Source organism: Chionomys nivalis, chromosome 12 (genome assembly GCF_950005125.1).
Source record: "Chionomys nivalis chromosome 12, mChiNiv1.1, whole genome shotgun sequence".
In the NCBI taxonomy this organism is placed as follows: domain Eukaryota; kingdom Metazoa; phylum Chordata; class Mammalia; order Rodentia; family Cricetidae; genus Chionomys; species Chionomys nivalis.
Window position 1 is genome coordinate 74468839 of NC_080097.1, and position 576716 is coordinate 75045554.

The 576716-nt window shown below is 42.6% G+C and overlaps 16 protein-coding genes, 1 non-coding gene and 1 pseudogene across 34 annotated transcripts; 7 read left to right on the plus strand and 11 right to left on the minus strand.

Moving 5' to 3' along the window:
- Window positions 1-5610: 5610 nt before the first annotated feature.
- Hnrnpc (heterogeneous nuclear ribonucleoprotein C) lies at window positions 5611-32566 on the minus strand. Of its 10 annotated transcripts, XM_057786257.1 has the most exons (11): window positions 32429-32566; window positions 31841-31886; window positions 26163-26324; window positions 25802-25827; window positions 16278-16553; window positions 14339-14453; window positions 13745-13792; window positions 8592-8752; window positions 7065-7178; window positions 6759-6940; window positions 5611-6667 (listed from the first exon to the last, which is right to left on the minus strand). In XM_057786257.1, the coding sequence occupies exons 5-11, from the start codon at window positions 16516-16518 to the stop codon at window positions 6584-6586; spliced, it is 945 nt and encodes a 314-aa protein (XP_057642240.1). In that variant the 5' UTR covers window positions 16519-16553; window positions 25802-25827; window positions 26163-26324; window positions 31841-31886; window positions 32429-32566; the 3' UTR covers window positions 5611-6583. The 10 variants fall into 10 exon arrangements, with proteins under 10 accessions (XP_057642240.1, XP_057642247.1, XP_057642246.1 ...); XM_057786264.1 differs by lacking the exon at window positions 26163-26324 and having other exon boundaries at window positions 6759-6916; window positions 14378-14453; XM_057786263.1 differs by lacking the exon at window positions 26163-26324 and having other exon boundaries at window positions 6759-6919; window positions 14378-14453.
- A 15839-nt stretch (window positions 32567-48405) lies between these two features.
- Rpgrip1 (RPGR interacting protein 1) lies at window positions 48406-106377 on the plus strand. 2 transcript variants are annotated; one of them, XM_057786162.1, is made up of 24 exons: window positions 48406-48478; window positions 50459-50600; window positions 55612-55826; window positions 58562-58661; window positions 60138-60254; window positions 65399-65504; window positions 67714-67737; window positions 70901-71047; window positions 72234-72307; window positions 75302-75444; window positions 77190-77353; window positions 78842-78985; window positions 79307-79457; window positions 83237-83689; window positions 83947-84098; window positions 85107-85449; window positions 89962-90143; window positions 90379-90582; window positions 91226-91364; window positions 96735-96835; window positions 102097-102289; window positions 103742-103826; window positions 105512-105642; window positions 106265-106377. In XM_057786162.1, exons 1-24 carry the CDS (start codon window positions 48406-48408, stop codon window positions 106375-106377), a joined length of 3696 nt encoding a protein of 1231 aa, XP_057642145.1. The 2 variants fall into 2 exon arrangements, with proteins under 2 accessions (XP_057642145.1, XP_057642146.1); XM_057786163.1 differs by lacking the exons at window positions 48406-48478; window positions 50459-50600; window positions 55612-55826; ... (9 more) ...; window positions 83947-84098; window positions 85107-85449 and having other exon boundaries at window positions 78947-78985; window positions 96732-96835.
- On the plus strand, window positions 54068-54775 carry LOC130884878 (enhancer of rudimentary homolog). The gene has a single exon (XM_057786164.1). The coding sequence runs from the start codon at window positions 54108-54110 to the stop codon at window positions 54420-54422; it is 315 nt and encodes a 104-aa protein (XP_057642147.1). The 5' UTR covers window positions 54068-54107; the 3' UTR covers window positions 54423-54775.
- A 244-nt stretch (window positions 106378-106621) lies between the features above and the next one.
- Supt16h (SPT16 homolog, facilitates chromatin remodeling subunit) lies at window positions 106622-141172 on the minus strand. The gene is made up of 26 exons (XM_057786435.1): window positions 140988-141172; window positions 129071-129163; window positions 127787-127957; window positions 127017-127169; window positions 126406-126552; window positions 125910-126061; window positions 124741-124913; window positions 124285-124375; window positions 123022-123095; window positions 122814-122926; window positions 121077-121142; window positions 120869-120964; window positions 120533-120648; window positions 120284-120437; window positions 119321-119448; window positions 118064-118199; window positions 117849-117975; window positions 117561-117679; window positions 116425-116550; window positions 116014-116126; window positions 115643-115718; window positions 114521-114690; window positions 110269-110398; window positions 109192-109321; window positions 108711-108788; window positions 106622-107940 (listed from the first exon to the last, which is right to left on the minus strand). The coding sequence occupies exons 1-26, from the start codon at window positions 141051-141053 to the stop codon at window positions 107795-107797; spliced, it is 3144 nt and encodes a 1047-aa protein (XP_057642418.1). The 5' UTR covers window positions 141054-141172; the 3' UTR covers window positions 106622-107794.
- Window positions 141173-141874: 702 nt separating this feature from the next.
- On the minus strand, window positions 141875-217771 carry Chd8 (chromodomain helicase DNA binding protein 8). Of its 5 annotated transcripts, none has more exons than XM_057785798.1 (38): window positions 217683-217771; window positions 192974-194030; window positions 191157-191528; window positions 188425-188810; window positions 186969-187083; window positions 171982-172164; window positions 171627-171695; window positions 171183-171238; window positions 170548-170665; window positions 169120-169203; window positions 166838-166975; window positions 165937-166058; window positions 165554-165797; window positions 164304-164480; window positions 163331-163474; window positions 162857-163112; window positions 161462-161672; window positions 161112-161307; window positions 159779-159946; window positions 159338-159517; window positions 159089-159199; window positions 158071-158267; window positions 157643-157842; window positions 157382-157562; window positions 157217-157306; window positions 156370-156473; window positions 155007-155136; window positions 152944-153019; window positions 152255-152309; window positions 151859-152066; window positions 149613-149821; window positions 148807-149523; window positions 148457-148608; window positions 147932-148234; window positions 146158-146271; window positions 145816-145995; window positions 145340-145456; window positions 141875-142838 (listed from the first exon to the last, which is right to left on the minus strand). In XM_057785798.1, exons 2-38 carry the CDS (start codon window positions 193814-193816, stop codon window positions 142281-142283), a joined length of 7764 nt encoding a protein of 2587 aa, XP_057641781.1. In that variant the 5' UTR covers window positions 193817-194030; window positions 217683-217771; the 3' UTR covers window positions 141875-142280. The 5 variants fall into 5 exon arrangements, with proteins under 5 accessions (XP_057641781.1, XP_057641780.1, XP_057641782.1 ...); XM_057785797.1 differs by lacking the exon at window positions 217683-217771 and adding an exon at window positions 200618-200683; XM_057785799.1 differs by lacking the exon at window positions 217683-217771 and adding an exon at window positions 200304-200403.
- Window positions 154346-154455, minus strand: LOC130885402 (small nucleolar RNA U6-53/MBII-28). The gene has a single exon (XR_009058164.1). It is a non-coding gene; the product is annotated as a small nucleolar RNA U6-53/MBII-28 (small nucleolar RNA).
- A 3559-nt stretch (window positions 217772-221330) lies between the features above and the next one.
- On the minus strand, window positions 221331-246930 carry Rab2b (RAB2B, member RAS oncogene family). The gene is made up of 8 exons (XM_057785974.1): window positions 246638-246930; window positions 246353-246424; window positions 242801-242868; window positions 237105-237187; window positions 236860-236952; window positions 234285-234396; window positions 232663-232731; window positions 221331-223463 (listed from the first exon to the last, which is right to left on the minus strand). Exons 1-8 carry the CDS (start codon window positions 246681-246683, stop codon window positions 223356-223358), a joined length of 651 nt encoding a protein of 216 aa, XP_057641957.1. The 5' UTR covers window positions 246684-246930; the 3' UTR covers window positions 221331-223355.
- On the plus strand, window positions 246572-261558 carry Tox4 (TOX high mobility group box family member 4). Its single transcript, XM_057785971.1, has 10 exons — window positions 246572-246674; window positions 246829-247086; window positions 247176-247244; window positions 253711-253953; window positions 254774-255034; window positions 255694-255924; window positions 257889-257969; window positions 258572-259315; window positions 259832-259995; window positions 260458-261558. The coding sequence occupies exons 2-10, from the start codon at window positions 247081-247083 to the stop codon at window positions 260516-260518; spliced, it is 1860 nt and encodes a 619-aa protein (XP_057641954.1). The 5' UTR covers window positions 246572-246674; window positions 246829-247080; the 3' UTR covers window positions 260519-261558.
- Window positions 261559-261929: 371 nt separating this feature from the next.
- Mettl3 (methyltransferase 3, N6-adenosine-methyltransferase complex catalytic subunit) lies at window positions 261930-274130 on the minus strand. Its single transcript, XM_057785973.1, has 11 exons — window positions 273999-274130; window positions 267244-267461; window positions 266757-267161; window positions 265454-265629; window positions 264743-264959; window positions 264350-264537; window positions 263941-263979; window positions 263697-263805; window positions 263536-263601; window positions 262927-263039; window positions 261930-262154 (listed from the first exon to the last, which is right to left on the minus strand). Exons 1-11 carry the CDS (start codon window positions 274096-274098, stop codon window positions 262043-262045), a joined length of 1743 nt encoding a protein of 580 aa, XP_057641956.1. The 5' UTR covers window positions 274099-274130; the 3' UTR covers window positions 261930-262042.
- Window positions 274131-274407: 277 nt separating this feature from the next.
- Window positions 274408-295662, minus strand: Sall2 (spalt like transcription factor 2). Of its 4 annotated transcripts, XR_009058113.1 has the most exons (4): window positions 295537-295662; window positions 282013-284789; window positions 278383-278481; window positions 274408-274430 (listed from the first exon to the last, which is right to left on the minus strand). XR_009058113.1 is itself a non-coding variant. In XM_057785970.1 (3 exons), the coding sequence occupies exons 1-3, from the start codon at window positions 295610-295612 to the stop codon at window positions 278461-278463; spliced, it is 2874 nt and encodes a 957-aa protein (XP_057641953.1). In that variant the 5' UTR covers window positions 295613-295662; the 3' UTR covers window positions 278181-278460. The 4 variants fall into 4 exon arrangements, 3 of the variants coding, with proteins under 3 accessions (XP_057641953.1, XP_057641951.1, XP_057641952.1); XM_057785970.1 differs by lacking the exon at window positions 274408-274430 and having other exon boundaries at window positions 278181-278481; XM_057785968.1 differs by lacking the exons at window positions 274408-274430; window positions 278383-278481 and adding an exon at window positions 280335-281530.
- A 30506-nt stretch (window positions 295663-326168) lies between these two features.
- LOC130885180 (olfactory receptor 10G3) lies at window positions 326169-327110 on the minus strand. Its single transcript, XM_057786623.1, has one exon. The coding sequence runs from the start codon at window positions 327108-327110 to the stop codon at window positions 326169-326171; it is 942 nt and encodes a 313-aa protein (XP_057642606.1).
- A 19691-nt stretch (window positions 327111-346801) lies between these two features.
- Window positions 346802-347758, minus strand: LOC130885145 (olfactory receptor 10G2). Its single transcript, XM_057786568.1, has one exon. The coding sequence runs from the start codon at window positions 347756-347758 to the stop codon at window positions 346802-346804; it is 957 nt and encodes a 318-aa protein (XP_057642551.1).
- Window positions 347759-428875: 81117 nt separating this feature from the next.
- Window positions 428876-429802, plus strand: LOC130885281 (olfactory receptor 1509). The gene has a single exon (XM_057786746.1). The coding sequence runs from the start codon at window positions 428876-428878 to the stop codon at window positions 429800-429802; it is 927 nt and encodes a 308-aa protein (XP_057642729.1).
- Window positions 429803-433727: 3925 nt separating this feature from the next.
- LOC130885285 (olfactory receptor 4E1) lies at window positions 433728-434663 on the minus strand. The gene has a single exon (XM_057786749.1). The coding sequence runs from the start codon at window positions 434661-434663 to the stop codon at window positions 433728-433730; it is 936 nt and encodes a 311-aa protein (XP_057642732.1).
- Window positions 434664-443201: 8538 nt separating this feature from the next.
- LOC130885049 (40S ribosomal protein S5-like) lies at window positions 443202-443914 on the plus strand. Its single transcript, XM_057786428.1, has one exon. It carries the CDS (start codon window positions 443260-443262, stop codon window positions 443530-443532), a length of 273 nt encoding a protein of 90 aa, XP_057642411.1. The 5' UTR covers window positions 443202-443259; the 3' UTR covers window positions 443533-443914.
- Window positions 443915-450771: 6857 nt separating this feature from the next.
- Window positions 450772-475068, plus strand: LOC130884741 (olfactory receptor 18-like). Its single transcript, XM_057785865.1, has 3 exons — window positions 450772-450909; window positions 451952-452226; window positions 474411-475068. Exons 1-3 carry the CDS (start codon window positions 450772-450774, stop codon window positions 475066-475068), a joined length of 1071 nt encoding a protein of 356 aa, XP_057641848.1.
- A 13525-nt stretch (window positions 475069-488593) lies between these two features.
- LOC130884742 (alpha-enolase-like) lies at window positions 488594-490619 on the minus strand (annotated as a pseudogene).
- Window positions 490620-494384: 3765 nt separating this feature from the next.
- On the plus strand, window positions 494385-495377 carry LOC130884743 (olfactory receptor 7E24-like). Its single transcript, XM_057785866.1, has one exon. The coding sequence runs from the start codon at window positions 494385-494387 to the stop codon at window positions 495375-495377; it is 993 nt and encodes a 330-aa protein (XP_057641849.1).
- Window positions 495378-576716: the final 81339 nt, after the last annotated feature.

A 576716-nucleotide genomic window follows, 5' to 3' on the forward strand; every position in this document is an offset into this window, starting at 1 on the left:
ACTAAATGTTCTCTATAGTTCAAATATCTAAACATCAGGGCCAAGATGGATCCATGGAGGAAAAAGTGCTTACCATGAAAACTGGTAAAACTGAGCTTACTCCCTAGAACCGATGGAAGAACTCACTTCAGTAACTGTCCTGCTTGCCAGATGCTCAAACAGTGCACACCAGTAAACAACTCAAAACACGATGCTAGTACTTCAAGCATAGCCTCTTATCAAGTGTTTTATACTATGTAAGACTCAACTAACAATTCCTAATTCCCTTTCCACTACATCCTTCTCAGTGGACAATTTTGTTTTGTTTTTCTCTGGAGCCCTGGAGGTACTGGAACTGAGCAGCCGGGAACTAACGAGCAGCTTCCTCCAACTGGCACACCAACATGGTGGACTAAATCCATGTAAAACCAAAAAAAGGTTGAAAAGGAACTCTAGACACAGAAAAAGTTAAGCCTCATTTTTTTTTTTCCGGCTGGTGGTGTGCTGCAGCTCCCTTAAGGGAGGTTTCTGATTCACTGGGATCGGTAGGATTCACTGTGCGGGTGGCGGATCAGGACTACTAGGCATGCACAAGCAGGAGAGCATGGTGGATTCCTGCTGCCATACAGAGATATTTCCAGGCCACGCATGCGCTGCAGGGCTATTACTCAGATAAAGGGGGTTTGTGTGTGCACACTCATTCTCAGAGTTAAAGCGCTGAGCATGGCTCCTACCTGGCAGCCCTGGAGCTGGCAGTAATGGTACCTCCACCGTTTTAAAAGTGGAGAGGCGGAGCCAGCATCTAGGGCAACTGCAAACAAGCTGCTTACCATTTTAAAAGCTCTTCAAGATAGATAGTAAAGAATTAGAGATAACTCAATAAGGACAGATTCAGACATAAAAGAACTCTAAATGGGTCAGTGTTGGATAAATGAACGTAGGCTTGGGCGAGAGAAGAAAAAAAGTACGAGAGCTTTAAAAAATGTTTTTTTTTTTTTTGTTTTTTTTTTTTTTTTTGTTTTTCGAGACAGGGTTTCTCTGTGGTTTTGGAGCCTGTCCTGGAACTAGCTCTTGTAGACCAGGCTGGTCTCGAACTCACAGAGATCCGCCTGCCTCTGCCTCCCGAGTGCTGGGATTAAAGGCGTGCGCCACCACCGCCCGGCAGGCGGATCTCTGTGAGTTCGAGACCAGCCTGGTCTACAAGAGCTAGTTCCAGGACAGGCTCCAAAACCACAGAGAAACCCTGTCTCGAAAAACCAAAAATAAATAAATAAATAAATAAAACTACAGTCTTTAGAGGGACAGAGTACAGACACAGATTAAAAGAAGTAAAAATGAGCCACATAAAAAGGGAAAGTTCAGAGAATCTGGATTATGTACGTGTTCTTTGAATGTTTTTGACTGTGAATGAGCTAAGTAGAGAGAGACATTTCTTTGCATAGGCTGCTAAGCTAAACCAGAATGCATATTATAAAGGTATCATGATTAACAAGTTTGGGTCTAAGGGTATGTTGCTTTGGAAAAGTGATTCTTCTCATTTCCACAGAGGATGAGAACCTGTGGATTGCTTCAGGACTGGAGTGGTTTGATGGAGCACAACCACATGAAAGGCCACCTTGAACACCCTCAAAAAACAATTCACCCAACTGCTGACTGAGATGAACTTAGCACACAGGATGTACCATGAAAGGCCTGATTAACAGCGGCCCCATACAGCAGCAGTATGGAGAAAACAATGCTTCTATTTCCAAATATTGTCTGTTTACATTTTAAAGGGGGATATGATACAGATTTGAATAATTTGCATTGGTATCGATCTTGGTTTATTGATACAAATTTAAGGTCAATTTTATGTGTATATGTATTTCTGATCTTAAGGTACATTTGTGTAGTTCACTTAAAAACGTAACAATTAAGAAATATAATACTCTACTATAATAGTCAAGCTTATAGTCATACTTAATTTTCTAGATGTATAGAGTATATTTCAGGTATTCTTTAAATATTCCAGAGACCTTCAAAATATGGCATTTAAGATGTTTTGAGAGCTTAAGACTTTTCATGACAATGAGACACATCTTGGTAGCACCAATCTACTTCAAAAGAAAGATGGGGGCTGGGCGGTGGTGGCGCACGCCTTTAATCCCAGCACTCAGGAGGCAGAGGCAGGCGGATCTCTGTGAGTTCGAGATCAGCCTGGTCTACAACCTGTCTCGGGAGAAAAAAAAAAAAAAAGATGGGAATCAAAGAGGCTCTTCATGGAGTTTACAAGCCATTTGGGCAAGAGATTACTCTTGCCTGGACTGTTTGATGAGCTAAACATGCAGGACCCGCAGAGTGATGACTGCTAAACTTGCCCAAAGGTGAGATATCCTTCGGGGTTCCTGCTTTATGAAAAAGTCTGCTAAACATTCTGCAGCTCACAGAAAAATATGACAAACTGCCAATATAGACAGAAATGTCTTCATTTCCTGCTTTGTGGAAGTTTGCTGAATACTATGGGCCTGTGGGCTGAAGATGGGTGCCCCAATGGAACAGAACTTTGGGTGACTGTCCAGGAGCAAGATGTCTCTGTCTACTTTTGGAAGTTGCTAACAATGTGTTTCCTGATTACTTAGGTAATATAACTAAGGATAACTATAAATAAAACTCCATCAAGGACCCCAGTAGAATATATTACCTACGATAAAAGATAAAGCAGACATTGTAACTGTTGATAATTTTACTGTTAAAAGCTTCCTTTTTGTTTAAACAGAAAAGGGGAAATGGTGTGGGAGGTCCATCTGTGTTGCTTTTATTAGTTAATGAAAAAAGAACTGCTTTGAGCCTATAGCATGGGAGGAGGAAAGTGGTGTTAGAGTGACACCATGGAGCCAGGTGTGGTGAAACTTTGCCGGTAAGCCACTGCCACTTAGCAATAGGAATTAATGAGTTAGCCAGTAAGCTAGAGCTAATGAGTGATTTAATTAATACAGTTTCTGTGTAATTATTTCTGGTCTAAGCTAGACGGGCTGCCAGGACCAAAAAACTGCTACCACCTCCAACACCCTCTGTAGACCAGGCTGCCCTCAAACTCAGAAATACACCTGCCTCTGCCTCCTGAGTTCTGATATTAAAGGTGTGTACCACCACCGCCCAGCTATCCTTTTCTAATTTACCCTGTCCACTATAAAAACAAAAAAATGAGACAGAAATTGTTATTCTAAAGTCTTAGAACATTGAGCTTAAGATGTTCTTCAAATGGATATGTGGGAGTATTTGAGTAACCTTACAACTGTCAGTCTCCTGATTCCACTGATACCAAGATCCCAAAGTATAGTCTTCAAAATGTAAAACTATTAGCATCTGCAACTTGACAGACTGGGATAGCAGCCTAGTGTCAACGTCCATGTGGCATGCTCTTTGTTATAAACCCTTAACAAAAGAAATTATACAAGAAATTTTCATTCTCTATTTTTCACCTATTAGCATGGTAGTACATTTGTAAGTTCAATACTTGGTACGTGAAAGAGAATTGTAAGTTTGAAATCATCCTCAAATTGGTGATGCAAAGCCTGGCTTCGAATACATGAGACCACCTTTATTTTGATATCGAAAGTATTCCAAACTCCCTTTAAATAATTACTTCTTGATTAAACTCCAACCCCCCCCCATGAGTTTGAAAAATATACCTAGAGGATCTAGAGATGGCTCAGCGGTTGCTCCTCCAGAATATCCAGGCTCAATTTCCAGCACCCACACGTGGGCTCAGAACTATTACTCCCATTGCAGGGATCTAACATGTTCACAACAATGCACATAAATGGACCTAAAACACCTACCATCTGATCCAAATGTTAAATGCCACTAACCTTCTTCAAAACATATGAGTTAGCCCACAACTACAGACAGTCAACTTCTGTAACCAGATAAAACACCATGCTTTGTTGGCCTAGGACCCTAAATGTCAAAGCAAGTACATGTATCTAGGCAGGGTTTCTCTGGAGCCTGTCCTGGAACTAGCTCTTGTAGACCAGATGACCTCAAACTCCTGCCTCTGCCTCCCAAAACCTGGAATTAAAGGCATGCGCCAACACTACCCTGCAACTGTTTTCTTTTCTAGGCAAAGAAAATAACACTCACAGGACGCTGAGGTATAAAGCATACAATGTTCTTATTAGGATTAAGGATATTGATAGTTTTGGTGATAAATGAAAAGTGTAATTCCGCCGGGCGATGGTGGCTCATGTCTTTAATCCCAGCACTTGGGAGGCAGAGGCAGGCAGATCTCTGTGAGTTCGAGACCAGCCTGGTCTACAGAGCTAGTTCCAGGACAGGCTCCAAAGCCACAGAGAAACCCTGTCTCGAAAAACAACAACAACAACAAAAAAAAAAAAAAAAAAAAAAAAAAAGAGAGAGAGAGAGAGAGAAAGAAAAGTGTTAATTCCACTCTTCTCAGATTTTCTATCTGCATTCTTGGAAAAATTATAAATTCACCTGAAAAGACAGTAAGGACCAGGAATATGAGCTAAAGAAGATGCTCTATTCTGAACTGAATCTGCCCCCAATATCTTGAAAATACCGACGCATCAAATAGGTTTTATTTATTCCTATCTTGGGCATCTGATAAACACTAGATTACATCCCCGCTACTCTAAAAATCTAACATGCCTATGACAGAATAAAATACTCATCCAAGATCTAGATCCCTTCCCTTGACTACCTGCTTCTAGATGGCCCAAGGGTGGTTCAGCAGGTTGTTAACATGGAACACAGAATCTAAACAACTAGCTAAAAACTCAGTACAGTTAAATTTGAGTGTTCACGTGAAAACCCAGGACTATACAGCAAGATCATACAGGTGGGGGCATGGGACCCAAGGGTAGCTCCCAAATAGTCATTCTACTTTTAACTCAGTACAATTAAATGTGTAAGTGTTCACAGGAAAATCCAGGATCATATGGGTGGGGGGTGGGACCCAAGGGTAGTTCTCAGACAGTCATTCAACTTTTAACTCAGTTTTTACCATTTGTTACATAAAAGGAAATGTTTGTCTACTGTGCACAGGATGAAAACACAAGCTAGCAAGCACTGTCTGCTAAACAGAATGATATATTTTGAAAAATAGGAAGTCTATGTTCATAAATTATAGCCCACTATGCAGAAAAATAAGGGCAAATCAAAAATAAACTGGCTGTCAGGACCAAGCCAAATAACAAGCAAGCTTCAAAGTCTTTTCACATTTTTAGCCTTAGAATGTTGGTTCTTAAGCTGGGCGGCCATGGTAGTGGCACACACCTCTAATGCCAGCACTTTGGAGGCAGAGACAGGTGGATCTCTGTGAGTTCAAGGCCAGCTGGGTTTACAGAGCAGTTTCTAAGACAGGCTCAAAAGCTATACAGGAGGGCTGGAGCGATGGCTCAGAGGTTAAGAGCACTGGCTGCTCTTCCAAAGGTCCTGAGTTCAATTCCCAACAACCACATGGTGGCTCACAACCATCTGTACTGAGATCTGGCGCCCTCCTCTGGCGTGTGGGCATACATCGAGGCAGAATGATATATATATATAATAAATAAATCTTTAAAAAAAAAAAGCTATACAGGAACTCTGTCTTGAAAAAAAAAAGTTGGGTCTTATGTGGCACATCGTTCGCAATGACTAAAACTAATCTAGCAAGGGTAAGCTCATACTGATTGATGAGCCCTCCCTCATTGTACTCTCAGTTTTCTGAAAGACAAATACTTTCCTATATTCAGTAACTGTGAGGCAAGGATGGGAATCCAATAAAAATTAACTAGGCTTCTAAACAGTAACTGAAACAATAAACCACTCCATGTCAATATTATTAAGTTAACATTCATCTTGAAATTATCTTAATTTATATTGATACACATGATTATGACTCAAAAAAACTGTTTAATATAATCTGGTAAGATTTGCGGAAGTCAATTAAAAAAAGCAATTATAATAAAAATCAGTTTTTTCCTTTAAATTCCTGGTTTAATAAGGAATTGTTTATTTTGAGAAAAAGATCCCAAACATCAGGCTGTTCACAAAAATAACCCATGGTATTAACTTTAGAAAACAAATATTAAGACTATTACACTATTTTCCTGTAAGATGCATTCAACATGCCAACTCTCATTCACAAAAATACATGGTTACATTCGTGTTGAACAGCCCCACTCAAGTGAGGGAAACACACACCTCTAATGCAAAGCTGCTCTCAGGGATCACAAGTAAATGAGATGCCTCTGCAGTTAGGGAAGCAACTACTGAAATTATATGAATGGGAAGAACTGTACTCCCTGCATAACAAGAGATTATTTTGCAGACAGTTGATAAAAACCATACATCTTTTTATTGTTAAGTCAAAGAGGTATCAAAATTAAAAGCAAAACTTACAGGGTAAGACTTAACAAAACTACTAAGGAGCATCAAAGGAAGTGAGAATGGAACTAGGCGCAAGGCAATTATGAATCAATGAACACAGGAAAGGGAGAGGGTGAACAGTGAGACTGTGCTGAAGACACTAGGGGAGAGGATCTGGTGTTACTTCCATCTCTCACAAGCGCCTAGGTAAATGAATAATAACAGGATAAGATCTCTAAACTCCACTATGTGCTTAGGAGTCATCCTCCCCATTGGCGCTGTCTCTGTCATCCTCTCCTTCCTCAGCTTCTTTTTCATCGTCCTTGATCAGTTCCAGCTGTGAGAAATGGAAACCAATAAAGTGGTGTTAGAGGTATCTCCCTGGACCACAGTTTCCAACACTTCCCCTCCTGTCCCCAGGTGATCACCTGATCATCCCCTCGATCCTCATTGTCATCGTCATCCAGCAGGTCGCCCTCCTCAGCAGAGTCATCTGCGCCAGCCTCAGACTCCATCTTAACGTTCGTCTCGTCTTTCTTCACAGAGGCACTGCTCTGCTCCTCCTCCGACTTCTCATTCTTCATCTCTACTGGGGAGGAGAAGGACAAGTCTGTCCAGGGGCAAGGGTTGCCCACAGGATATAGAGAACTCTCATTAATCAAAGAACAAGGATAGTCTTACAAACAAATAAATGCCCTTCCCAAACATCCCAATTTGCAAATACATTAAACTACCTGCTTGTTTGCTTTGTTCTTTTTCAATTTTTTCCAGGCTTTCCAGCAGAGAATCCACTTTTTGTTTTATCTGAGTCAGCTCCTTCTTAATGGCCTGAAGGTCATCACCTTTCACTGTAACAAATACATTATTAGATTAAAATAAAGCATAATTTACCAGTTGTTGAAAATGGTCTCTTGGGGCGGTGGTGATGTACGCCTTTAATCCCAGCACTTGGGAGACGGAGGCAGGCAGATCTCTGTGAGTTGGAGGCCAGCCTGGTCTACAAAGGGAGTTCCAGGACAGGCTTCAAAGCTACAGAGAAACCCTGTCTCGAAAAACCAAAACAAAACAAAAACAAACAAAAAAAAGTCTCTTCCTAAGTGCTGGGTTTTTTGAGCACCATAGGGGGAAATTGTTTTAATAGCTATATATATCAAAAAAAAAAAAAGTTAACAATTTGGACGAGGTAACAACCACAACAATAAGTAATGGAGATTTTTTTTTTGGGGGGGGGGGGGACGGCGGGGACGGCACAGGATTTCTGAGTACCCCTGGCTGTCCTGCAACCTGTGCCGGGATTAAAGTTGCATGTCATCACCACCAACTAAGTAGCAGAAACCTTTATCTTCAGTTGGTAAATGACTTATGTTGATGTTGTATTACAGACCTTGTATGTTACAGACCTCAGATCCCTCCGTGCTTCTGCTAGGGTAAAGTTGTGCACTGCCACATCAGCCTTCTTAACCTGAAATTCTTAATCACTAATTTTTCCTTGGTTTGTGTTCATGAATAAGTCATAAGCAATGTCAAGTGTCATACACTATTGTTCTTTATTACGGAGGAGGGAAAATTTTTTCTTTTGTGGGTTTTTCAAGAGGGTTTCTCTTTGTAACTTTGGAGCCATTACTGTTCTGTAACTTGTTTGTTTGTTGACCAGGCTGACCTTGAACTCAAGAGATCCTCCAGCCCCATCTCCCAAGAGCTAGTACTTAAAAGTTGTGTACCACCATCACACGTTAAGAGAAAACAGGCTTTCGCTATGTGCCTGCTCCTGCCTCCCTAATGTGGGGGCTAAAGCCATGACTACTAAAGGATCTCTCAATGAAACAGGAATTCACTGACTTTGCAAGTCCAGGTTGCAAGTCACTCTCAACCACCCCCACCCTGCCAAGGTAGTTAAAGTAAGGTACTTCTGTTTTCTATGTATGCTCAAAACCCAAACTCAGATCCGCATCCCTTGCAGTGCAGCAACTTTACCAACTGAGGATCTCCCAGACTCACCCCTCATCTTACTGTTTCAAGTTCACACACACATACCAGTTATATCAACTGTAGCAATGCCCTTCATTTAAAAAGTTTGTTATTCTTGCAGAAGCTCTCAGCACCTATGTCGGCTATCTCACATCTGTAACTCCAGGAATCAACACCCACTCTGAGCTCAATAACCCCGCCCTACACATACATGTATGTAAATAAAAATAAAATTTGGAGGTAGAAGGCATTGAACAAACACCACACCATGATAAAAGCAAATTAACACTTACATTTTCCGGATTTGGAAGAAGAGCCCCGTTGTCCACTCTTCGAATTGAATCCACTTTTGCCCCTCCGAGAGGTGTTTCCAGAAACACGTTGGCGTTTAGAAGGCACCACCGCTCGAGCAATAGGAGGAGGAGGAGGAACACGTGCTGGGTAACTGTACATCCTATGGGGGAAAAAAAACCTCTTACAATAGAATTCTGTTTGATGCAATTCAAAACTAGACTCTGGGGCTGGAGAGATGGCTCAGAGGTTAAGAGCATTGCCTGCTCTTCCAAAGGTCCTGAGTTCAATTCCCAGCAACCACATGATGGCTCACAACCATCTGTAATGGGGTCTGGCGCCCTCTTCTGGCCTGCAGACATACACACAGACAGAATATTGTATACATAATAAAATATTTAAAAAAAGAAAAAACTCCACTCTGTTGAAATACCACCGCAGAAACTCCCAAGAGGAAAAATCATTGAATGATAGGCTTGGCTGATTAAGAGCAATGTTTATTTCCTCTCTGACACTTTCAACAGAATGTTACTTATAATGAATTGCTTTTTAAGCAATCAAAATAACGTCAAGTTGTGATGCTCATAAAATGACTAAAATTTACCAAGGTATTCATTTTTAATGAAGTCTGATCACATAATCAAAAAATGCTGCTACTATAATTACAAAGTTCAGCCACCTAAATTTTTCACCTTAAATAGAAAAAAAACCCACAGCTAATCAGAGGACAGGTAAGATAGCACATTAAAGCATTTGCTGCCAAACCTAATGAGCTGGACTTGATCTCTGGAATTTGGATGAAGGGAAGAAGAAGCCAGAAGTTTTCCTCTGGCCACATGACTGCCCACCATCAATGTGGATACATCTTACTACAATTACTTATTTTAGTGTGCACAGGTATGGCTGGCACACCATACTTAAAGCCAGTCAGGACCACTTGGAGGACTTCCATTCCATGGAAGAACATGACCTATCACAAGTAAAAGGTAACTTTACTTAAACAAAGACCAATTATATTTATCAATTTGAAAATGCATGTTACACTGGTTTGTCCAGCTCTACCATTTTACCAACAGATCTCCCATTTACCTTCATTTCTGTGAGACAAAGTTTACTACAGCTATTTCTTATTGTTCAAGGTTGCCTAAGAATCCCTGAATCTTAGGCCTTAACACTTTCTGAATTAACAATAAGTTAATAAACATTTAATAAAGCACATGCCAGCCGGGCGGTGGTGGCGCACGCCTTTAATCCCAGCACTCGGGAGGCAGAGGCAGGCGGATCTCTGTGAGTTCGAGGCCAGCCTGGTCTACAAGAGCTAGTTCCAGGACAGGCACCAAAGCTACAGAGAAACCCTGTCTCGAAAAACCAAAAAAAAAATAAAAAAATAAAAAAAAAAAAATAAAGCACATGCCACTAGTACTGCAGAGGCAGGTGGATCTCTTGATTGTTCAAGACCAGCGTGGTCTATATAGTGAGTCCCAGGAAGAGCACTACAAAGTGAGGTCCTACTTCAAAAAACAAAAGCCAAACAAAAGCACGTACAGCAGACAGAAAGAATGTACCTGCCACTCTTATCTGGGTTTTTCTGAAACAGAGACTGCTTAATTATCTAAAAATTGTGTTTTCATCCTCTAAATTTGCAACAACAAATATACTTTTTTAAAAAAATATTTATTTATTTGTTTATTATGTATACAATATTTTTTCTGCATGTATGTCTGAAGGCCAAAAGAGGGCACCAGATCTCATTCTAGATGGTTGTGAGCCACCATGTTGAACTCAGGACCTTTGGAAGAGAAGGGAATGCTCTTAACTGCTGAGCCATCTCTCCAGCCCAACAACAAATATACTTTTAATAAAGATCAGTGCAAAAACTACAGAACATCTTATTAATCTCTTGTCACATAAACTCTTTAGTGGACACAGAACAGGATTAAAAAATATTTAGGTCATTTTAAGCAGAGTGATGTTATAGAGTTAGCATGCTCTGTAGATTTGCTAGGCAAGTGATGGTGGCTCACAACTTAATTCCAGCACTACAAAGAAATCCTTGTCTTGGGGGCGGGGGACTAAAGGAATCCTTTTTTTCCCATTATATTGTGTGATTTGCATTTGTTTCTTTCATTCTTGTATTTGACAGGCTAGCCTCAATTTGACAACCTTCTGAGTGCTGGAATTACATGCCAATCACCAATTATGTTATTACATCCAATTCCAGTCATTTCAACAATTTGAAAGATTTACACAAGTTTGAGTCATTTGCTAAGCAATACAGTTTAATCACTATACACGGTATTCCTCACAGGTATCACAGCAATCTAGAGAAAAGCATGCAAAATACAGCTGGGCTCCTGAGTAGGATGTAGAGAGGGGTACACGTATATAAACTATCTACCTCTTACATAAGGGAGCCACATCTCTTATACAAGAGGAAGCCACAGGGAGTTTTGAAACAATCATACCAAGTTACTACACCTCTAAATGAAAACATTTTAACACTAAGAATGCTTTGGACAACTAAACATACTAGGGCACACAGCTTGTAAGAAAACAAGTCAGGTGAGGTGGTACACTGTAATCAGAGCACTCAGGAGTGCTGAGGCAAAAAGGATCTTTAGCAGACCTGGGCTATATGAGGCTGCAAAAACCAACATCAAACAAAGTCAAAACTAAATACACACAACCAGCTCATCACCTTGTGGATTCTAGAATACTTGCAAAGAACAGTGATTCAAAAATCTGCACCACAAAGAGTCAACATGACACGCGAATATATGCAAGGTAATAGTGCCAACTGACTCTGAAATCCTTCATTTGAATCTACTTTTCTTAATTTTCGAAGACAATATGAAAAGCTGATCAATTAATATACTATTTTAGTAGTAATCTCTTTGAAAGCCTTCACAACAAAGTAATCTAGGTTATGACACACGTGTTGAACATTAACTTCATGGGAATTTAGCATTACCATGTCACACTGCTCTCGCCTGTCAGGTCCAATTTAGGGGTGGGAAGAGGCCAGAATCTTCCTAGTAATCCAAATTCAGATGCTCTTCCTCACCTGCTAAACAATGGCTTGCAAAGCAGCTGATTTACTGGGCAAGGGCAAGGCAATTCCTGTCACTAATCCCTGAGGCAAACAGCTCTGAGTTTATGGTCAACAAGTCTCTTAAAAACAAAGGAACCGAATCCCAGCACTCGGGAGGCAGAGGCAGGCAGATCTCTGTGAGTTCGAGACCAGCCTGGTCTATAAGAGCTAGTTCCAGGACAGGCTCCAAAGTCACAGAGAAACCCTGTCTCGAAGCACCCCCCCTCCCAAAAAGAAATGCATTTAAAGTCCCACCTTCCTACTATGCCTAACTGAAAACGTGGTTTTTACTTCTGGCCTCCATATTCCTGTGTGTGAACACAGTTCAATAGGTGCTGAGATGGCTCATCAGTTAGGAGCACTGACTCTTCTTCCAGAGGACCCAGGTTTAATTCCCAACTTACTTACATATGACTAAACTATCTGTAACTCCAAAAGTCTAACACCCTCACACAGACATACATGCAGTAACAGTGCAAATTTAAAAAGAAAAAGTCCTCCTTTCCTGGGGAGTGTGTACAAGTTTATCACTCATTGTAAGGACCCAATGACAAACGAAGGTACATATTACAGCACAAAAGTCCATAAAGAAGCTACACTGGAAGGAATTTTACCAACACAGAAGACACCCTCAAGGTTTTACGGAATGTGCCCTTCCATTAACCCTGCCCTAAGATCCCAAGCCACATGATATAGAACTGGTTGGGGATAGGTGGACGCAGAGGGTCTTATGACCCTCCCCCACCCTTTCCCTCTAAAAGGGATGATCTAAGCCCGGTTATTTACATGTTTTGGTAACCCTCAACTCCTGAAGACAGTGGACCTGAGAATACAGCTACACTGCATTGTGTAGGTCTATGTGCTTCTACTACGGGCCATGATCAAAGGTGTGCACATACCACCACATCTAGTACCATGATAATTTCTGTCTGCTCTCATCTAACTCTACCCAGTCAAAACCCTCATGGTTGTCCTACAAACACTAAAGCCATTTAAGGTCCAAGTAAGAAATGTTTGCATCTCCCTGTTTTTTAGAACTACACTATAGGCAGGGGTGGGGTGGGGGTGGGGGTAGGGGGGTGCACGCCTTTAATCCCAGCACTCAGGAGGCAGCAGATCTCTCTGTTCAAGGCCAGAGGTAGTTCCAGGACAGGCATCAAAGAAACCTTGTCTCGAAAAAAAAAAAAACTAAACTATACTCCACACTTAGAAATCTTAGCAATGTTGCTTTTAATGCAATTTGCTATTATACATGACTTAATGTTTCCTAGTTCATTAAAAGGTATATTCAAAGGAAACTATGTGAGTTTAAACATTAGGGATCCTTTCTATTCTAATACAGATCCTTTCAAATCAACGAAAACACCATGCTGTGATATGGGTACAAGCTGGCTCAGGAATGAGACCACTACCTGATGACCCACATTCCAACCACAGTACCAATGCTTGTCACCTCACACGTGCCTGGAAAAAAGCTGATCTGACAAGCCTCTTCAGCGACTAGACCTCCAACACATGAAGCAGACATTCACACAAACCAATACACAGAATGATTTTGAGTAGAGTTTGTTAATATCTTATTAGGTATTATTTTTTTTAAATTTATTTATTATGTATACAATATTCTGTCTGCATGTATGCCTGCAGGCCAGAAGAGGGCACTAGAGCTCATTACAGATGGTTGTGAGCCACCATGTGGTTGCTGGGAACTGAACTCAGGACCTTTGGAAGAGCAGGCAATACTCTTAACCACTGAGCCATCTCTCCAGCCCCCTCTTATTAGGTTTTAATTTTGAATAGAAAGCAGCATTTGAGCAAGGCAGTAGTGGCACATGCGTTTAATCCCAGCACTCGGGAGGCAGAGGCAAGTGGATCTCTGTGAATTCGAGGGCCAGCCTGGTCTACAAGAGCTAGCTCCAGGACAGGCTCCAAAGCCACAGAGAAACCCTGTCTCTCAAAAAAAAAAAAAAACAGCATTTGAAACCTGTCATTCATTACTTAAAGAGAATGTGAGCGTGATGGGCTTTTAAGGAACATCCAAAAAGAAAAAACCCTTATACATACCTGTCATAATAATCCCGTTGAAAGTCATAGTCCAAATCAAATGAGGAACTGAAAAATAAATACAAAAAGATTATTTTGGAGTTGCTGTTGTTAATTCATAAAGGCAGACGGGGTGAAAACAGGCCAAACAAATCACCACAACAATTCATCAGTAAGATTAGCAACTAATAATCCCCATTCATTCAAATAACATTTGCCCTCCATATTGTCTTAAGACCACTGGAGAAGCAGTGATCAAATTAGTTACTCAGGTGAGAATTAACAAAATAACTTATGAGGAAAACCATGAACACTGAAAACCATGAAAGAATAATAGTTGTTAAACCATAATCCCCTTTCTTCCTTATTCCCCAGTTTCCTAGAGCCTAACAATTTTCTCTTGAATTCATGATAAACTCATAAAATTATTCGTAAATAGCACAAATCTGAGAGCTAGGAAACAGGGGCAAAAGGGGAAGTAGTGTTAACACAAGTTAATAAGCATTATACTTTTGCACATAGAAAACACATTGCACTAACCCTCCCCACATCCAGAAAACAGAGAAGATGCCCACTGATGGACACAATGCAGTTATAAATAATAAAGTTCCGGACCTGAGTAGAGGGGACGGAGAAGGGTGTTCTGGTACTGACCCGTACATCTCCGCTGCAGATCGTTTCACACCTGCTTTCCCTCGGTTCACTTTTGGCTCTGCAGCCAGATTAATATCTGGAAAAAAAAGGAAACAAAGGGGAAAGGGGGGAAAATTAAACACAAAAACTTCAAAGACTGGATTATATCCTCTAGCAAAGCAAATAAAACCCGTATTTCAGACTGTATTATAACGTTACCTCTCCTTTTCACTTAAAAGGTTTTTACAGAGCTAGTGTTCCATTTCTGCACTGTTTGATACAAAAACTGTCCTGATATAACATTATAATTTTTTCTTTGCTATCTATCCCCACGCTCAGTTCCCATTTGCAAACTTCATCTTTCATAGATGTTTACTCATGCACTTACAGTTCAGGAATGTCACATCAGGGGTTACTACTAACAGGTCCCTCTCCCAGTAATGTTTCTACTTAAATTTCACACACACACACCATAAAAGAACATGTGCAAAGATAAGCGTGGGAATTTTAATGAAGATATGCTTTCTCTGTAGCTTTGGAGCCTGCCCTGGAACTAGCTCTCGTAAACCAGAGATTCACCTGCCTCTGCCTCTCCAAGTGCTGGGAGTGAAGGCCACCACCAGCAAGAACAATTCTTATCACTATTACAATCAGTTAAACTCCACACAAAAAAATTACCTAACAAATTATTATTATTCACACAATGAATTAACTTATACACATACAAACCAATGAGAACAAACACAAATTTCAAAGTATATACAATACAGAGTTTGCAAGAAAGCAAGGCAACACAGGTAAAGCTCCTGTCTCCGATTCTGACAACCTGAGCTCCATGTCCTCTACCGACGTGGTAGAAGGGGAAAACCTAAGGTAGTAAGTTGGATCCTGACCAGGACGTGCAAAGTGTACACAACTTTTCTCTAAGTTTACGGGCACAAAATTATTGAAACAGTAATATGCATTAAAAAAATGTGACCAAGCCAAATGACTAAAACTGGTTCTCAGGACCCATGACAGAAATAGGACTCTAGCAAATTGTCCTGCAGTAGAGCCAGGGATACACAACACAGTAAAACCATGTGTCAAAAAAAGTCAACATTGAATTAAGGACTAAGTGATAATTTGTCAAATACTTGAATCTGTATGAGATTAATATAAAGTCAGACTGAGGACTATATAAAGTCAGACTGACAAGCTACTAAGGCATCTCCAAGAGGGGCTAGAGAGATGGCTCAGAGGTTAAAAGCACTGCCTACTGTTCCAGAGGTTCAGAATTCAATCCCCAGCAACCATATGGTGGCTCACAACCATCTGTAATGAGATCTGGTGCTCTCTTGTGGCTTGAAGGCAAACAGACAGACAGAACATTGCATATAAATAAATAAATTATAATAATTTTTATGAAGCTGAGATAATAGCTTAGAGGTTAAGAGCACTCACTGGCTGTAATTAAAGCTCTTGCAGAGATCCTGAGTTCAATTCCCATAAACTACGTGTGACTCAACCATCTATAAGATCTGTTGCCATCTTCTGTTATGCGGGCATACATACAAGAACACTAAATATAATAAATAAATCTTTTAGACAAAATCCAAAGGACAAAGCCTAAACTATATATTCACACTGTGACAGCTCCACATTATACAATATTATTACCATCTGTTTTATATTAAGATTATCACAAGTTCTCCAGTTTCTGCTTTGCATTATCACATAATATAACACTGTATTCTTACATTTTAGCACAACATCAAATATCTAAAGACTACCTTACTTAGGGAAACAAATAAGGTGATCAAGAAGACGCTGCTAGATTATATATAAAAGAATAGCAAAGTGTAATACTTAAGTACAAAAATGTCATAATGAAATCCAAAACTTTGCAAGCTTACATTAAGTTTGAATTTTATCAACTCACCTAAAACCTGGCCAGCTATCATTCTGCCATCCTCTCCAGCTACAGCGGCCCGGGCATTCCTTTCGTTAACATATTGGACAAAGGCAAAGCCCTTATGCACAGAGCAACCCACAATTTTGCCATACTTTGAAAAGATTGCCTCCACATCAGACTTCTTGACCACAAGAGTATTGAGATTCCCAATGAATACACGGGAATTCATGGATCGGGGATCTGTCTTGTTGGTAACGTTGCTGGCCATCTTCTTTGTTGATAAAGTTTCTCACAAAGCTGAAACTGGAACAAAAAAGAAGCATTCAGGTTAAGAGATATTGTTAATGGTGTTTTATCTGAACCACTGTGACTACCTACTGTATCTCTCACAATGTCAAATGTATTCATTATAATACTCCTTTTAGCCCTCTCACTTACTTGCAACACAATTCTGTTTTATCTTAATTCCAAGTTGAAGTCCTTAAGCACATTATAATTTCCTAAATCAGTTTTCAAACTTTTTTGCCTTCCTGATTATAAGAATCATACAATTAGTTCTAACAGTCTCGCCTTTCTCACAACAGACCTACTTCAAATCTGTATCTTCAAGTACAAGATATTTAATTTTTAACTTTAATGTATACTTATAGAAAGACAAATATTTCCAACTAGTCAAATACTCACTTGGATCTGATTTAGCATATAATACAAAGTCTTTTTTTCAAAGGGTATAATCACTATAAAACCATTTTACATATGGAATATTAATATTGGATGGTGATGATGATAAACTAGCCATTAACAAAACAAATAAGAAAAGGCAACTTCCTTCAGTTTTCTTCCCCAGACATCCACTCTGGCAAAGCTGGCCTGAATACTGTAATTCTAAATACTTCAGAATCCTGGAATTTTGTGTTGAGTTACCACGCAGCTGACTATTTTCAATCAAATACCTAAAATGGTAATAGTCGATCTTACAAAATACCCACTGACATCTTTTTAAAAATTGTATTTTACAATCCTTAGTTTGTCTATTATCAATATAAATCCTAATATCAGAATTCAAATTCATATTTATACTCTCCTGATTTTAAAAATAACTGAGAAATATTTAAGCTGAGTCTATTGGAATCATGAAAAACTAATTCTCAGTATGTTTTTCTTTTGTTTTAAGTAATATAAAACATAACAGATCGTCTGTTAAATGATTTTTTACTTAAGAGTCCAACAGAGTTTTAGAAGCAGTCAAAAGCTTTCAGGCCACATTACAACTTGTGCACATGTGTACTGCAAAGTTGCTGACATGTACAAATCAATGAATGGACAGCTATCAAAATCAGATGAGCAATCAAACTGAAGTTGCCAGTCTTGGAAGGGAGCACCTTATTCACTAAGTCATCTGGCTTTCCCCACACCTAACTTTATTAGTAAATGACAAGTCACATTTGTTAGATAAAGAATATAAGATACCCTATGATGCACAAAATACAAATGTCTCAAGAGTCAGTCATAACCAACATCAAAAACCAGGATGGTATGCAGGGCCAATTGGACTATAAAATATAAAAGGACAATTAAATATTCTTAAAAAGTTAACTGTCCCTAGGCAATACATGTCTAGTAAAATACTTGGTATGTACTGTATAAGGTTTTCTTATACATCCCTCAATCCCTTCTTTTACAAGATCTGCATGCATCATATTCATGATTCTGTCTAAGTAATAAGCTAAGCCTACAGGATTGCCACCGCCTTTCCCAACTCCTCTCCTAGATACCCGCTCAAGGACCTAGGTCATTTTACCTGTTCATCATTGGTTATTTAAAAAAAAAAAAAAACAAAAACAAAAAAAAAACCAGCCAGGCGGTGGTGGCGCACGCCTTTAATCCCAGCACTCGGGAGGCAGAGGCAGGCGGATCTCTGTGAGTTCGAGGCCAACCTGGTCTACAAAGGGAGTTCCAGGACTGGCACCAAAGCTACAGAGAAACCCTGTCTCGAAAATCAAAACAAAACAAACAAACCCCACATAATCAAACTTATGGGCACAGTGCTGGCACACGCCTTTAATTCCAGCACTTGGGAGGCAGAGGAAAGCAGATCTCTGAGTTTGGGGTTGCCCTGGTTTACAGATCAAGTTCCAGAGCAGCAAGGGCTACACAGAGAAATCCTGTCAAGAGATTGGGGTAGGGGAGAACTATGATGGCAAGCAACTGAAGAGGATTCCCAGAAACCTCATTCCATGTCTTCAAATCATAACAAAAAAACCCAAATACTCAGACTGAGGGTATGTCAACTGAGGGTATGTCTCCTGTCTATTATTTAAGGGTGTTAGAAGACCTGAAAGAGTTGCAGACAGGTGAGCTGCCATGTAGGTGCTGGGAATGACCCCAATACTCTAGGAGAGCAAGCAGAAGCCCCCAGCTGGTACTACCTCCATGCCAAAAAACGTTTCCCTAGGTATAAAGTGTGGTTGTTGGTGCAAGCCTTTAATACCAACACTCAGGAGGCAAAAGGGTGGGAGTTCCAGTCAGTATAGTACACATTAAAATCAAATTGTTTCCATTTATGTATGTAGTAATATAAACAATAAACTGAAAAATATAAAAAGCATTTTTTATTGGGCATTTCATACAGTTCTCTGCTTAGATCACATGATAATCACACACATGAGTAGATCAAAAATAGTATAACAATATTGTTAAGTAAAAGAAACTACATGACTCAGATTAAAGCAATTCAGGTTTTTTTTTACTTACTATGTAATATTGGTTGCCATGTAATGTTAGTAGGGCAGTTCTGACCTCAAAAATAAGAAAATCACGGGTATACATATACAGGTTAATTCTCCCCTTTTTCTTTGGACAGTATTTTTATTATGTGTTTTTATTGGCATGTATGCTTGCCTCTATATGTTCACATTTGTGCCCGGTGCCTGAAGGCAGTCTACATGTAATCTGACTAGAATTGGGATTACATAGATGGGCACTAAGAACCAAACACTTCTACAAGCACCTCCCATTTTCCCCACCCGCCATTTCTCCAGCACATACTGAATGACACTAGATGGCAACAATGAACCAAATTTTATAAAGGATTTTTTAATGCAAGCTTTTAATATTTTACATCTTTGTTTAACACTTTTGAATAAAAACACATCTGTATACCAGCAGCATCATTTGTATAATATTTCACCTGTTTTGCTCCTATATCGTTTATTTCCTTTGATGAACCTTCCCATTTAACTTACATTTTTCTCCCTGGCTACTTTCTTTGTATTTTGGCTTCTCTCATCCATCTTTTTTCTATTATTACTAAGTTTACCTCTTGTTTTTTCAGAGGTTAACAATGACCTGCCTGGACGCTGACCAAAATAGTCAAATTTTGTTTTGTTTTGAGAGGAACTGGCTGTGTAGGCCTGGTTGTCCTGGAACTCTATACCAACCAATCTGGTCTTGAACTCAGAGATCCACTTGCCTATCTCCCTGGTGGGATAAAAGGCATGTGTCGCCACCACCTGGCCAGATGACACAGTTCTTATTATGGAATTTTTAGAAGTATCTGGCAGGTGCCAGGCACTGTCCTTCCTGGTTCCTATCTTCAAGATTCATTGTCAGTATAAAAGAGGTCATGACTGACAAGAACAAGGTAGATGTTGGGAGGCAATAATTCACAATATGGTTACTGGGCTTTTGACTGACTGGCCAAGGCCAAGAATGCCAGAACCACCTCTCTGCTCTGCCTCCTCAGTGCTGAGATTAAAAGGTGTGTGTGAGTAACCACAACCCATCTTAAAACGATCCAGTTTAATTTAATTACAAGTCTTGTTTTTATTGCCTATGTCTTAACATACACCTTTAATGTCAGAAGTGAAGTCAATTCTCAGGCCCACATTTTAAAGAGGGAGAAAGAGAAAAATATAGTCATCTTTAAAAAAAAAAAAAAAGATGGGGGGTGGTAGTGCACACCTTTCATGTTAACACTCAGGAGGGACAACGGTAGAGTTCCCAGAACTGAGTTCAAGACCAGCATTTCTATTGAGAACATCCAGGGCTACTCAAAGACTCTAAAACAGATCCACACTCCCGCCATAGTTGCAGCAGTATAGCAAAACCAGTATTTAGAACACAAGTTGCTCAGGGAATGTGGCTAGTTAGATAGTCTAGCTACAAGATCTTTAGCCTGATTCAAGAAGTAAAACTTTAAAGCAACTAAGGCAAACTATGTCTACCTTCCTCTATACATATGGGCATGCACTCACATGATAAACACACAGCGCATTTTCTTGGGCTGGATACATGGACGTAACTGCTCAGAGAGTGCTTGCCTAGCATGCTCATAAACTGAGCATGTTAGCACAGCCCTATCATTTCAGCATTCCAAAGACAAAAGGCTGAACCATCAGATTCAAGGTTCTCCTTAGCTGTGTAACTGACAAAACTACAACAGTCCACAGAAAATACCAGTTTAGAAGCACATTGCTTTCCCAGATGACCTCAGTTCTTAGCCTGTAAGTGCAGCTCCAGGAGTCAACAATTTTTAGGCCTAAGCAGGAACTTACATTCACATGTACATACACTCACATCACATAATTATCAAAAATCTTAAAAATACTGGTTTTCAAAATACAAAACATGGGGTGGAGAGATGGCCAGTAGTTAAGAGTAATCTTAACCTTAACCACATCTCTTCCAGAAGTCCTGAGTTCAATTCCAAGCAACAAGGCTGCTCAAAACCATCTATAAGATCTGGTGCCCTCTTCTGGTCTTCACAGGAAACTGCATACAAATTAAATCTTTTTTTTTTAAAAAAAAGGACACACAAAAAAAATATTTTGTATCTGTTAAGTCAGATGCCAGGCAGTGGTGGCCCAGCATATCAATGCTGACCTGGGCAACAGGTTCTCCCAATATCTCTCAGTTCTTGTTACAGGTTTTGGCTAGCATCATACCTACTACCCTAAACTTCTCTAGCTCAGTGGGCAGGCTGCTCTTCTCCCACTTGTCCTTTCCTATATAATCCAGCTTTTGGTAACCAGGTCCTTTGTCCATCCTTTACTATGTTTGCTCTCTCTTCCTCTCCTCACATGGCCAGGCTCAGGGTCATTTTCTCAGGACTCTCTCAGAAGTCCCTGCTTCTGGATATCCCTTTTATCTACAATACTACCACCATACTTAGGAGTCATGTCCTTTTTTATGTTTATTTTTTCAACCACCCGGGAAAGTTAAGTGTGAACTTTAACTGGTGACTTAAAATTTCTGTAACTACTCAATTTTGAATATGAAATATAAGCTTTAGTCACCACACTAAAGGAAGGCAACCAGATTTGAATCTGAATCCAGCCAGGTCCACAGAGTCTCTGTGGAAAAACTCAGTAAAACGGGTGGCGGAGGAGAAAAATAAGACAGTATTATGGGAGTGGAATTAATGCCAACTTTTCATTGTCTGGCCAGTCCTTTAATAGTTCTAGTATTAGTATTCAATTTATTCTCAGCAGACAGAATGGAGCAAGCAAACAACAACCTAGCACTGTAAACCAACAGAGAGGCTACAACAGGGGAAGTATTATATAGTTTAACAGTCAACTAACTTCAAAACAAAAGCCTGGGTGGGGCGTAGTGGCACAAGGCTTGGTAACAAAATCTGAGAGTCTCAGGCCTGCCTGGTCTACAGTGAGGTACAGTGTGGCTAGGTTATATAAAAAGGGCTATGGCCAGGGATATATAGAGTTTATTCTAAATGAATGAAACAAATTCAATGCCTTACATCTGTAACTATGCTAGAGTAGCCGAGGCAGAAAGACTGAATGAGGCAAGGTAACAAAATAAACTGAGGAAAATCCACTACTAGGCTCACCAACAACACCAATTCCTATAGACTGATTTAAAAATATTAAGAATTAGCCAGGCAGTTTTTTTTAAATCTTATGTGGGTTTTTCTGCAAGAATATATACCATTTGAGTGCCTACTACTACTAAGAGGCCAAAAGAGCATCAAATCCTCTGGAACTGGAGTTTTGGATGCTTGGAACCATCATGTCCGTGCTGGTAGCTATATACAGATATTCTGCAAGAGTAACAAGTATTCTGCTGAGCCATCTCTTCCAGTCTCAAGCCAGTTACTTAAAACACAGTAAGATGACCAGTGAGCCAGGAGTGGGGACACAGACTTATAAATCCTATCACTCATAGTTAACAGTAAGGAAGAGTGGAAAGATCACTTAAACTCTAACTTTAGTTCTGAAATAATTTAAAATTTTTCCTTGAGGCAGGTCTCACTCAGCTTCAGATCCTGGTACGTTGCACTCCTTCCTGATCCTGACTGCACCTCCCAAATGCTGGATTATAGGTACAATGACACCAAGCCCCGCTTTCAAACATTACATTTTAGCAGAATCAACATAGCTGACACTTTTTAAGAGACTAGTGCAGAAGGCAAAGTAAAAGTGAATGTCTTTTGCAATACACTAGAGACAACGATGAACTGACATGGACCTAGAAAATAGGAGTAAATGGTTTTAAATAAAAAGCTGATGGCATGACAGGAAAGAAAAAGTAACCAGACTCTGGCCTACATGACCTGTAGTTTGATAAATCAAGGAGATCAAAAACAAACCAATTTGAAGAAACAAAGCAGTCTAGATACAGTTTGTCTTTGAAATTGTTTTCTTTTTCACATTGTAGGTCACTGGACTTGACCTTGAAAACAAAGTAGCAAGTGAATCAACATACCCTGAAGTTGGTATATCAAACTAACCTATCAGACAGGTAACTAAGTTGATGCAAATCTACTCAAGAGAAAAAGTCACACTATTAAAATTTGGTGACAATCACTTCAGACAATATAGAAGAATAAATAGTTCATAAAATGAGTACAAAATAAAAAAGGACTGAGTCACACACAATTCCAATAGTTAAAGAACAGCAAAGTAACAAGGTTTCAAGTGGTTAAATAATAGCCAAGTGAGATGAAGATTGAAAAAGAAACCACTGTATTTGGTAAGACTTCAATTCGTTATTTCCCTTTTCTCCAAGTAAAATTAATTTTTAGAGTGCTTGTTTGTTGGGCCGGAGAGCTGGCTCAGCAATTTAGAGGACCTGCGCCCACATGGCAGCTTAAATTGTCTGTAACTGCAGTTCTAGGCTGTGGCACTGCCTTGTCCCTGAGGGCAGGCACCAGGCATGCACATGGTGACACATACACACACACAGGCAGAAACTAGACATTTAATTTTTTTTTAATTTCGAAAAACGAGAATTTTGTCAGGCACATGCCTTTAATCCCAGCACTCAGGAGTCAGAGGCAGGCGGATCATGGTTTATAACACAGCAAGTTTCAGGACAGCCAGAGCTACACAGAAAGACGGGGGGGGGGGGGGGGGGGTGGAAGTGGAGGGACACCATACAGAATACAAAAGCACAAATTTCTATCACCTGGCCTTATCCTAAGATTGTTTTCTTCCTCCTGATGCAGTTAAACACCCACTTTTGCGTTCTACAGATCTGTGCATAAATCTCATCATGTTATAATTTCTCACTTTATCTATCACCATGAGTGAGGCTGAGGATCCTGACAAGATCCTTGGTTGGAAACAAGAAAAGCATAACCTTAAATACACAACAAAGAAATAAACTGACCCTATGATGAACAGCTGTAACACAATACAGAATAAAAGGTAGAGAGAATCCACTCCTTTCCCAGACCTCAGGGGCTTCTGATTTAATGTTTCACTATTTTCTTTGATGCTACTTTTGTGTTCATTTGACCTGTATTTTTCTTTCTGTCCAAGTCAGGAGGGCATATGATTACCCATGACATGGAACTCATTTCTCCATGTTAAAACCTACTACATTAACTCTAAAATGGTTAGCAGTGGCTGGATGTGGTGGTGCTTTCCCTTAATCCCACCAGCACTGGGAACAGAGAAGGCAGATCTGAGACTAGCCTGCTCCAGTTTCAGGACAACCAGGGCTATGCAGAGACCTTGTCTTTAAATATATATATATATATAAATGCTTCCAATATTCCTAACTGAAGCTACCTATGCTCGAGAAGTTAGCAATGGCTAACTGGGCTTCATACATCACCGGACAATATCCACTGATGTCTAGAACTTCAATCTATCCTTTTTTTTGTTGTTGTTTTTTTTTTTGGTTTTTTGAGACAGGGCTTCTCTGTAGCTTTGGAGCCTGCCCTGGAACTGGAACTAGGTCTTGTAGACCAGGCTGGCCTTGAACTCACAGAGATCCACCTGCCTCTGGGATTAAAGGTGTGCGCCACCACCGTCTGGCGTAATCTATCCCTTTTTTATAGTTTATAATACCTATCCTTTCCTTTAATGTCAAAAACCCTTCTTTGCCATATTATTTTAATATGGTATTATTTCTTGTGATTGGATCCATGGACATAAATGGCTGTGAGATAGCATGTGGTTGCTCTGATTTGAACTCAGGACCTCTGGAAGAGCTGCCAAAGAACTTAGTAAATAAGCCACCTCTCCAAATGTAATGTAAATTGTATTTATTTGTTTTGAGGCACTGTTTCATATATTATCAGGCAGTCCTCAAACTGTACAACCCAAGGGAAGGCCTTTAACCACATGGATCACAGGTGCACCTATCACCAGGCCCAGTTTATGGAGTACCAAGAACCAAACTCAGGGTCTCATGCACATCAGGTACTGTCAACCAAGCATAATATGCCCAGATCACAAAGATTACTCGAAACAGCTCAACAACTTGAGAAAGACTGACTAGTTGTAGGCATTTCCAGGGGCTGACCTATGCATCACCTAAACTTAAAATGAGTCTATTTCCTAGTTTTTGCAATGAAACCAAGTGGACCTCACACCTCTTACCATCACCCAGGGAAGGGTGTAATCTGTTCCGAAGGCCCCCCCGGCTCAGGTCATCCTGGCTGATGCTGCTCCAGGCTGGGGCATCCATGTTGCTGCGGCTTGTGGTTTGTGAGGGGTAGTGTACAGGAAAAGCAGGATGGGGATTTCAAGGGAAACAGTAGGAAGATGGCTTTTTGGGAAAATGCCATCACCATTAATAGGTGTTAAATAGTTACACACACATTTTATTGCAGCACAGTTTAAAAATTTAACAAATGAAAGATTAAAAAGAAAAAAAATAAAAAGAAAAAAAAATTAAAAATACAGACGTCCAGAGATGCTCTAAAACAGTTAAGTTAAAGATCAGGAAAAATAAGGTCAAAGACTTAACAGCCAGTAAAATTATTTCCAGTGTGGGGAAGGGGGTTGAGGGCAAGGGTGGGGTTGGGAGAGAAAAGGTTTATGTGATCAAACTACTTAAAAATGCTAACACCTTCACTTTCTCTCCCAAGATGGAAAACTCCAAAGTCAATCAGGAGGCTGAAGAAATCTTAACATTCAGAAAAACTCCACTTTAATCCGGTTAAAAATCATCATTATCATCATCATCATCACCATTATAATAAGTATAGTAATAATAAATAACTAGTAAGTAACAACAATAAAAAGGAAACCAGCGAAAGTCAGGAAAAATGTAAAAAAAAAATTGTAATAACTTACTGTAGCTGAAGATCAAAAAAATCTCACTGTAAAAAAACAAAAATAAAAATAGCCCAGATTAGAAAAACGGGAGGTGTAAAAATATCAAGTCAATAAAGTTCATTTCTTTTCTTTTCCAAAAGCAGTTTCCACAAAAACCGCAAGGGTAATGTTCTCAATAGCAGACAAGCAAAGCCCTTTCCACATCATCTGTTAATCTTAAAAATACACGAGGAAGTAGAGAGGTCAGTTTATGAGGCTAAAAGGCTCCTCCTCTAACCCAACTGCTGCAGAAAAAATAGAAATAGAAATTTTAAAAATTACATCTTAAATCCAGGTCCCGTTTTTGTGTCTTTTTTGGAAATAATTTTAAAAAAAACACCTGTATATTTGCTGTAGTGCACACCAAGTTGCATCATTATGTTTAAAATGTCTTTATAAAATCAATTTTGGAATGAATGTGTGTGTTCTGGAAGGGTGGGGAAGGGAAGTTAAAAATCAAAGCTGAGCTCCAGTGAGTAAGGATGGGGTTCGCCTTGCTGCCCTGTGAAAGGAGAAGGGACAGATTGAGTCATAGTTCTCAGAAATGTGCCCTAAACCCAAGACAGAAAACTGTCTGTTGCATCTAACACATTTTGGTAAAGCATTAACATTTCACTGGGATGGAGTCTTTTAGAGATTCATCACTTCTATTAGTGACTGTTTATACAATTCTTCATATCAGTATGTGGCTGAAGTGAACTCAATTCCAATCTGTATTCCCTTCAAGGGGACGGATAAAAGTATACATTTGAATGTTAGCTTTGTAATCAGCAGTTTGGGCAATAAAGAAAATACGGAAAAACCATGTCAACAAATGGTGATGAAGTGAATAAAAGTCAAACAGATTCATGGGTTTCAAACCTAAGATCATGTAGCTTTTTTCCTGTGATTAAAACAGACTGAAGGTGAAGGTCTACCATGAAAAGACAAACACTAAAAGGGACTCATCTATTCTCAAAGCAAAGAGTGAAAGACCACAAGACTGGTAAGGTTCTACAGCCAGGGTGAAAGATGTTCTTAAAAAGGAGCCAGCCCTTTTTATTTATCATCACTTACAGTGAAAACCATACAGATAGAGGAAAGGTCCATGAACACTTTGTTATGAAACGGGTGATAAAAATTGTGTCCTTACTGATTTGTGTTTCATTTTTTATCACCTAGTGTTCCTAATCCCAGGGATGAAAAATCTGACACATAATGTAAAACTAAAATAATGTAATGACAAACTTTCATCAGCGAAAAGAAATAAAGTTAATAGCTACTCACTGTGAAAAAGATTTGTTACATTCCCATTTGATTTAGACATCAGGACTTATTCTCCCATAAACAATCCTACTTCTGCTAAAATTTTAAACTGATCCTTTAAAAAACTATTCATCAAAATAAATCCATATTTTAAATAAACCAAAGACTACAAAGAGATTAAGTACTATCTCTTTAAGACTAAGTGTAAATTTCAAATAGACATGGGTTACACAAATATAAAAACTGTATTGTTTCCCAGTAGAACATTAACAATTGAAAGTTATTTGTATTTTGAAGGCAATTATAATGAAAATTTTTCATTAGGTACTATCCTGAACCCAGTACCAAATTCTTCAGGATGTCAAGCCAATAGTCAATAAATAAAATCCTTAGTACAGCCGGGCGGTGGTGGCGCACGCCTTTAATCCCAGCACTCGGGAGGCAGAGGCAGGCGGACCTCTGTGAGTTCGAGACCAGCCTGGTCTACAAGAGCTAGTTCCAGGACAGGCTCCAAAACCACAGAGAAACCCTGTCTCGAAAAACCAAAATAAATAAATAAATAAATAAATAAATAGAATCCTTAGTACATATACAAGGCATACTTAAAAAGCAGCAATGTGCCGGACGGTGGTGGCGCCTGCCTTTAATCCCAGCACTCGGGAGACTGAGGCAGGCGGATCTCTGTGAGTTCGAGACCAGCCTGGTCTACAAGAGCTAGTTCCAGGACAGGCTCCAAAGCCACAGAGAAACCCTGTCTCGAAAAACCAAAAAATAAATAAATAAATTAATTAAAAAAAAAAAAGCAGCAATGTAATCTTGGCGGAATGGGACACACCTTTACTCCCAGCACTAGGGAGGCAGAGGTAGGTAACGTCTCTAAGCCTGGTCTACACAGGGAGTCCCAGAAGAGTCAGCGTGCCAGGGTTACAAAGTGAGTCTACTTTAAAAGGAACAAAAACAAAACTACCAGACCAGAAGCATTACATATTCCATGTCATCAAGTTTTCTCACCCAAGCTAATATACTGCCACTTATTTTAAAAAAAAAAAAAAAAAAAAAAAAGGTTTTTCTGCCAAGTGGTGGTGGAGCACGCCTTTAATCCTAGTACTCGGGAAGCAGAGGCAGACAGAACTCTGTGAGTTCAAGGCCAGCCTGATCTACAAGAGCTAGTTCCAGGACAGGTTCCAAAGCTACAGAGAAACCGTGTCTCGAAAAAAACCAAAAATAGAAAATATATTGCTGGGTGGTGGTGGCACACACCTTTAATCCCAGCACTCGAAGGCAGATAGATCTTAGAGTTCGAGGCCAGTGTGGTCTACAGAATAAGTGCCAGGCCGGGCGGTGGTGGAGCACGCCTTTAATCCCAGCACTCGGGAGGCAGAGGCAGGTGAATCTCTGTGAGTTCGAGACCAGCCTGGTCTACAAGAGCTAGTTCCAGGACAGGCTCCAAAACCACAGAGAAACCCTGTCTCGAAAAACCAAAAAAAAAAAAAAAAAAAAAAACAGAATAAGTGCCAGGACCAGCTCCAAAGCTAGAGAAACCCTGTATCCAAAAAGAAACAAAAACAAAACAAGCCAGGCAGTGGTGGCGGCACAAGCCTTTAATCCCAGCACTTGGGAGGCAGAGGCAGGCGGATCTCTGTGAGTTCAAGGCCAGCCTGGTCTACAAGAGCTAGTTCTGGAACAGACACCAAAGCTACAGAGAAACCCTGTCTCGAAAAACCAAAAAACAAAAACAAAAAAAAAAACAAAACAAAATCTTAAAAAAAAAAAAAAAAAAGCTGGGTCTTAGTGATGTATGCCTTTAATTCCAGCACTCAGGAAGCAGAGGCAGATGGAGCTCTGTAAATTTTAGGCCAGCCTGGTCTACAAAGCTAGTTCAAAGACAGTCAGGGCTACACAAGGAAACCCTGTCTCAAAAATCTAAAAATAAAAAAAATCTAGAAAACCATAACTCATTTAGAAACTGGTAGTAAAGAGCACAGCAATCTGTCAGCTGGAATAGTTTAAACAGAAACTCAGTCCTTTACTGATTCTATCAACTTCTTTTAGGATCTGTGAAGACTTAACCAGGAAACTCTACCCATTGTAGTTTTTCTAAATCTTTACTAAAACACCTGCAGTTTTGCTACATCTGAAAGTTCTGTTTATCATCAGCCAATAAATCTACTTCATACAAAACCACAAACCTTCCAATGAAAGTTGAATGTATGACTCATAAGCATATAATGCTGGACCATGGACAGGCATACTATTTTTAAGGAAGCTAATAGCATTGACTAGTTGGCCTGGAATTTGGGTCTTTAGGCCAGCCTGCCTCTACCTACCAAGTGCAGGAAGGTGTACATCACCACCTCGAGGCACTAATAATTTAGGAAACCAGGGAGAAGTGTGGTAACCTCTCAGCATATATCATCTTTTTGCAGCAAAAGTGTTCTATAGAAATGAAAATAGGTAGTCTTAAGTTCCCCTATTCAGGAGTTTGAAAACTAATTAAGCTTAAAACTAATTCACTGGGCCAGGTGGTGGTGGCACACTCCTTTAATCACAGCACTCAGGAGGCAGAGGCAGGTGGGTCCTAGAGTTCGAGGCCAGCATAGTCTACAAGAACTAGTGAGAAACCTTGGGGGGGGGGGGCTAATTTACTGGATACTGTCAAGTTTAGCATAATTTTTACTCAGGCCAAGATTAATTCAACTGTTTCATTCTCGTTAATAATCCACTCACCATTTAATCTTTAAGATTACAACAATTTGGAAATATATCCTTACTAGTTACTAACAGTCAATAACTAGACCACAAACTTCTGGAGTTCAAATTACAAATATAAGTTATGTTTTATTACTCTACAGAATAACTACTACCAAATATTTCTGAAAATGGCAAATGAAGATTTTAAGCATCTGTATAGTCCTCCTATGCGACCAAATCTGAAATGCTATCAGTGCTCACCTAGGTGAAGAATCGTCTACAACTATTTCAAATATTCTATAGCTCAATTCCTAAGAGATACTACTAATTTGGGAATTTAAACCTTGCACATTTAGGAATCTTCATTTCTAACACTTTTGAAGGGCTATAGAGGCCTGGGGACTCTAGAGTCCAGGCTGGTCTCAAAACCATAAATCAGCCTGTTTTGCTGGGACTGAGTCTGCACCACCACGCCTGGCCTGCATGTCTAACATTTAATGGCAGCTATTTTTCAACTAATCTCAACTACTACCAATAGTCTTCTCACATAGTAACTTGACCTTAATTTTTGTTTGTTGAAGCAGTGTTTCTCTAACAGCCTTAGCTGTCCTGAAACTCACTCTGTAGACCAGGCTGGCCTTTGCAACACTATTTTTGATGGATTACTTCCTATTTCTCTAGAGCAAAACTCTACTCTTAGGCACGTGTATGCTTGCAATTTAAACCATACTCCTTTAATCCCAGTGCTTGGGAAGGAGAAGCAGGAGTTCAAGGTTAAGCTGGTATAAAAATCAAGTTCTGAGCCAGGGTTGTTTACAGGGAAACCCTGTCTTGAAACCTCTCCCCTCCCCCCCCCAAAACACCACACGGAGGTTAACTTTTTTCCCCGACCTCTGCTTTTGTTTTCCTTGAGACAAGGTCTCACTGGGCAGTGGTGGCACACGGCCTTTAATCCCAGCACTTGGGAGGCAGACGCAGGCGGATCTCTGTGAGTTCGAGGCCAGCCTGGTCTAGAATCTAGAAGAGCTAGTTCCAGGACAGGAACCAAAAGCTATAGAGAAACCCTGTCTCGAAAATCAAAGAGACAAGGTCTCAAGTTGGACTTCAACTTTAGTGTACCAAGACCAAGGCTGGCCTTGAGATGGTCCCATCTCTTATCAAATGCTTAAATTACAGGAGTAGACCATCACACACATTCTCTCAAGTATGCTTAAAGGTTAAATTTGCGTAGCAGTAGCTTAAACTAAGCTTAGTTGATGGAGGAAGGTCATTGGATAATTTTTATGAATTATACAAAACAACTTAAAATTAACTTACTCAGCCTGGCGATGGTGGCGTATACCTTTAATCCCAGCACTCGGGAGGCAGAGACGGGCGGATCTCTGTGAGTTCGAGGCCAGCCTGGTCTACAAGAGCTAGTTCCAGGACAGGCTCCAAAAAAAACCTTAATTAAAAAAAAAACTCCGAGGCTGGGTAGGTGGCAAAGGCCTTCAAAGCAGATACCCTGTGGGGGTTAAATTAACTCCTGGATAAGTTAATGTGACACCATAAACTATTAGTGTTTTGACTGAATCCAGACCACCGATCATCCATCCTAAGCACCACTGGACTACATTAACAAGAACTCAACACCTACAACCGAGCGATTAATGCTTCCTGTTCTTTTCCTTTATTTTTTTTTAAAAAACACGGTTTTACTTCATAGTTCATATAGGCTGTTTCATGGCCTCTGGAGTGCAAGGATTACAGGCCTGCACTACCACACCTAGCTGGAATCTGCTTACTGCCCAAGCTGAGACGGATAGAATAATGGACAAGATCATATGGATAGAAAAGATGGATAGAATCCGGAAGAGATTATTTTGTCTTTAATTATTGTTCCCAAGCCAACCTTGGAAATTTCCTGGTACCTTAAATTTCTGGATCCGCTTCCTTAAAATTTCAAATGTCTTTTTTGTACACAGCATTCCAGTACTCAGTAAACAATACATGACCTCCCTAAAAATATCTTCCTCTCCTAATTTAGCATGATACTGTCAACCACTTTTGTCTACCTCTTCTGAGAAAGGCAGTAGTACCTACCTCAAGCAAAGTTCCACTAACATATATATTTCGAGTGATTTGTAACCTGTAGATAAAAAGTGAGCTGTAATTATTGCAATTATAGTTAATCTGCGGCACTTCCATTTACAAACAGAAACCACTCCGACTTCGACCATTTATTTCTATGGAAGCAAAAGTAAATGAATACTCCGCCTATTGTTAAAACGCCGTCCTGAGGCCATGTGGCCCGCCCGGAATTCAGAAGCTTCCAGTGCATCGCGGTATCGCTCCCCACCCCCGCCCGACGTCCAACTTAGGAGGCAATAACGGAACAGTGCAGACATCTCACCGCAGTTACATTAACATGCACTCCCACCTTCGAGTCCTCAAGGCCCACGGAAACCAAAGCGGCCGTTAGACGCGAGCGCGCAGCGGGGCATCCTCCGCGCCGCCGGCGCCTGGAGGTCACCGGGCTGAGCCTGCGCCAGGGCCGAGGCCTGGACTCTCGCCTTGGGCCCGAGCCCCACACCGCGGCCAAACGTGGGCTCCGTTGCCGCCGCGAGGCCGCTGTCTCCACCACCCCTCGCGGCCCGGACCGCGCCGGCCCTGAGCTCGCCCTGCGCTTACCGGGAGGAAGGAGGAGGAAGAGACGGCCGCTACTGCTGCGGGTCCGTGCCGAGACCGAAGCTCCAGCGGGCGGGCAGCGCACGACCGTTCGCTCTCCGTCTCTTCACAAAATGGCCCCCGAGCTCCTCCGCCGCCGAGGCGAAGGTCCGGCCCCCGCCCCGCTCCCGGGGGCGTTCCTATTGGCTGGGACTTTTCTCGCTCCCGCTCCTAATTAGACGGCTCTACTGCTCCTCACAGCGCCGGCCAATCACAACCCGGAGTGGGTCGGTCTGGTTGGGAGAATTTCCACATGCGTAGCAGAAGCTGGTTAGTAATTGGTGGGGCCGCCTGTCAATCAGACTCTGAAGAGTGGTCATTGGCCACTGTCCCCGACGGAAAGCGGGGTGGAATGTTCGCCTTTGTATCGCGCACAGCTTCTCATCCGGGTACCCGAGGGTCTGACGGACAGCCGCGTCGTCCAATCGGTGCGTCGAAGCGCGCCAGGGTCCGGCCAGACCTCCGCATTTCCGCGGCGCGGGGGTGGGAGCGCCTGGGTGGAGTCCGGAGCGGTGCGGAGGGCCCGCTCTTGCCGCGGGCTCGGCCGAGGGAACGCGCCCGAGTCAGCCTGAGCTCGGGGAGGAGGCCGCCCTGGGGCGCCCGAGGGTGAACTGCCGGAGGACGTGGCCTCAGCCCGCCTAGCTAGACGGCTGTCCTATAGACCGGTTCCCTGGACCCAGTCGTCACACGGTCTGCAAACCGACGGCGGCCACCTCAATTTCCCACTTCCTGCAGTAGCCTGACTGCCGCTTCATCCCCTCGAGTCAGGCCTGCCAGTACATTTCTGGTTTTTCTGTAGAAACCTGACCACACCAAAATGTACACAGCCCACTTAGAAGGGAAATGTTACCCTAAAGAGATACATCGGATCCAGGAAATTTTTTTTGGCTGGTCGGTTGTGGCGCACGCCTTTAATCCCAGCACTCGGGAGGCAGAGGCAGTGAGGTCCAGGACAGGATCCAAAGCTACAGAGAAATCCTGTCTCGAAAAACCAAAGAAAAGAAATTAAGAAGATAAGTTTAGTTCTGGGCACAGTGATGAAAGGCTTGCCTAACATGCACAAGGTGCTGGGTCCAAACCCGAGTATCACAAAATAAGAGACAGAAAAAGTAGAGATTTCTTGTACTGCGGTTAGGAAAAGATCCTGTTTTACCCACCACCCCCACCCCACCCAAACCCGAAGGTTTCCCAGTGTAGCACTGGCTGGCCTTGAACTCAAAGCCTCTGCCTCCCAAATGCTGGGATAAATGGCATGGATCCCCATTCCTGGCTCCTGCTTTACTTTATTTATTTTGGACCTGCACTCGTGAGTCCTGAGAGATAAACTCAGGTTATCAGGTTTAGCGACAAAGCCCCTCTACCCAGTGAACCATTGCAACACCTCTAAATCTATTATTATTAGTATTAGTATTAAAGCAAGGCACAAAGCTCGGTGGAACTGGCACAGGCCTTTAATCCCAGCATTGGAGAAAGAGGAAGGCAGATCTCTGAGTTCTAGACCAGCCTTGTCTACAGCTCCAAGACAACCAAGGCTACACAGAGAAATTCAGTCTAAAAAACAAACAAAAAACAAGTCACAGGGCACTATTTGTGTAATATCGTTGCATTTGTAGACATTATTGTTGACCTAGATGTGAAGGCGTCTCAGGCGTTCTGAATTCTAGAGTGTGGCAAGGAAGCCACACTTTGGGAGAGAGAAACAAGCACATTTTTGTTATTATCCCTTTTTGAAATAGCTCCATTTTTTTCTATGTGCATGTATTGCTACAAACTAATCTGAAACCAAAAGCAGTAAGTGTGGAAAAGATATGCTGAGCTGGTTTCTTTGAGACAGAATCTTATTGTGCTGTCGTGGCTGGCTTGGAGCTCACCGTGTGACCAGCCTGGGCTTGAATGTATGTCAGGCCTGTGCTTCTGCCTCCCAAATGCTGGAGTTTTCAGTCTGTACTACCATGCTTAGCTCTTCTCCTGTGCTTTTGCTTGGTTGGTTGGTTTTAGTTTTTACATTTTAGAGAGTGTATGTACACAGGTGAATTTGATTCTTTGCTTTTTGAGACAGGATCTCACTTTCTGACCCAAGCTGTCCTTCAGAGTTGTTCTGTGTAGCCCTGGTTGTCCTGGAACTCACTCTACTCTGTAGACCAGGCTGACCTCGAACTCACAGAGATCCACCTGCCTCGGCCTCCTGAGTGCTGGGATTATAGGCATGCACCACCAGTTGTGGCTTAGAAGATTTAGCAGAATGACATGTCCTTCCAATGTCCTCCCAATTTCATTTATGACTAGGATGGAAAAGCAGCAACTTATTTATGGGAGCAACGATCTCAGAATCACCTGGGAATGTAACTCAATTTGGCAGAGTTCTTTGCTCAGAATGAACAAATCCCTGGGTTCAGTTGCAAAGGCCAGAAGAGGGCATCAGATCCCCTTAAACGGGAGTCTCAGGTTGCCATACAGGTTCTGGAACTGAAACTCGGTTCTCTGGAAAAGTAGCAAGTGCTCATATTGTGTCTGTGTCTCTGTGTGTCTGTGTGTGGGGGGAGCACACAGAGAGACAGAGAAAGGGAGAGAGAGAAGTGAGTCAGAGCCAGGGGACACCTTTGTGGAGCTGGTTCTCTCCTTTCACTGTTACTCGGGTTCCACAAAATCAAAGTCAGGCCATAAGGCTTTTTTTAAAAAAAAATATTTATTGGGGGCTGGAGAGATGGCTCAGTGGTTAAGAGCATTGCCTGCTCTTCCAAAGGTCCTCAGTTCAATTCCCGGCAACCACATGGTGGCTCACAACCATCTGTAATGAGGTCTGGTGCCCTCTTCTGGCCTTCAGGCATACACGCAGACAGAATATTATATACATAAAATAAATAAATAAATAAATAAATAAATAAATAAATAAATAAATAAAATTTTAAAAAAAAGAACAATATATGTATATTTTAAAAAAAATATTTATTTATTTATTATGTATACAATATTCTGTCTGCGTGTATGTCTGCAGGTCAGAAGAGGGCACCAGACCTCATTACAGATGGTTGTGAGCCACCATGTGGTTGCCGGGAATTGAACTTAGGACCTTTGGAAGAGCAGGCAATGCTCTTAACCACTGAGCCATCTCTCCAGCCCAGGCCATAAGGCTTTACCCACTACTGCACCGTCCTTCCCCCAACCCCTGAGAGGTGGCATTACAAGAACAAGCCACCAGGATTCTAATCTTTACTAACTGCAACATTGTACTAAAATCTACTGCAATATAATTTTTTTTTTTTTTTGGTTTTTCGAGACAGGGTTTCTCTGTGGTTTTGGAGCCTGGTAAACTAAGACTAGCTACATTTTTAAAAAAATTTTTTTAGCCAGGTGGTGGTGGTGCACACCTTTAATCCGAGCATTCTGAAGGCAGAGGTAAGTGGATCTCTGTGAGTTCAAAGCTAGCCTGGTATAAAGAGCGAGTTCCAAGACAGAGGAACCATATCATAGATTTAAAAAAAAAAAAAATGCAATTTTTTTATACCACTGCTGTAATTATAGGTCCTACCAGGCTTTGATGTGAATTTTGTTCAACCACAGTCCTTACAGGGTTTCTCTGTGGTTTTGGAGCCTGTCCTGGAACTAGCTCTTGTAGACCAGGCTGGTCTCGAACTCACAGAGATCCGCCTGCCTCTGCCTCCCGAGTGCTGGGATTAAAGGCGTGCGCCACCACCGCCCGGCTGCAGTCTTTTTTTTTTTTAATTTTATTTTATTTTTAGATACGAACACTCTATCTGCATGTCAGAAGAGGGCATTAGATCCTGTTACAGATAGCTGTGAGCCACCATGTGGCTGCTGGGAATTGAACTCAGGACCTCCGAAGAACAGCCAGTGCTCTTAACCTCTGAATCATCTCTCCAGCCCTAATTTTTTTTCTTTTACGCTAAAAGTTTTTCTTCAATATTTATTTATTTATTTTTATATTTATTTATTATGTATACAATATTCTGTCTGTATGTCTGCAGGCCAGAAGAGGGCACCAGATCTCATTACAGATGGTTGTGAGCCACCATGTGGTTGCTGGGAATTGAACTCAGGACCTTTGGAAGAGCAGGCAGTGCTCTTAACCACTGAGCCATCTCTCCAGCCCAATATTTATTATTTTTTATTGATATTTATTGAGCTCTACATTTTCTCTGCTCCTCTCCCTGCCTCTTCCCTCCCCCCTTCAAATCCTCCCCTGAAAGACCTCAGGAGCAGGGAGATTCTCACTCAAGTCTTGGGATATCACGACCCCCCAGAAACTCATGAGAGACAGAGAGACCATCCTTGCTGCAATCACACGAAGTTTATTGACAGGACAGGAGCCCGTGCACTGGGGCCGAAACTCATTTCCCATGCATGGGTAGAGAGTTCCACCCCGAGTAGCTGGGAGAATGGGTATTTAAGGGAAGAAACCACAACCCAGTAATCCAAAGGGGGCAGGGAGGGGGTTATTGGAAAATTCCAAAAATACCAGTGATCATTGAAAAATTCTGAAACTACCAGTGATAATCACAAGGGGGTAACTCCCTGTTTCTCAAGATTACAATCTAACTTTATCTTCAGCTAGTTACTGAAACAGAGTCACTGAATCTGCTAACCTAGATTTTTGGATCTTCTCTCCCTGCTTAGATTTTTGGCTCTTTTTTTCTGCTAGAGGGGTCTGGATTTTCCAGGTCTTTCACCACCAAGGTTCCCATGCTCCCAATTTACTCAGGAGATCTCGTCTTTTTCTACTTTCTACTTCCCTATTTCCCACAACTTCTCCAGCCTAAGTTGTCATCAGTGCTTTTGATCTTGGCCATTCTTACAGGTGTAAGGTGGAATCTCAGAGTTGTTTTGATTTGCATTTCTCTGATGACTAAGGATGTTGAACATTTCCTTAAGTGTCTTTTCAGCCATTTTAGATTCCTCTGTTGAGAGTTCTCTGTTTAGGTCTGTACTCCATTTTATTTATTTATTTATTTATTTATTTATTTATTTATTTATTTATTTATTTATTTTTGATTATGTGATCTTTTGGTGTCCAATTTCTTGAGTTTTTTGTATATTTTGAAGATCAGACCTCTGTCTGATATGGGATTAGTGAAGATCTTTTCCCATTCTGTAGGCTGTCGTTTTGTCTTGTTGGCCATGTCCTTTGCTTTATAGAAGCTTTTCAATTTCAGGAGGTCCCATTTATTAATTGTTTCTCTCAGTGTCTGTGCTACTGGGGTTATAGTTAGGAAGTGGTCTCCTGTGCCAATGTGTTCAAGTGTACTTCCCACTTTCTCTTCTATAAGGTTCAGTGTGGCTGGCTTTATGTTGAGGTCTTTGATCCATTTGTACTTGAGTTTTGTGCATGGTGATAGATATGGGTCTATTTTCATTTTTCTACATGTTGATATCCAGCTATGCCAGCACCACCTGTTGAATATGCTTTCTTTTTTCCATTTGATATTTTTTGCTTCTTTGTCAAAGATCAGGTGTTGAAAGACGTGTGGATTGATGTCCAGGTCTTCTGTTTGGTTCCATGGGTCCTCCTGTCTGTTCTTATGCCAGTACTGTTAAGTTGGGAGCGTAGATCCCAGCCCCTTGCATTTATCCCAGCCTCCAGACCTGGACTCCAAATCCTAGCAGGCCAGGGAGGGGTCAGGACCACTCCCAAGAGTATTTAAATGAACTCCCAAAAGAGGAACACGTGGTCTCTTTCCTTTCCCCTGGTGGTCGCGTTAGCGTGACTTCCCAGTTCCCGCTCGGGGCCACCCAAGAGCATAGAATTTCCATTAAAGCTGGATATTTTTTAATTTGGCTTGTTTTGATTTGGCTTTATTGGGATTTTGCATTGGCAGAGAGCTCATGTTAGGAAATATTCCTAACAAATACCTCTTCAATATTTCTTTTGTCTCCTCTGCTCTTGTCTTTCACCCCAGCAATGACCCAAATCTGGCTTCTTATAGATTAAGCCTTCTTTAGCACACTGGTCACACTGGCCATCTGTTCTCCTGGCTCTGAAACATAAGATTTCATCTTCTGACCATTTTTTTTGCAACTAGTCTTTGTACAGACTACAAATCCTTTTCAGTTGATAAAATGTTCATATTCTTAGGAGCACTGTACTATAATAGCACAGGCTGACTGTGGAGCAATATCTAAATGTTATAGAAATACTATGTGCATTTCGGGGGGAAGCTCATATCTTTGAAATGTAAAGCTATAGCTTGATTATAAAATTTACACACAGAGGATTTGGGTGAGTGTCAGGTTTAAATTTCTTTTAGGAAGGTGGAGACAAACAATTCCAATTCCACCCAAGTCCAACTTGGTGACCCTGTGAGCTTCCTGGGCTGGGCTTCGGATTCTCTTCCCCTCAGCTTCTGGTCTCTATATAACTCAGCCATTTTGGCTACTTGCTCTTTGGTTCTTGGTTTGTCTCTTGGTTTCTGTGGGACCCAGGGCAGCCTGGCACACATGTGGGGTCCCCAGGGCAGGCTGCCCACACATGGGACATAGCAGGCAGCACTGGGTTCCAGGAAAAGCCATAAGCTGTCACCACCAGGAACAGACCATTCAAAGGAAATTCCTAACGTCCCGACCATTGTGGGTAGGGTCACCTGCCAGCACACACCCATCGCTTTTCACCAGGACACCCCGAGACAAATGTCAGCCAGTTGGGTCCTTACCCTTAGAAGTCCCTCACCCCCACCTTTGCTACTATAAAAACCCAACCCTACCTAGGGGCTCTCCAATCGCTCCAGTACGCTGGACACAGGGAGAGTCCGAGTTTGCAAAGTTGCGTAAGAATAAAGGCTCTTTGCTTTTACATACAGGACTCAGTGTCCTAGCTGGTTTTGGGGGGACTCCGTGACCTGGGCATGGCAGTTTCCAGTCGCTCTCTTGGTCCTCTTCTCTCTCTCCCCTCTCTCTGTTCTCACGGCACTGTTCAGTCTGGATCCTTCCAGGTACCCCTGACCAAGCCCTCTCCCATATCTATGCTAAACCTTCTCCTCAATCATTTCTTTGAGTGGGTCTCACTTTTCATTCCCCTTCTATCATCAATTATTATCATAGACCCTGCTCCAGTGAAATGAATTTGCTGCAAGCTCCCCAGCAGCTTTCTGTGGTAAGCAGCCAGTCCCAAGCAGGGACGGCACAGGAGGCCACGGCAGGTCTCCATCCAGGTCTCCATGTGATGGCTGCAGGCGGGTGAGAGACAGATACATGGACAGGCACGCCATGCAGAGTGAGGCTGGATGTTTATTCAGGGGGCTATGGAGGGGGAAGGGAGAAGGGGAGAAAAACAGAGAGAGAGAAAAATGGGGAGAGAGGAAGACAGAAGAGCGCTCAGGCCAGAAGCTGAAGATCAGCCTGCCACAGCAGATGGGGGAGGGAGTGGGCATGGGCATAGCTTGTCTCTTAAAGAGACAGAACAATCATTACACCAGCTAATATTCATCTTAATTTTTTTTTGATTTTTTTTTTTTTTTGGTTTTTCGAGACAGGGTTTCTCCGTAGCTTTTGGTTCCTGTCCTGGAACTAGCTCTTGCAGACCAGGCTGGCCTCGAACTCACAGAGATCCGCCTGCCTCTGCCTCCCGAGTGCTGGGATTAAAGGCCATCTTAATTTTTTGTAAGGCTTTCTGACCAGGGTAATCTAGACTCAAAGATGGTGGTCACTTTATGCCTGAGTGCAGAAGTTAGGCCTCAAATTCGTAAGCCTCTTGCCTCAGCCTCAAGTACTTTTGAGTACAGAACTGCACCAGATACTCTGGCTTTTCTTTCTTTTTTATTGTTTGTTGTTGGGTGTTTTGTTTTGTTGTTGTTGTTGTTGTTGTTTTTTCTGAGGCAGGGTTTCTCTGTGTAGTCCTGGTTGTCTTGGGAACTCAGAGACCTGCCTGCGTCTGTCTTTCCGTCTGCCTCCCAAGGGCTGGGGTCAAAGGCTGCTGCCACCACTGCATCTTTCTACTTTTAACACACATTGTAAGTTGGTGTATACGCATCACACAAGCACGTCAAAAGCGAATTGGTTTTCTCCAGCACACACCCATCGCTTTTCACCAGGACACCCCGAGAATGTGGGTTCCAGATATTGAACTGAGGTGGCTGGCCTTGGCAACAAGAATCTTGACCCTCTCAGGGATCTCACCATCCCCAGAGCAGCAATTAAAGACTTTGTCTTGGAAACAATGTCCGAGTGCAACAGGAGAAAAGAGGCAGGAGAAACCTACATTAAAGTTAACATAGGAAGCCTGTTGGCAGAGACTGAAAGCGGTTCCTGGGTGACATGCTATGAACAAAGCATGCTCAAGCAGAGCCCCAAACACGGGAGTCATATGTAAGTGACGTATGAAGAGTCACTGTGGTGCACGGCTGGGCTGATTTCTAACCACGTGTCCTTGGTCGAGCTCTCGTCGTCCTTGATCACAAGAGTCTGGATACTCCAGTGGGCGTCCGCTCCCTCACCCCCCACTTCCGCTTCTCTAACCTCATTCCACCCCAGCCCCTGGCACCCATCTTTAGAGCGGGAATGGAACAGGAGGCTCCATTTCAAGCCTCTCCCCTGGGAGTAGCTTTGGTCTGGACTCCACCTCTGAGAAAGCTCACCAAGCGCTGACCCCTCCCCAGAGAGGGCCAAAAAAGCCCGCCAAACAGTGGGCCGTGCCCACAGGCTATTTAGGCTGCTGCCCAGAAAGGGAACACATGGTCTCCCCCTCTCTTTCTTCCCCTCGCCATGCTCCTGGGCCACCCCGGAGCGTTGCATTAAAGATGGGCGGTGGTGGCGCACGCCTTTAATCCCAGCACTTGGGAGGCAGAGGTAGGCGGATCTCTGTGAGTTCGAGACCAGCCTGGTCTACAAGAGCTAGTTCCAGGACAGGCTCCATAGCCACAGAGAAACCCTGTCTCGAAAAACCAAAAAAAAAAAAAAAAAAGATGGGCATCTTTTATTCGATCTAATTTTGTCTGATTGGAATTATTTGCGTCAGCAGAGAGGCTCGTTTTATTTTTTTATTTTTTATTTTTTATTTTTTTTTTTTGGTTTTTCGAGACAGGGTTTCTCTGTAGTTTTGGAGCCTGTCCTGGAACTAGCTCTGTAGACCAGGCTGGTCTCGAACTCACAGAAATCCTCCTGCCTCTGCCTCCCGAGTGCTGGGATTAAAGGCATGCGCCGTCACCGCCCGGCGAGAGGCTCGTTTTAATAAATATACCTAACAGTAAAATTGGGCTTATTCCCAATCCAAAGACTTGTTTTTTGTTTTTTTTTTAAGACAGGGTTTCACTGTAGTTTTAGAGCCTGTCCTGGAACTAGCTCTTGTAGACCAGGCTGGTCTCGAATTCACAGCAATCCGCCTGCCTCTGCCTCCCGAGTGCTGGGAATAAAGGCGTGCGCCACCACTGCCCGGCCCCAATCCAAAGACTTGTATCTTTCATTACTGCCAGCCCACCTGAAGATCATTGCCTTCTTAATCATTCCAGTTTGTACTTTAGGCTAGTTTTGTTTTGTTTTTATTTGGTTTTGGGTTTTTGTTTGTTTTTCAACTTGACACAAACTGGGTCATCTGGGAAAAGAGAACCTCATTTAAGAAAATGCTTCAATCACATTGGACTGTCAGCAAGTCTGTGGGCCAGCATGAAACTCTATAGCGAATTTCAGGACAGTCAGAGCTATGCAGAGAACCCTGTCTCAAAAAACAAAACAAAACAAAACAAACAAAAAACAACCAAGGCTACAAGTTAAGGCCACACGGAGAAACCATTTCAAAAAAACCAAAACAAAACAAAGCGAACAGTATAGGTGTTATTGCAAGCCTTTATTAATCCAGCACTTGGAATGTTTGTGAGCTCACTCAGACTGGCTTACCCAGTGGGTTCTGGGCAGCCAGGGTGGCATAGTGAAACCCTGTCTCAAAAATAAACAAACAAGCAAAGGCCAAGAGATGGAGGAAGTAGACTACCTTAAAACCTAGTGGGAAATAGTAAATTATCTGAATTCATCCTTTACCTGAAAAGGCTCTGTTCCGTGGATCAAGCCAGAAACACTGCTCCCGGAGTCATTTTTCCTCAAGGAGATCTCAGGGCCACTCCTTTCCTATTGCTGTGGCCCTCAAGTGACTGATTATTTTTGTTTTTTTGTTTTGTTTTTGCTTTCGTTTTTCTTCGAGACAGGTTTCTCTGTTACAGCTCTGGAAGTCCTAGGACTCACTTTGTAGACCAGGCTGGCCTCGAACTCACAGAGATCCACCTGCCTCTGCCTCCCAAGTGCTGGGATTAAAGGTATGTGCCACCACCAACCGACTTCTGATGCCGGTTTAAAAAAAGACAATATTTTAGCCGGGCGGTGGTGGCGCATGCCTTTAATCCCAGCACTGGGGAGGCAGAGGCAGGCGGATCTCTGGGAGTTCGAGGCCAGCCTGGTCTACACGAGCTAGTTCTGGGATAGGAACCAAAGCTACAGAGAAACCCTGTCTCGAAAAACCAAAAAAAAAAAAAAAAAAAAAAAAAAGACAATATCTTGCTGTTTAGCCCAGGCTAGCCACACAGACTCACTATGTAACCCTGCTGACATGATTTTGCAATCTCCATTTTAAAAAAGGGGCTCCATTAAGCAACATGACGAGCAGGGGGTGGGGGTGGTAGATCTCAGCTCCAGAAATGTGCAGCAGTAGCAGAAACTTGAACAGATACCCTAAAAATAGCCAATTAAGGAGCTAGGGAGCAGGGCCATAAAATTTAATGAGGTTCAGATGCTCCTAGGAGGCCTCCTGTCCTTGAAGACACCTTGTCAGTAATTTAGGGCTCTTTGTCTGGTTTTCACACCCAAAACTGACCAATGGGTTCGGAAACTACCTTACCCTATGCCCTCCTTACCCAATCCAAAAACGACAGGACCTGAGCTCCCCAGATTATGGCATTTCCCATTTAAAAGTTCTACCCTCCCAGGGCTCCCAGCCACACTTTCTGGACCCACCATGCTTGGGTGCTGTAAAGGTGTTGGTTCAAACTTGAGTTTGAATATTAAAAAACCCTCATGTAATTTGCATCAGACATGCAGCTCCATGAATTCATCTGGGGACCAGAAACTTGGGCATAATACTTTCAACTCAGACCATTCCTGCCTCAGCCTTGCAGAGTCCTGGGATTTCAGGAATGGGGTCCTATACCTGGCCCTTTAAGAACATATGTAAAAATCATTTTCCCAATGCCAGCTCATTTTTATTAGCCATAGTCAAACATGTATTTTCCAGCAGTAGTTTTAGTGAAGTTCATGTGTTAAGTGATGCTTTCAATGCGATCTCTCCGAGTTCAATATGCATCAAGAGAAGGCAGTCTGCTGGATGGTGGTGGCGCACACCTTTAATCCCAGCACTCGGAGGCAAAGGCGGGTGGGTCTCTGTGAGTTCGAGACCAGCCTGGTCTACAAAAGCTAGTTCCCGAACAGGCTCCAATGCTACAGAGAAACCCTGTTTCAAAAATAAAAATAAAATAAAAAAGTAGTCTTCACTAGAAAGCTAAACAGATCTACAAAGAGTTAATAGCTCAAAGTGTTAGTGGATTAGCATCTCCTGGGCCTGTAGGAGGACAAGAGGATTGGAAGAGGAGTATTAAAGGCAGCAGGAAACCCAGAGAGAAGGACTACACGAAACTCGCTGGAAGAAGCCAAGATTGTAAGATCATATCTAATACATAGATATAATTTCTCATCGTTTACCCCGGATAACTTTGAGAAGAACAAATAAGTGTATTCATTTTGTGTCATTTCACCAGCCTCGGAGGTGCCCGCCAAGGTGTGTCTAATCCTGTCGCTTTCTTAGGTCCGTTCAAATCCAAGTGCTTTGGTGAGTGATGACCCAGGCCTCTCTTCTGTCCCTTGGCCTCCCAGGGTTCTCCTGAACAAGGGCGAGGCCTTCCTCGTCCGCCTCCTCAGTGCTCGCTGTTGTTTGTTTTCCTCTCTGAGATGGGTCTTGCCCCGGCTGCTCTGGACTCCACTGTGTAGACCAAGCTGCTCCTCCTACCTCTGTCTTCCCAGGGCTGGTTTTACAGGCGTGAACCGTCACACCCAGACTAAGAGCAGGGCGGGTCTTCTCCAAATGCCACATTTTTACCTCTATTGATCTGTCATTTGGAGGAGAGGGACTCCTGACTTTTGTCGTCAGGTTTACTGCTTGTTTTTTAGACAAAGTCTCTCTGGAACTCACTATGTAGACCACACTGGCCTCAAACTCATAGAAAACCTGTTTGATTCTGTCTCCCTGTACTGAGATTAAAGGCATGTGCCTTTTTTGAAACAGTATCTCACTATGTAGCCCAGACTGACCTCAAACTCATTATCCTCCTGCCTCTAGTAAGGATGAGGAGATGCCTCTTTCTAAATTCCCTCCAACCCCAAGCACAGCAACCATCTCCATTTTTGCATTCCATGGCGTAGACAGATCGTATTTCACAAATACGACAGCCGGGCATGTTGATACAAGCCTTTAATCCCAGCACTCCAGAGGCCGAGAGAGATGAGTTTCAGACCTGGCTGGTCTACATAGAAAGTTCTAGGTCAGTCAGGGATACATAATGAGACTCTGTCTTAAGGAAACAGATACAGTTAACAAAGAAGAGGAAGAGGGAAAAATCAAGGGTCTTGACTTGGCTCCTTCGTGGCATCCTCTCTCTTATTTACTTGGTATATTTGGGGGGGGGGTGTTACTATTGTTTTCTAGAAAACATTTCAGGAGCTATACAAGATATGCAAATGTAATTAGCTATATTGATTTTCTTCCTTCAAAGTCATATTTTAGATGGGGGGGCAGACAATAAAGAAGTATAAATAAGAGATAATGATACCTGAGTATTAACAATGTGATAGGAGGGGGCCTGGAGAGATGGCTCAGAGGTTAAGAGCACTGACTGCTCTTCCAGAGGTCCTGAGTTCAATTCCCAGCAACCACATGGTGGCTCATAGCCATCTGTAATGAGGTCTGGTGCCCTCTTCTGATCTGCAAGCATACCTACACACAGAACACTGTATACATAATAAGAATAAGTAAATAAATCTTAACAAAAAAACAACAAGGTGATAGGAGCCTGGCAGTGGTAGCCTGTGCCTTTGATCTCAGCACTCAGGAGGCAGAGACAGGCATATCTTTGTAAATTTGAGGCACACCTGATCTACAAAGTGAGTTTCAGGACAGCCAGGGATACACAATGAAACCCTAAAAAAAAAGGATATGACAGAGATTGAGCTGGGTTTGGTGGTGGTGCACACCTTTAATCCCAGTACTGGAGAAGCAGAGGCAGACAGATCCCTTGAGTTTGAGGCCACTTTTATCTACAAAGTTTCAGGAGAGTCAGTGCTACACAGAGAAACCCTGTCTCTAACACACACACACACACACACAAATGTGATGGGTAATAAGCAGATCAGAGCAAGTTCTTTTATTTATTTATTTATTTTTTTGGTTTTTCGAGACAGGGTTTCTCTGGGTTCTGTCCTGGAACTAGCTCTTGTAGACCAGGCTGACCTCAAACTCACTGAGATCCACCTGTCTCTGCCTCCCAAATGCTGGGATTAAAGATGTGCACCACCAACACCTGGCCAGAGTAAGTTCTTTTGGCATACAGAAAGATGCTGAGGACTGGAGATGTGGCTGAGGCCCTGGGTTTGATCCCTAGACCGATCACCCTTACCCCAGGGGAAAAATGCCGAGAGACTGAACAATGAAGAGGCAATCAATTTAAAGACAAAAGAAAAAGAGGCCTTGGTGTCACACGCCTTTAATTCCAGCATTCAGGAGGCAGAGGCAGGAAGATCTCTGTGAGTTTGAGGCCAATCTGATCTACAGAGTGAGTTTCATGACAGCCAGGGCTGTGTAGAGAGACCCTGTCTCAAAATCCAATCAGTCGATCCATCAATAATGGTAAAAGAGCAAGGAGAAACAACTCCAGGAATGTTCAAGAGCCATGGAGATTGGTGGGAGAGGGAGGATGTGAGGACCAGGAATGAGCAGTGTGGTGAGCTGAACTCAGGAGGCTGAACCTGGCCTGCGGAGTCTGAGAAAGGCACCACATTGTTCAGATGTCATTCTAAGGTACTGAAACCTCCCTTTTAAGCCTTATACATGTGGGTTACTTTATAGTCATCATGAATGTTTTCGGGAGAACTGATCGAGGTTAGACAGGGAAAACATGGCAGTTCAGGAAAGACACACAGATGCCCGAATTTACAGTGGTGGACAGTGTGAACTTGAGGAAGAAGCCAGAGGACAAGCTAGATGAGGGAAAGAGAGGGATCAAGGCTTTGGGACTGCTAGGGTGCCAGCAGCACACACAGAGACAGGAATAGGGATTGGAGAAATGGCAGTTCTGCTCTGCAGGTTGAGTTTGATATATCTAGGTGCCACGCAAGTTATGATGCTTAAAAGACATCAAGTATCATGTGAGGGTTAATGCCGGAGACATAAATTTGGATGCAGCGGCATATTGGTACTCAGAATCTAAAACCAGGGGAGAGTGTTGGCCTAGATATGAGACACATGACAGATAGGATTTCTCTGTCATTCAGGACAGAGAAGAAAGAATGGGACTGTCCTGGAGTTCCCATTCACAGAGATTAGTTTAAACTCTTCCCTCCCTCTTGCTCCCACTCCTCTCCTCCATCTTTTTTTTTTTAAAAAAAATATTTATTTATTTATTATGTATACAATATTCTGTCTGTGTGTGTTTATGCCTGAAGGCCAGAAGAGGGCACCAGATCTCATTACAGATGGTTGTGAGCCAACATGTGGTTGCTGGGAATTGAACTCAGGACCTTTGGAAGAGCAGGCAATGCTCTTAACCACTGAGCCATCTCTCCAGCCCCCCCTCCATCTTTTTTTTAGGGGGTGAGATTTGAGAAAGGGTTTCTGTGTATATTCCTGGCTGTCCTGGAACTCACTCTGTTGACCAGGCTGGCCTCAAACTCAGAGATCCACCTGCCTCTGCTTCCCGAGTGCTGGGATTAAAGGCATGCGCCACCACCACTGCCTGGCTGGCCCCTATTTTTATATTGATTTTATTTAATTTTTGTGTATATGTATGTGTGCCTGAATGTATATCTATGCATCCAGGATCCTGTGGACATTGAAGAGGCATCAGATTCCCTGGAACTGTGGGTGCTGGGAATTGAACTCAGGACCTCTGGGAGAGCACCTGCTGCTCTTAACCTCTGAGCCATCTCTCTAGACCTCTTTCTTATTTTAACAGCATCTAGCTAAGTAGCCCAGACAGGATTCAAACTTTGAATCCTCCTGCCTTGGTCTCTTCAGTGATGGGATTACCGGTATTTCCCACCATACCTAACTTAATTTAACTTTATTTGCCCTTTTCCAGCTCTCCAGGAGATAGTACATGACTTATTGAGCTCTCGTCAGATACATTAGCTATGGGGACTAAGTCGTAGGATATACACGGGTAAGAGTCAGTCTCTGTAATCTGAGAGGAAGGAGGGTTTAGAAGCCCATTTTCCAGAGAGAAGGGTTGGTCATTTGCTACCAGGATGAACAAATACATAAAATTAATCAAAAATGGTAAATATCAACTCATCCTAAGTCTATTTATTTATCTGCTATGTATACAGTGTTCTGCCTGCATGTATGCACTGCAGGCCAGAAGAGGGCACCAGATGTCATTACAGATGGTTGCTGGGAACTGAACTCAGGACCTCTGGAAGAGCAGCCGGTGCTCTTAACCTCTGAGCCATCTTTCCAGCCCTAATTTTAATTTTGAACAAATAATATCATGATTACTGAGTGCATGGCCTGTTGTTGTCCACACTATCACTACCACAAACAGAACTGTGGTGTGTCACATACCACCACAAAAGTACTAGAAACTCCTCCTGCAGCTTAGGGGCATCCTGCAGCCAGTTACTCTTCATAAAGACTTGCCCTTTGTTTAGGGTCTTCTAGGAGCTCCTGAAGCCTGATAACCGAGGTGATGATACAGCTCCTGGACCATACACCAGAGGACCTGCCAGTTAGAGACACGGATGACTCCGTTCTTCTGGTGGAAGGTAGGCGACTCCACCCGCGCCTCGATGTGGATGTCTTCACTGACGGAAAGGATCACCAGTCTGTCACCGGGGGACAGTGTGACAGTCTTCACAATAGAAACCGTTTTCTTCTAGCCCTTTCCCTACAATTTCTTCTTATGTCAATATTCAGGTATTTAATTGTATGAGTATGCACGTGCACCTGAGTGTATGTGTGCGTCACAGGTGTGTAGTACTGTGTTCATCAGGTCCCCTCAAACAGGTAGGTGGTTGTGAGGCACCGTGTGGGAGCTGAACCCAGGTCCTTTGCCAGAGCAGTGCATACCCTTGACCACCGAGCCACTTCTGAGCCTCCTAAGATTTCCTTAGTATTTTATTCTGATTCTGTGTATGTATGTCTGTGTGCACGTGGAACATACACACTAGAGGTCAAAGGACAACCTTGGGTGTTGGCACCTGCTGCCTTTTGTTTTAAGACAGGCTCACATATTGGCTTGGGATCTGACTGTGTAAGCTAGGTAGCTTGCTGTGAGCTTGCAAGTGTTCTCCCGTCCTGAGCGCCCAGTCTGCCACTGCTGGGGTCACAGGCACATGCCACCATGACTGACCTTTTATGTAGGTTATGGAGATCTAAACTCAGATCCTCAGGCTGGTGAGCTGTGCACTTTACTGACTCGGGCATCGCCTTAGTCATTCAAGTTCTTGTGTTTTTTTTTAAATTAATTTAAAAGTTAAATAATTTTATTAGTAAATGAAACCAATGAAGGCCTACCATCCTTGTTGTCCTGGATACTCAACTTTCAGTTCACGGGGAGCCTGGAGAAGGGCTGGACATACTCTGAGACAGAATGCCCTGGGATTCTTTTCCTTGTTTTTGTTTCTGGAGACAGGGCTTCTCTGTGCACCAGCCCTAGCTGTTCTGGATTCTGGAATTCACCCTGTAGACCAGGCTGCCCTCACACTCACAGAAACCCACTTGCCTCTGCCTCCTGAGATTAAAGGCGTGCAGCACCACAGCCCAGCAAGATTCATTTTTTTAAATTTGTTTATTTTTATGTGCATTGATGTTTTGCCTGTGTGTATGTCTAGGTGAGGATCTCAGGTCACCTGGAACTGGAGTTACAGACAATTGTGAGCTGCCATGTGGGTACTGGGAATTGAACCCGGGTCCTCTGTAAGAACAGCCAGTGCTCTTAACCCCTGAGCCATCTCTCCAGCTCCCACCTGGCAAGACTCTTTTCTTTCTCTCTCTCTCTCTCTCTCTCTCTCTCTCTCTCTCTCTCTCTCTCTTTCTGTCTGTCTTTAAAAAAAAAAAAACAAACTATCTTTTTTCATTATACATACTAATCCAAGTTCCCACTCCCTCCCCTCCTCCCATTCCCTCCACATACCCTCCCACCCCATCCCCATTCAATCCTTAGAGAGGCTAAGGCACATTGCTTTGTGGAAGGTAAGGCCCTCCTCACTATATCTAGGCTGAGCAAGGTATTCATCCAAAGAGAATAGATTCCCAAAAACCCAGTACATGTATGCAGTAGGGATAAATCCTGATTCCACTGCCTACGGCCCCTTAGTCTCTGGCAAGACTCTTTTAAAAATTAACTAATAAAGAAAGGTCCAAGACAGGCACCTTTAATCCCAGCACTTGAGAGGCAAAGGCAGGTGGATCTCTGTGAATTCGAGGCCAGCCTAGACTACAGAGAGAGTTCTAGAACAGGTTCCAAAGTTACACAGAGAAACCTTGTGTCAGAAAAGAAAGAGAAAAAAAGAAAAGAAAAGAAAGATCCAGGCAGTGGTGGTCCATGCCTTTAATCCCCGCCCTCTGGCAACATAGGCAGGCAGATCTCTTAAAGGTCGCCTGGTCTACAGATTAAGTTCCAGGACAGTCAGGGTTACACAGAAAAACCTTGTCTTGAAAAAAATCATACAAACAAACAAAAAAATAGAATAAATAAACAAGACAAAAATGCAAAAATATTCTCCAACTTCTCTCTTCATGGGATTCAGGTAAGAGTGTGAAGGCTCAGCCACACGTGGGCAGGATGAGCCAGGAGGAACTGAACTGCAGACTCTGTCATCTTCACGAAGAGCCCATACTGATGAAGGAAGGTTCTCGGAAGCAACGAGATAAAAGCAAAAGGTACCCAGAGAACATGAATTTGGCCTTCTAGCCTTCCTTCCTTTCTTTCCTCCTCCTCCTCCTCCTCCTCCTCCTCCTCCTCCTCCTCCTCCTCCTCCTCCTCCTCCTCCTTCTCCTCCTCCTCCTCCTCTCTTGAAACAGGGTTTCTCTGTAGCTTTGGAGCCTGTCCTAGAACTCCTTCCATAAACCAGGCTGGCCTTGAACTCACAGAGACCGGCCTGGCCTGCCTCTGCCTTCTGAGTGCTGGGATTAAAGGTGTGTGCCACCGCCCGGCTGAACCCAGAGTCCTTACACTTTCAATAGCTGTGTCTGCAGCAGATCGGCTGCACACTGAGCTGAAAGGATTATATTTCTCTCAAATGTCTGTACCAAAAATGACTCAAAGGATGTCAGGCTCAAAAATAATTGTTTTTGTTTTATTTTATTTTCAAGACAGGGTTTCTCTGTTTAGCTTTGAAGTCTGTCCCAGAGCTCACTCTGTAGATCAGGCAGGCCTTGAACTCACAGAGATCCGCCTGTCTCTGCCTCCCAAGTGCTGGGATTAAAGGCGTGCGCCACCACTGCCTGGCCACGCCTCATAATTTAAATAGCACAAAGCAGTCCAAGTAACCTGGTGATGGCATATCAATGCACAGAGCCAGAGACTCGGCATATCAATGCACAGAGCCAGAGACTCGGCATATCAATGCACAGAGCCAGAGACTCGGCAGGTTTCTGTTTGCCTGTTAAGGGAGGAGGCAGAGACAGGGCGAATGGTAAAATCTTGGCAGTACAGGGAGGTAGGTACAAGTATGAAAAGGAAGTTTCCTTTTGAAAAGTAAAGATCAATTGATTATTTACTGAATGCAGGCATATCGTGTGTTCTGTACAAATAAATCTGTTGACTCATTTACTCGTGTCTTAGGTAAGGTTTCTTTTTTTTTTTTTTTTTTTTGATTTTTCGAGACAGGGTTTCTCTGTGGCTTTGGAGCCTGTCCTGGAACTAGCTCTTGTAGACCAGGCTGGTCTTGAACTCACAGAGATCCGCCTGCCTCTGCCTCCCGAGTGCTGGGATTAAAGGCGTGCGCCACCATCGCCCGGCTTAGGTAAGGTTTCTTTCTCTGTGAAGAGACACTACACATGTATAGATACCAGAAGAGGGCACCAGATCTCATTACAGATGGTTGTGTGTCACCATGTGGCTGCTGTGAATTGAACCTATGGAAGAGCAGCCGGTACTCTTAACCTCTGGGCCATTTCTCCAGCCCTGGAAACTCTTACAAAGGACAACATTTAATTTTCAGTCTCTCATCATGGTGGGATATACAGCATGCAAGCAGACATGGTGCTGGACAGGCAACAGGAAGTGGTCTATCTCACTGAGTGTGACTTGAGCACATACCAGACCGGAAGCCTACCTCCACACTGACACCCTTCTTCCAACAAGGCCACACCTCCCAGTCACGCTGCTCCCTTTGGAGGCCATTTTCTTTCAAACCACTACCAGTGTGAAGGCAGGGTATTATCAGGAGGGAAAGGGAACCTGATGAGCCAAACAACTTGCCCATGATCACACCTTGGAAGTGGAGAGCTACAGCCCTTAACTCCAAGCTTTCAGTGGTGGCTGTCTGGCTACACCTGGGCAGGAATGCGAGACAGGGTGCAGAGATGTACAGAAGAATGGACATCCTGAAGTCCACCATTGAGACACTTTAAAACTGGTGTCAGGATCCTTAGTCATCAGAGAAATGCAAATGAAAACAACTCTGAGATTCCATCTTACACCTATAAGAATGGCCAAGATCAAAAGCACTGATGACAACTTATGCTGGAGAGGTTGTGGAGAAAAGGGAACACTCCTGCATTGCTGGTGGGAGTGCAAGCTGGTACAACCCCTTTGGATGTCAGTGTGGCGATTTCTCAGAAAATTAGGAAACAACCTTCCTCAAGACCCAGCAATACTACTTTTGGGTATATACCCAAAGGATGCTCAATCGTGCCACAAGGATGTGTGCTCAACTATGTTCATAGCAGCTTTGTTTGTAATAGCCAGAACCTGGAAACAACCTAAATGCCCTTCGATCAAAGAATGGATAAGGAAAATGTGGTACATTTACACAATGGAGTACTACACAGCAGAAAAAAATAATGACAGCTTGAATTTTGCAGGAAAATGGATGGAGCTAGAAAACATTATTTTGAGTGAGGTAACCCAGACACAGAAAGATAATTATCACATGTACTCACTCATAGGTGGTTTTTAAACATAAAGCAAAGAAAGCCAGCCTACAAACCACAATCCCAGAGAACTTAGACAACAATGAGGACACTAAGAGAGACTTACATAGGTCTAATCTACATGGGAAGTAGAAAAAGACAAGATCTCCTGAGTAAACTGGGAGCTTGGGGACCTTGGGGGAGGATTGAAGAAGGAGCGGAGAGGCAGGGAGGGGAGCAGAGAAAAATGTAGAGCTCAATAAATATCAATAAAATAAAATAAAATAATAAAAAAATAAATTTAAAAAACTGGTGTCAGGACCTTGCCAAGACCAACATTAGGAACATAGTGTAGTAGATTGGGGTTTTTTGTTTGTTTGTTTATTTGTTTTCAAATACGGTCTTTTTTTAAAAAAATATTTATTTATTTATTTATTATTTATACAGTATTCTGTCTGATTGTATGCCTGAAGGCCAGAAGAGGGCACCAGACCTCATTACAGATGGTTGTGAGCCACCATGTGGTTGCTGGGAATTGAACTCAGGACCTTTGGAAGAGCAGGCAGTGCTGTTAACCGCTGAGCCATCTCTCCAGCCCCTCAAATAGGGTCTTGCTATGTGTCGCTGACTGGCCTGAAACTCACTATGTGGACCAGGCTGGTCTCAAAGTCATACAGATCAGCTTGACTCTGTCTCGAGTGCTGGAATTACAGGTGTGTCCCCCCCGCTGCTGCTCGTGCGTGTCGCTGAGCGAGCTGCAGTTGGTGTTGCTTGTTTCGGCTTAGCCGGACAGAGCCCAGAGGAAATGCTCACCACAAGGGCGCCCAAGGCAGCTCGGTCAATGTGCAAGTGTGAGCTCCTGCTTTGGTCTTTTGAGGGAGAACCCAAGAAAACAGTTTGCTCTGACTTGGTGCTGCCAGAACGCAGGGACAATCTACACTTGGTATCTCGGCAACTCTCTCCTAAGAGGGAACTGGCACAGGCGTGGCCATGGGCTGGAGAACAAGCTGCCATCGCTGCTGTTAGCACAGAGTTATTTTATTTGTATTTATGTGTCTGTGTTGTCTGTCTCCATGCATGGAAGTACCCTCAGAGGCCAGAGGGATTGTGGGAGTCTTTGGAGCTCAGGTCTCAGGTGGTGAGCTGTCCAGTGTGGGTGCTGCAAACTGAATCCCGGTTCTCTGGAAGAGCAGCAAGCATTCTTAACTGCTGAGCCATCTCCGCCTTTTATAACAACGATAAGAGCTCGTGTGCGAAGGCAGCGGTGGCGGCGGTGGTGTTAGCGGCAGCTGCAGCAGAGCATCTGAGGAGATGTCTCACACCATTTTGCTGGTACAGCCTACCAAGAGGCCAGAAGGCAGGACTTATGCAGACTATGAGTCTGTGAATGAGTGCATGGAAGGTGTTTGTAAGATGTATGAAGAACATCTGAAAAGAATGAATCCCAACAGCCCCTCCATCACATACGATATCAGTCAGTTGTTTGATTTTATTGATGATCTGGCAGATCTCAGCTGTCTTGTTTACCGAGCTGATACACAGACGTACCAGCCTTATAACAAAGACTGGATCAAAGAGAAGATCTACGTGCTCCTTCGTCGACAGGCCCAACAAGCTGGGAAGTAGTTGAGTCGGAAGCATTAGGGGCTGGGGGTGGGCTTGGAACAGGTGCTTACAGCGTGCTGTAGTGAACATTTTGTATGATAGTAATCCTGTTTCCATTTTGTTATGCTAGAGCCAAGATTGAATGTATGACATGGAACATGAATGATATTTTCATTCTGAAAACCACCATTATTGCCCCTTTACTCTTTTTCTTTTTTTTTTACTTAAACATTTTTATGATAATTCAGAGAGAGTGTTCTTTGCCATTTAAGGTTGGTTCCAGTCCTTGAAACTGTTGGTGTCTGCTTTACAGCAGTGAGTGCACTAACCCCTTGTGAGGGGTGGGGTAGTGACAAGCTTAGTTATGTCCTCTGGGAAAGTCTTAGTGAAAATAAAGAAATGTTCTGTAGTTCTAAAAAAAAAAAATGATAAAATTTACGTAGCCTTGGCTGTACTAGAACTATGGTTGTAGACCAGGCTGGCCTCGAACTCAGAGCTTTACCTGCCTCTGGCTCCCAAGTGCTAATATCAAAGGAGTATGCCAGTGTACCCGGCCCCTTTTTATGATTGTTTTTCAGAGACAGTGTCAAGTTATGTAGGTCTGGCTGGCCTAGAACTTAGAGCGGTCCCCCTGCCTCTATGCCCAAGGCTGGGATTACGAGTAGACACCGCACTTAGTGGTCTTGCCTTTTCTCATGTGACAATACTTCCCAAATAACTGTGGGGCTGAGCAGCAGTTAAATCCAGTGCTGGGATTATAGGCCTGCATCACCAAGCTTGCATCAGAGATTAATCTTTTTTGGGAGGCAGGGGAGGGTTTGAGACAGGATTTCTCCATATAACGGCCCTAGCTGTCCTGGAACTTGCTTTGTAGAAGAGGCTGGTCTCTGACTCATAGAGATTTCTTATAAAACCCAGGCTCCCTCAGTCTCTACATCTGTTCCTGCCTCCAGGTTCAGGCCCTTTTGAGAGTTCTTATCCTGTCTTCGTTCAGCGATGAACTACAATGTGGAACCATAAGCCAAGTAAACCCTTTTTTTCTCCCAAATTGTTTTCTGGTCAGGGTATTTCATCCAAGCAATTGTTAACCCGAAGACGCCAAAGCTGGAGCTACCTCTAAGGGTTGCTTGCCCAGCTAGACTCCAGCCTTGAGTCCAAACCCAGGGTGGGCTGGTGGATGGGGAAACCCATGTGGTCTGTTTTGCCATAGGCGGAGGAATACCGTGAAGCAATACATCACTACCCAACCAGACCTGAGGGAACTTGTTGCGCCCAGGGAGCCTGCGAGGCGGCCGCGCTCCTCGGCGCCCCAGCGCCCCTTGGTTTCCAGGAGAAAAGCGCATCTACAGCGCTCCTGTCCCTCCAGCGCGGCAGGCAGTGCACAGCCTCGACCCCACGCGGGAGGAAGACTGTCCCAGACGCCAGGTGTGTAACTGGTCCCCACGAGGGAACCAAAACAGCCATGTTTCTTCCCTGCTTTATTCTCTTTTTGTTTGATTTTTGCTTTTGGAGACAGGGTTTCTCTGTGCAACCCTGGCTGCCTCAAACTCAGAGATCCTGCCTCTATGGAGTGCTGGGATTAAAGGCGAGCGCCCATCATCACCCAGCATTCCCTGCTTTAGTGGCCCCACTAGCCCGTCCTTGTTGTCTCACCTTTCTACCTTCCTAAAAGCCTGCCCGCCGCCTCCCGTGGAGGTCCAGTATAAATTTCTGAATTTACTCCAGCATGTGGCTCAGTGGCAGGGGACTTGCTTAACATGATTGAGGTTGTAGATTCATCTCCAGGACCACCAAAGACAAACAAAACAACAACAACAAAAACAAACCAAGGGTAGAGCGGTTAAGCACAGGGTGACAGGAAGTGGGAATCAGGAGGGAAGATTATGTGCGGGGAGGGAAGAGAACCCTCCAGGGAAGGCGTAGGGGAGACAAAGCGGGAGACACAAAGCAGCGGTACTTATGTACAACTGCAGAGAGACCCATCACTGTGTATGCTACAAAAAATTAAACCTTAAAAAAAGTCGAGACTGCCGGGCGGTGGCGGCGCACGCCTTTAATCCCAGCACTTGGGAGGCAGAGGCAGGCGGATCTCTGTGAGCTCGAGACCAGCCTGGTCTACAAGAGCTAGTTCCGGAACAGGCTCCAAAACCACAGAGAAACCCTGTCTCGAAAAACCAAAATAAATAAATAAATAAATAAATAAATAAATAAATAAATAAATAAATAAATAAAGTCGAGACTGCCTGGCATGGTGGAGTATTCTTTTTTTTTTTTTTTTTTTGTTTTTGTTTTTTTTGAGACAGGGTTTCTCTGTGGCTTTGGAGCCTTTCCTGGAACTAGCTCTGTAGACCAGGCTGGTCTCGAACTCACAGAGATCCGCCTGCCTCTGCCTCCCAAGTGCTGGGATTAAAGGCGTGCGCCACCACCGCCCGGCTGGAGTATTCTTTAATACACTGGATGGCAGAGGCAGGAGGATCTCCGTGAGTCCACGCCAGTCTGATCTACAGACCGAGTCCCAGAACAGCCAGGAAGAAATAGAGAGACCCTGTCTCAAAACAAAACAAAACAAAACAAAGGAGAGAAACGAAGGGGGAAAAATCAGGGCTGGAGCAATGACTCAGCAGTTGAGAGCAATTGATGCTTTTGCAGAGGACTAGGGTTCAATATGGAGGCTCTTCTGGCCACGGTGGGAACCAACACACATGACCTATATTCTTTCTAAATAACAGTAATAAAAATCTTAAAAAACAACAGCTGGGCCCTGCGGTAGTGACACACGCCTTTAATCTCAGCACTCGGGAGGCAGAGGATCTCTGTGAACAGCGCATGTTCCAGGACGGGCAAAGCTACACAGAGAAACCCTTACTGGAAAAACAAAACAAAACCAACAGCTGGTTGTGATAATCCCCACTCCTCCAGAGTTAAGCAGCTACAAAATCTGATAATCCCTGCCCTACATAGCAAGTTTAAAGCCAGCCAGCAGCCCATAGTGAACCCCCTTCTCACAAAAGAAAACAAAGAACCCAGTTTGCCAAAGATAAGCAGACAGTAGAAACAGAAGTTTTGCTGGTGAAATCCACAGCAGTCTAGAAAGGCGTCACCTTGAGTACTGGGACTATGCTCAGGCACGAGCCTAGAAAGCCAGGATTTGCAGGGCAACTGGGCCTCTGTGCTTTGATTTTGGAGAAGAGGGTTACTTTGAAACCATGACCATATTTAAGGTCCTTCTCCCAGGAAAACTTGACACACACACAAACTACACATGATTCTGTAGGTTCAGTGTTTCCCTGAGAGCAGCCGTGGCTGAGGTCTAGAAGCCAAAGAGCCAATGATCAGCAGGGGTTGTACTTTCTCTTTGATGCACTCCAACTGGCTCACTCCAACTGGCTCACAACAGCAGCCTCCAAGACAGTCTATTCTCAAGAACCCACGTTAGTGACGAGAGGAAATCTACAAACAACAGTTTATCTATTATTATTATTATTGCTAAACACTCATTTGGGTTTTTTGTTTGCTGTCCTGAAACTCACTCTGTAGACCAGGCTGGACTCGAACTCAGAGATCTGCCTGTTTCTACCTCTTGAGTGCAGGAACTAAAGTTGTATGCCACCCCTGCTCTGAAAGACTCACTTGTTTGTGTAGTATGGTTCTAGACTTTCCAGTCCTATATTCCAGATAAGCAAACGTTTGCAAAAAACAGCTGAAAAAGTAGGAGTCTAAATTTTAGTGCTGAGGCAGGCATTTCTTTTGTAATTCCAGCACTCAGGAGGCTGAGGAAAGATTGCTACTCTGAACTTCAGAGTGAGACTCTGTCTCAAAACAACATCAACAACAACAACAACAACAAATCTGGGAGTGGTGGAGCAGATGCTTTTAACCCCAGTACTTTCTAGGCAGCTGAATCTCTGTTCCAGGACTCTGCATATAAGAATGAGCACCCGTTGTGTCCTGGGTTAGGGCTGGACACAGGCCTGGCTTGGACCAGCTTGAGTTCTTCCCTCCTCCCACTTGGACCCACTCCCTGAGTCAGTATTCTTGGCTGAAGACATTTGCAGATGTGATTTTTATGATGGCCAGCTCTTGCTGTTCAGGGTTTGGTATGTGGAGTTCTGGAAGGTACTGTGGCTACATCTCACATCTTTCTCCACCTAAACTTTCAGGGCCGAAAGACAGGCGCAGCTACACAGCCCCCTCCACATTCAAGGGATGTGTGACAGATGGAGACAGCAGAACAGAAATAACCAGTGAGCCCAGCCAACTGTGAGTCTTCTTTCCGGGCCCAGGTTGTTACCAAAAAAGCTCTAGTGGAAATGTATCATTTAAGGGTCAGTGAGTGTTGCAGCTGAAAGTGAAATCTCACCTTCTTTGTTTAAAAATACCAAACAGTAGCCAAGAGGATTAGCTTCCTTTGACTCCCTCCCTCTCCCCAGCCCTCCCTTCCCCCTAACCCCCCCTTCCCCTACTCTCCCCCACCTGCACAGGCCAACCTGGGCTACACAGTGAGGCCCTGTCAAAATTCACATTTACATTCATATTAATATTTATAAAACAAGCATTTCTCTGTCTTCTGAGAAAAAAGAATTTTTTTTTTTTTTTTTTTTTTGCTTTTTCGAGACAGGGTTTCTCTGTGGTTTTGGAGCCTGTCCTGGAACTAGCTCTTGTAGACCAGACTGGTCTCGAACTCGCAGAGATCCACCTGCCTCTGCCTCCCAAGTGCTGGGATTAAAGGCGTGCGCCACCACCGCCCGGCAAGAAATTTTTTTTTCATAATGTTAATCCTGAAATTCACCAGAATAGCCAGTTCCATCATTTTGGTTGAATTTAAGCAAGCTTTTATTAAAATTTACATATCGACCAAGATGGAATTTGCTCAGAACCAACATCTGGAAACATCCAGGTAACTGACTCCTAGACAGGTGTTGGTGGGGTTTATATGGACACAACCCATGGGCCACCGTACTTTCCCATGAAGCTTTATTTATTTTTTTTAAGAACCACAGTTCCCAGAATTCCAGGAAGTTACCTGGTCCTTCCGTAGGTAGGGTTTACAGGTTAACTTCGGGTCTAACAACCGAAAGTGTTTCCCCTTCCTTCTAGTTTTTTACCTCCTATGTTGACATTTGCAGGCTACATTTTGTAAGATTACCCTCTAGATCACTAACTTTATTTTTTAAGATTTATTTATTTATTATGTATAGAGTGTTCTGTCTATCTGTATGCTTGCCGGCCAGAAGAGGGCACCAGATCTCATTACAGGTGGCCGTGAGCCATCATGTGGTTGCTGGAAATTGAACTCAGGACCTCTGGAAGAGCCATCAGTGCTCTTAACCTCGAGCCATCTCTCCAGCTCTAGATCACTAACTTTTTTTTTTTTTTTTTTTTTTTTTGTTTTTTTTTTTGTTTTGTTTTTTTTTTGTTTTTCGAGGCAGGGTTTCTCTGTAGCTTTTTGGTTCCTGTCCTGGAACTAGCTCTTGTAGACCAGGCTGGCCTTGAACTCATAGAGATCCGCCTGCCTCTGCCTCCCAAGTGCTGGGATTAAAGGCGTGCGCCACCACCGCCCGGCTAGATCACTAACTTTTATCTAACTTTTTGGTAAGTGAACAGCTCAATTCAAAGTCTTATAAACGTTTCTGCTTCTCCCTTTTGAGGCTAATCTTTCTCTAAATGTAACAGTCTACTTTTTATCAGCCAAGTCCTGATCTGGGCTAAATTCGTTGGTCTATGTATGCCCGACAGTGCTCCCATTAGGACTACAGAGGTGGTGGAAGCACCCAGGTCTGAGGAAACGCCCAGAGAGGAAAAGCTCGTTCAGAGGAGCTCACTGGAGTGTGCGCGGAAGGCTGCCGAGCTTCGGTGAGAGCTAACATTCTGTGCCTCAAACTATACTGAGCAGAAAAGGGAAGGCCTTTTTGTTTGTTGGAGCTTTTCTTCACCACAGAGGAAAAGTGATTATTTAGGGATATATTAAATCTAGACATAGACCTGGAGTGAGAAACCCTGAATATAAAGAGGTAGGTGGGTTAGGTTTTGTAGCACATGCCTGATCTACATAGAGACAGGATGACAGCATAAAACCAAAGAGAGGAGAGAGGGGAGGGGAAGGAATGAATTTCTCCCTGTAGTTCTGGCTGCCCTGGAACTCACTATGTAGACCAAGCTGGCCTCAAACTCACAGAGACCTGCCTGTCTCTGCCTTTCAAGTGCTGGGATTAAAGATGTGTGCCACCATACCCGGCTGGAGCTGATTCTTTTATTCCATCGAACGTTTCAAGAACTGAACTTGTCTGACTTCTGTGGCAAGTACTTTCACGTGCTGGTCGAAGGATTGGGGACTTAGCTCAGGGCAGAGATGGCTTGCCTCTCCCTCTGGGGTGCTAGAATTGAAGATAAGACTCGCAATACCCGACAAAGAGAAAAAGAAACGAGGGCGATGGCTCAGTCAGTACGCTGCTTGTCACACAAGCCTGCGGACCAGGGTTTGAAACCTCAGAACCCACAGGAAAGCAGGTTATCCCTGCACTAGGGTGTCGGAGACAAGGGGCTCCCTGGAGCTCATTGCTAGCCAGGTTCTGTGTGAGAGACCTTGTCTTGATACGTAAAGTGGAGCGCAGGAGAGGAAGATACCCAGCATCAACCTCTGGCCTCCACGTGTGTGTGAGCATGAGTGTGAACACACACACCACGTGGATGTGTGAGCATGAGTGTGAACACACACCACATGGATGTGTGAGCATGAGTGGACACACACACACCACATGGATGTGTGACCATGAGTGTGGACACACACACACCACATGGATGTGTGACCATGAGTGTGGACACACACATACCACATGGATGTATGAGCATGAGTGTGAACACACACACCACATGGATGTGTGAGCATGAGTGTGAACACACACCACATGGATGGTGTGAGTGTGAACACACACCATATGAATGTGTGTGAGCATGAGTGTGAACACACATACCACATGGATGTGTGTGAGCATGAGTGTGAAGACACACCACATAGGTGTGTGAGCGTGAGTGTGAACACACACCATATGAATGTGTGAGCATGAGTGTGAACACACACCACATGGGTGTGTGAGCGTGAGTGTGAACATACACCATATGAATGTGTGTGAGCATGAGTGTGAACACACACCACATGGGTGTGTGAATGTGAACACACCATATGAATGTGTGTGAGCATGAGTGTGAACACACACCACATGGGTGTGTGAGCGTGAGTGTGAACACACACACCACATGGATAAGTGACTGCATTGTTTAAATCAGCTTTTTAGTTTCATAACAGAATTGAATAAGGAGTACCACACACCCTTGTCTCCACAGCCTTTTCAGGTTATTTTTTATTTAGATTTTAAATTTTCATTTTAAGTATATGACTGTTTTGCTTGCGTATATGGCTGTGGACCATGCGAGTTGCTGATACCCGTGGAGGGCAGAAGTTGGATCCAGTCATCATGTGATGCTGGGAATTGAACCCCAGTCCTCTGTAAGAGCAACAAGTGCCCTTAACTTAACCACAAGGCCAACTTTTCAGCTCCTCCTTATTTTTCAGATTTATGTATTTTTTTTAAATGTAGGATGTTAGTGCAATGTGTGCGCCTGGTGCTCAAAGAGCCAGAAGAGGGCGCCAGATCCCTTGGAACCTGGATTGGCTGCTGTTTAACCTGGGACTAGAATCTGTGCTTTCCAAGAACAGCAAGTGTTCTTTACCACTAAACCCGAAGTAGAGCCTTTATTACAAAAATTAACTAATAGCCAGAACACACCTTTAATCCCAGCACTTGGGAGGCAGAGACGGGCAGATCTCAGTGAATTTGAGGCCAGCCTGGTCTACAAGGTGAGTTCCAGGACGGCTAGGACTGTTACACAGAGAAACCCTATCTCAAGACAAAAACGAATGAATGAATGAATGAATGAATGAATGAATATTAACTGACGGCCAGAACTGGTGGCACATGTTTTAATTCAGCACTTGGGAGGCAGAAACAGGTCAATCCTTAGGAATTCAAGACCAGCTGGATTAGAGAATTCCAGGCGAACTAAAGCTATGTAGTAGAACCCTTTCTCAATGAAAATAGAAATAAAAAGGACATCAAAACGAGCTAATATTGACACAGAGCCAACAGTTGATATCAAAGTTCATTCTTAGCCGGGCAGTGGTGGCACACACCTTTAGTCCTCGCACTCTGGAGACAGAGTCAGGCGGATCTCTGTGAATTCCAGGCCAGCCTGGTCTACAAAGTGAGTTTCAGGACAGCCAGGGTTTTGTAGAGAAACCCTGTCTCAAAAGAAAAAAAAAGTTCATTCTTGCTGTTGTGCATGCTGGGAGTTTGGGCAAATATGTAATTATACGGATCTGGATCCATCGTAAATCACAGGGTATTCGCCGCCCTGAAAACCTCCGATGACCGTTGATCCTTTCAATCTCGCTGTTGCTTTTCCTTCACCTAAAGCACCGTTTAGCTGGGACTGTGCGAATACAGCTTTGTGGGTTCGCGCTTTTCACTTCATCATACACATTAGAAGTCCACCCGGTTTCCATCCCTTGACGGCAGCCCACCTCCGCCCCCCACCCGCCACCTCGGGCTGAATAACAAACAGTCCATTGAGGTTTTTTTTTTTTTTTTTTTTTTTTTGGTTTTTCGAGACAGGGTTTCTCTGTGGTTTTGGAGCCTGTCCTGGAACTAGCTCTTGCAGACCAGGCTGGTCTCGAACTCACAGAGATCCGCCTGCCTCTGCCTCCCAAGTGCTGGGATTAAAGGCGTGCGCCACCACCGCCTGGCTAGTCCATTGAGTTTTGTTTTTTTTTTTTAGACAGCGTTTCCTGTAACCCAGACTGGCCCAAGCTCACTGTGGAGCAGAGGATACTCTCGAAGCTCTGATCCTCCTGCTTCTACTTTCCAAGTCTGGGGTTACAGGCATTCACCACCACGTCTGTTTTATACAGGGCGGGGGACCAAGTTCAGAACCTATCAACTGAGCTAGAACCGCAAGCCTGTGGAGACCTGCTCAGTGCTGAACGGCTAAGTCCCACATGTAATTACTCGGAGGTAGAGTCTAAGCAACAATGTAATTTAAAGACCTCGTTCATAACTAGTCAGGACTGAGAGTGAGAGTCACTGGGGCAGAGTGAGCCTAAATCCTTACTAATATCTTTTAAACCTTTTTTCATTTTCTTTTCTATTTTTTCTCTTTTCTTTTCTTTTGAGACAGGATTTACTAAATAGCTTTGGCTGTCCTGGAACTCACTCTGTGACTGAGATCTACCTGCCTCTGCCTCCCAAGTGTTGGGATTAAAAGTGTATGTCATCAATTTTTTTTTTTTTTTTTTTTTTTTTGTATTTTGAGACAGGGTTTCTTTGTGTAGCCCTGGCTGTCTTAGAACTCTCCTTGAACTCAGAGATCTGCTTGACTCTGCCTCCCAAGTTCCAGGATTAAAGGTATGCCCCACCGTGCCCAGCTAAGTTATTTTTTTTTTTTAATATTTATTTATTTATTATTTATACAATATTCTGTCTGTATGCCTGCCGGTCAGAAGAGGGCACCAGACCCCATTATAGATGGTTGTCAGCCACCATGTGGTTGCTGGGAATTGAACTCAGTACCTTTGAAAGAGCAGGCAATGCTCTTAACCTCTGAGCCATCTCTCCAGCCCCCTAAGTTATTTTTTTAAAAAGGAAAAAAGAAAAAGGGCCCGCTTGGGCTACGTAGTGAGAAGTTGTCTCAGAAATGTAAATTAAATCAAATACCCAGCCATGATTCCCTAGGTTTGGAAATAATATTAGCCTTCCTTTGTCTCTATACTCATGTTTCTGAGGATGCAAAGCACTTATTTAGTTGGACTCAAAAATTTCTGAGAAATTGTGAGAACCCTAATTAAAAAAATACTTACTATGTTTTCTTAAAACTCAAGGTTTAAGGTTAGTGGTTGTCATATCTCCACTGTCATAATTAAAAACAGAAGAAAGGGAGCCTGGAGAGATGACTTGGAGGTTAAGAGCACTGACTGCTCTTCCAGAGGTTCTGAGTTCAATTCCCAGTGGTGGCTCACAACCATCTACAGTGAGATCTGGTGCCTTCTTCTGATCTGCAGGCAGAGCATTATATCCATAACAAATAAATCTTAAAAACCAACAACAGCCGGTGGTGGTGTGTAGTGATATCTCTTTTGCATTTTAATAATAAAGCTTGCTGGGGCTGGAGAGATGGCTCAGCGGTTAAGAGCATTGCCTGCTCTTCCAAAGGTCCTGAGTTCAATTCCCAGCAACCACATGGTGGCTCACAACCATCTGTAAAGAGGTCTGGTGCCCTCTTCTGGCCTTCAGGCATACATGGAGGCAGAATATTGTATACATAATAAATAAATAAATATTAAAAAAAAATAAATAATAATAAAGCTTGCTTGAAGATCAGAGAGTAAAACAGCCCCACTGGCCAGCCTTACAGACCAGGCAGTGGTGACATACACCTTTAATCCCAGTAGCCACACGAGTTTGCCATGAAACTGGGTGGTAGTGGTGCATGCCTTTAATCCCAGCCCTAGAGAGGAATATAAGACAGGAGGAGACAGCTCTTAGACACAGTCTTTTCCTGAGATTCCTGGAGGCAGGATCGCCATTTTAGACTGAGGTAAGAGCCAGTGGCTGACTGGCTGATTTGCTTTTTTGACCTTTAGGTTGAACCCCAATATTTGTTTCTGGGTTTTTATTAATCATGCTGCAGTGGGGTTTGCCTTTAATCCCAGCACTCGGAAGGCAGAGGCGGGTGCTGGTCTGCAGAGTGAGTTCCGGGACAGGCTCCAAAGCTACAGAGAAACCTGTTTCAGGGAAGAAAAAAAAAAAAATCAGCAACAACAAAATAGGAGGAAGGATATTTTGCAGACTGTGTTTCAACTTCCGATGTGTTCTGGGGCAACAGAAGAGGCAATGGCAGGAGGTACTGGGTTCCCGACGGAACAGTTCAGTGTCTTCTGTTTACAGAGCTTCCATTAAGGAGAACGTGGAGCTGATTCGGCTTAAGAAACTCTTATATGAAAAGAATGCCTCATTAGCAGCCACAGAAGCCCAATTAACACAAGTTCAAGAGGTGAGTTGCTATAATCATCTGTGCTTTTTAGAGAGGGGAAAGTCAACTAGTTCTTGCATGAAGTCCTAGGTTCATTCCCTAGTACTGCAAAAAGGGGAGGGGGTGTTACTTAAAAAAAAAAAACTAGCCAGGCTGTGGTTATGTGCACCTATAATCTCAGCACTGGGAAGGCAGAGGCAGGTGGATCTCTATGAGTTGGGGAGGTGAATGCAGACACACTGAAGGTCAGAGGCCAGGTCCTAGAACCTGTCTGTTAGGGAGGTGAATGCACACACTGAAGGTCAGGTCCTGGAACCTGTCTGTTAGGGAGGTGAATGCACACACTGGAGGTCAGGTCCTGGAACCTGTCTGTTAGGTGAATGTGGACACTGGAGGTCAGGTCCTGGAACCTGTCTGTTAGGTGAATGTGGACACTGGAGGTCAGGACCTATAATCTTTCTGTTAGGGAGGTGAATGCAAACATTGGAGGTCAGGTTTCAGAACCTTTCTGTTAGGGACGTGAATGCAGACACTGGAGGTCGGGACCTAGAACCTGTCAGGTGAATGTGGACACTGGAGGTCGGGACCTAGAACCTGTCTGTTAGATGAATGTGGACACTGGAGGTCAGGTCCTAGAACCTGTCAGGTGAATGCGGACATTGGAGGTCAGGTCCGAGGACCTGTCTGTTAGGCTTCAGCACATAGACAGTGCACAGTTGGAGATGGGTTTTGAACAAGCTGGTCATAAGCTCAAGTTCTTCTCTCCCAAAGATCTCAAAGCCTTTGAAAAGCATGTTATTTGAAATTCATTTTAGTACATAGAGAATATCTTTAGGAAAATGATCACAAAGTACCGGTAATTACTGGTTACAGGTGAACGAATGCAGGAGCGGTAGGAGACTTTATATTGTCCTGACGTCTTCAGATGTCTCAGGAATTGCAGGCGCTCAAGGCGCTCATCAACAACATAGCAAGGCTGCGGCCAGGCTGCACTACGTGAGAATCTGTCTCAAAACACAAACCAAAACTAAACAGACCAATCAAAACCAGGGAAAGGGGCTAGAGAGATGATTCAGGGGTTAAAAGAACTTCTGGTTCTTCAGAGGATCCAGGTTTGATTCCTGGCACCCACATGGAGGCTTATTGTCTCTAATTCTAGGTCCAAGGGATTTGATGCCCTCTTCTGACCTCTGCAGGAACCAGGCACATTCGTGATGCACATAAATACATGCAGGTGAAACACACATGCTCATACAATAACTAAACCTGAAAAGAAACCGTTGGGGCTGGAGACATGGCTCAGCAGTTAAGAGCTCTTCCAAATGACTTGGGTTCATTCCCAGCATCCACATGGCAGGCAGCTCAGAACTATCTGTAATTCCAGTGCCAGGGGATCCAACACCCTCACAAAGACATACGTGCAATCAAAACTCCAATGTAATGAAATAAATAAATATATAAATGCAAAACTACAGGAGAACGGAATAAGACCAGAATGGCTGAAACAGACTGCAGACACAGAAATCCTGTAGAAGTCCAGGACAGGCTGAGTGGTGGTGGCGCACGCCTTTAATCCCAGCACTCGGGAGGCAGAGGCAGGTGGATCTTTGTGAGTTCGAGGCCAGCCTGTTCTACAAGAGCTAGTTCCAGGACAGGCACCAAAACTACAAAGAAACCCTGTCTCCAAAAACAAAAACAAAAAACAAAACAAAACAAAACAAAAGAAAAGAAGTCTAGGACAGGAGAACTACACAGACTAGTTGAGGAGAGAGAGAATATTGCAGAGAAAGGGATCTTACTTTGATAAATCCAGGACACAGAAGAATAAGTTCTGTCCCCAAAAGGAGAGAGAGTGGAGGTAATGGAGAAATGGAAGGTGGCTTCTGGACTCCCGCTTTAGGTGAGTAGACCTGGTGGCATCAGTCTCCGCGGTTGGACCTTCCCGCAATCAGCACTGTCCAAGACCTGGGTGCTCCGCTGAGGCATGGAGTATCTTCTCTTTTCCCCTCTCTCTTTCTGAAATAAGGTCTCACTGTGTAGCCCTGGTGGGCTTTGAACTTGCTCTGTAGACCAAGCTGGACTCAAACTCATAGAGACCCACTTGCCTCTGCCTCCCAGGTCCTGGGATTCAAGGTGTGGGATACCACAGCCAACTATATCTTATAGAGATGTCAAATTTCTCATGAAATTGGTGATTATTGGTGAAATAATACTTACTTATTCCTTCCAGGCATATGAAGACTTGCTCCAGAAGGTAATTGTTGTTGTTGTTTTTTAAGACAGAATCTGTATCAGAACTTTCTCATCAGGACCCCCAGCCCACAAATCATTACCCAGAAACTTATTATGAAAGGCTACCTGATTTATCTTTTTTTTTTTTTTTTTTTTGGTTTTTCGAGACAGGGTTTCTCTGTTGTTTTGGAGCCTGTCCTGGAACTAGCTCTTTTTTTTTTTTTTTTTTTTGGTTTTTCGAGACAGGGTTTCTCTGTGGCTTTGGAGCCTGTCCTGGAACTAGCTCTTGTAGACCAGGCTGGTCTCGAACTCACAGAGATCCACCTGCCTCTGCCTCCCAAGTGCTGGGATTAAAGGCGTGCGCCACCACCGCCCGGCTGGAACTAGCTCTTGTAGACCAGGCTGGTCTCGAACTCACAGAGATCCGCCTGCCTCTGCCTTCCAAGTGCTGGGATTAAAGGTGTGCGCCACCACCGCCCGGCCTGATTTATCATTTTTAAACTATTTATTTTTCTATGACTATCTGTACCCATTTTCTTTGCTTCAGCATCTAAGTACATTTTAAAGCATCCTATATCTGTTTAGAGCTTTTCTCGGTCTGGACCTGACTTCACTGCATTCCTGCAGCATTCTCTGACCATATCAGAGAGATCTTAAACTGTTTGGCCTGGTCCTCTGCCACGGCTCAGCCCACTCTGGGTCCTCCTAACTGTCCCAGCTCTAGGAAGCTGCTGTGTCCTCCCTGCAGCCTTTGTATCTGGTTTCCTGCTGCAGCGTAGTGAATCAGCTGCTTTTAGCAGTGCCTCTGAAGTGAGCCTCAGGGCCTCTTAACCCAGCCTGATCTCTCTCTCTCTCTCTCTCTCTCTCTGGACAGGGTTTCTCTGTGTAACAGTCCTAGATGTCCTGGAAGTAGCTCTCACAGAGATCCACCTGCCTCTGCCCCCTGACTACAAGCCTGGCCTTTGAAATGAGCTGTGTTTCTGTACCTGGCAGCAGTTATACACTGTGTACATGACCCATGTTGGGTGCCAAATGTAGTCAGATTTTTCTTTGGGCCATCAACTCACAAATAATGACCTAGAGACTTATTATAAATTGTGAAAGCTCAGCCTTGTGAAAGCTTAGGCTTGTTCCTAACTACGTTGTATAACTTAAATTAACCCCCCTCTTTTTGGGGGGTTTTTCAAAACAGAATTTCTCTATGTAGCTTTGCAGCCTATCCTGGAACTCATTCTGTAGACCAGGTTGACCTTGAACTCCTTAATGATGGGGTTAAAGGTATGGGTCACCACCACCTAACTAACCCATATTATAAAATCAATGTTCTTCCACGAGGCTTGTTACCTCATCTCCATGCTGTCCACCCTGCTTCCTCCATGTCTGTCTCTTGATTTTGCCCTTCTCCTTTCAGACTCCTCTCTGTCCTCAGAAGTTCTGCCTAACCTTTCCTGCCTTGCTATTGGCCATTCAGCTCTTTATTAAACCAATCGGAAGACACCTTGTCAAAGACACATCTTAACTGCATAAACCAATATTCCACGATAAGGATCTCGCTCCATAGTTTTGTTTTTCAAGACAGAGTTTCTCTGTATAACAGCTCTGACTCTCCTGGTGCTCCCTTTGTAGACCAGGCTGGCTTCAAACTCACAGAGATTCACCTGCCTCTGACTCCCAAGTGCTGGGATAAAAGGTGTGTGCTACCACTGCCCAGTCAAAAGGTAATTAATAAAGTTTCTTTAAATTTATTTCTTAGAGCATCAGGCTGGAGATATGGCTCAGTGGTTAAGAGCACTGACTGCTCTTCCAGAGGACCCGGGTTCAATTCCCAGGACCCACATAGCAGCTTCAACTGTCTGAAAATCCAGTTCCAGGGGATCTGACACCTTCATACCAATGCACATAAAATAAAAGTTAAATAAACCATAAAAAATTAAAAAAATCATTTCTTAGTAATTAGAGCAATCAAACCCAAAGAAATCTATGTTCTTCTCCAGGTTACATGAGAGCAGAATTAAGGCATCTAAATTAGTTATTGTTTCTTTTTTCTTTTCTCTTCTCTCTTTCTCTCTCTCTTTTTTTGTCATATTGTTTCTATTTGTTATATTTGTTGTATATTTGTTTTGAGCAAAATTGAAACACAATTTCTGAGTTGAGAAATATTTGGAGTGGTATTTTTTTAGCTTATTATCACAGCAAATTATAACACTCAAAAACTTCCAGGAGTATTCTTTTGATAAGCAATGAGTTATCCTGTGTCAGTCGCAGATACTCTGGTGTCTCCAGTCTTTGGGCGAACTCACTACTGTGAATGGGGTCCAGACAAAACTGTGGCTGAGGGTCACCAAGAAGCTCACTTGGTCTCAACAGAAGCAATCACAGAAAATGGCTCACAGCTTCAAGAGCTGACATAGTGTTTTCCAAGGAGCAAGGGGAGAATTATCATTTTAGAAATCATTCAAATATCTTAGAAAATCAAGGCAGCTTTTGAAAATGGCACCTAACTTCGAGCCAGGGATTAATTCGGGTCTTGGAGAAATTCCAGCTCCAGTGGTGGCTCACAGCGTCTCAGTCCTGCCTAAGAGGAAAACTACCCACAGAGACGCACTAAGGAGAAAAGCACAGTCTCTTTAAGGTGACCAGGCATTGTGTTGCTTGTTGTCCTCAAAGTCTGTCTTAGTCAGTGTGCTGGGAAGAGACACCATGGCCACGGCAACTTTTCTAAGAGAAAGCATTGTTTGGGGTTTGCTCACTGTCTCAGAGGTTGAGTCCGTTGTCACCGTGGTGGTGGCTTTCACTGTGGTGGGAACAGTAGTCGCACACAGCCACATACAGTGTTGGAGAGGCTCTGCATCCAGATCCCTAGGCAACAGGAAGAGAGAGAGAACCACTGGGTTCGGCTGGGCTTCTGAAACCCCATAGCCCACCTCCCGGTGACACACTTCCTCTCACAAGGTCACACCCACTCCAATAAGGCTGGACCTCCTAATTCCAATCAAGTACTCACTTCTAGATGACCAAGCATACAAATATATAAAACTATGGGAACCTTTCTTATTCAAACCACCACATGGTCATTCTTGGCCTCTGCCTAAGAATGCTGGAGTTGCTGCTGTCTGGAGACCATTTCTGCTGAGTCACGGTGTCAGCAGATAATAGGTCCTAGAGGAATTTGCCGTTGTCTGCAGAATCAGGGAATACTGAATGCAACCCATGACGCCTTCCTCAGCCAAGTGAATGAGCTCAAGGCAGAGCTAACGGAGGAGAGCAAGAAGGTCGTGAGCTTGAAGACACAACTGGAAGATGTGTCTGTCTTGCAGATAACGCTGAAAGAGGTAAATAACAGCGGGACCATATTCTAGGGGTGCAAGCAGCTCTTTTATAGAGTACTTGCCTAGCACAGATAAAGCCCTGGATTTGATCCCCAGCATGGCATGAAGGCAGGTGTGGTGCTGGGCATGGTGTCACATGCCTTTAGTTCCAGCACTGCAGAGGCAGGGGGATCCCTGAATTCATTCTGTCCCGCTGAAACCCCAACTCAAAGCAAAGCACATGGTGCTGATGCACAGCTGTGGTCTCAGCAATCTAAAAAAGGAAACAAGAAGGTGTGATATTTAAGATCTTTTGTGAGCTTGAGGCCAGCTTGGGCTACATGATAAAGAAACAAACAAACAAAAAACAAAAAAGAGCTTCATAGCAACAATATGCCTTTCCATGAAGAACATTTCTTTTCCGTCCATTCTCGCTTTGCTTGCCTGGGTGTCTGTGCACCACATGAGTGTCTGCTGAAGTCAGAAGAAGACATTAGATCTCCTGAAAACTGGAGTTACAGATGTTTGTGAGCCATCCTGTGGGTGCTGGGAATCAAACAGGTCCTCTAGAACAGCAAGTGTTCTTAGTTCTAACTGTCTCTCCAGCCTTGCTACTTAATTTTTTTATATGAGAACAGTGAGCCTCAAAAGTGGTTAAACCACATAGTTTAGATGATTGCAGTATTTGAGAATCTATACTTCTCTATTTTCTAGACTCATTTGTCTTTTCTCTTTCTTTTTCTTTTATTTTTTTGAGACAGGGTCTCACTGGGTAGCTCTGGCTAGTCTGGAATTCACTATGTAGGCCAACTGCCTCTGCCTCCTGAGTGCTGGGATCAAAGGCGTGTGCCACCACCGCCAGGCACTCAGCCTTCTTTCAATTAGCTCCAATCTTTTGTTTGTTTGTTTTTGTTTTTTGAGAGAGGGTTTTACCGTGTGGCCCTGGAGGTCCTGGCACTTGCTTACTCTGTAGACTAGACTGGTAGCAAACTCAGAGACTTGACTGCCTCTGCCCTGGGTTTTAAGGTGTGCACCACTGACAACTCGTAGAGCCTGTGCAGAGAAGCCCATGCCGTGACACGCAGGACGAGCATGCTCGCTAGGGTGCTGGCCCATGCCGTGGCACGCAGGACGAGCATGCTCGCTAGGGTTCTGGCCCATGCCGTGGCACGCAGGACGAGCATGCTCGCTAGGGTTCTGTCATTCTTAGTTTCAGGTCAGAGTTGAAGATTTGGAAAATGAACGGAAATTGCTGAGTGACAGTTATGACAGACTCGTGGAAAAGTAAGTACAAAGTCTGCTCCCAGAGCACTGTTTCTATGAGAGAATTATGGAACCTTACAAATTTTAAACAGATAACAGGCATGGTGGCACATGCCTTTAATCCCAGCATTCCAGAGGCAAAGGCAGACAGAGATGAGGCCACAAGGCCAGCCTAATCTACAGAGTGATTTCCAGGACAGCCAGGGCTACATAGAGAGAAAGCCTGTCTCACAGAGCAAAACAAAACAGAACAAAACAAAAAACAAAGAGATAATAATGTTCAAAGGAAAGGCAAGCTGTAAACAGGTGTGCTCACCCGTCCTGCTTGTGCGTTTAGTATGCTGAGACTGTGGGAGGGAAGTACCTTCACTTCCATTCTAGGTCTTTTATCACTTTTATTTAGTTAATTTTTACTGCTGGGCGGTGGTGACACACAACTTTAATCCTAGCACTCAGGAGGCAAAGGCAGGTCTATCTCAGAGTGTTAGAGGCTAGCATGGTCTATAGAGCAAGTTCCAGGACAGGTCCATACACACAGAAACCCTGTCTTGAAGAAACAAACAAACAAAACCTTTTTTAAAAACTTCTTTTTATTTTATGCATCTGGGTGTGTTGCCGGCATGTATGACTATACACCACATGTGTGCCTGGGTATCTGCCTCTGGAGACTAGAAGAGGGTGCTAGATCTCAGGGAACTGGAGTTACTGATGGCTGTGAACCACCACGTATGTGCTGGGAACTGAACCTAGGTGCCCTGGAAGAACAAACTAGTGTTCTTAACCGCTGAGCCATCTCTCCAGTCCCCTCATTTTTCTTTTTTTTTTTTTTTCTGCTTTTTTTGAGACAGCATTTCCTTTGAGTACCTGCTGCCTGCTGTCCTGGAACTCTCTGTAGACCAGACTGGCCTCAAATTCAGAGATCCTCCTGCCTCCACTTCCCAAATGCTAAGATTAAAGGTAGACACCACTACCACAGGCCTGCGGTAAAAAACAAAATAAACACAAACAAATAAACAAAAAAAACCATTTTTTTTTCTTCAAAATTTGTTTTGGACTTACTTGTTTTTTTTTTTTTTTTTTTTTTTTTTGGTTTTTCAAGACAGGGTTTCTCTGTAGCTTTGGAGCCTGGCCTGGAACTAGCTCTTGTAGACCAGGCTGACCTCGAACTTCCAAAGATCCGCCTGACTCGCCTCCCGAGTGCTGGGATTAAAGGCGTGCGCCACCACCGCCCGGCTTTGGACTTACTTTTTTTATCTTATGTGTATGAGTGTTTGGCCTGCATGTGTGTTTGCACCATGTGTGTGCCTAGTGCGCAGAGGTCAGAAGAGGGCGCTGGATTCCCTCAAACTGGAGTGATGGATGTTTGTGCATCAGGGTATGAGTGCTGGGAATAGAGCCTGGGTCCCCTGGCCGAGTCCCAGAAGTCGCAGAAAAACTGGTCCTCACCAGATTGGACTGGCTGAGTCCCAAAAGCCAGAGGAGGACTGGTCCTCGCCGGATCAGACTTGCTGAGTCCCAGAAGCCGTAGAAGGACTGGTCCTCGCCCGCCTCTCTTCATTTGTTCACAATTACGTATTAGGAGAAACACACGCCACAGCACGCACGTGGAGGGCAGAGGGCAGATTTTGGAAGTTGGTTCTTTCCTTTACCCTGTGGTACCTGGGAACTGAACTCGGGTTGTCAGGCTTGACAGAGGGACCCATACACATTGCACCATCTCACTGCCCACCAGACCCAGCAGGCTAGTTTTTCTTTCTTTTTCCTTTTTTAGATAGGGCCTTCCTCCCTATGTAGACCAGGTTAGCCTCACAGAAATCTACCTGCCTTTGCTTCCTGAGGATTGTCACTAAAGGTCAGGAAGTTTTTTTTTTTTTTAATTATTTTTTTTGTTTGTTTGTTTTTCGAGACAGGGCTTCTCTGTGTAGTTTTGGAGCCTGTCCTGGAACTTTCTCTGTAGAACAGGCTGGCCTTGAAGTCACAGAGATATCTGCCTGTCTCTGACTCCTGAGTGCTGGGATTAAAGGCATGTACCACCACCACCCGGTTTAATTCTTTTTTTTTTTTAATTTTGGATTTTTAAAACTGCATTTCTCTGTGTAGCCCTGGCTATCCTGGAATTCACTCTGTAGACCAGGCTGTCCTTGAACTCCACCTGCCTCTGGTAGTTGTGTGGTGTGTCTTGTGTCCGTGTGTCCTCATCCCCCCCCCACCCCCACCTTCCAGTGCGCAACAATTGCCCAAACACGGTGTCTCGGTGTCTCTTGTTTTTGGGGGGTGGGGCAGGGAGTTTTTAACGTCAGTGTCATTCCATCACTAGGGCCTGGCCTTGTTTGTTTTATACTCAAGACAAATCTAACAGCTGAATACCACGGAATGGAGGTACAGGTGTTGAACAGCTTGTTTTTTTTTTTTTTGGTTTTTTGAGACAGGGTTTCTCTGTGGTTTTGGAGCCTGTCCTGGAACTAGCTCTTGTAGACCAGGCTGGTCTCGAACTCACAGAGATCCGCCTGCCTCTGCCTCCCGAGTGCTGGGATTAAAGGCGTGCGCCACCACCGCCCGGCGAACAGCTTGTTTTTGTCCTTGAGTATAGTAAATAGTTTAAAGATACGAGTTCTCTAACGTAGCCATTGGCAAAGGCAGATGGGGTGGGGGATAAGGTGAGAAAGGGAAGATCTTGTTTTCTCAGTTCTGACTCAGGAGGTCTCAGCACGTCTAACACACTGGCTGCCTAAAGAAAGCCATCCTGTTGGAGAAGTTCCTAGAGAAATGAATGGTTGGGGTGCTCACACAGTGGAACCCTGGAGACTTAAGTAGAAGGAACACTGAGCCACCCTCAATGCCGCCCAAAAGTTCCAAAGCAGTTGGCAAATGACAGTTACAAATAAAGCCAGGGCAGAGAAAACATGTGGAGAAAGGAACGATCAGCTCGGTCCCAGAGATGCTGAAACTGTGTAACAAAGACACCGCAGCCTTCCCCTTGGAGGGGCCCCCTGACACCGCGCCTCCGCTTCTCAGCCTGCTGGAGAGCAGCCTTCCGCCTCCCTGGAGCGGGGAGCTCTTCAGAGAGCAGCAGCCGCAGGAAGCCTGTCCGCCGCAAGACCAGCTGGGTCCTGGGCTGGAGGAAACAAAAGTCCTGCTCCAGGCAGCCAACGAGAAAGGTGGGTCAGGCCTGTAGGAGCTTTCTCAAGTGCAGTCTCTGTGTGTGACTTGGGAGGTGGGAACTTGGGCCTGTATGTCTCTAGTCTCCCCACATGATCCCGTATTTTGTGGGTCATCGATACTAAAATTAAAACGTGGGCAGTTAGGTCTTATTTAGCCAGGAAGGCACGACACCTGCACCCATGACATACATGCCTTGCCCCAAGTATTTTTGATTTATTGCTTTTAAACATTTACTTTATTGGTCTTGCTAAAAACAGATTTCTCACCCTGTGTGGTACATGCCTTTAATCCCAACACTTGAGAAGCAGAGGCAGGCGGATCTCTGTGAGTTCCAGGCCAGCCAGGGCTACGTAGTGAGACACTGTTTCAAAATATCAAAAGGAAAGAGAGAAAGAGAGAAGAATTTGTTTGTTTTTAATTTGGTCATTTCTGAGATAAGTGAAAAAAATCACTCATGTTTTAATTTTGTTTTGTTTTTTCCACCTGATGTTTAAAATTGAGTAAAACTCTTGATTGGTTCCTGGCTTCTACTAACATTTTAGTTTCTGTCTCTTTTTCCCGTTGATTTGGTGCTGGGGATTTTGTTTCTTTATTTTGTTTTTTTTTGAGACAGGGTTTCTCTGTGTAGCTTTGAAGCCTGTCCAGGAACTCTCTCTATAGACCAGGCTGGCCTCCAACTCACAGAGACCCTCCTGCCTCTGCCTCCTGGGTGCTAGGATTAAAGGTGTGTGCCACTACCATCTGGTTGTTTAAAGGCTTTTAAACACTGTCAAGAAGATGACTGTCCTCTTCATCCCGTCTCAGATGCTGCTGTATAGTCTTTTTTATTTTGTCTTTAGATCCTAGTTTATTCAAATAAGAAAGTATAGGAAAAGAAAGATAACACAAGGCCCCTACCTTTGCCTCCCAGGACATGCAGGAAGATGGAGAGTTTGAAGCTAGCCTGGGCTAGTGAGATTCTGTCTGTCTCACACAAAACAAGCAACAAGAAAGAGCCTTCATGTTGGGCAGTAGTGCATGCCTTTGGATCTCTGAGTTTGAGACCAGCCTGGTTTACAGAATGAGTTCTAGGACAGTTAGAGCTACACAGGGAAACCCTGTATCAAACAAACAAACAAACAAGCTTTCAGGCAGAAGCCATAAAATAAGAAAGCTTAGGAACGTATCCCAAGCACCTTGTGGTATACATAAAATACAAACTAAGTCCTACAAGATCCGAGGAATTCTCGTGTAACTTCCCCAAAATGTGCACACAACCCCCAGCCTCCCTTCAGTCAGGGTGGGTATGAGATGGGGGCTACAGAGCACGAATGGCCAGAAGTCACAATGAAGCGAAGGTGGTGAGAGACTGGCTTGGACTGCCATCAGAAAGGTAATATTTGGTGGGCATGTAGTTGAGTTGGTGGAGTGCTTTTGAATGATAAGACCCTGGTGTTCACCATCTGCACTATCCCCTCCTCCTCCCGACCCCGCCCAGGCAGCCATGTGACTGTCCTGTTTTCCTTTCCCTCTCCATCCCACAGTAGTTCTTGGATGTTCTTCTATCATCTTGATTTCAGCTTAGTAGTACAAGTGTGGCCTGGGTTGACAGGTTCAGCTGGCTAGAGGTCCTTTTGTGTCAGCAGAGGGAATTGCTTTTCTGTAAAGCTTGAAGCCATACAGAGAAACATTGTTTCAGATCACTGATTCAGTTCTGTGCTAGCCATAACTGGTTTCTGTTCTCGGCATCCCTTCTTCTCAGCAGATCAAGGTGAAGATCTGAAGCTTGAAGTTCCCAACATCTGTCACGAACATAAATGGGAAGAAGAGAGTCTCCAGACAACAGATACGGCGCCCCCGTCTCCAGGAGAGCCGTCTGAACCGCATGGTCGGCCTGCTCTGCTCCAACAGATACCTCAGGGAGAGGTAAAGGAGCGACTTTACTGAGAGGTCTCTAGTAGGGAGAAGTTAAGGGGCCAGACAGTGCCGAGGAGGCTCACAGTAGGAAGAGTTTTGTGAGCCCCACCCAATACCCCCATGCCTTACCGCTCAAAAATAGACTCCTTATTTTTCATTGAAATTTCAAAAAAAGAGTTATTTATTTTATTTAATATGTGAGTGTTGTGTTTGCATGTATGTCTGTGCACCATGTGTGTACTGGTGCCCATGGTAGTTGGCAGAAGGCATTAGATTTCCTGGAACTGAAGTTATGGATGGTTGTGAATTACCATGTAGGTACTGGGAAACAAACCTTAGCCCGCAGCAGGGGCAGTAAGTGCTCTTACTCATTGAGCCTACTTTCTAGTCCGTTTGTTTCATTTTTTAAAATTATTTATTTAATTTTATTTTTGGTGCATTGGTGTATTGGTGTGAAGGTATCGGATCCACTGGAACTAGAGTTCCATGTGGTTCCTGGGAATTGAATCTGGGTTCTCTGGAAGAGCAGCCAGTGCTCTTAACCACTGAGCCCTCTCTCCAGCCCCCGAAATTTTTTTTTCTTTTTGAATTTTTTTTTTTTTTTGGTTTTTCGAGACAGGGTTTCTCTGTGGTTTTGGAGCCTGTCCTGGAACTAGCTCTTGTAGACCAGGCTGGACTTGAACTCACAGAGATTCGCCTGCCTCTGCCTCCCAAGTGCTGGGATTAAAGGCGTGTGCCACCAACGCCCGGCGTTCTTTTTGAATTTTTGAGCTAGGGTTTCTCTGGAGTTTTTGGTGCTTGTCCTGGAACTAGCTCTTGTAGACCAGGCTGGCCTCGAACTCATGGAGATCCGCCTGCCTCTGCCTCTCCCTTTTGTTTCATTTTTAAAGATTTCTTTATTTATTTTTACTTTATGCATATGAGTGCTTTGTTTTCATGTATGTATGTGCGCTACATGCGTGCAGTGCCTATGGAGGTCAGAAGAGGACACTGAATCCCCTGTAACTAGAGTTACAGACGGTGAGCTGCCGTGTAGGTTCTGGGAGTTGAACCTGGGTCCTTTGCAAAAGAAGGTAGTGTTCTTACCCATTGAGACCTGTCTCCTGTCCCTAGACTCGGACTTGAAATGATTGGCTGAAGAGCCAGCTGCCATTTGATTTTATTCATTATCGTTTTGTGTATGTATATGACAAGTTTGTGTGGGCACATGTGCCGTGGTGCACGTGTGGAGCTCGGGGCGGGGGGAGGGGCAACTCTGGACTGGTACAGCGAGCACTTTGTCCCTGCAGTCATCTCTCCAGTCTCCAAAGCCATCTATCTGAGCACCGTGTCACCCACACACTGACACACTGGCCCTTGTGAAATGCAACAAACCTCGTCCTTTCTGAAGGAAACTGGCTGCTGGCCTGTTACAGCTCTCCATAGCTGCTTTAGAGAGAAGGTGACGACCGCACCCGTCCTATTTATTCTCGCTTTCCCTCTGTTTTCACTCTTTAGTCCAGTGAACCGAAAGCTCAAGAAGAAAACAACCTGTCCCAGATGCTAAGCGAGTTGCAAGTGTCGCACGCAGAGACCACACTGGAACTAGAAAAGACCAGGGACATGCTCTTCCTACAGCGCAAAATCAACGTGTGTTATCAGGTGCGAGGAAAGACAGCCCAGGAAAGGGACAGGGAGCTGGCATATGGGAAGGCCCAGGTTTCTAGGGCTGGTGGTTAGCGATGCCTGGCCCGTGGAAGAACTTGGGGACCCATATGCCCACGCACCCTGGCCCAGAAAGTCAGCTAAGGAGCAGCTCATGAAAGGCAAGTGCTGGACTTCTAGGCTCCTTGCTCCCCAAAGACCTTAGGGAGCTGCCAGTGCAGCCGGGCGTGAAGATTCATGGGGAGCTTAGCTTTCTTCCTGGTCATACCCTCCTGCCGAGGAGGCCCAGGGGAAAGTTTACCGTCCCTTTTCTTCCAGGAGGAGCTAGAGGCGATGATGACAAAGGCTGATAATGAAAATCGGGACCACAAGGAGAAGCTAGAGAGGCTGAACCACCTCCTAGACCTCAAGAACTGCCGCATAAAGCAACTGGAAGGTATCTTAAGAAGCCACGGCCTTCCAGCATCTGGCAAGTCTTGAGTCCTTTGTTTTCATCTTGGGTGATGTCACATGACTGACACTGATCCTCCTGACTCTCTCTCTCTCCTGCTCTCTTCCTCTCTTCTCTGTGGGGTTTGTTTGTTTGTTTTATTTTTTATTTTTTATTTTTTTTTGGTTTTTCGAGACAGGGTTTCTCTGTAGCTTTGGAGCCTGTCCTGGAACTAGCTCTTGTAGACCAGGCTGGCCTCGAACTCCCAGAGATCCACCTGCCTCTGCCTCCCGAGTGCTGGGATTAAAGGCGTGCGCCACCACCGCCCGGCTGTTTTATTTTTTGAGACAGTATTTCTCTGTGTTTAACCTTGGCTGTCCTGGAACTCACATAGATTCCCCTGCCTGCCTCTGTTTCCCAAGTGCTGGGATTAAAGGCGTGCATCACCACTGCCCAGCCTACCTCTGTGGTTTTGATGCACAGCTTGTAATTTCCTTTCTCTGATTTTTTATTTTTTAAGTTTTAAATATTTATTATATTCAGTGTTCTGTCTGCATGCATGCCTATATACCAGCAGAGGGCACCAGATCGCATTACAGATGGTTGTGAGCCACCCTGTGGTTGCTGGGAATTGAACTCCGGACTTCTGGAAGAGCAGCCAGTGCTCTTAATTTCTGAGTCATCACTCCAGTCCTGAGTATCTGATTTTTTTGGAGAATTTCAACAAGACCAGTGGTGCTTCCACGGCAATTATTGTCAGGTAATAGATCTTTGTCATTCATTTTCTGTCATTCTTTCCTGTGATTTTTTTTTTTTTTTTTTTTTTTTTTTTGGTTTTTCGAGACAGGGTTTCTCTGTGGCTTTGGAGCCTGTCCTGGAACTAGCTCTGTAGACCAGGCTGGTCTCGAACTCATAGAGATCCGCCTGCCTCTGCCTCCCGAGTGCTGGGATTAAAGGCGTGTGCCACCATCGCCCGGCTTTTCCTGTGATTTTTCTCTAAAATCTCTGTTGCAATACAAGGATGTTAGCAGAGGCAGGGGAGCTGTCTTCTTATGTCAATTCGGGAACAGGGTCTGGTTTCTACCTTGAGTGTCCAGAAGCAGGCTTTGTTATTATGCTGTGTCGGGAGAGATGACTTAACCCTCACCAAACGCACCACAGTCTGACATTTAAAGCAGAACACAGGTCGCTATCCTCAATATAGGAGGAGCCACTGTGGAGTGGATTTTCTTTTCTGGCAAGAAAGTCAGTCATAAGCTGGTTTCTCGTGAGCACAGCACTAGCGGTGAGTCTGGTAAGGCTGCTGCCAAATGAAAGGGCAGTCGTCCTCTGCCAGGTGGTAGTTGTGTGCTCCTTTAATCCCAGCATTTGGGAGCGAGAGGCAGGCGGATCTCTGTGAGTTCAAGACCAGCCTAGTCTACAGAGCGAGTTCCAGGACAGTCAGGGCTACATAGAGAAAAAAAAGGCGATCCTCACTTGAATTGAGTCCTGGGCAAACACCCTTACCTGTGACTGAAGGTCATCTGCTTTCATTTACTGCGCTTTTTTTTTATTTTTTTATTTTTTTTTTTATTTTTCGAGACAGGGTTTCTCTGTAGCTTTTTGGTTCCTGTCCTGGAACTAGCTCTGTAGACCAGGCTGGTCTCGAACTCACAGAGATCCGCCTGCCTCTGCCTCCCGAGTGCTGGGATTAAAGGTGTGCGCTACCACTGCCCAGCTCATTTACTGTGCTTTGACCTCTGGTGAGGCAAAATAGTTTTTCCATGTATACCACTTAGTTGTGTTATTTCTTTTTTCTTTTGGTTTCTCAAGATAGGGTTTTCTGACTGTCCTGGAACTCAGTCTGTAAACCAGAATGGCCTCCAACTCATAGAGATCCACCTACCTCTGCCTGCCAAATTCTTGGATTAAAGGCGTGCACCTCTGAGCCTGACACTTTTGCTGTGTAATCCAGGCTGGTGTCAAACATGCAATCCTCCTTTCTGTTTCCTCGTCCTGAGAGAACGGGCGTTCAGTACCATATTTCCTTTTCTTTTTTAAAAGCATTTATATACTGCGTGCATGTGTGTGTGTGCATGCACGTGTGTGTGTGTTTTTGTGTAACATGACACACTTATGGGGTTAGAGGACAACCTGTAGGAACTGGCTCTCTCCTTCCATCTTGTAGGCTCTACAGATTCAAACTCAGGTCCCCAGGCTTAGCAGCCAGCACACTTAGCTACTGTCCCATCTTGACAGCCTCTCTGCTGCCCACCTTCTCACATGAAGACACGGGGGTGCTGGAGAGATGGCTCAGAAGTTAAGAACAGCTGTTGTTTTTGCAGAGGACCTGGTTTCAGTTCCCAAAACTCACAGGGAGGCCAACAACTATCTGTAAGTCCAGTCCCAGGGGATCCACCAGACTCCTCTGTCCTTGAGGAAACATGGGGTATACATACATATATGCTGGCAGAGCACATAAAATAACAATTTTTATTTATATTGGTGTTTTGCTGTCATGGATGTCTGTGCACCATGTTTGTGCTGGCAAAGATGAGAAGAGGGTGTCAATCCAATAGAACGGGTGTTTCAGACAGTCACGAGCTAGCTGCCTTGTAGGTATGGGAATTAAATTCAGCTCCTCCGGGAGGGCAGCTGCCTTGTAGGTACAGGAATCAAACTGCGCTCCTCCGGGAGGGCAGCCAGTGTTCTTATCTACTGGCCCATCTCTCAGCTACCAGCACATCCCATTCTTTAACAAACGATTTAGGTTTAGTTCCACTTACATGCACGCATTTGTCTGTTTGGAAATATATGCATATGTGTGCAGGTGCCTACAGAGGCCAGAAGAGAATGCTGGAGGCCCTGGAGCCGGAGTTACAGGCAGCTGTGAGCCACCTTATGTGGGTGCTGGGAATGAAACTCAGGTGCTTTGGAAGAGCAATGCATGCTCTTAGCCATGGAGCCATCTCTCCAGGCCAACAAACAACGAACAATAGATAAACATTCTGATATACTCAGAAATTTTTATTCTTCTGATTTAACTCTTTCTTCTTTGTCTTCTCCCCCACCCTGGGACAGGGTTCTCTGTAGCCCTGGCTGTCCTGGAACTCACTCTATAGATCAGGCTGACCTTGAACTCAGAGATCTGCCTGCCTCTGCCTCTAAAGTGTGTGTGTCTCCATCGCCCAGCTAGATTTAACTTTTAAAGTAAGGCGTCCATCAACACACTGTAAGGATTCAGGTGTTCCCATCGTTGGCCTTGAGAACGATGTGCAGATTCTGCCAGTCTCCAGGTCTCATATCCCTTTGGCAGTATTTTCAGCCTCTTTCCTGTAAGTTTTCTTTCTTACATTTTAACTCATTACCTTTTGTTTCAAGGTGGATTTCTTGATCTCTTGTAATGAAATCAATGTCTGGACAGAGAACAAGCTCATAACGGAGCTGGCTCCAGGCAGCCTTTCCAGGTGACCAGGGATGAACACTCCCATGTCTTATCCTTTCCAAGGCTAGCGGCATAGTCTTTTGGAAACACAGTTTGTTTCCAGAGTAACCTATGAATCCACAGGCCCTTGATGGGAGTCGATGTCATTAGTGTGATGCCTTGTATCTCCTGATTGTAGTGGTCCCTTCCCTGCCCCTCACTTGTACTCTCCCATGAGGCCTTGAGAATTCAAAACTTCTGGTTGTCATTGTGTTGCTTTTCTTTTTGAATCTTGTGGTTTCTTGAAATAATCTCAGCTTGGCCTTCCACGGTTTATTTTCCTTCCACTTATCTTCCATCCCAAGGATGAGCTCTCTAACTTTTAATGCATAGGCAGTGTTCTTTCCCCCTGTAGAGCAGCTCAGAGACATTGCTTATGGCACTCGGCAACCGTCATTGTGTCCGGAGTCATTGCCAGCCCACAGAGGTGAGGATGAAGTGGACATTGCTCTGCTGCATCGAAACGAGAACCTTTTTGAACTGCACATCCACCAGGCCTTCCTGACACCCAGTGCCCTCATGCAGGCTGCAGACACCCAGCCTACCACGTTCTGCACTTATTCCTTCTACGATTTTGAAGCCCATTGCACCCCATTCTCTGTTGGGCCACAGCCCCTCTATGATTTTACCTCCCAGTTTGTAGTGCAGACCGACTCCCTTTTCTTGCACTACCTTCAAGAGACTTCAGTCCGGCTTGATCTCCATCAGGCCGTGGCTAGTGAGCATCATATCCTTGCAACTGGATGGATTTCATTTGACAAGGTGCTAGAGACTGTGGAGAAAGTCCATGGTTTGGCCACACTTACTGGTAAGTGCTTTTGGCTTCTTGTAGTTCTTAGGACTAGAAGCTTTGAGAGAGCAAAGAAATCGCCAAAGCCTGAAGCTGCTTTCTGGTATTTTCCCTTTCCCATCCTCTGCCCCCAGGCTGGCCCTGGACTCATGACAATCCTCCTGCTTCAGCCTCTCAAGTGCTGTGATGTCACGCCCTCACCAGCCTGGCTTCTGCTCTACCCTTGACTTTCACTACACTCTGTCTTCCATGCCTTTCACGCTTTCACCATTCAGGAGCTGGTGGAGAAGACTTGGGGGTGTTAGAGTACTGGATGAGGCTGCGCTTGCCGCTAAAATCCAGCCTCCAGGCCTGCAATAAGCGAAAGAAAGCCCAGGCCTACCTGTCAGTCAATGCGCTTGGAGCTTGGAAGGCCCAGAAGGATGAGGTGAGAAAAAAGATGTACTTATGCATCTTAGGTCATCAGCCAGGCAGCCCTTGAGAGGCCTTGCTTTCCTGTTCCCTGTGAGTGCTTGTGAATGGAAGCTGCTGTATCAAAGTCAGTCTTCTCATCGTGAGACGTGAGCAGAAATGAATTCCTGCCCATGCTTAGATACTTTTTTTTGTGGTGAACAAGTCAGCTTTTCCCTATCATTCTCTTTATGGAGTTGTAATTTTTATTACATTCAGTGACTGGCACCGAAATGAAGGGCTATGCCTTCAGAGACTGGAGTTGAGCAGGTTTTCACAATTCCCCAGTAGCAAAACTCAGATTCAGTCTTAACACACAGAGCTCCTACTCCACACTGACTTCAAGGTCAGTCCCACTTGTCAGCCTGTTTCTAGGTGTCTGGCCTGGTGGTTCCTCCTCCTTCATTTTAGCGAGTTGGTGACCTTCCTGTCCTGTAAGTCAGTCTTCACTAGAGCTGGGAATTTGGGGACCATTAACTTTCAAATATTCTTTTCACTCTAACCATAGCCTCACCCTGGTGTAGCTTGCAACACTGTTCCACAGGGAACACCTGCTGAGTTCCTCCCACATTGGTCATCATTTTTGTCCTCTCTAAGCTTTAGTTCAGATATTCCTGCTGCTATAGCTTCACTAACTTTCTATGGAATAAAATCTAATATTCAGTTCAAATGAATGAACAACATAAACTATTTATTATGTTTGTACATGCCATGGTGTGCATGTAGCCGTCACAGGGCTACATGTGGGAGTCATTTCTCTTCTCCTACTGTGTGGGAACTGGGATCGAAGCTTGCTCCAATCTCTTATCGTGCAGTAGGGTTAAACTTAGGATGAGCTACCCCTCAGCTACCAGAGCCAGCCAGGGCCAGGCAGACCATGGTCATCAGGCTTCCTCACCACCTGGCAGAGTAGGTTTCTAGGTCACTGTTCTTGCCTATGGCGGTGGCTCAGGCTGCCCTGAGTCCAAGATCAACATCTTTCCAGTTCAGATCCGAGACTTGGACACTTCGGAACGAACTGCGGATTGAAATCACCAGGTGCTGCGGTCTCCGGAGCCGATGGCTGGGAACTCAGCCCAGCCCATATGTCATGTATCGCTTCTTCACCTTTCCTGACCATGACACCGCCGTCGTCCCAGCCAGCGACAGTCCACACTTTATAGACCAGGCTCTGTTCCCAGTGCGTGTGACCTCTGACCTGGACCAGTATCTGAGGCGGGAGGCCCTGTCTATATACGTTTTCGATGACGAAGACTCAGAGCCCGGCTCCTATCTTGGCAGGGCTCACGTGCCCTTGCTGCCTCTTGCACAAAACAAACCCATCAGAGGTGGGCGTCGCCTCTCAGCGCTCTCTCCCCCCAGCCTCACTCAACTTTCTTTGCTTGCTGGCTTAGAATAGTCGTGATCGCTCTTCCATTTAAAAAAATAATTATCTTGATTACGTGTGTGTGTGTGTGTGTGTACATGATGTGAGTCTATGCGTGAGCCATTGTACTTGGAGGCCAGGGGACAACTTTGTAGGGTCAGTTCTTTCCTTCCTTCCTTCCTTCCTTCCTTCCTTCCTTCCTTCCTTCCTTCCTTCCTTCCTTCCTTCCTTCCTTCCTTCCTTCCATCTTTATGTGACTGCTGGAGACTGAACTCAAGTTCTTAGACTTGAGTGGTAAGCGCCTTTTCCTGCCGAGATGTGTTGGCCCAGAACAGTCTCTCTTAACATCTGAAAGGATTCTGGGACATTATCAAGAGCAACAGAACAAAAGATTTACAACTGCCTTGCTCTTTAGCTCCCTCCAGCTGCTCAGTCAGCCCGCAGCTTCTGAAAACTTTATTTAAAGTGTCTCGTGCCGTTAAGCCCAGCACTTGGCTACATAGTGTGTTCCAGGCCATCCGGGGCTCTCTTGTGTAAACAGAGACTGCTCATTAGTTCCCCGCTGCCCAGACCCAAATAACCACACAGAAACTATATTACAACACTGCTTGCTTGGCCTATTACCTTAGACTTCTTTTTAAATAACTCTCACATCTTAAATTAACCCACTTCTATTAATCTCTGTATTACCATGAGGCTGTGGCCTATCGGGAAGGTTCTGGTGACTGTCTCCTTCAGCAGCTACATGGCGTCTCCCTGACTTCTCCTACTTTCTCTCTGTATCTCTGTTCAAATTTCCTGCCTGACTTTATTCTGCCCTGCCATAGGCCAAAGCACCTTCTTTATTAACCAATGGTAGTAAAACATATTCACAGCATACAGAAGGAAGGAAATCCTACATCATCTCCCCTTTTCTGTAATAAAAAGGAAGGTTTTAGCTTTAACATGTAAAATTGCATATAACAAAATAGTTATCAAGAAAGAATTATAGTTGTAGTATTTCTTTGTGAGTCTAAAGTTTTATATCTAATTTATCTTTTATCATAACTAAGGAAAATTATAACTGTCTTCAATTCTTCAAAGACCCCAGAAAGATATAATATTACCTAAGTAAACAGGAAATGCATTGTAAGCAACTTCCAAAATTCTAGAATTGACAGAGACATCTCGCTGCCTGGACAATCACCCAAAGTTCTTCTGCAACGTCGTGGCATCCATCTTCAGCCAACAGGCCTGTAGTATCTGATAGACTTTTCCATGAAGCAGAACATTTGAAAGGTTGTTTCACCTTTAGGCAAGTCCAACAGTCATTTCTGTGGGTCCTGCATGTCTGTTTCAGACAGCATACCATCAAACAGTCCAGGCAAGAGCAGCTTCTTGCCCAAATGGCTAATCTTGCCTCAATAACAATAAACTCCATAAGTAGTTTTTCCAATGCCCATCATCTCAAAAGTAAATTGGTGCTGCCAGGAGCAGATATAGCTCATTGTAAAGAAAAGTCTAATTCCTTAAAACATTTTAAATGCCATATTCTGTAGGTTTTTGAAGTGCTGAAGATTATGTATCTGAAATATCTCTCTGTATATCTAGAAAACCTAACTAACATGACTACAGGTTTGACTATTATAAATGACACCTATTAACCTGCAATTTTTAATTATACATTTTATTTTAAAATGAGCTGTATAAACATACTTTAAACAAGAGTAGAAATATATATATATGACAAAATTGATCTTAAACTTGTATCAATAAACCAAAATCCATACCAATGCAAAATATTCATTTCTATATCATATCCCCCTTTAAATGAAAACAAACATTTATAAACAATCATTTTGGGAATTTGGGTGTAGTTTTCTCCAAACTGTTTCCTGCTGTTTGTTGAGTGAAGTTGTTTTTAGGGTTCATGGAGACCGTTTTTTGGGGGGGTCTTGTTCCATCAAACCACATTAGCCTGGAAGAAATCCACAGGTTCTCATCCTCTGTGGAAACAAAAGCAGAGCCTCTTTTCCAAAGCAACATATTCTTAGACTCAAATTTTGAAGTCAAAATTATGTTGGTTTAACTTAGCAGCCCCAGAATCAAATGTCTCTCTGCAGTCAAAAAATTCAAAGAAAACACAATAATAAAGATCATCCAAACACAATAATATACATCATCCAGACAAACACAATAATATACATCATCCAGACTCTGTGTGTATTCCATCTTTTTTTGGTTTATTTGGTTTTTTTTTTTGTTTTGTTTTTTTTTTTTTTTTTTTGGTTTTTCGAGACAGGGTTTCTCTGTGGTTTTGGAGCCTGTCCTGGAACTAGCTCTTGTAGACCAGGCTGGTCTCGAACTCACAGAGATCCGCCTGCCTCTGCCTCCCGAGTGCTGGGATTAAAGGCGTGCGCCAGCACCGCCCGGCTGGTTTTTGTTTTTTTGAGGCATGGTTTCTCTGTAGCCTTGGAGCCTGTCCTGGAACTAGCTCTTGTAGACCAGGCTGGTCTCGAACTCACAGAGATCCGCCTGCCTCTGCCTCCCGAGTGCTGGGATTAAAGGCGTGCGCCACCACTGCCTGGCTGCTGTCTCTTTATATTTTAAAACTATTTCTTTCTATAGCTGCTTATACCAATTTTCTTTTTTTCTTAAGCCAAGTACATTTTTAGACACACTATGACCCTTCAGAGGTGCATTTCTGTCTGAATCTATCTTTCTTGCACATCTGTAATCCATTTTCTTTCTTTCTTTCTTTTTTTTTTTGTTTTGTTTTGTTTTTCGAGACAGGGTTTCTCTGTGGTTTTGGAGCCTGTCCTGGAACTAGCTCTTGTAGACCAGGCTGGCCTCGAAGTCACAGAGATCCGCCTGCCTCTGCCTCCCGAGTGCTGGGATTAAAGGCGAGCGCCACCACCGCCCGGCTGTAATCCTTTTTCAATCACCTTTGTAAACTGTTGCAGGCAGAGCGGCTGCTTTGCCTATTGGTTCCACCCTGCTTGGCTTTCCAACATGGCGGAGGTCCATTTCCTGCTTGCTCTGGAAGCCATGTTTACCACCCCAACTCTCGGAAGCTACCAATTAACTTGCAGCACTCTGCTCATTCAAGTGTTCAACCTCCCGAAAGAGCCAAAGCTGTTAGTGCTGCTGGCATAAACCAGGAAGCTGTCTCTCAAAGAAGCCACACCCCTTTTGCTGCCAATGCTGAGTCAGAAAGCCTCTCTTAAAGGAGCCGTGCCTCTGCTCGCTGCCAGCAAACAGAGCCCACCAGAGACAATGCTGTTACCAAGAAGCTGTGCTTGACTCCCATTTTTGTTGGTCTAGAAGCCCTCTTTTTCTTTTCTTTTCTTAAGCTTTCTTTAAGGTCTGATATGAATTCATGTCCCAGAAAGGCTAGGCAGTTCTTTGCCCAAAGACCAGTTTTACCAAGAAGAAAACAAGCTCCAAGTGGAGTGTCTTTGGTGCCCAACAATATAGCAAGACCTTGTCTCACAAAAACCAAACCAAACACAACAACAACAAACTCTCCCGTGCTGCCCAGTGCTCGCCTTTGTTTAAAGACTCGTTTCTTTTTTTTTTAATATTTATTTATTTATTTATTTATTTATTTATTTATTATGTATACAATATTCTGTCTGTGTGTGTTTGCAGACCAGAAGAGGGCAGCAGACCTCGTTACAGATGGTTGTGAGCCACCATGTGGTTGCCGGGAATTGAACTCATGACCTTTGGAAGAGCAGGCAATGCTCTTAACCACTGAGCCATCTCTCCAGCCCTAAAGACTCGTTTCTTAGTTCGCGACTGGAGATCTGAGCAACACTTAACACTCCCCCATAATCACACCGCTTTCAGAGCATCAGAGATGGCCGCTTCAGCGGTCTGGAGCTGAGCTCTCTTCTGCCATCCTTCCTTGCTTACTCGGGGTTGTGGGTCTGGTTTCTGTCTGGAGAGGGTTGAAGCAGTGATTTCCAGATTTTCACTAACTAGTCCTTATGGTCTGAGTGCCCTTGGGAGTACGCGAGACCTCTCTCTGGCTGGCATCATAGTTCTTTAAAAGACACTTCTGCCTAAGAGGAGAGGCGAGCCACCTACTAAGCAGGGCTTCGGAACAGGCAGAAACCTGCCACTCAGGAAAAAGCCACTTTGCTTGTATTCTTGGTACCACTTGCACAGGTGGTAGTTTTCGGGGGTTGGCCACAGTACGTACTAGTGACAGTGAAGGTGATTCTGAACGACAGGTGACAGGCAAGCTGCATTCCTGCCCAAGCACCTTTTGATCATTTCTTCTGAAACTGGGAAATGCCTGTCTTCCCCTATGATACTCTCACTACATGTCATAGTATGTTAACTTTGTTTATGTTACAAATTTGGATGTATGTTCATACATTACTAACAATTGCAATGAATTTTTAAATGGGAAGAAGTCGGTATGATACTCATAAATGTTAGCCTTTCTCATAAGACCAGGTGTGACCAGTTTTTCTGTGTCTCTAAGGTGAGTTCACTCTCACGGATCCTTCAGCGAAGTCCAGCGGATCCATCCAAGTGCAGCTAGACTGGACGTCTCAGTACCTGCCCCCAGAGGTCCAGAAACCAGAAGCTGAGATGGAGGATAAGGACAACAAAGATGACTTGAAGGTCTCCATCACAGAAGACCCAGCCCCTTCTCTTCCACAGGTAACTAACTCTCTTGAACTCCCTGGACAGTGGATCTCTCTACGCATGCGATATAGCCAATTGGAGAGAAGAGGCTTAGGGCTGGAGTAAAGGAAATTCCTTTCATGAGCTCTGTGTGTAATCGGATGTAATCTAGAAGCTCCTGATGGACAGGACCTAAGGAGCAAGAGCAGGAGAGAAAGACAGACTTGGAGCTGCCATCGTTTAAGGCTCTGTCTCTGATTTGTCTGTTCAGAACCAGATGGCATCTATAGAGACTCCTATCGAGGCTGGCCAATATCAAGCAAAGAGAAAATCTCCTCCCACAGCAGAAAGGAATGCTAAAGAACATCAGATTGCATGCTACTCAAGAAGAAAGCACAGCAAAAGAACGGGCGTCCAAGGCAAGAACCGAATGGAATATCTGAGCCGTAACATCCTGGACGGGAATACACTGCAGGTAAAACCTCAGAGATGCCAGAGAGCAGAACCCGTGTGGCCATCAGAGGGGAGGAGGGGCGAAGGCAGATCATCGCATTTAACCCAGCACGACAATGTAACTGAGGCTTAGAATCCTAATCCAATGTATGTGAGCCATTTCTTTAAAATGGACGGAATTTTTGTCTTTTTTTTTAAATATTTATTTATTATGTATACAATATTCTGTCTGTGTGTATGCCTGCAAGCCAGAAGAGGGCACCAGACCTCATTACAGATGGTTGTGAGCCACCATGTGGTTGCTGGGAATTGAACTCGGGACCTTTGGAAGAGCAGGCAATGCTCTTAACCTCTGAGCCATCTGTCCAGCCACACGGACGGAATTTTTAAAGTCGAAAAAGGCTAGTATTAAGAAAGAAGTGTAATCTGGGTGGTGATGCACACCTTTAATCCCTGCACTTAAGAGGCAGAGGCAGGCGGACCTTTATGAGCTCGAGGCCAGCCTGGTCTACAATGTTCCAGGACAGCCAGGTGTGTTACACAGAGAAACCCTGTCTCAAAAAAACCAAACATCAAACCAAACCAAAGCGGCAGCAACAAAACAAAAACGAAGGAAATGTCAAGTCTTATGCCACTCATGTAGTATTGCTGTCCTTGCCCTCAAGCAGATACACTTCACTGAACAGAAGTTCTCAGGGCTCAAGAAGTCTGAGGATGATGGCTTTAAAATTCAGGACAAGGAAGAGAAAATGCTGCCGTCTCATTCAGCTCCAAGGCAGGAGACCCTCTCACCTCCTGTAAATGGTATTGTCTTTCTAAGATGATTTTCTATTTCATCACTGAATTATTTTCTTTTTATAGTATTTATTTTTATTACTTTCTATTATGTGTCATATGTGCCTGCTGGTGGCTACTGAGTCCAGGTGCCTGTGGAGCCAGAAATGTGGGGTCTGGGTGCTGGGACCCGAGCTCAGGTCCTCCAGAAGACTGAGTGTTCTTAACCACGGGGCCAACCCTCCAGCTCCTGAATTATTTTCAAAAGTCAATTATCTTAGTTACTTTCCTGTTGCTGTGATAAGACACCATGACCTGGGCAACTTTTAAATATTTTTTTGTTTGTTTGTTTGTTTGTTTGTTTGAGGCACGGTTTCTCTGTGTAGCCCTGGCTGTCCTGGAACTCACTTTGTAGACCAGACTGGTCTTGAACTCACAGAACTCTTCCTGACTCTGTCTCTGGAATACAGGGAGGCTCCATGCCTGACTGACCTAGGCAACTTTATAAAACAGTTTCTTTGGGGCTTACAGTTTCAGTGGGTAAATCCATGAGCATTATAGCAGGGTGCATCTCATCAGGCAGGCTGGCATGGTACCGAGAAAGCTGAGAGCTCATAGCTTGAGATACAATCATGAGGCAGAGAGAAACACTGGGAATGGCCTGAGTCTTTTGAAACTTCAAAGTTGTCCCCAGTGACACACCAATCCACACCTGTGTCACCCACACTACCTGGAACCGCCGTTGGGCAAGGGTCTGGGGAGTAAAGAACGCAGGTCACTCTTGAAGCAAGAATGCCAATTTTATTGTGTTCCATGGCAGCTTATTTAGTGCTCTCCTGGACTGGTGGCCACGCCCTAGCTCTCAGGATTTTCTCCTGCAAGCCCACCAGAAACCACTCCCTTGCTATCAGGAACTCTTGAGGGTTTCATGCTCAGAGCAGCTACAAGCATAGAAAAACAAGTTATTTACTTCCAGCCAGCAAAAGGTCATAGAAAATTCAGGGTCTGAGGGACTGTAGCATCCAACACACACCTCCTAATCTTTCCCAAACAGCATCACCGGTAACTGGGGACCAAGCATCCAAACCTATGAGCCTTTGGGGACCATTCTTATTCAAACCACCACACAGTGATAAACAGTTAATGGAAAACTGTTTAAGTTCCTAAGTCTTTCTTACATTAAAAGTGTGAGAAATTAGTCCAACGCAGGCTTGAATTCCCAAAGGAAGTTACTTTTCTATACGCGTATAGCTAGCAAACAAGCTAGCGTAGTTTCCTAGTGTTTGTAATATGTTAAGTTTCCCTAGTGCTTGGTAACTAATGTCTACAAAGAAATAAGAGGGGTTTAGAGGTTCATTTGTGGGCTTGAGATTCCTCTAACATAGAGTGCAGCTGGGCTGGAGAGACGTCTCATGGTTGAAAACTCTGACTGCTCCTCCGGAGGACCTTGGTTTGATTCTCACCGCTCACATCCATCTGGAATCTCAGTTCCAGAGACTTTAACACTGCTTTCTGGCCTCTGCGCATACCAGGCATTCACATGGTATGCAGACACATAGATAGGGTTTGGGAATTAAACCTGGGTCCTCTGCAAGAGCAACATAAGTGCTGAGCCCTCTCTCTGGCTCCTTAATATTTTAAAAAGCAGATTATGCACCATGACCAAGTAAGAATAGTTCCATAAGCACCAGATTAGTTTCAAAATAGGAAATTATCCAGGTTTGGTGGCCTAAGCCTTTAATCCCAGCACTCCAGAGGCAGAGGTTGGTGGACCATTATGAGTAGGAAACCAACTTGAGCTACATAGAGTATACCAGGCCAGCCAGGAATACACAGCGAGACCCTGTCTCAGAAAAATTCAACATAGGCAATTAACTTAATATGCCATAGCATTAAAGTCTAATTTGAGCTTTGAGACCATTTCATTATTTTGAGGAAAAGCAATTTTACAAAATACACCTTCAGTTCTTGATAAAAATTCTCAGAAACCTAGGAATAGAAGGAAATTGCTTTGAATGACTAAAGTATAATAAATAAAACCCATAGCAAGCACCCTCCTCAGAGGTAACCCTGAAGATGAAAACAGGTGTCCATTTCTATGGCTCTGTCTGTCCTGGAACATACTGCGTACATCTACAGACAAGGCTGGCGTCCATCTAAGAGATCTGTTTGTCTCTGCCCCCGTATACAGATATTAAACACATGTACAACCATGCCTGGCATAATGCAGATTCTAGGGGCTGGAGAGATGGCTCAGAGGTTAAGAGCACTGCCTGCTCTTCCAAAGGTCCCGAGTTCAATTCCCAGCAACCACATGGTGGCTCACAACCATCTGTAATGAGATCTGGTGTCCTCTTCTGGCCAGCAGGAATACACGCAGACAGAATATTGTATCCATAATAAATAAATAAATATAAAAAACAACGCAGATTCTAACCAGTGAAACAAGGGGAGGAAAAACCATAAAAATTACACAGCCTGGAAAGCAAATGGGCTTCTCTTTATTTGCAGTTGGAAAATTATGTTTGTAAGAAATTATTAAAAAAAAATCTACAGCCGGGCGGTGGTGGCACACGCCTTTAATCCCAGCACTCGGGAGGCAGAGGCAGGCGGATCTCTGTGAGTTCGAGGCCAGCCTGGTCTACACGAGCTAGTACAAGGACAGGAACCAAAAAGCTACCGTGAAACCCTGTCTCGAAAATCCTAAAAAAAAAAAAAAAAAAAAAAATCTACAAAAGGGGTTGCTGGAGAGATAGCCTAGTTCAGCAAATGACTGATTGACCAAAAATCAACCATATCTCACACATTCACAATGAACTGTCCGAAGGGGAAATCCAGGAGACAGTTTTTTTACACTATCATAAGAAGGAATTAAATATTTAGTGATAGACTTGACAGGTGCAGCGAAAACTACAGATTCTCAGGAAGGCCATCGGGTGACCTAGGTAAAGTCATTAACCTGAAGCCCTTAGTTTGACCCTAAGTCCAGATAAAGTCCAGAGTTTCATCTCTGTAATTCTAGCACCCCTAAACAGCAAGATGGGAGACAAAGACAGAATTACTTGGAGTCTCTTGTGTGAGACCCTGCCTCAAAAACAAGATGGAAGTAGAGAACCCACTCTCAATAAATAAATAAATCTTTTCTAAAAAGTAATTGTGGTAATTAAAAGGGGATTTCCAGCTCAGGGAATGGTACCATCCACACTTAACATAAGATTTCCCCTAGCCTGGGCATGATGGTGCACACCGTTGATACCTATCTAAGGAGGCAAAGACCAATGGCTTTCTGTAAGTTCTAGTTCACCTTGGTCTCCATGATGGGTTTCAGGTCGGCCAGGGTTACAGAGGGAGAGACCCTTGCTCAAAAAACCAAAAGGAGGCCGGGCGGTGGTGGCGCACGCCTTTAATCCCAGCACTTGGGAGGCAGAGGCAGGCGGATCTCTGTGAGTTCGAGACCAGCCTGGTCTACAGAGCTAGTTCCAGGACAGGCTCCAAAACCACAGAGAAACCCTGTCTCGAAAAACCAAAAAAAAAAAAAAAAAAAAAAAAAAACCAAAAGGAAAACACTAGGGGAGTTACGTCAGTCAGGAAAATCCCCCATAGACAAGACCAAATGTCTGTCTCTCAGGTGATTCGAGGTCCTGTCTGTTGACATTTAACATTAAACATCATGTGTAATTTTTGTAAAAGCAAGCCCACGTAGCCCACACTGGCCTTGAACTTACTGCGTAGCTGAGGCTAACCCCAAAGTCCTGATCTTCCTGCTTTCCCATCCCAGGGGCTGGGATTACAGTCGTGAGCCACAGTTCAGTGTGGCAGTCACGTGTGGGAGGTGCCGAGGGTGATGTCCCTGGGATGTGCCGCACTCCACACGAACACACACGTCACAGTGCTTACTTTTCCTTAGTGTGGTCATTTTCTTCAAGCCTCCAGAGAGGCTACTAGCCTGCTTGCATACTTTCTTATTTTTCTATAAATTTTTAATTTTTAAAATTTTATTTTATGTTTTGTTTGTATGTTTGTCTATGTACCACATGATACATGGTACCCACAGTAATCAGAAGAAGGAGTCATATTCCCCTAGAGTTGGAGTTACAGATGATTGTCAGCTGCCCTGCCAGTGCTGGGAATTGAACTCAGGTTTTCTGGAAGAAGAGCCAGTGCCTGTAACTAAACCATCTCTCCACTCCATACTTTTTTTTTTCTTATAAGGAAAAACATTTAATTGGGGGGCTGGCTTACAGTTTCAGAGGTTAGATCATCTAGTATCATCATGGTGGGTGCGTGCAAGCAGACATGGTGCTGTGAAAGGAACTGAGACTTCTGCATCTTGAGCTCCAGGCAACAGGAAGTGAACAGTGTTCTACACTGACTGTGGCTTGAGCAAGAGAGACCTCAAAGCCTGACCCCACAGTGACACACTTCCTTTAACAAAGAAGACTACATCTACTCCAACAGAGCTACACTTCCACTCTCTGGTTCCCCCCCCAAAAGTTGATAGCCATAGCATAATGCAAAAATGCATTCAGTTCATCTTCAAAAGTCCCCATAGTTTATCACAGTCTCAAACTTATTTAAAAGTCTAAAGTTCAAAGTCTCTTCTGAGAATCATGCAATCTCTTAACTGCAAATCAGAAAGCAGATCACATACTTCCAACGAATATGACACAGGACATACATCACCATTTCAAAAGGCAGGGAAGGGAGCATAGTGAGGAAATACTGGACCAAAGCAAGACCAAAAACCAGCTGGGCAAACTCCCACCTCTGCATCTCCATCCATGTCTGATATCGAAGCAATCTTCAGATCTCCAAATCCTTTCAACTTTGCTGACTGAAACACACTTCTCTCTCTTGGGCTGTTTGCACTCCCTGGTAGCAGCTCCCCTCAGCAGGCATCCCATTGCTCTGGCATCTCCAACATCTTGGGGTCTCAAAGACAGTCCAGGCTTAAGCTTCACAACTTCACACAATAGCCCCTCTGAGCCTCGATACCAGGAAACTCTTGTCACATCCCTGGCCTCGGTGGTTTTCCTTAGTCACAGAGGGAGATTCCATAACCCCTTCTATTCTGAGTCTAAAACCAGAACCATGTGGTCTAATCTGCTTGCTGGTGCTGGAACCTGGTTCCCTCTCCACCCCATCCTTTCCCTTTTCCTCCCTCCTCCCTCTCCCACTCTCCTCCATTCTCCTCTTCTCTCCTTTTCTCTGTTCATCCTTTTCTCTGTCCTCCCCGCTGCAATGCACCCTGTGACAACAGACTTCTGAATCTTTGAAGTGTGGAGTTTGATGTTGACGTTAACGTGATGAGACAGGGGAGCTGGTGTGGGCACTGACTCTTTGCGTGGAGTGGAGGAAGTGTTTTGAATGTGTTCGGCAATTCAGCCTCTCCTCTAGCAGATCAAGAATCCTCGGGACAAGCCTCTGAAGCGAGTGAAGCCCCGACTCTCGACAGCGATGACATCATAGTGACCCCCCAGTCTCAGTTGTGTCCCAAAGCCGTAAGTACCTGGGGTGACCATTACCTGTTAGCGGACAGTAATGAGTAATGGAGTGCTGAGTGGCTGCATGCGGTGACGTCACTGCAGTGATGCAGGCTTCTCTGATTTCGGTGCAAATGACAGCCGAGTGCAATGCTTCTCTTTCCTGTCTGGAACTTGTTCACACCCAGCTCAGGCTGAGGCCATTTTTCAGGTGACCAGACTTCATGGAGGAGACGGAGACTGTAAGAAAGGAAGGGATTCTTCGTGGGGAGTTCAGAAAAATGTTTCGGTTTCTGCAGTTTTTGACTCCCCCCCAATCAGGATGTATTTACTCAGCTGCTTCTCCAGCACCACACCTATGTGCTTCATGCTCTCTGCCGTAATTATAATGGACTAAGCCTTGGAAACTGTAAACAAGCCTCTTCTTGTAAGAGTTGCCTTGGTGGGCTGGAGAGATGGCTCAGTGGTTAAGAGCACCACCTACTTGTCTAAATGGTCCTGAGTTCAATTCCCAGCAACCACATGGTGGCTTACAACCATCTGTAATGAGATCTAGTGCCCTCTTCTGACCTGCAGACATGCATGTAGGCAGAATACGGTATACACAATAAAATATTTAAAAAAAAAAAAAAGAGTTGCCTTGGTGGGGTTGGTGAGATGGCTCAGTGGTTAACAGCACTGGCCACTCTTCTAGAGGAACTGGGTTCAATTCCCAATACCCACATGGTAGCTCACAACTGTCTGCAACTCCTGTTCCAGGGGATTTGACACTCTTACACAGATATACATGTGGGCAAAACACCAAAGCACATAAGATACAAATAAATAAATTATATATATGTATATATATACATATATATATATATATATATATATATATATAAAATATATATGAGTTGACTTGGACACGGTGTCTCTTCACAATGGTCTCACTATCTAGCCAAGGCTGGCCTGGGAACTCACAGAGATCCTCCTGCTCTGCCTCCCGAGTGCTGGGACTATGTTATGTACCACCATGTGCAGTTCATTCCTTCCTTTAAACTGATCATCAGTATTCGATTGGAGGGACACATGACCTTTAATTTAGACAGAATTCTGCTGGGAATTGCTGACTGAGCTTCCGTGCCGTGTGCCACACACATATTGGATGTTCATCCTCTCACATCCCCCTCAGCTGCTCATTCTTCTTACAAGTGATGGTGGGATGCTCATCTTAGCTCATCTTAGCATCGGGCTCTGGGCACGCAGAATGATTCATGTGTCAGGTCCTCTTGTTTTGTTTTGTTTGAGACAGGAGCTCACGCTGAAGCCCAGGCTCGCTTCAGACTTTTTTGTAGCAGCCTGGCCTAACCCTCCTGAGTTCTGGGATTTCAGGTATGAGCTACCCATACTTGCTTTGGTCCCTGTACTGGTTAAGTTTTGTCAACTTGATACGAAATAGAATCACCTGCAACAAGGGAGCCTCAACGGAATAATTTCCTCCATCAGAGTGGCCTGTGTGGGGGCTGTTTTCTTGATCTCTCTCCTTAATTTAGGGTTGGCCAGTTTGAGCAAAGACAGGGAGACTGGGGGGTTCATAGTGCTGAACTAAGCATGTCATGATCCAGCCTTGAACTCGCCTTGTGATCTATGGGCACAGAGGTCCTACTGGTGGGAGAAGCCCATGAACATTGTGGTGAGGAGCATGGCCAACAGGCTGGCACGCAGTGTTGGAGAAGCAACTGAGGGCACACACCTGATCCACAGTGAGAGAGAGAGAGAGAGAGAGAGAGAGAGAGAGAGAGAGAGAGAGAGAGAGAGAGAGAGAGAGAGAACAAGATTGGTTCTGGTGTGGATTTTTGAAACCTCGAAACCCACCTCCAGTGCCACACCTCTTCCAATCAGGCCATACTTCCTAAACATTCCCCAAACGAGGACCAAACAGTCAAGCATATGATTTCATGGAGCCATTTTCATTCAAACCACCACACTCCCTCCCTGGCCTCCAAAGGCTTGTAGCCATATCCTAATGCAAAGATGCATTTAGTACAGCTTTAAAAATCCTGATACATGCTGGGCGGTGGTGGTGCATGCCTTTAATTCCAGCACTCAGGAGGCAGAGACAGGCAGGTCTTTGTGAGTTCGGGACCAGCCTGATCTGCGGAGCAAGTTCCTTCCAGGACAGGCCCTAAAGATAAACCCTGTTTCAAACAACAAAAAACCTCAAAAAACCAAACTAAAACAAAAGTCCACCGCTTTCCAAGCTAGATAGGAAAGGGGAAGGAGGTGGCAGACGTGCAAAGAGAAAGGAAGGGCAGGAGGTGTACCTTAGTTGATAGACACCTTATGCAGATGCAGGAAGTCCTGGTGGTAGTTCATGCCTGTGATCCTAGCACTTGAAAGATGGAGGCAGAAGGATCAGAAGTTCAAGGTTATCCTACTCCTATACATCCTACATAAGCAGTTCAAGACCAGTGTGGGCTAAAAGGAGCTGATGATCTTTGTGCTAAAGGTAAGAAGGTCAAATAAGTGATTTGAGAGTACAAGACTGGATAGATATGTAAATATGAAATAAAATTTAAGTTGCATTTATTCATGGTGTGCACATGAGCGTGTGCCACTATGTGTATGTGGAAGTTAGAGTATAATCTGCAGGAGTTGGGGGGTCCTTCTCTACCATGTGCATCCCAGGGATTGAACTCAGTTTAGCGTATAATCTGCAGGAGTTGGGGGGTCCTTCTCTACCATGTGCGTCCCAGGGATTGAACTCAGGTTGCCAGGCTTGGCAGCTAGTACCTTCCTCTTTTTTTTGTTGTTAAGAACACAGGCTTATGAAACACAAGAAGTGCCAGACTGCATAGTAAGGAGAATATTGCCTTCAATAATTAATGTCTAACCCTTATTGCAGCAGCAGCAGCCTGAGGAGCTATGTCACAGACCTCATGTAGGCAAAATCAGTATCAGTGGCTTCAGCACAGAAAAGAATATGAAGCTGATGAAGTTTACTGAAGTAGAGAGAAAGGCACTGAAGGAAAGAATAAGGTGCAGGCTTCTCAGAAGTCCCGACCAGGGGCCTTGGTGTTGTTGTTGTTTTGTTTTTCCAAGACGGGGTTTCTCTGTGTTGCCCTGACTGTCTTGCAATTTGCTTTGTTGACCAAAGTGGCCTTGAACTCACTGAGATCTACCCATCTCTGCCTCCCAAGTGCTGGGACTAAAGGTGTGCGCCACCACCGCCCGGCTCTGAATTCATTGAATAACAAATTCATTAAGTTGTTTCAGTAGAAGCAACTTACCAGATAACCTTGCTTTCCTTGATAGCCCTGTGGGGAGAGCATAAGTTCTTTTATTGTTGATCAATAAATTGATTATTGATACTAACTCTCAAACCATACATACTTTAAAAACTGTAAAGGGGTGAGGCTGGAGAGATGGCTCTGCAGTTAAGAGCACTGGCTGCTCTTCCAGAGGTCCTGAGTTCAATTCCCAGCAACCACATGGTGGCTCCCAACCAACCATAATGAGATCTGTTGCCTCTTGCTGGCTTGCAGGTAGACATACTGGCAGAAATAAATAAACAAATCTTAAAAAGGACTCTAAAGGGTTAAGAGACCACAACAAAATTCAAGAAGTTTCAGAGCGGAGAAACTGGTGGCTGGAAGATGACAAACCTGCTGGGGCCTCCGCCTCAGTGCTGTGGCTGCACTGTTGAGCTGAGCTGCAGGAGAGGCGGAGGACACGCAGAGATAGTGAACCCGACTGGCTGGCAGCAATTTAAGCGGATTGGTCGCCTCCTCACATAGCAGGACCTGAGCTAAGTGAAAGCCCTGGGGTCTGCTGGGAATTCTTCACCTGTCAGTCCCCTGACATACACATCAGATTGTTAGGTGTCAGAGGACGGGCAGGGCTCAGGCTGGCATTTCTGATAAATCCTCAGGCCTGGTTTCCCGATATGCTTCTAATATGCAATATGCTCCTAGAGAGTCAGTTTGCCCAGGAACAACTCATTCTGTGCCACGTGTGTTGTTAGTACTGGACAGATGGTGCCAGTCACGTGTCCATGCAGGTACACAGTTGTCTTTCAACCTAAAAAATGGAGTCTTTCCGGGCAGGAGCTCAAAGCCACTGTTTTACACAATAGTGATGCACTCAGAGTGGGACACAGGCTGATCTTAACAACTGTGTTCTAGTCTGTGTGTCCTCTAGTGCATTTGATTTCATGTGTGAAGGTGTTTTGTGTGCACGTATGTCTGTGTACCACATGTACGTCTGGTGCCACTGGAGGCTTGAAGTGGGAGTCAGATCCCCTGGAGCCTAGAGTCAGATGGCTGGGAATTGAAACAGTCCTCCGGACCTCAGCGCCTCCTCGCCACCCCTCAAATCTATCTTATCTTATTTTTCCATTTTGAAGAGTGGTAGTGAGAAACAGAGAAAGAGAAGTCAGTGGTTTCCTTGTGTGGGTTCCTGAGAAGAAAACGAGCCATTCTGAAGAACAGTCCATTTGACTGCGACGCAGACTCATTGAGGGGTTGTGCCGCTGCACTCCTCTCAAGACTCAGAAGCTCCTCTTGTTTCTGGAAAGAATAGGCAGGGTAGAGGCTGGTGCTTGGGCACCATGGTCTGATGCTAACTGGCTGCCACTCTGCATGAGGGGCTCGTGCTCACTTGTATACCTTTGGAAACTAGACGAACGTCAGTCTTCTGACAGCTCTTGTGAGAAGAGGCTGGTGTGGCAGTGACTTTGAAAGGAGCTGAAGCAGACCAGATGCTGTGCGGGGCCCGCGGCCTCCTCTTTGGCGCATGTCTGTCTAGTTGGGCTCCTTGTGAGTGGCTGAGGCTGCTGTAACGCACAGGAAAATGCTGATGTGGGAGGCACTGAGAAAGTGAAAAATCCGTCCTTTCAGAGATCTTCACTTTTCTTTATCCTTGATGTGTGTTTGTCTCATTTATTTTTTCAGTCTGGGTTTCTCTGTGTAGCCCTGGCTGTCCTGGAACTTGCTCTGTAGATCAGGCTGGCCTCAATCTAGAGATCCATCTGTCTTTCCCTCTTGAGTGCTGGGATTAAAGCTGTGCGCCACCATGTCCAGCCTAGCGTGTGTGTCCAGGATAGGATCTTATTACATAGCCCCAGATGGTCTTGAACTCGGGATCTGCCTGCCTCGGCTTCCCCAGGAAACGACCACTCCCAGCTTTTTCATTCCGTGTCTGCTGGTAGCCATTTTGCCTGTGGCTTCTTGTACTGTGCTATGATGAGTTTCTAGAGCTTTGTGTTAACCTTTAGGAAATCAATATTTCCATTTCAGGATTCAGAGAAGATGTGCATTGAGATCGTCTCCCTGGCCTTCTGCCCAGAGGCTGAAGTCATGTCTGATGAGAACATACAGCAGGTGTATGTGGAGTACAAGTTCTATGATCTGCCGCTCTCAGAGACCGAGACTCCGGTGTCCCTGAGGAAACCTAGGGCAGGAGAGGAAATCCACTTCCACTTTAACAAGGGTGAGTGGGCACAGGAGGCAGCCAGACATTTGCTGGGATGCAGGTGAATCCAGCCATTTCCCTAGTCAACAGTTACCAAAGCAGTGTATGCACATGGCTGAAGTCAAGCAAGCCTGGGGGACATCTTAGTTCAGCACTCATTTGTTCCAGTCTCTTTGCAGATCACTCTTCCTGCCTCTACCCCTGACTGAACTCTCTGTAACAGCTCTTCACATTTTTTTTGGCTATTTTAAAAAATTACTCATATATCTAAATATTTCCACTGAAATTCTAGGATATAGTAGTTGTAGATATTCCTATCTCAGATAAAAATTTTAAGCTAGACAACTCTACATCCATGTCCTTCATTCCCACACAATTGGGTCATAATTTTTATTTCAATTATTATTTGTTATTCTAGAATATATATTAACTCTTGCAGTGCTAAGTACGTTCATTTGCTTCAGTTAACCTTCCTTTGACATTTTCTGCCTGCCTCTGCCTCTAGAGTGCTGGAATTAAAGGCACACACTACCATGCCTGGGTTGGTTTTTTTTTTTAAATTTTATTTTGGTTCATTTTAATAGAGTTTCTCAGTAGCTTTCACAGGGATACTGAAAGTAAATATTTTTGGGGAAAGTCAGGCATGAGATATTTTCCTACCCTCCTATTTGATTGATAAATAGCTCAATATATTTGATATCAAATATATACATAAAAATATAAATATTTGTATATAAATCTATACACGGAGGCAGGCAGCCACAGATAGTATGCACACAGAGATGATTTTAGCTACTTTCTTTTTAATTTTTATTTAGATTTCTTTCTTTCTTTTTTTTTTTTTTTTGGTTTTTTTCGAGACAGGGTTTCTCTGTGGCTTTGGAGCCTGTCCTGGAACTAGCTCTGTAGACCAGGCTGGTCTTGAACTCACAGAGATTCACCTGCCTCTGCCTCCCAAGTGCTGGGATTAAAGGCGTGCGCCACCACCGCCCGGCATTTAGATTTCTTTTTATTTCACTTCTGGGTATTCTTCCCACATGTATGTCTGCTCATCACATGCATGCAGTACCTGCAGAGATCAGAAGGTTCCCTTGGAAGGACAGTCACAGATAGTGGTTAGCCACCAGTGGGCGCTGGGAGCTGAACCTGCCTCTCAATGCTCTTCACCTGCGTCATCTCTTCAGCTCCAAGTTTAGCTATTTTCTTTTTGGTTTTTCAAGTCAGTATTTCTCTGTGTAACAGCCCTGGCTGTCCTGGAACTCGCTTTAGACGAGGCTGGCCTCAAACTCAGATTGGCCAGCCTCTGTCTCCCAAGTGCACCCCTATGACACAGCCAGCTCAAGTCTAGCTATCTGCAATGACATCTATGACACAGAGCCAACCTGCAGGACCCCTTGCACACGAGGCAAACACTGTACCACTGGGCTACAGCCTCATCCCCGTGTTCTTTTTCTTTTACCTTTCATACAGTGATAGACCTGGATCCAGTGGAGCAACAGGGCAGAAGGCAGTTTCTGTTTGCCATGCTGCATGCTCAAGATCCGGAAGAGGGACGGTGAGCCACTTCACACTGGCAGTGCAGACTTAATTTCTTCTTGATGACTCTCCCATCTGCTCGAGTCAACCTGTTGTATCTGACTGCCCGTTCAGTGTAGATTCAGTTCATATCTCACTGGTGGAAGGAACTTGTATGTGGGTAACTGCAACATTATGAATCTCAATAGTGTCCTACACTGGGCAGACAGATCATTTGGATTTTTTAAGGTAATTTGCTGGCCTCAAACTCACAGATCCACCTGCCTTTATCTCGAGTGCTGGGATTCAAGGCATGAAACACCACTACCACCTGGTTTATACTTATATTTTAAAATACTTTAAAAATTCTATGTGGGGGCTGTCGAGATGCCTCAGTGGTTAAGAGCACTGACTGCTCTTCCAGAGGACCTGGGTTCAATTCCCAGCACCAACATGGCAGCTCGTAGCTGTCTGTAACTCCAGTTCCAGAGAATCTGACATCATTATACTAATGTCTATAAAATAAAGTTAAATAAAGTTCTTAAAAAATAAAAATTGTATGTGTGAGGTGGAGTGATGGCTCAGCAGCAACACTGGTTGCCCTTTCAGAGGACCCAGGTTTGGCCCCTAGTACTCACATGACAGTTCACAACTATCAGTAATTCCATTCAGGGCAACTAAAACCCTCTTCTGGCTTCTTGCAGGCACTATGCATATGGTTCACAAAAACAAAATTTTATAAAACTTATACTCATGTGCATGGGTGTTTTGTCTTTGTGTCCACTTCTTCCTTCATTGCTTTCCTCCTGCTCCGTGTGGTTTCAGCTGACTTTGCCTTTGGTGTTTGCACCTCTTTGTCAGAGCTGGCTTTGAATCTGTGGTCTTTGCAGTGTTGCTGCATTGCCCTTTCAAGAGTGAAGACTTTCCACAGTAGTTGGTCTTGTCTCAAGCTGGCTTTCTGTAGACACAGGTACTCTTTCACAGTGCTGAGGTTCACTGTAGGGACCGTGCCGCTCTGCTCCAGCTAGGGCATGTGTCTTTCAGAACTAACAACACTTTGCTTTTCAAAGGTTAACGAGTCAGGAGGGTTGGCACATACTGCAGTCATAGCATTTAGGAAGTGGAGGCAGGAGGCCAGTTTCAGCTATGTAGCGAGTTGCAGGCCAGCCTGGGCTACATGAGATCGCCTCAAAAAGGCTGAGACAGATTAATAGGTAAAAGAGCTTGCTTCCAAATCTAATGGCTTGAGTTCAGTCCCCAGGATACACATGGTGTCCTCATTTCCACAGGTGCCTAACCCTTCCCAAAACTTGATTCCTGACTCTTGGCTCCTTAGGAAATGGAGGGAGGCAGGAGACGGGATTCAGATTCAGGGAAAACACTATTTGTGATTACTTTTCCATTTTTATTCGACTTGTATGAGTGTTTGCCTGCCATGTCTGTACCACGTGGCGTGCCCACAGAGGCTGCCACAGTAGTGATAAATGATGTGAGCCACCAGGTGGGTGCTGGTAGTCAAACCTGTGTCCTCGGGGAGAGTAGCCAGTGTTCTTATTCCCTTAGCTGCCTCTCCAAACTCCATGATTACTTTTGAGGGTGGGGGGTTCACTTTGTCGCCCTGGCTGCCCTTGACCTCAGAGATCTAATCGCCTCTGCCTCCACAGTGCGATTACATGTGCTCATAACCGTGCTGAGTTAAATGGACTCCTTTTTATTTATTTTCAGTTTAAAGTTCACAGTGGTAAGTGATCCTCTGGATGAAGAAAAGAATGAATGTCAAGATGTAGGCTATGCGTACCTTGAACTGTGGCAGGTACTTCAATCTGGAAGCGATATCCTAGAGCAAGAACTAAAGAGTGAGTAGTAAAATTTTATACTTCTTAGTTCCATTTGTTCAGAGAAAGTAACCTACTCGTGTAACTCTGCTAACCTGCTGACATTACCCGCTGTGAAGTCCTTCCTTAGCAGCTGTATGTATTTAATTCTGGACCATGTCTATGCTTGTTTGGACTCAATTCCCAGAAGTGGAGAAAAAAGCTGGCCTTTAAAAAAAAACAACAAAACCCCAACATTTATTTTGCATGTGTACACATGTGTGAATGTCAGGGGACAATCTGTAGGGCTCAGTTTCTTGCCTTCCACTCTGTAGGTTCTGTAGGTTCTTCACCCACTGAGCCATCTGTCCAGTTCTAAAAACCCTTTCTTCTCTATTCTGGCTTCACTTTCTTATGAAAGGAGGCACCACTGCTTGTGACAAACAGCAGGTATATGTGAAAGTGCATAACTGAACGGGTGTGACGGTATAGACCTTTAATCCCAGCAGCACTCAGGAGGCAAGGGCACGGTCTCTAAATTTGAGGTCAGCCTGGTCTGTACAGTGAGTTATGGGTCAGCCAGGGCTAGAGTGAGACCTTGTCTCAAACAAAAGAGTGTAAACGGAACACGGTCGCTGCCTTATGTCTCTACCCTTCTCCACAGTTGTGAGCCCTGGAGACCAGGCCATTCAAATCGGAAGGCTGAAGGTTTCCCTTCGTGCAGCTGCTGCCCTCCATAGCATTTACAAGGAAATGACTGAAGATTTGTTTGCATGAAAGAACTACTCCGCTCTAAGATTTGAGGGAATCTCCTATAAAGTCACATGCTATGCCACAAACCTGGTCTCCTGTGCTATCTGCTGTCTGTTTCTCAAACTAATGGCAAGGCTCACCACCACCAGTGAACTTTTGTAGTACTAGTTGGACAAAGGCATTCTGTTCTAACATCTTAACATTCATGCAAAACTTGATTTCAAGAACCGCAAAGAAATGGCCATAAAAGACAAATTTACAAAAAACAAACAAAACAAAAATCCCGGTTTATTTATCTTTTAGTTCTTTCAAAATTCAAAATATCAAGTCCTACTGCTAAGGAGGGAAAACAAACAAACATAAAATCTGAGAAACCCTTCTCTTAAGAGTCACAGCAGAGGAGGCCAAGTGGGACAGGTAGGTGGACGCAGAGAACCTGCAGGGAGGACGGCAAGATAAAGTCCCCCAGTGCTTCAAAGCTGATCATCACAAGTGACCAACATAAGACGCTGCGGAGAAAGGAAAGGCAGGAGCAGCAGAGTCCAGCCTTGTGCTGTGGCCTCCTTCCTGTTCTCTTCTTGTCAAGATACTTTATGCCAAAACATGACTGTGTTGACTCCCTCACCGAGGCATGACCATTCTTCCTTAGCTGTGGCAGGAAACAGTGGTAACTGTGCCTTCCAGCACTAGAAGGAGATAACCCAGCCATGGAGTGCCAGTACTCATGTCTTCCAAGGCAGCAGAAATGCCTCAAAATACGCGTGAAGCAAGAAACCAGGAAAACTTAAGGCCAGCTGTCAGCCCGCTCTGCCGTTAGCTCAGCTGTGTATATCACATCATTAGCAAAGCCCAAGAACCTTTCTCGAGAACTTCAGATCTGGAACTTAAAAGGGACAAGAGGAGGACCGGACCTGCGGGGCCAGAACCATGCTTCAGCTAAGGACGGCGGCTCAGGCCTGCAATCCCAGCACTTGGAGGCAGAGCAAGATTACAAGTTTGAGGCCAGCCTGGTTTACAGTGACTTCAAGGTCAGCCACAGCTACATAACAAGACTGTCTCAAAAAGCCATGAAAAAATAAAAATGCAAAGAAAAAGAACCATAGTAGAAATAGTTAATGGTCAGCTTATACCGTTGTCTTGGTAATTCAGCTTTGAAACACCAAAGATAGGTTGTCAGAAGAAAACAAACGGTATCAAGGGTGGGAGGAGCCTCCTGCCCTTCAACATCGCCTCCCTCGCCAGCCATCTGAACGGGGCCACTGGCACATGTCCTGGTGGGCCTGGAATTCCCCGAGTAGCTTGGTCCACACAAATGGCCCCTAAACCCATAAACACAAATGGCAAAACTTCAACAAAACCAAAAGGAGAAACAGTTTCTATGTCATGTCGGATTGTTAGGAGTTGTCTGCAGAGAGAATGGAGCAGAGGACCAAGGTTCATATTACTTTCTCTTCTTCTTGGGGGGTGCAGAGCTGTGTCTGGAACCACGGTTTGAGCCACGGCCTGAACTATGTACAGATGCCTTCCTCTTCCGGCTCATACTTCGACTCTGTTCTTCCTCCTCCTCATAACGGCTTTCACGGTCCGCTAAGCAGAAGGCAGAATGATTCCTTAGCTTAAGACACACACTATCAATGGACACCAGGAGCCAGCCTGTCACCCCGAGTGTGACCCTCCATCCGGTCAGCACTAGTTACAGGGTCCAGACAAGTGCTTAATCTTTCAGAGCCTGAGCTTATTTACAAGGAGAATTCAAAGGCTACCTGCCCAAAGCACTTACCACAATGCTAACACATTCATTTTAACTTTTAATAACTTCTGTACCAACACCAACTAGACAATATTCCTAATTTTAACTCTCTGACTGGGAATCACACCGCTGTGGGCAGTGAGAAGATTACAGAGATGGAGTCAAGCCCACCTCTCCTCTGGCCAAGTTCCACCTGTTCTCCTATGTATGCGTGTATATTCTGTGTGCCCGTGTTTGGGGAAGCATGCAGGGCAGAGGCTGACATTAGCTCCACTGCTCTTCACCTTAGGAGACAGGGTCCGGGACTGAACCTGGCGTAGACAGGCCAGCCAACAAGGCCCAAGGATCTTTGCCTCCCCAGCACTGGGATCACAGGCACACACTGATGTGTTCAAATTTTATATAAGGATTCTGAGGCCCCACACTCAGGTTCCTAAGCCTCAACGCAACCACGTTTCCCACTGAGCCGTCTCCCTAACAATTTTATAGTGATCTTCCCAATCCTCATGGGCTTTTAACATTAACATCTCAGAACAAAGAATAGTGCCAAGCATTGGTACATAAATTAAATGAGTAAGTCACCCAAAACAACAAATTTTAAAATTACCTTTTCGAGCTTCTTCTTCTAGCTCATCCCAGTCCTTTCCGCTTTCTTCTTCACTGCCCAGAGATTCCTTGGAATAGTCTGGAAAAATATTGAGTGCACATTACTCATGCAGAAATACAATAGAATGTTGAATATTTTCCTTTTTTAAAAGCAATCTCTAGGAATGATATCAGATGAGGAAGCCATGATAGGTGTCTTCTCCTTTAAAACTGATGTCTCCTGTGCGTGTAGAGGCCGGAGGAGGATCTTTAATGCCCCCTCCTTTACCTTGCTGCCTTCCATCGGGGCCTCTCAGTGGGCCTGCAACTCCTCTTTCTTTCCCTCCCACGGCTCTCACCTCTGCGCCCCTCCCCGACTCTCTCATTCCCTAGTGCTATGACTGGCTTTATGCACACGCAAAGGATCCAAGCTCAGGACCTGTAAGAGCAAGCGTTGCTCCAAACACTGTGTCATTTCTCCAGTCCAACAAATGCTCTCTAACCTGATTCTTCTGCCTCTGACGAGTAATCTTCATCACTGTCCTCTTCTTCCTCTTCATAGTCATCCTCAGAAGGATTAAAAGTCTCATCTTCAATCTCAGACTCAGAATCCCCGTCCTCAGCGTCACTCCCCTGGTGAAGCACAGAAAGCACAAGTCTCACTTACTACTTCTCTCATGTTTGCCTTATTAACAAAGTAACTTAATATACTCAGTCCACTAGCATTTCATATATAAAAAGAGAGCCAAATGACCAAGAAATAAAGTATCTGTCTTAAAATTATTCATTAAAGTACACTTATTAGATTCTCAAACAGCCAATTCCTCCGTTTTTATCTGTAGAAATTAATGACAGAAACGCACTTTGTATTAAAGCACTATGCCAAGGTAGGAGCTCTATTTAAAGTAGGTTTTTAATTAAAAATAAGAATTTATCTTTGAGACATGGCTTCACTGTGTAGCCCTTACCCGGTACTTGCTATATAGACTAGGCTAGTCTTGAATTCAAACACCTCCTTGCTTCTGAGTGCAGACATTAAAGGTGTGCATCACCACAGTTGCTATGTAGACTAGGCTAGTCCTGAGTGCAGACATTAAAGGTGTGCATCACCACAGTTGGGGGCTATTTATTTTTTAAAGATTCTATTTTTTTTTAATTTTGTATGTATGAGAATTTACCTACATGTATGCTTAGGAACCGTGTGTGGCAGTGCTGTGGAGACAGAAGAGGGCTTCAAATCCTCTGGAACTAGAGTTGGATGGCTGTGGGCTACCATGTAGGTGCTAGGATTTAACTTGGGTCCTCTGGGGGAGTAGGCAGTGCTCTTAACTGCTGAGTTATCTCTTCAGCCTAAGGAGGACAACTTTTTTTTTGAAGTACTTTTTGAAATAAGCCTCAATCTCATCTCCTCCAAACACTAAAAAACTTTGTGAGGAATAATTTTATAAATTAAAGCAATGTGGTTAGTGACTACCAATGCCCAATGACTTCATCGTTTACCCAAAGAAACAATAATACCTCTAGATGGCATTAGGCAACCCTGCATACCAAACTAAAAAAGAAACCCCACACTCACGCACCTCACCCTCAGGTTCCAGGAAAGACCAGCCACCTTGTTCAAAGAAGCCCTCAGGATCATCAACAATGGTCTTCATGATTTTAGTCCAGTTGAGGGATTGCACTCCTTCTGTGTACTTCAGGTCACAGGAACTAAAACAACGTTACAAAACCAGAATCAAACTCTATTTTCTGACAATGTAAACTGTCCTTATGACTATTAACTCTCACTGGTCATGCCCCAAATGGCTGATTATCTGAATTCCCAGAGCACTGACCCTCACAGCAGAAAAGGATTCCAACCCACACAAGCTTGTTCCTCAAACAATTCTGAGTTCATCCTTCCCCTTCCTCAGCACCAATGAGTCTATTCTTTGACCACCCCTCACTGATGCTACCTTAACTTAGAACCACCGGGTCTGTCCCACAACACTGCCTTGTTTTCCTATCTGAGGATGGGAATATCTTGCTAAGTGTGTAAAATGTTTTCAATATCTAAGGAGCTTAAATGAATATTTACTAACTTGTTTTGTGGACTGCTATGTAGAGTGGATGACTGAGAAAGGAGGTCCAGAGAGAGGGCCCAGCAGTTACGAGCTCTTGCAGAGGATCCACACTTAGCGACTATTACCCACTTGATGGCTCACAACCACCTACAACTCTAGTTCCAGGGACCAGATTCCCTCTTCCAAGCTCCACAGGCCCCAGGCACATGTGAGTTGCACATACATGGAAGCAGAAAAAGTGACTACAGTAAGGATAAAAATAAACCTAGCAAATGTCCTGCCTGAGACCCACTGAAGAATCCGCTTTACGCAACGCTCCCTACACTAAGATTTCTACTTTTAAACCTTAATAATTAACCTGGGCCCTCTGCAAGCGCTCCTATCTGATGAACCATTAGACCCCCCTTTACTCTTAGTGGTAAGGTAGGCAGGGAGTACAGTCCTTTCCACACTGAAACAACTAGAAAGCCAAATGGAAGAACAGTTTCTAGACAATGGAAGAGATCCAGCAAGAATGTCGCTTAGTTCTCTGAAAGATGAAAGCAAACAAAGTCTGTTTCAGAATCTACCTCCGCTCTCTACCTTGGGCAGCTCAAGGCAGAATACAGGAAATCAAGAAACACTGGATTGCTTTCATCTTCTACACCCCATGCTCTCTCTCTTCTGTTGTTCTTTGCGGGCAGGTTTTAGGAACCTCTGTCAGTTGATTGTATGACGTCAGCCTCCCTGACCCTTCACCACCCTTCCCATTCCCTTTGCTAGATGCACTGCGGTTCTTTTTCTGTAAACACAGACTAGTCACTAGTGTTACTGAGGTTGGTTTTTGTCTTCCCATTTGCATCCAAAGTAACTAATGCACCAGGTATATTCCATTACTATATGTTCATTATAGATTGCCCTTTGATAGTGATTAATTCTGCAGACAGTATTTTCAAAGCAAGGTAAGACTGGAGATCACGCCTGGTGACTCGGCTACCAGTCCAGCTGGGGAAAACAAGACAGCAACTTAGGTTAAAAAAAAAAAAAATCAAATCCAACCAATGACCAGACAGGTAAAAGTGATAAAAAAAAAAAAAAAAAAGCAGGGTGGCATTACTCCTCCCAAAATCTTCGACCTGTAATGATGGATTAGATGAAACTTCAGAAAAAGAACTGAGAAAGCAAAATCTACACAAACTCCTAAACAAATTCCAAGAGAACACTATTGTTGAAGCAAATAAGAGAATATAAGCTATGAAAATATAAGCCATGGGGCTAGAGAGATGGCTCAGCTGCTAGAACACTGGCTGTTCTTCCCGAGGACCCGGTTCAATTCCCAACACCCATCTGACAGCTCACAACTATCTATAACTCCTGTTCCAGGGGATCTGATACCTTCACACCAGTGCACATAAAGTTAAATAAAAGAGGAATTACATAGAGAGAAACAATGAAGAAACCACACTGAAATTGGCTATCAGAAGGAATCCTTCAAACTGAAGAGAAAATAAACACATCCTTGAAGCCACAGATAAGAAAATACAATAGGGCTGGGCGGTGGTGGTGGCGCACGCCTTTAATCCCAGCACTTGGGAGGCAGAGGCAGGCGGATCTCTGTGAGTTCGAGACCAGCCTGGTCTACAAGAGCTAGTTCCAGGACAGGCTCCAAAACCAAGCATTATAAAGTCAATCAAGCCAGATGGTAGTGGCACCCAACTTTTCATCCCAGCACTTGGGAGGCAGAGGCAAGAGCATCTCTGAGTTTAAGGCCAGCGTTGTCTACAGAGTGAGTTCTAAGGACAGTTAGAGCTATACCGAGAAACCCTGCCTCCAAAATAAATAAATAAATAAATAAATAAAAAACCCAGAAAACAAATACAAACAAACAAACAAATCCAGACCAACACTCCCATCCCCACCAGGTGTGAAAATGGACATCTACAGATTCAATACAATCCCAGTCAAAATTCCAATGCATTTTTTCACAAAACGTAAAACAAATGAAGAAAAAACTTAAAATTCATTTGAAAGTACATATGATCTCAGATACCCAAAGCAATCTCAAGCAAGAAAGTGTAAATTCTATTACAGCCACAGTGACAAAACAGCATTGTAATTACACAGAACAGACACAGATCAAAGGAACAGAAAAGAAAATCCAGACACAGTAATAATCAAATGATTTTTGATGAAGATGGCAAAAATACACACCGGGGAAAAGTGTCTCTTCATTTAACCAAAAGGTGTTATAAAAAGAATATTCATGCCGGGCGGTGGTGGCACACGCCTTTAATCCCAGCACTTAGGAGGCAGTGGCAGATGGATCTCTGTGAGTTCGAGGCCAGCCTGGTCTACACAGAGAAACCTTGTCTTAAAAAACAAATGCCAAATGGGACCACATAAAATTAAAAAGCTGTACAAGAAGTTAATTGAGTGAAGCTAGCTTACAACGAGAGGAAAATCTTTGCCGGTATCCGACACAGGATTAATGTCTAGAATAAAGACAAAGACTGCTCTTCTAGAGGAGCTGGGTATGGTCCCCAGCACCCACATGTAACGCCAGTTCTAAGGGATAAGATGGCATCTTCTGGTTTCCATGGCGCCAGGCATTCAAGTAGTGCACAGTCATACATGTAGGCAAAACATCCATACATAAAAATGAAATAAATACAAGGAACTTAAAACCTAACAAGAAACGAAACAAACCAATATAAACGGGTTAATGAGCAGACGGGAGCCTAAGGATGGAGCCTGATTGTAGTGTGCTTCCCGTAGCACCCACAAGGCCCTAGGTTTGACCTCCAAAACGGCATAAACTGTGTGCGAGCACACATCGGCAAACCCAGCACTCAGGAGGCAGAGCAGGATTAGAAGTTCAAAATTATCCTAGGTTCTACGTAACGAGTTGAGACCAGCCTTGGCTTCATGAGACTGTCTCAAGAGAAGAACAACAAAATCTCAGCAACAAGACTCATCGGGGAGGGACCTGCATCTGAGCCCCTGGACCCATATGGCAGAAGGAAAGAACTGACTCCACACTGAGTTGTGGCATGATGCTGCATTCCCTGCCAACAAATGAATAAATGCACAACATTTTGGGCCGGAGGGATGGCTCACTGCTCTTGTAAAGGACCCTGGTTCAGTTCCCAACCTAGTCTTCTTTTGGCTCACATGGGTTTTTACATACACACGGCAATACATATAACACAGGCACACAGATTCACAAGAAATACAATTGTTAATGAAAATATGATATAAGTCACCAAGAAAGAAACAAGTGACAGTGTGGGTATGGATAAGAGAATCCTCACACCACACTCTGTGGTAACCAGTGAAGGTTTCTCAAGACTAGAAATCTGGTCCATCTCTGCAGTCCAAGTCAACACATCACAGAGGTACTGTAGCCCCCTTCACAGGAACCAACCCAGATGTCTAAGCGGAAAAGGACCTGATATACATAAATTTGAGAGAAAGTCAGGAGTATGTTTTCTCTCATTTAGGGTTCCTAGATTTATAGTCACATAAATTCAAGCAGCTATAGATTAAGTCAAAGTAGACATCAAATGTTTAGGTGAACGGAGGTGATTAAAGGGAGGAGAGGGTGTATATTATATACACCCAATCCATATACTTATAAATGAATGAATGAATAAAAAAACCACAGACAAGATTCTCATATTATTACTTGGGCTGGATGCCATTTCTGGACTCAGATAGTTCTTCTGCCTCAGGCACCTGAGCAGCTGGGACTATAGGCACACACCATGGTGTAACAGACAGGTTTACTTACTTCAGCCACTCTTTGATGGGGTCTAGAGAGGCGACAGGAATGGCATTGATCATTGTGACTTTCTTGCTGTAATCTTTGTAGACAATCACCATATCAAAGTTCTTCAGGTGAAACTGCACCCTCTCAAAATGGATCAGCTCCACTTCATCCAGTGTCACCACAAAGGGTGGCTGTCAAAACAAGGACCGCGTCACTACTATGTAAACCCTTCCCCTAAGACCGCATCACTACCACGTAAACCCTTCCACTAAGACCGCATCACTAGCCGGGCGGTGGTGGCGCACGCCTTTAATCCCAGCACTTGGGAGGCAGAGGCAGGCGGATCTCTGTGAGTTCGAGACCAGCCTGGTCTACAAGAGCTAGTTCCAGGACAGGCTCCAAAACCACAGAGAAACCCTGTCGCGAAAAACCAAAAAAAAAAAAAAAAAAAAAAAAAAAAAAAAAAAGACCGCATCACTACCACGTAAACCCTTCCACTAAGACCGCATCACTACCATGTAAACCCTTCCTCTAAGACTGCATCACCACCATGTAAACCCTTCCTCCAAGACCGCATCACTCCCATGTAAATCCTTCCCCTAAGACCGCATCACTACCACGTAAACCCTTCCACTAAGACCGCATCACTACCATGTAAACCCTTCCTCCAAGACCGCATCACTACCATGTAAACCCTTCCTCCAAGACCGCATCACTACCATGTAAACCCTTCCTCCAAGACTGCGTCATTACCATGTAAACCCTTCACAAGGACTACATCACTACCATGTAAACCACTGCCCAGCTCTGTCCCCTTTCTAACAACTGTGTTACTAAGAGTAAGCAGGAAGGATGTGGGTGTTACTTAGTAGTATAGCATGTCCTCAGCAAGCAGCAGACTATGGGTTTAATCTCTGAACAGTGGGGTAGGAAGAAAAGTGAAAAGGAAAGGACCAGAAAACTAAAAGTAACAGTAAGGGGGACTGGAGAGATTGCTCAGTGGTTAAGTGTACTGGCTACTATTCCAGAGAACTGGGGTTCAATTCCCAGAACCCATACAGTGTCTAACAATGGTCTCAAACTCCTCTTCTGGTTTCTGAGAGCACCAGGCATGCACACGTGAAAGGATGCACGAATACTCACCCACTCTGTAGCATTCACCAGTGCACTACTAGTGGGCTGCAGGAGACAGGTACTCCTGTAGGGAGCCCCGTTGAATCTGAAAGAGAGCAGGAAAGCAAACCGTCCACTTACTTCACCAGAGACTGCTGCTGACACCACACAAGCATCTCCCCTTCTCTCAGCCAAACAGCTCCCACGGAAATCATTCACGGAAACTCTTAGGATATTAAAAATATTTGTTATCTATCTTTTATACATGTGTGCCTGCATGTGAGTGTGTGCGTGTGAGTGCAGGTGCCAGAGACATCCAGTCCTCCTGGCAGTTTTGGGTTGTTGTCTCAAAGGTGAATGAGTCTCTGTGTTATTAAATTACTGGAGAGGAAGTGCATTACCCCAGATCCCTGAATGGCACTTCAAACTCCAGTTCCTCCTTTGTTAGAGCCTCAACTTTTTCAATAAAATTTTTAAAGGCTGTTTTCAGTTTGTGTCTCATTTCTCGTTCCATCTGTGGAGGAAAAGGGATTTATTCAGTTATCATATGACTTGTTAAGAGTATTTCCCCTCAAAAACTTACAAATTCTTTTATAGTTTCAATTTTCTGACACTTTATCTTATTTAAGGCTCATACCATAAACCATAAAGGTGACTCTCTAAGCTATGTCTAACTCATAAGTCATTACGCTGAACCACCAGAGCAGATATTGAAGCTATTTGGTACCTATTTAGGAGCATAAGCTATAACCCTCAGCTCATACTTAACCCTTCTCTACTACTCTGTAAATAGGATTCTGAATTTCTCAGACCTGCTCAGCATAGAGGTCATCTCGGTCATGCATATGTTGATGTTTCCCCAAATCCGTAGTGATCTCTCCAACTTCTGTGTAGAACTGTACATCTGTGTGTCGTTTCTTCCCAAACATAATAGCATTCTAATGGTAAACCAGAGAGAAGAGGGAAATGAGAAGACTTAGGTCACCCAACCTACAAAAAGATAAAATGCAAACCCAGTGGCGCACGTCCTTAATCCCAGGACTCAGGAGGCAAAGATAGGCGGATCTCTGTGAGTCTACAGAGTGGGTTCTAGGATAGGCTTCTAAGCTACAGAGAAACCCTGTATTGAAAACCACCTTCTCCAAAAGAGACAAGACGCTTTAAGAAACAAAACGCAGTTGGGCATGGAGGAGCACACCTTAAATCCCAGCACTCAGAAGGCAGAGGCAGAGTCTTGCCTGATGACAAGTGACAGGGTTTCTCTATTGCTTTGGAGCTTGTCCTGGAACTAGCTCTTATAGATCAGGCTGGCTTCAAACTCAGAGATCTGCCTGCCTCTGCTTCCTGAGTGTGGAATAGTGGCAAGCCTGTTATGGGGTAACCAACTACCTAATTATAATAGGGGCTCACCTATAGGAGGGAATTCATATGTGTTACTGAAAACCTAGTCAAAAGCCATGAGGTGGGGAAGTCATAGGTCCCAGTGGGGAAACTATAGCTGTTGTTTTGCTAAATGGGTAAGATACACACACCAAATTATCTTCTAAGTAGTTACACTAATCCCTATAGATTAGTTCTGCTTTCAACTCATCTTTGGTCAGAGAAGCTTCTTTTGCAGTGTGCAGTAGTAACTACAGAAACTTGTAACTGGTCAAAGTGCTACGACTAAGTCACTGGGCCACAGTAATTTAAAATCTTTTATTTTTATTTTTCTTTTTTTGGGGGGGAGTTTCTCTGTATAATAGTCCTTGCTGTACCTGTCCTGGAACTTGCTTTGTAGACCAGCAGACTGGTCTCAGGCTCACAAAGATCTACCTGCCTCTGCCTCCCAAGTACTGGAATTAAAGGCGTACACCCCCTTTGCCCAGTTACGATTTTATGTAATAAATGAAAAACTTAAGTTTTTGTTGAGAGCATTAATCACAGCTAGCTTAGGTGAAGAATGTACCTTGAGGTGAAAGTGCAAGACAATAATCATCTCCCCATCACAGGGCTGGAACAAAGCGTGCTTAATGTTATTGTACAGAATATCCACCTTATCTCCTCGAACAGACGTGAAGCGGAAACCTGGGCAAATGACAAGGTCACCAACTGTCAAGTAGTCTTAGGTCAGGCCAAAGACAGTGCATCTCTCTGTTCAGCTCAACTTAACAAGAACAGAGGAAGCAGAACTATCAAGTTCGCACTCTGTCTGTCTGTCTTGTAATAGAGGAAGCGACAATCCAGGCACACGTACCATTGACGTGGGCCTCCAGCGAGCCTTGCATTCTCTTCTGAGCGATGTTGGGGCGGATGTACAGGTCCTTCAGCTTTGGGTTACTGCGGTTTAGATTGATCACCAGGGAGTCTTGTTTCACAATGCCCTGTGCGTGACAAACAGTACGTGAATGTGCGTGGATCCTCACACAAACACCAGCATCCGCATGAAGCCTTGTCTGTGTTCAGACTCACCTCTTTTTCTTTCTCTTCAGCTTCTCGGGTCTTGTAACGTTTCTGTACTTCTTTTATAATTCGGAAAGCATTCTGAAGATTTAAGGCTGGTACGGTCTGTTCTCCAGGTGATTTCATATTTGAAGCTCGGTATGTACTATCGAAGAAGGAAAATTTTTATAGATATTAGGCTAGCAACCCGATCCATTACTGTAACTTATAAGTGGGGTAATCTTTCTACTGTGTTTATGTGCTGATGTGTGTGCTGTGTGGAGGTCAGAGGTCAACACTGTCTTTCTTAATCACTCTCTGCCCTTTTATTGAGAGGTTCTTTCACAGATCTGTACAGATGGGCTGGTTAGCAAGATCGGGGCCCCTGTCTACACCTGGGACTACAGACGCAATCTGCTGCACTTCATTTTTTTAATTTTTTAATATGTGGGTTCTGGAGATCTAAGCCTAGGTCTTTAAGCTTGCACGACAACCATTTTACCGATTCTTTCTCTCCAAGACTATCTTTTAAAAGACATTTTCATATACTCCAAGCTGGCCTTGAATTCCTGATCTACCTGTTGTATACCCTCCACCCCCAACAAGTGCTACCCTGCCTAGACGGTTTAATGTTTCTGTAAGAAAAACAACTACTGCTCAGTGGTGGCGCAGCACACCATTAATCCTAGCACTCTGAGATTAATCCTAGATCTCTGAGTTCAAGGCCAAGGTCAGGCTCCAAAGCTACAGAGAAACCCTTCTCGAAACCCCCCTCTCCCTCCCCCCAAAAAGAAAAACAACTACCACCAAATATGGGAATGGTCAGAAATCAGAAAACAAACAAACAAAAAAAATCTTGTCTTTAAAATGGAAAGTATTAACAGCTAATCCACTGGAGTAGGGAAATCACACTTGTATTTTTTCAAACCTGACATAGTATCTCCCAATATTCCACCCCACTCCATGAAGGAAGGAAGAACCTAATGTAGCATACACTTTTTTTTTTCTGAGATGGGTTTCACTATAGTACAGGGTTGTTGGAATTCACTCTGTAGCCTAGGATGGTCCTGAACTTGTGAATTTTCTGCCTCAGCCTCTTGAATGTGAGCTTCAAACTGTACTATGTGTCACCATAGTTGGCTCACACACATTTTCTTTTTAACCTGAGAATTCTATTGCAAAATGTGTACTGTGAATATAAAATTGCCTTATGATGATTCTAAGCTAGGATCCATACTTAAAACATTACAAAGTCAGCAGTGTAATCCTTGTTTCTTGGGGACTCACATTTCCTTGACGAAAGTGGCTTCAGGGTTGGGAAAGATGTTGCCTTCATTCCTGCCAAGAGCACTGCCTGGACAATAAAAGTTGATTCGCAAGTAAGTGTAATCTCCCTCCACAGACATACTTATGTTCTGTTCAAAGAAAGAGAGAAAAGTTAGGTTTGTTATTAGACTATAGAATGAAGCTCGGAGGCCGAGCGTTTATCTATAGTGCACACGGTCCTAGTTCAATTCTTAGCTGCAGAAGAAAAAGTCTGCATTTTGGCGCTTGAGTCAAACCTATGAAACTGAACCAAAATCAAGACAGACACATTCAGCACTGTTTGTCACACGATCAAGTGACTGCCTCTCAAAAACAGATAAATAAATGAATAATAACCTAATTATAAAATATCTTATGACAGGAACACATTTTAAGGTTAAATAATGACTACAAATTCAGAGACACAAACTATAGGGGCTGTAGGAGACGGCTCAGGTGGTAAAGTGCTTGCTGCAAAAACACGAGGACCCAGGTTTGCATGCCCGGCACCCACACAAAACCCAAGTTTGGTATGCATATCTATAATCCTAGGGCTAAAGGCAGGCAGAGACCTGGTGAATTCCCAGAGTTTGGTGGACAGTCAGTCACTTTAGCCAATTGTTCAGTCAGGGCTCAATGGTAGAGAGAGCCTGGGTTAAGACACTGGACACTGACCTACGGCGCATGCACCTATATGCCCCCACACAAACATATGAAACACAAACAAATTAAGAAACCAAATAACTGGAAAATCATCTTTCTGGACTAATTTAATTTCCTACAAAGTGAAAACTAGACGTGGGGGAGGGGGACACCAAGAGCAGGAGACAAAGGAGGCAGGAAGGCAGCACAGTGGAGTGTAGGGTGGATGTTCAGAGTAGGAGAGAGGAGCAGAGAGTATTAAAGAAAACACAATGACGACACCTGGCCAGGGAATACTGGTACCTTGATTGTGGCAATATGGAAGGGTGTGGCAATGCCAAACACGGGCATTATCACAGTCTCATATTTCTTATCAATATAGATCTTCATTTCTCGAATATGTGGTTCCTTAGGCATCAGAGATGGGTTTTTGTAGGATACATTAGATTTGCGAGCTCTGGAGTGGGGTTAAAGAAACAAAACAAAAGGTAATTGAGAAACCTCGGCAGGGACGTATCTTTAGACAACAGCCTCCTCCACGTGGATGCCTACTTCTGAATCTGTTGCTCCCCCTTCTGCTCCGTCAGCCTCCTCTTGGCTTCCTCGTTGAGCTGGGCTGCCAGTTCCTTCTGATGTGCTCTCCGCTTCTCTTCTGCAGTCATTTCATTCTAGGAAAGTGAGAATCAATTCACCGGAACACGGGGAGCACACGTAGGACAGTTTTTGTCAGTCTCCTAATGCCTCCATAGTTGGCCTGCATCATCTACGCGGCCCTAGCAGGAACTAACCTGGGGATTCTCTTGCCTCAGCCTGCTGAGTGTTGGTATTACAGAGGTGCATTAGCATATCCTACTCCATGGCCCATGGGATCTAAAACGGTAAACTTACCCGTGTTCTTTCTGTCAGTAATGCTGCCCTAGAACCTCTTCCCAGAAGGTCCTCTGCCTCATCTTTCTCTTCTTCCTCCTCTTCTTCATCCTCATTCTGTTGAACAAGGTATAATAAAAATACCATTTACTACTATTTAAAAAGCTGAGGCTGCTTAACTCTTCTATTACACTCAGATTCCTCTAACAACCATTTAGAGCTTTCTCACCTTTAGGAAGATCCCCACATTCTTTACTTTCTTTTTCACCGAAGTAAGAACAGTGGCTGGGCCATCCTAGAATACAGAAGAATTTAGACCTTTAACACTTGCTCTTAACTAAGTTGGGCAATATCAAGAACTCTCTAGATTCTTCTTTTGTTGTTGTTTTGTTTTTTCGAGACAGGGTTTCTCTGTAGCTTTGGAGCCTGTCCTGGCACTAGCTCTTGTACACTAGGCTGGCCTCAAATTCAGAGATCTGTCTACCTCCACCTCCCAAGTGCTGGGATTAAAGGTGTGTGATATCACCAGCCGGCTGAACTTTCTAGATTCTAAAAGGCTTTTTTTTCTCTTCTCTGTAGCTTTGTAGCCGATCCTGGAACTCACTCTATAGACCAGGCTGGCCTCAAACTCACAGAGATCCGCCTGCCTCTGCCTCCCGAGTGCTGGGATTAAAGGTGTGCACTACCTTCACATAGATGATTCTAAAATCTAAGAACAAATAGTTCTTCCTCTCCCTGTTTCTCTTCAGGAACTATAATTTGAGCAATGGCTGACTTGAAAATAGGTGGCTCAGCACTAAGAGTGCATATTGCTATTGCACAGGTAAGACCTGAGCTCCGTTCCAACACGTGCTAGGCAACCCGCAACTGCAGCTCCAGCTCCAGGGATCCAAAGCCACCGGCATCCACAAGCACTCATGCACGTACACACACTTGGAAACAAAATCCATTTTGGGGTTGATGAGATGGCTAGCCACAGGAAGAGAACAATTATTAATGAAGAACCCATAAAAAAGCTGGGTGAGTGCCGGGCTGATGTGGTAGTGTCATATATCAATCTGTTGATTTCATTGGTTAATTAATAAAGAAACTGCTTGGCCTGATAGGTTAGAACATAGGTGGGTGGAGTAAACAGAACAGAATGCTGGGAAGAAGAGGAAGTGAGGCAGATGCCATGCCTCTCCTCTCCAGGGCAGACGCGATGAAGCAAGCCACCAGGCCAGACATGCTGAATCTTTCCTGGTAAGACTACTAAATATGGGTTACTAAATATGGGTTAGGCAAGATATGAGAGTTAGCCAAGAAGAGGATAGATATAATGGGACCAAGCAGTGTTTAAATGAATACAGTTTCCGTGTAATTATAGCTGGTGGCCAGGAGCCGGGCGGCAGGAACACAGCTCGCAGCTCCTTCTACACCAGGCAGTGGTGGGGTACACCATTAATTCCAGCACTCGGGAGGCAGTCAGGTCTATCTCTAGGAGTTCAAGGTCAGCCTGAGTCTGGTCCAGGATAGACTCTAAAGCTACAGACAAACCCTGTGTTGAAAAACCAACCCACCCAAAACAAAACAAACAAACAAGCTGGATGAGGTCACGTATATCTGTAACCCCACCTCTGAGTGACACTGGAGGATTCCAGGGAATTGTCCTTACTAACCCAGCCACAAAACTTGCATCGCCCCCTTTCTAGTCTCTATGGGTACATGTGCACACACATGTATGCAAACACTCAGAGTCATACACACATACAAACGAACATGAAAAAAAGCAAGTTTCAGTATTAGAATTAGTTCCTGATTTAAACACCCACGTGTCTGGGCCAGAGTCTCTATTCCCAACCGTTCTAATAAGTCTATGTAATGGACTTCCCCACATAGCAGCCATTAACAAAGACCAGAAGTACCAGAGTCCACGATAGACTTCAAAGATTAGTTTGTGAACACAGAAAGTTTAAAGATAGTGCACCTCATCTACAAGCACTGTGTCACCAATGAACAGGGCATAGGTTTTCTCTTCTGGTTTCTTCCCTTCTTTGTTGGTCAGGTCTGAAAATCCCAGGTTAATGCTGAAAACCATTCCTAAAGTAACAAAATGGCTACAGTCAGTGGCCACAGAGGGTATAGAAAAGGAAAATTTATACAGAAAAGGAATAACAGGGAATCACTCAAATTACCTTTCTTCAGCTTGTACTGATTTTTACTATTGATTACTAGAGAGCCTTCACGGAATTCAATTCCCATCCCAAATCTGAAAACAAAGAAAAATATAAGCAGGTTAAAACATCAGTAATATTGGGGGCTGGGCAGATGGCTCAGAGGTTAAGAGCACTGCTTGCTCTTCCAGAGGTCCCGAGTTCAATTCCCAGCAACCACATGGTGGCTCACAAGCATCTGTAATGAGATCTAGTACCCTCTTCTTGGATAGCAGGCATTCATACATACAAGCAGAACATTGAATACATAATAAAATAAAATCTTTAAAAAAAAAAATCAGTAATATGGCCTACATGTAATTCCATCTTTCAGATAAAGCAGGCCAACAAGTAAAAGTGGTCTACCCTTGATGCTCTATTAGTAAAGGAAGAAATTAACAAAATGAAGCAAAAAAACCAAAAAAAAACAAAAACTCACCAAAACCCCAAACAAACAAACAAAATAAAACAACCCAAAAACCAAAAACCAAACCAAAAAAGATAGTTTTAGGCCTCTAAATGTTATATAATTCCAGTATCAAAAAATAATTCCCAGGCGCAGTGAGATGGCTCATTCGGTAAGTGCACATCCATGGGAGAGAAAAGAACTGCTTTGAGATTTGACCTCTGATCTTCACATGCACACCACAGGACACAAGACATAAGTAAATGTTTTCTATAAGTAATACAGAGGAGACTGGACTGAGAGGCAGTCTTTCAGTAGGATAGGACTTGTTATATTGTTATGAGCCTGAGCCCAGGAAGAACACAGCGAAGAGTGCGTCTAGAACTGGTTCCCATGAGCACTTCTGAGTGATCCGTCACTGGTCAAATACAGTTTTTGACAAACACTGTATCAAGTTCAGAATAAATCCAGCAGGCTATCCTAGAGCCATTTAATCGCTCGCTCGCTCTGTCTGTCTGTCTGTCTGTCTGTCTGTCTGTCTGTCTGTCTGTCTGTCTCTCTCTCTCGTAACATTTGCTTGGCACACATGAACATGCCCATGCAAAATACTGGTGACAAAAGGAAACAAACAAAAATACTGGTTAGACAACTGATGGCACACGCCTGCAGGTCCAGGACTTGAGAAGTTTTGTGTAACTCAGGCTGGAAGGAGTTGGGAGGTCAGTGTGAGTTACTGCAGGAAACCCCATCTCATAACACAACAATCAAATACTCCCAAACATTAGAGAGGTCAGTCTAAGAACACAGACTGACTAGATACAGCACACACTGCAACACACCCTAGGTTTTTCGTGATTTTGTTCAGCAGCTCTGGCTTCTGTTTCTTCACCACATCCATGACAGAGTTATACACATCACATATCTTTACGCCTAATGAGAGAAAAGAGACATTAAGTATTTTTTCAGTGGAAGACAACAAAATGACATCATGTAATGAAGTTATTTTTACCTACTAAGTCCCTTAAAGTAGCGTTTTTCAAAGTGTGAAAGGAGGAGTATCTGCCATGACAGGAATTAGCAATCTCAATTTTTAAAACAGAAAGCATATAATCATTTGTTTCTTTTGTGGTGCTGGGAACTGAAGCTGGTCTCTTTCGGCTGTGCTAAGGATGAAATCCAGGCCCTGCACAATCTAGACAAGCTACATCCTCAGTCCCTGAAAACCATTACTCACGGATCCAGGGGGACCATGAAACAGCCAGGACCTCCAGACCAGGCTTTCTTTGGAATCTTACCATGTCTTAATTCTTTTAGCAACTCCTCTTGAAGCTGGAGTAAAAAATTGTAATTTTCTTGAACTTCCTGAGTAGGGTCAACCATCAAGGTGCGAACAAGGTTGGAGCAGTAAGATTTGAAGCGAATGCCCATGGCACACGTAATGGCCCCAAAATGCATATGATTTTTATCACTAGGGAGCAACAAAAGAAAACATTTTATCAGCAAATCCGGCAGAGCAGCACTGGCGTTCAACACCCACACTCCCAACAGAACAGACATAAACTCCTTCCACCCCTAGACACACCACTTATAGTTATCACGTAATGATTAGAGACCCAAACTTTAGGATAAAAATCCAGGGAGAAGCACTTGGGAGGCAGAGGCAGGCGGATCTCTGTGAGTTCGAGACCAGCCTGGTCTACAAGAGCTAGTTCCAGGACAGGCTCCAAAGCTACAGAGAAACCCTGTCTCGAAAAACCAAAAAAAAAAAAAAAAAAAAAAAAAAAAAAAAAAAAAAAAAGATCCAGGGAGAGATAATAACTGCAGTATAAAACGGAAAGACAGAGCACATTATGAGTGTTGGTAAGTTGCTTACATTCTGGTCCTCTATGACCTAAATTATAATTTTTCTGTGTGTGTGTGTGTTTGGTGGTGTTGGGGCTCAAACCTGAGGCCTTGACACCCTAAGCCAGTGCTCTACTACTGAACTGCGGTCCCAGCAGAGCCCTTTTCACAGTAGGTCTTAATATTAAACAAAGAAATTACCTGATGGTATACCTACCCTTTTAATTTCTTTCAGTTTATTTTGCATTTTCTAGCACTGCCCACCAGGGTCTCTCTCTGTAACTCTAGCTGGCCTTGGACTCGGGAGGCCCCTGACCCTTGGAGCTGTCTGATGCAGGTAGCAGTATTTCAGCTGTGGTCCTCACGGCAGAGCAGAGATATGTGCTCTGAACCAATGACTATCTCTTCCCCTTATCTAGCATTATTTAAGAATTTGGACAAAAATATTTATTATCAACTGCTAATGTAAGATGTAATGAAATACACATATACATGATTATATGTAAAGCAGATTAGTTATTCTGTCTCTTGCTTTTTGGAAAAGTCAAAAGAAAAAAAAAAACAAAAAAAAAAAACAGGTTAAAATGCCCTGGCCACTGTATTATGAAGTTTCCATACTTACCTCACCACACTGAATTTGAGATTATAGTTGCCACCACTCTGAATGATGGGAGGGTAACACATTTCCACAGTAGAAGGGTCGGCCCCAGCTAGGTATTTTTTCTCTTCAATGGCCTTTTCCACAGACTCAGCCAGTTTGCTATGCCGAACTTTCTAGAGCATGCAGAAATACAGCGACACTCACTGGAGGGCAGCACACACAAGTGTAAGTAGGACATGTCATCTGAAGGCGCAGCACGCACATGTTGATAATAGTGTGGTGTACACACCAGACGGTATATTGATAATCAAAAGAAATGTGGAGCTTACGTGGCATTCATAGCTTTCCAGGATTCTTCAGTAAAATAACAGCTTCAATGAACCACAGTACGTGTTTACTTATTTTGTTACCAATTTCAAAGGAAGTAAAACAAAAACCCTAAAAATGTGGTCCAAGCTGAGCAGAGACTCGGTACTACTGCATCAATACACTAAACACAGCCTCCCTCTTTCATTACCTCATCTGCATCCACTATTTCCATGACTCTTTCCTTGAAGAATTTGTTGAAGACCTCAGAGGTGATGCTGGCTGCTTTCTTCATCAGGTTGAGCTCACCATCCTCCTTCACAGCGATGGTGTATGCCACAACAGCACTGATATCTACCTGCAGGCGAAGTGGTGAATCTCTAACCGCCAGATACAACCCCCAGCAATGCATGCCTCTGAACGCTCAGTCTCTTCCGGAACTGAATGAACACTTAAAACGCCTCTCTTAGGACACACGTGCATTCTATGAGACATTAAGCCAATGTACTACTGAACACATAAATTTATCTTTCTAGGTTGGAGAAGGCAGGAAGGCAGGGAAAGATGAGTCCAAAACAGTTTTTGAGTAAGAGATTCTTCTCAGCTATCTAATGTGAGTTACCCAATGTGGCCGCACCACTTCTGAATGCCTTATCTTCTAAAGGAAAATTAAACAGGAATATGATTTAGTCAAAGGACATGAAAATCAGAACTGTGAAGAATGAACATGGGTTTTCCCAAATGAAAAATCCTCTGCTGTGAGGGAAGCCCATGCTACCTCCTGTGTCCCCTTCAATGTGCTCCTCCCTGAAGAACCCTTACTTTGTCAAAGCCCTCCTTGTTGAGACAGTCACTCCAGCTCTTCATGAACTCTCCTGGGAACTTGTCTTTGCTGAACACTCCAATTTTCTTGCCATTCTTGCTTTCTTTAATGGCTTCAATCATTTTGTCAAAGCTGCTCTTATTACTTTCGTTCTATCAATGCCACAGGAAAGGAAATGTAAATTGAAGAATTAGACTTCTATTTTCTACCTACCAAGCAGAGAGTAATAATCTAAACCATGGAAAGGATGCGTTTTCTGAGCCCCACCCATTTCTTTGGAGCAGATTATCACATGCCCAATACTGACAAACATTTTTTTGGGGTATTTTGACAAAACTATTCTCTTTATAAAAAGACAGAAAACTCAAATACAGAAAATTCTGAGAAATGAGCACATCTAAGTTTTTTTTTTAAGGACTTTTAGGTTAAGAGCTCTAATTAGTTATTGTAATAGAAAAAATTGCATCCTCAGAGAGCGGTCAAGTTAGTACTACTCACCAAACTACAGCTCACTCCACTGCTGCCAAGCTAAGAGTTCCAGAGCTCCTTTCTCCCCATCCGACTGAAGACTCAGCACTGTCACTACAGCTACAACTTTCTTACCTTTTGTTTGTTCTGAGAGACCTGCTTATCTCTGCGTCCCAAGTGCTGGGATTAAACACTCACTGCGTCTGGCCTTCTTTTCGTGCATTTTACAAGTCCCCAAGGTACTTGTGCTCAATGCTTAACATTCTATCCCCCATTTTTACCAACATTTACTGGTCCTGACCTTCTCTCTGACGAGCAGTGTTATGGCAGGGGCTCCATTAGCATTCTCATTGCCTTTAGTATTGGCAATCTGTTTCAAAAATTCCACTTTTTTTTTGCTGGCCATGAAGATGATTTTGTCATCACAGAAGACCATGATTGTATCAGTTAGCTCATAACCAAAGAGCCATGTCTATGGAAAAAAAACCAACAATGACAAAGCATTATAGATAAACATATTTTTGGATAAACTAACATATCTGGGTTAACTGAAATCTGGGATGGAGTAGCTTTGATGCAGATACAAATAAAAGAATCTGGATCAGGGGTTGAATCTTAAGTGCTGCACGGCGTGTATGTGAGACATGGATTCCATCTGTTCTTATATGCACAAAATATTTCATAGTTAAGAACATAAAATCATCGGGAGGCAGAGGCAGGCAGATCTGTGTGAGTTAGAGGCCAGCCTGGTCTACAAAGTGAGTTTCAGGACAGCTAGGGCTACACAGAAAAACCCTGTCTCAAAAAATGAAAAACCCAAACAAAACAAGTTTACTGTAAAAAACATCAAATTATTTGAACAATTTTGTGTTTCATTTATTTTTCCCTGGCAATGAAGGGTGTCTAGGGCCTTAGGAAAGCTAAGTTCCAGAAATCTTATGCTGTGGGAGCTACCTGACACTGTTCAGAACAGACACACAGAGTGTAAGCGGCAGCACACTTCCATTTCATCTTCTTGAAGACTGCAGACTGCAGCTGACTACAACTATTCATGTCTTCATTCTGAAGACATTCAAGCCAAACGCACAGCAAAACTATTCCTGGCCCTTTTGGCCATGGTACGGCTGGCTACTGGATTATATCTCAGCCAATAAGAAATAACTACATCTATTATGTCAGACGTCAAGTAAGTCATTTTAAAACAGGAAGGTTGCTAGTTTTCCTTTCTCTGTATTTCTGCTTAGAGTAAAGAATGACCAAAGTTCTAGCAGCTACTTCATATCAAGAGCAAAGTGGAATAGTAGGAAGCTGGGATACAGCCTGAGTTTCTGAAAATTGTATATAAGAAAAATACTTTGTTTAACCCATTCTTACATGTAATTAAATACAGTTCATCTACACACGCCTTCTTTCCTTAGATTCTACTAAGCGCTAAAGACAGTGGAAACGTGTGTGGCGAGGAAGACATTCCACACCTCCGCTAACCTGTAAGTGAGGACCACTGAGAGCCTCCCAAACATCAAGCACATCTTTTACTACTGAGCTGCGCACTAGACCCAGGAACTGAACGCTGTAAGCCTCTTACCTGTAACGCAGTTGACTTGGCATACACAATTTCTTCATCCACCCCCACCGACACAACAATGGCATCAATACTGGCATATTCGTCTTCTCCTTTCTGAAAAGAGAGGATAATTTACTTACTTTCTTTATGTATGTGTTCCTGGAGGCCAAACCAGGGTATAGGACGTCTTTTACTGCTCTGTCTTTCTGCTTTGAAACAGGGTCTCTCACTACACCAGAAATTTGTCATTTGACTGGGCTAGCTAGGAGTCGAGATCTGTGGTCCAACGCTGAAGTTAAAGGCATGTGTGTCTCTGGTGACCTTCTTATGTAGGTGCTGAGGATTTGAAGTCAGGTCCTCATGTCTGCAAAAATTGCACCTCCCAGAACCTTATTACTTTTCACACACTAGTAACAGAAATACAGATTTCAGTATCTGCCTCAGGTACAAAGTTCCTAATAGCAGGAAACCTGACGTGCACGCCTGCTTGACAACAGTCATCAAGTCACCTCTTTTAGAGACTCAGCTTTGAGATACACTCACACACAACTAAATTTCGGTTCAGTGCCCTCCTAATGTACTCAGATACGGAAACATCACCACCACCAAACTTCAGAACACCTTCATCTCCTCCAAAAGAAACCTTTCACTTCTCTTGGCTTCCTCTCCAACTTTTGGAAACACTGTTTCTAATGATCTGCGTATTCTGGACATGCCATACAGCACTACCATTAGTATCTACTGTTTGTGTGACTTCTTTCACTTAACATGCTTTCATTATCAATATTTCACTGTGTGCATGGGCACATGTGGAAGCCAGAGGTTAAGATGTTGGTGTCTTCCTCAACTGCTTGCAACCTTAGTTTACTAAGACATGGCCTCACTATGTAGCCAGTGAACCGGTCTCAAACTTACAGATATCCTATTTCTGTCCAACAAGTGTGCAACCTTCTTTGAGTCGTGGTCTCAGACTAGCTGCCCATGAGCTCCATGGAGGTCTAACTCTCCACTCCCAGCACTGGGTACACACACGCTGATGCACATGGAGGTCTGTCTAACTCTCCACTCCCAGTACTGGGTACACACACACACGCTGATGCACATGGAGGTCTGTCTAACTCTCTGCTCCTAGCACTGGGTACACACACACGCTGATGCACTGGCTTTTACCTAGGTGCTAAGACTTGAACTTAAGTCTCATGCTTGCACAGGAAATACTTAATTGATAGCCAAATCATTTCATTATGTGGATATATTTCAGTTTATTAACCCAACCAGCAGCCACTTTAACATTTGGCTAATTTTTGCTTTAAAATTTGTAGTTTTGTGTGTTTTAAGTGTGGGCTAGAGTAAACATGGAATGAATGTGGAACCGGCACAACTTTAGGAGTGGCCTCCCGGGACTGAACTCAGGTCTCCAGGCTGGTGCAGCAGTGCCATCCGGTCGTGTTTCCAGCTTTGAGCTATTATGAATAATGCTACTCAACCATTTGTGGACAAGGTTTTCTTTGCATATAGCTATCTTGTACAAGTGTTTAAGAGAGAAATTGTTTGGGCATATGGTACCAGACAGCTTTCCAGTAACTGTACTATTTTATTTTCTTTACTAGACTGTATAAGAATTCTCTCCTTCTAGTACATGGGCCCTGGAGATAGAACTCAGGCTGTCAGGCTTGGCGGTGAGCACCTTTACTGAGCCTCCTCTGTGGCCCAATTAGTATCTTAGTGCTGTTCATTTGATTTTTCCTGGTAGCTAATAATGTGTATTTTGTAACTATTTAGATTTTTCGCATGCATGCATGTGTACAATGTGTATGCCCAGAAATGGTCCTCTGGCCTCCACGCATGCACACCAACCACCCTTGCCCCCACATAAAAGTAAAAATTTTAAAGTTTTCTCATTTAATTTTGGTCTTACATTTAGATGTGATTTACTCTGAAATGTTTTTGAGTGTGTGTTTATGACTGAATGAATTTATGTACATAAACCAGGTGTGACCAAGTGCCCATGGAAGGCAGGAAAAGAGGGTATCAGATCCCCTGCACTGAAGTTGAAGGCTTTTGTGAGCTGCTATGTTGTGTTAGGAACTGAACCCAGGTCTTCTGCAAGAGAAGCCAGTTCTTAACCATGGAGCCATCTTTCCATCCTCTACTCTGAAATAATCTTTAGGTATTATAGCTGGAGATGTCCAACCTAACTCTCTGGAAGTATGTATTTGTTCAGTGTGGGAAAGACTCTTCCTCGCTGAACTATGCTGACTCTCTTGTCCAGTATCAATCACACTGTGCTGTACAGCTCTGTAGTTTGACACTGAGATGCAGGAGTCTTCTGACTGCTAACCACTCTTGGAATGTTCCACAGCAACTAAACAATGGCAACTATGGCTTCCCCATAGGGCTTCTAACATTTCTTCTTTTTTATATCTTCCTAAAATAGAAACAGGTATTCTGACTGACATCCCACCGTATCCCCTCTGTGTTTGGTACGGGTTACCCACCCTTCCTCTGTCCTCATCCCTCTGCCCTTCTGAACCAGTTAGCACTATTCATTATTCAGGTGGACCTTTAATCAAACAATTCTGTGGTAGAATTAAATTATTTTCTTTTAAAATAACATTTAGATCTCCGGAGCTAGCTAGGTAGTTGTAAGCTGCCTGATGTGGGTGCTGGAAACCAAACTCCAGCTGTCTGAGCCACCACTCGAGCCTCTGGTGTCTTCTAAAGACACACACTGTGTGCTGTGTAGCTAGACTTGAACTTCCCACCTCTAGAACCGAGTGTTACTATGGGTGTGCACTGCCATACCTGGCTCATTCTGTGCTTGAGCAATATAGTCCACTGTGTTTATGTGCCATATTTTTCTTAGCATTCATTCCTGGACAGACAAGTAGGTTAGCTGCATATTTTGGGGCTATGAACAGCAATACAACAAACAAACAAGGTATCTCCTAGATACACAGCTTTAATTTACTTTGCTAACTACCGAGAGGAAGGCTAACAGTATTGCATGGCAGATCTTTGGTATCATTCTGCATAGTGGCCACATTAATTTACATTCCCACCAACAGTATCTGAGGCTTCCCTTTCCTCCCATTGTAGCTGGCATGCTGATTTTTGATAATAGCATTGTAACTGGAACAGGGATTCAACGTGCATTTTCCTGATGTTAAAATCTAACAAGACCACACATGCTGTTTTATTAAAAACTCATTGGAAAAGTTTTATTAAGTCTTAGAATCTCTGACAAGCTTTATCAGATAGGATATTAGTACTAGTAACTTATTTTCTTTTGAGACAAGGTTTCACTATGTAACTAAAATTGGCCTTGAATTCATGCTCTTTCTACCTCAGCACACTGAATAATTTCTTTCAGCAACTCCAAGAAATGGGTATTGTTGCTGCTGTATAGTCTATATTTAGAGAAATAGTATGTGTACTAGACAAACATTAAGATCAGACTACTGTTGGCTTTTAAACCCACTTAATCTTAACCTAAACTTTCTGAACTCTAGTCTTTATCTTCTGAAGTGTTGTCCTGAGAATCACAAGAGTTAATGTTATTGTAATAATGTACAGCTCCCAGGAATCATTATATCAGTATTTTCTCTAAGACTAAAATGGCTCTTAACTAAAACTCTCATTGCAAACCAGAAAGGTAACGTTACTGTCATCATGATTAGTCACCATATATAACCAGCACAAAATAAATACAGTGTATCTAGTTCTGAAAACCTATACAGCTCAAAAGGAAATGGTATGACTTCAAATAGTCAAACAGAGTAAAAGCGACAGTTTCCAGTTTTCTTTTACTCTTGGTCACATTCGGAATGTATATGCTTGAGCTGGTCCCTAACACTTACTACAATTTGTTAAAACAGTGGCACTTACATTATTTTTATTTTTGACATGTGACATACTTTGCGCTTATACTGGTACACACTATCATTTAAAAAATAATGTAAAGAGTTTAATAGTTTTTCAAAAGAACAACAGCAAATGAGCAAGCAGAGCTCAACTAACTACACCTGTACAAACAAGCCCTCCACTGGGAAGAAATTGGTAAGAGGTCTCATAGAAATCCAGGAAATACTAAGTACCACAGAAGGGGATCCAGGAAATACTAAGTACCACAGAGGGGGGATGGGGTTCGTATACAAGAACAGGGCAGATAGGGGTCACACATCTCCAATTTCCAGGAGTCCTGATCTAATCCCTCTGCAAAATAATTTAATTTTCATTAGAAACCACCTAGTAAAGCATTAAGTGTGCTTGGAAATGCTCAACTCAGACACTACACCCAAAAGACATGTTCTAATTTATCAGGAAATTAAATTCTGTATTCTAGATAACAACACTTGTAAACAAGTAACAAGATGAGCTAAAATAAAAAAATGCTCAACTTTGAACATATTTCCTGAGTCCAGGAAAAACAAAACAACACAAAATAAAACAGATACTGACATTTGCTGGTTCTCTATGGAATAAACATAGCCAATCCCCTCTTTCCAGATGAGAGGCCCTGTTCATACAGTGCCTTAATGCCTTATTGTTAATGTGGAGAGACTATTTTTTTTCTGTAAAACAAGGTTCCACTATGTAGCCTACGTGGCTTGTAACCCTCCATTCTGAGCTTCCCAAGTGCTGGATTATAGGTATGCACAAACATACTTGGCTTTCATTTTGGTTTCTTAGATCGCCAAAACTTGAGAGATATCATATAGGTATGCCTATAGACATATTCATCATATAGGAAGCAACCAAGACAGGGCTGAAAAATCTTTCATTAAAGACTCCATAAGAGAAAAAAAAATAAAGCAGGGGTACAACTGATGAGAAACAAGCACTAGGTGATATCACTATCATATGAACAGCACAGTATGCTCTCCCCAAGCTAGGCAGTACACAGACGGTACAAGGCAAACACCGAACATACTCTTGCTACGGGCCAGGCAGTGGTGGTGCATGCCTTTAATCCTAGCACTTGGGATGCAGGGGCAGAGGCAAGCAGATCTCTGTGAGTTTGAGGCCAGTCTGGTCTACAGAGCTAGTTCCAGGACGGGCTCCAAAGCTCCTGAGAAACCCTGTCTCGAAAAACCGAAAAGAAGCGTGGCAATGCTGGAGAGATGATTAGGAGTAGTAGTTGCTTTTCCAGAGGACAAGGTTCAATTCCCAGCATCCACAACTTACAACTGTCTGTAACTCTAGTTCTGGGGAAACCAATGCTCTTTTCTGGTCTCCTTAGGCACCAAGTATGCACATGGTTCACAGACATACATGCAGGTGAAACACCCACACACATAAAGAGAGGCATACAAACACAATGTTTTACAATGAGTTTCCCCCCTTTCTTCTCTTCTAGGCAGGATCTCATGTAGCTCAAGGTGGCCTCAAACTTTCCTATGTAACCAAGGATGACTTTTAACTCCTAATCCTGCTTCCACTTACGGAGACCTGTGATCACAGGTATGTATGGGACACTGTGCTTCCGAGATCTTCCCCCGCCCCGAGACAGGGAGATTATCCCTTGGAACTTGACTTGCAGTTGGTTGAGAGCTTTCATGTGGGTGCTGGGAATCTAACCTGGGTCCTATGGAAGAGCAGTCAGTACTGAGCTGTCTCTCCAGGCCCCAGTGAGTGTTTAAAAATAAGTACACTTTCTGGGTAGGGTAGTGCATGCCTATATAACCCCAGCACTCTGGGAGACAGAAGCAGGAGGATGGTTAAGAGTTCCAGGAGTCCCTGCCCCCACCCTGAGACACCAAAACAATGCTAAAAACATAGTGCGATAAATATACAACCAGTAACATCACTATCAAGAGTCATCTACTAAACAATACTGCATACACTATACTTCACAGCACTCGTGGATTTATTTACTTCTTTTGAGACACAGGGTTTCCCTATCTGTAGCCCCTGGCTATTTCTGTAGGTGAGCTTGGCCTTGAACTCAGAGACCCACCCACCTGCCTCTATCTCCAGAATACTGGGAGTAAGGGCAGTGCCACCGCCTCCACACAGCGGGTGTTCTATCACCACAAACTGTAAAACCATGAAAGCGACTACAGGACTGAATGGCGGACTGTAAGCTCCACTCTGAACGGGCTGCACTGCGGTCTGAGTACAGCGGCGTGTAGCAAACACGTGAACTACGAATAAGGACTGAGCTGCTAGAGATCAACAGCATAAGTCAGAGCAATGTACTGAAAGATGACAAGACAGATAAAAAGTAAAATTGAAAAAAAATTGCCAGTTTTAACCCAAATGGTATAAAATTACTGGGTAGGGATGTCAAGCAATAAAGCAGTAACTGCAGAGGGAACTCAAGTATCAGCATCACAGGACATGGATTTGACATTAAAAGGGCCCATAAATCAATGTAAAGGAAAGGAGACCTATTCTAACACACACTATTATGAAATTTCAAAAGGAATACCAGGTTTTCTCCAAAAGTAATACTGAAAGCCTGAAGAGCGACAAAATTTTGAGTAGAAAATTATTTTCAACCTTTAAGGAAACAAAATAAAACAAAACAACAACAACAACAAAAAAAAAAAACAAAAAAAAAGGAAAGATCACTATGCAGTCCTTGCTGGCCTGCAACTCATTGAGATCTACCTGTATCTGCCTCTACTTAATGCTGAGACTGAAGGCGATTCACCTTTTAAATTACTTTTCTATGGACAGATCTGCTTACTGTCTAATATATTTAAATAATAAACCAAACACCCTTACCAACAATGGCATGCTTGCCTCTGATCTTTCCAACAGAAAACCACTACACCCCCACTTCAGTGGTCAACAAACATTTTGCACAGCTTCCTCAATAATGAGTTTTTTGAAACTGCCAATTTGAGCACTTTGGATCATTTTCTTCAGGCCCTGACTAGCTGTAGGGCTCTCAGCTGGGATTGGTGGACCAGCTCAACCGTGGCAAAGTGCCCAAGTATGGCCAATCTAGGATAGCTTTGAGTAAACCAGAGTTGTGCCCCAAGGCAAAGTCTCTATTGAAATTTTAATTCTATATTTTCTGTGGATATGTGTGGTACACGTGCCACAGTGCACATGTGGATGTCAGAAACCAATTCATGGAGTTGCTTCTCCACCTGTGTGGCTTCTGGGGCCTGAGCTCGGGTTGTCAGGCTCGCAGTTAGTTCCTCATTAAGCTGTCTCACTGGTCCCGTAATTACATCGTGCATGGGGGAATGTGTGCCATGGTACATCTGTGGAGATCAGAGAACATCTTTTCAGAGTTCCTTTTCCTTCCACGGTAAGATCTGAGGATCGAAATCATGTTGTCAGTCTTATTCAGTGAATGCTTTGACCCAGTGAGCCGTTCTATGGCCCACTGAATTCTTTAATTAACCCAAAGTGGGTTGGAGAGACGGCTCAACAAATAAGAGCAATGGCAGCTCTTCCAGAGAACACAGTCCAATTCCCAGGAGCTATCTGATGGCTCACAACCATTTGTATTCCACTTTCAGAAGACCTGACCCCCTCTCCTGTCTTCTGTGGGTACCAGGCATACAAGTGGTACATAATACACACGGCAGACACATACACTCATAATACACACGACATACACATATACTCATAATATACACGACAGACACGTATACTCATAAAATCTTAAAAAAAATATTCCAAAAGAAAGATAAACGCTAAAGGTTGAATCACGAATTGCACCCCAAAATTCCCATGGCAAAGGCTTGATTTCCTTCCCATGACACTCTGCGAGGTGGATCTAGTGGAAGGTAGTTAGGTAAGGGGTGCCCTTGAAGGAGATGTCGTAACCTTGATCCCTCCTCTTTTTCAGGACTGTGAGATGAGACGTCTCTTTGGTTGTGTTGTACACTTTGTCACAATGCCAAAAGGGAAGGGACCAAATAGCAACAGATTAGAACCTCTGAAAACAGGAGCTCCCAAATGAGCCTTTCCTCGTTTTAAGTTTTCTCAGCGTGCTTTTTTTAAGAGTGGTAGAAAGTTATCTACCACAAAAAATAACACATTTTAAAGATATGAAAAGACTTGATAAATTTACATTCTATCTACCCATCTTTAAAAATGTTAGGATAAAATGTTCTCAAAACAAAAACAAACACCAGGGATTGGGGGCTGGAGAGATGGCTTGGTGATTATTGCACTTTCTGTGCCAAAATCACTCACAAAAACACGATGAACATCCCTAAGATCTGCTAGACTTTCTGTAAGAAATGGAGCAAGTACCAGCCCCACAAAGTGATACAGTACAAGAAGGCAAGGGTTCTCCTTATGCCCAGAGAAAGTGGCCTGATGACAGGGAATGGAGTGGCCATGGTGGGCAGACTAAGCTTATTTTCCACAAAAAAGCCAAAACTACAAAGAAGATTGTGCTGAGATTTGAGAGTACTGAGCCCAACTGTAGATCTAAGGGAATGTTGGCTAGTGATAGATGCAAGCATTTTGAACTGGGAGGAGACAAGAGAAAAGGGCCAAGCGATCCCCTTCTAAGCTGATCTTGTTATGAAGACAACAAAATCATAAGCTTTTATTTACCCCTCCTGCCAAAAAGAACACTTGCTGCTTTTGCAGTGAACCCAGGTTTGGTTCCTAGAACCCACATGGTAGCTTACAACTGTCTGCAACTCTAGTTCCAGGACATCTGACATCTCTTTCTGGCACCCATGGAGACTGCATGCATACTGTGGGCACATCCAGACAGACAGACATGTATGCAAAACACCCATAAACACAAACATCATGACAGAACAAAGACTAACGAAGGAGTAGCGGTAGCCGAGCACTGTGACATCCTATGATTCCCAGAACCCTGGAGGGTGAGGTACATGGATCTCTGAGACAGGGTTTCTCTGTGTAGCCCTGGCTGTCCTGAAACTCAGAGATCCACTTGTCTCTGCCTCCCGAGTGCCGGGATTAATTTGTGCCATCACCTCCAGGCTGATTTATTGTTTTCTTATCCTGCCAGGCCACAGACCCTAACAGAAAACAAATACGGAAAAAATGGAGATTTTTTTTCAGTGCTTTGCTGAAAGTAATACAAGAACTCTCTACATCCCACTCCCCTGCAAAAAAATCTTCTCAAACCATGAAAATAGCTGACTACTCTCAGAGGAAATCCAGAAAAAGAAAAAGACAGCAAAAGCCAGAACGCAGCGCAGACGATCTGATACTACAGCGAGACGTCCCCTCTGTAGTAGACTTTCTTTCTTTTGGGGTCACAGCTACCCATTACCTCAGCACAACGGCTGGCAAGTGACTACATACATGAACAAAACAGCTACAATTCTGGAACTTTATGTAATTCTTCAAGAAAAAAAATGCAGGTGGGTGGAGCTAAAGCTCATTCATAGGATGTTCTGATAATTCTCAAATTATTAGTGGGTGCTTGACCAGTAACCCTTATTCCTCAAAACAGCTACAAATCCAGGAAGGATTTTTGTTCCCCTCTACCCCATAAGTAGTATAGATCACGTTAATGATTAAAAACAATCACAAAGAATAGGCTTAAAATCTTTGAGTAGGTACCCAATAAACAGAAAAGCCACAGGACAAACCTGTAGCCCAATTCATGACCTATCATTACCACCTGACACTTCCTAAAGCAAAAACAAGACAGGTACTGCAAATATATTTTATTCTTAGCAGCTCTAATGTTGAAAATAGAAAAGGTAAGACTGGACTAGATTCAAATGTCTTAAGAATTATGAGAAATGGGCTGGTGAGATTGCTCAGTAGATAAAGATGCTTGCTGTGCAAGCCTAACAAATTGAGTTGGATTCCCAGAACCCAAATAAAGGTGGATAAAGAGAAACAATTCTACAGAGTTATCCTCTGACCTCTAACTACATGTAAGCAGTGGCACCCATACCTGTACACTTTTTTTTTTTTTTTTTGATTTTTCGAGACAGGGTTTCTCCGTAGTTTTTGGTTCCTATCCCGGAACTACCTCTTGTAGACCAGGCTGGCCTCGAACTCACAGAGATCCGCCTGCCTCTGCCTCCCGAGTGCTGGCTGGGATTAAAGGCGTGCGCTACCACCGCCCGGCTTTTTTCTTTTTAAATAATAAAAGAGTAGTAAGGTCTCCTATTTGTTTAATTAAAAAACATCATGGTGTTGAGAGTCCAACTTAGGACCCCACACATTAGGCAAGCATTCTCTGCCATTCAACTATACCCTAATCTTTGGCAGAACTGATTGTTTTGATCTCAGAATCAGCCTTCTATATTCATGAGTTCAACTGTAGATTTAACTTACTTCGGACTGAAAGTATCTGAGAGAAAAAAAGAATCATATATACTCTGAACATCAGTTCAGAAGATTATTCTCTGGACAAATGCCATATTCACATCACTGACATTGTAGCAGGTACTCTGATGACTTTGTGCATAAACCGTATGTACATAACTCACCACTTAAAGACTTATGCTCCATGCTTGTGATGACTTTCAGATGAAGGCTTAATGTTAGGCATTTCAATTAAAAAAATGTGAGATGCTGTACTTGAGTTAGGACATGTTACGAAAAGCATAATTAAGAAACATGTTATTTATAACAGACTTAAAATGAAATACCTTAATGAATTCTAAGACTACAGAAACCACCAATAGTGTATCCCCCCCCCAGGGGGGGCTGGGGAGGCGCTCAGTGGTTAAGAGCACTGGTTGCTCTTCCAAAGGACTAGAGTTCAAACGTACCCACACAATAGCAAAGAACTGTCTGTAACTTCAGTTCCAGGGCACCGACGCCCTCTTCTGACTTTTTCAGGCAATGCATGCACGGGGTGCACAAGCATACAGGAAGGCAAAACACCCATATGCATAAAAAACAAACTTAAAAAAGTGTATTATCTCAGGATTGATGGTGGAAACAAGGGCTTCTGATTATCCGCGTAGCATACCAGGACGCAACGACCATTAGAAAATATCAGAGAACAGGGGTAGGGAAGCTGAATGGTGCTTGCTATGAAGTGCGAAGTGGTAGGATTAATCTTCAGTACCAAAAGAAACTTTTTGTTCAAATATAATTTTAGTAATGAGACAGAGAATGCTTTACTTTCAGTATGCAATGCATCTTGCTTAAAAGATAAGACAGGCATTTTTTTCAGATAAGAGGCAGGTAACAACCAACTTCAGTAGATGATAAATTTTATTTACTTGGCGACTAGTTGACTGCTAAGCACAGGCTGGCCTGAAACTGGTGATTTTCCTGCTTCAGCCTCCAAAATCCTGGAATTATGGGCATAAGATTAGACTGTAGAGATCAATCAGTAAGATAGTAGACAACGCTAAAACCAGAGTTGATATTTTTATCAGGACATTTTCGGGTTCTTTTTATCGGTTGTATTTTCCCTCACTCAAAAGGTCTCAGAGTCCAGACCTATGTTAGACCGTTCAGACAGCATCACAATAGGCAATCAATAAAACATTTGTTAAGTTAATAAGTTATTAACAAAAAAAAATAAGTTCTTAATTCTGAGCGATTATTAAACAGGAAAACTGCCCCATCTTTGATAAAGCCCTGGAACTTCCACGGCCCTTTCCTGAACACGTGCCCCGGGTACGCTGCCGACACGGGAACCAGGTCTGAGGCATCCCACCAGTTTTATTCTTATTTCCCGGCGCGGGTCTATTACCCACGCCGGGCCTAAGGTGAAGCAGTGGAGCGCGGGAGCACTATTTCTCAACTCCAGCAGAGGCCCACAGGCGGAGAGCGCCAAGAGCTGCATACATCCTTCGCGCCCCTCCTTCCCGCAGACGGTAATTCTGGCGGGACCGGGGCGGGCCGGGGCGGCTGCGGGGCGGGCCAGGCGCGTGTGGACCCCGCAGGCGCGGCGCGGTGAGCGGGACGCTGCCGGGCGGGCGGGAGCAGGCGGAGGGGAAAAGGGCGCCGGGAAGCGGGCTATTATGGGATGTGGGGCTCCCGGGGACGCTGGGCTCCTTACCCGCCAGTTACTGTACAGTCTCTTAACTCGCCGGTAGTACGCGTCTTTGTCCAGAGTCACAGCCATAGCCCCGGACGCCGCTTCCCGTCGGGCTCCGAGAATCACGCGAGGTCCCAGCTCCGCCACCCGCGCTCGGCCCGGAATCCCGCACTCTCGGTGACCCGGAAGTACCGACCGCACGATACCTCCTTCCGCTTCCGGGTCCCGATAGCGTCGAAGCTCTGTGGGGCGGAAGGGGAACAGAGAGAAAGCCGCCAAAGTGGACAAGTCAACGGGACGCACGGTGCGGAGCCGGCTCGCGGGGCCTGCAGCGCCTCCCCGCCGTCATCACGTGACCCGAACACCGGGCGGAGGTGGGAGGGGAGCAGAAAGAGCGGGACCCGCGTGCGACCGGGCAGCTTCCTTTAATAAATTGACTGGTAGAATGGAAGGAAACAAATGGATTGAGGGGCTCCGAACTCTAGGTTTTGCCAGTCCCCTGGAGATCCAAGTTATGACAAGTACCCTTTCTGTCAGCCTGTACCTTTGCTGTACCGCATAAAAAGCAACACCATTCTCTGGCTTTCCCCAAGCATGGTTTCAGTTACTCAAAAAAAAAAAAAAAAAAAAAAAAAAAAAAAGTGATTCTTGAAATTCATCCTTGTCTATAAACAATGGGGCCCAACTCAAAACATTTACCTCCTTACCTTGGCTCATTTCCCTAGCTTTAGCAAGCCGACAATCCACGATTTTATATATATATACCTTCAGAGGAATACAAATGATTTTTCTACTCGTGGTATAACTACTGAACTGTTGGAGAGTGATGTTTAAGTTATTCAGCATGCTTAAAAATAGTACTTATATTGTGTTTGAGCAAACAGAACATGAAAAGAATGGAAAAGGATTAACTTAAATTTATTAATGCCAAGGGGAAGGAAGGTAACAGTTCCTGACCCTCCAGCTGTATCCACAGTTTGGCCAGGAACAGGCTCTGCCAGAGGCTAGGGCCAGCGCTACATAGTCTGTGGTTAATGGAGGTGTCTGAGGAGGGGCGAGCACACCAGCTGCTCTAGGCTCCTTTGCTTCCCCAGAAATGAGGAAGTGGTCATTTATTATTTTTTAGGAGTTCCCCTGCCCACCCAATCCTCTCAAAATCGGGAGCAATCGGGTACAAGTTTTTTTTTTCTTTTCCTTTTCACCTCCTAAGTCTTGGGTTTCCCCATATTGTTCCCTGCCCCTCCCACATTTCCAAAGTCCAAGGGCCAGAGGAAGAGAATCCAGCAGCCATCCAGCAGTGAGGATGCTGGGGCTTCAGTCATCAGCATCATCACTGGAGTCTGAGTTGGCTGGCATCATAGGATCATCGATGAGTGAGAAGTCCCTTTCTGAGCTCTCATAGCCCTGAGATAAATCATCATCCTCTTCCTCCTCTTCCTCATCGTCCTCATGTTGCAGTGTTGGTAACCGCAAGGCAGTACCAGAGGTGGTGGTAGCTGGTGAAGAAGGGTAGCCAGTGGTTCTCAAGCCTGGATGGTGATGGTGGTGGTGGGGGTGGGGATGGTGGTGGTGGTGATGAAGCATGGTGCTGGAGTCTACATGAGGGGACGCTGCTGCACCACCCATCACAAACGGCATAAACGGCAGAGCTGCAGAATTGGTGCTGCTGGGACCGAGAGATGACACGGGCTGTAGGTTACCACTGCTGTGCTGAAAGGTGCTGTGCAGAGACAGGGGCCCGGCGCTTCCACCCTGCATCAGAGCCATCATCTTAGAAAGGTCTGGTCGTGTCCTGCGGACACGCTTCTTGCTGTTCTCTGGTGCAATAGGCCCTGGCAAAACCCGGTTGAATGCAGTTTCTGCATAGTGTCCCTGTGTGGGCGGAACAAGAGAAGACAGTAAAATGATGGGGGTTAAGTCAGGCAGTGGTGGTGCACACCTTAAATCCCAGCACTTGGGAGGAAGAGGCAGGTGGATCTCTGTGAGTTCAAGTCCAGCCTGGTCTACAGAGTTCCAGGACACCTGGGTCCACATAGAGAAACCCGGTTTTGGGAAAAAAAAAAAAAAAAAAAAAAAAAAAGTGGAAGAGGGGGGCAGGGGAAGACAGGACTCAACCCAGAAACCTAGCTCAGAAATGATTGCCCAACAGTCAAATTTGGCCAGACTGGTGGTAATGGGGGAAGGAAATGCTGTACTTAACTGGCTGAAGCATTCTGATATTGAAGGTGAAATCAGTATTTGACCAAGTTTTTCTCCCCTTCATATAACATCATACTTTCATCGCAGGGAACCATTTCACAAATGCTTTTCCTTAGCTAGCAAGGGGTCTGAGTGAGACAGTGCATAGAGAAATGTCCTGAGCGTAGAGGGCCAGCAGCTTCCTGACGTGATCTTACATGCAGCACAATGACACGGACATTAACAGTTGTCCTGCATCATCACACAGGGGCAGGGCAGCCTAAGACATCTAGCTTGGAATACAGCTATTTTTAAGCCAGCTTGGACTACTGAGTGAGAATTTATCTCAAAACAAACAAAGGGGAAGAAGACAAAAAGCACACGCAAATAAATCTCTACAAAAAAATAAATCTTACCTCGGCCTAATTTTAAATTCCTGCCCTAGATATTTTAATTTGGTTATACTCAATAAGGCTAGAACCTACTACCCTTGGACTTTGTTTTGCTACTGTCCCAAGCACCACATGGGATGAACTACATTAAGCACATACATTAGGTACCTGAGCCTCTGGATATTTCAAGGCTTAAAATTCAAACTTAACAGTTGACATAGAACACACCCTTTTAAGCCGGAAAAGTGAACATTTGACACATGATTACAATAATGCCTAGACTCCTGCAGGTCTCAGGAATAATGTAGCTGCCAGTTTTAGACTAAGAGGTAAGAACTGTGGAACTAAGAATTGCACCTGGCAAGGAGACATGTCTACAGTCCCAGCTATTGAGGAGATAGTGGGAGGAGGATCACTGTGGCCTAGGAGTTTGGAGATAGCCTGAGGACAATTTTATGGAGTTGGTCTCTCCTTCCACTGTGATCTGTGCTCTGAGGATTGAACAGGTTATCAGGCTAGCTTAGCGGGAAGCACTTTTACCAGCAGCCCGAAGTGCTGATAGATTAAACTGAATGTACACGATCAAATCTAAACATTATATTTGAAAATTACTATAATAATATATGTATCATAAACTATAGTATATATCATACTACACACAGCAATATATAACATATAGAACTGTACACGGGGACACTAAGAGAGGCTTACATAATCTAATCTACATGGGAAGTAGAAAGTAGAAAAAGACAAGATCTCCTGAGTAAACTGGGAGCTTGGGGAGGATTGAAGAGGGAGGGGAGAAGCAGGGAGGGGAGCAGAGAAAAATGTAGAGCTCAATAAAAAAATTAAAAAAAAAACTGTACACGCAATGTATAGTATAATTATTATATATTATACACACATATATACAATATAGATTAAGGTAAGCATGATAAGGAGGAACTTACAGAGTTATATTTTGGTAGGAAAAAGAAAAGATGCGCAATTAATCTACCAAATGGTCTATAAGTTTGGTATGAAATAGTCTCATTGATTAAAATTGGTATTAATTTGAAAAATCTGCTTTGGGGTCTGGAGAGAGCACTGGCTGTTCCAGGACTTTGACCAGATCCTCAGCATTCACACAGCAACTCACAGTGGTCGGCAACTCCAGTCCCAGGGAACCTGACCCCCTTCTGACCTTTGAGGGCATCAGACATGTACGCGACGCACAGACATACATGAAGACAAGCAGTCATAAAATGTGGTTTCTTGTGCTATTTCTATTACTGACATATTATTAATGATTCTCAATCTTCTGAGTGTTAAGAAACCCCATAACTATTTTTCTTAGTAGCAACTACTCAAGCCAATTAATTCTATATTAAGGTAGTGGGTCTAATCTAAACACCCCCCCCCCCCCGTATTTTTTTTTTTTTTGGAGACAGGGTTTCACTATGTGGCTCTGCCTGGTCTAGAACTCTATGTAGATCAGGGTGAACCCAAACTCAAGAGATTCACCTGCCTCTGCCTCTCAAATGCTGGAATTAAAGGTATACACCACTATTCTGAGCTTAAAACACCCAACTATTAAAGAGGTAAAGGACTTGAAAAAAATTCCTTAGTTATGTGGAAGACAAGGATGAGCCTTGATGCTTCCTTTAACACCAAAAGTACTACAGCTGAAAACACCAATAAATAAAGCTTCTCTGTTGAACTCAGGGTAACTTTACTCAAACCATACAGAAGGAAAGGAAGTGTCAGCGACCATGGAATCTCTAGGACATGTCAGGAAGCAGGAGCAAAGTGCTACGCTCTCACCTTTTTCCCATTTCTAGAGTTGGCAGGCTGTATTGGTTCCATTCCCAAACAGTTCAAGTCTGTTTTATTATTTTTTTTACATCTCTGCCACTTCTGTTTTCTACGTTCCTCCATATACTGCAATAGAAAAGAACTGATTACCCTAGAGGAGTGTCTGTTTGACAATAAACCTGTAGTTTACAACTCAAAATCAGACGCCATGGAAACTACCACTAGAGGGTTCTGGCCCCCAGACTGGGGGTGGGGAGGGTGTCTGTGTAATCATTTGACAGGAACACTTAGTAAGGGATTAGTTTTAAGAAGTCCCTGGATATTACAGTGTTTTGAATCTCAGAATAATTCTAGGAAATAACACTGGATGTTCCTATTCTTAGTTTGCAGATGCAGAAACTGGTATAAAATATGGCATGATTTCTTGGTCTCATACACCTAAATACCAAGAGACTTTAGATCTAGCTAGATGGAACTCCACTCACCGCTAGAAATCGGGGATCAACAGCAAATTCTGGATGACCCTGTAACCACATCTCCAGTTCCGCCCGGCGAGGGGCCTCCTCACCCACCAGCAAAGTACCATCCACCTTATTGATGACAGGGATCCGGGTCTCCAAGTTCAGATCGAGGTGATTAGGCTCCTCCATGCACTCCACCTCCAGCTGCAAACCCAGAATCCACCCCCATGAGCACATACTCTGTGGAGTGAGTGGGGAGGGAAGGGAATCGGGGCTAATGGGACCTCAGTCCCAAATGCCATCAATTACTAATGATCTAGTCACAAGGTAGTTTTTTCACGAGGCAACTGGTTCCCTACTGCTCACCTCCACCAGCTTTTTCCTGCTCCCCTTCTTCTTATGGAATAGTGGGTGTCCGTCTCCCATCACACCGTTAGCCATCAGTCTGTGCTTCTGGAATGTTAGCTTCAGCCCTTCTTCCTATGGAGACAAGCACCCACCCGAGAGATCACATCGATGTTTTTATAATAAACTGTGACTAATGGCTATCCTATGGTTCAATGATGACCAAAGAATAGAAATCAGATACACAACGAAACCCTTTCCTTAGACTTCCTATCTTCAACTAATAGCCCCCATGCAGTTTTTGTTCTATTTTTTAAAAATTACTTTTTTAGACTTTATTTATTTATTTTTGGTTTTTCGAGACAGGGTTTCTCTGTGGCTTTGGAGCCTGTCCTGGAACTAGCTCTGTAGACCAGGCTGGTCTCGAACTCACAGAGATCCACCTGCCTCTGCCTCCCGAGTACTGGGATTAAAGGCGTGCGCCATCATCGCCCAGCTTTTTTTAGACTTTAGATTATATTAACATCATTTCCCTCTTCCCTTTCCTCCCTCCAAACTCTCCTGTAAACTTTTCCTTATTCTCCTTCAAATTCATGGCCTCATTTTTCACTAATTGTTGTTTCTCAGGGCTGACATTTGGCATTGGATGCCCGGTCACTGTGCACCTGGTGGTGAGACCTACAATGTCTCCATTCGCAGCCATCTTTAGTTGTCTGTAGTTCTTTCGTCTGGAGGCGGGGCCTTGAGAGCACCCCCCTCTCATGGCAGCATGTCTATTTGCTGTCACCCTCAATTGGCTCATGTTTGCGAGACATTATGGTGTAGCTTCTTTCTCTTTTTTGTTTTAATCTGAGACAGGGTCTCTGTATCAGTGGTGCTCCACCTTGCTAATGCTGTGATCTCTTAACAAGTTCCTCACATTGTGCTGACCCCCAACCATAAAATTATTTTCATTGGTACTTCAAAACTATAATTTTGCTACCGTCATGAATCATAATGTAAATATCTGTGTATTCCATTGGTCTTAGGTGATCCCTGTGAAAGAGCCATTCAACCCCTTAAAGAGGCCATGACCCACAGTTTAAGAACCACTGCTTTCTTCAAGCTTACTATGTAGACCAGGCTGATCTTGAACTCACAGACATCCTCTTGCCTCTCTTTTACATGAAATTAAAGGTGCATATCACCATGCCCAGCTAGCTGTAGCTTCAGTAGTCCCTAGGAGACACAGTCTCAGGGAAAGGCCTCATGGCTCTTAAAACTGGCTCAGCTCCTACGTTGCAGATCTGTCAGTTGGGTTTGGCTCTGTGCTCCTCCTACCCCCAGCTGATCACAACAGCTAATTTAAGTTTTAAAACACCGAGGAATTGTTGTCTAGTATCAGCATAGCAGGTCATTATGGGTAAAATCCTACTGTTCTTATTACATACTAATTTAATACACTTTTTTTCTCTTTCAGTAAGGTTCATAAGGCTAGGTAACCAGGAAAAATAGAAATCTTCATATATAAGATAAAAAACAATTTTAGTAAGAATAATTTCTTTTTTAATTAAACAACCTAGGATATCTTTTAATTTCATTTTCAGGAGGCTCATCCTTTCTTTATGAAAAGATTTTTCCCTAAGTTTACTCTGATTTTTACAGTGTTTACCACCTTTTTTTTTTTTTGAGACGGTGGTTTCACTATGTAGGATGGTCTACACATGTACTCCACTTGCCCTACCTCCCAAGTGCTATATTCTAGTAATTAAGTTGTACGTCCTCCCCTACTTCTCAACGCCTATGCTGAGCTTACATCTTTGATCTGAACTGTAAACTCCTTCTCATCCATGCCTCGGCGAAGTTTGGTAAACTGGGCTGCCGCTGTGGTGACTGCAGATGCTTCCTCCTCTACCATGGAAGCCGCACTACTACTTCGTGGGGTGGGGACCGGCGAGTCCCCATATTCTCCTGGGGTCAAAGAGGGGCTGTCTAATAAATGATTGCCTGGCCCCAAAATTCCTCCTGTTGTCATTTCCTGACTCCGGCGGACAGAAGGCCATTTTCCTGAGAGTACAGCCTGGCAGACGAGGTCAATGCGGTTTATCAGAACACGATCCTGAATGACAGAAAAAAATAATACTTTAAGAGTCTGAATAGTATCAACCCTCATCTTCACAGTTACGCCACTGTTATACCAGGTACAATGAAAAGACAGGAAGTAATACTATCACATCCTTAAATAAGCTATAGCATTTCATAGAAACATAGGCAATGCTAAACAAAGGAGAAACCAAAGGAGCAACACCATCTCCTGCGTGTGTAGATAGGAGAATGGTACCTTGGGCCATTCAGAGGCTCTTTGTCTTTCCTGCAGCAGCAGCAGCTCAGGGGTCATCTGTTCTCCATCTTCATTTGGAAATCCATCTTGGGACATAGTGAGGGACAGAAGGCTCTCTTCATCATAGAGCTTCGGACGGGACCGGTCAGCAGCTAGAGATCACACACAGCATGTGTGAGCAAAGATGACTGTGTTAAATTGGAATGGTACTATGTGAACTAGGCCCAACAAATAATAGATGTACTATGACATTTTATCAAGTAAAAACTGAACTCTCTCAAGAGGATGCATTTTAAAAGGGAAGGAGCAGAGGGTAGGAAGGGGGCCTACAGTCTGTTCCATGCACTCACTTAACTTCTCTTCCTTTTCGTCCTCACTCTCGTCAGTGCTGGAGCTGGAGCTGGATGAGGATGAAGAAGAGGAGGACGATGGTGACAACTTGCTCAAGTCCAGCTCAGAGTCTGAATCCTCCTCATCCTCCAGTTTGACTGGTGGAATACTCCGGGGCAAAGGGGCTGTATCCGAAGAGGCTACGCGCATTTCATAGTCTTGTGGGGCGAGTCGGCTCCTAGCCACCACCTCATTTTCTAGCTTTAAAGTCAGACTCTCCAGACTGGGGACCTGGACAGCAGTCTCCTCAGGTGACTTTTCCACAGGAGCGTCTGGGCGCAGGGGTGACGGTGAGGCAGTGCGTGAGGGACACTGCTGGTGCAGCAGCGGAGTAGAGCATCGCGACAGGGACGCAGCTGATGCTCCTGCCTGATGGTTCTGCATATAATTCATCCGGGCAGCCAGGAAAGAGAAGTCTGGGTCCTGCATGATGTTGCAGTCTGTTTGGCTCACTCCATGGCGGGCTGCCCCTCGTAGAAGCTCCCCATCGTGACGGACAGGTTCCCACCATTTGGGCAATTCAAGACCTGGAGGCTGACACAATGCCAGCCGATCTTCTAAAAGGGGGTGGCATAAAACTTGTTCCCGTAAGCGCCGAAGCAATTCAATACGGTAGAGGGTCCGCGAGGCTCTCTCTTCAGTAATGGGCTCAATGAACAGATTAGGGTCTGGGGGTTCTGCAAGAGACAAAGGTGAAAAAAGAAGTTAGCCAAAGGCTGATCTGTTAGCAACACAGCCCCGTTTACCACGGACTCTACAATCTCACCATCGCCAGCAGCTGGAGGAAGGCGGCACACTTGTCGACACATGGCCACAAAGCCATGGAAGTACTTGGTAAGGCTTTCATCTGTTTTCTTGTCCAGTCGAGCAAAAGTGCGGAAGCGATCCCAGTGGAACTGCATGTTGTCAGGGTCGTATTCTACGCCAAAGGAAGACACTACTCGGTAGAAATCGGTTTGCTCACGCCTTGTCCACCTAAGGAAGGAAGAGTTAAACGATTGATCAGAACACAGGAAAACCGATTATTATGTAGGCTGATTTAGAACACTAGAAAATACAAAAATTAAGTCTGAAACTAACAAAGCCCAGAAGAGGTAATGAGAGGAACTAAGTGACATATAGAATTATCAAGTGAAGGGGAAGATGATTTAGGCAAACACACAGTGAGATGAAGTGGAGGCCAACCACTGGGAATGCACAACGGTCCTTTCGTTATCATGCCTCCGCCCATCTCTTTCTCACTCAGTCCCTTTGTTTACAACTATACTAAAACCTTTCCATAATGAATTCCAGTTCATTAATAAAATAAAGAAAAAAGGTGAATTCAAGGCCAGCTTGGTCTACAAGAGCTAGTTCTAGATAAGTGCCAAGGCTTCAGAGAAACTGTGCCTTGAAAAACCAATAAAGAAAGAAGTAAGGGAAGAAGGGAAGGAAGGGCTGGGGAGACGGCTTAGTGGTTAAGAGTACTGACTCTTTCACAGAGGTTTGGTTCCCAGAACTCATTTGGCGGCTAACAACAATCCATTACTCTAGTTCCAGAGTATCTGCCACCCTTGCTGACCTTGCTGGGCACCAGGCACACATGTCACACATACATGCAGGCAAAACAATCATTCCTACAAGCATAATGAAATTTTAAAAATGCTTTTTCCTGGGCATGATGGTAAAACTTTTAATCCCAGCAGTCAGGAGGCAGAGGCAGGCAGACCTCTGTGAGTTCAAAGTCAGCCTGGTCTACCTGTTAAGTTCCAGGCCAGCTGGGGCCACACTGCCACAGAAGAAAAAAAAAAGTAAAGAGGGGCGAGATGGCTCAGTGGTTAAGAGTGCTTGCTTTTCTTGCAGAGGACCAGAGTTCAATTCCCAGCATGTGCATGGAGTGGCTCACTGCTGCCAGAAACTCCTGCTTCTAATGTCCTCTTCTGGTTTCCGTGGAAAGCTATAAACAAGTGGCATTCACTCACACAGACACATACACACAGATACTTAAAAAAGCTCTTAAGGTCCAAATGAGGAGCAGAAGGAGGGAGAACATGAGCAAGGAAATCAGGACCACGAGGCGTGCACCCACCCACTGTGACAGTGGAACTGATCTATTGGGAGCTCTCCAAGGCCAGCTGGACTGGGACTGAATAAGCATGGGTTGAAACTGGACTCTCTGAACATGGCGGACAATGAAGGCTGATGAGAAGCCAAGGACAATGGCACTAGGTTTCGATCCTAATACATGAACTGGCTTTGTGGGAGCTTAGCCTGTTTTGATGCTCACCTTCCTGGGCCTGGATGGAAGTGGGAGGACCTTGGTCTTCCTGTAGGGCAGGGAATTTGGACTGCTCTTCAGTATCGAGAGGGAGGGGGAATGGACTGGGGGGAGGAGAAGAGGAGTGGGGATGGGGGAGGGGAGTGGGGGGAGGGGGCAATGTGTGGGAGGAGGGGAGGGAAATGGGAAACGGGGAGCAGTTGGAAATTTTAATTAAAAAAGAATAAAAAAAAAAAGAAAAAAAAAAATAAAAACAATAAAAAAGAGTCTTAAGCCGGGCGGTGGTGGCGCACGCCTTTAATCCCAGCACTTGGGAGGCAGAGGCAGGTGAATCTCTGTGAGTTCGAGACCAGCCTGGTCTACAAGAGCTAGTTCCAGGACAGGCTCCAAAGCCACAGAGAAACCCTGTCTCGAAAAACAAACAAACAAACAAACAAAACAACAACAACAAAAGAGTCTTAAAGAGCAAGTACACAGGACATCTTCCTATCATTTTGGTAAACCTAAGTGAATTGGTTTTCTTTTAAAATATCAGTAGAAGGGATTTTAGAGCCCAAGACTCTGCACATGGAAAGAAGGGCTGTGCCACTGAGCTGTATCCCCAGCCCACAGCAAAACCCTAAGTACTAGTTCGAGAGGAAGGCAGAAAGGATGATCCATCTAGGGAATTCAAGTAAATCCTTCCTGCTTCTCAGAACAGGCCCACAGCTGACCACAAACTTAGAGCTCAGTCCAAACTCCTAGCTATGCTATACCGTTGTTGCTTTTCCCGCCTTGCAATTTCTTTGAGTTTAAAGGCTGCTTCACAACGTCGGCGTCTCCGGTCCCCACGCTCTGCGGCCTCCATCTTCATCTGTTCTCTCTTGTAGCTGCGCTGATAGGCTGTGACTAGGCGGCGGAGCCTGGCTGTTAGGGCAGAGCCCGGAGGCCAGAATACATGCCCTGGCTGCTGAGTCACCTGGGCTGTGGGAAACAAAGCAGAATGAATAGGGTGTACAGACAGAAGAGGAGAAATGGTACTGGAGAGGGAAATGATACTGGTGTTTCTACTCATGAAAAGGCAAAGCTTTTAGATGTCCCAGCATAAGACAGTAGTCAAAAATCCCCCAACCTAACCCTTACAAAAATAGGCTGTTTGATCTAGAATTTACCTTCTTCTCCATCAATGACTGAGATCTCCTCATCCATCATCATCAAGGGATCACCCTAGAGAAGGAGATCCACCCCACAGGATGGAGAGGGGAATGAAAGGGGAGAAGTTGGCACTCTGAAATCACTTTCTTGTGTATGTCCTTCTGGGGCACCAAGGGATAAGAAAAATTTCTAATGAAAGGAACTCTCACAAAAATTTGGAAGCAACCAAAGAAAAGAACAAGTAGAACCCAACAGTTAGTTCTTGATAATGGTGAGACTCCAGGAATGGGAATTTGTTGAATAACACCCATTAACGCCCAGTTTGCATCCCACTTCCTCTGAACCAGCTAACCCACGTCCTTCAGCACTGTCTCCCTGTCATCAGTTGCATTCTGTTACTCTGTTCTAAGACTGATGTTTATTATCTGTGTATGGGTGCTTTGCCCGCATGTGTGTGTGCACCATGCGTGTGCCTGCTGCCTGTGCAGACCAGGGTCCTCTAGAACAGTCGGTGCTCTTTAACCACTGAGCCACCTTGCGAGCACTTGTACTTTACATTCTTAAAAGTTTATTTACTTCCCACATACACAGATGCATTAGCATAATTAACACACTTCAAGTATAATTAGAATAATATACTTCAAGGTTCAGAGAGTGAGATAAGACCTACTAATAGATAGAAGCTACACTCTAAAGGAGTTCTCACCTCATCCTCTGGGTCCTTTGGGGGACCCTGCAGTGGCTTATATTCAGGATCTTCACAATCCTTATCGAAGTCAATCCTAGAATTATCCAGAAAGAAAGAAGAAAAGAGAACAATATATATGTTATCACTAGGAGATCTGACCAAACATACAAGCCAGCAAAGACTACTCTTTAATCTCATGCTTTCGGGAATGGGGGCCAGGATTCAAACTGTGCTTAGTTAAGAATCGCTCTGAGGGAATAAATAATTGTAATTTAACAAAGCACCTATCAAAATTTCCTGACTTGGAAAAACAAAACACTTTTATTCATTTTTTAGAATGGTTTTTATGTGTATGGGTGTTTTAAATATATGCACACCTGTACATTATGTGCGGTGTGCCAGGCGCACATGGGACTGGAGTTACATACGGTATTTAGACATCATTTGGGTACTGGAAACTGAACCTGGGTTCTCTGGAAGAGCAACTAGTATTCTTAAGTGATGAGCCACTTCTCCATCTCTGTAGTCCTAACTATTTGGGACAAAATCTTACTAAACTGTTGCTCAGGCTAGTCTTAAACTGACACACTCGAGCATCTTTCTGCTTCAAGCCTCCAGGCTACCTGCCACCATAGCTAGCAGTAAGCCAAATACTTTGATTCATACTCCCTTTTCTTCACTCTTTTGTTTAATCACTTCCCCCTCCGTCACAACTATTTACCATTAATTAATTTTGCATGGTTTGTGTTTTTTAAAGATTTATTTTATGTATATGTGTGAGTGCCTAAGCAATGTACATTTGTGTACTATGTGCCTGCCTGTTGTTGGGATGGATGTCGAATCCTTTAGAATGGAAGCTTCAGGGAATTGTGAGTAAATCTGCACCCCCCTGAGAGAGCTGGAAGTGCTCTTAAGTACTGAGCCACTGGTGTTGGCTTCACACAAGCTGCAGTCATCTGAGAGGAGGGAGTTCCACTTGAGGAAATGCCTCCTCAAGATTGGGCTGCGGGCAAGTCAGTAAGACATTCTTAAAATTAGTGATTGGTGGAGGAGGGCCCAGTCCACTGTGTGTTCCTGCTTTGTATGAGTTTCTGCCCTCACTGCTTTGATGATGAACTGTTCTATGGGACTGTGGCTGAAATAAACCCTTTCCTCCCTAAGTTGCTTTGGTCATGGTATTTCACACAGCAATAATAACACTAACTAAGATACCATCTCTCCAAACCACGTTCATATATTTTAAAATGTATTAATTTTCTCTACTTTGCTCTTGAGCAGAAGGGTGATAGAATGATTTGCAATAAATACATTTCTTTTATTAGTACTTTACAAACCAAAGTGAAGATGTAGTCAGTCATCAATAGTCTTGCTCATTCAGAAATTTATAGAGAGCCCTTAACAAAACCCATCCTTGCAACATGTCCCTCAGGTCTCCATGTGAGAAGTTTTGTTAAACTCACTGGCACCCAAACCAGGGCAACACTGCCCTACTTGGTGACTCAGTATTAGCATGGCAGCTCATCATCAGGACATGTCCCTAGATGTTTCAGATACCATGGGAAATGACTAAAACTGTCTAAAGCTCTGCCACATCAGTAACTTATGAGAACTGACTGTCTAATATTTTCCAATAGAATTAGTTTATCTTCCCAGTTTACTACAGCTATACTGTGATTATTGTGTAAGCCTTCTGGGAAGAACACTGATTTTCACTTGCAGTTACAACAATGTGTGATTAAGGCCAGTGTCTAGAGTCCAATCTGCTGGTCCGATTCTTTAGTAAGAACTTGTCACATATGAGTATAACCACCATCTCAAATCTCAGTGATGGGCTGAGTCTGGTGGTGCACGCCTTTAATCCCAGCACTCGGGAGGGAGAGGCAGGTGAATCTTTGAGTTTGAGGTGCGCCTGGTCTACAAAGCAAGTTCCAGGCCGTCAGGAAGACCTATGGAAGAACTCTATGAGACTCTGTCTCAAAACAAAAATAGAGTAAAACATTCATTCAGCCCAGGCTAGCGTTAGGTAGAATCAGCACAAGCAGCACTGAGCAGACCCAAGTGAAGGCACCATCAATGCTTACCCTTCCACCAGGTCAGAGAAATTATCTAACACTCTATGTTCCGCTGCAATAGCTTTGTCATCTGGCCTGCCAGCCTTTTCCAGGAAGCACAAGGCCGGGTCTGCCCTCATGGTGTTATATTTCTCATAGCCTAGAAGAACAAGGGACACAGATTGAAGAAATTCCAATGCCTGTACTTACTTTGTACACTGTTGGTGTCATCAGACTGTGGCTTTGGTCAGAATAACAAATATTAACTTGGATAGGTGTTAATACCACTGTGTTTATAACTTTTGTCGTTTTCATCTGGTTGACAATAATTTAATACATAACTCATCTTAAGGTGACTGGTCTATAGAGTCATTTAATAAGTTTTAGATTACTATTCTTAGTACAGAAATGAAGAAAATAGCTTAATAATTTATGATTCTTATCACACATTCTCAAATGAAGAACAAGAAACATACCTGAAAGTAAAGAGATTCCCAGTGAGTACTTATACTAAACTCTAAACTTCTGTGTCTTGCTAGAAAACCAAATGCCCATCTTTTAATTAATTAATTAATTAATTTATTTTTTAACTAGGATCTCCTTGTGTAGCCCTGGCCACCTGTGTCTGCACTCCAGTGCTGGGATCGAAGGGATGCACCACCTAATGTTTGGCTTGTTCACAACTTTTCTTAGCCCATTACATTTCTAAAAAACATGTAAATTAAGTAACTTTATTTTAGGAAGTAAACAGAAAGAGTATGTTTAAAAAATTCATTCCAGGGCTGGAGAGATGGCTCAGTGGTTAAGAGCATTGCCTGCTCTTCCAAAGGTCCTGAGTTCAATTCCCGGCAACCACATGGTGGCTCACAACCATCTGTAAAGAGGTCTGGCGCCCTCTTCTGGCCTTCAGGCATACAGACAGAATATTGCATACATAATAAATAAATACATACATAATAAATAAATAAATATTTAAAAAAAATTCATTCCAGTGCATCAAAGGATAAAGCTAATATTCACTGACTCTAATGCCTGGAATTTCTTATCAATTTTTGCCTGATAAGAAATTAGTACTCACTGCTACCTCAGACTACTAAACCTTTAGACAAGTGAGACATAAGAAAAGTCACTGAAATTAAGTATGGTTATTATTAACAGAACTTGACATATATTGCTTGCTTTGACTTGTAGAATCCTAATATAGATCCCACAATATACAGGGAGGTGAGAAGACAGAGAGGCTCCCTGCCTTTAACTATCTATCTGGAATTCCTTGAACATTTCATTATAGAACTAGTCTGCTACAGACAGACATTTCTGGTTATGAATTGCTCACCACAAGTACTTTGTGACACATCTTTAACAGAAAAGCAATACTGCAGAGGGTACCTACCATGCTTAAAGACACCAATGAGCAGGGACTTGTCAGCTTCACTGTCCCACCATGTTGTTGGAACTTCCAGCTGATCCACTACTGGGAACCATATGTCAATTTCACTAAATGTGAAGTCAGTAAAGCAATGTTAGAAATAGAAGTGATAATCCCTTGAAAGATTATTAAAGGTTGCTTGCTTTATTCATTAAATGATTATGCTTATGCCATATTTCTATGAACTTGTGCTAAATACAGGATTAAAGGCCTGATACAGAGATTTTTAATTATCTCTTATATTTTTGGTTGTGAGCCTAGCCTTTAACGGCTGGTATCTCAAAGACAGTATAGGAGGAAGTAAGCAAACCAGTCACTCCTGGAGCAAGGAAGGAAATAACATGAAAGAGTACATAAATACAAAGAGGCTGGCAAGGTGGCTCAGCAGGTGAAGGAGCTTGCTACCAAGCCTGACATCCTGAGTTCAATCCCTGGAACCCACACAGGAGAGAAACTATGCTGGCAATTTGTCTTCTGAGTGCCACAAGCATGTCATGGCATATCCCTTTCCTCTCCACAACACAAAACAACAGATGCTAGATAGATAGAAGGATGGATGGATAGATAGATAGGAGATAGATAAATAGACAGATGGGAGATAGATGATAGATAGATAGATAGATAGATAGATAGATAGATAGATAGATAGATAGATAGACAGACAGACAGACGATAGATGGATGGATGGATGGTTGGTTAGGAGATAGATGATTGATGGATGGATGGATGGATGGATGGATGGATGGATGGATGATGGACAGATGGACGGACGGACAGATATAGGAGTGAATGTTAAAGAAAGGGACTTTACCTTGCGATGGCACCCCCCAACACCTTCTCTGCTTGGTCTCCAATAACTTCTTGCCTCAGATAGTACAGCATCCTTACTCTCAACAGTACCCTAGAAGGCAGAAAGAGACACCTTAGCAACAATGTAGCAAGCCTTCATGAGGACTTATCTGAACAGCACTCTTACTTGTTACACTGATGTTTCAAGTGCTTCTTATAACTCTCATCTTGGAACAGAGTATCAGGGTTATATTTCCGGATCCAGTCTGCCTTATGAATGTCAAAAGTACTTTGTGACTTTACTTTTTTCCCCTTACGCCCACGTGGCACAGGGATAGACAGACCTGGGAAAGGGGAGACATCAAAGACTTGGATTGAGAAAAACCCTTACAACTGAAAAGGACTAAATACCTTGTAGAAAGACAAAAGAGTAGGAGTTGATAATTACCTGAATGATTCTGCAATTCTTTTGTCTTGCCATTTTCAGCAGGGCTAATCAAGTCCCAAATGAAGCTTTTGATATTCTCATCCCCACGGTAGTGCAGAAGACAGTACACAAGGATGGCACGGCATATTGTCTCCACATCTCTTTCAGTCATGCGTCGCTTAAAGCGTCCATGAGACAAAATATCTCGCCAACGTCCCCAACTAACAAAACAAGAAAGGCAACAACACATATTTTTGGAGAGATTCAAATTCAGTGATATTATCCTGGCTCCCAGAATTGCCATCGTCCTGAAAGTGGAAAACAGAAGCTCCCTCAAAGGTAGTGTTTCTACATGTTGCCTCTTGGATACATCCTCCCAGTCTGAGAGGCAACAGCGTCAGGAGTCAGTCAGCACAGGCGTCCTACTGCTCGGTAAGTTGCATTCTTACCCATATACCAGGAGATGCTTTTCCACCCGAAAGCAGTCAGTGCGCCCATAGGTGTGATGCCGGTCATGTCTTCGGGAACGTGGCCGCTCATCATCTTCACTTTCCAAATCAGAAAACTCAACCAGGTCATCATCTTTCAGAGTGCTGAAGTGTCGAGTCTGTTTCCGCACTCGAGGTGTGTCAATCACCAAGTTATTCTATATAGAGAGCGAGAGATATTGCTCTGGTCTGCTCACAAGCAAAGTCACTTATGAACTGACATAGTCTTGAATGTAAGTTACGAAAGTACTCAAGAGTTTAGGGCATGTAAAACCATCTACAAGGCTCAGGAAGGAAAAAGTGGTTGAAATAAAAATGGCCCCACAGAATCACAGATTTGAATGCTTGGTCACCAGGGAGTGCACTATTAGAAAGGATCAGAGCACAAGGCCTTGCTGCAGTAGTGTGGCCTTGTTGGAGGAAGTGTGTCACTTGAGGTGGGCTTTAGGGTTTCAAAAGCTCAAGCCAGGCCCCATGACTTTGTCTTCCTGCAGCCTTTGGATCTTATATGAAGGACTCTGAGCTACCATGTCTGCCTGTGTACCATCATATTTCCTGCCATGACGCTAACGGACTCAACCTCTGAAGTGTAAGCAAGCACCAATTAAATGCTTTGCTTTGTAAAGGTTGCCATGGTTGTGGTGTCTCTTCACAGCTAAAGAGCAATGATCAAGACAACATGTAAGTGTCTTTAGCGTGTATCCTTGGTAGAGAATGGTACTTTGTATATAATATTCTACCATAAGTTTTTTTTAATTTTTATTTTATTTTTTTATTTTCGAGACAGGGTTTCTCTGTAGCTTTTTTTTGGTTGAACTCATGACCTTTGGAAGAGCAGGCAGCGCTCTTAACCACTGAGCCATCTCTCCAGCCCCTTTACCATAAGTTTTAATTAGCATTAAAGAGTTGTAACTAATAAAGAATGAAAGTACTTTGCCTTCTACAATACAGCCCCCGCTCAAAGGAGGGGTAAGCTCACCTTGCTATTCAGCAGATCCATGTCTAGGTCTGCCTTTTTCGCCCATTTTTGCCAAAAGTTTGGATCATCCAAGGAAATATCTGTCCTATTTTCAGAAGCAACAAAGCTTGCCTAGGGAGAAATAAAGGCAGAATAAAGTTAATTACAATCTTTTATACACAAAGGGAAATTAGAAAGTATTTAAAAATCTTTAAATCCTGGAGATTGCTGTCTCCATCTCTGCCTGCCCACAGAGGATCTGCCACAGACCTTAGCAAAGGTGGACCCTTTCCCTTCAGACTCAATAGTGATGGTTGTGGTCCGCCTCAGTAAGATCTGGTCTATGTCCTCCTCACAGAACTTAGAGCCCTCATCATCTTCCTCCATTATGGCGGCATATGCGCCTTTCCTTAAGAGATCTTCAATCTCTTTTTTGGAGAACTGTTGAATCTGGGGGAAAAAAAAGACAAGGATAAAAATCTTAAAAAAAAAATAGTCGACATTTTATTCTACTTTAAAAAATGATCATCAATCCAATTCCTGGCGCTCTGCACTTGACCTCCAGAACCCACGTGATGGGGAAGGAGAACTGACTCCACAAAGTTCCTCCAAGTTCTATATGCATATAAACACACACAAGCATCCTCTAAAACAATTGCTTTTTATCTCCCTCTATTACTGGGACCCCCACAAAAGTATCTGCAGACTTACTCCAGTGATGTTGCCATCCCGACCACTCATGGACTGGAGCACAGCCTTATCCAATCCCAACTTGAGGCTAGCTTTATCAAACATCTCTCTCTCGTAGGAATTACGAGTGATGAGTCGGTAAACCTTCACAGCTTTGCTCTGTCCAATTCGATGACACCGTGCCTGGGCCTGGTTAAAAGAGCAAAGATGCTTATAATATTAAGTCTTAGTTCTTCACACTCATAAAGAGCCATGAAATCAACCCCAAACCAAAAACTTCATAAAGAAATTTCTGCTCCATCTTGTATAACAGGGGTCAGCAAACTAGTTTTTTTTTTTTTTTTTTTTTTTTTTTTGGTTTTTTGAGACAGGGTTTCTCTGTAGCTTTGGTGGTGCCCGTCCTGGAACTAGCTATTGTAGACCAGGCTGGCCTTGAACTCCCAGAGATCCGCCTGCCTCTGCCTCCCGAGTGCTGGGATTAAAGGCGTGCGCCACCACCGCCCGGCTCAGCAAACTAGTTTTGTTTCTTCCGTTTTCCTTTTCTTTTTTGGAGACACTGTCCTGACTCACAGAAACCCCCTGCCTCTGCCTGGAATTAAAGATGTGAGCCACCACATCCACCTCTGCAAACTAGTTTGTGTGCCTATCTCTCATGAAAAAGAATAATAAATGAAATCTGATTGAAACACAGACCCATTCACCTCCATGCCATCCGTTATTGGCTTTGTGCCACAGCAGCAGTTGAAACAGAAACTACAGCCTCCACAGCCTACATTCCGTATTAGATTCCCTACAGATGTTAGCTGACTAGACTACAGCCTACATTCCGTACAGATTCCCTACAGATGTTAGCTGACTAGACTACAGCCTACATTCAGTATAGATTCCCTACAGATGTTAGCTGACTACACACTACAACCTCCACAGCCTACATTCAGTATTAGATTCCCTACAGATGTTAGCTGACTACAGACTACAGCCTACATTCAGTATTAGATTCCCTACAGATGTTAGCTGACTCGTGACCAAGCTACCAGCTCTAGGTAAATGATTTCCTCTTCTTTGAAAAGGAGTCTTTCTAAGAGAACGTGATTTATTAAAAATCTCTTGGATTAGGCACATAGTTTGTTTCTTTGTTTTTGTTTTTTTCTAGACAAGGTTTCTCTGTAGCTTTGATGCTTGTCCTGGAACTTGCTCTTGTAGACCAGGCTGGCCTCAGACTCACAGAGATCCACCTGCCTCTGCCTCCTGAGTGCTGGGATTAAAAGCATGAGCCACCACTGCCTGGCTTACTATTATTATTATACTTTTGTTTTTTTTGGCACGTAGTTTTTAAGGAAATAATTTCCTTTACCTGCAGGTCATTCTGTGGATTCCAGTCTGAATCAAAGATAATACAAGTATCAGCAGCTGTAAGATTAATACCAAGTCCACCAGCACGAGTGCACAGCAAAAAGACAAAGCGGTCTGAGTCAGGTTTGCTAAAGCGGTCAATAGCAGCCTGTCGAAGGTTGCCTCTAACTCGCCCATCAATCCGTTCATATAAGTACCTGGTAAGGATGGGTGGATATCAAGAGGGGAAAAGTGGTTAAGCAGAGAAGCCAAGGTCCTGCATGTGCCAAGCAGACATTCTACCACTGCACAACAACTATCCTTGAAACTTTATGAAGACATAGAGACATTTTATCATGACTCATTTCTTACCTCCTCTGGATTAGATAATCCTCTAGGATATCTAGACAGCGTACCATCTGGGAAAAGATCAGAACTTTATGGCCCCCAGCTTTAAGCTTTGGAAGTAACTTGTCAATAAGAACCAACTTGCCAGCTGACCGAACCATGGCCTGCAAGTGGAAATCTTGAGGTATAATATGGCAAGCTTCCCGAAACTCCATCAGGATTTTTTCTTCTGCACCTACAAATAAAATAGTCAAAGTTGAAGTCGTGAATAAGTGAAAACATACAAAGTCTTATTTAACATAACAGCTTGAGATAAATAAGCAAAATAAAAAGCAGTATGATCTTTGACCCTTCTTCCCTCCGTTAGCGCGCACCACACACACAGACACGCATGCACACACAGATACACACAGACACACACGCACACACAGACACACACACGCAGACATGCGCATACACAAAGACACACACACGCAGACATGCGCATACACACAGACACACACGCAGACATGCGCATACACACAGACACACACACGCACAGACATGCGCATACACACAGACACACACACGCAGACATGCGCATACACACAGACACACACACGCAGACATGCGCATACACACAGACACACACACGTAGACATGCGCATACACACAGACACACATATGCGCACACACACACAGGTTCTGCTCTACCGTTCTGTCACAGTCTATTGGGCAGAGGCTCTCAAAGTGAACAACACAGAGAACTAGGCTTGTAGCTGACACACCCACAATCCCCGTGGCATTTAAGTTACAGGTGTGTGGTAACTTAAATTGTACAAATTGGTATATGGGTACAGGGAATGCAAATTCACGTCCTCATGCTTATGCAGCAAATGCATTAATAGTAGCATTTCTCACAAAAAGTTCCAAACTTTTATATCCAAGCTAATTTTCTATTCTGCTATATAAAACATGTTAATTAAGACAGGTCTTTCATAGACAATGACTAAACTGGAACATACCTACTATTATTAACATACAATCACCTCCCCATGAAAATATTCATTATGAAGTACCAGTAAGAACATTTATCCAGAACGCAGAATAACCTGAGTCCTTACTCATGAAATTCTACATAAAAAATCCTATTTAATTTGGGAAATTTTTTGTAAAACCAAGGAAATAGAAATAATCAGAATGGTCAGCAAGATTGCTCAAAAGATAAAGGTGCTTGCCTCGCAAGCCTGGCTACCCGAGTGTGATCCCAATAGCCCACATGGAGGTGGAAGGAGAGAAGATTCCAGTGTTGCCTTCTGACCTCTGCATGTGTGCTGCTGCACTCAAGTCCCAGCCCCCATCACAACAGACACCACACACACACACACACACACACACACACACACACACACACACACACCCGCACTGTCCAGGACTCACCATTGATGAGGTACGGGTGGTTACAGCACTTGCGTAACTCCATCATCGTGTTCAGCAGGTTAGGCATGTTGGTGTGACCTGCTCCTTTGGAAAGGAAGGAGAAATTCTTCTCTAAAATGGCTCGGTAGTACTTCTTCTGGATGTTGGTGAGCTCTACTTCAATGATAGTTTCCTGTTTGGGAGCCAAATTTTTCTCCACATCCTCTTTGAGTCTTCTCAGCATCATTGGCTTAAGAATGGCCTGTAGTTTCTGAACCTGTGGTTCGTTATAAAGAGACAAAGAAACCACCAACATTACATTGTATCAGAAGGGAAAAGAAACAAATATCACATTACATCATAAAGAAAAGAGAAACCAATAGGATCACATTACAATATGAAGAAACAAATGCGATCATATGGAAACAAAATTAGTTCTCTACTATATGAAGATTGTAGATTATGAGTTAATACCTCATCAGACAGATTTCTTACCTGCTCCTCTGTCTTGAGATCTCCAAAATCCTTAAGGAACTCTGATTCTGAAGGGAACTGTGAAGGCTCCAAGAAATGGAGCAGGCTGAATAGTTCCTCTACAGTGTTCTGCAGTGGCGTTCCTGTGAGTAACACTTTATGCTCCTGTACGGGAGAAGCCAGAGGATTTGGAGAGATCCACCAAGCATGCAGTCAGTTGAGTTTTATCGACACTATGACCCCATCATGGGCCAGATTACTGCCTTAACTTTTCGTTTACTTACTCACTCAGTAACAAAAGCCATTTAGGAGATGCCCTTATCTGACAGACTAAAACTAAGTACTAGTAACTCAGAGTACACTAGCCAAATTCATGTCTCTCCACATTAACATAGAAATCCTAATCCACTCCTCTGTGGACTGTTTTTGTGGTCATTAGTTCTCTGTAATTCCTCCCAGTAAGGCTCCCCGCTGGAACCCCGGCTGCCCTGTGACTGGCTTGACAAAGAGAACGCACTGGAGTCGGAGTCCAAGGGCTCCACACCCCAGCTGACCCTTCTCCCTGGCGTCAGTCTGTAAGGAAGCCCACCCAATCCGGCCCACTAGAAGAAGAAAGGCCAGGAGTAAGATGACTTAAGTGTTCCAACAAATTACTATCAGCTGTCAGCTGCAGCAACATTGGTGACCTAGGAAAGACCACCAGGAGAACATATTAGATGAGTGTGGTCCAAGAGGCTCAACTAGAGAATCATGAAAAATAGAGTTGTTGTTTTAAATATTAATCTTTGGGATAGGTAACTAAGGTAGCTTCCCACTGTACCTCATGATTAAGAAGTACTCATTTATAGCTAATTTTCAAATCTAAAACTTATAATGTTTATGACTTTCAGAGGCCCTCTAATACGGGTTTTCATTCTAGGGCAGTTTTCATTTCATAGGAAAGTTAGATTAAATTTCAGATGTCTGTGTATATAAGTCACTTTGGAGTACTCACCAGGTCCATATGCTTCAGACTATCGAGTAGCTTGCAATTACGGTTCTTCAGTCTGTGGGCTTCATCGATGATAACACAGCGCCACTCAATTTCACGAAGCTCAGGACAGTCTGACAAAATCATCTCAAAAGTGGTGATCAAGGCATCAAACTTATATGCACCCGGGATGAGGCGACCCTAATTATGAAACCACTGCAGTCAGAAGAGGCACCTCCTAAACACGTGCCCACCTGCAGAGTTCTGCGTCTCCTTACATACTCACTACTACCAACTTCTGCCACTGTTTACATTCCCAACAGTCAGTGCCAAATCACAGACGTGATATGCACTTTTCTCGGCAGATTCAGCTTCTTGAAAAGAATAACATGTCTACTTCACTGAGTGGAGCTGGACACTTCTGACTATTGTATGCTTAGCTAATGTACATCTGTCTTAGATCATTCCTTGGTTAGCAATGAGGTGCACAAGATGTTGAGCAATGCTGAGACATACTACAGGGAAAAGTGGAAGCCGAGCCGACTCAGGGAGCTGAGGCAATAGCAGCACAAGTTTGAGGCCAACCTGGGCTACATATAGAGCCCGTATTTCAAAACCACTGCAATAAATAAAAATACAAGTGGCAATAGCTAATACAGAACATGTTAATATTGGACCGTAAAATTCAAATAATTTTAACAAAATTAAGAACTATAATATATGAGAAAATTTAGCTTAGAGATAAAAATCATTAAAAAAAGCAATAAATAATTAATTATACAAAATGGGTGATTCAAAATTTTTTTCTTTAGGAAAAAGCACCTATTAAAATTTCAGTCATTCAAAAAAAAAAAGGGCAATTGTATTTAAGTTTATTACCACATGTAAGTTTATCACTCTGAAAAATACTTTAAAACTCATCAGTGCTTTTAAAATTCTACTTAAATTACATGTACCAGCTGGGTATCGTGGTGCATAACTATCATCTTGGTATTCAGGGAGCTAAAGCCAGGCCAGGCTGCACTGCAGAACTTGACTCAAGCAAAGAAACCAATTCATCAGAATGATGCATTCATATGTGAAATCAGAACGGCCAGTGACTCATGGTGCCGGCTGGGTAGAAACAGCTAAGTCCAGCCCCACTATTGCATAAAAGAAGACCTTAAATCACAGAGAGCCTCAGAAAACATCTTTAACTCATAAGCAGCCCCTGAAATACTAGGTACGTAGGCCTACGTTCATTACACACAGCATTCCCGAGACATACCACTCACCCGAGAATCCTTACAGTACATTTCATACTGCTGAATCATCTGCCGGCTCGCCAGGCTGCCATGGTACACAATAGTGTTCATCTCCGTCCATGTGTTGAATTCTCGCTCCCAGTTAGTAATGGTGGACAAGGGAGCAATGACCAAAAAGGGACCGTGGATGCCTACATTATACACCTCCTGTAGGAAGGCAATCGACTGAATGGTTTTGCCTAATCCCATTTCATCAGCGAGGATGCAGTTCTGCCTGCAGATTTCAGGATAGGAATAGGAGAGAAGAATATGTCAAAAATTTATTATCTTAATGAAAAGAATCTACCTAGGAAAAAATATGTATAAGAATAATGTAGACTAAGCTTACATGTTATAAGATCACTTTTCTTTACCTGTTATACCAATTGAAGAGGAGCCAATTGACTCCTTCTAACTGATATTCCCTCAGTTGGTTCCTGTTTTTATATTCATGTGACAGCTCCAATTTCTTCCAGGCACTTGCCTGTGGACGATTCTAAAAAGTAAAAAATCTGAATTAGTGGTGCAGCGACACTTATAAAATTACTAATTCTAGTAGTTTAATCAAATGAAAAACTTGCTTGGATTATAATCTGTGAAATACATTTAAATTTATGACTGCCTGTTATTTTTAAAAGAAAGAATGCCCACTGGGTAACTTAGGAAGAACCCAGGAAACTACTTTAAGAAATTTGGGGTGGGGGGACTGGAGAGATGGCTCAGTGGTTAAGAGCTCTACCTGCTCTTCCAGAGGTCCTGAGTTCAATTCCCAGCAACCACATGGTGGCTCACAACCATCTGTAATGAGATTTGGTGCCCTCTTCTGCCCTGCAGGGATACATGCAGGCAGAGCACTATATACATAATAAATAAATAAAATAACTGTTTTAAAAAAAAGAAAAAAAAGAAATTTAGGGGGCTGGAGAGATAGTTCAAAAGTAAAGAACACTGGCCAGTCTTCCAGAGGTCCTGAGTTCAATTTCGGCATTCACGTGGAGGTTCACAACTGTCTATAACCATAGAAGGATGGGAGTCAATGCCCTCTCCTGGTGTGCAGACAAAACATCCATACACATAAAGTAAATAAATATTTTAAAAAAAGAAAGAAAGAAAGGATAGGTACATTATTTAGTCAACCCTTCTTTACATGTTAGAGAATTTTCACTGTAGAAAGCTAAATTAACAAAAACTTCTGCAAGTGGGGAAAAAAATAAGGCCTTGAAATAATAATCGCTTGCATTACCACATCTGTCATCCACGCCCACAGGCACCTACCGCCCTTCTGAGTTCTGGGCGCCTTGACTGGATCCGCTTAAATTCTCGGACCTTGGCCTCATCCACGTCCTCTCTCAGCTCCCACGTGCTGTCCTCGTAGGGCAGAGAGCACCACTTCACCAGGAAGTAGATGACAGGCTGCGGGCAGAGCCAAAGCAGCTCATTAAAGGGAAGAACCGGACTCTAATACGGGATGTCAAGGTATTAGCTCCATAGGTGCTGAAAACACCAGGCTGAATCCACAACTACATGCGCAAGGAAGAAATGCTGAAGCTCCAACAGAGACCCATTCTATAGGTGTCCACTGTAGAAGGGAAACAATACTTCTTCTCTTTTTGTGATTTAAGAAAGTCACTGCTGGGCTGGGGTGCTGGCCCTAGTATGCCGAGGACTCTGGGTCTGATCCTAGGCACCACAAAAATAAAATTAAAAAGATGATCACTCAGTCCTGCAAAAGTATTTCCATTATAGGTTTATATAAAGCAGGTACAATTGGACAGATCAGGCATAGCCAGGTGTGGTGACCCATGCTTTAATCACAGCACACAGGATCTATCTGAGTCCAAGGCCAGTGTGGTCTACAGAGGAAAGTGCTAGGCAGGAAAGGGCACACAAAGAAACCCTGTCTCAAAAATCAAAACAAAAAATATTAGGGAGAGTGCACTCATAGTAATCTCTAACTATGAATTCATGGGTTACTCCTTGAAACAGCTACCACTAAGGGTGTAAGTGTCTCAAATAGAAACGATCCAATGGCTCTTCCTTTACTGTGGTGACTCGAGCCATTCCATCTAAAACCTTCTGTACAAGTCACATGTTTCTAGCGTATCAACTTATTTTTCTAAATAACATTATTTATTTCTATTGTTAGCTAATGAAAAATAGATAGAAATCAAACCTACTTTGGAGAGGGAGAAATGAATTCACAGAATACTACTGTCAAATATTGGGAACATTAACTATAATATCAAAGGCCAGAACATTTTCAGCACACCAAGTCGTACATTTCAAAGGGTCCAAACCTAAGGCCAGTTACTTTTGGAAGGCCTTAAGGACGGTGACATGGAGCATAAGACTGCCATGGTAGAAAAGACTGAGGAGGACGTATATTGTATACATTATACTTAGCAGACTATTTAGACATTAGGTAGAAAAGACTGAGGAGGACGTATATTGTATACATTATACTTAGCAGACTATTTAGACATTAAAACATTAGTAGGCCCTGAGTATCTAAGGTCCTATCTGAGTTCCTCTGAAGTCTGAGAAAACAACTTTGCAATGTCACACAAGGAGGACTGACTCACGGATCCTGTTGGAGTGACATGTGGGAATGAACCTCATACTCATAAGCCTAGCTTACCACTTGGCATTGGTGCCTGAACAGAAATCTATTCTCTCCTGGTCACTGAAACAGGCCATAAAAACTTTGTGAACATTTTAGAAGAAAAGGAAGTCTGACGTGTAGATATAATTTAAGGCGGGGGTGAGTTCATTTTTGGCTTAGATCAAGTGTGACTCTTTGGAAAATGAAAAAGGAAACTTCAAATACATGACCGTAAACAGAATATGTTCCCTAATCTATAGAAGTTTTAATACAGTGATTCCCAAAACAGTTTATGAAAGAAATATTCCCAGAAAACAAACTTGAAAATACATATCTTGTACCCTCAGTCTAAATTTATACAACAGGAACTGTAGGTTCCAAAATGGTCCAAAATGACAAATGACAAGTACTAAATTGCTGGGCAGTGGTGGTGCACGCCTTTAATCCCAGCACTCAAGAGGCAGAGGCAGGTGAGTCTCTAAGTTAAAGGCCAGCTGGGTCTACAGAGCAAATTCCAGGGTGGCCAGAGTTGTTACACAGAGAAACCTTGTCTTGAAAAACCAAACCAACCAACCAACCAACCAAACAAACAAAAATGTACTGAACTAATGGTAAGTTCAGGAAATACAGAAAGCCGGAAACCTGTGGAGTGTTTTTATACTCATTGATTTAGGGATTAGTGTGCAGGGTCTCCACACAGCCTGAAGGAAAGGGAGAGACCACAGTGAGTAGCTCTTCTATACTTGCAAATGGAGCTCTAAGATGCATGAAAAGTTATCTCTAGTTCTTGTACTCCTTTGCCTTCCCACTATATTCTAAGAATCCCACAAAAGAAACTCAGAAATACCTTTTCAGTCCAATGGGTTTTTCGGCCACATCTGAAAAATAAAGGATTGGCAAGCAAACCAGCAGAAACCTGCAGAAAGTCTTTCATGTTTCTCCATGCCCAACTCACCTCACCATTGTCCTTGTCAACACTGTGAGACTCGTCCAATATCCTATCAACCTCTACGTAGTCTGGATTGAAGGGTTCTTCATCCTAGGTGAGTTATGAGACCAAACAGTAAGGGAGGAAAATCGCTGTCCAGTAAACCTAGCTATACCTTTCTATTTCATCTTTACAAGCTTAAAAAAATAAATTAATTGGAATTGTGTATTTTTCATAGCATTAAAATATATAAATTTTACTCAGGAGGATCTCTGTGAATTCAAGGCTTACCTGGTTTAGAGAGCTAGTTCTAGAACAGCCAAGACTAACACAGAAACCCTGTCTCAAAAAACAAACTAACAAAACCTATAAATCTATTTCTTACTGTTACCAGACACAGCATCTCTTCTCCCTAACAGGCTACTGGATGTTCTGGGTGCTTTCTGGTCTTCTGAGTACTCTCTATCTGTGGAACGAGTCACCAACACATATAAACTTGCTCTATTATATTTCATAATGCAAACAAATGCCTCTTCTTGATTATCACTCTGAAACTGTCTTTCTGCTCTGCTTTATTGAGCTTTCCCAAGTGTTTCACAAAGATGCCACCTCCATTGGTGGCATCTCTTTTCACTCTCCCTTATGCTTGTATAATACAGTTACAAGTCAAGGTCATGAAAAACTTCTAAATTGTTAAATATAATGGACACACTTTTTGTTTATGTAGCTTCTTTGCTTAATTAATTAGTAGTAGTCCTAGATATAAGAAATTAAATTTCCTTTATTAATATTTCTACCAATACTACATGAGAAATCTGAGTTTTAAAAGTTTTCTCAGACTGGAGATGAAGTTCAATTGACAGAATGTTGTTCAGCACAGAAAGCCATGGATCACACATCTCCAGCACATATAAACTACGACCCAGCACTCAGAGGTAAAGGCGGTTTAAGGTCAGAGTTACACAGTAAGTCAGCCTGATTGTCTCAACAAAACCCAAGTTTTCTCTTAGCAAGAAAGTTGTTTGTATCTAAAGAAACAGTTGATAGTTAAAAGTTAAAAGACCAGTATAGGAGAGAAGAGAGCGGAGTGTGGATCGGGCTACTTTATCGTCTTCCAGAAAATCCTCCATGCACAGACTTATCACAATCTCACAGTGCTGAACTTTATACCTCTCTAACAGACCATAACCAAGCCCAATAAAACAATGGAATGGTACCAATTAAATAATCAAAATTAAAATCCTATACTCATGCACACAAGTCAAGCATATCTTTTGCAGAGGCTGATAGCTTGGTAACTAATTTGTGCCAGGAAAGAAAGGGAAGGCCATGTGATGGGTACTGCTCTGTACTAGCAGCCCTTGAGAGGGGAGTCTGAGGACAGCCTGGATACAAGAGCCGGTCATCTCATAAAAAAGTAGACAGTAATAATAGTCAATACTGAGTCCTAATTACCTCATGGAAGAAGTGTCTCATCTGAGCCATTTTTGTTTTGAACCGCTTTAGTTTCTGGTGGATCCTCTTATCCTTCTCCAGCTGGGAGATAGTTGCCCACTCACAGTGCAGGTAGGAGCTACAGTGGGTGGAAACAGCCAATCACGCCATGAGAAACCAGCAACAGGTGGGGCACATGTGCTTTAACAGGAGACGGCCTAGGCCAATGTCTTAAAACTTGAACTGTGCAAACCACCTACTCTGGGACACATCTAGACACCCACACTTCCTACCAGCTACCAGCAATGCTAACTCTGCTGTTCACAAACTACAGTTTAGAGTAATAAGGCCTACACGAGGCAGAGCAGATTCCAAGGGATTTATCAGGGACTGCTCCCACCTCACTTTGCTAAAAGGGAACAGTCACTTTAATTCCTGAGACTGTCTGATTAGCCCTTGGAAAACCTTAGAACAAAAAACAAATAGACAAACAAACCAACAAAAAAAGGAGGGGATTAGGCATATTCCCAAGCACACAGGTCTCCATGAGAGACTCCTTCAGAACTTGTGGACTCAGGGTGAGCAGTAGTCTTGATGGGAGACCCTTCCCCATCCTGTTGACATAGGGTGAGCAGCTCTGACTGCATGTAACTTACTAGTTCTTATACTTGACAAAGAACTCCTCGGCCTCAGTGTACTGTCCAGAAGGAAGCTGAGAAGAAGTATAGAAATTATAGTCACTTGTATATCAAAGACAGATCTTTTAATTTCATTAGCACACGGCAGAACTTCATCCTAATGTTTCCTAAATATTTCATTAATCAAGGGACTAATCTGGCACCAGAGGTCTGAGAGCTAAAAACAGTAATCTTTTATCCATTGTAAACAAAGCAGTGAAAGAAGTGTTTTCTAGCTAGCTTTCATACAGCATCTTAAAACCATACCTTAGCAATATACTCTGCTATTCAAAGGTGCTCACTAAATAAAACTTGTGAAATGTGGATGCAGCTCAGTAGTAGAGAGTCCCTGTCACAGGGAAAATAAACCTATGAATGCAACATAAAAATGCTACGAATAAATTAAGGACAGAGAGGCCTCACCTCTTTCTTCACAACTCGCATGGAAAGCACTTTGTCCACAATAGCAGCATCTTCTTCACTGGGATTCTCCTGTAGCAAAAGATGTTGTCAGTCAACTAATGGTTGAAAGAACAAAATGAGTGTGGCCGTTCATGCCAATAACCCTGCACTCCAGAGGCTGAGGCAGAGGATTGCTGCCTGGCCTGTAGAGTAAACCCTATCTCTCAAAACAACAACCGCAAACAGTAAAACACATACACACACACGTGCGTGCGCACACACACGCACACATGCACACACACACACACACACACACACACACACACACACACAGAGTGCACAAGAGCAAACTCTCACACGGCTAATGCTAGCTTACCACAAAGAACTGCATGGAAGGCAGAGTCTCTCCATCAGGTTCCTGCACTGGTTCTGGGATGATGGGCTCGGGTTTTATTGGACCAGTTACATCAACCTCCTCCTCCTCTTCATCATCCGTTATCTTTATATCCAAGTCCTCTGTATATTTTTTTCGTTTAACTTGGCGGTTTGAACGTCTCTTCTGTAGAGGAAATACAAAGTGAGAATTTTTTGAGGCAGCGACTCATGTATCTGTGTTACAGGTTGGCCCTGAACTCAAGTATTGATATTACTTCCATGCCACTTCTCAAAAAGAAAACTTTGAAAGGTATTTGCCTATGCTAGACGTACATTTTATTCCAAAGTTCTCATGAAAAAACAAAACTCTGTGTGTGTGTGCACGCGCACGCGCAGTGTATAGTTCAGGTGTCAGGAAACTTTTGGATCAATTCTCTCTGTTCACCTTAGGTTCAAGGATCAAATTCAGGTAGTCAGGCCTGCATGGGAAACTCTTTTACCCCATGAGCTGTTTCCATTGGCCTTTGATATTTTGACAAAAATATCCACTTCCATATGTAGTCTTCTGTCACCTTTTCAGTTAACGCTACTTCTTTTCTCTTTTCCTCCTTCAGTTTTCTTTTCCTTTTTGGTTTTACAAGGCAAAGTTTCTTTGTGTAACAACCCTGAAACTGGGCTATTCTGGAACTTGCTTTGCACACCAGGCTGGCCTCAAACTCAGAGATCCGCCTACCTCTGCCTCCCAAATGCTGGGATTAAAGGCATGGGCCACAAACTCCCAGCTCTTCCTTTTTTGTTTATTGTTTTTATAAGGCAAGTCTCTCTCTGCACAACCCCAGCTGTCCTAGAACTCACTATATATATCAGGGTGGCCTTGAAGTTTGCTTCTACCAGCAGAGTTCTAGGATTAAGGGTGTGTGCTGCCACGCCTTCAAGTTCAGTTAACAATATTCCTTTGAGACAGTTTTCTCAAGTCCCTATATTTTTAAATTTTTTAAATTTTTATTTTATGTGAACGGATGTTTTTGCTTGCAGGTATGTATGTATGTCTGTCCACCACTTTTACACCTGGGGCACACAAAGGTCAGAAGAGGATGTGGGACCCACTGAGCTGCCATGTCGGTGATAGGAATCCAACTCAGGTCCTCTGGAAGAGCTGTCAGTGCTCTTAATCACAGAGCCACCTCTCCATTCTTGAGACAGTTTTCTTAATAAATTTTAGGTCGGTTGGGCATAGCAGCACACGCCTTTAATCCCAGCACTCAGGAGGTAGTCAAAGGTGGATCTGAGTTCAAGACAGCCTGGTCTACAGAGCTAGTTGCAGGACATCCAGGGCTACACAGAAACCCTGTCTCCAAAAATCAATAAATATAATACATATATATTTATATCTATAATAATGTAACACACACCATATAAATATATATGTATAGGTATATAAATGTATGAATATTTATATATCTATGCATATATAGACATGTATATTTAGATCTACTTTATTCTTCCAAGTGGTTAAATAAGTCATTTTTACTGTAATTTAATATTTGCAGTTCATAATACAAAAACAGGGAAGCAGAAATTATTTTTCGGCATAATATATCCCCAGAAAAAGAATCAAATTACAGAAATAATAGAATTGAGCAAACTTTCATAACATAAAATTACTTTGTAAAGTCAATATTCCTAGGGTTTGGGGGATGGCCCAGTGGTAGGGCACTTGCCTAGCACACACAGTCTTGGGTAAAGTCCCTCAGCACAGCAAACAGATAAATAAATGAATCAGTAACAATATTCCTTTTTGGAGGAGGACAGAATGCAGTGAAAAAAGGATACCATTTATAAAAGTAAATACTAGCTAGATGGTTAAATCTCTTAAGACATAAAATCATATGAAGAAAAAAATTTATAGGTTATAAAGACAAATTTTGGTAAATGGGTATATAAACTTGATTTAAAACATTTGTTTTATTCCAAAGCCACAGAGAAACCCTGTCTCAAAAAACCAAAAAAAAAAAAAAAAAAAAAACCATTTGTTTTAATTAGAGAAGCTGATCCTAAAATACAGAGAAATAAAACAGTTATGCTGAGAAAGAAACCAAGAGAAAAAAAAATATAACTTAAAAAAGCCCTAAAGAGGGTAAAAGATCTCTAAAATTAAAACTTTAAATACTGGTGCATATAGAATCTCTGTGTGACTTTCTTTGGGGCCAAACGACTGTGGGAACTGGGCAGGACAGAAACCCCAACAAGCTGGCCCTCCCTCATGTTACAAAATACAAAATAGAAACCACTACAAGAAAGGACTCCCCTACTCACAGAGTTAAAGAACTAGTGTCCCAAAAAGTGGTGCATCTCCAAAAGTAATTTACAGACTTGATGTATCCCTGTCAAAATGACCACAATCCTTTCCAGCAATAGAACAAAAACCTTAAAATTATACGGAAGCACAAAAGACTCCAAGTACCTAGAGTACCTGAGCCCAAGAGCAATGCTGGAGCTACTGCACTGTCTAGTTTCAGTCATACCACAGACACTAGCAACTCTATGTACCTACATCAATAAAACAAAATTCCAGGCTTTCTCAAGGAAAAAGTTGCTGCACAGCAAAGAAATGATAACCATGGGGAAAAGCGGACAAGGGATAATATTTAGACTATATAAAGTTTAAGGTTAGAAAAGGCGACTCAGTGGGTAACAGTGCTTGGTAGCAAGTCTGACAAGCTGAGTTCAATCCTTGAACCCACATAATGTAGAGAACCAATCCCAGGAAGTCATCCCTTGATATCCACATGTGCACTTTAGCATGTTGGTCCTTTAACATACACAGACACACACAAATAAATAAATGTAAACATTTATTTTAAAAAATTCAAAAATAGGGCTGGAGAGACGGCTCAGAGGTTAAGAGCACTGACTGCTCTTCCAAAGGTCCTGAGTTTAATTCCCAGCAACATGGTGGCTCACAGTCATCTATAATGAGATCTGGCGCCCTCTTCTGGCCTGCAAGCATACATGGAAGGAATGTTGTATACATAAATAAATAAATCTTTTTTAAAAAATTAAGAATTCAAAAATAAGCTGGGCAGTGGTGGCACACTCCTTTAATCCCAGCACTCGGGAGGCAGAGACAGGTGGATCTTAGTGAGTTCGATGCCAGCCTGGTCTACACAGTGAGTTCCAGGACAGGCTCATAAGCTACAGAGAAACCTTGCCAAAAACAAAACAAAACAACAACAACAACAACAAAAACAAAACCCCAAAATATGAAACACCCAAATTACAAGTCATCCAATCAACAAATGGCAAATGAAATACACAAACAGCTCTCAAAAGAAGTAAAAATGGCAACTAAACTTTTGAAGACCAGTAGTTTAAGATTGGGGGGGGGCGCAGGCGTGAGACAGTCCAGTGAATAAAGGCACCTGCCACCAATCCTGAAGGCCTGAGTTTCATCCCTGGGTCCCACGTGGTGGCAAAAACTGACCCTTGTAAGTTGTCCCGATGACTGTAGCCTGCCCCCTTCCTTTAAAAAGTTCAAAGGGAAAAAAGGCTAGCCTGGGCTTCACAGACAGGGTCTTTAAAACACCGCTAACAACAATGTTCAACATCCTTAGCCATCAGAGAAATGCAAATAAAAACTATATCAAGATTCCATTTCAGTCACATCACAAGTAAGAAAACAAAGGTGGGCAAGGAAGGGGTAAAGAAGCCATTAAGACTGCTCGCATGAGTTTCAATTAATTCATCAACTATGGAAATCAGTTGGAGGCTCCTTGCTGATTAAAAATAAACTACCCCACATTGGGAATATTATTTTCAGGAGTATTACTTTTGTTTATGCTGCATTTGATTAACTGTGAAGCTGTGTTACTTTTCCTGTCTTAAACAGAGGACGGTCTAATAAAGAGCTGAAGAGCCAATAGCAAGGCAGGAGCAAGGGTAGGCAGGGCTGTCAGAGAGTACAAACAGAAGGAGAAATTAGGAGAAAGAAGCAAGAGAGCAGGGAGAGGAGGACAGCAAGTCACGGAATAAGAAGTAAAGAAAAGTATACAGAAACAGAGAAAAATAAAGGCCCAGAGGCAAAAGATAGACAGGATAAGTTAAGAAAAGCTGGCGAGAAACAAGCCAAGCTAAGGACAGGCATTCATAACTAAGAATAAGTCTCTATGTGTGATTTATTTGGGAGCTGGGTGGCAGACCCCCCAAAAACCCGAAAGAGTAACCCCCCAAAAACCCGAAAGAGTAAACTATCACACAGTAATCACATGGTTCAGTTATATCACACCTGGTATGTATCTTCCAGAAGGTATCTAGGTCAGCAGACCACAGGAGACCTGCACATCTGTTTACTGTGGCCTAGTTATAACAGCCAGGTTACAGCACGGTGTCACCAACTGATGGGTGGATAAGGAAAATGTGGTACATACACACAATGAATAAAATTATGCCGCCTGCAGGAAAAGGACAGAATACGCAGAATCTAGACTAAAATGTATGCATATAAAACGTGAAAGTAGAGGTAGGTATGATGGACGACGGCGCATACCTACAACCTCAACAGCGAGTAGTCAGAGGAAGGAGACGAGGAGTTCAAGACCAGTCTGACTATGAGTCTCTGTTTCAATAAATTAAAAACAAAACAAAATGAAAAAGAATGACAGCAAAAGGGAGTAGAAGAAAGGAAGGAAATAAAAGGAGTATTCGAGCGTTGCCACGGTTAACCCTCATTGTCAAGAAGGCCAGACTCAGAATCACCGAGAAGGACACACCCTGAGCATTTCTGTAAGAGTATCTCCAGAGAGCGTGCGTCACCTGAGAAGGAAAACCCACCCTGAATGCCTTGGCCTGGCTTCAAGACTGAATGAAGTGGGCAGAGAAGACAGAGTTGAACGCCACCATCTACCTCTCTTTTTCCTGACTGCAGACAAGAAGTGGACAAGTTGACTCAAATGCCTGCTCACCACCAGAGCACTGTGCCTGCTCCATCCTGATGGATTATATCCACCAACCTCAAAAGGACAAACCCGAGGACCCGGGTTCAATTCCCAGCACATACAAGACAGGCAGCTCACAACTGTCCATCACTCCAGGATCTGACACCCTCACACATACACACAACAGGCAGCTCACACTGTCCATCTCTCCAGGATCTGACACCCTCACACATACACACATGCATGCAAAACCCCAATGCACATGAAATAAAAATAAATAAAGTGGGGGGGCACTGGAGAGATGATTCAGCAGTTACGAGCACTGGCTACCCTCCAGAGGACCCAGTTTTAATTCCCAGCACCCATACGGCAGCCACAACCGTCTGTAACTCTAGTTTCATGGGATCCAACATCCTCACCCAGACCTGCATGCAGGCAAAACACCAATGCACATAAAACAATAAATTACTTTAAAAAATATAGTAAAACCATCATTCTGTACACAGAATAAACATTATTTAAAACAATAAATAAACATCAGATAATCAAAACACTTCCTCACACTCACTGGGCCTCAGAGCACGACAAGCTCGGGGCCTCTGAGGGAAGCAAATGAGGTCATGCCCAGGAACTGACCAGAGACTGCCAGCCAGGCAGACAGCTGCAAAGAAACACCTCTGAAAGAAAGATGCTAAATATGTAAGACAATCTAAGAATCTCCTAAAATAATTTGAGTATGCAAAATTACTCTAAAAAATGGACAAATTTGACAGTATTTACTAATTTAAGGTTATATGCAAAAATAATCCAATATAAAGAAAGCTAGAGAAAAAAAGAAAAATGCTGTAGATATACTTTTTAAGCATAAGAATTCTGAATAACACAAAGCATTGACTAGCAAAATAAAGGAAAATGACATGAAACAGTTCAAAAAAAAGATATAATTGAAAAAAATTGTTTGGGACTCAGGCTGGCATCAAGCTTTCTATGTAAGGAGCGATGACCCTGAACTTTTGACTCTCCTGCCTCTTCCTCTCAAGTGCTGGGGTGAGAATCATAAGCTATGATGCTCATCTGTGACGTGTTTGTCCACTGTGTATGTGCAGTGCCTATGGAGGGCGAACGAGGGCGTCTTTTCCTGCATCTGGAGTCAGGAGTTAACTGCCACGCTGCCTCTCCAATCCGTATACTGAGTTCTTCGTGCTTTTTCTTTTTCCCTCCCTACCTAGCAGACTGGAAAAAATTCAGATCATTTGAGGAAAACATTTTAAACATAGGCTAGGAAAATACTTGAGTGGAAATATTTGTCTAACATGCTCAGGAGCCTAAATCTGATGCCCAAAACAGAAGGAAAAAGAAAACTCAGGGAACTCAGACATGCTTGGTTGGGGGCATCAATGAGCATGATCAGTGGAGGAAACTTTGGCTTTATCCTTTGAAAGCAAGTATACTGCAAAATGCTGTTTTATATAATTGTACATGTACACAAATTTCTGTAGTGTTAACTGCAGGAAAATACCAGAAGAAAATGACCATAGACAGAGCACAAATTAAAAAAATCATGTCATAGCCTTAAAATAAAATAGCACAGAATTGGAGCAGGAGAGATGGCTTAGTGGTTAAGAGCATTGCCTGCTCTTCCAAAGGTCCTGAGTTCAATTCCCAGCAACCACATGGTTGCTCACAACCATCTGTAATGAGGTCTGGTGCCCTCTTCTGGCCTGCAGGCATATACAGACACAATATATTGTATACGTAATAAATAAATATTTTAAAAAAATAGCACAGAATTATTAAACAGATGAGACAAATGGAAAAGTTTCAGCTGTATAACAGAATCCAGGGCAGGGCAGTGGTGGTACACACTTTTAATCCCAGCACTTGGGAGACAGAGGCAGGTGGACCTCAGGGAGTTCCAGGACAACCAGGACTACACAGAGAAACCCTGTCTAAAGGACAAAACAAAACAAAAACCAGAAACGCTTATTTAAAAGGGTAAAATCTGTTTTACAAATGACACATCATTTGTTTTTTTAAAGATTTATTTATTGTGTATACTGTGTTCTGTCTGCATGTATGCCTGCAGTCCAGAAGAGGGCGCCAGATCTCACTTTAGACGCTTGTGAGCCACCATGTGGTTGCTGGGAACTGAACTCAGAACCTCCAGAAGAGCAGTCAGTGCTCTTAACCTCTGAGCCATCTCTCCAGCCCCATGACACATCATTTGCAAAACAGATTTTAGCCAGTTATATGCTTACCCTATAGTCTATTAATTTAATTTCTAAGGCTATAGTCATAAGACATGAAAATCTATCCAAAAATACTTTGTACTAAAATTTCTCATTTAACCCTTGCTCATTAACAGTAACAAAGCATACAACTCAAATGTTCAAAACAGGAGAATGGATACAAAAATTATATTCATACCTAATTTAAGTCAAATAATACTCATTGAAAATGTAATGACACATCACTGATGATCTCTTTTCTGTTGTTGTTGGTTTTGTGTGTGTGTGTGTGTGTGTGTGTGCATGTGCATGTGTGTGTTCTTGAGACAGGGTTTCTCTGTGTCCTTGGCTGTCCTGGAACTCACTCTGCAGACCAGGCTGGCCTCAAATTCACAGAGATCCGCTCGCCTCTGCCGCTCAAGTGCTGGGATAAAGGCGTGCGCCACCACTGCTTGGTAACTGACAATCTCAAAACATTTGAAAGCAATGAGATCCTAGATCAACCCCAGGACCATTAATTTAAAAAAGAAAGAAAGAAAGAAAGAAAGAAAGAAAGAAAGAAAGAAAGAAAGAAAGAAAGAAAGAAAGAAAGAAAGAAAGAAAGAAAGAAAGAAAGGGAAAAGGGGAAAAAAGGCAGGCACAGCCATTTACATCTGTAATCTCACATCAGGTGGAGGCAGAAGGCTTGTCAGATGTTCAAGGCTTTGAGGCAAGCCAGGTTACCTGGTGAGCTCAAGGCCACACTGACCACAGTACAACAGCAACCAGATCACAGATGTAGCGTACACATATGACTGTGTCCTATTGCGCCTTATATCATCTAGGTACCCGGCCAACAAGTTCCCACGTGAAGGCTATCCACCAGGTGGTGGCTGTGGTGTGTGCCTTTAAACCCAGCACCGCGAGGGAGAGGTGGCAGGACCTCTGAGTTCTAGGACACCCTGGTCTACAAAGAGAGCTCCAGGATGGCCAGAGCAACACAGAGAAACTCTGCCTCGTGGGGGTGGGGGCGACTACAAGAGCAACAAATAAACCAAGAACCAAAACAGATTCCATTTTGTTGAAATATGCCAATAACACACGGCAGTGTGTTATCTCGAACTGAAAACTGATTGATACAATTCATATTTGTTGTACATTCCTAAGGAAAGTGTGGTTACTGAGAAAGGATTACGGACACTCTCCACTTTTTACTTTCTCTATTACTTGCTTTTATAGTTATTGTGTAGCATTCTTAAGATAACACTATTTAAGAGACAAGATCTCACTATTAATTTGTTTTAAGACAGTCTCTTTGTGTAGCCTTGGCTGTCTCATTAGGTAGATCAAGCTGGCCTTCAACTCACAGAGATTTGCCTGCCTGTACCTGGGATTAAAGATATGTACCACCACACCTGGTTTAAAAATAGCATTTCTTTTTTTAAATTTAAAAAAGTTTTAAGGTAAATAGGTTTACTTTAAAATAAACCAGAAAGGGGGCAATGGCCACCTATCGGTAAATCCTTAAGTAGGCATGGGATACCAGTATTAAGTGGCAGCAGCCATTTCTGGAAGGGTGGGAATGCACCCTGCACCCTCACTCAAATAAACTAAACTGGTTCTTGGGGAGAACTGGAGGTCTGGTGTCTGGAATGGAACCTTTTTGTTCAGATGGTTGTCTTTCTTCAACTGCCTCCACTTTATTTATTTATTGAAACATAGTTTCACGGTGTAGCTCTGGCAACCTTGAATTTAGAGATGGTCTACCTCACCGCCCAAGCGCTAGAATCATGCATGTACCCCCCCCACACACACCTCTTAGTGTTTCACAGTGGCCCTGGTCTTAATGGACGTGGCTAGGTTTACTGAACAATGAGCTTTAGAGACCCATCTGCCCCCAACACCCCCAGCACTAATTTTGGGAAATCTTTTTTCTTTGGGGAATAGGTGGTTTTCGAAACAAGGTTTCTCTGTGTAGCTTTGGAGTCTGTCCTGGAACTTGATCTATAGACCAGGCTGGCCTTGAATCCAGAGATCTGCCTGCCTCTGCTTCCTGAGTGCTGACCACCACCCAGCTTAGTTTTGGGGAATATGTACTGGGGTTCTAATGCTTTGGGGCAAACAATTTCCCAGCTGAACCACATCTCAGTTCTTTGTTCTGTGTTTTTGATATAGAATCTCACTCAGTAGCCCAGGTTATCCTTGAACTCACAGCAATCATTTTTATCTCAGTAGCCCAGGTTATCCTTGAGCTCACAGCAATCATTTTTATCTCAGTAGCCCAGGTTATCCTTGAGCTCACAGCAATCATTTTTATCTCAGTAGCCCAGGTTATCCTTGAGCTCACAGCAATCATTTTTATCTCAGTAGCCCAGGTTATCCTTGAGCTCACAGCAATCATTTTTATCTCAGTAGCCCAGGTTATCCTTGAGCTCACAGCAATCATTTTTATCTCAGTAGCCCAGGTTATCCTTGAACTCACAGCAATCATTTTTATCTCAGTAGCCCAGGTTATCCTTGAACTCACAGCAATCATTTTTATCTCAGTTTCCCAAATTCTGTGGGCTATTCCACTTGGTTTGGAACAAAATTTCATCGTTTACAAATTTAGCATTGCTAAACTTTTTCTCAGATCTCTATGTATATGTGTCTTTAATACATGTTCTCAGATCCCTACGTGTATGTTAGTATGTGTATTTAATACATGGTCTCAGATCCCTATGTGTATGTTAGTATGTGTATTTAATACATGGTCTCAGATCCCTATGTGTATGTTAGTATGTGTATTTAATACATGGTCTCAGATCCCTATGTGTATGTGAGTATGTGTATTTAATACATGGTCTCAGATCCCTATGTGTATGTAAAATGTGGTCTCAGATTCTTGGTTTCAAGTGATCTCTTGCCTTAACCTCTCTACAAGTTAGACATACAGAGTTCTCTACTATGTGCAGGTCTCAATTATGTGTGTGTATACATGTGTAATTTTCTTTTTGTGCCAATGTGTCATGGATCATTGAATTTACTGTGTACGTGAGAATGGCCTTGGCTTCCCTCCCCGTGCTGGGATCACAGGTGTGCGCCATCATGCAGAGGCTGACAGCTGACACTTGGGGCTCTGTGCACTCTACCAATGGAACCACATCCTAGCCCCAAATGTTTTAGCTAAAAAAATAAAATGGCTAATGGCTAAATATCAAACAAACAATAAAACAAAGAGCATCACAGTCCCAGAGGATAAAAAGAATATAATAATCATGATTTCACTTATGTTAATTAATTAAGTTAATTCTTAAAAGCTGGACCTTATCCAAGACTGGTGTTCCCTTCCCTGATTCATGTTGTTTTCTTCCCTTTCCTTCTCTCCTCTTCCCTGTTCCTCTCACTGACATTTTTTTCCTTGCTATTTCCTTTCCCCTTTTAAATTATTCCTCTTAATATGCTGCTAGACTGGCCTCCCAGATTCAAGCCTTACAGACATATGGCGCCACCCTTGGTCTTGTGTTCTTGCGAGAGGAGGAATTGTGACCAGAGTGTGGCTCATACCTGTAATCCCAGCACTCAGTATGTCTGAGAAAGTCTGGGATACAGAGTGCCTTACCAACCGTCCAAATAAACCTGAAATTTGGACACTAACACACCAGGGCCATGTACTGGTGGAGGAAAGACCGTGTGAGGACCCAACAAGGGGTGATCAGCTACAGTTCAAGGAAACCGTCTCAGGAAATCGTAGAAGATCTTAGCTCTTCTTGGACTTCTAGGCTCTCAGACTATCAGAAATAAATATTTATCTGGGCACAGTAGTACACCCTGTAATCCCAGCTACTCGGGAGGCTAGATGAGAAAGTAAAGTTTGAAAGCAGGCTGGCCAACATAGCAAAACTGTTTCCAAAATAAAGCAAAGGGCTGAGGACATACCTCAACAGCAGAGTCCTTGTCTAGCACGTACAGGGCCCCAGGATTAACCCTAATTTCAAAACCACACACAACACACAAAATAACCAAGTGCTGAGCTGCACTAATCTGTGATATTTTGATAAAATGGTTCTAGTGAATTAATATACTACCTCCAAAATTTTACTTATCATTTATATTATAAAAATTTGTTTTTCATTTTAACATATAGTTAAAAAAATTCTTGCTAGGCAGTGGGGCTCGTGCCTTTATTCCCAGTCAGTATTCAGGAGGCAGAGGCAGGCAGATCTCTGAGTTCAGGGCCAACCTGATCTACAGAGCAAATTCCAGGACAGCCAAGGCTACACTGTCTCAAAAAACAAAGACCAAAAATCTATCAAGTTACATAAACTACTTAATATTAGCAGTTTTAGGACAGCAGGGCTACACAGAGAAACCCTGTCTCGAAAAAGAACAAAAACAAAATTTTTGGAAGAATTTCATATATGCACACAAAGCATTTCTATCATCCAATGTATTACTTAATCTTGTTTGTTGAACAAACAGGGACAGTGCTTTCATTTGTTCTTGATTGTATTAGCTGAGACAGGGTCTCTCTATGTAGTGCAGGCTGTCCTAAAACTAAACCAGGTTGGCCTTAAACTCAGAGATCCATCCGCCTGCCTCCTGAGTCCTGGATTAAAGGACATGCGAAGATGGGTGGGTTCTTTCGTGGAGGATGGTAGATGAATGGATCAAATGGGGAAGGGGATAGTCATACGGAAGAGATGGCGCATGCTTGATAACACAGATGTTATCTTTTTTGAACAAAAATTAAGTTGGTATGGACAGTCTGTTGATTATGTTAATATATTAAAGTATGTTAATAAGAGCTATATAATTGACATAATAAGTATAAATGCATTGTGTACTATATGTATTTAATGTACTATGTGCATTATTAATACTGTATGGGCCACTACACCCGGTTTTCACTATGATCTTATCAAGAGCTAAGCATTATTTTATGAATGTTTACATTTAATCCTCATAACAATCCTACTAAGCGTATAATAGTATCTTCATTTTATAGTGAAGAAATCAGGTACCAATAAGTAATGTGCTCACAGTGAAAAAGTTAATAAATAAAAGAAGTAGGTTGAGACCACATGAGAGAAACTATTTCTGGAATATTTTTATCATCGTGTATGATATACATACACAATACACACACATATTATATATACACTTATGATTTTGAATTTTTAAGATTCTATTTTTCAGGCTGGAAAGATGGCTCAGCGATGACTGGTCGCTCTTCTAGAGCACGTGTGTTCAATTCCTAGCACTCAACGTGGTAACTCACAACCATCTGTAACTCCAGTCCTAGGGAATGCAAAAGCTCTTCTGGCTTAACAGGCACTGTACACATGTGGTGTACATACATACATGCAGATAAACACCAATATGCATAAAAATAAATAATAAAAATTTTAAAGGTTTATTTTTATTTTGTGTGAATGATTGCTTACCTATATGTACGACTATACACCAAGTGCATGCCTGGTGATCTCGAAGGCCAGAAGGCATTGGTAATCTTAGCACTCAAAATGCAAACGCAGAAGGATCACGAATTTGAGGCCAGCATGGGTAATAAAAGACTGTCTAAAAAACAATAGGGCTGGGTATGATGGTATCATTTGACCACTCGGGAAGCAGAGGCAGAAGCAACTGCAGTTCACAGTCAGTCTCTGCTGCATAGAGAGCTGAACACCAAGCTAAACCAAAACCCAGAAAGAAAGGAAGAAAAGAGGAGAAAAGAAAGGAAAGGAATGGGGGTATAGGCTGAAAAGGAGGCTCAGTGTCAGCATGAGGACCTGAATTCACATAAAAAGTTGGGTTTTCTGGCCACCAGCCTGGTTCCAGGTTCAATTTGAGACTGTCTCAAAAGAATAAGGCAGATGGCAGTAGAGAAGGACTCTCAACATCCTCTTGTAGTCTCAAAACATATATGAGCATGTGCACATTTACAATCACAAACTAAAAATTAATTAATTAGTATAAAAAAATAGAAAGGGGCTAGAGAGATAGCTCAGCAGTTAAGAGCACTAGCTGCTCTTCCAGAGGACCCATATCAATTTCCAGCATGGTGGCTTACTCACTAACTCCAACCACAGGGTCAGGTATCTGACTCCTCTTCTGACCTCCATAGGAACAAGGCATGCACGTGACACACATACATACATGCAAGCAAAACACCCATACACACAAAATAATAAAGTGGGGTTTGTTTTGGTTTGGTGTTTTGGTTTTTTGAGACAGGGCTTCTCTGTGTAACAGCTCTGGCTGTCCTGGAACTCACAGAGATCTGCCTGCTTCCCAAGTGTTTTAGGATGAAAGGCCAGCACCACCTGATAAGGTGATCAGTTTTAGTCAGCAAATTTTAGTTCTTTCTGTCATTACAAACTGTGGAAACACAGCACTGCATGTCAGCAGATGAGACCTGGACGCTGGGCTTCTGCCCTGGCTCCCTCTCTGAGAATCGGAACCTGAGCACAGAGGAGGAGGAAGTGTCAGCTGCCACAGCCTCTGCAGTGCATCAGGAGCTCACATGCTTTGCTCAGTTTTTGAAACAAAGAAATTTAGGGAAACGAGTATCGACATTTTAATAGTGATTGTTTTTATTTCAAATGTTCAGAACTAGAATGTTCCCGTTTTGCAAAGTTCTTTAAGGTCCCATTTCCTGAATGCCACTAACAGGTTGTTTGCCTAAAAAGGCAGAAATTTAGATATACTATATTAACTAGGTCCAGCCTCTTTTGGGGCATTTTTTTGGTTCTGGCTTATTAGCTCCATTTAGGCATTTTTTTTTCTACAGATAAACTATACCTTACACAAAAGGTTTAGGACTAAAGTAGTCCAGATTTGAGCTTTTTTTTTTTTTTTTTGGTTTTTCGAGACAGGGTTTCTCTGTAGCTTTGGTGTCCGTCCCGGAACTAGCTCTTATAGACCAGGCTGGCCTCGAACTCCCAGAGATCCGCCTGCCTCTGCCTCCCGAGTGCTGGGATTAAAGGCGTGCGCCACCATCGCCCGGCTTAGATTTGAGCTTTTTCAGTTTTAGAGGCCTGGTCGTTCAGACCTGTAGTCCCAGTCACTCAGGAGGCCGAGGCAAACAGGGTGATTCAAGCCTGACTTGGGCTGCAGAGTGAGGATGAGAGCAATTCTGTTTCGCTTCAAAACAAACACAGGGCTAGTTCAGTGGCAGAGCATTTATCTAGAGCATTTGGCTTCCACATCTAACACACACACAAAATGTGTGCATATACTAAATACTATGATCCCTTAACACTTATACAATAGCGGAAGGTACTTTTATACATTGTTTTTATAAGATTAGACATGAAACTTTATTTTCCCCTTGACTTTTCGAGACAAGATTTCTCTGTATAGCTTTGGAGCCTGTCCTGGAACTCCCTCTGTAGACCAGGTTGGACTTGAACTCACAGAGATCCCCCTGCCTCTGCCTCCTGAGTGCTGGGATTAAAGGCGTGTGCCACCACCACTCCAGGTGCACGAAATTTTTTTCTCACTTGTGTCGCATTGACACACAAAAAAATTTGGACATTGGGGCTGGAAGGAAATTTCTGGCTCAGTGTTAAGAGCACACACTGCTCTTGCAGAGGACCTGGGCTCGGTTACCAGCACTTATGGAGTGGCTCACAACTGTCTATAACTCCACTGTAGGCACTGTATGCACATGGTGCACACAGACACACAAGCACATACACACAAAGAAGTTTTACACTGTAAACTAGATATGCATACCTATAATCCCAGAATCTGGGAACTCCAAGAGGCAGGGAATGACTCGCCAATGGCAAGGCCCTCTAGGCTAGCCTGAACCATATGGACTACTTTAGTTTCAGGTGTTTATGCCCTGCTGAGTTCTTTACCTGGATGCTGCTCTCTTCATCCTCCCGGGGTGACTGTGCAGGCATGACTTCCACATCAGAGTTGTCAGAAGACGTGTTCCGTTTTCTCTTCTTGCCCACGACTGGAGTGATGGTACTGAAAAAAAAAACAAAAACAAAAAAATGAAGGCAATGATACCTTACAAGTGAGAAAAGCACAAATACAAACCATCATATACCAAACTTCCAGTCAGAAACATGTGGGGCTAAAGAAAATAAAAATGTTCGACACTCCAGTCTACAGTACAAATACTGCTGAGTATAATATCTGAAAAAGACGACACTCAGGCTTGGAAGAGTAACCCAGGCCTGAAAGACACTTTGCTAAGGATCAAATAACAGAAATGAAGATGTATTTATTTTACGTGGAAGAAGTGTTTTGTCTACATATATGTGGATGTACCAGCTGCATGCCTGGTGCCTGCAGAACTCAGAAGAGGGTCTCAGATCCCCTGAAATGGAGCTACAGATGATTGTAAGTTCCATGTGGTGCTTGAGAACTGAACCCTGGTCCTCAGCAATGGCAACAAGCACTCTTCTTGCTGAACCATCTCTCCAATCCCCCCAAACCTGCCTTTTTATAAGGTGAAAAGTCATACAGCTACCCAGCTTGAAGAACACATACAGAGTAGAAGCCAATAAAAAACAAACAAACAAACAAACAAAAAGCAGCTACAAGAAACAGACATAGATCACAAGAACCATAGCAAGCCCCACTCCCTCAACAAGGTCTATGATTGACAGTGACTGAAGTGTAAGGGTAGGGAAGCTGTGTCCTGCAGCTGTCTTGTGAGCGGATGGTAGGGGTACTGAGAAATCTCTTCTACACAACAGTAAGGAAAATGTGCAGTCACAGCTGTCTGAGCCACAATTCATCTGCCCTTTTGAAAATACACATATTTGCCAGGCAGTGGTGGCGCACGCTTTTAATCACAGCACTTGGAGGCAGAAGCAGGCGGATATCTGTGAGTTCGAGGCCAGCCAAGTCTACAAGAGCTAGTTCCAGGACAGGCTCCAAAGCCACAGAAAAACCCTGTCTCGAAAAACAAAAACAAAAAAAAGGGGGCTGGAGAGATGGTTCAGAGGTTAAGAGCATTGCCTGCTCTTCCAAAGGTCCTGAGTTCAGTTCCCAGCATCCACATGGTGGCTCACAACCATCTGTAATGAGACCTGGTGCCTTCCATGCCAGCAGTACATTGTATGCTTAATAAATAAATAAAAAAAAAAAAAAAAAAAGAAAAAGAAAGGAAAAAAAAGAAAATACACGTGTTTATACATTTCTGCTACACATATAAGCACCAGGATAGAGGAGCAGACGCGTATCTTCTGTGGCAGGTCCAGTGGGCAGCTGCTACACACAGCTTCTCCCAACTGGAGTAGGTACTCTCGCAGGACTGCACTGCCCCCGTCACCCAACTGGGCAGCAAAGAGCACTCACTTCAGCTTACTCTTGCCCTTCGTTTTGGAGGCACCAGAGGTTTTGTTCTTCTTTGGCTTTTCCTCCTTCAGCCTTTCTCCGCTGCTCTTCTTCCTGCGTTTCTTTTCACCTTCCTCTTCTGGCCGGACGCTAGGCAGCTCATCCTCGTTCAGGACTCGAGGTATGTTCTGCTCGCCCCGAGCCCGGGCCCTAGCAATGGCCTCTGCTACAATCCGATTTGCTTTCTCTTGCTTTTTCTGGTGCTCCAGCCTGCGGTTTTCCTCCATTCCAGTCTTCCCCCCAGGATGAGGAGCACAGCTCGCTGGTGTGGACAGGGCTGCCACTTCACTGGCACTTAGAACTTTCACCACAGAGAGGCCAGAAGAGGCTCCCTGAGAAGAGCCAGCCTGGAGAAACAAGGATACTATAATTTCAGTATGTCTGCAATTTAAGTAGCCTAAAAACAAAAACAAACCCAGGTGTACTCAGCCAGACATGGGGGCAGAGGCCTATAATTCTAGTACCGGGAGCAGAGGAAATCAAATTGATCACCCAGTAGTCAACCTGGTCTATATAGTTAAGAACCAGGCCAACAAGAGGTTACATAGTGAGTCCTTGTCTTCATACTCGCTCACACACCCCACAAACTAACTAGGTATTTACTTAAAAATCAGGCTCAGAGTTAAGACTCACTGAACCTAGATCCATCTAAAAAATAAACGTTGTTTCTGATGAGAAGAGAAAAGAATTCTAGAAAATTAAACTACATAATCTTTTTAGGGGATGGGTGTTAAGATAGGGTTTCTCTGTGTATCCCTGGCTGTCCTGGAACTGGCTCTGTAGACCAGGCTGGCCTCAAACCCTGAGAGACCCGCCTGTCTCTGCCTTCAAGTACTGGGATTAAAGGCGTGCACCACCACCAACTGGCTCAAACTTTACGTATTCTTTTGCTATGCTTTTATAGTCACTGTTTTAGAAAAACTACAACCTACAAAACCAATACTGATCTTTGTCCTAAACATTAAAAAGTTTGAATCATTCCCTTAAGTTACCTTTATCACCCTGGTGTGTGTGTGTACACATATGCACATGAGTGCAGGTGCCCCAGGAGTCAGAGGCATCGAAGTGGAATTACAGGAAATAGTTATGAGCCACCTGATGTGGGTTCTGGGAACTGAACTCAGATCCTCTGAAAGAGCAGGAGTACTCTTAATCACTGAGTCATCTTACCAGATTCATTAACTATTTCTTTTTTTTTTTTTTTGGTTTTTCGAGACAAGGTTTCTCTGTGGTTTTGGAGCCTGTCCTGGAACTAGCTCTTATAGACCAGGCTGGTCTCGAACTCACAGAGATCCTCCTGCCTCTGCCTCCCGAGTGCTGGGATTAAAGGCGTGCGCCACCACCGCCCGGCATTAACTATTTCTTTATCCTTCAAATGAAACACAATTTCATCCAAATAATATTAACTAGTGTGTATGTGGTGTGAGCTAGGAAGATGATGGATGTTCTCTCTCGCTCTGACTAATTTCCATGAAACAGTTTCTCACTAAACCTGGAGCTAAACTAGTAACCAACAAGTCCCAAAGATCCTCTTTGTCCCTCAGCAGGACTGGAGTTACATCCACTTTTTAATGTAGATGCTAGACATTTGAACTCAGGTCCTCATGCTTGTACAGCCACACAGCCATCTCCTCTCCATGTTTAAATGCTGATTCTGTGTGTGTTCTATGTTTGCAGTGTGTTCTATGTGTATGTACATGTTTGGAGTGTGTTCTATGTGTATGTACATGTTTGGAGTGTGGTCTATGTGTATGTACATGTTTGGAGTGTGGTCTATGTGTATGTACATGTTTGGAGTGTGCTCTATGTGTATGTACATGGAGTGTGCACAGCACATCGGGAACTAAAGGACACATTTTCTTTTCTGTGTCTCCCTCAATTGCTTTCCACTTTGCTTTGTTGTTGTTGTTGTTGTTTTGTTTTGTTTTGAAGATTCTCACCATTTAGTTCTAGCTGGTCTGGAGTTCTCACCACTAAGTTCTCACCACTTAGTCCTAGCTGGTCTGGAGTTCAACCAGATGGCCTTGAACTCTCAGAGACCCACCTACCTTTGCCTAGCTGCTGGGATTAAAGGTGTGAGTCACCACACTTAAGATAGGTTCTCTCACTGAGCTGGGGACTCACTACCTGGTTCCTAGGGACCCTCCAGTCTCCACTTTTAATGCTGGAATCACAGGATATTGGTATGTTCCATTTTTCACATGGCTGCTTGGGATCCAAACCAAGGTCTTCACACTTGTGCCATCAATTGCACCATAATTTCAAACCATTCTTTTCTTAAATTTTTATTCATTTCTTCGAGACAGGGTCTGGCTGTCCTGGAATTCACTATGTAGACCGGACTGACCTCAGATTCACAGACATGCATCTGCCTCTGCCTACCACCATGCCTGGCTCTTTTGGGCGGGGGGGGGGGGGTGTATGGAAACAGTCTTGCTATGCAGTACAGTCTAGGTCCAATTTTCCCCCTACCCATAATACTATAATAAAAGACCAAGGTTTAAAGACAACTATTACAGAAATCATCACCTCAAACTCAACAATAATTCCTAATCTTTGTATGACTGAATCAAAACAAGATTCTCATGGATGAAATAACAAATTGCACCTCAGTTCTAGAGCATAAGTTAGTGATAGGGGCTACTCAAGGAAGGCAGGGACAAGAGACTAAGGGGAGGTTTCAAGTCACTCACCTGTGGCTGCAGCACCATTTTGAGTGGCACTGAAAGTCTCTGTCCTGGGCTTTGTCCTGGTCCCATTATCTGAGCCTGCTGCACAGAGGAAAGTGTCAGAGGCTGGGCTGCGGGTGGCGGCTGTGGTTGTGGCTGTGAAGAAGGAGGCTGGGGTACAATCTGGATTTTCTGCTGTGGCTGCTGTACCTGCAGCTGAATAGTTACGACTTTGGCAGGCTGCCCCTGGGCATTCTTGGCTTGAGTCAAGGCTGCCAGCTGGTTGCCCTGTAACACTATCTTGCCTGGTAGACTCCCTAACACAACATGCCGATGTCCTTGGGGACCTCCGGTCTGTGGCTGCTGGAGGACCAAGGTGATGCGTTTCGATTCGCCCTACACGAAAAAAGGAAATCACAGAAGAGGGACATTAAAGAATATTATACACAGAAATATTTATACCAGCTTTCTTCATCTGAGATTCATAGAGGTGAATGCCAAAAGAGAATCCATTTTTGTTTACCCTCCAAATGTCTCTAGGGCATCTTTTTCTGTAACACCTCTGCCCAGTGGATATCAAGCCTATCACAGACATACACACATACAACTTTTAATAGCTATCTTCTAAGGCAGTCATTTAATGTTTAACATGAAACATGCCTCCACATCACTTCCATCCGTTTTAGTGCCTACAGTTGCTCCCCAAATTTCTAGGCCTTTATTGAAAGCTCTACCTTTGCATGACAGAAGCAGGAAGAGAACAGCAGTGCTAGCAACGATGGGAGAGAAAGGTGCAGTGGCTCGTGTGCAATCTGAGCATCAGGACACTGAGATGGAGGAGGTCAAGTCTGAGGACAGCTTAGACTACCACACAGTGAGACTCTCTCAAAAACAAAAGCCCCGCCGGGCGGTGGTGGCGCACGCCTTTAATCCCAGCACTCGGGAGGCAGAGGCAGGTGGATCTCTGGGAGTTCGAGGCCAGCCTGGTCTACAAGAGCTAGTTCTGGGACGGGCACCAAAGCTACAGAGAAACCCTGTCTCGAAAAAACCAAAAAAAAAAAAAAAAAAAAACAAAAGCCCCTACAATTGGTGTGATGGCACACACCTCTAATTCCAGCAGTAAGGAGGTGGAGGAAAGTCGATCTCAAGTTTGAGGCCAGCCTTCCTTGGCTATATAGAATTCCAGGCCAGCCTGGGCTATACAGCAAGAATCTGTCTCAATAAATAAATAGATAAAAAGTAGAGCACTTAACAAGTCTTGCAAATATGTGTTCCCAGAACATCCTCTACATTAAATGACAACTTATAGCACACATTTACTGTGAATTTTTGTTTAATGTCCGCATCTCCCTGCAGAGTTGGTCGTAAGAGCCGAGAGGCTCACAAACACCACCAAAACTGTTAACAAGTGGCTGTCAAAGCTCATTGGTGAAAAGCAAAGACAGTCGGACGGTGGTGTCGTACACCCTTAATCCCAGCACTTGAGAGGCAGAGGCAAGCAGATCACTGAGTTTGAGGCTAGCCTGGTCTACAGAGTAAGTTCCAAGACAGACAGGGCTACAGAGAAACCTTGTCTCGAAAGAACCTCCCCACTCCAAAGAAAAGACAGTCACACATGGTGGTTAGTGCCTGTAATCCCCACACTTGAAGACCAAGACAGAAAGACTGCCATGAGTTTGGGACCAGCCCCAGTTAGTGACTTTGTTCCAAAAAAGCCCACAATCTGCAAGACGACAGATCTGAACAGACTTTCCTGTAAACAGTTCTTATGTACCAGTGTTCTCTCCCTCCACCCTCATTGTTCCTACGTCCTCTACGAAACCACAATTCACTCAAGTCACCTGGGTAGGTGTAGAAGTCAGTGTGACTGCAGGCTTCAGTGGAGGCCCTGCAGCCCCAGGGTTTCCAGCAGGAGCTGAACCCTTAACTGGCTGGAGGACTAGCTGCTTTACTGGTCGGCTTGGCTGGACAATGCGCTGAACAGCAGCCTGGCTCCCAGGGACCTTGGTGGCCAACACTGTATTACCAGAGACAATGGAGACACCTGGTCGAAGGGGTGTACCAGTTAGCACTTTGGTAAAGGTGACTTTTCCACCATTGGCTGTGCCAGCCACTAGGGGCTGAGCCGTACTGGTGATACCTTGGGCCTGAATTTGTGCCACATGGGCACCCGTGACTGAGGAGTTTGGTGGGGCTTTAAGGATAACAATCTTAGGGGCTGACTGAGATGGTTGCCCTCCAGTATTATTGGGAGAGACAGCTGTGGCAGAGACACCCATGAAAGGATTCCCTTGGCTCAGGATCTCTTGGCTCTTGGAGACCTGCAAAAGTCCTGATGTTGGCGCTGACGTCTGCAAGACAGGTTGGGCTGGCTGCTCCTGGCTGGCGGGCTGAGTGGTATAATCATGCAAGGTTAAGGATTCTGGAGCTGGAGCTGTGGATTCTTTGGGAAGTTCAGGAGGAGCTGTATCCTCTGGTTGGGGAACCAGGTCACTTGCTGACGAATTTCCCACATCACCACCTCCACCATCTTGGTTCATCTGATCCAAGGAGTCCAGAGAGCTTGGCAGTCCAAGTGCTTCTTCAATGGGGTCTTGAGTGACCTGATTAAAGCTGTCATCAGTCAGGGAGTCCAGGCCGAATAAATTTGGGTCATCAAACAAATCCATGATGGGGTCTGCCATCTTGGTAAAGTAACGAAGGGTATCTGTAGAAGTCTACGGAGGGAAGGGGAGGGGGGGAACCAGTTCTCCCCTCCCCTTCCCTATGAAGAAAACAATGTACACAATGGACGAAAACTATTCTTCAAGTGAAGATACAAGAAACAAGTGCATGTCAGATTGTCCTGACCTTCATGGAGCAAGACAGCAAAATCTTCAGAGGAAGAAGATGGAGCTCCTGTGATAGAATATAAATATAAACATAATTGAACAAAGTTGGTGATTTCAACAAAAAGTCTTAAGGTACCATCTAAGGTTTCAATTCTGTTAAAATAATAGGACGATATGAGGGACTTTGTAGATGAACACATGATAAAAAGAATACCCACATTTTTGTCTCAAAACTAAAAATTAAGAAGAAATAACCCCCACTTTAGGCTCTTGTATCTCTATACCTTGAAGTTTTTATCAAGAATATTCAGCTTGTTGGGTGTGGTGACACACAGTTTTATCGCAGAACCTGGAAGGCAGAGGCAGAAGGGTCTCTATGAGTTCCAGGACAGCTAACCAGAGTTACACAGTGAGGCCCTGTGTCCAAAAGCCAAAGAAACAAAAACTAACAAATAATAAAAAAATATTAATCAGGGGTGGGGAAAAAAATCATTAAGCCTGTTTCTGCTAATTTCTTTTGACAATTATCTTTTTAAAATAATATTAAGAAAGTTTATATTTACTAACTGTTAAGTTGGCACAACTCTAAAATGTAGCAAGAACACCTAAAAAAGTAGATTAAAGTTTCTGGATCCATTGTTATAAATTCTCCTTTCAGTCCAGATACTTCTACTTATGACTGGTAAAAAAAGCAAGCCACCTGTAACCAAGCTCCTAACAATGTGAGCTGAGGCCAGTGTACTTTCTCTAACAATATTTCACTAAGCATTTATACACAGCATTTTCAGATTTTTCTTTAATGCCTTTCTTATATTTAAGATTAAAAATATTTGCCAGAATGGTGGTACATACCTTTAATTCCAGCACTTGGGAGGCAGAGGCAGGTGAATGTCTGTGAGTTCAAGGACAGCCTGGTCTACAAATCGAGTTCGAAGACAGCCAGGGCTGTTAAACAGAGAAACCCTGTCTCAAAAAACAAAACAACAAAAACCTTTCTTTGCAAGGGACTTAGCCTCTCAGTTCTAATTCACACACCCAGCTCTCCCCCTGACCATCACCTGTACATATCCTACATCCTACCTAGGGAGTTCTTGTGCCATCATGCTGTGGTATCTACATAGAACATAGCCTTTTCCACCCTTTCATCCCACTGCACACATCCCTTCCAGCAGAGAAACTACCCACCCAAAGTTCTGTATGATGACTTGATCTTCTACTTGATTTAAAAAGCTACAGCATTCTATCTTATTAAGGCACATATGCCTTGAGTTTCTTATGCACATCCTATGAAGGTACAAATCATTCTTTTGAGCAAGTTACAGAAACTACCAACTTCTCAAGATGCTTGTCTAACATCTGTGAGAAATTATCATAAATATATAAAAGTGAACAATTATGGATCTTATTCAGGACAATGTATTATGACCCAGCTCCTGAGAGATCCTTGATGATGGGAAATCTGTAGGACAGCACACACAGGAGCCATCCAACAAACGGTTAAAGATAACACTTGCTCACATTACTGGAATAAGTTTTTCAGTCTTCACAGAAATCACAATATATAAGACAGTGTGAAAACTGTGCCATAAATGATGTGTTGATAAATTTCACATCTATGGCTTAAAGTTTATGAAAATGCTAGTGCGGAAACAAAGGAACTTAAACAACCACGTGAAAAGGAGAGGTGGCTCAGCAGTTCAGAGCACTGACTGCTTTTTCAGAAGACCCAGGGTCTCTAGCAGCCCTATGGAGGCTCACAATCATCCTTAACTCCAGCCCCAGCGTATCCAATGTCCTCTTCTGGCCTTTGTGGGCACGAGGCATGTACACAGTACACACACACTTATATGAAGAAGATGTTTGCTCTTGGGCTAGTGAGATGGCTCAGTGGATGAAGGTGATGGGAGTTCAATCCCCAGGACCCACATAAAGGTAGAGCTGACTCCAGAAAGCTGTCCTCTGACCTACACACATCTACCATGGCACATCCACAGCCATAATGATAAACCTCATAAAACACTCTAAAAGAGTATAACCTAGGAAGACCTTACTTGATAAGATCCCTTTTCCTAGCTATCTGAAGACATCAAATAAAAAATCTGTCAGGAAATATAATGTAGGCCTGACAAAAAAGACTTTTCCACAGAAGTTTCATGCTCTGTATGTGTGTCTGTGAGAATGTGCATGTCTGCTGGGGATGGGAGGGTTGAAGAGTTCTTGTTTTTTGTTTTTAAGACAAGGTCTCAGCATAGAACAAAAGATATAACCTATCCCAGGATGGTCTCAAACTCACAACCCTCCTGTCTCAGCTTCCCAAGTGCTGGGATAATGGGTATGTGCTACCAGTGGACTCGGCTTCTAGCTATCCTTACAAAACAATGTAGTAGATCAGTATTTCTTCCCGGCTTCAATAACTGTATCTTTTCAAGTCTCAAGATCTGTATCAATGCCTATTTTTGGCCAAACTACTCCAGCATCTCATTCCAACTTGTAATATTTGCCCACAAATTACTCAAAATGGTAATCAGCACATTTATGCATATTTCTTGATTTAATGAAAAACCTATTCAATAATTTTATATATTTCTTTAAGTCTCAACAACTTTTTTTTTTCCTGGTTATGCCCCATTTTGCCATCTATGATTTTTTCTCTACTCGCAGTCAGAAGTTACACTAAGCATCTGTAGCTAAATGTCAAACAAAACAGCAAGGGACAGTACAGTGGCTCGTTCGTGCCTGTAGTCCCAGCATAAACACTACTACAAGCTTAACTGACAATAATCTACAGGAGTATACACTTCACAACAAGTTTAACTGACAATCTACAGGAGTATACACTTCACAACAAGTTTAACTGACAATAATCTACAGGAGTATACACTTCACAACAAGTTTAACTGACAATAATCTACAGGAGTATACACTTCACAATAACTTGTTTATTCATTCTACTCCCACTGCGCCCAGTCAGGGGTAAAACTCTGGCAATGATCTTGTAAAAAGCATTTATGAGATAGTCTTCTATGCTGCCTAAACTGGCTCTGGGTTTGGCAATCCTTTGCACAGGTCTGCAAAGGCCAGGATTATAAGCATGTATCACTTTGTTCAGAAATTTCTTTTTTCATTTTGCAGTACTGGTAACTGAACTCAGGGCTTTGAGGATGCCAACTAAGAACATCACCACAAAGTTAATTTCACCTTTTTATTTTTTAAATTTAAATTTTTATTTTGGGCCCAGCACAGAGGCATACTTTTAATCTCAGTACTGGGGAAGCAGAGGCAGGAGGATATTTGTGGTTTCCAGGCCAGCTTGGTCTACATAGCAAATTCCATGACATCCAAGGCTATCTAGAGAAACCTGTCTCAAAAATATTTATTTCTTTAAAATTTTTGTATGTGTTGTTTACATGTATGCCACTGCACTGCATGCCTGCCTGTGCTGCCTGCAGAGACAGAGAGGACATCAGATCTTCTGGAGCTGGAAGTTACTAGAAGTGAGCTTCCTTCCACGTGGGAGTTGGGAAACAAACCTAGGTGCTCTGGAAGTGCTCTTACCCATGGAACCAGCTCTGCAGTCCCTCATTTTACCTTCTGTTTAGACAGTGTCTCACTAAGTTGCATAGTCTGGCCTTGAAATTATTCAGTAGACTAAGCAGGCTTTGACTCTCTTCCATATCAGCCTTCAAAGGAGCTGTGTTTACAGGTCTGCACTACCAGACTGCAATAAAGATGGTACTTTTTAATAAGAAACAGTAACTGAACTTTTTCCCCTCAAATATTTCACTGCATGTGACTCAATTATTAAGCTTTAAAAATCAGTGTATTATCTTAGTCCTTATCTCCCAAATCTCTTTCTGGCCAAATACAGATGTTTTAGTGTGGGCTTAAGCATGAGGGTTAAGCCAAAAAAGACTCAGTCAGGCATACTAGACTAGGTGAGGGTTTCCTTGAAATAGGTACTTTTTGTTTCTTTGTAGACAGGGCTTCTCTGTGTAGCCCTGAGGGGTCCTCAAATTCAAAGATCTGTCTGCCTCTGCCTATCAGTGCAGGGTTTAAAGATATGAACCAGAAGGTGCACCACCATGCCCAATCTTACTCTTTTTTTTTTTTTAAATAAGGTCTATGTAGTCCAGGCTGTTCACAAACATGAAACAATCCACCTGCCTCAGCTTCCTGAGTGCTAAGATTGTAGCCATTGCTATTTCTGCTTTCTACTTGTCAGTCTAGATTCAACAACTTGAAAGTCTCCCCAGGTACGGTGACTTACCCTGCAACCCCAGAATTTGAGAGGCTGAGGCAGAAGGACTGCTATGAGTTTGAGGACAGACTGATCGCAGAGGGAGTATCAGGCCAGCCAAGGTTACATAGCGAGAATGTCTCAAAAATAACCCTGCCTCAAACCCTGGCAACTGACTCAATCCCACAATAAAGTATTACTACTTCTCAACTGCTAACCTGTAGTCAATTGCCCCCCGTGAGGTTTTAAGCCAAGCTCCAGATTCTCTGACTCCCACTTTAAACATCCTGGATTTTCACAAGTTCAAGCCTCTCTATACCTCTAGCTTCCTTCATTGCTCTACTCATGTACATGTGGATCACCCTGCCTGCACCATAGCTTAGTTTACCATCTGGTACACTGCATGAATTTTCTTTCTACAGCTCGATCCCTGGTAAAACAAAAAATGGATGTTCTACAGGTTTTAAGGTAAAATAACTATCTAGATAATAGAGTGTTATCAGACTTTGTGTTACTAAGAAGGAAAATGTAGTCTTCACCTACCACTGCCCTAATGAGAAGCACATGCATGTACCCTAAAGGAAAGCCAGGATTTAGTGGTTGCACTTAATCACTTTCCATAATCAAAATATATAGATTCATGATACAAATCCCGAGGGAAATTCAAGGTCACCAGGACAGTGTTGTCTGTTGTCTTCTCAGAGCTCCCTTCTTCCCAGAAGTCCCCACACCGGTGCTCTAGGCCTGGCCACCATTCTTGTACTTCTGGAGCCTCGGCGCTCCGACTCCCTGATCCTTGTGTTTTGTAATAACCTTGCCCATTTCTATCCCTTGTCTGTCTCATCACACTGTACTTTAATTCTATTCTACTCACCTACCCCAAAATCTTCATGTCTTTCAACAAAATGGTGACCGCACACAGGGTGTGGAAGGAAGGCACGCACACTGAGAAGAGGCTATCATGGGGTAGGTGGGGTGGGAGGTGTAGTTTTTAAATGTGCACCTAGCATCACGATTCTGCATTTGTACTTATACTTCCTTTCTATGATTACTGTCAGTACAAATGGACAAAATCTTGACCAGTACGGATCTGTAAAAGACAATGGGCAAGGGAACTGACGTCAGTAGGAAGAAAAGAGCATAAAAAAGTCACTATGATAAAGGGCGTTCACCATAGTTTACTGTTCACAATGTGAGAGAAACACCGCAGTAGACACCATTTCATCACCTAACAGATAAATTATATAAACTGAACTACAGGCACAGATTCTCCATTTGTAGATTTCTCAATGAACAAATGCCATACTGAGCAACACTGACTCTTTTCTGTAGTATACAGTCTTAGAAAGCCTGCTCATGCCCACCTAACCTCTACGCCCAAAGATTCAGAAAATAAACTTTTTTTTTACTTCAAAGCATAAACCTTATTGGAAATTGTATCATTTTCAGGAGATTGAGTTAGACACAGATATTAAAACACAGAATAAATAAGGAAAGTTTAATTTAAACAAGAAATACCTTGAAAATAAAATGAATATAACATTTAAAAACACAAAACAAAAAATAACACAATAATTTATAGACGGGAACACTAAAAAATTATGCCATAGAATCATTTGGGACACTCGGAGAATCTCAAACCTTAAAGATAAATGAGAAATAGACACCCAAAGTGAATAAAATCATAAGTTAGGGTCAAAGAATGATGAAGCTGGAAGGACACAGAACACAAGAAATGAAGCTAATAACTTGGAGCCACTCAGGCTTCCTCAAATAAGTCGAGAGCCTATCTTCTCTGTCTTCACTATTCAGTCAAATGAGTGGCAACTCTGTTTCTGTTTTCTAATCGCTGTAGGAAGAAGCATACCCAAATTAAGGGTGTAGACATTTGGGGGCAAATATGGCTGGTAACAGGGAGCACCTCGTTAAAAACTGGGAAAGCTAAATAGCCAACCATAAAACCTAAAAGCATGTATTTTTCAGAGGCCAAGAGGGAAACTGTAGAAATTAATGTTACTCACACGGGGAAAGGGAAGGAAGTAGAATTGATGGAGAGGTAAACGCTACTGAAAGTGGGGGTGGGAAGGGGGTCGGGTACATTACCTGCTCTTACTGCCGGGGTTTGGTGCCAGTAAGGCCCGTACGGCAGAGGCAGGCACAGGCACGGGCGGGAGACTTCAGGCCAACTAGATCCCCCAAAAAGAGTTGAAGTACATGCACTTAAGCGAGGGAGCTATCGGGGGCACCCTCCGAGGTGGGGATGGTCAAGATGGGAAGATGCGGGGGGTGGGGGTGGGGGTGTGATGCCTGGGGAAGAGGCAACGTTAGGACGCAGGCTGCAGGTTGAGAGGCCTAGCAAGCCCCGAAGGAGAAAAGGGCCTGCACCTCACCCCGATGGGAGGCAAAGGTGCTTTTACCTGCGGTGGCCGTGGGGCCGGTTCGCTTCTCGCTGTCTCTCCAGCACCAGTTCCCCTCCTTCTGCGCAACCTAACTTGACGCGCTTGCCCGCCCCACACTTCCATTGGTCGAATCGCACTGCCACTCAAACAAAGGAGCAGAGACGCAAAACAGCGCAAGGGCGGGACTAGAAGCAGCTCCCTTCCCCCGCAGGTTAGGTTGAGAGCGCACAGCGAGGCCTATCCGGTTTCTAGGGCCGAGACCAAGCCTGCAGCTTGCTTGAAAACGAAGGTGCAAAGAGCGCAATCCTAAGGGTGGTTTCTTAGCACTCACACCGCTAGCACACCCGAGAGGCGCTCTGGGAAGGTGTTCTGCACTAGGCCAGCTCCGCCTCCCTCTGGAACCCCTGCCTTCCGGCAGCTCTGTCACTCCCTCCCACTCCCCACCACAAGGTGCCCAGGCGATACCAGGAGGCAGCACAGTTGCTGGGCACGCAGCCTTTCGCTCTCCTCTTCCAAGATAAAACACTCTGTGCTATAACTCAGGAAACTGGCTTGCATGCTTGACACTTCTGCTTCCACAAAGTTAGCTCAGGTGCTTCTAACAATTCTGTGACCCGGTGCCCTCCAAAATACACACCCATTCCTCCCCCAGGCTCTTTCTCTCCAAACAGTGAGTTTGACTTCGCTCTCACGGCACTGTCCATCCCCAGTGTCCCAAGCAGTCTAGGAGAAAGATCAACTTGAACTTAAACCTCCTACTTTTTTTTTTAAAAAAATATTTATTTATTTATTATGTATACAATATTCTATCTGTGTGTATGTCTGCAGACCAGAAGAGGGCAGCAGACCTCGTTACAGATGGTTGTGAGCCACCATGTGGTTGCTGGGAATTGAACTCATGACCTTTGGAAGAGCAGGCAATGCTCTTAACCACTGAGCCATCTCTCCAGCCCCTAAACCTCCTACTTTTAAAGACCCCAGTGTTGCCTAGCACCAGACAGGCCAGAACACCCAGTTAGACTGTAGTAGTATCACGGCTTCCTATTTAGGCTGGCTCTGAACCTCCATATTTAGCATCCAATTGACTGCCAAGTCGTACTGACACTACGGCAATGCATGGGAACAGACTTCAGAACCTGCACTGCGCTACGGTTGTAACTCAATCACTTTGAATCAGATGAGAAAACCGAGCTGCTGAGGAATCCAACTAAGAAACTAAGTAGCAAAGTCAGGATTTGCTTTCTCGCCAATCTCATAAACGATCTTTCTCCCTCCTGATCCCATCCTGCTACCTTAATTATCTTTTCTTTTATTGTTGCTTTGTTTTGTTTTTCGAGACTCTCTATCTTTTTGGAGATGTCCTGGAACTCATTCTGTAGACCAGGCTGGCCTCGAACTCAAAGATCCACCTATCTCTACTTCCTCTACTGTGCTGGTATTAAAGGCGTGCCCCAACACTGCCTGGCCTAATTTTCTAATACACAATTTGACCAAACAAACTTCACGCTTAAGAACTTTCAAAGAGGGGGCTGGAGAGATGGCTCAGAGGTTAAGAGCATTGCCTGCTCTTCCAAAGGTCCTGAGTTCAATTCCCAGCAACCACATGGTGGCTCACAACCATCTGTAATGGGGTCTGGTGCCTTCTTCTGGCCTGCAGGCATACACGCAGACAGAATATTGTATACATAATAAATAAATATTTTAAAAAAAAAAAAAAAAAAAAAGAACTTTCAAAGACATCCTGTTAGTCTTGTAACTGTGTGGGGCATGTCTGCAATTCTAGCACTCAGGAGGCTAAGGTAGATTTCACAGCACACCTTGCCCTTTTTGTACTAGTTCCCACTGTTATTTGACGCAGACACTTACATGCTAGTCAAAAAGTCATTACTATTGTTACATGTTTTCTCATATGGGTCTAGTCAATACTGCTGCATTCAAATTGTATACTACCCTTGATTTGCTGTCCAAATCTTATGTTCTAAGATCTACATTTCTTCATTCACTACCTCAATTCTTGTCTGAGACACAGTCTCACAGTATATAATCTAGATTGCCTTGGAACTCACTATGTGGCCCAAGCTTGCCACAAATTCATGGTGATTCTCCTGCCTCAGCCTCCCCAGTGCTGAAATTACAGCCATGATTTCAGGATTACCATGCCCAGTTATCTAAACATTTACTGAGGGGCTGGAGAGATGGCTCAGTGGTTAAGAGCACTGACTGCTCTTCCAGAGGTCCTGAGTTCAATTCCCAGCAACCACATGGTGGCTCACAACCACCTCTAATGAGATCTGGTGCCTTCTTCTGGCCTACAGGCAGGATACTGTATAAATAAATCAATAAATAAAAAAAATTACTGAGTAGACAGTATACTACTAAGTAACTTGATAATATTAGGAGTCCAAAAATAAATAACCCATTACCCACCAGGCATGATGGTGTATGCCTGTAATTCTAGCACTTGAAGGGGGGGGGGGGAGTATCAGGCACTCAAGGCCTGTTTAAACAAAAGCAACAAAAAACAAGATAGAGGGAGGGAGATGGGAGGGGGAGTGAGAGAGAGATAATCACTACTCCTATTAGATGTGTGTGTGTGGGAAAAGGTAAGTAGTAGGCACTATGATAATAACAAGTGGGCAAGTATAAACAGTTACAAGACGGTCACACAAGGTGGTAACACAACCAGCAGGGCTCACTACAGAGACAAAAGAAGAAGGTAAAATTAATTTAGGAGGAAAAGATACCAGGAAGTAGTTTCTTAAATTATAGGAGCTAGGTTAAGGTGGACCACACAAAAAAGACAACCAAGCAGCAGAGATAGCAAGAAGGAAGGCAAAAACAAAAGCATGAAAATGAAAAGAGTATGTGACACAGAATTCTGTGGTTCAATCCTACCAACACATACATCACAGGAAACTGAACAGACAGAAAGCTGAAGGGCAGGAAGGGTCAGGCATCAGAGAGCCATTGTCTTACAGAAACAAAAGGAATGACTTGATCAGAACTAACCTTAGTTACCTAACTTGCTTTGAGGGATGGAAGAGCAGAAGATGTACGGTCAGTCAGGAGAGTGCCATGAGTCCAGCAAAGATACTGGAGATTTACTAACATGCTCTTTCTGTCCAGCAATCAAAGGCATATATGATGAGATACTTATGCATGAGACCTTGGGTGGGAAGTCCTATCCGCAGAGCCACATTGTTCAGTGTTGTGTCTGGTCTCTGTGGACATACCTCTCTTGCTTTCAGACCATCTTTTAAACCTTAAATTTGTGAGCCACTTAACCGTCCAATAAATTCCCCTTTTGCATCCTACCTAACAAGATAATTAAGATCTGAACTATAGCAATGTGATTCAAAATATGACGGGAGGAAGGAACAGGGCCCAGAAACACATGAGATAAAAATCAGTAGACTATGGAACTTAGCTATACTGAATGAGTTGTTTATAGCATATTAAATTGTGACATTCAATAAACTGGCTGTAAAAAATGCAGTTTGTTGGATTTAGAGAGTCCTCATAACTAGATGGTAGATTTAAAAGTGGAGACTAGCTAAGAAATGTGAGCAATAGAAAAACTGCTCTGATATCATTGAGAGACTAGAAGATGTTGGTGTCTGTGAGAAACTGGAGAGACCAGGATTTCACTACATACATTTCTGACTGGCCTGAACTCACAGAAATTCACCTGCCTCTGCCTTGGGAATTAAAACAGTGGATCAGGGATTTAAAAAGTTTACCACACATGGCCTCCCTAGGTCCCCTTTAAACAAAGTAGCTACTATAAGAAATATATATCCAAGATGGAAAGAGAAATTTTGATTTCTCAAAAGTTAGAAATGTAGAGTTCGTATGTAAAATCTCTACTTTCAAGTGTAGATAAATAATTTAATATAATGCAGACTAAACTAAATATTTAGCTGGAGGCCAAATGCAGTTTGAATAGAAGGCAAGAGCTAATAAAAGAGGATGGATGTTAGGCTGGGTGGTGGTGGCACAGGCAGGCAGATCTCTGAGTTCTAGGCCACCCTGGTCTTCAAAGTGAGTTCCTGAACAGCCAGGGCTAAGCAGTGAAACCCTATCTCGAAAAACAAACAAACAAACAAACAAACACAAAAACAAACAAAATGGGAGGACATTATAATTTAAGGAACAGAATGAGCTATGACAACTTAAAAACAAACAGAAAGGAACTAGAGATGAAGGGAGCAAGCAAGGAGAGTAAAGATTTGAAGGATGGACACCAGTCTATCCGATCAAAGGAAAAATACCCATTGGAGGGGACAGAGAGAGGGCTCAGGAGTTAAGAACACTGGCTGCTCCAGCAGAGGGTTCGGGTTCAGTTCTCAGCATCCGTATGGTAGCTCACAACTACCCATTTTAGTTCCAGGGGATCCAAAGCCTTCTTCTGGCCCCTGAAGGTACCAGGCACACATGTGATTGCAGAAAACCACCCTCTCCTTACACATCTTCCTCCTGGCTTCAAGGTTTTCCCTCTGCCTCTGCAGCCACTTCTCTCTTCTCTCTGCTCTGAGTTTCACTCAGGCTCCCAGCTTTCTTCTCTTCACGCCGTCCTTTCTTCAAGGATGTCTAATTCGAACATACAGCCTCAACTGCTATTCTTTCATTTCTTCACTGAATGATCCACATGCCCTCACCTCTTTCATTTCTACTTCTGAACCCACTGCCCCAGTTAACAGCTTACTCAACATTCTTTCTTGGTGCTTCTCCAGTCCCCCACCACTAAACATGACCACCTTCCAGCAACCTCCTATCAAGTCACAGCCAGAAACAAGACATCCTTTTCTTTACCTCCTGCATCACCTACTTTTGCTCTATCGGTTCTGGTTACTACTGGACCACTGTACTTGTCTTGTAACCGAAGTAATCCTTTCCTTTTCCTTTCTCTCTGCTCCCATCCAGCGTCACATGGTATTAAGGAGAATTAATAGCCTAGGAGCTGCTCTACTATTAAACTATACCCAACCTTAATTTTCTTAACAAGCTGAAACACTATCTTGAGTAAAATGAGGCATAAGAGATCATTAATTTGTCCAATATCCTACAGCCAGTAAAAAAAGTAGTACCAGATTCAAATCTAGGCAATGTAACTACCATACCGTATCTACTGTGTCCTAAGATACATACTCCTACTATAAATTCTCTTAGCCAGGCATGGTAGGTAGTTCATGGCTATTATCCTAACACTCAGGAAGCAGGCAGGAGGATCATTTGTGAGTCAAAGGCCAGCCTGAGCCACAAGCAGAGTTCCAGGGCAAATCAGGGTTATAGAGGAAGACCCTATCTCAAAAACAAACTAATAATCAATAAAGTCTCTCTTAATAATCAATACTTTCTCCTTTTAACTGGAGACTGGATAACCAATTATATAGTTTTTGATGTCTTTCCTTCCTTGTTAGAATGTAAGCAAAGACTATTTATAACCTGTCTTGGTGGTAATGGGCATTCGATGTACTTTTGCTGAAGAACGCATTAAACCTCCAGTCAAAGGTGTGTATGAATGAAGCCTCATCTCTTTCAACGTCTTCCCTTACTAAACACACAACAAACGAGAGGGGAAAGGCTTCCTTTCAGGAACACTCAGAAAAGGTGTCATAAGCCAAAATCACCTTCACTTCTCAGGACCAGTTGCCGGCACAGCAAAAGAAGCAAAAGAAGCCGTAAGACTAGAGACTCTTCCAGAGACACCATGTTTGATTTTCAGCACACACACGACAGCCCGCACCATCTGTAACTCTAGTCCCAGGAGACCCAACACTCTTTTCTGACCTTCATAGATACTGAAGAAGCAAACAGTGCAGATATACATGCAGGCAAACTCGTACACATCAAATTAAAAACAAGGGGGCATACATACACACAAAAGACTTTTCTACAGCATGTATCACTATCGGCAGAAGTGAAATTTTGGTGATCCCTTTTATGTTTAGAATGATGACTCCTCGTCTATGGCCGTACCACCCTGAAACACTCCTGATCTCGTCTGATCTTGGAAGCTAAGCAGGGTCAGGCCTGGTTAGTACTTGAATGGGAGAATGATGACTTAAATTATCCGGTGGTGATAATTTAAGGTGGTGGCAAAAAGCAAGTGTTAACAGTATATACACCCACAGGACTTAAAAATAGGGTCTGGACTTTTTTTTTTTTTTTTTTGGTTTTTCAAGACAGAGTTTCTCTGTAGTTTTTGAGCCTGTTTTGGAACTCACTCTGTAGACCAGACTGGCCTCATACTCACAGAGATCTGCTTGCCTCTGCCTCCCAAGTACTGGGATTAAAGGCGTGCACCACCACTGCCTGGCAAAACTTCTTCAAGCACAGAGCAGGTAAATGAAGAACAGGAACCCAGTGATCCTTTCTTTTTTTGCCTGCCACCCCCAGCCAGACAGGGTTTCTCTGTGTAGCTTTGGATCCAGTCCTTGGAATTAGCTCTTGTAGACCAGACTGGCCTTGAACTCACAGAGATCCACCTGCCTCTGCCTCCCGAGTGCTGGGATTAAAGGCGTGCGCCACGATCCAGCCTGGACTCTTTTTTTTTAAGACAACCTCACTGTAGAATTTTTTTTTAACTAGAGGTAAAACTCTAGAGTTTTGGTCTAAGCCTGAAGAGAGAAAATAAGAGTGTAATCTTTGAGTCTTTAAGGATCTTTGCCCTTAAACTCAGGCTGAATCTGAAGCAATACTGCATCACTGGCTCATGGTCAGAGAAGGAGAATGGGAAAGGAGATTGCCACTCAAGAGGAAAAGGTTGAGTTCAGGTCCTGAACACGTGTGCAGGAGGAGAGAACTGATGGCTCCAGACAGCAGACACACGCCTACCCACACGTACACGACAGAAACACTCACAAAATGATGATGACGGAGTTCCAGAGAAGTCTAACCTGACCAGGACAGCGACTGCTGCTGCTACCTCTGGGTGTGTAAATCACCACGTACAGCACTCAGCTAACAGCCCCGGTCTCCACCTCCTTGCAGCCTAACTTTCCCTATTTTAAGTAAGCCACTCTTTATACACTGTTCTGAGTGTTTCCTTAATCAACTACATGCTATAAAGCTAACAGCCCATGCATTCAAAGCAATCCTAAAGAGTAGAAGATAATATGTAACATTTGACACAGAGTAGGCAAATGAAGAGGAATTTATTCCTTAGCCAATATTTTATAACAATGCCACTAAAATCCATATCTAACGTCTGCTAAGCAGGAAGACGGAAAACCAAAATACACAAATGAGTTTCCCAGCTGGAGCTGCAGGCCAAGGGACCTGGCATTAACAGGCAGAGGGAGCGCAGCCCTCAGTAGATCTCAGTTAGCGTTAGAATCCAGGGCGATGCTGAGGAATCCAACGCACCACCACGTGCGCAGGAGTATCTCAGCATCTATCACACAGGATGTTCCTTTTTTTTTTTTTTTAAAGATTTATTTAGCCGGGCGATGGTGGCGCACGCCTTTAATCCCAGCACTCGGGAGGCAGAGGCAGGCGGATCTCTGTGAGTTCGAGACCAGCCTGGTCTACAGAGCTAGTTCCAGGACAGGCTCCAAAACCACAGAGAAACCCTGTCTTGAAAAACCAAAAAAAAAAAAAAAAAAAAAAAAAAAAGATTTATTTATTTATTATGTACATAGTGTTCAGCCTCCATGTATGCCAGAAGAGGTCACCAGATCTCATTACAGATGGTTGTGAGCCACCATGTGGTTGCTGGGAATTGAATGAACTCAGGACCTCCGGAAGAGCAGTCAGTGCTCTTAACCTCTGAGCCATCTCTCCAGCCCCCCCCGCCCCCCCCCCCCCCCCACAGGATGTTCTTGTGTAATTCGTAATTCCCTTGCTAGCTCAGGCCCAGCTCCTGCAGACTTAAGTCTCCACCAACTTTCATGAGAGAAATAAGGAAATGACCAAAACCTGTACAGATATTTAAATGCCTCATTTAAAAAAGTTCCCTAGCAGGGCGATGATGGTGAATACCTTTAATCCCAGCACTAGAAAAGCAGAGGCAGGCAGAACTCTGTGAGTTTGAGGCCAGTCTGGTCTAAGAAAGAGCTTCAGACACAGAAAAACCCTTGTCTCAAAGAAAAAAGAAAAAAAAGGAAGGAAGGAAGGAAGGAAGGAAGGAAGGAAGGAAGGGAGGGAGGAGGGAGGGAGGGAGGGAGGGAGGGAGGGAGAGAGGGAGGGAGGGAGGGAAGGGAAGGAAGGAAGAGAGGGAGGGAGGGAGGGAAGGGAGGGAAAAGAGGGAAGGGAGGGAGGAAGGAAGGAAGGGGAAGGGAAGGAAGGGAAGGAGGAAAGGGAGGGAAGGAAGGAGGGAGGAAGGGAGGGAAGGAAGATGGGAGGGAAGGATGGAAAGAAGGAGGGAAGGAAGAGAGGGAAGGAGGAAAGGAGGAAGGGAGGAAAGGAAGGATGGAAAGAAGGAAGGGAGGAAGGAAGGGAGGGAAAGAAGAGAGGGAAGGAGGGAGGGAAGGAAGAGATGGAAGAAGGAAGGGAGGGAAGGCAGACATACTCTGCCCTGGCAGAGGTTGGTTCCCAGCATCCAGAGGTGGCTCAGAACCATCTAAATAAAACTTCATCTCCAAAAGGATCTAACTCTGGCTCTTTAGGCACCACGCTCTACACACCTACACACACACACACACACACACACACACACACACACACAAAGTTAAAATAAATCTTTTAAGAAAAAAAAAGGGTTAATATAGAAGAGAAACAAGGAAGAACAAAATACTGACAAAAGTCAAAACCCCCAGCAATGCCATTCAGGTGGTGTAGGCCTTACATCCTAGCACCAAGGAGGCAGAAGCAAGTGGATCTGTGTGAGTTCAAGGAGAGCCTGGTCTACATAGTAAGTTCCTGAAAAGCCAGGGCTATGTAGAAACCTAGTCTCCAAACCTCCCCTCTCCCACAAAACAAAAACAAAAACCCAAGAAAAGAAAAAAAGAAAACTCAGAAACAGATGATACAGTTCACTGGGCTAGCTCTGACCTTGCGTGTCCAAGGCCTTGGGTTCCATCCCTATACAGCAACATGCACAATGCACACACTCATGTACACACGCACGCAACACACTCATGTACACACATGCACACACTCATGTACACACACGCACACACACTCATGTACACACACATGCACACACTCATGTACACATGTACACACGCATGCACACAGACACTCATGTACACACACTCATGCACACACACACAAAATCGACCAGAAAAAGCTTCTCACTGATGCAGTTTAGACAAACCTAAAAGCACACCTCACCTTCCAAATTCTGTTATCTGAACTCTAAATAGGCAATTAACCTACAAAAATCACTAATTTCTCCACTGGGGGTATATTTAAATGTCTCGTTTTAAAAACAATAAAAAACAAAAACTCCTCAAGCCAGGAAAAGAAAAAAAAAAATCACTAAATTTTCAAAGAACCAACTAAAAAGAAATTCTATCACTAATGGAACAATATACTTACAAATGCTTATGTCCCATCACCAAAGATGTCTTCAGCTTACTCTCAAAATATGCAGTGGAAGTTTTTTAAAAAGGCAGGAAATCCCTAAGGTTTCTATAATGACCATAAGGTACAATTCCAAGAATCCTGCAGGACTCACAAGTGTTAAGGAGCTTGGCTGCCTTTTCAAATGAATTTAAGAATTAAGTTGTATGGGGCTGGAAATCCCAGTGGTTAAGAGCACTTGCTGCTCTTGCAAAGGCCCTCCTGATTTTGGTTTCCAGTACCCACAGGGAGGCTCACAACTCCAGCTCCAGGGGATCCAAGACTCTCCTTTAGCCTTCTTGTGTACCAGGCACACACATGGTGCACATACATACATGCAGGCAATGTTCATACACATATTTGGAGACACGGTTTCTCTGTGTAGCTTTGGAGCCTGTCCTGGAACTTGCTCTGTAGACCAGGCTGGCCTCGAACTGACAGAGATCCGCCTGCCTCTGCCTCCCGAGTGCTGGTGTGAAAGGTGTGAGCCACCACTTCCAGCTACATAATCTTTTTATTTCTAATTCAATTACCGTGGCTGAGGGAAACGTTCAATGGTAGAGAAGATCCTGAATTCAGTCCCTAAGCACACCAGAAAGAAAGGCATTTACTTACTATATAACCTTTCTCGGAAAGTCATTGACCTAACACCATAGGCTGTAAACTCAGCACGGTGGTCCAAGTGCGTAACCCCCGAAGTCAGGAGCTGTGACAGGGAGACTGCTGAAAAGTCCCAGGCAGGGCAAGGGATGGTTCAGTGGTTAGAGCACTTGCTGTTCTTGTAGAGGACCTGGATTTGATTTCTAGCACCCACACTGGGCAGCTCACGACCACCAGTAACTCCAGTTCCAGGGGATCTGATGCCCAGGTCTGGTCTTCACAGGCACCTGAATGAAAGTGGTGCACACAGACTTAAGGCACACACATTACAATGAAAAAACCATATCGAAGCCAGTCTACGGTAGTTAGTGGTTCCAGGCCAACCTGGGTTAGAATAAGATCCTGTCTCAAAAAGGGGGTGGGGGGGAAGTTGGGTTTTGTGTACTGGAGATCGCTCAGTAGCTAAAAAGACTTGCAGCAAATCAAGAGGACCACAGTTCAGATCTAGCACCCCCCTAACAACCCAGACCTTCTGTGATTGTAGTGCTCTCTTCTGGAGGCACATGCCTTAAATCCCAGAATTTGGGAGACAGAGGCAGGTAGATTCTTTGTGAGTTCAAGGCCAGCCTGGTCTACATCGTGAGTTAAAGGACAGCCAGCACTATGCAGAGAGACTCTGTCTTAAAACAAAACAAATAATGATAGAAATAAAAACACTAAAAAATTAAAGTTTTAAAAAAGAAGCTATAGAATCTCAGAACAAAAGGTCATTATGCGATTATTCTACCAGACTGTTGGGGAATTAGGAAAAGTTTATCACAATCACATTTTAGGTGCTGACACATAGGGAGGGTTCAATCCTAGAAATTTCTGCTAAGTCATTTCGGTAGAAGGCTACTGGACTGTCATTTCAAAATAAAGTGAGATTATATACTACAAACTTCTCTGGAGATATGCAGAAGAAATAAAATCAGGGATATTTTATTCTTTCAACAATAAAAAGAACTTAATAATTATGCATACTAATAAATAATTATTTTTGGCAATCTTTTCAAATAAATTAGTGAGACCATTCAATGATAACTAGAATTTGAAGAAGGTAGAATTCTGTCTAAGCTCCCTAAATTGTTTAGTGCTCAGAATATACTCTTGGATCTATTCCTGCTGAAGACGAATATGATGCGATTATGCTATCTATGTCTACCGACTTTTCTGATTTTTTTTTTTTTTTTGGTGGTATTATAGACAGGACTCGGGGCCTGTATATACTAGGCAAGTATTACATCCACAGCCCCTTCTATTGGACCTTTGATAACTGTGTAATATACAGTTAGTGAACAGAATTTAAATGTTTCAGTTTTTAAAAAGACCCTTGCTATAATCCAAAAGCAAAATATAAGACAATTTAAGTTGAACATTTTGCTTCATGTGGCACTAAACAATCCAGGAAACCCCACTGATGATGGAGGAAGGTCATTTGTCAATAAACAAACTGCCTTGGACCATTTGATAGGCCATCCCTTAGGTGGGTGGAGTAGACAGAATAGAATGCTGGGAGGAAGAGGAAGTGAGCTCAGAGGCAGGGCAGCTCCTCTGGAGCAGACGCCATGCTCTCCTCTCCAGAGCAGATGCAATGAAGCTCTGACCCAGGATGGACATAGGCTAGAATCTTCCCGGTAAGCGCACCTTGGGGTGCTACACACATGAATAGAAATGGGCCAAGCAGTGTTTAAAAGAATACAATTTGTCACTCGGGAGGCAGAGGCAGGCGGATCTCTGTGAGTTCGAGACCAGCCTGGTCTACAAGAGCTAGTTCCAGGACAGGCTCCAAAACCACAGAGAAACCCTGTCTCGAACCCCCCCCCCCAAAAAAAAGAATACAATTTGTGTGTTTTTATTTCGAGGCATAAGCTAGCTAGGCAACCATGAGCCGGGCTGTGGGAAGAGGCCCACAGTTCCTACTTCACACTGAAGGACAGAAAGTAATGGACAATAAGAAAAAAGTAAGAAGTCAGGTGGTGGCGGCGCACACCTTTAATCCCAACACTCAAGAGACAGAGGCATGTGGATATTTTTGAGTTTGAGTCCAACCTCGTCTATAGAGTGAGTTCCAGGACAGCCAGAGATACACAGAGAAACCCTGCCTCAAAATCCCAAAAAACAAACAAACAAAAAAACAAAACCCCCTCCCAAAAAAAGAAAGAAAAGAAAATGAAAATGGCGGCACAGACCTGCTCTGTCAACATTTGGGGATATTTAGGAAGATGGATTAGAAGTTCAAAGCCAGTCTCAAGCATATAGCAGAGTTCAGGGGCAGCTTAACTATGTGAGACTTGCCTCAAAACAAAAAACAAACAACAAAAAACAAAACAACCAAAGTCAAGATCCTGCTACTCCTTAAAGAAGAGTTATAGGGCCGGGCGATGGTGGTACACGCCTTTAATCCCAGCACTTGGGAGGCAGAGGCAGGCGGATCTCTGTGAGTTCGAGACCAGCCTGGTCTACAAGAGCTAGTTCCAGGACAGGCTCCAAAACCACAGAGAAACCCTGTCTCGAAAAACAAAAACAAACAAACAAAAAAAAAGAGTTATAGGCAATTAATGAAAGAGGAAGAATCAGTCCTGTCTAAAAATGAGCCCCCCATAGTTAAGCCACCCCAGAAGGTTGGTCCTAAGCCCATATACACACAAGCAACACTGGGTGGACTCAGCAGGCGTGCACACACACACACACACACACACACACTAATAATTAAAGAGGTCAATAATGTGAGGAATCAGGGGGCATAGGAGGAACTGGAGGGAAAAGAAGAATGGAAATGATATAAACATAGCATTCCTGACTGAAATTATCAAAGAAAGAAAATTAAAAGAGAGAGAGAAAAATTCCCTACAGAATAGTTTAACTATACTGGGAATTTAACCCATAGCTTTGTATATGCTTTGCAGGTGCGCTACCAAGCTATATCCTTCACTCCTTACAACAAAAAATTTAAAATATAAAGTACAGCAACAAAACAAAAAGAGTGAACTTTGAGCCAGGCAGTGGTGGCGCACACCTTCAATCCCAGCACTCAGGAGGCATAGGCAGGCGGATCTCTGTGAGTTCGAGGCCAGTCTGGTCTACAAGAGTGAGTTCCAGAACAGGCTCCAAAGCTACAGAGAAACCCTGTCTCGAAAAACCAAAAACAAGGGAGCCAAATTTGACTTCATAAACACATGTAAAACAAAACTGTGAGGCAGAGGCAGGCAGATCTCTGTGAGTTTGAGACCAGCCTGGTCTACAAGAGCTAGTTCCAGGACAGGCTCCAAAACCACAGAGAAACCCTGTCTCGAAAAACCAAACCAAACCAAAACAAAACAAAACTGTGAGGACAATGTCTAGAATGTAGTAAACAGTGAGATAGGCACTTCAGGCACTAGAAAATAGCTGCAGCTGTAACATAAAAATACAGCTGGGAGCCGGGCGATGGTGGCGCACACCTTTAATCCCAGCACTCGGGAGGCAGAGGCAGGAAGATCTCTGTGAGTTGGAGACCAACCTGGTCTACAGAGCTAGTTCCAGGACAGGCTCCAAAGCCACAGAGAAACCCTGTCTCGAAAAACCAAAAAAAGAAAAGAAAAAAAAAATACAGCTGGCTGGGTGCAGAAGAGATGGCTCAGAGGGCAAGAACTCTGGCTGCTCTTCCAGAGGTCCTGAGTTCAATTCCAGCAACCACATGGCGGTTCACATTCATCCATAATGAGATCTGGTGCCCTCTTCTGGCCTGCAGGCAGACATGCAGGCATGCAGAAAGAACAGAGATACATAATAAATAAATCTTAAAAAAAAAATACAGCTGTTATGCAGATACTGGACATCCAGAAATCACAGGATCAATACTAATAAGAAAACCACCAATGCTACAAAATTCCCTCTAGGGGAGAGATAAAGCCTACATGTGTGACACAGGAAACACGAGCACCTACCAATGCATCAAAAGCCAAAGAAAGAGACAGTAAGTACCAGATGGCCACAGAAGTGCTGGGGAAGTTGCTCGGAGACCTGAGATCTCCGAGTCAAGATCTAAAATCAAGCAGAGAAGCAAAGTGTCTTCTACTGGTGGCCTAGAGGTTTCAGGGAAAGTTCGTCTTTAGTTTTTCTCCCAAGTATTAGACTTGAATATGAGCTCAGAAAATAGATTTTATGGCTGTGGATAAATAATTTCATAAAACTATTTAACATTCATATGAATGTTGTAGCTCTTCCATGAATAAAAGTATTAAGTCTTACTATTTTAGTAATCTTCAGTCACAGTACTGCTTACAGAAATTCTCTTTTCTGCCAGGTGGTGGTGGTGTGCACCTTTAATCCCAGCACTCGGGAGGCAGAGGCAGGTGATCTCTGTGAGTTCGAGGCCAGCCTGGTCAACAAGAGCTAGTTCCAGGACAGGCTCCAAAGCTTCAGAGAAACCCTGTCTCAAAAAAACAAAAACAAAAATAAATAAATAAATATAAAATTCTCTTTTCTTTCGTTTTCTTTTTTTCTTTGTGTGTGTCGGGGGGAGGTGAGACAAGGTTTCTCTGTATAGCCTTGGCTGCCCTGGAACTCACTCTATAGATCAGGCTGGCCGGGAACACACAGAGATCCAACTGTCTCTGCCTCCTGAAGGGAGGAGGATTAAAGGCATGTGCCACCACCAACCACTTAGAAATTGTCTTTTCAGAGGTGACATATGTAAAGGTTTCCTTCAAAAGATACCCTTAGCATCCTCTTACAGAATCTGTTGTCTCATATAAAATGTCCACAAAATTATGCCCAGATGGGTACAACGCCCTATCATCTAGTCCTACAAAAAAGGTTGTTGTAGGAGACTAGATTCATGTTTCCTGGTAATACAAAATCAGCTCAGCAGATATATTCTCTATCCACATCGAAAACGATGTGGCCAGTTTGGGGACTGGAGAGATGGCTCAGAGGTTAAGAGCACTGGCTGCTCTTCCAGAAGGCCTGGGTTCAACTCCCAGCCTTCAACCCACGTGGTAATTCACAACTGTCTATAATTCCAGTTCCAAGTGACCTGGCACTCTCACACAGATATAAGCCTATAAAATAAAATAAATAGTTAAAAAAGAAAAAAGGATGTGGCCAGTTTGAGAATTGAAAAAAATCAAAAGACCACATGCACATGACAGATCAAACACTGAGATTTGAACTATTCAAGAACCTATGCATACATCCCAACGTGCCCCCACCTCAGGCCTCCTGTACACACACACACACTGACTGTCTTTTCTAGTGGAACCAGATTCCATTCCCAGCACCCACATGGCAGCTCACAACTGTCTGTGACTCCAGTTCCAGAGGATCCAATACCCTCACACAGATATACATGATGGCACACACAGAAAAAAAAAAAAAAAAAAACCACACACACAAAAAAAACAAATCAAAACAATAGCAAAAAACAATGCATATAAAATAAAAATAGGGCTGGAGAGATGGCTCAGAGGTTAAGAGAACTGACTGCTGTTCCAGAGGTCCTGAGTTCAATTCCCAGCAACCACATGATAATATACACCCATCTATAATGAGATCTGGTGCTCAGAACACTATATACATAATAAATAAATTTAAAAAAATAAAAATCATAAATTATAAAAGAGTTGTCAATTACATAGTCAACCATAAAAATTATTTAAAAAAAATGCTGGATGGTGGTGATGCACGCCTTTAATTCCAGCACCAGGGAGGCACAGGTAGACGGATTTGAGTTCGAGGCCAGCCTGGTCTACAAGAGCTAGTTCCAGAACACGCTCTCAAAAAACAAACAAACAAATAAATAAATAAATAAATATTAAGGAGAGAGAGAGGTGCACACCTTTAATCCTAGCACTGGGAAGGCAGAGGCAACAGGATGATTGTGAGTTCGAGGTCAGCCTGGTCTACAAAATGAGTTATGAGTTCCAGGACAGTCAAAAATCCTGTTTCAAGGAGGGGGGTGACATCCAAATCACAAGTTCACTTTCCAGTATCCGATGTGACCTCCGCTGACACTAGGAAAAGCCAGTAAGAGAGTCTCTTGCGTTAACAAACTCAGAAGAGAGATGAGATGGCAGGATACAGCGGACACTGACAGAGCAGTTTCTCACTTGTGTCTGAGATGCCCCACTATGTCTATCCTTTAAAAGAAAATTGCGCAGTGTTTTAACAGTCACTTTGCTCACTCAGTGCAAAGACTGGCCCACTACATACCTCTTCTAGGAAGCCTTTACCGACTACCCCTTACCTTTACCGACTACCCCTTACCTTTACCGACTACCCCTTACCTTTACCGACTACCCCTTACCTTTACCGACTACCCCTTACCTTTACCGACTACCCCTTAAAGAGGAGCTGCTGCATATGCACAGACGCAGCAAATGGCAGGCACAGTTTTGGAGACACCGGAGACAGGTAAAACAAAACAAAACTGTATACGCTAAAAGACAGAGGGAGGGGTCCTCTCTTAGTAAAAAGTTTACATAATGTGTCAAAACCTGCAGATCTGTCAAAGAAGACAAGACTTGAGCGGGTTGCCCTCATTTCTACTTTCCAACAGCCCCACAGTAATCGGGTATATAACAAATCTACGCACGCTCACCCCATGCTTTTCTACTCACGTTTACTAAAACACAGAAAAGCCGGGAGAGAAAACAAAAACAGCCAAACAAAATAAAACCCTAGCCTCACACTTATGAGTCCAAAGTATGGAGTAACCAAACCGAGCAGGGGACTTTTTCTTCCCGCGAAGGAGGAAGAAGAGCAAGGCAGCTGCCCCGAGTGTGCGCCTCGCCCAGGAGGGCGATGACAAGCTCCAAACTCCACGACCGCCCCGGCGCCGAGACGGGCGCCGGCCTCCCACAAAGGAGCATCCCCGCACCCGAGCGCTCCCAAGTGCGCCCGCGTGACCCCACCCACTGCCGGCTCGGCGGAGGCGCGCGTGCCGCAGGCTTACCTGAGCCGGTCCCGCAGCCAGCTTCCTTCCCCGGCCGAATTGCGAGCCGCCGTCCGGGAGAACAAGGCGCCTTCCGGCGGAGCACGGCCAGCCCTCGCTGCAGGCAAGCTTGCTAGGCCTCCACGGGGACCCGCCCACCGTCCGCCGCCCACCAATGGGAGGGCCGGAACGGGCCGCCGTCCAGGAAGTCTCCGACGGCTGGGCGGGCCCGGGGCTGAGAAGGCTGCGTAGGCATCCGCAGATTTGCCTGATTGGAAATACAAGTGCCTCGCGGGCTTGCAGCACCGGCCTCTGACCCCAGCCACTGGGGTACCCGAGACACGGGCCGCACCTGCTGCCTGTCTCGGGTCGGCTGGCTCCGTGAACACCTACCTTTGGGTCCTGCCCCAACATACTCTCCCTTCACATACTCATGACACCCATTGGTCAGGGTGACAGACTCTGGGAGTAACGTGGAAAACGTGATTGGAAGCAAGCCCCACTATCCTCTTACTTAGATGTAGAAATGATGCTGTTTTATCATTAAAGTCAACAAAATCAAGTTTTTCGAATGACCTATGTGTGACCAGTTCTTGGGGGTGATCCTTTATAAACAGGATTATCGACACAGATTACAGTTTACATAGCCATTCTACAAGCTTACCTATGCATCTATTAAAGATTTTCCAGCATTGGTTTTTAAGACAGGGTCTTAATGTTGGCCCTGGCTGGTCTGGAACTCGCTATGGAGCCCAGGCTGGCCTCAAAACCAGAGACCTGGCTACCTCTTGCTGCTGAGTACTATAATTTAAGACCTGTGCCACCATACCCCAAGTCCCTTGTTCTGATTTTAGCAACCCAAAATACGGAGTCATTTAGCAATAATAGGAGCGAGGAATTTCACTTAAAAAACAAAAGACCAGCTGGGAGGTGGCGGTGCATGCCTTTAATCCTAACACTTGGGAGGCAGAAGCAGAGGATCTCAGTGAGTTCGAGGCCAGCCTGGTCTAAAGGATTGTTACACAGAGAAACAGAAACAAGCCGGGTAGTAGTGGCCGCATGCCTTTAATCTCAGCACTTGGGAGGCAGAGACAGGCGGATCTCTGGGAGTTCGAGACCAGCCTGGTTTACAAGAGCTAGTTCCGGGACGGGCAAAGCTACAGAGAAACCCTGTCTCGAAAAACCAAAAAAACAAAACAAAAAGACCTAAACCAGCCGGGAGGTGGTGGCGCACGCCTTTAATCCCAGCACTCGGGAGGCAGAGGCAGGCGGATCTCTGTAAATTCGAGGCCAGCCTGGTCTACAAGAGCTAGTTCCAGGACCGGAACCAAAAAGCTACGGAGAAACTCTGTCTCGAAAATTAAAAAAAAAAAAAAAAAAGACCTAAACCAGGCAGTGGTGGTGTATGCCTTTAATCCCAACACTTGGGAGGGAGCGACAGACGGATCTCTGTGAATTAGAGGCCAGTCTGGTTTACAAAGTGAGTTCCAAGCTTTAAAGAGAAACCCTGTCTCGAAGAAACAAAACAACCAGCACCAACACCTAAAGGACCTTAAATAAGTTTACCAATAGTTCAAACTACTCAAGAATACACACAGGGCAAATAAGTCCTAGCAGAGGGATCACTGACAGGGCCATTTATACTGGAAAGAATTAAAATTTCATCTGAGAAATGAACTGAGAAAGGTGTTTTTCCTGTATTTTCTAGAGTTCTGCCAACTACAGTTTCACACTAGTTTGGGGGTTTGTTTAAATACCACTACTGGAAACTGTCAGGGTGCTTGGGCTGCATGGCAAGACCTACAAAACTTCCTCTTAAAAATATTTTTATTATATTTGTAATTATGTGTATATGTATGTGCATGAGTGCTGATGCTGGCACAAAGTGGAGGTGTGGGATCCCCTTGGAGCTGGAGTTACAGGGGGCTATGAGCCATCCAACATGCAGGACATGGCACTGAACTCTGGTCCTTTGAAGGGGCAGTACATGCTCAACAGCTCAGCCATCTCTCTAGTCTTTCAAAAATCTTTAAAATACATTTTTTCAAGACTCATGGATGGAGGCTTTTCAGTTATTAAGGGAATTTTCCAAACAGTAGCATAACTCTATGCATGGGCATAGAGTTAAGAAATCATGTCAAGCTGAGTGGTGGTACACGCCTTTAATCCCAGCACTGGGAGGCAGAGGCAGGAAGATCTCTGTGAGTTGAAGCCAGCATGGTCTATAGAGTTCTAGGACAGCCAAGACTATACAGAGAAACCCTGACTCGAAAAACAAAAACAAAACCCAAAAAATCAAGTAATATTTTATGAGAAAATAAGACTTGACCACTAATTGTCCTTGTATACTGAATATATCTTTGTCAAATTCTTTTTTTTAAGGATTTCCTTAAGCATTTTTCTTTTTTAAAATATTTAATTATTTATTATGTATACAATATTCCGTCTGTGTGTATGCCTGAAGGCCAGAAGAGGGCACCAGACCCCATTACAGATGGTTGTGAGCCACCATGTAGTTGCTGGGAATTGAACTCAGGACCTTTGGAAAAACAGGAAATGCTCTTAACCTCTGAGCCATCTCTCCAGCCTGTCAAATTCTTTCCTAGCTCTAAATATCACTGTATAAATTTGAAGTATTAGGATTTATGAGAACAATGTTTTGTGCAAACAGTGTCTGTGCAAATGCAAAGAGGTACAATCTCAATTATTAATGGTTTCTATAATAAGAGGCTATCACTGTTCTAGCTCTTTTTCTGGTACAGAATACAAGACCCACCAACAAAGGAAGTCATTATAAGCATCGTAGCAAGGGGGAAAGTGTCTGATCTAATGATTTCTGCTAATTACACTGATTTGTTCCTATAAATTATATGATTGTCAGTGTTCGTGGCTTCAAAAGCCAACTGACAGCCAGCGTGTCTCATCATTACCATTCAGCACACGTGGGTGCGAGATGTTTCTGTGTTCACTCATGGTCACTTGACTCAGGTCATGAATTTATAGCCACATTCTTTTCTGTTTCCTTTCAAAATGACAAAAAAATACCTAACATAGGTTATAAAACATAATACAATTGGATATGGGAATTAGTTTTTTTTCCCTTTTCTAATGCTCCAACAACACTTAGAATGCTTCCCTTTCACACACTGAGAATAACAGCTGTAGGCAAAACACTGTCTTCGGCCAATTCTCTAATCCTTATGAACTGCTAAAAAAAGAATTGAAGAGTAAAGAAAAACTTTTTAGCAGAAACCACAGCATTGATGTATGTGCTGACACGGTCAACACTCGGGAGGCTAAGATAGGCGGATCAGGAGTTCTTATTAAAAAAAGAAAGAGAGAAAAGAAGAGAGGGAGGGAAAAATGAAAAAAGAAACATACTAAATTATATACTTTAGTTTTTTGCCTGGTAAGGAAACAGACTAAATAAAAGTCAACAACCAACAAATCTTTTTGGAATAAGTAGTGTTAAAAACAAAACACCAAAAGCATAATCACTTCAATGCCCATATGTCCTCTAAGTTCCTGTGATATAATGCTGACTTTACTGCTTCTACCAGGGCTAGAATTCAGTATAAACCAATTCTGAGAAGGCGGTATGTTTGACACAATACTCTAGAGGATATTATCTACTTACACTTATGCTATAATCAGAAATGACACATGAAATAGAAGCAGCTTGGATCATGCATATATTTAATAGTAAAACAGTCATTAACAATAAAAATTAGAAAATTTGGTGAGACCTCAGTGCTGTGAAAGAAAATGAGACAAGTAAAAAAGAAAGCAGCTGTCCCAGAAGGCGGTGCGCCGGGTGAAGCAGAGGTAACTGTATTACACAGAAAGCAGCTGTCCCAGAAGGCGGTGCGCTGGGTGAAGCAGAGGTAACTGTATTACACAGTCTAAGAGCGGATGAGTCTTGTTGCAGGCGTTCCTACTGTATTCGGCACGGAACGGAGGCAGGAGAGAAGAGCAGCAGAGAACCCAGGACAAGCAGATGGGGAAAACAGAAACATTTACAAAGATACAACTCTAAGGCCTTTTGTTTGTTTTAAAGTCTAAAGCCTTAAGTTTTAAAGTATGTCACTCAAATTCCAGATGATAAATTGCACAGGTAAAGAATGGTGTGATGGGTTGGGAATGTCATGGACCCTGCTCTCACAGAGCTTACATCCTTTATGAGACAGAACCCCTCCAAAAAAAAACCTACAAAACATATTTACAAGGTAAAACAAATAGATACACATATGAATAACTGAGATAGGAATGCTAAGAGACACTGTGTTTAATCATTTCTTAAATTCTCTAGGCCAGTCACCAAGAATCTCCTCAAGGAGAAAGTCAGCAGAATGTTCGTAGAGGGAAGAGCATGTGCAGAAATATACAAGTTGGGAGAAATATGTCATCTTCCGTAAGCCAATTAGATTGATTAGAGTACAAGTCTAATAGATATGGTTAGGAGTATATCTGGAAATTGGGGCATCAGGATCCCAAATTTAAGGCCTACAGTTCAAGGCTAGCCTAGGCAACTTGCCTCAAAACAAAAAAGAGAAAGCTCCTAAGGGTACAACTCAGTGGTACAGCACTTACCCAGCATGTTCAAGAACTTATATTTGATCCCTAGCACAGCCTCTCTCAAACAACACACACACACACACACGCACACACGCACATCAAAACAAAAAATGAGGTAAAAGAAAGGATGAAACAGTAGGAATCAATTTGGTGAAAGAAACTGTAGTGCTAGAACTGGTCCCCTAAACAAAATGAAAAACTAACATTTTTTTTAAGTAAACGATGTGGTTACAGGACCAGCACCAACTCTGCTGCTCTCAAAGTTCTGTAGTTAACAACCAGGAACTAGCAATGAAAAGGGCCAGCTAGCCTTGCCTAATCATGAAGCTCCAGGCTCCTGTGAGAGATGCTGTCTCAAAAACCAAGGTGGTGGGCTCCTGCAGAATGGTATTTAAGGCTCTGTACGTGCACAATAAATAAAAAGAAACTAGAAATGAGATGGTACCGAGGTACCCAGCTACTAGAGGAACTCTTATGAAATGACAAGTGGGTTTCCACGGCAAAGAAATAAACTCAATGAAATTACTATGTACAGAGCTATCATCCAAATTATCCAGATCCTTAGTCCTAAATGTTCCATCAGCATATCCTTCACCCTAGCTACTAAAAATTAGGTGAAGAACAGATATATGCATTTTTTCTCCTTTCTCTATTTTTTCCTTTTGAGACAGGATGATACTATGTTCGCTGTGTATACTATTAGCCTGGTAATACTTATGTAGCCCAGACTGACTTCAAAGCTCATGGAGATCCTCCTGTCAAAACTCCTGAGCGCTGGAATTATAGGTATGTGCCACCACACCTAGCAAACAGATGTAGATACTTAGTAAGCTGTTTATTTTTTAACTACTGTGACAATCAACTTTGATCCTAACATCTTAGAAATCAAGGAAGAGAGGAGCCCTGATCTATTTGGTTACTCGTGTCCCTGATGGAGGACAGGTTACTAAGGGCCCAATTTTCTCCTGGTGTTGTAAGTGAAGGGTGAAACATCGCACACTGAAAAGAGCCTGCTCTCAGCCAAAGCAAGTAAGACCTCTTTCTTTAAGCTGATTGATCTGAAGCTGTTCCAGGAAAGGAAAAAAAAAAAAAAAAGAGTTCAGGTCAGATGTCAGATGTTCAGCAGCAGCCAGAGTCAGAGCCTACGTCACAAGAGTTCCGCTGCGAGGAACTTGGTCCTGATGATGTTGAAATTGACTGTTGGGGCCCAATCTTAATGCCATTTGCCTGCAAAAGAAAAAAGGCAACAATTCCGACATCAGTGGTGAAGTGAACGAGAGTAATGTCGGGGATAAAGGAGAAATCTTCAGTTAAACTCTGAGAATCTTGTTCTCCTCACACGGCTGTAGAGAAATCTGGCCATGATGCGGGGAGACCAGAGGTAGCTTTGGGGCTGTTGCGCATAAATCTCATAGATGTGTGCAGAATTGAGCAGGAGAACTAAGGGGGCTGAAGAGATGGCTGAGCAGGGAAAGTACTTGCCATGTAAACATGAGAGCCACACTTTAGATAAGGGCCAGAGGGGCCATGGCAGCACACCTTCAGTACCAGTCCTTGGGAGGCAAAGACAGGGAATCCCTACAGCAAACTGACTAGCCACACTAGTCTAAGTAGTTATCTCTGGATTCAGCAAGACACCACACCTCAATATGTAAGGTGAAGACCAATGGTGAAGGTACCTGCTGCCAACATTAGACTTCCACATGAGCACCCACACTTTTGCTTACACACATGTGAACATGTATAGATACACATGCATACCACATACACATACTTTCTTTAACGAGTAAGTGAAGCAAAAGAGAAGTGGCATATTAGCACATGATCATTTTTTGTCCTGTCCCAGACCTTCCCCTCCTAAGCAATTACGAATTAGCTCTCTCTCAAATTTTGGAATAGTAAACAACTGAAGTCAAGAAGAAAAAAACTCATATAGGTCTGTAGACCACCAACTTATCTCTTTCAGCACTGTGGGGCTCAGACTTGAGAGAAAACAGAAACCGATGATGGGTTCTTAGACATCTGTACTTTTTAAAAACACCAGGCGGTGGTGGCACATGCCTTTTAATCCCAGCATTCAGGAGGCAGAGACAGGCGGATTGTTGCGGGAGGTCCTTCCGCTCCTCCAGCCAATAGCCGCTGAGATACCAGCCCATTGGGGCGTGGTCTCTCTCCCTTTAAAAAAGCGGCCACTTCCCTCCTTGCGCTCTCTTACTTCCTGCTCTGCTTCCTTCCTAGACTCCCTTCCTTCCTAGACTCCCTTCCTGATTGCGCAGAGGGCTGTTGTCTGGGACAGTGATCTGTAAGTTTTTTCCCCTTTAAATAAATAACCATTATATTAATCATAATTCCAAACTAGCGTGGGATTGTTTGTGACTTACACCTTCACCTTCATCTGGCGCCCAACGTTTGGTTTTAGGATCCCTCCTTCCCCCGCTCGGCTGCCTGCCGCTAGTTCGGCTGCGGCCTGTGCCTTGCGGCCTGTGCCTTGTGCGCGGAGCCAGCAGTTTAACATAAATCATCACACAGTGGCTTTTCTTGCTGCAGTTCTTTATATTTTCCCGTTAGACACCTCAGATTGACTTCAAGTCCCCATGCAGCCTATCGTTTGCCTCCCCACGTGGATTTAAACTCCACAGGCCCACGTAGTCTCTGCCCGCGTGGTTTGCTCTTTTCTGAGTCGTTTTTAAATCTCCCTTGCAAGCGCAGCTCTTAAGCGGTGCTAACCAGAGCACACGGTTACCGGTTGCCGAAAGCTGCAACCCCCTGGGACGACTCTGTCACGTGGAGGCATACACGGCTTCCGGGTTACTCTTCTCTACCCCTGGATACTGGGTTTATGGTTCCGTGTACGGAATTGATTTAATTACATTTACTTTGTTGAGCAACTTGCATTTCCCAGTTTTTAAGAAATACTAGGCGGACACTGAAACAGGACCCCGTTTTCGTTGCGACTTGGCAACAGCGCCACCTGCTGGATAATAGGTAATATGGCAGTTTTCATTTCCAACACGAATTTTACTGTTTTGGTTACCAAAACAATGGGTGTATCATGCAAGGTTTATATGACTATGGGGATAACTTAATTTACTGGTTACTAGGTTTCAGTATTCTTTAGCATATTCTATCATTTAGGAAGATTATAGCACTCCTAAGAACCATACAATCTTTACTAGAAACTCATGCAGGACAGGAGATTCAGGATTCAAAAGCTTTGGAATCACAGGTGCAGAATGGGGACCAAAAAATTGATACCTCAGTGAAATCACTAGAAACACATGCAGGTCAGGAGATTCAGGATTTAAGAGATTTAATAAAAATTAATAATAAAAAGACTTGAAATGATTGAAGAAATTATTGGAGCTGGTGAACAGAGTAAGAAGGCACAAGGACAGGATACAATGCTACCACCAGCTATTAGAACTGGCTTACCCAGGGTTTTAGCGGCATACCCTGTAATTCATTCTGACAAAGTGTCAACTTCTAAAGGCTCAAAGGGAGTCAGAGAAGCTAGATGGATGCCAATAGCAATGAATGATCTAAAAAAAAATTAAACAAGCTATTGTTACTTTTGGCTTGCACTCTGCATATGTTAAGGAAATGATAAGGACTTGGGCTTCTAATGCTAGAGCTACCCCCCACGATTTCCATCAGTTAGTGTCTGCAGTTTTAGATAATGGACCTTCCTTGATCCATTATCTAAAATGGATCTTCTATTTCAGAGAAGAATCCAAACGTATGGAACAGCAAGGAAGAGCAAAAGATGTGGAGGTTTCCCAAGATCAAATTCTTGGTGCAGGAGAATATGCTGATCCACAGGTCCAAGCTCTTTATGATGATGAAGTACTGTGTCTATGTCACCAAGCAGCTTTAAATGCTTGGAATAGGCTACAAGATCCAGCAAAAAGGGTTGAATCATATACCAGAATTAGGCAGGGACAGAGAGAACCCTTTATTGACTTTTTGCAAAGATTAAGGCTCTGGACATTTCCAGTCTATGACCAGCTGTTGGGATAACACCTGATCGAATAGTTCATTTAAACAAAACCTTAGATGGTGATAAAGATTTGAATAGTCCAAGAAAACTGACAGCTAAAGCAGAAAAGGAACTGACAATGATTGAGGAAAAATTACAGGAGGCACATGTGGATAGGGTGAACCCAAATCTTAGCTGCATCCTAGTCATATTGCCTTCCAGAATTTCTCCCACAGGGATTCTAATGCAGAGGGAAGATATTGTTTTAGAGTGGATATTTATACCTAATAGACCAAGTAAAAAATTAAAAACTTATGTGGAAAAAGTCTCTGAATTAATTATAAAACGTAAGCTGAGACTTCGTCAACTAGCAGGTATAGACCCAACAGAAATTATAGTGCCTTTTACTACTGAAGAAACAAAAAAGTTATGGGAAGACAATGAACCATGGCAAAGAGCTTGTGCTAATTTTTTGGGAGAAATTAATAGCAACTATCCCAAAAGTGGTAGACTTAACCTCATAAAGAGAACTTCTTGGATTCTTCCTAGAATTGTACGTGATACTCCAATAACTGGAGCCCGTACATTCTATACTGATGCAAATAAATCAGGGAAAGCAGGTTATAAGTCAGATGAATTGAGTAAGGTGGAACAAAGCCCTTATAATTCTGTCCAGAAGGTAGAATTATATGCCATTCTTATGGTGCTAAGGGATTTTAAAGAACCTCTTAATTTAGTTACAGATTCACAATATGCAGAAAGAGTTATCTTGCATATTGAAACCGCTGAATTTATACCAGATGACACAGAGTTGACTTCATTGTTTATCCAGGTACAAGACATAATCAGGAACAGGCTTTGTCCGATGTACATAACACACATCCGGTCCCATACAGGTCTGCCTGGTCCTCTAGCACAAGGCAACGCTGAGATTGATCAATTATTGATTGGAAGCGTGTTGCACGCCTCAGAATTTCATAAAAAGCATCATGTCAATAGTAAAGGCCTAAAGAAAGAATTTTCCATTACATGGCAACAAGCTAAGGACATTATAAAGAGATGTCCTACTTGTTCTTTCTATAATCAAACACCATTGCCTGCAGGGAGTAACCCAAAGGGTACTAAGAGAAATGAAATCTGGCAGATGGATGTGTTCCACTTTATGGAATTTGGTAAATTAAAATATGTACACCACACCATAGACACGTATTCTGGTTTTCAATGGGCTACTGCCCTGAGCTCAGAAAAGGCTGATTCAGTAATCACACATCTATTGGAAGTTATGGCCATCATGGGAATACCTGCACAAATAAAGACAGACAATGGTCCAGCATATGTATCTAAGAAAATGAAACGCTTTTTTGCTTATTATAATATAAAACACATTACAGGTATACCACATAATCCCACAGGTCAGGCAGTTATAGAAAGATCAAATCGTACTATAAAGGATATGCTGAACAAACAGAAAGGGACCGAAAATACCCCCAGAAATAGATTACATAATGCTTTATTGACCCTGAATTTTCTTAACGCTAATGAGAAAGGAACGACAGCAGCAGAAAGACATTGGATAATGGAAAAGTCTGCTGAACTAAATCAACCGATTTATTTCAAAGATGTGCTGACCTCTCAATGGAAGCCAGGAGATGTGCTACGTTGGGGAAGGGGTTTTGCTCTTGTTTCCACAGGAGAAGAAAAATTGTGGATACCATCAAAATTAATAAAGGTTCGATTTGAAGAGGAGAAACCTCTTGGAAAGGAGAAATGACAACTCATCCACAATGATGATATTCATACAGGTGGTAAGAAAAACATATAGAATGGGGCAGGGTTCTGTTCTTATCTCCACAGGAAAACACTCATCTTTGAAAAATTCAAGGGACCCTGGATGTTTGGATACTGACAGATGGAAAAATACCTGCCCAATAGGAACTATCAAGAAAACTGAATAGGTTATGTAAGTAAAATATACTAAACCATATTTCTAAATTTATAGAGCTGGTTTTGAAGTTGGACTCTGGCTCAGTCCCTCTCCAATTCCAAGCCTGTTGGTAAGAAAAAAACCCAGAGTTTCTGTCTCATGTCAAGAGCCATGATAGGGGACAGAAAGAAATATGAGTTTAGAAAACATCTTTGCTTTTCTTCATATCTATCATACTTTTCATTGACTATATCTATCATGCCTTTCATTCAATATATATATATATATATGTCTATATGATTAATGTTTAAGTTTTTCACAATGAACAATGAGTTTTTCCTGCAGTGACATTTGAAGTTTCCAGGAAGAAGATGGGGCCCCACAACAACAACTCCACCTGGTTGATATGACGTCATGATACTGATAGCGCTACTACAAGACCTGTTTTGGGTACCAGCTACACAAGACAATTCCAACTTGGTTAGCTGAAATGGTGCACATCTTATACAACATTCTGGCCAGACCTGCACAAAATACTCAGAGACTATTTGCAATTTTAAAAGACATTGATCTTGAAATTTAACCATCATTTTACTTTCACAGGATCCCCCAGAAAGAACGTCGCCCCCATGACAGCTGGAAGTAACTCTAGAGGATGACATCCCCTCTCCCAGTAAAGTTTGCCCTTGGGTTTAGGGACATCATTTAGGGGTTGATTATAATTAGTATACAGTTGAGGGTTGGGGGAGGAATTTTATAAGCTCAGGGATCTTTTGGGAAAAAAAAAAAAAGAGGGATAATGGGATGATGGGATAATAGATTGGTACTTGTTGGTACTTGTGAGTTATTGTTTTGAGAAAAATATATTGGTATCGATTCTTATATATTGATACAAAGTTAAATTATATTGACTATTGTATGCATGCATGTTTCTACCTCTGTTTAAAACATTTTTTTATGTATTGACATATATTGTATTAATATATATTGTATATATTTACCATATTGCAGTGTACATTTCTACCTCTGATTAAGATACTTATATATTGTTTGTATATTGATATATATTTACCATACTGCAATGTATATTTGTACATTGTTCATATTTGGAGGTCATTGTCCTCATTTGTTTCACAGTCGTTTATTGTCTTAGTCTTTAAGTTAGATAGGTACTGAGAATTATATAGATCAATCATAATTCCAAACTAACGTGGGATTGTTTGTGACTTACCCCTTCGCCTTCGGCGGATCTCTGTGAGTTTGAGGCCAGACTACAAGAGCTAGTTCCAGGACAGGCTCCAAAGCTACAGAGAAACCTTGTCTCAACCGCCCTCACAAAAAAAAAAAAAAAGCTTGAATTGACAGCCGTGATTGATTGGTCTGATGTCAGGCAGGAATGCTGACATTCTAGGGTGCTTCCATCAAGGTAACTGCCAGTTCCAGCCCCAGTCTTTCTTACCTGATGGAGGAAGGTCATTTGTCAATAAACAAACTGCCTTGGCCCATTTGATAGGCTACCCCTTAGGTGGGTGGAGTAGACAGAATAGAATGCTGGGAGGAAGAGGAAGTGAGCTCAGATGCAAGGCAGCTCCTCTCAGAGACAGACGCCATGCTCTCCTCTCCAGAGCAGACGAGATGAAACTCCAACCCAGGATGGATGTAGGCTAGAATCTTCCCGGTAAGCGCACCTGGGGTGCTACATACATGAATAGAAATGGGCCAAGCAGTGTTTAAAAGAATAGAGTTTGTGTGTCTTTATTTTGGGGCATAAGCTAGCCAGGCAACCATGAGCCGGGCTGTGGGAAGAGGCCCGCAGCTCCCTACTACAGATGGCGCCCAGACGTGGATGACTGAATCCACTGAAAGCCTGAGAAAGCTTGGGAAAGAATAAAGCATGTTTTCTTGGTAGCAACAATTTCTCGGGTCTGCTCTGCTTGCTAGAGGCAAGCAAGTACTCTCATCTAAGAGAGGCTTCCTGACTCAGCTTCAGCTGTGAAACCTTGCAGCTCATTTAAGAGGTCCTACCACGAAATACTTAAAACGGTGTTGGTGAAAAGCTGAAGGCATGCTTTTCGGTTTTCAGCCATAGCAGGAAAAAAATTGTGCTGTTTTAAAATGTTGGCATTCTGGTCCATCCTGCCAGGGCAAACTCTGACTGTTTGAGGCAAGAGGGCCGACTACAGAGAGAGGACTTGATTGTTGTCTGTGGACGTAATGTTGCAGTTTGCTTGTTGGCAAAGAGCTTGAAACGCCACAGAGTTGTGGTGATAAACATGGCTACAGCCAGTACCTCAGCCATGAGGCTGGAAAGCTAAGGAATGTGCTGAATCCAGCCGTCAAAGCCACGGCTTTCGTCCTACTGATATTGCTTGGTAAATTAAAGACTCATGTGGTCAGAAAAAGAGAGATATACAGTAAAGAGAGATTCAAAGACAAAGAAAATTTCTAAATTGTTTACAGTGTGTTAAAAGTATATGCAGGCTAAAAGTTCTTAAAAAAATAAGGAAGAAAGCAGTTGGGTGTGGTAGTACACACCTTTAATCCCAACACTTAGGAGACAGAGGGAGATTGACCTCTGTGACTTCAAGGTGTGGTAGCACACGCCTTTAATCCCAATGCCTGGGAGGCAGAGACAGACAGATCTCTGTGAGTTCAAGGACAGCCTGGTCTAAAGAGTTATTCCAGGACAAAGATATACAGAAAATATAAAACAAAAGTAAAAATAAACAAAATAGAGTTAAAATAAAGCCGCACAAAGATGGAAAGTACACAGAAAATCTTGATACTGTATGCTATTATGCTCTCTTTGAATTGTTTTAATGCTGAGGAAGGAGCAACAGATGCTAAAAGATATTTGTTTATAAATGCTGCTAAATTAATCCAAGATAGATATTTTCAAAATACCTTGACTTCAAAATTTGGATCTAAGGATATGATACTTTGGAAAAGAGTTTCTTCTTTTGTTTTCACAGAGGATGAGACTCTTTGGATTGCTTCTTCGATCCCAATATGGTATGATAGACCACGTCCTCCTGAAGGGTTGCTGTAAACACCTTCAAAAAATTACTTTGCTCAACTGCCGACTGAGAGAAACCTAGCACACAGGTTATACCATGAAAGACCTGATTAACAGCGCCCCCATTCAGCAGGAAGCAGTTTGGAGAGAAAAAACTGCGCCCATGTTCCCATATATTGTTTATAAATGTTCTTTTACATTTAAAGGGGGAGATAATATAGATGTAAATAATTTGCATTGATATGAATCTTGGTTTACTGATATTAATTTAAGGTCAATTTTATTATATGTATATGTATTTCTGATATTGATTAAGGTATTGTGATTGTGTAGTTCACTTAAAAATGTAATGTATATAGGTTGTTAATAGATAATTATCAATAATAGTCAAGCTTGTAGTCATGTTAGTTAGATTTTCTAGATGTGCATGCATATATTTCAGATAGGCATTCATCATATCTTTCAAAGGCTAGAGAATATGGTATTTTAAATGTTTTAATAACTTAGGGTTTTTCATGACAATGAGACACTCTGCTCCTGGCAGCACCAATCTACTTCAAGAAGAAGATGGGCATCGAAGAGGATCCTTATGGAGTTTGATAGCCATTTGGGCAAGAAACTGCTCTTGCCTGGACTATTTTATAAACTGGACACAAAGAACCCGCAGAGAGAGGACTGCTGAACTTGCCTAAAGGTGAGATGATCTTTCGGGGTTCCTGATTCATGAAAGAGTCTGCGAGACATTCTGCAGGACACAGCAGATAGTGACTGAACTGCCTTTAAATTTCCTGCTTCATGGAAACGTCTCTGGATACTATGGACCTTTAGGCCGAAGATGGATGCCCCAACGGTACAGAGGAACTTTGGGTGACTGTCCAGGCAGTGAGATGTCTCTGTCATTTCTAGAGTTTAGAAGTTGCTTACTTTTTGTTTGCTTAGGTAATATTGTATTCTTCTGGAGTCTTTGACGGAGTTGAATAATAGATAGATAGTTATAGTTTTCCTTAGTTATGATAAAGATAAAATAGATGTAAATATTGTAATTTTTACTTGATAACTGTTTTGTTATATGTAATTTTGCTATGTTAAAGTTAAAGCCTTCCTTTTTTTTTTTTGTTTAAACAGAAAAAAGGGAAATGATGGAGGAAGGTCATTTGTCAATAAACAAACTGCCTTGGCCCATTTGATAGGCTACCCCTTAGGTGGGTGGAGTAGACAGAATAGAATGCTGGGAGGAAGAGGAAGTGAGCTCAGATGCAAGGCAGCTCCTCTCAGAGACAGACGCCATGCTCTCCTCTCCAGAGCAGACGAGATGAAACTCCAACCCAGGATGGATGTAGGCTAGAATCTTCCCGGTAAGCGCACCTGGGGTGCTACATACATGAATAGAAATGGGCCAAGCAGTGTTTAAAAGAATAGAGTTTGTGTGTCTTTATTTTGGGGCATAAGCTAGCCAGGCAACCATGAGCCGGGCTGTGGGAAGAGGCCCGCAGCTCCCTACTACACTTACCTCATTGTGGACATCAAATAAACCCTGCTGGATCTTCCTATATATTTCTTTGGCTGTGTTAATGAAGGCCTGAGGGAGACATAAATCATTTATCAGTCTTAAATTTAAATCAAGAGATGAGAGAAATACAAATATCCCTATTTGGATTCCTTTGGCGAATTAAGGATCTGGCTGTGGTAGTCCATACCTGTAATTTCACCACTGAGGAGACAGAGGTAAGAAGATCACACAAGTCTTCTGTGAGACCAGCCTGGTCGACACAGTAAGTTCCAGATCAGCCAGAGTTACCAGAAATACTCTATCTCAAACTAACTAACTGAAATTTTTTTTTTTTTTTTTTTTGAGACAGGGTTTCTCTGTGGTTTTGGAGCCTGTCCTGGAACTAGCTCTTGTAGACCAGGCTGATCTCGAACTCACAGAGATCCGCCTGCCTCTGCCTCCCGAGTGCTGGGATTAAAGGCGTGCGCCACCACCGCCCGGCCTAACTGAAATCTTAAGAAACAGTAGAAAGCGGTAATACAGAAAATTTCAGCTAAGCATGGTGGTAGTATATGCCTTTAATCCCAGCGCTATGGAGGCAGAAGGCAGGTGGATCTCTATGACTTTGAGGCCAGCCTGGTCTATGTAGTAAGTTCTAGGCCAGCCAAATTTATATAGATCCTGTTTCAAAAAACAAAACAAACCATCTTAGCTAGGAAATGGTGGCGCACACCTTTGATCCCAACACTCAGGTGACGGAGGCAGAGACAGGTATATCTCTAGGTTTGAGGCCAGTCTGGCATACAGAGTGAGTTCTAGGACAGTCAGGGCCACACAGAGAAACCCTGTCTTAAAAAACAAACAAACAGGGCTGGAGAGATGGCTCAGAGATTAAGAGCACTAACTGCTTTTCCAGAGGTCCTGAGTTCAATTCCCAGCAACCACGTGGTGGCTCACAACCATCTGTAATGAGATCTGATGCCCTCTTCTGGTGTGCAGACAAACATGCTGTATATATACATAATAAATAAATCTTTGAAAAAACAAACAAAAAAAGTATAATTTCCACAAATGTCCTTGTAGAAGTCATTGAGTAGATATGGGAAGCATCCCAACACTCCAGGGACTAATATACTCCATGACTGCAAATTTGAGGCCAGCTTGAGCTACACAGCAAGTTTTGGGGGTAGTTTGGTCTGTATAGCATGACCGTATCTAAAGAAATAAAACCACCACAAGGAAACACATTAAGTACAGTTGTAAAAAGGTGAAGCTACTGTATTCAGGTACTGATGTTCCTAGGTTATAGGTTAGTTGCCAGCACAAATAAAACAAACAACTCAGTCAGGCAATGCAGTCAACACCTGTCATCACCATGAGGACAGTTTCTGTCAGATTCCCAACTGAAGTGACTTATAAGTAACAGTGGTATCTAATGATCACATACCAATAAGGTTATAAAAAGGCAAAAGTAAAACCTTAGGAATTAGGGTGGAAGAAAATGGGACAATTCCCCTGGAAGGAGACGTTAGTCATTCTGACCACAATGCATCCTTTGCATCATATCCCCTGGAGAAGAGGATTCTGAAGACTACAACAGCACAGCCTCTGAGCCCCTTTCCCCACTTCCCCTGTAGTGATACCTCTTCAACATTGCAGGCCGTCTTGGCTGATGTCTCCATGAATATAAGGCCATGCTCCCGAGCAAAGGCCTCTCCTTCTTCTCTTTTCACATCCCTCCGGGATTCTAGATCACTGGAAGAGATTAATTAGGGAGAACACTTCATAAAATTTGTGGGTTTTTTTGTTTTTTTCGAGACAGGGTTTCTTTGTGTAACAGTCATGGCCATCCTGGTACTCGCTTTGTAGACCAGGCTGGCCTCAAACTCACTGAAACCCACCTGCCTCCCAAGTACTGGTATTAAAGGCATGAGCTACCACCTCCAGGCAAAACTTTAAAGATTTAAGAGAAGGCGGTAACCATAGTTCTAAAAGAATTCCATCACAGTTAACTGCCACCTAATGCTTGAGAGGTGTGAACCCTGTGATAATCTTGCAGTCTCTTGGGAGGTATTTTTTACATTCACAGCAGCATCTGCATGGCTGAGGACACCACTGTTCTGTTACAAGAACAGGCTCACATAGAAGTGAGAAACCTCACTCACCTGAGGTGTCCTATGTCTTTGTTTCTTTGTTTGTTTTGTGTTTTTTGAGACAGGGGTGTCTCTGGGTAGCCCTGGCTGTTCTGAAACTCATTCTGTAGACCAGGTTGGTCTGGAACTCACAGAAATCTGCCTGACTCTGCCTCCTGAGTGTTGGTGTTTGTAGCTACCCCCAGCTACCCTGTGACTTTTCAAATGGGATCCAGGACAGCACAGTAGAGATGATAAAGTGAGGTGCTATTTAGTAGCAGGCTCAAATAGAAGGAGATCTCACCCTGTAGTGATGATACTTTCTTTTCCTAGAATGAACTCATGAGAGAATAATTCAGAAATAAGGAGAACAGTCCTTTCTAGTGTGTATAAGGGAGACTTCGCACTTCATAATTAGAGAAAGTGATATGGATCAATGGTCTAACAGGAAAGAAGAGCCAAAAGCAGAAATGGAGAAAAGTAGAATGGAAAGGCCGGGAAATCTAGGATAGAAAGCTGGTGAAAACACATTGACCTACCTGGCTTTGGTTTTTCAAATGGGAAATTTTGTCTGAGAGATTCTATAGTCTGGCTTTTTAATCATGAAAAAAAATAAGAAATCTATTGTGTTAGTTAGAATTACTATTGTTGCTGGGCGGTGGTGGCACACACCTTTAATCCCAGCACTTGGGATGCAGAGGCAAATGGATCTCTGTGAGTTCGAGGCCAGCCTGGTCTACAGAGAGAGTTCCAGGACAGGCTCCAAAACTACAGAGAAAACTTGTCTTGAAAAACAAACAAACAAGCAATCAAACAAATAAAAGAATTACTATTGTTGCAGTGAAACGCCATGACCAAAAGAAACTTGGAGCCAGGCGATGGTGGCCTTTAATCCCAGCACTCGGGAGGCAGAGGCAGGCGGATCTCTGTGAGTTCAAGGTCAGCCTGGTCTACAAGAGCTAGTTCTGGGATGGGCACCAAAGCTACAGAGAAACCCTGTCTCAAAAAAACAAAAACAAAAACAGAAACAAAAAAAAAAAAAGAAACTTGGAAACTTGGAGAGTGTTATGCCCAAATCCACATCCCTGCAAGCCAACGAGGAAACCAAGAGTCCCGTGTGTAAAAGCAAAGAGCCTTTATTTTAATCGAGTTTGCAAACTCTCTGCATGTCCAATGTACTGGAATAACTGGAGAACCCCAAGTTCAATTACAATAGGGTTTTATAGTAGTAAAGGTGGGGGTGAGGGGTTTCTGTGGTTTTAAGACCCCTGATTGGCTGACATTCACCTAGGGTTTCCTGGTGACTGGCAGGTGTTTCTATCTACAGTGCTTGGAATGCCAGGAATTTCCTTTGAATGGTCTGTTCTTGGGTGGGGGTCGGGTGATCTCAGCTTGTGGTTCCTCCTACAGCCTGGCACTGTCTCAGGGTAAACAACTGAGACTCCAGCCTCCATTGAATTTCATCCATGGCCAGAGTCTCAGGTAATAATGGTTGGAGGAAGTAAAGAATTTCCTTTGGGGGGCTGGAGAGATGGTTCAGTGGTTAAGAGCACTGTCTGCTCTTCCAAAGGTCATGAGTTCAATTCCCGGCAACCACATGGTGGCTCACAACCATCTGCTGCCCTCTTCTTGTCTGCAAACACACACAGACAGAATATTGTGTGCATAATAAATAAATATTTAAAAAAACATTTTCTTACTAAGATGATATATTAAGAAAGTCTGAGTATCAAGAAATTCAATGTCTGAGCCGGGCAGTGGTGGCGCATGCTTTAATCCCAGCACTTGGGAGGCAGAGGCAGGTGGATCTCTGTGAGTTTGAGGCCAGCCTGGTCTACAAAAAATGAGTTCCAAGGCAGCCAGGGCTGTTACACGAAAGAAATAAATTCAGCGTCAATCAGATGATGCTTACAATCAGGAGGGTCGCAGCAAGTTTTAGGCCAGCCAGGGCTACCGAGTGAGTTCTAGGCCGTCTGGCACTACTTTGTCTCTAAATCAAAACAAAACAGAACAAAAAGAAATCCAGTATCCAGAGGGAGTGTCTGGTGCCTCCTAGTAACTGGCACTCACAAAGACAAAGCCTTACCTCTTATTTCCGATCAGCATGATAACCATGTTTGAGCTGGAGTGCTGGCGGGCATCCTCTAACCACGAGGTCAGGTGGTTGAAGGTTTCACGTCTACAGCGGAACAATTTAGAATGTTGGTCAGGACCCTGTTTCAAAAAGCCAAAGTTGCTCCAATACAAGAGAAGGGAAGTTACATGTGTGCAAAGGGTGGCAGAAGTCAGCCCAGGTGCCCCCCGCCCCTGCCCCGCAGCCCGCCCACTCACCGTGTAATGTCGTACACCAGCAGTGCCCCAGCTGCTCCCCTGTAGTAGGAACGGGTGATAGAACGGAAGGACTCTTGCCCAGCCTTTACCATCAACACGGCAACAAAAAATCCCAGTAAAACTAGGTTATTTCCAGAGACAGAAACTTGCTCACATGCCACCCTAAAACACAGAGTTTAACTAAAGAAAAAACTTATGCTAGATTAATAAGTTAATTAATTATTATTAAGTAGATTAATAAGAGAGAAACTTGCCTGTCCAGGGAGGAGCCCAAGTGGGCTACTGTTCAATAAGAATGTGACTGAAAGTGCAGGTAGGTCAATTACTACTCCTATGAGACTGTCCACCAAACTACAAGATATTCTTACCCTTAGGTCCCAGACACTCAATGCTAAGAGCATGACACCCACAACTTATGCACTTCCCAACAGTCCCTAGAGCAAAACTGGAAATGGGGCTAAAAACTCAATCCCAAATATTATGTTGAATATGCTACATTACTTTTTCTGTTCTTATTAATTTATCCGCAAAAAAAAAAAATTGCCTTAGAATGTCAATACCCTGTCCAGTGGAAGGCACATTCCAACACAACAATGCAGAAATTCAGATATGAGCAACTGAGTTTATGCTAAGTAGCCCTTAGGTTTCTCTGATAACAGCAAGACTACCTGGAAGTTCTTTGCTAAGACACTGTGGTAGAAAATAGGAATAACGCCGGGCGATGGTGGCGCACGCCTTTAATCCCAGCACTCGGGAGGCAGAGGCAGGCGGATCTCTGTGAGTTCGAGACCAGCCTGGTCTACAGAGCTAGTTTCAGGACAGGCTCCAAAGCCACAGAGAAACCCTGTCTCGAAAAACCAAAAAAAAAAAATAAATAAATAAATAAAATAAAAAAAAATAGGAATAAGGACTAGAGAATGATGTTCAGGACCTAGGAGAGTTTTCCTTAAAAGAATCATGTACAGCTGGGCAGTGGTGGCACAAGCCTTTAATCTCAGCTCTTGGAGGTAGAAGCAGGTGGATCTCTGTGAGTTCAAGGCTAGCTTGGTCTACAGACCGAGTTCCAGGACAGTTAGGGTTACACAAAAAACCTATCTTGAAAAATAAACAAACCAACAATCCTGTTCATAATCTTATCTCATTTGTAATGGGACCAAAATATTGCCTTATTTATAACTGAGCAATTAATTCCTCCCATGCTCTAGATACTTTTTTTGTTTTTCAAGATAGGGGTTCTCTGTGGCTTTGGAGCTTTACAATCTAAATTAGGGTATAAAAGAGTCCGCTATGGGGCTGGAGAGATGGCTCAGAGGTTAAGAGCATTGCCTGCTCTTCGAAAGGTCCTGAGTTCAATTCCCAGCAACCACATAGTGGCTCACAACCATCTGTAATGGGGTCTGGTGCCCTCTTCTGGCCTGCAGGCATATACAAAGAATATTGTATACATAATAAATAAATAAATATTTTTTTAAAAAAAGAGTCTGCTATGTTACAGTGGTCATCTCCCTAGATGGACAACATGTGAGGCTCCGTAAGCATCACACAATTGCTTAGCCTTTTACTGGTGATTCTAGATACAACTGTAAGATTTGAAAAGCACCTTTGTCCACTAAGGCTCCATAGAATTTTATATTTACTCTACCATATAATATACCCTAGCTCCTTTGGGGTTCTGTTTACTCTTATCATTCACTCATTTATTTATTTATTGGCTTTTTTTTTTTTTTTTTTAAGATTTATTTATTTTGTTTACAGTGTTCTGTCTGCATGTGTGCCCTCAGGCCAGAAGAGGGCATCAGACCCCATTACAGATGGCTGTGAGCCACCATGTGGTTGCTAGGAATTGAACTCAGGGCCTCTGGAAGAGCAGCCAGGGCTCTTAACCTCTGAGCCATCTTTCCAGCCCCTATTTATTGGCTATTTGAGACAGGGTTTCTCTGTAGCTTTTGGAGCCTGTCCTGGAACTAGCTCTTGTAGACCAGGCTGGCCTCGAACTCACAGAGATCCGCCTGTCTCTGTCTCCCGAGTGCTGGAAATAAAGGTGTGCGCCACCACGCTAGGCTCATCTCTTTTTGCTCTCTTCTACTCTATTGAAAGCCTTCCTCCTTATTCCTCCTAAGGTAAGCTGCCGCACACACAGGAGGCTGAGAGAGGAAAACTGAGACTGCTCCCCCAGCCAAGGCTACACAGTGAGACCCTGATTCCAAACCGCAAGGTGTGTGTATGGGGGTAACAGGAGGGGAAGTGAACAACAAGAAAGACAGCGACCTGCAGCAGAGGACCAGGACACTCAACGTCCAGTCTCTGCTTTTCGTCTCAGTCAAGTTCAGGAACATTGAAGCCAGGATGCTAGGAAGGCTGTCCACTTCCACTTAGGTGGTCTACATCAGTCTCAAATATCCTTGTCCATGCTCAGTTAAAAATGGTTGAAGGGGCAAACAACTAACATGGAGTTTTCTTGTTCTGGGTTTTATTTTGTGAATCTAGTCTCACTCTGTAGCCTTGACTAGTCTACAACTCTCAACATAGCTCAGTCAGCCATGAATTCAAGGAGCTCCTGCTCCATCCTGTTACGGCCCAGCAGACAGGTTGTGTGAAAGAGAATGGCCCCATAGGCTCATGTTTGAACGCTTGGTCCCCAGTTAGTAGAACTGTTTGGGAAGGATTAGGAGGTGTGGCCTTGTAGGAGAAAGTGTGTCCCTAGGGTTGGGCTCTGACTGATGCTTGCAGATCAGGAGGTGAAGCTCTCAGCTGCTGTCCCAGTGCCTGGCGGTCTGCTCCCTGCTCTGATGACCACTGAAGACCCCTCTATAACTGTGAGCAAGCACCCAGTTAAATGCTTGCTTTCTAAGAACTGTCTTGATTGTGATGTCTTCTCACAGCAATACAACAACAGGTGGGGCACAGGTGCAGGCCAGCCACCAACATCAAGTGGTACGTGGATCTCTGGTGAAGAGACTCCATAGCTTTTTAATTTCTCCCACCAGAGAGTAAGATATAGAGTTTGAAATATCAGTTATAAGCCAGATGCTGGGTTCTGTTTTGATTTTTGTTGCTGCTTTGTTGGTGTGTGTGGGAGAAGTGTTGTCTGCTTGGTTTTTTTTGTCTGTTTGTTTCATTGTATTGGCTAGCCTGGAACTCTATGTAGACCAGGCCAGCCTCTGCCTCCTGGTGCTGACATGGCATGCACCAACATGCGAAGCTTGCCATGCAGTTCTTCTTCATTTAAAATTTTTTTTTTTTTTTTTTTGGTTTTTCGAGACAGGGTTTCTCTGTGGCTTTGGAGCCTGTCCTGGAACTAGCTCTGTAGACCAGGCTGGTCTCGAACTCACAGAGATCCGCCTGCCTCTGCCTCCCGAGTGCTGGGATTAAAGGCGTGCGCCACCATCGCCCGGCAATCATTTAAAATTTTTAATAATTTTTATTTTATTTTATGTGCATTGGTGTTTTGCCTGTATAGATGTCTGTGTGAGGGTGCCAGATCCCCTGCAACTGGAGTTACAGACAGTTGTGAGCTGTCATGTGGGTGCCAGAAGTTAAACCAATGTCCCTTAGAAGAGCAGCCAGTGCTCTCGACCACTGAGCCATTTCTCCAGCCCTATCCACATAACATACATGTGTGGCTCTAAACTTTCTTCATGACCCAACCATTTCTCATGTCAGCACATAAGGCAAAAAAAAGTCCATTTGGAAGGCAGAGGCAGGTGGATCTACAGGAGTTCAAGGCCAAGGCCAGGCTGGTCTTAGAGTGAATTTCAGGACAGCCAGTATTATACAGAGAAACCCTGTCCAAAAAAAAAAAAAAAAAGGCCATACTACTAGCTGGCATCTACTAGATTTTATTCTTGGAACTAAAACATTTATTTTTTTATACAGATATGGTGGCACACACCTGAAATTGGAATGAAGGCAGGAGAATAAGGAGTTCAAGGTTATCCTTAGCTACACAGCTACCTGGGCTATCTGAGGTCCTGTTTTTAAAAAGAAAAAATTAAGTGACATTAACTTAAGTCAAAAAGGCAGAAGCTAACTTATACTGGTCTTTTATCTCCACTGGCTTCACTCTTGGATGGGGGCTCCTGTTACCGGAAACACCATCGAGTGTGAGTGAAGAATGACAATGGCCTCAGAACAGCAGCAGAAGGGAGCGTGTGGGGACTGAAACAGGGCGCGGACCCTGACAGTGAAGTCGCAGTCCATAGGCTTTATGGGGGCAGAGCGCCGAAAACAAAAACTGGCCAAATGAGGCAAGTCTGAGGAAAAAAACAACCACGGTCAAAAATAAGAATTAAATAAAAACAGGAAGAGACTTTAGCTAAATATTTTGAACTATTTTCTAGTTCTCCTTAACTAGAATAGAGACTACAATATTTCCTTTAAGGAAGGAATAATATAAATGAAACATTGCACACAAAGGCAATTTCTCTAGATTAGGAAAAATTATGTTAAACCAATTCAAACTTTGCCCTAAAAAAAGTTGGGCTTTTTTTTTTTTTGGCTGTCTTCCTATTTCTAGGAAGATAGCCCACAGAAATTCTCAAATATTTATATAATATTATAATAAAAGAGTGTTTAATAAGCTGTGCAATGGCTTTAGAAACAACCTAAATATCCACCAATCCATACACACTTCTGTGACAAAGCTCACAGAACCCTTGAAAAGCTGGGAGGAGGACGGCTCCACAAAGCAGGTGTCTCATTTCCACACACACCAGGCTGCATGCAAATCCTGCCACACACAAGTAGTAAATAAATTTTAAAAGTCTTTGAAAAGTCTTGGGCTGGAGGAAAGGCTCAGGGGTCAAGAGCACTGACTGCTGCTTTTCTAGAGGCCGAGTTCAATTCCCAGCTGCCACATAGTGACTCATAACCATCGGTAATGAGAACTGGTGCCCTCTGCTGGCCTGTAGGCATACAGGCAGGCAGAACATTGTATAATAATAAATAAAGAAAACAACTCTACTGTATACTTGTACTTTTATTTACTTATTTATATTTATTTGTTTTATTGAGACAGGTCTCACTTTGTAGCCTGGCTGGACTAGAACTCACTATGTAGGCCAGCCTGGCCTCTAACACAGAGATCCTGTTTGTCTCTGTCTCCCCAGTGCTGGGATTAAAGGTGTGCACCATCATTCCTGGAAAAATGCCTATTATTTATAAATTTAAATGCACAGAAGTCTGAAAGCATATACACTATATCATTAGCAGTGGATTCCTCTGGCAGAATAGCCACAGTGTGGGACAGAAAAGGGTCTTATGTAAAGGGAAATGTACTTTTTGCTACATAAACTTTGTTTTTTATATTTTACTATATTACTTATGTCTCTTTTTTTGGGGGGGGGGTTCAAGACAGGGTTTCACTGTTTAGCCCTGGTTGTCCTGGAAGTTGCTTTGTAGACCATGCTGGACTTGAACTCACAAAGATCTGCCTGCCTCTGTGTCCTGAGGGCTGTGACTGAATGCATACACCACCACTGGCACACAAAATCGAGTCACTTAAAATAAAAAAAAGTGTGACTTTTTTTCATCTGAGTATTTCGATATGTAATCCCGCCTGGCTTGACCTTTCTTTAGCTTCTTCCTCATCCTATAGTTTTCAATCTACAGGCGTATAGCACCACACATGGCTACATTAGCTTTTACTGTTATAACTGGGTCTTGGTCTGGTATTAAATTATTTTGCTCTCTCTTACCGTATCCCAGATTTGCAGTTTGATTTGTTTTCCATCAATGTTGACCATACGCGCTCCAAACTCCACACCTGCCAGTGAACACAGAGAATGGATACGGCTGTTATAAATACATACATGTTAATCTGAAGGTGTATACTTTCCCCCAAAGTGTTAGCATGAGTGTTTTGTCTTCACTCACTGACATTCAGCCCATTACTGCTGTTTATTGCTCAAACAATTAAGTTTGTATTCCTTTGGACTTCTTTTCTAGAATTAAAAATCCATGGACTAGGGGGATGTCACTCACTTGATAAAGAACTTGCCTAGCATGCATGAGGCCTTGGACTCAATCCCTAGAACCAAACAAAACTGAGCATGGGGTTGGAGAGAAGGCTCAGAGGTTAAGAGCACTGACTGCTCTTCCAGAGGTCCTGAGTTCAATTCCTAGCGCCCACAAGGTGGCTCACAGCCATCTGTAACGAGATTTTGTATCCTTTGCCATGTAGGCATACAGGTAGACAGAATACTATATATGTAATAAATAAATAAATCTTTGAAAAAAAGAATGAAAAGCATATACTGCTCTTGTAGAGGACCGGAATTTGGTTTCCTACCCTCATCAGACAGCGCATAACTGCCTGTAACTCCAGCTCCAAGGGATCCCTTTACTGGACCCCATGGGCACCTGCATGCTCACTCGAGCGCGCGCGCAACACACACACACACACACACACACACACACACGGAAACCCCTTTACTGGTCATGGCAGTACATGACTGTGATCCCAGCTCTCAAGAGGTAGAGGCAGCAGGAACACTAGGATCAGAAGTTCAAGGTCATCATCACTTGTATAACAAATTCAAGGTTGGCCTGAGGCTGCACAGGTTGAAAAAAACATCACATTCTACATCTCTATGTATACCTCAGTGGTTGTGCAATTGCAGAAGACATAAGTCTCTTGGTTTAATCCCTTGCACCAAGAATAAGTAAGTGGATTCTAAGTTGTAATACACCCAAATGTAGATAAGGGAATAAAGCTAGTTAAAATTTAAAAATACAAATATTCTCACTGTTCTGATTTTAAAATCAGGACAAAATTTACTGTATTAAGACCCTGGGGCCAGGCAGTGGTGGCACACACCTTTAATCCCAGCACTCAGGAGACAGAAGCAGGTGGATCTCTTTGACGTCGAGGCCACCCCAATCTACAGAGTGAATTCTAAGACAGGACAGGATCCAAATCTACATAGAGAAACCCTGTCTCACAAAAAAACAAACAAAACAAAAATGTCTCTGGTTGGGAAGGCAGGGCTGGAGAAATGGTTCAGAGGTTAAGGGCTGCGATTCCAGAGGACCCTGGTTCAATTCCCAGCACCCATATGCCAGCTCACAGCTATCTGTAACTCCAGTTCCAAAGGATCCAACACCCTCATACAGACATACAAGCAAGCAAAACACCAATGCATATAAAATAAATAAATAAATTAATTAAAAAAAAAAAAAGACCTGGGGGCAGGGCTCTGCAGAGATGCTCAGTAGTTAAGAACACTTGTTGCTCTTGCAGAGGACCAGAGTTTGGTTCCCATGCCTGATGGCTCACAAGCACCTTTAACTCCAGCTCCAGGAGACCCTGTAGACACCGGTACACATATATGCAGCCAGTGCTCTTAACTGCTGTGCCATCTCTCCAGCCCTGAATCAGCACTTCTTTACTGCAATTCTGAAATTATTTTCATTTGTAATTAAGAAAGTTGACAACGAGCAGATGGAGTTCTGTGAGTTCAAGGCCAGTCTGGTCTGCGGAGCAAGTTCTGGGATTGCCAAGGCTGTTATGTGCAGAGAAACACTGTCTTGAAAAAACACAACACACATTAAAAAGAAAGAGAAAAAAGGAAGAAAGGAGAAAGGAAGAAAGCTGCCTTGTTCAAGGACAAAATATCTTCAACCATCAGTAATTCCCAGAGTTCACCAGAAATTGCCTCTCTCAAAGCGGTATGGAAACAGGCAAACAGATAAGGCTTTTGTCATTCTTCTATTTCATCTCAAGGACAATATTCCAAAAACAGTCATGTTTAAGACACTGCATCATAAGTCAGACAATTTGTCCCTTTTCTATTTTCATACAGTATTTTGCACATAGCACAAGGAATTCAGATTTTCAAGATAATTAATGCAGTTTACCTTCAGAAATGCTATACCAATTCAGTCATCCTATGTAGATATAGTCTCTATATATAATATTTCTACTTTAAGTGCTACAATCTATAAGATAAAAAAATTGTTTCCACCTGTTACCTCATCAAAAATCAAAAGGTACTTTTTTAAAAAAGATTTTATTTTTTATTATGTATACAACATTCTTCCTCCATGTATGCCTGCATGCCAGAAGAGGGCACCAGATCTCATTACAGATGGTTGTGAGCCACCATGTGGTTGCTGGGAATAGAACTCAGGTCCTCTGGAAGAACAGTCAATGCTCTTAACCGCTGAGCCATCTCTCCAGCCCCAAAAGGTACTGTCAGTTCTGTCAGTTTTCCGTTCTTTCAAAACAGTTAAGAATGTAATTTCAGCCAGGTGGTGGCAGTGCACGCCTTTAATCCCAGCACTCAGGAGGCAGAGGCAAGCGTATCTCTGTGAGTTCGAGGCCAGCCTGGTCTACAAGACCTAGTTCCAGGACAGACTCCAAAAGCTACAGGGAAACCCTGTCTCAAGAAACCAAAAAAAAAAAAAAAAAAAAAAAAAAAAAAGTTTGAGATCGGCCTGGTCTACAGAGCTAGTTCCAGAACAGCTAGGGCTACACAGAGAAACCCTGTCTCAAAAAACTAATAATAATAATAATAATAATAGAGTAAGAAACTAAAACAACAACAAAAACCAACCAGGTTGAGCACAATTAATTCCAGCATTTAGAAGATGGAGGCACAGTAAGATTAAGACCTGTTCAAGGGCATCTTCAGGTTTCACAAGGAGTTCAAAGCCAGTATTTGGCGCAAAAATAAAATGAAGCCCGTTTGACAGTGCATGCCTGCAATCACAGCACTCGGTGGCTGAGGCAGGAGAATCTCTGGGAATTCATGGTCAGTGTGCATTATAGAGTGACTGTGCGGCTAGCCTGGACTACAAGTGCAGAACCTGTCTCAAAAAGCATGAGAATGAGAAGTGGGAGGAGGAAGAGAAGGAAGGACTGGGATGGCTCTTAAATGGACTTTTTTCTCTCCAACACAAAAAGAATCGTTTGTCCGTTTTTACTTCGAAAAACGTGAGGTTGGTAGTTAAGTACAGATGAGTTTTTGAATAAGCAGTTGTGTTTTCGTGGGATTTTCCATAAACATACAAGTTGCATTTGAAGAAAAAAAATGCTATGGCAACTAGTGTTTATCTCACGTCCATCTCTAAAGTCACCTTTCAGTTATTTACTCTGTATTACTAGCTTTTTATCGTTTTTCATATACCATGCCTTCGGACTAAGGCAGGGAGGCGTAATTTTTCACTTAGAACACCGAGGCTGTGAACTTTCTCCTTCAGCAGTTCAGACAGCTTTCCTCGGTTCTGGAACGAGGGGATACGCTTACCTATTGTGAGGTCGTGCACGGGCTGGAACCGCTTATCGGTGAACTGCAGGAGGAGGCATGACTTCCCCACACCTGAAAAACGACGGTGTGCACTGGACACGCCACCGGGAATCCGCGGGCTCCCGGGAGGGGCCCAGGGTCCAGGGAGAGGACAGAGCCCCGCCCCCGGAGCTCGCCCCGCCCCCTCCGTTCGCCCCCGGCTCGCCCGTCCCACTCGCCCCGCCCCGCTCCCAGGCCGCTTTCGGAGGTGGGCCCTGGCCCCGACGGCGGTGCCCCGCGGGTTACCCGTGTCTCCGATGATGATGTACTTGAAGAGATAAGCGTAAGTCATGGTCCCGAGGCGTCTGTGTTCCGGGTCCGCCTGATTCCTCCGGCCACTTACCTCCGACCTCTCTAGCCACCCAATCTACCGCTCTCCCGCTTTGCCTCTGCTCCAGCCCTTCTAGCTCGGGCCGCGTCTCTATTGCTCTCCGCAGGAATCCTCGCTGGCTCCCGAGAACCCGACGCCGCCTCTAGGGCCGCCCCGCGCTCTTGTACATGCCATCATCCCACCAAGCTCCAGGGGGCGACAGCGAGCCTCCGGGCAGCTCGGCTCGCGACTGGCTCGGCCGGGTTCCGTCCAATCAGCGGACAGCGACGCTCCTCCTGGAGGAAGTGACGCGCTCGGAACCCGGCGGGGCCGGTGGGAGCGATGCGGACGCGGAGAAGCTGCTAGTGTTGCCGCGAAGATGGAGGTAGGCGCCGCGCCGGGAGGGTCGACGGGGCCGCGGGGAGCCCGCCCCTGCTGCGCTCGCTCATCCCCGTGGCTGTTTTTGGTTTACAGTTTCCCGGAGGAAATGACAATTACCTGACGATCACTGGGCCCTCGCATCCCTTCCTGTCAGGGGCCGAGGTGAGCAGAGGCTGGCGACGCTGGGGCGCGGAAGGGCCTGGGCAGCGGTTGGGGCGAACGGCGTGGGAGAGCGCGGGCGGGAGGGGGGCGGACAGCGACCGAGGCTTCCAGAGCCTCTGAGACGACTGTCGGAGTTGTGGGGTGGGGACGAACGGGAAGCGGCTGTCATCAGAAAGCCAGGGTGTCGAAGAGACTGCCGATTTAGGAAGGATTCCGGTTCTGAATGCGAAGAACGAATGGAATTGTCTGCATTGGTTAGGGTGAAATAGTTGCCACAACCTTGTAAGAGAGCAAAGAAAAAAAATTCTTCAGTAAAGAAACCGAGATAAAAAAGTTTATCTAGTAATAACCTCGGACAGGTGTTAATTCTTAAATTCGGTAGGGGTCTTTTTTATTTGAAATTTCTGATAAAAATAGTTGCTTTTACCAACGTGGTTTCTGCTTGCTTTGCTAACGAAGGACAGAAGGAAATGGCTGCCAGAGAATATAAAAGGAGTACATTATACCTGTTTGCTAGTGATTATAAACTTTGAGTTTACTTATATTTTGGGTCACAGTTGTCAAATAACTATAATAATAGGGTTAGTTGCCGGGCGGTGGTGGCGCACGCCTTTAATCCCAGCACTTGGGAGGCTGAGGCAGGCGGATCTCTGTGAGTTCGAGACCAGCCTGGTCTACAAGAGCTAGTTCCAGGACAGGCTCCAAAACCCCAGAGAAACCCTGTCTCGAAAAACCAAAAAAAAAAAATAATAATAATAATAATAATAGGGTTAGTTTTGTTCTTTCAAGATGGTGTGAAGTAGAAAAAATGGTTACTGGAGCCTGTAAGACAGTGATTCTTGACCCGTGGGTCGCACCCCTCTGAGAGCCCAGCGACCCTTTCATAGGGGGCGCAAATCAGATATTTACATTATGATTCACAACTCACAAAATTACAGTTATAAAGTAGCAACAAAATATTTTATGGTTGGTCACCACAACATGAGGAACTGTATCAAAGGATCAAAGCTTTAGGGAGGTTGAGAACCACTGCTCTAATGTATTCCAGAAAACTTGGTTGACAGATTTTCCTATTATAAGCATGACACTTATATTAGGCAAAGCAAAACTAAAAGGTGCAGTGTATGAAAATTTCCCCTTTTTTTAGCACTTGAGCCTTGGACCTTCTTTTGAGAATTATATACTCCTCCCGCTCCCAAAGCGATGTGAATCATTTGCTCTTTTTTTTTTTTGCACCAAAAGTTGTTGATTGTTGTTTTGTGAGTTTATCCTATAATAAATCCTTAACATTTGCACAGTTGAGAGATAGATTGACAGTGAGTAGTTGCTAGTTTGTTTTTTTAAAGATAATCTTACCATGTAAGTCAGGCTGGCCTGGAACTCACTGTATAGATCTCTGGCTGTCCTCTACCTTTCGAGTGCTGGGACTAAAGGCATATGCCATCACCACCCAGCTGCTAGTTTATTTTTTAATTTACAATTATTGAATATTTCCTAAGCAATGGAAAGTGTTACTCAGAATTGGAAAGAAAATCCTTCCAGATGAGGTCTCTATGGTCTAATTTCATTGTTTGAAGTGCCGTAAACCTCACATTGTCCTTATTCATAGACAGTGCATTTTAAAAGTAAATACAAGGCTGGGTGAATTGTTGCACACCTTTTTAATCTCAGCACTTGGAAGGCAGAGGCAGGCAGATCTCTAAGTTTGAAGCTAGCCTGGCCTACATAGTTCCAGGGCTGCCAGAGCGCCATAGAAAGACTCTGTCACCAAAAAAAAAAAAAAAAGGAAAAACAGTTTTCCAATTTATCCCACCACCCTTTTATGCAGTTGAACTTGATAACATGATAGGTGGCCCCTTTTACATCCAGGAACTATGGCTAGGCTAGGCAGTGGAGCTCTTGCCTGCTGTGTTCCAGCACTGTGGGAGAAAGGAAGTCAGTTTCCAGACTTGCATCTGCCCCCTATGTTTAGTGAGGGTGACACAGCTACAGTTTAAGCTTAAATTCAGTAGCATCCTTTAGGCCTGGGTTCTATTATTGTTTTTTTGTTGTTGTTTGTTTATTTATTTATTTACTTACTTACTTATTTATTTATTTATTTTTAGGCAGGGTTTTCCTGTGTAGCCCTGGCTGTCCTGGAACTCATTCTGTAGATCAGCTGGCCTTGAACTCTTGAGTTCTGCCTGCCTCTGCCTCCTGAGTGCTGCTTAAAGGCATGTGCCAAAACTGCTGGGTCTGTTTTTTTATGCCTTCTTATTTCTTCTTCTCTTGTTGGTGCTGAATTTTTTAATGTTTATGGGTTTTGCTTTGCTTTGGGGGATGGTTTCCCTATGTAGTCTTGGCTGGAGGCATACTTGCTATGTGTACAGACTGGCTTTCATCTGCCTCTGCTTCCTGAGTGCTGGGATTAAAAGTGTGTGTCCACCATGCCCGGCTTTTAATCTTTATGTTAATGAGTACATGAGTTTTATTGTCGTCAATCTTATTTTGAGCCTCACAAGTAACTTAAAAGTGGGCAACTTTTTTTTAGCAGTTCTTTTTAGAAGAACATTAATTTTTTTCAAAAAGAACAATAGAAAAAAATAGGTCCTCATAGAATACTAACCATAAAATAATTGAAAAATTTGACTGCCTTCAAATTAGAAACTTCTTCATATCAAAAAACATCATTATAAGGGCTAGAGAGATGGACCCGTGGTTAAGAGTACTTACTGCTGTTGCAGAGGACCTGGATTCAGTTCCTAGCACCCACACAGCAGGTCAAAAGGGCCTGTAACTCGAGTTTCCACACCCTCTTCTGGCCTCTGTAGGCACTGCACACACATAGAACACAGGCTTACATGCAGGCAAAATATTCATACACATAAGTAACCTCTGTAAACACTAGGTGTGGTGCTGATCTGAACTTGTACATATAAAATAAATCTTAAAAGGAAAAAGTGTCATAGCGCACACCTTTAATACCAGCACTTACGAGGCAGAGGCATGTGGATCTCTATGAGTGCAATGCCAGCCTCATCTACAAAGTGAGTTCCAGGACAGCCAGGACTGTTAGACAGAAAACTCCATCTTCAAAACAAAACAGAACAAAAAGAAGGCATCATTGTAAATACTTGTACAGAACTTCATGTGTGAAATTCTGAAAAAATTTAAAAAGATATCATTACCAAATAGGAACTCCAGAAGAGAAGGTATTTATAATAACACCTATAACTCGTATTTAGAATATACCAAGCATGAGCATAGCTTTAAACAGTTTACAGAGAGTCCATTTAAATACACTGGGTATGTGGGAAATCGGTTTGAAAGAACAGGTGTCACAGAGGAAGGTGTATTACTGCACTGCTTCAGACAGGAAACTTGTGCTGTGAAGGTTTAGTCTTCTTCCTCTCAGTTGAGTTGGCTGGTACATAGTGCTCTGTATTTGAACACCACTTTAATCCCAGCACTCAGGTGGCAGAGGCGGCAGTTCTCTGCCTTCCAGGCCAGCTAGTGCTACATATATTATATCAGATTTTCTTTTCAGTTTCATTGTTTGGCTTTTATGAGATAGCCAAGACTAGCTTTCAGTGTCTCATGTAGTTGAAGGTGACGCTGACTTTCCTAATCCTCCTGTCTACCTTCTAAGTCAGTGGTTCTTCACCTGTGGGTTGTGACTCCTTTGGAGTTTAACAACCCTTTTACAGGGGTCACATATCAGATATTTGCTAGTATTTAGGCATCTGTCCTGGCCTGACCTTGGGGTTCCGAGAGGCTATATCTTGGCTGCAGCCACTAGGAGAACCTGCTGGGTACATTCTTTTAAAAGTGTAAAGACCCCTGCCCACCTCCTGTCTCTTTCTGTTCCTTTCTTTCTCTCTCCTCTCTGCTTCTTTGCCTCTCTTCCCCCCTTCACTCTCTCTGCCTCTCCTGCTGCTCCTGTCCCCAGAGGCCAGTCTCCCCCAGTTCCTTTCCCCCATTTTCTGTTTCCTCTCCCACAAAAATATACCCCTCCACATGAGCTCTGTCGCATGGCATCTTTCTCTCTGTTACCGCTTTTTAAATTACAAGGTTATTTACAACGCAATTCATAATAGTAGCAAAATTACAGTTACAGAGTAGCAACAAAATAATTTTATGGTTGGGGTCACCACTACATGAGGAATTGAAAAAAAGGTTGCAGCATTAGGAAGGTTGAAAGCCCCTGTTTTAAGTGCTGGGATTGTAAGTGAGCACCATCACACCCTGTATATTCTATTGTTTTTTTTAAATTAGTTTATATGCATTGTTGTTTTGCCTGCATGTATGTCTGTGTGAAGGTCCCCTGGAATTGGAGTTATAAACAGCTGTGAGCTGCTGTGTGTGTATTGTGAATTGAACCTGGGCCCTCTGGAAGAGCAGTCAATGCTCTCAACTTCTGAGCCATCTCTCCTGCCTGTATTCTGTTGTTTTTTAAAATTATTTTAAGGATCCATAATAACCACACTTTAGGATAAATTAGATGTTAAAGTCAGTTTCTTTAAAATGAATATACAAGAAACTTTTAAATTAAAAATTTTATATGTATGGGTGTTGTACCTGCATGTATGTCTGTGCCCATGGAGGTCAGAAGAGGGCATGAGGTCCCCTGGGACTGGAGTTAGAGTTGTGAGCCATCTAGGACTAGAACCTAGGTCCTGAAGAGCAGCAAGTGCTCTTAACCACCGAGCCATCACTGTAGCTCTAGGGAATTATTTTTTTAATAGTGGATAGTCAGTATATGGGTTCGTTTTAGAGTTTTTGTTTAGTAAGTAATAGGCTCTGGGTTCAAGCTTCAGGACAAATGAGAGAGGATAGAGAACATTGAGAGGATGAGTAGAGGAGGGAAGTGGTATTTTCGTGTTTGTTTCGTGTGCATGCAGAGAGCAGAAGGCACCACCAGAGTGGGTGCTGAGAACTGAGCCCCAGTGCTGCAAGAGCAGCAGATGTTCCTAATTGCCGAGTCATCTCTCCTGCCCTCCTGTGCTCAGTATCTAAGCATCCTTTATTTATCTGTTTGTTTATTTGAGACAGGGTTTCGCTGTAGCTTTGGAGCCTTCCTGGAACTAAGCTCTTGTAGAACAGGCTGACCTTGAACTCACAGAGGCTAGGATTAAAGGTGTACCCTACCACTGTCCTGTCTTTATTTACTGTGTGTTCTCTCTAACACACAACACACACACACACACACACACACACATGCACCCCCTAAAGGGGTTGGTAGTGAGGAGTAGGTTTTCTCCCTCTACCATGTGGAGCCCAAGGATTCACCTCAAGTTGTTAGCTAGGCTGGGTAGCATGCGCCTCAGTTTACACACTGAGCCATTTCACGAGCTCCTGGGTATTATTCTTATAAACAGAATAAAAAGCCCAGAGTTTGGAAACAGTTTAGGCTGAGTGCATTTCCTCTCATTTTTTTCTTGAGGAAGGAGCCCAGCCTCCTGATACTCATGGTACTCTTCCTGGCTCAGTCTCTGCAAGCTGAGGTTGCAGGTGTGACCACTGCGCCAGGCTGTAATCTCTGTTTTATGTGTTTTATAGATAAGGAAAAACCTACTTAGGGTCATGAGCCGTGAGCTACAGTTCTTTCTACAAAGCCTCTTGCTTATTACTTATAATATTTTATTCTACAGTTACTTCTGTTTGACAGGAAGCTGTCAGATAATCTGAGACTAGACATTTCTGTTAGTCCTAATAATAGTGGCCCCATTCCAAGTAGGAGTGAAGCTGGGTGTGGTGGTCCAGCAGTCAGGAGGCTTGCCGTTTGGGACTAGGTCTTGAAGGAAGGAAATAAAAAGGGGGGAATCAATAGACTAGAAGAGTGATCATTGTTAGTCAGACTCAGGAGGGGACGATGAGCCGCGTGTATTTTTTTTTTTTTTTTTTTAAGACAAGGTATTGCTATGTAAGCTAGGCTGGCCTCAAGTTCACTTTGTAGCTGTTATCCTTTTTCTTGGTATTATTGAACCCCCGAATCCTATACAAATGAGAATCTTATTTGTTAATGCTGAAATTTCTAAAATGGTGAGGTTTTTATTTGTTTGGTTGTTTTTGGTTTTTCAGGACAGGGTTTTTCTGTGTAGCTCTGGCTGTCCTGGAACTAGCTCTGTAGACCAGGCTGGCCTAGAACTCACAAAGGTTCGCCTATCTCTGCCTCTTGAGTGCTGAGGTAGGTAATTTTTCTATGGCAGTATCTTTTAGGATTTGATCCAGAGGAACCTAAAACAACAAAGAGTGATTGGCTGGTCAATACAACAGTTAGTTTCTGTGGCCTGAAAATTCAAGTATACCATTGTGAAATAACTGGTGTGTTTAGTATTGGCAGCAGGATATTAAGCATCATAGGCTGTTTCCTTACTTGTGCTGACTTATTAGAACAGGAGAGATAGAATTGGGATAGAAGCAAGCAGAAGCACACTGGCATCTTGTGGTCAGCTCCTCTCCTACTAATCCCTTCTTTTCCATACAGACCTTTCATACACCAAGCTTGGGCGATGAGGAATTTGAAATCCCACCCATCTCCTTGGACTCTGACCCCTCCCTGGCTGTCTCAGATGTGGTTGGCCACTTTGATGACCTGGCAGACCCGTCTTCCTCACAGGATGGCAGCTTTGCAGCTCAATACGGAGTTCAGACATTGGACATGCCTGTGGGCATGACCCACGGCTTGATGGAGCAGGGGGGGGGACTCCTGAGTGGGGGCCTGACGATGGTAAGAGGGGACACGCAGCAGGCTCACGGAGCTTCTAGGGACGGCTCTAGTGGGACAGAGATTCATCTCTAGTCCCTGCTACACTTGGGTAGTTCTTGTTTCTTCTTTCTATGTAAGCTAAAGACTCAGCAGCAAAGACTTCATTTTACTTGAATAAATGAGATTTTCTTTAAAAATAATTTTAAATTATAAAATATCCAATCTTAGATATTTGAAATGAAAATGATTCATTTTTAAAAAGGGTTTTGTTTGTAATAGCCTTCAGTCTTGATTCAGACGGCACATAGAATGGTTTATTAAAAAATGGGCTGAGCCAAATAAAGTGCTAATTATAGACTCAGCGTTTATAGGTGTTTAGCATCTCCATCTCATGTGTTTGAGGACAGCATCTGTCTCCACCCCAGCTCCTGTGCTCATTGCCCATGCACTACCACTGTAAACATTATTGTTAGAAGATGCTAGTGGGTACAGATTGTATGTTCTCACTACCCACGGGGTATATTAAATGAATTATTTGTCCTTTTCTGTTTGTTTTTGAGTCAGGGTGTCACTCTGAAGCCCTGAATGACTTAGAACTCAAATATGTAGATCAGGCTGGCCTCAAACTCAGAGATATCACCCCCTTCCTCTTATCTCCTGAGTGTTGGAATTAAGGGCAGATGCCACCATGTCTGGCCTCTTAACATATTTTTTATGTAGACAGATTATCTGATGTTTTATAAGATTTAAGTGATCATAGTCTATATAAGCCAGGGATGTGTAAGGAGGGGACTTGCTGTTTAATGTTGTGTGTTGTAATTAGTCCTTCTGCTTCTCTCAGGACCTGGACCATTCTATAGGAACTCAGTATAGTGCCAATCCACCTGTCACAATTGACGTACCAATGACAGACATGACATCTGGCTTAATGGGACATAGCCAGTTGACCACTATTGATCAGTCAGAGCTGAGTTCTCAACTTGGATTGAGTTTAGGAGGTAGCACCATCTTGCCACCTGCCCAGTCACCTGAGGATCGTCTTTCGACTACTCCGTCACCTACCAGTTCACTTCATGAGGACGGCGTTGATGATTTTCGGAGGGTAGGCATTCCCTGCCAGAGTTCATTCTGCTGTTAGTCGAGGGTAAAATGCTTGGCAGCTAAAGCCTAATCATCTTTATTTGGTTCTGGGTGTGGGTTTCTACCTCTTAATTTTGTTTATGATGCACTTCTTGATTACTGTTCTTAGTGATCCTCACCTACATATGTGGCTTTCAAAACCATTGCTTACATTTTTAGCTTAAATGCCATGGCTGTGGCTACTTTTCTTTCTTACCTACTGAGCCATCTCTCCAGCCTTTTTTTGTTTGTTTTTTTTTTTGTTTTTGTTTTTCGAGACAGGGTTTCTCTGTGGTTTTGGAGCCTGTCCTGGAACTAGCTCTGTAGACCAGGCTGGTCTCAAACTCACAGAGATCCGCCTGCCTCTGCCTCCCAAGTGCTGGGATTAAAGGCATGCGCCGCCACTGCCTGGCTCCTAATTTTGTTCCTATCAAAAACCCTTTTCTTAGCCAGGCTGTGGTGGCGCGTGCCTTAATCCCAGCACTCGGGAGGCAGAGGCAGGTGGATCTCTGTGAGTTCAAGGCCAACCTGGTCTACAAGAGCTAGTTCCAGGGCAGGCTCCAAAGCTACAGAGAAGCCCTGTCTCGAAAAACAAAACAAAAAAACCCTTTTTTTAATTCTGTCCGTTTTTCTCCCTGACAGCAACTTCCGAGTCAGAAGACAGTGGTAGTGGAAACAGGGAAAAAGCAAAAGGCTCCCAAGAAGAGAAAAAAGAAAGACCCTAATGAGCCTCAGAAGCCAGTCTCCGCATACGCATTATTCTTCCGTGATACTCAGGCTGCCATCAAGGGGCAGAACCCCAATGCTACCTTTGGTGAGGTGTCGAAGATTGTGGCTTCCATGTGGGACAGTCTCGGAGAAGAGCAAAAGCAGGTGACTAGTGGGTGGTAAACATTTGCTAAGGTTTTAATTGAACAAAATCTTAGCGTTGCTGTGAATAGACACCAAGACCACAAAACTCTTATAAAGGAGGCTTGCTTACAGTTTCAGAGGTTTAGTCCTCTCTCATCATGGTGGGGAATGGGGCAGATGTGGTGCTGGGGGAGCTGAGAGCTCTACATCTGGATCAGCAGGCGGCAGGAAGAGAGCAGCACTGGGCCTGGCTTGGGCTTTTGAGACCTCAAAGCCCACCCCCAGTGACACACTTCTTCCAACAAGCAGTGCCACTCGTACTGACTGGGCGTGGGAGCCATTCTTACTCACACCACCATGGTACTTAGCTGTCAGAGCTTTGTTAATGGCAGCCATGCATCCTTTATCTTAGCACTTATACAAAAAATCATTTCTATATAGTAGTTTTTGTGGTGCTTGGTAGCAAACCCCCAAGGCTTCTATACATGTATGCTCTCCTACCCCAGAAGGTCCATGGTTCATGGTAGAAGAGAACTAACTTATATAAGCTGTCCTCTAAATGCTATATGCATTTCCAGAAACATACACACATATACACAAAATAATTGATTTAAGTTCATTATAAAAACACTGCATCTTTCATAAACTGTAAAATAACTATCGTTCTCCTCTTTACTAAAGATGGACTTTGCTAGGTTTGGTGGTGGCACAGGCCTTTAATCCCAGCACTGGGGAGGCACAGGCAGGTGGATCTGAGTTCAAGGCCAGCCTGATGTACAGAGTGAGTTCCAGGACAGCGAGGACTACACAGAGAAACCTTGTCTCAAAAAACTAAAGATGGGACTCTAAGGTTCACTGCCCAGTTAAGGTCATACAGCGTCTAAATGATAGGGTTAGGATAGTCTAGTTTCCTCATTTCAACATTCCATGTGGCATCCATTCATAGTACCTAATCCCTTTTGTGTCTTCAGCTGTTTAGTTTTTAGGTTAACTTCCTAAAGCCTTGTATTTTTCCTGTTTGTACAGTTAAGGTGTTTCTTGATAAGTTGCCTGTTAAAACTATGCCTCAAAGTTTCAGATACAATTTCATTAACGGCCTTCTCATGAACTGTAAACTTGAAAACTATAATCTCCCTAAATTTAATCTGAATTAAAAAAATCAACCAGTAATAGTGGTATGCACATATAGCACTTGGGAGGTAGAGGCAGATCATGAATTTCAAAGGTCAGCGTGAAGGTGTGTGCCGCAGGGGCACATGTAAACTGAAGATAGCTGTTATTATCGCTACCCTACATGCCTGTGTCTCCTGTCAAAGCAAATCCTCAGTGTCTACAAGGTTGGGTTTAATATTATTTTATATTATTAATATACCATATTTCAGATATTTGTTGCTGCTTTAATTCTCACCCTCATCCTTTTGGGTTAGTTTGGTGTTTCTGCTGTTCTTGCCTAGATTTCTTACTATTGTAACAGAATGATAGAATATGGCTGGTTATAGCTGGCAGTTACTACCATCTGTTAGTTGGTATGTTGTCGTTCCTCCATGTAGTTTCTCATGTTTTAAGAAATATGGTACATTCTAATGATCAGATCAGAGATAGCCCAGACTCAATAGAAGAGGAACTGCCTTCAGCTTTTGGTGTGGGAGGGGAGGCACACAAGAGGTAAGGACTCTTGGGGCCATCTTTGATAACTTAACACATTTATAGGGGAAGTCTTGGAGTTGGGCAGTATTGGGCTATATAGGCTACTGATATGATAGGAGGTGGTTTTATTTTTGATATAGCAATGAGCATGGATTGCTGTTTACTTTAGAAGTATAGAAATTTTAGTAAGACAGTTAGAGTGAATTTGCCATAAAGGTTGTCATTATGGCTTGCTCCACTGAGAAGAGTGGTCTGTGGTTGGACTGAGTTCTTGATGTACAAAAACAGTCAGTTTCTCTTTGGAGTGTGGTTCATTTGAGATGGTGTCTTTCTCTTAGGTATATAAGCGGAAAACTGAAGCTGCCAAGAAAGAGTATCTCAAGGCGCTAGCTGCTTATAAAGACAATCAGGAGTGTCAGGTAAGATGATTATAAATGGATGTCTTAAACCAATTCTTTTTTTTAAAAAATTGTTAGCTGGGTGGTGGTGGCGCACGCCTTTAATCCCAGCACTTGGGAGGCAGAGGCAGGCGGATCTCTGTGAGTTCGAGATCAGTCTGGTCTACAAGAGCTAGTTCCAGGACAGGCTCCAAAACCACAGAGAAACCCTGTCTCAAAAAAAACAAACAAACAAAAAATTGTTATAGGCAGATCTCAGTCTTTCTCTCTCACATGCACGAACACACACATGGAGGGGCTGGAGAGATGTTCCCAGCACTCACACGGTAGCCAAGGACCATCTCTAACTCCAGTTCCTGAAGCTCTCCAAGCATACATACGGTACACATATGTGCAGGTAAACACACATACACATAAAATAAAAACAAATCTCTGTGGAACCTATTATTACAGAGTTAAAACTGATCTAAAGCTTCCCTAGTATTTCATATCATAAGCTTACTTAAATAGTCTTTGAGTTTATCCATTATTTTCAGCATTTACTTAGTCTTTATTTTTCTGTTACTTATCTTTGCTTGAAATGTACTGAGAATGAATGTGTTGCCTTTTGTTTTGGTCTTCAGGCGACTGTGGAAACAGTGGAATTAGATCCTGTCCCACAGTCACAGACTCCTTCACCTCCTCCTGTGACTGCTGCTGACCCAGCATCTCCAGCACCAGCCTCAACAGAGTCACCTGCTTTGTCCCCTTGCATTGTAGTTAATTCCACGCTTTCATCTTATGTGGCAAACCAGGCATCCTCAGGGGCGGGAGGTCAGCCCAATATTACCAAGTTGATTATTACCAAACAGATGCTGCCTTCTTCTATTGCCATGTCTCAGGGAGGAGTGGTGACTGTTATCCCAGCCACTGTGGTTACCTCCCGTGGGCTCCAGTTAGGCCAAACAAGTACAGCTACTATTCAGCCCAGCCAGCAGGCTCAGATTGTCACTCGGTCAGTGTTGCAGGCAGCAGCTGCAGCTGCCGCTTCTATGCAACTGCCTCCACCCCGACTCCAGCCTCCTCCATTGCAACAGATGCCTCAGCCCCCAACTCAACAGCAAGTCACCATTCTGCAGCAACCGCCCCCACTTCAGGCCATGCAACAGCCTCCACCTCAGAAAGTTAGAATAAATTTACAACAGCAGCCGCCTCCACTGCAGAGCAAGGTTGTGCCTCCACCCACTCTAAAAATGCAGACTGCCCTGATCCCTCCAGCTGTGGAGAGCAGCCCTGAGCAGCCTCTGACCTGCAGCCCCGAGGCCCATATAGCAGAGACAACCTCTCCTGAGACAATTTGTGAAATGATCACAGATGTAGTTCCTGAGGTAAGCTTGAATTGTTTCCTCAAAAAAGGAAAAAAAAATCTGTATTTGGGATACATATCTGATGTAGGCCAAGATAGACTGTGTTACCAAAGATAGCCTTAAGTCTGATTCTCCTGCCTCTGCATGCCAGTTTTAACTTAAAAAAAGTTATTTTATTTTATTTTTTGGTTTTTCGAGACACGGTTTCTCTGTAGCTTTTGGTGCCTGTCCTGGAACTAGCTCTTGTAGACCAGGCTGGCCTCGAACTCAGAGATCCGCCTGCCTCTGCCTCCTGAGTGCTGGGATTAAAGGTGTGCGCCACCACTGCCCGGCAAAAAGTTATTTTAAAATAAAATTCTTTTCATGTTATTCTGCTTATCAGAACTCTAAAGCTTGGTTATGAAGAAGACTAGGAACTCACCCTTTTCTGAAACTCCTTATGTGAGGGGTGTGGTGCCTGTTTCTCTACTGGTGTGTGTAATGTTTTGAGTAGGTAGGTTGCACTCTAATACATCCTTGTTTGTTCCCTGTTGTAAGGTGGAGTCTCCTTCTCAGATGGATGTTGAATTGGTGAGTGGATCCCCTGTGACACTGTCACCTCAGCCTCGATGTGTGAGGTCTGGCTGTGAGAACCCTCCTGTCATCAGTAAGGACTGGGACAACGAGTACTGCAGCAATGAGTGCGTGGTGAAGCACTGCAGGTGAGCAATCAGGACTGCCTTAGCTGCAGCAGCTTGATGTGTGCAGATAGGAAGGCGATGTCTGACCAGAGCTGCTACTAGAAGGAAGCTTTGTTCAGTTGCTTCGGGATGGGTGCAGCTCCATTGAAGATAGCTTGCCTGGCATGAGTAAGGGTAGCAGTACCCAAGAGATTGGTGCGGGATAGGTAATGGGAAAGCAGCAGAGTAAATGCTAAACATTCCAGGGCATTACCTATGTCCATGAAACAGGGCACCTGCGTCCTGTCCCCAGACCTCTACAAGATGGATCAGCACCGTCACCACTTTTGACTCTGAGGCTCTTTGTTCCTGTATTTACTAAGATGATGGTGTTATATTTTGGAGATGTAGGGAATTATTTGTATGTATTTTTCATTGAGAAGATAAAAAGATAGTTAAAGAGTATATCTAGGCTGTAATAACTGTTGTTTTTCCTTCTCTTAGGGATGTATTCTTGGCCTGGGTGGCCTCTAGAAATCCAAACTCCGTGGTGTTTGTGAAGTAGCCTTTCCTCTTCTCCAAGCCTTGAAGATTCATCCACTGGACACAAGTCCAGGAGCTTGTTTTGGAAACACAAGCTGGGCTTCTTCTGGTAGTGCCTGACCTTTACACCCATAGTCCTTCATGCCCCCACCTTTTCTTCAGCAGAGGCCAGACTAAGGAACAGGGCCAGCGAATTTACTGTGATTTGGAATTGCTTTCACTCTCAACTACAAGCAAAATTGCCAGGTTCATAGTACAGGGAAGGGTGAAGGGAAGATGGAAGCAAATCATAGAGGATTATTAGAAGAAATATGTTGCTAAAATTGTCAGAGCCTTGCCTAAAATGTTACTGCAAAAGTGCTTAGCTCTGTTCTTAGGAGGAAACAGCCCTGGAATGGGGGCTTAGGGTTACAGCTCAGTGATAAAGGGCATTGGGTTTAAGTCCCAAGAGGAATGAAAATACTGAGTTAAAATACCCCCCTTTAAAAGGGAATTACTATTATTAATCTACACAGTGCTTTAAGAACAAAGATTTGTGGGGCTGGGGTTATGGCCTAGCACTAACAAAGCTCTGAGTTAAGTCCACAGGCAGAAAGATCAGGAGTTCAAGGTCATCCTCAGCCACCAGTAAGTTTGAAACCAGTTTAGGATACACAAGGCAAAGGTAGAATAAAGGTTTTGCAGAGCATGGTGGCCCATGCCTTTAATCCCAGTATTTTGGAGGTGAACATAGATTTCAAAAAACAGGCTGGGTATGGTATACTCTCCTTTAATCCCAGCAATTGGGAGATAGAGGCAGGTTGGATCTGAGTTTGAAGCTAGCCAGGGTTACGTAGTGAGATCCTGTCTCAAGGTCCCCTCCCCATTCCTGACACATACACCTCTCTCTCAGCACATTGGGCTGGAGGGGAAATGACATCATCCAGGATTTTTTTTTCTCTACAAGCATTTCTGCAGTCAAAACTTTCTTTAGCTGACTTGATTACCAGTTTTGCATGTAAGAGGCAGAACTCTATACCCTTAATGAGAGGTTTTGCAAAGTAAAGTTATGTTTGAAACATCTTTTAAATGTGCTTTCATTTACATAAAGCATAAGCTAATTATTTTACATTCTACGTTCTTCTTTAACTGAAGATGATCTTATTTTTCTTAGAAATAAGCTATAGAATAATAAACCAGCAAAGTCACATAGAATAAGCAAAACACATGCCTGGTAAAACTAAGTAAAATTCAAATTAACCCTGTTTATGGTATACTAATTGCTAAGCACTGTGAACCTGTGTACTCCTGTTTTATAATGATCGACATGTTGATGCTACTCCATATTATCCATTTAATTTGAACACTCAAAACTAATGAAGTAGGTAGCTCACATTCCTCTTACATAGTGAGAAAAAGACTTGCACAAGAACACATGTTAAGTGGCGAAAGCCAGAATTTCACTTCAGAAATCTCAATTACAATACAAACTTTTTTATTTATATATGGTGGGGGACACTATTGTATAAACACTCCTCTTAAGGCATAGCCTATGGAGCCATGGCTTCTATAAATTCTTAGGCTTAGAGATGATACCATCTGGATACCTTTGCTTAAACCGGGCAACCACATCTGGGTCTAGTAGGTGTATCCCATCCAGCTGGTTTCCAAGAGTAATCCTAAAACAAAGGGGAAGAGGAGGCAAACCAAAACATCCTGTAAGGGCTCAACACTGCTCATGCCAGGTTTTGTTTCTTTGGGTCTCAGACTGTCCTGGAATTTTCCATGTAGACCAGGCTAACCTTGAACTCATATAGATCTGCCTACCTCTGCCTCCCAAGTGCTGGGGCTAAAGGTGTGCTCCACTATGCCTAACCCATGTCAGTTCTTAAAGAGATCATAACACAGTACATGGCAGTCCTAGTACAGGTGCAGATATTAAAACTGGCTGGATTTTTCTTTGGTGGTGGTGGCTGTAACTGGGGATTGAATCTAGGGGTCTTATATATATGCTCTAATGCTGAACTATATCGGTCAACACCCTCTCTCTTTTGATACTAAATTAAATTCATTAAACTTGTAATCCTTCTGCCTTAGACTCATGTCAGCTGGATCTGCATATTTAAGGATTAGTAACTGATGTTGTTAGCCAGGCCTATTTCATTCATAGTCATTGCCAATGAATAATCTTCGGATAATTAAAATGCCAGCCATAGGAGTCAAAAGCACTAAAATTGACAGATTAAGTAAATAATTAGTAGTCACTAGGGGGCAGATTTAATATATCCCATAGACTAGCTGAGGATCCTTAGGCTGTTATAACTTTAAGAATAGCCCTTTGAAATCTAGTGAATGTTGTAGAGTCCAGGAAAATGATTTAAACATAAGCTTATGCCACCTGAGTTCTTTACACCCCATCTGTAGAGTTTTGCCCTGTTGTGGTAATGTTACCAGTTGGGTTGCACATTGTGTGGTCGTCCAAATAACTCAATCTTGCGGGTGCCTGGGGACAGTCTCTCAATCATGCCATATATTTCATCTGGTTTATGACTGGTGGAACGAACCTAGAAAATAAAAACCAAGCTACTTAAAGTCATTCAAGATTATAGGGCTAGAGAGATAGCTAAGCAGTTAGGATGGAGCACTGACTGCTCTTCCAGAGGACCCAGGTTCAACTCCTAGAACCCCCATGGCAGCTCAGAATTCTGTGCTCCAGTTCCAGGAGATTCGAGAGTTCAAAAAGAATTATATACAGGCAAAACACTGACACACATGAAGCAAAAATAAATTTTTTAAAAAAGCTTTTCTCGCCGGGTGGTGGTGGCGCACGCCTTTAATCCCAGCACTCGGGAGGCAGAGGAAGGTGGACCTCTGTGAGTTCGAGACCAGCCTGGTCTACAAAGGGAGTTCCAGGACAGGCTCCAAAGCTACAGAGAAACCCTGCCTCAAAACAAACAAAAAAAGAAAGCTTTTCTCAAGATTGCAATTCTAGCTCTGTATGTTGTCCAAATAAATAAAATGTTGGAGACTATACCTGACAGAGGTAATTGTAGCACATACCTCAGCTACAATCACATCACAATCCAGACCCTGGTTGAAGCCTTGGGGATTTCCTTTAACACCAACCTGCTCATCACAGAGAACAATTGTTACCTTATGAAACCACAGCTTTTGGACTTTTAAACAGTCCCTCTTACTAAGTTGGGCCTATTGTTACTCACCAAGCAGTGTTCCTTTCCGTGGTTCAACCAGTGACCTGTTCGTCCTGTCCGAATGATGCGCTGCAGTTGGTTAGTCTTCACCCAGATGATTTCATCCACCCGTTCATAACTGTGGAGCACAGAGAACTAGAACTTTAACTAGCGTTACAGTTGAGGCACAATGCTAGATACAAAGGCAAAGACTGATAAGAATACTGAGAGAAGTCAATTTCCCTCAGAAAAATACAACACAACTCCTACTTACCCCCAGAGGTTCAGACACTCTCTGCCCAATTCCATGGCCCTAGAAAGATGTAAGGATTAAACAACTTGTTTGTCCTTATTTTTCCTTTCAAAATATTTCATGTGTTATAAACATCAAACATTTACATGGAAAACATCATCGGGGCAACCAAATTAAGAATGAAAAGATGAAATGACTGAGTGACTTTATTTTTCTAAAATCAAGAATCCCAAGTATTTGTGCTATAAACAAACATTAAGCCCCATGGAAGGGGGTTGGCACCCTAAATCAGTGACACTTTTAACCACAGGCCTGAGAAAACCTCATGGAAGGGGGAGGCTTCCTTAAGTCGGAAACCCAGGATTTTATTCCCACCCAGCTTTCACACTGTACTATATTTGCCCGTACCTACATATCTGGATTATATTACCTGCCTGTGACCCAGAGGAAAAGAAAGCCATCATCCTGCAGTACTGGGATATTGAGCCTGCGCATCTCATCATCTGTTAAGGTCCCATATGGTAGCTCCATGTGAATATCCCAAGGTGGGTCAGCCATCACAACTGCAAATTTGCCCAAGATACTGACGTCCAGGTAGCGGATATCACAACAGATCCACTGCATGAGGTAGTATTTGGTCATCTTTCTTTCTTCACAGATTGATGGTCCCAAACCCTCTAACTCAAGTGTTCCTATCCCATTCCATTCCCATCAGTGAGCCAGACTGCTAAATTTATTCCGTTTTTCTACATATACGGATGCCCCATTCAGTTTGTCTATAGGTTGAAATGAGTTTCCCCAGGCTGTCCAGACATGTAGGTACCTGAGGTGGAAAGAGTCGATCTGCGCTGGAGTCACCCCCAACACTCTGCGTAAGAGCAAGCTCCTGGCTTGGTGTATGCTCCTTGCTGCCAGGACCCTCAGAATCCATGCAAGCGTCAATTTCATAGTGAACATATTTGCAGGTATCCATGTGGAAACATGTGTTAAGAAAAGAGCAGTCACCTAAAGACTCATCGGTGTGCTTATTGATAATTCGTCTGGGAAAATTAAAAAAGGGGGCTCAGAATCCAAATGGTACTTCAGAAGTAAATCATATATTCAAATGCAGGATTTCTTATTCTCCCCCAATTGTCTGTATCACTAAACTAAAAGAACTAGTTTTTCTCTTGAATAAAGACGACCTGGGTGCAGTGGTTTAGGCCTATAATCCCAGCACTGGTAGTAGCCCTAAGGTTAGAAAGGTCATCATCACAGGCAGCCTGAGCTACAAAAACCCTATCTCAAAAACAACAAAATGCAGACTTTCTTCTCTTCCTAGAGAAGGTTGTTACATCAGAATTAAACACTGGCCCTAAGCCAGTTTCTACCCTCCTTCCAGAGAACTTTTAACTTGCACTATTGGTCAGAGACACAGATGCCTGACTAGAAATCTTTTAGTTACATACAATGGCCATCCCAAAGACAGATGGAATATGCTGGAAAGAATTCCTGTTTCTGAAGAAACCCTCCCCACCTCTCCCTCCCAAGAGACCTGAAGTGCAGCTTGCGACAAGGCCGGTCAGCATCAGTGGCTTTCATGCACTCTTCCTTGGTCCCATAGTCACAAAATTCTTGCACCTGGGCCCGACCTCGAGAGCGGAACTTTTCAACAATGGATTGCTCCTTGGCTGTTGTGGTGTTTAAAAGCTCTAGGATCTCCTGACTGACCTGTTTGACAGAAGTAGCCTTGGTCTTAAGGATTTGTATATAAATTAGCCCTTAAACCACCTCCACAAGTCTACCTCATAGAAATATCTGATAAGAGATAAATGAGCTAACAATGTAGGAGGATGGGTTCACTCATCACAAGTATTTAGAAAGGAATTCAGACACGAAGAGCCTGCTTTCTACAATGAGTACCAAGCTGATAGCACCCACCTAAGAGTCTAACATCCCCTTAAGCCAATTTTTAAAAAAATATTTATTTATTTATTATGTATACAATATTCTTCCTGTGTGTATGCCTGAAGGCCAGAAGAGGGCACCAGACCTCATTACAGATGGTTGTGAGCCACCATGTGGTTGCTGGGAATTGAACTCAGGACCTTTGGAAGAGCAGGCAATGCTCTTAACCACTGAGCCATCTCTCTAGCCCAGCCAATTTTTTTTTTTTTTGATTGGGTACTAAGAAAGGGACAATGCTAGTATTTCATTGCTTATCTCAGAATATTTGATAATTCTGTAAGGGAAAACACTAGTTATCCTCATAGAAAGCCAAACTAAATTTTTATAACTAAACTAGAAGTCATAAACATGAAAATTCAATGTAGTTCTAATCAGAACAATTGTCTTGATAATTTCATTGATTTCTATAACTTGATCTAAAGGAGTATCATTTAGTATTCTCCACTTGTCTTCCTATATCTATTTGAATTTCTCTTTTCTCTGAATCCTCTTCCAAGGATTCTCCCAAATAGATTCCGTAATTCAGGACTTCCTAACAATGGAATTATTAATACTTTGGCTAGACAGTTTTCTGCGGGGGTAGTGTGTTTAGCAGATTTTTGGCCCCTACCTTCTAGATCCTGTATCTATGTATCTACTCAGTGTCAGTAGCACTTTGCCACGCTGTGACAACAATGCAGCAAGACACTGCTACAATGGGTGGAGGTGAAGGTAGAGGAAACCATCTCCAGTTGAGAACCATTGCTCTATGTCTTAATTCTAAAGCTACTCCTTGTCAAAGGTAACAAATCAAAACTGCAAATTGGAGCACAATGTGAACATTTCCGCGTGACCCGACCTTCTTGCTGTGCTGATCAGAGTACAGTGTGAACATTTCCGTGTGACCCTACCTTCTTGCTCTGCTGCTCTTTAGTAGACTGTTGGTTCAGAAGACTTTCTATCTCCAGATCAACATCTGAGGCAGCATGTTTCCTTGACTTCTTAGCCGGCTCCTTAACTGGCTCTGATGTCGAAGAGGTCAAACCAGATGCTAAGGAGCTGGCAAAGGCAGCCACTGCAGTCGAGTCCTGTTCTGCACGTCGTTTCTGCCCTGCGATAGTCCCTGCTCCCTCTCCAAGGCCTTTCTTGTCCGCCACAGCGCCCATCATAGCAGAGAGCTTGGAGTGGTCAGCGTAAGTTACAAGGGTGGGATGTGCATCATCTTGTAGGAGACCTCGCTTTACCTCAATCAGCTCCTGAGCTGCAAATTTCTGTAGAAGACTTTCTACCCCATCTTGAGTGGCAGGTGCATCTGGCTAGAGAAAGGAGAAGAACATAAGAGACACTACCACGACAACAGCAAACATGTGATAAATTCCAACTTTATCAGCTCATTACCGTAGAGATGGCAAGACGGATGGATACAGCATCAGTGGGCAAGGTCAAGGCTAGATCTGAGAGGTGGTGTAGCAACTTCTTCTCTAACTCAGGGTCTGTAGCTAATTCAGGAACTATAGAAGTTGTGCTGGGCTTAGGGCCACTAGAGGTGGGCACAGTAGGCACTGGGCTATCACTACGGAAGGTTGGGGACAGGGTTGCTTCTGGATTCCTTAAATCTAAAAGAGAAAAATAAAGTGAAAAGGGTCAATACTGGCAATCTTTATATTCCTCAAGGCCAAATTCTCTAACATTCCTAGCACACAAATCTTTCATCTCAAGCAAGTTCTCTGACCAGCAGAAGCACTAGATCACCTTTCAGTCATACATAAGCATTTGTTGTTTTGCCAAATAATCCTGTATTTTACTGAGAACTATGCATCTTTTTTTCTCTGTTGGGGCAAAAGTTTTTTCCTAATTCTCTGCCCTCACTACTTCAGAGGAGGTAAAACAGCATGGTACATCTATAGGGCTCTGCCACCCTTTTCTTCTCTCTCTCTTTTTTAAATATTTTATTTATTTATTTATTTATTTATTTATTTATTTATTTATTTATTATGTATACAATATTTTTTCTGCGTGTATGCCTGAAGGCCAGAAGAGGGCACCAGACCTCATTACAGATGGTTGTGAGCCACCATGTGGTTGCTGGGAATTGAACTCAGGACCTTTGGAAGAGCAGGCAATGCTCTCAACCGCTGAGCCATCTCTCCAGCCCCCTTTTTCTTCTCTTAATAATAAATCAATCTATACTTTAAAATTAAAAAAATGAAATTTTTAATAATCAAAGCTGGGAACAGATTATCTTTTCCAGGGATAAATTTTGGATTTATTTATTTATTTTCAAGACATGGATTCTCTGTGTAGCCCTGGCCTGGCTCTCCTGGAACTCGATTTGTAGACCAGGCTGGCCTCGAACTCACAGAGACCTACCTGCATGCCTCTGCCTCTGAGTGCTGGGATTAAAGGCGTGTGTCACTACCACCTGGCGGATTTTAATGAATCAAGGCCATTGGTCATCAAGAATATGTTTCACACTTAAAAACACTAGGCCCAGAGCTGGAGAGATAGCTCAGAGGTTAAGAGCACTGACTGCTCTTCCGAAGGTCCTGAGTTCAATTCCCAGCAACCACATAGTGGCTCACAACCATCTGAAGTGAGATCTGGTGCCCTCTTCTGGCCTGCAGGCATATACGGAGGCTGAACACTGTGTACATAATAAATAAATCTTTAAAAAAAAAAAACAAAACTAGGCCCTTGGAATACTTGTTCAAAGGCCTGGTCAGCAAATGGGCCCCAGCATATTTCCACCGTATGTTCTTACTCCACCAACTGTTCACAGAAGCACTTTGAAGACTTGGATGAGTTAGAATAACTCATCTTAGTTAAAAGGATACACAACATTTAAGTAATAATTACTATGTAGCATACCTAGAGTGTAAGAGAAAGACTTGCATTTTTAACAGAGATCCCACAAATCTAATAAACGTGAACTGAATCAGTCATACTAGGTGCAGATCCCTAGTCGTCTTATTCAGGTTATAAATCTGAAGTACCAAAATTTACTTTCAATAAGCAAGTATGTACAGTGATCAAAGCTACTGCAACAAGGAAACACAAGCTATTTTTCCAAAGGAATTCAGACTATATCAACAAATTTAATTGTGAAACATTTTCCTGACTCATAAAGTATGCCAAAAGGGGTATTACATAAATTGTGGAAGCCAGGTGTACAATCCTAGCTTCCTGGGAAGCCGAGGGAGGAGGGTTCCAAGTTCACAGAATATTTGGGCTATAGACTAGTTCATGGTTTAAGCCTAAGCAGTTTAACAAACCTGTCTCAAAATACAAATTAAGAAAAGGCAGCTGAGCCGGGCGGTGGTGGCGCACGCCTTTAATCCCAGCACTTGGGAGGCAGAGGCAGGCGGATCTCTGTGAGTTCGAGACCAGCCTGGTCTACAAGAGCTAGTTCCAGGACAGGCTCCAAAACCACAGAGAAACCCTGTCTCGAAAAACCAAAAAAACCAAAAAAAAAAAAAAAAAAAAAAAAAAAAAAAAAGGCAGCTGGGCATAGTGGCACATTGCCTTTAATTCCAGTACTCAAACAGAGGCAAATAGATCTGAGTTTGAGGCCAGCTTGGTTTACACGGTAAGTTCCAGCCCAGCCAGAGTTACATGATGAGACCTTGTCTCAAGAAAAAATAAGCCTGCTGGGCCGTGGTGGTGCATGCCTTTAATCCCAGCACTTGGGAGGCAGAGGCAGGCAGATCTCTGTGAGTTCGAGACCAGCCTGGTCTACAAGAGCTAGTTCCAGGACAGGCTCCAAAATCACAGAGAAACCCTGTCTCAAAAAATCAAAAAAGAAAAAAAAAAAAAGAAAGAAAAAATAAGCCAATTAAATATATAAATACATAAAAGTAAGTACGGACTAGTATATGGCTGCGGTAGAGTGCTTGCTCAGCGTGTGAAAACCCGGGGTGCAATCCCCAATAACACCCTCCTCCCCTAAACAAATGGGATTTGTGATAGAGACTTTAAGAAAATAAATAGGTAAGTTTTTGTTTTTTTTTTTGTGTAGCTCTGACTGTCCTGGAACTCACTATGTAGACCAGGCTGGCCTTGTACTCACAGAGGTCCACCTGCCTCTGCCTCCCAAGTGATGGATTAAAGGCCTGTGTCACCATGCCTGGCCTAATCTAGGTAAATTTTAAATCGAAGTATATCACTACTTTGTCATGCAGATGTCTGGTTTCCACAGGGTCTTAATGTGCAGTCCAAACTGTCCTGTAAGCTATGATGTAGCTCAGGGTGACCTCAAATTTTTCTGTCTTAGCCTCCAAAGTGCTGAGATAGCTGCCTCTGTTTGTCCTGAAACCTAGCCTACTTTACCCAAGCTAACCTAGGATTCTGCCTTCTCCTGCTGAGGTATAAGCATGTGATGTTATGCTTAGCTTGATAAATAGATTCTGAAATGTTTTTAAGTCATATAGTAACCATTTCCCCAATTACGTTCCAACTATGTGCCCAGGGCCAAAAAGACGGCTCAATGGTTAAAACACTTGCTATTCTTGCAGAGAACCTGGGGGGTCCCAGAACCCACGTGGTCCTCACAACTGTTTGTAAATCCAGTTCCAGGGATCCAAAGCCCTCTTTGGCTTCGAAGGGTACCAGCACACACAGTACACTTAATTACATAAAAGCAAAACTCATATTCATAAATTAAAAAAAAAACCAACTATGTGCCAAGTGTGCCATATAATGCTGTTTCCATGAATGTTTTGTTAATAAAGACCCAAGGCCTCGCTAGGCAATTATACGTACGTTTTGTTAGGCTTTTTAAAAAATTTATGTCAATTTAATGAGAATACTTTGAGAAAGCTGTCCATGTTCAAAACAAATTTAAGTAAATAAATGTTAAATTACTGAGCATTTTCTATGACTTCAAACTTCTAATTAAAACTTTAGAAACATTCATTTTAATGTAATCTAATCCAAGTTCTGTGTGGAAACATTACTTTTCAAACCACAAACATGTGATATTTTACTTATACCTGATGCAACGATACCTGATAGCATTTTTTTTTTTTGCTTTATTTTTGTTTTTGGTTCTTTTGTTTGTTTGTTTGTTTTTTGAGAGAGGGTTTCTCTGTAGCTTTGGAGTCTGTCCTGGAACTAGCTTTTGTAGACCAGGCTGGCCTTGAGCTCACAGAGATCCGCTTGCCTCTGCCTCCCGAGTGCTGGGATAAAGATGTGCACCACCACCACCCAATCTGGTTTTGTTTTTAAAGATAGGGTTTCTCTGTGAGGCCTTGACTGTCCTGGAACTTGCTGTGTAGATCAAGTTGGCCTCAAACTCAAAGAGATCTGTCTGCCTCTGCCTCCCAAGTACTGGGATTAAAGGTGTATGCTATCACTCCCTAGCAATACCACATTTAACAAACTTTTTTGTACTTCAAACAAAACACTGAATCTACCAACTCAAAGCAAGCAATTTGACAGTTGTGTCTATTAAATTTTGGTGATTAAAATGATATTGCTCGCTGGACAGTGGTGGCATACACCTTTAATCCCAGGACTCAGGAGGCAGAGACAGGCGGGTCTGAGTTTGAGGACCAGGACAGGCCCCAAAGCTATAAACCCTGTCTCGAAAGACCAAAAAACAAATAAATAAAAATAAAATGTTACTGCTCTTAATTCTTTCTTTTTGTGTTTTGAGACAGGATCTGAGTATGTAGCTCTACCTGTCCTGGAACTCACTATATAGATCAGGCTGGCCTCAAACTCAGAGATCCACCTGCTTCTGTCTCCAGAGTTCTTGTATTAAAGGTGTAACCTACTATGCCCACCTTTTTGATTTTGAAACAAGGTCTTTTTGAGTCAAGTGAGCTATATCCAAGGATGACCCTGAACTCAAGATTCTCTTCTTTCAAGTTCAAGATTAAAGGCGTATGCTACCACATGCAACTAGACCTACAACTTTCAACATGTTTTTACATAGAGATTTTTCAGAAACAGCCATATAAACATATTAAGAATATTTTACTACGTTGTTTTTGCATTTGTGTGTGTTCCAAGTGGCAGCCTCTACTACTCTCTGCCTTGTTCACGCCCTTGTCTCTGCTGCTGACAGTGTTTGGGGGGTTTGAACTCCAGTCCTCATGCTTGTGTGAGCACTCTTACCTGCTGAGCCATCTCCCTACAGCCCCCAAATGATTGTTTTAAAAAGCCTGCTCTTCCAAAGGTCCTGAGTTCAATTCCCAGCAACCACATGGTGGCTCACAACCATCTGTAATAAGGTGTGGTGCCCTCAGGCATACACACAGATAGAATACTGTATACATAATAAATAAATAAAACACCTAAAAAAGGCACTAAGATAATTGTAGTTATTGGTAAATTGATTAAAAATCAACTTAATTATCTGTCTATGATAGCCATGTAAGCCGGGCAGTGGTGGCGCACGCCTTTAATCCCAGCACTCGGGAGGCAGAGGAAGGCGGATCTCTGTGAGTTCGAGACCAGCCTGGTCTACAAGAGCTAGTTCCAGGACAGGCTCCAAAACCACAGAGAAACCCTGTCTCGAAAAACCAAAAAAAAAAAAAGATAGCCATGTAAAAATACATAAAACTGACATACAAAAAGAATCAGGAGCCTGGGGAAATGGCTCAGCTCAGCAGTTAAGAAGACTGCACTTACAAGGGACCTGCTTCAATTCCTAGATTTCCAGCAGCCACATAGCAACCTTCTGAAACTCCAGCTGCAGGGGGATGGAGGGGTGAAGGGAATCCTTCTCTGGCCCCATGGGCACCAGGTGCATGTGCACAGACATGCACAGACATCACAGCATATATGTTGGCAAAATACACCATACACTAAAACATAAATGGGAAAAATAAAACTAAACTCACCAGGCAAAGAAGTTAGTTTGTATGGTGAGGTAAAAAAGTTCTTCAAATCTTGGTGTCTAATTATTCGTTGATCCTATGTTTTGCATTTTACTATACTGCCCTATTTTTAAATTATGTGATCTGACAAATTTTGTATTGGCTAATAAAATTTAAAAACCAGGCCATTCAAGTGGCAGCTCCAGCAGGGTCACTTTACCGCGGACACCAATTCTGTTTCTTCGTCATTGTATTGACCGTGGACCCATTCACTTAACACCTTACATGTATGCTACTGTATTTCTAACTTTTTTTGGTTTGGTTTTTGCTTTTTGAGACCACAGTCTCGCCGGGCGGTGGTGGCGCACGCCTTTAATCCCAGCACTCGGGAGGCAGAGGTAGGCGGATCTGTGTGAGTTTGAGACCAGCCTGGTCTACAAGAGCTAGTTCCAGGACAGGCTCAAAAGCCACAGAGAAACCCTGTCTCAAAAAACCAAAAAAAAAAAAAAAAAAAAAAAAAAAAAAAAAAAAAAAAGAGACCACAGTCTCTCTATGTAGTCCTGAAACTCAGAACTTCCTGTGTAGACCAGGCTGGCCTCAAACTCATAGATATCCTCCTGTCTCTGCCTCCAGAATGCTGGGATTAAGGCGTGCGCCACCACGCCAGGCTTTCTCCTTTGACTTTCACCTAGATTTTAAGGTCCTTTAAGGTAAGAACAGAGTCTTAGTTTTGTCATGACTCATGAATAGTGTAGATGTATAACAAATACTTACTAATTATGGTAAGAATCTTGCCTGAGAATACAGGTCCAGAATATGAACACATGAACTTAATGTCATCAAAATCTGCTGATGGGCGCTGAGAATACTAAGCACTGTCACAAGCTAGCCACACACGTGATATGGATTCAGTATTCTTGCAGAATTTTCCAACTTCTCATTAAACAATTGACCTTGTGCTGGGAAAGGATGTTGGGGTAGGACTCAAAACCTTTTAATGTTCAAATTTTCTGAATTTCTCATACATGGGAGAGGGGGAAATGTTTAAAGACCAAAACTAAGTGTTTTCAGATTCTCACTACGTTTGTAAACACTTTCCTAATCATTCAGCACCACCTAGTGAGGACCTTGTTGTGGTTGCTAAACTAGGCACTGGGGGCATGCAGGTGCAATCCTTGCTCCCCGCCCACAACGTTAAAGAAATGACAGTGACGGAGCAATCACTAGAACTGAGGTGGACGGCTCAGAATACCGAGAGGCTTCACAGAGGAGGCGGCGCCGCCCGAGCGGCCGCTCGCCCCTTCACGGCCCGCCCACCACCCCGCACCTCACCCAAGTGCCCCGAGTCCTGCTTCCGCCTCCGCTGCAGCCGCTCACGAAGCGAGTCCAGCTGTTTCTTATGCGCCTGGATAGAACTCCACGTGTCCGACATCCTCCTGCCCGGCTCCGACTCCGCTCGAACCAGTCGAGGGAACTAGCACCTCCCAAGCCTAGAACGGCGAGACATCCAATCCTCGCGCGGACGCCAGAGCCGAGATGGAAAGCTACTTCCGGTTTCCCGAACGCAGGCTTTAAGTGCTGGCGAAACAGCGGATGTAACCATGAGGCGGTTCTCGCTCGTGCTTCCGGGACCGCTGAGGCTGGGTTTGCCATTTTGGGACCTGGCAGAGCGGCCATGTTGATTCTTTGAGTGCTTCCTTAGTGACCACACATTAAATTAGCGGGAATAGAACGGCGTGGGTGGATGACGGATGGATGGTCTGGCTAGAGAGATAGACGGGCGGGGTGGGGGTGCACACATTGTTAATCGAGTAGATTGTATGCCCAGGTCCTTGCACACGCTAGCGATCACTATACCACAGATTTGTACCCTTAAGCCACAGATTTCTTTTCCTCTCTCCCTCCCCTCCCTCCCTCCTTCCCTCCCTCTCTTTCTCCTTTCCTGCCTGTCCTGGAACTCGTGACCAGACTGACCTTGAACTCACAGAGATTTGGCAAAAACTCAAATCAGCCTTGATTTATGGTACAGGTTGGGTGTAGATCTGGCAAAAACTCGAATCAGCCTTGATTTATGGTACAGGTTGGGTGTTGATTTTCTTTTTAAAGATTTATTTATTCATTATGTATACAGTGTTCTGTCTGCACGTATGCCTGCAGGCCAGAAGAGAGCACCAGATCTCATTACAGATGGTTGTGAGCCACCATGTGATTGCTGGGAATTCAACTCAGGACCTCTGGAATGGCAGGCAATGCTCCTAATAGCTGAGCCATTTCTCCAGCCCCTTGATTTTTTTTTTTTAAGATTTGTTTTATTCATACAAGTGCTTCGCCTGTATAGATTCTGTGCACCAGATGCATACTTGTACCTGAGGTGGTGAGTCTCCATGTGGGTACTGGGAACTGAACCCAGATCTTTCACAAGAACAAGTGCTCTTAACCACTGAGCCAATTCTGCGGTCCCCCAGATTTTCTTAATGAAAAAGTATTGGTGTCTTCTTTCCTTTTCTGTATGTGGAAAGACATGAAGTTTCACCATGTGGCTCTGCCCAGTCTCTATCTAACACTCCTCCTGCCTCAGTATCCTAAGCTTTAGGGTTTTAGGCATGTCCCAAGACAAACATCTTTGCAGCATGAGGGAACAGAGTCTAAACATGCGGGAAATGTGCAAGCATGAGACTCTGAGGTTCCCAGAACCCACAGACATTTAAGGAAAGGAAGACTTTTTTTTAAAGTTTAATTTTGAAAAAGACTCCTACTTTGGTGTATGAATGTTGGCCTGCAGGTATGTATACCACATGTGTGCCTAGTGCTCTTGAAGACCAGAAGAGGGAGTCATTCTTGTGAGCTGGAGTTGCAGACTGTTGTGATCTGCGATGTGAGCCTTGCTAATTGAACCTGAGCCCTCCAAAAGAGCAGCCTGCAGGCTGGGTTTCTCTGTAGCTCTGGAGCCTGTCCTGGCGCTCGCTCTTGTAGACCAGGCTGGCCTCCAACTCACAGAGATCCCACCGCCCGGCTTATAGTTAAATATTTTTATATAAAATATTGGTTGTGTGTGGTGCTAGAGATCAGGTACTGCAGCACTTGCCTGCATGCTGTGAATGTGCTCTACTGCTAGGTTGTTCAGTCTAACACTAACCTTCGTGGAGAACCACAGTACTAGATAAAGTCCTGCCATGCTGTAGAAGATGAGAATTTTGACCCCATCTCAAAAACAGTAGCCCTTAGGACCTGGAGAGGCATCTCAATAGTGCCTGGTACTCTTCTAGAAGACCCAGGTTCAGTTCCCAGCACCTGAATGGTGGCTCACCATCTATAACTGGATTTGACTTCCTGGAAAAGCGGCTGTTGCTATTGACATATAGCATATGCTATGATAGGCACACACACACACATATAATTTCAATTTTTTGTTTTGAGACATGTAGCCCTGGCTGTCCTCTGCCCTCCAAGTGTTGGGGGTAAAGGTGTGTGCCACCACATCTGGCGGTAATTTGAACTGTTGAGCTTTAGCTGTGCTGTCTTTTGGTAAAAATGTCCGTTTTACTGGGTTAGTTTAGCAGTGTACAATTGTATAGAAATTCACATTGTTCTAACAGTGTTAAACTACCGTTTTCCCTTCGTGCAGAGGTAACAGGCCTGTATTAACCACGTGAGGTCTCCTCACGCTCAGCCACCTGTGCTGTCTCCAGACCTTCATGTTCTTACGTGGGATGTGCGCCTTTTCTACTCGTCCTGTCAGGTTTCAGCACACTCACAGCACTCACCCATTTTGGTATGTAAGTCCCACTTATACTTTTATCTTTTCTTTTTGTGGAACAAGGGTTGTCCAGGGCCTCACATGCCCTCATCGCTCACATTTTGAGACAAAGTCCTAACTGAGCTGTATCCGCAGCCTTTTTCTGCTCTTGGACAGTCTTTGAATTTACTCTGTAACCCAGGCATGTCTTGAGCTTGCAACCTCCCTTTCCAACTCTCCAGGGGCTGAGATTACAGGCCCCTGCCACTAGCCCAGCCTTGTCACTTCCTTACTACTTGGCCAAAACCTAAATGTCCACTAGGATTTATCAGTTTACTGTTATTAAAGGTGTGAAAAGACAAGCAGAAGGGAGGTCAAAACTGGGCCTTACTGGGAATGGGACCAGTGCAATGATTTGGGAATCATGAGATACTGTTTATTAGTTAAGTTCTAAGAATGGTAACTAGTGCCCCAGATACAAGAGTTTGCGAGGGATAAAAACACGCCAGTACTGATCTCTGTAAGCTCGAGGCCTGGTCTACAAGAGTTAGTTCCAGGACAGGCTCCAAAGTTACAGAGAAACCCTGTCTCAAAAAACAAAAACAAAAAGCCAGTAGTCAGGAGGTGGGGGTGGGGAGTGTGTGTGTGGGGGGGATGAGGCAAACCTTTAATCCCAGCTCTTGGATTTAATCCCAGTAGAGGTAGGTGGATCTCTGAGTTCCGGGTCAGCCTGGTTTAGAAAGGCAACCCAGATAAACCCTGTCTTTGTCAGTGAGGTTTGACACTAAGGAGGAGGAAAAAAAACGTGGGTGACACGGGAGCAGGGCAGATGCTGAGAGCAGAAGGAAGGAGAATGAGGCAGGTCTAAGGGACCGCCTTTGCAATGGCCCAGCCCAGAGCTGGCTACTCACTAAAGGCCCAAGTGTTACTTTGTATCAGGTTTTGGTCAGAGGTAGAAGACTCAGATACCCAAAGGCTATCAGTTCACCAGGCTCCTTGAAGATGGCTATTCTTAATTGGGCATCTCAAAAATGCACCACATCTGCATGCCAAGGGGAGTTTAGCGGGCAGATCTTATATAGGTTTGCACAGTGGTATCTAGATTGTTGAGTGGATTGTTCAGTAACTATGTTTAAAATGGTTATTCTACAGACATGTCCCCATTTCTAGTGTTGAATTTGAGTTAGTTATCTCTAGGATCCCATAGGACATTTTTCTTATCTATCACCATATAAAAGAATCTGTTTACAGAATTCTTCCACCTAGTGTAGGCTCATGGAAGTGCTATTTACCTTCTTACCTAAGGGCACTTGGCCTATTAAGTAAATCCTCAGATATTAAGTGAGAAAAACAGTTTTCTCTCGCTTCTCATCCATACATTTATTCCTCCAGCTTGGACTAGAGTCTCTTGTTCATGTAAAGTGTTTTGCAAGCTGCATTCGCACATATTCATACTAGCAGGTTAACATCAACTCAACTTCCAGAAAGAGATCTAGTGGGGTCCTAGCAAGGAAGAATCAAGAAAAAGGAATTAGTGGTGAAGAGAAAACAAACATAAAAAGCAAGGAAAGTAGACTAGGAAAAGAATGAACAGGAAATAGAAAAGAGCCCTGGAAGAGAATGGAGAGGCAGGTTTTGTGTCAAAGAAACCTCCCTGACAGCTGCTACCATAATGAGAACTGACAGCTAACTAGCAGGCCAGTCTGGTGTGATCAGGAAAATGGCATTATCTCCATCCAGTGGGGATGAAGGAATTTAAAGGAAGAGAAGAAACAGTCACTTGCCTTCCTCCATAGATTGAAAGGGGGGAAAATGTATCTACAGAGATTTGCCAGGAATTTAAAACAAAGGAGCTGTTTCAGCCCACTAAACCCCCCAACTTCCCAGGTGCTAAAGAGGGCCTCCTCCACTGCTCTGGTGGGGACATCTAGAATCAAAAGGTTCTTTCTGTTCTACAGAGTGAAGAATAGATCTACTCACCTCCGTGTGCGGGAAGCCTGCAGAGTGAAGATAGATCTCACCTCCGTGTGCGGGGAGCCTGCAGAGTGAAGATAGATCTCACCTCCGTGTGCGGGGAGCCTGCAGAGTGAAGATAGATCTACTCACCTCCATCTGCGGGGAGCCTGACGTCACAGTAGCGATGCTGCATGAAACAGCATCTGATCCCTGAAAATACCACTAAGACTGGGAATCTCGGGACCTAGGTTTTCTTCTCTTTTCCTTCCCTTTTGTCTTTTTCTTCTTAAGAGTATTTTGTTATCCAGGCTAGCCTTCCACTTGTGATACTCCTGCACACACACACCCATATCAGGATTACAGTTCTCCATCACCCCACCCAACTGGACCTGGTACTTTTAAGTTTCTTAATTTTGGGGGGTTGTTGTTTTGTGGTAGTCTCATATAGTCCAGGTTGGTCATGAACTTCCTATATAGCCAAGGATGACCTTAGGTTCTTGATCCACCTGCTTGTGCCCCAAGTGCTGGGGCCACAGGTGTACCGGAGTGTCTGTCTGAATCTGAGATATTGTGCTTTTGTTTTTAAAAACAAATTCCATTCCTTTAGCATAAAGATTTAGTGATATTATCATCCTATAAGGGGGAAAATCTGGAGAATTTACTAAGGGTTTTGTTTGGGGGGGCTTGGGTGGGAAGGTTTCCTGGAGCTGAACCCTGGGCTTTTCATATGCTCTACTGCTGAGTTATATGCTCATTTCTAGGAAGTCAATCCTTTAGGGAAAGCAAAGTCTTAGAGAAAATTTTGAACTCTACTGTTGTGGAAACACAAAATTAAAAAATATATAATACGCGCTCATTTCATGCCACATATACTCATATCTTAAACAATGTTCTTGCCAGCTGTGTAGCATGACCTCAATCCTAGCAATAAAATAAAAAATAATATAAAATAAATATATAAAAAATAAACAAAAAGACAAGGTTCTCATGTATTGTGTAGTCGAGAATGATGCTGGCTTATTTCATGCATAATAAGCAAGCTCTACCAACTGAGCTACAAGCCTAGTTCTTTCACTGAGTCATTATTATTTATTGGTTTTTTTCAAGACGAGGTTTTGTTATGTAGTCCTGGCTGTCCTGGAACTAACCCTTGCAGACCAGGCTGGTCTTAAACTCAGAGATCCACCTGCCTCTGCCTGGGATTAAAGATGTGCACCAACACCAACTGGCTTGAGTTATTGTTTTTAAAAATTATTTTATTTCATGTGTTTGAGTGTTTTGCTTTCATATGAGTATTTGCACCACATGTGTGCCAGGTGTGCCTGGCACCCAAAGAGGCCAGAAGGGAATGTCAGATCTCCTGTAACTGGAGTTAACAGTTATGAGTCACTATGTAAGTATTGGGAATTGAACCTGGGTCCTTTGGAAGTACAGTCAGTGAGCCAATGCTCTTACTGACTTATCTCTCCAGTCCCAGTGTGTGCATTCTTAATAATAGGAACTTCGTTTCTCGGTAAAATTTTTTCCTTTCTGATTACAATATTAGATCTCAAAAGTCATAAAATAACAATTATCTTGTTCTATAGATTCACTGATGTCAGCAGGCTGCTTGAGATGTGGCAAAGACTGGTGATCAGCTTTTAAACCCAAACAAAACAACACAAAGTTGTGTTTTGGTAGAAAGTCCTAAAGCAAAAATCTAGATGTTGCCTGGAGACTGGGCAGATACCTTTTAAAAGAAAAAAAATCTCCATTTAAAAAAGCCTTTTTCCCTCAGAGTGAAATCACACTCAGTGGAGGTTGTTTCGGGACAAAGCTGAGTAAATAAGTATTTCTATACCATATGTTTTGCTTTGGCAGGAGAAAAGAGTGGAAAGGGAATCTCCATGCCAGCAAATGCCAATATCACACCCCATCTGGCTATTTATTCACAAAATAAGGAGAAACACACAAACACTTGGCCAAAAGACCTTTAATGACGGAGGGACAGATACGTGTATCCCCCACTCTGCTCTTACATACGTCTATGTTAGGAGCTCTGGAGTCGCTACTTTAGAATCATCGTTGACATCAGCTAACAGCAAAATTCAGTCTCCCCTCAGAACTCCTGTTCCACAGGATCCTATGTTAAGAGTAAGTACTACATCTCACTACACAACAGAGAAGCAGGGAGGAACCACTTGAAGCTCATCTCTCAATGTCTGGGACTCTTGGAAGCATACAGAAAAATGAAGACATAAGCTCTGGTCCATGATCAGGCAAAGCTGGGGAGGGAAGGGGTTTTGAGAAGATGAAGGACATACAAGGGGCAAAGGGATAAAATCGGGAGTCATCTAAAACTAAAAGCACTCTAGTGCCAGGAAGTCCCCTGACCCCTGCTGCTGCTGCAACACCACCTCACCATTAGCCCAAAGGAACATCATGAATGTCACACTCAACCAGAGCTGAAGCTCCTCTCTCTTACGTCCCATCCCATTCTTCAGCAAATAGGTTCCCAAGAAATCCCTGTTTCAGCAACACTCCTTCAGTTGTGATTACTTCACTAACCACCCTCACCAATAAGGCTCTTTAAAGTTAGGAACTTTTATACTTTATATAGCCCATGGGAGGCCTCTTGGCAAGAGATCTGCTTGTTGGTTAGGATGATAAATGAGAAGTTGAAGGAGTCCTTGCATCTTGACCAGCCAACCTCTTTGCCTTAATGTGACAAGTCAAGAGACATACTGAAAAAGCATCCCAATCCTTCATTCTTCTTTGCAGCACCTTCTGGAGTAGGGGGAAGGAGATAGAAGTTATAACTTGCTACTTTTCTCTGGTATGCTTGGTAGGCACCACCTGGGTATGAGAGGCAGAAACAGGAGAGAGGCTATGTTCTCCTCTACCCTTCTGGATCATGTTGGGGTCACCTTCTCAAGCACAGTTCCTGGTCTTAATAGCAGTGATGGTGCTATGGCCGAAGTGGTACCGCAGGAGAATCTAGAACTCCAGGGCTTGCTGCATAGGCCACCTGACAGGAACAACTGTGTACCAGTTGCAGAAAAGTAAGAAACCCACCCCTCACAAGCTTCTCAAGAAGGTCCAGATCACCACGGAGTAGCACTGGGTCTTCCATAGACCGTTGCCTGCCCCTTTGAGCGAAGCTGCCATTCCAAAGATGGCGGTTTTCACGTGCCTGCCAGAGGGAAAGGGAGAAGAGGAAAGGGCTCCCCTTGAGAATGAAAGCTACAGAGAATTCATTTTCCTTAGCTACAAAGAACAAAAAGGTGATACAAATTTCTTAGAGGGCATTCCCTTTTAAACGCTTTTTTTTTTTTTTTTTTTTTTTTTTTTTTGGAGACAGGGTTTCTCTGTAGCTTTGGAGCTTGTCCTGGAACTCGCTCAATTTTTAAGATCAGGGACTAGAGAAAAGCCATAGAAACATCAGGTCAAAACTTGAGAAAAGGGAAGGTTTAGTCTCGAAAGTCCTCCTATGAAGCGCCCAGTTTCTGTGCCCTGGGTCATGGAGACTGGGTACAGAAAACAGGCTCATGGGATGTCGGGGCCATCTTTTCGAGGGAACGGGGAGAGCCCTGGAGAAGTGATGGAAGAGGAACAGCCAGGGACCAAGGGCAGAGTAGCAATATTCTGAGGGCCATGGGGTGCAAAGGGTGGTACCTGGTGGTGAGCCAACAGCATGTGCTTCTTGAGGGTAGGACGGTCAAGGAAGCCCTGCCTGCAGAACACACAAGTGAAGAGCGGCCCTTCCTTAGGATGGTTCTTCTGGTGCTCCTCCAGGACTGCCTGGGCAGGAAAGGTCTGGCCACACACTTCACAGGCCTTTCTGCTGCTGCCCTCTCCTGGCTCCTCCACCAAAGGGGTGCTGGTGCCCTCCCCTTCTTGGGCGAGTGCTGCAATGGGGCTTGGGGTCCCCTCCAATTTGGCCTCTTCTTCTATGCCTCCGGAAACATCACTGGTTCCCTGCTCCATGGGCTGGGGGTGATCCAGGTTGTCAGGTGGAGGTGGTGGCAGGGATTGTTGAGTGGCTTTCTCACTACTCTCCATCTCCTTCCCCGCGGTGGGTGCTGCGCTCACTGCTCCCACTTCCTCCTCTGCCCCAGATACCTCTTCTGAGTCACCTCGCACTGATATGGCCTTCTCACCCCCACTCTCTGAGCCTCTTCCTGCTAGGGAATCTTCATCTGTCGCATCTTCCTCTTCTTCCTCATCCTCTTCCTCTTCCTCAGACAACTCCTCTTCCGGTGATGGTTGCTGGGGTTGCTGCTGGGGGAAGCTCCCTGGTCCAGAGGCTATAGATTGCTCAGAGCTGCTCTCCTGGGCAGCTCCCCCGCCTTCAGGGAGTGTGGAACCACCGTTGGGGATTTGACCCCCCAGGTGCATCCGGACATGTTGCTGCAGAGTGACGGCGTTAGTGAATTTCTTCTGGCAGATGGGGCAGGAGTTCTGGGCCCGGGCAGCTGAACTGGTCTTGTGACCCACAAAATGTGCACGCAAATTGCCCCTTGTGGAGAAAGCTCTGCCACACACTTTACACTTGAAGGGCCGCTCGCCGCCGTGTTGTCCATAATGGAGGCGTAGAGCCCGGGGACAGCTCAGCACCCGGAGACAGATGACACACTGGTTAGGTCCTGAAGATGATGATGAAGGTGCAGGGGTAGAAGTGGTCGGAGCTCCTGAGGCAGTAGAGGCCACAGCCACAGCTCCTTGGCGGTCAATCTTCTCTACCAGCTGCTGCAACTTTGAGGTCTCAGAAGGTGAAGCCCCCAAGGGTTCTAGCACATAGGGGAAGGGGAAACTTCCAGCTGACTTCAGGTGATTAGTAAGCAATGCCCAGCTTGGCAGCGATGTCACCAGCTTACTTAGCTGCATTCGGGTTGCTGCGCCACCGTCTGCTACTCCGGTAATGGCTGAGCCCTCACTCCCTGGAGGAGTATTTTCATCAGCTTTACTCTTGGGCTCCACGGCTTTCATGAGCACAAACTTGTTGAAAGGAGGGAGCCCAGGAGCCACGGATGCGCTTGTGCCAGTGGACAGCAGTGTCAGGCTCTCTGTGGCACTGAGTGCTGTGGTGGAGGCCACTAGAGGTTTGCGTTCAACACCTCCGCCCGGCGTGGCTGCCTCCTCTTCTGCTTTTTCTGGCGGCACAGACATTCCATAAGGCAGCCCACTGCTGGTGATAACGTAGTCTAGGTGTTCCGGCACGGGATGTGGATTCATTTGCACGTGCGGGTACTTCTCACGATGCCGGTGGAAATGTACTTTGAGGTTGCCCCGAGTAGTGAAGCGATTGCCACAGACGTTGCACTTATAGGGCCTCTCCCCAGTGTGGGAACGAAGATGGATCTGCAGGGCGCTGTCACTGCCAAATACTTTGGCACAAAAGCGGCATTTGTGCCTTCCACCAGGCTTTTCCAAGGAACTGATTACTTCCCCATAGCCCAGCTCACCACTTCCATTCTTTGGCTTCAGGAGCCCTGGGGAGGCCGCAGCCTCAAGACCCCTTGCTGCCCCAAGACACTGAGCTGCCAGGAGTCCTGTGGTGCCTGGGAATGCCAGATGAGGTGAGGCAATCAGCTGATCTGTGCTGCCTGACAGGGCAGGGGAGGGGGCAGGGGTAGGTTTGTGGCTTCGCCCTACCCCTCCGACAGAGAAGGGATGCTGCGATCCCAGCGGGTGGTAAAGGTGGAAGAAAGCCTGCTTAGGGGGTTCTGCCCCTGAAGAGGAGGAAGAGGAGGAAGAAGGTGCCAGTGTCTTGCCAGTTTGGACAGGTTTGATGGGACTGAAGAGGGGCAGTAGGGGCTTGGTGGAGGAGGCAGTCCCTGTCCCAGGTAGCTCTGAGGGACTGGTAGGGGCACCCACCGTCTGCCCTAAGGAGCCAAGCAGCAGCACCTGGCGGCAGATTTGTTCCGTCATCTGCATCTGATGGATCTGGCGCTGCTGTAGCACCCGCAGCTCTTCCAAGATCAAAGGGATGTTCAAGTGGCCACTGCCTACACCTGAAGGTGGAGGGGGAGGTGGTGGAGGAGGGGGTGCAGGGGTAGATTCTGGAGGTAATGGGGTTGCTCCCAGCTTGGGACTGGCCAAGATCAGGCCCCCACCTCCCCCAGTCGCTGTACCTGTGGCAGCGACCAGGAAATGCCCAGAAGACTCCTCTCCTCTCCGCTCTGGCCCCCAAGTAGGATCAGGGGGCCCAGAAGACCCAGAATCTGGGGCATTACTGTGCTCTGTGTCCATGACCTGGGGCCTACTGTGGCCCTCTGGCCGGGGTGCAGAGGAGGCTGAAGAGTTGCTGGGGTTCTCCTGGCCCCCAATTATCACCATTACGGGTGGGTCAGTACAACATGCATTCCGGTGAGCGAGGAATTCGGTCGGGTCAGAGAATTGTGCGCAGCATTTGGTACAGACTTGGGGGTGGTCCTCCTCGCTAGCATCACCTAGGGGGAAGACAAGGAGAGAGTGTGGGTAATGCGGTTTTGTTGGGTAACGGAAGCTATAAAGAACGGGCAACCCAGAACCGCGGGTTAGGGTGGGAAGGAAGCTAGCGCTCGGACTGGACCCGACCCGCGTGGCTCCCGGACACCCAGCAAAAGGGGGAGGGGGACAGAGCGCGCACACTCCGAGCCTCCTCCGTCACCCCTCCCCCTCCCCTGGCCCAGGAAGAGTGGGAATGGATTTGAGAACGGGGGCCTATGTGTAGAATCGCACATTTTATCCGTCCACTTAAAGTCCTTATACGCAAGCGACCCCTCAGCCCCCATCTCTGCCCAAGCCTGGCCCTACCGCACCTCCGCGCTCCGCAGGCTCCCCGCAGGGCCCCCCGAGTCGAAAGCTGCTCCCGGTTTCCTGTGCCATGGCCGTGGGGAAGTGGACAGCGGGATGGGGTAGGACACAATGGGTATCCGGTCTGGGGAGGCGTCGGTGACCGCCGGCGCTGCGGCAGTCTCTGCGCCCAGCGGCCCAGACTGCGGAGGAGATCGGCGGTGGCGGGGGCAGGGAACAGCGGCAGAGGGGGAGGGGAGCGAGAAGGCGCAGAGGAGGGGAGGAGCTGGAGCGCGGACGCTGGTAGAGGGGAGACGGGGGAGGAGGAGCTGCCAGGGAGGAGGCAAGAGCAGAGAGTGTGTCCAGGGGGCAAGCTAGGGAGCTTTGCCCAGGCTCTGGGACAGGTGCTGTGACGCACCTTGGGGGCCCACTGTGCCCTATCCTTGCCAGTTCCCCACCCTAGATGTCTTTATCCTAGCTGCTCCCACCGGGTCAGCCCCAAGCACTCAGTGGGAAACATTGCCCGCTCAATAGATTAAGGCGATAGGCTTCAGTAATTTTTCTTCGGATAAAGGATCTGCTGAGCTTGGAAAAACGTGGATTCCAAAGCGTGGTCGGCCGGCCTAAGAGGTCGGAGGACAAAAGTGGGAGGAGCCACCCAAACACCCACCCCCTTACCAACGCACACATCACAGAAAGATCTCAAGTTTTATTTTCATCTCTGCTCCCATCCTATCCTTGTCCTTCTTAAAAAAGAAGTTTCTCAGGGGGGCGATTGCAAGATTTCCAAGAAAGTAATTTGAGGACCCCTTCTTGAGGAACACTAAGCCCTTCCCCCAGTCAACACAAGCTAGTCCTCAGGCCACCGGCCCTATACTAAAAGCATTGAGTTCGTACTTAAAAGAAACCCTCTCCTGCTCCGTACCCTTTTCTCTACTGCCCACTCCCCCTCCCCACCCCCTGCTCCCGGTCCCTAACACAGACAATTAAAGACATTAGCTTGCAAAAGCCTATGGAGGTCCTTCCAGCTCCAAGCTTGGGGGAGGGGAGCTCCTCCTGAAACAATGAGGAGGATGCGGAATGGGCTTTCACAGTCTGCCGCTCCGAGTCCAAAGCCCCTAACATCCCCAATTAGATCTGAATTCCTAGACAAGGCTGGCATCTGCTCACCTCCACCGGGGAAAGCGGGGATACGGTGCCTCAGACCAGGTACTTTTCTTCCTTGAAATGAGATTTAAAGAGTCTCTCATTTCCTAAAATCCTTTATTTTTACATGTAAAAAGTGAGCTCTGGTCTTGGATTTGTGGTTTGGTGGAAGTCGTCAAAAACTCACATTGTCCTTTTATTTATTTTTATATATTTTGAACCATGTTCTTACTATGTAGCTCAGGCTGGCTGTGTGATGAGTCTAGTAAGAAGCCCCATAAGCCTCCTGTTTCTTCCTCAAATGCTGGGGTCACATTCTTGCTCATACCCCCCCAACACACACACACACACACACACACACACACACACACACACGGTTTCTTTGTATAGCAGCCTGGGCTGCATTGAAACTCACCCTGTAGCCCAGGTTGGCCTTGAACTCACAGAGCCTCTGCCTCCCAAGCACTGGGGTTAAAGTCGTGTGCCACTAAATATGCCACTATCTCCCTTTTTTATAAAGAGACAATATTTTATGTATACGATCTTTATCAGAGGAATATTTTGAAAGCAGAAAAACTGAAAACCGTTTTTTGTTGCCCCTTTTTTAAATTGTGCATGGTACTAGAAACAAGCCTTGTGCCAAGTATCTTACTGCTGAGCTGTATGCCCACTATAAAATGCTAGGAATAGTATTAACATATAGGAATTTCCATAAAAAGAGAATATAAATGAGGAACTTTAAGTTTACAGAGCCTTAAATATTATGGAATAGGGGTTTATATTTTTAATAATATGATTACTTAAAATAAACAGACACTAAAATAACATCCTTTTTTGTTGGTTGGTTGCTTTTTTTTTTCTTTATAGAATCTTCTGTAGACTAGACTGGCCTCAAACTCATTCTATGGCTAAGACAACTTTGGTCCACTGCACCCCTGCGTGGCTGAGCTACGTGCTTAGCCCTCATCCCTCAATCTTGTTAACTTCTCTGCAATATCATTGACATGTCTAAGTTAGAGTCTATTTTGGGGGTGAGGGGGTGGGAGGGTGGGAAGGTGAACCAAAATCAAATCTTAGTAAATCTAATCAAAATTTTAGCAAGTAGTTTGAGAGTGGCGACACTCAGGAGGCAGAGGCAGGCGGATCTCTGTGAATTCGAGGCTGACCTAGTCTATGTATCTACATACGGAGCTCTTTGGGTTATACAGCGAGACCCTGTCAAAAAAGAAAAAAGTAAATACTGCCTTTATAAATTGAAAACAATTTATAGGGTGATGTTTTAAAACTTCAGATAATCTCAGTGATTTTAGCCTTGTGAAGGTGAGAAACGGATGAGACCTGGCCTTTGCAGATGAAGAAGGTGTCTGTTTCAGTTCGTCTTAGACACAGGTAAGTGCAGAAACTGAAGATGGCAGAGGTTAAGTGACTTTTCCAAGTTCACAGAGTAACTCAGCGGAGCAGCATCCAGGTCTTTGGCTTCTGACCAGCGCTCCTCAGGCATATCCTAAGGCTGGAGAAAGAGGCCTGTGTGGTTCCTCCCTGCCCTCGGGGTGGAGAGAAGAATCAGATGGTGACTTTCTACCTAGCATTTGGTAATTAGCCCCAAACATTTGATATCCCATTGCTGTTCTGTGAAGTCCTTTTCTTTTCTTCTCCTGGGAAACAGTGTCCCCTTTCTTGCTTTTTAATGAAATGTGCTTTCTGAAGTGTCATCTGATCTACGCTCTATAAGGTAAATTTCACCTGATGAAAGGTGATGTATCAACAGCCACCTGTAGGAGGAACTATCTACTGCTCAGTGCCTTTTACACTCCATGCCTAACCTGAAAAAGGGAGCAAGATTCTTATGCAAACAAAACTAAAGTCATCCAGCACAGGAGCAGGCTAAACTGGTAATGGTTTACCTCGAGAGCAGAAAGTACGAAACGAGATGCAGTCTGTGATGGCTGGACCTGCTTCTCCAAATTTACAAAGAGCTTAAATGATGAAAAAATAAAAATAAAAAGCAAACCAAAGCTGGATGTGGTGGTTGGTGCACCCCCTGCCCTTGGGGAGCAGGGGCAGACAGATATCTGAGTTCGAGGCCACCCTGGTCTACAACAGAAGTTCCAGGATAGCTAGGGCTTTTCACAGAGAAACCTGGTGTCAAAAAACCAAAAATAAATAAAACAAGATTTGAAAATAAATAAATAAATAAATAAATGAATAAATAAATAAATACACAAACTAAAATAAAGAACTGAATAGCTTTTCTTCTAAACCTGGTGCCCGGGGTGGGGGTGTAGTTCAGTTGGTAGGTAAGGAGCACGCCAAGCAGGCACAAAGCCCTGGGTTCAATCCCCGACATAAACCAAGCACACACCTGTAATTCTAGCACTCTGGATCATACAGTTGGATCAGAAGTTCAAGATTATCCTCACTGACCCCATCACAAGCTGATGGCTAACCTGAACTATTTCTTTTATATTTACTTATTTATTTGTTATGTATACAATATTCTATCTGTGTGTGTGCCTGCAGGCCAGAAGAGGGCACCAGACATTATTAGAGATGGTTGTGAGCCACCATGTGGTTGCTGGGAATTGAACTCAGGACCTTTGGAAGAGCAGGCAATGCTCTTAACCTCTGAGCCATCTCTCCAGCCCTAACCTGAACTATTTAAGACACAATGTGGAAAGTAGACAAAAACCTGACCCGGGTGGCAGTGGCGCACGCCTCTAATCCCAGCAACAGGGAGGCAGAGGCAGGGAGATCTCTGTGCGTCCGAGGCTAGCCTGGCCTACAGAGTGAATTCTAGGATAGACAGGAAAACCCTGTCTCAAAAAACAAACCAAACAAAACAACACAAAATAAAACGAAAACAAAAACCCGGTGCCCTGGCAAACTGCTTCAGGGTTGGGAGAGAATGGTTGGCTGAGCAGCAGAGCGGTGGATCTGAATAGTGACTGTCAGTCTTTACTATACTAGGATTACCTTTAGAGCTTGGGACATACTAATGCCTTAGGCTGGGGCCGTAACTCCACAGTAGTGCACAACCCTAGACCTCAGGAAGCTTTGAGTTCCAGCACAAACACTGGAAAAAGGAAAAAAAAAGCAATCTCAAGGCTAACGTAAATTGAGAAATTCTAAGGGTGGGATCCTGGCATCATTGTCATCATCATTATTATTTTGATAGAGTCTTACCGTGTAGCTCTGGCTGGTCTGGAACTTGCTATGGAGGCCAGACTCAAGAGATCAGTCTGTTCTGACTCCCAGGTGCAGAGATTAGAGGTGTGCACCGCCATGCCCAGCTCGAGCATTAGTGTTTTTATGAAGCCCCTCACTTATTCTATTGTCCAGCAAAAGGCTGGGAATGTCGCTTCCAGGGGTAGAACACTTACCTATCATGACTTGAGGCTCTGGGTTTAGTCCCAGTGAACACAGGCATGTGGACACACCCAAACTGGGCGTTTTGGCATATGCCTGTTATTCCAGCATTTGGCCATGCCACTACTTAATTTCTACACTCTTGATACACATTGTGGATACAAAATTATACGTTGAAACTAAGGTCTGATGATGATGTCCAGTGGCAGAAGGTTACCGGCCCATGGGCCTTGAGTTCAGTCTCCAGCACACACGTATAATCCCTCCCCACGACACACACGAAAGACAAGTACTCCAATAACAGAGCTGAGAGGACTGTTCTCCTCTAACCGTCCCTATTCCTCACAAATCTTACCTAACTGAATCATTACTGATTGGCAGCCTTCAGAACTATAAATGGATGTTGTGACTGTCGCCAGGGTCACTTTTTAAAGAATGTCCCATTTTCTCTCTCAATCTTCTCTAGTAAGCTCATACACATAATTCTTTGCCAAACCAAACTACTATACTAAAACCTATGGATGCACCCATGGCCTGGTCCAGATGGTACACAGAGGAAGAGGGACTCAGACACCAGGTAACAAGTGAGAAAGACATTTGCATCAGAACATGAACATCTTCAAAACTCCCACCAAGTCTCAATGCACGCTTTTCTGAAATCAAGGAGTGCAGCACAACAGGGAATTTAAACACTGTTTTGGAGCTCAAAGTCATTTTAGAGATCTGACCCTTCATTGAGCACAAAAGCAAAACAAAACAGTTGAAGTCTCAGTTTTGATTTTTTTCTCCTCTTTTTTTTTGTGGGGGAGGGGATTGAGATGGGGTCTTACTATGTAGTCCTGGCTGGCCTGAAACTCATTGTGTAGACCAGGCTACCCTGAACTCACAGAGATCTACTTGCCTTTTTCTCCTGAGTGCAAGGTGCAAGGATTAAAATTGTGTGCAGCCACATTCAACTAATTTGGGGAAAGTTTCTTTATATTTCTTTTCTTTTTTCTCTTCCTTCCTTCCTTCCTTCCTTCCTTCCTTCCTTCCTTCCTTCCTTCCTTCCTTTCTTTCTTTTCTTTTCTCCCCCCCCTTTTGTTTTTTGAGACAAGTTTTCCGAGTAGCCCTGGCTGTCTTGGAACTAGCTCTGTAGACCAGGTCGCCTCTATATCCTGAGTGCTGGTATTAAAGACATGCACCATCACGTCTGGCTCAGGGAAAGCTTCTTCTTCTATGGCTATGACTTCTCTTTTGTGAAAATGGAAGTAAGGAGTACAGAGGCTATAGAGATGGTATATCTTATCTTATCAGATAAGAGCACTTGCTGTTCTTGTAGAGGACCAGGATTTGGTCCCCAGAACTCACATGGCAGCTCACAACTGGATGTAACTCCAGTTCTAAGGGACCTGACACCCTCTTCTAGCCCCTATGAGCACCAAGCACACACATGGTATACTGACATACATGCAGGCAAAACACCAATACACACAAATAAAGTAAATATATCTAAAATAATAATAATAAAACAAAATGCAAAACAGGATGAGAGGGAAGTTTCTCTACCTTGAAACCTTAGGAAATAAAGAATTTGTTTCTTTAAGAATTTGTAACCAGGGTTGAAGTCCATAATAGTTTGAAAACCCTGCTTTCTCTGCTGGATGGTGGTAATGCACACCTTTAATCTCAGCACTCAGGAGGCAGAGGCAGGCAGATCTCTGAGTTCGGCATCTACAGAGTGAATTCTGGGACAGTCAGGATTACTTAGAGACACTCTGTCTCAAAAAACAAACAAACAAACAAAAAACCAAACCAACCAAAAAACCAAAACAACAACAACAAAAAGGAAGGAAGGAAGGAAGGAAGGAAGGAAGGAAGGAAGGAAGGAAGGAAGGAAGGAAGGAAAAAAGGAAGAAAGGAAGAAAGGAAGGGAGGAAAAAGAAAGGAAGAAAACAAAACTGGGTTTTCTTCTTCCTTATCTCATGCTGTAGCCAAACCTGACTCAGCCTCTCTCTCCTTTACCCCTGTGCCACCCCCACCCATTCTGTTTGATGGTCTAGAATTGCTCAGGCTGGCCTTGAACTCATGGTCATTCTGCTTCAGCCACAGCAGACCTTAAAATACTTTCCGTTCTCTTAGAGATATATTCTTCCTGACCCCCACTCGTCTCAAGGGGCTCAGAAGCCTGAGACCTCAGCTCTGTACTTTCTTGGGTAGGGTGCCCTATTTTTGCCTTCCTTGCCTTTGCTGTTCTTGCTGTCTGCCAACTCCTTTCTCCCCGCCAAGGTCTGCTAGGCTGTTGTCCTGGTTTCTCCTCACTAAATATCTGCATTTCTGATCATTTTCTTTGTTTCCCAGATGTACCAGTTAGCATTTCCTCCAGGATACCCCTTATGTTCTCTAGTTTGGATATCTAGACTCTGTAGGGGAAGAGGTTATTTTCTTTATCTAGAGTTTTAAAGTAAATTGACTATTTTCTGCCCATCACTTATGTGCAGTAAGTATTCTGTTAGGTTTGGTGTTCTAGTCAGGGAACAGTACAAGAAGAAAAGTGGAGAAATAGATTTTTCAGGACTTTTAAGTTACATGCTTATAAGGGCAAGAGAGAATTTCAGATAGCCATGTCAAATTGCAGGTGAGACCCAACAAACCTCCATTCAGGTCATGGAAGTAGACTAAATGACAAAGTTTCCAAGGAGTTCTGACATGAAGACCCTGTCCTCTTCCTCCCTCCTCCGCTTCCTCCTCCTCTTCCTCCTCCTCCTCCTCCGCTTCCTCCTCTTCCTCCTCCTCCTCCTCTTCCTTCCTTCCTCCTCCTTCTCCTTACCCTTCCTCCTCCTCCTTCTTTTGGTTGTTGTTGAGACAAAGTCTCCTTATGTAGTCCTGGATGGTCACAAACTCACAGAGATCTACCTGTCTCTGCCTCCTGAGTACTGGAATTAAAGTTGAGCACCACTATGCCCAGCCCTTTAGGAGTTCTTAAGATAGATTTTCTTTCTTTCTTTCTTTTTTTTTTTTTTTTTTTGTTTTTTTTTTTTTGTTTTTTCAAGACAGGGTTTCTCTGTGGTTTTGGAGCCTGTCCTGGAACTAGCTCTTGTAGACCAGGCTGGTCTCGAACTCACAGAGATCCGCCTGCCTCTGCCTCCCAAGTGCTGGGATTAAAGGCGTGTGCCACCACCGCCCAGCTAGATAGATTTTCTTAAAAAAAAATTTCATTCATTTGTATCTTGTATGTATGTATGTATGCATGCATGCATGTGTGAGTGTTTTGCCTCTATCTATTTATTTGTAACACTTTTGTGCCTGGTGGCCTTGGAAGTCATAAGAGGGCATTGGGTCCCTGGCACTAGAATTACAGATGGCTGTAGGCTATAAATCTACACTGGGTCCTCTGGGAGAACAATCAGTGCTCTTATGACTTAAAACAAATCTTAAAAAAAACCAACTTTGTTTATTATTATTATGATGATGATGATTATATTAGTACTACTAGCAGTATTTGTGCATACATGCCATGGACCAGTGGTTCTCAACCTGTGGGTCGTGACCTCTCACAGGACTGCCTAAAGCCACCAGAAAACAAAGATATTTGCATTATGATGCATAACAGTGCATCATTACAGTTATGAAGTAGGAACAAAAATAATTTTTTTTTTGAGACAGGGTTTTTCTTTAGCTTTGGAACCTGTCCTGAAACTCATTCTGTAGACCAGGCTGGCCTTGAACTCACAGAGATCTACTTGCCTCTGCCTCCTGAGTGCTGGGTTAAAGGCGTGAGCCACCACTACTCGGCCACAAAAATAATTTTATGGTTGGGGGCCACTACATCATGAGAAACTATGCTAAAGGGTTGCAGCATCAGGAGGTTGAGAACCCCTGCCACGGACAGTGTGGTGAAGCCGGCGCTGTCCTCCCGCTTACGGCAGACTGACAGGCGTTTCAAATGCTTTCCTGTGCCCTATTAGTTTTTGCCTTTCATAGCTCAAATGCAAAGTCCTAATTTTCTTGCTTCTACTCGGTGTAAACCTTTATGGGTCCTGAAGGAAAGGACTTACAGCAACATCATCACACTCTTGGGTGTTCAGAGCCCCAAGAGGGAGCTGTACCCTAAAAGGCTTGAGAAGACAACCCTGGCAGCCGCTTTTGACTCTACAGAAACCTTCCCTCAGCCATGGTTTAGGGAATGAATGAGCAGATGGGAGGAAGGAGAGAAGAAGGTACCTCTTGGGGGCTGGGGTGGTGTTCAGCCGAGTTCCACAATTGAACCAGCAGGGAACTCTGGGGCTCCAGGGGAAACCTACAGAGCACAAGGAGGAGACATCCGGCCTACAGCAGCATTAAGGAGGCTTAATGTGTCTCACGAGGGAGGGATGCCATCACCATAGAACCTCTAAATATGGGCACAGTGGGATCTTAGCCAAGCATCCGCTTGGGGAAGATGTGCCCTACCCCAAACTTAACTTGTTTCTTAAGGTTTCATTGTACATATTGCACTGACAAGACTTAGAGGCATTTTTGTACAAGTGGAAAGACAAGTTCAATCCATGATTGGTTCTAGTCACAGAGAAGCTAAGTAAGCCAACCAAGCTTACATAGGTAGCCAAGGGGGGGGGGATCAAAGTTTGTCCAAAAGCTAATCCTAAAAAATACAGCTTTGGAACCCTTATGGCTAATCTTATTGTATATTTTTGGGCATATCAAATGTTCGCTAAGCAACTGATTAGTTCAGAAGTTGGGCTTCCAGACTTCCACCTTGTGATCACATGTAGCCATACTATTTAGTTCAAGACTGGCTTGCATTAAAGCATCGCCTGGACACAGACACCAATTCCTAGTCCTAGCTCATCCCTAGAGAGTGAGTACCACCAGCCTTAGATAAGGACAAGCACCTGGATTCCTAAGCTTTTGTGCTGACTCTGTCTTTTCGTTGTCTTCTCGTCCTATCATGGCCTTCCACATGCTGGAGGGTTTTAAGAATGCTCTGACTTATCCACCCAGCTGTGCTGCTGCATGCCTGCAATCAGCACACAGAAGGCAGAGACAGGATGATTGGGAGCTTAAAGCCAGCTTGGCTACATTGCTTGTTCTCTTCTCCCACAGGAGATTTGTTGGTTAAAAACAAAAACAGAAAAAAAAACATGGATTGCACGATGGCACACACTTGTTCAGAAGCCTGAGCCAGGAGAATTGCCAAAAGTTCCAGGCCAGCCTGGGCTCTGGAGTGACTTCAGGGCTGGTCTGAGCTACATAAGAAGATTGTCTCAAAACCAAAAGGAATTAACTAACAAGACCCTTATACAGTGATAGCATATACTAACAGGTATGCTAACTTGCACGCAGGTGTTATGTTTGCCTCCCTTAAAACACAAACCTGAGTGTGTGGGGTTGAGTCCCAGCCTCTCCTCTAGCTAGCCTGCATTCTGACCGACATTAGCTCTCTCCCTCAGGGAGCTCTAGTCTGGTCTCAGCTCAGCCCAACAATGAGAAACTTTATTCTCTTCTCCCTCAGGGGAACCTTCACATTTATCCAATTCATTCCCTTGCAACCAAACTCTCCAGAAAGGAGAGGGGGAAATCCCATCCCTAAGAGACGGGTCTTCAGGTCTGAGGACGTTACTTAGCAACGGCACAAAGACCAGTGAGCAAAGAAGGACTTGGAGAGAAAACTCTTGGGTAGGGAGACAGAGCCAGTTTGAAAACTCCATTTCATCCAGAGAAAAGCAAGAAAAACACAAACAGATACCAAGGGGGGTATCTCCCTTCTACGGCTCATCTTCTCACAGCCTGAAGTCTGCAGTCCTTTACAACCCCAGTGACCAAATTCTGCTCAGGTTTGGCTCATGGCCGAGGTGCCTTCCATGGCCCTGGCCTGGACCAAGCAGGTTTTGACTCAACCCTCCCATCCCCGCTCCCGTCCCCAGCACCCACCGTTCTCAGATGCGCTGGGACCTCCGCAGCAGTCGGAGATTAACTGCTGGGGTCTCCGCTGCTTTCGCCGAGACATTCCCGAGTAGAGAGCGGTAGGAGAGGGAGGGCACCACGCACTGAGTTTTAACTGGGTGACCTGGTCGGATCACCCTCTCTGGTCTGAGGCCAACGACTGTCTGTCCCCCAGTGGAAATCACTGTGAAGCAGAGGAATTCTCCCTTCCCAGAGACGGGCGGACTAGAGTGAGCCCTTCCCGACGCCCTTTCTCTCTCAGTCTCTCAAGTCTAAAGAAGAGACGCCCCCTCTTTTCCCCTTCAGCTTCTTCTCAACGCTCCTGCAGCTCCTATTGTAAAAGCAAAAATCCTAATCTTTCCGCACACTCTTTTCTTTTGTACTGCGGAGGAAAGGATTTAACCCTCTCCTCCCTGCCAGGACTCTGCGGGCCTCCCTGGGGCTGCCCCTGGCTTTTTTTTTTAAAACTTTTCTCCCAAGATCTTTGCAAGAGCTTTTTGATTTTCCCATAATTGTGCCCCTGTGTTTGATGATGCTCAGCTTCTGGGTTATAAACTTTAATACAAACTTTCTCGTATATTTTGAATTTTAGGTCAAGAAGTCAGCGATTGTCAGGTGAAAATGGGAATACAAAAGATTTGGTAGCTGGTGTGAAAATAGATGTTATAATAATCATGTAGTTGTAGCTTTGATAATTTGTTCAGATTTTCATTTATATGATGTATTTTAGTGTTACAACTCTTGAGATTAACTCAGTGGGTTTTCTTTTTAATTTTTAATTAAAAAGTCGTTATTGAGTCAGACAGTGGTAGCACAAGCCTTTAATTCCAGCATCTGTGAGTTTGAGGCCAACCTGGTCTACAAAGAGAGTTCCAAGACAGCCAGGGCTACACAGGGAGAAGCCCTGTCTCGAAAACAAACAAACAAAAAAGTTATTATTGTGTATGTGTGCATGATACATGTATGTTCCTGATAGGATATGAATGTGGAGATCAAAGGACAACTTTGGGGATCTTTACACCTGTATGTGGAATTTGGGGATCCAGCAAGGACTGAAACATTGTGTCCTTCCACAGCAGTTTTTTTGGTTTTTTTTTCTGTCCCTCTCCCCCTTACTTGTAGCTCTGGCTGGCTTGGAACTCACTGTGTAGACAGGTTGGCTTCACATCTAAGAAGATCTGCCTGCCTCTGCCACCTAAGTGCTGGGATTGCAGGTGTGCCATCATACACTACATCCACATCCGATTTTATAAAGCTACTATGTATAGGAAATCCCGATTACAGATAAATCAGAAGGCACATAGAGGTTAGGTAACCTGCCCAAGAGATCCAAGGGCATATTTTATGTTGGCAAGACAGTGAGTATGAAAAATAAAAGTGATACATCTGAAGGAATTTTATTTAAAATAGCACCACAGGCGGCTGTCTTTCCTGGTCCTACCCAGGTCTTGCAGGGGAAAGGATGCCTATGAGAGCACAGCAGACGAATTCTTTCTGCACTTCAGAGTAAAAGCCAAAAGGAGGCTCTAGTCAATCTCTGAATTTTCTGTGATGTGTTCCCAGGCAGAAATAACTGTGGCTGGGCAGTGGTGGCTCACGCCTTTAATCCCAGCACTCAGGAGGCAGAGATACCTGTGAGTTTGAGGCAGTTCCTGGACGGCCAGAGCTACACAGAGAAACTGGGAAAGATTCTGTGTAAAGGACTTTCTTGTGGCTAGCACTCGAGCTGTGTACTTGCCTAGGGTGGTGAATGGCTTTGCTTTAATCCCCATCACCAAAGGGGAAAGGCACAAAGGGAATTCATCTAGCTGGGCACGCTGCTGCCCACCTGCCTTCCTAACACTCAGGAAGCAGAGACAGGATTATCATAAATTTAGGGCCAACACCGGCTGCACACAGAGATGCTGAGTCAGAAAAAAACAAATGACATCCACTATTTTTTATTTATTCATCTATTTTATTTGTTTATTTGTTTGTTGCTCTATAGTCCAGACTAGCCGGAAGCTATACAGTCCAGACTAACCTGGAACTCATAGCATTCCTCTTGCCTCAGCTAGTAGAGTCCTGGGATTATCGGCATAAAGCCCCACACCCTAATTTTAAAAAATGAATCCAGCGACAACCATAACTCTAGTCATATTATGTATTGTCCTTTAACTTCTAATTATGGTGTCCACCTGAGTAAGACTGGGTCTAGACTAGCCCAGCCATGTCCTATCTTCTAGTCATACACCTGAATCCCTTCTTTTACCCTTGTGTGCTCTGTGGTCAGGGTCTTCAGGGCGGCAACCCTGGGTATAGGTTTTGCGTTCTTGTCTGACAAGTTCCTGCTAGTCTGACAAGTCCTGGAAAGGGGATGCTGGGGGTGTCAGGGCAGGCCCCACTTGTGGAGAGGCTTCCCGAGTTCCCAGAGTCTCTCCTCTTTTCTCGATGTTTGCTGTCGGGGTCCTGAGTGCTGTTTCGCCCTCTCTTTTTGAAACTCTCCTGCCTGACTCTTTAGTGCTCATTTTAATGGTCATCAGTTATCACTAGACTGAGACACCAACACGGAGGCAGGAAAGGCTCTGGTTCTTCCGGGCAGTGGACTGTACCCTCTTTCCCTCTTCCCATCATTTACTTCCTTTGTGAGGAGGAGAAAGAAGCTCAGGAACACAACAGTCTGATTTTCTCAGGTATCTGTATAACCTGTAAGATTTGCCTTTCTTCTGAGTCTTGGCCATCTTCTTCTTTTCCTGTTTGACCCTCTTCTTTCTGGCCTGATTATGAGAGGAAGGGTTCTTCCCCTCTCCATTCTTCCACCTCCTCCCCTTTACCACATTTTTTTTCCCTTTTTACCTCTCCATCGTGGCCTCTTGACCTCCCTCCAGAGTTACAAAAGTGAGATGCTGCTGTGGGAATGTTAATGAGCCTTTCTCACAAAGAGGCAAAGACTTTACTTCACTGAATTGGAAAAAAAGCCCCTTTCAAAAGGGATTTCTGTGTGTGGTGAAGTGGAGAGGGGAGAGGAAGGGGAGAGAGGGAGGGAGAAAAAAAAAAAGGACAGGACAGGAGAGAAGGGAAGAGAATGGAGAGAGAGAGAGAGAGAGAGAGAGAGAGAGAGAGAGAGAGAGAAATGCAAAAGGAAGAGACCCCGTGACAAGAAAATATGAAAGTAGCAATCTTCCCCCTTCAATCTGTGATCTAATTCTTGGAAAATGAACCAAGGACTTGGTTCTCAAGACACTGAAGGGCACCCAATAGGAAAAGGGGGCTTATTTCATCTTCCTTCACTGTTCCATCCTTCCTGAGAGCCTGAGGCTAGGGACATATTCTAGATGGAGAAACTGGTGGCTCTGAGATTCTTTATGATGTTTTCTAATATGTACCAGTATTTCCAGTTTGGGTTTTCTTATTGTCCATTGGTCTAATAAGTTCTAGGGATGGCTCATAGTATTGTTAAAGCCTTTAGTTCACAAAACCAGATCACTTGAGCATAAGCCAGTTAACTCATTGGTGTATTGAGGTTGTTTCCGGATTTGCTGGAATGTATATTAAGGGGCCAGAAGCGTAGTTCATCGGGTAAAACACACCTGTTGAGTAAGTCTGATGACCTGAGTTCTCTTACCTTCACATGCATGCTGTGGCACCCACTCACACTCATTCATGTGTCATACATATACACATACATGCACATACAACATACATCATACACAAACACATAAATACTTCTCAGAGTACACACACATCAGACACATACCCAAGCATAGACACACAGATACAATGCACTTAGACATTGTACACACAGACAGACATACACCCATGCACACACGTAGACACACAGGTACAATGCATAAGTGCATTGTACACACAGACAGACACATAGCCATGCACACACATAGACACACAGATACAATGCACTTAGGCATTGTACACACAGACAGACACATACCCATGCACACACATAGACACACAGATACAATGCACTTAGGCATTGTACACACAGACAGACACATACCCATGCACACACATAGACACACAGGTACAATGCATAAGTGCATTGTACACACAGACAGACATGCACACATAAGGAACAATAGTGAACTGTGTCTGACTCCTCTTTTGTGGAGCGTTGTGCCTTCTTGTGGCTTCTTCCACAGTCCTCTTTTCTGAAACTAAATCCCTTGCTGCTTCCTGGCAACCAGACATCCCTTCCTGCTGGGCTTGCCTTTCCTAGGCTGATCTGAACACCGAGAACTCATGTTATGGTTTCCAGACCATTCTAAGTTTCTTAGAGTCTCAGAATCTCTTTTGCCTCCTTTCCTCCTTCTTTTGTTTTGTTTTTGTTTGATTGGTTGGTTGGAGGTTTCTTTTTGTTGTTATTTTGTTTTGATTTTAGACTGGGTCTCACTATGTAGCCTTGGCTATCTTGGTATGACCAGGTTGACCTCATACTCACAGAGATAAGTGTGCCTCCCTCTGACTCCCGAGTGCTGGGTTAAAGGTGTGTGCCGCCATGCCTGGTGTAGCTCATCTTCTTAAATGTGCTCATTAAAATACCAAGAGGCTGGGGATATAGTAGGTGAGTTGGTAGAGTGCTTGCCATATAGGCAAGAGGTCCTAGGTTTAATCCCAGCACTACTAAAAGTCAGGTGTGGCCCATGTCTGTAATCCTAGTATTTGAGAGGTACAGGCAGGAAGATCATGAGTTTTGGGTCATCTTTGGTGACATAGCAAATTTGAGGCCAGCCTGAGTTACATGAGACTATATATCAACAAATGGAACAAAATAAAAACAAACAAAAACCAAGAGGAAGGGTAGGGGTCTCAGTTGTATGGTACTTGCCCTGCCCAGGTTCTGTAGGCCATAGATTCCATCCCCAGCAACACAAGAAAACTAAACCAAAGGGCTGGAGTGGTGGTTCTTGCTCTTCCAGAGAGTCCAAGTTTGGTTCTCAGCACCCACATTGGTAGATCACAACCGCATGTGACTTCAGCTCCATGCAATCAAACACTTGTACTCACCTGCACATTGCCCCCCCAACTACTTATACATAATTAAAAATAATAGAAATAAATCTTACCAGAAAAAAAGAGGGGGGTCAGGCATGGCGGGACACGCTTTTAATTACACCATTTGAGACAAGTAGATCTCTGTGAATTTCAGGACAGCCACGACTACCGTATCTCAAAAGGCTAAAATAAAATAACCAAAAAACAAGAACATAAAGCTAACTAACTAACTCACATTATGTCCAGGATAAGTGGCTGACACAGTACTTAGGAAGCGGAGGCAGAATAGTGAATTGGAGACCTTTCTGGGCTGCATAAGGAGTTCTAGGCCAGCCAGGACTGCACAGTGAGACCCTGTCTCCCCCTCCCAGGAGACCATTAAAAGGCAAATTGCCTTCTTTTTCTTCTTTTAAAAAATATGAATCTTTATTTTTAAATTTATTTACTTTTTCTTTTATGTGCTTTGGTGTTTTGCCATGGCTATCAGATCCCCTGGAACTGGAGTTATAGACAGTTGTGAGTTGCCATGTGGGTGCTGGGAATTGAATCTCAGTCCTTGGGAAGAGCATTTAGTGCTCTTAACCACTGAGCCATTTCTCCAGCTCCCTATTTATTTTTATGTGCATTCATTCATGCACTCATTCATTCTTTTTTTTTTTTTTTTGCCTGCTTACGCATCTCTGTGAGGAGGCCGGAGCCTCTGCAACTGGAGTTACAGACAGTTGTGAGCTGCCATGTGAGTGCTGGGAGTTGAACCTGGGGTTCTCTGGATGAGAAGTTGGTGTTCTCAACCACTGAGCCATTTCTCCAGCCCTGACAAATTGCGTTTTAATTTTTGTTTTGCTTTTTTGGGACAGGATTTCTCTGTGTAACAGCTCTAGGCTCTCCTGTAACTTGTTTTGTAGACCAGGCTGGGGTAAATTGCTTTTTTTAAAAAAAAAATTAATACATTTATTTATTATTTATTTTACATCCCAGCCACAGTTTTCCCTCCCTCCTTCCCTCCCAGTCACTTCCCCCCACACTCTGTTTCCTACATACCAATCCACTCCTCCACTCAGGTCTCCCATCAAAACAGCGCATCAAGTTACAGTAGGACTAAGCACTTCCCCAACCCAGTCTGCAGAGTAGGGTCCCAAAAGCTAGGGACAGAGTCAGAGACAGGCCCTGTTCCCACTGTTAGGAGTCCCACAAGACGACCATACATGCAGAGTGTTGGGGTGCAAATTACTTTTTAAAGATTTCTTTTTATTATTTTCATTTGTGTGGGTGTATATGTGTGCGTGTGAATGTGGGTGTCTGCAGAGGTCAGAAAAGCTTGCAGAGCCCCTGAGGTGCAGTTTTCTTCTTGCGTAGGACGGTGTCATCTGAGTACAACATCACAGTCACAGATGAAGCCAGAACTGTGAGAAGGGGAAGGCAACCACGATGAAACCAGAGAAAAGCGAGAAGCCATGTGGGGACCCTAGTTCCCAGTGCCTTTTACTTCCCAATACGGTAATTATATGAAGAATTTATGGAGAGTTCACATGCTTGCACTGTGTCCCAGTACGATCAGAATCTCTGGAGGTAAACTCAGAGTTCAAACAGTCTCTTAGATGTTTCTTGCAGAGGAAGTTTGAGACAATCCCCTTGATTGCTGGCTTCTAACCCCTGGCCTGTAGACAGGTGGAGGAGTACAGATTACTTAAAAGGCCCGTGTTTGACGGGAGTGGATGACATGCTTCTCAAGAGTTTGTACAACTGTGGCCCAGTGCTTGTCAGTGGTGTTAAGGTCATGCAATTGTGATATCAAACTCAAAGTGGGATTTATCCTAGGAGTAAAATTATAGTCATGTGGAGGTGCCAGAAACCTTTTGGCATTTCATTTGATGACCTTTGTCAAGGACACAGCTCTGTCCTTTTTTTATTTGTTTATAGAAACACAGGCGCCACTGGATCCATTTTCTACCTTCTGAAGAACTAGAATGTGATGGTTTAGTTGGGAGAGGACCAAATGAGGACTCTGGAAATACATGTAAGATATGCATACTCATAACAGTAATCTTCACTTTGGGTCTTTGAATACATTATTTTATTTTGGCATTAAAGTAACTTTACAAGGGGAACACTATATACCTAGATTTAGTTGCAGAATCTCATTTTATAAAAGGTAGGCCTCATTCATTTTGTTTTCCTTGTTCATCCTTGCTCTTTACATACAAGTAGAGGGACTGGAGAGATGGCTCAGCGGTTAAGAGCACTGACTGTTCTTTCTGAGGCCCTGAGTTCAATTCCTAGCAGCCACATGGTAGCTCACAACCATCTGTAATGGGATCTGGTGCCCTCTTCTGGCCTGCAGGCATACATGGAGGCAGAATGTTGTAAGGCATACATGGAGGCAGAATGTTGTATACATAATAAATAAAATCTAAAAAAACAAAACAAAAAAACCCCAGAAACATACAAGTAGGGTACTGGGTGGTAGACTAGCTTCTTGCCCAAGGTCTCAAAGCTGGTAACTGGAGAGGGGAACCTCTTCTGTACCTCAGTGTGACACTGTTGCCTACCGTCCTAATTTTCTTGCTACAGAACTGAAAAGTGGCTTAAACTTCAAGATTAAAAAGATATTGAAGCAGGCAGTGGTGGTGCACACCTTTAATCCTAGCACTCGGGAGGCAGAGGCAGGTGGATCTACAGAGTGAATTCCAGGGCAGCCAGCGTTTCACAGGGACAAAACAAACAGATACTGAACACCCACAGGGAACCGCTCCCTATACTCTGGCTCTTGGCATTCATAAGTACACAGCAGTGCGGAGTGGGGGTGGGGTGCCCGCGAAGGCCGCTGAGAGCAAACAGTCTTTCTAGAGGCTGCCCCAGCGCTGGCTCTTTCAGGTGGCGGTTGCCATGGTGTTTTTGGGGAAGCAGGAGGGAGTGAGGCTCAAGAAGGGTCATTCAGAGTCTTGTCTGGTATTCCTTTTCAGACTTCATTCCCTTAGGGATGGCGGAATTTAAACATTACAAAGAGGAAGGATGGGGCTCACTCTTTGCTTTCCTTTAGATACCAGAGAAACCGGAGTTTGTGTAGAGGAAAAAGTTCGTGGAACAGGAAAAGGAGGGTCGGGGGAAGGGCTGAGGCTAGGATGAGAGTGGGGAGGGGGAGGTGTGTGTGTGTGTGTGTGTGTGTGTGTGTGTAAGAACTGTTTGTTAAAATCCCAGGGATCCTAAGGTTACCCATCAGTAAAAAAATAAAGGCCTGGATTAGGAACAAAAAGGCAACAGGGCAGTGAGAAACTCAAACCCCTAACAAAGCTTTCAGAAAGGAGAACACACCAGAAAGGCGAAGAGGTCAAGTGTCAGAGGCAAGTTTTTGGAACAACTGGAACAGATGCTGAAGTATGTTAGAAATTAGGAGTCGCTTCACCTGGATGTGGTGGCCCACGCCTTCAATCCCAGCAGAGGCAGGCATATCTCTGAGTGTGAGGCCAGCCTGGTCCACAGTTCGGGTTTTAGGGGAACCAGGGCTACACAGAGAAACCCTGTGGTCCCAGGATTTGGAGCTAGACGGGTCTTAGAGACCATCTCTAAACTGAACTTTTCAGATGAGGAATCCAGGACCCATAGAGATTAAATGCTTTCTTAAAAGACTTCCAGAAATCAGGTTTTATCTTAGAAACTTGTTCTCCCCACTTTGCTGCAACCCAGAGCAGAAATCGGGGAGCTACTCAGTACGTAAAATGTTTGCTGTTTAAGCATGAGAACTGTGCCTGTGGTCCCAGAGGCTGAGACAGGCAGGTCGTGGGAGCCTTGATGTCCAGTTAGTCTAGCCATTTGGTGCGCTCCAATCAGGTGGAGGGGCTGGGGAGGTCACTCAGCGGTTAAAGAGTGTTTACTGCTCTTGCAGAGGGCTGTGTTCAGTTCCCAGCACCTGTACGGGATAACATACAGCCACCTGCAACTCTAGTTCCAGGGAATCTCATGTCCTCTTCTGGCCTCTGACACTCACAGCTCCACACAGATATACACGCATACACATAATTAAAACTAAGATGGAATGAAGTGAGAAAACGCTCCATACTAACCTCTAGCACATACACGTGCACTTATGAGAATATCATTTTTTAAAAAATTTATTTATTTATTGTTTTTTTTGAAACAGGGTTTCTCTGTGGTTTTGGAGCCTGTCCTGGAACTAGCTCTTGTAGACCAGGCTGGTCTTGAACTCACAGAGATCCGCCTGCCTCTGCCTCCCGAGTGCTGGGATTAAAGGTGTGCGCCACCACCGCCCGGCGAGAATATTCTTGATGATATCCAATCCTTAGTTTCATAATGTATATAATATATTTATATATATATTTAATTATATTTATACCCTGTGTTACTCAGGGTTCTGTATATATGGGATATATCAGAGTGGTTTTCAGGCTGTAGTCTTGCCTATTTCAATGATGGTTGTCTCCTATCCAGGAATCCAAGAGTTGTTTGGTTCACGAGGATGAATTTTCCAGCAGGTCTTCAGTATATAATGGAATCCTGAAGAAACAGGCTCTAATGACAGTGAAGGAATGGATTTGCCCGTGAGCATGAGGGCAAGCAGGCAAAGAGAAGCTACTTTCTTCTCTCCATGTGCTTTCTGTAGGGTGCCACCAGAAGGTGTGGCCCAGATTTAAGGTGAGTTAGCATGCCTCTTCCCACTTCAAATAATTCAATCAAGAAAAATTCCTTGTTGTTGTTGATGAAACATGCCTTTAGTCTCAGCACTTGGCAGGCAGAGGCAGGCAGATCTCTGTGAGTTCCAAAACAAGTTCCAAAGCTACAGAGAAACCCTGTCTTGAAAAACAAAAAACAAGGGCTGGAGAGATGGCTCAGCGGTTAGGAGCACTGCCTGGTTTTCCAAAGGTCCTGAGTTCAATTCCCAGCACCACATGGTGGCTCACAACCATCCGTAATGGGGTCTGGTGCCCTCTTCTGGCCTGCAGGCATACACACAGACAGAATATTGTATACATAATAAGCCGAAGTAGTGGAGTTGACAACCAGAAATGGCCTCTACACATCCCTTGTGCCCTCCCCTTCTTGCTGATCCCTTCCTCTTCCCAACTACTTCCTTGTGTGTATAAGTGTGTGTGTGTGTGTGTGTGTGTGTGTGTATACCACTGAGTTTAATTAGCATTGCTTAAGGATCAAGGATGCAGGGTTTTGTTTTAGTGGCGGTAACTAATAAATGCATAACAATAGAAAACAGATCTTGTTCTTTTGACTATTGTGTATGTTTTATTTTATTTTATTTTTTTTGAATATTTATTTATTTATTATGTATACAATATTCTGTCTCTGCCTTCCGAGCTTTGGATTTCAAACTTTTGATGTCATCTCTTTGTTGTTCTTTTTTTCAAATATTTATTTATTTATTTATTTATTTATTTATTTATTATGTATACAGTGTTCTATCTGTGTGTATGCCTGCAGGCCAGAAGAGGGCACCAGACCGCATTACGGATGGTTGTGAGCCACCACGTGGTTGCTGGGAATTGAACTCAGGACCTTTGGAAGAGCAGGCAATGCTCTTAACCTCTGAGCCATCTCTCCAGCCCCCTCTTTGTTGTTCTTATTGGCACAATCTTTTAAAGTAAGTATTATTTTATTTGTTTATTTATGTTTTTTTTGAGACAGGGTTTCTCTGTGTAACAGCCCTGGCTGTCCTTGAACTCACTTCTTAGACCAAGCTGGCCTCAAACTCAGAGAGATCTGCCTGCCTCTGCCTCCTGTGTGCTGGTACTAAAGGTGTGCACCACCACACCCAGCTGTTTTGTTTGTTTAAGTTATTTTAATAATGATGTAATAATAATAGTTATTGTTATTATTTTGAGGCAGGGTCCCAAACTGGCTTCAGACTTATTACGTGGTCAAGCATGACCTTGAACTTTGGGTCCCTTTGCCTCGGGGTGCCAAGATTTCGGGCCTACACCACCACTCCAGGTTTTACTGGGGTCTGAGGACTGAAGTCAGGTCTTCATAAATGCTACATAGAATTTCACTAATTGAGCTACATCTTCAGCCTCTAATGTGCTTGTCATAAGAAATGAAACATCCAGGTTTTGGGGGTGCACGCCTTTAATCCTAGAATGCTGGAGGAAAAGGCAGGTGGATCTTTGTGAGTTCGAGGAGAGGCCAGTCTGGTCTACAGAGCTAGTTCCAGGACAACCAGGGCTATACAGAGAGACCCTGTCTTAAAAATCCAAAAACTAAAACCAACCAAACAACCAAACAAAAAACATCTAGATCGGCAGGAAGAGCTCTATCAGTTTGAGGGCAGCCTTGTCTACATTGTGGTTACAGAGTGAGACCTGTCTCAAATAAAACAAAACTAAAGAACTCCACATGCGCCCCCTCCCCCCCCGCCCCAACACCTAACCAACTAAACAGAAATCAGAAAGACAGAGGGAAAGAAGGATAAAGAGGGAAGCAGCAGGGCACTTGCTTAACATCACAGGCCCTGAGTTCTGTCCTCAGCACAGGAAGGCAGGGAAGGGCTGGACCCCATCTAGGCCTCTGACTAAGAGGACAGGTGCACTGACTCTGAGTATGTGCACAGGTGCACTGACTCTGACTACATGCACAGGTGCACTGACTCTGTATGTGCACAGGTACACTGACTCTGTATGTGCACAGGTACACTGACTCTGACTACACGCACAGGTGCACTGACTCTGACTACATGCACAGGTGCACTGACTCTGACTACATGCACAGGTGCACTGACTCTGACTACATGCACAGGTACACTGACTCTGTATGTGCACAGGTACACTGACTCTGTATGTGCACAGGTACACTGACTCTGACTACACGCACAGGTGCACTGACTCTGACTACATGCACAGGTGCACTGACTCTGACTACATGCACAGGTGCACTGACTCTGACTACATGCACAGGTACACTGACTCTGTATGTGCACAGGTACACTGACTCTGACTACATGCACAGGTGCACTGACTCTGACTACATGCACAGGTGCACTGACTCTGACTACATGCAAAGGTGCACTGACTCTGTATGAGCACAGGTGCACTGACTCTGACTACATGCACAGGTGCACTGACTCTGACTACATGCACAGGTACACTGACTCTGTATGTGCACAGGTGCACTGACTCTGATTACATGCACAGGTACACTGACTCTGTATGTGCATAGGTGCACTGACTCTGACTACATGCACAGGTACACTGACTCTGACTACATGCACAGGTGCACTGACTCTGACTACATGCACAGGTGCACTGACTCTGAGTATGTGCACAGGTACACTGACTCTGACTACGAGCACAGGTGCACTGACTCTGACTACATGCACAGGTACACTGACTCTGACTACATGCACAGGTGCACTGACTCTGACTACGAGCACAGGTACACTGACTCTGACTACATGCACAGGTGCACTGACTCTGACTACATGCACAGGTGCACTGACTCTGAGTACGTGCACAGGTACACTGACTCTGAGTATGTGCACAGGTACACTGACTCTGGCTACGAGCACAGGTACACTGACTCTGACTACGAGCACAGGTACACTGACTCTGAGTATGTGCACAGGTGCACTGACTCTGACTACGAGCACAGGTACACTGACTCTGTATGTGCACAGGTGCACTGACTCTGACTACATGCACGGGTACACTGACTCTGACTACGAGCACAGGTGCACTGACTCTGACTACATGCACAGGTGCACTGACTCTGACTACGAGCACAGGTACACTGACTCTGACTACGAGCACAGGTACACTGACTCTGTATGTGCACAGGTGCACTGACTCTGACTACATGCACAGGTACACTGACTCTGACTACGAGCACAGGTACACTGACTCTGACTACGAGCACAGGTACACTGACTCTGACTACATGCACAGGTGCACTGACTCTGACTACATGCACAGATGCACTGACTCTGACTACATGCACAGGTACACTGACTCTGAGTATGTGCACAGGTACACTGACTCTGAGTACGTGCACAGGTACACTGACTCTGAGTATGTGCACAGGTACACTGACTCTGGCTACGAGCACAGGTACACTGACTCTGACTACGAGCACAGGTACACTGACTCTGAGTATGTGCACAGGTGCACTGACTCTGACTACGAGCACAGGTACACTGACTCTGTATGTGCACAGGTGCACTGACTCTGACTACATGCACGGGTACACTGACTCTGACTACGAGCACAGGTGCACTGACTCTGACTACATGCACAGGTGCACTGACTCTGACTACGAGCACAGGTACACTGACTCTGACTACGAGCACAGGTACACTGACTCTGTATGTGCACAGGTGCACTGACTCTGACTACATGCACAGGTACACTGACTCTGACTACGAGCACAGGTACACTGACTCTGACTACGAGCACAGGTACACTGACTCTGACTACATGCACAGGTGCACTGACTCTGACTACATGCACAGATGCACTGACTCTGACTACATGCACAGGTACACTGACTCTGAGTATGTGCACAGGTACACTGACTCTGAGTATGTGCACAGGTACACTGACTCTGGGTATGTGCACAGATACACTGACTCTGGCTACGAGCACAGGTGCACTGACTCTGACTACGAGCACAGGTACACTGACTCTGACTACATGCACAGGTGCACTGACTCTGACTACGAGCACAGGTACACTGACTCTGTATGTGCACAGGTACACTGACTCTGACTACATGCACAGGTACACTGACTCTGACTACATGCACAGGTGCACTGACTCTGACTACATGCACAGGTGCACTGACTCTGACTACGAGCACAGGTGCACTGACTCTGACTACATGCACAGGTGCACTGACTCTGACTACATGCACAGGTACACTGACTCTGACTACGAGCACAGGTACACTGACTCTGTATGTGCACAGGTACACTGACTCTGACTACGAGTGTAGTGTGGAGCTACAGGCTGCGTTCCTGCCGCCCCAGCTCCTGGGCCGCCTGCTTAGCTTATGCCCCAAAATAACAACACACAAACTGTATTCTTTTAAACACTGCTTGGCCCATTAGCTCTAGCCCTTACTGGCTAATTCTCATATCCCAATCAACCCATCTCTAATAATCTGTGTAGCATCAGTCTTACCAGGAAAGATTCAGCATGTCTGATCTTGCGGCTTGCTTCATCGCGTCTGGCTCTGAGAGGAGCTGCCCTGCATCTGAGCTCACTTCCTCTTCTGATGGAGGTGGGTCTTGTATTAATCTGTTGCTTTCATTGGTTAATTAATAAAGAAACTGCCTAGGCCCATTTGATAGGCCAACATTTGTCTGGGGGTCCTGGTGAGGTGTGCTGGCAGGTCTACAGTGGTGGTGGTCGGGTAATCTTAGCTTGCTACCAGGTGTTGCTTCAGGGTAAACTACTGAGACTCAGGCCTCTTATTTAAATTTATCTGTGGCCAGAGTCCCAGGTGATAATGGTTGGAAGTAAAGAACTTCCTTTGGATGACCTGCCCAGGCTTAGATTATCATGGCTGGCCCCCACACCACCTGCACCCATTAGCATCAGATGGCAGTGCTGGATGCTGTGTACAGAGTGAGCATGTGATAGGTGAGAACGGTTGTTTGCTTCGTTCATGGTTTCCCAAGACCACCAGCACGTTGTCAGCGATACTTGCATATATACTGAGAAGCCAGGGGTACCCTCCCTGTAAGCAGGCATAGAATACTTTCTGAGGTATTCCAATGGGCAAGGCATTCTGGAGGCAGTGCCAGCCGGTAGAAGAGTACCGTATAGGAGGTGGACGGCTCTGGTCTGAACTCACAGTGTAGCTCAGGTTGGCCTTGGACCAAATGTCAATCTACCTCAATAGCTTTTCATTTTCTCTCTTCTTCTTCTTCTTCTTCTTCTTCTTCTTCTTCTTCTTCTTCTTCTTCTTCTTCTTCTTCTTCTTCTTCTTCTTCTTCTTCTTCTTCTTCTTCTTCTTCTTCTCTCTTCCTTCCTTCCTTCCTTCCTTCCTTCCTTCCTTCCTTCCTTCCTTCCTTCCTTCCTTCCTTCCTTGCTTTTCTGAGACAGGGTTTCTCTGTATAACAGTCCTGTCTGTCCTAGAACTCACTCTATAGACCAGGCTGGCCTCGATCTCACTGAGATCCACCTACCTCTGTCTCCTGAGTGCTGGGATTAAAGGTGAGGGCCACCACCGCCTGGCTCCTGTCTCAGTTTCTTAAATGCTGGGATTACAGGAGGAGCCAACAGGCCTGGCTTTGACAGTACTTGTGGGCAGGGTGGGTGGGACATGGGGAAGTAGACAGAGGTGAGGAGAGAGGCAGTGGATTTGGGGACAGAGACTGGACATGACATGAGATAAATTCAATGACCGATTATGTGCCAGCACTTTTTGGTTGAATGTGCTGTGTTGTGTTGTGTGTGTGTGTGTGTATTAGTGGGAATCTGAAAGAAAAGAAGCTAAAGAAAGGTCCCTGGGAAAATAGTTATGCTATGCAAGAGAAGTTTTTTTTTTCCCATTGCTTATCTTTATCGCTACAGATATCTGCCACCCTCCTGTACATCCTGGCCTAAATAAGCTGTAAATAACGGAACCGAAACCCTAACACATTTACTAACAACCAGGTTTCCTCTAGATACAATGAATATTCTGCAGCTTGGCTTAGATATGAATTTAAATTGCCTCCACCTGTTGCCCGCATGACCTTAGGCATTTTATTTAACTCCTACAGATCTTGGTTTCTTCCTATGCAAATTAAGGCTATAAGCACTAACTTTACAGGTTTGTGGTGGAGATTTAACAGAATTCAGTGTCTGGCAGCCTTCCAAACTCAGAGCATTTGCTGTCCTGGATAGGCAACAGATGAGTCCTCTCATCTTTAGACAGTCAAGCTCACTCCTACCTATAGAGGAGGACACTGATTAAAGGCAGACCACAGAGACTTCACGGTAAGACTTGGAAAGCGATTGTGGTTTGTGTGTAGTGTGTACTTGGGGGCAGGGCAGAGGTCAATGTCAGGGGTTCAGTGTACTCAGTGGAACATTTTTCCTCTTCTGGCTCATAAGCTGAATTCTACCGTTGGTCAAGAGACTCCTCCCTAATAGGTCCATGAGAGCAAAAGAACAAAACACCCCGCCTCCCTCTAAAACCCAAACAACCGAACCAAGTCCTCACAAGACTTAAGTCAAAGACCAATACCCCTCTTTGCTAAAGAGCATTATCTGCCTTTCACAGCTCTATGGGCAGCCCTGCTCACCACGCCTTCTGTGCACGTAGGCATCTCTTTTTCTCCAGTTTCCAGCGATCGCTATTTCTGCTGTTGCTCAGAAGCCTGGAGGAGTGTGAATGGATCTCGAATTGCTTGTCGAACCCTGATTCCTATGGAAACCAAAGACCTGGGCCGGGGGGTGGGGGGGAGAGGCAGCTACTGCTTGATTTCTTAGTTTACCCTGCATTAGTTTTCACTTTTTAAAAAAATATTTATTTATTTATTATGTAACTTTTGAGCGAGTATGTTTAATCCGACTTCTGCGGCATGCCCAGTGACTAGATGAAAAGCAGTGAGACATTGCCACCTGGTGGTAGAAATGTCAAACTACCACCTATAGAAGCTCTAATGCAAAGACCTGACATTTCCGAGTCTCTCCTAGGAAACAGCATGTAACACTTTCTCCTTACCATAAATTATTCTAGAACTTAAACATTGTATTAAGGGCTGAAAAGATGGCTTCGAGGTTAATATGTTGTACTGCTCTTGCAGAGGACCTAAATTCTGTTTCCAGCACCCTACTGGGTGTAGCCCCTGAAACTCATTCTGCTGGCCTTGACCCATGGGCACTCCACCTGCATCTGCCTCCAGAGTACTGGGATTAAAGGTATGCACCACCACCGCCCGGCCCGATGACTTCTTTTCTAGTCCAAAAATGGTGTGATCTTTCTGGGGGTATGTAGTGATGCTGGGGGTCCCACCAACAGCCTTCTACTTGCAGAGCTGTACCCCATGACATCAGAGCTACCTATCTGAAAGTCGCGCTGTTACAAATGCAGAGAAGTCTATGAGCCATGCAACACTGCCTGTCTTCCTTCCACTTCTCTTAGTGACGTAGCCTTTACTAGCTTGAGATACCTTCCTGATGTAGTTTCTTTGGTTCCTTCAGGGTTGAATTTTTCTGATGCAGTGGGTTACAGAGTGATCCTCCTCCCCCCACCCCCCAGCTACAGTCATTGCTAGGAGGATGAGGAAGGGTGAGTCACTAGGGAACCCACAGCAGATGTGTGTACTGGAAACCTAGAAACCTTCAGGAGGGAATTAGAGCACGGAAGAGTTCTATGGCCAGGAGTGGAGTGCCTAGAATGCTTGGGGCCCCGAGTTCAATACCTAACACTGTCCTCCCCAATAAACCAACCAACCAACAAGCAAAAAAAAAAAAAAAAAAAAAAATTAAAATCAAGTCCTAGCTCGCCTGCATTTTGCCATTCACTGTTCTTAAGTCTTGGGTCATCACAAAAAGGGATGTCCCCAGGGGCACTCCTGCTGCTGCTCAGACTGCGCATAGTTCTTTATCAGGAGCTGAAAGCTTGCTGCTCCCTGTGGGGCTGACTGACTGCTATGATCATGAGTTAGTAAGATCAACATAGACTCTGTTTTGCTTATATCCTCTCTCCATCAACAAAGTGCCGGTCCTTGCCTCTGGGAGAGCCTTCTCAGAGGGCTTGGGGTCTGGTCCTTGCCTCCGGGAGAGCCTTTTCCTCACTCATAGCCTTACCATCAGACTCCCAGTCATGGGGGCTCGACACAAACTTATTTCTTGAGTTGTTAAACATTTCTAATATTTTCATTCATTTTTATTAAACATAGAATTATGTCACTTTCCCCTTCTTTTTCCTTTCTCTAGTCCCCCCTCTGCCCTCTAATCCACCCATAGCTTCCACTCCCCATTTCAAATTGATAACCTTTTTTTCTTTTTTAAATTTTATTTATTTATTTATTTATTTATTGTTTTTTTTGAGATATATATGTTTCTTCCCTCCCTTCCCTTTCTCTCCCCTCCCCTTCAATCCACTCCCATGGTCCCCATGCTCCCAATTTACTCAGGAGATCTTGTCTTTTCTACTTTCCATGTAAATTAGATCCATGTATGTCTCTCTTAGGGTCCTCTTTGCTGTCTAGGTTCTTTGGGATTGTGATTTGTGGGCTGATTTTTTTTCTTTGCTTTATGTCTAAAAGCCACTTATAAGTGGGTACATACGGTATTTGTCTTTCTGGGTCTCGGTTACCTCAGTCAATATGATGTTTTCTAGATCCATTCATTTGCCCACAAATTTCAAGATGTCATCATCTTTTCTGCTGTGTAGTACTCCATTGTGTAAATGTACCTCATTTTCCTTATTCATTCTTCGGTCAAGAGACATTTACATTGTTTCCAAGTTCTGGCTATGACAAACAATGCTGCTATGAACGTAGTTGAGCACATGTCCTTGAGCATTCTTTAGGTATATACCCCAAAGTGGTATTGCTGGGTCTTGAAGAAAGTTGTTTCCCAATTTTCTGAGAAATCACCACACTGATATCCAAAGCAGCTGTACCAGTTTGCACTCCCACCAGCAATGCAGGAGTGTTCCCTTTTCCCCACAACCTCTCCAGCATAAGTTGTCATCAGTGTTTTTGATCTTGGCCATTCTTACAGGTGTAAGATAAAATCTCAGAGTTGTTTTGATTTGTACTTCTCTGGGCTAAAGTTGTTGAGCACTTCCTTAAGTGTCTTTCAGTCATTTTAGATTCCTCTGTTGAAAGTTCTCTGTTTAGGTTTGTTTCCCATTTTTTTTATTAGATTATTTGTTCTTTTGATGACCAACTTCTTGAGTTCTTTGTATATTTTGGAGATCAGACCTCTGTCTGATGAAAATCTTTTCCCATTCAGTAGGCTGCCATTTTGTTTTGTTGACAGTGTCCTTTGCTTTACAAAAGCTTTTCAGTTTCAGGAGGTTCCATTTATTAATTGTTTCTCTCAATGTCTGAGCTGCTGGGGTTATATTTAGGAAGTGATCTCCTGTACCAGTGCGTTCAAGTGTACTTCACACTTCGTCTTCTATAAGGTTCAGTGTGGCTGGCTTTATGTTGAGGTCTTTGATCCATTTGGACTTGAGTTTTGTGCATGGTGATAGATGTGGATCTATTTTCATTCTTTTACATGTTGACATCCAGTTATGCCAGCACCATTTGTTGAATATACTTTCTTTTTTCCATTTGATATTTTTTGCTTCTTTGTCAAAAATCACTTGTTCATAGGTGTGTGGATTGATATCTGGGTCTTTGATTCAGTTCCATTGGTCCTCCTGTCTGGTTTTTTTTTTTTTTTTTTTTTTTTTGGTTTTTCGGGACAGGGTTTCTCTGTGGTTTTGGAGCCTGTCCTGGAACTAGCTCTTGTAGACCAGGCTGGTCTCGAACTCACAGAGATCCACCTGCCTCTGCCTCCCGAGTGCTGGGATTAAAGGCGTGCGCCATCACCGCCCGGCCTCCTGTCTGTTTTTATGCCAATACCATAGCCTGGTTTTCTTTGATTATTATTCTCTCTCTCTCTCTCTCTCTCTCTCTCTCTCTCTCTCTCTCTCTCTGTTTGTCTGTCTCTCTCTCTGTCTCTCTCTCTGTCTCTCTCTCTCTCTGTCTCTCTCTCTCTCACACACACACGTATATATATGCACAAATATATAAACACAACCTGCTGAGTTGTTTTTGTTGTTTGTGTGTATATGGCTGACCACTTTGTACTGATAAGTAATGAGGGGCTTATCCCAGGGAGAGGCTAATTTCCACTCTCCCAGCATGTTGCTCAAATTCTAGTTGGTCTTAATAATTAAAAACCAGAGTCAGATATTAGGGGCTGAAAGCTGAGAGATCAGAGAAACAGAGCAGCCAGTCACTAGTTTTCCCTGTCTCTATGAAGCCTCAGACTGAATGCCCTGAGCTCCTGTCTCCTCCCGCCTTGCATTCCTCTCCCCACCTGGTCACATCACTTCCAGTCTCCACCTCCCTAGTGCTGGGATTAAAGGTGTGAGCCACCACTGCCTGACCTCTATGACTAACTGGTGCGGCTAGCTCTGTACTCTGATCTTCAGGCAAGCTTTATTTGTTACAGCACAAATAAAATATCAGCATATTCCCCCTTTTTTGTCTAAAATTAAAAAAGGTTATAACTAACATAAGAAAAACTATATACAATAAGTACAACAATCAAATCCAAATAATACAGGCAATTAAGAATGTCTAATCTATTAGCATTTGACAAATTTAAAGGAAATACTCCATTATCATTCCATCTTGGTGAATCCAAAGTGTTATACCTAATTCACTTTCTTTTTTTTTCTTTTTCTTTTTTTTTTCTTTTAGACTGGGTTTCTCTGTAGCTTTGGAGCCTGTCTTGGAACTAGCTCTTGTAGACCAGGCTGGCCTTGAACTGACAGAGATCCACCTGCCTCTACCTCCCAAATTCAGGGATTAAAGGTGTGTGCCACCACCGCCCGGCTTCCTAATTCACTTTCTATCTTACCTTGAGTTATCATATTTCTATATTAATAATACTAAGGTGTATTACATCAGCAATCATTAGTTGTTTATAGTTCTTTGTCCAGGAGTGGGACTTAGAAAACATATCTTTCTATGTTAGCACATGTCTATCGATATTGCCGTTGTTCTGGTCTTGCTCATGCAGCCATTTCTAGGAGAGAGTGTTTCAGCAGCGGACATCCTGGTCCTCTGGCTCTAACAACCTTTCTGCCCCCCTTCCATGATGTTCCCTACATTGGATTTCTGCCTCTTTACCCTGAGGATAAGTTCGAAGCCCCTTCTTTTTTCTCCGTGTTTGTATTATGGTTGCATGTGTGTATGCATGTTCTCATTTGTGTTGTTGCATATGCATATGCTTGCTCACATGTGTGGTTGCATGTGTGTGCAGGTATTTGTGTGTGTGCGTGTGCACATGTAGGCCAGAGACCAATGTCAGAAGTCTTCCTTTTTCAATTTTGTTATTTTGTGTGTGGGTGGTGTTTTGTGTGCATGCATGGCTTGCACCGCTTGCATGCAGTGCCCTGGAGGCCAGAAGATGTTGCATTTCCTGGAACTGGAGTTGTGGATGGTTGTGAGCCACCATATGAGTGCTGGGAATTGAACCTGGTTCTTCTGCATGGATAATACGTGCTCTTAACCACTGCTCCATCTTGCCAGCTCCCAGAAAGTCTCCCTTCATCAGTTCCGTCTTATAGAGGGAGGGCTCCTCAGTTGGACTGGAACTCTACAGTGAGGCCAGTCTGGCTAGGTAGCTTGTCCTGTCCTTGCCTTCTGAGTACTGGAATTCTTGGTGATTCATGGATCTATTTGCTACAAAACCCACAGAGATGTCTTCCTGGACCCTTACATCCATACCATGTTTCACACCTTCATTTTGTCTGGAGCCTGGAAATAGATGTTTTTCCTTCTTTTCCAGTCCTGGGGATTGAACCCAGGGCCTTATATGCATGTAAGCCCTTTGATAATAAACTATATTTTATGCTTCTATGAAATACCTATTTATTTAAATAAGTTAGTGATGGAGGAGGGTCCTATGTCTATTGGTTAACAAAGAGACTGCCTTGGCCCTCTGATAGGACAGCAGCTTAGATAGGCGGAGCAGACAGAACAGAATGCTGGGAGAAAGAAGCCGAGTCAGGCAGTCGCCATGATTCTCCCACCTGACACAGATGCAGGTTAAGATCTTTCCTGGTAAGCCACACCTCGTGGTGCTACACAGATTATTAAATATGGGTTAAAGCAAAATGTGAGAATTAGCCAATAAGAGGCTAGAACTAATGGGCCAGGCAGTGTTTAAAAGAATACATTTTCCGTGTAATTATTTTGGATAAAGCTAGCCAGGCGGCTGGGAGCTGGGTGGGAATGCAGCCCACCGCAGCTCCTACAACAGAGTGGCACCCAATGTGGTAATCAATTCCAGGTAAAACCTGAGAGAGAGCTTAATTTTAAACACACACAAAAAAAACAGAGTTTAACACAGCTTTTTGCTGTTTATGGGTGGCGTTCCACAGAGAAAATTTCCTGACTCATCTGCCGCAACAGGAAAAAAGCTGTGGTTTTAAAACACCACTTCCTGGGCTGTGCTGCCATCACAATCTCTGTCTTTCTGAGTCATCTCTCTGGCCTGTATGTATTTATTTATTTTTTTGAGAAAGAATCTATTCCCTGAAATACATGGTTATCTTCTTTCCTCTAGATTGCTGGGATTATAGGTTTGGCTTCAAACATGCACGATATATATATATATATATATATATATATATATATATATATATTAGTCCAGGCTGGCCTTAAACTCACTATGTAGCTGTGGTAGTTTGAACTACCGAGACCAGTATCTCAGTTGACTTCCTGTTCCCTGCAAACCAAGATGTAGCCAGCACCACATCTGCCTCTTGTTGCCATAGCCCCTGCCATGATGATAACGGACTGAATTCTGAAACTGTAAGTGACCTATGCTACTTAAATGTTTTCTTTATAAAAGTTAACAACATGATCATGGTGTCTATTTCCAGCAATAGAAACTCAAACTAAGACAGTAGCCAAGCATGACTTTGAACTTCTGACCCTCTTGCCTCTGCCTCACGAGTGATGGAATTATAGGTGTGGGCTAGCACACCTTATTCTTTATGTGATGCTGGGAATCAAAACCAGTGCTATAGATCAACTGTTTGAGGAAAAAAAAATGCTTCTACCATCCATGTTGCTCAGAAAACTCAAGTGTTTTTAAGAGCTGTGCTAGGGCTGAAAGGCAGATCCTGAATACATATTGTGTGTGTGTATGTGTGTGTGTGTGAGAGAGAGACAGACAGACAGAGATAGAGAGACAGAGAGAGACAGAGAGACAGGGAGAGGCAGAGACAGAGAAACAGGGAGAGACAGAGAGACAGGGAGACAGGGAGAGAGAGACAGAGAGACAGGGAGACAGGGAGATAGGGAGAGACAGAGAGACAGGGAGACAGGGCGAGACAGAGAGACAGGGAGAGAGATGAGACACTTGTTCGGAGGAGCGTACGAGTGACAGTGAAGCAGGAACTGCGTGGCTCACAGGGCATATTGCAATATTACTGAAAGAACTGAATTCTGCCATAGCTGTGTAAGCTTGGGAAGGATGCTCTGGTCAGAAAGGAGTGCAGCTTGGAGAGGTCTTGATTTCAGTCTTGTAAGGCTTGGCTTCACTTGTCCAGCGGTGAACTAACCAACAGATGTTTATTAGGCAGGAATAGAAATGAACTCACTGCATATGCCAAAGTAAGTGAGGCTGCACACAATCTGACCCTTGCCTGTACCTGTGGTATGACCATCTGTTTGTTCCCCAGGCCCTGTCTTCTAACTAGTCTCCTTTCAGATAGGTTGTAATGGCTTGAATGAAAAATGTTTTCTAAAGAAAGGCTCAGTTGGGTGGTGGTAGCACACACTTTAAATTCCAGCACTTGGGGAGACAGAGGCATGTGGATCTCAGTGAGTTCGAGGCCAGCCTGTCTATAGAACAAGTTCCAGGACAGCCAGCTATGCATTTGGAAACTTGGTCCCTGGTTGTAGCTGGTGTCTGCAGAACTGATGAAACCTTTAGAATATGGAGCCTCGCGGATGGGAAGTAGGTCACTCATTGGTGGTGGTCTCTGAGTGTTTATAGTCTTGCCCCACTTCCTGTTTGCTCTCTCTGCTGCTATGTGCAGTTGAGATGGTCTCTCAGCTTCTTGCTTTGGGTACTGTTTGCCATTATGGGCTCTAACCCTCTGGAACTATAAGGCAGATAAACTCTACCTCAAGTTGCTTTTTGTCATGGTATTTTATTTTCTCAAGACAGGGTTTCTCTTTGCAGCTCTAGCTGTCCTGAAACTCACTCTGTAGACCAGGCTGGTCTTGAACAGAGATCCACCTGCCTCTGCCTCCTGGGTGCTGGGATCAAAGGTGTGCATCACCATGCCCAGCCTGGTCATAGTATTTTATCACAGCAACACAAAGTAACTGTAAGCAAGGCACAGTGTAACCACCACACTAAACCATTCAGTGGGTAGAAAGACAGTTTATTTGGGGAAGCAAATTGCTAGGCTGTCTCTCAGGGGGCGGAGGAGGGTGGGTGATGGGAAAAGCATTGTCAGTTTAAGGGGAGAGGCAGCTGTGGGAGGAGAGATTTAGCATGGAGTTCTGATCTATAGCTGGCTGTTTGGGAACTAGACGCCCTTGCCTGAGATAGTTGATCACTGGGGTGGGTAAGGGAAGTAGTGGCTTTCCTGGTAAACAGAAGAAGCCCACCTTGAGAGATTCCTGAGGACTGCTCAGTTTAGACGTCTGTTTACTCAATAACCACCATCTGTTTACCCAATCAAAGTCCTTCTGTTTAGGTCGTTGTTACCAGCATTGCCATTTTTTTGGGTCTGATTTAGAACCAACAGCAACTAAAGCAGAAATTTGTGCCAGGACATGGGGCTATTATGATTCTGACCATGTTATTTTTTAGAAAAAAACTGGAAGACCCTGGAAGTTTGGACTTAAACGGGTTGTTCTAGAAGGAGTCTGGAAGGCAGTGATGCTGATAGTAATGTGGACTGTGGGGACCTGGCTTGTGAGGTTTCAGATGAGATATCTCTATTAGTTATGGAGCTATTCATTTTGGCAAAGAATATGGCTATTTTTTGCTTCTGTCCTGAGAACTTGTCTGAGGCTAAAGAAAAAGTAATGGACCAATTTCTTTGATGGAGGAGATTTCAAGACAGCATTGGCCTAGTGGAATGGTCATTAAGGATGGTTGCTCTCATGCTTACCTACGATGAAACAACATAAAATAGTGCAGAAAGAAGTAAAAAATGTAATTTAGCTGGGTGGTGGTGGCGTATGTCCTTAATCCCAGCACTTGGGAGGCAGGAACCAGCAGAACAATGTGAGTTTGAGGCCAGTCTGGTCTACAGAGTGAGTTCCAGAATAGCTCCAGCTACACAGAGAAACCCTGTGTCAAAAAAGTAATTTGGAGAGGAAAAGAACACCTTAAGACTGTAGTAGAGTCACTGCTGAAAAGGAGGCTGTGTTTGTTAAAAGACATTAGTATCATGAATAATAGACCTTCTGCTCTGGAGTGGGGCATCGGGAAAGGCGGCATCTGGGCAAGACTCCAGCCAGCTACAACTTGTGAATGAGAGCCTACGGTTTCTTGATCTTAGAAATAAAACAGCACATGGGAGCTGATGCAACCGTAGTTCAAGAGGCCATGGCACATCCCAAGCCAGCCGCCATGCTTCTCACTGCCATTCATGTCGTACTGGTCGTGGAGGTATCAAAGCTTTGTCCTGTGAATTTTATAGCTGTATTTTAAAAAAAACAAAAACACTGCATTGTGGAAAATTTCAGGAATGTATGTACACAGTGTTGTTCTGCCTGCAGGCCAGAAGAGGGCACCAGATCTCATTATAGATAGCTATGTGGTTGCTGGGAATTGAACTTAGGACCTCTGGTAGAGCAGTCACTGCTCTTAACCATTGAGCCATCTCTCCAGCACCCCTGACCTCTCTCTTTTTTTTTTTGGAGACAGGGTTCCTTTGTGTATCCTTGGCTGCCCTGGAGCTTGCTTGGTAGACCAGACTGGCCTTGAACGCACAGAGATCCACCTGCCTCTGCCTCCCAACTGCTGAGATTAAAGGTGTGGGTCATTGTCACCAGGCTATGAGTCTGTTTATTAACCCACTTTCATGAAAACAACATGACTGGTCTTTTTTATCTCTGTTATGATCCTTCTCTCTCCAACAGGGATTTGATGTCCAGGCTGTTCTTGAACGCCTAGGCTTTTAGGGTGCTGGGATCACAAGCACACACTACCATGCCCACTTTCTAGCCATGCTCTATAAGTGATGGGATTAAAGGTGTGAGCCACCACTCCTGGCCTTTTTAAGATTTAGTATTAATACGTAGTGTGTATGAATGAATAATATTTCACTCTATGATACAGTACTGCTTCTTCATCAGGACTTTCCACCTGCAAATAGCAACATGGAGGTTTACTATTAATTATGAAAGTTTTTAAAAAAGATTTATTTATTTCTGTGGATACACTATTCTGTCTGCATGTCTGCCTACAGGCCAGAAGAGGGCACCAGTCTCATTACAGATGGTTGCAAGCCACCATGTGGTTGCTGGGAATTGAACTCAGGACCTCTGGAAGAGCAGCCGGTGCTCTTAACTGCTGAGCCATCTCTCCAGCCCTAATTATGAAAGTTTGGCCTTTAGCATAGTCTTGTCTCAATTAGCGCTTATAATTTAAATCAACCCATTTCTATTAATCTGCCTTCTGTCACACGACATTACCCCTTGTCCACCTTGCACCTCCTGTTTTCCCTCCATGCCTCACTGGCAACTTCTCCTTTCTTCTTCCCAGAAAAGTCCCGCCTGTACCTCCTGCCTCGCTATTGGATTCTCAGCTTTTATTACACAGCGATACATTTTCACACAGTGTACAAATATCCCACAGTAGTGTGAATACATCGCATTTTGATGATCGTTTATCCAAGGCATGTGCCTTGCTTCTGTCCTTTGGTATTTCTTTTTTTTTTTTCCTTGTTGATTTTTTTATTAATTAATTAATTTAATTATTAAAGATTTCTGCCTCTTCCCCACCACCACCTCCCGTTCCCTCCCCCTCCCCCAATCAAGTCTTCCTTCCTCCTCAGCCCAAAGAGCAAGCAGGTTTCTCTGCCCTGTGGGAGGTCCAAGGACCACCCACCTCCATCCAGGTCTATTAAGGTGAGCATCCAAACTACCTGGGCTCCCACAAAGCCATTACATGCAATAAGATCAAGAACCCATTGCCATTGTTCTTCAGTTCTCAGTAGTCCTCATTGTCCATTATGTTCAGCGAGACCGGTTTTGTCCCATGCTTTTTCAGTCCCCGGCCAGCTGGCCTTGGTGAGTTCCCGATAGATCATCCCCATTGCCTCAGTGTGTGGGTGCACCCCTCGCGGTCCTGAGTTCCTTGCTCGTGCTCATTCTCCTTCTGCTCCTCCTTTGGATCGTGAGACTTCAGTCCAGTGCTCCAATGTTGGTCTCTGTCTCTGTCTTCTTTCATCGCCTGATGAAGGTTAATATTCAGGGGGATGCTTATATGTTTTTCTTTGGGTTCACCTTCTTATTTAGCTTCTCTAGAGTCACGAATTATAGTCTCAATGTCCTTTATTTATGGCTAGAAACCAAATATGAGTGAGTACATCCCATGTTCCTCTTTTTGGGTCTGGCTTACCTCACTCAGGATAGTGTTTTCAATTTCCGTCCATTTGTATGCAAAATTCAAGAAGTCATTGTTTTTTACTGCTGAGTAGTACTCTAATATGTATATATTCCATACTTTCTTCATCCATTCTTCCATTGAAGGACATCTAGGTTGTTTCCAGGTTCTGGCAATTACAAACAATGCTGCTATGAACATAGTTGAGCATATACTTTTGTTGTATGTTTGGGCATCTCTTGGGTATATTCCCAATAGTGGTATTGCTGGGTCAAGAGGTAGGTCGAACCCGACTTTCCTGAGAAACCGCCACACTGCTTTCCAAAGTGGTTGCACAAGTTTGCATTCCCACCAGCAATGGATGAGAGTGCCCCTTTCTCCACAACCTCTCCAGCAGAGGCTATCATTGGTGTTTTTGATTTTAGCCATTCTGACCGGTGTAAGATGGTATCTTAATGTTGTCTTGATTTGCATTTCCCTGATTGCTAAGGAAGTTGAGCATGATCTTAAGTGACTTTTGGCCATTTGAACTTCTTCTGTTGAAAAGTCTCTGTTCAGCTCAGTGCCCCATTTTATAATTGGATTGATTAACCTTTTACGGTCTAATTTCTTGAGTTCTTTGTATATTTTGGATATCAGACCTTTGTCAGTTGCGGGGTTGGTGAAGATCTTCTCCCAGTCAGTGGGTTGCCTTTCTGTCTTAGTGACAGTGTCCTTTGCTTTACAGAAGCTTCTTAGTCTCAGGAGGTCCCATTTATTCAATGATGTCCTTAGTGTTTGTGCTGCTGGGGTTGTACGTAGGAAGTGTTCTCCTGTGCCCATGTGTTGTAGAGTACTTCCCACTTTCTCTTCTATCAGATTCAGTGTGTTTGGACTGATATTGAGGTCTTTAATCCATTTGGACTTGAGTTTTGTGCATGGTGATATATATGGATCTATTTTCATTCTTCTACAGATTGACTTCCAGTTTTGCCAGCACAATTTGTTGAAGATGCTCTCTTTTTTCCATTGTATACTTTTAGCTCCTTTATCGAAAATCAGGTGTTCATAGGTTTGTGGGCTAAAGTCAGGGTCTTCTATTCTATTCCATTGGTCGACTTCTCTGTTTTTATGCTGTCCTTTGGTATTTCTGAAGAATGTTCCTGTGTAAAGGTATATGCAAATATTTCTTAGAGACGCTTTGATTAGTCATTTTGAGTTGGTATGTAGGAGTGAAAATTATGATTAATATTGCAGATCTATTTTTAGTTCTCTGAAGACCTCCACATTGTTCTTCATAGTGCACTGTTTATTGTACATTCCCACTAACACTGCACATACAGTCCATTCTTTGTGTACTCAACAGGACATGCTGTCTTATGGCTTTATTTGTGGTGTTGGTGGGTCAAACCGAGGGCTCACAGCATATTAAACAAATGATACAATTAAACTATATTCCAAGCACCGACAATATACTCAGACTCATTCTGTTTTATTGTTAAAGCCGCAGTGACAGTAGAAGTCATGCTGACCAGTAAGAAAAGAGGAAAAAGAGGGATAATTTTCATTCTTAGGCGAAATTTCTTGGCTAACTACAAACTTAAACTAATTTTTATAATTTACTGTTTGACCACTATAGTAAAGATTTAAAGGAGAGTGTATAAGGGACATGATAGTGAGAAGACTCTGATGCCTGTTTGTGAGCAAAACAGTGAGACCAGCGGCACCCAAGGGAGAAGGTTAGTTTCTGTCTCTGCAGAGTTAGAAGAGCTTGTGGTGAGGCCCTTGGGGATGAACACCCATAGGCCCAAGTTTGCCTGGAAGACTTGACAGTGTAGGTGCCAAGATTGCACCGTGTGGATAAAGTTACTATCCAACTTAAAAAGCTAGAGGACAAAGCAGAAACACAGCGAAAAATGGAGGTGCTAACGGGTCCAAGCCAAAGGGCCCAGAAAAGTTCTCACACTCTGAGACCCTGGCAGCTCAGTGAAAGCGTGCTCATCTCACTAACCCAGACCGTGAGGTGCTCCTCTGGACACAAACCCAGACCGTGAGGTGCTCCTCTGGACACAAACCCAGACCGTGAGGTGCTCCTCTGGACACAAACCCAGACCGTGAGGTGCTCCTCTCACAAACCCAGACCGTGAGGTGCTCCTCTCACTAACCCAGACCGTGAGGTGCTCCTCTGGACACAAACCCGGACCGTGAGGTGCTCCTCTGGACACAAACCCGGACCATGAGGTGCTCCTCTGGACACAAACCCGGACCGTGAGGTGCTCCTCTGGACACAAACCCGGACCGTGAGGTGCTCCTCTGGACACAAACCCGGACCGTGAGGTGCTCCTCTCACAAACCCAGACCGTGAGGTGCTCCTCTCACAAACCCAGACCGTGAGGTGCTCCTCTCACAAACCCAGACCGTGAGGTGCTCCTCTCACAAACCCAGACCGTGAGGTGCTCCTCTCACAAACCCAGACCGTGAGGTGCTCCTCTCACAAACCCAGACCGTGAGGTGCTCCTCTCACAAACCCAGACCGTGAGGTGCTCCTCTCACAAACCCAGACCGTGAGGTGCTCCTCTCACAAACCCAGACCGTGAGGTGCTCCTCTGGACTGATTATGCTGGTCCACTTCCTACTTCTCTCTCCACGTAAAATTTCACTACGGCTTTTCCTTTGGGTGTCAGGAAATGTATTATTGAAGCATGCACAGGCACACCCACATACACACACACGCGCACACATACACATACACACACACGCACACACGGTTTCTCAAGGCAGAATTGATCTGTATAGCTATGGCTCTCCTGGAACTCATTCTTGCCTCTACCTCCCAAGTGCTGGGATTAAGGCGTTGGCCACCACTGCCTGTTAGAATTCTTGAAATATTTGAAAAGACCACATTGTACTCCTGCTTCTGGGTTGCTTAATTTGAAAAAGCACCATACTGGGAGGTTTATTCCTTTAGCAGGCAAGAGTCCCTGTTTACCCACCCACTTACCTGGGGTGGCCATAGGGTTAGGAACCCAGCAAGAGTCCCTAGTTCCCTGTCTAACATGAACTACTGAGGTATATACTGAACTATTGCCGAGGGACTTGACCGATGATGCCCAGGACACCGAAGGCTCACTGGACGCTTTCAGACTGGCAAATGTGCTAACTTGGTTGGGTGACTGCATGTTACTATCTACTTCTGTGGTGGCTGGGAGCTGTTTGTCTGGAGGGGAAACAAGGAAACTGCTAGGAAGTTGTACTTTCCCTTCATCCATGTTCCATCTCATTGTGTGAATCTGTGATCTACATGGAAAAGAAAACCCATGAAGGAAACCTCCCGAAAGCCAAGCTGAAATCGGGATGTCTCCTCAGTAGAGGAGAGGCTCTTCAGATCTCACTCTCAGTCTTCTGCCCTCCTGTCATTCTCCTCAAGGCCAGTTTTACCTCCTGGTTCCTCAGAGTGTAGATGAGGGGATTGAGGAAAGGAGTGATGGCCGTGGGGAAGAGAGCCGCTGCCCCGTCCAGGACGCTGTGACTGTCAGGTCGCAGGTAGATGAAGGCACAGGGCACGTAGTACACGGTAACAATAGTTACATGGGCTCCACATGTTGAGAAGGCCCTTCGCCGCCCATCAGCTGTGCGGATTCTCAGGATGGCCCGAATGATATAGATGTAGGAGAGGAGGATCAGGGAGAAACAGCTGGCAACCACCACTCCAATATCCACAAAGGTCACCAACTCATTGACTGTGGTATCTGCACAGGCTAGCTTCAGAACTGCAGGGATGTCACAGAAGAAGTAATCTACCTGGTTGGGACCACAGTACGGCAAACGGAAGGTTAAAATGGCTTGGATTGCTCCATGGATTGAGCCAGCCACCCAAGCCCCAGCTACCAGCAAGGTACTCAGCTTAGCAGACATGAGTACTGGGTAACGCAGAGGCTGACATATTGCCAGGTACCTGTCGTAGGCCATGGTGGTGTAGAGGAAACACTGGGAGCTGCCCAGAAAGTGATAGAAATACAGCTGAGCCACACAGCCCCCAAATGGGATGGGCTTCACACCTGGAGTGAAGTTCATCATGAGACGGGGGACGATGATGGTGGAGATGCCCATGTCGATGATGGAGAGAGCACCAAGGAAGATGTACATGGGACGCGCACTGAGCTGTGCATCTGCACAGACTGTGATCAGGATGAGCAGGTTTCCCAGCTGAGTCAGGATGTAGATTAGTGAAAAGAACACAAGCAGGAATGTCCTTAGCCAGGGAGGGTGGGGAACTCCTGTCAGGATGAACTCAGTCAAAAGTGTGTGGTTGACTCTTTCCATCTTTGGGAGATACGTTACCTAGAGGATGGACAAGCAGGGATGAGCATAGATGACCTGAAGGAGACTGTGGGAACCTGGGGCGGTGGTAGGAAGTTCTGTGGAGATGTGACCCACATGGGGGACCTGTGTTGTCTTCCAGGAATGTTGTAACAGAGCTACTCTCTCTCTCTCTCTCTCTCTCTCTCTCTCTCTCTCTCTCTCTCTCTCTCTCTCTCTCTAGTATTGAGTACTCACTCATGCTGACAGTTACATTACTACTGAACTATATTTTCATTTCCCTTCATCTCTGTTTTGTTCTCTTTCAGTGAACAAGTGGTGGCAGTAAATTTTTATAAAGAAAATCACACAAGTGTAAAAACATTTTGAATCTAGGTGTGATAGATAGTTCATGCTTCCTCTGTTTCTAACACTTGAATGGTAGAGGCAGGGAGATCAGGAATTAAAGATCATCCTCAGGCACATAGTGAGTCTGGGCCAGCCATAGCTATCTGAGAAAAATAAAAATAAAGAGAAAAGAAAGCTGACCAACTAACACAGGCAAACAGCAACAGCCGAACTCCAGAAAGAGCACACCACGCTCGTGAGTTACTCCAGAAAGAGCATACTGCGCTCGTGAGTTACAGATTCTGGCCCCTCCACTCATTCTCCAGCCTCTAAGAGCCAAGCAAGGCTTATCCTCCCGCCAGAGTCCTGTGGTACGTTCCTGACTAGGCTGAAGCACATCTTGGCTAAGTGTGCTCAGATGACAGCTTTGGACTGGGTGTCACTGGTGTTCTAGTTTTCGGGGGCTCCTGAGTCATAGTGTCAATGTGTTCACAACTAGAAAGGCTTTGTCAGTCATATCTTCCCCTCGGTAAGACTCTGGGAAATCATATCGTACCATTTAAGCACTGAAGAGAATGATAAGCCAAAGAAAGACTTCCGCTCACAGCGAGAAGACTCGGCCCTGTGACTGAAATGCCGAGTCTACTACAGGACACTTATCGGTCACTATTCGACATGAAATTAGGGACCGTATGCATATTTCTTCATTTTGAATCGGAACAAAGGGATTTTTTTGGAGACAGGGTTTCTCTGTGTAGCCCTGGCTGTCTTGGAACTCACTCTGTAGACCAGGCTGGCCTCAAACTCACAGAGATCCGCCTGCCTCTGCCTCCTGAGTGCTGGGATTAAAGGTGTGCGCCACCACCACTCAGCTTTGGAGAAAACGGAGTTCGATACAGCGTATTTAATCTGGGCTGTTTGAGTTCTGAGGCATCTAGTCAGGTAAATTACAGGATCTTCATCTAAGGGACACTTCCGCCTTCTCCTCGGATGCCTGGTCTTCTTTAGGTAGCAGTGGGGACCTATTGATGGGGTTTTCCTCCATTTTCTTCTCAAGTCTGTGTCTCTCTCAAAGTAGAGTGTCCACTGAAATGTATTTCCCTAAATTCTTACTTTTCACACTATTTTAGTTTGTTAAAGAATGTTATTGTCTTCCTCCTCCTTCGCCCTCTCTTCCTTCTTTTCCTCTGCCTCTTCCTTTTCTTTTCTTCCTCTTGATCTTCTTCATTCTTCTCCTTTCCATCCTCCCTTCCTCCTCCTTCTAACCCCAGTGCTGAGAATTGAATCTAGGCCCTTGGGTTATGGGAGGTGAGTTATGAACTACACCCCAGCTGGGAATGTTCTCTCACTGTCCGACAAGAGTAATTCTTTTGCAGAAGTTCCCATTGCTCGTGAGTGGTAGTTCATTCTCAGCATGAACTGCAGCGCAGTCTCACTGATCTGGAGAGAACAGTATTTCTTAAGCCTGTCCTTGGATGACAGGACCTCTTAAGAGGAAGAATGAAGGGCACAGTCCTGTTTGTAACACCGGAAGTCTATTTGATGCAGTGTCTTGGGTGCAAAATTTTTCTGCCATTTCTTTTCCTTCTCAGTTAAATATAAAATGAAGAGGTAAACTTCCCTTCCCTTCTGACTGTCAACACCATCCCCACTGGGTCATGGCCGTTATCAGAGATTTTTTAAAGCATGGAGGTTGTTATCTACAGAGCAACCACTCTCTATGGTGTAGTTTCAATTTATTAATGTCCCCAGACACAACCCTGGACAATTTAAAGCCTTCCAAGGACAGAGATAGGGAGATGAAGGAGGGAAGAATAGAGAGAAGAGGAGAAAGAGGAAGGAAAAAGCATGGGAGAAAAGGAAGGAAACCAAGTACTGTTAAAGCCTCATTTGGGTGGAGACGCGGCTCCACGGAGAGCACCAGCCAGTAACACTGCGGCTCCTTGGAGAGCACCGCGAGAGCACCAGCCAGTAATATATGCGATACTCTGATTTCAGCCCCAGCACCTAAACAATAACACTGCAGCCTCTCCCTCATTGGAGTGCAGTAGTAAAAATCATAATATTTCATATACATATACTTATACACATAAGAAGAATTTAAGAACAAGAAGCCATACATTTTAGGGGAATCATAGGAAAGGCTGGAGACATGAACAAACATTTTAGTTGAAAATAAAATAAAAAACCAAAGCAAAACAAGACAGTTTACAGAGTAATAACATCATTTGCATCCAGGTAGAGTTCTCGTAATCCCTAGAAGTTAAATGACAGAAAAATCTCACAGATGAATAATGGAGTGTGGCTTCCAACCATGCCTCGTTGTTGCCTGTCCAGAAGTTTCCTGCTTTACCGAATATCCACAAATAACAATCAAAAATAATTTAGTAAAGCATCAGTTTGAATGAGTTAAAAGAGTTATAGAGCCTAAATTGGTGTTAGTATCCTGTTTCCAAACCTAGATGACTCAGTGGACCGAACTGGTACTCATGCGACCTGATGGTCTGAGTTCTATTCCTAGAAATCAGGTCAAAAAGCCTGGCAGGCTGGTGCACGGGTGCAACCTCTGCTTTCCTTGGCCAGCGAGGTGGAAGGCAGGAAAAGGAGAGGTGAGTTGGGAGCAGGAGACCGGCAAGCGGCACAGACTCTCCTGGGACAGCTAGCTTGGAGTGCAGAGCATAGCTGAAATGAGAGAGATCACCTCAACAAGGTGGGAAGAGAGGAGTGGCCCCACACATGCTCACTCACATAGGGCACACACAGATGCACACACACACACTTGCGTGCACATGCACAGTACATGCACGCATGCACACCCCACATAAGAAAAGAAACCAAAAATCTCCAAATTCAAAATACACATAGATATAGTGAAATGTGTTTTTTTAAAAATTTTATTTTATGTTGGTATTTGCCTGCATGAAGATCTGTCTGTGTGAGGGTGTCAGATCCTGTAGAACTAGAGTTACAGAGGGGCCATGTGGTTGCTAGGAACTGAACACAGGTCCTCCGGAAGAGTAGTTAGTGGTCTTAATTACTGAGCTCTCAGCCTCAAAATGCCTCTTTTTAGTTGTGTCTGGTAGACTAGGGTTAGTCTTGGTTTCATGTGTCTGATGATGGCTTGAGCTTCTGCTCTTCCCACCTCCACCCACGTGCTGACACTCTAAGCATATTGCCATTGTGCAAGGTGTACACAGTACTAGAAACTGACCCAGGTCCTTCTACCAATCGAGCCACACCCTCAACTCATGTGCAAGTTCTACAATAAGAATCAATGTTTGTTGCTGTGACTCTACAAAATTACCAATGCCTTTTCACCATTTTATCACCAGTGTTTCCTTCATTCTTATTCATCTTTGTAAATAGGGAGTACGTTTATTCATCGTGTACAATGAGACTTCACAGAAAAAAAGGAAGCGCCAAAGAAGGTTTGGTCTGGAAATATATGCATCAGTTTAACAAAAGGCAGTTGTGGAGAAGTGATTAGATAAAGGAAAGGAAGTTGGTTTTTTAGGGGAGTTGGAGAAGACAAGAGTATGGGGGAGGCTAATGGAAGATGAGAACTTTGTAGCAACTTTGTAACCTGCATATTCCAGTTGATGTTGCTTACAGCGATGGGCGGTCCTCTCTTCCTGGTCAGGGAAATAGAAATAGCCACATGTGAGACAACTTTCAAGGCAATTTAATTTTCGTGGACTACAGTTTGTGTCACAGTTCCGTGAGAAAACTTGAGCTCTACTTTTGGAGGAAGCGAGGGAGCAGGGAGCTCGTTTTACACCTGTGGTGTCTTAATTGCCTTTAGCTCGAAATAAGCTCTGTGCAAAGTGGCATTAATTGTTTGTTTTAATTTTTTTGAGACAGGGTGACATGTAGCCCTGTTTAGCCTTGCGCTCCAGCTCCCTGTCTCTGGGGAGCAGGCACTGGGATTACACATTCCTACTGTTTGTCACTCATAGACTCAGTTTCATATTTGGGTCCCTCTCACTAGCAAATATTGATACAATTTTATATTTGGTTTGTATGTTTGTATCATCCTTTAATTTGCAAGGATTTCTTTTGTTTGCTCCTAACTCTACTTACATGCCTCATCTCTTGTCCTTTTCCTGAATTTTACAATAAAGCTTTTAAAAATAATCTAAAGATGAAGTACATGAAAATGAATATGTGTGTGTGTGTAATGAAAAGTGTTGTATTGAAATCTGAGACCAGAGACTAACACATTCCAAAAATAATATGAAATCTGAGGGCTAGTTGTGGTGACACACGCCTTTAATTCCAGCACTCAGGACGTAGTGGCAGAAGGACCTCTAAGACTTTGAGGCCAGCCTGGTCTACCAAGTGAGTTACAAGTTAGGCAGGGCTGGCTATATAGTGAGATACTCTCTTAACAAAACCAAAAACCAAAACAAACAATAGCAGCAGCAGCAGCAGCAGCAGCAGCAGCAGCAGCAGCAGCAGCAGCAGCAGCAGCAGCAGCAGCAACAACAACGAAGGAAACAAGAAAAGAAGAATATGAAGCCTGTAGTAACGATCTGGATTATGCCTTTAAAATATGCACGGACACAACCGCCAGATTCCATTTATGTAATCTAATCTACAAACTATAGGTAGAGACCTCTCAGAGCTGGGGGAAGAGGCTGATGAGGGCCACACAGGATCACAGGTAGAACCACTCACACCAAAACACTCTCACCCTACCAGCTCACACTAAGGACAGCCGTGAACTGTTGCTCTTGAGGAGGAGCTTTGGAGAAAGATGGAGAGGTAGTGTCACATGGTTTAACAGAACAGAAGGAAACGTTGGAGAGCAGAAAGGAAATTATGCCCAATCATTAAGAACGAACTGAGAGGTGACAGAGTGGAGACATGCCTTATGGCTGTTCCCCAACCTTCGCCTGTTTCTGAAACTTTGGTATCTGGGAACATCGTCCTGTCTCTTTAGCACCCCTCTGCGTTAGCCATCAAGCTCCAGATGACTCTGAGAGATGGCACTCATACCGTGCTGGTGTGGAAGGGTGAGTGACTCTCATCAGGAGGTGCCAGCATCCACTGAAGATTGCAGTCTGGGAGAAGCTCTTGCTGGAGAGATCTACATCCCACCGGGTCAGCACTAGCCAGTGTGAGGAGCTGATGGGAGAAGACTCAGTGCCTTGACTGAAGCTTGAGTTATTTATTTATTATTTGTGTATCTTCTCCTCCCTTTCCTTGTGGACTGGGGAAGACTGAGGTTGTTACTGAAGGTGGTCCCAGCTGCGGACCATTTTTGCTTTGTTTTCCCCAGAGGCACTTATGTGTGTGAGCTCTTCAGTGTGGGGACTGTGGGAACAGCACCCCAGTGAGAAGGCAGCTCTCATGTCTGTAATCTGTCTCCTGGGAGACTTCCTTCCTTTCTAGCTTTCTCCAGTGTTGTTATACGAGGTGGGACCAGCTCTGAGGGGCTTCTCAGGACTTGACGACCTCATGTGTGTGGTTCCCTTTTGCTCTCAAAACAGATTTTGAAGTTGGACAAAGAAGAAGGGAAGGAGGAGGTGATGAGGAGGGGGAGTGGTGGAGGATAAGGAAGGAGGAGGGGGAAGAAGAGGAGGAGGAGAGAGGAGTACGGCTATTAAAGGTGAAGAATGTTTTTATTAGCACAGTCCCATACCATGAATTAAACTTTCTTTGAATGAATAAGTTACTATGATAGATCTTCACAGAGTAAGAGAAACATGACCTGACTCTCAGGGTCACCAGGCTACTTAAGATATTTATGTCATAGTTTGTTTTGTTTTTGGTACTGGGTCTCATGTAGTTGAAACTGAGTTTGAATTACTGATCCTCCTGTCTCTACCTCCTTGGTAGTCAGGATTATAGTTGTGGTCTCCACTCCTGGCGTTGTTATTGGTCTTCTGATCTATCTATTATGTGAAATGTGTTTGCACACGTTTTTACCGTTGTGTTTGTGCACATGTAGGGTATGGGCCAGACATTCAGGTGCAGCTGTTTAGTTCAGAGGACGCTGTGGGTTCTGGGAAACAAGGTCGGGTTATTAGACTTGGTGGCTTTATTGCCTAAGCTATCTTGCGGGCCACTGTGTACAATATTTCAAGTCCTTCTCTATGAGATTCACTATCGTTGTTAATTTCTTTTTTTAAAATCTTATTTATTTGTTTACTTACTTTTACATACCAATCCCAGGCCCCCTCCTTCTTCTAAATGTATTTATTCAGTTTTTTGAAACTATATAAAAATTGAACACATTACTCTGTATCTTCTACTCCCTTCCCTGATTTCCACTTTCAATAATCTCACTTGTCTTCTAGACAAATCTGCTTCCACTATTCACACACAGAGTATCTTTTTTTTGATTAAATATTTATTTGCTTATTTAAATTTGTTTTTATTTGTTATTTGAGAGTTTCTAGTTTTGTACAATATGTTTTGATCATATTCACTTTGCTTTTCCAGTTCTTCCCAGACTCATCCCCCTCCTCTGCCCTCCTAACTTTGTGTCCTTTGTGCTGTGTTTTCTTTATCTCTCTTTTTGAGACTGGATTTCTCTGTGTAGCCCTGGCTGTCCTGGAACTCACTCTGTAGACCAGGCTGGCCTTGAACACACAGAGAGCCACCTGCCTCTGCCTCCCAAGTGCTGGGACTAAAGATGTACACAGCCATGCCCAGCCTGTTTTTCTTTTTTAAACACATTTATAAAATAAAAAAATATTTTATTTCTTGAGATTATGATGTAATTACATAATTTTTCTCTTTCCTTTCTCTCCTCCAAGCCACACACACACACACACCCTCCGCTCTCTTTCAAATAATGTGATATGTGATTACTTTTTTCATGAGTTTTTACATTCTATTTTGTCAGTGTTCTATCACTGTGAAGACACTATGACCATGACAATTTTTTTTTTTTTTTGATTTTTGAGACAGGGTTTCTCCGTAGCTTTTGGTTCCTGTCCTGGAACTAGCTCTTGTAGACCAGGCTGGCCTCGAACTCACAGGGATCCGCTTGCCTCTGCCTCCCGAGTGCTGGGATTAAAGGCGTGCACCACCACCGCCCAGCGACCATGACAATTCTTATAAAGGAAAACATTTAACTGAAGCTAGTTTACAGTTTCAGAGTCTATGTTCCACATGGCAGGAAGCATGGCGGCATGCAGGTGGCGGAATTTTACATCCGGATCCTTAGGCAGCAGGGAGAAGAGAGACACTGGTCCTGACTTGACCTTGTGAAACCCCAGAGCCCGCCCCCAGTGACGCACTTCCTCTCACACAATGAGGCCACACCTCCTAATCCCTGTCCAGTAGCACCACTTCCTAGGGACCAAACATTCAAATATATGGGCCTATGGGGGTCACTCCTCCTCAAACCACCACCTCCCCCTAGATAGAACCTGCTCAGTCTGTACAAACAAAAGGTTAAACTCTCCTACTTGACACACAGGTGTCCTTCCCAACCAAAAGTCAATTATCCACTATACCCTTACATTAAGGGTCAAGGGAGAAAACACAGAGGGCCTAAGTCAGCCTCACAGCATCTCAAGGGCACCCAGCAGCCCCCTTCTGAGTCATGTCCAAGCTTGTGCACATATGTCCAAAAATAATAAGACTAAACCTCAGCCAATTAAAAATATACTAATGTAACTGCAGCTTGCTTAACCACTTAAGTTTGAGATGGCCTAATTGCTCCTGAAACCCCCTTAACTATGGCTAAAAGGAGCCTACAGTTCCTCTGGGGAGGGGTAGGCACAATTTTGTACAGGTGGATGACCCCACATGAATGGGGTATAATAAATGCTCTTTGTTCTTACATATTATTTGAGTCTGGGGTCTTCCTTCAGTGTTTCCTCAGACCCTACACATTGTTATTCGTGCAGATGTTTTCAGGGCTAACCATTTGGTATTTTGGGTAACCTTGGGGAAGATCATTTCTCTAGCTCTCAGCATTCCTTGCCCTCTGGTGTGGAGCGGAGGCCCTCTGGTCTTTCCTCCACCCACTTTGGCATGTCTATTGTTGTCCTTGTTCAGCTGCCTAAGCTGCTGTGTTTGTGAGACTTCATGGGTGTAGCTTCTGCCATTCCCAGGAGACACAATCTCACAAGAAGCTCCCTGATCTTCTGGGTCTTGCAATCTTTCCACCCCCTTTTCACAATGTTCCCTGAACTTTAGGGACTGGAGTGTTTTATAGATGTATCCACTGGGACTGGGTTCCACAACTCTGCATTTTGATTGGTTATGGTTTTCTGTAGTGGTCTCCATTTGTGGCAAAGAGACATTTCCTTGATGAATGCTGAGGACTGCACTTATCTGTGAGTGTAAGGACAAAGATTTTGAATGTGGTTAGGGAATATGCTGGTTTACTCAATTGGTGGTTATAGGTTTTGCTCTAAGACCCATGCTTCACTAGTCCTGAGTAGTTGGCTGTGTTTCTAGTACCAGGCATGATTTCCCTCTTGTTAAGTCAGTTCTAGGTCCAATTAGAGAGCTGTGGTTGCTGTCCAGCTATGTGTACCACTACTGCATCCTCAGGGCTATGGTGCCATGCTGGCCCTTGCTGTAGTTCATAGAAGTCATAGCTGGGAGGGACCGTTGTTTTCCTCTCTCATTCAGAAGCTTGCATGGCACCTGGCTCGGGGGCCTGGGTCCTGTGTCTTCAGCAACAGAGACTGTTCTTCCACAACTGGGGACAACCAAGGGCAACAGCAATTGCCTGTAATATTTTGAAAGTCTCTTGGACATCTTTGACCAACAACTCAAAAGAGGACTTATACAGAGTTATATGTATTACAGTTTTTTAAACATAGATCATTAATAGTGTAATTTCTTATGACTTTTTAGACATCCTCCCTGTTAATTTACCCTCTTTTTTGTAGTTCTCCCCACTCCCTAATTAGAGTCCCTTTCCATTTTCAAGGTCAGACAATTGTACCCCACCATCCCCTCTCCATTGTTGCTCATTCTTCCATCTCAACAATGGCCCTTTTCTACTTTCTCGGTTTTTTTTTTTTTTTTTAGTTACTTCAGGATATGTATTCACTTCTGAGGATTCAGAACTGAGAGCCTGAGATGAAAGAGAACATGTGATTTTTGTCTTTCTGGGACTGGGTTACCTCACTCAATATAGTCTTCTCTAGTTCCCCTCATTTCTAGGCTAGACCCTGGAGAGGAATATGGAGGATCTGGCTGAGTAGAGGCGGATGTGGTATAGGAGGGACCTGTGTTGATACTCAGGCAGGGAGGGTGAGTCCTGTGGGATCCTAGAGGAAGATTGCTGCATATGCAGGGGCGGCCAAACTAGGGTCCGTCTTGGATGTGGTAACTGGCTACATCTGGAGGGTTCTGAAGGTTCTTGCAGACATTTTTATTTTTATTTCTTCCTTTTATTGATTCTTGTGGATTTTACATTATGAATTACAACCCCTTTCTCCTTGTATTTGCCCTCTGCCCTTGCAACCTCCCCCAATCAAAACCAAATTAAAAAACAGAAACAAAACAGAAAACAAACCAAAACACAATCAAAACAAAAATAAAAACAGAAAAAGGAAGAACTTGTACTGTGGACCATTAGTCACACAGTTTTGCCTTTAGTCCATTCATCTTTACTTGTGAATGTTCATTGTCACAATCACAGGTCTGACATGAGGCCTCTGGTGTCTGTTACACCACCAATAATGGGCTCTTACTGGGCTCCTCTTGGATATTCTGTTGTCCTGTGTCATGGGGATCCTGCTGCTTTGGATCTATAGGTTTGTCCCTTTGCATGCTCCAACAGTTCATAGATGAGGTGAATGGTGGGGTGGGCTGGACCATCTTATAGCCCTGGTTCATGACCGGGGTGGTAGGTGACTTGGTCTGCTTGTTAGTTTTCCCTCATCATTGCTACCAGGGAGAGCTCTCCAGCACTGCCTGTGCTAGCTAGAAGTGGGGCCAGTTCTCCTGCTCGTGGGCCCTCAGATTTGGGTCTCCCTCACTTATATTGGTAGTGTGAGTTTTTATTGGTTTGATAATAAAAACCTGGAGTCAGATATCAGGGTAAATGCTGAAAGATCAGAGAAGTAAAGGAGCCAGCCACTAAAGTTGTTGTTGTTGTTGTTGTTGTTGTTGTTGTTGTTGTTGTTGTTGTTCTTCTTCTTCTTCTTCTTCTTCTTCTTCTTCTTCTTCTTCTTCTTCTTCTTCTTCTTCTTCTTCATTATTATTATTAATAATAATAATAATAATTATTACAAATTTTCACCTCCTCCCCTTCTTCCATTTTCCTCCCCTTCCTCCCCTCCCCCTTCCCCTCCCTCTCCAGTCCAAAGAGCAGTCAGGGTTCCCTACCCTGTGGGAAGTCCAAGGTCCTCCCCCCTCCATCCAGATCTAGGAAGGTGAGCATCCAAACAGACTAGGTTCGCACAAAGCCAGTACATGCAGTAGAATCAAAGTCCAGTGCCATTGTCCTTGGCTTCTCAGTCAGCCCTCCTTGTCAGCCACGTTCAGAGAGTCAGTTTGATAACATGCTCCATCAGTCCCAGTCCAGCTGGCCTTGGTGAGTTCCCATTAGATCAGCCCCACCATCTCAGTGGGTGGGCTCACCCCTTGTGGCCCTGACTTCCTTGCTCATGTTTTCCCTCCTTCTGCTCCTTATTTGGACCTTGGGAGCTCAGTCCAGTGCTCCAGTGTGGGTCTCTGTCTCTATCTCCATCCATCGCCAGATGAAGGTTCTATGGTGATAATGCAAGATATTCATCATTGTGGCTATGGGATAACGCCAGTTCAGGCACCCTCTCCTCAGCTGCTCAAGGAACAAGCTGGGGACATCTCCTTGGACACCTGGGAACCCCTCTAGAGTCAAGTCTCTTGCCAACCCTCAAATGGCTCCCTTAATTAAGATATATACTTCCCTGCTCTCATATCCACTCTTCCTCCATCCCAACTAATAAAATTTATGCCCTGGCAATGCTGAAGCACGCATGGGCAGCCCGTATATGGCGGTTTTGTTGAACTTGTCCTTATTGGGTTTCATAAGTTGATAAGTTCAACCGATCAGGTCTCTTCCTCAAGAGGGCACCAGATCTCATTACAGATGGTTGTGAGCCACCATATGGTTGCTGGGAATTGAACTCAGGACCTTTGGAAGAACAGGCAATGCTCTTAACTGCTGAACCAACTCTCTTACTTCTATAAAACTCTCAAAAAATGGATATCTGTTAAGTGAAACCACGTGAGTTTATTAAAGGGTCTCAAGAATTTATTTAGGTAAAAAATGGGGATAAATGTTCACTGATACAGATTGGATGCCTCTGTGATCCAGCTGCTGTGTCTTGTTGTTCTGCCCAGGGGAACTGGGGTCCACCTTCCCAAGTATGAAAGTGAGAGAGTATCCTCCCTTTCAGCTTTTAAGTGGTCATGTGCAAGACAAGACCACACCCTAGGGCTTGCTGCCCCCAAAGTCACTGGCTAAATGGATTGAAATCCCACAACACTTACCTTTTTTTCTAAATAAGAAGGTTCTAATCCTAACACAAAACGATCTACAATAAGAACAAGTATCAAGTACTGTGTAGGAAAAAGAAAAGGTGATAACATAAGCTAAGAGGAAACTACAACCAACAGGAACAACAGCAAGTGCTGGGAGTAAAGGCGTATACCACCACCATCTGGCTCATTGTATCTTTATGCAATCTAGAAACCATAAATGAGAGAAAACATAACTTATTTGTCTTTCTGAGACTGACTTAATTCCTTTAATGTGATGATATGTAGTCTCATCTACGCTCCTTGATTTGACACAACTTCCTTCTTTATGATTGTGTAAATTCTATTGTTTACCCATACTATAGTTTCTTTAGCATGGACACCTAACTTAACAGCTGGGAATTGTGTGAATTGTGCTGGAATAAGCATTGATGTGCAGGTACCTCTGTGATATGGCTTCAGTAAGGGGTATGTTCTAGGTTAGAGATGGCAGCTGGTTTCTGCTTTCCCTTTCAGCTCTGGGACCCCATCATGTATAGACCCATGCAGGCCCTGTGCTTGCTGCCCCAGTCTCTGAGCTCATACGGTTCATCAGTCCCGCTGTGTCTAGAGGACACTGTTTCCTTGGTGTCCTCCATCCTCTTCCGTGGGATTCTCTGAGCCCCAAGGGAAGGGTCTGAGAGAGACATTTCATTAAGGCTGAGGTTTTCAAGATCTCTCACTCCTTACATAATGTCTGGCTGTGGGTCTCTGTACTTATTCCTATCTGTGACAGAAGGAAGCTTCCCTGATGATGATTGAGCAAGGCACTGATCTAGGAGTATATCAGAATATCATCAGGAGTCATTTTATCACTACATTTTCTTTTTTAGATCAGTATTACTGGGTTTTATCCTAAGTCCCTGGGCTATTATCTAGTCTTAGGTTCTTGGTAACCCAAGCACTATCAGATATGGGTTCTATCTCATGGAATGACTTTAAGTCAAAACTAGATATTGATTGGTTACTCCCATAAGCCCTGTAACATCATTGCCCTAGCATATCTTACAGGAAGGACACTACAGTGGATGAAGGGTTTGTGGCTGGCTTGGTGTTTATGTTTCTCTTTTGGTAGCAAGCAGAGAACCTTCCTGTGCCCAAGATGCTAGAATATGGGGTGAAGGCTCTATGTAGGCACCAACTCGACTTCTCCATGTTCAATAAGTGTGTAGGTGTTTTCTTTAACAATGGGGCCCTGCCATCAGTTTGTGGAGAACAACTCATAGTCTTGGCAAGAGCCTGGATTGTTTGGGGATTCCCATTGTAACCATTTGGCCAACACCTCAATTAGATATAGCCTACTCCTGGTACGGGAAGTGTCGTTGGGTGACAAGGGAAGGACTGTCTCCCCCATTGTTTGGTGATTTCATTTAGATCTCCATATAGCATTTATTTTAGGAAGCTTCTATTGTATTAGGTTTTCATCAAATGAGCCTGAATTTTAGCTGTTTCTCTCTGTGTTCCCTCCCTATTCTTCTCTCCCTTTCCTCTCCACACTTGATCTTCCTCCCCATTCTAGCCTCCACCATCTATCCATAACCATCTATTCTATTTCTGTTTCCTACGAAGATCTTGTAGGGTAAAAGGGACAAGTGGAGCAGGAAACTGACCAATCACTGAGCACCCTGACTCTGCACCCAGTGTCAGAGAAACACACCCTGTGTTTGAGACCTGGGCCAGGGAGAGAAACATCTTTATCCCTGAGCCCAGGACTAAAGACATGTGCCCTGGCTCTGAAACAGGTGTCAGAGAAGTACACTTTGTCCCTAGATCAGAGCCAGTGAAAGAAATATGCCCCGGTCCCAAGATTAGAGCCAAAAAGCTAAAAAGGCCCAGTGAGAGAAACACAGTTTGGCCATGAAGTCAGAGCCATCTCTGCCCCTGACCAGCTAAACTGACCAATCCCTGAGCAGGGAAAAACTAACCCATCCCCCTTCTCCCTGGGAAAACTCTGTCCCCTAAGAAGCCCTCTATACCCCTCTCCACCCTTCAGTTGAGAGCTGGCATTTATCCCTCCCTGGCAGAGGCATCCACTCTCCTGGATTCCTCCTTCCCAAATAAATCTCTTTCTCAAAAGAGTCTTGGATGACAACCTTCATTCGCGCAGACCAGAAGAACCTGGTTGGGTCGTCCCTTAGGGGACTGAGCTGAAAAACCTTGCTGAGATGCTCCCTAGGGGAACCTCAGCAAGGTGAAGCAGAACAGAACTTTGCTAGGATGTTCCTTAAGTGGGTTGAATAAGGCCAGGTAGGAAAAAGTAACTTTTCTTCAGAGCCTGAGGAGATTGCTACATTTCTGCAGGGGGCTTCCCTTTAGCAGAGTGTTAGCAGAATAAACATCTTGGGCCGGAGAAGCAGATAGCTCCGTTAAGACCTCAGTTAAGGGAACAGAGCAGAAATCAGCTGTAGTGGCTCTCCAGGAGAAGAGCAGGCAGGATCCCTATATCCTACGGGGAGACTATCCCCAACGCACCCCAGCTTCAGGTAGCCTGGCTTCCCGATAGTCAGGACACGTTTCCTTCAGGGCTGAGCTGCCCTATTGCAGCTCCAGCCTCCAGAGCTGCCCTATTGCAGCTCGACAACACCCCCAGAGCTGCCCTATTGCAGCTCTACCCCTCCAGAGCTGCCCTATTGCAGCTCGACAACACCCCCAGAGCTGCCCTATTGCAGCTCTACCCCTCCAGAGCTGCCCTATTGCAGCTCTACCCCTCCAGAGCTGCCCTATTGCAGCTCTACCCCTCCAGAGCTGCCCTATTGCAGCTCTACCCCTCCAGAGCTGTCCTGTTGCCGCTCTAACTATAGCCTGGCTTCCCTATAAGTCAGGCTGATGTGGGAGTGTCATATCAATCTGTTGATTTCATTGGTTAAGTAATAAAGAAACTGCTTGGCCCTCATAGGTTAAAACATAGGTGGGTGGAGTAAACAGAACAGAATGCTGGGAGGAAGAGGAAGTGAGCTCAGACTCGACAGCTCTGCTCTCTGGAGCAGACGCCATGCTCCCCTCTCCCCAGCAGACGCAATAAAGCTCTGACCCAGGATGGACGTAGGCTAGAATCTTCCCGGTAAGCACACCTTGGGGTGCTACACACATGAATAGAAATGGGCCAAGCAGTGTTTAAAAGAATACAATGCATGTGCTGTTATTTCGAGGCATAAGCTAGCTAGGCAGCCATGAGCCGAGCTGTGGGAAGAGACCCACAGCTCCCTACTACAGATGGCACCCAGACATGGGGCACTGAATCTACAGAAAGCCCGAGAAAGCTTGGGAAAGAATAGAGTAAAGCATGTTTTCTTGGTAGCAGCAATTTCTCGGTTCTACTCTGCTTGCTAGAGGCAAGCAAGCACTCTCATCTAAGAGAGGCTTCCTGACTCAGCTTTAGCTGCAAAATCTTGCAGCTCATTTAAGAGGTCCTGCCACGAAACACTTAAAACAGTGTTGGTGAAAAGCTGAAGGCATGCTTTTCGGTTTTCAGCCGTAGCAGGAAAAAAGTTGTGCTGTTTTAAAATGCCGGCTTTGTGGGCCATCCTGCCAGGGCAAACTCCGACTCTTTGAGGCAGGAGGTCAGCTACAGAGAGAGCATTTGAGTGTTGTAGCTTGTTTGTTGGCAAGGACCTTGAAACGCCACAGAGTTGTGGTGATAAACATGGCTACAGCTGGTATCTCCGCCATGAGGCTAGAAAGCTAAGGAATGTGCTGGATCCAGCCGTCAAAGCCACGGCTTTCGTCCTACTGATATTTCTTGGTAAATTAAAGACTCATGTGGTCAGAAAAAGAGATATACAGTAAAGAGAGATTCAAAGACAAAGAAAACTTTAAATGATTTACAGTGTACTTAAAAATATATGCAGGCTAAATGTTAAAGTTCTTAAAAAAATAAGGAAGAAAGAGAGTAGTTGGGTGTGGTAGTACACACCTTTAATCCCAACACTTGGAGGCAGAGGGAGATTGACCTTTGTGACTTCAAGGTGTGGTAGCACACGCCTTTAATCCCCGATGCCTGGGAGGCAGAGACAGACGGATCTCTGAGAGTTCAAGGACAGCCTGGTCTAAAGAGTTATTCCAGGATAAAGATATATAGAAAATATAAAATAAAAGTAAAAGTAAACGAAATAGAGGTTAAAATAAAGCCGCACAAAGATGGAAAATACAATGAGAATCTTGATACTATATGCTATTATGCTCTCTTTGAATTCTTTGAATGCTGAGGAAGGAGCAACAGTTGCTAAAAGATATTTGTTTATAAATGCTGCTGAACTAATCCAAGATAGATATTTTCAAAATACCTTGACTTCAGAATTTGGATCTAAGGATATGATACTTTGGAAAAGAGATTTTTCTTTTGTTTTCACAGAGAATAAGACTCTATGGATTGCTTCTTCGATCCCAATATGGTATGATGGACCACGTCCTCCTGAAGGGTTGCTGTGAACACCTTCAAAAAATTACTTTGGTCAACTGCCGACTGAGAGGAACCTAGCATACAGGTTATACCATGAAAGACCTGATTAACAGAGCCCCCATCCAGCAGGAAGCAGTTTGGAGAGAAAAAATTGCGCCCATGTTCCCATATATTGTTTATAAATGTTCTTTTACATTTAAAGGGGGAAATGATATAGATACGAATAATTTACATTGATATAAATTTTGCTTTGTTGATATAAATTTAAGGTCAATTTTGTTATATGTATATATATTTCTGATATTGATTAAGGTATTGTGATTGTGTAGCTCATGTAAAAATGTTATGTATATAAGTTGTTAATGAATAATTATCTATAATAGTCAAGTTTGTAGTCATGTTAGTTAGATTTTCTAGATGTACATAGATATATTTTAGATAGGCATTCTTCATATCTTTCAAAGATTATAAAATATGGCATTTTAAGTGTTTTAATAACTTAGGGTTTTTCATGACAATGAGACACTCTGCTCCTGGCAGCACCAATCTACTTCAAGAAAAAGATGGGCATCGAAGAGGATTCTTATGGAGTTTGTTAGACATTTGGGCAAGAAACTGCTCTTGCCTGGACTGTTGCATAAACTGGACACAAAGAACCCGCAGAGAGAGGACTGCTGAACTTGCCTAAAGGTGAGATGATCTTTTGGGGTTCCTGATTTATGAAAGAGTCTGCGAGACATTCTGCAGGACACAGCAGATAGTGACTGAACTGCCTTTGAAATTTCCTACTTCATGGAAAAGTCTCTGGATACTATGGGCCTGTAGGCCGAAGATGGATGCCCCAACGGTACAGAGAAACTTTGGGTGACTGTCCAGGCAGCGAGATGTCTCTGTCATTTCTAGAGTTTTGAAAATTGCTTACTTTTTGTTTGCTTAGGTAATATTGTATTCTTCTGGAGTCTTTGATGGAGTTGAAGAATAGATAGATAGTTATAGTTTTCCATTGTTATGATAAAAGATAAAATAGATGTAACTGTTTTGTTATATGTAATTTTGCTATGTTAAAGTTAAAGCCTTCCTTTTTTTGTTTAAACAGAAAAAGGGGAAGTGATGTGGGAGTGTCATATCAATCTGTTGATTTCATTGGTTAAGTAATAAAGAAACTGCTTGGCCCTCATAGGTTAAAACATAGGTGGGTGGAGTAAACAGAACAGAATGCTGGGAGGAAGAGGAAGTGAGCTCAGACTCGACAGCTCTGCTCTCTGGAGCAGACGCCATGCTCCCCTCTCCCCAGCAGACGCAATAAAGCTCCGACCCAGGATGGACGTAGGCTAGAATCTTCCCGGTAAGCACACCTTGGGGTGCTACACACATGAATAGAAATGGGCCAAGCAGTGTTTAAAAGAATACAATGCATGTGCTGTTATTTCGAGGCATAAGCTAGCTAGGCAGCCATGAGCCGAGCTGTGGGAAGAGACCCACAGCTCCCTACTACATCAGGCTACCCTGCAGCACTCCTGTAACACATTCCTTTTATACTATAAATGTAAAGTACACGTCAGGCCTCTTTTCAGGCTGTGGGATTCAGTTGCTCTTCCCCTTTCCAGCAGAGGACTGTGATCTGTGATTCTACCCCTAAATAAATAACCTTCTATCATACTAAATTCTAGCTAATGCCCTTCTTCAGTTTATTTATTATGTACACAGTACTCTGTCTGCATGTCTGCCTGCAGGCCAGAAGAAGGAACCAGATCTCATTATGGACAATTGTGAGTCACCATGTGATTTCTGGGAATTAAACTCAGGACCTCTGGAAGAGTAACCAGTGCTCTTAACCACTGAGTCATCTCTCCAGCCCCAGGGGAATCTTTCCATCTTCTAGTATCTTCTTTCTTTAAGTTTTCATTAAACATGTCTTTCTTTCACTTGTTCTGTTAGAGTTATGCTAATTTTTTGAGGGGAGAGGCTATTGGGAAAGGTATTCTTTCTCGAATTTATTTTTTAGTGTTTTTGTCATTTGTATATAGGAAGGCTAATTGATAAAGGTACACCACAAATAGCCATGAAACAAGCATTCTGTTCTTCAGGATTCCTACCTAATGATCATACAGGTTAGCTAAGGACAATCACTGTTTTAGATTTCTAAGAAGTGTAGTCATACAGAGAAGAAGATAGAAGTCATGGCCATGAGAGTTAGGAAAAGCTTCTTTAGAACTAAGGATTTTTCTCCAGGTCCTGAATAAAGTATAAAATATGAGTTAACCAACATGGTGGAGGAGGAAGCTAACTGTTTTGCTATATGTAGTTTTACTATGTTAAAGTGAAAGCCTTTCTTTTTTGTTTAAACAGAAAAAAGGGAAATGATGTAGGTGGGTCTTCTTTCTATGTGTTACTTTCATTGGTTAATTAATAAAGAAACTGCTTGGCCTGATAGGTCAGAAGATAGGTGGGTGAAGTAGACAGAACAGAATACTGGGAAGAAGGGAAGTGAGGCAGATGCCATAGCTCTCCTCTCTGAGATGGATGCAGCTTAGAATCTTCCTGGTAAGCCACCACCTCGTGGTGCTACACACATTAATAGAAATGGGTTAATCAAGATGTGAGAGTTAGCGAGTAAGAGGCTAGAGCTAATGGGCCAAGCAGTGTTTAAATGAATACAATTTGTGTGTTATTTTGGGGCATAAGCTAGCCAGGTGGCTGGGAGCCAGGAAGCAGGAACGTAGCCCCCTGTTCCTTCTACAGAAGCATATCAAGATATGGTACTAGAGAGAAATCTCAGATGTGAGAAAGCATACAGAGTGTTTAGGGGATTGCAGGTAAATCAATTGGGATGGATGGATGACATGAGGAGGTAGAGGTATTTTCAGGGAGGAAGAACATTGGGATTGGATGTACAGGGCTTTGCATTCATGCCCAAAGCCCATCTTTGTCTTATGTAGTAAAAAAACCAGTGAATTTTCAGGGGAAGAAACATGAAGTATCTAGTTTTCAATTCCAGAAAAGAACTTCTGATAGCGCTATGGTGAAAGTTGGGGCGACGTGGAGCCTGAGGGGCATTCCTGGGGCAGAATGGACAGAACTTGGTGAATTACTACATGGATGAGGAAGAGGCTGGATGGACACTCAAAGGCTCCAAAGAGTTTCCAAGGGAATGCTTGAGAGGGTATTTGTCTTGATTTGCACAAAGTGACCCTGAGTGCTGCAAGCTTAGGGAGTTAGGATGCAGCAAAGAGACGGCAGGAAAAGGGGTCCTATTACAGTGTTCCCCAGTCCGCTTAGATGCTCACTCCTTACCGTCAACAGTTGTGTAAAATATGAGTTTTTCTGAGGAATGGATCAGAAACATGTAAAATAACTGGGCAAAGTATTGATATTTTAAAGGACTTAAGGGACATTTGTTGTAGTAGAACTGTATTCAATTTTATCACATGAACAGTAGCTAAAAACAGCAGTACTGATAGTGTGTGTGGTGCCCGAGCCATGGCTACTTCTCTCCACCCACATTCCTTCTTCCTGCTCTTAGCCTCTTCAGAGCAGACTTCACGTCCTGGTTTCTCAGAGTGTAGATGAGGGGGTTCAGTAATGGAGTGATAACAGTGTAGAACACAGCAACGGCTCCATCCAAGGGGCTCTTGGAGCCTGCCCGAAGGTAGATGAAGATGCAGGGGACATAGTAGACCGTGACCACGGTGAGATGGGAGCCACACGTGGAGAAGGCACGGCGCCTCCCATCAGCAGTGTGTATCTTCAGGATGGCATGAACTATGTTGGCGTAGGACAGCAGGATCAGCATGAAGCAGCTGGCGGCCACTACCCCAATGTCCACAAAGGTCACAAGTTCATTGACTGTTGTGTCAGCACAGGCCAGTCTCAGTACTGCAGGAATGTCACAAAAGAAATAATCCACTTGCTTTGGTCCGCAGTAGGGCAACCGGAAGGTCAGGCTGGCTTGAATAGACCCGTGGATGGAGCCAGCTACCCAAGCTCCAGCCACTAAGATGGTGCATAACTTTCCATTCATGAGCACAGGGTAGCGAAGAGGTTGGCATATTGCCAGGTACCTGTCATAGGCCATCAAAGTGTAGAGGAAGCACTGAGTACTGCCTAGGAAGTGGAAAAAATACAGTTGAGCTACACAACCACCAAATAGGATAACCTTGCTGGCAGGAGTGAAATTTAAAATAAGCCGAGGAACGATGACCGAGGAGAGCCACATGTCCAGGAATGAGAGCACACCTAGAAGAATGTACATAGGACGGGCATGCAGCTTGGGGTCAGCCCACACAGTGAGCAGAATGAGCAGGTTTCCCAACTGTGTCAGGACATAAATGAGGAAGAAGACCAGGAAGAGGAAGGTTCTCAGGTTTGGGGGGTGAGCCAAGCCGAGGAGAATGAAATCTGTCACCGCAGTGTCTAGCGATGTGTTTCTGTTTCTTCTCATGTCTTAGCCTGCTAAGATGAATCATGAAGTTAGACAAGGGACTACAGTAGGGGGCAGAGGTTAAGGCAACGATTTTATCCAGGAATGGGAGCTTAGGAGGTAAACAGAGAACTGTACAATTTGAAGGAAAGCTTTTTTTTTTTTTTTTTTTTTGGTTTTTTCGAGACAGAGTTTCTCTGTGGCTTTGGAGCCTGTCCTGGAACTAGCTCTGCAGACCAGGCTGGTCTCGAACTCACAGAGATCCGCCTGCCTCTGCCTGTTGCTATGTCCATTAACCCTGCTTCTTTTGCTTCCCAGTTCCAGGTTACATCAGACATTTTGAGAAAGTCAAGGCGGGAACACAAGCAGCTAGGTGCATTGCTGCTGTCAAGCGCAGGGAAACAAGTGCATCCACTGTGCTGACTTCACTTTTGTACAGTTCATAGCGCCGTAGGGAATGGAGCCTCTCACAGGGGGCTGGGTAGGTATTCCTATTCAATTAGCTGTGAAGGAAATCCTCTTGAGACAAGCCCAGGTCACTCGATCTAGACAGTTCCTCAGGTGAAAGTCTCAGCCGATTCAAGAGTATATCAAACTTTTAGTTAAAACTAATTGACACAGTGTCAGTCATCAGAGTTGTTTGGCAAGATAACACCCCAGGGCTTGCTACATTGTTGGGAGAGGGAACGCAGAAATACTGGAAATGAAGTAACAGAAAGATGCCTAAATAGGCAGATAATACCACACCATGGGACAAGCCCCAAGGAGGAACCAGAGAGAAGTGAATTTCAGTGGTTTGGAGAAGTGTGGAACAATTACTCCACAATTTCTGTCTGTCATATTCATTTCTGGTTAATTGCTTCACAATGTCTGTCCTGGCTAGATTTATGTCAACTTAACACAAGCTAGAGTTAGTTATTAGAGAGGAGGAAGACTCAGTTGAGAAAATGCCTCCATGAGATCTGCCTGTAGGCAAAGTTGTAGGGTGTTTTATTAATTAATGATTCATGGGGGAGGGCCAAGACCATTGTGGGCAGTGCTATCCCTAGGCTGGTGGTCCTGGGTTCTATAGGAAAACAGGCTAAGCCATGAAGAGCAAGCCAGTAAGCAGTTCCTGCCTCCAGGTTCTTGTGCTGTGTGAGTTCTTGTCCTGACTTCCTTGGATGATGATCGATGATATAGACGTGTAAGCCTTCTCTCCTATTTGCTTTTGTTCATGGTGTTTCAACACAGCAATAGAAACTCTGACTAAGACGATGTCTCTTCCTATGAGAACTCTACTAGGACTTTTCTGATGTGGTCCTGGGTATTTCTAGGCTCATGCCCACCTTCCTTTTGGACCCATGAGTACTTGGGTCCATTCTAACACATCTTTATTCTTCAGTATTCACTTTGGCTGCCACCTCCTTTGGGGAGAGTTCCCCCAGCCAACAGTCTTTGAAGGGATAAGAGCTTTTATTCTGAAATGCCATTGCAGTATAATTTAAAGGCAGCATTTGCTTAATGTTTGCTTCTTTCTTCTATTGTATTTATAATCTACTTCAGCTCAAGAACCAAATCTATTTTGTTCTTTGATACAGCTGTAGCAGCTGGCCTATTGCTTGGCAACTGGAAGGTAAATGAGAAATATTTGTTGGTCAATTGGCCAGTTATGTAAATAATGCCTTTTTATTGATCATGTGTGATCATATTTCTCATATTTCATGCTATAGTATGAACTGTAGGGTTACTTTTTGAAGTAACCGTAACTGTAGAAGTACTTTTTGAGCAATCAAGTTCATGTTCAATGTAAGAAGAGCCCAAGGCGCAGTGGAGAAGAGGGTGCCTGAACTGGCCTTGTCCCATAGTCACACTGATGACTATCTTGAACATCACCATATAACCTTTGTCCAGTGACAGATGGAGATAGAGACAGAGACCCACATCGGAGCACTGGACTGAGCTCCCAAGGTCCAGTTGAAGAGCAGAAGGATGGAGAAGATGAGCAAGGAAGTCAGGACCACAAGGGGTTGGTCCACTCACTGAGACAGTGTGCCTGAGCTAATGGGAGCTCACCAACTCCAGCAGGACGGAGACTGAACGAGCATGGGATCAAACTGGACCCTCTGAATGTGGCTGACAATTGGGACAGACTGAGAAGCCAATGATAAGGCACTGGGATTTGTCTCTACTGCATGTACTGGCTTTTTGTGACCCTATTCTATTTGGATGCACACCTTCCTAAGCCTGGATGGAGGGGGGAGGGCCTTGGAATTCCCACAGGGCAGGGTACCCTGCCCTCTCTTAGGACTGGAGGATGGGAGGGTGAGTGGGGGAGCAGGAGGGAAATGGGAAGAGGAGAGGAAGTGGGAATTTTGAATGGTATTATTTATAAAGGAATTAAATAAATAAATAAATAAATAAATAAAAGTCTAAAGCAAATCAGTACAATCTGTTTGTTCAGGAATATTACACTAACTTATTTAACCATCTGAGAGGGATTCATTGGTTTGGATTATGTGGGTTATAGAAGCATTGAGTGTTATAGGATCTGACCTTTGGAACTTACCTTACTTTTTCTGTTGATGTGATAAAATGCCCTGGCAATAACAATTTTAGAAAAGAAGGGTTTGCCAGGTGTGGTGGTTCACACCTTTAATCCCAGCACTTGGGAGGGAGAGGCAGGCAAATCTCTGTGGGTTCTAGGCCAGCCTGGTCTACATTGTGAGTTCCAAGACTATATAGTGAGCTCCTCTATCAAAAAAAGAAAAAAAAAAAGAAGAAAAAAAGAAAAGAATGGTTTATTTTGGCATAGAGTTTAAGCATAATTAATCATGCTACAGAGATTTATTAATCTTGCTGTGATAAAGTACCATGGCCAAGGCAATTTATAGAAGGAAGAGTTTATTTGGGCTTATGGTTTCAGAGAGATAAGAGTTCATCCCCATCACAGCATGGAGGCAGGAGGCAGGTGTGATGGCTGAAGTAGCAAGCTGAGAGCTTACATTCTCGACTGCAAACAGGAAGCAGAGAGAGAGTAACTGGAAGTGGCAAGGGTCTTTTTAAATTTTTTATTTGCATTTATTTGTTTATTTTTATTTTTGAGACAGAGTCTCACTATATAGCTCTAGCTGTCCTGGAAGTCACTATGTAGACCAGGCTGGTCTCAAACTCACAGAGATCCACCTGCTTCTGCCTCTCAAGTACTGGGATAAAAGGTGTGTGCCTACAAGCTCTGTATCAAGGATCTTTTAAACACTCAAAGCCTGCTTCCAATGACACACTTCTTCCAACAAACCATACCCCCTAAACTCCATAATCAAACCACAGCTGGCAGCTGTAAGCAAACACCTGACTTGGGGACATTGCCATTCAAACCACTCAAGGCCATCAGGGCAGAAGGAGCTGGAAGCAGTTGATCGTACTTTGCTCCCAACCAAGAAGAGGACAGCAATTAATCCTCATGCCGCACCGGTTCTCTTTTTTATGAAGTCTAGGACTGAAGCCCAGCACATGGCACCACCCACTCTCAGTGTGGGACTTTCCACCTCAACCTAATCATGGTAATCCCTCATAGGCAAACCTTATAAAGAAAACCCTTCACAGGTGTGCGTGGATTATTCCAGGTTCCACTGGGTTGACAATTGGATTTACCGTTATAGTTCATCTGTCTGTCCATCCTTCCCTCCTCCCTTCTTGCTTCCCTCCTTCCTCTTTCTTATTCCTATCCTCCACTTCTTTATTTCACTTTTGTGGTGCTGTGGGTTGAACCCAGGGCTCTGAAATGCCAGGCAAGTGTCCAGCAAGAGCTTTACCACTGAGCTATGCTCCTGGCCCCTTTGCCTTTTGAAGGGGGTAGTGGTCTTGTTATATTGCCAAGTTGGTCCCAAACTCCTGGGCTCAAGTTGTCTTCTTAGTTTGGTCCTGGGAATGGCTGGGGCATGGGAATATACCATCATGCCTGTTACTACTTTCCAAAAACTTTTACCCCAAAAGTTTTTTGAGTTATTTATGGTTTGTGCCACATCTTATTGGTGAAGAATTTTTTTTTCTCCTTCTCACTAAGGTATTTTTTTTTTTTTGCCTTGATAGTGTTTTAAGTAATTTCTGGTTCTTTGAGACTGAGTCTCATTATCTAGCCCAGACTCATCTGGAACTTGCCTTAGTCTTCCAAGTGCTGTGATTACAGGCATAGATCACCACCCCTAGCTGAAAATAATTTTTATTTTGTCCAATGGCCATTGCACTCCAGTTAATATGCCCATTGCCCCACACGGTTGTCCTTTTCTGCAGAGAAAAGAGTTCACATTCACACACACTGTTGAAGTGAACACAGTCAGGAATAACCACCCCGTTCTGTACTTGTACACCCGACAAGTCTACTGACTTCTGTATTTCTGTACTTTAAGACATGGCAACAGTTAAACTAATAAGAGTTAATTATAAGCTGGGCATGGTGGTATATGTCTTCAATCCCAGTACTTAGGAGACAGAGGCAGGTGGATCTCTGGGAGTTCAAAGCCAGTCTAGTATACATAGCAAGTTCTAGGATAGCTAGAGCTACACAATACAGAGACCCTGTCTAAAAGAAAAACCAAAACCAAACAAACAAATAAACAAAGAATTAATTATCTGGAGAACCTAACATTAATAGAAGGAACCATAGAGATGTCATTAGAACATTCTTCTTTATAAACAGAAATCTCAAACACATGTATCCATACTACTATTGAAAAAGGATTAGTGTGTACAATAACATTTAGTAATTAATAATGATGAATGTTTCCTACTTTATAGTGGTCACGGAATTGCTAATTTCAGAGTTTGCCCACAAAGAGATTAAGTTAGAGTTCTCTTACCTTATTTTTAGGAGAGGTGCCTTAATTTCCCTCAGAAGGATGGGTGGTTTTTTGTTTAGCTGGAAGAAAAAGAGATGGTGCAGTCTCAGTGCATGTCACATTAGGAACTGAAATGTTTCTACAAGTTCTGTGAGAACTTGGTCATACTATGATTATATGAAGGAGACAGTTGCTCAGGCGTTAAATGTGTGTTAGGAATCCTTGTGTGGAATGAAACACATGTTTCTTTAACCTGAGACAGGAAACCCTGGTGCACTTTCCCGAGTGCTTTGCTGGGAGAGGGATCCATACAGCCCTTTCCTTGTGGTCTGGCTCAGAGAAACTCTGATGGTAGGTAGGGTAATGGACGGTGCTTATTGTGGGTGGGTGGACCCAAAGAACAGGTTCCTTTTCGGGGTAGAGATAGCACAAAATGGTGGTTTTGAGTTGGGTGCGGGCTATAGGGTCGCAGAAGACCAGGGAGGTAAGGGGAAGAGGGTCCCCGGAAGTGGCTGTGTTCTACTAGGAGAGAGCATGGTGCAGGGTAAAATCCTCGAGAGAACAGTTTTAGGAATGGAGTCTTAATTGTTTTATAGACAAAGAGAGCCAACCTAGGCTAAAAGCAGAAAACCAAGAGCATTTGGATGATAACCTAACTGTGATATTTTATTATATGACTGCTGATTGTTTGAAGCTGCGTAGTCTTAGACTACGGAAATTGAAGACTGAAAGCCAACTTGGATTCATCAGTTAATGATTTAAATGTTGGGGAGAAGCAGATGGTTTTGTTGGCAGAGTGCCTGTTGTACAAACATACGAACTTGTGCTCGAACTCCCAGCACTCATGTAAAAGCTGGACAAGGTGGCACACATGTGTAACTCTAGCACTGGGTGAGGGTGTGGGTAGGATGGAAGTGGATAGGGTTGCCAGAACCCATTGATCATCCTGTATAGACAACGTGAGGGACCTTGTCTCAAAACTTAACGTGGTGAGGGGCTGGAGAGTTGGCTCAGCAGCTAAGAGAGCACTCGCTGCTCTACCAGAGGTTCAATTCTCAGCACTCACATGTTGGCTAACCAGTATCTGTAACTTTAGTTCTGGGGTATCCAATGTCTTTTCCTGGCCTCCATGGGTACCAGACACTCATGTGATGCACAGACATGTCTGTGGGTAAAACACCAACATGGGAAACAATTGGAAGATACAGCATTGGCCTCTAGTCTTTACATACACACACTCACATGAATATATACATAGCACACACACAAAATAATAAAACTAGTATATTATAGATGCATTAAAGTATATGAAATGAAGTATAGAGTATGCATTAAAAGTTTAAATATCAGGGGCTGGAGAGATGGCTCAGCGGTTAAGAGTATTGCCTGCTCTTCCAAAAATCCTGAGTTCAATTCACAGCAACCACATGGTGACTCACAACCATCTGTAATAAGGTCTGGTGCCCTCTTCTAACCTGCAGGCATACACACAGATAGAATATTGTATACATAACAAATAAATAAATAAATATTTTTTAAAAAGTTTAAATATCTTGGCTAAAATATATATTCTAAAATTTCTTGTTTTAAAAATATCTAGTTTGTTTAATGTCATCTTATATAATAAGTGTAATTTAATATTAAAAGAGTATAATTGAAGTAAAGAAGATGGCAACATCACTGATACAATCAACATTTAAAACGACAGGCAATGTGGTTCAGGAGAGTACCATGGTCAAAGCACCTCTCCTTTCCCACCAATATTTAAATCTTTTAAGGGATGAATCCAAGTTGCCTTTCACTCTTCAGTGACCACACAGCTTCAAACAATCAGCAGTTATAAAATAAAATATCAGTTAGGTTAGTGTTTCATTACTTTGATTTTCATTTTTTTCCCTAATGGAGGCAGGACCCTCTTAACCATAGGGTGGGACATTTGCTATGACCCTTCACTGGGAAGCTGATTTTCCTTGAGCCCTTTGTGTGCTATCTCTTCTTGCCTTCCATAGCGTTAGATTTAGGAGGGGCAGTGGCCTTTTTCGGCACTTCTGCACTGAGCTACACCTCTTCAGCATGTCTGCTCTGAGGCTGATTTTGCACAGGACACCTTTATATGAGCAGATATAAATTGCTTAAGATGGAGGAATGAAACTTCGAATTCTGGCTCAGGTCTGCTTTTGGAGCCCCGTTCAGATGATAGTCTTTTCAGGGTCATTGGCAGCTTGAGCTGAGAGAGGAAGGAGACTGGAAAGTTTGTTTAGTGAGAGGAGATAGAAGCAGGATGATTTTGATCTGATTATTCTATCAGTGTCCTTGCATTCTAAGTTAAAAGGAAGAGAATATTCTTAAGGAAAGGAACCTGAGACAAGACAATGACCTTTAAGTAGACTGTCTCATTACTGGGAAGAAGTTAAGGACCTTACCTCTTACTGTCCTTGCATAGTGAAGTGGAATCCAGAATCATCTGTTGCTTTATCACCTTCTAAAGAGACAAACAATAAGTAGAAAAAGTTCCTGAATCTGGAAAAGACTGCTTTAATGCAAAATCAATATGCCTAATGTATTAACTTCAGATGGACTGAGGAAGAAGGTTAAAAAAATATTGTTTTTGATCAAATTGTTAAAACAAATTTGTTCTAGACCGGCTTTGCTACTATTGTGAGTTGTTCCAGTGTTAGAAATGCCCTTTCCTCAGATTCACCACCTTGGAGGAGGCTGATCTCTTCCCCAGGTCGGGGGTTTTAAGGAAAGTGTGTTCCAGCGCTCACCCAGCTAGCTCTATGGAAGGCAATTAAAGCCTTCTAGGGGCAGACAACGGTCGACTTAAGACTTAGGAGATTTGTTCTGGGAGGCTCTTTATACAATGTGGCTTTTCTGCTCTGTCCTAACAGTGGTTAGTTATTATCTGGATCTCTTTGATTAGAAAACACCATTAAGAGATTAAAAAAAAAAAAACAAAACAAAAAACCAAAAGACTAAACCCTCTGCCTCTTGGGAGTTCCACCCTGAAACATTTCCCTGGTGAGACCAAATCTCCCAGGTCCTCATTACTTGGTGTTTTGGTAGCAAACAAGAATAATTTTTAAACATTTGGAAAGTGAACTCTAAAGAGAAATTTAACCATAAAGAGAAGTGTAACCAGTTTGGATGAACTGCAGTTTCTATGATCCCCTTCTTTGTTTTGTTGTGTTACTTCATTCGCCACGTTTATGCAGAAGCATATCGACACTTTAATCAGTTTTCAATAATTGAGAAAATCTTCCTCCTTTCCCTCCACTTCTCTAAATACTTAGAGAAAACAAACAAGGACAAAACACAAACAAAACAAGCAACATTTCCCTCCCAGAAATTCAGGTTGGTTGAGTAAATTCAGCTACTTCCAGTTTAATAGTCTTGGATGACTTGGTTGATACTTGTGGTTGAGGCAGAATTTCTCTCTGTAGCCTAGGCTAGCTTTAAGCTCATGGTGATGCTTCTGACTCAGCCTCCTGAGCACTGGAATTGCAGACATGAGCTGACTTGCCAAGGCAAAGTAGAAATTAAAATACCAATCTGCAATTAAAATATACTTTAATTAAATAAAGCATATTAAACAAATGCAATACTATTCAAAGCTCAGCACTCTCCGTTGTTTTATTGCGTTTTCTAGTCCTGTCTGTAGTGGGCATGCTCTGTGGTTACATTTGTCTCCCAACTTCCTTGTACAGAGTTTAGAACTTGGAACTGACTCAGTGGCAGCATTTATACCATGGGAACAAGGTACAGGGCAACACTTTATAAATATCTGTATCGTAGTAGCATTTTACTGCTACATTTATATTTTGAGATAGCATACATACTTTTGCGCATGTATGAAGGTCAGAATAAATTTGTGGGGTCAACTCTCCCCTCCTGCCATGTGAGTCTAAGGGAGAAAACTCAGCTTGTCAGGCTTGACCACAAGTGGCTTTGAGCCACCATATTGTCCCATATTGTATTTTGAAAAATTCATTTTTATTATTTTAAACTATGTGTTTGTGTCTATGTGTGGGGCTTGTGCATATGAGTGTGGGTGCCCTCAAAGCCAGAGGCACTGGGTGCCCTAGAGATGGAGTTGCAGATGGTTGTGAGTTACCTAATATGGGTAATGAGAATTGAATTCTGGTCCTATGGAAGAGCAGTAAGTACTCTTACTGGCTGATCCAGTCCCTGTACTTTTTAACAGATGCATAATTTTACATATTTATTTGGTACAGTTTCAATACCATACATGCAAACAATGTGTAATGGTCAGGGCAGGCAAAGGAATCAGGTCTACTAGGCCTACACAGGCAGGAGAGCATGGCAGATTCCCCCGCCATACACAGAGATATTTCCAGGCTGCACTGCATGGCAGATTCAGCTTTTACCACATGGTGCTCCCCACAGTTGAGGTGGTGAGGATGGCTCCCACTGGGGAGTCTCAAAGGCAGTAAACATGCTTCCTCCATGTTGGACTGGGCAGAGCCAACAGGCAAGGCTTTGTTGCTGGCTTAGCAAAAACAAACAAACAAACAAAAAACAAAAAACAAAAAAGCAAAGAAAAAGACAAAAGACATTTCTGGTTAAAAAATAATTACAGATACACAATAAAGACAGATTCATATAAAAAAGACCTCTAAATGGGTCATACTGTTGGATAAATGTTTGTAGTCTTGGGAGAAAGAAAAAAAGAGTATAGAGAGATATGAAAGGAAGTAAATGGTTTTTAAGAAATAAAACAAAGTTTTTAAAGAGACAAAGTAAACTTGTAGAAAAAGTAATAGGATTAAAGAAAAATAAGCCATGTAAAGATAGAATATACTCAGAGAGCCTGGATTATGTATATTATTGTATTTTCTTGGAATTTTTTCACTGCTGGGAGACATTTGATTCTGGGGACTGCTAAGCTAAACCTTCATATGTTCTAAAGGTTTACTGACTTCAAAATTTGGGTCTAAGGACATGTTGCTTTGGAAAAGAGGGTCTGCTTTTGTTTCCACAGAGGATGAGAACCTGTGGAATCCTTCCAGACTAATGTGGTTTGATGGACCAAGACTCCTTGAAATGTCACTATGAACAACAACAAAAATACTTTGCCCAACAAAAAGCAGGAAGAAGTTTGGAGAGAACTATGCCCATATTTCCAAATATTGTTTGCAGGAGAATTGTTTATATTCTGTCAATTATGTTTTAAATAAACACTGATTGGCCAGTAGCCAGGCAGAAAGTATAGACGGGACAATCAGACAGGAAGTAGAGGCAGGTCAATGAGAACAGGAGCATTCTGGGAAGGAGGAAGCCCATTCCTCACCAGTCCTGTCCAGACACTGAAGAAGCAGGATATGACCTGCCCTGCTGAAAAAGGTACAGAGCCATGTGGCTAACATAGATAAGAATAATGGGTTAATATAAGTTATAAGAGCTAATAAGAAGCCTGAGCTAATGAGCCAATCAGTTTATAACTTACGGAGACCTCTGTGTGATTTTCTTTGGGACTATATGGCTGTGGTGGGAGAACAGAAACTCCAACAAGTAGGCCCTCATGTTACAAATGGCACCCACATGGACAATTGCATCCACATAAACCTGAAAGAGCTTGGAAAGTAATTCTAGACAGAAAAAAAATAGAGTAAAGCATGGCTTCTTGGTAGCAGTAATTTCTTGGATCTACTCTGCTTGGTAGAGGTAAGTGCTCTCATTTAAGAGAGACTTCCTCACTCAGCTTTAGCTGCAAAACCTTGCAGCTCTTTTAAGAGGCCCTGCCAACTTAAATGGTGTTGATGAAAAGCTGACCGCATGCTTTTTTGTTTTCAGCTGAAGCAGGAAAAAAGCTGAGCTGTCTTAAAATGCCAGCTTTCTGGGCCATCCTGTCAGGGCAAACGCTGACTCTTTAAAGCAGGCAGTCTGAATAAGGAGAATTTGAGTGTTGTTTGTGGACACACTGTTGCAGCTTGCTTGCTGGCAGGGACCTTAAATGCCGTAGAGTAGCAATAAACATGGCTCTGGTGGTACCTCTGCCATGAGCCTGGAATTTCAGAAAGCTAAGGAATAGGCTGGATTCAGCTGTCAAAGCCATAGCTTTAATCCTCTCCATATTGCTTAGCAAATTAAAGACTGATGTGGTAAAAATAAAAGAGATATACAGTAAAAAAAGATTCAAAGTCAAAGAAAACCTCTAAATGTTTTACAGTGTGTTAAAAATATATGCAGGCTAAAGGTTAAAGTCCTTAAAATAAAAAAAAGAAAGAGAGTAGTTGGGTGTGGTAGTACACACCTTTAATCCCAACACTTGGTAGACAGAGGCAGGATTACCTCTGTGAGTTCAAGGTATGGTGGTACACACCTTTAATCCCAATACCTGGGAGGCAGGGGCAGACAGATCTCTGTGAGTTCAAGGTGTGGTAGCACACACCTTTAATCCCAGCACTTGGGAGGCAGAGGCAGAGGCAGGTGGATCTCTATGAGTTCAAGGACAGCCTGGTCTACAGAGGGAGTTCCAGGACAGCCAATGATATACAGAGAACCTGTCTCAAAAAGTAAAAGTAAAAATAAAAGAAATAGAGCCATGTAAAGATGAAAAATACAGAGAATCTTGATACTGTGTGTTATTATGTTCTTTTTTGAATTGTTTAAATGCTGAGGAAGGAGCAACAGCTGCTAAAAGACATTTGTTTATGAATACTGTTAAATTAATCCAAGATAGGTATTTTGAAGATACCTTGACTTCAAAATTGAAGTCAAAGGTATGTTACTTTGGAGAAGAGATTTTGCTTTTGTTTCCACAGGAAATGAGAGGCTGTGGATTCATTCTGAGTTAAGAAAAATCAGGTTTGATCAAGGAAGACCACCTGAGAAATCTTTGGTCAGAACAGATGGCCCAGATGTCTGAGTTCTACATTCAGAACAGATTCAAGACTGCTGCCTGAGATGATCAAGACTCACAGGGTACTCCAGTCAGGATTTGATCATAATTCAAAATTTTCTTTTTTTTAAAAATATTTATTTATTTATTTATTATGTATACAATATTCTGTCTTGTGTGTATGCCTGAAGGCCAGAAGAGGGCACCAGACCCCATTATAGATGGTTGTGAGCCACCATGTAGTTGCTGGGAATTGAACTCAGGACCTTTGGAAGAGCAGGCAATGCTCTTAACCTCTGAGCCATCTCTCCAGCCCCTCAAAATTTTCTTTAGGTCCCCATAAGATTATCAGCACTTCCAACCAGCAGGAAGTAGCCTGGGATAATATGCCCACATTCCCCAAAAATGGACTATGGATATTTTCCATTTTTTTTTTAAAAAGAGGGGGAAGTGGTGCAGGAGAGTTGTCTATATTCTGTCAATTATGTTTTAAATAAACGCTGATTGGCCAGTAGTCAGGCAGAAAGTATAGGTGGAACAATCAGACAGGAAGTAGAGGTGGGTCAATGAGAATGAGAATTCTGGGAAGGAGGAAGCCCATTCCTCACCAGTCCTGTCCAGACACTGAAGAAGCAGGATGTGACCTGCCCTGCTGAAAAAGGTACTGAGCCATGTGGCTAACATAGATAAGAATAATGGGTTAATATAAGTTATAAGAGCTAATAAGAACCCTGAGCTAATGGGCCAATCAGTTTATAACTTATGGAGACCTCTGTGTGATTTTCTTTGGGGCTAAATGGCTGTGGGACCTGGTGGGAGGACAGAAACCCCAACAAGCAGACCCTCATGTTACAATTGTTTATAAATGTTTATTTACATTTAAAGGGGGATATACTATAGAGATTTACATTGGCATGGATCTTGATCTATTGCTATAAATTCAAGATCATTTTTGTTATATATGTATTTCTGCTCTTGATTAAGGTATTATATTTGTGCAGGTCATTTAAAATGTAATGTATAATTAAGAAATATAGGTTAGTAGATAATCATCTACAGTAGTCAAACTTGTAGTCATGTTAGTTAGGTTTTCTAGATATAGGTTTCAGTTATATAGGTATTCTTCAAATCTTTCAGAGACCTTCAGAATATGGTATTTAAAAATGTTTTAATAACTTAGGACCATAAGACACATCTGCTCCTGGCAACAACTTCAAGAGGAAGATAGGCATTGAAGAGGCTCCTTATGGAGTTTGCCAGCCATTTGGGCAAGAAACTGCTCTTGCCTAGACTGCTTGATGTTATGCTGTGTGAGCTGGACATGTGGGACCCACAGAAAAGTGACTGCTGAACTTACCTAAAGGCGAGATGGTACTTTGGGGTTTCTGCTTCATGAAAGAGTCTGCCAGACATTCTGCAGGACACAGAAGAAAGTGACTGACAAACTGACAATATAAGTGGAACTGTCTTTGGAATTTCCTGCTTCATGGAAATGTTGGATACTATGGGCCTGTAGGCTGAAGATAGATGCTGCAGCATTACAGAAGAACTTTGGGTGACTGTCCAGACAGCGAGATGTCTCTCTCAATTCTAGAGTTTTGGAAGTTGTTTACAATGCACTTCCTGTTTAATTTGGTAATATTATATCTTTCTGGAGTCTTTGATGGAGTTGAAGAATAGTTATAGTTACAGTTTTATTTAGTTATGATAAAATATAAAGTAGATATAAATGTTGTAACTGTAATTCTTGCTTGATACCTATTTTGTTGTATGTTATTTTACTTTGTTAAAGTTAAAGCCTTCCTTTTTATTTAAACAGAAAAGGGGAGATGATGTAGTAAGTTCTTCTGTATATGTGTTGGTTCATTAATAAAGAAACTGCTTTGGACCTATAGCAGAGCAGAACAGAGGTAGGTGGTGAAAACTAAACTGAATGCTGGGAGAAAGAAGGTGGAGTCAGGAGATGCCATGTAGCCGCCACTGGGAACAGATGAGCAGAAACCTTGCTGGTAAGCCACAGTCATGTGGTGATACATAGATTAATAGAAATGGGTTAAATTAAGACGTAAGAGTGGGCTAGAAATATGCATAAGCTAATAGGCCAAGCAGTATTGTAATTAATACAGTTTCTGTGTGGTTATTTCAGGGCCGAGCAGCTGGAAACAAGCAAGCAGCCTCCTACAATACCAGTGTTATTTATGTTGGGAACTTCTGAAACCTTTCTTCTAGTTCTTTATATAAACAAAACAGTTGCTTCCTGAAAAGAACACTGATAGTACAGGCACTAAGAACAACCATCAATAAACGGGACCTTATAAAACTTAAAAGCTTCTGTAAGGCAAAGGATACCATCAATAGGACAAAATGGGAAAAGATTTGCAACATCTGACAGAAGGCTAAAATCTAAAATATATACAGAACTCTACAAACAAAGCAATAACAAACCAAATAATCCAAGTAAAGAATGGAGTACAGATCTAAACAGAATTCTCAACAGAGGAATCTTAAATGGCCAAGAAATACTTAAAGAAATGTTTATCTTCCGGAGAAATGCAAATCAAAATTACTTTGAGATTTCATCTTACACTAGTCAGAATGGGTAATATCAAAACCACAAGGGACAGCTCATACTGGTGAGGATGTGGAACAAGGGGAATACTCCTTTGTTGCTGGTGGGAATACAAATTTGTAGAGTCCCTATGGAAATCAATATGGCAGTTCTTCAGAAAACTGGGAATTGATCTACCTCAAGACCCAGCCATACCATGTCTTGGGCATATACCCAAAGGATACTTCATCCTACCACAAGGAAACTTGTTCAACCATGTTCATTGCAGCTTTATTTACACTAGCCAGAAACTAGAAACAGCTTAGATGACCTTCTGATGAAGAGTGGATAAAGAAAATGTGGTACATTTACACAATGGAACATTACTGAACTGTTAAAAGCAAAGACATTCTGAAATTTGCAGGCAAATGGGTGGACCTAGAAAAAATAATCAAACTAACTGAGGTAACCCAGACCCAGAAAGACAAACATGGTATTTACTCACTTATAAATAGATATTAACTGTTAAGTAAAGGATAATCATCCTGCAATCCACAGACCCAGAGAGGCTAAGTAAGAAGGGAGGGGAGAACAAGGAGGGATGCATGAGTCTTCCCAGGAATGGAAACAGAATAGATTTTTCAGATGCACTGGGGGCTGGTGGGGATGGGAACAGGAGGAATCAGGTTGCAGGTGGGAGGGAGAGGGTACTGGGAGAGACAACTGGAATTGGGTGGCGTTTTTGGGGTGATATAGAAACCTAGTACAATGGACACTCCCTGGAATCTACAAGAGACCCCAGTGAAGTCACCTAGTAATGGGGATACCAAGCCTCTACTGTCCATCTTCTATAACTAGGCAAGGCTCCTAGCAGTGGGTCTGGGATACCAACCCAGCCACAAACCTTTCAACCTACAAACTGTCCTGCCTGCAGGATGTGCTGGGATAATGACCATGCAGAACTTGTGGTCCACACACGAGAGGGAATCCATACCTGACACAACGTATGTGGCCAGGAACCAGAGTCTGGATAGCTCAGAGACCTAGGATAGAACCAAACATAACCATACTCTGCTATAGTTGTAGATCAAAGTCTAACATAATTGTTATCAGGGAGGGTTCATCCAGCAGAGATCCACAGCCCAACATTAGATACAGCTGGGAGAATACTATAGAAGACATGGAAGAATTATTGTAGGAGCCAGAGGAGTCAAAGACACCACAAGAAAACCCACAAAATCAATTAACCAGGCCTCATAGGTACTCACAGAAACCAAACTGACAGTCAGGGAGCCCATGGCTGATACTGCCTGGCTGACTATGAACAGGACATCCCAAGGACCCAGGATAGAACCAAACACACCTGGCAAAAAAGTCAACTCAATGAAATGATTCCTAACAATATTCTGCTACATTCATAGACTGGTGCCTAGCCCTATTGTTAACAGAGAGGCATCTTCCAGCAACTGATGGAAACAGATGTAGAGACCCGCAGCCAAACACTAGACCCTGCACAAGAGGGCGAGGGAGGATTGTAGGAACCAGATGCGTTTGCCATGGAGTTTCACAAAGTTACCACACTACTGCTAGCGCTCCTTAACTTGAATAAGCAAAACCATCTTCACATGGCCTTATTTGGAGGTTTTCCTCTCTCTGTTTCAGGACTTTCATTTTATTCTTTCTGAATTGAATTTCAAACCATCATAATGTCTTTCTCTTGTTGTAGAATAATCTTTTTATGTACTGTGAAGATGCATCACTTTGATTGGTTTAACCAAAAGCTGAATGACCAATAGCTAGGCAGGATTTTCAGGTATAGAGAACCTTGGGAGGAAGGACAAAGATGAAGAGACATGGAGGAAGCAGGATAGACAGTAAGTAGATGAGGTAATCAAGCCTTGGGGCAGCACACAGATTAATAGAAATGGATTAATTTAAGTTGTAAGAGCTAGCTAAAAATAAGCCCAAGCTATCCGCTGAGCTTTCAGAATTAATAGTAAGTCTCTGTGTTGTGATTTGGGAGCTGGCTGGTTGAACAGAGAAAGACTTTTCTCTTTTCTCTCATCCAAGATTTATTCTCTATGATGGCTGTTCTTGGGTGTCAACTTGACTATACCTGGAATCAATTAAAACCCAAATGGCTGGGCACACCTGTGAGGAATACCTTCTTAATTAAGCCATTTGAAGTCAGAAAACCCTCTACTAAACTGGATTTTTGATGTGGGAATATAAAGCTTTAATTCATATCTTTAGAGGTTGGAAGATCCATCTTTAATCTGGGCCAATCTTTCTTATGGTAACCTATATAAATGACACGGAAGAAGGAGGCAGTCTCTTTTGGCCTGCTTGCCCCTATTCTTGCTAGAAAGTCTATTCCTTTAGTGGTATTAGAGCCTACTTCTTCAGAGTTCAGGCTTGGACCTTCTATTGGTTGACAGCCATTTTTGGACTAGCCTGTAAGCCATTCTTTAAGTCCAAGATCTATATACTATATCTACAGCTGGTATTATAATCATATATATTCTATAAGTTTTGTTCTTAAATAATTCTCATTTTAACGTGATTGATACTTTTTTTTGGGGGAAATATAGCTTTACTACATAAAATACATCCTACATTTTATATCATAAGAATTTGAGCCCTACTCTTTCTTTTCTCACTGTACCTTTCATGCCAAAATTCTTCAAGGATTCCTTAATATTTACTGTCTTGAGTTTACCTGTAATTTGTGCAGGAGGATTCTTCCTCTTTCTCCACCTTTGCTAAACTTCTGCATTTAGTGCTTATGCACATGGATATTTGTTTGAGGAAACTAAAATTGTCTAGTCAGAACTTATTTTAAGTTCACATCATGGTGGGGAGAATCTAGACTATAGGTTAGCATGGGCCTGCAATTCAGGGGTGGTGACTCTGTGGTTTATAGTAGGGCTCGAGGCAGAGGCTGGAAGACATCAAGTGGGTAGCATTCACGCTGCCCCTTCAAAGTCAGGGCATATGACTATGCATGTGGAACCTCGGAGGAGGAAAACTTAAGTAAAATCATGGATACAGTAAGGAAAGAAGCAATCCAGAATGTCTTGAGCACAGGTAATGAGTGGATTTAAAGCAAGATGTAGTTGGGGCCTTAAATGATGGGAAAATCTGTTGTTATTTTGTAAAGGCTGGGAAACACTAAATGGTTTAAGTAGGAAGTGTCCCAGTTAGGCTGAAATTAGAGAGAACATACATGCTGAGAGACAAGTCACACTCGATGACATTTCTATCTCATTAGGCACCTTTTTGTCCTTTACAAATGTTTCTGGAAGTCCCCCTCCCTTTGGAGTTCTTCCTAGGATCAGCACCTGTTAACTCTTTGTGGTGGGCAGGAGTGGAGGGGCTTGGAGAAGGAGCAGGCCAGACGAGTCTGGGTCTCTGTGGGATACCCTGCTCAGTGCCAGTGAGCAAAGAAAGGCCTTGGTGATTGGTAGGCAGAGACATTGATACAAAGACAGCTCTGAACTCGAAGCCACCAGGCTGGGTACTCTGGGCACTCCAGTTCGGGGGACTATCTGTGTTTAGAGACCACTTAATTCAGCACAGGCTTGTAGGAACAGTTGCAAGTCTTTGTTTCACAATGACTAATCTTGTTCTGAGCAACATTTGGGCACAAAGCCCATCAAAGACGTAGGAACAGACGTCATCTGTCAAGTTAGACAACTGAAAAGGAATGGATGCTCTTCACTCATTATTTTGATGCTGACTTTTAATTTGACTTTGTTCTTCTTTAAAGAATATTCTTAATAGTTCTTTGAGAATTTCATGTACTTTTTTGGAGGGAGGTTGGTTTTTCAAGCTAGGGTTTGTCTGTGTAGCACTGGCTGTCATGGAACTTGCTCTGTAGACCAGGTGGGCCTGAAGCTCAGAGATCCACCTGCCTCTGCCTCCTGAGTGCTGGGATTAAAGGTGTGTGTCACCACTGCCCAGCTCAAGTGTGTTTTCATCATATTCACCCCAACTCTTTCCAGATCAACTCCCGTTTCCCTTACCACAAATTTTTTGATTTTTTTATTCTTTTAAAAAAACAATTGTTTATTGATTTTATCTTTGGGAATTTCACGTCTTGTATCCCAATCCCACTCATCTCCCAATTCCTCCATATCCTCTCCTTACCCGTGTAGCATCCCCACCAAAAGTCAATTAAAAACAAACAAAACAGCCATTTATTTGCGAACTACCTGGCCAGCGAGGAGACCTGATCTCGGTGCCAGAAGAGCCAGCAGTGGGCTTGCACCCAGAAAACCCCGCCGTTCTGCCTCCCTCCCCTCTTCGAGCCCATAACACCACCCAGCTCAGCCTGTTTGGATGCTGGGACCCAGTGGTGAGGACAACCGGGCAGGCAGGAGTCCCTTTGTCTCAATAGCCTGCCTGCAGCAAACAAGGTAGGCCCCTTGTTTGTGAGCTACCTGGCCAGCAAGGAGATCTGATCTTGGTACCAGAAGATCCATCAGTGGGCAAGGAGACCTGATCATGTAAAAGAAGATCCATAAGGGAGCATTCGGAGGAAGAGATGGGCAGGCACCAATGCAAGAATTCACCCAGCAATCTGAAAAACAACATGAAACCACCACAACCCAGCGAATTTACAACAGGAGGACATGAACACCTTAATCAAGAAGAAGTAGAAAAAATTGACTTTTTTGAAAAAAATTGACTTTATGAAAGTGATAGAGGCCCTTAAACAGGAGATGAAGAACTCCCTTAAAGAAATGGATGAAGGTTAATATTCAGGAGGATGCTTATATGTTTTTCTTTGGGTTCACCTTCCTATTTAGCTTCTCTAGAATCACGAATTATAGTCTCAATGTCCTTTATTTATGGCTAGAAACCAAATATGAGTGAGTACATCCCATGTTCCTCTTTTTGGGTCTGGCTTACCTCACTCAGGATAGTGTTTTCTATTTCCGTCCATTTGTATGCAAAATTCAAGAAGTCATTGTTTTTTACTGCTGAGTAGTACTCTAGTATGTATATATTCCATACTTTCTTCATCCATTCTTCCATTGAAGGACATCTAGGTTGTTTCCAGGTTCTGGCTATTACAAACAATGCTGCTATGAACATAGTTGAGCATATACTATTGTTGTATGTTTGGGCATCTCTTGGGTATATTCCCAATAGTGGTATTGCTGGGTCGAGAGAATCAGGCGATAAAAGAAGACAGAGACAGAGACCAACATTGGAGCACTGGACTGAAGTCTCACGATCCAAAGGAGGAGCAGAAGGAGAGTGAGCACGAGCAAGGAACTCAGGACCGCGAGGGGTGCACCCACACACTGAGGCAAAGGGGATGTTCTATCGGGAACTCACCAAGGCCAGCTGGCCGGGGTCTGAAAAAGCATGAGACAAAACCGGTCTCGCTGAACATAACGGACAATGAGGACTACTGAGAACTGAAGAACAATGACAATGGGTTCTTGATCCTATTGCACGTAATGGCTTTGTGGGAGCCCAGGTAGTTTGGATGCTCACTTTAATAGACCTGGATGGAGGTGGGTGGTCCTTGGACCTCCCACAGGGCAGAGAAACCTGCTTGCTCTTTGGGCTGAGGAGGGAGGAAGACTTGATTGGGGGAGGGGGAGGGAATAGGAGGTGGTGGTGGGGAAGAGGCAGAAATCTTTAATAATTAAATAAATTAATTAATAAAAAAAAAGAAATGGATGAGAAGAATAACAAAAAGTTTGAAGAATTGAGTAAATCCGTGAATGATATTCTAGGAAACCAAGGAAAAACAATCAAACAGATAATGGAAAAGTTCAAGACTTGAAAACTGAAATGGAGGCAAGAAAGAAAACACAAACCGAGAGCCGGCTAGATATGGAAAATCTAGGTAAATGAATAGAGACTACAGAAACAAGCATAACCAACCGAATATAAGAGATAGAAGAAAGAATCTCAGATTCTGAAGATACCATAGAGAAAATAAATGCACTGATCAAAGAAAACAGCAAATCCAACAAACTCTCATCACAAAACATTCAGGAAATCTGGGACACAATAAAAAGACCAAACCTAAGAATAATAGGGGTAAAGAAGGACAAGAAGTACAACTCAATGGCCCAGAAAATATATTGCCGGGCGGTGGTGGCACACGCCTTTAATCCCAGCACTCGGGAGGCAGAGACAGGCGGATCTCTGTGAGTTCGAGACCAGCCTGGTCTACAAGAGCTAGTTCCAGGACAGGCTCCAAAACCACAGAGAAACCCTGTCTAGAAAAACAAAAACAAAAACAAAACAAAACAAAACAAAAAAAATTATAGAAGAAAACTTTCCCAACCTAAAGAAAGATATTCCTATGAAGTTTCAAGAAGCAACCAGAACACTGAATAGACTGGATCAAAAAAAAAAAATCCCCTCACCATATAATAATCAAAACACAAAACATACAGAATAAAGAAAGAATATTAAGAGCTGCAAAGGAAAAAGGTCAAGTAACTTATAAAGGTAAACTTATCAGACTTACACCTTACTTCTCTATGGAAACCATGAAAGCCAGAAGGTCCTGGATAGATGTACTGCAGAAACTAAGAGACCATGGATGCAAGCCCAGACTACTATACCCAGCCAAGCTTTTGTTCACCATCAATGGAGAAAACAAATTTTTCCAGGAAAAAAACAAATTTAAACAATATATAGCCACAAATCCAGGCTTACAGAAGGAAAATCACAAACCAAGGAGTGCAACAATGCCCACAATAACTCAGACATCTAATGACCCTTCACCAGCACAACTCGAAGAAGGGAAACACACAAACTCTACTATCAAAAAAAAATGACCGGAGTTAACAACCACTAGTCATTAATATCACTTAATATCAATGGACTCAACTCACCTATAAAAAGGCACAGACTAAGAGATTGGATACTAAAACAGGATCCAACATTCTGCTGTTTACAAGAAATACACCTCAACCACAAAGACAGGCATCTACTCAGAGTAAAGGGCTGGGAAAAGGCTTATCAAGCAAATGGACCTAAGAAACAAGCAGGTGTGACCATACTAATTTCTAACAAAGTTGACTTCCAACTAAAATCAATCAAAAGAGATGGAAAGGGACATTTTATACTCATAGCAGGAACAATTCATCAGGATGAAGTCTCAATCCTGAATATCTATGCCCCTAATATAAAAGCACCCACTTATGTAAAAGAAACATTACTAAAACTCAAAGCAATCATCAAACCACACACACTAATAGTAGGAGACTTCAACACTCCTCTCTCACCAATGGACAGGTCAATCAGACAGAAACCTAAGAGAGAAATAAGAGAATTAATGGAAGTAATGAATCAAATGGACTTAACAGACATCTATAGAACATTCCACCCAAATAGGAAAGAATATACCTTCTTCTCTGCAGCTCATGGAACCTTCTCGAAAATTGACCACATACTTGGTAACAAAGCAAACTTCCACAGATACAAAAAATTATTAGTAACCACCTGTGTCTTATCGGATCACCATGGATTAAAGTTAGAATTCAACAACAATGCTACCCCCAGAAAGCCAATAAACTCATGGAAACTGAACAGTCAACTACTGAACCACACCTGGATCAAGGAAGAAATAAAGAAAGAAATTAAAGTCTTCCTTGAAATTAATGAAAATAAAGATACAACATACTCAAACCTATGGGACACTATGAAAGCAGTGCTAAGAGGAAAGTTCATAGCACTAAGTGCCCACTTAAAGAAAACGGAGAAAGCACACATTGGAGACTTAATAGCCCACCTGAAAGCTCTAGAAATAAAAGAAGCAGACTCACCTAGGAGGAGTAGAAGACTGGAAATAATCAAACTGAGGGCTGAAATCAATAAAATAGAAACACAGAAAACAATCCAAATAATCAATGAAACAAAAAGCTGTGTCCTGGAGAAAATCAACAAGACTGATAAATCCCTATCCAAGCTAATCAAATGGCAGAGAGAGAATACGCAAATTAATAAGATCAGAAATGAAAAGGGGGACATAACCACAGACACAGAGGAAATTCAGAGAATCATTAGATCTTACTACAAAAGCCTATACACCACAAAATTAGAAACTGTAAAAGAAATGGACACTTTTATAGATAAGTACCATATACCAAAGTTAAACCAGGACCAGGTAAACAATTTAAATAGACCTGTCAGTCGTGAAGAATTAGAAGCTGCTATCAAAAATCTCCCTACCAAAAAAAGCCCAGGACCAGATGGTTTCAATGCGAAATTCTACCATAACTTCCAAGAAGACCAAATACCTATACTCCTTAATGTATTTCACAATATAGAAACAGAAGAGTCATTGCCAAATTCCTTTTATGAAGCTACAGTTACCCTGATACCAAAACCACACAAAGACTCAACAAAGAAAGAGAATTACAGGCCAATCTCACTCATTAACATCGAAGCAAAAATTCTCAATAAAATACTGGCAAACTGAATCCAAGAACACATTAGAAAAATTATCCATTATGATCAAGTAGGATTCATCCCAGAGATGCAGGGCTGGTTTAACATATGAAAATCTATCAATGTAATCCATCATATAAATAAACTGAAAGAAAAAGACCACATGATCATTTCATCAGAAAAATGAAAAAGCATTTGACAAAATTCAACATCCCTTTATGATAAAGGTCTTGGAGAGATTAGGGATACAAGGGTCATACCTAAATATAATAAAAGCTATTTACAGCAAGTTGACAGCTAACATCAAATTAAACGGAGAGAAACTCAAAGCCATCCCACTAAAATCAGGAACACGACAAGACTGTCCACTTTCTCCATACCTCTTCAATGTAGTGCTTGAAGTTCTAGCCATAGCAATGAGATAACACAAGGGGATTAAGGGGATTCTAATTGGAAAGAAAGAAGTTAAACTTTCGTTATTTGCTGATGATATGATAGTGTACATAAGTGACCCCAAAATCTCCACCAAAGAACTCCTACAACTGATAAACACCTTTAGTACCTTGGCAGGATACAAGATCAACTCCAAAAAATCAGTTGCCTTCCTATACACAAAGGATAGAGAAGCAGAGAGGGAAATCAGAGAAGCATCACCTTTCACGATAGCCACAAATAGCATAATATATCTTGGGGTAACTCTAACCAAGGAAGTGAAAGTTCTATTTGACAAGAACTTTAAGGCATTGAAGAAATAAATTGAAGAGGACACCAGAAAATGGAAGGATCTCCCTTGCTCTTGGATTGGGAGGATCAACATAGTAAAAATGGCAATTCTACCAAAGGCAATTTATAAATTCAATGCAATCCACATCAAGGTCCCATCAAAATTCTTCACAGATTTTGAGAGGACAATAATCAACTTTATATGGAAAAACAAAAAACCCAGGATAGCCAAAACAATCTTATACAATAAAGGAACGTCTGGAGGCATTACCATCCCTGACTTCAAACTCTATTACAGAGCTACAGTATTGAAATCTGCTTGGTATTGGTATAAAAACAGAGAAGTCGACCAATGGAATAGAAGACCCGGATTCTAACCCTCAATCATATGAACACCTGGTTTTCAACAGAGGAGCTAAAAGTATCCAATGGAAGAAAGAAAGCATCTTCAACAAATGGTGCTGGCGCAACTGGATGTCAACCTGTAGAAGAATGAAAATAGATTCATATCTATCACCATGCACAAAACTCAAGTCCAAATGGATCAAAGACCTCAATATCAATCTGAACACACTGAACCTGATAGAAGAGAAAGCGGGAAGTACTCTACAACATATGGGCACAGGAGATCGCTTCCTATGTATAACCCTAGGTGCACAGACATTAATTAAGGGCAACATTGAATAAGTGGGACCTCCTGAAACTGAGAAGCTTCTGTAAAGCAAAGGACACTGTCACTAAGACAAAAAGGCAACATACTAACTATGAGAAGATCTTCACCAACCCTGCAACAGTCAAAGGTCTGATCTCCAAAATATATAAAGAACTCAAGAAACTAGACTTTAAAATGCTAATTAACCCAATTAAAAAATGGGGCACTGAACTGAACAGAGAATTCTCAACAGAAGAAGTCCGAATGGCCAAAAGACATTTAAGGTCATGCTCAACCTCCTTAGCGATCAGGGAAATGCAAATCAAAACAACTTTGAGATACCATCTTATACCTGTCAGAATGGCTAAAATAAAAAACACCAATGATAGCCTTTGCTGGAGAGGTTGTGGAGTAAGGGGTACACTCATCCATTGCTTGTGGGAATGCAAACTTGTGCAACCACTTTGGAAATCAGTGTGGTGGTTTCTCAGGAAATTCGGCATCAACCTACCCCAGGACCCAGCGATACCACTCTTAGGAATATACCCAAGAGATGCCCTATCATATGACAAAAGCATTTGTTCAACTATGTTCATAGCAGCATTGTTTGTAATAGCCAGAACCTGGAAAAACCTAGATGCCCTTCAATGGAAAAATGGATGAAGAAAGTGTGAAATATATACATATTAGAGTACTACTCAGCTGTAAAAAACAATGACATCTTGAATTTTGCATGCAAATGGATGGAAATAGAAAACACTATCCTGAGTGAGGTAACCCAGACCCAAAAGATGAACATGGGATGTACTCACTCATAATTGGTTTCTAGCCATAATTAAAGGTCATTGAGCCCATAATTTGTGATCCTAGAGAAGCTAAATAAGAAGGTAAACCCAACGAAAAACATATAGTTATCCTCCTGGATATTGGAAGTAGACAAGATTGCCGGGCAAAAATTGGGATCTTTGGGATGGGGTGGGATGGGGGTTAGGGAAGATGGGGAGAGAAAAGTGAGAAGGGGAGGATGGGGGGAACTTGGGGGAATGGGATGGTTGGTATAAAGAACGGGTGGATATGGGAGCAGGGAAGTTCATATCTTAATTAAGGGAGTCATCTTAGGGTTGGCAAGAGGCTTGACCCTAGAGGGGCTCCCAGGTGTCCAGGGAGATGCCCCCAGTTAGTTCCTTGGGCAGCTGAGAAGAGGGAATCTGAAATGGCCCTATCCTATAGCCATACTGATGAATATCTTGCATATCACCATAGAACCTTCATCTGGCTATGGATGGAGATAGAGACAGAGACCCACACTGGAGCACCGGACTGAGAGCTCCCAAGGTCCAAATGAGGAGCAGAAGGAGGGAGAACATGAGCAAGGAAGTCAGGTTTGCGAGGGGTGCACCCACCCACTGAGACAGTAGGGCTGATCTATTGGGAGCTCACCAAGTCCAGCAGGACTGAGACTGAAAAATCATGGGATAAAACCGGACTCTCTGAACATGGCAGACAATGAGGGCTGATGAGAAGCCAAAGACAATGGCACTGGGTTTTGATCCTACTGCATGTGCTGGCTTTGTGGGAGCCTAGCCTGTTTGGATGCTCACCTTCCTAGACCTGGATGGAGGGGGGAGGACCTTGGACTTCCCACAGGGCAGGGAACCCTGACAGCTCTTTGGACTGGAGAGGGAGGGGGAGAGGAGTGGGGTGAGGGGAGAGGAGTGGGGGTAGGGGGAGGGAAATGGGAGGCTGGGAGGAGGCAGAAATTTTTTTCAATAAAAAAACAAACAAAACAAACAAAACTCACTTCGTTCCTCAATTTCTCTATCATCTCTTCATTCAATGGCACTGGGTGTTGTAGTATGTCATGAGGTGTGTATGCCCTTTTTGTCTAATCAACCCCACCTACAAAATATTCATTGCAAATGGATCATTGGTCTGGTTCAAGGCCCCTGGCATACCATCCTCACTGGACCCTACTGAAACTCCCCTTCCATATCCTGCTGTTGCCCTGAGTCATGGGAATTCAGCAGGACCAGCCCCTCCATGTACTCCAGCAGGTCAGTTAGGGTGGGCCAACCCAAGGCCCAGGATGTGGGTCCTGGTGGTAGCCGTGCTGGTTGGTCTGGACCACTGGAACTGCCTCCCTCAGGTGAGGGATTATCTCTCCTATGCCCATGCTATCTAGGCTCTCTCACACCCATGATGAGGGATGGGGCTATCTCTCCTGAGTGCAGGGAGGTGCAACAGTCCTACTGGGGATGTAGCCACCTTTTCTGCTATAGTGTCCAGTGAGGGGCTGGGCTGGCTATTCCAGGGCTAGTGAGGGGTGGAGCTGCCCTAATACGGTCCTCGGATTTCAACATGCATGATTTCTATGCTCCATCTTCCCATGGAAACAAAAGCCATGCACGTTATCTATCATCAGCCTCAGCTGTAGCAGGAACATGCACACAGACACTTGGACATCATCATGGGGATCAGTATGGCCTCAGCACAGCAAAGCCCTTGGACACCAATGTGTTCTCAGGGAGCTATTCAGATCACAGGCATCTGCACAGCTCTTGGTGATAACAGGAGTCCAGAGCATCAACACAAACCCTGGCTGTGCTGAACATGGCGGACAATGAAGGCTGATGAGAAGCCAAGGACAATGGCACTAGGCTTCGATCCAAATACTATGAACTGGCTTTGTGGGAGCTTAGCCTGTTTGGATGCTCACCTTCCTGGACCTAGATAGAAGTGGGAGGACCTTGGTCTTCCCTCAGGGCAGGGAATTTGGACTGCTCTTCAGTATCAAGAGGGAGGGGGAATGGAGTGGGGGGAGGAGAAGAGGAGTGGGGATGGGGGTGTGTGGGGGGAGAGGGCAAGATGTGGGAGGAGGGGGAGGGAAATGGGAAACGTGGAGCAGGTGGAAATTTTAATTAAAAAAGAATAATATATATATATAAAAACAAAAACAAACCCTGGCTGTGATCGGACCACAGACCCAAACAGTAGCAGCCTGTGGCCCTAGGTGGCAGCACAGGCCACTCATATGGGCATGACACCATGGGCAGTGTATCCTTCAGACACCAACACGGACTCTGGCTGCAGCCCTGGCCCAGACGTCACCTTGGTCATCGGCCATTCCTCTCTGCCGTCACTTCAGCTCAGCCTCTTACCACAGCACAGGAACCATTCTGCCTCTCTTTCTCTATTTCTCCACCATATACTTGCTCATCATAATGGAGCTGGGTGGGCCTATGGATGTTTTCAGGCAGCCTGCACCATCGAATTTTTTGAATTTAATAAGGAAAGAAAATACTGATTATTTAGGGATGCATGTGAGAGTGTATATAAGTTATTGACACATGATGCCCATGTATTAGTGGGCAGCATAATATTCATTATAGCTGGGTATCAGTGTCTACTGTATACAGTAAGCAGAAAATGGTAATTTCAGTTGGGTCACAGGATAAAAGTTGCCGTAGATTTTTCTTTGTGTTTGTTATTTTCATCTTTATTCAAGTTGCACAAATTTATTTCGATGTTCCCATTAGAAAATTTTAAGTTTCCTGTTTTCTACTAATTTTGCAAAACAGTAAAAACACACAAACAATTCTTTTTTTTTTTTTAAATTTATTTATTTATTATGTGTACAACATTCTGCTTCCCACACACCAGAAGAGGGCGCTAGATCTCATTACAGATGGTTGTGAGCCACCATGTGGTTGCTGGGAATTGAACTCAGGACCTCTGGAAGAGCAGTCAGTGTTCTTAACCTCTGAGCCATCTCTCCAGCCCCCAAACAATTCTTTTTAGATAGATCACAAAGTAGTCTAAATTTGAGTTTTCCTGACAGCTGAGGATGCTGAAAACTGAAAAAAATTTATCTGGTATAGTTTACTGGTTGAATTGCTTTCCTCTCTCTCTCTCTCTTTCTCTCTCTCTCTCTCTCTCTCTCTCTCTCTCTCTCTCTCTCTCTCTCTCTCTCTCTCTCTCTCACAGGATTTCTCTGTGTAACAGCCTTGGCTGTCCTTGAACTAGCTCTTCAGAGTTTCTCTGTGTATCCCTGTCTGCTCTAGGACTCACTCTGTAGACCAGGAAGGCTGGCCTCAAACTCGTAGAGATCTGCCCGCCTCTGCCTCCTGAGTGCTGGGATTAAAGGCATGTGCTACCACTGCCTGGCTTATCTCTTTTATATCAGTGTTCAAGAAGGACAGTGGGCAGGTAGTGGTGGCACCTACCTTTAATCTCAGTGCCCAGGAGGCAGAGACAGAAGGATCTCTGAGGCCAGCCTGGTCTACAGAGTGAATACTAGAGCAGCCAGGGATACACAGAGAAACCCTGTCTCAAACTCCCTCCCCCCAAATCACATATGAAATTCTCATAAAAATATTTGTAAAGAAAAATAAAGTTAAAGTAAACACTCAGAATCAAAATTGCTTTTCAGTCGCCTCGTTTCACAGTTGACATATGAAGCCAAAGTTGTCATCATAAGTTGAGGCGTTTCCCTTTTTTTGGACTTGTGTCCAGGGTACTGGGGTCTGTCTTCATGTCTTCCAAATGTCTAGGGTAGACTCAATATGAAAACAGAGTCAACTGAAACACAGCCACCAGTTGAGTGTCAGTCACTGTGCAGAAAGGAGCCCTTGTGATTACTGTGTTCTCTAACATACAGCAGTCACTATGGACATGGCGGAAACAAACAGAAGGGAAGTAAGGCCAGTGGGCAGTATCGGCTTTGTGGAAAGTGTCGGAGGGAGCATGAGCAGAAGACGCAAAAGTAGTGAGAGGCGAGGGAGTTTTGGTAAAGGTTGCCTGAAGAGTGGGTTAAAGATGTGTATCAAGTAACGTACAACAGTTCCTTCTTTCAGGATGCTGAGCCACAGAGACCTTATAGATCTGACTAGTCTACATTCTCTAGGAGAGGAAGAAGCAAAAGGAGTGAGCAAGGGGAAAAAGTGATAGAGGACAGGGACAGAGCAGGAGCAGGTTGACTGGGTGGGAACAGACGGGGGGTGGGGGGAGGGCTGGGCGGAGATACAGGATGTGAAAGCTGACCACCTGGCTGCTGGATTCATCCCGTCTCAGGTCTTGTAGCTTGCCGGTTTCAATACTCCCCTTTTCTGAATTTCATTTACTTATTGACTCCTTAGGAATTTCATATCAATCCTGCCTTCTCATAGCCCCCCCCCCACATATGCCCCTCACTCCTGCAATAAAAGCTCTAAAAGAAAGCCAAAAAGAACAAAAATAAGATAAAAATAAACAATAATAATTTAAAAAAGGGAAACCATTTCTCACCTCTGTCTTTGCCTCCTCTCCATCACCTCCCATTCATCCTAGCGGCACTGGGAGCCACCGCGTATCACACGCCATGTCTGCCTGAATGTCTGCATGCTTTCTGCTACGATGAGAACGGGCTAAACATCCGAACTGTTTTACTTTATAAGAGCTGTTGTGGTCATGGTGTCTCTTCACAGCAATCGAAACTCTAAGACACTGGGCATGATGGTAGCAGGCTTTCTTTGGGCCACCATTCAGCTCCCAAATCACGACATGGAGACTTATTATTAGTTATGAATGCTTGACTTTAGCTAGGTTCATTTCTTGCTAGCTCTTAGAACTTAAATTAAACATCTATGTTTTGCCTCAGTTTTTTAATCTTTCTTTCCGTCGTCATGTCCTGCTTTCCTATTTGCTCCATGTCTGTCTGTCTGGAGGCCGACTGGCTGGCCCCAGGCATCTCTCTCTCTCTCTCTCTCTCTCTCTCTCTCTCTCTCTCTCTCTCTCTCTCTCTCCTCTCCTCTCTTCTTCTCCAGCCTCGACTCCTACTCACTCTCTCTGCCTGCCAGCCCTGCCCAACCCTCCGTTGCGTAGCCATTGGCCTTTCAGCTTTTCCATTAGACCAAGGCAGGCAAAGTGAAACAACAACATATCTTTACATAATTAAACAGATGAAGCATAAACAAATGTAATACATGTTGCCTAGTTAAAGTAATATTCCGCAACACATGGTGGTTTATGCTTGCAATTCTAGCAATGTGGACACTAAGGCTGGTGGTTTGTTTTTTGTGGCTTCAAACTTACTATGTTTCCTAGGCTGGCCTTTAACTCCTGATCCTCCTGCTTAGTCTCTCGAGTGCTGTGATCATAGGCCTGCATTATCATGCCTGTAAATTAAGTTTGATTGTGATATAAATGAGGAGTAAGAGGAGAAGTGACGAGTTAGAACCCGAGTTTGGTGGTAAGCATACGGGGAGGGTGAGCAACAGGAAGGGGCCATTAGTGATTACCCTACTTAGATTTCTGTTGCTGTGATAAAAGACTAACCAAAAGCAACTCGGAGGAGGAAAGAATTTGCTTGGCTTACAGTTTGTAGTCCATACCAAGGGAAGCTGAGGCAGGAACTCAAGACTCGAAGCTTACTGGCTAGCACAATAACCTTCCTTATATTACTCAAGACCACATCCTCAGGGATGGCACTGTCTACATGTGGCGGCGCAAATGAATGTAGACAGATTATATAGATATATACAGCTTTAATAAGGAAATAAACTTACAGGACCATAGGTTCCCGCGGTGTACCGGAAAAGCGGAGCAAAAGAAAAAAGGGCTGCTGGGCTCACGCCCGGCAGATTTATCCGTAAACATTGGCCCGAGGCGAACACGCCCCCAATGGGTGGGGCTATGTCCCTACATCTCCCCCTTTTGTCTAAATAAGATAGAACCAAACCAAATACAACTATATACAATAATAACAAATAATAAATATAACAAACAATATTGAGAACAAAACTTTTGCTAAACATTCTATCTCAAGGAGTCTAAATAACATAGAGAGTAACTACAATTATATAATCTTCAACTCCGTCAAAGATCTGAGAAGGGAATAAATATCACTTAACAATCGAGAGATATCCAAAATGTGCAACAATTGACAGAGACAACTGACTACCTGGGCAATCACCCAAAGTCTCGTTTGCAATGTTGAGTCAACCAACTTTGGCTAAGGCCTAACATAACTGGCATACCATTCTTAGAACTATCCTACCCTGTCTTGGCAGGATAAGACAATCCTGTTTCATCCACTTAGGGATATTCTGTATCTTTGTCAGAAGTTGAGGTATGGCCCAAAGGCCAGTTCTGCCAAGAGGACAAGCTCCCAGTAGAGTGTCTTTGGTGTTCAACGTTCTCTCGGGTGTAGAGTGGTGTTGCCAGGAGTAATTGTGTCTTGTTGGCACAGAAATTTTAGGTTATATTAAAGGCCATTTTCTACAGCTCTTCGAAGAGGCTGAAGATCATACTATCTATACTAAATATAATCTCTATGTAACTAAAAGACCTGATTAACTTAAAAATAAATATGACAAACATATAATTCTCAATACCTATCTAACTTGAAGACTTAAAAGAATAAACAACTGTGCAATATATGAAGACAATGATCTTCAACTGTAAGCAATGTCATAGTATCAGAGGTATAAATGTACATTGTAATATGGTAGATGTATCAATACAATATAGACAAAGTTATAAGCATACTCATACAAAAATAGAGGTAGGAACACTCACATTCAATATTCAATATATCAATATACAAGAAACAGTACCAATACAATTTTCTATAAACAGTAATTCACAAATACCAATCATCCCACAAAACCAGTTAATCCCCCTTCTTCTTCCTCTTCTTTTTTTTTTCCATAAAAATATTACCCCATCCCCTCAACCCTAAACCAACCACTAAAAGATGTCCCTAACCCTGAGGGCAAACTCTGTTGGGAGAGGGGATGTCGTCCTCTAAGATTGCTTCTAGCTGACATAGGGGTGACATTCTTCTTAGGGGGTCCTGTGAAAGCAAATGATGGTAAAATTCCCAAATTAACTTTTGACCTAAGAAAATTGTAACTAGTCTCAGAGCGTTTTGAGAAGGTCCGGCCAGAGTGTTGTCAAAAATGTGCACCATTCGAAATTGTCTCATGTAGTTGGTACCAAAAAACAGGTCTAATATTAGCGCTTTAAAAAAAATTCATGACGTTATAAAAACCAGCTTGAGTTGATGTCGTGGGGCCCCATCTTCATCTGGAAACTTCAAAGATTACTGTAGGAAAATTTGTTGCTTGTTATGGGAAATTTAAACATTAACAACAAGGACATATGCTGACATATAAAGAAAGACACAGATATGAGGAAAAGCAGAGAAAGTTAAGACATATATATATATATATATATATATATATATAAAATATAAAATTAATACTTACAGAACATGTCCCTCCATCAGTAATTAAATATTCAGGGTCCCTTAAATTCTTTGAAGATGGGATTTTCCTGTGGAGATAAGAAGAGAACCCTGCCCCCAACCTATCTGTATTACTTACCATCAGTATCCATCAGTAATTAAATATTCAGGGTCCCTTAAATTCTTTGAAGATGGGTATTTTCCTGTGGAGATAAGAAGAGAACCCTGCCCCCAACCTATCTGTATTACTTACCATCAGTATGATTGCCATCCATGTGATTGAATTGTTATTTATCTTTCCCAACTGGCTTCTCTTCATCAAAACGAACCTTTATCAATTTTGACGGTATCCACAATTTTTCCTCACCTGTGGAGACAAGGGCAAATCCCCTTCCCCAACGCAGCACATCTCCTGGCTTCCATTGTGAGGTCAGCACATCCTTGAAATAAACTGGTTGATTTAGTTCAGTAGACCTTTCCATTATCCAATGTCTTTCTGCAGCCGATGTTCCCTTCTCATTAGCGTTGAGGAAATTCAAGGTTAACAAAGCATTATGTAACCTATTTCTGGGGGTGTTTTCCACCCCTTTCTGTTTGTTCAACATATCCTTTATAGTTCGATTTGATCTTTCTATGACTGCTTGACCTGTAGGATTGTATGGTATACCTGTAACATGCTTGATATTGTAATAATCAAAAAACCGTTTCATTTTCCTAGAGACATAAGCAGGACCATTATCTGTCTTTATTTGTGTAGGTATACCCATGATAGCCATGACTTCTAATAAATGAGTGATAACTAAATCAGCTTTTTCTGAACTTAAAGCCGTTGCCCACTGAAAGCCTGAATACGTGTCAATGGTGTGATGAACATATTTTAATTTGCCAAATTCTGCAAAGTGGAACACATCCATCTGCCAGATTTCATTCCTTTGGGTGCCCTTTGGATTAGGCCCTGCAGGCAGTGGCGTTTGGTTATAGAAAGAGCAAGTAGGGCATTTCTTTACAATCTCCCTAGCTTGTTGCCATGTAATAGAAAACTCTTTCTTCAAACCTTTGCTATTAACATGATGTTTTTTATGAAATTCAGAGGCTTGTAGCACACTACCAATCAATAATTGATCAATTTCTGCATTACCTTGTGCTAGAGGACCTGGCAGACCCGTATGGGATCGGATGTGTGTTATGTACATAGGGCAAAGCCTGTTCCTAACCAAATCTTGCACCTGGATAAACAAAGAGGTTAGTTCTGTATCATCAGGTATAAATTCAGCAGTTTCAATATGTAAAATAACTCTTTCTGCATATTTTGAATCAGTAACTATATTAATAGGTTCTTTAAAATCCCTTAGCACCATAAGAATGGCATATAATTCTGCCTTCTGGACAGAATCATAAGGACTTTGTTCCACCTTACCCAAGTCTTCTGATTTGTAACCTGCCTTCCCTGATTTATTGGCATCAGTATAGAACGTACGGGCTCCAGTTATTGGAGCATCACGGACGATTCGAGGAAGGATTCAAGAAGTTCTCTTTATGAAGTTAAGCCTCTTGCTTTTTGGATAGTTGTTATTAATGTCTCCCAAGAAATTAGCACAAGCTCCTTGCCATGGTTCATTATCTTCCCATAATTTCTTTAGTTCATCAGCAGTGAAAGGCACTATAATTTCTGCTGGGTCTATGCCTGCTAGTTGACGAAGTCTCAACTTGCCTTTTATAATTAACTCAGAGACTTTTTCCACATAAGTTTTCAGTTTCTTACTTGGTTTATGTGGTAAAAAGATCCATTCCAAGATAATATCATCTCTCTGCATTAAAATTCCTGTAGGGGAAATTTTTGATGGTAGTATGACGAGAATACAATCGAGCTCTGGATTTACCCTGTCCACATGTGCCTGTTGTAATTTTTCCTCAATCATCGTCAGTTCCTTTTCTGCTTCAGCTGTTAATTCTCTGGGACTGTTTAAATCTTTGTCACCATCCAAGGTTTTGTTCAAATGAATTATTAGATCAGGTGTTATCCCAATAGCTGGCTGTAGACTGGAAATGTCCCCTAATAGTCTTTGAAAGTCATTAAGAGTCCGTAGGCGATCTCTCCGAATTTGTGCCTTTTGTGTCTTAATTTTTTGCAAACCTATTTTATAACCTAAATATTTAACAGAATCTCCCTTCTGAATCTTTTCAGGAGCAATTTGTAATCCCCATTTAGGTAAAAGTATTTTTATTTCCTCAAACAGTCTGTTCAAGGTATCCATGTTTGAATCGGATAACAAAATGTCGTCCATGTAATGATGTACTATCGATTTGGGAAATTTCTTGCGTATTATTTGCAATGGTTGATTCACAAAATATTGGCACAGGGAGGGGCTATTTAACATACCCTGGGGGAGGACGGCACAGTGGTACCTCCTCGAAGGTTGAGAATTATTATAAGTAGGCACTGTGAAGGCAAATTTTTCTCTATCTTCTTTTTGTAAAGGTATAGTGAAAAAACAATCCTTTAAATCAATAACTATGAGAGGCCATCCTTTTGGCAATAAAGAGGGCAAAGGAATTCCAGATTGCAGAGGGCCCATAGGTTGAATAACCTTGTTGATAGCCCTGAGATCTGTCACCATTCTCCATTTACCTGATTTTTTCTTAACCACAAATACAGGAGAATTCCAAGGGCTGGTAGATTCTTCTATATGTCCAGCATCTAATTGCTCTTGTACCAACTGTTCTAAAGCCTGTAACTTTTCCTCAGCTAAAGGCCATTGCTTTGTCCATATTGGTTTCTCAGTCAACCATTTTAAAGGCAAGGCTGTTGGTATCTCTGAAGGGACATCAATTGCTTCTTCTTGTACAGCCCAAATGGCTGGTTTTCTCCATTTGTAATATCTTTTAATATTATCCCCAGAAATATAGGCTCTAGAAGTAGCAGGAATGTTAATTTGGGTATTCCATTGTTGTAATAGGTCATGACCCCATAAATTCATTGCAATATTGGCTACATATGGCCTTAATTTTCCTATTTGTCCCTCTGGTCCTATACATTCAACCCATCTCGTGCTCTGCCTTACTCGAGATAGGGTTCCAATTCCTAGGAGCTGAACATTTACATTCTGAAGAGGCCAATACGGATGCCAAGATTCTGGGGTAATGATACTTACATCTGCACCTGTGTCCAGCAGGCCAGTAATAAAAATGCCATTTACACACACTCTCAGCTTTGGTCTTTGGTCATTTATAGAAGTTTGCCAAAACACACGGAACTCATCTTTCTGATCATTATTACTTGTAACAGTAGGCATGGGGCTTTCTAATTGTCCTGACGAGTCACATTCTCTGTAGTAACTGGAAATGACTGAACCATGTTTGCCATGGGGGCCTGTGAGGCTCCCTCTCTCATGTTTCCCATCTGTATCAGGTTGCCTTGTCTATCTCTTGTAGACCTGCACCCATTCGTCCAATGTCTGCCCTTTCCACATCTTCTACACAAACCTGAAGCCTGAGTCCTCCTATTTCTGTTATTTCTAGAAGATGCATTATTATTATTTCTGAAAATCCATTGTCTACAATTCCTTTTCATATGACCCATTTTTACCACAATTAAAACATTTGGTATTCTGATGTCTCCTTTTCCCATTGTAAATTGCTTATTCTACCCATGCTTCAGTGCCATAGTCAAATGTATCAACATTCAGTGTATGCAAGACCCATTCTTCTAATGGCGCTGATCTGAGCTTTAAAGGTCCCCAAATCCTTTTGCATTCCACATTTGCATTTTCATAAGCCAAAGTCTGGATCATTATACGTCTTGCTTCTGGGTCAGATATCCCTATTTGTACAGCTTTAGTTATTCTTTGTAAAAAGTCAGTAAAGGGTTTTCTCTGACCCTGTTTAACTCTGACAAATGATTCCATCCTCTGTCCTGGGTCTTGCACCCTGTCCCAAGCCCTTAAGGCTGCTGTAGTACACATGGAGAGTGTGTTTTCATCCAAATTAGCTTGTTCCTGAGGGTCAGAAAATAGCCCCTCTCCTAGAATTTGATCTATGGAAATCTCAATTCCCTTTGCTCTTTCCTGGTGTTCTAAAAGTTTAGCCTCTTGCCTGAATAAGCATTTCCATTTCAATTGCGGTCCACTCTCAAGGACAGCAGAGCTCAATTGTAACCAGTCAGAGGGTGTGGCTTTATTTGTTATGGCCCAAGATCTTAGCATCTCTTTAACAAAAGAGGCATTCATCCCAAAAGTCATTACAATTTGTTTAATTTCTTTGAGATCATTCATACGGACAGGTTCCCATGTATCTTCCTTGATGACCCTAGGGTTTCTGGAACCAACCACTTTCTCTGTTGTTACTACTGGAAAGACAGGTAGAACTGTAGGTAGAGCTTTGTGGGAATTGTCCCGGAGAGATTTACCCACAGATGTAGTTAAAATTTGCCTTTCTACCGCTTGTTCTTCTTCCTCGGAATTTAGAAATTCCTCAATCTTTTCAATTCTATTCACCATTGCCTTCTTTAATGTCTGAATCTCCTGTCCAGAATTATGTTCTAAAGCCTTCATTGAGGATTCTAAAGTATGAAGTTTGTCCATTAGAGATAACATCTCATCTTTGGACATAATTTTTATAGCATATACCTTGCCTTCTTGTATTGACAATCTTTCCACCAATCTGTCATAAGCTTTAGACAAAATCCGATTGTCACATTCAGCAGTTTTGATTCTCTCAGTTAATGTTTCAGTTCCTACTGAAAGGGACTGAAGCTTACGACTCAAATCAGCTGTTCCCTCTTCTATAGTAATGAATTTCTCCTTAATATCAGCCGTTAATGTTTCAGTTCCTACTGAAAGGGACTGAAGCTTACGATCCAAATCAGTTGTTCCCTCTTCCATAGTAATGAATTTCTCCTTAACATCAGCCTGCACCTCTTCTAAATTTTGTTCAGTTTGTCGAGTTGTGTTAAACAAAGATCTGTTCTCTGCCTGGAGAACTTCAAACTGATTTTTGAAAAGATTGTTGTCATTCTCAATTGTTTTTAAGCGTTCAACCTCGTCTCGTAAAGACTTTATCATATTTCTATTATCAAACCATATAGTACCAAGGAAAACTACGAATCCCAGAAAGATCCATATCTGTGGGCTGACAGACACTTCTTGTAAAATCTCCCACATGGTACAATTGAAAAGGCTGTTAAAGTCTTGAATGGTAATGTTTTCAGACATTTTTCTTATTTATAAAAGAAAATTATGTACCTGTAATGACATTTTCCTGCCAGTGGTGGCGAAAGAAATGCACCTGAGTCCACGTGGTCTAAACCAGAGCCAGTCTGAAACAATTAACTCAAAACAAAAATTATTGTACTGTCTGATAAGGGAAGGGGTTGGTGGCTTTTGCTTCAAAATCGCAGGTGCTTCCATTAAATCAGGCAGTGAGGGTTTGGAAGAAGCAGGGAGCGATTAACTGCTCTGTGGGGGTCGCTGCTCTGCGACTGTATTGTGGCCTGGAATGGGGGAAGGGAAAGGGAGCAGGGAGCGCGCTGTGAAAGCTATCAGGCTATGCTCGCCCAATTGCACTTCCTGAGCTCCGGTAACTAGCTTGCTCGGTAACTAGCTTGCTCGCAAAGGCTGGGAAAGATGGAGCTTGTGCCCTCCCTGTGCCGGGGGCAAAATAGTCCGACATTGGACGCCAAAATGTGGCAGCGTAAATGAATGCAGAAAGATTATAAAAATATATACAGCTTTAATAAGGAAATAGACTTACAAGACCACAGGTTCCCATGGAGAACAGTAAAAGCAGAGCAAAAAAGGGGCTGCTGGGATCACGCCCAGTAGATTTATCCATAAACATTAGCCCGAGGCGAACACGCCCCCCAATGGGTGGGGCTATATCCCTACACAAAGTGACAAGGAAACCTATTATTTTGCAAAGTAATATAAAAATTAGAAAAAACAAGTTAATGTTATGAGTAATACTGGAGACTTGGTTGGAAATGAAGAAATAATTCTTGGAGTGTGGTATTAGTTGTAGGAGCCTCCACTGTAAAATAATGGCAGTCTATAAAAACTGGGTGGCTTCTAAAGGGTCTTTCAATTAATTTTTAAGAAAGTGACTTTTAAAAAATTGTTTATTTATATTTTATGTATGAGTACTCTGCAAGCCAGAAGAGGGCACCAGATCTTATTATAGATGGTTGTGAGCCGCCATGTGGGTACTGGGAGTTGAACTCAGGACCTCCTAAAGACCAGCCAGTGCTCTTAACCTCTGAACCATCTCTCCAGCCCATGGACCTTGCTTGCTTGTTTGTTTGCTTGCTTGCTTCCTTGCTTCCTTGCTTCCTTGCTTCCTTCCTTCCTTCCTTCCTTCCTTCCTTCCTTCCTTCCTTTCTTCCTTCCTTCCTTCCTTCCTTTGTTTGCTTCTTGTGGGCTGGTGCTCTCTAAGGACTATACCTTCTCAGTGATTATGATTCTTTGGTTGTCGTGCCCCTTGTTCGCGGAGACAAGGTCATGAGGGTAAGTGGTTGGGCTTGGCTCTGGAGCTGGGCAGTCTGCTTTTGCTGGCTGACTTCACCAGTCTGCTTGCTCCAAGCCTGAAGTTTTGAACGGAGGAGAGGTAGGTTGATATAATATCCTGTTTGTGAAATTCACATTCTGTAAGAGCTCAGGATCTGGAAAAGTTCAAACCCGAGCTCCCGTGGAACACCTTGTATTTTCTTCAAAGATTAAATCATTTCTCAGGCCTTCATAATGTTCACACCAAAGACCAACTCTCTCTAGGCCGCAAGAGCTCCTCTCAGCTGTGCAGTAAAGTGGTGCTTTGGTATGAAGCTCATAGCAGGGAGAAATGGGATCTGAAATGAAAGGATTATATGAAATCCCTTTCCTTATTTGTTTTACCCTTTGTTTATTCCCCAGAGGAAAGAGAGATTTTTTAAATCCTTTATTGCAAAATGAGTTTGAAGTAGATAATGCATATGATTGACAGTTATACAAAAAGAAAAAGAATCCCACTCTTAGGAAAGACACTTGAAGGGGAAAGAAACCACCCTGTATTTGCTGAGAAGTGACATGTTACACCCCTCCCACTGCTCCCTGGATATAATATTAAACAGAAAACACCGTCACAGGCAGAGGTGTATTTCCAGAGTCAACAGCATGACTTCAGGTTGCAGGGATAGAGAGCCAGGATCAAGCTCTATCTTCTCAAGCTTTTCCTGCCCCTCCCCCTCATCACTTTCATTGTCCGTTAAATTAGTATGGGAATCACATTGGTTTCTTTTCTTTTTAAACTAGTCTTTTTTTTCTTTCTTTCTTTCTTTTTTTTTTTTTAAATTTTGACTTGTGAAAACCCTTTCTTTTTAAGGTTCATTTCTACTAGTGTGTATTGATGACATTTAAGCAATTGAGCCTTCACTTCTGGGTATTTGTTTTGTAGTTGACAGTGTGACTTTTACCTTCTCCAAATTGGAAACTTGTCTACAAAGTCATACGCCAAGGTGTGTACAGTGAGCTAAATGGGGTGAGGGTAGGGGTCTGCTCCAGGGTGTGTCTTTATAAAGGAGGGTGCAGGGAAGAGACAGAAATCTTTAATAAATAAATAATAATAAAAAAATAAAATAAAAAATAAAATGACTTTCTAACAGGAATAAAAGATAGAAATTAAAAAAAAAAGAGGGCAGGGTAACTCTGCCCTGTGGGAAGTCCAAAGTCCTCCCCCCTCCATCCAGGCTTAGGAAGCTGTGCATCCAAATAGATTAGGATCCCAAAAAGCCAGTACATGAAGTAGAGACAAATCCCAGTACCATTATCAATGGCTTCTTAGTCTGCCCCAATTGTCACCCACATTCAGAGGGTCCAGTTTGATCCCATACTCGTTCAGTCCCAGTCCAGCTAAATTTGGTGAGCTCCCATTAGCTCAGGCACATTGACCCAGGAGTCCTGACCAACCCCTCATGGTCCTGACTTCCTTGCTCATCTTCTCCCTCCTTCTGCTCTTCAACTGGATCTTGGGAGCTCAATCCAGTGATCCAATGAGGGTCTCTGTCTCTATATCCATCTGTTGCCAGATGAAGGTTCTATGGTGATATTCAAGATAGTCATCAGTGTGACTATGGGACAAGGCCAGTTAAGGTACCGTCTCCTCCACTGCCCAGGGTCCTAGCTGGGGTCACCCTAGTGGACACCTGGGAACCCCTCTAGAGCCAAGCCTCTTGCCAAGCCCTAAAATGGCTCCCTTAATTAAGATGTCTCCTTTCCTGCTCCCATATCCGTCTTTTCTCCATCTCAACATCCCACTGCCCCAAGCTCTGCCCAACACTCCCCTTCTCCCTTCTCTCTCCCCCTCTACCCTTCCTCCCCAACCCACGCTCATGCTCCCAACTTTTGCCTGGTGATCTTGTCTACTTCCAATTTCCAGGAAGATCTATATATGTTTTTCTTTGGGTTCATGTAGGGCCCGGGTCTACCCTTGTTCCTGGGTGCATCTGCAAGGACAGTTTCTGGTCAGCTAACTAAGCGTCCTGTTTGTTCCTGTGCTTTCCCTGCCCCACCTGGTGATTAGCTGTAGGGCATTGATTCCATTGTTAATATGGTAATTTCCCACCTGTCCTTGTGCAGCAGTTAGGTACTTAAGGACTTCCCCAAGTCTGAATAAACTGGCATTCGGCTGATCTCCTTTCGAATGACCCAGGTCTCTTTGTGTATTCTTTCAATCTCCAGGCCCTTGCCCGACTCGCGTATGATACAGTGGCACGCGACCTGTACCGAGGGTGTAACACAGAATCAGGTGTTACAATTGAAGGCCCCACTAGGATCATCGGCAACTGCAGTCGGAGACCCATCTGCGAGATTGGGAAGTAGGGATCCCTGAGCAGTTGCCCTCGGGAAGGCTGGCCAGTAGGTAAGAAATTGAGTGGTGAGGGTGAATTGGTTATGGGTGCAAGTAATTCTGTTCCAGTGTTAAAGGGCCGGTTGACAGGCCAGTTGTTAGCTCTTTTGGAGAATAAAGGCACCGGTATTAAAGTTGAGACAGCACAAGAGATCGTTAAGATGGTTTTAGAGTTTAGTCTTTGGTTCCTGCATGCAGGGGCTTTAACATTACTGATTGGGAACAGGTAAAGGCTGATCTTCAAAATGCGCTGAAAGAGCGAGGGTCAGAAGAATTACCCATAGCGATATTCTCACTGTGGTTCTTAGTCAGAGATGCTCTTCTCAGTGATGATGTAAAAGTTAAAGAACAATTAGAGACTTTGAACAAAACCCTTGAGGAGATTCAGGAAGTAGAATCTGTGAGTTCTATTAAGAGTTTTGAGAAACAGGAAGTTTTAGGAACAGGAAGTATTAGAAGGGATATAGAAGAAGAAGAAGAAGAAGAAGAAGAAGAAGAAGAAGAAGAAGAAGAAGAAGAAGAAGAAGAAGAAGAAGAAGAAGAAGAAATTTTAGAAAAGGAGATCGCACTGATAAAAAAGAAGTTAGAAAAAGAGGAAAGGAAGGAAGTAAATGGAGATGTCTCCATGAGACCTCTGCCGCAAAATCCTTGTATTACTGCTTCTGCCCCTATAGACTTAGAGGCAGAAATCTGAGAGATCCAGAACAGGTTAAATAATTTAAATAGAGAGAGGCAGATTTATCCTGTTGTGGAAAATATTGATCAGCAAGGACAGAGGGTCAGGTAGCATAACCCCCTGGCAGTTAAAAGAAGCAGTTGTGGACTATGGAGCTCATGCTCCTTTCACTGTAGCTTTATTGGAATCCTTTGCAGAACTCAACCTTACACCCAGTGACAGGATGCAGCTTTGCAGGGCTTGTCTTTCAGGGGGAGATTACTTGTTATGGAGAGGTGAAATGCAGGAAAATTGCAAAAAGACCTCAGGGAAAAATGCCGAAGCAGGTTTCCCCAGTATAACCTTGACATGTTAACTGGTGAAGGACAATATGCTGGCTTAGCAGCACAGATTGCTTATGATCCTGCAATTTATGCTCAGATAGCTGCAGCAGCTGTTAAAGCTTGGAAAACTTTACCTAACAAAGGATCACGAGAACAGCTTTCAAAGACCCTTCAAGGATCTTCAGAACCTTATTCTGAGTTTATTGACCGCTTTCTACAGGTAGGAAGTCGCATTTTTGGGGATGTGGATTCAGCTATGCTGGTCATTAAACATTTGGCCTATGAAAATGCTAATAGGTTTTGTCAGGAGGTTTTTACTCCCCCATAGAGATGGAGATTTAAATGACTTTATCCAGTTATGCAGAGACATTGATGGCACTCACATGATAGGCCAGGTAATTGTTTCTGCCCTTAAGGAAGGTCAGGGTGGAGCTAGGCCAAGGAATTGTTTTCAATATGGAAGGTCAGGACACATCAAAAGGAACTGCCCTGCTGGTAAAGGGGCAGTTAATAAGCCTAGAGGAAATCCAGGTGTTTGCCCAAAATGCCAAAAGGGGGTTCACTGGGCTAACGACTGTCATTCTAACACAGACAGTCAAGGAAATCTCATCCCTAGGTCAAAAAATGGGGGGAGGGGCCTGCCCTGGGCCCCCAAAACACAAGTGTATGGTGCCATGAGTGGAGCAGCGGCTCCCATCAGATTCATTTCTCAAAGAAATGCCTCACTGTCAACGACCTTGTACAAGGCACCTCAGGAAGTGCAGGACTAGACCTCTGTACCTCTGCCCGGGCAGTATTGACCCCACAAATGGATGTGCAGGCCTTGGGGACTGGAGTATTTGGACCTATTCCAGAGGGTTCAGTAGGTATAGTTTTGGATAGAAGTAGTTCTGCGCTCAAAGGAATTAAAATTTTACCAGGAATTATAGACTGTGATTATACTGGAGAAATTAAAATTATGATTGAAGCTGGGGCAGGAGTCCTTGCCATCCCTCAAGGAGCGAGAACAGCTCAACTAGTGCTTTTACCCATGTTTCGTTCTACTAATCCATTCTTTATTTTTTTTTATTCTTTTTTAATTAAAATTTCCAACTGCTCCCCGTTTCCCATTTCCCTCCCCTCCTCCCACACATTGCCCCCTCCCCCCACTCCCCTCCCCCATCCCCACTCCTCTTCTCCTCCCCCCAGTCCATTCCCCCTCCCTCTCGATACTGAAGAGCAGTCCAAATTCCCTGCCCTACAGGAAGACCAAGGTCCTCCCACTTCCATCCAGGCCCAGGAAGGTGAGCAACAAAACAGGCTAAGCTCCCACAAAGCCAGTTCATGTATTAGGATCGAAACCTAGTGCCATTGTCCTTGGCTTCTCATCAGCCTTCATTGTCCGCCATGTTCAGAGAGTCCAGTTTCAACCCATGCTTATTCAGTCCCAGTCCAGCTGGCCTTGAAGAGCTCCCAATAGATCAGTTCCACTGTCACAGTGGGTGGGTGCACGCCTCGTGGTCCTGATTTCCTTGGTCATGTTCTCCCTCCTTCTGCTCCTCATTTGGACCTTAAGAGCTCAGACCATTGCTCCAATTTGGGTCTCTGTCTCTCTCTCGATCTATCGCCAGTTGAAAGTTCCTGTGCCATTCTTCTTGGCCTCTCGTCAGCTCTCATTGTCCGCCACATTCCGAGAGTCCGGTTTTATCCCATGTTTTTTCAGTAGCAGTCCAGCTGACCTTGGTGAGCTCCCAATAGATCGGCCCCACTGTCCCAGTGGTTGGGTGCACCCCTCATGGTCCTGACTTCCTTGTTCATGTTCTCTCTCCTTCTGCTCCTCATTATAACCTTGGGAGCTCAGTCCGGTGCTCCAGTGTGGGTCTCTGGCTCTATCTCCATCCATCGCTAGATGAAGGTTCTATGGCGATATGCAAGATATTCATCAGTATGATTATAGGATAGGTTCATTTCAGGTTCCCTATCCTCAGGTGCCCCAATGAACTAACTGGGGACATTGCCCTGGGCATCTGGTAGCCATTCCAAGTTCAAGTCTCTTGCCAACCCTTAGGTGGCTCCCTTACCTAAGGTATGAGTTTCCCTGCTCCCCTATCCAACCTTCCTTTATCCCCAATCACCCCACTTCCCCCAGTTCCCCTCATCCTCTCCTTCACACTTTTCTCTCCCCATCACCCCTCATCCCCATCCCACCCCACCCCCAAGATTCCAATTTTTTGCCCATCAGTCATGTCTATTTCCCATAGCTGGGAGGATATCTATATGTTTTTCCTTGGGTTTACCCTCTTGTTTAGCTTCTTTAGGATCACAAATTATGGACTCAGTGGCCCCTATCCATGGCTAGAAACCAATTATGAGTGAGTACATCCCATGTTCTTCTTTTTGGGTCTGGGTTACCTCACTAAGGATCGTATTTTCTATTTCCATCCATTTGCATGCAAAATTCGAGAAGTCATTGTTTTTTACCGCAGAGTAGTACTCTAATGTGTATATATTCCACAATTTCTTCATCCATTCTTCCATTGAAGGGCATCTAGGTTGCTTCCAGGTTCTGGCTATTACAAATAATGCTGCTATGAACATAGTTGGACAAATGCTTTTGTCATATGATAGGGCATCTCTTGGGTATATTCCCAAGAGTGGTATTGCTGGGTCCAGGGGTAGGTTGATCCCAATTTTTCTGAGAAACCACCACACTGATTTCCAAAGTGGTTGCACAAGTTTGCAGTCCCACCAGCAATGGATGAGGGTACCCCTTTCTCCACAACCTCTCCAGCAAAGGCTATCCTTGGTGTTTTTGATTTTAGCCATTCTGACAGGTGTAAGATGATATCTCAAAGTTGTTTTGATTTGCATTTCTCTGATCGCTAAGGAGGTTGAGCATGACCTTAAGTATCTTTTGGCCATTTTAACTTCTTCTGTTGAGAATTCTCTGTTCAGTTCAGTGCCCCATTTTTTAATTGGGTTAATTATCCTTTTAAAGTCTAGTTTCTTGAGTTCTTTATATATTTTGGAGATCAGACTTTGTCTGATGTGGGGTTGGTGAAGATCTTCTCCCAGTCAGTAGGCTGCCTTTTTGTCTTAATGACAGTGTCCTTTGCTTTACAGAAGCTTCTCAGTTTCAGGAGGTCCCATTTATTCAATGTTGCCCTTAATGTCTGTGCTGCTGGGGTTATACATAGGAAGCGATCTCCAGTGCCCATATGTTGTAGAGTACTTCCCATTTTCTCTTCTATCAGGTTCAGTGTGTTCAGATTGATATTGAGGTCTTTGATCCATTTGGACTTGAGTTTTGTGCATGGTGATAGATATGGGTCTATTTTCATTCTTCTACAGGTTGACATCCAATTGTGCCAGCACCATTTGTTGAAGATGCTTTCTTTCTTCCATTGTATACTTTTAGCTCCTTTATCGAAAATCAGTTGTTCATAGGTTTGTGGGTTAAGATCCGGGTCTTCTATACGATTCCATTGGTCGACTTCTCTGTTTTTATGCCAGTACCACGCTGTTTTCATTACTGTAGCTCTGTAATAGAGTTTGAAGTCAGGGATGGTAATGCCTCCAGAAGTTCCTTTATTGTATAAGATTGTTTTGGCTATCCTGGGTTTTTTGTTTCTCCATATAAAGTTGATTATTGTCCTTTCAAGATCTGTGAAGAATTTTGATGGGATTTTAATGGGGATTGCATTGAATCTATAAATTGCCCTTGGTAGAATTGCCATTTTTACTATGTTGATTCTCCCAATCCAAGAGCAAGGGAGATCCTTCCATTTTCTGGTATCCTCTTCAATTTCTTTCTTCAATGCCTTAAAGTTTTTGTCAAATAGATCTTTCACTTCCTTGGTTAGAGTTACCCCAAGATATTTTATGCTGTTTGTGGCTATCGTGAAAGGTGATGATTCTCTTATTTCTCTCTCTGCTTCCAGATCCTTTGTGTATAAGAGGGCGACTGATTTTTTGGAGTTGATCTTGTATCCTGCCACATTACTAAAGGCGTTTATCAGCTGTAGGAGTTCTTTGGATGAGTTTTTTGGGGTCGCTCATGTACACTATCATATCATCTGCAAATAATGCAAGTTTAACTTCTTCCTTTCCAATTTGAATCCCCTTTATCCCCTTATGTTGTCTTATTGCTATTGCTAAAACTTCGAGAACTATATTGAAGAGGTATGGAGAGAGTGGACAGCCTTGGCGTGTTCCTGATTTTAGTGGAATGGCTTTAAGTTTCTCTCCATTTAATTTGATATTAGCTGTCGGCTTGCTGTATATAGCTTTAATTATATTTAGGTATGACCCTTGTATCCCTAATCTCTCTAAGACTTTTATCATAAAGGGATGTTGAATTTTGTCAAATGCTTTTTCAGCATCTAATGAAACGATCATATGGTTTTTTTCTTTCAGTTTATTTATATGATGGATTACATTGATAGATTTGCGTATGTTAAACCAGCCCTGCATCTCTGGTATGAAGCCTACTTGATCATAATGGATAATTTTTCTAATGTGTTCTTGGATTCGGTTTGCCAGAATTTTGTTGAGGATTTTTGCGTCGATGTTCATGAGTGAGATTGGCCTGTAATTCTCTTTCTTGGTTGGGTCTTTGTGTGGTTTTGGTATCAGAGTTACTGTAGCTTCATAAAAGGAATTTGGCAATGACTCTTCTGTTTCTATATTGTGAAATACATTAAGGAGAATAGGTATTAGGTCTTCTTGGAAGTTCTGGTAGAATTCCGCATTGAAACCATCTGGTCCTGGACTTTTTTTGGAAGGGAGGTTTTTGATAACAGCTTCTAATTCTTCACGACTAACAGGTCTATTTAGGTTGTTCACCTGGTCCTGGTTTAACTTTGGTAAATGGTATTTATCTAAAAAAGCGTCCATTTCTTTTACATTTTCCAGTTTTGTGGCATACAGGCTTTTGTAGTAAGATCTAATGATTCTCTGAATTTCCTCTGTGTCTGTGGTTATGTCTCCCTTTTCATTTCTGATCTTATTAATTTGCAAATTCTCTCTCTGCCGTTTGATTAGTTTGGATAGGGGTTTATCAATCTTGTTGATTTTCTCCAGGAACCAGCTTTTTGATTCATTGATTCTTTCAATTGTTTTCTGTGTTTCTATTTTGTTGATTTCAGCCCTCAGTTTGATTATTTCCAGTCTTCTACCCCTTCTAGGTGAGTCTGCTTCTTTTTTTTCTAGAGCTTTCAGGTGGGCTGTTAAGTCTCCAATGTGTGCTTTCTCTGTTTTCTTTAAGTGGGCAGTTAGTGCTATGAACTTTCCTCTCAGACCTGCTTTCATAGTGTCCCATAGGTTTGAGTATGTTGTTTCTTTATTTTCATTGTCTTCAAGGAAGAGTTTAATTTCTTTCTTTATTTCTTCCTTAATCCAGGCATGGTTCAGTAGTTGACTATTCAGTTTCCATGAGTTTGTAGGCTTTCTGGGGGTAGCATTGTTGCTGAATTCTAGCTTTAATCCATGGTGATCTGATAAGATACAGGTGGTTATTAATATTTTTTTGTAACTGTGGATGTTTGCTTTGTTACCGAGTATGTGGTCGATTTTTGAGAAGGTTCCATGAGCTGCAGAGAAGAAGGTATATTCTTTCCTATTTGGGTGGAATATTCTATAGATGTCTGTTAAGTCCATTTGATTCATTACCTCCATTAATTCTCTTATTTCTCTGTTAGGTTTCTGTCTACTTGACCTGTCCATTGGTGAGAGAGGAGTATTAAAGTCTCCTACTATTAATGTGTGCGGTTTGATGGCTGCCTTGAGTTTTAACAATGTTTCTTTTACGTACGTGGGTGCTTTTATATTAGGGGCATAGATATTCAGGATTGAGACTTCATCCTGATGAATTGTTCCTGTTATGAGTAGAAAATGTCCCTCTCCATCTCTCCTGATTGATTTAAGTTTGAAGTCAACTTTGTTAGAAATTAGTATGGCCACCCCTGCTTGTTTCTTAGGTCCATTTACTTGATAAGCCTTATCCCAACCCTTTACTCTGAGTAAGTGCCTGTCTTTGTGGTTGAGGTGTGTTTCTTGTAAACAGCAGAATGTTGGATCCTGTTTTCATATCCAATCTCTTAGTCTGTGCCTTTTTATAGGAGAGTTGAGTCCATTGACTTTAAGTGATATTAATGACCAGTGGTTGTTAACTCCGGTCATTTTTTAAGTTGTAAATTTTGTGTGTTCCCCTTCTTGTGTTGCGCTGGTGAAGGGTCTCTAGTTGTCTGAGATATTGTGGTCATTGTTGGACTCCTTGGTTAGTGATTTTCCTTCTATTACTTTCTGTAAGGCTGGATTTGTGGCTACGTATTGTTTAAATTTGTTTTTATCCTGGAAAATTTTGTTTTCTCCATTTATAGTGAACGAAAGCTTGGCTGGGTATAGTAGTCTGGGCTTGCATCCATGGTCTCTTAGTTTCTGCAGTACATGTATCCAGGACCTTCTGGCTTTCATGGTTTCCATAGAGAAGTCAGGTGTAAGTCTGATAGGTTTACCTTTATAAGTAACTTGGCCTTTTTCCTTTGCTGCTCTTAGTATTCTTTCTTTATTCTGTATGCTTTGTGTTTTGATTATTATATGGCGAGAGGATGTTTTTTTTTGATCCAGCCTATTCGGTGTTCTGTATGCTTCTTGAACCTTCATAGGTATATCTTTCTTTAGGTTGGGAAAGTTTTCTTCTATAATTTTATTAAATATATTTTCCTGACCGTTGAGCTGCGCTTCTTCTCCTTCTTCTATTCCTATTATTCTTAGGTTTGGTCTTTTTATTGTGTCCCATATTTCCTGAATGTTTTGTGATGAGAATTTGTTGGCCTTGCTGTTTTCTTTGATCAGCGTGTTTATTTTCTCTATGGTATCTTCAGAATCTGAGATTCTTTCTTCTATCTCTTGTATTCTGTTGGTTATGCTTGCTTCTGTAGTCTCTATTCGTTTACCTAGATTTTCCCTGTCCAGCTGGCCTTCTGTTTGTGTTTTCTTCTTTGCCTCCATTTCAGTTTTTAAGTCTTGTACTGTTTCCATTATCTGTTTGATTGTTTTTCCTTGGTTTCCTAGGGTATCATTCACTGATTTACTCAATTCTTCAAACTTTCTGTTATACTTCTCATCCATTTCTATAAGGGCATTTTTTACATGTTGTTTAAGGGCGTCAATCACTTTCATAAAGTCAATTTTATCTACCTCTTCATGATTAAGGTGTTCATGTCCACCTGTTGGGAGGTCACTGGGTTCTGGTGGTTTCATATAGTTTTTCAGATTGTTAGGTGAATTCTTGCATTGGCGCCTGCCCATCTCTTTCTCCGAATGCTCCCCTCTGGATGTTCTTTTACCGGATCAGGTCTCCTTGCCTACTGATGTACCTTCCCAGTGATGGCTCTCTGCAGTGCTAGCTCTCCTGGTGTTCTAGTGATGTCTCTCCTTGCTTGTTGCAGGCAGGCCAGTGAAACAAAGGAAGTCTCGCCTGCCTACTTGCCCTGAGGATTTGCCCCCAGCGCCAGACAGACTGAGCTGGATGGTGTTATGTGCCCAAAGAGGAAAGGGGGCAGAAGGAAGAAGGGTTCTGGATGCAAGCTGGGTGGGACAAGAAGAGAGAGGCAGTATGCGGGGTATAGAGCCCCTGCAGGGAGCCCGGGGAGTATAGGGAGGGGGATGAGGAACTTCAGAGTTCCCTGTCCAGGGCTGCTTCTGCCTCCGCTGGTCACAAACTCACCGCACTGCTGTCTCTCCTGGTGCCGAGATCAGATCTCCTTGCAGGTTGGGTAGTTCGTAAACAAAGCGCCTACCTTGGTTGGTGCAGGCGGGCCAGTGAGACAAAGGAGGTCTCGCCTGCCTGCTTGCCCTGAGGATTTGCCCCCAGCGCCAGACAGACTGAGCTGGATGGTGTTATGTGCCCAAAGAGGAAAGGGGACAGAAGGAAGAAGGGTTCTGGATGCAAGCTGGGTGGGACAAGAAGAGAGAGGCAGTATGGGGGGGTAGAGCCCCTGCAGGGAGCCCGGGGAGTATAGAGAGGGGGATGAGGAACTTCAGAGTTCCCTGTCCAGGGCTGCTTCCGCCACCGCTGGTCACAAACTCACCGCACTGCTTTCTCTCCTGGTGCCGAGATCAGATCTCCTTGCAGGTTGGGTAGTTCGTAAACAAAGCGCCTACCTTGGTTGGTGCAGGCGGGCCAGTGAAGCAAAGGAGGTCTCGCCTGCCTGCTTGCCCTGAGGATTTGCCCCCAGCGCCAGACAGACTGAGCTGGATGGTGTTATGTGCCCAAAGAGGAAAGGGGACAGAAGGAAGAAGGGTTCTGGATGCAAGCTGGGTGGGACAAGAAGAGAGAGGCAGTATGGGGGGGGTAGAGCCCCTGCAGGGAGCCCGGGGAGTATAGGGAGGGGGATGAGGAACTTCAGAGTTCCCTGTCCAGGGCTGCTTCCGCCACCGCTAGTCACAAACTCCCTAATCCATTCTTTAAACAAGAACGAGGGGACAGGGAATTTGGCTCCACAGGATCCCCTGGAGCTTTTTGGGGTTCTAGTTTAGAGAACTGCCCCACACTTACTTTAACAATCAATGGGAAAAGGTTCCAAGGCCTTCCTGATACAGGGGCTGATTCTTCAGTGATTGCTAAAAAACACTGGCCTGCAGCCTGGCCTCTACAGCCAGCCTCTACGACCTTACAGGGGGTAGGAATGGCCAGTTCTCCAAAGTGCAGCACTCAATATTTAGATTGGGAGGACGAAGAAGGCCATAAGGGCATTTTAAAATCATTTGTCCTGGAACACCTTCTTGTTAATTTGTGGGGAAGAGATGTTTTGCAAGCTATGGGAGAAGTCCTGACCACTGAATCTGTGCAGCGTATGCTATCTAAGCAGGGTTTGGGCAAAAATCTGCAGGGAGATGTGCAGATTTTAGCAGACAAGAAAATAATACAACAGTTACCTGGATAGCGTGCAGGGTTAGGAAATTTTTCCTAGGGGCCATTGCACAGCAGCCAGAAAGCATTCCTATAAAATGGAAAACTGAAAAACCTGTTTGGATAGAGCAATGGCCCCTAAGTAAGGAGAAATTACAGGCTGCTCGTACTCTAGTCCAGGAACAGCTTGAGGCAGGCCACATAGTGCCATCCACTTCTCCCAGAATACTCCTATTTTTGTCATTAAGAAAAAGTCTGGTAAATGGAGGCTGCTGCAAGATCTTAGAGCAGTAAATGATTGTATGGAAATTATGGGGACAACTCAACCTGGGTTGCCTCAGCCTGTGGGTATTCCTGTGGTAATCTTTTAGTTATTGACCTGAAGGATTGTTTTTTCACCATTCCCTTGCATCCAAAAGACTCTGATAAATTTGCTTTCAGTGTACCATCTATAAATTTCAAAGAACCATACAGGTGCTACCAATGGGTAACATTGCCCCAGGGTATGACCAATAGTTCTGTAATTTGCCAAATGTTTGTGACCCGGGTTATTGCCCCAATAAGGTATACATATTCTCAACTGTATATAAGTCATTATTTGGATGACATCCTATTAGCTGGACAGGACCCAGAGATAGTCCTTGAGGCTTTTGCTGACTTGCAAGAATGCCTAGCACATGCTGGGTTAATAATTGCTTCTGAAAAGGTACAACAACAGTTTCCATATCAATACTTGGGGCATCAGCTGTTGCAGACAGGAGTAAAACCACAGAAAGTTACTCTTCACCTAGATAAACTACAAACTTTGAATGATTTTCAAAAATTGCTTGGAGACCTAAATTGGGTCCAGCCCAGTCTGGGAATTCCTACTGGAGTCTTAAAACCACTTTTTGACATTCTGCAGGGGAATCCAGACCCAACCTCCTTTCGTGAGTTGACACCTCAAGCAAGGCAATGTATTACTTTAATTGAAGAAAAGCTTGCCTCTGCTCATATTCATTATATTGACTTTAGTCAGCTACTGCTGTTGATAATTTTCCCCTCCCAGAATAGTCCTACTGGAGTATTTTGGCAGCAAGGACCCATCCTGTGGGTACACGAACATGCTTCACCTGTAAAAATTGTTATCTCGTATCCATCAGCTGTGCTACGTGTTATTCAGAAAGGGTATAAACTTAGTTTGAAACTTTTGGAATGTTACCTGATAAGGTTATTACACCATATACCCAGGCAGAAATAACTTGGTTACAAATTTTTGCTGAAGATTGGACCTTATTTTTATGCACCAATCCCTGCAAGTTCGATAATCATTATCCTTCTAATAAGTTAGTCACCTTTTAAAAATATCATCCGGTATGTTTCCCTAAAGTTATTTCTTCGCAGCCTCTGGCAGGGGCACGAAATGTGTTTACTGATGGATCTTCCACGGGGAGAGCTGTGGTAGCCTCCCCTCCTGATTTTGATATTCAGTCTGTTAATACTAACTCTGCTCAGGTGGCTGAATTGGTTGCTGTCCAGATGGCCCTAGAGAAATATGCTGATATTCCATTTAACCTTTTTACTGACAGTCAGTATATAAGCAAAATTCTTGCACCGTTGGAAACTGCAGCTTATATTGCCTCTGTATCTCGAGTCCAGATGCAGTTATTGACTATTCAAACTTTGCTTTGGGCCCAATCTGTTCCCCTTTACGTAGGGCATTTGCGGGCTCATACTGACATCCCTGGTCCCTTGAGCGAAGGGAACGCATTGGCTGATCAGCTTATTCGTCAAATTTATGTAGTGAGTCAGGAATCTTATGAAGCTGCAGAAAAAGCTCATAATCATTTCCATCTCAATGCTGGGTCTTTAAGATTTCGTTTTAAGATATCTTGAGAGCAAGTCATTGATATTGTTAACAAGTGCTCTCTGTGTACAGAACTTTTAACTGTTCCCCATTTGGGAGTTAATCCTTGTGGACTTGCTCCTAATCATTTATGGCAAATGGATGTCACCCATGTTCCTTTTTTTGGGCGCATGCAATATGTTCATGTAACTGTGGATACACATTCTCATCTCATTTTTGCCTCAGCTCATACAGGAGAAAGATTACGGGATGTTAGAAGTCATTGTCTCCAGGCTTTTGCCTACATGGGAGTTCCTAAAACTGTAAAAACTGATAATGGGCCAGCCTACACTAGCACTGGCTTTGCTAAATTTTGCTCTGAGTTTTCAATTTCTCACAAAACAGGAATACCTTATAATCCTCAAGGACAAGCTTGTGGAGTGAGCATATCGTACGCTCAAAGCCTATTTGCATAAAACAAAAAAAGGGGGAATATGGTTCCACCCCTCAGAGATCATTTGTCTTTTATTTTATACATTTTAAATTTTTTGACTGTTGATGCTCAATCTCATACTGCTGCTGACCGGCATTTGGCGGCCAGATTCTTCGGGGATGCCTCATGTCAAATGGAAGAATCTATCAGACGGCACCTGGTATGGTCCAGATCCTGTACTGGTGTGAGGAAGAGGGGCTGTTTGTGTTTTCCCACAGGATGCTGACAATCCAATATGGGTACCTGAGCGTCTGGTGCGTGCTGTGGATTTTCCTGTCCAGAAGCCTGAATACAGGAAAGAGCAAAGAGATCAAGTCGACACTGGCTTGCCAACTGAAGAGTTTCTGGATTCCTGAGGAGCTGGCTGTGGTGGTCCCAGTGCCAAGGATTGTTCCTCTACCTATCTACCCATCCCATGATATTGGCAGCCATTGCTGTGACTGCCAGAGCAGCTAGAGCTGCTGGATTTTTCATTAGTCAGTCAGTTGCTTCCTGCTAGCACAAAGGATACCTTCTCAGGGCAGGTTGCAAATGCCTGGGCCATTCAAATTGAGCTAAATTTACAAATGAATATTGCAGTTAATTTTGCTATTGGTTGCGGTTAAAGACCACTGCTAGATATTACAGTAATAGGCTTATTGCTGTTATTCATGGACCCTGGGGTGTACAATTTACAAGTTGGCTCTTGAGATTATTCTAGTTAGCTATACCAGGGTTCTTTTTTTTTTTATTCTTTTTTAATTAAAATTTCCACCTGCTCCCCGTTTCCCATTTCCCTCCCCTCCTCCCAAATATTGCCCCCTCCCCCCACTTCCCTCCCCCTATCCCCACTCCTCTTCTCCTCCCCCCACACCATTCCCCCTCCCTCTTGATACTGAAGAGCAGTCCAAATTCTCTGCCCTGCGGGGAGACGAAGGTCTTCTGTCTACTTCCAGGAAGGTGAGCATCTAAACAGGCTAAGCTCCCACAAAGCTGGTTCATGTATTAGGATCGAAACCTAGTGCCATTGTCCTCGGCTTCTCATCAGCCTTCATTGTCCGCCATGCTCAGAGAGCCCAGTTTCAACCCTTGCTTATTCAGTCCCAGACCAGCTGGCCTTGGTGGGCTCCCAATAAATCAGTTCCACTGTCACAGTGGGTGGGTGCATCCCTCGTGGTCCTGATTTCCTTGGTCATGTTCTCCCTCCTTCTGCTCCTCATTTGGACCTTAAGAGCTCAGACCGTTGCTCCAAATTGAGACTCTGTCTCTACCTCGATCCATCGCCAGATGAAGGTTCTAAGGAGATATGCAAGATATTCATCAGTATAGGATAGGGTCATTTCAGGTTCCCTCTCCTTAGTTGCCCAAGGTACCAGCTGGGGACATATTCCTGGACACCTGCGAACCCCTCAAGAGTCAAGTCTCTTGCCAACCCTAAGATGGCTCCCTTAGATAGGGTATATACTTCGCTGCTCCCGTATCCATCCTTCCTATATCCCAACCATCCCAATCCCCCGAGCTCCTCCCATCCTCCCCTTCTCATGTTTCTCATCCCATTTCCCCTTTGCCCCATGCCACCTCACCCGCAAGTTCCCAGTTTTTGCCCTGCAATCTTGTCTACTTCCCCCTCTCCATGCGGATGACTATATGATTTTCTTTGGGTTCACTTTCTTATTTAACTTCTATAGGATCACAAATTATATGCTTAATGTCTTTTATTTATGGCTAGAAACCGATTATGAGTGAGTACATCCCATGTTCCTCTTTTTGGGTCTGGGATACCTCACTCAGGATAGTGTTTTCTATTTCCATCCATTTGCACGCAAAATTCGAGAAGTCATTGTTTTTTACTGCTGAGTAGTACTCTAATATGTATATATTCCACACTTTCTTCATCCATTCCTCCATTGAAGGGCATCTAGGTTGTTTCCAGGTTTTGGCTATTACAAACAATGCTGCTATGAACATAGTTGAACAGATACTTTTATCATTTGATGGGGCATCTCTTGGGTATATTCCCAATAGTGGTATTACTGGATCTTGGGGTAGGTTGATCCCAAATTTCCTGAGAAATCGCCACACTGATTTCCAGAGTGGTTGCACAAGTTTGCATTCCCACCAGCAATGAATGAGTGTGCCTCTTTCTCCACAACCTCTCCAGCAAAGGCTATCATTGGTGTTTTTGATTTTAGCCATTCTGACAGGTGTAAGATGGTATCTCAAAGTTGTTTTAATTTGCATTTCCCTTATCGCTAAGGAGGTTGAGCATGACCTTAAGTGTCTTTTGGCCATTTGAATTTCTTCTGTTGAGAATTCTCTGTTCAGATCAGTGCCCCATTTTTTTATTGGGTTCATTAGCATTTTAAAGTTTAGTTTCTTGAGTTCTTTATATATTTTGGTGATCAGACCTTTGTCTGTTGCAGGGTTGGTGAAGATCTTCTCCCAGTCAGTGGGTTGCCTTTTTGTCTTAGTGACAGTGTCCTTTGCTTTACAGAAGCTACTCAGTTTCAGGAGGTCCCATTTATTCAATGTTGTCCTTAATGTCTGTGCTGCTGGGGATAAACGTAGGAAGTGATCTCCTGTACCCATATGTTGTAGAGTACTTCCAACTTTTTCTTCTATCAGGTTCAGTGTGTTCAGACTAATATTGAGGTCTTTAATCCATTTGGACTTGAGTTTTGTGCATGGTGATAGATATGGATCTATTTTCATTCTTCTACACGTTGACAACCAGTTCTGCCAGCACCATTTGTTGAAGATGCTCTCTTTTTTCCATTGAATACTTTTAGCTCCTTTATCAAAAATTAGGTGTTCATAAGTTTGTGGGTTAAAATCAGGGTCTTCTACTCGGTTCCATTGATCGACTTCTCTGTTTTTATGCCAATACCAAGCTGTTTTCAATACTGAGGCTCTGTAATAGAGTTTGAAGTCAGGGATGGTAATGCCTCCAGACGATCCTTTATTATATAAGATTGTTTTGGCTATCCTGGGTTTTTTGTTTCTCCATATAAAGATGATTATTGTCCTTTCAAGATCTGTGAAGAATTTTGATGGGATTTTAATGGGGATTGCATTGAATCTATAAATTGCCCTTGGTAGAATTGCCATTTTTACTATGTTGATCCTCCCAATCCAAGAGCAAGGGAGATCCTTCCATTTTCTGGTATCCTCCTCAATTTCTTTCTTCATTGACTTAAAGTTCTTGTCAAATAGATCCTTTACTTCCTTGGTTAGAGTTACCCCAAGATATTTTATGCTATTTGTGGCTATCGTGAATGGTGATGCTTCTCTGATTTCCATCTCTGCTTCCTTATCCTTTGTGTATAGGAGGGCAACTGATTTTTTGGAATTGATCTTGTATCCTGCAACGCTACTAAAGGTGTTTATCAGCTGAAGGAGTTCTTTGCTGGAGTTTTTGGGGTCGCTTATGTACACTATCATATCGTCTGCAAATAATGAAAGTTTAACTTCTTCCTTTCCGATTTGAATCCCTTTGATCCCCTTATGTTGTCTTATTGCTATTGCTAGAATTTCAAGCACTATATTAAAGAGGTATGGAGAGAGTGGACAACCTTGTCGTGTTCCTGATTTTAGTGGAATAGCTTTGAGTTTCTCTCCATTTAATTTGATGTTAGCTGACGGCTTGCTATAAATAGCTTTTATTATAGTTAGGAACGACCCTTGTATTCCTAATCTCTCTAAGACCTTTATCATAAAGGGATGTTGAATTTTGTCAAATGCTTTTTCAGCATCTAATGAAATGATCATATGGTTTTTTACTTTCAGTTTATTTATATGATGGATTACATTGATAGATTTTCGTATGTTGAACCAGCCCTGCATCTCTGGGATGAAGCCTACTTGATCATAATGGATAATTTTTCTAATGTGTTCTTGGATTCGGTTTGCCAGTATTTTATTGAGTATTTTTGCGTCGATGTTCATGAGTGAGATTGGCCTGTAGTTCTCTTTCTTGGTTGTGTCTTTGTGTGGTTTTGGTATCAGAGTAACTTCAGCTTCATAAAAGGAATTTGGCAATGACTTCTCTGTTTCAATATTGTGAAATACATTAAGGAGTATAGGTATTAGGTCTTCTTGGAAGTTCTGGTAGAATTCTGCATTGAAGCCGTCTGGACCTGGGCTTTTTTTGGTGGGGAGGTTTTTTATAACAACTTCTAATTCTTCGCGACTAACAGGTCTATTTAGATTGTTCACCTGGTCCTGGTTTAACTTTGGTATATGGTACTTATCTAAAAAAGTGTCCATTTCTATAACATTTTCCAATTTTGTGGCATACAGGTTTTTGTAGTAAGATCTAATGATTCTCTGAATTTCCTCTGAGTCTGTGGTTATGTCTCCCTTTTCATTTCTAATTTTGTTAATTTGCGTATTCTCTCTCCGCCGTTTGATTAGTTTGGATAGGGGTTTATCAATCTTATTGATTTTCTCCATGAACCAGCTTTTTGTTTCATTGATTCTTTGGATTGTTTTCTGTGTTTCTATTTTGTTGATTTCAGCCCTCAATTTGATTATTTCCAGTCTTCTACTTCTCCTAGGTGAGTCTGCTTCTTTTTTTTCTAAAGCTTTCAGGTGGGCTATTAAGTCTCCAATGTGTGCTTTCTCCGTTTTCTTTAAGTGGGCACTTAATGCTATGAATTTTCCTCTTAGCACTGCTTTCATAGTGTCCCATAGGTTTGAGTATGTTGAGTCTTCGTTTTCATTGAATTCAAGAAAGACTTTAATTTCTTTCTTTATTTCTTCCTTGATCCAGGTGTGGTTCAGTAGTTGACTGTCCAGTTTCCATGAGTTCATAGGCTTTCTGGGGATAGCATTGTTGTTGAATTCTAACTTTAATCCATGGTGATCTGATAAGACACAGGTGGTTACCGATATTTTTTTGTAACTGTGTAAGTTTGCTTTGTTACCGAGTATGCGGTCTATTTTCGAGAAGGTTCCATGAGCTGCAGAGAAGAAGGTATATTCTTTCCTATTTGGGTGGAATGTTCTATAGATGTCTGTTAAGTCCATTTGATTCATTACCTCCCTTAATCCTCTTATTTCTCTGTTAGGTTTCTGTCTGATTGACCTGTCCATTGGTGAGAGAGGAGTGTTGAAATCTCCTACTATTAGTGTGTGTGGTTTGATGACTGCCTTGAGTTTTAGTAACGTTTCTTTTACATAAGTGGGTGCTTTTATATTAGGGGCATATATATTCAGGATTGAGATTTCATCCTGGTGAATTGTTCCTGTTATGAGTAAAAAATGTCCATCTCCATCTCTTTTGATTGATTTTAGTTTGAAGTCAACTTTCTTAGAAATTAGTATGGCCACACCTGCTTGTTTCTTAGGTCCGTTTGCTTGATAAACCTTTTCCCAGCCCTTTACTCTGAGTAGATGTCTGTCTTTGTGGTTGAGGTGTGTTTCTTGTAAGCAGCAGAATGTTGGATCCTGTTTTCGTATCCAATCTCTTAGCCTGTGCCTCTTTATAGGTGAGTTGAGTCCATTGATGTTAAGTGATATTAATGACCAGTGGTTGTTAACTCCAGTCATTTTTCCTTTCTTTCTTTCTTTCCTTTGGTAGTAGGGTTTGTGTGTTTCCCTTCTTCAAGTTGTGCTGGTGAAGGGTCATTAGATGTCTGAGTTATTGTGGGCATTGTTGGATTCCTTGGTTTGTGATTTTCCTTCAATTACTTTCTGAAGGGCTGGATTTGTAGCTACGTATTGTTTAAATTTGTTTTTATCCTGGAAAACTTTGTTTTCTCCATTTATAGTGAACGAAAGCTTGGCTGGGTATAGTAGTCTGGGCTTGCATCCATGGTCTCGTAGTTTCTGCAGTATATCTATCCAGGACCTTCTGGCTTTCATGGTTTCCATAGAAAAATCAGGTGTAAGTCTGATAGGTTTACCTTTATAGGTAACTTGACCTTTTTCCTTTGCGGCTCTTAATATTCTTTCTTTATTCTGTATGTTTAGTGTTTTGATTATTATATGACGAGGAGATGTTTTTTTTTGATCCAGTCGATTTGGTGTTCTGTATGCTTCTTGGACCTTCAAAGGAATATCTTTCTTAAGGTTGGGAAAGTTTTCTTCTATAATTTTATTAAATATATTTTCTGGACCATTGAGTTGTACTTCTTCTCCTTCTTCTATCCCTATTATTCTTAGGTTTGGTCTTTTTATTGTGTCCCAGATTTCCTGAATGTTTTGTGATGAGAATTTGTTGGTTATGCTGTTTTCTTTGATGAGAGTGTTTATTTTCTCTATGGTATCTTCAGTGTCTGAGATTCTTTCTTCTATCTCTTGTAATCTGTTGGTGGTACTTGTCTCTGTAGTTCCTGTTCGTTTATTCAAATTTTCCATCTCCATCCTTCCCTCGGTTTGTGTTTTCTTTATTACTTCCACTTCATTCTTCAAGTCTTGAACCGTTTCCCTTACCTGTTTGATTACTTTTTCTTGTTTCTCTTGGTTTTCTTGGGTATCTTTGAGATATTTATTCATTTCCTCTACCTTTTTGTTTGTAATCTCTAATTGGTTGTGGCAGTTTTTCACCTCCTGTTTAAGGTCCTCTATTATTTTCATAAAATTCACTTTTGAGTCGAATTCTTCTAATTCTTCTGAATTAGGGTGTAGACTTCTCATTCCGGGATTCCTGGATCCTGGTGATGTCACGTTGCCTTTCAAGTTGTTGGGGGAATTCTTGCATTGGCGCCTGCCCATCTTTTCCTTCAAATGGAGGCAGGAGAGGCCTGATGTCTTGGACCAGTCTTTGCTGTGACTAACTCTCTAGGTGTATCTCCTCAGTGTAGGGGCAGGAACCGTTCCCTTCCAGATGAACTCCTCAACACCAAAACATGGATGCGTGGTATTCCAATGACCCGCGTAAAGAAGGCCGGATGCAAGGGGTCGGGCGGGGTCCAGTAGAACACAGGCGACACTGCAGTACAAGCTGGAGGTGCCTGTGCTCCCTTTCGGGGGTTGCTGAGGCCTGCCCGCTAGGCAGGCACTCACTGCTCTGGTTGGGTAGCCTTAGTGTAGGGGCGTTTGTGCTCTCTACCGGGACAGTCCGCCCCAGGATAGCACACACTCACCCGTCCCGATGAAACTTCTCGGCACCTACACAGGAACTCCTGGATGCCCCAATGAGCCAGGGACTAAGGGAAGTAGGGCGCAGGCAGAGCAGGTCCAGCAGATCACAGCAGAGACTGCAGCCCCAGCAGCGGGGACCCGCTTTCCCTGGCGGGGACCTTGAGGCCTGCCCTCTAGTCAGGGACTCACTGCTCTGGGTTGGTAGCCTTAGTGAAATGGCAGGAAAGTGTTCCACAGCTAAGGACCTTGCAGACAAGGCAGGCTTGGGGGTGGGGGTGGGTGCGGGTGTGTAGGAGAGAAAGCCCTACAGCAGGTGCTGGGGGAGGGGCGTTTGTGCTCTCTACCGGGACAGTCCGCCCCAGGATAGCACACACTCACCCGTCCCGATGAAACTTCTCAGCACCTACACAGGAACTCCTGGATGCCCCAATGAGCCAGGGACTAAGGGAAGTAGGGCGCAGGCAGAGCAGGTCCAGCAGCTATACCAGGGTTCTTTTCACCAGTTCTGAGACCTTATTTAAGGGCTCCACTTTGGGCAGACTTATTAAGGATTGAGCAGGCACAGTCTCCTTAAGGAATGCTTATATGTGCTGGAGCATCATCTTCATGGTTTCATGGTGCCAGAGCCAAAGGCAAGCTCAGGTCAATGTTGCCATGTGGCAAGTCCTCTTAGCTATTGCCCCAGAGAATCTTTCAGCACAAGTCTGGCTGAACTCCATGACGGATGACTAGTGAGCCAATGACGGGAAAGGTTTTTGGGGGGCTGCCCCAACCTAAGGCAGAAAATGTGTTTTGACCTGGATGCTTTCCCATGACAGGTAAGGGGTATTGCCTGACATCCAATGCCACCCAAGACAGGCCTAGTCATTTTAATTTTATATTAAAGGGGGACCTGTAGGGCCCGGGTCTACCCTTGTTCCTGGGTGCATCTGCAAGGACAGTTTCTGGTCAGCTACAAAGCATCCTGTTTGTTCCTGTGCTCTCCCTGCCCCACCTGGTGATTAGCTGTAGGGCATTGATTCCATTGTTAATATGGTAATTTCCCACCTGTCCTTGTGCAGCAGTTAGGTACTTAAGGACTTCCCCAAGTCTGAATAAACTGGCATTCGGCTGATCTCCTTTCAAATGACCCAGGTCTCTTTGTGTGTTCTTCAATCTCCAGGCCCTTGCCCGACTCGCATACAGTACAGTGGCGCGAACTGTACCAAGGGTGTGACACAGAATTGGGTGTTACAGGTTCACCTTATTACTTAACTTCTCTAGGATTGCAAACTATAGGCTCAATGTCCTTTGTTTATGGCTAGAATCCACTAATGAGTGAGTACATACCATATTCATATTTTTGGGTCTGGGTTATCTCACTCAGGATAGTGTTTTTTATTTTCATCCATTTGCATGCAAAATTCAAGATGCAAGATATCATTGTGTTTTGTTGTTTTTTTTTCCCACTGAGTAGTACTCTAGCGTGTAGATATGCCACACTTTCTTTATCCATTCTTCCATTGAGGGGGCTTCTAGGTTGTTCCCAGGTTCTGGCTGTTACAATAAAACTGGACTCTCTGAACATGGCGGACAATGAGAGCTGACAAGAGGCCAAGGACAATGGCATGGGGTGTTGATCCTACTTCAGGTTCATAGCATTCTGCTATGAACATAGTTGAACAAATTCTTTCTTCTTTCTTTCTTTCTTTCTTTCTTTCTTTCTTTATTTTATTTATTTATTTATTTTTTTATTGAAAAAAAAATTTTTCCGCCTCCTCCCCCCCTCCCATTTCCCTCCCCCTCCTCCGGCCCCTCTACCCCTCCCCCCACTCCTCTTCTCCTCCCTCTCCAGTCCCAGGAGCAGTCAGGGTTCCCTGCCCTGTGGAAAGTCCAAGGTCCTCCCCCCTCCATCCAGATCTAGGAAGTTGAACATCCAAACTGTCTAGGCTCCCACAAAGCCAGAACCTGAAGTAGGATCAACACCCCATGCCATTGTCCTTGGCCTCTTGTCAGCTCTCATTGTCCGCCATGTTCAGAGAGTCCAGTTTTATCCGAACAAATTCTTTTGTAGTATGATTGGACATCTCTTGGGTATATTCCCAAGAGTGGTATTGCTGGATCCTGAGGTAGTTTGACTCCCAGTTTCCTGAGAAACCGCCACACTGATTTCCAAAGTGGTTGCACAAGTTTGCATTCCCACCAGCAACGGATGAGTGTTTCCCTTACTCCACATCCTCTCCAGCATAGGTTTTCATTAGTGTTTTTGATTTTAGCCATTCTGACAGGTATAAGATGGTATCCCAAAGTTGTTTTGATTTGCATTTCCCTGTTTTAGCTAAGGAAGTTGAACATGTCCTTAAGTATCTTTTGGCCATTTGAAATTCTTCTGTTGAGAATTCTCTGTTCAGTTCAGTACCCCATTTTTTAATTGGGTTATTTAGAATTTTAATGTCTAGTTTCTTGAGTTCTTTATATATTTTGGAGATCAGACTTTGTCTGATGTGGGGTTGGTGAAGATCTTCTCCCAGTCAGTAAGTGGCCTTTTTGTCTTATTGACAGTGTCCTTTGCTTTACAGAAGCTTCTCAGTTTCAGTAGGTCCCATTTATTCATTGTTGTTCTTATTGTCTGTACTACTGGGGATATATGTAGGAAGTGGTCTCCTGTGCCCATGTATATCAGGCTACTTCCCACTTTCTCTTCTGTCAGGTTCAGTGTGTTCAGATTGATATTGAGGTCCTTTATCCACTTGGACTTGAGTTTTGTGCATGGTGATAGATACGGATCTATTTTCATTCATCTACATGTTGACATCCAGTTATGCCAGCACCATTTGTTAAAGATGCTTTCTTTCTTCCATTGTATAATTTTAGCTTCTTTGTCAAAAATCAGGTGGTCATAGATTTGTTGATTAATATCTGGGTCTTCAATTGGATTCCATTGGTCAGCATCTTTGTTTTTATGCCAATACTGAACTGTTTTCATTACTGTAGCTCTATTACGAGTTTGATGCCAGGAATGGTAATGCGTCCAGAAATTACTTTATTTTTTTTTATTTATTTTTTTTTCGAGACAGGGTTTCTCTGTGGCTTTGGAGCCTGTCCTGGAACTAGCTCTTGTAGACCAGGCTGGTCTCGAACTCACAGAGATCCGCCTGCCTCTGCCTCCCAAGTGCTGGGATTAAAGGCGTGCGCCACCACCGCCCGGCCAGAAATTACTTTATTGTATAGGATTGTTTTGGCTATCCTGGGTTTTTTTGTTTTTGATTATTATTCTCTCAAGGTCTGTGAAGATTTGTGTTGGGATTTTGATGGGATTGCATTGAATCTATAGATTGCATTTGGTAGAATTGCCATTTTTACTATGTTGATTCTTCCTATCCAAGAGCATGGGAGATCCTTCCATTTTTTGATACCCTCTTCAGTTTCTTTCTTCAAAGACTTAGAGTTCTTGTAGAATAAGTCTTTCACTTCTGTGGTTAGTGTTACCCCAAGATATTTTATTTTATTTGTGGCTATTGTGAAAGGTGATGCTTCTCTGATCACTCTCAGCTTCTTTATTATTTGTGTATAGGAGGGCTACTGATTTTTTAATTTGATCTTGTATTCTGCCACATCACTGAACAAATTTATCTGTTGTAGGAGTTCTCTGGTAGAGTTTTTGGGGTCACTTATATACACTATCATATCATCTGCAAATAACGAAAGTTTGACTTCTTTCTTTCCAATTTGAATCCCCTTGATCTCCTTTTGTTGTCTTATTGCTATTGCTGAAACTTCAAGAACTATGTTGAAGAGATATGGAGAGAGTCTTTTTCCTGATTTTAGTGGAATTGATTTCAGTTTATCTTCTTTTAATTTGACATTGGCTGTTGGCTTCCTGTATACTGCTTTTATTATATTTAGATATGTTCCTTGTATCCATGATTTCTCCAAGACCTTTATTATGAAGGGGTGTTCGATCTTGTCAAATAATTTTTAGGGATCTAATGAAACGATCATATGTTTTTTTTCTTTCAGTTTATGTATATGAACATTGATAGATTTTTTTAATCTTTTAAAGAATATTTTTTACTTTTTATTTATTTATTAAAGATTTCTGCCTCCTCCCCACCACCGCCTCCCCTTTCCCTCCACCTCCCCCATCAAGTCCCCCTCCCTCGTCAGCCCGAAGAACAATCAGGGTTCCCTGCCCTGTGGGAAGTCCAAGGACCACCCACCTCCATCCAGGTCTAGTAAGGTGAGCATCCAAACTGCCTAGGCTCCCACAAAGCCAGTACAAGCAGTAGGATCAAAAACCCATTGCCATTGTTCTTGAGTTCTCAGTAGTCCTCATTGTCCGCTAAGTTCTGTGAGTCTGGTTTTATCCCATGCTTTTTCATATCTGGGCCAGCTGGCCTTGGTGAGTTCCCGATAGAACATCCCCATTGTCTCAGTGTGTGGTGCACCCCTTGCAGTCCTGAATTCCTTGCTGGTGCTGTCTCTCCTTCTGCTCCTGATCTGGACCTTGAGATTTCAGTCCAGTGCTCCAATATGGGTCTCTGTCTCTGTCTCCTTTCATCGCATGATGAAGGTTAATATTCAAAAGGATGCTTATATGTTTTTCTTTGGCTTCACTTTTTTATTTAGCTTCTCTAGGATTACGAATTAAAGGCTCAATGTCCTTTATTTATGGCTAGAAACCAAATATGAGTACATCCCATGTTCCTCTTTTTGGGTCTGGCTCACCTCACTCAGGATAGTGTTTTCTATTTCTGTCCATTTGTATGCAAAATTCAAGAAGTCATTGTTTTTTACTGCTGAGTAGTACTCTAATATGTATATACTCCATACTTTCTTCATCCATTCTTCCATTGAAGGACATCTAGGTTGTTTCCAGGTTCTGGCTATTACAAACAATGCTGCTATGAACCTAGTTGAGCATATACTTTTGTTGTATGATAGGGCATCTCTTGGGTATTTTCCCAAGAGTGGTATTGCTGGGTCCAGGGGCAGATTGATCCCGAATTTCCTGAGAAACTGCCATATTGCTTTCCAAAGTGGTTGCACAAGTTTGCATTCCCACCAGCAATGGATGAGTGTACCCCTTTCTCCACAACCTCTCCAGCAAAGGCTATCATTGGTGTTTTTATTTTAGCCATTCTGACAGGTGTAAGATGGTATCTTAAAGTTGTCTTGATTTGCATTTCCCTGATCACTAAGGAAGTTGAGCATGATCTTAAGTGCCTTTTGGCCATCTGAACTTCTTCTGTTGAGAATTTTCTGTTCAGCTCAGTGACCCATTTTATAATTGGGTTGATTAGCCTTTTCTGGTCTAGTTTCTTGAGTTCTTTATATATTTTGGAGATCAGACCTTTGTCAGTTGCAGGGTTAGTGAAGATCTTCTCCCAGTCAGTGGGTTGCCTTTTTGTCTTAGTGACAGTGTCCTTTGCTTTACAGAAGTTTCTCAGTCTCAGGAGGTCCCACTTATTCAATGATGCCCTTAGTGTCTATGCTGCTGGGGTTATACGTAGGAAGTGGTCTCCTGTGCTGATGTGCTGAAGAGTACTTGCCACTTTCTCTTCAATCAGGTTCAGTGTGTTCGGACTGATATTGAGGTCTTTAATCCATTTGGACTTGATTTTTGTGCATGGTGATAGATAGTGGTCTATTTTTATTTTTCTACAGATTGACCTCCAGTTTTGCCAGCACAATTTGTTGAAAATGCTCTCTTTCTTCCATTGTATACTTTTAGCTCCTTTATTGAAAATCATGTGTTCATAGGTTTGTGGGGTAAAGTAAGGGTCTTCTATTTGATTCCATTGGTCGACTTCTCTGTTTTTATGCCAGTACCAAGCTGTTTTCAATACTGTAGCTCTGTAATAGAGTTTGAAGTCAGGGATGGTAATGCCTCCAGACAGTCCTTTATTGTATAAGATCATTTTGCCTATCCTGGGCTTTTTGTTTTTCCATGTAAAGTTGACTATTGTCGTTTCTAGATCTGTGAAGAATTTTGATGGGATATTGATGGGGATTGCATTGAATCTATAGATTGCTTTTGGTAGAATTGCCATTTTTACTATGTTGATTCTCCCAATCCAAGAGCAAGGGAGATCCTTCCATTTTCTGGTGTCCTCTTCAATTTCTTTCTTCAAAGACTTAAAGTTCTTGTCAAATAGATCTTTTACTTCCTTGGTCAGAGTTACCCCAAGATATTTTATGCTATTTGTGGCTATCGTGAAAGGTGATGCTTCTCTGATTTCCCTCTCTGCTTCCTTATCCTTAGTGTATAGGAAGGCAACTGATTTTTTGGAGTTGATCTTGTATCCTGCCACATTACCAAAGGTGTTCTTCAGCTGTAGGAGTTCTTTGGTAGAGTTTTTTGGGTCGCTGATGTATACTATCATATCATCTGCAAATAACGAAAGCTTAACTTCTTCCTTTCCAATACGAATCCCCTTGATTCCTTTATGTTGTCTTATTGCTATTGCTAGAACCTCAAGCACATTATTGAAGAGGTATGGCGAGAGTAGACAGCCTTGACGTGTTCCTGATTTTAGTGGGATGGCTTTGAGTTTTTCTCAGTTTAATTTAATGTTATTTGTTGGCTTGCTGTAAATAGCTTTTATTATATTTAGGTATGACCCTTGTATCCCTAATCTCTCCAAGACCTTTATCATAAAGAGGTGCTGAATTTTGTTGAATGCTTTTTCAGCATCTAATAAAATGATCACATGGTTTTTTTCTTTCAGTTTATTTATATGATGGATTACATTGATAGATTTTCATATGTTGAACCAGCCCTGCATCTCTGGGATTAAGCCTACTTGATCATAATGGATAATTTTTCTAATGTGTTCTTGGATTCGGTTTGCCAGTATTTTATTGAGAATTTTTGCTTCGATGTTCATGAGTGATATAGGCCTGAAATTCTCTTTCTTGGTTGAGTCTTTGTGTGGTTTGGTATCAGGGTAATTGTAGCTTCATAAAAGGAATTTGGCAATGACTCTTCTGTTTCTATATTGTGAAATACATTAAGGAGCATAGGTATTAACTCTTTTTGGAAGTTCTGGTAGAATTCTGAATTGAAACCATCTGGTCCTGGGCTTTTTTGTAAGGGAGATTTTTTCATAACAGTTTCTAATTCTTGGAGACTAACAGGTCTATTTAGATCGTTCATCTGGTCTTGGTTTAGCTTTGGTATATGGTACTTATCTAAAACAATGTCCATTTCTTTTGCATTTTCCAGTTTTGTGGCATACAGGCTTTTGTAGTAAGATCTAATGATTCTCTGAATTTCCTCTGTGTCTGTGGTTATGTCCCCCTTTTCATTTCTGTTCTTATTTATTTGCATGTTCTCTCTCTGTCATTTAATTAGTTTGGATAGGGGTTTGTTGATCTTGTTGATTTTTCTCCAAGAACCAACTTTTTGTTTCATTGATTCTTTGGACTGTTTTCTGAGTTTCTATTTTGATGATTGCTGCCCTCAGTTTGATTATTTCCAGTCTTCTACTCCTCCTGGGTGCATCTGCTTCTTTTTTTTTCTAGAGCTCTCAGGTGTGCTGTTAAGTCCCCAATGTATGCTTTCTCCATTTTCTTTAAGTGGGCACTTAGTGCTATTAACTTTCCTATTAGCACTGCTTTCATCATGTCCCATAGGTTTGAGTATGTTGTCTCTTTATTTTCATTAAATTCAAGGAAGATTGTAATTTCTTTCTTAATTTCTTCCTTGATCCAGGTGTGGTTTAGTAGTTGACTGTTCAGTTTCCATGAGTTTGTCGGCTTTCTGGAGGTAGCATTGTTGTTGCCTTCTAACTTTAATCTGTGGTGATCTGATAAGACACAGCTGGACACTGATTTTTTTTTGTATCTGTGGAGGTTTCCTTTGTTTCCGAGTATGTGGTCAATTTTCGAGAAGGTTTCCATGAGCTGCCGAGAAGAAGATGTATATGTTCCTATTTGGTTGAAGTGTTCTATAGATGTCTGTTAAGTCCATTTGCTTCATTACCTCCAACAATTTCTTTATCCTCTACTAGGTTTCTGTCTGTTTGACCTGTCCATTGGTGAGAGAGGTGTGTTGAAGTCTCCTACTACTAGTGTGTGTGGTTTGATGACTGCCTTGAATTTTAGTAATATTTCTTTTACATAAGTGGGTGCTTTTATATTAGGGTCATAGTTATTCAGGATTGAGACTTCATCCTGATGAATTGTTCCTGTTATGAGTATAAAGTGTCCATCTCGATCTCTTCTGAGTGATTTTAGTTTGAAGTCAGTTTTGCTAGAAATTAGTATGGCCACACCTGCTTTTTTCTTAGGACCATTTGCTTGAAAACCCTTTTCCCAACCCTTTACTCTGAGTAGATGCCTGTCTTTGTGGTTGAGATGTGTTTCTTGCAAACAGCAGAATGTTGGATCCTGTTTTCATATCCAATCTCTTAGCCTGTGCCTTTTTATAGGTGAATTGAGACCATTAATATTAAGTGATATTAATGACCAGTGGTTGTTTACTCTGGTTATTCTTGTTTTTGGTAGTAGAGTTTGTGTGTCTCCCTTCTTTGAGTTGTGCTGTTGAAGGATCACCAGATGCCTGAGTTATTGTAGGCAGTGTTGGCAATGTTGGATTCCTTGGGCTGTGATTTTCCTTCTATTACTTTCTGTAGGGCTGGATTTGTGGCTATGTATTGTTTAAATTTGTTCTTGTCCTGGAATGTCTTGATTTCTCCATTGATAGTGAATGATAGCTTGGCTGGGTATAGTAGTTTGGGTTTGCATCCATGGTCTCTTAGTTTCTGCAGTACCTCTATCCAGGACTTTTTGGCTTTCATGGTTTCCATAGAGAAGTCAGGTGTAAGTCTGATCGGTTTACCTTTATAAGTTACTTGGCCTTTTTCCTTTGCAGCTCTTAATATTCTTTCTTTAATCTGTATATTTTGTGTTTTGGTTATTATATGGCGAGGGGATGTTTTTCTTTGATCCAGTCTGTTTGGTGTTCTGTATGCTTCTTGAATACTCAAAGGAATATCTTTCTTTATGTTGGGAAAGTTTTCTTCCATAATTTTGTTAAAAATATTTTCTGGGCCTTTGAGCTGTGACTCTTCTCCTTCTTCTATCCCTATTATTCTTAGGTTTGTTATTTTCATTGTGTCCCATATTTCCTGAATGTTTTGTGATGAGAATTTTTTGGTTTTGCTGTTTTCTTTGGTCAGTGTGTTATTTTCTCTATGGTGTCTTCAGAATCTGAGATTCTTTCTTCTATCTCTTGTATTCTATTGATTATGCTTGTTTCTGTAGACTCTGCTTGGTGACCTTGATTTTCCACATCCAGTTGGTCCTCAGTTTGTGTTTTCTTCCTTGCTTCCATTTCAGTTTTCAATTCTTGAACTGTTTCCATTACCTGTATGATCGTTTTTTCTTGGTTTCCCAGGGTATCATTTACGTATTTACTCATTTCTTCAAACTTTTTGTTATAGTTCTCATCCATTTCTATGAGGGCTCTTTTTACATGTTGTTTAAGGGACTCTATTGCTTTCATAAAGTCAGTTTTTTCCTCTTCTGTGTTAGGGTGTTCAAGTCCTTGTGTTGTAAGATCATTGGGTTCTGGTGTTTTCATGTTGTTTTTCAGATTGTTGGGTGACTTCTTGCCTTGGCGTCTGCCCATCTCCTCCTATCGATGCTGTCTAATGGGTCTTTTCAAATAGGATCAGGTTTTTCTGCTGGCCAGGGGCCCTGCTTACAAAATTCCCTCGATCTGTTTCCTGGCTCCCGCCATGGGTCAAGCTCCCTCTCACCACTCAGAAGGGTCTTCAGGACCTGGCCAGGCTTCCCATTCACCAGAAACCTCACTAACAAAGGCCTACCCCTCTGCAGGCCAGTCACCAAAACAGAGAAACTCCTGCTGCCCTCTGCCCCGAGCTCCCGACCCAGCGCCCAAGCAGGCTAAACTGGGTGATCCTGCGACCCCATGGAATCTAGAGGGAGTAAAGGAGGCCCCTGGGCACAAGCTGGGATGGGTCACAGAGAGAGAGGTCGCAGTAGAGGAGGAGCAGCCCCAGCAGAGGGTACCAGCCCTCACAGACTAACGGGGGGGTCAGGGGGGTCGGGTAATGCTCATGCTTCGTTTTCTGTGTCCCGCTGTAGGCCAAGAACACTCTCCTCACTCAGGAGGGTCTTCAGGGACAGGACCAGGCTCCCCATTCACTCGTGGACCTCACCACTAAAAGGCCTACCACTCTGCAGGCTGGGCCCCCAAAAACCTACTTGATTTAATTGTAGTGGGGCGATCTGCTCTCAGTGTGGGCTTCACTGTTTCATGCTTGGAGTATCCCGCATCTGCTGAGTCTGCCTGCTGGTGTCTCTGCGGCGCGGGCCTGCAAGCCGATGTCTCCACTCACCACTTGGGCCTGCGGGCCACCGGTCACATTGATAGATTTTTATATGTTGAATCAACCTTGCATCTCCTGGATGAAACTGACTTAATCATGATGGATGATTTTTTTTTTTTTGACGTGTTCTTGGATTTGGTTTGACAGTATTTTATTGAGTATTTTTGCATACATGTTCATGAGTGAGATTGGTCTGTAATTCTTTCTTGGTTGAGTCTTTTTACGGTTTTGGTATCAGGGTAACTGTAGCCTCATAAAAAGAGTTTGGCAATGTCCCTTCTGTTTCTATTATGTGGACCACTTTGAGGAGTATAGGTGTTAGCTCTTCTTGGAAGTTCTGGTAGAATCTGCACTAAAACCATCTGTCCCTGGGTTTGGGGTCATCCTAGTCACAGGAAACTCCCTGCTGGCTGGCTAGAAAAGTCAAGGGACTTGGGGGAGGGGCCAGGGTTTTTGTCCCATAAGGGAGGTCCTAGAGAGTGGGGCATCCTGACATGTATCTGTTCACTCACCTCTTAAGCCCCCTCAGTATTGGAGCTTGCTGTGTTTCAGAGTTCAGGTTGCAATCTCCATTTCTCTTAATCTGCCATTTCCTATAACCTTGTGCCCCCTCTCAGGTAGCCCCTGCTAATTCCTGTCTGAGTGGGCTCTGACACAAATGTATAAAATTCTGAAAGAATTAATGAAAACATTTAAAAGTAGATTAGAACAACAACAAAAAAACCAAGCTTTTAATTAGATGATTCCTATAATTCAGTTTACTAACCTTATTGTTATAACTCACAATGCAATGTTTTTTACTATACTAATGGAACCATAAAATCAAATCTAAGTTTTAAACATTTTCAATATTTCAAAAAAGAATCACACGCTGTCTAGCAGGCTACTTTATTTCTCTATCCTTTTGACCCCTGGAAACCATTCATCTACTTTCAACACTTATAGATTTGCCTAGTTTGGATATTTTATATACATGGAGTTCTACAAAACATCTTCCAATTCAAGGGTACTGTTCTACCTGCACACAGCCTTACATCCCTGGTGTGCAGTGCAATGCTTTCATGTCCACACAAGCTGATGTCATGGAAACTGTAAAGGCTTTGGAATGCTTCCTTATTTAGAAGTTACTGGGTTTATGGTCCATTTGTTAAATTGCTAAATGAGTGATACTAATAACAGGAAATGTATTGAGTCTTGAAACTTTTAATAATGCACCTGGGCATTCATTGATGGCAAGTTCAACTAGAGCCATTCAATGATCACTTCAAGATCTTGTGTTTGATGAATAAAAACCCCAGAGTTTACAAGCCTGAGATATGCCCAATGCAGGATTCTGTGTTCTGAGATTTCATATCCTAGATGTCTGAAGTGTAGGATAACTGAATCACTAATGGAAGAATTGAATAGATGGTTTCTGTTGTCAGTTTGGGAAAATTTATTTTAAACAGGTAAGATTGGTAGGTCTTATATGTAAAGATGTACTAATTGCTTATTGCTTTGTGCCTTACGGAGAGTTTAACAGATTGATTGATTACAGTCTATCTTTTTTCTACCTCGTCTTTATGAAGAATTTGTTGTTATTTATTTAAAATGGATGTTGATCAGGGCTTAAAGGAGATAAAGACATCTTCCTGGGACTGATCTCTCGTGAGGGTGAGCAGAGTGGCGGTATTTCTATCCTTCCCTACATTGCCATTTTTAAGGCCACTGCAAGCATTGCAATAAAGGTAACTCTATTAGTCAGAGTTCTCCAGATAGACAGAGACAGACAGAGAGACATGTACACACTTCACACACACACACACAGAAAGAGAGAGAGAGAGAGAGAAAGAGAGAGAGAGGGAGAGAGAGAGGGAGAGAGAGAGAGCGAGAAGACCTTTCCTTCTGCCTGGAAACTCAGTCTTGTACGGCTTTCTGATGAGTGGCTAAGGCCTGTCCACATTGTTAAGGACATCTGCTTCTCCAGAGTTTACTGATTTAAGCTTTAATCATGTATAAATATATCATCACAGCAATAGCTAGGTCACTAACCAGATATCTAGGTTCCATGGCACAGCCAAATTGATTCATAATGCTGTAATAGTAATTAAAGTGTTATTTTTCCTACTTTCTTAATAAGAATAAAGTGAAGTAACATGCCCTAGTATATTCTTTAAATATATCAATTCACAAAAGGTCTTCACTTGGTGTTTATGAAGTCATGTGGACAACAGAAGAACCTAAGATTAACTAGACTTGATTTGACACAGATTCCTTAACAACTCACATTTTCCTAGAACAAAAATTTAAACTTAATGTTAGTATCAAGTATGCCATAGAATACCTAGAATAAAGTTTTTTTTTTTTTTTTTTTTTTTTTTTTGTCTTCTAAAATGTGCAGGATGTCTTACCTTTGAGTGACAAATCTGGGAGGTATTAATATAAGCTCTAGTGATGGTCATGCTTAGTCACTGCTTGAAGTGATACTGGAAAAGTGAGCCTTAATGCTCCTTTTCTTGGTCAGAAAAAAGAAAAAAGCATTTGAAAGGATAACTCAGAATTTTTAGAGAAGGAAAAATCTTTAAAAATAAACCTAAGGACCAATATTGCAATGATATAGTTATTCACACAGAAGACAGGTTAACTAAATCAGGGTGAGTTATTTATTTAAAATATTTTACTATTTGTGTTTTATTTCTTGTAGGAATTATGAGAAAAGTGAAAGAAAGAACCTAATACCACCATAAGAATCAGCCAGATCATTCTGGAGAACATTCGCACGTGTCAGCGCTCTTCATTAATGCTCCTTGCCGTCCTTTGTGGGTCTGAGCCTGGCTACACTGTGACGGCATTGAACAAGATTCTTTTCCAGGTATTTATTTGATACATTGTATGTTTGTGATTTAGAAGCTTAACAGGAGTACTTTTAACTTAAATTGATTTTAATCTCCTTTTCTTTATTCAGAATCGGTCATATTTTTTTTAATGTGCTGCTTTCTATAAAGGTGTCAGTCTACAAATGTGCTCACATTCATGTGCACATGTGCACGCCTTTACACACACACACACACATTCCTCACTTTCCCTCTATGCATTAATGTACACACAAACACACATACACATACACGCACACTCTTCAATTTCCATACATGCATGAATGTACACAAACACATAACACAATCCTAGACTCCTCAAGATACTTGAAGCTACGATTGGTTGCCTTTTCTATTCTGCTGTAGCACTTGCTTCTTCTTTCTTCTGATTCCTGAAAGACTCAGTAGACTGTGGGGTTTGGGGTAGGGAGGGATCAACGCTCTCCCTTCCCTTTGCTTCTTCCTGTTTGGATCTCTAGCACAATTCCTAGAAAAGAGTCATGGAATGAATGCTGAGCTTGACAAAATCTTCCAGAGAGGAAACATCCTTACTACCATGTGGTCACCTAGTCTTTGCTTGCTTGTCCCATCCCCAGAGGAAAACGCTCCTTTGTGCTCTGATGGGCAGCTCAAAGACCAGCTTTGGGATGCTCCAGAGAAGATGCAGAGGACTAGCTGAGCTTGGTGGCTTACTTAGGCTGCCTGGGCCATTCTCTGGCCTCACCAGGAGTGCACCCACGCATGTGGGATGTGAAGTCAAGGCATCTCTCTGCATGCAGAGTGGGAGGCAGTCCTGTGTTTTCTCTGAGTGCAATTTTCTTTCTCAGAGGCTTCTTTCAACTGTGTTGGTTGGCCACCATGCAGGTGATCTCATATGGTAAAAAAGTCCAGTCTTAAAAATAAAACAATCTGGTAAAATGACCAAGAATAAATTTAACGTAGTTGTCTGCAGCAAACTGCCAAACAGGGAGACTATGTCTGGTGGGCTATGGGATGGAGTTCTAATCCTGACAAATCAGGTCAAAACTTTTCTGAAACCTACTGCACTCTTTTTTTTACTAGGAATGGGAAGCCGTCAAAAGTTTAAGGTGTTTCTGTGAGTACTTCTGTGCCTCTTTTTACCCTCTGACATTCTATTGGTTATGACATTTTCTCACACTGGATTCATTCAAGCAAGGTCTTGGCAGCCCAGCATTTTATACATCTTATAGATAGACCTGAAGGCTACTGTGATGGACACTGAGGCTTCCCTTTGCCAAAGGAGCCCCGTCTAAGTGTGTCTTCACTGAGGTGGCCCTGCAATGTTCAAATAGAAACAATCAGCAGAGGACAGGCAAAGGCAGTTTGGGTTTCTCTGATACAATGATAGACACCAGTAGGCATACACAGGGTGGGAGTGTGGAAGCAAAGAGTTCATCCCTGGCAGTGCAGTAACCTCTACAGAGGAGTCAGTCAACAAAAGGGAAAAGCTGAGCAGGTGAGCTGGCAGCTGGCTTCCGCTACCTCACTATGCATATCTCGGCACATTCCCCATGCCCAGTGGGGGTTCTGCCCCTCTGCTTCTCCTGCTCCATTATAGAATACATGTCTACTGCTATGCAGGCCATCGTGTCTCCACAAAGTCTGGTCTTTTCACTGTTTTTTATTTGCAATATTAATTTTTTCCTAGGTAAGAAATATTTAATGAGTTTTTTGTGACAGGTTACTTTTTTGCATGGACTGAAAAATGAATTATTTTCATTTCTTGAAGGGGTGCATGGTTAGAGCCTATTCTTCCTTAGATAAGGTCACTGCATGCTTGCCTGCTTACTTTTCATTTAGTGTGTTTTAAGCAGCATGACACTGTTTTTTAGCATGCTTTGAAAAGTTTGATCCCCCCTTCTCATACTCCAGTGCTAAGATTACAAGGGTGTGTCACAACATCTGAACAATAATTTTCTTTATTTAAAAGGCCTATTACTAAATCAATGGAGGAATTCTTTCCTTCCACCTTCCCTCTTTCTGCTTCCATTTCTGCTGACATAGGAACTTCTGTATGTTAAGTGAATACTTGACCTCAGGGCTACACTGTAGCCTTAAACAGGCATTTTTTTTTTAAAAAACCTTTCTTTTCATTTATTCTTTGTATCTTTCATGTCATGAATCTTGATTTCATTCATTTCCTCATTCCTTCATATCTGTCTCTGCCTTTGCAACACCCTTCCCCGAATTAAATAAAATTTAAGAGAAAAAAATAAAAAAAAGGAAAAACATCAGTCTTTTCATGGAAACTGTAGTGTAACACAGAAAACCCTTTTTTTTCCATATATTTTTACTTGCAAGTGTTCATTACAAAGAGTCATTGGTCTGGTTCAAGGCCCCTGGTTTCTGCCACACTATCGATGCTGTGCCCTCACTGGGAGTCCTCTTGGATTTTCTGTTGTGATGTGTTGTGGAGGTCCTGCAGATTTGAGTCCGCAGGACCTACCCCTTCACGTGCTCCAGCAGATCACAGACGGCGTGGATGTTACCGTGGTTCTGGGTCTGGGTAGTTGCCGAGTTGGTCAGCCCGCCAGCTCTCCCCTATCCTCACCACCAGGGTGAGCTCGCCTGTATTGCCTTGACAAGTTTACCTCATGCAGCCATGAGCAAGAGGCAGGGCTAGTTATCCTGCTTTCATGCCCTCAGGGTTGGCTATCCAACACCTACACACACCTTCAGGTCCAACTCTACTGTGCTGCCCAGAAGGTGCAGGACCCACTTTGTCTAGCGCCGAGGCTTGTTAGGAGGAGGGTCAGCTCTGTCGCCAACCACAGGTGGTAGGGACAGTGGGGTGGGGGCGCATCTTTCCTTTGCTCTCACCACCACAGGCGCGTGTGTGCGTGTGTGTGTGTGCGTGTGTGTGTTTGTGGTGTGTGTGTGTGTCTGTGGTGTGTGTCTGTGGGGTGTGTGTGTTTGTGGTGTGTGTGTGTCTGTGGTGTGTGTGTGTGTGTGTGTCTGTGGGGTGTGTGTGTGGCCAGTTCTCCCATTCTCACACCCTCCGAGCCAACTCACCGGTGCCTCTGCAAGGTGTTGCCCAGGTTAGCCGCAGGGCCTGCTTTCTGAGTGCTGCAGCTGTCTGTGAGTTAGAGAGTGAGGGGCCAGAGGTAAAGGGGGATCTTTCCCTCACCCACTAAGAGGCTTTTTTGTTTGTTTGTTTTTGAGACAGGGTTTCTCTGTGAAACAGTTTTAGCTGTCTTGGAACTCACTCTCTAGACCAGACTGGTCTCCAACTCATAGAGATCCACCTGTGTTGGGATTAAAGGCTTGAGCCATCAACTGCCCAACCGAAGAGGCATTTCTTAACATTTTTTTTTACTCAGTAATTTGAATTTACTATTTCTTATTTCACATACTTATTTTTCAAGGTACTAAGTCTAAGTTTTCCTGTATTTGAAAGTCCTCATAGGCTGATAATATGATTCAGAGGTAGAGTGCTTGCCTAGCTTCATAGGTTAAGGAGCTTCGGTTGCCAGTATCATTAAAAAAAACTCAAAAAAGTCAAAATGGCCGTGTGGCTTTATGTTTTAGTGATGACAGAGATGACGGCCAGCACAAGCAAATTTCTTTATAAAAGAAACAATTGTAGCTACATATTTTTGCACTTGCCTGTAACTCCAGCTCTTATGGGACTGACGTGGGAAGGCTGTAGATTGAAGGCTCCCCTGGGCTACAAAAGGAGTTCCAGGCCAGCCTGAGCAGTATAGGGAGACTGTTTCACAAAGCAAGAGAAACAACCATGCAACCATGTCATAATTCCTCAGACACAGACAAGGCAACTCATGAAGTCATTGTGTTTTGGATACTTTCTCTCCATACATTTCTTTAATATTCTATTTTAAAAACATGCCCAGTATGTAAATAATTATAGAATATAACATAAAATTAATAAAATTCTTCCTATTCCTTTCAATGCCATGCTTATAGAAGTAAACAATATTAAAATTAATGTGTATTCTTCAACATCTACTCTTTTAGAAATACATGCAAATAGAAATAAATAATATATATGTTTGCATTTAAAAATACATACATGTACCTATATGCATACACGAATGTCTCTTGATTCCTTTCTTTGTCCCTTCCTTCCTTCTTTCCTTCCTTTCTTCCCCTCTCTCTCCTCTTTCTCAAGATTCATAATATGTTCATAATAGATTCTTTTCACTTAATATGCTATTGACTTTTCTTTGAAATTAGTTGTTTGTGATTGTGACTATACATTGGAATCACCCAGGAGAGATGAGCTAATTGTTTGAGGTGAGCCTGGACATTAAAATTTATAAAAATAATTTAAGTAGTTCTGATCTGTAGCCATGTTGAGAAGCACCGCCTTAGGTTACTATGCATAAAACAAATTCATTAATGGTTCCACTGTATTCCACATTGTGTCTGTACTAAAAATTGTTTATTTATAGGGATCAGCAGTTAAGAGCTACTCTTCTGTAGGACCAGAGTTCAATTCCTAGCACCCACATGGCTGCTCCCAATTGTCGGTAACTTCAGTCCCAGGAGATCTGACATTCTTTGGTGGTCACCACCAACACAGGCACAGACATACATCCATACCCCTAAAATGATAAGATAAAACCTAAGAAACTTTAGAAGCATCATTTATTTCTGTATTGATAAATATTGTTTGTTTCAAATATGCTGTTTTGCTAAAAAGTCGGTCACAGTTTCCCCCCCTTTTCTCCTTCCAATCCCTCCCCCCACATCCCTCTGTTCCCACCCCCAGTCCACTCTGTTTCTGTTCAGGAAAGGGCAGGTCTCTTATGGGTATCAACACATCATGGCATATCAAGTTGTAATAAGGCTAAGCACCTCTCCATGTATTGAGGCTAGGCAAGCATTCCAGTATGAGGAGTAGGATTCCAAAAGCCAGTGAAAGAGTCAGAGACAGCCCCTGCTCCCACCGTTAGGAGTCCCACGGGGGAGCAAGCTATACAACTGTCAGACACATGCAGAGATCGTATGTCAGTCTCTTGCAGGCTCCCTGGTTGTGGGCTCACTCTTTGGGAGCCCTTATGAGACTAGGTGAGTTGATTCTGAGTGTTTTCTTGTGATGCCCTTGGCCCTTCTTGCTCCTACAAACAAATGTTTCAATAAGCATGTATCTTTAGTTACTAATTGCCAGTTTCCTTAGTCCTATGAAATGCAGTCTTAAAAAAAAAGAAAAGAAAGAAAGAAAAAAAAAAAGAAATGCAGTCTTGAAAATGGGATTCTTTGGTCTATAAGGATAGACATTAAAATTCTCATTGGTACTGCCAACTTATCTCCCACAAAAGGTTTTAAGAATATTGACTTTGAGTAACACTATGTAAAGAATAATCAGGTTTTCTTGCTTTTGTGGATGGGACAAAAACAAATGTATTTGGTTTTAGTCTTTAACTTCCACTGAAGTTGAGTGACTTTCACTTAGACATCCTTCTCATTTGTGATTCCTTTCCTGTGATCTTTGTGTTTATATTCTTTGCTCATTTTCAATTTGATCCCTTGTCTTTTACTTCAATTTTTAAGGGTTTTTTTGAATAAGAGAATAGTCTCCTCTTCTGTCGTGTATGTTCTGTCATTTTCCCATCTTCTCTTTGTCTTTTGCTAACTTACATAGCACTACCATCTACCAAGATGTTGAGGGAATTTTCTGTCGAGTGCCACCCCTCGGTGCTGTCTCAACAGTTGGCATCATCATTCCTGGGCTGGATGCAAGTCTAGTCACGCTTCACTGCATTCATTCAGACTCCCCCATCCCAATCACATGACTGTAAGGTTGCTTCAGATAGTGCTAGGCTAACTATCCCCCCACCGTTAGCTTTTCCTGCAGTTTGGACACTGTAAGAGATTACCTTACCATAAGTGAAATATTTGAATCAGTTTCATTTTTTGATGATTTGGGCTGATTATCTTATAGCTTATGGTTGTCTAACCAGCAGGAACAATTAGGAGCAATGTGATAGTATTTGTACGTAATATTTCCTGACAGAAAAGTCATAATACAGAATCTAAACAATCATAATTGTGGCCTAATAGTTCTATTGTGAGGGAATGATTGATTCACAATGCCTAAGAAGTTATTTTAGTACAAATAAATTGGTTTTGGAAACCTACAGTGTACAAGGCATCTGAAAAGTACTGTAAGAGGTAAATCATGTGGTTATTACTTTTTGAAAAATTAGAAGTTTTATACAATTAAAATCTAATTATGTTATTTTCCCCCTTCCTTTTCCTCCTCCTATTCCCTTCCATATACCATCCCTTGCTCCCTCTCAAATTCACGGCCTCATTTTCTTTAATTATTATCATATATATGTAATATATGTATATATACAATATTTATATACAAATATATACATAAATAAGTATGTAAATGCAACCTGCTCAGCCTATTGAATGTTAAGTGTTATTTGTATATATCATTTTAAGGTTAACCACTTATTATCTGATAACCAAATAGAGAGCTCAGCCCTGGGGAAGACTATCCACTCTCAGTGTTCCTTAGTTGCCTGTAGTGCTTTGTTTAGGGCTGGGTCCTGTGAACTCCCCCTTCCTTGTTAGTGGGTCTATTGGTATTGTACTTTTCAGGTCTTTTTTAGGTAGCCATATTGACGTATCATGGGTGAAGTTTCCCCATCATTTTTAGGTGAAACTGTCTTCTAACAAGTTTTTCTGGTCTTCTGGTCTTTACAATCTTTCTATTACTTCTGTACTTTTATTTATTTATTTTTTTTACCTAAATAAACAATAACTTTATTGTAACCAACTTTTAAAACTCTAGAATTTACAGAGACATCGTGCTACCGGTATAGTCACACAAAGTTTTTTGTACTATTGGGACATCCATCTTCAGCCCACAAGCCATTAGCATCCAATAGACTTTTCCATGAAGCAGGAAGTTTCAATGACAGTTCCACCTATATTGGCAGTTTGTTAGTCATTTTCTTCTGTGTCCTGCACAATGTTTAGTAGACTCTTTCATGAAGAAGGAACATTGAAGGATTGTATCACCTGTTTTTTTTTTTTTTTTGGTATCACCTGTTTTAAAGAAAAGTTTAGTTAATGAGAATAAAACTAAAATTTCCTACTTTCAGTATAATAAAATCATTATGAAAAAGAAACAGGCTTTTATTGAATCAGGAGAGTTTTCCTAAAGTCAGTGCTTTGGAATAATAAAAAAGAAACCAAGTAAAAAATGAATAGTATTTTAATGGCCATAAAAGGACCCCATATTGGACAAAACAAAAGACTGTTAAGTTTTTGAAGGTCGCTTATCTTAATAGCAAAAGTCAAATAATGAGTAGTTTTAGTTGGAGTTTTACGGTTTTAGAATTCTAATCTGATACTATTGGTGGATTATTCTAAATAATAATAATAATAATATTTACCTGAAAATAGCCAGATAAATAAAAAGTAAGGATTTTGGATAACTTACCTATTTATGCTAAGCCTCATAAGAAAACAGTCATTTCAATCACTTTATTCCTGTGTTACTCAGGATAATTTACTCCACCCCGATCCTCTGGAACACTCATTAGATGGGCGCTCTAAACCAAACAAGAGTGACTGAGTTTGTCTTCCTGGGCCTCACTGACAGCTGGGTGTTGGAGATTCTGTTTTTCATACCATTTACAGTCACTTACATACTAACTCTTCTGGGGAACACTGTCATTGTTGTTACCATAGTCTTTAGTCCACGTCTCCACGCTCCCATGTTCTTCTTTCTGAGCAATCTGTCCTTCATTGATATCTGCCACTCATCTGTCACTGTGCCCACGATGCTGGAGGGGTTGCTTTTGGAGAGGAAGAGCATTTCTTTCGACAACTGCATCACACAGCTTTTCTTCCTACATCTGTTTGCTTGTGCTGAGATCTTTCTGCTGACAATCATGGCATACGACCGTTACGTGGCTATCTGCATTCCTTTGCGTTACCCTAATGTGATGAACATGAAGGTCTGTGTACAGCTTGTCTTTGCACTGTGGGCGGGGAGCACAGTTCATTCGCTTGTGCAGACCGTACTGACTATTCGTCTCCCCTACTGTGGCCCGAACATTATCGACAGCTACTTCTGTGATGTGCCTCCTGTCATCAAGCTGGCCTGCACAGACACGTACCTCACAGGGATTCTGATCGTGTCCAACAGCGGAACCATCTCCCTCACCTGCTTTCTAGCCTTGGTCACTTCCTACACTGTAATCCTGTTTTCTCTTCGAAAACAGTCAGCCGAAGGTCGTCGGAAAGCCCTGTCCACCTGTTCCTCCCACTTCATGGTGGTTGCCTTGTTCTTTGGGCCATGTATCTTCCTCTACACTCGGCCAGACTCCAGCTTTTCCATTGACAAGGTGGTCTCTGTCTTCTACACAGCGGTCACCCCTTTGTTGAATCCTCTCATTTACACTTTGAGGAATGATGAGGTGAAAAATGCCATGAAACAACTCAGGCAGAGACGAATTTGCTCATGAAATCTGTGTGTGCGGGGAGCATTGTGATGACAGCAACAGTTGTGGCTGCACCCTTATTTATTTATTTATTTTGAAACAATGTTTCTCTGTAGCTTTGGAGCCTGTTCTGGAACTAGCTCTTGTAGACCGAGTTGGCCTCGAACTCACAGGGTTCCACCTACCTCTGCCTCCTGAGCGCTGAACGCTTAATGTGGAAGTAACAAGTAGTTCTTAAACACTGAGACATCTCTGCAGTCCTGAAAATTTATTTTCCTAATAAAATACACAGATTAAGAGTTAAACATTTTGATAAAATTTATTCTAATTTTTTTTTGTGGTTTATCCGGTCACACTGGACTCTGTCTACCTCAAAGTTGCAAAGATTTTTGGTTGCTTTATCTTACAAATTGTATAGTTTTAGCTTACATTCTAGGTATATGATCTCTCTCTTTTTTTTTTTTTTTTTTTTTTTTTTTTTTTTGGTTTTTCGAGACAGGGTTTCTCTGTGGTTTTGGAGCCTGTCCTGGAACTAGCTCTTGTAGACCAGGCTGGTCTCGAACTCACAGAGATCCGCCTGCCTCTGCCTCCCGAGTGCTGGGATTAAAGGCGTGCGCCACCACCGCCCGGCCGGTATATGATCTCTTTGGGGTTTTGCTTTAGTAGGAAATAAGTTTTTTTTTTAAAAATTTTTAACGATTTATTTAACTTCATTTTATGTGCATTGATGTGAAGGTGTCAGATCTTGTGGAACTATATTTTCAGACAGTTGTGAGCTGGCATGTGGGTGCTGGGAATCGAACCCGGGTCCTCTGCAAGAGCAGTCAGTGCTCTTAACCGCTGAGCCATCTCTCCAGCCCCGGAAATAAGTTTTAAGACTAATTTTATTCATCCACTGACTTGATTTGGCACAATTTGAGATGACTATTTTATTATTAAATTACTTATGCTGAAAATGACTTTCAAGTGTGGATTTGTAGTTCTTTATTTTGCTATATTGACTTACAAGTCTATACTTACACATGAGCACACTGTTTTGGCTATTTTAGTTTTATAGTGGGATTAAAGAGAAGATATGTGAGTCTTCCATCATAGTTATTTCTCAAAATTGTTATGCATTTTCATGGGCATATTGAGAAAAGTCTGTCTGCAGAGGGGAATTTAGACTGGGGTCACATCACATCTGTAGGCAACGTGGGAGAGAGTTAAACTGACCAATGATCAGTCTCAATCTATTAACATGAACGAGCCTATTACTTACTTATATTTTATTTTATATTTATTACTTTTATTCATTCTTTGTGTCTTTCATATTATACATCTCTACCCTGTTTATTTCCTGTACCTTCATGTCCACCCTTAAAACAACCCCCCAAATAAAATAAAATTTAATAGAAGAAAATATTGCTCTATCTATCTATCTATCTATCTATCTATCTATCTATCTATCTATCTATCTATGTCTTATTTTTCTTATCAATCCAGTTGTTCATGAACATCTGTTTTGATTCCCTTTTTTAGGTATTGTGAGTTGAGCCTTAATGAACATGGATATGCTAGAGTCTTTTTAGTACAATATAAAGTCTTTTGAGTATACACCCAAGAGTTGTACAGAAGAGTCATTTGTAAATCCCATTTCTACTTATTTTGGAAAGATTTATTTATTTTTACATAAGTATATCATTGCCTACAAGCATGTATATCTACCACAAGTGCTGGGAGCTTGTGGAGGCCAGAAGAGATTGTTGGATCCTTTTGAGCTGGAATTACAGATAGTCCTGAGCCACCATGTACTTGCAGCTAACTGAATCCTGTCTTCCACAAGAGTAATAAATGTTGATGAATAGGAGAAGAAAGAAGACCTCAGAGGGAAATGCAACCAGGAAAGATACCAGGAGGATCAACCCGGTCTGTTTTGAAGACCTGGAATGCGAATGGCCTCTAGAAACTGGGAAAGGAACCTGAGCTTACAGAAAACATGCCATCCTGATGACATGGGCTGGTAGGCCAGGGTGGTGTGTGTTGGATGTCTGAACCATAGAGCAGCAAGGCAATGTTTAAGGTGTAGAGAGCACTAGATTGTAGTAGTTGGTTATAGCACCAGTACAAACATTAGTGCTGGTACTTACCATAAGAACACAAACAGCATTCTGGGTAACATTTCCAGTAACGTTTTAAAGTTTGTTTGGGAAAAGTCAACCAATAAAAATAGTTAAGAGGGGATCTTAGATTTGCACAATTTCAGAGTCTGACTTCGTGAATTTGTTGATCTATTATAGAATAGATTCAATGATGCATTTGAGATACAAGACCAAAAGTTTGAGATGCCTGTGGAGGGTTTTATTTATTTTGAAAGGGAGTTAGAATCCAATGTTATTAACTGACATTCTGTTAACTTGTAGAAATGATGCCCAAGTGTTTTCTGGAGAATTAGTTAACAGACAGTGTGGTGCATCAGGTATGTGATGCATAGGTTCATCACAGATGTACATGGCACAGAGTGAAGGGCTGACCAAATGCAACAAAGAAGCAAAAAAAGAAAAAAAAAAGATTGAAATGATAGGGCGAAGATGCAGTCTGATAAGTCAACCAGAAGCTTTCCAAAAAAGTATTAAAGTGTGAAAACCTTTACTCTATAGTGGATGAAAATGTACAAAATATTGTCCATCTGTTAATCCTCTTATAAAACTCAAGTCAAAAGTTTTGTGTAAAATGCAGTGATGAAAAAGTCTAGATATCACTTCTAAACTCATGTTTAAGGATTTAAAAAATAATAGTTCAAATTATACCTTACATTGTATACATTTATATGCACTGATAGTCAGAGGCATTGGTATCTATCATGTAGAAATAAGTCTCTAATTTGTATCCATGGGGGTTATAACTTCTTGGAACAAGCTGTCTCTTCCATCAGAGATCTTTGTACCTGCCATTACTCTCTTTGGAAGTGTTTGCTGTTTCTCTTTTCCATGGTTGTTTCCTTTTCATGTTTCACACCTCAACTAAAATGTGACTTCCTCAAAGAGGTTTCTCTGGTCTGCACAGTTTAGGGCCCACCTCCCCTGCATGGTCATGGTGCTCTAATCTTTGACAGCACTTGTTGTGTCTATAACTACATTTAGTTGCTCAGTATTTGCTTTTTCTTTGTACCAGACTGTATACTCCATGTAGAAGCATCTATATAATAGTTCTATGTGTAACTATAAATCCAGCACAAAATTGGAGCTCAGGAAGTATTTGTAAAATATGAAACAATAAAATATTCCCATTTCATTACCTGGATGGCAGATTTGGATGAACTCACAAGAGGATTAGTAACAGTCTTTCTCTTTGTCACTGGTCATACCCAAATATCCTTTGTTCCATTTACCTGAATTGGAAAAGTCATTTAGGCAAACAGCAGAATGAATATGTAGGTGAGGGCAGTCCAGAAATCTGAAGTGTTGTTTAGTGCTGGTTAATTGAAAAGGAGGAGCAGCAAAATGAGATAATGAATTCAAGTTGGTATTTTCTCCCAGTTCTTGGAGCAATAGTGGGTTGATGGATTTGATTTGAAATCAGTCTTGTGACCTTTTTCTGTGAAGTATGGAATTGAACCCAGGGCCTGCTATGAGCTGAGTACACATTCTGTCCTAAGCTACATTCGGGCCCTCTGAGTCCTGTCTTTGTGATTTTGTGGCAGGGTGGCTTTCAGCATGCTATTTGCTCAGTGTGAGCTTTTATTCCCTTGTAGTTAGATTGGCATGTAGTCTACTCTGTTGAGGGAGTTAGGTAAGAGCCCAGTGCCTGTAACAATTTCTAGAAAGTGGAAGATGTTACTAATCACAGCTGTTACTGTGATTGTTAGCTATAGGGCCATAAGACAATGTTGCAGGTCATTGTCTGGTAAATACAATATATAGCTGTGTCTTTGATTTGGATCACCAAGTATCCTAAGGGTTTAGTATTTTCACTTTTCTTTTATTTCTTTCTTCCTGATTAACTTGTTCAATGCATTCTTCATGTCCTCATTCCTAAGGGTGTAGATTATAGGATTCAGCAGAGGAGTCACAGCTGTGAAAAACACAGACACAACCTTGTCTTCTGGAAGGCTGGTCGATGGGCGAGAGTAAATGAAGATACAGTGTCCCAGGAACAGTGTGACCACGGTGAGGTGGGCTGCACAGGTAGACAGCGCTCTCCTCTTGCCCTCAGAGATCTGTTGCCTTAGACTCACAAGAATGACTGCGTAGGACACTACAAGCACCACAAAACATACCACAGAGATCAGCCCACTGTTGGAGACTATGAGAATCTCAATGATGTGAGTATCAGTGCAAGCCAGTTTGATCACCTGAGGTATATCACAGAAGAAGTTGTCAATCTCATCAGGACCACAGTAAGGCAGATTGATGGTGAGCGAAGTGAGAGAGATGGAATGGATGGTTCCCCCTGTCCACAGGGCCCCTGCTAGTTGCATACACACCTTCCAGTTCATTATGGTCATATACTGCAAGGGTTTACAAATGGCCACATACCGATCATAGGCCATGACAGTAAGCAGGAAGATCTCTGTGCAGGCAAAGAGGTGGAGGAAGAACATCTGGACCACACAGGCATCGAAAGGGATGAGTTTTTCTTCTGAGAAGGTGTCTCTCAGCATCTTTGGTACAGTGACAGTGGAATGGCAGATATCAATAAAGGACAGATTGCTGAGGAAGAAATACATGGGTGTATGGAGCCGGCGGTCGTATATGATGGTTATGACAATGAGGATGTTACCAACCAGTGTTAGAACATAGAACGTGAGGAACATGAAAAACACAGCCATTTGTACCTTTGGATTTACAGATAAGCCTCTAAGCCGAAAAGACATCACTGAAGTTTGGTTCATGGTCTTTTCCATTCTTTCAACTCTCTGAAAATTTAAAGAAATCATGTGAAACAAGTGTAACATTTAACATTTGCATCATCCATTTGGTCACTTAATTTCTTGGTCATTTGTGACTTTATCTAGAACATGTGGGTCAAATATCTTGTGTTTATTTTCTGTTTCATCCCTCCTCCCTCTCTCCACAGTGCTGAGGATTTGATGGCAGCTCACATACATTATGTGCTTCTTTACCTCTGAGCTATACACCCTGTCTGTTTCTTAAAAATAAACCATCTTTCAGCTTCTTCACTAGATGCTAAACCCATGTTAAACCCACACTGTGGGAATAATGAAATCATGAACCTCGATTAACTAGGAAATTAAAAACCACCCTGAAGAAGAGTGAAGAGCTCAAACAAGGTGTTTCTCTATTATTGTAGTAATGTATCAGTGTTTAGATTTCCAGTATTGGAGACAGAGTCTCAAATAGCCCAGGCTTGCTGTGCAGCTGAGGATGTCCTTGAACTCTTAGTCCTTCTGCCTCCAGTTTCCTAGTACTAAATTTGCTGGTGTGTGCCACCACAGCAGCTCAGATTATGGGTGAAGGTTCTCCATATTCTACATAGTTGCATTGTGTAAGGCCCATAACTTGGCCTTTGAATATGGTTTCTGCTGTTGTTCCACTGATTGGACTTTTCACTAGCCCAGACCACTTCTCTCCTGTTGGCTTTTCCTGAGTGAGGAGAGCTTAATTTCCATGATGTCAGTTTCAGAGGCTGCAACAGTTCACCATGCTGCTGGACAATTGTTAATGTGGCTGTGATGGTTTTTGATCATTTCTTTAGAGAAGGGTGCACAAAACCCTAAAACTTACCCTTAACCTGGAGGTCTAGGCTTAGCAACACCAGCTCCTCAGATTCTCATTTTGCTGCTTGATTTACTGTTCTACAAGTAAATTCCAAGAAGCTGTTTTATTTTTAGTTCATATTAGCTTTCCTCTGATCCATGTATCACTGCAATTTTAAAAAATTATAAGTGTGTGTATGTATGTATCTATCTTTTATATCTATCTATCTATCTATCTATCTATCTATCTATCTATCTATCTATCTATCTATCTTCTATCATCTATCATCTATCTATCTATCTATCTATCTATCTATCTATCTATCTATCTATCTATCTATCTATCTATCTATCTATCTATCATCTATCTATTATCTATCTATCTATCAATCATCTATCTATCTATGAATCTATCTATCTATCTATGAATCTATCATATATCTATATCTATCTATCTATCTATCTATCTATCTATCTATCTATCTATCTATCTATCATTTAGATATCTACCTATATCTACCTATCATCTATCTATTGTCTATCTATCATCTAGATATCTACCTAATAGCTACTATCTATCTATCTATCTATCTATCTATCTATCTATCTATCTATCTATCTATCATCTTGATATCTACCTATTATCTATCTATCATCTATCTATGAATCTATCTATCTATGAATCTATCATCTATCTATATCTATCTATCTATCTATCATTTAGATATCTACCTATTATCTATCTATCTATCTATCTATCTATCTATCTATCTATCTATCTATCTATCATCTATCTATCTATCATCTATCTATCTATCTATCTATCTATCTATCTATCTATCTATCATTTCTCTCTATCTACTCTCTACCTATCTATTATACGTGCATGGTGTCTTCCCAGCACATGATTATGTGTACCCTGTTGCAAGCCTGGCACCCGTGGAAAACACAAGTGGGCTTTGGATTCTTGTGGTACTGGAGTTGCAGGTGGTTTTGAGCTTCCATGTGGGTACTAGCAAGAGAACTTGGGTTCTCTGCAAGAGCAGCCAGTGCTCTTAGTTGCTGAAACCACCCCACTACTATTTTTATAACAATTGCATGTTCTATATAAGAGTCACAGGATTTTAGTTCTTGAAGGGAGCTGAGAGTTTACATTTTTAAAAATGTTGCAAATGTCAAAAATGAGGCCCACAGAAGAAAGCACTAGGCTCAGGGTTAACCAGAACTGGAGCCACAGCTAGGTCTAGAGTTCAGGTCTCCTACCCCAGGCTTCATCCACTTTTCTATCACTCTGAATTTCTGTGGTGGAGAAGTTTAGCAGAGGTGTCTTTATGACCTCTTTCTTCTCCTAGGTTTCCTGAGTCAGCTTGGGGTGTGATCTTTACAGAGTCCTGTTTTTCAGGCTTGCCCCCTCTGCCATCTTTGCCCCAGCTCTCCAGTGGTGGGTCACTCTGGGAGCCTGTCTCTCTTTGTCTCCCAGGTCCCCTCATCCGGTGCTGTCTGCCTTATAACTTTCCTCAGGATCAGACTCTGCTGGATAAACGAGTCTTCCCCATACCACTTATGGGAAACTTCCCCTCTGCTCTCAGCAATTTCTAATATTCCCTGTCACTCATCAAGCCAACCTTATGCAAATAATGGCCACTTCTTCTGTCCATGTCAAAATAAAAACTGGTGGTACTACCAAATTGAGGCACTGACAAATCAGAGTTGTGGCAAGGAAGATACTTTTTGGACAGAATTCTTTCTATTAGTACCTAAGAAAACTCAACCAGACCAGTGTTTTGTTAGTATTTACAGGATCATCTTTATATAACTATGGATCAAATTTACAGTTTGTCATTTTTTCTTAGATCATGTATTTCACAGTTTTTATTACAGAAAACTATTTCAGTTGTTTTGTTAATGACTTACAACTATTTTTATTGTTTTAAAATTGAAATGTGAAGATCCAGGGTTGATTTTAAATTAATTTAAGCATGTGAAACTTGTTCTGAAGCAGAGATCTGCTACTTCCTCATAAGATGGGATAATCACACTTTAACTAACCCTTTCCTCCTGTCAGCATTTTCCTTCTGCTTCTGTGAACTCACAGGAAAAACTGCTTTGGGAAAAGTAGTGTCCAATGACATCAAATAACTGGTGTCAAAAGTATGGGCTGGAAAGATGGATCAGCAGTTAAGAGCACTTGTGATTCTTGTGAGCAGACCTGGAAGTGGACCCCAGTGCCTCTAACTTCAGTTCCAGGAAATCTGATACCTCCTTCTGACCTCCAAGTTTACCAGAGGTACTCACGTGCTACATACATATGAATACATATATGCACACAATACACACAAAAGATAAGCTAATAAATCTGGAAATACATGGTTTGTGGAACTACACAGTTCAGGAAAATGTAGGAGAGTATGAGTAACGGCAAAATAAGAATAAAATGAAAATATCTGGGAAACTCACCTGAGCACTTTCTGATGCTCCCAGTGCCCTCAACAGTGCCTGGATCTTTTGTACTGTAGTTGGAGTTAATGAAAACTGTCTTCCAGGAGAAGGAAGGGCTTAATTGAAGTTGGATAGTCAGGAAACCGCGTGATCATTGACCTTTTTCTATGAAGAATGTTGGAGCCCAAGAAACTCCCTGGAGAGTCTGTTCACAGTTGGTCGTAAGTCACGGCAGGAAGGTACTATTTGTGGATTTCTGCCAGAACCATACTTTTGTATCTATCTATTGTCCTTTCTCCACTATGCAAATAATTCTGCAGTAAGAGTTCCTAGGACGGTGTCCAGGTGACAGACGATGTCATGTAAGAGCAGTATGTCTAGTGGTTTTTCACAACTAATGATGAGTAGGGATTGAGCTATGAGCTTTTCACAGTTGTACCACCTTATAGGACAATTTAAAAAGCACATGTCACCAGTTCAGCCAGAACACCAGTGTGGCCCAATCATCTTGCCTGCTTTATTGAACACTTTAGGTGTAAGTTTTATCATTAGTTCCAGATGGAATCTTCAACTCTTAGGTCCTGAAGGAGAATCATAAAGGAAGCAAACAGCTGTGGTTGGCAGCTGCTGCACTGCTGTTGTTCTACCTGAATATCCAGGTTTTATTGCCAAGGAAACATCCTAACAATGACATCAGCTTGCCAAGTTACTAGTTAGGAAAAGTTAATTCTGTGACTGCTGATGTAATAGCCTTGGCATCTATCGGTAAGAGAGTTTAATGAAAAATAGATCTTGAACACTTAAGTTTTTGGGACATATTGTATATAATTAAATTAACCAGTAGTAATTAGTAATCCCACGTGAAGTGCTAATTAGTAGGGATGGCTCTGCATCTTCTTCTTTAATTCATATAAGAACACAGATATGAGAAGGGGAGTGGATATGAAGTTTGCTAAGTCCTCTGAGAGTGTAAGTGCCTTGTCTGAGAACTAGACTGTCTGGGTGAAGTTTTAAAAGTCCTAGATTTATGAATTTTGAGAAGTATGTCACAACTTCTTCCTTTCCAACTTGAATCCCCTTGATCGTCTTATGTTGTCTTATTGCTATTGCTAAAATTTCAAGAACTATATTGAAGAGATATGGAGAGAGTGGACAACCTTGTCTTGTTCCTGATTTTAGTGGAATGGCTTTGAGCTTCTCGCCATTTAATTTGATGTTAGCTGTTGGCTTTTGTTATATTTAGATATGATCCTTGTATTCCTATTCTCTCCAAGACCTTTATCATGAAGGAGTGCTGGATTTTGTCAATCCAGAATCTAATTAAATGATCATAAGTTTTTTCTTTCAGTTTATTTATATTATTGATTACATTGATAAATTTTTATATATAATTTTATTTTTTAATTATTTTTATTTTATTTTGTATATTTGAGTGTTTTGCCTACATGTATTCCTTTGTAACCTATAAGTGTCTGGTGTCCGCACAGGCTAGAAGATGGCCAAGGATTCCCTGGAATTAGAGGTACAGATGGTTGTGAGTCAGCGTATGGGTGCTGGATATTGAACTTAAGTCCTCTGGAAGAGCAGTCAGTGCTCTTAATCACTGAGCCACCTCTCCAGCCTGAATGTGTATGTTTTAAAAGGGAACTTGTTCGACTGTCTTACAGGCTGTGCTCCAGCTAGGCTAACAACGGTGTCTCCTGACAGAAAAGTCAAGAATCTGGTAGCTGTTCAGTCCACCAGGCTGGATGTCTTAGCTGATTTTCAGTCTATGTTGGAATTCCAAAGAACGCCAGTGAAGGAATGCCTCAGCAACAGGATGGATGAACTTGCAAGCAAGAGTGAGGGCAAGCAGGCAAAAGCAAAGGCTTCCTTCTTCCATGTCCTTTTATGTGGGTCAACATCAGAAAGTATGGCCTAGATTTAGAGTGGGTCTTCCTAACTCAAATGAGACAATCTAGGTAGTTACTCAGGTGTAGCCAGCTGCCTAGGTTTTAGCTGATTCCAGATGTAGTCAAGTTGGCAACCAAGATTAGCCGTCACAGCCTCCAAATCCCTGAGTTCCCATTTGACTGGCACTGCTCGGCTGGCACAGCCTCCTTCACAGACCCTTTCTCCTCCTCCAGGCATCTTTGTCTTCATATGCAAATGTCTTTTTTTGACTTGTAGGAGAGGAAAAGATGATTTTATTCTTTTCAGCATACCAGCTCATCCATCCGAAATTATTTTTTCAATTTTGAAGATGACATGAGCATTGTAGAAGATTTGAAAATGTGGAGATACAAAGTAAGAAAGTAATATTATAATTCCGTCACTTTGAGAGAACTGCTTTGCATTCTGAGATCTTCTTTCTTCTTTTTCTGGGCTTATGTTTTTATTTTTATTTTATTTATTTATTTATTAAAGATTTCTGCCTCCTCCCCACCACCGCCTCCCATTTCCCTCCCCCTCCCCCGAACAAGTCCCCTTCCCTGGTCAGCCCAAAGAGCAATCAGGGTTCCTTGCTCTGTGGGAAGTCCAAGGACCACCCACCTCCATCCAGGTCTAGTAAGGTGAGCATCCAAACTGCCTAGGCTCCCACAAAGCCAGTACGTGCAGTAGGATCAAAAACCCATTGCCATTGTTCTTGAGTTCTCAGTGGTCCTCATTGTCTGCTATGTTCTGCGAGTCCGGTTTTATCCCATGCTTTTTCAGACCCGGGCCAGCAGGCCTTGGGGAGTTCCTGATAGAACACCCCCATTGTCTCAGTGTATGGGTACACCCCTCGTGGTCCTGAGTTCCTTGCTCGTGCTCTCTCTCCTTCTGCTCTTGATTTGGACCTTGAGATTTCAGTCCGGTGCTCCAATGTGGGTCTCTGTCTCTGTCTCCTTTCATCGCATGATGAAGGTTAATATTCAGAAGGATGCTTATATGTTTTTCTTTGGCTTCACCTTCTTATTTATCTTCTCTAGGATCATGAATTAAAGGCTCAATGTTCTTTATTTATGGCTAGAAACCAAATATGAGTGAGTACATCTCATGTTCCTCTTTTTGGGTCTGGCTTACCTCACTCAGGATAGTGTTTTTTATTTCCATCCGTTTGTGTGCAAAATTCAAGAAGTCATTGTTTTTTACTGCTGAGTAGTACTCTAATATGTATATACTCCATACTTTCTTCATCCATTCTTCCATTGAAGTGCATCTAGGTTGTTTCCAGGTTCTAGCTATTACAAACAATGCTGCTATGAACCTAGTTGAGCATTACTTTTGTTGTATGATAGGGCATCTCTTGGGTATTTTCCCAAGAGTGGTATTGCTGGGTCCAGGGGCAGATTGATCCCGAATTTCCTGAGAAACTGCCATATTGCTTTCCAAAGTGGTTGCACAAGTTTGCATTCCCACCAGCAATGGATGAGTGTACCCCTTACTCCACAACCTCTCCAGCAAAGGCTATCATTGGTGTTTTTGATTTTAGCCATTCTGACATGTGTAAGATGGTATCTTAAAGTTGTCTTGATTTGCATTTCCCTGATCACTAAGGAAACTGAGCATGATCTTAAGTGTCTTTTGGCCATTTGAACTTCTTCTGTTGAGAATTTTCTGTTCAGCTCAGTGCCCCATTTTATAATTGGGTTGATTAGTCTTTCATGGTCTAGTTTCTTCAGTTCTTTATATATTTGCAGGGTTGGTGGAGATCTTCTCCCATTCAGTGGGTTGCCTTTTTGTCTTAGTGACAGTGTCCTTTGCTTTACAGAAGTTTCTCAGTCTCAGGAGGTCCCACTTATTCAACGATGCCCTTAGTGTCTGTGCTGCTGGGGTTATACGTAGGAAGTGGTCTCCTGTGCCCATGTGTTGTAGAGTACTTGCCACTTTCTCTTCAATCAGGTTCAGTGTGTTCGGACTGATATTGAGGTCTTTAATCCATTTGGACTTGATTTTTGTGCATGATGATAGATATTGGTCTATTTTCATTCTTCTACAGATTGCCTTCCAGTTTTGCCAGCACAATTTGTTGAAAATGCTCTCTTTCTTTCATTGTATACTTTTAGCTCCTTTATTGAAAATCATGTGTTCATAGGTTTGTGGGATAAAGTAAGGGTCTTCTATTTGATTCCATTGGTCGACTTCTCTGTTTTTATGCCAGTACCAAGCTGTTTTCAATACTGTAGCTCTGTAATAGAGTTTGATGTCAGGGATGGTAATGCCTCCAGACAGTCCTTTATTGTATAAGATCATTTTGCCTATCCTGGGCTTTTTGTTTTTCCATATAAAGTTGACTATTGTCGTTTCTAGATCTGTGAAGAATTTTGATGGGACCTTGATGGGGATTGCATTGAATCTATAGATTGCTTTTGGTAGAATTGCCATTTTTAATATGTTGATCCTCCCAATCCAAGACAAGGGAGATCCTTCCATTTTCTGGAGTCCTCTTCAATTTCTTTCTTCAAAGACTTAAAGTTCTTGTCAAATAGATCTTTTACTTCCTTGGTCAGAGTTACCCCAAGATATTTTATGCTATTTGTGGCTATCATGAAAGGTGATACTTCTCTGATTTCCCTCTCTGCTTCCTTATCCTTAGTGTATAGGAAGGCAACTGATTTTTTGGAGTTGATCTTGTATCCTGCCACATTACCAAAGGTGTTCTTCAGCTGTAGGAGTTCTTTGGTAGAGATTTTGGGGTCGCTTATGTATACTATCATATCATCTGCAAATTATGAAAGCTTAACTTCTTCCTTTCCAATATGATTCCCTTTATCCCCTTATGTTGTCTTATTGCTATTGCTAGAACTTCAAGCACAATATTGAAGAGGTATGGAGAGAGTGGACAGCCTTGGCGTGTTCCTGATTTTAGTGGGATGGCTTTGAGTTTTTCTCCATTTAATTTAATGTTATTTGTCGGCTTGCTGTAAATAGCTTTTATTATATTTAGGTATGACCCTTGTATCCCAATCTCTCCAAGACCTTTATCATAAAGGGGTGTTGAATTTTGTCGAATGCTTTTTCAGCATCTAATGAAATGATCATATGGTGTTTTTCTTTCATTTTATTTACATGGTGGATTACATTGATAGGTTTGCATATGTTGAACCAGCCCTGCATCTCTGGTATGAAGCCTACTTGATCATAATGGATAATTTTTCAAATGTGTTCTTGGATTCAGTTTGCCAGTATTTTATTGAGAATTTTTGCTTCAATGTTCATGAGTGATATAGGCCTGTAATTCTCTTTCTTGGTTGGGTCTTTGTGTGGTTTTGGTATCAGGGTAATTGTAGCTTCATAAAAGAAATTTGGCTTCTTCCTGTCTGTGCTAGGACGGCGCGTGGTCCACGCCGAGCGACCGAGAAGCCCGGTCTGCGCCCTCAGAATGACTGAGTGGGAGACAGCCACACCTGCCGTGGCAGAGACCCCAGACATCAAGCTCTTCGGGAAATGGAGCACTGATGATGTGCAAATCAACGATATTTCTCTGCAGGATTACATTGCTGTGAAGGAGAAGTATGCCAAGTACCTGCCCCACAGTGCCGGGCGGTATGCCGCCAAGCGCTTCCGCAAAGCCCAGTGCCCCATTGTGGAGCGCCTTACTAACTCCATGATGATGCACGGTCGCAACAACGGCAAGAAGCTCATGACTGTATGAATTGTGAAGCATGCCTTTGAGATCATCCACCTGCTCACTGGTGAGAACCCTCTGCAGGTCCTGGTGAATGCCATCATCAACAGTGGCCCCCGGGAAGACTCAACACGCATTGGGCGAGCCGGGACAGTGAGACGGCAGGCTGTGGATGTGTCGCCACTGCGCAGAGTGAATCAGGCCATCTGGCTGCTGTGCACAGGAGCTCGTGAGGCTGCTTTCCGCAACATCAAGACCATTGCTGAGTGCCTTGCAGATGAGCTCATCAATGCTGCCAAGGGCTCCTCCAACTCCTATGCCATCAAGAAGAAGGATGAACTGGAGCGTGTGGCCAAGTCTAACCGCTGATTTCCCAGCTGCTGCCTAGTAAACTGTGTGCCCTTTGGGAAAGTTTCAAAAAAAAAAAAAAAGAAATTTGGCAATGACTCTTCTGTTTCTATATTGTGAAATACATTAAGGACTATAGGTATTAGCTCTTCTTGGAAGTTCTGGTAGAATTCTGCATTGAAACAATCTGGTTCTGGGCTTGTTTTGGAAGGGACAATTTTGCTAACAGCTTCTAATTCTTTGCAACTAACGGGTCTATTTAGATCGTTCATCCGGTCTTGGTTTAGCTTTGGTATATGGTACTTATCTAAAAAAATGTCCATTTCTGTTACATTTTCCAGTTTTGTGGCATACAGGCTTTTGTAGTAAGATCTGATGATTCTCTTAATTTCCTCTGTGTCTGTGGTTATGTCCCCCTTTTCATTTCTGATCTTATTTATTTGCGTGTTCTCTCTCTGTCGTTTAATTAGTTTGGATAGGGGTTTGTCAATCTTGCTGATTTTCTCCAAGAACCAACTTATTGTTTCATTGATTCTTTGGATTATTTTCTGTGTTTCTATTTTGTTGATTTCAGCCCTCAGTTTGATTATTTCCAGTCTTCTACACCTCCTGCGCACATCAGCTTCTTTTTTTTCTAGAGCTCTCAGGTGTGCTGTTAAGTCTCCAATGTATGCTTTCTCCGTTTTCTTTAAGTGGGCACTTAGTGCTATGAACTTTCCTATTAGCACTGCTTTCATCATGTCCCATAGGTTTGAGTATGTTGTCCCTTTATTTTCATTAAATTCAAGGAAGACTTTAATTTCTTTCTTTTTTTTATTTTTATTTTTTTTTTAATTTCTTTCTTAATTTCTTCCTTGACCCAGGTGTGGTTCAGTAGTTGACTGTTCAGTTTCCATGAGTTTGTCGGCTTTCTGGAGGTAGCATTGTTGTTGCCTTCTGACTTTAATCTGTGGTGATCTGATAAGACACAGCTGGACACTGATTTTTTTTGTATCTGTGGAGGTTTCCTTTGTTTCCGAGTATGTGGTCAATTTTCGAGAAGGTTTCCATGAGCTGCAGAGAAGAAGGTGTATATGTTCCTATTTGGGTGAAGTGTTCTATAGATGTCTGTTAAGTCCATTTGCTTCATTACCTCCAACAATTTCTTTATCCTCTACTAGGTTTCTGTCTGTTTGACCTGTCCATTGGTGAGAGAGGTGTGTTGAAGTCTCCTACTACTAGTGTGTGTGGTTTGATGACTGCCTTGAATTTTAGTAATATTTCTTTTACATAAGTGGGTGCTTTTATATTAGGGGCGTAGTTATTCAGGATTGAGACTTCATCCTGATGAATTGTACCTGTTATGAGTATAAAGTGTCCATCTCGATCTCTTCTGAGTGATTTTAGTTTGAAGTCAGTTTTGTTAGAAATTAGTATGGCCACACCTGCTTTTTTCTTAGGACCATTTGCTTGAAAAACCTTTTCCCAAACCTTTACTCTGAGTAGATGCCTGTCTTTGTGGTTGAGATGTGTTTCTTGCAAACAGCAGAATGTTGGATCCTGTTTTCATATCCAATCTCTTAGCCTGTGCCTTTTTATAGGTGAATTGAGACCATTAATATTAAGTGATATTAATGACCAGTGGTTGTTTACTCTGGTTATTCTTGTTGTTTTTGGTAGTAGAGTTTGTGTGTCTCCCTTCTTTGAGTTGTGCTGTTGAAGGATCACCAGATGCCTGAGTTATTGTAGGCAGTGTTGGCAATGTTGGATTCCTTGGGCTGTGATTTTCCTTCTATTACTTTCTGTAGGGCTGGATTTGTGGCTTTGTATTGTTTAAATTTGTTCTTGTCCTGGAATGTCTTGATTTCTCCATTGATAGTGAATGATAGCTTGGCTGGGTATAGTAGTTTGGGTTTGCATCCATGGTCTCTTAGTTTCTGCAGTACCTCTATCCAGGACTTTTTGGCTTTCATAGTTTCCATAGAGAAGTCAGGTGTAAGTCTGATCGGTTTACCTTTATAAGTTACTTGGCCTTTTTCCTTTGCAGCTCTTAATATTCTTTCTTTAATCTGTATATTTTGTGTTTTGATTATTATATGGTGAGGGGATGTTTTTCTTTGATCCAGTCTGTTTGGTGTTCTGTATGCTTCTTGAATACTCAAAGGAATATCTTTCTTTATGTTGGGAAAGTTTTCTTCCATAATTTTGTTAAAAATATTTTCTGGGCCTTTGAGCTGTGACTCTTCTCCTTCTTCTATCCCTATTATTCTTAGGTTTGTTCTTTTCATTGTGTCCCATATTTCCTGAATGTTTTGTGATGAGAATTTTTTGGTTTTGCTGTTTTTTTGATCAGTGTGTTTATTTTCTCTATGGTGTCTTCAGAATCTGAGATTCTTTCTTCTATCTCTTGTATTCTATTGATTATGCTTGTTTCTGTAGACTCTGCTCGGTGACTTATATTTTCCACATCCAGTTGGTCCTCAGTTTGTGTTTTCTTCCTTGCTTCCATTTCAGTTTTCAATTCTTGAACTGTTTCCATTACCTGTTTGATCATTTTTTCTTGGTTTCCCAGGGTATCATTTACGTATTTACTCATTTCTTCAAACTTTTTGTTATAGTTCTCATCCATTTCTATGAGGGCTTTTTTTACATGTTGTTTAAGGGACTCTATTGCTTTCATAAAGTCATTTTTTCCCTCTTCTTCTGTGTTAGGGTGTTCAAGTCCTTGTTCTTAGCCGCCGGTCAAGAACACTCTCCCCACTCAGGAGGGTCTTCAGGGACAAGACCAGGCTCCCCGTTCGCCCATGGACCTTGCCACTAAAAGGCCTACAACTCTGCAGGCCGGGCCCCAAAAAACCTACTTGATTTAATTGTAGTAGGGCGATCTGCTCTCAGTGTAGGTTTCACTGTTTCATGCTTTTAGTATCCCGCATCCACCGTGTCTGCGTGCCGGTGTCTTTGCCGCGTCTGCGCGCCAATGTCTCTACCGCTTGGGCCTGCCACATTGATAGATTTTCATATATTGAAGGAGCTCTGCATCTCTGGGATGTAGCCTACTTAATCATGATGAATGATTTTTTTTGATATGTTCTTGGATTCAGTTTGTCAGTATTTTATTGACAATTTTTGCATTCATGTTCATGAGTGAGACTGGTCTGTAATTCTCTTTCTTGCTTGAGTCTTTGTGTGGTTTTGGGATCAGAGTAAAAAGATTTTTTTCAATGACCCTTTGTTTCTATTATGCGGAATACTTTGAAGAGTATAGGTGTTAGCTCTTCTTGAAAGTTCTGGTAGAATTCTGCACTAAAAACATCTGCCTCTGGCCTTTTTTTTGTTTGGGTGTTTTTTGATGACACCTTCTATCTCCATCTGGCTAATTTGTTTATTTTAATTGCTCACCTGGTCTTGTTTTAATTTTGGTATATGGTATCTATCTAAAAAATTGCCATTTCTTTTAGATTTTCCAATTTTGTGGATTACAGGTTTTTGTAAGAAGACCTAAGGATTCTCTGAATTTCCTCAGTGTCTGTTGTTATTTCCCCCTTTTAATTTCTGATTTTGTTAATTTGGATGTTCTCTCTCTGCCTTTTGATTAGTTTGGATAATGGTTTGTCAATCTTGTTGAATTAGGTGGGGGGGGGGCTGGAGAACTAACAGATGTTATGAATCAAATAGATGGCTCAGAGGTTAAGCTCTTCCAGAGGTCCTAGGTTCAATCCCAGAACCACCTGATGGCTCACAACCATCTGTAATGAGATCTGGTGCCCTCTTCTGGCCTGCAGACATACATGCGGGTGGAACACTGTATACATGATAAATAAATAAATCTTAAAAAAAATTAGGTGAGGGATGCAAACAGAGTGATGGGGGAAAAAGAGAGGTAGTGGATGGATTAACCCAAACTTAAAATCTATGAAAAAACATTATTGAAACCTACTAGTTAATAAGATAATTTTAAAATGTAACTTTTTTTTTTAAAAAAAGAGTTCAACTAGAATTACCCTACATGGGTGAACAATGTCCATCTCAAAACACATGATTATTAAATCACTTTGCAAGGCATGGGACACCTCCTTATGAGTTATTGCTTGTGAAGGACCAAAGGTCTCAAATAAACTCAGACCACTGCCATTGTCCTTGGTTATCCACCATAACAACATGGTAAAATGGTATTGCTGATAACACAATACATTTTGGCTGGACATATAGAAATTAATCTCAAACCATTAGAAAACTTAATCCCCTACAGGCTAGCTTTCATAGTGCTTGAAGATGCTATGCAGGTTGATTTGAGAGAAAAAATGTTAAGGGTTTTACCTAGTCCTGGACTTTGCATGCTACAATATTGACCTTCCAGACAAGTGTGCCTACTGGTATAAGAGTGGTATGACTATTGTGGGATAAGCAACAACTTTCTGCTTGGACTGAAAGTACCAATCCATGATACTATAACCCTGGCCAATAGCTCATGGCTGAGGAGGTCTGTTATTTTTGGTTTAGTCAATGGTCATATTGTCAAATTGCCTTCTAAATATTTTTGGCTATACCCACAGAGCTGGCTTGCTCAAAACATGGGTCAGACAGGCTTTTTAAAAAATTTTATTTATTTATTTTTTTCCATTAAAAAATTTACACTTCCTCCCCTCCTCCCCTTCCCCTCCAGCTTCCCCACTCACCCTCCTCTCTCCCTGTCCCTCCTTAAGAGAGGGCAGGGAACCCCGTCCTGGGGGAAGTTCAAGGTTCTCCCCCCTACATTCAGGCCTAGGAAGGTTTGCATCCAAATAGACTAGGGTCCCAAAAAGCCAGTACATGCAGTAGAAACAAGTCCCAGTGCCTTTGTCAATGGCTTCTCAGTCAGTCCCCATTGTCAGTCACATTCAGAGAGTTCGGTTTGATGGCATGCTCATTCAGTCCTGGTCCAGCTGGATTTGGTGACCTCCCATTAGATCAGGCACACTGTCTCAGTGGGTGGACAAACCCCTCGTAGTCCAGAATTTCTTGCTCATCTTCTCCCTCCTTCTGCTCTTCAACTGGACCTTGGGAGCTAAGTCTGTTGCTTTGATGAGGGTCTCTGTCTCTATCTGTCACTGGACAAAGATTCTATGGTGATATTCGAGATAATCATCAGTGTGATAGTGGGGCAAGGCCAGTTCAGGCAACCTCTCCTCTGCTGCCCAAGGACCTAGCTGGGGACATCCCCGTGGACACCTGAAATTCCCTCTAGAGCCAAGTCTCTTGCCAACCCTAAAATGGCTCCCTTAATTAAGATATCTTCTTCCCTGCTCCTATATCCGCCCTTCCTCCATCTCCACCCTCCCACTCCCCCAAGCTCTCTCCAGTCTTTTCTTTCTCCCTTCTCTCTTTCCTTTTCCCCCCACCTCACCCCACCCCACCCTCATGTTCCCAACTTTTGCCTGGCAATCTTGTTTGTTTCCAATTTCCAAGAGGACCTATATATGTTTTTCTTTGCATTCACCTTGTTATTTGGCTTCTCTAGGCTTGTGAACTACAGGCTCAATGTCCTTTGCTTATGGCTAGAATCCACTAATGAGTGAGTGCATACCATATTCATATTTTTGGGTCTGGGTTATCTCACTCAGGATATTGTTTTCTATTTCCATCCATTTCCATGGAAAATTCAAGATGTCATTATTTTTTACCGCTGAGTAGTATTCTAATGTGTATATATGCCACACTTTCTTTATCCATTCTTCCATTGAGGGGGCATATAGGTTGTTTTCAGGTTCTGGTTATTACAAATAATGCTGCTATGAACATAGTTGAACAAATGCTATTGGGTATCTCTTGGGTATATTCCCAAGAATGGTATTGCTGATCCTGAGGTAGATAGATTCTCAATTTGCTAAGAAACCGCCACACTGCTTTCCAAAGTGGTTGCACAAGTTTGCATTCCCACCAGCAATGTATGAGTGTTCCCCTTACTCCACATCCTCTCCAGCAAAGGCTATCCTTGGTGTTTTTGATTTTAGCCATTCTGACAGGTGTAAGATGGTATCTCAGAGTTGTTTTGATTTGCATTTTCCTCATCGCTAAGGAGGTTGAACATGACCTTAAGTGTCTTTTGGCCATTTGAACAGTGATCTGAGGTCAATACAAAGATGTATTGGCCAAGGTACTGAGAATAAGACACCAAGTGCTCAGTCCTATATAGGATATCATTATCAAATTCCCTTATGCCAACATTCAGAGGTGCTATGAAGTGAGGTTGTCTATTGTTTTTATCAACTCTCAGAAATTACAGATGCCTACACAAAATTAAGCCAGCAAGAATCCTGTCATAGACAGGGCAAGGTACTCTATAGGCTTCGACCCTTACTGAGGGGCTCTCAACCATTCATAACTTCTGCAAGAAGGGAAGTCACTCTTTTTCGAGGGTGTGATCATTAGTAGGTTTTTCATGCTCCAGTGGATGGTCCCATACCCATGTTCTAATAGGTAGAACTAATTGAACTTAGTGGCTTCTAAAAAAAAATAGAAATAAAGTTGGGGTGACATGTGGGGAGATACTGGGTGAAATGGAGGAGAAAATCTGGACTGTATAGATCTATGGAATTCTCAAGAATAAAAACAAATTATAATAAAAAATAAAATTTAACTAAAAACATGACTACCCAGATGCATTTTTTGCAAACTCTACCAAAGGTTTAAAGAACACCAATACTTCTGAGACTGTTGCATAAAATTAGGGTAGAAGGAACTCTACCATACTATCTTCACTATCATACTCTAACATCAAAGTCAAATTAGATATACATACACAAAGGAAAACGAAAAATCAGTCTCCTTGATGAACATAAAGACAAAAAAGTCTCATTTAAATGTTTGCAAATCAAATCCCAGATCATATAAAAAAATCATTGACAATGTTCAAGTTGGGTTCATACCATAACTTCAGGAATCTACAAACTGATAAATGCAATGCATCATATAAATGGATTCAAGGGGCTGCCCCTCCTCTCCACATGCAGCCAGAACCCTGCTGCCCACGCCAGCCCAGTCACAGCACTTAGCAGCCACCCCCGGGAACCTCATCAGTGTGCCCAGGCCGCGGAGCAGGTCTGATGGACTTCCTTGTTCCTGTGGCTCACCGTCCTTTCCAAAGATAAAGGGAATATAGAAGCCAGCTCCCCAGCTGTCATCATTTGGCAGTGGATTGCAAGACTGTTCTTCGCACTGCAGAGAAGACAACCCATCAGACCTCAGACGACGTGTTCAAGGAAAGGAATAGGATGAGTGACTCTTCTCAGAAAAGCAGCAGTATGAATGCTGGCTCATCTTGTTGTTGTTTGGGGGAAGGCTGAGACAGGGTTTCTCTGTGTAGCCCTGGCTGTCCTGGAACTCGCTCTGTAGACCAGGCTGGCCTCAGACTCATAGAGATCCTCCTGCCTCTGCCTCCCACATACTGGGATTAAACGCATGCACCACCAGCTGTCTCATACTTTTTTTCTGTGGCCAAAATCTGTATACTTTGTTGGCCGTCCACGGATGCACTGTCCACGTTTGCCCATGGTGTGCGCATTGGTTTGGGAGGACAGTGCCACCCCTCACCCTCTTCCCTCCCCTGAGTGAGTGAGTGAGGCCCTGTGGGTCCACTTCCCTACTCCTTGGAGCACAGATGATTTTTCCGTAAATGGCTCCTTTCTCATTCTTTCTACAGATTTTTATGCGGATCTTTAGGAAGCTGCAGGTCCCGTAAGAGGAAGCATGACATTATGTGCACATATGTACTTAGATGCTCCTTGGAGCAGTACTGCCAGGTTCCCTTTGCTGTCACTTACTGTGTAAGTGCTACTAGAGACCCTGGCGTGTGAGAGTCAAGTTTCTTTTCCCCTGGGAATGTGTGTCCGGACTGAAACTCACCGAAAAAATGTAACGATGGAGCCTCGTGTGTTTGTTCCCAGCACACTAATGGAAGTTGACTCCTGGTCTGGGGACTAGAAGGGGCCTGAAGGGCTGACTTGGTTTATTTCTTTGCCTGAGTTGAGTGCCCATGTTAAACAGTATTATGTTCTAGGACAGGTGCTACTGAACAATGCAATTTCTTACAGTTACATTGACTGCAGCTGGTCAGACATAGCTTTTTCTTTGGTCTCTAAAGACATCCCATACAGGCAAGTGGACAGCATTGAACACTGAACTCGTTCAGTTCAAGGCCAAACCAGAGCGTCCTGCTACAGGGGCAAATCTGTGTGCTTCTGGAAGCGCCTCCTATTTCGGAGATGTTTACATAGCTCCCACATCCAGTCAAACCCAAGAAGATCTTGAGGAAAACAGTGTCTGGGGCTTGAGTGACACCCGTTTGTGGAAAAAGACCACAAGGCTCTGTGGTGTGGCTTTGGACTGTGTCCCAGATGACCAACAGACTGGTGATCTGTAACTGACCAGAAGGTTAGAGAGTTCCTGGCTTCCCGATTGCCGGAGAGATGATCGACACCATTGGTCTTCACAGAAAAGGAAAGTTTGTTTGGATCCTTTGTCCTCTTGGGGTCCTGTTCTATAAAGACCTAAGAACAGCTTCTTACATGGCTTGCACATTTGTTTTTCATTCATATACTTGAACAGTTAGGTAGAAGTCTGAACATCTGGTGGTAGAGCAGTATTTATTGTTTAACTGAGTACACATAGAAAGTGTGAATGACCTGAATATATTCAGCATGTTCATTGAATGTTGTAATGCTGTTTGTTTTGTTTTGTATGTTGCAAAACAGAGCTTATGTATAAGTTTTTGTGGGACTTTTTAAGCCTAATTAAACAGGACACATATCTGGAAAAAAATAAATGGACTCAAGGACAGAAATCACAGGAGTGTGGTGCTTTGAATAAGAATTGCCCCAATAGGCTCATAGTCTTTAGAAAGTTTCACTACTTGAGAGGGATTAGGAACTGTGGTCTGTTGGAGGAATGTGTCACTACAGTGGGCTTTGATGTTTCAAAAGCCCAAGCCAGGCCCAGTGGTGGGGAGAGAAACAGAAAGAGACACAGAGAGAGAGAGACAGAGAGAGACACATACACAGAGACACACAGAAACAGAGAGACAGAGACACACACAGAGATACACAGAGACAGACAGACAGACACACACACAGAGACAGAGAGACACACAGATACAGAGAGACAGAGAGAGACACACACACAGAGACAGACACAACACACAAACACAGAGAGAGAGACAGAGAGAGACACACACAGATACACAGAGACAGAGAGACAGACAGAGAGACAGAGAGAGAAAGAGATAGACAGAGAGAGATACACACACAGATACACAGAGAGAGAGACAGACAGACACAAAGAGAGAGAGAGACAGACAGACAGACAGACAGACACACACACACAGAGAGAGAGAGAGAGAGGTAGATATAGATCCCTGCTGCCCACTGATCCAGATATAGAACTCTCAGCTCCTCTCCAGTACCATACCTGTTTGTACGTCACCATGCTGTCTGCCATGCTGACAATGAACTAAACCTCTGAAAGTTTAAATAAGCCCCCAAGTAAATGCTAACCCTTATTGTAGGGACATAGCCCCACCCATTGGGGGCGTGTTCGCCTCGGGCTAATGTTTATGGATAAATCTGCCGGGCGTGAGCCCAGCAGCCCTTTTCTTTTGCTCCGCTTTTCCAGTACTCCGCAGGAACCTGTGGTCCTGTAAGTCTATTTCCTTATTAAAGCTGTAAATATCTATATAATCTGTCTACATTCATTTGCGCCACCACATTTGGCGTCCCAACGTCGGGCTATTTTGCCCCCGACCCAGCACAGGGGGGGCGCAAGCTCCACCTTTCCTGGCTAGTTGCCTGAGCTCAGGAAGGCCATTTACAGCGTGCTCCCTGCTCGCTTTCCCTTCCCCCACTCCAGGCCACTACAGTCGCAGAGCAGCGACCCCCCATAGAGCAGTTAATAGCTCCCTGCTTCTTCCAAACCCTCACTGCCTGATTTAAGGGAAGCACCTGCGGTTTTGAAGCAAAAGCCGCCAACCCCTTCCCTTAACAGGCAGTACAATAATTTTTGTTTTGAGTTAATTGTTTCAGACCGGCTCTGGCTTAGACCACGTGGACTCAGGTGCATTTCTTTAGCCACCACTGGCAGGAAAACTTCATTACAGGTACATAATTTTCTTTTATAAATAAGAAAAATGTCTGAAAACATTACCATTCAAGACTTTAACAGCCTTTTCAGTTGTACCATGTGGGAGATTTTACAAGAAGTGTCTGTCAGCCCACAGATATGGATCTTTCTGGGATTCGTAGTTTTCCTTGGTACTATATGGTTTGATAATAGAAATATGATAAAGTCTTTACAAGACGAGGTTGAACTCTTAAAAACAATTCAGAATGACAACAATCTTCTCAAAAATCAGTTTGAAGTTCTCCAGGCAGAGAATAGATCTTTGTTTAACACAACTCGACAAACTGAACAAAATTTAGAAGAGGTACAGGCTGATGTTAAGGAGAAATTCATTACTATGGAAGAGGGAACAGCTGATTTGGATCGTAAGCTTCAGTCCCTTTCAGTAGGAACAGAAACATTAACTGAGAGAATCAAAACTGCTGAATGTGACAATCGGATTTTGTCTAAAGCTTATGACAGATTGACAGAAAGATTATCTATACAAGAAGGCAGCACGGTATATGCTATAAAAATTATGTCCAAAGATGAGACGTTATCTCTAATGGACAAACTTCATACTTTAGAATCCTCAATGAAGGCTTTAGAACATAATTCTGGACAGGAGATTCAGACATTAAAGAAGGCAATGGTGAATAGAATTGAAAAGATTGAGGAATTTCTAAATTCTGAGGAAGAAGAGCAAGAGGTAGAAAGGCATATTTTAACTAAATCTGTGGGTAAATCCCTCCGGGACAATTCCCACAAAGCTCTACCTACAGTTCTACCTGCCTTTCCAGTTGTAACAACAGAGAAAGTAGTTGGTTCCAGAAACCCTAGGGTCATCAAGGAAGATACATGGGAACCTGTCCGTATGAATGATCTCAAAGAAATTAAACAGGCTGTAATGACTTTTGGAATGAATGCCTCTTTTGTTAAAGAGATGCTAAGATCTTGGGCCACCACGAATAAAGTCACGCCCTCTGACTGGTTTCAACTGAGCTCTGCTGTCCTTGAGAGTGGAACGCAATTGAAATGGAAATGCTTATTCAGGCAAGAGGCTAGACTTTTAGAACAGCAGGAAAGAGCAAAGGGAATTGAGATTTCCATAGATCAAATTTTGGGAGAGGGGCTATTTTCTGAGCCTCAGGAACAAGCTAATTTGGATGAAAACATACTCTCTGTGTGTACTACAGCAGCCTTAAGGGCTTGGGACAGTGTGCAAGACCCAGGACAGAGGATGGAATCATTTGTCAGAGTTAAACAGGGTCAGAGAGAACCCTTTAGTGACTTTTTACAAAGAATAACTAAAGCTGTACAAATAGGGATATCTGACCCAGAAGCAAGACGTATAATGATCCAGACTTTGGCTTATGAAAATGTAAATGTGGAATGCAAAAGGATTTGGGGACCTTTAAAGCTCAGATCAGCGCCATTAGAAGAATGGGTCTTGCATACACTAGATGTTGATACATTTGACTATGGCACTGAAGCATGGGTAGAAGAAGCAATTTCCAATGGTAAAAGGAGACACAGAATACCAAATGTTTTAATTGTGGCAAAAGGGGTCATATGAAAAGGAATTGTAGACAACGGATTTTCAGAAATAATAATAATACATCTTCTAGAAATAACAGAAATAGGAGGACTCAGCCTTCAGGTTTATGTAGAAGATGTGGAAAGGGCAGACACTGGACGAATGAGTGCAGGTCTACAAGAGATAGACAAGGCAACCTGATACAGACGGGAAACATGAGAGGGGGGGCCTCACAGGCCCCCATGGCAAACATGGTTCAGTCATTTCCAGTTACTACAGAGAACGTGACTCGTCAGGACAATTAGAAAGCCCCATGCCTACTGTTACAAGCAATAATGATCAGAAAGATGAGTTCCGTGTGTTTTGGCAAACTTCTATAAATGACCAAAGACCAAAACTGAGAGTGTGTGTAAATGGCATTTTTATTACTGGCCTGCTGGACACAGGTGCGGATGTAAGTATCATTACCCCAGAATCTTGGCATCCATATTGGCCTCTTCAGAATGTAAATGTTCAGCTCCTGGGAATTGGAACCCTATCTCGAGTAAGGCAGAGCACGAGATGGGTTGAATGTATAGGACCAGAGGGACAAATAGGAAAATTAAGGCCATATGTAGCCAATATTGCAATGAATTTATGGGGTCGTGACCTATTACAACAATGGAATACCCAAATTAACATTCCTGCTACTTTTAGAGCCTATATTTCTGGGGATAATATTAAAAGATATTACAAACGGAGAAAACCGGCCATTCGGGCTGTACAAGAACAAGCAATTGATGTCCCTTCAGAGATACCAACAGCCTTGCCTTTAAAATGGTTGACTGAGAAACCAATATGGACAAAGCAACGGCCTTTAGCTGAGGAAAAGTTACAGGCTTTAGAACAGTTGGTACAAGAGCAATTAGATGCTGGACATATAGAAGAATCTACCAGCCCTTGGAATTCTCCTGTATTTGTGGTTAAGAAAAAATCAGGTAAATGGAGAATGGTGACAGATCTCAGGGCTATCAACAAGGTTATTCAACCTATGGGCCCTCTGCAATCTGGAATTCCTTTGCCCTCTTTATTGCCAAAAGGATGGCCTCTCATAGTTATTGATTTAAAGGATTGTTTTTTCACTATACCTTTACAAAAAGAAGATAGAGAAAAATTTGCCTTCACAGTGCCTACTTATAATAATTCTCAACCTTCGAGGAGGTACCACTGTGCCGTCCTCCCCCAGGGTATGTTAAATAGCCCCTCCCTGTGCCAATATTTTGTGAATCAACCATTGCAAATAATACGCAAGAAATTTCCCAAATCGATAGTATATCATTACATGGACGACATTTTGTTATCCGATTCAAACATGGATACCTTGAGCAGACTGTTTGAAGAAATAAAAATACTTTTACCAAAATGGGGATTGCAAATTGCTCCTGAAAAGATTCAGAAGGGAGATTCTGTTAATTATTTAGGTTATAAAATAGGTTTACAAAAAATTAAGACACAAAAGGCACAAATTCGGAGAGATCGCCTACGGACTCTTAATGACTTTCAAAGACTATTAGGGGACATTTCCAGTCTACGGCCAGCTATTGGGATAACACCTGATCTAATAATTCATTTGAACAAAACCTTGGATGGTGACAAAGATTTAAACAGTCCCAGAGAATTAACAGCTGAAGCAGAAAAGGAACTGACGATGATTGAGGAAAAATTACAACAGGCACATGTGGATAGGGTAAATCCAGAGCTCGACTGTATTCTTGTCATACTACCATCAAAAATTTCCCCTACAGGAATTTTAATGCAGAGAGATGATATTATCTTGGAATGAATCTTTTTACCACATAAACCAAGTAAGAAACTGAAAACTTATGTAGAAAAAGTCTCTGAGTTAATTATAAAAGGCAAGTTGAGACTTCGTCAACTAGCAGGCATAGACCCAGCAGAAATTATAGTGCCTTTCACTGCTGATGAACTAAAGAAATTATGGGAAGATAATGAACCATGGCAAAGAGCTTGTGCTAATTTCTTGGGAGACATTAATAACAACTATCCAAAAAGCAAGAGGCTTAACTTCATAAAGAGAACTTCTTGGATCCTTCCTCGAATCGTCCGTGATACTCCAATAACTGGAGCCCGTACGTTCTATACTGATGCCAATAAATCAGGGAAGGCAGGTTACAAATCAGAAGACTTGGGTAAGGTGGAACAAAGTCCTTATGATTCTGTCCAGAAGGCAGAATTATATGCCATTCTTATGGTGCTAAGGGAATTTAAAGAACCTATTAATATAGTTACTGATTCACAATATTCAGAAAGAGTTATTTTACATATTGAAACTGCTGAATTTATACCTGATGATACAGAACTAACCTCTTTGTTTATCCAGGTGCAAGATTTGATTAGGAACAGGCTTTGCCCTATGTACATAACACACATCCGATCCCATACGGGTCTGCCAGGTCCTCTAGCACAAGGTAATGCAGAAATTGATCAATTAGGCAAGGGCCTTAGCTGTGGAACAGTTTCCTGCCATTTCACTAAGGCTACCAACCCAGAGCAGTGAGTCCCTGACTAGAGGGCAGGCCTCAAGGTCCCCGCCAGGGAAAGCGGGCCCCTGCTGCTTGGTCTGCAGTCTCTGCTGTGATCTGCTGGACCTGCTCTGCCTGCGCCCTACTTCCCTTAGTCCCTGGCTCATTGGGGCATCCAGGAGTTCCTGTGTAGGTGCCGAGAAGTTTCATCGGGACGGGTGAGTGTGTGCTATCCTGGGGCGGACTGTCCCGGTAGAGAGCACAAACGCCCCTCCCCCAGCACCTGCTGTAGGGCTTTCTCTCCTACACACCCGCACCCACCCCCACCCCCAAGCCTGCCTTGTCTGCAAGGTCCTTAGCTGTGGAACAGTTTCCTGCCATTTCACTAAGGCTACCAACCCAGAGCAGTGAGTCCCTGACTAGAGGGCAGGCCTCAAGGTCCCCGCCAGGGAAAGCGGGCCCCTGCTGCTGGGTCTGCAGTCTCTGCTGTGATCTGCTGGACCTGCTCTGCCTGCGCCCTACTTCCCTTAGTCCCTGGCTCATTGGGGCATCCAGGAGTTCCAGTGTAGGTGCCGAGAAGTTTCATCGGGACGGGTGAGTGTGTGCTATCCTGGGGCGGACTGTCCCGGTAGAGAGCACAAACGCCCCTCCCCCAGCACCTGCTGTAGGGCTTTCTCTCCTACACACCCGCCCCCACCCCCCCCAAGCCTGCCTTATCTGCAAGGGCCTTAGCTGTGGAACAGTTTCCTGCCATTTCACTAAGGCTACCAACCCAGAGCAGTGAGTCCCTGACTAGAGGGCAGGCCTCAAGGTCCCTGCCAGGGAAAGCGGGCCCCTGCTGCTTGGTCTGCAGTCTCTGCTGTGATCTGCTGGACCTGCTCTGCCTGCGCCCTACTTCCTTTAGTCCCTGGCTCACTGGGGCATCCAGGAGTTCCTGTGTAGGTGCCGAGAAGTTTCATCGGGACGGGTGAGTGTGTGCTATCCTGGGGCGGACTGTCCCGGTAGAGAGCACAAACGCCCCTCCCCCAGCACCTGCTGTAGGGCTTTCTCTCCTACACACCCGCACCCACCCCCACCCCCAAGCCTGCCTTGTCTGCAAGGTCCTTAGCTGTGGAACAGTTTCCTACCAGTTCACTAAGGCTACCAACCCAGAGCAGTGAGTCCCTGACTAGAGGGCAGGCCTCAAGGTCCCCGCCAGGGAAAGCAGCCCCCCCGCTGCTGGGGCTGCAGTCTCTGCTGTGATCTGCTGGACCTGCTCTGCCTGCGCCTTACTTCCCTTAGTCCCTGGCTCATTGGGGCATCCAGGAGTTCCTGTGTAGGTGCCGAGAAGTTTCATCGGGACGGGTGAGTGTGTGCTATCCTGGGGCGGACTGTCCCGGTAGAGAGCACAAACGCCCCTCCCCCAGCACCTGCTGTAGGGCTTTCTCTCCTACACACCCGCACCCATCCCCACCCCCAAGCCTGCCTTGTCTGCAAGGTCCTTAGCTGTGGAACAGTTTCCTACCAGTTCACTAAGGCTACCAACCCAGAGCAGTGAGTCCCTGACTAGAGGGCAGGCCTCAAGGTCCCCGCCAGGGAAAGCGGCCCCCCGCTGCTGGGGCTGCAGTCTCTGCTGTGATCTGCTGGACCTGCTCTGCCTGCGCCCTACTTCCCTTAGTCCCTGGCTCATTGGGGCATCCAGGAGTTCCTGTGTAGGTGCCGAGAAGTTTCATCGGGACGGGTGAGTGTGTGCTATCCTGGGGCGGACTGTCCCGGTAGAGAGCACAAACGCCCCTACACTAAGGCTACCCAACCAGAGCAGTGAGTGCCTGCCTAGCGGACAGGCCTCAGCAACCCCCGAAAGGGAGCACAGGCACCTCCAGCTTGTACTGCAGTGTCGCCTGTGTTCTACTGGACCCCGCCTGACCCCTTGCATCCGGCCTTCTTTATGCGGGTCATTGGAATACCACGCATCCATGTTTTGGTGTTGAGGAGTTCATCTGGAAGGGAACGGTTCCTGCCACTACACTGAGGAGATACACCTAGAGAGTTAGTCACTGCAAAGACTGGTCCAAGACATCAGGCCTCTCCTGGCTCCATTTGAAGGAAAAGATGGGCAGGCGCCAATGCAAGAATTCCCCCAACAACTTGAAAGGCAACGTGACACCACCAGGATCCAGGAATCCCGAAATGAGAAGTCTACACCCTAATTCAGAAGAATTAGAAGAATTCGACTCAAAAGTGAATTTTATGAAAATAATAGAGGACCTTAAACAGGAGGTGAAAAACTGCCACAACCAATTAGAGATTACAAACAAAAAGGTAGAGGAAATGAATAAATATCTCAAAGATACCCAAGAAAACCAAGAGAAACAAGAAAAAGTAATCAAACAGGTAAGGGAAACGGTTCAAGACTTGAAGAATGAAGTGGAAGTAATAAAGAAAACACAAACCGAGGGAAGGATGGAGATGGAAAATTTGGATAAACGAACAGGAACTACAGAGACAAGTACCACCAACAGATTAGAAGAGATAGAAGAAAGAATCTCAGACACTGAAGATACCATAGAGAAAATAAACACTCTCATCAAAGAAAACAGCATAACCAACAAATTCTCATCACAAAACATTCAGGAAATCTGGGACACAATAAAAAGACCAAACCTAAGAATAATAGGGATAGAAGAAGGAGAAGAAGTACAACTCAATGGTCCAGAAAATATATTTAATAAAATTATAGAAGAAAACTTTCCCAACCTTAAGAAAGATGTTCCTTTGAAGGTCCAAGAAGCATATAGAACACCAAATCGACTGGATCAAAAAAAAAACATCTCCTCGTCATATAATAATCAAAACACAAAACATACAGAATAAAGAAAGAATATTAAGAGCCGCAAAGGAAAAAGGTCAAGTTACCTATAAAGGTAAACCTATCAGACTTACACCTGATTTCTCTATGGAAACCATGAAAGCCAGAAGGTCCTGGATAGATATACTGCAGAAACTACGAGACCATGGATGCAAGCCCAGACTACTATACCCAGCCAAGCTTTCGTTCACTATAAATGGAGAAAACAAAGTTTTCCAGGATAAAAACAAATTTAAACAATACGTAGCCACAAATCCAGCCCTTCAGAAAGTAATTGAAGGAAAATCACAAACCAAGGAGTCCAACAATGCCCACAATAACTCAGACATCTAATGACCCTTCACCAGCACAACTTGAAGAAGGGAAACACACAAACTCTACTACCAAAGGAAAGAAAGAAAGAAAGGAAAAATGACCGGAGTTAACAACCACTGGTCATTAATATCACTTAACATCAATGGACTCAACTCACCTATAAAGAGGCACAGGCTAAGAGATTGGATACGAAAACAGGATCCAACATTCTGCTGCTTACAAGAAACACACCTCAACCACAAAGACAGACATCTACTCAGAGTAAAGGGCTGGGAAAAGGTTTATCAAGCAAACGGACCTAAGAAACAAGCAGGTGTGGCCATACTAATTTCTAAGAAAGTTGACTTCAAACTAAAATCAATCAAAAGAGATGGAGATGGACATTTTTTACTCATAACAGGAACAATTCACCAGGATGAAATCTCAATCCTGAATATATATGCCCCTAATATAAAAGCACCCACTTATGTAAAAGAAACGTTACTAAAACTCAAGGCAGTCATCAAACCACACACACTAATAGTAGGAGATTTCAACACTCCTCTCTCGCCAATGGACAGGTCAATCAGACAGAAACCTAACAGAGAAATAAGAGGATTAAGGGAGGCAATGAATCAAATGGACTTAACAGACATCTATAGAACATTCCACCCAAATAGGAAAGAATATACCTTCTTCTCTGCAGCTCATGGAACCTTCTCGAAAATAGACCACATACTCGGTAACAAAGCAAACTTACACAGTTACAAAAAAATATCGGTAACCACCTGTGTCTTATCAGATCACCATGGATTAAAGTTAGAATTCAACAACAATGCTATCCCCAGAAAGCCTATGAACTCATGGAAACTGGACAGTCAACTACTGAACCACACCTGGATCAAGGAAGAAATAAAGAAAGAAATTAAAGTCTTTCTTGAATTCAATGAAAACGAAGACTCAACATACTCAAACCTATGGGACACTATGAAAGCAGTGCTAAGAGGAAAATTCATAGCATTAAGTGCCCACTTAAAGAAAACGGAGAAAGCACACATTGGAGACTTAATAGCCCACCTGAAAGCTTTAGAAAAAAAAGAAGCAGACTCACCTAGGAGAAGTAGAAGACTGGAAATAATCAAATTGAGGGCTGAAATCAACAAAATAGAAACACAGAAAACAATCCAAAGAATCAATGAAACAAAAAGCTGGTTCATGGAGAAAATCAATAAGATTGATAAACCCCTATCCAAACTAATCAAACGGCGGAGAGAGAATACGCAAATTAACAAAATTAGAAATGAAAAGGGAGACATAACCACAGACTCAGAGGAAATTCAGAGAATCATTAGATCTTACTACAAAAACCTGTATGCCACAAAATTGGAAAATGTTATAGAAATGGACACTTTTTTTAGATAAGTACCATTTACCAAAGTTAAACCAGGACCAGGTGAACAATCTAAATAGACCTGTTAGTCGCGAAGAATTAGAAGTTGTTATAAAAAACCTCCCCACCAAAAAAAGCCCAGGTCCAGACGGCTTCAATGCAGAATTCTACCAGAACTTCCAAGAAGACCTAATACCTATACTCCTTAATGTATTTCACAATATTGAAACAGAGAAGTCATTGCCAAATTACTTTTATGAAGCTGAAGTTACTCTGATACCAAAACCACACAAAGACTCAACCAAGAAAGAGAACTACAGGCCAATCTCACTCATGAACATCGACGCAAAAATACTCAATAAAATACTGGCAAACCGAATCCAAGAACACATTAGAAAAATTATCCATTATGATCAAGTAGGCTTCATCCCAGAGATGCAGGGCTGGTTCAACATACGAAAATCTATCAATGTAATCCATCATATAAATAAACTGAAAGTAAAAAACCATATGATCATTTCATTAGATGCTGAAAAAGCATTTGACAAAATTCAACATCCCTTTATGATAAAGGTCTTAGAGAGATTAGGAATACAAGGGTCGTTCCTGACTATAATAAAAGCTATTTATAGCAAGCCGTCAGCTAACATCAAATTAAATGGAGAGAAACTCAAAGCTATTCCACTAAAATCAGGAACACGACAAGGTTGTCCACTCTCTCCATACCTCTTTAATATAGTGCTTGAAATTCTAGCAATAGCAATAAGACAACATAAGGGGATCAAAGGGATTCAAATCGGAAAGGAAGAAGTTAAACTTTCATTATTTGCAGACGATATGATAGTGTACATAAGCGACCCCAAAAACTCCAGCAAAGAACTCCTTCAGCTGATAAACACCTTTAGTAGCGTTGCAGGATACAAGATCAATTCCAAAAAATCAGTTGCCCTCCTATACACAAAGGATAAGGAAGCAGAGATGGAAATCAGAGAAGCATCACCATTCACGATAGCCACAAATAGCATAAAATATCTTGGGGTAACCCTAACCAAGGAAGTAAAGGATCTATTTGACAAGAACTTTAAGTCAATGAAGAAAGAAATTGAGGAGGATACCAGAAAATGGAAGGATCTCCCTTGCTCTTGGATAGGGAGGATCAACATAGTAAAAATGGCAATTCTACCAAGGGCAATTTATAGATTCAATGCAATCCCCATTAAAATCCCATCAAAATTCTTCACAGATCTTGAGAGGACAATAATCAACTTTATATGGAGAAACAAAAAACCCAGGATAGCCAAAACAATCTTATATAATAAAGGATCGTCTGGAGGCATTACCATCCCTGACCTCAAACTCTATTACAGAGCCTCAGTATTGAAAACAGCTTGGTATTGGCATAAAAACAGAGAAGTCGATCAATGGAACCGAGTAGAAGACCCTGATTTTAACCCACAAACTTATGAACACCTAATTTTTGATAAAGGAGCTAAAAGTATTCAATGGAAAAAAGAGAGCATCTTCAACAAATGGTGCTGGCAGAACTGGTTGTCAACGTGTAGAAGAATGAAAATAGATCCATATCTATCACCATGCACAAAACTCAAGTCCAAATGGATTAAAGACCTCAATATTAGTCTGAACACACTGAACCTGATAGAAGAAAAAGTTGGAAGTACTCTACAACATATGGGTACAGGAGATCACTTCCTACGTTTATCCCCAGCAGCACAGACATTAAGGACAACATTGAATAAATGGGACCTCCTGAAACTGAGTAGCTTCTGTAAAGCAAAGGACACTGTCACTAAGACAAAAAGGCAACCCACTGACTGGGAGAAGATCTTCACCAACCCTGCAACAGACAAAGGTCTGATCACCAAAATATATAAAGAACTCAAGAAACTAAACTTTAAAATGCTAATGAACCCAATAAAAAAATGGGGCACTGATCTGAACAGAGAATTCTCAACAGAAGAAATTCTAATGGCCAAAAGACACTTAAGGTCATGCTCAACCTCCTTAGCGATAAGGGAAATGCAAATTAAAACAACTTTGAGATACCATCTTACACCTGTCAGAATGGCTAAAATCAAAAACACCAATGATAGCCTTTGCTGGCGAGGTTGTGGAGAAAGAGGCACACTCATTCATTGCTGGTGGGAATGCAAACTTGTGCAACCACTCTGGAAATCAGTGTGGCGATTTCTCAGGAAATTTGGGATCAACCTACCCCAAGATCCAGTAATACCACTATTGGGAATATACCCAAGAGATGCCCCATCAAATGATAAAAGTATCTGTTCAACTATGTTCATAGCAGCATTGTTTGTAATAGCCAAAACCTGGAAACAACCTAGATGCCCTTCAATGGAGGAATGGATGAAGAAAGTGTGGAATATATACATATTAGAGTACTACTCAGCAGTAAAAAACAATGACTTCTCGAATTTTGCGTGCAAATGGATGGAAATAGAAAACACTATCCTGAGTGAGGTATCCCAGACCCAAAAAGAGGAACATGGGATGTACTCACTCATAATCGGTTTCTAGCCATAAATAAAAGACATTAAGCATATAATTTGTGATCCTATAGAAGTTAAATAAGAAAGTGAACCCAAAGAAAATCATATAGTCATCTGCATGGAGAGGGGGAAGTAGACAAGATTGCAGGGCAAAAACTGGGAACTTGCGGGTGAGGTGGCATGGGGCAAAGGCGAAATGGGATGAGAAACATGAGAAGGGGAGGATGGGAGGAGCTCGGGGGATTGGGATGGTTGGGATATAGGAAGGGAGGATACGGGAGCAGCGAAGTATATATCCTATCTAAGGGAGCCATCTTAGGGTTGGCAAGAGACTTGACTCTAGAGGGGTTCACAGGTGTCCAGGGAGATGTCCCCAGCTGGTACCTTGGGCAACTGAGGAGAGGGAACCTGAAATGACCCTGTCCTATACTGATGAATGTCTTACCTATCACCTTAGAACCTTCATCTGGCGATGGATCGAGGTAGAGACAGAGACTCAATTTGGAGCAACGGTCTGAGCTCTTAAGGTCCAAATGAGGAGCAGAAGGAGGGAGAACATGAGCAAAAAATCAGGACCACGAGGGATGCACCCACCCACTGTGACAGTGGAACTGATTTATTGGGAGCCCACCAAGGCCAGCTGGTCTGGGACTGAATAAGCATGGGTTGATTCCGGACTCTCTGAGCATGGCGGACAATGAAGGCAGATGAGAAGCCAAGGACAATGGCACTAGGTTTCGATCCTAATACATGAACCGGCTTTGTGGGAGCTTAGCCTGTTTAGACGCTCACCTTCCTGGAAGTAGATAGAAGACCTTCGTCTTCCCGCAGGGCAGAGAATTTGGACTGCTCTTCAGTATCAAGAGGGAGGGGGGATGGTGTGGGGGGAGGAGAAGAGGAGTGGGGATAGGGGGAGGGAAGTGGGGGGAGGGGGCAATATTTGGGAGGAGGGGAGGGAAATGGGAAACGGGGAGCAGGTGGAAATTTTAATTAAAAAAGAATAAAAAAAAAAATAACTATAAAAAAAAAAAAGAAATTGATCAATTATTGATTGGTAGTGTGCTACAAGCCTCTGAATTTCATAAAAACATCATGTTAATAGCAAAGGTTTGAAGAAAGAGTTTTCTATTACATGGCAACAAGCTAGGGAGTTTGTAAAGAAATGCCCTACTTGCTCTTTCTATAACCAAACGCCACTGCCTGCAGGGACTAATCCAAAGGGCACCCAAAGGAATGAAATCTGGCAGATGGATGTGTTCCACTTTGCAGAATTTGGCAAATTAAAATATGTTCATCACACCATTGACACGTATTCAGGCTTTCAGTGGGCAACGGCTTTAAGTTCAGAAAAAGCTGATTCAGTTATCACTCATTTATTAGAAGTCATGGCCATCATGGGTATACCTACACAAATAAAGACAGATAATGGTCCTGCTTATGTCTCTAGGAAAATGAAACGGTTTTTTGATTATTACAATATCAAGCATGTTACAGGTATACCATACAATCCTACAGGTCAAGCAGTCATAGAAAGATCAAATCGAACTATAAAGGATATGTTGAACAAACAGAAAGGGGTGGAAAACACCCCCAGAAATAGGTTACATAATGCTTTGTTAACCTTGAATTTCCTCAACGCTAATGAGAAGGGAACATCGGCTGCAGAAAGACATTGGATAATGGAAAAGTCTACTGAACTAAATCAACCAGTTTATTTCAAGGATGTGCTGACCTCACAATGGAAGCCAGGAGATGTGCTGCGTTGGGGAAGGGGATTTGCTCTTGTCTCCACAGGTGAGGAAAAATTGTGGATTCCATCAAAATTGATAAAGGTTCGTTTTGATGAAGAGAAGCCAGTTGGGAAAGATAAATAACAATTCAATCACATGGATGGCAATCATACTGATGGTAAGTAATACAGATAGGTTGGGGGCAGGGTTCTCTTCTTATCTCCACAGGAAAATACCCATCTTCAAAGAATTTAAGGTACCCCTAATATTTAATTAATGATGGAGGGACTTGTTCTGTAAGTATTAATTTATATATATATATATATATATATATATATATATATATATATATATGTCTTAAACTTTCTTTGCTTTTCCTCATATCTGTGTCTTTCTTTATATGTCAGTATATGTCCTTGTTGTTAATGTTTAAATTTCCCATAACAAGCAACAAATTTTCCTACAGTAATCTTTGAAGTTTCCAGGATGAAGATGGGGCCCCACAACATCATCTCCATCTGGTTTTTATGACGTCATGAATTTTTTTTTTTAAAAGCGCTAATATTAGACCTGTTTTTTGGTACCAACTACAAGAGACAATTTCGAATGGTGCACATTTTTGACAACACTCTGGTCGGACCTTCTCAAAACGCTCTGAGACTAGTTACAATTTTCTTAGGTCAAAGGTTAATTTGGGAATTTTACCATCATTTGCTTTCACAGGACCCCCTAAGAAGAACATCGCCCCCATGTCAGCTAGAAGCAATCTTAGAGGACGACATCCCTCTCCCAATAGAGTTTGCCCTCAGGGTTGGGGACATCTTTTAATGGTTGGTTTAGGGTTGAGGGGATGGGGTGATATTTTTTTTTGGAAAAAAAAAAGAAGAAGAAGAGGAAGAAGAAGGGGGTAACTGGTTTTTTGGGATGATTGGTATTTGTGAATCACTGTTTATAGAAAATTGTACTGGTACTGTTTCTTGTATATTGATATGTTGAATATTGAATGTGAGTGTTCCTACCTCTATTTTTGTGTGAGTATGCTTATAACTTTGTCTATATTGTATTGATACATCTACCATATTACATTGTACATTTCTACCTCTGATACTATGACATTGTTTACAGTTGAAGATCATTGTCTTCATATATTGCACAGTTGTTTATTCTTTTAGTCTTCAAAGTTAGATAGGTATTGAGAATTATATGTTTGTCATATTTTAAGTTAATCAGGTCTTTTAGTTACATAGAGATTATATTTATTATAGATAGTATGATCTTCAGCCTCTTCGAAGAGCTGTAGAAAATGGCCTTTAATCTAACCTAAAATTTCTGTGCCAAAGAGACACAATTACTCCTGGCAACACCACTCTACTCCCGAGAGAACGTTGAGCACCAAAGACACTCCACTGGGAGCTTGTCTTCTTGGCAGAACTGGCCTTTGGGTTAAGAAAAGCCCATACCTCAACTTCTGACAAAGATACAGAATATCCCTAAGTGGATGAAACAGGATTGTCTTATCTTGCCAAGACAGGGTAGGATAGTCCTAAGAAAGTTCCTTGCCTTTAATAATGGTATGCCAGTTATGTTAGGCCTTAGCCAAAGTTGGTTGACTCAACATTGCAAACGAGACTTTGGGTGATTGCCCAGGTCGTCAGTTGTCTCTGTCAATTGTTGCACATTTTGGATATCTCTCGATTGTTAAGTAATATTTATTCCCTTCTCAGATCTTTGACGGAGTTGAAGATTATATAATTGTAGTTACTCTCTATGTTATTTAGACTCCTTGAGATAGAATGTTTAGCAAAAGTTTTGTTCTCAATATTGTTTGTTATATTTATTATTTGCTATTATTGTATATAGTTGTATTTGGTTTGGTTCTATCTTATTTAGACAAAAGGGGGAGATGTAGGGACATAGCCCCACCCATTGGGGGCGTGTTCGCCTCGGGCTAATGTTTACGCAGGGCGTGAGCCCAGCAGCCCTTTTGTTTTGCTCTGCTTTTCCAGTACTCCGCGGGAACCTGTGGTCCTGTAAGTCTATTTTCTTATTAAAGCTGTATATATCTATATAATCTGTCTACATTCATTTGTGCCACCACACCTTATAAGACTTGCTATGGTTGTGGTGTCTTTTTACAGCAATAGAATATTGACTAAGACAGAAGTTAGTACTAAAAGTGGGGTATTTTTGTGAAAAGACCGACCATACTTTTTTTTTTATTATTATTCTTGAAAAAAATTTCCGCCTCCTCCCCGCCTCCCATTTTCCTCCCTTTCCCCCCACTCATTCCCCCCTCTCCTTTCCCCCTCCCTCTCCAGTCTGAAGAGCAGTCAGGGTTCCCAGCCCTGTGGGAAGTCCAAGGTCCTCCCCCCTCCATCCAGGTCTAGGAAGGTGAGCATCCAAATAGGCTAGGCTCCCACAAAGACAGTACATGCAGTAGGATCAAAACCCAGTGCCATTGTCCTTGGCTGCTCATCAGCCCTCATTGTTCGCCATGTTCAGAGAGTCAGGTTTTATCCCATTCTTTTTCAGACCCAGTCCAACTGGCCTTGGTAATAGAATGTGGATTTTGAGATTTTGGACTACAAAAGCAGTTGAATATTTTAAGTGGGGCTTAATGGGCCATAATAGGAGTTTGGAAGACAGTGGTATTGACAGCAATGTAGATTATGACAGCCAAATTTAAGAAATTTCAGAGAATAGTAGTAAGTGGCCTAGAGACCACTGTTGTGAATTTTAGCAAAAAATAAAATGTGACTGCTTTCTGCCCTTGTTCAAAAGTAATCTGCCTGAAACTAAATTGAAGAATTTTAGATTAACAGCATTGGCAAAGGATATGTCAGGACAGTCCAGTGTTAACTGTGTTGCTTGGTTATTAGTGGCCGTTCTTATTCAGACCTATAACAAAAGGGGCAAACTAAGCAAGGAAACATACAAAATTTACATTTTGAAGAGAAAAGAAGCACTAGGAATTGTAATAAAACTAGGTCCAGGGTTCAAAAAGGAAATGTTTAAACCTGAAGCTAAATGGAATAAAAAAGAGAGTGATGGCCTTAGGGAAACATCCCACTCAGCAAAGCTTCCAGCTTCTAAAAGGAAATTAAAGAAAAGCACAAGCATCAAAGCAGAACTCTGGTAAAAATGAATTTAAATGAGGCGCCATCGCCCAGTCCCAAACAAGCAGCAGAATTTGGCAGTTTCAGCCATGTGGATCTGGCTTCAGAGTCAAGAACACAAGAAAGAGGTTGTGGAATTTCCCCCTGCAGCTAAGGAAAGCTGTTGAGGCCAGGCATGTGTCAGGGGTGTTCCTCTATGGAGGCCCAGAGAGGCCACTGCATAAAACTGTGAAGGTGAACCTGGATTGTGTTAGATATCCCAAGATGTTGGAGATGCCAAGGCAGCTAACAAGGAGTAGAACCAGCCCAAGAAAGATAAGTGTTTTACAGTCAACAAAGCTGAAAGGAGTTGGAGATCTGAAGAGCACTTTGACATCAGACATGGAGATGCAGAGTTTGGAGTTTGCCCAACAGGTTTTTAGTCTTGCTTTGGTCTAGTATTTCCTAACTATGCTCCCTTCCCTGCATTATGGAATGGGTAATGTATATCCTGTACCATTGCATGTTGGAGGTATATGATGCACCTTTGAATTTCTATTTTACATGGGTTGCAATTGAGAGATTACCACGAGTGTAAGACACTTTGAATTTTGGGGTTTTAAGCAGTATTGAGAGTCTTATAGACTATGAGGTTTTTTGAAGTTGGGCTGAATGCATTTAGGCATTATGATATGGCTACAAGGCTATGGGAACCAGGGAGTGGGATGTGGTGGTTTGAATAAGAATGGACTCCATAGGCTCCTGTGTTTGAATGTCTAGTTATCAGGGAGTGCCACTACTTAGCAGGGATTAAGAAATGTCTTGTTGGAGAAGGTACAGCCTTGTTAAAGGAAGTCTGTCACTGTAGATGGGCTTTGAGATTTCAGAAGCCCAAGCCAGGCCCAGTGGTTCTCTCTGTTCCTCCTGCCTGCCAATCCAGATGTAGAACTCTCAGGTCTGTAGTTGGGGGCTGCTTGTTCATTTCTCGATTGCCCAAACCCAAAATAATCACACAGAAACCATATTAATTAAAACACTGCTTGTCCTATTAGCTTAGGCATGTTTCTAGCTAGCTCTTATATCTTAAATCAACTTATTTCTATTCATCTGTGTATCACCACATGGTTGTGGCCTACCAGTATGGTTCCATCTGGCATCCAATATCTGTTTCCTGCAGTGGCTACATGGCTTCTCCCTGACTGCCTACTCTCTCTTCCTCTATCCACGTGGAATTCCTGCCTTGCCCTGTTCTGAGCTGCAATAGGCCCAAACAGTTTCTCTATTAACCAATTAACTCACAGCATACAGAGGGGAATCCCATATCACAGGTCCTCTCCAGCATCATGCCTGTATGTTGTTATGCTTCCCACCATGCTGATAATGGACTAAACCTCTGAAACTTTAAGCCAGCCCCAATTAACTGCTTTTCTTGTAAGAGTTGCCATACTCATGGTGTAATAGAACATTGACCAATACAATGACAAATAGGTACAGAAAAGATTTCTGACAAAATTCATCATCCCTTCATGATCAAAAACCCTGAAGAGACAGAAAAAGAAAGAACTTACCTTAACATAAATAAAGGTTTTACACAATAAACCTATAGACAACATTATACCATATACACTAAACACAGGAATAAGACAAGATTGCCTATTCTTTCTACTTCTACTCAACATAGTGTTCAGTGAAGTCTTAGCTAGAACAATAAGACAAGAAAAAGAAAGAAAAAGATATAAGTGGGAAAAGAAGTCAACATATTTTTGTTTACAGATGACGTGATTCTATACATTAGGGACCACAATGATCCTACTAGAAAACTCTTGGAGCTAATTAAAACTTTCAGTGAAGTGGTAAGATACAAAATTGAGATACAAAACTCAGTAGCTTTAATCACAAATATTCTTGAGGAAAAAAAGAAAAAATTACATATGCAATTACATTAGAATAAACCCAATCAAGGAAATGAAACATATATACAATGAAAATATTAAAACACTAGAAATAAATTGAGATGCAGGCAGATATTCACTGTTTGTGTGCAGTCCATGCCAGTCTAAAGAACAAATAAGAGGCCCACCTGCCCTTGGAACCCTCCCATGCCCTCATTTCAGATCCAAAAGACCAAAGCTGTTGACATCTCTTCCCACCCAACTCCTGCTCCTGCTGCTATACCCCTCCCCCAGTTATTGAAGTACAGCAACTCCTGAATATTACAACACGGTTGAAACACAAGAAAATGACCTTAAAACCAACTTTATGAAGACTATAGAAGTAATTAAAGAGAAAATAAATAAATACCTTAAAGAAATCCAGGAAAACACAAACAGTGGAAGGAAATGAATAAATTCCTTTGTGGTGGTTTGAAAGAAAATGGCCTCAAAAGGTAGTAGCACTATTAGGAAGTGTGGCATGGTTAGAATAGGTGTGGCCTTGTAGGAGGGAGGGTGTCACTGTAGATGCAGCATTTGAGGTCTCATATATGTTCAACCTATGCCCAGTGTGGTACACAGTTCAGTTCCTGTTGCCTACTCATGGCTTCTTATCTAATAGCATGTCTGCCTGCATGCCACTATGCCTCTCACCATGATGATAATGAACTAAATCTCTGAAACTGTAAGCTAACCCAAATAATGTTTTCCTTTATATGAATTGCCTTTGTCATGGTGTCTTTTCACAGCAATAGAAACCCAAAGAGACCCTTTAAGAAAACCAAGAAAAAAACAAAAGGGTGAAGGTAATGAATAAGATTGTTTAAGACCTGAAAATAGAAATAGAAGCTATTAAGAAAACACAAATTGAGAGACTCCTGGAAATGGAAAATCAAGGTAAGGAAATAGGAACTAAAGGCACAAGCATTATCAACAGAATAAAAGAGATGGAAGAGAGACTCTCAGGTGTAGAAGATATGATAGAATAAATTGATACTGTGGTCAAAGAAAATGTTAAATCTTAAAAGTTCCTGACACAAAACATCCAGGAAATCTGTGACACTATGAGAAGAATAAATCTAAGAATGTTAGGAATATAAGAAAAACAAGATCCCAAGCTAAAGACCCAGAAAATGTTTTCTATTTTTTTAAATTTAGAAAACCTTTATTACACTAAATTGTCAAAATGTAAAAAGATAAGATAAAATTCAACATGTGTGGGACTGACAAAAGTAATTCAAGGTTGAATATATAATTTAAACATATTTATAACTAGTAACAATATTAAAGTACTAATAAATTCTCCCAACTTAAAAGCAGATGTCAAAATAGAGTCCCTTGAAAACTCTACTAAACCATTAAAGAAGTAAAATCATTACAACTGAATTATTTAATACACGCAATGAAAAACAGTTACAAACTCTTTTAATGAAGCTTGTATTACTCTGATATCAAAATCAAATAAAGAAATACAGACCAACTGGTAGGCAGACTGTTTCTGTCCCACCAGCCAGCTTGAAAATAACCACACAGAAAATTGAAATAACCCCTGTATCAGACCACCATGGATTAAAGCTGGGTTTCAGAGCTGTTTGCCTGCAAGCTCAGTGGAACCCTGGACCACGGATTGCTCCAATACTGGGGGATCCAAGAGCCAGCCATCAGGGACTATTCCTGTGGCTGGGCTCTATCCAAACCCACCGTGCCCCCACACCGGCCAGTTCAATTACAAGCTCAGTAGAACCCTGGAACACATATTGCTCTAATACGGAGGAGACCTAAAAGACAGCCACAGCAAGGATTGAACCAAGACACCAAAGACACTGTCAACCTCATGTGAAGAAACAGATGAGTAGGTACCAATGCAAGAATTCCTCCAACATCCTAAAAAGCAACAGGGTAACACCAGAACCCAGCAGACACAGAAAAAGAAGACTTGATCATACTAACCCAGAAGAAGTAGAAGAAAAGGACTTTAAACATAACTTTATGAAAATGATGGAGACCTTTAAAGAGGAAGTGAAAAACTCCCTTAAATAAATGGAAGAGAAGATAAACAAAAAGTTGGAAGAAATTAATAAATCCATCAAAGAAACCAAAGAAAGTAAAAAAAAAATCAAACAATCAAACAGGTGAAGGAAACAGTTCAAGACTTGAAGACTGAAACAGAGGTAATAAAGAAAACACAAACCAAGGATATTCTGGATATGGAAAATCTGGGTGGAGTGGGGTGAGTTTGTGACCGGCGGCGGCGGAAGCAGCCCTGGACAGGGAACTCTGAAGTTCCTCATCCCCCACCCTATACTCCCCGGGCTCCCTGCAGGGGCTCTACCCCCCCATACTGCCTCTCTCTTCTTGTCCCACCCAGCTTGCATCCAGAACCCTTCTTCTTTCTGTCCCCTTTCCTCTTTGGGCACATAACACCATCCAGCTCAGTCTGTCTGGCGCTGGGGGCAAATCCTCAGGGCAAGTAGGCAGGCGAGACTTCCTTTGTTTCACTGGCCTGCCTGCACCAACCAAGGTAGGCGCTTTGTTTACGAACTACCCAACCTGCAAGGAGATCTGATCTCGGCACCAGGAGAGACAGCAGTGGGCTGACACAGATGTCACTGTTTATAATTTTTGGATGTACGGATAGCATGATTCTGGCTGTGATGGCATATGACAGATTTGTGGCCATCTGCCACCCTCTGCATTACCAGGTCATTATGAATCCCAGTCGCTGTGGTGTCTTATTTCTAGGGTCTTTTCTTGTTAGTCTTGCAGAACTACTGTTCCACTATGTAGCAGTAATAAATATTTCCAGCTGTGAGGATTTTATTGAAATCTCCAATTTTTTCTGTGGCCCTTCTGAAGTACTTAAACTTGCCCACTTTGATACTACCACCAATAACATAGTCAGATACTGTGTAGGTGCTCTCTTTGGGCTACTTCCTATTTCAGGAATCATTTTCTCTTACTTTAAAATAGTTTCCTCCATCATACGCTCATCACCATCAAGTGGGAAGCACAGAACCTTCTCCACCTGTGGGTCTCATTTGTCCATTGTTTGCCTGTTTTATGGGACAGGAGTAGGATTGTACCTCAGCTCCTCTCTGTCACATTCTCCAACAAGTAATGCAGTGGCCTCAGTGATGTACACTGTGGTCACACCTATGTTGAATCCCTTTATCCACAGCCTAAGGAACAAGGACATTAAAACTGCATTAAGAAAGATTCTTAGAAGAGCATTCTAATCATTGAAATTCTTTATAAGTTTGTACGTGTGTGTGTTTGTGTATAAACTATACATATAAATCCCAGTTAATTTCTCGCTTATTACTAACTGATAATTCACAAAATTGCCTGATAAATTGGTGGTCATTGAGTTTGCATATATGGTTAATGTTTACTTTTTACAATGCACAAAACTTTGATGTTGGAAAGATAAAACTATTCTAGGGCCGAATGGTGTACTTTATTGAACAAGAATGTAATCAACACCTAAAGTCTGTGCACATAAACAATTTAAGGGGTCAGTCTGTTGAGATTGTGTTTTAGAAGTGTCAGAGAACCACACTTCTCAACCAGGCTGCCTGAAAAGGACCTCAACAAGGGAGAAATGAATAGTCATGCTAATTTGGAATGGGAAAGTGCAGTAGGCCTCATTCTTAGGAAAGAAAAAAAAATTTAAGAGTAGGAGAAATATCAGCAGTTAAAGACAAAGACACTGAATTTGAAAGAGAGCAAAATGAATACATGTGAAGTAGGGAGAAAGGGAGGTACAAATTTTTGGATTTATATTATTATCTCATTTTAAAAATGTTTAATTAAATTAATTCAATCTATGATAATACCTACAGAAGATTGGCACTTATCACCTCAGATAACACATAAGGTACCTACTGTTGGGTTTATTTGTGATATACATTATGTTTTTCCAAATCAAGTTATAATGTGCGCTATCAAAATAGTGTTCCTGCTATTTGAAGTGAGAGAATTAAAGTTCATGGATAAGCATTGACATGAAGCATGAGACTGCTGGGACTCAATGCTCTTGGCCCTCTCAGGGTCTGAAGTCCTCCACAGCTTTACCAGTTGTGCTCCCAGAGTCCATGAAGCTGCATCAACAAGTAACTGCGAAATGTAGAACAAAGGCAGAAGAATGCAAGACTGACTCCATGTGTCATATTTGAGGCAAATTAATGTGATTGTACATACATGTATAAAATTTACAAATTCAACATCATTTCTTAATATATCAGTATTTTATGTTTTCTGGATGGTGCATTGTCAATAATTTCTGTTTAATGATTATATTTACTTTGCAAATTTTAATAAATATTTTTAATGAAAGGTACATTTATCATATCTACTACCAAGTTTGAATTGTATTCTAAAAGGAAATGTTAATAAAATAAACACAATTTAAGTTAAAATTGGATAAAAATAGATGGTACTATCAAAAAGCAGTAATAGAAAGACTGTTTGGGAAAATGAAACACTGTGATTTTTTCATCATGAACTATTGATTTTATTATTTATTTCTTCTTCTTCTCTTCTTCTTCTTCTTCTTCTTCTTCTTCTTCTTCTTCTTCTTCTTCTTCTTCTTTTTCTTTTTTTTTATTATTCTTTTTTAATTAAAATTTCCAACTGCTCCCTGTTTCCCATTTCCCTCCCCTCCTCCCACACATTGCCCCCTCCCCCCACTCCCCTCCCCCATCCCCACTCCTCTTCTCCTCCCCCCAGTCCATTCCCCCTCCCTCTCAATACTGAAGAACAGTCCAAATTCCCTGCCCTACAGGAAGACCAAGGTCCTCCCACTTCCATCCAGGCCCAGGAAGGTGAGCATCAAAACAGGCTAAGCTCCCACAAAGCCAGTTCATGTATTAGGATCGAAACCTAGTGCCATTGTCCTTGGCTTCTCATCAGCCTTCACTGTCCGCCATGTTCAGAGAGTCCAGTTTCAACCCATGCTTATTCAGTCCCAGTCCAGCTGGCCTTGAAGAGCTCCCAATAGATCAGTTCCACTGTCACAGTGGGTGGGTGCACGCCTCGTGGTCCTGATTTCCTTGGTCATGTTCTCCCTCCTTCTGCTCCTCATTTGGACCTTAAGAGCTCAGACCATTGCTCCAATTTGGGTCTCTGTCTCTCTCTCGATCTATCGCCAGTTGAAAGTTCCTGTGCCATTCTCCTTGGCCTCTCGTCAGCTCTCATTGTCTGCCACATTCCGAGAGTCCGGTTTTATCCCATGTTTTTTCAGTAGCAGTCCAGCTGACCTTGGTGAGCTCCCAATAGATCGGCCCCACTGTCTCAGTGGTTGGGTGCACCCCTCATGGTCCTGACTTCCTTGTTCATGTTCTCTCTCCTTCTGCTCCTCATTATAACCTTGGGAGCTCAGTCCGGTGCTCCAGTGTGGGTCTCTGGCTCTATCTCCATCCATCGCTAGATGAAGGTTCTATGGCGATATGCAAGATATTCATCAGTATGATTATAGGATAGGTTCATTTCAGGTTCCCTATCCTCAGGTGCCCCAATGAACTAACTGGGGACATTGCCCTGGGCATCTGGTAGCCATTCCAAGTTCAAGTCTCTTGCCACCCCTTAGGTGGCTCCCTTACCTAAGGTATGAGTTTCCCTGCTCCCCTATCCAACCTTCCTTTATCCCCAATCACCCCGATTCCCCCAGTTCCCCTCATCCTCTCCTTCACACTTTTCTCTCCCCATCACCCCTCATCCCCATCCCACCCCACCCCCAAGATTCCAATTTTTTGCCCATCAGTCATGTCTATTTCCCATAGCTGGGAGGATATCTATATGTTTTTCCTTGGGTTTACCCTCTTGTTTAGCTTCTTTAGGATCACAAATTATAGACTCAGTGGCCCCTATCCATGGCTAGAAACCAATTATGAGTGAGTACATCCCATGTTCTTCTTTTTGGGTCTGGGTTACCTCACTAAGGATCGTATTTTCTATTTCCATCCATTTGCATGCAAAATTCGAGAAGTCATTGTTTTTTACCGCAGAGTAGTACTCTAATGTGTATATATTCCACAATTTCTTCATCCATTCTTCCATTGAAGGGCATCTAGGTTGCTTCCAGGTTCTGGCTATTACAAATAATGCTGCTATGAACATAGTTGGACAAATGCTTTTGTCATATGATAGGGCATCTCTTGGGTATATTCCCAAGAGTGGTATTGCTGGGTCCAGGGGTAGGTTGATCCCAATTTTTCTGAGAAACCGCCACACTGATTTCCAAAGTGGTTGCACAAGTTTGCAGTCCCACCAGCAATGGATGAGGGTACCCCTTTCTCGACAACCTCTCCAGCAAAGGCTATCCTTGGTGTTTTTGATTTTAGCCATTCTGACAGGTGTAAGATGATATCTCAAAGTTGTTTTGATTTGCATTTCTCTGATCGCTAAGGAGGTTGAGCATGACCTTAAGTATCTTTTGGCCATTTTAACTTCTCTGTTGAGAATTCTCTGTTCAGTTCAGTGCCCCATTTTTTAATTGGGTTAATTATCCTTTTAAAGTCTAGTTTCTTGAGTTCTTTATATATTTTGGAGATCAGACCTTTGTCTGTTGTGGGGTTGGTGAAGATCTTCTCCCAGTCAGTAGGCTGCCTTTTTGTCTCAATGACAGTGTCCTTTGCTTTACAGAAGCTTCTCAGTTTCAGGAGGTCCCATTTATTCAATGTTGCCCTTAATGTCTGTGCTGCTGGGGTTATACATAGGAAGCGATCTCCAGTGCCCATATGTTGTAGGGTACTTCCCATTTTCTCTTCTATCAGGTTCAGTGTGTTCAGATTGATATTGAGGTCTTTGATCCATTTGGACTTGAGTTTTGTGCATGGTGATAGATATGGGTCTATTTTCATTCTTCTACAGGTTGACATCCAATTGTGCCAGCACCATTTGTTGAAGATGCTTTCTTTCTTCCATTGTATACTTTTAGCTCCTTTATCAAAAATCAGTTGTTCATAGGTTTGTGGGTTAAGATCCGGGTCTTCTATACGATTCCATTGGTCGACTTCTCTGTTTTTATGCCAGTACCACGCTGTTTTCATTACTGTAGCTCTGTAATAGAGTTTGAAGTCAGGGATGGTAATGCCTCCAGAAGTTCCTTTATTGTATAAGATTGTTTTGGCTATCCTGGGTTTTTTGTTTCTCCATATAAAGTTGATTATTGTCCTTTCAAGATCTGTGAAGAATTTTGATGGGATTTTAATGGGGATTGCATTGAATCTATAAATTGCCCTTGGTAGAATTGCCATTTTTACTATGTTGATTCTCCCAATCCAAGAGCAAGGAAGATCCTTCCATTTTCTGGTATCCTCTTCAATTTCTTTCTTCAATGCCTTAAAGTTTTTGTCAAATAGATCTTTCACTTCCTTGGTTAGAGTTACCCCAAGATATTTTATGCTGTTTGTGGCTATCGTGAAAGGTGATGATTCTCTTATTTCTCTCTCTGCTTCCAGATCCTTTGTGTATAAGAGGGCGACTGATTTTTTGGAGTTGATCTTGTATCCTGCCACATTACTAAAGGCGTTTATCAGCTGTAGGAGTTCTTTGGAGGAGTTTTTGGGGTCGCTCATGTACACTATCATATCATCTGCAAATAATGCAAGTTTAACTTCTTCCTTTCCAATTTGAATCCCCTTTATCCCCTTATGTTGCCTTATTGCTATTGCTAAAACTTCGAGAACTATATTGAAGAGGTATGGAGAGAGTGGACAGCCTTGGCGTGTTCCTGATTTTAGTGGAATGGCTTTAAGTTTCTCTCCATTTAATTTGATATTAGCTGTCGGCTTGCTGTATATAGCTTTAATTATATTTAGGTATGACCCTTGTATCCCTAATCTCTCTAAGACTTTTATCATAAAGGGATGTTGAATTTTGTCAAATGCTTTTTCAGCATCTAATGAAACGATCATATGGTTTTTTTCTTTCAGTTTATTTATATGATGGATTACATTGATAGATTTGCGTATGTTAAACCAGCCCTGCATCTCTGGTATGAAGCCTACTTGATCATAATGGATAATTTTTCTAATGTGTTCTTGGATTCGGTTTGCCAGAATTTTGTTGAGGATTTTTGCGTCGATGTTCATGAGTGAGATTGGCCTGTAATTCTCTTTCTTGGTTGCGTCTTTGTGTGGTTTTGGTATCAGAGTTACTGTAGCTTCATAAAAGGAATTTGGCAATGACTCTTCTGTTTCTATATTCTGAAATACATTAAGGAGAATAGGTATTAGGTCTTCTTGGAAGTTCTGGTAGAATTCCGCATTGAAACCATCTGGTCATGGACTTTTTTGGGAACGGAGGTTTTTGATAACTGCTTCTAATTCTTCACGACTAACAGGTCTATTTAGGTTGTTCACCTGGTCCTGGTTTAACTTTGGTAAATGGTATTTATCTAAAAAAGCGTCCATTTCTTTTACATTTTCCAGTTTTGTGGCATACAGGCTTTTGTAGTAAGATCTAATGATTCTCTGAATTTCCTCTGTGTCTGTGGTTATGTCCCCCTTTTCATTTCTGATCTTATTAATTTGCAAATTCTCTCTCTGCCGTTTGATTAGTTTGGATAGGGGTTTATCAATCTTGTTGATTTTCTCCAGGAACCAGCTTTTTGATTCATTGATTCTTTCAATTGTTTTCTGTGTTTCTATTTTGTTGATTTCAGCCCTCAGTTTGATTATTTCCAGTCTTCTACCCCTTCTAGGTGAGTCTGCTTCTTTTTTTTCTAGAGCTTTCAGGTGGGCTGTTAAGTCTCCAATGTGTGCTTTCTCTGTTTTCTTTAAGTGGGCAGTTAGTGCTATGAACTTTCCTCTCAGACCTGCTTTCATAGTGTCCCATAGGTTTGAGTATGTTGTTTCTTTATTTTCATTGTCTTCAAGGAAGAGTTTAATTTCTTTCTTTATTTCTTCCTTAATCCAGGTATGGTTCAGTAGTTGACTATTCAGTTTCCATGAGTTTGTAGGCTTTCTGGGGGTAGCATTGTTGCTGAATTCTAGCTTTAATCCATGGTGATCTGATAAGATACAGGTGGTTATTAATATTTTTTTGTAACTGTGGATGTTTGCTTTGTTACCGAGTATGCGGTCGATTTTTGAGAAGGTTCCATGAGCTGCAGAGAAGAAGGTATATTCTTTCCTATTTGGGTGGAATATTCTATAGATGTCTGTTAAGTCCATTTGATTCATTACCTCCATTAATTCTCTTATTTCTCTGTTAGGTTTCTGTCTACTTGACCTGTCCATTGGTGAGAGAGGAGTATTAAAGTCTCCTACTATTAATGTGTGCGGTTTGATGGCTGCCTTGAGTTTTAACAATGTTTCTTTTACGTACGTGGGTGCTTTTATATTAGGGGCATAGATATTCAGGATTGAGACTTCATCCTGATGAATTGTTCCTGTTATGAGTAGAAAATGTCCCTCTCCATCTCTTCTGATTGATTTAAGTTTGAAGTCAACTTTGTTAGAAATTAGTATGGCCACCCCTGCTTGTTTCTTAAGTCCATTTACTTGATAAGCCTTATCCCAACCCTTTACTCTGAGTAAGTGCCTGTCTTTGTGGTTGAGGTGTGTTTCTTGTAAACAGCAGAATGTTGGATCCTGTTTTCGTATCCAATCTCTTAGTCTGTGCCCTTTTATAGGAGAGTTGAGTCCATTGACATTAAGTGATATTAATGACCAGTGGTTGTTAACTCCGGTCATTTTTTAAGTTGTAAATTTTGTGTGTTCCCCTTCTTTGTGTTGCGCTGGTGAAGGGTCTCTAGTTGTCTGAGATATTGTGGTCATTGTTGGACTCCTTGGTTAGTGATTTTCCTTCTATTACTTTCTGTAAGGCTGGATTTGTGGCTACGTATTGTTTAAATTTGTTTTTATCCTGGAAAATTTTGTTTTCTCCATTTATAGTGAACGAAAGCTTGGCTGGGTATAGTAGTCTGGGCTTGCATCCATGGTCTCTTAGTTTCTGCAGTACATGTATCCAGGACCTTCTGGCTTTCATGGTTTCCATAGAGAAGTCAGGTGTAAGTCTGATAGGTTTACCTTTATAAGTAACTTGGCCTTTTTCCTTTGCTGCTCTTAGTATTCTTTCTTTATTCTGTATGCTTTGTGTTTTGATTATTATATGGCGAGAGGATGTTTTTTTTTGATCCAGTCTATTCGGTGTTCTGTATGCTTCTTGAACCTTCATAGGTATATCTTTCTTTAGGTTGGGAAAGTTTTCTTCTATAATTTTATTAAATATATTTTCCTGACCGTTGAGCTGCGCTTCTTCTCCTTCTTCTATTCCTATTATTCTTAGGTTTGGTCTTTTTATTGTGTCCCATATTTCCTGAATGTTTTGTGATGAGAATTTGTTGGCCTTGCTGTTTTCTTTGATCAGCGTGTTTATTTTCTCTATGGTATCTTCAGAATCTGAGATTCTTTCTTCTATCTCTTGTATTCTGTTGGTTATGCTTGCTTCTGTAGTCTCTATTCGTTTACCTAGATTTTCCCTGTCCAGCTGGCCTTCTGTTTGTGTTTTCTTCTTTGCCTCCATTTCAGTTTTTAAGTCTTGTACTGTTTCCATTATCTGTTTGATTGTTTTTCCTTGGTTTCCTAGGGTATCATTCACTGATTTACTCAATTCTTCAAACTTTCTGTTATACTTCTCATCCATTTCTATAAGGGCATTTTTTACATGTTGTTTAAGGGCGTCAATCACTTTCATAAAGTCAATTTTATCTACCTCTTCATGATTAAGGTGTTCATGTCCACCTGTTGGGAGGTCACTGGGTTCTGGTGGTTTCATATAGTTTTTCAGATTGTTAGGTGAATTCTTGCATTGGCGCCTGCCCATCTCTTTCTCCGAATGCTCCCCTCTGGATGTTCTTTTACCGGATCAGGTCTCCTTGCCTACTGATGTACCTTCCCAGTGATGGCTCTCTGCAGTGCTAGCTCTCCTGGTGTTCTAGTGATGTCTCTCCTTGCTTGTTGCAGGCAGGCCAGTGAAACAAAGGAAGTCTCGCCTGCCTACTTGCCCTGAGGATTTGCCCCCAGCGCCAGACAGACTGAGCTGGATGGTGTTATGTGCCCAAAGAGGAAAGGGGGCAGAAGGAAGAAGGGTTCTGGATGCAAGCTGGGTGGGACAAGAAGAGAGAGGCAGTATGCGGGGTATAGAGCCCCTGCAGGGAGCCCGGGGAGTATAGGGAGGGGGATGAGGAACTTCAGAGTTCCCTGTCCAGGGCTGCTTCTGCCTCCGCTGGTCACAAACTCACCGCACTGCTGTCTCTCCTGGTGCCGAGATCAGATCTCCTTGCAGGTTGGGTAGTTCGTAAACAAAGCGCCTACCTTGGTTGGTGCAGGCGGGCCAGTGAGACAAAGGAGGTCTCGCCTGCCTGCTTGCCCTGAGGATTTGCCCCCAGCGCCAGACAGACTGAGCTGGATGGTGTTATGTGCCCAAAGAGGAAAGGGGACAGAAGGAAGAAGGGTTCTGGATGCAAGCTGGGTGGGACAAGAAGAGAGAGGCAGTATGGGGGGGTAGAGCCCCTGCAGGGAGCCCGTGGAGTATAGGGAGGGGGATGAGGAACTTCAGAGTTCCCTGTCCAGGGCTGCTTCCGCCACCGCTGGTCACAAACTCACCGCACTGCTTTCTCTCCTGGTGCCGAGATCAGATCTCCGTGCAGGTTGGGTAGTTCGTAAACAAAGCGTCTACCTTGGTTGGTGCAGGCGGGCCAGTGAAGCAAAGGAGGTCTCGCCTGCCTGCTTGCCCTGAGGGTTTGCCCCCAGCGCCAGACAGACTGAGCTGGATGGTGTTATGTGCCCAAAGAGGAAAGGGGACAGAAGGAAGAAGGGTTCTGGATGCAAGCTGGGTGGGACAAGAAGAGAGAGGCAGTATGGGGGGGTAGAGCCCCTGCAGGGAGCCCGGGGAGTATATCCTCATCCATTTCTTTAAGGGAGTTTTTCACCTTCTGTTTAAGGAACTCTATCACTTTCATAAAGTCAATTTTTTCTACTTCTTCTTGATTAGTGTGTTCAAGTCCTCCTGTTTTAAGTTCTCTGAGTTCTGGTGGTTTCATGTTGTTTTTCAGATTGTTGGAGGAATTCTTGCATTGGCGACTGCCCTTCTCTTCCTCCAAATGCTCCCCTATGGATCTTCTGGTACAAGATCAGAGCCCCTAGGTAGCCAGGGACCTCGCTGACAAAAGGCCTACCTTGCTGCAGGCAGGCTATTGAAACAAAGGAACTCCCACCCACCCGGTTGTGTTCACCACCCAGTCCCAGCACCCAAACAGGCTGAGCTGGGGTATCTTATGGCCCCAAAGAGGGGAGTAAGAAAGGAGGGGTTTCCTGGGTGCAAGCTAGGATGGGATAGGAAGAGAGACAGTAGCGGGGGAGAATAGCCCCTGCAAGAAGACCAGGAAGTATAGCGGGTTGAGGAATGTCTGTGTTCTGTCTGCCGGGCTGCTGCTGTGGGTCAGGAACTCACTCACCCCTCTGATGGATCTTCTGGTATAGGATTAGGTCCGAACTATTGATTTTAATTTGATGTTTAGGTTATACAGTCCTTAGATTTTTTTAATAGGCTTTAGTTATTCTAAATAGAGGAAAACTATACTAATGTCTCACAACATGTTGGGTAAACTTCAATGCTTCCTCCAGTTTTTGCATTAAAAACAGTTTTTCTTTACTCAGTAAGAATCTTTTTGAGTGCTTTAAAAAAAACAATGTCACTGCATTTCACCATCATGGGTTTCTTTTATGTAAAATGATTTTATTTCCAATATTGTGCCATTGAATGTCAATAATTAGACTTGCATAAAACATGAGAAATTAAGGAATAGACTCTCTGCTTCTACCTTCAGTGCAACAGGTAGATGTTTTACATCCTTCCTCAGGACTACATCCCCTTGTCTCAGCTTCCAGCTCCAAAACATTCCCAGAAATCCATCAGCCACACAGGCCAGGGGATCAGTTGGGCATCTTCATTCTACCCCATTTCTTTCAATTCCAATCTCACCTTCTATCCCCCACCCCTGTACCAGACTATCTGTTGAGGCCTCTATTTCCTGTCTGTTCACATTCCTAAGGGCCTTTAGGTACACTCTGCTTTCCTCCTACCTTTGGAGCCTTGCAAACTCCCCATCTAAGCCACACATGTTCTTAATTGTCTGTTTCCAATACCTAAAATCACAATTTAGCAGAAACCCCCAATGGCCATTTATAGCAGTAACTCAGAAGCATTTACTACCAGACAATCACAGCCACCACAGTTACTAAGAACTAGAGTAAGAAACAGTATCCACAAAACACAGAACAGAGCTAATGCCAGATATCAGTATCTAAAATTACAACCATCTCAAGCCAAAATGCATACACAGTAGTGTAAATACATAATAACATCTATAACAATATGTACTTTCTAGTACAAAGTAACTGCTATACCATAGGCCTGAGTAATGCGATATAGCTAAAACACAGGACAAGGACTTAAAAATAGCATTTATAAACATTTGACATTCTTAAAAAGGGAACAAATTACCATTTATGAAATATACATATAGTAAACAGTGGAATAAAATTAAGAAAGCAGATAAGGAAATGAAAAAAGAATCAATAAAGGAAACCTAAGCTGAGGTAAAACTTGAAATGAAAATTTTAAGAACTAAAACAAGAACTATAGGGACAAGCTTTACTTAGCAAATACAAGAAATGGAAGAGAAAATTTTAGAACTTGAAGATAAGACAGAAAGAAAAAGGAGAGCCCAGTCAAAGAAAATACTAAATAAAAAAGCCAGACTCAAAATACACAGGAAATCTGGGATACTGTGAAAATACCTAATCTAAGAGTAATAGGAATAGAGGAAAAAGAAGAAACCCAGGTCAAGAGCCAGAAAATATTTTCAATCAAACCATAGGAAAAAATTTCCATAAAATAAAGAAGGCTCATATCAAATTACAAGAAGCATATCAGAACACCAAATAGACTGAACTGGAAATAAAATTCCTCATATCACCTCATAATCAAAACAACAAACATATAGAAAAAAGAATATTAAAACTGGAGGAAAATGCCGAATAACATGAAGACAGCAGACTTATTAGAATAACACCTGGCCTCTCAATAAAGTCTGTAAAATCAAAAGGGACTAGAAGAATGTTCTAGAAACTCTAAGAGACCACAGATGCCACCCGATCATTATATACAGTAAAAATTAAAAAAAGATGGAGAAAGACATTTCATGATGAAACATTTCTTAAATTTATAAGAAATATAAATCTTCCTCTTCCATTCTAGACTCAACATGGCACCTGGGCCCTTCCCCCAGATTTAGGGGAATTCCAATACTCTGGTGCAGATGCCAGCAGCAGGCCAGCAGGTAAGAGACCTGTGGCCAGGTTGCACCACCATCCCTGCCAGCCACTTGCATCTGTTCTTACAGAACCTGTTATGCCACCCACTCCCATCTACCATATCATCTTCCTCTTGGCCAACCGTGCCCACAACATCAGCAGCTTCTGTAGGCACAGGAACCACCTACATCAGTTGGAAGAACAGATGAATCACTGGTTTCTTAGCTAACCTAACCCAATTTCAAGGCCCTAAAGTCCAGGACATATCTCATGCCTCTCTCCCTCCCACCCCAACCCCAGCAAGGCAGCTGGGCCTGCCCCAACCCTGGTGGAATTCCACTGCTCTGGTATAGATCCCAGTAGCTGGGCAGCAGTTGAAATTCATTTAGGTAGGTTTCACTATCAGTGCTGCCACCCATCCACCCCTACCCCAGCATCCTCTCTGCAGACAATCCTCTCTGGCAACACCAGCAGACCCTATAGGCAAAAGAACCACCATACCAATTGCAGAAGCACCACCTACCCCAGCTTGAAGAAGAGATGGTTAATTGCCAATGTAAGAATACATTCAACATTCAAGGCCAGTCTGGTTTAGAGAGTTCCAGGGCAGGCAGAACTGTTACAAAGAGAGATCTATCTTATAAAACCAAGAAAAATAGAATTCATTCAACAAGGTAAAGGATAATTGCTGTAGAATATCCTTCAGCCAGTAGCCTTTAAGTTACCTGCCCACTTGGGCATGGTCTTTTATACTATAAATGCCTATGTAAAGTGTGGGATACCTCTGTCTTCACGCTGCTGGATTCTCCTTTTGAGCAGAGGACTGTGATCTGTGAGCCTACGCCTAAATAAATAACCCTTTATTATATTTAATTCTGAGCTAGTGTGGATTTCTTTTTAGCGTCCCTCTTCAGACATATGACACAACCAGAATCCAGTGGTCCTATAGCAGCAAGACTTGGACATTCCAACTCAGATGAAGCAGAAGAAAAGAGCTTAAAAATAGCTTTATAAAGATGATAGAGGCACTTATAGACAAGAAAATCCTGCTGGTGGGCTACTTCAGTTGATAAACCCTTTCCAGAATGGGACAGGATACAAAATTTACTTTAATTAGTTGCCCACTTATATACAAATGATAATTGGGTTGAGAAAAAAATCAGAGTAAAAATACCCTTTACTATAGCACAGATAATATAAAATATCTTGGGGTAACTCTAACCAAAGGTGTTTAAGATCTATATGACCAGAACTTTAAGTCTCTAAAGAAAGAAATTGAAGAAAATATCAGAAAATTGAAAGATCTCCCATGCTCTTGTATGGGTAGGAATAATATAGCAAAAATAGCAATCATACAAAAAGCAATCTACAAATTCAATGTAACCCCAATCAAAATCTCAACACAATTCTTTACCAACCTCAAAAGAACAATACTTGGACAAAAAAACCTGGATAGCTAAAAAAATCCTGTACAATAAAGGAACTTCTGTGGTCATTACAATTTCTCTATTCAAGTTCAACTTTAGAGCTACAGTTATAAAAACATCTTTGTTTTGTCATAAACACAGGCATGTGAATTAGTGGAATTGAATAAAATCCTTAATATACATCCACACACTTTATGAACGCCTGATTTTTGACAAAGAAGGTCAAATTATATAATGGAAAAAAAGAAGGCTTCTTCAATAAATGGTGCTGGCATAACTGGATGTAATATTGTAGAGAATGCAAATATATTCTTATCTATCACCATGCACAAAGCTCAAGTCCTAGTGGATCAAAGACCTCAACATAAACCCAGTTACACTCAAGCTGATAGAAGAGAAAGTGGAAATTAGTCTTGAACCCATTGACTCATGAGACCACTTCCTGATTATAACACAAATAGCACAGGCACTGAGACTAATAAATGGGACCTCCTAAAACTGAAAAGCTTCTGTAAGTATAATCTAGTATTTCCCATGTACATATCCTTGTTAAATTGGCTTATGAAGTACAAAATCTTGTGATACTTTAAAGAGCCATGGAAAAATATATGGTAACTGTTTCAAAGAACCAATAATCTAAATAATTTAAATGATCTTTTGTAATAATGTCTCCCATAACAGACCCAGTAGAGAAGTAAGTGGTATCTACTTTAGCCATTAGGGTATTGCCCATGTTTTTGCATCACTAAAATTTTATGTATTTTAAGCCTTTTATATATTGAAGCAATTCAGTGTGCTCTGACCAAAAAGTGAACCTGAAATTTTCTCTGTAGCTGAAGTAAGAACATTGGTGTCTATGTACCAGGCCTCCACTGGACATATTAGCAGGTGTAGATAGAGGTAATATGTGGTAATGTGCATGTGACTAAGACATATTTGCAAAAATTGAAATATACTAAGATAAATAAGGAATACTTATATTAATTAGTTTAAAAAATCTAAAAAAGTTTTTAACAAAGATTTAACTCAATTTTGACTTTCAGCAGCTCTAAGAACTCTTTCTATGTTCTCCAGGATGTTAGGTGCAATTCCACCCTCATCATCCGTGTTGATGGCATCCTTCCCATATTTCTTCTTGATGACATTCTCCAGGTTGTGAGAAACCACTGCTCAAAAGCCCATGCATTTCAAGAAACAAGATGACACCATAGACAGCATCATGAACTCTTGCATGGCCAGGTTGTTACAAGCATGTGAATCACCGCTGATCACATTGAGAGCTGGGTGGGACCCACAGGATGAATTCAGGGTTGCCAACCAAGTCAGTGATGTGAGGGTACAGGGACACCCCATTTCCATGACCCCAGCTTTTCAGACATCTAGGGACACTTCCAGTATGGTATTGGCACCAAATTAAGTTTATTTTCAGTACCATCCATCTGAATTATCAGTTTGTCTATCTTCTCTTGTTCTACAACATTCAATTTCTTGCTACTCAGAGTAGGTACAATTATTTATTGATATGCCCAAAAGCCTTTGAGACCCCTACCCTAGTAGCACATTTTATCAATGTCATGGAGTTGTAGGGCATCATAGATGTCTGTGGAGGCATTTTTCCTAGCACAGCAGCTGGAAGAGACCATTAGAGGTGCAGAGATCAACTTCAACAGTGGGATTCCCTAAGTGTCAAAGATATCTCTGACATAAATCTTGAGAGAGACATGGTGAATTTTTGGCCTTCATATTGCCACATAGGAAAGAAACAGGGTTCTGCAGACATGGAGGAAAACATTAAATAGAATTCAATAGTAACAAAAAAGAGTTACTAAGAGATCCCAAACTGAAATAAATTGGAAATAGAAAATTTAGGACATCAAGAGCCCCATAGCTAACCTCTTGAGAGCTTCATCATCTCTTCTGTTTCCTCCTTTAACTCCAGGAATTCCATAGAGATTGCAATATTGTGGACCAGTGTAATTACCCACTCTGGGCATTAAGTTCCTAAGATTATGTATTAGTAATTGTTTATGCGGTCCCATTAGGTCATCACCTTGATCTCTATAACCCAGGACTTCACAACCCTGTTTGTTCTTCCTGCAGTTTCTTCATCAGGAAGGTCTTGCTATTATATTCTTTTCAGAATTCAAGAAGGAGCTTGAGTTTTCACATCCAACAAGCAAGGGAGGTTTGTCATATCCAGAGCCCTTCATCATGGCCACACAGACCCACAGTTCAGTCATGTAAGTTGTTTGGGAATTGAGAATGAGGTAGAGGTTACAAAAATTATTATTTCTTCCTAATCATATGAACTATGGAAGTTTGGATCTCATGATGTTATAATAACCATAATAAAAATTTTGAGCCTCTCTAATCCTCAGATTCTCATTGAATTATCCCCAGCATTGCTTCTCCATACTCCTATGACAAAAAATAGCAGAAAAGATGCTGTACTACATTGTTTCATAAGCAATCTACAGTATGTGGTGCTACTGGTGAGGGTGATTCAGAAACTATACCTTTGAAACTGTACTTTATGTGTGTGTAACTATTAAGGACTTCCATGGTTGGAAGTGAGCTCTGCATGTTATGTAGTTTACTGCATCTGAATAGTTCTTTCAAATTCCAAAATTATAATCATCTGCATAAATATTATTTTATGGAATGTGAAAGGCAAAGTCAGCATTCCTGTGTAACATGCACTAAGTGGTCAGGTAGAAATGAGTGAAGTCTTGTGTGAGTTACTTTGCCTGATTAAAACACAAAATGATCTTTTTAGTAAAGAGCCCTTTCATAATGTGTTATTCTAAAGAAAAAAGGCCCATGTGTTCTTTCGAAACCTCGTTATTTCCATGTCTTTTATAATGGAGTGTTTACTCCTGCTGTGTGAATTGTGGGTAGTATATTCAAGGTGCATTTGGAACAGTCTCAAAACACCAAAACAATAATTCAACTCAGGCTTTTCTAGTTTTCTTGGTCTGTATTTGGCCTCACCTTCTGAAGCATTAGGTTTACAGACCTATAAAGACTGTGCTTCATATTTCTGAATATAATTGCTTTTGTCAGCATCCTTCATCACTTTGAGGTTCAGCCACTAGATTTTCAATGAGGAAATGAGGTCAGGTTCCTATATCATCTGTAGTTTGAAACCACGAGAGTGTAAAATAATACATGCTGTTAAGTCTTCTGTATAGCTTCTTAAAACTGTAAGATTAGTAATCAAGAAATTATACGTATATGCATGAAATAATGAATGGAAACAGAAGCTATGAAAGTACAGTAGAACTGGGTGAGTTATATAGGGAGTTTGGAGAGATAAAATGGAAGGAAGAAATAATTACTAGATTATAATTTGAAATATAAAAATAACCAAATAAAAAGTAAAACCAACCAAACCTAACCAAAAATACTCCACAATCAAAGAATGACCATTTGTTTTGAATTAATTTGTCTCTGGTATGTCTTTACCTGAATTAGAGCATGTTATTAGCAATTCTGAGACTGTTTAGCTATCATATGATCAAGTTTTAGTAAATACTATTTCCATGTATGTTAACTATTATCTGAGTATTTTTTTCTAAGTATTTTTTGTATATTGATATAACTTGCTATTTCTAACTTTTAATTTTTTTGTTTTCATAGGTCATAAAGAGTCATTGTCACAGATATGAAATGAACAATATATATATTTTTAGCATTAATAGATGCTTTCTCCTCTTAAAACACTGACTTCCATATATTAGGTTTCCTTACATTCAGTTCAGGAAAGTGACAGTAATTGAACCAAAATAATTTTTTTTGGTGCTTGATTCCAAGCCATGGACTTGTTGGACTACCTAATGGTATTTAATAACTGCACTTCTGGGTTACCTAAAAATTGTTGTGCATATCCTCACCAGAAAATAAAAGAACATATAGGCATAAACAGAAATTGAAGGTCTATTTTTTTTGTATTGTGTGAAGACCCACGTTAGAGATTCACAAAATTCTATGGTCCAGTGCCCTTCAGAAATACTTCGCAATAAGCTCATATTTTCTATATTTGTAGGATTTTTTGATTTGTACAAATAAATACAATGCAATATTTTCATTTCCCCAATGGAGATGGGTTGTATGAGGATGTGACTGTGGAAAAAGTCATAATTGTCCTCCCAATTCACTGATTCCCAACCAAGCCCATTTTCTTCACCATTTGTGACAAATAGAAATATTCTACGTGTGAGTATATTCCATTTTGAATTATCTTGGAAGAATTGTAATTAGGTAGATTTCACCATTTTTAACGGCACATATTAGGAGGCTGTCTTTCACAGGAAAGTGTGGAAATCAGCATGCAAAGTGGACAATATTTATATGTGATAATATTATAAATCTCATAGTTTCAACAGTAGTACAAAAAGGGGTACTGACTGATTTTATAAGAACAATTAACTTATGAATATTAAAAGATACAGAATTCTGTTGTTGCAAGTCTGGCAGTTGCCATATTTTAGTAAGGTAAATAAGTAGCTAGTGGTATGAATAGAGGAGCACAGATGAGCTTTGGGATGATTGAAGTAATTTTGCTACAGAATTGACAAGCCTGTTCAGTTCAAAACAACATGACTACCTAGAGATTAACAAGGAAAAATTAGTAACAGTGCATGCCTGGTTCTGGCTCATGGACAAAGGGAGCCAGCCAGGGTCAGAAATACCTGTTTGCTTATATAGTTTCATAGCCCCAACTTACATTTTGAGTAATTAACCATGACTTATAGAGACAGAAATTCCAAAGTTGGCCGTTTGAATGAATAGGGAGATTTTCAATATATAGTATTGCTGTATGTACTTCTTTGGAGACAGACCAGAACTGCTTTAACCAGGAGCTGTCAATCAAGATTTTCCTGTTTGCTAGTCAGAATTGTGTTCTTCTTGAGAAGAAAAATGTGAGCACTCTTTCAACTGAATTCTACTTCTCGTGGTTACTATTTACTAAGCAATTTATAGATTCTTTAAATGTCTATTTATTATTCTCACTTTTCAGTTTTTCCTATATAAATATGCTACTTAAAGTCTTATGAATTTCTGTTTATGAGGTTATGATTCAGCTCCTACTTGTACAATATATATGGGAGGTTTACAGGCAGACTTAGAACCACCTTTCAATGTAAGCAAATACATTTTAGGGATAGCATGTGCTGTGTTGCATACTACTGAATGGACATCAAGTATGTTTTAAGTTAATTTAAAGTGTCTTTTTATACCTATGTCAATAGATATTTATGTAGAAATATCACTGGAAAAATCTGTCCCCTGAATTCCTGTCAGCCATTGAGATAGATAAACTAGTCAATAATATCATGCAGAGCCACTAAGAACTCAAAGTTAATTTCCCATAATTCAAATCTCTGTAAAATATCACATCTGACATACACATTCGAAATGCTTATAATTTAGTAATGGTGAGTTTCTTGTTAAAAGTATTATTACTTAGACAGTATTAATCAAATGCTTTCTAAATGCCAGAAAATATTCAAAGGCAGTGGTTACTACCCAGGTTTAAGTAACTATAATCTAGTATTTCCCATGTGCTTATTCTAAATAAATTGGCTTATGAAGTCCAAGATCTTATGATACTTTAAAAAGGAAATATTTAAATACTTTAAATGGGAAAATATACTGTTGACTCTTCCAGAGAGCAACTAGCCTACATAATTTTAAATGATCTGTAATTACATTATTTCTATAACAATCCTAGTAGACATGTTAAGTGGTATCTACTTTAGATATTAGGATTTTGCCTAATGTTTTGTATCACTAATACTTCATATATTTTCAACCTTTTACATTTAAGTAATTATGTGTGCTCTGACCAAAAAGTAAACCTGAAATTATCTCTGTAGCTGAATTAAGAACATTGCCATCTTTGCACATGCCTGACTCGCATGCAAATGAGTTTACTGTCTGAACAAAAAGGGACTTAAACTAGGGTTCTGGGTCAACTCACCTAGACTTCAGAAAGATTAGTGGCATTGTGTAGACACAGGAAAATCATGTGTAGACATAGGAAAATATTAGATACTTTCCTGAGATTATGTGGCAATGATTTCTCCCAAAATAGCTTTGCAACAAAACTTTCAAATGTATATTTTGACATTTAATTATTCTTGACATCATTGGACATCTTAGCAGGGTGGACAGAGATGATATGTGATGATGTGAATTTAGCTAGGATATATTTACAAAAATTTGAAGTATATCATATGTCAACTGGTTAAAAAATATAAATAAGTTTTTAACAAAGATGTTTATCCTAAAACAAAAAAATGGAGACATTTTGGAAATCAAAGAATAAAAGGAACGTAAAGAAGACATTAGAACTTGAGAATACTTTTCCGGGGAGGAATCACTGATTTTAATTTAGAGACTAGGACTTCACACTGTCAAACATATTCTGAGAAAAGTAAAATTGCCCCGCATTACTGCAACTGAGAGAAGTATGCTTAAGTGCTTCAAGTTTTCATTTTACTTGATTGACAATTTTCTAAAAATGAGGCTTCTAAAAGATATCATTCTATCTTAAAGGTATTTGTTTTATTTTACTGTGACTACAGGTCAGCTATTTATAGTCATTCTGGCCTCACATCATCTAGATTTTTGTTTTCAATATGATTTTCATAAGAGGTAACACATGAGCTAAGAACAAAACACTATTAGTATGGCATTTGTCACACCTGAGTAATTATTCATGAAGTCATAATAAGCTTGTGAAAATAATCAGTACTTGTAGTTACTTGACTCAAATAGTAAAGAAGTTCTACATGCATGCTGGTAACAGTTTTTTTTACAACATTTTTGGTTTCTTCCAAAAGATGCTCAAGAAATAAAAATGTACAAAACTCGACATCTCTACCAGAATTCCATTTCATTCAACTCTCAGAAGTTCCAGACCTACAGCCTGTTCTCTTTGGCCTCTTCTTGTCCATGTACCTTTTGGCCCTCTTTGGAAACCTGCTCATCATCCTGACAGTAAGCTCTGACTCCCATCTCCACACACCCATGTACTTCTTCCTCTCCAACCTGTCCATAGTTGATATTGGTTTCATCTCCACCACTGTTCCAAGGTTGATTGTGGACATCCAAACTCACTTCCAAGTCATTTCCTATGTGGGCTGCCTGACACAGATGTCACTGATTATAATTTTTGCATGTATGGATGATATGCTTCTGACCGTGATGGCATATGACCGGTTTGTGGCCATCTGCTACCCTCTACATTACCAGGTCATTATGAATTCCAATCGCTGTGGTGTTTTACTTCTAGGGTCTTTTCTTCTTAGCCTTGCAGAATTGCTGTTGCACTATGTGGCAATATTAAATTTTTCCAACTGTGAAGATTTTAGTGAAATCTCCAACTTCTTCTGTGACCCTTCTGAAGTACTTAAACTTGTTCATTTAAATCCTGTGATCAATACCATATTCATATTCAGTATAGGCACTCTCTTTGGGTTACTTCCTATGTCAGGAATCCTTTTCTCTTACTTTAAAATAGTTTCCTCTATCTTACGAACATCATCATCAAGTGGAAAGCACCAAGCCTTCTCTACCTGTGGGTCTCATCTGTCCATTGTTTGCCTGTTTTATGGAACAGGAATAGGATTGTACCTCAGCTCCTTTCTTTCACATTCTCCAAGAAATAACGCAGTAGTTTCACTAATGTACACTGTGGTCACACCTATGTTGAATCCCTTTATCTACAGCCTGAGGAACAAGGACATTAAAACTTCTTTAAGGAAGATTCTTAGCAGAACATTCTAATCATTGACATTCTTTTTTTGTTTGTTTGTTTGTTTTTCGAGACAGGGTTTCTCTGTAGCTTTGGTGCCTGTCCCGGAACTAGCTCTTATAGACCAGGCTGGCCTCGACCTCCCAGAGATCCTCCTGCCTCTGCCTCCCAAGTGCTGGGATTAAAGGCGTGTGTCACCATCGCCTGGCATCATTGACATTCTTTATGAATTTACCTTAGTGTGAATATATATATATATATATATTAACTGTAAATATAAATCTCAGTTAATGACTCATATTAATTTACTAATACTGAATAATATTGCATGAGAAAGTGATGATCCTTGAGGCTTCACATATGGTAGATGGATAGTGAGGTGGTTTGAAAGGAAGTGGCCCCCATAGGGAGTGGCAACATTAGGAGGTGTGGCCCTTTCAGAAGAAGTGTGTCACTGTGGAGGTGGCCTTAGAAGTCTCTCTTCTTTATTTCTCTTTCAATGTGACAGCCAATTGACTTCCTGTTGCTTACAAGATGTGGCACTCTCAGTTGCAGTAGCACATCTGCCTGCACACTACCATATTCCTTGTCATGATGATAATGGACTGAACCTCTGAAACTGTAACCAGTCACCCCAATTAAAGGTTTTCTTTTTTTCCTTTTTTTTCAACAGGGTTTCTCTGTGTAATAGCCCTGGCTGTCCTGGAACTAGATCTCTAGACAAGGCTGGCCTTGAATTCACAGCGATCCACCTGCCTCAGCCTCCCGAGAGCTGTAATTAAAGACATGCGCCACCACTGCCTGAAAGTTTTCTTTAAGAGTTGCTGTATTCATGGTATCTCTTCATAGTAATAGAAAACCTTAAACAAGACAGAAATTGATACCAGGCACTGGAATATTGCTATGATATGCCAGACCATGTGTTTGTTTGGAGGAATTTGGACTTTGGTACTTTGGGTAATGAAGATAGTGGAATGCCTTAAGCAATGCTTAATGGGCCATACTAGTAGGAGATTGGAAGACAGAGGTGCTAAGAGATATTTGAAATGTTGGGGGCAGACTCAAGAGGATTCAGAGAAGAATTTTAGTATGCCACCTGTAGAACATTCTTGTGATATTTGGTGGAGTAGACAGTAGAAGTCTTTTGCCCTTTTCTGAAAAGTCTGTCTGAGGTTAAAGTGAAGAAATTTGGATTAATTTTGTTGGGAGTAGAAATTTCAAAATAGCCAATATATTCTGTTGTTTGGATAATAATGCTAACTCTAATGAAGATTTATAATGAAAAGGAACAAGATGAACATGGTAAATTAACAAAAGTACATTTATAAGTGAAAAAGAGTACCAGGAAGTGGAACGAACCTAAATCATATGTTCAAGGACATAAAAAAATTAAGAAATGGAATAAAAGAAGTGGTGACCTTAGGGCAAGATTTCACCCAAGTAAGAGTCCAACTTGTGAAAAGTAATTAAAGAAAATCTTAGGCCTGGTGTGAAGGTACATGTCCTTAATCCTAGGACTCAGAAGGCAGAGGTATGTGGATCTCTGAGTTTGAAGTGATCCTGTTCTACAGAGCAAGTTATAGGACAGCAAAACTTAGGCACTGAAAGAAGGAAAACTGGTAAAGATTTAATTGAACGGGGGGCCATGTTCCAGCCCTAGTAAGCAGTAGAATTTGGTAGCTTTTGCCACATGGTTCTGGCCTTTGATTTAAGGATAGAAGAAAAAGCTTATGGTATTTACCTCCACACATAAGAGAGTTGTCGAAGCCAGGCATGTACCAGGGGTGTCCCTGTATGGAGGTCTATTGGAAAGGCCATTTCATGAAGCTGTGAATTAAAGCCTAGATTTCCATGATGCTAGAGATGCCAAAGTTGTGGGGTATCTGCCAAGGAGAGCTGCTAACTGTTAGTGGAACCAGTCCAAGAGGTAGAAGTATGTTGCAGTTCAACTGGAATGGATTTGGAGGTCTGAAGAGTATTTTGAAATCAGACATGGAAATACAAAATTTGGAGTTTGTTCAGCTGCTGTTTGATATTATTTTGGTCCAGTATTTCTTCACTATGCTCCCTTCCATACATTTTGGAATTGTAATATATATTCTGTGACATGATATGTTTGAAGTTTGTGATCTGCTCTTTGGTTTTGATTTTTTTCAGGGGGATTACTGTTAAGATACCACTATGTATCTCAGAAGAGACTTTAGACTTTGAAACAAATTTGAGACTTTTATAGAATATGGGGACTTTTGAAGTTGGACTTAATGTATTTCTTTTCATTATGATATGGCTATAAGCATTTGGGAGCCAGGGAAAATAATGCTATGGTTTGAAAGAAAATGGCCCCAAAGGAAATGGCACTATTAGAAGGTGTGACCTTTTCGGAGGAAGTGTGTCACTGTGGGGTTGACCTTTAAGAACTCTTTGCTCAAGCTTCCCTCAGTGTGATAGCCAGTCAAAAATTCCTGTTACCTACAAGATGTAGCACGCTCAACTCCATTACCATATTTGTCTGTGTACTGCCATGCTCTCTGACATGATAATAATGGACTGAACCGCTGAAGTTGTAAGTCAGTCACCCCACTTATATGTTTTCTTTATAAAGGTGCCATGGTCATGGTATCTCTTCATAGCAATAGAAAACCCTAACCAAGATGGGTAGTTCTATCAATAGTGTGGGAGCCTTTTCTGCAAGGTTATCTTTCAGAGTTCAGATCAGTAGCTACAGAGTAGTGAAGGGATCTTAGGGTAGATTTCAATCTGAGGGAAACACTTCATAAGCGTGTTGTTCCAGTTGCCTTTCTTTATTATTCTGTGTCTATTCTAATCCTCCTGTCCTAATTCTAGTTCCTCCTAGTTTCTTTTCCTCTAGCCTAGAAACTCTGCTTTCCCAGGAGGCTGGAAGCAATGGAAACATTGCAAGAATTACCCCTCATTGATCAAAAACACATTCTTAGGGTAAGTGATAAATAGCTGAATACCATGGCAGAGGTTCCAAGGTTTCAGAAGTAAGATTTTGACAAGGTGGGGGGCAGCAATGCCCAGCGACAATCTTTGAGACATAGGTCTATTGTCAGCAGACTTGGCAAGCAAAGAATTGGCATGCTTTTATTAGGGTGCTTTGTGAGGTGACCTTGATTAGACACTTGTGACTCTGACCTTCTGCATAGCTGTAAGGTTTTAAACTTGTGATCTACTTACAAAAAGCCTTTAGTCTATATTAAACTTGCTCTGAGGTACAAGTGAGTTAATCGTGTGCAATTCGTCTGAGCGAAAGGAACAAAACAGGCTTTTAAGTGCCTATAGTCTTCATGGAATAAAAGATCTAGTCATATTTTCTATATATCAAAATGATACAGATAAATGAAAAGTCATCTTCCTTACCACCCACAGATATATGTGCACATAAGATTGAAATGTAATCATGAGATTACTTATAAACATCACATGAAATTACAAACTACAATACAGATATCTGGAAGACACCAAGCTGCTTTAACAAATTTGAGCACAGTTTCTGGAGTAGGTGGTCTTGTAGGCTTTGTCTGGACAGGATTAACCTCAATCAAAGAATCATTCCTCTGGTGGGTTGATATCTGAGAACAAGTTGTTACCTGTTGTAATTCTCACGGATTCTGGTATAGATTAAAAAGTGCACAGAAATTGAAAGTTGGAGAGAGAAAACTTTTCTAGTGACAAATGATGCAAAATGTTAAATAACCCCCTTGTTGTAGAATATTCCTTTACACTGTATGAAGATGTGTCATTATGATTGGGTCAATAAGTAGGTAAATGACCATTGTCTAGGCACAAAGAGTTTTGGTAGTACTTCTAGGTACAGCGAGCACGGGGAAGAAGAAGGCTGAGTAGTCAAGAAGGTAGTAGGACAGGGACAATAGAGTTGAGGTCATGAGCATGTGGAAGAATATAAGCTAAAAATTGGATTAATTTAAGTTATAGGAGCTATTTAGAAACAAGCCTAAGATATCAGTTGAACTTTTGTAATTAATAAGTCTTCATGTCATTGTTGGGGAGCTGATGATCCTGACAAAAAAAAGCTGCCTACAATGCCTGACAATCTGAATGTAATCAACATCTTAAAGCTACATAAGGAGCCAATTGGTAGGGGTCAGTCTGCTGAGATTGTGTTTTAGAAATGATGGAGAACCAACCTAGTCAACCAGGCTGCCTGAACAGGACCTGAACAAGGAAGACATGAATAGACATGCTAATGTGGAATAGGAAATCTCAGCCAACTTCATCCTTATAAAAAGAACTATAGGCAAAGAAGGAATTCTGAGAGAGGATAAATATCAATAGTTTAAAAAAGAGCAAAGAATTTGAAAGAAAGCAAGGGTAGGTACATGTGAGGGAGGTGGGAATTGTTTGATTTTTATAATCTCATCTTAAAAAAAATATTTAAATAGGTCCAATTAAATTTATAACAACACCCACAGAAGACTGGCACTTATCACCCCCAGATAATACATGAGGTACCTGTTACTGAGTTTACTTATAATCTACATTATGTAACTTAATTGTTTATTGCTTTTGCAAATTAAGCCACAATGTGAGCTATCAAAATTGTGAGCCTGATATTTGAAGTGAGAGAAATAAATTTCATGGATAAGGATTGACATAAATTAAAATCTACCAATGAAGCTTGAGATGGCTAGGACTCAAAATGTTCCTGGCCTTCTCAGCTTCTGAAGTCCTCCACAGTTTTAAAGGTTGTTGTCTTCACAGAGACCACAAAGCTACACTTGCAAGTCATTGTAGCATGTAGAACAAAGGGAGAAGAATGTAAGATCGATTCCATGTCACTTATTTGAGGGGAAATTGATGGAGATGTACATACAAGAGTAAATTGTACAAATTTACATTTATTAATATTTTAGTATGTTTTCTGGAATGTGTGTTGTCAATAATGGCACATTTCTACTTAATGATGCCATTTACTATATAAATTTTATTGAACATTTTTAATAAGAAACACTATTATCATATCTACTACCAAGTTTGAATTGTGTACTAAAAGGAAATGTTAATAACATAAACACAATTTAAGTTGCTATTGGTAAAAAAGATGATACTATTAAAAAGCATGCCTTTCCAACAATTGGAAAACTGCTTGGGAAAATGGAACACAATGAGTTTGTCATCATGAACTATTTTAATTTGATGTTTGAATTTTGTATGAGGCTTTAGTTATTCCAAACAGAGGGAAACTATATTATTGTTTGGTGTAGGAGGGTCTTCTGTCTATGTGTTACTTTCATTGGTTAAATATAGAGACTGCCTTGGCCTAGTTGATAGGGCAAACTCAGGTAAGTGGGGAAGACAGAACAGAATTCTGGGAGGAAGAAAGAAGAGTCAGAGAGAGTGGCCCACCATGAAGCTGCCAGGTCAGACATGCTGAATCTTTCCCGGTAAGCCATGGCCTCGTGGTGACATACAGATTATTAGAAATGGGTTGAATCAAGATGTGAGAGTTAGCCAATAAGAGGCTAGATATAATGGGCCAGGCAGTGTTTAAATGAATACAATTTGTGTGTTGTTATTTCAGGGTATAGCCAGGTGGTGGGATGCAGTTTGCCACTTCTCCTACAACAATTGTTTCACAATATGTTAAGGTTCAATGCCTTTCTACTTTTTTCTTTGACTAAAAAGAGTTTTTTTTTTAAATGGGGAAGAATTTTTTGTGTGTTTTAAAAAATAATATAGCCATATTTTATTTTACAATAATTGTTGACTCCTTGTATGTAATATAATTTCCTTCCCAATATTGGGCCATTGAATGCCAATGATTAGCTTTCTATAGAAACAAGAGATATTAAAGAACATAGAGACTCTCTGTTCCTACCTCCAGTGGAACAGGAAAATCTCTTCTAGCCTCCCTCATTACCACATCCCTTTCTCTCAGCCTCCAACTCCAAAAAACATTCCATGGAAACCTACCAGTCACATAGGCTATGGAATCAGGTGGGCATATTTGTACTTCCTATTCTCCTTCAATTTCAAGATCTGTTTCTTTTCCCCACCCCTATACCAGACTACCTGTTGAGGTTTATATTTCCTGTCTAACCATATTACCAAGGGACTTTTAGAAAATCTTGCTTTCCTCCTACCTGTGGACCCCTGAAAACTCCCCCTATGGTTCCCAACTATTCCTAATTGTCAGTTCCCAATACCTAAAAGCAATTCTATCCTGAACCCCCACTGGCCACATAAGGCACTATCACTGAAGCATTTGCTACCAGGCTAACCACAGCCACCACACTCGTCTAAGAACCAGAGAAGAAAACCAACTGAAAGGAACAAAACACTCACCCAACAAAGCCAAGTCCTGATATCAGCATCTAAAATTACAATCATCCCAAGCCAAGATGCTTTCACATTATTGTAAATACATAATCAATAACAGTCAGAACATATGTACTTTCAAATACATAGTAACTACTATAAAATAGGTACTGAGTAATGCAATATTGCTAAATCACAGAACAAAGATTTCAAAATAGCATTTATAAGCATTTGAGGTCCTTAAAGTGGGAGGGTACAAAGTCATCCATTTATAAAATATACATAAAATAAAAAGTAGAATAAAATGAAGAAAACAATTCAAGACATGAAAATGAAAAGAGAACTGATAAAGAAAAGCTAAGCATAGATAAAATGTGAAATGAAAAATTTAGGAACTATACAAGAACTACAGGGACAAGATTTACCAAGAGAAGATAAGTGATGGAAGAGAAATTTTTGACCTTGGAGACAACACAGGAAAAAAGATACAACAGTAAAAAATGCTAAAAATAAAATAAATCAAGACAGAAAACATGCAGCAAATCCAGGTCACTATTGAAATATCTGATTTAAAATAAAAGGAATAGAAGAAAAAGAAGAAACCCATTTTTCTGTATGAAAGATTTCCACACTAGTCTAGAATGGAGTATAATAAAGGTTTGTTTATTAGGGGGTAAATTCACAGAATTTATCAGAGGGCAAAAAAGCAGAAAGAGTAGTGATCCACAGTCCTCTGCATGCATGGAGAACTGGAACCAAATCCAGCAGCAAAGGGATACACACACATTTTTTTTGTCTGCATGTATAGTACATGAGACCATGCCACAAATGGGCCAGTATCTTAAAGACTATTGACTGAAGGAGTTTCCATAGCTTCTCCCCCATTTTTCTAAATAAGAGAGTTCTGAGCCTAGTATATAATTATATACAATAAGAACAAATATCATGTATAATAATTAAAATTACAACCAGCATAAACAACATCAAGCAAGAAACAGATGCTAAATGTTTTAATAGTTATCCTATCCTGGAGAGTCTAATTCTTATATTTGAAATGATTTGGTAAAGTCATGAGAGGAAAGTAACTGTGATTATCTAGTCCTCAACCCCAACAAAGACCTGAGAATGGAAATAATATTACTTGAGTAAACAGGAAGTGTATTCAAGCAACTTCCAAAAGTTGCAAAAAATGACAGAGACAACCGGCTACCTGGGCAATCACCCAGCCTCATTTGCAATGTTGGGGCCACCAATTTTGGCTAAAGCCTAGCATAACTGACAGACCATGTTCAGTGGCAGGCATAATTTCAAAACCATCTTACCCTGTCTTGACAAGATTTGACAGTCTTTTTTCTTGTATCCTGCTTCTCCTGTCCAGACATCATGCACTTTGTCAGTAGTGGATGCAAGGGGAGTTTCTTGCCCAAAGGCCAGTTTTGCCAAGAAGAAAACAAGCCCCAAATGGAGTGTTTTATTTATTTATTTATTTATTTATTTATTTATTTATTTATTTAATTTATTTATTTATTTAAGATTTCTGCCTCCTCCCCGCCACCAGCTCCCATTTCCCTCCCCCTCCCCAATCAACTCCCCCTCCTTCAGCACCCCTAAGAGCAGTCAGGGTTCCCTGCCCTGTGGGAAGTCCAAGGACCTCCCACCTCCATCCAGGTCTAGTAAGGTGAGCATCCAAACAGCCTAGGCTCCCACAAAGCCAGTACGTGCAGTAGGATCAAAACCCAGTGCCATTGTTCTTGACTTCTCAGCAACCCTCATTGTCCACTATGTTCAGCGAGTCCGGTTTTATCCCATGCTTTTTCAGACCCAGTCCAGCTGGCCTTGGTGAGCTCCTGATACAACATCCCCATTGTCTCAGTGTGTAAACAATGACTTCTTGAATTTTGCATGCAAATGGACGGAAATAGAAAACATCCTGAGTGAGGTAAGCCAGACCCAAAAAGAGGAACAAGGGATGTACTCACTCATAATTGGTTTCTAGCCATAAATAAAGGGCATTGAGCCTATAATTCGTGATTCTAGAGAAGCTAAATAAGAAGGTGAACCCAAAGAAAAACATATAGTTATCCTCCTGGATATTAACCTTCATCAGGCAATGAAAGGAGACAGAGACAGAGAGCCACATTGGAGCACCGGACTGAAAGCCCAATGCTCTCTTGGGAATAGAGTAGTGCTGCCAGGTGCAGTTGTGTCTCATGTCAACAGAATCTTATGTTATTTAAATGCCATATTCTATAGTTTTTTTGAAGTGGTTGAAGATTATTTATCTATGTGGAAAACAGTCTGCATCTAAAGAACTTGATTAGTCTAATCATAAATATAACAAACATGGATGACTATTGGACCTATAATTCTTAATTATTATATAGCTTAAAGACTAAGGCTACATATTAAAATATTAAACGATCTTTAAACAACTGTGCAGCAAATGAGGACAATGATCTCAAAATATATGCAATGTGAAAGTACCTTGATCAGAGCTAGAAATGTATACTGCAATATGATAAATATATCCTAAAATTGCATCAATATACAAAACTTTGTAAGCTGAGGTAGAAACATGCATCTATACAATATAACAAAAAATTGCATAGGTGCACAAATATTGCAAACAGAAATAGGAGTATATGCAATATAACAAATATAATTTGAATTTGTATCAATATACAAGAATCTATACAAATGTAAATTGTCTATAAATATTAGCTCACAAGTATTCCCACTATTACTCATTATTATAATTAATGTAAGTTCACACTAATCTACCTATTATTCTACCCAGTCCCATATTTTTTCAAAAGAGATTCCTGAGCCTACTTAATTTCCACTCCCAACCCAACCCTATACCACTTAAAATCAATCCCTAATAGATGTACCTAACCTTGATAACAAACTTTTTTGGGAGCAGGGATGTTGTCTTCTAGAAATACTTCCAGCTGTCATGGGAGTGATGTTATTTCTATGAGATTTTGTAAAACTATACTGATGGTTAACTTTCAAGATTACTCTCTGGCTTAATTGCAAATAGTCTCTGAGTAGTCAGTAGGATTTTTCTGATGTTCTTATTTGAAGTTCTGCCCAGAACATTGCACCATCTTAGCCAGCTAAGTTGGAACACTCTTGAGCAGCTTGTAACCCCAAAGCAATCTTAAAGTACTGCTATCAGCATCATGACATAATATCCATTATTAATGAAATTAATTCTGTATAATCTGGTATAAATTCAGTGGTTTCAATATGCAAAATAACTCTGCATATTGCAAATCAGAAACTATATTGAGAGGTTCTTTAAAATCCCTTAGTACCATTAGAATATCATACATTTCTCTCTTTTGGACAGAATTATAAGTTTTTTTTCTATTTGACTTCAATCTTCTGAATTGTAACATGCCTTTCCTGATTTATTTGCATCAGTATAGAATGTATAATCTCTAGTTATTGGTGTGTCACATACAATGCAGGAAAGGATCTAAATAGTACTCTTTATAAAGTTAATTCTATTGCTTTTGGGATAGTTGTTAATAATCTCTCCTAAAAAAATCAGCACAAGCTTTCTACCAGGGTTCATTGTTTTTCCATAATATTTTAATTTCATCACTAGTAAAAGGTAACATAATCTCTGCCTGGTCTTTTCCTGCTAATTGACAAAGTCTCATTTTCCTTTTATAATTAATTCAGAGACCTTTTTCATGTAAGTTTTTAATTTTTTATTTTGTTTATATGGTAAAAAGATCCATACTAAGATAATATCTTCCCTCTGCTTTAAAATTCCTATAGGGGAAATTTTGGAGGGGAATATGATTAAAAATGCAATTAAGATTTGGATTCATTCAATCCACATGAGCCTTCCTTCTGTAATTTCTCTTCAATCAAAGTCAATTCTTTCTCAGCTTCAGTTTTTAATTCCCTGGGACTATTTAAGTCTTTGTCAACATCTAAGGTTTCTTTTTTTTAAATAAATTATTACATCAGGTGTTATCCAACAGCTGGTCATAGACTGGAAATGTCTCCTAACAATCTTTGAAAGTCATTAAGAATCCAGAATCAATCTCTCCTAATTTGAGCTTTCTTGTGTTTTAATTTTCTGTACACCTGACTTTGAGAGGTACTGGCAATGCTAAATCCTTTGCTTGTACCTCCTCTCATCGCTTATCAGTTCTGATACTTTCAAATGATTTAAATCTTTTTACCACTGCCTTTTGTAAATCCTGAATTTCCTGAACTGTGAATATTTCTAATGATTTCACTGAATCAAATAATTTATTGTACTCATTCTTCACATGTGATTCCAAGTTATTACATTTTTCCATTAATGATAACTTCTCATTCTTGGATATCATTTGAATGACCTGCAGATTGCCTTCCTGCAGATACTCTATCTGTTAACTGATAATAGCTTTTTAATAGATTTTGACTGTCAATTTCAGCAGTATGAATCCTTTCAGGTAGTCTCTCAGTACTCTTTTGTAAGGCTTCATAACCTATTGACATGTATTGAATTTCTTCTGTCAAATTAAGGTTATCCTTTTTGATGGTATAAATCCTTTCAGCTAATTTCTCATTGTTAGTCTGTAAAGACTGTATCATTTCTAAAAAATGGTTTGATTCTATTATCAAACCATTTCTTTATGGATATAATATAAGAACAAGCGTAAGTTCCATGATCACAAAAAAAAATGCATGAACTAGGAACCACATATGATCCTTACAGAATTCAATCCATAGTAGAAACAAAAAGAATATTATGTTCCTGGGTTGTGACTTTGTTTGCCATTATACAATTTTCAAATGTATTTGTTTATTTATTAATTAATCAAATGAACTTACCTTCATTATAAGTTTCCAATAAATTGTTGTAGGTGTAATAATCTTTATTGTTTAGCTCCTGTCACAGTTGCAAGTGCAGGGCAGGGAGATATGACCGACGGCTGTGAGAACAGACCCGATGCAGTTCTGCTGTGATGGCAACTTAAATACTAATAAATATACTAACAAATTAAGAGCAATTAAATCAATTTTGTATATAGAGAAGGTTTAGTTGTCCAGAATATCAAGGAACTCAGAGCTTGTGAACTGCGAATGCAAACTAGAAAAGCCTATGTTCCCAGAGTAGTAGGTGGGAACAAGCTGCATCGCACGCCATTGGAAAATTGCCAAGTCACCAAATGGTGGCGCCATGTAGTGGGCCAGCCAAATGCTTTGCAGTTGCATGCCAAAGGAAAACTCAGCTGAAGAGGCGTTTTGGCTAAAAACTCCTTAGTAGGTGAGATCAAGGCAGGCTGGAGGGGGGTGGGAGAAGGCCACAGACTTTCTGGGCTGGTACTGGTAGGCATGGACTCGGGATCCATGTGGGCACCAATTTGTTGCACCTTGTAATAAAATAGTCCACACTAGCAGCTATAATAAAATAGTGCCACACTAACTCAGAATAAGTATAATAAAGGTGTTATTATTTAGGGGTAGACTCACAGATCAGCAGTGTTCTGCATGAATGGGGATCTGGAACCAAATCCAGCAATTAAGGGGCCACACACACTTTAACATCTGCATATACAGTAGACATGACCATACTCAAAGTGGGACAGGATCTTTTTTTTTCTTTTTTTATTCTTTTTTAATTAATATTTCCACCTGCTCCCCGTTTCCCATTTCCCTCCCCTCCTCCCAAATATTGCCCCCTCCCCCACTCCCCTCCCCCTATCCACACTCCTCTTCTCCACCACCCACACCATTCCCCCTCCCTCTCGATACTGAAGAGCAGTCCAAATTCTCTGCCCTGCGGGAAGACGAAGGTCTTCTATCTATGTCCAGGAAGGTGAGCGTCTAAACAGGCTAAGCTCCCACAAAGCCAGTTCATGTATTAGGATCGAAACCTAGTGCCATTGTCCTCGGCTTCTCATCAGCCTTCATTGTCCGCCATGCTCAGAGAGCCCAGTTTCAACCCTTGCTTATTCAGTCCCAGACCAGCTGGCCTTGGTGGGCTCCCAATAAATCAGTTCCACTGTCACAGTGGGTGGGTGCATCCCTCGTGGTCCTGATTTCCTTGCTCATGTTCTCCCTCCTTCTGCTCCTCATTTGGACCTTAAGAGCTCAGACCGTTGCTCCAAATTGAGTCTCTGTCTCTACCTCGATCCATCACCAGATGAAGGTTCTAAGGTGATATGTAAGATATTCATCAGTATAGGATAGGGTCATTTCAGGTTCCCTCTCCTCAGTTGCCCAAGGTACCAGCTGGGGACATCTCCCTGGACACATGCGAACCCCTTTAGAGTCAAGTCTCTTGCCAACCCTAAGATGGCTCCCTTAGTTAGGATATATACTTCCCTGCTCCCGTATCCACCCTTCCTATATCCCAACCATCCCAATACCCCGAGCTCCTCCCATCCTCCCCTTCTCATGTTTCTCATCCCATTTCCCCTTTGCCCCATGCCACCTCACCCGCAAGTTCCCAGTTTTTGCCCTGCAATCTTGTCTACTTCCCCTCTCCAGGCAGATGACTATACGATTTTCTTTGGGTTCACTTTCTTATTTAGCTTCTCTAGGATCACAAATTATATACTCAATGACCTTCATTTATGGCTAGAAACCGATTATGAGTGAGTACATCCCATGTTCCTCTTTTTGGGTCTGGGATACCTCACTCAGGATAGTGTTTTCTATTTCCATCCATTTGCATGCAAAATTCGAGAAGTCATTGTTTTTTACCACTGAGTAGTACTCTAATATGTATATATTCCACACTTTCTTCATCCATTCCTCCATTGAAGGGCATCTAGGTTGTTTCCAGGTTTTGGCTATTACAAACAATGCTGCTATGAACATAGTTGAACAGATACTTTTGTCATTTGATGGGGCATCTCTTGGGTATATTCCCAATAGTGGTATTACTGGATCTTGGGGTAGGTTGATCCCAAATTTCCTGAGAAATCGCCACACTGATTTCCAAAGTGGTTGCACAAGTTTGCATTCCCACCAGCAATGAATGAGCGTGCCCCTTTCTCCACAACCTCTCCAGCAAAGGCTATCATTGGTGTTTTTTATTTTAGCCATTCTGACAAGTGTAAGATGGTATCTCAAAGTTGTTTTAATTTGCATTTCCCTTATCGCTAAGGAGGTTGAGCATGACCTTAAGTGTCTTTTGGCCATTTGAATTTCTTCTGTTGAGAATTCTCTGTTCAGTTCAGTGCCCCATTTTTTAATTGGGTTAATTATCCTTTTAAAGTCTAGTTTCTTGAGTTCTTTATATATTTTGGAGATCAGACCTTTGTCTGTTGCAGGGTTGGTGAAGATCTTCTCCCAGTTAGTGGGTTGTCTTTTTGTCTTAGTGACAGTGTCCTTTGCTTTACAGAAGCTACTCATTTTCAGGAGGTCCCATTTATTCAATGTTGTCCTTAATGTCTGTGCTGCTGGGGATAAATGTAGGAAGTGATCTCCTGTACTCATATGTTGTAGAGTACTTCCCACTATTTCTTCTATCAGGTTCAGTGTGTTCAGACTAATATTGAGGTCTTTAATCCATTTGGATTTGAGTTTTGTGCATGGTGATAGATATGGATCTATTTTCATTCTTCTACACGTTGACAACCAGTTCTGCCAGCACCATTTGTTGAAGATGCTCTCTTTTTTCCATTAAATACTTTTAGCTCCTTTATCAAAAATTAGGTGTTCATATGTTTGTGGGTTCAAATCAGGGTCTTCTACTTGGTTCCATTGATCGACTTCTCTGTTTTTATGCCAATACCAAGCTGTTTTCAATACTGCGGCTCTGTAATAGAGTTTGAGGTCAGGGATTGTAATGCCTCCAGACAATCCTTTATTATATAAGATTGTTTTGGCTATCCTGGGTTTTTTGTTTCTCCATATAAAGTTGATTATTGTCCTCTCAAGATTTGTGAAGAATTTTGATGGGATTTTAATGGGGATTGCATTGAATCCATAAATTGCCCTTGGTAGAATTGCCATTTTTATTATGTTGATCCTCCCAATCCAAGAGCAAGGGAGTTCCTTCCATTTTCTGGTATCCTCCTCAATTTCTTTCTTCATAGACTTAAAGTTCTTGTCAAATGGATCCTTCACTTCCTTGGTTAGAGTTACCCTAAGATATTTTATGCTATTTGTGGCTATCGTGAAGTGTGATGCTTCTCTGATTTCCATCTCTGCTTCCTTATCCTTTGTGTATAGGAGGGCAACTGATTTTTTTTTATTTTATTTTTATTTTATTCTTTTTTAATTAAAATTTCCACCTGCTCCCCGTTTCCCATTTCCCTCCCCTCCTCCCAAGTATTGCCCCCTCCCCCCACTTCCCTCCCCCTATCCCTCTCCTCTTCTCCTCCCCCCACACCATTCCCCCTCCCTCTCGATACTGAAGAGCAGTCCAAATTCTCTGCCCTGCGGGAAGACGAAGGTCTTCTATCTACTTCCAGGAAGGTGAGCGTCTAAACAGGCTAAGCTCCCACAAAGCCAGTTCACGTATTAGGATCGAAACCTAGTGCCATTGTCCTTGGCTTCTCTTCTGCCTTCATTGTCCGCCATGCTCAGAGAGTCCGGAATCAACCCATGCTTATTCAGTCCCAGACCAGCTGGCCTTGGTGGGCTCCCAATAAATCAGTTCCACTGTCACAGTGGGTGGGTGCATCCCTCGTGGTCCTGATTTCCTTGCTCATGTTCTCCCTCCTTCTGCTCCTCATTTGGACCTTAAGAGCTCAGACCGTTGCTCCAAATTGAGACTCTGTCTCTACCTCGATCCATCGCCAGATGAAGGTTCTAAGGTGATATGCAAGATATTCATCAGTATAGGATAGGGTCATTTCAGGTTCCCTCTCCTTAGTTGCCCAAGGTACCAGCTGGGGACATATTCCTGGACACCTGCGAACCCCTCAAGAGTCAAGTCTCTTGCCAACCCTAAGATGGCTCCCTTAGATAGGATATATACTTCGCTGCTCCCGTATCAATCCTTCCTATATCCCAACCATCCCAATCCCCCGAGCTCCTCCCATCCTCCCCTTCTCATGTTTCTCATCCCATTTCCCCTTTGCCCCATGCCACCTCACCCGCAAGTTCCCAGTTTTTGCCCTGCAATCTTGTCTACTTCCCCCTCTCCATGCGGATGACTATATGATTTTCTTTGGGTTCACTTTCTTATTTAACTTCTATAGGATCACAAATTATATGCTTAATGTCTTTTATTTATGGCTAGAAACCGATTATGAGTGAGTACATCCCATGTTCCTCTTTTTGGGTCTGGGATACCTCACTCAGGATAGTGTTTTCTATTTCCATCCATTTGCACGCAAAATTCGAGAAATCATTGTTTTTTACTGCTGAGTAGTACTCTAATATGTATATATTCCACATTTTCTTCATCCATTCCTCCATTGAAGGGCATCTAGGTTGTTTCCAGGTTTTGGCTATTACAAACAATGCTGCTATGAACATAGTTGAACAGATACTTTTGTCATTTGATGGGGCATCTCTTGGGTATATTCCCAATAGTGGTATTACTGGATCTTGGGGTAGATTGATCCCACATTTCCTGAGAAATCGCCACACTGATTTCCAAAGTGGTTGCACAAGTTTGCATTCCCACCAGCAATGAATGAGTGTGCCTCTTTCTCCACAACCTCTCCAGCAAAGGCTATCATTGGTGTTTTTGATTTTAGCCATTCTGACAGGTGTAAGATGGTATCTCAAAGTTGTTTTAATTTGCATTTCCCTTATCGCTAAGGAGGTTGAGCATGACCTTAAGTGTCTTTTGGCCATTTGAATTTCTTCTGTTGAGAATTCTCTGTTCAGATCAGTGCCCCATTTTTTTATTGGGTTCATTAGCATTTTAAAGTTTAGTTTCTTGAGTTCTTTATATATTTTGGTGATCAGACCTTTGTCTGTTGCAGGGTTGGTGAAGATCTTCTCCCAGTCAGTGGGTTGCCTTTTTGTCTTAGTGACAGTGTCCTTTGCTTTACAGAAGCTACTCAGTTTCAGGAGGTCCCATTTATTCAATGTTGTCCTTAATGTCTGTGCTGCTGGGGATAAACGTAGGAAGTGATCTCCTGTACCCATATGTTGTAGAGTACTTCCAGCTTTTTCTTCTATCAGGTTCAGTGTGTTCAGACTAATATTGAGGTCTTTAATCCATTTGGACTTGAGTTTTGTGCATGGTGATAGATATGGATCTATTTTCATTCTTCTACACGTTGACAACCAGTTCTGCCAGCACCATTTGTTGAAGATGCTCTCTTTTTTCCATTGAATACTTTTAGCTCCTTTATCAAAAATTAGGTGTTCATAAGTTTGTGGGTTCAAATCAGGGTCTTCTACTCGGTTCCATTGATCGACTTCTCTGTTTTTATGCCAATACCAAGCTGTTTTCAATACTGCGGCTCTGTAATAGAGTTTGAGGTCAGGGATGGTAATGCCTCCAGACGATCCTTTATTATATAAGATTGTTTTGGCTATCCTGGGTTTTTTGTTTCTCCATATAAAGTTGATTATTGTCCTCTCAAGATCTGTGAAGAATTTTGATGGGATTTTAATGGGGATTGCATTGAATCTATAAATTGCCCTTGGTAGAATTGCCATTTTTACTATGTTGATCCTCCCTATCCAAGAGCAAGGGAGATCCTTCCATTTTCTGGTATCCTCCTCAATTTCTTTCTTCATTGACTTAAAGTTCTTGTCAAATAGATCCTTTACTTCCTTGGTTAGGGTTACCCCAAGATATTTTATGCTATTTGTGGCTATCGTGAAGGGTGATGCTTCTCTGATTTCCATCTCTGCTTCCTTATCCTTTGTGTATAGGAGGGCAACTGATTTTTTGGAATTGATCTTGTATCCTGCAACGCTACTAAAGGTGTTTATCAGCTGAAGGAGTTCTTTGCTGGAGTTTTTGGGGTCGCTTATGTACACTATCATATCATCTGCAAATAATGAAAGTTTAACTTCTTCCTTTCCAATTTGAATCCCTTTGATCCCTTTATGTTGTCTTATTGCTATTGCTAGAATTTCAAGCACTATATTAAAGAGGTATGGAGAGAGTGGACAACCTTGTCGTGTTCCTGATTTTAGTGGAATAGCTTTGAGTTTCTCTCCATTTAATTTGATGTTAGCTGACGGCTTGCTATAAATAGCTTTTATTATAGTTAGGTACGACCCGTGTATTCCTAATCTCTCTAAGACCTTTATCATACAGGGATGTTGAATTTTGTCAAATGCTTTTTTAGCATCTAATGAAATGATCATATGGTTTTTTTTCTTTCAGTTTATTTATATGATGGATTATATTGATAGATTTTTGTATGTTGAACCAACCCTGCATCTCTGGGATGAAGCCTACTTGATCATAATGGATAATTTTTCTAATGTGTTCTTGGATACGGTTTGCCAGTATTTTATTGAGTATTTTTGCGACGATGTTCATGAGTGAGATTGGCCTGTAGTTCTCTTTCTTGGTTGTGTCTTTGTGTGGTTTTGGTATCAGAGTAACTGCAGCTTCATAAAAGGAATTTGGCAATGACTTCTCTGTTTCTATATTGTAAAATACATTAAGAAGTATAGGTATTAGGTCTTCTTGGAAGTTCTGGTAGAATTCTGCATTGAAGCCGTCTGGACCTGGGCTTTTTTTTTGGTGGGGAGGCTTTTTATAACAACTTCTAATTCTTCGTGACTAACAGGTTTATTTAGATTGTTCACCTGGTCCTGGTTTAACTTTGGTATATGGTACTTATCTAAAAAAGTGTCCATTTCTTTTACATTTTCCAATTTTGTGGCATACAGGTTTTTGTAGTAAGATCTAATGATTCTTTGAATTTCCTCTGTGTCTGTGGTTATGTCTCCCTTTTCGTTTCTGATTTTGTTAATTTGCGTATTCTCTCTCCGCTGTTTGATTAGTTTGGATAGGGGTTTATCAATCTTATTGATTTTCTCCAAGAACCAGCTTTTTGTTTCATTGATTCTTTGGATTGTTTTCTGTGTTTCTATTTTGTTGATTTCAGCCCTCAATTTGATTATTTCCAGTCTTCTGCTTCTCCTAGGTGAGTCTGCTTCTTTTTTTTTCTAAAGCTTTCAGGTGGGCTATTAAGTTTCCAATGTGTGCTTTCTCCATTTTCTTTAAGTGGGCACTTAATGCTATGAACTTTCCTCTTAGCACTGCTTTCATAGTGTCCCATAGGTTTGAGTATGTTGAGTCTTCGTTTTCATTAATTCAAGAAAGACTTTAATTTCTTTCTTTATTTCTTCCTTGATCCAGGTATGGTTTAGTAGTTGACTGTCCAGTTTCCATGAGTTCATAGGCTTTCTGGGGATAGCATTGATGTTGAATTCTAACTTTAATCCATGGTGATCTGATAAGACACAGGTGGTTACCGATATTTTTTTGTAGCTGTGTAAGTTTGCTTTGTTACCGAGTATGTGGTCTATTTTCGAGAAAGTTCCAAGAGCTGCAGAGAAGAAGGTATATTCTTTCTTATTTGAGTGGAATGTTCTATAGATGTCTGTTAAGTCCATTTGATTCATTACATCCCTTAATCCTCTTATTTCTCTGTTAGGTTTCAGTCTGATTGACCTGTCCATTGGTGAGAGAGGAGTGTTGAAATCTCCTACTATTAGTGTGTGTGGTTTGATGACTGCCTTGAGGTTTAGTAACGTTTCTTTTACATAAGTGAGTGCTTTTATATAGGGGCATATATATTCAGGATTGAGACTTCATCCTGGTGAATTGTTCCTGTTATGAGTAAAAAATGTCCCTCTCCATCTCTTTTGATTGATTTTAGTTTGAAGCCAACTTTCTTAGAAATTATTATGGCCACACCTGCTTGTTTCTTAGGTCCGTTTGCTTGATAAACCTTTTCCCAGCCCTTTACTCTGAGTAGATGTCTGTCTTTGTAATTGAGGTGTGTTTCTTGTAAGCAGCAGAATGTTGGATCCTGTTTTCGTATCCAATCTCTTAGCCTGTGCCTCTTTATAGGTGAGTTGAGTCCATTGATATTAAGTGATATTAATGACCAGTGGTTGTTAACTCCAGTCATTTTTCCTTTCTTCTTTCTTTCTTTCTTTCTTTCTTTCTTTCTTTCTTTCTTTCTTTCTTTCTTTCGTAGAGTTTGTGTGTTTCCCTTCTTCAAGTTGTGCTGGTGAAGTGTCATTAGATGTCTGAGTTATTGTGGGCATTGTTGCACTCCTTGGTTTGTGATTTTCCTTCTATTACTTTCTGTAAGACTGGATTTGAGGCTCTGTATTGTTTCAATTTGTTTTTATCCTGGAAAATTTTGTTTTGTCCATTTATAGTGAACGAAAGCTTGGCTAGGTATAGTAGTCTGGGCTTGCATCCATGGTCTCTTAGTTTCTGCAGTACATGTATCCAGGACCTTCTGGCTTTCATGGTTTCCATAGAGAAGTCAGGTGTAAGTCTGATAGGTTTACCTTTATAAGTAACTTGGCCTTTTTCCTTTGCTGCTCTTAATATTCTTTCTTTATTCTGTATGTTTTGTGTTTTGATTATTATATGACGAGGAGATTTTTTTTGATCCAATCGATTCGGTGTTCTGTATGCTTCTTGGACCTTCAAAGGAATATCTTTCTTAAGGTTGGGCAAGTTTTCTTCTATAATTTTACTAAATATATTTTCTGGACCATTGAGCTGTACTTCTCCTTCTTCTATCCCTATTATTCTTAGGTTTGGTCTGTGTACTGTGTCCCAGATTTCCTGAATGTATTGTGTTGAGAATTTGTTGGTTATGCTGTTTTCTTTGATCAGAGTGTTTATTTTCTCTATGGTATCTTCAGTGTCTGAGATTCTTTCTTCTCTCTTTTGTAATCTGTTGGTAGTACTTGTCTCTGTAGTTCCTGTTCGTTTATCCAAATTTTCCATCTTCATCCTTCCCTCGGTTTGTGTTTTCTTTATTACTTCAACTTCATTCTTCAAGTCTTGAACCGTTTTCCTTACCTGTTTGATTAGTTTTTCTTGTTTCTCTTGGTTTTCTTGGGTATCTTTGAGATATTTATTCATTTCCTCTACCTTTTTGTTTGTAATCTCTAATTGATTATGGCAGTTTTTCACCTCCTGTTTAAGGTCCTCTATTATTTTCATATAATTCACTTTTGGGTCGAATTCTTCTAATTCTTCTGGATTAGGGTGTACACTTCTTATTTCGGGATTCCTGGATTCCGGTGATATCACGTTGCCTTTCAAGTTGTTGGGGGAATTCTTGCATTGGCGCCTGCCCATCTCTTCCTTCAAATGGAGCCAGGAGAGGCCTGGTGTCTTGGACCAGTCTTTGCTGTGACTAACTCTCTGGGTGTATCTCCTCAGTGTAGGAGCAGGAACCGTTCCCTACCAGATGAACTCCTCAACACCAAAACAGGGATGCCTGGTATTCCAATGACCCGCGGAAAAAGGGCAAATGCAGGGGGTAGGGCGGGGTCAAGTAGAACACAGGCGACACTGCAGTACAGGCTGGAGGTGCCTGCACTTTCTTTCGGTGGTTGCTGAGGCCTGCCCGCTAGGTGGGCACTCACTGCTCTGGTTGGGTAGCCTTAGTGTAGGGGGGTTTGTGCTCTCTACCGGGACAGTCCGCCCCAGGATAGCACACACTCACCCGTCCAGATGGAACTTCTCAGCACCTATACAGGGACTCCTGGTAGCCCCAATGAGCCAGGGACCAAGGGAAGTAGGGTGCAGGTGGGACAGGATCTTAAAGGCTATTGGCTGAAAAAGTTCCTACAGCAAATGTGCAAATGCCAGTGTAAGAATACTTTCAACATTTGAGGTCAGCCTGGTGTACAGAGTGAGTTCCAGGGGAGTTAGGACTTTACACTGAGAAACCCTGTCTCAAAAAACAAACAAAAAATACATTCAACAAGATTAAAGGACAATATGACACAACCAGAACCCACTGTTCCAACAACAGTAAGACCCAACATCCCAATGTAGATGAAGCAGGAGAAAATAACCTTAAAATTTTCATGAAGATGACAGAGGCCTTTAAAGATGAAAAATTCTACCAGTGGTTTCCTACAGCTAATAAACACCTTCAGTAATGTGGTAGGATAAGAGATTGAAGATAATAGAAAATGGAAAGGTCTCCAATGTTCTTAAACTGGAAGGATCAACATAGTAGAAATAACAATCTTACTAAAATCAATCCCCAGATTCAATGATATGCCAAACAATTCCACACACAATTGTTTTTTTTCCCACTTCATATACTTTATTTATTCCACAAAAGCAAAATTGTGAAGGAAACAATTTAACAGAAGCAAACGCTGCTCTCTTCATCTTTGCTTTCCTCGCTGCCTGTACCATTCACAGTGCGGTGGTTATATTGTCAAGATTCTACTAGATTGCAATTCATTTTCCTCCTGTTACCCAAGAGCCTGAAAGCAAATTCCCAACAATACATTAAGTGGCGTAAAACAATTTTTGAAAGAAAGAATTAGATTATATATGAAGCAATACAAGAAAAGTTGGAGATTGGAAATTGCGCTTATCAAGTTGCCACACACAATTCTTGACAGACCTTGAAAGAATAATATCCAACTTCATATGGAAAAACAAAAAACTCAGGATAACCAAAATAATCCTGTACAATAAAGGAACTTCTGGAGGCATCACCATTTCTTTCTTCAAGCTTTAATACAGAGCAATAGTAATAAAAAAAGTCTTTGATTTGACATAAAAACAGACATGTGGATCAATGGAATTGAATTAAGACCTTGATATATCCACACACCCGTGAATACCTGATTTTTTACAAAGAAGCTAAAATTATTCAATGGAAAAAGGGAAGCATCTTTAACAAATGGTTAATGTTAATTTGTAGAAGAATGCAAATAGATCCATTATCCATTGCTATACACAAAACAATGTCTTAGTGGATCAAAGACCTCAATACAAACCCAGTTACACTGAAGTTGATAGAAGCAAAAGTGGTAATTATCCTTGAACCCATTGACACAGGTGGCTGCTTCCTGAATATAACAACAGTAGCACATAAACTAAGATTGATAATTAAAAAATGGGACCTCCTGAAACTGAAATGTTTCTGTAAGGCTAAGAACACTGCCAATAAGAAAACATAACAGTCTACAGAATGGGAAAAGATCTTTACCAACCCCACATCTGAGAATGGGCTGATCCCCAAAACATATAAAGAATGCAGAAACTAGACATCAAAATACTGAACAATCTAAATAAAAAGTTTAGTAGAGATCTAAACATAAATTTCAACAGAAGAATATCAAATCTTCAAAATACCTTTATAGAATTGTTCTACATCCTTAGCAGGGAAATGCAAATCAGAATGACTCTGAGATACTGTCTCATACTAATCAGAAAGGATAAGATCAAAAACAATGACAACTTATGCTCGAGAGGATGTGGAGTAAGTGGAATACTCCTCCTCCAATTTTGGGAGTAACCACTGGTATAGCCACTTTGGAAAATGGCATGGCAATTTCTCAGAAAAATAGGATTGAATCTACCTTAAGACACAGCTATACATAGGTAACAAGGAGAATCCTAAGATTACATGCATCGCCCTGGGAGGAGGAAACAGACAATATCTCCTGAGAAAATTGGGAGTTGGGGTGGGAAGAAGGGAGACTGGAAGGGGAGAGGGAAGAAAGAAAGGGAGGGAGGAAGAGAACAGGAGGGAACAGGATGTTCAGGAAGGGGGAGGAACAGAGGAGAGAAAGAAAAGGTATATCTTGACTGAGGAAGCCATTGAGGGGCTAGAGAGAACATGGCACTATGGAAATTCCCAGGAATCCACAAGGACGACCCCAGCTAAGACTCTAAACAACAGTGGAAATGATGCCTAAACTGTCCTTCCCCTGTAATCAGATTGATGACTACCTTAATTTTCATCATAAAACCTTCATTCAGCAACTGATGGAAGTGGATACAGACATCCACAATGAAGCATTGGGCTGAGCTTTTTGTGCCCAGTGCAAGAGAAGGAAGAGTAGAAATATGAGCAAAGGGGGCAAGGCCATGAAGTTGATTTCCACAGAAACAGCTGATTTGAGCTAGTGAGAGCTCACTGAGTCTGAACTGATAGTGGGGAACCTGCATAGGATCAAAACAGGCTCACTGAATGTGGAGGACAATTTTTAGGACTGGACAGTACTTGGAGCCACTGATAGTGGGACCAGGCTTTGACTCTAGTGTTTGAATTGGTGTCTTGGAGCACATTCTCTTTGGAGAGATACCTTGCTCAGCCTAGGTATAGGGGGAGGGCCTTGCTTCTGCCTTGAAGTTATGTGTCAGACTCTTTTGACTCCTTATGTGAAGTCCTACCCTTTCTGAGGAGTGAGTGGGCAGTGGGTTGGGAGTTAGTGTGGGGTTGGAGGAGGGAAGGGAGTAGGATTGGGGATAGCTATGTAAACTGGGAAAAAATTGTTTAAAAAACCCAATTACACCAATCTTGGGCATATACCCAAAGGATGTTCAATTATACCACAAAGACACAGGCTCATTTATGTTCATAGAAGTATTATTTTTAATAGCCAAAACATGGAAACAATCTAGATGCCTCTCACCTGAAGAATAAAGTAGGAAAATGTGATACACTTACACGATGGAGTGTTACTCAGCTGTATAAAACAATGACTTTATGAAATGTGCTGGCATATGGATGGAACTAGAAAAAATCACTCATAGTGAGGAAACCAAGACCCAGAAAGACAAAAATGGTATGTACTCGCTCATAAGTGTGATGGAGGAAGGTCATTGGCTAATAAAGAAATGCCTTGGCCCATTTGATTGGCCAGCCTTTAGGTGGGTAGAGTAAACAGAACAGAATGCTGGGAGGAAGAGGAAGTGAGCTCAGAAGCCATGCTCCCCTCTCCCGGGTAGACACCATGCCGCTGCTCTTTAGAACAGACGGGTGAAGCTCCGACCCAGGATGGATGTAGGCTAGAATCTTCCTGGTAAGCACACCTCAAGGTGCTACACACATTAATAGAAATGGGCCAGGCAGTGTTTAAAGCAATACAGTTTGTGTGTTGTTATTTTGGAGGCATAAGCTAGCCAGGTGGCTGGGGGCTGGGTGGCAGGAACGCAGCCTGCAGCTCCCTACAACAGAATGGCCCCCAACGTGTGGACAAATATATCCACAGAAAGCCTGAGAAAGCTTGGGAAAGAATAGAGTAAAGCATGTTTTCTTGGTAGCAGCAATTTCTTGGGTCTGCTCTGCTTGCTAGAGGCAAGCAACTGCTCTCATCTAAGAGAGGCTTCCTGACTCAGCTTTAGCTGCAAAATCCTGCAGCTCTTTTAAGAGGTCCTGCCACGAAACACTTAAATGGTGCTGATGAAAAACTGAATGCATTCTTTTCGGTTTTCAGCCATAGCAGGAAAAAAAACTTCGCCATTTAAAAACGCAGGCTTTCTGGGCCGTCTTGCCAGGGCAAACTCTGACTGTTTGAGTCAGGAGGGCCGACTACAGAGAAAGGACTTGAGTGTTGTCTGTAGATATAGTGTTGCAGCTTGCTTGCTGGCAGGGACCTTGAAATGCCATAGAGTTGTGGCAATAAAAATGGCTACAGCTGTTACCTTTGCCATGAGGTTGGAAAGCTAAGCAATGGGCTGGATCTAGCTGGCAAAGCCACGGCTTTAATTCTACTCATATTGCTCAGTAATTTAAAGGCTCATGTAGTCAGAAAGAGAGAGAGAGAGATACAGTAACAAGAGATTAAAAAACAAAAACAAAAAAACTTTAAATGATTTACAGTGTATTAAAAATATATGCATGCTAAAAGCTAAAGTTCTTAAAGTAAAAATCAAAAAAAAAGAAGAAAGAGAGTAGTTGGGTGTGGTAGTACACACCTTTAATCACAACACTTTGGAGGCAGAGGGAGATTGACCTCTGTGACTTCAAGGTGTGGTAGCACATGCCTTTAATCCCAATGCCTGGGAGGCAGAGACAGAAGGATCTCTGAGAGTTCAGGGACAGCCTGGTCTACAAAGTTATTCTAAGTCAAAGATATACAGAGAACCTGTCTCAAAAAGCAAAAAGTTAAAGGTAAAAATAAACAAAATAGAGTTAAAATAAAGCCGCACAAAGATGGAAAATACAATGAGCATCTTGATACTATATGCTATTATGCTCTGTTTGAATGCTGAGGAAGGAGCAACAGCTGCTAGAAGATATTTGTTTATAAATGCTGCTGAACTAATCCAACATAGATATTTTGAAAATACCTTGACTTTAAAATTTGGATCTAAGGATATGATACTTCGGAAAAGAGTTTCTTCTTTTGTTTTCACAGACAATGAGACCCTGTGTATTGCTTCTATCCCAATATGGTATGATAGAACACACCCTCCTGAAAGGTTGCAGTGAACACCTTCAAAAATTACTTTGCTCAACTGCCGACTGAGATAAACCTAGCAGACAGGTTATCCCATAAAAGACCTGAATAACAGTGCCCCCATTCAGCAGGAAGCAGTTGGAGAGAAATAACTATGTCCATATTCCCAAATATTGTTTATAAATGTTCTTTTACATTTAAAGGGGGATATGATATAGATATGAATAATTTGCATCAGTATGGATTTGACTTTATTGATATAAATTTAAGGTCAATTTTGTTATATGTATATGTATTTCTGACCTTGATTAAGGTATTGTGATTGTGTAGTTCATTTAAAAATGTAATGTATATAGATTGTTAATGGATAATCAATAATAGTCAAGCTTGTAGTCATGTTAGTTAAGATTTTCTAGATGTACATAGATATATTTTAGGTAGGCGTTCTTCATATCTTTCAAAGATTATAGAATATGGCATTTTAAATGTTTTAATAACTTAGGTTTTTCATGGCAATGAGACATGTCTGCTCCTCGCAGCACCAATCTACAAGAGGAAGATGGGCATCGAAGAGGCATCTTATGGAGTTTGTTAGACATTTGGGTAAGAAACTGCTCTTGCTTGGACTGCTGCATAAACTGGACACAAAGAACCCACAGAAAGAGGACTGCTGAACTTGCCTAAAGGTGAGATGATCTTTTGGGGTTCCTGATTCATGAAAGAGTCTGTGAGACATTCTGCAGGACACAGCAGATAGTGACTGAACTGCCTTTGAAATTTCTTGCTTCGTGGAAATGTCTCTGGATACTATGGGCCTGTAGGCCGAAGATGGATGCCCCAATGGTACAGAGGAACTTTGGGTGACTGTCCAGGCAGCGAGATGTCTCTGTCATTTCTAGAGTTTTAGAAGTTGCTTATTTCTTGTTTACTTAGGTAGTATTATATCCTTCTGGAGTTTTTGGTGGAGTTGAAGAATAAATAGATAGTTATAGTTTTCCTTTGTTATGATAAAAGGTAAAATAGATATAAATATTGTAACTGTAATTTTTACTTGATAACTGTTTTGTTATATGTAATTTTGCTATGTGAATTCCTTTTCTTTTCGTTTAAACAGAAAAAGGGGAAATGATGGAGGAAAGTCATTGGCTAATAAAGAAATGCCTTGGCCCATTTGATTGGCCAGCCTTTAGGTGGGTGGAGTAAACAGAACAGAATGCTGGGAGGAAGACGAAGTGAGCTCAAATGCCATGCTCCCCTATCCCGGACAGATGCCATGCCGCTGCTCTTCAGAACAGACGGGTGAAGCTCCGACCCAGGATGGATGTAGGCTAGAATCTTCCTGGTAAGCACACCTCAAGGTGCTACACACATTAATAGAAATGGGCCAGGCAGTGTTTAAAACAATACAGTTTGTGTGTTGTTATTTTGGGGCATGAGCTAGCCAGGCGGCAGGGAGCTGGGTGGCAGGAATGCAGCCGCAGCTCCCTACAACATAAGTGGATATTAGGAGTATAGTAAAGGATAATACACCTACAACCCTCAGATGCAGAGAGGCTAGATAGGAAAGAGGACACAAAGAGGTCTGCATGGATTTCCCATGGAAGGGGAAATAGAAGAGATCTTTTTGGTAAACTGGGAGTGGGGTGGGGGGTTATCGGGACAGGAACTTGAGGAAGCAGGTTGTACAGACTGGGTGCAGGAGGCAGGGTTTGGGAGAAACCCGGTATCTGGGAACTCCCGGGAATCCACAACAATGACCCACATTGCTTTCCCTAGCAGTAGTGGAGAGGGTGCCCAAACTGACCATCTACTGTAATCAGATTTGTGACTACCCTAAATTTCATTACAGAACTTTTATCCAGTAACTGATAGAAGCCAAAACAGAGAATCACAACCAAGCATTGGACTGAGCTCTAGGAGGCTTCCTGAAGAAAGGGAGGAGGGATTGTACAAGCCAGGGCTGGTGTTCAAGTTCATGGCCAAGGAACCCACAGAGACAGCTGACCTAAGCTCATGGGAGTACATGTCCTCTGGACCAACAGTTAGGGAGCCTGGATGGGGAATACCCTAGGCCCTCTCTGTGTGACAGTTTTGTTACAGCTTGGTCTCTTTCTAATACACCTAGCAAAGAGATCAGGACCTGTCCCTGGCACTTGGACAGCTCTTAGAAATCCATTTCCCATGCTGGATCATCTTGTCTTGCCTTTATACATGAGGGGGATCTTGGTTCTATCCAAACTTGATGTGTCACATTTTGTTTAAGTCTCTGGGAGGCCTGCCTCATTCTAAATGGAGATGGAGGAGGAGTGAAAGGGAAGGGGTAGATGCCAGTCATTGGGATGGAATGGGATTAGAGTAGGGAGGGAGAAACTGTGGTTTGTAAAATAAAAGAAAAAGCATACTAATAAAAAACATGCAAAACTCTAGCCATCCTTATGGAATGAGATGCTATCTCATCATATTTTGAGTTCTAAGAAGGAACAGATTTGTTGGCTGTTCTAGTAGATTAAACTGATCACTGTGCTCCTACGTAAATACTCCCTCCCTTATCATTTCTTTGATCACCATTATCCTTTTCTTCACTTCATAATTGTTTTCCAAACTCCCTATGTTGGTGATAGTCCCATTTTACCCCCTTGTTTCTGAAGTTATCCCAGTCTATGTTCTCACGTCTGTAGATTTAGTTACAAGTATTCACTGAGAGAGAACACAGAACATTTGTCTTTCAATGTCTGTCAGTTTTACTGAATTGCAATCTCCCACGATGCGTTCTTTGCTTATTCCATCCATTTCCTTGCTAAGTTCATAACTTTATTTGTATTTATAGCTGAATAGTACTCCATAGTGTTCTTGTATCACATTTTCATTATCCATTTATCAGTTATAGGTTATTTAGTTTTCTTCTGTTGTCTAGCTACTATGAATAGCAATAAACATGGTTGAACAAATAGAGCAGTTTTATGTTCAGCATTTGATTATAAGCCAAGGTATAGCTGAGTTATATGGTAGATTGTCTTTACTTTTGAGGATTTTCCACACTGATTTCCCTAGTGACTGCACCAGTTTGCAATCCCACCAACAGTGAAAGTTTTCTTTTCTCAGCATTTCCTCCAGCATTTGTTAATGCTTGCTCTTCCAAGTGGGATAAAATGAAATCTCAAAGTTGTTTTGATTTGCATTTCCCTAATTATTAGAGAAAATGAATATTGAAATATTTCTGTGCCATTTTTTCTCCTTGTTTTGAAAAATCTCTATTCAGGATCCAGGTCAATTTTGTGAATGGGTCTTTTTGATTCTGATTTTTGAGTTCTTTGCATACTCCACATGTTATTCTTCTGTCAGTTATATAGCTGACAAATATTCTTTCCCATTCTGTGACTTCATATTTACTGGGTTATTTCTTTAACTTGAAAGCAGCACTTTAGCTTTATGCAGTCCAACTTGTCAATTGTTGTCCCTAAGTCTTGGGCAATAGCATCTGACTCAGGAAGTTCTTTCCTCCACCTCTGTCATTTTAGGCACTGCGTATTCTTTCTTCTAGACATTTCAGTGAATCGGGTTTCAGGGTTCTTATCTATATGGAGTTCATTTTTGTGCAAGTGAGAGGTGCTGATCTAACTTCATTCTTCTGCATGAGGGCTTTCATTTCCCTGGCACCATTAGTTGATCATGTTTTATATGATTTTGGTGTCTTTGCCAAATATTATGTGGTTGAAGTTTTGTGTACTCATATTTGGAACTTTGATATTGCTCCATTGCTCTACATGTCCTATTTTGTTCCAGTGCCCACTGTTTTTATTACTATGACTCTGAAACACATCTTTTATCTGGAATGGTAATTATTCAGCATTGTTCTTTTTGCTTAGGATTCTTTTGGCTATCTGGGGTCTTTTGTGATTCCATTTGAATTTTAGGACAATTTTATTCTGTTTGTGTGAAGAGTGAGATGGGAATTTTTATTGAGTTGCATTGATTCTGTAAATAGATTTTGATATAATGGCTATTTTCACAATGTTGATTCTACCAATTCAAAATCATGGATGTCTTTTTCAGTTTTCAGTGTTTTTCTCTATTTTACTTTAGCAGTTTTTATTGTAGAGGTCCTTCACTTCTTTGGTCAGGTTTATTCCTAGATATTTTATTGTGAATGAAAGTGTGTCCATGATGTCCTTCTCTATATGTTTGTTGGTGGTATATAGAAAGCTATTGACTTGTGCAAGTTGAGTAAATATCCTGTCATATTGCCAAATTTGTGTGGCATTTCTAGAATTTTTCTGGTAGAATATTTCATATCTCTAATGTAACTAGGGGTGATTTGATTAAGAATGGCATAGATTCATATATTTGAGTGCTTAGACATCAGGGAGTGAAAATACTTGAAGGTATTAGAAGGACCAGGAGTTGTGGTCTTGTTGAAAGAAGTGTGTCCCTGACTTTGAGGTTTCAAAAACTACTTTCAAGCCCAATCTCTCTCTCTCTCTCTCTCTCTCTCTCTCTCTCTCTCTCTCTCTCTCTCTCTCTCTCTCTCTCTCTCCTCTCCTGTCTGTCTGTCTGTCTCTTGGCTTGCAGATCAGGATTTCTCTCTTAGCTACTGCTCCAACACCATGAGTGCCACTGTGTTTCCCACCATTATGATAATAGACTAAACTTTTGAAACCATAGTAAAGTCCCCAACTAAATGCTTATTCCCGAAAAACCAAAAAAAAAAAAAAAATAAGAGTTGCTTTGGTTATGGTATCTTTTCACAACAAATGAATAGTGTCTAGAAAATATACTATACTATTATCTATAAAAAGGAATACTTTCATTTTTTTCTTTCCCTATTTTTATCTCTTCAATTTTCTTCTTTTGGTTTATTGCTCCAGGTAGTTAGTGCTCTTTGAGTTTATTTAAATGATATTTTTCTTCACTTTCTTTTTGGCTACTCTTCCTTTCTCACTAGTCGTTTTTGTTTGTTAATGTTTTTTGTTCTTTCATTGTGATAATAGTGTTACCTGTTCTGGAAGATTTCTCATGAGATTTATAGGATCTTTTATGTGCAGAAAAATATCATCTGAAAATAAGAAAACTTTGTTTTTATTTCTTTCCTATTTTATCCATTTTATTTCTTTCATTTATTTTACAGCTTTATCTAAGACTTCAAATAGTATATTGAATGGGAACGTATAAGAGAGGAAGCAGTTGGGAAGAATAGGTAGGAACTGGAGGGCAAAGAGACAAAATACTGACAGGTGAATGTTATAACATTGCATTGGATTCAAGCATGAAATTGTCAAAAAAAAAAGAGAAAAGAATGCAGTGCAGTTTCTTTCAACCCACATTCCTGTAACTAACCTATAACCTGCACTCTGTAATAGTCCTAACAAGCTCATCAGTTCCTCAGGGTGAACTTTGATAGACTCAAGTTTGATACCAGGGACGTTGTATTCCTGTGATCAGTTTGACCATGCTATTTGCTGATCAGATACAGAAGACATCAGGATTGTGGACTACAAAAGCAGTTAAACACTTTAGAGAGGGTTTAATGGAACACCCCAGTACATCATCAAAGACAGTAGAGCTGAATGTGATTTGGACAATGGTGGCCCAGTTCAAGAGGATTTAGAAGGAATAAGACCTTTCTTAAGATATTTTGGAAAAAATGTGTCTGCTTTTGCCCTTGCCCTAAGAAATTGCCTGAGGCTAAATTGAAGAGCTTTGGATGAACATTGTTGACAGAGGAGATTTCAAGGGAGTCTAGTATTGCTCATGTTATATGGTTATTAGTAGTCACTCTTATGCACTACAATGAAAAGAGTTTGTTGGGCAGAGAGAAATATGTTTGAGGAGAAAAGAAGCACTAACAAATGTAATATTGGAGCCAACTTTTGTGTTCAAGGAGATAAGTAGTTTAAAGAAAAACTATTCAAAATGGAATAAAGGGAGTGGTGTCCTCAGGGCAAGACCTCACCTAACAAAGTTTCCAAACTATGAAAAGGAATTAAAAGAAAGTTTAAATGGCAAGGGAAACCATCAACAAAAGAAAATATTGTACAAGTGTTATTCACAAAATGGGGAGTAGGGTGGTGGAGGTGGGCTGAAGGTTTCAGCCCCCAGGAAACAGAACAACAACAATAACAACAACAACCTGCAGCAACAGCAACAGAAAATAATTAATTTTGGGCACCTGTAAATCTTAAACACCTAATAGTAATGCATGACCAAAGATTAAAATTATTGGAACATTTCTTTAATATTCAAGGTATCTTCCTCCCCAGACATTAGGTTTAAATCTGTACAAGATATTATTTAAACAATTATTTTTATTAGTGATTTTCTTTTTGATAAGGAAACAGCTACTCAGATATAAGATATCATGTACTTGAGTCTGTTCAGCACTGAAGTGCCTACTGGAAGCCCAGAGAAACAGGGCTACTATTGTTATAAACTAAAAAGTAAACGATGGCTAAATTTCTTCTCTGTCTTCCTCTCTAGATGTCATCTGGGAGAAATCTTACACTTTGTTGCTAGTCATTCACACAGCTGCCAGTGTCTGAAAGTGTCCTGGGTTCATTTTTCACAGAACTACCCTTGGAGGAGAAAAAGAAAAAAAGTGCAGATGAGTTCATGTCCCTAGATCATTTGCAGTTTGAAACATGAGAACTTAGAAACATACATGTTGTTAAGATTCTGAATATCTTTTTAATAATATATGATTAGTAATCCATGAAAATATGCATATATGTATGAAATAACAATGAATGGGTACAGAAGTGATGAATGTGAAGTAGAGTGGGCTTAGTTATGTAGGAGGCTTGAAGAAGTGAAATGGAAAGATTAAATGTTACTACATAATATGAAATACAAATATAATAAAAAAGATGAAAATGACCCCCCCAAAACAGCTACAGAATCAAATACATTTGTTTTGAACTATTTTGTCTCTGCTATTTATTTTTATGAATGAGGACATGCCATTTGTAATTCTGAGACACTACAAATGTTGTATGACCAAGTATTAGTAAGAATTTCGCTATGTATGTTCCTACTTATCTAAATATTTTTGTATATTGATATAACTTACTACTTCTAACTTTCATTTTCTCATTACATAGGCCTTAAAGATTGGTAAAACAGATGTGAAAGGAAAAATAGACATTTTAAACATTAAGTAGACATTTTTCCCATCAAAACACTGACTTTTACATATCTGACTTCTTTCACATTTTCATTCACTTCAGGAATGTAACCTTGAAATTGATCCAAGATAAATTTTTTTGGTGTTTATTCTGTTTAGTGAACTTGTTGTGCTTCCAATAGAATTTAATAGCTGCACTATTAGGTTATCCAAAAATTATTGTACATAGACTCACCAGAAGATAAAAGAATGTACAGTCATAAAAGAAACTGAAGGTCAATCTTGTGTATTATATGAAGATCCAGTTTCAAGGTTCATATAATTCTATGGTCCAGTATCCTTTGGAAATACTTTCCAATAAACTCTAATTTTCTGTATTCATAGAATTTTAATGTGGATAAATAAACGCAATGCAAATTTTATCATTTTTCAAATGGAGATGGCTTGCTGTCCTGTGGTTTTTTTTTGAGTACATGGTTCATAGGTAACTTTTCCAGAACAGAAGGGGGGGGGAGAGAGAGAGAGAGAGAGAGAGAGAGAGAGAGAGAGAGAGAGAGAGAGAGAGAGAGAGAAAGAGAGAGAGAGAAGAGGTGCTGAGAATATGACTCTGTACTGACTGCTCTTTCAGAGGACCTAGACTTATTTCTGAGCATCTACATGATGGCTAGATCCAATTCCCTCTTCTGGCCTCTGTGGGCATTGCGTGCATGTGGTTCATAGACATGCATTTAGGCAAAGTGTTTGCTGAGTTTTCTGTCCTACCTCGTACTGCCCAGTCAGGCAGCCATTCAGTCACAAAGAAATACACAAAGGTCTATATTAATTTTAAACTGATTTGGCCTATTATCTCAGGCTTCTTTTTAACTACTAGAACTTGTATTAGCCCATTTAGCCCATAAATCTTTTTTTTAATTCTTTTTTACTTAAAATTTCCAACTGCTCCCCGTTTCCCATTTCCCTCCCCCTCCTCACACATATTGCCCCCTCCCCCCGCTCCCCTCCCCCTATCCCCACTCCACTTCTCCTCCCCCTAGTCCAGTCCCCCTCCCTCTCGATACTGAAGAGCAGTCCAAATTGCCTGCTCTACAGGAAGACCAAGGTCCTCCCACTTCTATCTAGGTCCAGGAAGGTGAGCATCCAAACAGGCTACGCTCCCACAAAGCCAGTTCATGTATTAGGATCGAAACCTAGTGCCATTGTCCTTGGCTTCTCATCAGCCTTCATTGTCCGCCTTGTTCAGAGAGTCCAGTTTCAACCCATGCTTATTCAGTCCCAGTCCAGCTGGCCTTGGAGAGCTCCCAATAGATCAGTTCCACTGTCACAGTGGGTGGGTGCACGCCTCGTGGTCCTGATTTCCTTGCTCATGTTCTCCCTCCTTCTGCTCCTCATTTGGACCTTAAGAGCTCAGACGGTTGATCCAAATTGGGTCTCTGTCTCTCTCTCGATCCATCGCCAGATGAAAGTTCCTGTGCCATTCTCCTTGGCCTCTCGTCAGCTCTCATTGTCCACCACATTAAGAGAGTCCGGTTTTATCCCATGTTTTTTTCAGTAGCAGTCCAGCTGGCCTTGGTGAGCTCCCAATAGATCGGCCCCACTGTCTCAGTGGTTGGGTGCACCCCTCATGGTCCTGACTTCCTTGTTCATGTTCTCTCTCCTTCTGCTCCTCATTATAACCTTGGGAGCTCAGTCCGGTGCTCCAGTGTGGGTCTCTGGCTCTATCTCCATCCATCGCTAGATGAAGGTTCTATGGCGATATGCAAGATATTCATCAGTATGATTATAGGATAGGTTCATTTCAGGTTCCCTATCCTCAGGTGCCCCAATGAACTAACTGGGGACATTGCCCTGGGCTTCTGGTAGCCATTCCAGGTTCAAGTCTCTTGCCAACCCTTAGGTGGCTCCCTTAACTAAGGTATGAGTTTCCCTGCTCCCCCATCCAACCTTCCTTTACCCCCAATCACCCCGATTCCCCCAGTTCCCCTCATCCTCTCCTTCACACTTTTCTCTCCCCATCTCCCCTCATCCCCAACCCACCCCACCCCCCAAGATTCCCATTTTTTGCCCATCAATCTTGTCTATTTCCCATAGCTGGGAGGATATCTATATGTTTTTCCTTGGGTTTACCCTCTTGTTTAGCTTCTTTTTTTTTTTTATTCTTTTTTAATTAAAATTTCCAACTGCTCCCCGTTTCCCATTTCCCTCCCCTCCTCCCACACATTGCCCCCTCCCCCCACTCCCCTTCCCCATCCCCACTCCTCTTCTCCTCCCCCCAGTCCATTCCCCCTCCCTCTCGATAATGAAGAGCAGTCCAAATTCCCTGCCCTACAGGAAGACCAAGGTCCTCCCACTTCCATCCAGGCCCAGGAAGGTGAGCATCAGAACAGGCTAAGCTCCCACAAAGCCAGTTCATGTATTAGGATCGAAACCTAGTGCCATTGTCCTTGGCTTCTCATCAGCCTTCATTGTCCGCCATGTTCAGAGAGTCCAGTTTCAACCCATGCTTATTCAGTCCCAGTCCAGCTGGCCTTGAAGAGCTCCCAATAGATCAGTTCCACTGTCACAGTGGGTGGGTGCACGCCTCGTGGTCCTGATTTCCTTGGTCATGTTCTCCCTCCTTCTGCTCCTCATTTGGACCTTAAGAGCTCAGACCATTGCTCCAATTTGGGTCTCTGTCTCTCTCTCGATCTATCGCCAGTTGAAAGTTCCTGTGCCATTCTCCTTGGCCTCTCGTCAGCTCTCATTGTCCGCCACATTCCGAGAGTCCGGTTTTATCCCATGTTTTTTCAGTAGCAGTCCAGCTGACCTTGGTGAGCTCCCAATAGATCGGCCCCACTGTCTCAGTGGTTGGGTGCACCCCTCATGGTCCTGACTTCCTTGTTCATGTTCTCTCTCCTTCTGCTCCTCATTATAACCTTGGGAGCTCAGTCCGGTGCTCCAGTGTGGGTCTCTGGCTCTATCTCCATCCATCGCTAGATGAAGGTTCTATGGCGATATGCAAGATATTCATCAGTATGATTATAGGATAGGTTCATTTCAGGTTCCCTATCCTCAGGTGCCCCAATGAACTAACTGGGGACATTGCCCTGGGCATCTGGTAGCCATTCAAAGTTCAAGTCTCTTGGAACCCCTTAGGTGGCTCCCTTACCTAAGGTATGAGTTTCCCTGCTCCCCTATCCAACCTTCCTTTATCCCCAATCACACCGATTCCCCCAGTTCCCCTCATCCTCTCCTTCACACTTTTCTCTCCCCATCACCCCTCATCCCCATCCCACCCCACCCCCAAGATTCCAATTTTTTGCCCATCAGTCATGTCTATTTCCCATAGCTGGGAGGATATCTATATGTTTTTCCTTGGGTTTACCCTCTTGTTTAGCTTCTTTAGGATCACAAATTATAGACTCAGTGGCCCCTATCCATGGCTAGAAACCAATTATGAGTGAGTACATCCCATGTTCTTCTTTTTGGGTCTGGGTTACCTCACTAAGGATCATATTTTCTATTTCCATCCATTTGCATGCAAAATTCGAGAAGTCATTGTTTTTTACCGCAGAGTAGTACTCTAATGTGTATATATTCCACACTTTCTTCATCCATTCTTCCATTGAAGGGCATCTAGGTTGCTTCCAGGTTCTGGCTATTACAAATAATGCTGCTATGAACATAGTTGGACAAATGCTTTTGTCGTATGCTAGGGCATCTCTTGGGTATATTCCCAAGAGTGCTATTGCTGGGTCCAGGGGTAGGTTGATCCCAATTTTTCTGAGAAACCGCCACACTGATTTCCAAAGTGGTTGCACAAGTTTGCAGTCCCACCAGCAATGGATGAGGGTACCCCTTTCTCCACAACCTCTCCAGCAAAGGCTATCCTTGGTGTTTTTGATTTTAGCCATTCTGACAGGTGTAAGATGATATCTCAAAGTTGTTTTGATTTGCATTTCTCTGATCGCTAAGGAGGTTGAGCATGACCTTAAGTATCTTTTGGCCATTTTAACTTCTTCTGATGAGAATTCTCAATTCAGTTCAGTGCCCCATTTTTTAATTGGGTTAATTATCCTTTTAAAGTCTAGTTTCCTGAGTTCTTTATATATTTTGGAGATCAGACCTTTGTCTGTAGCGGGGTTGGTGAAGATCTTCTCCCAGTCAGTAGGCTGCCTTTTTGTCTTAATGACAGTGTCCTTTGCTTTACAGAAGCTTCTCAGTTTCAGGAGGTCCCATTTATTCAATGTTGCCCTTAATGTCTGTGCTGCTGGGGTTATACATAGGAAGCGATCTCCTGTGCCCATATGTTGTAGGGTACTTCCCATTTTCTCTTCTATCAGGTTCAGTGTGTTCAGATTGATATTGAGGTCTTTGATCCATTTGGACTTGAGTTTTGTGCATGGTGATAGATATGGGTCTATTTTCATTCTTCTACAGGTTGACATCCAATTGTGCCAGCACCATTTGTTGAAGATGCTTTCTTTCTTCCATTGTATACTTTTAGCTCCTTTATCGAAAATAAGTTGTACATAGGTTTGTGGGTTAAAATCCGGGTCTTCTGTACGATTCCATTGGTCGACTGCTCTGTTTTTATGCCAGTACCACGCTGTTTTCATTACTGTAGCTCTGTAATAGAGTTTGAAGTCAGGGATGGTAATGCCTCCAGAAGTTCCTTTATTATATAAGATTTTTTTGGCTATCCTGGGTTTTTTGTTTCTCCATATAAAGTTGATTATTGTCCTTTCAAGATCTGTGAAGAATTTTGATGGGATTTTAATGGGGATTGCATTGAATCTATAAATTGCCCTTGGTAGAATTGCCATTTTTACTATGTTGTTCCTCCCAATCCAGGAGCAAGGGAGATCCTTCCATTTTCTGGTATCCTCTTCAATTTCTTTCTTCAATGCCTTAAAGTTCTTGTCAAATAGATCTTTCACTTCCTTGGTTAGAGTTACCCCAAGATAGTTTATGCTTTTTGTGGCTATCGTGAAAGGTGATGATTCTCTTATTTCCCTCTCTGCTTCCATATCCTTTGTGTATAAGAGGGCGACTGATTTTTTGGAGTTGATCTTGTATCCTGCCACATTACTAAAGGCGTTTATCAGCTGTAGGAGTTCTTTGGTGGAGTTTTTGGGGTCACTCATGTACACTATCATATCATCTGCAAATAATGCAAGTTTAACTTCTTCCTTTCCAATTTGAATCCCCTTTATCCCCTTATGTTGTCTTATTGCTATTGCTAAAACTTCGAGAACTATATTGAAGAGGTATGGAGAGAGTGGACAGCCTTGGCGTGTTCCTGATTTTAGTGGGATGGCTTTAAGTTTCTCTCCATTTAATTTGATATTAGCTGTCGGCTTGCTGTATATAGCTTTAATTAAATTTAGGTATGACCCTTGTATCCCTAATCTCTCCAAGACTTTTATCATAAAGGGATGTTGAATTTTGTCAAATGCTTTTTCAGCGTCTAATGAAACGATCATATGGTTTTTTTCTTTCAGTTTATTTATATGATGGATTACATTGATAGATTTGCGTATGTTAAACCAGCCCTGCATCTCTGGTATGAAGCCTACTTGATCATAATGGATAATTTTTCTAATGTGTTCTTGGATTCGGTTTGCCAGAATTTTGTTGAGGATTTTTGCATCGATGTTCATGAGTGAGATTGGCCTGTAATTTTCTTTCTTGGTTGGGTCTTTGTGTGGTTTTGGTATCAGAGTTACTGTAGCTTCATAAAAGGAATTTGGCAATGACTCTTCTGTTTCTATATTGTGAAATACCTTAAGGAGTATAGGTATTAGGTCTTCTTGGAAGTTCTGGTAGAATTCTGCATTGAAACCATCTGGTCCTGGACTTTTTTTGGAAGGGAGGTTTTTGATAACTGCTTCTAATTCTTCACGACTAACAGGTCTATTTAGGTTGTTCACCTGGTCCTGGTTTAACTTTGGTATATGGTATTTATCTAAAAAAGTGTCCATTTCTTTTACATATTCCAGTTTTGTGGCATACAGGCTTTTGTAGTAAGATCTAATGATTCTCTGAATTTCCTCTGTGTCTGTGGTTATGTCTCCCTTTTCATTTCTGATCCTATTAATTTGCAAATTGTCTCTCTGCCGTTTGATTAGTTTGGATAGGGGTTTATCAATCTTGTTGATTTTCTCCAGGAACCAGCTTTTTGATTTATTGATTCTTTCAATTGTTTTCTGTGTCTCTATTTTGTTGATTTCAGCCCTCAGTTTGATTATTTCCAGTCTTCTACCCCTTCTAGGTGAGTCTGCTTCTTTTTTTTCTAGAGCTTTCAGGTGGGCTGTTAAGTCTCCAATGTGTGCTTTCTCTGTTTTCTTTAACTGGGCAGTTAGTGCTATGAACTTTCCTCTCAGGACTGCTTTCATAGTGTCCCATAGGTTTGAGTATGTTGTTTCTTTATTTTCATTGTCTTCAAGGAAGACTTTAATTTCTTTCTTTATTTCTTCCTTAATCCAGGTATGGTTCAGTAGTTGACTATTCAGTTTCCTTGAGTTTGTAGGCTTTCTGGGGGTAGCATTGTTGCTGAATTCTAGCTTTAATCCATGGTGATCTGATAAGAGACAGGTGGTTATGAATATTTTTTTGTAACTGTGAATGTTTGCTTTGTTACCGAGTATGTGGTCGATTTTTGAGAAGGTTCCATGAGCTGCAGAGAAGAAGGTATGTTCTTTCCTGTTTGGGTGGAATATTCTATAGATGTCTGTTAAGTCCATTTGATTCATTACCTCCATTAATTCTCTTATTTCTCTGTTAGGTTTCTGTCTGATTGACCTGTCCATTGGTGAGAGAGGAGTATTAAAGTCTCCTACTATTAATGTGTGTGGTTTGATGGTTGCCTTGAGTTTTAACAATGTTTCTTTTTTTTTTTTTTTTTTTTTTTTTTTATTTTTTTTTTTTTTTATTCTTTTTTAATTAAAATTTCCACCTGCTCCCCGTTTCCCATTTCCCTCCCCTCCTCCCAAATATTGCCCCCTCCCCCCACTCCCCTCCCCCTATCCCCACTCCTCTTCTCCTCCCCCCACACCATTCCCCCTCCCTCTCGATACTGAAGAGCAGTCCAAATTCTCTGCCCTGCGGGAAGACGAAGGTCTTCTATCTACGTCCAGGAAGGTGAGCTTCTAAACAGGCTAAGCTCCCACAAAGCCAGTTCATGTATTAGGATTGAAACCTAGTGCCATTGTCCTTGGCTTCTCATCAGTCTTCGTTGACCGCCATGCTCAGAGAGTCCGGAATCAACCCATGCTTATTCAGTCCCAGACCAGCTGGCCTTGGTGGGCTCCTAATAAATCAGTTCCACTGTCACAGTGGGTGGGTGCATCCCTCGTGGTCCTGATTTTTTGCTCTTGTTCTCCCTCCTTCTGCTCCTCATTTGGACCTTAAGAGCTCAGACCGTTGCTCCAAATTGAGACTCTGTCTCTACCTTGATCCATCGCCAGATGAAGGTTCTAAGGTGATATGCAAGATATTCATCAGTATAGGATAGGGTCATTTCAGGTTCCCTCTCCTTAGTTGCCCAAGGTACCAGCTGGGGACATATTCCTGGACACCTGCGAACCCCTCTAGAGTCAAGTCTCTTGCCAACCCTAAGATGGCTCCCTTAGATAGGATATATACTTCGCTGCTCCCGTATCCATCCTTCCTATATCCCAACCATCCCAATCCCCCGAGCTCCTCCCATCCTCCCCTTCTCATATTTCTCATCCCATTTCCCCTTTGCCCCATGCCACCTCACCCGCAAGTTCCCATTTTTTGCCCTGCAATCTTGTCTACTTCCCCCTCTCCATGCGGATGACTATATGATTTTCTTTGGGTTCACTTTCTTATTTAACTTCTATAGGATCGCACATTATATGCTTAATGTCTTTTACTTATGGCTAGAAACCGATTATGAGTGAGTACATCCCATGTTCCTCTTTTTGGGTCTGGGATACCTCACTCAGGATAGTGTTTTCTATTTCCATCCATTTGCACGCAAAATTCGAGAAGTCATTGTTTTTTACTGCTGAGTAGTACTCTAATATGTATATATTCCACACTTTCTTCATCCATTCCTCCATTGAAGGGCATCTAGGTTGTTTCCAGGTTTTGGCTATTACAAACAATGCTGCTATGAACATAGTTGAACAGATACTTTTGTCATTTGATGTGGCATCTCTTGGGTATATTCCCAATAGTGGTATTACTGGATCTTGGGGTAGGTTGATCCCAAATTTCCTGAGAAATCGCCACACTGATTTCCAAAGTGGTTGCACAAGTTTGCATTCCCACCAGCAATGAATGAGTGTGCCTCTTTCTCCACAACCTCTCCAGCAAAGGCTATCATTGGTGTTTTTGATTTTAGCCATTCTGACAGGTGTAAGATGGTATCTCAAAGTTGTTTTAATTTGCATTTCCCTTATCGCTAAGGAGGTTGAGCATGACCTTAGGTGTCTTTTGGCCATTTGAATTTCTTCTGTTGAGAATTCTCTGTTCAGATCAGTGCCCCATTTTTTTATTGGGTTCATTAGCATTTTAAAGTTTAGTTTCTTGAGTTCTTTATATATTTTGGTGATCAGACCTTTGTCTGTTGCAGGGTTGGTGAAGATCTTCTCCCAGTCAGTGGGTTGCCTTTTTGTCTTAGTGACAGTGTCCTTTGCTTTACAGAAGCTACTCAGTTTCAGGAGGTCCCATTTATTCAATGTTGCCCTTAATGTCTGTGCTGCTGGGGATAAACGTAGGAAGTGATCTCCTGTACCCATATGTTGTAGAGTACTTCCAACTTTTTCTTCTATCAGGTTCAGTGTGTTCAGACTAATATTGAGGTCTTTAATCCATTTGGACTTGAGTTTTGTGCATGGTGATAGATATGGATCTATTTTCATTCTTCTACACGTTGACAACCAGTTCTGCCAGCACCATTTGTTGAAGATGCTCTCTTTTTTCCATTGAATACTTTTAGCTCCTTTATCAAAAATTAGGTGTTCATAAGTTTGTGGGTTAAAATCAGGGTCTTCTACTCGGTTCCATTGATCGACTTCTCTGTTTTTATGCCAATACCAAGCTGTTTTCAATACTGAGGCTCTGTAATAGAGTTTGAGGTCAGGGATGGTAATGCCTCCAGACGATCCTTTATTATATAAGATTGTTTTGGCTATCCTGGGTTTTTTGTTTCTCCATATAAAGTTGATTATTGTCCTCTCAAGATCTGTGAAGAATTTTGATGGGATTTTAATGGGGATTGCATTGAATCTATAAATTGCCCTTGGTAGAATTGCCATTTTTACTATGTTGATCCTCCCTATCCAAGAGCAAGGGAGATCCTTCCATTTTCTGGTATCCTCCTCAATTTCTTTCTTCATTGACTTAAAGTTCTTGTCAAATAGATCCTTTACTTCCTTGGTTAGGGTTACCCCAAGATATTTTATGCTATTTGTGGCTATCGTGAAGGGTGATGCTTCTCTGATTTCCATCTCTGCTTCCTTATCCTTTGTGTATAGGAGGGCAACTGATTTTTTGGAATTGATCTTGTATCCTGCAACGCTACTAAAGGTGTTTATCAGCTGAAGGAGTTCTTTGCTGGAGTTTTTGGGGTCGCTTATGTACACTATCATATCGTCTGCAAATAATGAAAGTTTAACTTCTTCCTTTCCGATTTGAATCCCTTTGATCCCCTTATGTTGTCTTATTGCTATTGCTAGAATTTCAAGCACTATATTAAAGAGGTATGGAGAGAGTGGACAACCTTGTCGTGTTCCTGATTTTAGTGGAATAGCTTTGAGTTTCTCTCCATTTAATTTGATGTTAGCTGACGGCTTGCTATAAATAGCTTTTATTATATTTAGGAACGACCCTTGTATTCCTAATCTCTCTAAGACCTTTATCATAAAGGGATGTTGAATTTTGTCAAATGCTTTTTCCGCATCTAATGAAATGATCATATGGTTTTTTTCTTTCAGATTATTTATATGATGGATTACATTGATAGATTTTCGTATGTTGAACCAGCCCTGCATCTCTGGGATGAAGCCTACTTGATCATAATGGATAATTTTTCTAATGTGTTCTTGGATTCGGTTTGCCAGTATTTTATTGAGTATTTTTGCGTCGATGTTCATGAGTGAGATTGGCCTGTAGTTCTCTTTCTTGGTTGTGTCTTTGTGTGGTTTTGGTATCAGAGTAACTTCAGCTTCATAAAAGGAATTTGGCAATGACTTCTCTGTTTCAATATTGTGAAATACATTAAGGAGTATAGGTATTAGGTCTTCTTGGAAGTTCTGGTAGAATTCTGCATTAAAGCCGTCTGGACCTGGGCTTTTTTTGGTGGGAAGGTTTTTTATAACAACTTCTAATTCTTCGCGACTAACGGGTCTATTTAGATTGTTCACCTGGTCCTGGTTTAACTTTGGTATATGGTACTTATCTAAAAAAGTGTCCATTTCTTTTACATTTTCCAATTTTGTGGCATACAGGTTTTTGTAGTAAGATCTAATGATTCTCTGAATTTCGTCTGTGTCTGTGGTTATGTCTCCCTTTTCGTTTCTGATTTTGTTAATTTGCGTATTCTCTCTCCGCCGTTTGATTAGTTTGGATAGGGGTTTATCAATCTTATTGATTTTCTCCAAGAACCAGCTTTTTGTTTCATTGATTCTTTGGATTGTTTTCTGTGTTTCTATTTTGTTGATTTCAGCCCTCAATTTGATTATTTCCAGTCTTCTACTTCTCCTAGGTGAGTCTGCTTCTTTTCTTTCTAAAGCTTTAAGGTGGGCTATTAGGTCTCCAATGTGTGCTTTCTCCGTTTTCTTTATGTGGGCACTTAATGCTATGAACTTTCCTCTTAGCACTGCTTTCATAGTGTCCCATAGGTTTGAGTATGATGAGTCTTCGTTTTCATTGAATTCAAGAAAGACTTTAATTTCTTTCTTTATTTCTTCCTTGATCCAGGTGTGGTTCAGTAGTTGACTGTCCAATTTCCATGAGTTCATAGGCTTTCTGGGGATAGCATTGTTGTTGAATTCTAACTTTAATCCATGGTGATCTGATAAGACACAGGTGGTTACCGATATTTTTTTGTAACTGTGTAAGTTTGCTTTGTTACCGAGTATGTGGTCTATTTTCGAGAAGGTTCCATGAGCTGCAGAGAAGAAGGTATATTCTTTCTTATTTGAGTGGAATGTTCTATAGATGTCTGTTAAGTCCATTTGATTCATTACCTCCCTTAATCCTCTTATTTCTCTGTTAGGTTTCTGTCTGATTGACCTGTCCATTGGTGAGAGAGGAGTGTTGAAATCTCCTACTATTAGTGTGTGTGGTTTGATGACTGCCTTGAGTTTTAGTAACGTTTCTTTTACATAAGTGGGTGCTTTTATATTAGGGGCATAGATATTCAGGATTGAGACTTCATCCTGGTGAATTGTTCCTGTTATGAGTAAAAAATGTCCATCTCCATCTCTTTTGATTGATTTTAGTTTGAAGTCAACTTTCTTAGAAATTAGTATGGCCACACCTGCTTGTTTCTTAGGTCCGTTTGCTTGATAAACCTTTTCCCAGCCCTTTACTCTGAGTAGATGTCTGTCTTTGTGGTTGAGGTGTGTTTCTTGTAAGCAGCAGAATGTTGGATCCTGTTTTCGTATCCAATCTCTTAGCCTGTGCCTCTTTATAGGTGAGTTGAGTCCATTGATATTAAGTGATATTAATGACCAGTGGTTGTTAACTCCAGTCATTTTTCCTTTCTTTCCTTCTTTCCTTTGGTAGTAGAGTTTGTGTGTTTCCCTTCTTCAAGTTGTGCTGGTGAAGGGTCATTAGATGTCTGAGTTATTGTGGGCATTGTTGGACTCCTTGGTTTGTGATTTTCCTTCAATTACTTTCTGAAGGGCTGGATTTGTGGCTACGTATTGTTTAAATTTGTTTTTATCCTGGAAAATTTTGTTTTCTCCATTTATAGTGAACGAAAGCTTGGCTGGGTATAGAAGTCTGGGCTTGCATCCATGGTCTCGTAGTTTCTGCAGTATATCTATCCAGGACCTTCTGGCTTTCATGGTTTCCATAGAGAAATCAGGTGTAAGTCTGATAGGTTTACCTTTATAGGTAACTTGACCTTTTTCCTTTGCAGCTCTTAATATTCTTTCTTTATTCTGTATGTTTTGTGTTTTGATTATTATATGACGAGGAGATGTTTTTTTTTGATCCAGTCGATTTGGTGTTCTGTATGCTTCTTGGACCTTCAAAGGAATATCTTTCTTAAGGTTGGGAAAGTTTTCTTCTATAATTTTATTAAATATATTTTCTGGACCATTGAGCTGTAGATCTTCTCCTTCTTCTATCCCTATTATTCTTAGGTTTGGTCTTTTTATTGTGTCCCAGATTTCCTGAATGTTTTGTGATGAGAATTTGTTGGTTATGCTGTTTTCTTTGATGAGAGTGTTTATTTTCTCTATGGTATCTTCAGTGTCTGAGATTCTTTCTTCTATCTCTTGTAATCTGTTGGTGGTACTTGTCTCTGTAGTTCCTGTTCGTTTATTCAAATTTTCCATCTCCATCCTTCCCTCGGTTTGTGTTTTCTTTATTACTTCCACTTCATTCTTCAAGTCTTGAACCGTTTCCCTTACCTGTTTGATTACTTTTTCTTGTTTCTCTTGGTTTTCTTGGGTATCTTTGAGAGATTTATTCATTTCCTCTACCTTTTTGTTTGTAATCTCTAATTGGTTGTGGCAGTTTTTCACCTCCTGTTTAAGGTCCTCTATTATTTTCATAAAATTCACTTTTGAGTCGAATTCTTCTAATTCTTCTGGATTAGGGTGTACACTTCTCATTTCGGGATTCCTGGATCCTGGTGATGTCACGTTGCCTTTCAAGTTGTTGGGGGAATTCTTGCATTGGCGCCTGCCCATCTTTTCCCGTCCCGATGAAACTTCTGGCACCTACACAGGAACTCCTGGATGCCCCAATGAGCCAGGGACTAAGGGAAGTAGGGCGCAGGCAGAGCAGGTCCAGGAGATCACAAGCAGAGACTGCAACCCCAGCAGCAGGGGCCTGCTTCCCCTGGCGGGGACCTTGAGGCCTGCCCTCTAGTCAGGCCCTCACTACTCTGGGTTGGTAGCCTCAGTGAAAGGGCAGGAAACTGTTCCACAGTAAAGGACCTTGCAGACAAGGCAGGCTTGGGGGTGGGGGTGGGGGGCGGGTGTGTAGGAAAGAAAGCCTTGCAGCAGGAGCTGGGGGGGGGGGGCGTTTGTGCTCTCTACCGGGACAGTGCGCCCCAGGATAGCACACACTCACCCATCCAGATGGGACTTCTCAGCACCTATGCAGGGATTCCTGGTGGCCCCAATGAGCCAGGGACCAAGGGAAATAGGGGGCAGGGAGAGCAGGTCCAGGAGATCACAAGCAGAGACTGCAACCCCAGCAGCAGGGGCCTGCTTCCCCTGGCGGGGACCTTGAGGCCTGCCCTCTAGTCAGGCACTCACTGGTCTGGGCTGGTAGCCTTAGTGAAAGGGCAGGAAACTGTTCCACAGCTAAGGACCTTGCAGACAAGGCAGGCTTGGGGGTGGGGGTGGGGGCGGGTGTGTAGGAGAGAAAGCTTTGCAGCAGGAGCTGGGGGAGGGGCGTTTGTGCTCTCTACCGGGACCGTCTGCCCCAGGATAGCACACACTCACCCGTCCCGATGAAACTTCTCGGCACCTACACAGGAACTCCTGGATGCCCCAATGAGCCAGGGACAAAGGGAAGTAGGGCGCAGGCAGAGCAGGTCCAGGAGATCACAGCAGAGACTGCAGCCCCAGCAGCGGGGGCCCGCTTTCCCTGGCGGGGACCTTGAGGCCTGCCCTCTAGTCAGGCCCTCACTACTCTGGGTTGGTAGCCTCAGTGAAAGGGCAGGAAACTGTTCCACAGTAAAGGACCTTGCAGACAAGGCAGGCTTGGGGGTGGGGGTGGGGGGCGGGTGTGTAGGAAAGAAAGCCTTGCAGCAGGAGCTGGGGGGGGGGGGCGTTTGTGCTCTCTACCGGGACAGTGCGCCCCAGGATAGCACACACTCACCCATCCAGATGGGACTTCTCAGCACCTATGCAGGGATTCCTGGTGGCCCCAATGAGCCAGGGACCAAGGGAAATAGGGGGCAGGGAGAGCAGGTCCAGGAGATCACAAGCAGAGACTGCAACCCCAGCAGCAGGGGCCTGCTTCCCCTGGCGGGGACCTTGAGGCCTGCCCTCTAGTCAGGCACTCACTGGTCTGGGCTGGTAGCCTTAGTGAAAGGGCAGGAAACTGTTCCACAGCTAAGGACCTTGCAGACAAGGCAGGCTTGGGGGTGGGGGTGGGGGCGGGTGTGTAGGAGAGAAAGCTTTGCAGCAGGAGCTGGGGGAGGGGCGTTTGTGCTCTCTACCGGGACCGTCTGCCCCAGGATAGCACACACTCACCCGTCCCGATGAAACTTCTCGGCACCTACACAGGAACTCCTGGATGCCCCAATGAGCCAGGGACAAAGGGAAGTAGGGCGCAGGCAGAGCAGGTCCAGGAGATCACAGCAGAGACTGCAGCCCCAGCAGCGGGGGCCCGCTTTCCCTGGCGGGGACCTTGAGGCCTGCCCTCTAGTCAGGCCCTCACTACTCTGGGTTGGTAGCCTCAGTGAAAGGGCAGGAAACTGTTCCACAGTAAAGGACCTTGCAGACAAGGCAGGCTTGGGGGTGGGGGTGGGGGGCGGGTGTGTAGGAAAGAAAGCCTTGCAGCAGGAGCTGGGGGGGGGGGGCGTTTGTGCTCTCTACCGGGACAGTGCGCCCCAGGATAGCACACACTCACCCATCCAGATGGGACTTCTCAGCACCTATCATATTTCCTGAATGTTTTGTGATGAGAATTTGTTGGCCTTGCTGTTTTCTTTGATCAGCGTGTTTATTTTCTCTATGGTATCTTCAGAATCTGAGATTCTTTCTTCTATCTCTTGTATTCTGTTGGTTATGCTTGTTTCTGTAGTCTCTATTCATTTACCTAGATTTTCCCTGTCCAGCTGGCCTTCTGTTTGTGTTTTCTTCTTTGCCTCCATTTCAGTTTTTAAGTCTTGAACTGTTTCCATTATCTGTTTGATTGTTTTTCTTTGGTTTCCTAGGGTATCATTCACTGATTTACTCAGTTCTTCAAACTTTCTGTTATACTTCTCATCCATTTCTAAAAGGGCATTTTTTTTAAATCTTTTTTTTTTATTCTTTTTTACTTAAAATTTCCAACTGCTCCCCGTTTCCCATTTCCCTCCCCCTCCTCCCACATATTGCCCCCTCCCCCGCTCCCCTCCCCGTATCCCCACCCCCTAGTCCACTCCCCCTCCCTCTCGATACTGAAGAGCAGTCCAAATTCCCTGCTCTACATGAAGACCAAGGTCCTCCCACTTCTATCTAGGTCCAGGAAGGTGAGCATCCAAACAGGCTACGCTCCCACAAAGCCAGTTCATGTATTTGGATCGAAACCTAGTGCCATTGTCCTTGGCTTCTCATCAGCCTTCACTGTCCGCCTTCTTCAGAGAGTCCAGTTTCAACCCATGCTTATTCAGTCCCAGTCCAGCTGGCCTTGGAGAGCTCCCAATAGATCAGTTCCACTGTCACAGTGGGTGGGTGCACCCCTCGTGGTCCTGATTTCCTTGGTCATGTTCTCCCTCCTTCTGCTCCTCATTTGGACCTTAAGAGCTCAGACGGTTGATCCAAATTGGGTCTCTGTCTCTCTCTCGATCCATCGCCAGATGAAAGTTCCTGTGCCATTCTCCTTGGCCTCTCGTCAGCTCTCATTGTCCACCACATTAAGAGAGTCCAGTTTTATCCCATGTTTTTTTCAGTAGCAGTCCAGCTGGCCTTGGTGAGCTCCCAATAGATCGGCCCCCCTGTCTCAGTGGTTGGGTGCACCCCTCATGGTCCTGACTTCCTTGTTCATGTTCTCTCTCCTTCTGCTCCTCATTATAACCTTGGGAGCTCAGTCCGGTGCTCCAGTGTGGGTCTCTGGCTCTATCTCCATCCATCGCTAGATGAAGGTTCTATGGCGATATGCAAGATATTCATCAGTATGATTATAGGATAGGTTCATTTCAGGTTCCCTATCCTCAGGTGCCCCAATGAACTAACTGGGGACATTGCCCTGGGCTTCTGGTAGCCATTCCAGGTTCAAGTCTCTTGCCAACCCTTAGGTGGTTCCCTTAACTAAGTTATGAGTTTCCCTGCTCCCCCATCCAACCTTCCTTTACCCCCAGTCACCCCGATTCCCCCAGTTCCCCTCATCCTCTCCTTCACACTTTTCTCTCCCCATCTCCCCTCATCCCCATCCCACCCCACCCCCCAAGATTCCCATTTTTTGCCCATCAATCTTGTCTATTTCCCATAGCTGGGAGGATATCTATATGTTTTTCCTTGGGTTTACCCTCTTGTTTAGCTTCTTTAGGATCACAAATTATAGACTCGGTGGCCCCTATCCATGGCTAGAAACCAATTATGAGTGAGTACATCCCATGATCTTCTTTTTGGGTCTGGGTTACCTCACTCAGGATCGTATTTTCTATTTCCATCCATTTGCATGCAAAATTCGAGAAGTCATTGTTTTTTACCGCAGAGTAGTACTCTAATGTATATATATTCCACACTTTCTTCATCCATTCTTCTATTGAAGGGCATCTAGGTTGCTTCCAGGTTCTGGCTATTACAAATAATGCTGCTATGAACATAGTTGGACAAATGCTTTTGTCATATGCTAGGGCATCTCTTCGGTATATTCCCAAGAGTGGTATTGCTGGGTCCAGGGGTAGGTTGATCCCAATTTTTCTGAGAAACCGCCACACTGATTTCCAAAGTGGTTGCACAAGTTTGCAGTCCCACCAGCAATGGATGAGGGTACCCCTTTCTCCACAACCTCTCCAGCAAAGGCTATCCTTGGTGTTTTTGATTTTAGCCATTCTGACAGGTGTAAAATGATATCTCAAAGTTGGTTTGATTTGCATTTCTCTGATCGCTAAGGAGGTTGAGCATGACCTTAAGTATCTTTTGGCCATTTTAACTTCTTCTGATGAGAATTCTCTGTTCAGTTCAGTGCCCCATTTTTTAATTGGGTTAATTATCCTTTTAAAGTCTAGTTTCTTGAGTTCTTTATATATTTTGGAGATCAGACCTTTGTCTGTAGCGGGGTTGGTGAAGATCTTCTCCCAGTCAGTAGGCTGCCTTTTTGTCTTAATGACAGTGTCCTTTGCTTTACAGAAGCATTCTCAGTTTCAGGAGATCCCATTTATTCAATGTTGCCCTTAATGTCTGTGCTGCTGGGGTTATACATAGGAAGCGATCTCCTGTGCCCATATGTTGTAGGGTACTTCCCATTTTCTCTTCTATCAGGTTCAGTGTGTTCAGATTGATATTGAGGTCTTTGATCCATTTGGACTTGAGTTTTGTGCATGGTGATAGATATGGGTCTATTTTCATTCTTCTACAGGTTGACATCCAATTGTGCCAGCACCATTTGTTGAAGATGCTTTCTTTCTTCCATTGTATACTTTTAGCTCCTTTATCGAAAATCAGTTGTTCATAGGTTTGTGGGTTAAAATCCGGGTCTTCTATACGATTCCATTGGTCGACTGCTCTGTTTTTATGCCAGTACCACGCTGTTTTCATTACTGTAGCTCTGTAATAGAGTTTGAAGTCAGGGATGGTAATGCCTCCAGAAGTTCCTTTATTGTATAAGATTGTTTTGGCTATCCTGGGTTTTTTGTTTCTCCATATAAAGTTGATTATTGTCCTTTCAAGATCTGTGAAGAATTTTGATGGGATTTTAATGGGGATTGCATTGAATCTATAGATTGCCCTTGGTAGAATTGCCATTTTTACTATGTTGTTCCTCCCAATCCAGGAGCAAGGGAGATCCTTCCATTTTCTGGTATCCTCTTCAATTTCTTTCTTCAATGCCTTAAAGTTTTTGTCAAATAGATCTTTCACTTCCTTGGTTAGAGTTACCCCAAGATATTTTATCCTTTTTGTGGCTATCATGAAAGGTGATGATTCTCTTATTTCCCTCTCTGCTTCTATATCCTTTGTGTATAAGAGGGCGACTGATTTTTTGGAGTTGATCTTGTATCCTGCCACATTACTAAAGGCGTTTATCAGCTGTAGGAGTTCTTTGGTGGAGTTTTTGGGGTCGCTCATGTACACTATCATATCATCTGCAAATATTGCAAGTTTAACTTCTTCCTTTCCAATTTGAATCCCCTTTATCCCCTTATGTTGTCTTATTGCTATTGCTAAAACTTCGAGAACTATATTGAAGAGGTATGGAGAGAGTGGACAGCCTTGGCGTGTTCCTGATTTTAGTGGGATGGCTTTAAGTTTCTCTCCATTTAATTTGATATTAGCTGTCGGTTTCCTGTATATAGCTTTAATTAAATTTAGGTATGACCCTTGTATCCCTAATCTCTCCAAGACTTTTATCATAAAGGGATGTTGAATTTTGTCAAATGCTTTTTCAGCGTCTAATGAAACGATCATATGGTTTTTTTCTTTCAGTTTATTTATATGATGGATTACATTGATAGACTTGCGTATGTTAAACCAGCCCTGCATCTCTGGTATGAAGCCTACTTGATCATAATGGATAATTTTTCTAATGTGTTCTTGGATTCGGTTTGCCAGAATTTTGTTGAGGATTTTTGCATCGATGTTCATGAGTGAGATTGGCCTGTAATTTTCTTTCTTGGTTGGGTCTTTGTGTGGTTTTGGTATCAGAGTTACTGTAGCTTCATAAAAGGAATTTGGCAATGACTCTTCTGTTTCTATATTGTGAAATACCTTAAGGAGTATAGGTATTAGGTCTTCTTGGAAGTTCTGGTAGAATTCCGCATTGAAACCATCTGGTCCTGGACTTTTTTTGGAAGGGAGGTTTTTGATAACTGCTTCTAATTCTTCACGACTAACAGGTCTATTTAGGTTGTTCACCTGGTCCTGGTTTAACTTTGGTATATGGTATTTATCTAAAAAAGTGTCCATTTCTTTTACATTTTCCAGTTTTGTGGCATACAGGCTTTTGTAGTAAGATCTAATGATTCTCTGAATTTCCTCTGTGTTTGTGGTTATGTCTCCCTTTTCATTTCTGATCTTATTAATTTGCAAATTCTCTCTCTGCCGTTTGATTAGTTTGGATAGGGGTTTATCAATCTTGTTGATTTTCTCCAGGAACCAGCTTTTTGATTTATTGATTCTTTCAATTGTTTTCTGTGTCTCTATTTTGTTGATTTCAGCCCTCAGTTTGATTATTTCCAGTCTTCTACCCCTTCTAGGTGAGTCTGCTTCTTTTTTTTCTAGAGCTTTCAGGTGGGCTGTTAAGTCTCCAATGTGTGCTTTCTCTGTTTTCTTTAAGTGGGCAGTTAGTGCTATGAACTTTCCTCTCAGGACTGCTTTCATAGTGTCCCATAGGTTTGAGTATGTTGTTTCTTTATTTTCATTGTCTTCAAGGAAGACTTTAATTTCTTTCTTTATTTCTTCCTTGATCCAGGTATGGTTCAGTAGTTGACTATTCAGTTTCCATGAGTTTGTAGGCTTTCTGGGGGTAGCATTGTTGCTGAATTCTAGCTTTAATCCATGGTGATCTGATAAGATACAGGTGGTTATGAATATTTTTTTGTAACTGTGAATGTTTGCTTTGTTACCGAGTATGTGGTCGATTTTTGAGAAGGTTCCATGAGCTGCAGAGAAGAAGGTATATTCTTTCCTATTTGGGTGGAATATTCTATAGATGTCTGTTAAGTCCATTTGATTCATTACCTCCATTAATTCTCTTATTTCTCTGTTAGGTTTCTGTCTGATTGACCTGTCCATTGGTGAGAGAGGAGTATTAAAGTCTCCTACTATTAATGTGTGTGGTTTGATGGCTGCCTTGAGTTTTAACAATGTTTCTTTTACGTACGTGGGTGCTTTTATATTAGGGGCATAGATATTCAGGATTGAGATTTCATCCTGATGAATTGTTCCTGTTATGAGTAGAAAATGTCCCTCTCCATCTTTTCTGATTGATTTAAGTTTGAAGTCAACTTTTTAGAAATTAGTATGGCTACACCTGCTTGTTTCCTAGGACCATTTACTTGATAAGCCTTATCCCAGCCCTTTACTCTGAGTAGGTGCCTGTCTTTGTGGTTGAGGTGTGTTTCTTGTAAACAGCAGAATGTTGGATCCTGTTTTCGTATCCAATCTCTTAGTCTGTGCCTTTTTATAGGTGAGTTGAGTCCATTGACATTAAGTGATATTAATGACCAGTGGTTGTTAACTCCGGTCATTTTTCTTTTTAGTAGTAGATTTTGTGTGTTTCCCTTCTTTGAGATGTGCTGGTAAAGGGTTTCTAGATGTCTGAGTTACTGTGGTCATTGTTGGACTCCTTGATTAGTGATTTTCCTTCTATTACTTTCTGTAAGGCTGGATTTGTGGCTACGTATTGTTTAAATTTGTTTTTATCCTGGAAAATTTTGTTTTCTCCATTTATAGTGAACGAAAGCTTGGCTGGGTATAGTAGTCTGGGCTTGCATCCATGGTCTCTTAGTTTCTGCAGTACATCTATCCAGGACCTTCTGGCTTTCATGGTTTCCATAGAGAAGTCAGGTGTAAGTCTGATAGGTTTACCTTTATAAGTAACTTGGCCTTTTTCCTTTGCTGCTCTTAGTATTCTTTCTTTATTCTGTATGCTTTGTGTTTTGATTATTATATGGCGAGAGGATGTTTTTTTTTGATCCAGCCTATTCGGTGTTCTGTATGCTTCTTGAACATTCATAGGTATATCTTTCTTTAGGTTGGGAAAGTTTTCTTCTATAATTTTATTAAATATATTTTCTGGACCGTTGAGCTGCGCTTCTTCTCCTTCTTCTATTCCTATTATTCTTAGGTTTGGTCTTTTTATTGTGTCCCATATTTCCTGAATGTTTTGTGATGAGAATTTGTTGGCCTTGCTGTTTTCTTTGATCAGCGTGTTTATTTTCTCTATGGTATCTTCAGAATCTGAGATTCTTTCTTCTATCTCTTGTATTCTGTTGGTTATGCTTGTTTCTGTAGTTTCTATTCGTTTACCTAGATTTTCCCTGTCCAGCTGGCCTTCTGTTTGTGTTTTCTTCTTTGCCTCCATTTCAGTTTTTTTTTTTTTTTTTATATATTTTTTTTATTCTTTTTTAATTAAAGTTTCCAACTGCTCCCCGTTTCCCATTTCCCTCCCCTCCTCCCACACATTGCCCCCTCCCCCCTCTCCCCTCCCCTATCCCCACTCCTCTTCTCCTCCCCCCAGTCCATTCCCCCTCCCTCTCGCTACTGAAGAGCAGTCCAAATTCCCTGCCCTACAGGAAGACCAAGGTCCTCCCACTTCCATCCAGGCCCAGGAAGGTGAGCATCAAAACAGGCTAAGCTCCCACAAAGCCAGTTCATGTATTAGAATCGAAACCTAGTGCCATTGTCCTTGGCTTCTCATCAGCCTTCATTGTCCGCCATGTTCAGAGAGTCCAGTTTCAACCCATGCTTATTCAGTCCCAGACCAGCTGGCCTTGGAGAGCTCCCAACAGATCAGTTCCACTGTCACAGTGGGTGGGTGCACGCCTCGTGGTCCTGATTTCCTTGCTCATGTTCTCCCTCCTTCTGCTCTTCATTTGGACCTTAAGAGCTCAGACGGTTGATCCAAATTGGGTCTCTGTCTCTCTCTCGATCCATCGCCAGATGAAAGTTCCTGTGCCATTCTCCTTGGCCTCTCGTCAGCTCTCATTGTCCGCCACATTCAGAGAGTCCGGTTTTATCCCATGTTTTTTTCAGTAGCAGTCCAGCTGACCTTGGTGAGCTCCCAATAGATCGTCCCCACTGTCTCAGTGGTTGGGTGCACCCCTCATGGTCCTGACTTCCTTGTTCATGTTCTCTCTCCTTCTGCTCCTCATTATAACCTTGGGAGCTCAGTCCGGTGCTCCAGTGTGGGTCTCTGGCTCTATCTCCATCCATCGCTAGATGAAGGTTCTATGGCGATATGCAAGATATTCATCAGTAAGATTATAGGATAGGTTCATTTCAGGTTCCCTATCCTCAGGTGCCCCAATGAACTAACTGGGGACATTGCCCTGGGCATCAGGTAGCCATTCCAAGTTCAAGTCTCTTGTCACCCCTTAGGTGGCTCCCTTACCTAAGGTATGAGTTTCCCTGCTCCCCTATCCAACCTTTCTTTATCCCCATTCACCCCGATTCCCCCAGTTCCCCTCATCCTCTCCTTCACACTTTTCTCTCCCCATCCCCCCTCATCCCCATCCCACCCCACCCCCAAGATTCCAATTTTTTGCCCATCAGTCATGACTATTTCCCATAGCTGGGAGGATATCTATATGTTTTCCCTTGGGTTTACCCTCTTGTTTAGCTTCTTTAGGATCACAAATTATAGACTCAGTGGCCCCTATCCATGGCTAGAAACCAATTATGAGTGAGTACATCCCATGTTCTTCTTTTTGGGTCTGGGTTACCTCACTAAGGATCGTATTTTCTATTTCCATCCATTTGCATGCAAAATTCGAGAAGTCATTGTTTTTTACCGCAGAGTAGTACTCTAATGTGTATATATTCCACACTTTCTTCATCCATTCTTCCATTGAAGGGCATCTAGGTTGCTTCCAGGTTCTGGCTATTACAAATAATGCTGCTATGAACATAGTTGGACAAATGCTTTTGTCATATGATAGGGCATCTCTTGGGTATATTCCCAAGAGTGGTATTGCTGGGTCCAGGGGTAGGTTGATCCCAATTTTTCTGAGAAACCGCCACACTGATTTCCAAAGTGGTTGCACAAGTTTGCAGTCCCACCAGCAATGGATGAGGGTACCCCTTTCTCGACAACCTCTCCAGCAAAGGCTATCCTTGGTGTTTTTGATTTTAGCCATTCTGACAGGTGTAAGATGATATCTCAAAGTTGTTTTGATTTGCATTTCTCTGATCGCTAAGGAGGTTGAGCATTACCTTAAGTATCTTTTGGCCATTTTAACTTCTTCTGTTGAGAATTCTCTGTTCAGTTCAGTGCCCCATTTTTTAATTGGGTTAATTATCCTTTTAAAGTCTAGTTTCTTGAGTTCTTTATATATTTTGGAGATCAGACCTTTGTCTGTTGCGGGGTTGGTGAAGATCTTCTCCCAGTCAGTAGGCTGCCTTTTTGTCTTAATGACAGTGTCCTTTGCTTTACAGAAGCTTCTCAGTTTCAGGAGGTCCCATTTATTCAATGTTGTCCTTAATGTCTGTGCTGCTGGGGTTGTACATAGGAAGCGATCTCCTTTGCCCATATGTTGTAGGGTACTTCCCATTTTCTCTTCTATCAGGTTCAGTGTGTTCAGATTGATATTGAGGTCTTTGATCCATTTGGACTTGAGTTTTGTGCATGGTGATAGATATGGGTCTATTTTCATTCTTCTACAGGTTGACATCCAATTGTGCCAGCACCATTTGTTGAAGATGCTTTCTTTCTTCCATTGTATACTTTTAGCTCCTTTATCAAAAATCAGTTGTTCATAGGTTTGTGGGTTAAAATCCGGGTCTTCTATACGATTCCATTGGTCGACTTCTCTGTTTTTATGCCAGTACCACGCTGTTTTCATTACTGTAGCTCTGTAATAGAGTTTGAAGTCAGGGATGGTAATGCCTCCAGAAGTTCCTTTATTGTATAAGATTGTTTTGGCTATCCTGGGTTTTTTGTTTCTCCATATAAAGTTGATTATTGTCCTTTCAAGATCTGTGAAGAATTTTGATGGGATTTTAATGGGGATTGCATTGAATCTATAAATTGCCCTTGGTAGAATTGCCATTTTTACTATGTTGATTCTCCCAATCCAAGAGCAAGGGAGATCCTTCCATTTTCTGGTATCCTCTTCAATTTCTTTCTTCAATGCCTTAAAGTTTTTGTCAAATAGATCTTTCACTTCCTTGGTTAGAGTTACCCCAAGATATTTTATGCTGTTTGTGGCTATCGTGAAAGGTGATGATTCTCTTATTTCTCTCTCTGCTTCCAGATCCTTTGTGTATAAGAGGGCGACTGATTTTTTGGAGTTGATCTTGTATCCTGCCACATTACTAAAGGCGTTTATCAGCTGTAGGAGTTCTTTGGAGGAGTTTTTGGGGTCGCTCATGTACACTATCATATCATCTGCAAATAATGCAAGTTTAACTTCTTCCTTTCCAATTTGAATCCCCTTTATCCCCTTATGTTGTCTTATTGCTATTGCTAAAACTTCGAGAACTATATTGAAGAGGTATGGAGAGAGTGGACAGCCTTGGCGTGTTCCTGATTTTAGTGGGATGGCTTTAAGTTTCTCTCCATTTAATTTGATATTAGCTGTCGGCTTGCTGTATATAGCTTTAATTATATTTAGGTATGACCCTTGTATCCCTAATCTCTCCAAGACTTTTATCATAAAGGGATGTTGAATTTTGTCAAATGCTTTTTCAGCATCTAATGAAACGATCATATGGTTTTTTTCTTTCAGTTTATTTATATGATGGATTACATTGATAGATTTGCGTATGTTAAACCAGCCCTGCATCTCTGGTATGAAGCCTACTTGATCATAATGGATAATTTTTCTAATGTGTTCTTGGATTCGGTTTGCCAGAATTTTGTTGAGGATTTTTGCGTCGATGTTCATGAGTGAGATTGGCCTGTAATTCTCTTTCTTGGTTGTGTCTTTGTGTGGTTTTGGTATCAGAGTTACTGTAGCTTCATAAAAGGAATTTGGCAATGACTCTTCTGTTTCTATATTGTGAAATACATTAAGGAGAATAGGTATTAGGTCTTGTTGGAAGTTCTGGTAGAATTCTGCATTGAAACCATCTGGTCCTGGACTTTTTTTGGAAGGGAGGTTTTTGATAACAGCTTCTAATTCTTCACGACTAACCGGTCTATTTAGGTTGTTCACCTGGTCCTGGTTTAACTTTGGTAAATGGTATTTATCTAAAAAAGCGTCCATTTCTTTTACATTTTCCAGTTTTGTGGCATACAGGCCTTTGTAGTAAGATCTAATGATTCTCTGAATTTCCTCTGTGTCTGTGGTTATGTCTCCCTTTTCATTTCTGATCTTATTAATTTGCAAATTCTCTCTCTGCCGTTTGATTAGTTTGGATAGGGGTTTATCAATCTTGTTGATTTTCTCCAGGAACCAGCTTTTTGATTCATTGATTCTTTCAATTGTTTTCTGTGTCTCTATTTTGTTGATTTCAGCCCTCAGTTTGATTATTTCCAGTCTTCTACCCCTTCTAGGTGAGTCTGCTTCTTTTTTTTCTAGAGCTTTCAGGTGGGCTGTTAAGTCTCCAATGTGTGCTTTCTCTGTTTTCTTTAAGTGGGCAGTTAGTGCTATGAACTTTCCTCTCAGAACTGCTTTCATAGTGTCCCATAGGTTTGAGTATGTTGTTTCTTTATTTTCATTGTCTTCAAGGAAGAGTTTAATTTCTTTCTTTATTTCTTCCTTAATCCAGGAATGGTTCAGTAGTTGACTATTCAGTTTCCATGAGTTTGTAGGCTTTCTGGGGGTAGCATTGTTGCAGAATTCTAGCTTTAATCCATGGTGATCTGATAAGATACAGGTGGTTATTAATATTTTTTTGTAACTGTGGATGTTTGCTTTGTTACCGAGTATGTGGTCGATTTTTGAGAAGGTTCCATGAGCTGCAGAGAAGGTATATTCTTTCCTATTTGGGTGGAATATTCTATAGATGTCTGTTAAGTCCATTTGATTCATTACCTCCATTAATTCTCTTATTTCTCTGTTAGGTTTCTGTCTACTTGACCTGTCCATTGGTGAGAGAGGAGTATTAAAGTCTCCTACTATTAATGTGTGCGGTTTGATGGCTGCCTTGAGTTTTAACAATGTTTCTTTTACGTACGTGGGTGCTTTTATATTAGGGGCATAGATATTCAGGATTGAGACTTCATCCTGATGAATTGTTCCTGTTATGAGTAGAAAATGTCCCTCTCCATCTCTCCTGATTGATTTAAGTTTGAAGTCAACTTTGTTAGAAATTAGTATGGCCACCCCTGCTTGTTTCTTAGGTCCATTTACTTGATAAGCCTTATCCCAACCCTTTATTCTGAGTAGGTGCCTGTCTTTGTGGTTGAGGTGTGTTTCTTGTAAACAGCAGAATGTTGGATCCTGTTTTCGTATCCAATCTCTTAGTCTGTGCCTTTTTATAGGAGAGTTGAGTCCATTGACATTAAGTGATATTAATGACCAGTGGTTGTTAACTCCGGTCATTTTTTAAGTTGGAAATTTTGTGTGTTCCCCTTCTTTGTGTTGCGCTGGTGAAGGGTCTCTATTTGTCTGAGATATTGTGGTCATTGTTGGACTCCTTGGTTAGTGATTTTCCTTCTATTACTTTCTGTAAGGCTGGATTAGTGGCTACGTATTGTTTAAATTTGTTTTTATCCTGGAAAATTTTGTTTTCTCCATTTATAGTGAACGAAAGCTTGGCTGGGTATAGTAGTCTGGGCTTGCATCCATGGTCTCTTAGTTTCTGCAGTACATCTATCCAGGACCTTCTGGCTTTCATGGTTTCCATAGAGAAGTCAGGTGTAAGTCTGATAGGTTTACCTTTATAAGTAACTTGGCCTTTTTCCTTTGCTGCTCTTAGTATTCTTTCTTTATTCTGTATGCTTTGTGTTTTGATTATTATATGGCGAGAGGATGTTTTTTTTTGATCCAGCCTATTCGGTGTTCTGTATGCTTCTTGAATCTTCATAGGTATATCTTTCTTTAGGTTGGGAAAGTTTTCTTCTATAATTTTATTAAATATATTTTCTGGACCATTGAGCTGCGCTTCTTCTCCTTCTTCTATTCCTATTATTCTTAGGTTTGGTCTTTTTATTGTGTCCCATATTTCCTGAATGTTTTGTGTTGAGAATTTGTTGGCCTTGCTGTTTTCTTTGATCAGCGTGTTTATTTTCTCTATGGTATCTTCAGATTCTGAGATTCTTTCTTCTATCTCTTGTATTCTGTTGGTTATGCTTGCTTCTGTAGTCTCTATTCGTTTACCTAGATTTTCCCTGTCCAGCTGACCTTCTGTTTGTGTTTTCTTCTTTGCCTCCATTTCAGTTTTTAAGTCTTGAACTGTTTCCATTATCTGTTTGATTGTTTTTCCTTGGTTTCCTAGGGTATCATTCACTGATTTACTCAATTCTTCAAACTTTCTGTTATACTTCTCATCCATTTCTATAAGGGCATTTTTTACATGTTGTTTAAGGGCGTCAATCACTTTCATAAAGTCAATTTTATCTACTTCTTCATGATTAAGGTGTTCATGTCCACCTGTTGGGAGGTCGCTGGGTTCTGGTGGTTTCATATAGTTTTTCAGATTGTTAGGTGAATTCTTGCATTGGCGCCTGCCCATCTCTTTCTCCGAATGCTCCCCTCTGGATCTTCTTTTACCGGATCAGGTCTCCTTGCCTACTGATGTACCTTCCCAGTGATGGCTCTCTGCAGTGCTAGTCTCCTGGTGTTATAGTGATGTCTCTCCTTGCTTGTTGCAGGCAGGCCAGTGAGACAAAGGAGGTCTCGCCTGCCTACTTGCCCTGAGGGTTTGCCCCCAGCGCCAGACAGACTGAGCTGGATGGTGTTATGTGCCCAAAGAGGAAAGGGGACAGAAGGAAGAAGGGTTCTGGATGCAAGCTGGGTGGGACAAGAAGAGAGAGGCAGTATGGGGGGGTAGAGCCCCTGCAGGGAGCCCGGGGAGTATAGGGATGGGATGAGGAACTTCAGAGTTCCCTGTCCAGGGCTGCTTCCGCCGCCACTGGTCACAAACTCACCGCCCTGCTGTCTCTCCTGGTGCCGAGATCAGATCTCCGTGCAGGTTGGGTAGTTCGTAAACAAAGCGCCTACCTTGGTTGGTGCAGGCGGGCCAGTGAGACAAAGGGGGTCTCGCCTGCCTACTTGCACTGAGGGTTTGCCCCCAGCGCCAGACAGACTGAGCTGGATGGTGTTATGTGCCCAAAGAGGAAAGGGGACAGAAGGAAGAAGGGTTCTGGATGCAAGCTGGGTGGGACAAGAAGAGAGAGGCAGTATGGGGGGGTAGAGCCCCTGCAGGGAGCCCGGGGAGTATAGGGAGGGGATGAGGAACTTCAGAGTTCCCTGTCCAGGGCTGCTTCCGCCGCCACTGGTCACAAACTCACCGCCCTGCTGTCTCTCCTGGTGCCGAGATCAGATCTCCCGCCCTGCTGTCTCTCCTGGTGCCGAGATCAGATCTCCGTGCAGGTTCTCCATTTCAGTTTTTACGTCTTGAATTGTTTCCATTATTTGTTTGATTGTTTTTCCTTGGTTTCCTAAGGTATCATTCACTGATTTACTCAATTCTTCAAACTTTCTGTTATACTTCTCATCCATTTCTATAAGGGCATTTTTTACATGCTGTTTAAGGGCGTCAATCACTTTCATAAAGTCAATTTTATCTACTTCTTCATGATTAAGGTGTTCAAGTCCTCCTGTTGTGAGGTCGCTGGGTTCTGGTGGTTTCATATAGTTTTTCAGATTGTTGGGTGAATTCTTGCATTTGCGCCTGCCCATCTCTTTCTCTGAATGATCCCCTATGGATCTTCTTTTACCAGATCAGGTCTCCTTGCCTACTGATGTACTTTCCCAGTGATGGCACCCTGCAGTGATAGCTCTCCTGGTGTTCCAGTGATGTCTCTCCTGGTACTAATATCACATCTCCGTGCCCAAAGATGGCTCTCCTGGTACCCAGATTAGCTCTCCCACTGATGGCTCTCCTGGTGCCAAGATCAGATCTCCGTGCAGGTTGGGTAGTTCGTAAACAAAGGCCTTACCTTGCTTGGTGCAGGCAGGCCAGTGAAACAAAGGAAGTCTCGCCTGCCTACTTGCCCTGAGGATTTGCCCCCAGCGCCAGACAGACTGAGCTGGATGGTGTTATGTGCCCAAAGAGGAAAGGGGGCAGAAGGAAGAAGGGTTCGCGATGCAAGCTGGGTGGGACAAGAAGAGAGAGGCAGTATGCAGGGTGTAGAGCCCCTGCAGGGAGCCCAGGGAGTATAGGGTGGGGGATGAGGAACTTCAGATTTCCCTGTCCAGGGCTGCTTCCACTGCCGCCAGTCAGGTCACAAACTCACCCTGCTGCTGTCTCTCCTGGTGCCTAGATCAGATCTCCGTGCAGGTTGGGTAGTTCGTAAACAAAGGCCTTACCTTGCTTGATGCAGGCAGGCTGGAGAGACAAAGGAAGTCTTGTCTGCCTACTTGCCCTGAGGATTTGCCCCCAGCGCCAGACAGACTGAGCTGGATGGTGTTATGTGCCCAAAGAGGAAAGGGGGCAGAAGGAAGAAGGGTTCGCGATGCAAGCTGGGTGGGACAAGAAGAGAGAGGCAGTATGCAGGGTGTAGAGCCCCTGCAGGGAGCCCAGGGAGTATAGGGTGGGGGATGAGGAACTTCAGAGTTCCCTGTCCAGGACTGCTTCCGCTGCTGCCAGTCAGGTCACAAACTCACCCCGCTGCTGTCTCTCCTGGTGCCTAGATCAGATCTCCGTGCAGGTTCGGTAGTTCGTAAACAAAGGCCTTACCTTGCTTGATGCAGGCAGGCTGGAGAGACAAAGGAAGTCTCGCCTGCCTATTTGCCCTGAGGATTTGCCCCCAGCGCCAGACAGACTGAGCTGGATGGTGTTATGTGCCCAAAGAGGAAAGGGGGCAGAAGGAAGAAGGGTTCACGATGCAAGCTGGGTGGGAGAAGAAGAGAGAGGCAGTATGCAGGGTGTAGAGCCCCTGCAGGGAGCCCAGGGAGTATAGGGTGGGGGATGAGGAACTTCAGAGTTCCCTTTCCAGGGCTGCTTCCGCTGCCGCCAGTCAGGTCACAAACTCACCCCGCTGCTGTCTCTCCTGGTGCCTAGATCAGATCTCCGTGCAGGTTGGGTAGTTTGTAAACAAAGGCCTTACCTTGCTTGATGCAGCCAGGCTGGAGAGACAAAGGAAGTCTCGCCTGCCTATTTGCCCTGAGGATTTGCCCCCAGCGCCCGACAGACTGAGCTGGATGGTGTTAAGTGCCCAAAGAGGAAAGGGGGCAGAAGGATAAAGGGTTCTGGATGCAAGCTGGGTGGGACAAGAAGAGAGAGGCAGTATGCAGGGTGTAGAGCCCCTGCAGGGAGCCCAGGGAGTATAGGGTGGGGGATGAGGATAGCCCATAAATCTTGTCTGTGTTTCCCACATGACTTACTACCTTCTTCAGTGAGGCAGGCACACCTTGTTTGCTTTGGGTTTGTCTTCCTCTGTGTCTGGATGACGAATTTAGATTGAAACTTTTCTCTTCCCATAATTCTTATTGCCATGCCTCTACTTCCTGCCTGGTTGCCGTCAACCCACCTATATTCCTGCCTGGCTACTGGCCAATCAGTGTTTTATTAAAAATAATACAAGTGACAGGGTAAAAGACCATTGTCTCACAGCACTTCTCCTCCTTTTAAAAACAATCTAATATCCTTTGCTTAGCTTTTCTCCTGACCTTTATCCATAACAACTTGTAACCAACATTCTAAACAATGGAAAAATATCTATAATCCTTTTTTTGGGAATGTGGGTGTAGTTTTCTAGGCTATTCCTACTGATTGGGGGCACTGATAATCTTATAGGGACCACTAAAGAAAATTTAGAATTATGATCAAGTCCTGACTGGAATAGCCTGTGAGACTTGATCATCTCAGCTAGCAGTCTTGAAACTGTTCTGGATGTAAAACTCAGAGATCTGGGCCATCTGCTACTATGGGAGATTTCTCAGGCGTCTTCCTTGATCAAACCTGATATTTCTTACTTCAGAATGAATCCATAGCCTCTTATTTCCTGTGGAAACAAAAGCAAAACCTCTTATCCAAAGTAACATACATTTTGGCTTCAATTTTGAAGTCAAGGTATTTTCAAAATACCTATCTTGGATTCAGTTGACAGCATTTATAAACAAATATCTTTTAGCAGCTGTTTCTCCTTCCCCAGCATTCAAACAATTCAAAGAGAACATAATAACATACAGTATCCAGATTCTCTGTGTGTTTTCCTTCTTTATGTGACTTTACTTTAAACTCTATTTCATGTATTTATTTATTTATTTTTATTTTTTGGTTCCTGAGACAGGGTTTCTCTGTGTATCTTTGGCTGGCCTGGAATTCACTCTGTAGACCAGGCTGTCCTTGAACTCACAGATATTTGCCTACCTCTGCCTCCCAAGTGCTGGGATTAAAGGTGTGTGCCACCACACCTTGAACTCAGAGAGATCTGTCTGCATCTGCCTTCCAAGTGTTGGGATTAAAGGTTTGTAACAACACACCTTGAACTCACAGAGATCTGTCTGCCTCTGCTTCCCAGGTATTGGGATTAAGATATGTGCCACTCAGCCTACTGACTGGGAGAAGATCTTCACCAACCCCGCAACAGACAAAGGTCTGATCTCCAAAATACATAAAGAACTCAAGACACTAGACTTTAAAAGGATAATTAACCCAATTAAAAAATGGGGCACTGAACTGAACAGAGAATTCTCAACAGATGAAGTTCAAATGGCCAAAAGATACTTAATGTCATGCTCAACCTCCTTAGCGATCAGAGAAATGCAAATCAAAACAACTTTGAGATATCATCTTACACCTGTCAGAATGGCTAAAATCAAAAACACCAAGGATAGCCTTTGCTGGAGAGGTTGTGGAGAAAGGGGTATCCTCATCCATTGCTGGTGGGACTGCAAACTTGTGCAACCACTTTGGAAATCAGTGTGGCGGTTTCTCAGAAAAATTGGGATCAACCTACCCCTGGACCCAGCAATAGCACTCTTGGGAATATACCCAAGAGATGCCCTATCATATGACAAAATCATTTGTCCAACTATGTTCATAGCAGCATTATTTGTAATAGCCAGAACCTGGAAGCAACCTAGATGCCCTTCAATGGAAGAATGGATGAAGAAAGTGTGGAATATATACACATTAGAGTACTACTCTGTGGTAAAAAACAATGACTTCTCAAATTTTGCATGCAAATGGATGGAAATAGAAAATACGATCCTGAGTGAGGTAACCCAGACCCAAAAAGAAGATCATGGGATGTACTCACTCATAATTGGTTTCTAGCCATGGATAAGGGCCACTGAGTCTATAATTTGTGATCCTAAAGAAGCTAAACAAGAGGGTAAACCCAAGGAAAAGCATATAGATATCCTCCCAGCTATGGGAAATAGACAAGATTGATGGGCAAAAAATTGGAATCTTGGGGGTGGGGTGGGATGGGGATGAGGGGTGATGGGGAGAGAAAAGTGTGAAGGAGAGGATGAGGGGAACTGGGGGAATCGGGGTGATTGGGGATAAAGGAAGTTTGGATAGGGGAGCAGGGAAACTCATACCTTAGTTAAGGGAACCACCTAAGGGTTGGCAAGAGACTTGAACTTGGAATGGCTACCAGATGCCCAGGGCAATGTCCCCAGTTAGTTCATTGGGGCACCTGAGGATAGGGAACCTGAAATGAACCTATCCTATAATCATACTGATGAATATCTTGCATATCGCCATAGAACCTTCATCTAGCGATGGATGGAGATAGAGCCAGAGACCCACACTGGAGCACCGGACTGAGCTCCCAAGGTTATAATGAGGAGCAGAAGGAGAGAGAACATGAACAAGGAAGTCAGGACCATGAGGTGTGCACACAACCACTGAGACAGTGGGGCCGATCTATTGGGAGCTCACCAAGGCCAGCTGGACTGCTACTGAAAAAACATGGGATAAAACCGGACTCTCTGAATGTGGCGGACAATGAGAGCTGACGAGAGGCCAAGGAGAATGGCATGGGAACCTTCATCTGGCGATGGATCGAGAGAGAGACAGAGACCCAATTTGGAGCAACGGTCTGAGCTCTTAAGGTCCAAATGAGGAGCAGAAGGAGGGAGAACATGACCAAGGAAATCAGGACCACGAGGCGTGCACCCACCCACTGTGACAGTGGAACTGATCTATTGGGAGCTCTCCAAGGCCAGCTGGACTGGGACTGAATAAGCATGGGTTGAAACTGGACTCTCTGAACATGGCGGACAATGAAGGCTGATGAGAAGCCAAGGACAATGGCACTAGGTTTCGATCCTAATACATGAACTGGCTTTGTGGGAGCTTAGCCTGTTTGGAGGCTCATCTTCCTGGACCTAGATAGAAGTGGGAGGACCTTGGTCTTCCTGTAGGGCAAGGAATTTGGACTGCTCTTCAGTATCGAGAGGGAGGTGGAATGGACTGGGGGGAGGAGAAGAGGAGTGGGGATGGGGGAGGGGAGCGGGGGGAGGGGGCAATATATGGGAGGAGGGGGAGGGAAATGGGTAACAGGGAGCAGTTGGAAATTTTAATTAAAAAAGAATAAAAAAATGAGAGAAAAAAATGATATGTGCCACTACGCCCAAGTACACTTTTTATTTTAAGGACTTTATCTTTCTTTTCACCCAAGCCTATATATATTTTTCAGTGCACAGTAAACCATTTAGAGGTTTTCTTTATCTTTGGATTTATCTTTACTGTATATTTCTCTTTTTCTGACCACATGAGTCTTTAATTTGCTCAGCTATATAGTTAGGATTAAAGCTGTGACTTTGACAGCTTGATCTAGTCCATTCTTTAGCTTTTTGAGAATCTAGTCTCATGGCAGAGGTACTGGCCAGAGTCATGTTTATTGCCACAACTCAATGAAGTTTCATGGTCCCTGCCACCACAATGAAGCATGCTGTTGGCTATTCATCAACACCATTTAAGTGTTTCATGGCAAGACCTCTTAAAAGAGTTGCAAGGAAACCTGCCTTGTCTGCAAGGTCCTTAGCTGTGGAACAGTTTCCTGCCATTTCACTAAGGCTACCAACCCAGAGCAGTGAGTCCCTGACCAGAGGGCAGGCCTCAAGGTCCCCGCCAGGGAAAGCGGGCCCTTGCTGCTGGGGCTGCAGTCTCTGCTGTGATCTGCTGGACCTGCTCTGCCTGCGCCCTACTTCCCTTAGTCCCTGGCTCATTGGGGCATCCAGGAGTTCCTGTGTAGGTGCCAAGAAGTTTCATCGGGACGGGTGAGTGTCCAGGTAGAGAGCACAAACACCCCTCCCCCAGCTCCTGCTGCAGGGCTTGCTCTCCTACACACCCGCCCCCACCCCCACCCCCAAACCTGCCTTGTCTGCAAGGTCCTTAGCTGTGGAACAGTTTCCTGCCATTTCACTAAGGCTACCAACCCAGAGCAGTGAGTCCCTGACCAGAGGGCAGGCCTCAAGGTCCCCGCCAGGGAAAGCGGGCCCCTGCTGCTGGGGCTGCAGTCTCTGCTGTGATCTGCTGGACCTGCTCTGCCTGCGCCCTACTTCCATTAGTCCCTGGCTCATTGGGGCATCCAGGAGTTCCTGTGTAGGTGCCGAGAAGTTTCATCGGGACGGGTGAGTGTGTGCTATCCTGGGGCGGACTGTCTAGGTAGAGAGCACAAACACCCCTCCCCCAGCTCCTGCTGCAGGGCTTGCTCTCCTACACACCCGCCCCCACCCCCACCCCCAAACCTGCCTTGTCTGCAAGGTCCTTAGCTGTGGAACAGTTTCCTGCCATTTCACTAAGGCTACCAACCCAGAGCAGTGAGTCCCTGACCAGAGGGCAGGCCTCAAGGTCCCCGCCAGGGAAAGCGGGCCCCTGCTGCTGGGGCTGCAGTCTCTGCTGTGATCTGCTGGACCTGCTCTGCCTGCGCCCTACTTCCATTAGTCCCTGGCTCATTGGGGCATCCAGGAGTTCCTGTGTAGGTGCCGAGAAGTTTCATCGGGACGGGTGAGTGTGTGCTATCCTGGGGCGGACTGTCCAGGTAGAGAGCACAAACACCCCTCCCCCAGCTCCTGCTGCAGGGCTTGCTCTCCTACACACCCGCCCCCACCCCCACCCCCAAACCTGCCTTGTCTGCAAGGTCCTTAGCTGTGGAACAGTTTCCTGCCATTTCACTAAGGCTACCAACCCAGAGCAGTGAGTCCCTGACCAGAGGGCAGGCCTCAAGGTCCCCGCCAGGGAAAGCGGGCCCCTGCTGCTGGGGCTGCAGTCTCTGCTGTGATCTGCTGGACCTGCTCTGCCTGCGCCCTACTTCCCTTAGTCCCTGGCTCATTGGGGCATCCAGGAGTTCCTGTGTAGGCGCCGAGAAGTTTCATCGGGACGGGTGAGTGTCCAAGTAGAGAGCACAAACACCCCTTCCCCAGCTCCTGCTGCAGGGCTTGCTCTCCTACACACCCGCCCCCACCCCCACCCCCAAACCTGCCTTGTCTGCAAGGTCCTTAGCTGTGGAACAGTTTCCTGCCATTTCACTAAGGCTACCAACCCAGAGCAGTGAGTCCCTGACTAGAGGGCAGGCCTCAAGGTCCCCGCCAGGGAAAGCGGGCCCCTGCTGCTGGGGCTGCAGTCTCTGCTGTGATCTGCTGGACCTGTTCTGCCTGCGCCCTACTTCCATTAGTCCCTGGCTCATTGGGGCATCCAGGAGTTCCTGTGTAGGTGCCAAGAAGTTTCATCGGGACGGGTGAGTGTGTACTATCCTGGGGCGGACGGTCCCGGTAGAGAGCACAAACGCCCCTACACTAAGGCTACCCAACCAGAGCAGCGGGCAGGCCTCAGCAACCCCCGAAAGGGAGCGCAGGCACCTCCAGCTTGTACTGCAGTGTCGCCTGTGTTCTACTGGACCCCGCCCAACCCCTTGCATTCGGCCTTCTTTACGCGGGTCATTGGAATACCACGCATCCATGTTTTGGTGTTGAGGAGTTCACCTGGAAGGGAACGGTTCCTGCCCCTACACTGAGGAGATACACCTAGAGAGTTAGTCACAGCAAAGACTGGTCCAAGACATCAGGCCTCTCCTGGCTCCATTTGAAGGAAAAGATGGGCAGGCGCCAATGCAAGAATTCCCCCAACAACTTGAAAGGCAACGTGACATCACCAGGATCCAGGAATCCCGAAATGAGAAGTCTAAACCCTAATACAGAAGAATTAGAAGAATTCGACTCAAAAGTGAATTTTATGAAAATAATAGAGGACCTTAAACAGGAGGTGAAAAACTGCCACAACCAATTAGAGATTACAAACACAAAGGTAGAGGAAATGAATAAATATCTCAAAGATACCCAAGAAAACCAAGAGAAACAAGAAAAAGTAATCAAACAGGTAAGGGAAACGGTTCAAGACTTGAAGAACGAAGTGGAAGTAATAAAGAAAACACAAACCGAGGGAAGGATGGAGATGGAAAATTTGAATAAACGAACAGGAACTACAGAGACAAGTACCACCAACAGATTACAAGAGATAGAAGAAAGAATCTCAGACACTGAAGATACCATAGAGAAAATAAACACTCTTATCAAAGAAAACAGCATAACCAACAAATTCTCATCACAAAACATTCAGGAAATCTGGGACACAATAAAAAGACCAAACCTAAGAATAATAGGGATAGAAGAAGGAGAAGAAGTACAGCTCAATGGTCCAGAAAATATATTTAATAAAATTATAGAAGAAAACTTTCCCAACCTTAAGAAAAATATTCCTTTGAAGGTCCAAGAAGCATACAGAACACCAAATCGACTGGATCAAAAAAAAAAACATCTCCTCGTCATATAATAATCAAAACACAAAACATACAGAATAAAGAAAGAATATTAAGAGCTGCAAAGGAAAACGGTCAAGTTACCTATAAAGGTAAACCTATCAGACTTACACCTGATTTCTCTATGGAAACCATGAAAGCCAGAAGGTCCTGGATAGATATACTGCAGAAACTACGAGACCATGGATGCAAGCCCAGACTACTATACCCAGCCAAGCTTTCGTTCACTATAAATGGAGAAAACAAAGTTTTCCAGGATAAAAACAAATTTAAACAATACGTAGCCACAAATACAGCCCTACAGAAAGTAATAGAAGGAAAATCACAAACCAAGGAGTCCAACAATGCCCACAATAACTCAGACATCTAAAGACCCTTCACCAGCACAACTTGAAGAAGGGAAACACACAAACTCTACTACCAAAGGAAAGAAAGAAAGAAAGGAAAAATGACCGGAGTTAACAACCACTGGTCATTAATATCACTTAATATCAATGGACTCAACTCACCTATAAAGAGGCACAGGCTAAGAGATTGGATACGAAAACAGGATCCAACATTCTGCTGCTTACAAGAAACACACCTCAACCACAAAGACAGACATCTACTCAGAGTAAAGGGCTGGGAAAAGGTTTATCAAGCAAACGGACCTAAGAAACAAGCAGGTGTGGCCATACTAATTTCTAAGAAAGTTGACTTCAAACTAAAATCAATCAAAAGAGATGGAGATGGACATTTTTTACTCATAACAGGAACAATTCACCAGGATGAAATCTCAATCCTGAATATATATGCCCCTAATATAAAAGCACCCACTTATGTAAAAGAAACGTTACTAAAACTCAAGGCAGTCATCAAACCACACACACTAATAGTAGGAGATTTCAACACTCCTCTCTCACCAATGGACAGGTCAATCAAACAGAAACCTAACAGAGAAATAAGAGGATTAAGGGAGGTAATGAATCAAATGGACTTAACAGACATCTATAGAACATTCCACCCAAATAGGAAAGAATATACCTTCTTCTCTGCAGCTCATGGAACCTTCTCGAAAATAGACCACATACTCGGTAACAAAGCAAACTTACACAGTTACAAAAAAATATCGGTAACCACCTGTGTCTTATCAGATCACCATGGATTAAAGTTAGAATTCAACAACAATGCTATCCCCAGAAAGCCTATGAACTCATGGAAACTGGACAGTCAACTACTGAACCTCACCTGGATCAAGGAAGAAATAAAGAAAGAAATTAAAGTCTTTCTTGAATTCAATGAAAACGAAGACTCAACATACTCAAACCTATGGGACACTATGAAAGCAGTGCTAAGAGGAAAATTCATAGCATTAAGTGCCCACTTAAAGAAAACGGAGAAAGCACACATTGGAGACTTAATAGCCCACCTGAAAGCTTTAGAAAAAAAAGAAGCAGACTCACCTAGGAGAAGTAGAAGACTGGAAATAATCAAATTGAGGGCTGAAATCAACAAAATAGAAACACAGAAAACAATCCAAAGAATCAATGAAACAAAAAGCTGGTTCATGGAGAAAATCAATAAGATTGATAAACCCCTATCCAAACTAATCAAACGGCGGAGAGAGAATACGCAAATTAACAAAATCAGAAACGAAAAGGGAGACATAACCACAGACTCAGAGGAAATTCAGAGAATCATTAGATCTTACTACAAAAATCTGTATGCCACAAAATTGGAAAATGTTATAGAAATGGACACTTTTTTAGATAAGTACCATATACCAAAGTTAAACCAGGACCAGGTGAACAATCTAAATAGACCTGTTAGTCGCGAAGAATTAGAAGTCGTTATAAAAAACCTCCCCACCAAAAAAAGCCCAGGTCCAGATGGCTTCAATGCAGAATTCTACCAGAACTTCCAAGAAGACCTAATACCTATACTCCTTAATGTATTTCACAATATTGAAACAGAGAAGTCATTGCCAAATTCCTTTTATGAAGCTGAAGTTACTCTGATACCAAAACCACACAAAGACACAACCAAGAAAGAGAACTACAGGCCAATCTCACTCATGAACATCGACGCAAAAATACTCAATAAAATACTGGCAAACCGAATCCAAGAACACATCAGAAAAATTATCCATTATGATCAAGTAGGCTTCATCCCAGAGATGCAGGGCTGGTTCAACATACGAAAATCTATCAATGTAATCCATCATATAAATAAACTGAAAGAAAAAAAACCATATGATCATTTCATTAGATGCTGAAAAAGCATTTGACAAAATTCAACATCCCTTTATGATAAAGGTCTTAGAGAGATTAGGAATACAAGGGTCGTTCCTAACTATAATAAAAGCTATTTATAGCAAGCCGTCAGCTAACATCAAATTAAATGGAGAGAAACTCAAAGCTATTCCACTAAAATCAGGAACACGACAAGGTTGTCCACTCTCTCCATACCTCTTTAATATAGTGCTTGAAATTCTAGCAATAGCAATAAGACAACATAAGGGGATCAAAGGGATTCAAATCGGAAAGGAAGAAGTTAAACTTTCATTATTTGCAGACGATATGATAGTGTACATAAGCGACCCCAAAAACTCCAGCAAAGAACTCCTTCAGCTGATAAACACCTTTAGTAGCGTTGCAGGATACAAGATCAATTCCAAAAAATCAGTTGCCCTCCTATACACAAAGGATAAGGAAGCAGAGATGGAAATCAGAGAAGCATCACCCTTCACGATAGCCACAAATAGCATAAAATATCTTGGGGTAACCCTAACCAAGGAAGTAAAGGATCTATTTGACAAGAACTTTAAGTCAATGAAGAAAGAAATTGAGGAGGATACCAGAAAATGGAAGGATCTCCCTTGCTCTTGGATAGGGAGGATCAACATAGTAAAAATGGCAATTCTACCAAGGGCAATTTATAGATTCAATGCAATCCCCATCAAAATCCCATCAAAATTCTTCACAGATCTTGAGAGGACAATAATCAACTTTATATGGAGAAACAAAAAACCCAGGATAGCCAAAACAATCTTATATAATAAAGGATCGTCTGGAGGCATTACCATCCCTGACCTCAAACTCTATTACAGAGCCTCAGTATTGAAAACAGTTTGGTATTGGCATAAAAACAGAGAAGTCGTCCAATGGAACCGAGTAGAAGACCCTGATTTTAACCCACAAACTTATGAACACCTAATTTTTGATAAAGGAGCTAAAAGTATTCAATGGAAAAAAGAGAGCATCTTCAACAAATGGTGCTGGCAGAACTGGTTGTCAACGTGTAGAAGAATGAAAATAGATTCATATCTATCACCATGCACAAAACTCAAGTCCAAATGGATTAAAGACCTCAATATTAGTCTGAACACACTGAACCTGATAGAAGAAAAAGTTGGAAGTACTCTACAACATATGGGTACAGGAGATCACTTCCTACGTTTATCCCCAGCAGCACAGACATTAAGGACAACATTGAATAAATGGGACCTCCTGAAACTGAGTAGCTTCTGTAAAGCAAAGGACACTGTCACTAAGACAAAAAGGCAACCCACTGACTGGGAGAAGATCTTCACCAACCCTGCAACAGACAAAGGTCTGATCACCAAAATATATAAAGAACTCAAGAAACTAAACTTTAAAATGCTAATGAACCCAATAAAAAAATGGGGCACTGATCTGAACAGAGAATTCTCAACAGAAGAAATTCAAATGGCCAAAAGACACCTAAGGTCATGCTCAACCTCCTTAGCGATAAGGGAAATGCAAATTAAAACAACTTTGAGATACCATCTTACACCTGTCAGAATGGCTAAAATCAAGAACACCAATGATAGCCTTTGCTGGATAGGTTGTGGAGAAAGAGGCACACTCATTCATTGCTGGTGGGAATGCAAACTTGTGCAACCACTTTGGAAATCAGTGTGGCGATTTCTCAGGAAATTTGGGATCAACCTACCCCAAGTTCCAGTAATACCACTATTGGGAATATACCCAAGAGATGCCACATCAAATGACAAAAGTATCTGTTCAACTATGTTCATAGCAGCATTGTTTGTAATAGCCAAAACCTGGAAACAACCTAGATGCCCTTCAATGGAGGAATGGATGAAGAAAGTGTGGAATATATACATATTAGAGTACTACTCAGGAGTAAAAAACAATGACTTCTCGAATTTTGCGTGCAAATGGATGGAAATAGAAAACACTATCCTGAGTGAGGTATCCCAGACTCAAAAAGAGGAACATGGGATGTACTCACTCATAATCGGTTTCTAACCATAAAATAAAAGACATTAAGCATATAATGTGTGATCCTATAGAAGCTAAATAAGAAAGTGAACCCAAAGAAAATCATATAGTCATCCGCATGCAGAGGGGGAAGTAGACAAGATTCCAGGGCAAAAACTGGGAACTTGCGGGTGAGGTGGCATGGGGCAAAGGGGAAATGGGATGAGAAATATGAGAAGGGGAGGATGGGAGGAGCTCGGAGGATTGGGATGGTTAGGATATAGGAAGGATGGATATGGGAGCAGCGAAGTATATATCCTATCTAAGGGAGCCATCTTAGGGTTGGCAAGAGACTTGACTCTTGAGGGGTTCGCAGGTGTCCAGGAATAGGTCCCCAGCTGGTACCTTGGGCAACTAAGGAGAGGGAACCTGAAATGACCCTATCCTATACTGATGAATATCTTGCATATCACCTTAGAACCTTCATCTGGCGATGGATCGAGGTAGAGACAGAGTCTCAATTTGGAGCAATGGTCTGAGCTCTTAAGGTCCAAATGAGGAGCAGAAGGAGGGAGAACATGAGCAAAAAATCAGGACCACGAGGGATGCACCCACCCACTGTGACAGTGGAACTGATTTATTAGGAGCCCACCAAGGCCAGCTGGTCTGGGACTGAATAAGCATGGGTTGATTCCGGACTCTCTGAGCATGGCGGTCAATGAAGACTGATGAGAAGCCAAGGACAATGGCACTAGGTTTCGATCCTAATACATGAACTGGCTTTGTGGGACCTTAGCCTGTTTGGACGCTCACCTTTCTGGACGTAGATAGAAGGACCTTGGTCTTCCCGCAGGGCAGGGAATTTGGACTGCTCTTCAGTAACGAGAGGGAGGGGGAATGGTGTGGGGGGAGGAGAAGAGGAGTGGGGATAGGGGGAGGGAAGTGGGGGGAGGTCAATATTTGGGAGGAGGGGAGGGAAATGGGAAATGGGGAGCAGGTGGAAATTTTAATTAAAAAAGAATAAAAATAAATAAATAAGTTAAAAAAAATATAAAATGAAAATAAAAAAAAAGTCTTCAGGGAGAAGGAAGAAAAACATAAAAATAAACTGTGAATTTTTTATTTATTTTCTGTATCAGCAAAATGATCTATGGATATACATGCATGCCTTGACTGTTGCTTTAAAGAAAGAAGCATTTGCTGGTTGGTTTTTGTCAACTTGACCCAAATGTAGATGTATCTAAGAAGGGAGACTCTTGTTTGATGAATTGCTTCCATCAGATGGGCCTATCAGCAAATCTATGGTACATTTTCTTGATTAATGATTGATTTGGAATCGGCTCATGATGGACATGTGGTCTCATGGTGAACATTTCTATCCAGGCTGGGCAAGCCATGAGGAGCAAGCTGGTAAGCAGCATTCTTACATGGTCTCTGCTTTAGTTACTGCGTCTAGGTTCTTGTCTTGAGTCCTTGCCTTGGTTTCTGCTGCTGATAGACTGTAACCTCTAAGCCGAATAAACACTTTACTCCCCCCCCAAAAAAAAAAGAGTTGCAAGATTTTTCAGCCTAAGTTGAGTCAGAAAGCCTCTCTTAAATGAGAGTGCTAGCCTCTAGCAAAGAGAGAAAACCCAAGAAAGTGCTGCTTCCAGGATTCTGTGCTTAATGCTGCTATTTTGTGTCTAGAATTACTTCCCAAGCTCTCTCAGGCTTTATGTGGATGCAGTTGTCCACACATTCAACACCATTTATTGACCAAGTTTTCTGTCCCACCTGGTCCTGCCTGGTCAGGCAGTTGTTCAGTCACAAATAAATACACAGAGGTCTATATTAATTACAAACTGATTGGCCTATTAGCTCAGGCTTCTTATTAACTCGTAGAACTTGTATTAGCCCATAATTCTTGTCTGTATTAGCCACATAGCTTGGTACCTTTTTCAGTGTGGCAATCACATCTTGCTTGCTCTGTGTATGGATGACGACTGCAGACTGAAAGTTTTCTCTTTCCATAATTCTCATTGCCACACCCCTACTTCCTTCCTGGTTGTTGTCGTCCTGCCTATACTTCCTGCCTGGCTACTGGTCAATCAGTGTTTTATTAAAAATAATACAAGTGACAGGATAAAAGACCATTGTCCCACAACAGCAAAGTATCCAAAATAGAGGAGAAAAGTAATTGCCAGTATCACTCAGCTAAAAACTGTACAACCTACAACAACAACCTGCCAACAACATATACTCGTGTAATAGTGGTATTAGTGTTATCATAGCAACAGTTTCTGACTGGATTTAAGGCACACTCCATGAGTAGGAATTCATAGCCACCACTGTTAAAATGGCCAAGAATCTGAGACTAGATAGGTCATGGACCCTAGGGAAACCTATGACTATTATTCTCCTAAAGAAACATAGCAGTAAAAGACTTGCTTCTTCTGCATCTGGCTACTGAATGCAGACTGACCCTTTCCTCTTCCCAGAATTTTCCTAGCCTGGTCATCTGGTCTATATTTCTGGCCTGGCTGCTGGACAATGAACATTTTATTAAACTAATACAAGGTTTGATGACATTTTCCTTTACCCATGGATCAGTGTATCTTTCAATTCTTATCATAGAAGCTTCTTCTTGTAGTAGGTGATACTAAACAAAGAGACTCACAACTGGATAAATGTGTAGAGAGTGAGAGACTTTGGAGCATTCAGTCCTAAATGGGATGTCTTTATCAACCCTTCTCCCATCAAGGCTCAGGGATCTATATGGAAGACAAGGCATAAAGACTGTAAGAGCCAGAGCTGGTGGATGATTCCAAAGAAACAATGTCATTTAGACAAAACAGGATTGATAGAAATATGAATTCACAGAAACTGTGATAATACTTACAAGACTCTCATAGTTTAAACCCTGACAAAATCCCACTACAGAGAAGTAGCAAATAGTTATAAAGTCCCACAATTAACCAAGAAACATTGGCCATTGATACTTGCTTATAAAGAGAAAAATCACTTGTCTTGGATCATTTTTTTTCAACTCAGAAGCTATTGCTATCTGAAAGAAGGGAACTTCCATTGAGAGAATGTGTCCATAAGATCTGGCTGTAGGGCATTCATTTAATTAGTGATTGATGGGGGTGGCATCATTGAGCTGGTGGTCCTTGGTTGTATAAGAAACAGGCTGAGCAAGTCATCAGAGTAAGCCAGTCAAAGCACCTCTCCATGATGAACCCAAACTAAGAATTATATGAGCAGCACAAGTGGAGTTGATTAGTTGTTGTGAGACAATGCTCTTATACTCTGCAACAGTTGTCCTTGTATTGGTTTAATAAAATGCTTGCTGACTGAGATGATCTTGCCTCACAGAGTACTCCAGTAAGGAATTGACCATAATCCTAAATTTACTTTGGGTCCCTATAAGATTATCAGTGCTCCAAATCAGCAGTAAGTAACCTAGAAAACTATGCCCACATTTCCCCCAAATGGATTATGGGTGTTTGTCTTTGTTGAGAGTGTTGGTTATAAGTTGTTATGGATAATGGTCAGGAAAAAAGTCTAACAAAGGCAATTAGATTCAGAGTTCTTCTTTTGAAAAGAAATAAAGGGAAGTGCAGTGGGATAATGTTCTTCTATCCTGTAAAGATTTGTCACTTGCATTCATTGATTGGCCAATAGTAAGTACAGACAGCACAATCAGACTAGGAGAATTCTGGGAAGAGGAAAGGCTACATTCACCAGTCAAATGCAGAAGATGCAAGATGAGAAGGCTTCACTAAGTAAGGTACCAAGCCACATGGCTAAACATAGATAAGAATTATGAATTTATTTAAGTTGTAAGTGCTACTAATAAGAAGACTAAACTAATCAATTTTAATTAATGTAAGCCTCTGTGTATTTTATTTGAACTGAATGGTTGTGGGCCTAGGCAGGACAGAAACTTCCATCTACAACTGGTTATTAAATTAAGAAAGAAAACGATATGAAGTTGTAGAAAGAAAAGTGTGGGAATGAATCCAGAAAGAATTAGGGGGTGGATCAGGGAATATGATCAAAATATACTGTATGAAATTCTCAAATAATTAATAAGTACTTTTCTCTAAAAAGTCCCTATCCTCCTTACAATTAAAGAACAAACAACTTGTGGTTAAATAAGAGGAAAAGAGCTTGTCTGCTGGTGCAAGCAGGTAATAGTAGGTATTTGGGAGGGTAAGACAAGTGGATTAACTGATTCACACAGTGAGCTAAAGACCAGGCAGTGCAACTTAGTGAGACTCTTTCTAAATAAGTGGTAAAAGTAGAAAAGACTGTGGATGCAGTTTTGTATTATTGGTTACTCAGCATCTGCAAAACCCTAGAATTAATCTCCCAGTGCCACCTCTTCAACATTCATGTGAACAAAAGATGAAAAATAATTATTTGTATGATGATGTACAGCCCTGGGGACCTAGACTCTTGGTGTGGACTCAACTTAGCACTTCCTTTCCAAATTCCTCAGTCTTCTTTTAGTAGTCCATCCCCATTACTTTTGTTAGTTTTGATCCCCACAATCTCCAGTGACTTCAAAGGGCTGTTACTCAGGTCAACAATTTTTACTCTCCTTCCTGTCTTCCATTCCAGTATCCAGTTTCACAGTCCTGTAGCAGCTTACGTCATGAACCCTTCTTTCTTCTCACCCCACCTCTTCGATACTCTGCTATTTGGTGCAAACACAGCTGTGTCTTTCCTCCTGACCCTCTCAGTCTTCCCTTCTACTACATCGTCCTTCCTTTCTGTGGATCATCAGTTCCCACAAACCCTTTCTACCAGTGAACCCCATGGCTACTCTGGTCTGGGACTCGGGTAGGAGTTCTCACTGTTCTTCCTGCCCTTCATTATGGTTCCGCTAGACTTTATTCCCAGTCCTGTAGCAGCCTCTTTGCAGGAGCCCCTCCTCCTAAGGAAACACAGTTTACTTGTGACTCCACATTTGGTGCAAAACAAGGGTACTCCTTACCCATGTCTCTGTAGACTCATTATTTATCCTACTGCAGCCTCTTTGCAGAATCACCTCCTTCCACCATACCTACATTCCCTGGGGACTCTGGCTCTTGTTGTGGACACACCCCCTCGCTCTTTCTCACAGTCTTCTCTGCCTTTTCTTCTAACCCATATCTATTCCTTTCTGCCAATGACCTACCCACAAAAGTACTCTTTACCAGAGACTCCACAACTACAACATTTGCCTAGCATCCAGAGAGGGTAACAACAACCAAAGAACAGAATGCCCACCTACCAAAGACAAGACCAGATACAAACACCAAGAAACCCCTCACACATCATAGCTTCTGATGCTTAGATCTCAGTTAAAAAGCCAGAAACATGGACATCTGTTGAAGGAGCTGCGGGCTGCATTCCTGCCACCCAGCTCCCAGCCGCCTGGCTAGCTTATGCCCCGAAATAACAACACACAAATTGTACTCTTTTAAACACTGCTTGGCCCATTATATCTAGCCTCTTCTCGGCTAACTCTCGCATCTGGACTAGCGGCATCACGTCTGGCATCTTACCTCACTTCCTCTTCCTCTCAGCATTCTGCTCTGTTTACTCCACCCACCTATGTTCTAACCTATGAGGGCCAAGCAGTTTCTTTATTAATTAACCAATGACCTTCCTTCATCATTGCCCCACGTTGGGCGCAAGATGAAGGCATAAGTCACAAACCCACACCAGTTTGGAATTATGATTAATAGGGTGGTATTTATTAAAAGGGGAAAATACTTATAGATCACCATCCCAGACAACAGCCCTCTGCACAATCAGGAAGGAGTCTAGTCGCCGGAAATGGAGCAGGAAGCAAAAAGAGAGCGAGGAGGGAAGTGGCCGCTTTTTTAAAGGGAGAGAGACCATGCCCCAATGGGCTGGCATCTCAGTGGCTATTGGCTGGAGGAGCAGAAGGACCTCCCACCACAGACATCCAAAGCATCAAGTCTCCACCAGAAGCCATATAGTTTAAGCACTCTGCATGGACTTCAAAAATAGCAATTATGATATGTTTAAGAATCTTACAGAGATACAAACAATGAAAATTGTATTTGAATACACAAATAGCTTAATGAAATAATAAAAATTTTAAGATGTGAATATAAAATTAATTAGTTTTTAAAAAAACTATCTTTTCTTAGTTTACATATACCAATCCCAGTTTGCACTTCATCTCCACCTCCCACCCCCTCCAGTTTACCCCACAATTCACTCGCAATATACTCCTCAGAGAGAGTAAAGCTTCCCATAGGAAGTCAATGAAGTGTAGCACATTGCTTTGAGGCAGGACCAAGTCTATTCCTACTATATCTAGAATGAGCAAGGTATCTCTCCAATGAGAATGAGTTCCAAAAACCAGTACACGCAGTAGGGATAAGACCTGGTCTCACTGCCCTACAGTCTGCCCCAGTCATATAACGGTCACCCACATTGAGAGGGCCTAGTTTGGTCCTATGCTGTTTCCTCCGCTGCTGTCAGGCCAGAGTTGGTGAGCTTCCATTAGCTCAGGCAAGCTGCTTTGTTGGGTATTCCATTATGATCTTGACCTTTGCTCATATTATTGCTCCTTCCTCTCTTAGACTGGACTTTGGGAACTCAGCCCTGTGTTCTGTGGATCTCTACATATGCTTCAATTCAGTTGCTGGATGACATTTAAGATATTCATCAGTCTGACTACAGAGCAAAGCCAGTTCAGGTACCCTCTCCAAAATTGCTTAGGGTCTTAACTGGGGTCTTTCTTGTGGATTCCCGAGAATTTCTCTAATGCTGGATTCTTGCTAACCACATAATGGTTCCCTCAACCAAGGTATCTCTTTCTTTGCTCTCTGTCTCTGTCCTTCTTCCATCTTGACATCCTGATCCAACAAGTTCTCTTCATTTCTTCTCTTCTCAGCTCCTTCTCCCCATTCAACCCTCCCTTCTTCCCCCAACCCCATGCTCCCAATTTTCTCAGGAGATTTTGTCTATTTCCCCTTCCCAGGGGGGGGTCCATCTATATCTCTCTTAGGGTTTTCCTTGGTTCCCAGCTTCTCTGGGGTCATGGACTATAGGATAGTTATCCCCTGCTTTATATCTAATATCCACTGATGAGTGAGTAAATACCATGCTAGTATTTCTGGGTATGGGTTACCTCACTCAGGATTTTTTTTTTCTAATTCCATTCAATAGCATGCAAATTTCAAGATATCATTGCTTTTTACTGCTGAGTAGTACTCCATTGTATAAATGTAACACATTTTCTTTATCCATTCTTTGGTTGGGGGGCACGTGGGTTGTTTCCATGTTCTGGCTATTAGGAATAAGGCCACTATGAACATAGTTGAACAAATGTGCTTGTTCAACCATTCCATTCTCTCAAGTTCTCCTCTACATCCCCTTTAACCTCCTCTCCTACTAATAACCTCCTCTCCTTCTCATACCCACCCATCATAGCACCCCCATGCTCCCAACCCTGCTAGTCAATCCTGTCCATTTCAATTTCCAGGTGAGTCTATATATTTTTTCTTTGTGGTCACCTTATTACTTAGCTTCTCAAGGATCATGAACTATAGGTTCAATGTCCTTTGTTTATAGCTAGTATCCACTTATGAGTGAGTACATACCATATTCATATTTTTGGGTATTGGTTACCTCACTCAGGATAATTTTTTCTAATTCCATCCATTTGCATGCAAAATTCAAGATGTATTGTTTTCTACTGCTGAGTAATACTCTAATGTGTAAATGTGCCACATTTTCTTCATCAATTCTTTGGTTGAGGGACATCTATACTGTTTCCAGGTTCTGACTATTGCATATAATGCTTCTACAAACATAGTTGAACAAATGCTTTTGTAGTATGATTGAGCATCTTT

Coding starts and splice junctions, on each gene's coding strand:
- Hnrnpc (XM_057786259.1), bottom strand. CDS start 16,518: ATGGCCAGCAACGTTACCAACAAGACAGATCCCCGATCCATGAATTCC. Junction 6,941..7,064: donor AGAACAAAGCAAACAAGCAG/GTAGTTTAATGT, acceptor GCCCCTGGACAG/ACTTGTCCTTCTCCTCCCCA. Junction 6,668..6,758: donor AGGATCGAGGGGATGATCAG/GTGATCACCTGG, acceptor CATTTCTCACAG/CTGGAACTGATCAAGGACGA.
- Rpgrip1 (XM_057786162.1), top strand. CDS start 48,406: ATGATACAGCTCCTGGACCATACACCAGAGGACCTGCCAGTTAGAGAC. Junction 58,662..60,137: donor ACCAGTGAGCCCAGCCAACT/GTGAGTCTTCTT, acceptor TATGCCCGACAG/TGCTCCCATTAGGACTACAG. Junction 84,099..85,106: donor GGAAGGCCCAGAAGGATGAG/GTGAGAAAAAAG, acceptor ACATCTTTCCAG/TTCAGATCCGAGACTTGGAC.
- LOC130884878 (XM_057786164.1), top strand. CDS start 54,108: ATGTCTCACACCATTTTGCTGGTACAGCCTACCAAGAGGCCAGAAGGC.
- Supt16h (XM_057786435.1), bottom strand. CDS start 141,053: ATGGCTGTGACTCTGGACAAAGACGCGTACTACCGGCGAGTTAAGAGA. Junction 118,200..119,320: donor GCCACTTTCGTCAAGGAAAT/GTGAGTCCCCAA, acceptor CTTCTTCGATAG/TACATACCGAGCTTCAAATA. Junction 108,789..109,191: donor GTCAGAGGCAGAAGAATCAG/GTTAGAGAGCAT, acceptor ATATTTTTCCAG/ACTATTCCAAGGAATCTCTG.
- Chd8 (XM_057785798.1), bottom strand. CDS start 193,816: ATGGCAGACCCCATCATGGATTTGTTTGATGACCCAAATTTATTCGGC. Junction 157,843..158,070: donor AAGCATCTCCTGGTATATGG/GTAAGAATGCAA, acceptor TTGTTTTGTTAG/TTGGGGACGTTGGCGAGATA. Junction 157,307..157,381: donor TTGAAACATCAGTGTAACAA/GTAAGAGTGCTG, acceptor TCTGCCTTCTAG/GGTACTGTTGAGAGTAAGGA.
- Rab2b (XM_057785974.1), bottom strand. CDS start 246,683: ATGACTTACGCTTATCTCTTCAAGTACATCATCATCGGAGACACGG. Junction 237,188..242,800: donor AACTGCAAATCTGGGATACG/GTAAGAGAGAGC, acceptor TTGATGGTAAAG/GCTGGGCAAGAGTCCTTCCG. Junction 236,953..237,104: donor CTGGTGTACGACATTACACG/GTGAGTGGGCGG, acceptor GTTCCGCTGTAG/ACGTGAAACCTTCAACCACC.
- Tox4 (XM_057785971.1), top strand. Junction 253,954..254,773: donor TGAGTGGGGGCCTGACGATG/GTAAGAGGGGAC, acceptor TGCTTCTCTCAG/GACCTGGACCATTCTATAGG. Junction 259,996..260,457: donor TGCGTGGTGAAGCACTGCAG/GTGAGCAATCAG, acceptor TCCTTCTCTTAG/GGATGTATTCTTGGCCTGGG.
- Mettl3 (XM_057785973.1), bottom strand. CDS start 274,098: ATGTCGGACACGTGGAGTTCTATCCAGGCGCATAAGAAACAGCTGGAC. Junction 267,462..273,998: donor GCAGGACTCGGGGCACTTGG/GTGAGGTGCGGG, acceptor TTTCTCTTTTAG/ATTTAAGGAATCCAGAAGCA. Junction 263,602..263,696: donor ACGGAAAGGAACACTGCTTG/GTGAGTAACAAT, acceptor TGTGATGAGCAG/GTTGGTGTTAAAGGAAATCC.
- Sall2 (XM_057785968.1), bottom strand. CDS start 295,612: ATGTCTCGGCGAAAGCAGCGGAGACCCCAGCAGTTAATCTCCGACTGC. Junction 284,790..295,536: donor TCCCAGCGCATCTGAGAACG/GTGGGTGCTGGG, acceptor TCTTCCCCCTAG/GTGATGCTAGCGAGGAGGAC. Junction 281,531..282,012: donor TGCTGTTGGCTCACCACCAG/GTACCACCCTTT, acceptor TCCCTCTGGCAG/GCACGTGAAAACCGCCATCT.
- LOC130885180 (XM_057786623.1), bottom strand. CDS start 327,110: ATGGAAAGAGTCAACCACACACTTTTGACTGAGTTCATCCTGACAGGA.
- LOC130885145 (XM_057786568.1), bottom strand. CDS start 347,758: ATGAGAAGAAACAGAAACACATCGCTAGACACTGCGGTGACAGATTTC.
- LOC130885281 (XM_057786746.1), top strand. CDS start 428,876: ATGGGCGCTCTAAACCAAACAAGAGTGACTGAGTTTGTCTTCCTGGGC.
- LOC130885285 (XM_057786749.1), bottom strand. CDS start 434,663: ATGGAAAAGACCATGAACCAAACTTCAGTGATGTCTTTTCGGCTTAGA.
- LOC130885049 (XM_057786428.1), top strand. CDS start 443,260: ATGACTGAGTGGGAGACAGCCACACCTGCCGTGGCAGAGACCCCAGAC.
- LOC130884741 (XM_057785865.1), top strand. CDS start 450,772: ATGCATCATATAAATGGATTCAAGGGGCTGCCCCTCCTCTCCACATGC. Junction 450,910..451,951: donor GTGCCCAGGCCGCGGAGCAG/GTCTGATGGACT, acceptor TGGTCTCTAAAG/ACATCCCATACAGGCAAGTG. Junction 452,227..474,410: donor GACCAACAGACTGGTGATCT/GTAACTGACCAG, acceptor TCTCGGCACCAG/GAGAGACAGCAGTGGGCTGA.
- LOC130884743 (XM_057785866.1), top strand. CDS start 494,385: ATGCTGGTAACAGTTTTTTTTACAACATTTTTGGTTTCTTCCAAAAGA.